This window comes from Pleurodeles waltl, chromosome 6 (assembly GCF_031143425.1).
Source record: "Pleurodeles waltl isolate 20211129_DDA chromosome 6, aPleWal1.hap1.20221129, whole genome shotgun sequence".
In the NCBI taxonomy this organism is placed as follows: Eukaryota; Metazoa; Chordata; class Amphibia; order Caudata; family Salamandridae; genus Pleurodeles; species Pleurodeles waltl.
Genome location: NC_090445.1, coordinates 1,681,706,434 through 1,682,216,798, shown reverse-complemented (window position 1 = coordinate 1,682,216,798; position 510,365 = coordinate 1,681,706,434). Strand labels below are relative to the sequence as shown.

The 510,365-nt window shown below is 43.8% G+C and overlaps 1 protein-coding gene across 2 annotated transcripts; it reads right to left on the bottom strand.

Moving 5' to 3' along the window:
- Positions 1-26,592: 26,592 nt before the first annotated feature.
- NEK6 (NIMA related kinase 6) lies at positions 26,593-500,977 on the bottom strand. Of its 2 annotated transcripts, none has more exons than XM_069241715.1 (11): positions 500,841-500,977; positions 376,898-376,950; positions 288,705-288,833; positions 206,428-206,568; positions 203,628-203,690; positions 182,708-182,818; positions 151,885-151,993; positions 127,932-128,039; positions 92,914-93,008; positions 54,513-54,626; positions 26,593-28,100 (listed from the first exon to the last, which is right to left on the bottom strand). In XM_069241715.1, the coding sequence occupies exons 3-11, from the start codon at positions 288,795-288,797 to the stop codon at positions 27,990-27,992; spliced, it is 945 nt and encodes a 314-aa protein (XP_069097816.1). In that variant the 5' UTR covers positions 288,798-288,833; positions 376,898-376,950; positions 500,841-500,977; the 3' UTR covers positions 26,593-27,989. The 2 variants fall into 2 exon arrangements, with proteins under 2 accessions (XP_069097816.1, XP_069097817.1); XM_069241716.1 differs by lacking the exon at positions 500,841-500,977 and adding an exon at positions 448,966-448,984.
- Positions 500,978-510,365: the final 9,388 nt, after the last annotated feature.

Here is a 510,365-nt window from a genome sequence, read left to right as displayed (position 1 = left end):
ATCTTCCTGGGGTCTGTACAGGCATCTGGGATCCATTTTGGCTCTCCTCTGCTGAAATGGCTGTGTTTGCGGGAAATTTTGACGCTATTGCATCAAAAAACGCCGCATATCCGGTTTGCGGTGTCGTAAATCATCTCAGTCATTTCCGCTGCGTTAACGTCGTTTTTCTTTGACGTGACGCTGCGGTGTGCGTAAAAAGAAGACTTACACTTGTGGTTTGCGCCGCCGTGCGTCAAAGTATAAATTTGACGCCCGTACGGCGCACAGTAAAGGCGTTAGTTGGCAGTAATATTTTTGACGCAAAACTGCGTCTGCGCAGTTTTGCATCAAAAAGTATAAATATGGGCCTATGTCTTTTGGCCTAGAGTGGTTGCCTCTGCCAGGGCATGCTCCAAACCCCTCCAGATATCCGAACGTTTGGGTGATCAGTTTTTGATTGACAGTTTTGAGGCAACTTAGGGTTGCATGTCTACACGTGCGGACCCCCAGATGTATGCATAGTGGGTGAAGAAGCCTGCGGCGATCCCTCAGGGTCCTGATGCATAGGCAATACGTGGGGCACAGTTTTGGGTGCTGACCCACAGCATCTTTTACAGGCCGGCGCCATGGGCTCTCATGTTTGCCTACTGGGAGGGCCCCCAGAAGGTAAAGCAAGTACTTCCTATTGATGCTGTAGGCTAAGACTTCTCCCAGGTATGGCGGGGGGGGCTAGATTCTTATAGCTGTTTAGAACTAGCCAGGCTTGGTGCCTTTTCTCCAGGGTTGTCTTTTCTTCAGGTAGTGACAGGTGTTTTGTTGCTTTTTTGGTTAAGGATTTAAATAGTTTGTGGTTGAGCTCTGATGACCATAAACTCTCGATGTCAAGCTGCTGTATTCAGGTGTCAAGATATTTTCGTGGCTACGAACAGTGCTTTATTATTGTTTCTTCCCCTATGTTGTAGTTTATAGTGTGCCTGGCTGCACTCCTTGTTTTGTGATATAAACTGTGCATCTTGCTATAGACTGTTTGGGTAAACCAAGCTCAAGCCTTATCTTTGCCGGTGATGTGTACTTGGAAGCTTGAACATTTGCCTGTATATACTTGCTTTGGTGTCATCCAGGACCTTGGAGTCTCTGCCACGAAGTGCAATGTCTCCATAAGCTAACGTAGGAACCACCTTAGCTCTGGCTCCTTCTAACAGTGGGCTGAGTGTGTACTTGTTCAATTTTATTGACAATGACCGAAGCCCCATGGAAAGAGCAGCCCCTTTCTGTCTCATTTCTTCTTTGTGTTCGAGAAAGGAGCGATGACAGTCAAACAGAAGACCCAGGTATTTATACGTTGCTGTTTCTTCAAGCTTGCTCCCACTTAATCACCAGGTTGCGACACCCTCAGGGATCCCTTGCCTACTGTCATGATTTTGATCTTTTCGTGGTTAATTTGCAGCCCATTCTTAAAGGAGTAATCTTCCCTGGCTTTCAAGAGACGTCGTATGCCGACCCTTGTTCTGCTGATTAGTACGATATCCGCATATAGGAGGTTCAACAGTTGCTTCATCCCCAGACATGGTGCGTGGGAGTTGATGGAAGAGAGTACTGTTAAAAAATTGGCCATGAAGAGATTGAATAAAGTGGGGGCCAAAACGCAGCCTTGTTTTTTCGGCCTCTGGTCGTTGGAATCCCCCTGGATAGGTTTGATCCATTGCCCAGTTTGATACTGACCCATGTGCTGGTGTACAGGTTCTCAATGGCTTTCAGGAGTTTCAGTGGAATTTGCCAGCTAAAAAGTTTCCCCCAGAGCCTGCTTCGATTGGTGCCGTCAAATGATACTTTGAAGTCAATAAAGCAGAGATAGAATGGAAGATTTGTAGCCATTGAAGAATCGAGTATGAGAGAGAGCGAGCCATGATGTTGGTATCCGTACCTGAGGAGTTGGTGAACCACATGTGGTTTGGGGGAATTATTAATTCTTGACTAGCCCAGTCGATCAGATGTTTGAGGAGAACACCAGCAAAATATTTTGCTTCATTGTCAAGCATAATTACTCAATAGTTTCTATGGTCTGATTTGTCCCCACCTTTATGTATTGGAGAGATTATGGATCCTTTCCAGGATTGGTTCGCCAGCCAGGGCGCGACGGAAGAGAGGGGCCATAACTTGGGTGGGTCTAATTTATAGATAGCCTGAGGGGCCCCATTTGGACTGGGGGCTCCCATCTTCCTCCCTCTGGCTATTAGTCATTGGATTCCTGTCTAGGTGATGTCGAGTTTGCTGCCTGCACTGTTGGCATTACGGGAATCTGGGTCCTCAGTCTGGGTGGGCCAACCTGGGCCTCTTGGGGAGGAACATGATCCTTTTCACATTTGGTTTGATAAAAGTGAGCTTCAAAGAAGGATGCCCAGTCCGCCTCCAAGATGTTAGTGTCCATTTCTGGACCTTGTGGGTGCTTTAGGGCGTTTACCGTGTTCCAGAAGTTGCTAACATTTTTGTGTGTAATGTCTCAGATACGTTTAGCACAGAATTACTCCGTATGCTGCCTCCAGATTCCCCATACAGCCTATTTCAGCTTTCCTTTCACTTGTCTCAGTTTGGTGAGATGACGTTCTTGTTCAGGAAACCAATGGACCAGCCGAAGTGCTTTATTGACTTTCCTCTTTAGCTGTTTTAGGCTATACAGCCAGAATTAATAATTAGTGGGTATAACTCCAAAGTACAAAAAGAAAAAAGAACTGCTCAAAGTAGCTAAAATGGTTCTCAAAGAAATTAAAAAAATGTTTGAGAACAAGTACATTGAAAACACCTCGCAACCAAGGGACTACAATCGGAAATGTACTTAAGCAGTCAACCACATTTTACTGAACACATTATGACCAAGTAGCGTACCGCTGGAAATAGGAGGCAGACTGTCCTGGCAAATTACCAGAACAAATAATAAAATAAAAGCTAAGTTATAATCCCAAATCATTTCAACTAAAGACCAAATGGGATTGATTAATCAATTTAAGCCTTGGATTCCTTAAATACTTACATGGGTCTCTCTACATCTGCAAAATCTCCCAGTCATTAAGGCCCATATTTATAATTTTTAGCGCCGCATTTGCGTCATTTTTTGATGGAAAAACGGCGCAAACTTGCAAAATACAATTGTATTTTGTAAATTTGCGCCGTTTTTGCGTCAAAAAGCGGCGCAAATGCGGCGCTAAAAAAGTATAAATATGGGCCTAAAAGTTCTGATTATTTAACCTATTACACTGGGTCTCCTAACACTGCAAGGAATATCAGAACTAGAAGGAGATCTCGCTAAAAAGGAGATCTAAGGAAGCATCAAAAGCCGGAAGGCGCAAGTCCCATAAGACTCCCCACCAGAATTTTACCAACCCGTTCAAGAGCTCTGAGAAAGACTTCCTACCATCTATTTCCATTTCTTCAGCACCAAAACCACAACTGAATCATTCACACAAGCTACAGTGCTATTAACACAAAATGAAGGTAATGAACCACAAAAAACTACCAACATTGTTCATTAACGCAAATTACAGAACACTGGTGGAGGTCCTGGTCTCTTGTGCATGGCTAGCATCGCCCGAGAGGCCCACAAGGCCTTAGAGGCTCTTTAAATTGATAAATCAGGGCCTACCCAAGAAATTCACCGACCTATGCCAAGGTTCAGCCTTTATAGAAGCAGACTTTAGGTTTGCCGCTTGTCCCCCTCCTCTGTATTTTCTCTACTGAACCCTTTGTAGAAAGAATAAACACTACACTAGAGGATATCGAAATTGACAACAACTAAAGCAAACTTCCTCCTGTGCAGATATTTTCATCCTCTCAAACAAGTCTTCACATCTACCCCATTACAGACAAATAACATTGTGCTACTTTAGGATACAAATTAAGACTATTGGTTGATTGCTAGCTAAATGGACTAGGCAGAAAATGGTGAGCAGGGCAATAATTGCTATTAATGATCTGGAGTGGAGAATAGAGGAGGCCCCAGGAGATGATATAAGGGTTTTTAGAGATTTTTATGAAGATCTGTATTCAGAGGATCTAGAGCCTCCAGTGGATGGATATGGTGATTTCTTTGACTGGGTCTTAATAGATGTAGGTTGAGTAAAGAAGATCAAAGTGTTCTTGACTCCCCAATCTCAATGGAGGAAATCTTAGAAGCCATAGCTTCCTTGGCTACAGGGAAGGCTGCTGGTCCCGACACTCTCCCACTGGAATTTTTGAGACATTTTTTTTCTAGAATGGCGACATGAAATGCTTGTAACATTTCAAAAGGCACAAGAAGTGGAGATTCCTCCTTCCTAGGAAACGGCGAACATAGGTTTTTTTTTAGAAGAAAGATAAGCCACCTCTTTCTCCCGGTTCTTGTAGACCAATTTCTTTACTAAATTGCGATGGAAAAAACTATGCCTAGGTTTTAGCAAATAGATTGGGCAGGGTAATTCCCATCCCCCCCTCTAGTTTCGCATAGGTAGCATGGTTTTATTCCCAGCAGAGGCACAGTAGATCACATCAAGAGAGTGATTACATTATTTGACCCAACTGAAGTACAAAAGACGCCTTTAAGATTGATTTTATTAGATGCTGAGAAGGCTTTTGACTGCGTGTCATGGGGATTTTTAGGGTCAGTTTTGGAATCGAAAGGTTTTGGGAAAGGCTTTATAGGTGCCTTTAGATCCCTATATAAGACCCCGACTGCCAGGATTCGAGCAATCTGTTTGTAATCAGATATTATACGCATTTCTAGAGGAACAAGACAGGGATGTGTCCTTGCTTGCCTTTATTATTTGCACTTTACATAGATCTGTTTTTAGCCAAACTTGAGAGAAGCACTGGTATTAAGTCTGTCATTCAAAATCAAGTGGAATATAGTCTTCACATGTGCAGATGATGTTGCAGTGGTCACTGTACCTCCTTCTCTATCTGTATTTGAAAGGCTGGCATAGCAATTTGGGGCATATTCAGGACACAAGTTAAATAAGGATAAAACCCATAGTACGCACGGAGCAAACTGAGACCAGTGATCAACTGGTAGTCTCTGATGCAGCGTACTTGGGGATTAGAGTGACCACCACCTTAGATTAACTGGTGGAGTTAAATATGGCCCCATTGCTAGTTAAGGTCAAATGTGAGCGGGACAGAATTGCTCATCTACACCTTTCGCTACTTGGCAGGTTTAACGTACTAAAAATGAATAATTTACCAAAAGCACAATATCTCTTTTGGTCTATTCCATAGGAGATTAGTAAGACTTGGTTCATAAAGCTGGAATCACTTGGTAACAGCTTTTAGTGGGGATAGGGAAGAGCACTGAAATATATGACCTTGCCAAGATCATGAGGTGGATGGTCGGTACCTAACTTTACATTACTGGTCATGTATTTTACAGCACATGGGTATTTTAATAATAGGTGAGTTAGACGAAATAGTTGCCGCAGAAGCCCAGTCAATTTATGAAATGGTGCTGGGAATTGAAGCAAAAGGTTGTTTAGTGAAGAAAATAGAACCAAGTTATTATACGAATATTATATTTAAGGTATTAAAAGCAGCATATAAAATATGGATTCAGGTCAAACGTCGCCAAGAGATTGGCAAGATTAACGTTTATACACCTACTTCTGCCTCATCACTGCTACCTTCTATTTTTCAAGGAGAAGTGTTGAAAAGTTGGAGGCAGAAAGGTATGACAACAATAGGTGACTTACATACTGAATCTCAGCTCAGCCCTTTTAAGGAACTGCAGGAATATTATGGCTTGCCCAAGTGGTCTTTTTAAAGTTTTTACAGATTCGGGATTTTCTGTCAAAAGGAAAAAGGATTTAAAACTTATGAAATAAAGATGGTTAGAAACAAATATAGAATAGACTGTACATATGACTTATGGCACACACTCAAAAAGATGATATTGAAGTCCAGCACTCTAAATAGGGTCTTAGACTTGGAAGGGAGGGACTGTCTCTCCAGGATTCACTTGAACTGCCAGTCTGAGGAACCAACACTTCGCTGCGGTTTTTAACTTATATCCCAGACAAAATTTCTAAGTGGGGAGGTGGCTCTAATGGCAAATGTAAGCGGTGTGGTGCTGAAATTATTGATATGTTTTTTGCATGTCCGAAGTTAGAGCCTCTGTTACAAAGGATTGGCGGATTTCTGAGTCTTATCACTGATGGACAGGTTTGTCTTACGCCATTAATGATTCTACTAGGGCTGGTGGATGAGACAAAAGACGATGTGATACTAAGGAAAGAGTCTCACCTGGTATCTATTGCCATGGCAGTAGCCTGGCTTTGTATAGCATCAGACTGGCTAAAACCAGACCCTCCAACATTTGAAATGCCGGAATCAACAAAAATTCACCCCCCAAATTGCAAAACATACAGAACGCCGCCGCCAGATTGATCCTCGACTTACCCAGACACTGCCACATCTCACAACACCTACGCACACTGCACTGACTCCCTATTGAAAAAAGAATCACTTTCAAAATCCTCACCTACACACACAAAGCCCTCCACAACACTGGACCTGCCTACCTTAACCAGTGACTCAACTTCCGCGTACCCCACAGGACCCTACGCTCAGCCTAGCTCTCTCCCGCAGAACTACCCCGCATCAGGAAAACCAGAACAGGAGGACGCTTCTTCTCCTACCTTGCACCCACCGCCTGGAACGTCCTACCCGTCCACATCAGAAAAACCACCTCCCTCCTCAGCTTCACGAAGGAACTCAAGACATGGCTTTTCTAATCCACCTCCGGTAGACGCTACACCCCCCTTCCGCCAGCACCTTGCGACCCTAACGGGTGTGTAGCCACGCTCTATAAACTCTGATTGATTGAAATGTGAGGAGCTAGACTTCTGGCTATGTATTATATGGAATCAAGTTTGAATAGACTCAAGGGACATAAGAGATGTGAGGGGGGGGGGGAGAGGATCTTGCCTGCAAAGGCCAAATGGAAGGAGTATTTAAGTACTCATTAGAGGGAAAGTTCAATTAGGATGCTGGGTAGCGTTCCAGTGGCTAGCTGGGGCAATGGAGCCAGCACCTTATCTCAAAATGAGTTGAAAGTATTACTATATGTATTTCTAGTTTGTTCCCATTGCACTGGCACCTTAATCTAGCACTTTATCAAATATGCTATGGTTGCTCTTAGATCTATTTATCTCGTTTTCTAAGGGTTGAGTATATTTATTGCACTATGCATTTGCACATTTTTTCAGCTTTTACTAAATCTGATGTGATTTATTTAAAGACTGTCTATAGGGTCGTATATTCCACTTTACCAATTGAGTTTTCTTTATGCTGCATTTGCACTTTAGCAAACCTAACATTTTTTTATCTGGTGAATTGGATTAGATGTGTCCTTTGTCTGAAATTAGCTTTTTTTTTTTTTTTTTTTTTAAATGTGTTGCATCAACACCTTATAAGAAAACAAATGGTATCTCATCGATGTGCATCAGATACGTTCGATAGTTATTTTTCGATTGATTTAGATACATCTTATATTTCTTGACTTTGTCTTGCTTTGGAATGTTATGTATATTGTAGATGCATGGGCATGAAAATCAATAAATAAAAAGGATACGACTTAAACAGAAACTGCAAGTCTTTGTGCTTACTTTCAACACACTGAAAATTGCAAAGTCACACGTAGCCCTTTCCATATAACCTAGTTAGGAATCCGACTTCCAGTCAAACACAAATACTTGGCACGATCAGAAAGCGATTATCAACATGGTCAGAACTGGCCTGGATGGGGCAGGTTGGACCAGCTAGATGGAAGTGAATTGCATTGAGGCGTGCTGCAATGGTGGCCTAGTCGGTTCATGATGATTGTAAGCTAGAGGTTGATGGTGGTGTAGTGGCTCTGATCCTAGCAGATAATCTGCTTTCAGCTATATTGACACCTGTACTTCAGCTCCCATCGGATGCAGTTATCTTCTAACCAATAGAAGATTATTTTCTTTCCACTCTGAGAATCTGCTCTCCAAAGGGGAAAGAGCACAAGATTTTGCAATACAACTACTTCTTAATTTGGGTGCTTCAGTTGAATGATTTGCTTGGTTCATCTTAAAAAGAAGGGTTGGAACTGGGGCGCATCCCTCCCGTCTACCATTATGGCTAACTCCAAAAGGCCTCAGGTCTGGACATAATTGTGCATGCTAAGATGATGCTGGAAAATGAGGCCAGTGCAACCTCAAACAGTGTCTATCACTTGCAGCTTTTGAAGTGTCTACTCTCGCCTACCAAGCAGCATATTTTGGCTTGGAAATCATTCATACTTTCAGTGTTAGGCTATGCTAAGAGCTGTGATCTTGGTACATCTCCTAAGTACTGCTCGCCTTCAAAGAATGTGAAAACCTGCAGCTTGCTTGATATTACAATTTGAGAAATGTGATCACGTCTAAGGCTCTAAACGCTCCGCGCCACCTTCTACTACATAAGGAGATCTTGTCCCAGTCCACAAGGCTAGTAGCGTTTTTAGTTCCACGTAAATTCCTGGCCTAAAGGTGTAGCTTTACAAATCAGAAATAATCTTGAAATTGTCCTTTTAAACTTTAGCTGTGCATTGTCAAATATTTGTTCCTTAAAACCGATAATACGTCTTTGGGAGGCAAGCTGCATAAATTGGAAGGGTCTGACAGGTCACTTGAGGCAGGAAACGGGTTATCTTAGTCATAAAAAGGGAGTAAAACAGCCCTTTTGGCTCAAATCAGTGGCAGATTTGCAACAGTTAGCTTTCCATGCTCTTTAGTGCCAACAAATTATTGTGAGTCCTTCCTGTCTAAAAAAGTACATTTGCATAGAATCTATTCTGCCGTGGAAGCCATGTGATGAAAGATGCAGGCAAAGATATTTTTGATTGACTGCAAATTATATCCGAATGAACGTGAAAAGCCCTGAATGTGTCTAGTTTTTAAATCTGTTTTAAAGACGCACATATTTATGCAGCACTCTGTGCTTCACGTTTGTAAACATATATTAATATGTAATTTATATATATATTCTTTGAGGATAGACTGTACTGAAAAATGTTATCTAGATGTTAGGGGTACTATTTCCAAATATTTCCACGTTTACCCTCCCCCCCCCCCACACACACACCTTCTTAGACACACACCTTTTTAGACTGCTTTTGCTATCTCCTGGTCTTTGTTTGAAGCACACAACATACGTTTAGATTGGACTTTGGACCAGCCCTGCTCATAATTGGAAGGTTTAATTACCTATCTCAGGTGTCTGATTCTGATTGAGTGGCTTTCCTCTTTAATCTTGTCCTTGGTGCGCCAGGAGAATTTCATATTGTACCCCGAGATGAACCTTTCACTGCCGAATTGATGGGTATATTTTATGTTTTTTGTTTTTACTTTGCATTAAGCACTCAGGCCCATATTTATACTTTTTGTTGCGCCACATTTGCGTCATTTTTTCACGCAAAAGTGGTGCAAACTTTCAAGATACAATTGGGGCATATTTATACTCTGTTTGCGCCGAATGTGGGTCAAAAATTTTGACGCACAATCGGCGCAAACCCTGCCCCATATTTATACTTTGATGTCCGACCCTGCGGGCGTCAAAATTTCACCATGTGCGTAATTTTTTTGGAAGGGGGAACCTTCCTTGTGTTAAATATATGCAAGGTAGGCGTTCCCTTCCAAAAAATGACTTTAAGGCCTGTGCCCCATATTTATACTCTGACGTCATTTTGACGCACAGGAGGGGGTGGGCCTTAAAAAACCGACGCACAGCCTGATGGGCGCTGTTTTTTAACGCCTGGGTCAGGGCAGGCGTTAAGGGACCTGTGGGCTCGGAAGAAGCCCAGAGGTGCCCTCCCCTGCCCCCAGGGACAACCCCTGCCACCCTTGCCCACCCCAGGAGGACACCCAAGGATGGAGGGACCCATCCCAGGGAAGTAAAGGTAAGTTCGGGTAAGTATTTTTTTCAGATTTTTTTTGTGGCATAGGGGGGCCTGATTTGGGCCCCCCTACATGCCACTATGCCCAATGGCCATGCCCAGGGGACATAAGTCCCCTGGGCATGGCCATTGGGCAAGGGGGCATGACTCCTGTCTTTGCTAAGACAGGAGTCATGTCAATGGAGGTTGGGCGTAAAAAAAAAATGGCGCAAATCCGGTTTGAGGCCTGAATTTTGCCTCAGACCTGACCTGCCCCATTTTTTGACGCACAACCCCCATTTTCCCATACGCCGGCGCTGCCTGGTGTGAGTCATTTTTTACGTGTACCAGTCCGCAGCGCCGGCTAACGTCATTCCATAAATAAGGTGCCCGCATGGCGCGTTGGAATGGCGTTAGCCGGTGGTAACATTTTTGACGCACAACTGCGTTGGCGCAGTTGTGCGTCAAAAAGTATAAATATGGGCCAATTGTATTTTGTACGTTTGCGCCACTTTTGCGTCAAAAAATGACCAAAATGCGGCACAAAAAAAGTATAAATATGGGCCTCAGTCTTTGCTCTGCTTTTGCTTCTTTGTCCATCACACATGGTCTGTTTTAGTCATTTCCTTCTCCACCACAATGCTTGTTCTATTCATTTTAAAAGGGCCTGATGCAGTCAAGCTAAAAACATATTTAAAAAACTGCACTTATCAACACGCTTTGGTGCTCCCTTTGGTGCTCCCTTAATCTCTACAAGTTTTTGGCCCTTCCCGGTAGCAGGTCCCTCCCACAGAAGTGAGGTATCATTTCTATTGGGGAAAATGAGAGGAACGCCGAGTGGTAGGAAATTTGTGCTGCCACACTGATCCCACACAGAAATGTAAGGACAATGTGTTTTTTTTTGTTTTTTTGTTTTTTTTTTAGCTTCCTTTGAGGTTTGCAGGGGATTCTGGGTTAGAAAACGTTTAGGCACCACACAAGCCACATCTCCCTGGTCTCCCCTGGGTGTCTAGTTTTCAGAAATATTTGGGCGTGGTAGGTTTCCCTAGATTGTTGCCGAGCCCATGACCAAAAACGCAGGTGCCCCCCTCTTGCAAAAAACAGGTAGTTTTGTGATCAATAATTTTGATGTGTCCATGTTGTGTTTTAGGCCCTTCCCTGCTGCAGACACTTGACCCACACACACAAGTGAGGTATCATTTTTATCAGGAGACCAAGGGAACGCTGGGTGGTAGAACATTTCTTGTTTATTTCTGTTTCTGGAGGAATATGGCACAGAAACACAAGGAAACTGAGTGACTTTAGTCAAATTCAGAGCTTTGCAGGACCCTGTGGGTACGAAAACGTATTGGGATCCATGACAGACACCCCACCGTGTACTCCCCAGGTGTCTAGTTTTCAACCATATCTAGAGTTGGTAGATATTCCCTAGACAAGAAGAGAGCTCTCTACCATGTCTCCTACTTCTGCGATGTCCCAAACACTCAATTTGTGATAAAAAAAAAACACAGTCTTGGGTTTTGTTAAAAAGACCCATCAACCTAGTTGGCGGCATGCTTCATCATTGGGGTCCCACCGAGACACCTAACGTGTCAGGGGTGTGCTTTGATGCCTGATTACAGCATAGCAGGTTTTTTTCTTCATGAGAACAAATATACTGGTTGGATTTGGCATAAAGGGTGAGTGATGGTTCAATAGATCAAATTTTATTAACAAGAGATTTCGCAAAAATGAAATGCACTGTTAATAATTGATAGGTCAAAAAATTAAACCAATGCTCACGGCTCATGAGCTGTAAACCTGCCACAAGGCACCAGCCGTTTTACAGTCCAGTCACACACATTTCTTATGTGACACACACAAGACCGTTCACACCGCCAGCTGCAGGCCCAGCACATTACAACAGACAGCGCTATTCAAGGACTCATCACTTTCATGTGCCCACATGCCTCACATATCAGACCATCACACCAGCTGACTGTGTGTGTGGACTGGCTTCTGGCTAGCATTGTGTTGTAGTGACCAGCAGCAAGTCACTGCCCACACATCGCCAGCAAAGCACCAGCTCAGTCACACCACCAGCCCAAGCACACTGCCAGCCACGCACCAATCCACACACACCACCAGCCAAGCGTCAGTCCATGCACACCATCATCAATTTTTTTTTTAAACAAAAAAGAAAACACAAACCAACTGTAAGTAAACACAAAACTACAAACACAACCATTCTAACTAAACAGATCACAGTAATGCCAGCCGTGAAACTGAAAAAAAAAATGTAAAACGATACAGACTAGGCAAAGCTCACAGGTGCTCCCAAAAATATTTGTGTGGTACTGTTGAAAACATGTGGGGGCACACAGCCCAGGTTAAGAAGAACAATCAGGACAGTGCATAAGGCTCTCCTTCCACATGCCTCTACGCCTTCAGACTCTACATCTCTTACAGAGATGTTATTTTTGGGGGCGTGGGAGGAATGTGATCAGGAAAGTAGCAATCTAGCCACATCCTCCACCACTCCAACTCTATAAACACTTGTCTTTTCCACTACAACATGGCTGCCTATCACAGATTCCTGAAACTGAACAAGTGTCACCTTTGGCACTGGAAAACAATCCTTGAACACAATAAAAGCTTTAACAGTGGCTAAATAGAAGATATCGATAGCCAGCTTCTTATACCGAACGTATGCTTTACGAACAGCAGTGCAAAGTTCCAACCTCTGATCTACACCACCTCTGTTCCTTTTTGTAGTCTAAAATGCACACAGTGTGCACACTTCAGCAGCCTTCCCCCAAACAGTCACAGGCAAAGTACTTTCATCATGTGGTAGTCAGCATGTAGACATCCCTCCTGTCTGCAAATGTCACAGCAAGCAGTTTATCATTACGCAAGACACTGCACTGTCCTTGCTCAAGTTTTTACACACAGGCTCCTTTGGATAACCTTTGGGTTAGCATGGACTGTGCCACAATGAACAGTGTCTACTTTGAACAATTGCACACCAGTGTAAAAGTTATTGAGGTACAAATGGTGACCTTTGTTAAACAGGCGTCTACCAATTTCCCACACGACATTTTCAATAACTCCAAAAGTGGATGGACAACCAGGGGGGTCAATAGTGAAATCCCTATCAGAGTAGACCCAATAATTATTGACATATCCTATACTACTATCATGCAGCATATACATGTTAATTCCATAACGTGTCCTCTTTCTAGGAATGTACTGCCTAAAAACCAAACAGCCATTGATCAGGACCAAAGACTCGTCCACAGCCACTTCTTTCCCTGAAACATAGGTCTCTGAAAATCGATCTACAAAGTGATCAAGGACGGGACGAATCTTAAAAACACGGTCACAATTAGGGTGATAGTGTGGCAATGCTAAAGCATTATCCACAAAATGCAGCATCCAAAGCAAATACTGATCACGCTCATGATTGCAGGAAATATGGCCGTCGTCATCAAGGGACTGGTAGACTAATATGAGAACAGCAATGGCTTCCTTATCAAGCTCATCAAAAAAGATATACCCAAGAACTTCTTCAACTTTTCCAGATTTGTAGGAATCCACCAGATAGATCTACAGTTGATCCCAATTCTGGCACTGTTGTCCCTCAAATACTGTTCAGCATACAAATTAGTCTGCTCAACAATCTCACCCAATAATACATCGTCCATAAACTACTCAAAGAAATGGATAGGCAAAAAGTTTTCAGTATTCACTCTACAACATGCAACATCAGTAAAGACAGGCAATGCCGACTGAGCCATGTTTGGGGCAACCAAGAGTTCAGATCTTCCAATGGGCAGCCTTTCTGCCTCAGAAAGCTGCACTATCGGCACATCAGTGTCCTCCTCTAAAACAGGCACTTCATCTGCACTGAGAGCAGCTTCATCATCAGATGATTCCTCTCGGACAGAAAATTTGCTGTCAGAATCTTGCACTTCCTCCTCTGCCTCAGATGCAGTGTCAGTCTCATAATCATGGTCAGAGGAAGTTTAAGTGAAAGGGTCCCCCTCCCGCCCCCAAACAAAAAACATTAAAAAAATAATTCCTGGTGCCTAGAGGTTTCTGCCCCCTCCCCTTAGGGGCAGATGGGCCTAATATAAATAGTACGATCTGCCCCCAGCCAGGGCAGAAACGGCCAAAATTGATGCCCCTCAAAGGAGAGTGACCTTTCCCCACATATAATGGAGAGAAAAAAAAATCCATGGTGTCTAGTGGACATTCCTGCTGCACGATCACAAATTGATTGTGCAGAAGGAATGCTCAAAGAGACAGAGGAAAGGGACACTTCCCCCCCCCCCCAATGCCTCTTTGTTCTGTGTAACAGCACCAACGCCCCCACCCGCAGGAGAAACTTACCTGTTTCTCCAAAGACACCGTGGATGCAAATTGCTTCCAGCCTCTAATGATGTCTGTGTACGGTGCGTGCTGACGTCATTAGATGCCGCTGGGGTAGGTCGGGTGGCAGCTTCTGCTGCTATCCCTGTGGGGGATGTAAAGGGGTGTCCCAAGGGGGAAGCACCAGTGCTTCCCCTGTGTGTGGTGCTAGGACGGCCGGGGCGGGGGCGTCCAAAGCACATGCCAACCGGAAAGACAGGAGTCATGCCCACTACCCCAGTTGCCAGCACAGGTGACGTGTCCCCTGGGCATGGCCATAGCACCTAGTGCCATGCAGGGGGCCCCTTGTTGGGCCCCCAATAGCACTTTAAAACAAATACCAATACTTACCCTCCTTACCTGGAATGGGTCCACCATCCTCTGGTGTGGGTGGAGGGTGTTCCTGGGGCTTGGTGTAGTCACCTGTGGGTCCATTCCATAATGCTTGACCATGGAAATGGGTCCACTAGTCCCCTAATGCCTGGTCTGACCCAGGCATTAAATGATGGTGCTAAGCTGGCTTAGCACCATTATTTAGGCCGCCTCCCACCCATGCACCATTTTTGCATGGGAGGATAAATATGACGCTGCGGGCTTAGTAATTTTTGGGACGGGAACGCCTACCTTGCATCTCATTGATGCAAGGTGGGTTCATGCATCCAAAAAATGACGTTGACTCCTATATTTTGACGCTAGATGGGTCTAGCGTCAAAATATAAATATGGAGTTCAGTTTGCGCCGAATTTGTGTAAAAAAAAAAAAAAAGACACAAATTCAGCAAAAACAGAGTATAAATATGCCCCAGAGTGTCATTATTCACAAGTGGGGTGGTGCTGGATTTACAAATAAGTTTGTAGTGAAACATCACGGAGTGCTATCCTTATAAAATAATTCCAGTGACCATTATTCTTTGATAAGCATAGGTTTTTTTTCTTGTCCCACTCGCCGCTTACAAGTTACTTGGGTATGGTGGATCTCTGAATATTTCTGGTTAAGTATAGTTATAACTTACTAGACCAAAATACAAGATGTAATTATAAATCATGATATATTTCTTCACAGAGCTGGCCATGGGCCTGGCGAGTCCGGTACAACCCTTTTGAGAGCAGTCTCTTTGGGCATAAACATGTCGGCCTCTTTTCAGTGTCTAAGGATGCACTTTTAATCTACACATTGCAGACATTAATAAGGTGTATATTCCACCCAGGAAGCAGTTAGCCTCCTCTGCCCCTCCATCATTATAATTAAGGAAATATTCGCTACACACCTAGACCACATACATGGACACCCCCAACAGCTACATGGTGTTCAAGATACAAATCACAGCCAACGTCTCCTTGCGCAGAACCCGTGAATACAGACCACCAGGACCCCACACTAAGGCCCATATTTATACTTTTTTAGCGCCGCGTTTGCGCTGCTTTTTGATGCAAAAAAGACGCAAACTTGCAAAATACTGTTGTATTTTGCAAGTCTGCGCCGCTTTTGCGTCAAAAATGACGCAAATGCGGCGCTAAAAAAGTATAAATATGGGCCTAAATGGGCAACATCACGGACTTTGTCGCACCCCCCTCGTCAACGCCAGCACATTCATCCTCTTATAAGACCTTAACTTTCACCTAGATGATCTCACCAACCCAAACTCAATGTCCCTTCAAGAAAACCTTTGCCTCACCCAGCGGGTTATAACACCCACCAACACAGTCTGACACCTATTGGATCTGACTGTCTCCTCAATCAGCAACACCTTAATCAAAAAGCAAGCTACTATGAACAGGGCAGACCACCCCCATGTAAGTTTCAACATACCTACCACACACCAACACAGACCTACCATGACCAAACCTGCCCACTGTGGCTGAAAATGCATCACAGAAATGGACTAGGCTTCCACCCTCTCCACACACTGGCCCAAGCACACCAGCAACTTGCAAAAAGCCATCAAGAATCCCGACTGCTAGATTACTGCATGCGCAGACAGATTGGCTTCCCTCAAGCGTAACTCAATGGCCAGAGCCTGGCCACAGGCCAGCAGGTAGAGAGGAATGGAGGCTTAGAAAACACCACTTCAAGAACTGGAGCGCAAATGGAGAACAAGTCAAGACACCATGTAACAAGACATCTTCAAATCCACCCTAAGATGCTATCACCAGCAAATATGGAACAAAGCCACCCTAAGATGCTACCACCAACAGTTATGGAACACCGAGCGCACGCAGGTCTTGCAGACTGCATCATCGCACAAACAGAAGCAAGGAAATAATCGCCATCCTCAAAAAGTTCACCACACCTCTAGCAACCTCACCAATTCACAAAACCATTGCAGCCAGCTCTCAGAATTTTTAACCTGTAACAATCACCAGCCAAACTCAGTCGCTCTTGCAACTCAGTTCCTATCGTGATCGAAGAACAAGCCCTGACCACATGGACCGCCATCTCCAATGTTGAATCCTCTGCTACCATGAAGAACAGTGGCTCATGCGCCCCCTTATGACCCTTTTCTTCACCACGTCTTCACCAAAGGACTCCTACTGATTAGTGAAGAACCAGCATCAATCCTCAGTGCTTCCATCAACTCATCTACATTGCTGGGCACCTGGAAACATGCCACCATACCCCTGATCAAGGAGCCATCTGCTAACTCAGCCTTGCCCTCCAACTACAGACCCATCTCCTTCCTGCCACACCTGGCTATGGTCTTACAGAAACTAATCAACCAATGCCCTACCAACCACTTCTGCAATTAACAGCTCTTCTACTCCACTGACAAGACATCCAGCGCCTTTCTTCCAACCTAATTTCAGTGGGTTGATGAACCCTTATAGCACAGCACCACAACCATCCTTCCTCCCACCCTTTAGGCCCAGGTTTTTAGGATGAGGCCTGAATCCACAACAAGTAAAGAAAAAATATGTGAAGTGGGGTGATTTAGATCAAGGCATGCAGACAAGTAGCATGAAAAAAGATCAAGTGCCTGGAACTGGCAAGAACAGTCATTAGTTTTCAATGTGTCCAACACCATATTTACAAAGGAACAACACCTTAATAAGGGTTGGGTTTTGTCCCCACTCCATCTCTGGATAAATTCAAACTTCATACAAAAATAGTGGAGTTCTGTTGCAAAACTTAAGGCCTTCTTTAAGGATAAACATATGACACAGTGAAGGAGACACATATCTCGCAAGGAAATTCACCTCCCCCGTCACTTCAATACCATTTAAAATTCTCACATTCAAACAAGCTGTATCCAAAGATATAGAATCCATTGAAAATACATGCTTCCAACCATTCCAAAATGACTAGAAAATAAAAACAAGCCTCAGAAAATTGAAAAGTAATCAAGAGTTGCTTATAAAACCAGCTGACAAAGGCAGTGGGATTGTCTTTTTTGAAGAAATCTGACTACTAAACTCAGTGTACAGATTTACGACCTGACATCAGATAGGGCCCACTCTAGAGCAGTTGTCTCAGTTCGCTGACTTTTTCTTACACGCTTTAGTCCAACAAACTCCTGCTTATTTGAAGAGCACAAAAGACCACCTGATTCATTTGAAGGACCAACATTATGACCCTAGTAACAACTAGACTGATTGGTCTTGATATTGAAAGTCTCTACACTAGCCTTCCAAAAGATGCTACATTACAAACCATTCTCTTGAAAGAAGACTGCCATTTCAACACACCTTGAAACTTTGGACCGAACATAAGAAAAATGGTGCTTCTCTTGTGCCCCTCTAACACCACAATGTGTTTAGCATACAGCGCATCATGGCTGTAGTTAGGGAACTACCATCAACATTTTTAACGCTAATCCTGCAAAGCATAGGGAGGCCCATTGAAAACAATGGTGTGCCTCCTTTTAATGCCTGCTATGTGCAGGCTTTAAAAATGCAGCTAAAAATGGTGAAAATAAATATTTTAGGTTTCATTGCACCATTTTTCAGCCCCCCTAAAGGGGGTCAACCCCCCCTTGCATACATTGACTGGTGCAGGCATAATGTGGCACAAAGGGTTACAAAGTGGCATAATACATGCATTGTGCCACTTTGAAATATGGTGCAGTGTTTTTGCAATAATATTGCCACGTTTGCATTACAAATGATGTTAATGTGGTGATATATGGCACTACGCCCTTCTTAAATTCAGGCCTTTGTGTTAGAATGTTGTAGAATCACACTGACTGAAAACGTTTTTGAGTTTGAAGATACACTATACCTCCAGACCATAGTCTTCAATGGGCAGTACCTTTGCTCAGAGTCTGGTAGATCCATATATCAGTGCTTTTGAAGCCACACACATCAAATCCATATAAGCAGAGGATAATGCTTTGGAAACGATCTATAGATGATATCTGGAAAGGGGCAACAGACACTGTATTAGAATTCCTAGAATGGCTCAGTACTCAGGATCAGTACCTAAAGTTCACATGCACTGTACGACTATGGATTTCTAAGATGTAACAATCTTTGTAGAATATATGACTTTAAAAACAAAAACCTTCTATAAACCTACAGCAAAGAATAGTTTATTATTATTTGATTGTTTTCATCCATGGCCATTGAGGGAGAACCCTCTTAATAGTCAATTCTTGAGTATTTGTCGCAATTGCAGCAGCACATAGGATTACAAGACCGGGCACTAGACCTGTTAGATAAGTTGAAGGTGAAGTATCTAGTGAAGATTACTAACAAATAAGGGAACAGCCTAGATATCAAAATCGTGAATGTCTTCTAGAACTATCTGAGAGAGCTGCCAATGAGAACATCCTCACGTGCGTCACCACTTATTGTGCAGCCCCAAATTATATCAAGAAAACAATAAACATTGGAGCCTTTTAACATCAGGTACCTTGAACGGACCAAAACAAAGTTTCTCCCACAAAAGAAACCAAAACATACGGGATCATAGATCACATACACGACCGTTGATAGTACCGAAGAAGACAACTACTGTACTTTCCATTTGGAGATTACAACTCATAGTAGGCCACTATCCTTGTGGGTAATGCAGTGTTCGTCATTTGACAAAAGCAACCGAAGTCTTACAACTGAGTCAATATCTGAGATGCTCCTTATGGGAGCATACAAACTGCAACTCAACACGTGATATATATGATCTCATGTTCATGCCAACTAAGGTATATACTGATGACAAGCAGGACAATAAAAGTACCCATAGGTGAAATCCGGAGCAATGTTAAGTATCAGAAGAGCACGACAAAGATGAGTAATCACTACCTGTTAGCGGATCATACAGAAAATGAACTAGAGTGGGTAGTTCTAGAAATGCTAGATGACATAAAAGAAGATGCAGACAGCACTCTCTTTCAGAAAGAACAGAGATGGGTGTACCGACTGAGAACCTTTGATAAAGGCCCCAATGACAATATTCCCTGCTTAACATTTAGCAATGATATCCCGTAGTTGTTATAACTGTTTAATCACTTGTGTTATTATGATTGTATTATACTCACTGATCACAAATGTGACTTCATTTATGAAGCCGCTCTCCATGCCATTAACGCATTCATGAGAACTAAGTCTTGCTTTTGACTTTGACAGATTTTTTGGGTTCCATTGAAAAGTTAATGAACCCATTTCTTGGACAGAATATTTGAAAATTGAGGGCTGTTGTATTTTTGATTTTCATTTGAGATATTTGACAGTTCAGTGTGCCGATACACATGGTCTGAGAACGGTCCTAGTGATTTCTGTTGTACATTTATCTTGGGGAGTCTTAGCATTTTATTACTTCCCCTCTTTTCTGTAGTGGGTTTACTTACAGCGAGACACACCCTCTTTGTCATTTTTCATAAGGCGTTTGACTATAGTGTTGACAATATTCATGAACATCTATTTGCGATGTATGTTCCTCCCAAGTAACCTTTGTTGTGGCCTTTTTAATTTTTTTTAGTCTTTTTTGTAGTCTGTCATCTGTGTCTATGTCTAAATAGCGAGATGTGGGATGCTCAACGTCCTTTTATAGACATTCAGCCTTTTTTTTTATTTCCTCATGTGGGATATACCCGATGAACCTCCATTGCAGACTAAAACACACCTGAATGCATTAGTCGACAATTAAAGTCATGGTGACCGCATAAATATCCGGGCAATCCCGTCACTTTTTCAACCAAATGGCATGGGAAAGACGCGCTGGATTGTGGTGGTCAGCTCGCCTTCAAAGGTAAGTGAAATGGTACCCAATCTAGATAATAACAGGGCTCTGAACACTTCGTTTTCTTAACCTTTATATTTTTGCATTGCTGAATAGATGGAGATGGTTAACCATGTGGGATAGCACACGTTCTCCTACTAAGGCATTTAAGCAATTCCCCCATCCCCTTCCTTTTTTTTTAATTGCATGTAAAATCAAAATAGAACTTCCGTTGTAATGATGTTGACTTATTACGCTCTTGGAAATGATAATCCGAACTGCATTTGTTTTGCTTTTTCTTGATTAATTCACTGTTAGACCTGACAGCCTTCGGGTGGTCATCACCCAACTTTTTGCCTGCCTCCCTCCACTTTTCTGACACTGTTTTTGCTGGTTTTAGGGCCCTGCGCACTTTACCACTGCTAAACAGTGCTAAATTGCATATGCTCTCTCCCTTAAACATGGTAACATTGGTTCATACCCAATTGTCATATTTGATCTACTTGTAAGTCCCTAGTAAAGTGCACTACATGTGCCCAGGGCCTTTAGATTGAATGCTACTAGTGGGGCTGCAGAACTGGTTGTGCCACCCACATAGGTAGCCCCTTAACCATGTCTCAGGCCTGCCATTGCAAGGCCTGTGGGTGCAGTTTCGCTGCCACTTTGACTTGGCATTTAAAAGTACTTACCAAGTTTTAAACTCCCATTTCTCTACATACAGGTCACCCCTAAGGCAGGCCCTAGGTAACCCATAGTGCAAGGTGCTATGTAGGTAAAAGGCAGGACATTCATGTGTGTTTTATATGTCCTGATAGTGGAAAACTCCTACATTCGTTTTCCCACTACTGTGAAGCCTACTCCTTTCATAGGATAGCATTAGGGCTACCCTCATATACTGTTTGAGTGGTAGATTCTGATCAGAAAGGGGTAACCAGGTCATATTTAGTATGACCAGAATGGTATTACAAAATCCTGCTTATTGGTGAAATTGGATTTTATATTACTATTTTAGAAATGCTACTTTTAGAAAATGAGCATTTCTCTGCACTTAAAATCCATCTGTGCCTTACAGCCTGTCTCCGATCCATGTCTGGGCTGGGCTGGTTGACAGCTCACTTGTTCATTTCACCCAGACAACCACAAACACAGGATACTCAGTCACACATGCACTCATCTGCACAATGAATGGGTCTTCCTGGGCTGGGAGGATGGAGGGCCTGACACTTACATTTCAAAGGCTAGTGCCCTGCTCTCACAGAATAGACTGCCTAACCCTCTACTGGGACTCTGGCAGACAGACCTGTACTGAGAGGGGATCTTGTGCACTTCAAAACCACTCTTTGATATCTCCCCCACTTCAAAGTCATTTTTGGGTATATAAACTGGGTCTCTGACCCCACCAAACCAGACACTTCTGTACCTGAACCTGCAACCTGTCAAGAGGTACTGCCTGGCTGCCCAAAGGAGTAATCTGGACTGCTTTGCTGTGAAGGACTGCTGCCCTGCTGTTGCCCTCTGACTTTGCTGAGAAGTGCTCTCCAAGGGCTGTTTTCTGAAGTCTCAGGACCAAAAAGACTTCATCTCTTCAAGGAACTCCTTGTGTGCCGAAAATCGATGCACATCCCTGCCGGAAACGATGCACAGCCTGACCTGCGATGAGAAAATAGCTGCACAGCCGAACCGGTACAAAGGAGTCCGACTTCCGAGTGAAGAATCGACGCAGCATCTGCCTTGTGGCCAGAACTTTGACCCAGGAAGTGCCAGGAAGTGATGGCGCTCTTGACCAGGGAGGCCATAGGAAGGGTGCCAATGCCAGCAGTAGGTTGTGGTTGCTATTCACACTATTTTCTAGTGCCCACTAAGGACAGAGGCCTTCATCCTATCCTAGACCTGTGCCCTCTCAATTTCTTCCTCCAGAAGGGGAAGTTCAAAATACTCACACTCACTCAAGTCTTGTCTGCCTTCGACCCAGAAGACTGGATAGTAGCATTGGATGCATACTTCCACATCCCAATCCTGCCTGCCCATATGTGTTACCCGTGGTTCTTTCAGTTTGCTGTGCTTCCCTTTGGCCTTACCAGAACACCTCGTCAGTCCACCAAGGTCAGGGGTGGCAGTCTTCCCTTATCTCGATGACTGGCTGTTGAAGGCGTGCTTGCCCCAGGCTGTCGTCTCCCACCTCGAGACTGCAGCAGACCTCTAACATTCGCTGGGCTTCACTATTGACGTGCCAAAGTCACACCTGAGTCCCTTTCAGATACTCCCTTCCATTGGAGCTGTTCTGGACATGGTGCAATTTCGAGCCTATCCTCACTAGTACACGATATTCAGGCTATGATACTGATGTTTCAGCCTCTAACCTGGATTTCGGTGAGACTGTGTCTGAGGCTGCTGGGCCTCATGGCCTCCTGGATACTGCTTGTGATAGATGCCCACCGGCATGTGTGGGCTCTATAGTGGGCCATGAGGTTCCAGTGGGCACAGCATCAATGGAATCTCTCTGACATGGTCCAAATCTCAGGGGGAACTGCAAAAGATCTGCAGTGATGGCTAATGAACTGCGTTTGGGTCAGCTGCAGACCCCCCTCCCTTCAAACGAGATCTGATAGTAGTGAAAGGTGGGTCACTCCTGGGATGAGCAGCCAGGGAGAGGTGGAGACCAGAGGACTCTGGGGTCTGTCGGAATCTGGACTCCACATCAACCTTCTGGTGCTCTGGGAGAACCGGCTGCCGTTAAAAGCCTTTCTACCCTCCATCAAGGGAATGCTAGTGCAGGCGTTCACAGACAACACACTGCCACGTGGTATTGCAACAGACAGGTCGAGGTGGTGTTGTTGGGAGGGCCTGCATCTCCGGACATGGTCTCAACATCGGGGCATTTCCCCGGTGGTTCAACACCTGGCAGGCTCTCTGAACGCCAGGGTGGACGGACTCAGCCAAAGGTGCCTATAGGATCCCCAAAGCATCTCCACCTGGAGGTGGTGCAAGGTCTCTTTCAACAGTGGGGAGTCTTGGTTAGTTCTGTTCTTCACCACCATGAGAAGGCAATGCAGCTGTTCTGCACCCTGATGTTTCCAAGGCTGCTCTCGCTCCGAGACACATTTCGTCTTGAGTGGAGCTCAGGCCTCCTGCATGCATTTTCACCCATACCACTCGGCAGCAGAAGTGTTCACCACCCGAACCAGTCAATGCTTCACTGTCATGCGTGAAGATTGAGTTTCAACAGTGTTCAACTTTCCTCCCGCAGTCTGAAATGTTGTTATTTTGGCAGTCAGGCGACCCTCACCAAGACTAAATGCCTGACGCATAGATCTGGCGTCCCCTACTGCAATTTTTGCGTTTGTGAATGGCACCCTATGAGATTTTCCCAATGCAGGCAGTTGCGACCGTTCGCATTGGGCAAGCTGCCACTCAAGTGGAAAATCTACTCGAGTGGCAGTCAAACCAACTCCAACAACAGCGCCCTCTGGCCATTATATTTTGTTGGGGTGAGGGGGCATGGTCATTCCCAAAATGGGCACCCCATCGCTATATTATTTTTTCTTAATTAAGCCCTGGTGTCTAGTGGGCATTCTGCTACTCCATGGATTGGGGGGGATGCAGAAGGGGTAATGACCCACATCGGGCCCCCTTCACCGGGGGACAGAACTACTGTAGTCATCAAATGTGCTGGGGAGAGCACAAGCCCTTGCCTAAAGAGCGAATCCCTCCAGCCCTGGTGTCAAATAGGTGGATCCCTGTTTGGGATCGCTCTACCATGACGATCCCCAAGCAGGGATCCACTGGGCAGAGATCATTCTCCCCTTTCCAATGATAACTCTCCCAACTCATTTACTGCTCGGGGGACTGAATTATGCCTCACCAAGCACTGATGCAGTGAAATGAAAGAAGGCCGTTGGCTCGTTTTATTTTCACTTTGGTGTAATGTCAGGATGCCCTGCGCGCAGTTAGCTGTTACACACAAAAAAAACTGGCTGCACAGAAAGTTCTTCCCAAGCAGCTCGAGTTAAAAAAATAAAGGAATTCCTCTTGTGTTCTGCACCAGGGGGACCTTTATATGCCTCCCCACTGTGGGCCAGTGGCTGACAGATGCGCTGTGGAGATAATGAGGGTGTTGGCCATTGGCCGACACCCATACTCAAGGGGGTAAAGGAAGGTTTACTATGAAACGTGCAGGTCCTGCTCTTGAAATAAACTGTGGAGCATGAGGCTTAAACATCAACATGACCATACATCCGTGAAAAGGAACCTAATTTCGAAGGATGACGGATAGTCAAACCATCCATGCTATTTAAGAATCACACCAGTGCACCGTGTCACTGCATTGCTTCATCTGTACAGAGGTAAACTGGAACATTTCAGCACACCTCCCTATTGTGTGTGCCTGCGCCAAATTTGATACTAAGTGTGCTCAGGAGTGTCTATTGTTAATTCAGTTTATAGATTATGGAGCACATCCAACAAAATCTTACAAATTAGTTTAAAGTATAAAAATATATTAAAAACACAAGACGGAATGGAGAAATGTGATTAAATTTAGAAGTTATCTTCATATGAGACTTATTAGAAAACAGTGATATACAAACCTCTTTAAAAAGTTGCAATTATTGTCAAAAGGGGAGAAATACCAGAACATTTTTCAATGTATCTAAAGTATGACAATGTTACTCAAAGTATTACCTTTAAGAAAAACTAGTGTAGAAATGCAGTTATGATATAGTGCTGTATATGTAGACGACATGAACCATGTCGTCCATAGTAATTCTGAGAGATAAAGAGGGTGTAGCAGTATACATACTGCTATTATACAATGTAAAAAGAGATCCTGATAACTAGGATATTGCAGGATTGTTTTATGGTGACTTATAGTATAGGAGTAGTCCCATAATCCTTGGCACAGGAGCTGCAACAGTAAATTCCCTTAATCTTGCATTGATGAATTTACATTTGTGAATCTGCAGGGGAACTGACTTACAACACACAAAAATAATGGAAATTTCAACTGCATAGATCAATACGCTAATCACAACACAAGTGGAAGAGGAGAACTTTATGATCGAAAAATAACTTAATTCATTCTAACACCATGATCAGAGCCCATAAGAAAATGCAACCCATTAATTTGGTCTATTCAGGCTGTACACAGTCTATTTCATAACAACCATTTCATTTTGTGAAGTCCAGAGATCGTGTAAGGTATATGAACAACAAGGAGGCAAGGACTATTTCACAATAATATAATGTTAGTACTCCTTTATTTAAAAAAATAATGTATCTAATTGTCCTGAGTATAGCCCAAACTAACCACCTTGACCTGTGTAATATATATAGTGACTCTCTACATCTTTCATTTAAACTTTGATCTAGTCCTATTATATCTGCTCTGTAACGTTTCAAATCATGAAATGTTCTCAAGCACTTTTATATTGGAATCACGTCTAACCAAATAGCATCTAATACCAAGTAAATTGATGAGAAAATGTCATGCTAAACAAATTTAGGCAATCTTCAAAAGATTGAATGAACCTGTCAGCATTGGTTCTTGGATTGTTCGCTGTAACAGTGTTAAGCTTGTATCTTAACAATTTGCATATGAGAAAGACACTAACACAAAGATGTACTCAGAAGTGACACATACTAGAAATGTGTGCTGTCTTTGAATACAAGGGTGTCTGAGTCATTCTCACCCTGCAAGAGTTTACCTATGTTCTTTCTGAATGTTTGTGATAGGTGAAAAACTAAATGTAAACATTCCTTCACATAGAAGAATTTAATTTCATTTTTATTCTATTTGCATTGTGAGCAATTCGCAATACTGCTCAGTTGTTATGACTGGGTGAAAGCGGAAAGTCTAATTAGAGACCAAGCAAGACATCTGGAACAAAAAAGCACACAAATGCATTTCATTTTTACTGTAATTATCGGTAGTACCAACGGTGTTGTTTTCCAACAATTTCAGAACACTTATACATTTAGTGAATGGTCTTTTAAAAGCTGATGCATGTTTTGAACAAAATGGGAAAATTCCCTTGTTCAATTTCCTCAATGGACAAAAAATATACTTCAGTGGGACTAACGATTGACACTGACGTTAATCTTTTAGCCTCGAAAAGCAGCTTACCACAAAGGGACTGTTCCTTGTTTAAAATTATCACATAGAAAGCATTGGAGATTTTTCAAGTACATTTATTAAAAACATCTGGTTAGCATTTTGAAAATAAACTGATTCTAATGAATGAAGTTGAACATATTCACTACAATGGATAGCATTTGAAGTTTCCTATGAAAATTTCAGGAACAAAGTAAACAAAGACTGTGCGCCATTTGACATTTCATTAACTGCAAAAAATATTTTGTACAACATTTATTTCACATATGAATATAACAGCTGTATTTTTCGATGTAACAGCAGACATAGGTATTGGCCTTCCAGGATGTGTCAATTGCATCAATAGGTAAAATGATAACACTTTAACGTGAATACACAGATTCTGTTTTAAGAAGTGAATACATTTTCAATATGTTCTGAAACAAATCATTGATTCAATGAATGACACCGGCTTATACTGTTATTCTGAAAATATAAAAAATCCTTGACTCCATTTGCTAAGGAAATGCGTTTAACTTCATATGATATGGAGTTCTCTGCAATAGTTCATATTTATAAGTTAGATTTCACAGTGATAAATATATCAAGGTTGATCCTTGTCTTGAATTAAAAAAAGTTTCAAAGGCCATTTCTAATATACGTTATAATTCATGACTAGTGTAAAGCACTGTTGCTCTTTATATTAAAAATAATATTTTACTGCGACTGACTAAAGTATTTTCTACTGAGAACTTTTTTTTAAAATTTTACTCTTGGTAATAAGATGAATTTCAATAAATTGCATCAGAAAGCAGTTTTTACATCAACAAAGCAATCCCTATTTGGCTCAGCTAACAGAATCAAACAGCACAAAAATTCCTTCTTAGGATTCCATCTACAAAAACATGTCTAATCATTGTACCCTGACTAGGGTTTTCAAATATGGGAATACAAAAAAATAGCATGAATATGCTAACATGTTTGGGAAAGTACTGAATCATATGTAGGATTTACAAAAATACTAAACCATTTGCTGAAATAAGGCTTAGTTGCGAATAAACAATTTATGCAAAATCTACTGGAAAAAAAAACTTGCATTAGTATAAACAAACAGCGATACATTTCACTGGCGGAATTATTTTAAATTTCACATTACCCATTAACATATTGAGTGTTTTCATTCAAATGCATGAGACACTCTTGCTAATATGATCTATCTTAAACTACAAACATCAGTTTTGAGAAAGGATCCTTGGAGATCTAGAACTGTAACAATGTCTTCAACTTTTGCCATTAAATGCAACATCTCACAGAACGTTCTCTCGAAGTACGGCCATCTGTCGGAGTCCTCAATTGCAAAAAATGGAGGCATCTGAAAAAAACTCCCCGGCAAATATCATGGGGCACCAGTTTCTTCCAAGATGAGCATTCAAGTAAGACTAAGCTGTGATGGCTTTTCTCTCAGCAATTGCCCAGGCTTCAGGTGCTAGGGGTACAAATCTGCATCTGTTTTGCCATTTGATGGACATAAGAAATATCTGGTCGCTGATCTGGATCAGGATATATGCACATGCTGACCAGTTCACGTAACTGAAAGAAAGAAAAAAAGTTATTCATTTCCAAGTACATTATCTTACGATCTAGTTTGTATCTACTTGTAGAGAAAAAACGTTATTAAGAAATTGAAACATTTGACCAAACCCGAGTAGACCCCCTGTTCTTTTTTTCATACCCTCCCTCACGCCAATGAAAAAAACTACAGTCAGCAGTCCCATACAGCTCTGAGTATATGTTATTACACTTTTCACAGATAAATGGCACCTTTGTTGGCCAACTAATACAGTGGATTGATACGCTCTGCTTTCCCTGAGAAACTCAGCTATGCATAAGATCCTTGATATGGCACAAAAGCCCTATTCTTTATCGCTGCAAGATAAAGTTATGACTTAACAAGTACAATATCTTACCATTGGGTTTGTAAATATCTCAGTTACCAGTAAAGTTTATTAAGACACTGAGGGGCATATTTATACTCTGCTTGCGCCGAATGTGCGTCAAAACTTTTGACGCACATTCGGCGCAAACCCTGCCCCATATTTATACATTGATGCCCGACCCCGCGGACGTCAAAATCCCACCATGTGCGTCATTTTTTTGGAAGGGGGAAACTGCCTTGCGTTAATTATATGCCCCTGACAAAAAATGACTTTAAGGCCTGTGCGCCTTATTTATACTCTGGTGTCATTTTGACGCACAGGAGAGGGCGGGCCTTAAACTTAAAAAAAGGCTGATGGGCGCCGTTTTTTAACGCCTGGGTCAGGGCAGGCGTTAAGGGACCTGTGGGCTCGGAAGGAGCCCAGTGGTGCCCTCCCATGCCCCCAGGGACACCCCCTGCCACCCTTGCCTACCCCAGGAGGACACCCAAGGATGGAGGGACCCATCCCAGGGAAGGAAAGGTAAGTTCTGGTAAGTATATATATATTTTTTTATTAAGTGGCATAGTGGGGCCTGATTTGGGCCCCCCTACATGCCACTATGCCCAATGACCATGCCCAGGGGACAGAAGTACCCTGGGCATGGCCATTGGGCAAGGGGGCATGACTCCTGTCTTTGCTATGACAGGAGTCATGTCAATGGGGGTTGGGCATCAAACAAAATGGCGCAAGTCCGGTGTGAGGCCTGATTTTTGCCTCAGACCTGACTTGCACCATTTTTTGATGCACAACCCCCATTTTCCCATACGCCGGCGCTGCCTGGTGTGAGTCATTTTTTTTTACGCGTACCAGTCCGCAGCGCCGGCTAACGTCATTCCATAAATAAGGCACCCGCATGGCGCGTTGGAATGGTGTTAGCCGGCGGTAAAATTTTTGACGCACAACTGCGTTTGCGCAGTTTTGCGTCAAAAAGTATAAATATGGGCCTGAATCACTTGACTGTTCTTGAGCAGACCTCTGTGGTCACACATAGCACCTGTTGTTCTATCCGTTCCTTCCCTAGCCCATGCCAAAGTAAAAAACCTCCAGTTATCAGCCCATGCAGCTTGGGGCACAATTGTTACTGCACTTTAACCACAGACAATGTGCACCCATGCCGGCCATCATTCACAGTGGATTGACGCACTCTGTTCTCCACAAGAAGATCAGCTATGCATAATCTTACTGATAATGAATACAAGTCCTATTCTGTAAGGCAGCAAGAGGGATAGGTGCTTAGATGGGAAAAAGATGGAAGGGAAGTCTGGGTACAAGTGATGAAGGAAAATAGAAAAATTCTGCTTTGGAACAGTTGTGCATGAGATATCTGTGGTATTGCTGTGGAACATTCCATACTATATTATGAAAATGGCATGTCCACTATTAACATTACCTACAGAAATCTTCATCACTCAGAGACTCAAGGAAATGCCTTGCAGAAGCATTGTTATCAATAGTCATTACCATGTCTACTGTGACACTGAACAGCAGTGTCAGTAACACAGCTGGAGGTGTGTAGGGTTACTGTCACAGAGAGGAAAAAAGTGCAATTAACCAGATTACTGCACATGTATACCTCGTCTTACAGTACTGAGAAGCACATACACTTTTTGACCAAATAGATTATACCTGAAGGTGATCAAGGAGAATGTCTCCATCCGAGATGTTATTTAATGAGAAAATAGGGCAACACAGAACTGACATGTATGTGGATGTGCACAAGTTAGAGGCGAATGATAGAAAAACAAAGTCCTAATGCAAAATGAAGAGGTGCGCAATGTTCCCTATAACTTTTACTGGGTAACCCAAACCAGTATACTCAGACATACTACTAACATAAATCAGGACATTCATACACATACTGGGACAACCCATGTTTAGCTATTGGTGATTACTTCTTAACAGCCACAAATCTTTCATGTACAAAGTTTTTCTAACTCAGTGAAAAAGCCTAGTAATATCACTCTAGTATTCCAGAATGCATCTGTGCTACTTAATTGGCATAGTGCCTCCTTCTGTGCCCACAATTCAGCACATGCCAATCTGTCTTAGGTCTAGGAGGAATAGCACTGTGGTGTTTCACTGACATAGAAATAGTTTGTACATAAAAGAGTTGTGGCCCTGAAGAACCCCTGTATATGGCCAGCTGCGGACACCAACCTTTTCTTACTGGTCCCCGCCACAAGCCATTGCTATTTAGGAACAGGGTTGTTCCATCCAGGAAAGAGGTTTTGGCCTCTGCGAGGGCCTGAGAAGAAAGACTGGTTCGAAACCCCTTCTGCATCAGGACACAGTACAATTTTATAAAGTTCCATTTCCACTAAACCTCTCAAACAGGTACTTTCACCACTAAATTATGTTTTTGAGACTAAGTGGAAAATAACTTTCATTTCATTTTTCTAGTGTTTGTCTTTATGGAAAATAACGATCCTAATTACACCTAGGCCTGTCCATGGAAAATATAGCTTAACCTATACAATGTAAGCAGTTTTTTTATATTTATTCATTTTGAGGGCACCCTATAACCACAGGGCTTATTCTAAGATTTATTTAGTAAGGCCAAGCCGACAGTTTAGGGATCGCTCAATATATACAAGCATTGGCAAAGCCAATAGGTCTTGCCTATAGAAGAGTTATTGGTTTTGTTTTGCCATGTTGTACACCAGTGTGGCTCCTGTTCAGCATGGCTAAAGGTTAGTGGCTTGGAGTGTCAGAGTGGAGAGGGGGAGTAGACTGACGGAGTGCATTTGTCTGAATGTTGTAGAGTGGAGTAGGAGAATTAGAGTTGAGTAGAGGGGAGTAGGATTCTGTGGCAGGGTGGAATAGGGTGGAGTGGGTTTGACTGGATTGAGGTAGTAGGGTGGATTAGATTGGAGTAGAATGGGGTGCATTGAGTGGAGTGGTGTGGATAGGTGTGGGGTGCATTGGAGTGGGGTAGATTGAAATGGGGTGAGGTGGACGGGATTGGGGTGGATTCAAGTCGGTCGATTAGATTGGATTAGGTGGGTGGTTTGGATTGGAGTGATAGGAGTGGGGTGTACTGTACTAAGGTGGGGTACATTGGATTGTATTTCGGTGGATTGGATTGGGGCGGATTGCCTGGAGGTGGGTGGACTGGTGTGCAGTGGGGTGGATGGATTGGAGAGAGGTGGATTGAACTGGGATAGGGTGGGAGAGAATTGTATTGGGTTGGGTGGATTGCAGTGGGGTGGAGTGGACTGTGTTGGAGTGGGGTGGACTGGAGTGAGGTAGTCTGGATGGATTGGACTGGAGTGCAGTGGACTGAACTGGGATGTGGTGGGCTGGATTGGGGTAGAGTGTGGTGGATTGGAGTGGAGTGAGGTGGAGTGGAATGGGGTAGATTGAATAGGGTGGACTGGAGTGGAGTGGATTGAAGTGGGGTGGATTGGGGTGTGATGGACTGGACTGGGATGGATTGGACTGGGGTGGATTGCATTGAGGTAATGTACACTGGATTAGCTTGGGGTGAGTTGTACTACAATGGGGTGGACTGCAGTGGGGTGTATTGGATTGGGGTGAAGTGGACTGAGTGGGGTGGATTGGATTGAGTGTTGTGGATTGGGTTGGATTGGTCTAGAGTGGGGTGGATTGATTGGAGAGTAGTGTACTAGATTGAAGTGGGGTAGATTAAGGCGGTTTGAAGTAGGGTGGAATAATGTGGACTGGATTGGACTGAGTGGGATGGATTAAAGTGGATTGTATTGCAATGGGATGTGTTGTTTGGAACTGAGGTGGATTGGGTAGCGGTGAACTTGATTGGAGTGCAGTGAATTGGATTGGAGTGGGGTGGGTTTGACTTGGGGAGGGTGGTTTTGATTGGGCTGGGGTGGGTTGGGATGATTGGAGTGGGTGGGATTGGAGGGGGCTGGGGCGGGTTGGTTTGGAGTAGGGAGGGTTGGATTGGATTGGAGTAGGGTGGGTTCGATTGGGGTGGGGTGTATTGGGTGGGGTGGATTGGGTGAGGTGAGGTGTATTGGATCGGAGTGGGGAAGATTGGACTGAGCTGGATTGGGGTGAAGTGGATTGGTGTGGGGTGAACTGAGTTGCAGAGTGTGGATTGTGGCGGATTGGAATGGGGTGAATTGGGATGGAGTGGGTTAGATTGGGGTGAGGTGGACTGGATTGGAGTGGGTTGTTTGGCATTGTAGTGAGGCAGGTTGGATTGGGGCAGGTTGTTTTGAATTAAAGTGGGACAGATTGGAGTGGGACAGGTTGAAATGGACGGGAGTGGGTCAGGATTTTTTGGATTGAAGTGGGGCAGATTGTTTTGGGTTGGAGTGGGGCAGATTGTTTTGGATTGGAATGGGCCAGATGTTTTGGGATTGGAGTGAACAGATTGTTTTGGACTGGAGTAGGGCAGATTTGGTTGTTGTGGGGTTCATTGAATGGAACTGGGGAGGATTGGGTGAGGTGAATTGGGATAGAGTGGGTGGACTGGATTGGGATGAGGTGGATTGGATTGGAGTGTGGCATATTGTTTTATATTGGAGTGGGGCAGATTGGAGTAGGGAGGGCTGTTTTTGATTGGAGTGGGGCAGATTCAAGTAGGACAGATTGTTTTTGAGGCAGATTCAAGTGGGACAGATTGCTTTGGATTGCAGTGGGGCAGATTGTTTTGGAATGGAGTGGGGCAGATTGTTTTGGATTGCAGTCGGGCAGATTGTTTTACAATAGAGTGGGGTGGATTGTTGTGGAATAGGGTGGGGCGGATTGTTTCGGAGTGGTGAAGATTGTTTTTGATTAGAGGGGGCGAAATGGAGTGGGGCAGATTAGATTGGGGTGAGTTGGAAGGATTGAAGTGGGGTGGGTTGGAGTGGACTGGATTGGAATGGGGTAGATTGGTGTGGGGGTAAAGTGGGTTGGATTGGGTTAGATAATACTGGGGTGGATTGGGTTTACTGCATGATTATGTGTAAAAGCATAATTTCAGAGATTACACATCATTAAAAAAACATTGTTGCTTTGCAATATTTTGAACAAATTAATTGTCATCTTTTGAGAACAGTACTCATGAGCAAAAACACAAGAAAACATGAGTGGAAAGCGAGGAAAGAGGACTTGCCAAAATAAAAGAAAGTTAGCTTTAAAAAAAAAAAAAACTTTGCAATTTAGTTTGTCCTGCTGAGCACGCTTTTGACAGTCACAAGCCTTCTGCTTTCAGGGCACTAGAAATTAAAAAACACAAAATAGTACATTGATCATGTCAAGAGCAGCGAATTGGCTATAATTAATTTGAACCAATTAGTGCTTGATCCTTGCTCCACACACAGGAATGGAAATGATGCCAGGCATAACTTGACGAATTACGAGGCTGTAAAGAAGAGTGCCACACAAACCAACAAATGGTGAGCGACAGGCGGGCTGCAAGCCCTTTGTTGAACACAACAGAGTCTCACAAGCGAGACGCATGCGCTAGCGCATGCAGTCGGAGGCTCGACCCTAAAAAAATTGCTTTCACCAATGTCCATGTCATGTGTCACTGCAGTGCTTTTAAACTGCAAACCAGCCAGACCACAGTGGCACTTCTGGTAGCCATACAATGTTGTTATAAATTTGGGTTGTTTAAATACAAACTGTAGTCAACGTATTGGATTTTACTTTCATGCCATTAAAAGTTTTGTTTTTGTTTCAAAAACTTTGTTTTGGCCACTAGGGCCACAAAAGCACATAATACAAAAAGATAAATACAGGGAGTGCAGAATTATTAGGCAAGTTGTATTTTTGAGGATTCATTTTATTATTGAACAACAACCATGTTCTCAATGAACCCAAAAAACTCATTAATATCAAAGCTGAATATTTTTGGAAGTAGTTTTTAGTTTGTTTTTAGTTTTAGCTATGTTAGGGGGATATCTGTGTGTGCAGGTGACTATTACTGTGCATAATTATTAGGCAACTTAACAAAAAACAAATATATACCCATTTCAATTATTTATTATTACCAGTGAAACCAATATAACATCTCAACATTCACAAATATACATTTCTGACATTCAAAAACAAAACAAAAACAAATCAGTGACCAATATAGCCACCTTTCTTTGCAAGGACACTCAAAAGCCTGCCATCCATGGATTCTGTCAGTGTTTTGATCTGTTCACCATCAACATTGCGTGCATCAGCAACCACAGCCTCCCAGACACTGTTCAGAGAGGTGTACTGTTTTCCCTCCTTGTAAATCTCACATTTGATGATGGACCACAGGTTCTCAATGGGGTTCAGATCAGGTGAACAAGGAGGCCATGTCATTAGATTTCCTTCTTTTATACCCTTTCTTGCCAGCCACGCTGTGGAGTACTTGGACGCGTGTGATGGAGCATTGCCCTGCATGAAAATCATGTTTTTCTTGAAGGATGCAGACTTCTTCCTGTACCACTGCTTGAAGAAGGTGTCTTCCAGGAACTGGCAGTAGGACTGGGAGTTGAGCTTGACTCCATCCTCAACCCGAAAAGGCCCCACAAGCTCATCTTTGATGATACCAGCCCAAACCAGTACTCCACCTCCACCTTGCTGGCGTCTGAGTCGGACTGGAGCTCTCTGCCCTTTACCAATCCAGCCACGGGCCCATCCATCTGGCCCATCAAGACTCACTCTCATTTCATCAGTCCATAAAACCTTTGAAAAATCAGTCTTGAGATATTTCTTGGCCCAGTCTTGACGTTTCAGCTTGTGTGTCTTGTTCAGTGGTGGTCGTCTTTCAGCCTTTCTTACCTTGGCCATGTCTCTGAGTATTGCACACCTTGTGCTTTTGGGCACTCCAGTGATGTTGCAGCTCTGAAATATGGCCAAACTGGTGGCAACTGGCATCGTGGCAGCTGCACGCTTGACTTTTCTCAGTTCATGGGCAGTTATTTTGCGCCTTGGTTTTTCCACACGCTTCTTGCGACCCTGTTGACTATTTTGAATGAAACGCTTGATTGTTCGATGATCACGCTTCAGAAGCTTTGCAATTTTAAGAGTGCTGCATCCCTCTGCAAGATATCTCACTATTTTTGACTTTTCTGAGCCTGTCAAGTCCTTCTTTTGACCCATTTTGCCAAAGGAAAGGAAGTTGCCTAATAATTATGCACACCTGATATAGGGTGTTGATGTCATTAGACCACACCCCTTCTCATTACAGAGATGCACATCACCTAATATGCTTAATTGGTAGTAGGCTTTCGAGCCTATACAGCTTGGAGTAAGACAACATGCATAAAGAGGATGATGTGGTCAAAATACTCATTTGCCTAATAATTCTGCACTCCCTGTAGATAAACATGTGTAAAAATAAAATCATTACAATAGATTTTATAAAAGCCTAAGAACCTTAATGCTCATCATAAACGTTCTTCAGTGCATATAACTATTCATACAAAGGCATCACATAAGTGGGAATAAACTTTTTGCTCAGAGAATCCACACGGCTCCAAGAAACTTGGCAACAGCAGTAACCAGTGCCAGGTGGGTATCTGGGTGTCTGATTTAAGAATCTGAAGAGCAACAATGTTCCTACGAACACCCAACAATCTACAGACAGGGGCAAGCCATTTCCTACGAGGGGTTGCAGGGCAAACAAAACATGCGGCAGGTTTTCAGTAGGAGCATTACAGGCTGGACAAGTGGTTACCCCCTCAGATGACCAATGGCTGGTAAACGATCTTAATGGTAAGGTTCGTACACAAAACTAGAAATACAAATTCCTGTCTTTAGGGACTGAAATTGCATCCCAGAATGCCTCATATCTGCACACATCTTTCAGATCAACAAAGCCACGTGACAATTTGGAATGGAGTGCTACACACAACTCCTCAGAGGCTACCACCCTCCAATACAGCTTTTTTAGATCATGTTTCAACAGTAAGGGAGCAGTGGCTGGGAAATCCCAAAGCTCGCTGAGACCAAGCATATGTAATGACTTTGATGTATCCGAGCCAAGGAATGCTAAGAGAGCGATCAGCTTCCACTATGACCTGCAGAGCTACATTGTCAGAGGCAAGCTCTGGTGTAATCCAAAGCCACCTCCAGAACAAAAGAGGGCATACGCGAGCCTTATGACCTATACGCTTAATGCCCAAGCCCTCAAAAAGAGGAGACAACAGAGTGCTCAGTGGAAGAGAGACAATCTTTCTTAGAAAGATATTCTCAACTGGTGATATTTCTTGGACTTTAACATGGCCCCACAGTTCTGCACCATAAAGAGCAGAACTCACAGCCTTGGCCTCGTAGATCTGGAGTGCTGGGCATATCGGCTTAGTTTAAGAAAGGCCAAAATCCTTGATTAGAACCCCTGTAATTTGCTTTTCCTTCAACACCAGCTTGGCAATATGTGACTTCCAGGATATATTCTCAGATAGGCCAAGGTAACTAAACGATTTCACCTTCTCAGGTGGGATACCTCCAAGTGTATTCTTCCCTTTAAAAGGTCTATGAGGATTGAATTACATCAGTTTAGTTTTAGAAGTATTGATTTCCAATCCCCGAGAGGAGCAGAACTCCTCAAAGCATGTAAGGAGTTTCCGTAAACCACTTGGGGTCTTAGATATCAAAAGGGTGCCATCTGCAAAGAGCAAGACAGGAACTTTGTGTGCGCCTATAGATGGTGCATCTGCCTCCACATTGAGTAGGAAAGGAACAATGTTATTAATATATAATGAGAACAAAGTTGGAGCAAGGGCACACCCTTGGTGTACTCCCTTTGACACTGGGATTTTGTCAGTAAGCTGCCCGAGATCACCCCACCTGATGCGTGCATAGTTGCCCTCATGAAGCCCTATTAATAGGGAAAGAATGTGGTAGTGGACTGCCATCCCAGAGAGGACTTCCCACAACTTGTTACGAGGCACTAAATCAAACGCAGGTTTCAAATCTACAAAGGCAACATACAGATTCCCCTTGCCAATAAAAAACTGTCTTCCAATATAAGAGCAGAAACCTAAAAGCTTGATCAATAGTGTACATTTTCTTACGGAAGACAGCCTGCAATGAACCAAGTATATCATGCTCAGCCATCCAATCCTGAATCTTCCCCAGGAGACAGTGGCAGAAGACTTTCTACACACAGTCTAATAGGCCTGTAATTGCAGGGTTAGGCTCTATCAGCCTTTTTTGTAGATAGGAACTACAACAGCACCCTTCCATGACTCAGGAATTGGTGCCCCGGCTGCTATTGCATTGGATATGATAGTAATGTATCTCAACCAGACTTCAACATCAGTTAAAAACAAATCAGTCGGAACACCATAGGGACCAGACGCCTTGCTGCGCTTTAAAGTGCCTAATGAGTGCACAACATCCAAGAGAGTAAACAATTGCAAAGGTGAAGGGGTAGGAGTTTGCTCAATGGTGGTAGGAGGGACCGTATCAAATTCACATACCATACTGAGATGATCAACAGAATACATTCAGCTAAAATGGTTTACCCACTCTGTTGCAGCAATGTTCGTTGTAACATTCAGTACACTATTATCAGGACAACGCACAGCCAAAGATCAGAATTTTGTACAGTTTTTCTCACGCAAAGCATTATTTAGTGCAGCCCACCACTTATCATCCTGCTCACGTTTGGCTGTACAAATTGTTGCCTTATAAGACTTCCTAGCTATACAGATAGCAAATACATCCTCGGATTTGACGGCCTTGATCAATAGTTTATTTAAAGCCCGACATTCCTTATTAAACCAGGGATGTTTCCCTTTGAGCCTTCCACCACCAGAGTCAATACCTGACATACAACGGGCCTCAATACTCTCAAAACATAAAGCATGGGATGTAACTAATTGCTCACCAGTAGTTACAAGTCCCACCTCTAAATGCAACAATAAGGTCCTGAAAACAGCGTTCGCAGAGCTTAGAATATCTGGCCGGGCTGCTACCTTGTGCCACTTTAAGTGGCGTTTATCATTGTGCATGCTAATATCCGTTAGCGGTATTGTAGGGTTATTAATCGTAGACATTTGATTACACAGGGCAAGAGCAGATTGTGATCGCTCTCTGTTCTGCCAATAACTATCATGTCAATTACTAAAAGCCACAGTCTTATATCAACTAAACAATAGTCCATTCTAGTTGTGTGATTAACCTTGTTATGAGTATGACGACCCTTTGCGTCAGATTTTGTCCTACCATTGAGTGCTCTAAGCCCAAATTCAATACTCAAGGTTTTCAGCTGTACAGCTACTTGCGACCACCTTTTGATGGGAGGAATGTCCAAAGAAGGGACTGACCATACCCTATCCTCCTCACGAGTAAGCCCAAGATCATCCCAGTCAAGAGGTTCAAACGTGAGATTGAAATCGCCTGCCACAATAATTTTGAAAAGGCCGGGGGCCATGCCTTAGGAACATCTCCAGAACAGGGAGGGTACCGGAAGCCAAACTCCCCCCAACCCATCTAACATAGATGTTAAGAATGATCACACCTACGCTTGCCCGGATGGTAACCGGATGCCTAATATGTCAGGGGAGTCAATGGATAACTGAGATATGCAGCAGTTGGATGATGTTCTAGTCCATATAGTTGAACCCCCAGATGGTCTGCCCTTATTACTAGGAAATGCTGGGATGTAAAAATGCAAGTAGCCAGACCGAAAGAGTGGATCGACTGCCCAAGTTTCCTGAAAATGACAGAAGTCATGGTCCTCAATGAATGAAATAAAAGCTGGAAGGGAAACAACAGATCTTAAACTTGCCACATTCCAGGAAGCGCAGCGCACCCCAATGTTTTGAGAGGCTAACCGGAGCATAGATGTGGTATTGGCGCAATTGGCTAGCTGGTCGTGAGTTGCCTTTTAAGATCTATCAGAAGAAGAGGAGTTAGTGGGCTCAGAAACAAGAATGTGTGAGACGCCAGGGCTAATTGCATCATATGAGGAGGAAACCAGAGGTGGTAGATCTAAAGGGGTCTCAGATAATATTCTAAGTCAGTTGTTCTCATTTAGACCAGATGAACTACACCCCAAATGGGGAGGTAGAGGGGTGGTAAGACGAGCTTTGTGATGTAATAGAAGCCTAGGGTATTTAAACTGGATGAAAGACTGCCTAGGGGCACTTGTCCTAGCATCTAGAGCCACCAAGTTGTCTACCATACTCTTGTCCCTGTTAGTTCAATCATATCATAATGTGGGACAGGATCAGGCCTTCTAACGGCCTCAATTATATCCTCATGTATCACAGAGTAACCACCTCTCACATGATGGATCCAATGAATCGCCTTAATTCTGACGGATGCACCCGCTTCCCTAGGAGCCGCTGGATGTAATTTGGGCACATTAACCATCAGATTTGGATCAATCGGCAACAGGATGTATAACATGATTGGAAACATTTTCATCCACAGATTTGGAGAACTGACAGCAGGCTATTGATTCCCTAACCGAGCCCGGACCATTGCACGTGGAAACCTGTCTAGAGTTCCCAATTCTAATGCCATCTGGGCAATGGCCAACACAAGGAACCAAGCTGGCAGCGGTAGAGCAGGTGGTGCAAGTGTGATTCTTATTACAAGTTCACAAAAGCAATCTAGACAACAGATCCAGAAGGCCTTAAGAACTATGAAATTATGGGCACGGTCAATAAGTAGTCGTCCCATCTACTGGCATTATCTGTTTAACCATAGAGATTAAGATAGTTACTGCAGATTTAAGCTCGGCCACCTCACACTTTAGATCTTGTTCGTGGGAAGTGTACTGGGCTTCAGGCACAATAGGGTTGACAATTGCATCTACTGTCACGCCTGCCATGGTACCTATATCAGGATCATCATATGGATCTGAAATGTCATTTAAAGGGCTAAAACGATTACTTCAAGGTGGGACATCACTACCATCATATGGGGACTCATTTGCCAGTACTCAGGGAATATGGGTGACAACGAGCCCCCCCCCTTCCCTAAGGATGCTAAATCCTGCATCTCAAGCTTTTTAAACATATCTGGGATTTTCCTGTGGTACATCCCCAAGTTAGCAGGGGAGCCCACGCTCTGGGTGCCTTCGGGAACATTGCATTCCTCGCATTCAACCAAGAGATTATCAATCCTTTCCATTACACAATTGTTTGTAGCATGCTTCTGCCTCTTATGTTTTTTCTTGTGCACCAGCCCAGCCCGCCCTCGGTCGCCTCCTTTTACCCATCAGTAATACTAAATTCAATAAGTGAGTAGGCCCTTGAGGATCAACTAAATCAATAATACAGCCCCCACAAAAAATGGAACAGGACAGTGGAGCCTACAAAAGGCTACTTAATAGAAGATATTAGAGTGGTGGCCCAGCCCAGCCTCCTTCAGGCTCTGATGGGCGTGGCCCGGGCAAGTCGCGTGCACCGGGAGAATAAAATCGCTTATGAGTGTGAGTCAGTGCTGGTGGGCCTGGGACTGCCTCCTGGGACCTGCGGTCTCCGCTTGAAACTGGTGCTGGTGCTGTTAGCGTCCCGCACTGCGGTAGAATGAAAACAGTTATGAGCGCGAGCCATTGCCGGTGGACCATGGGACCACCACCTGGGGCCCTGCAGCTTCCCCTTGAAACTGGTGCTGGTGCTGTTAGCATCCCCTTCTGCGGGAGAATGAAAGCGCTTATGAGCACGAGTCAGTGCCAGTGGGCATAGGACTGCCTCCTGGGGCCCTGGGTCTGCTGGAACCTGTTGTCTCCCCTTGAAACTGGTGCTGATGCTGTTAGCGTGCCACTGCAAGTAAGACTAACACGGCCTTGCAGAAAAGTTAAATAACCGCTGAGTTACATACATTTCAGGCTTCGATGTTTCGGTGCTTAGCAAGAAGAAGGCATTGCATTTGAATAAGACACTGACTAATCACCTGACAAGCTGAAGCTTAAATCTGAACTGCACATTTTCCTGACAGTGACAGTCACTGTGTGTCTTGATTGTAGGCTGGAATCTCTTGATTAGGACCCTGTTAGGACCAACTTTAGCAGAATTGTCCCCTAGTATCACCCCTTCAACAGAATTTGTCCAATGAATTTTAAGCTACGAGTGATGCTCTGGCCACAACAAAGTTGTTAACGGTGCCCTGAATTAGGCTAACTTACTAAATGAAGTGTGAATGGTAAAATGTTGCTCTTCTTTGTACCCTTGCACGTGCCGAATTATTTAACCTCAAAATTAAATTCCAGTTACCAAAAAAGTGAATTGGGCAATGGGTTGCACAGCAAGGCTACTCCTGGGTCTGGGACGTGTTCTGGAGGAAGGCAGCCTTATGCCCATATTTCTGCACTGCCTTCGGCTGCCGGATTGTGTTCAAGTGCCCAAGTAAAATATTATAAATCTCTACCTTCAGCAGAAGATTTGAGAATTGGGATTGTCTTTCCCAGCTCCCTTCGTTAGCCCTTTCGAGTGCACACTTTCATGGAAAAGAACATCTATTTAGTGAACAACAAACTGAATGCTCAGTTAGGTGAATTACTGATTTATTTCCTAACTACTTGAGACTCGTACGAAGAAAAACTATAGAGATGTGGACAGTGTAGCATTTCACAGGTATTGCCTCTGCTGCCAAAGATTAAAACTTCGCTATCACGGTCCACATAGGCAAAGTGAAATGTCTGAACACACAGAATCCAGCCACTGAATGCACTGAAATCTGGCAGCCTCAGGACTGACTAAGGCAATGGGAAAAGTAGTTGTAATTAAATCAAGCGGGGTACATCTGTGGATATGCTGGCTGGGGTTCTATATCAAGTCCTCTCATAGAAAGAAAAACTAACAGACAGACTTGGTTCAGAAAAATACTTGAACACAATGCTATGTGACTATTTCCAGCTCTGGTTTCTTTGGAGTTGCTGGAACTTGGAAACAAAACGTGTTATCCTGCCTGGAAGATCTGTGCATGGGATGGCACTTCTTCGCTACAAGCTGGCATAGTTGTGGGTAACATGGTAACAGCATGAATGATGCTTAAATCCATCACTGTGGTTTAGTCATTACTTTTCTTCAGGTTGGAAGGCAGAAAGCAGGTGACCTGAGCATGTTCTGCAAAAATTCAAGTTGAGTACCCAAATTCCATCCCAATGAAAGGGCATGCTGGAATGACGTCTCATGCACACCTGCTTAAAATGCATCACCTCAAGTGATGTGCAGTCCAAGATCTTTGCAATACAATACAGAGTCCCTACTTGCTTGTTTGTGAGCAGATCAGGCAACACTGTCTGACTCAACTTTGAAATGCACAAGCCATGCTCAATGTTGAGAGTTTTCAAAGAAATCTATTAAGGAATAAAGTTTTACAGTGCCTTCCTCCGATCACTGCAGTATTTTTGAGAGGTACTAATCCACCTGTTAGATCCAGAGCAAGAGTAAGATGCATTTATGGTCATATGACGCATGCACTCTCCCGTCAGCATCGACCGGCCCGTGAGACTAGTGAAGCAAGGATGTAAGCCCAGGATAGGCCTAGTGCAAGCTACAAGAAGGCCCCATCGACCTCTGTCGGGTAGTAAAATGCATCAATTATCTGGGTTCAATGGACCCAGGTGTCACTGCACCAATAGTAGCTACACCCCTGTGGAAGGCCCTCCTCGGTCCTGTTAGTTGCTACAGACGTTCTCACATCTTCTTAAGCGATGAGCTGGATGAAGTAAGTGTTAGTTAGTGTTTCAGACAAACCCTTGATGGAGTTAACTTGCTAAACACATCGTTACTTGCTTCTTCTAGAATTACATTTATGGAACCCATGGGTCCAGTGCTTAATTTGAGCAGGTGGGAGACTCCACTGACACATATTATTCCTCATCAAACATAAACCGTGAGTAAGAGAGGGAAATGAACACAAAGAGGGAAAGAAGAAGGGAAAGACAGAAAACGAGCACAAAGGGAGAAAGCAGGAACCTGCATGAGTTCCAGGACGGACCAGGACTGTCAGATAGTGGATGGAAGAGCCAATCAAGACTACACAGCTTTGGTATTTGGCGCAGACATTTAATAACCCCCTACTGTGGGTCTCCGAGGAGAACTTCGGACACTGGCACTGACTCTATTACAAATTGAGCACTGCATGGGTCGGTACCTCTGTAAGGATGGTGTGGGTCCACTGGTAAGCCACGATTATACACGTATAAGCAATGCACAAGTTGGCAATGTGTAAACGGAGGGAAGGAGGACATCGTCCTGTTGACCTTATGTTTCAGGAGTAAAAAACATGATCACACCAAAGCATAGTTCGACAACTCCTTCTAAAGAGGCAAATCTAGGGATTGGCCACACCAGGGCAAGCTCCTCTGCAATGGCAGAGGAGCGTCTCCCCAACCCCGCTAGCAGCAACAACCAAACCTTTACAAGAAAACGATAATAAACTTGGTTTATGAATGTTTTCAAGTAAAAGGGTGTGGGGCCACAGGCAATGACGGGAACGGAGGGGGGAGTGCAGTTAGTGCACAAGTATGTTTGGCCGGCCGTCTCGTGCCGGCCAAACACACATGCGCACTAGGCTCTCTCCAACCTGGCACTGCGTTGCCGGGTTGGAGACAGCAGGCAGAGACTCTCACTCGGAGTGCTCTGACTGGGCGCTGCGTCCAGTCCTAATGCTGCTTTCATGCTGCTGGCACCATGAAAGCAGCATTAGGACTGGACACAGGGCAGGCTGGGAGTCTGTGCCTGCAGTGGAGGACCAAGGAGCGGAGTGGTGAGAAAGGTAATTTTTTTTCACCCTCCCATTCCCGGACACCCCGTTTCCCTGCTGTGAGCCCCCACTGGGTCACACGGCCCATGTGTTCTCACAATCTCTTTAAAATGACTTACACCCAGGTCTTTTTGCATTCTCTTTCATCAGAGAAGAGGATGCCTTTTGAATGCTTTTGTTAACCCTTACTCTCTTCAACATTATACAACTACGTTATCTTTCTTTTTTGGTGAACACAATGCCCACACTTGTTGAAATTCTTAAATAAAATGAACCAAACACTGCTTGCTTTTTTATTTTATATGCGGGATGTTCATACTTTGGAACCACTTTTCACCAATAAACATGTTTCTTTTATACACAAAGCATTGCCGATTAATGATAAACAGAAACACACTCTGAGGCGACACACTTGCCAGGGGTAGTAAGCGCTATACAACTACATCTAGCAGTTCACACTAATTCCAGCTACAGAAGGCATACCTCGCACGGGAGTGTGTGTTGCAACAAATGGAGAGGGCAGGGCACTCCACACATCCCACACTTTTGTGTCAACAGCAGAGACTTTACAGCTTTAAATATACACAGGTGTGTCTGAATACAAGACATTGTTGACAAAAAAAAGAGTCTTTGTTAACTGTTTATCCGCTTACAAATAGATGATGATCCCTTTCCTATCTCGGAATATTGTTGGGGAAAGTTGGCGATGTGTTGGTGTTTTCTCTTACACAGTTGTCCCTTAAAGTTTGCCTTCTTTCTTTTAGTTTCAGCACATTCAGGGACAGACTGGGAACCCAAAGAAGCCCTGACAAATGTCAGACCAGCCCCAATAGGGTGCGGAACAAGTGAGCTTCACCTCTACAATGGGGCTTGGGGGTTCTCCCCCTCACCCGCAAGAAAATTGGGAAAATGGCAAAAACAGTGCATTCTACAACAAGGTTTACACAATATATTCAATTGTATTAGTTTTAAAGAATAATACATGATGATCCTACAGTGCACCAGTATATGGCAATCTTTATTGGGGTTCTTCAATTATTCCCTCACCATTACCCTCTAACAGTGCCTCTCCTCTCTCCATAGCCTCTCTCTCACATGTATTTCATTTGTTTTATAGCACCTCTCTTACCAGCGTAGGGTCGAGTCAGCGAAAGTATCCAGTAGTGCATGCGTCTTGCTTGCAAGACACTGTTAACAGCATGGGCTTGGCGCCCACCCATTGTTTACCTTTTGTTGGCTTGCCTGGCACTCTTCTTTGTAGCCTAGTAATTTGCCACTGCAGGCCTAGCATCATTTCTGTTCCTCTCTGTGAAGCAGGGACCAAGCACAGATTGATTCAAATTAAACAGGGCCTGTCCGCTGCTCCCTACTTTGAGGTACTATTTTGTTCTTTTTAACTTTTAGTGCCATGCAAACAGAAGGCATCTGACTGCCGAAAAAGTGCCCAGCAGAATAAATTAACTTACAAAGATTTATTTTCTATAGTTAACTTTCTTTTATTTTGCCAAGTCTTAATTTCTCACTTTGCACTCATGTTTTCTTTGGTTTTGCTCATGGGCACTGTTTTCAAAAGATGAGGATTAATTTGTTCTAAATATTGCAAAGCAACATTGTTTCTTTCTTATGTGTAATTTCTGAAACCATGCTTTAACACATAATCGCGCAGTACACCCCAATCTGCCCCACTCAATCCAATCCACCCTAGACCAGACCAACCCAGCCCACCCCAATCCACCACTCTCCAATCCTCCCATCTCACTGCAGTCTGCCCCACTCCAATGCTTCCCACTCCAGTCCAGAAAATGTGTCCCACTCCAATCTAAAACAATCTACCCACTCCAATCTGCCCGCTCCAATCAGAAACAACCTGTTCTACTCCAATTCAAAAGTATCTGCCCCACTCCAATCCAAAACAATTTACCCCACTCCAATCTGCAGAGCTCCAATCCAAATCAATCTGCCCCACTGCAGTCCAAAACAACCTGCCCTGCTCCAGCCCAAATCAATTTGCCCCGCTCCAGACCAAATCAATTTGCCCCTCCAATCTGCCCCACGCCAATCCAAAACAATCTTCCCCACTCCAATCAAAAACAACCTGCCCCACTCCAATCAAAAACAATCTGCCCCACTCCAATCAAAAACAATCTGCCCCACTCCAATCAAAAACAATCTGCCCCACTCCAATCAAAAACAATCTGCCCCACTCCAATCAAAAACAATCTGCCCCACTCTCATCCAAAACAATCTGCCCCACTCTCATCCAAAACAATCTGCCCCACTCTCATCCAAAACAATCTGCCCAACTCCACTCTGCCCCACTCCAGTCCAAAACAATTTGCCCCACTCCAGTCTGCCCTGCTCCAATCAAAAATAAATCTGCCCCGCTCCAGTCCAAAACAGTCTATCCGTCTCCAGTCCAAAACAATCTCTCTGGCCTGCTCCAATCTGCCCCACTCTCATCCAAAACAATCTGCCCCACTCCACTCTGCCCCACTCCAGTCCAAAACAATTTGCCCCACTCCAGTCTGCCCTGCTCCAATCAAAAATAAATCTGCCCGCTCCAGTCCAAAACAGTCTATCCTTCTCCAGTCAAAAACAATCTCTCTGGCCTGCTCCAATCTGCCCCACTCTAATCTGTCCCACTTCAATCTTCCCCACTGCAATCCAAAACAATCTGCTCACTCCAATCTACTCCACTCCAATCCAAAAATATCTGTCACACTCCAGTCTAATCCACCCCTCCAGTCCAGTCTAATCCACCCCACTCCCACTGAGCACACTTCAAACCACCCTACTCTTCCACTCCACTCTACCCTAGTCTTATCACTCTAATCCACCCACTCTAAACCAATCTAATCCACCCCACTCCAATACACCACACCCCAATCCACCGCTTTTCAATCCACCCCACTCTAAACTAACCCACCCATTCCACCCACTCCAATCCACCCCATCCAATCTCACCCACTTTACCCCAATCCAATCCACCCCAATATACTCCAATCAAATGAACCCCACTACCTCAATCCACTCCACCCTATTCCACCCCACTCCACTGTTCGACACTTCACTGTATGACACTCTCTGCCACACACAACTGAATTGTAATTCCCTCTACTTAACTCTACGACACTCTACTCCAGCAAATCCAGTCTACAACACCCTATTTCCCCTCCATTCCACTCTAGGACATTCCACACCACTAACCTTTAGCCAAATTGATCAGCAGCCACACTAGTGTGCCACATGGCAAAAAACACTTTGCCAAGCCAATAACTCTTCTATAGGCGAGACCTACTAGCTTTGCCTATGCTTGCTTAAGAGTGCTTCGTCTGGGGAAGGGGAAGCATAAACTAAGGATTCAGAACTTAAGACAGTGGTTAGGGTCGACTTTAACTAATAATTTATTTCTACTCAAACAAATCCTTTTTAGCAAAATTGGGATAATCAAAAACATGGGAAAAAAACATAACTTTCTAACCTGTGCCATGCAGCTCTTTGAAGGCAATTCATAGCTCACTTTGCTAGATTATGATTCTAATTTATGGACTGCACAGAGGCAAAAGGAGCCATGTGACAAAAGCAGTATCCCATTGAGCTATGCACATAAAATTCTGTTCTGTGATCTGCATAGTACAAGTTCTTTGCAGCAGGCATATTAACCCTCTGTGCTACCTTAGATGAGTCAAAGCGGCCACTAGACAAAACCCCATCTAACTCCAGCAGGTAAATTAATCACCAGAGTTGTCTTGGCACTTTTATTGTTGCCTGAAAACTGTTGGATATACAAGGACCTCTGCAGTGCTTTTTAAAAATGCTGCACTGCTACAAAACTGGTCCCCGGTAACAAAACCGCCCATCCCCAACCCTTCCGGCCTCCCGGTGAAACACCCAATGTCCGGTACGGTCAGTCTGGCCTTGGGCACAGGGAGGTTTAGTGATTTGTCCAGAATCACAGGATGTTGAGCCGATGACAAGACTAGAACCTGGTTCCCCAGTTCCAAAGGTGGCAACTCTGGTAATTACGCCTCATCCTCTACTCTTCCTTTGTATTTATCAGTTAGAAGGAATCTGGGCTCTAGTTTGTTGTCCTTTTCAGCTGTGACAGTTCCCTTGTGTCTTTTACTCACTCCCCTTGATAGGGATCCTCCGTCTCACGCTCTTGCTGCATGCACAGGCTACGTCATGAGTCAGACGGCACAGTTGTACGCAAGCACAAGATACCAACAGCAAACGTGCCTGTGCACATCATCTGCGTGGTCGTCGAGACACACTTCCCATTCCTCCCAACAGTACCTATCGAATATCCAATGCATGTCCTACACCAGAAAGCACCTCGTGGCTATTGTTGTGCTAAATTTGCATAGTTACTCAAAATTTCAGAAATATTACTCACAAATTATGCGTAATTGTGCAAATTGCTATACCAGCATTTGGTGCTATATTTTAGCATAAATGTGTCCTTCGTTTTGATATATTTCACGTTGCAAAAAAAAGCACCACACACAGCTCGCTCTGGAATTCTGGTTGTTAGTTCCCATGTGCTTGTGCTAAATGTTTGCTGCAAACAGCACATGCTAACACAATGTCGACCGTTAGTGTAATTTAACAAATCTTGTGTAACAAACGTTATGCACAACTACTGAGATTACGTCAGTTTAACTGACGTTTCTCCCGGACCTAGGGATGCCACTGCACTCTTGGGCCATGTCTTCCCAAGCAGGCTCGACCTCATTTTCAAGTGTGTGTGGAGTCACTGCTCAGATGTTATTCTAGTGCAGGTCACTTCCAAAGCACAGTTACTGATTTAACACATTAGCCAACACAAAATCCTGAGTCAAGGATTGATCTGCTCCTGGCTTTAGCTTAGACACTCTTTCTGGCTATAATTTGTGATATTAAACAAAAGGAGGGACTGGGAGGATAATGGTCCAGTGTACGTTCTCCCTAAGCATAAACCAATAAATGAAAAGAGTACACTGTTCCAAGGAGATATGTCTAAAAAGGACGACAAGTATCGGTATTGTGATAGGAGTGCCCTCACGCGTCAATGAAGACGCTAAGCATCATCATTGGGCTAACTCCTCGTCAGACCGGCACTGCAATATCTGACGGGTCACCACACATGTGGTGGTGGCACTAAACCGAAGATGATAATGCAGATCCAGTGATATCTGCAGTACGTGCTGACAGTAGAAGGAGAGGAGAGTAAGAAGTGAGTTAAAATTAGCTCTGCACACCGGTATCTAAATTTAATTACTCAGAGTAGCGGTCAGGCCAAGATTAAAATCAATAGAGGAGTACTTGGAGGAAATAATGGCCACCGATACTCCTACATAAAGGGAAGGAAGAGATATACTCTATCCTAACACTAAGGGGTCGACCTGTTTCGCGCCCATGCGGTCAGTAAATGATCCAGTGGCGCTTCATCAGGACCGTGATTCGTGACTTCTCCTATAAAAAGGTATAGTGAGTGCTGTAAAGTCACTTACTATGCGTAGACTAATCGTCAAGGTCAGTCAAACAGTAGGTCACCCATCCCATATGGAAGTCAGGCATCTTAGAGACGCGTAAACCTCAGACCAAAGGAGAATGCAATGATGTCTTCCTCAACTCCTGCCATCCAACCTACCAGGGGTCGCGTGCCTGTAAATTTGTATTCATTTATTCATAATTTGTGATATGCCAACAGGATTACTGGCATGGATTTAATGTATTTTTTAAAGATCTCTTTAATGTATCCCTAGGATGCCCAGGCACCACACACTTTGGTGAATCTCTTCTGAACTTCTTGGTACCATATGCCACTGCTGCGTCCAAGATGATACACTTGTTGGCGATTGAAGTGGATGGGTCGACCAACTGGAGAACTTTCAACTCCAGTCTTTATTAGGTATCTTGTCTGCTCTCAACCTGGGCCATCTTACTGGCCCCACACACATGGCTATCTATTCTCTTAAGCTAAGGCTCCTGGTGACCACTGCTCCCTAACGTTCACCAAACATACTGCAATATCATTCCTATTCTCACCAGCTGAACATTGCAATGGCACTTACTCCATCTTTAACACTGCTTTCAGGGCGTGGTCCTGACAGTCAGTTTCTGGTCTGTCTGCTTAGCCTGCAACAATGCTACTTCATATGACAAAGGATATTATTATAATCATATTTAAAACCAGTGATTGGCTATTAAGAGCCACTCACACCTAATATGGAGTCAGTCTCACACACTGTGCTTTTTTGGGGGCATTTGGGGCAGTTTGTGCTTAAGCCTTCATTCCTGTTTATTCAGAAGTGATATGAAAGTCACATTTATGTCCTTTCACCCAAATTTTGGGAATTGTAAGGATGCCAATAGTTTGTGTTTTACCCTTATGGGCATTTGACAATTCAGCCACAATATGCCGAAAATCTTTAAAAAATAAAAATAAAAAAAAAGGAAAACATATTGTAAAAAAACAGCATCAGCAATAGGTTTGTAGTGTTAACATGGCCATCTTCACTGCTATTCAAAACAGGAAGAGAATAAACATTTTAACTCCTCTTTACGTACTCTTTGGCAAGTAGTGGTCATCATTTCCTTTTTGTGGTTTTTACTTGCAATTAATCTGTAAAGGGGAAATAGGTTTGATGCCGAGGTCTGGATGTCCTCCCGCTCTGGAGCAAACAGAATTGAATGGTAATATCATGGGACAATCTGGAAGCAGAAGCCCCCTTATGAATTTAGGGAAGTGGGCAGACTGTCGTCACCACTGGGCGGGCCTACAGTAAGTACTTTTTCTTTTCAAAGGTCAATAATCCATTGGAAACAGTTTTTGTTCCCAGCTGTTGTTTCAGTATTTTTTATACATCCGCTGTAGGGTCATGGTCAGGTTTTCTGCCGCAGGTCTTCTCGTTGCCATTTTGCCTCCTTGGTATAATTGTTGCTGCATAGAAGAACTAGATGGACAACGTCTTCCCCCTTTTAGCCATATTGAGAATTTCTTCGGAGGCTTTGCATGCCTTCCATTCTTTGCTGGGGATGTTTCTGCAGAACTTTTCTTTGTGTTGTATTTTGTAAAAACGTTGTCCAGTCTTTATTTTTGCTGTCTGGAAGGGTATATAGAGTTCCCTGCATGCTGAACTGGGGTAAAGGTGCACTTGGGTCTGAGATATATTTTTTTTAATGGAATTTTAATCAGATGGTTGCAGATTTTCTAAATTCAACTGAAGCAACGCATCGTCCATACTATATTCTGTCTGAGGCCCCTGCACTGCTCCCATGAATCAATCTTAGGAATTTAATTTAAATTTTAACCTCCAATTTCAAATTCCTTGACGTTTACAGTATGCTTTAAATTTTCAGTTGCACATGTTGTCACATTATTTATACACGCTTTAGTAATCTGTTAATATTATTTAATTTTCTTAGCAGACGTGGATCCCCTGATGAGGCTTCGTGGACACCCAGGGGTCTCTGGACCACGGTTGAGAACCACTGCTTTAAATGAAAGTGGAGGCTGGTGGAATTGGTTCCCTGCACATGGCAGTTGGATTATAGGTTTTCGAGGAGAATTGTGCATACATTCTGTTGCAGTGGTAACAATGCAGAGTGGTGCAGTGGCTTAGACATTAGCAATGCTCAGTCCACGCAATCCTATTTGGGCAAAAACACCAAGCAAAATAGCATTTCCCAGCTGCAGAGCTCCCCAAAAAGGTTTGTTTTGTTCGAGCTGGTGTAATAAACTGGAGTGACCAAAAGGTGGAGCCGTAGGGCTGCTGCATTAACTCATCTTATGAAGTGCTGGTCCTATTGGTGGGTAGGATCAGATGGGAAGATTTCAACCCAAGGGCCTTGCATTGTAAAAAGACCGTGGAGGTGGTGTGGACGTTAGGGACAAAATAGAGCCACATCAAAGGTCACCCCCGGGTCAGGTGATTATGGTCACAAACAAAGCACTCGTGTGGAAGGAAGAGCTCTTGTGTTTGCTCTGCCCAAAATTAAAACCTCAACTTTAGAAGCATTTAGGCAGAAACGATTTACTGAGTTCAAATCCTGAAATAGTACGTGCAAGCCAACAGTTCTAGTGGGTCGTGCCATTTATTTATTTCTGAGTGTTTTTATAGCTCCTCTGCAGCCGCTTCACAGAGCAGCGAGACAGAGCACATTCTCCATTATCAGCCTGGAGTCATCTCCTCCTTAGGACAAAGAGGGTTCAGATATCAGAATGATTTATGAATGACAGAGGGTATGATTCAGAAGTAAATCAATTACAGATTTAGGGTGTGCTGGGCTTTAAAAGGCCCAAAGGCCTATTAACACACTAACTCAGGGAGTAATTAAAAAGACAGTCAGTTTAGAATGATGGGTCTGCTCTCTGTAGGAGGCCACTAGCCTCTAACCAGCTTCTTTGCTAACTTGGACGTTGACTAACAGTGTGCCAGGCAATGTGGCAGCATTCAGTCGTATGGCAAGCAGACACCTGCTGCAGAGACTGGGCTTAGCACAAGAACTCCTTGGAAGAAGCGCACCTTGTCTCCACTCACATGCTTTCATTCAGCAGACTAGTGTACTCCAGGACCTGCTGTGCTTCAGTGCAGCCCATTGGACCATCACACGTGAGCACAGCGAGGGGTAAGGGGAAAGCCTGGACTGGAGAAAGCTGCGTCCTTGCCGCATAGAACCATATAGGAAGCAGAACCCAAGGAGTTCATGAATAAAGAAAAAAAACATTATTTTGAATTAAGAGGAGCGTAGCCTGCTCAGGTATCTCCTCCGCCACTAATCCTTTTTTTGTTGTTTTTTTTCTATTTTACTATCCCCCTACCAAAGCTGCAACACACACTCCTTCACAAAGTGGACCCCTGACAGCATGGTTTCCGGCTGTAGTAGCTTGACAGGTTTTTTTGGTCATAGCTGCTGAGATACTGCCAATAGAGCCAGAAACCATGCAGTCCAAAGAGTGGCCGTAACAAAGAAAGGTGTCACGGGTACCCTCCACCACAGGGTCGGAGAGTCTCACCTGTGCAGACCACACAAGGCTCTCGTCTTCCCAATTACTACAAAAACAAACACAAAGGGCAACAACAGACCTTAGGGCCTGATTACGACCTTGGCGGTTGGGATATTCCATCACAAACATGGTAGATATACTGTCCGCCGTTTTACAAGTTCCATAGGATATAATAGAACATGTAATAGGGTGGGCAGTATATCTGTAACGTTTGACACAGATTATCCCATCCGCCAAGGTCGTAATCAGGCCTTTAGGCAGCTGGCGAGGCCCAGCCTACTGACTCAAAAAGAAGCTAGAAACTCTGCTTTTCAGCAACTAACCAGTCAGGCTAAACCTGTTTTAAACAGATGTATGTTACTACACCGACAGCCTTACATCTACAGTCACTACAACCCTAGCTTTACCATTACCTGTACACTACCTGCAACCCCTGCTACCTCAACCCTACAACTACACTGACTCTTCTAACTGAATAATCATCTTGAGGCACATCAAGCAAGGTGAGGAGCTACAGGCACACAATGCGGCAAGGAGCTGAACACAACACAACACAAAGAGTGAGCACACCTCTGACTGATATAGTATGTTCAACTCAAAGGCATGTGGACTGCAACTATTATCCTTCAGGATGGTTTGTTTAACACATACATTGAGAGGGAGGGACGGCATTCTCTAAGGTCGTATCCACCATTAGTGCTGCCAGTAAGTGGCGCTGTGACCCGGGCAATTAGGGGTTCAAACACCACACTTACAGGTGCTTTAATCATCTGGTTAGAGGTCTGTTTCTTGCTTGCATTAGGGCCCTGGCACTCTTGCAACCTCACAGAGCAGGGACAACATCACGACACAGACCAAGATAACTTAATTTTCTTGTGTAAAGTATTTGTTTAAAAATGTCATTTAACAAAATAGCATAGTGCTGGGTCAGAAAATGAAAGAAATGCGCCTGCATTACATAAAACAATTGTAAACTTTTTAGGAGTTCCACAAGACGTGTGTGTGTGTGGTGGGGTGTTTGGACTTGGTAAGAAGATATCAGGCGGTGGAATGTGCCTGCCAAACTCTGGCTGGACCGTACAGGCTCTGAGCCCCGGTGGCACTGCACCCGCTGAACCGCTGATAGTTAGGCCCATGAAAGGACACCCGGTTTTGGAGCCCTTGCCTGAGGTTTACCCCACCGCAGAAATCCATCCTGCATGGTGGCCACCAGAACCCAGGCACCCCGACCATTTCAAGTTGTTGCAGTGCAGAAAACCTTTAATGCTGATGTAGTTATGTGCAGGACATGCGAATATGTCCCTTAATTACAGACAGACACGAGCTTTGGAGGAAAAATATTCTCTGCCATAAAAGGCTGCTACTCAACCTGGCTCTGGGAACAAGCCCTTTCTTTGGCCGCCGCCCACTTACCTTTTCGGAATAGTGCTCTGTAGGGAGGGGCGGGTATTCACATTGCTCGATCTTTTGACACAGAGAAAACAGATTCATCTTGTCGCCATAGAAGGGACTTTGAAGAGCCGCCATCTGTAAGAAAGAGGAGAGTTTCATTGTGTTAGCCCGGGAGCATCAAGTCTCGTGTTTAGTGGACGCACCTCCGCTCGCGCGGGATCTGCACTTGACACGCACGCTCTTGCGTCAGCCTTTTATTGGCTGCTTGAGACGCCATTTCACACCTCACTTTTCAGTCTGCAAATTGTTGAAGACCACGTGCAGAGGCCCCCTGCTGTGCCTGCCCAAGATTCTCCCGTACACACTAAAATTAAATCAAAATAAGTACATAGCTTGCACGCTATGATTAACAATTTAATTATACAATTACAACCCAGCCTCTCTCAAGCACGTGCCTTTTAGGAACAGGCACTTCTGCCTTCTACCTACATATCTTCTTTTTTTTAAAAATCTTAGTGTGACGAGTTTTTAACAAACATTTTCAATGGAGACAAATGGCTTGTTTCTCTTTAATTGAAGGCTTAATTGAAGTGAGTTATAACACAGTTATTTCATCTTGAACAGCAATTACGATGTTCTGCGGGGTGAAAAAAGCTGCTCAAATTCTAAAGGTGTAAATTAACCTTTGCCAATGCTTGAATGATGTCTTGAAAACTATGTAATGATTAAACAAAACAATAAATATGCATGAAAGGTGAATCCTTCGCTTTTCCCTGCGCCGCATTAACCACACAATGCGTTAGCTACGTCAAGACTCAAATGGCGTGCTGTTCACCTTTAGAAAGCGTCTATAATCACCCATGCGATCTGTCATTTGCATAGGAAGAAATCTGCACCAGTAATAAGGCCGGCTTCAAAGGGGAGCTAAGAGCCGCCGCGAAGCTCAGTACGCAAGAGGCATGTAACCTCAGCAGGCATCCTTCCCGTGACCCAGCTGCTTATTAATTCATAATGCAACTGAAGTGCTGCTTGTCACTCTCGCTCACCGTCGTTTCCAGGGCCACACAACAGAGCAATACCCCACTCTAATGAATAGCAATTGGGTAAAGTGATGGTGTTATCCACTCTGCTTGGAAGAGGGCATGAGAGCACTTGGTAGTGAGCTGTGGAAGCATACTAGCTTCTTTGAGGGAATATATACATATGTGTGTGTGTGTGTGTGTGTGTGTATGTGTGTGTATATACACACACACACACAGGTTTGACAAAGTTTTATGTCTTCACCATGCACTGTCAACCTGCTCTTTACATTGTTACAGTTGCATGTTTTGTATCTATGGCAATCAATCAATATTGATTGAAACAGATAAAGTGGAAATCCTATCTATATATATATATATATAGATAGATAGATAGATAGATAGATAGATAGATAGATAGATAGATAGATCTAATCCACAAGGGGGATGTCATCACACATTTAACAACATACGAATTTAAACAAAGAACTAGTTTAGTCCAGTAGACAGCATTATTTTATTATTTTCGTTTTGAAATGGGAAAGACGGTGACATGGTGACCATAAGGTATTTTCGAAAGATATATATGGTAAATGACCCTAGTGCTGATTTACTCTGACTCAGAATTGAACGCAGCTATGGCATTTTTACGAAGGTTGGGTTTACGCTGACCATCTTCATTGCGTCCAAACACAAATGCAGCGTCCCTAACTCCAGAGGAGGTCATGTGGCTGCGAGAAGAAAGTAGATGCTGCAGAGCCAAAAGGAGCCACCACAAGGCCCAGGGGAAGTGGAAGAGCCCAGACGATTAGGCCATATCGATGATGGGAATTTACCAGGCAGCAGTCTGTATTTCCAAAGACCGGCCTGTTCCTTGAAGCCAGTGAGGTGCCTTTTTGGCTTCAACAAATCCAACATTTGGGACATACAGCTTTTTTATCACTAATCTCCCACACTTCAACTTCCTGGCTTATCCCTGTGATATTTCCTCTAAACCTCTACCAATGTTGCTAACTTTCGTCAAAATGTGTTTGTGGGTGTGGAGGGGATGCGAGCACTGTGTGGAATCGTGGACCATTGGGTGAGGTGAAACAAGGTAAAGGTTGCTTTATGTGGCATGAGCAGGGGATGGAGAAGAAGGGCAGGGGATGGAGAAGACGGGCAGAGGATGGAGAAGCCAGGCAGGGGATGGAAAAGACGGGCAGGGGATGGAGAAGCCGGGCAGGGGATGGAGAAGCCGGGCAGGGGATGGAGAAGGCGGGCAGGGGATGGAGAAGACGGGCAGGGGATGGAGAAGACGGGCAGGGGATGGAGAAGACGGGCAGGGGATGGAGAAGACGGGCAGGGGATGGAGAAGACGGGCAGGGGATGGAGAAGACGGGCAGGGGATGGAGAAGACGGGCAGGGGATGGAGAAGACGGGCAGGGGATGGAGAAGAAGGGCAGGGGATGGAGAAGACGGGCAGAGGATGGAGAAGACGGGCAGAGGATGGAGAAGACGGGCAGAGGATGGAGAAGACGGGCAGGGGATGGAGAAGGCGGGCAGGGGATGGAGAAGCCAGGCAGGGGATGGAGAAGCCGGGCAGGGGATGGAGAAGCCGGGCAGGGGATGGAGAAGGCAGGCAGGGGATGGAGAAGACGGGCAGGGGATGGAGAAGACGGGCAGAGGATGGAGAAGGCAGGCAGGGGATGGAGAAGGCAGGTAGGGTCTGCATGTCAGGGGGAAGACATTCATCTCCTTCTCCACGACTGCTCCAGCCGCTGTTAAATGTAGATCTGTCCTTTGCAGATCTACATTTAAAACAAGCGTATGTGTGTGATTTCTTGACTGCACTGGCCTCTCACCTATCCTCAGGAGGTACTGTGTTAGTAGTTGAGCAACACAGAAAGTTCACCATGGAGGGACATCATTTTATCCTGATCCTTTCAGTCAGGCTCTGTATTAGAGTGTGCAGTACCACAGGGACTCTCAACTCTAGGCCCGCAAGTGATGTTTCCTTCTGTCACCGTAACCCTGCAGCATGTGCTCTGCTGAAAAGTGGAAGCTCAAATACCAAGCAGAGGCCATGAGGTGAGTGGCTGCTCATGCCATCTCAGATCCAGCAGACACAAGAGCAGCAAGGGAGGACACTGGAGACCATGTGTCATTAGGTGGAGGAGGGGTGGTGGTTGGGCAATGATCATCTAGCACCATGGTGGTCAGGGTCAACAAGGCTCAGGTCCAATGGATGGAAAGTGGACAAAACAGGACACAGGCTCAGGGCGAGTGGGAGCGGATGAAAAGGACACAGGCAATGGAACAGGAAGGAATGGAAAAGCAAGGAAATAGGCTACATAATCCATAAACTCTACGAACATTACTTCTGGTTGCAGTCCCCTAAACAAGCGGACTGTGAAGGGAACAAATGTTGCAACAGGCAACGGAGGAGCTACCATTCAAAGATGGATAAAAGCCTTTTTTAACAGTGAACTTCAAATATACCAGCCTGGAAGCAGATGCATGCTTTCCATTCATGAAGAGCAGGCAAATCTTTTGGCAAAGCAAGGCCAAGCCAAGCATTATTTACTTACAGCTCTGTTGTCGACTTCTTGATATACCACTCTAATTGTTCCCCTAGGAGCAATCGATCTCACTACGTTTCCCTATGCGTCGTCTCCCAAACCTTCCCAATACAGTCAAATGACTTACGCCGAGCAATCTCCTGTTTCTATCGGGCTCTAACGTTCCAATTCTCTCATCATAATTGCCACATGTTCTTCTGTTCCCCTCCGTGCAGGTCTCTAATGTGTAGTACACACTTGCAAGTGCAAATTTACCCACAAATGTTGTGCTGTAACCTAGGTGTGTTTGTATACAACCCCCACCACACACATACCATATGGCAAAGTTTTTAAGATTCCAGTTGCCACCCTTTGCAGCATATGCCACATTTCCTATATTTTTTCTATAACTTCAGGTTAAATTTTCCTGAAAACAAACTAATTGAAAAGGAGGAAAAGAGTGTTTGCTGAAACAAATTCTCAGTGGGGAAGGGAAAGGTGGAGAGAGAAAGAAAATTCAGGCCGTGCCCGAGATAAGAATATTTGCCAATAAAGCATATTATTAAGAATAACTGCAGTAATAACCAAAGCTTCACACATTTATGGCGTTCCATGCTTGTTAAATACATTTACAAGCCTCTATGTGTGTACATTTGCATGGCATAAACCATACACGCAGATCTGAAATACTATTATCAAGACAAGGGGTGAGCGAAGAATTTCAGTATGCCAGCGGAGTTCGCAGAGTTTTCCCCACTCCGCGCGGAGCTCCAAAAAACTCAGCGAAGTGACGCGGAGTGGAGTTTTTCCTCTTGTATGGCTCATCAACATTAAGTTGGCGAGTGCGAGCAAGAGAAATTGCAAAGCTGGCGTCTGCAAGACAGATTTCTGAATCCGAGTGGTCGTGGGAAGTTGCTACCGCTCGAGTTCAGAAAGCTGTCGCTTGAGTAGGAAACCTACTTGAGTGGCAGAAAGAAGTTAGTGCTCTCTGGCGCTCCGCATGAGGCTGTTCGCACTGATTTTACATCGTGGAAAACCGCTTGTACTGAAAATCAGCATGAACAATCAGACTTACCCAAACTCCGCAGCTTTTGGAACCCTGCGTTGGACGGCGGAGTTTTTTCAGCACTTTGCTGAGTTCCGTGTACCAGAACTCGGCAAACGGCGCCCAGGCCTAATCAAGACGCACGTGAAGTTCTCATCTAGCATAGTCTGTTCCCTTTCTTGGTAATGATAACAAACACAACATTACACAAGGCGTGTGCATGTGTGTTTCAGTCTCTAGGCGTTTACTGCCTTTAGGCTTTATTCAAGAAGGAAATGTGTTGGAGTTAGATTGCAACAAACAGGTTTTTAGATGTTTCCTAAATCTCATCAGGTTAGGCTCTTGGTTCAGGTTTAGTGGCAATGTATTCCACAATTTTGTGCCAATGGTAAAAAAGGCGCAGCCAATCCATTTTTCAAGTCTGTCCGTTTTTCAAGTTTGAGTTTAGTGATATAAAAAGAGGCTTTCAGTGAGGATCTTAATGAACGGGTCGGTGAATAGGTAAGCATTTTTTGTGGTAAGAAAAGGCTCTTCTGCTTATAGCACAATATGTGTAGAATGCACACAGCCAAAAATTCAAAGTGTTGACAACAGGGAACCAATTAATTTGTTGTCTATATGGACCAAGGTGTTCATGTTTTTGAGGTTGAAGAGCAATCAGTCGTACAATAGTGTTTTGAATGCACTGTAATTGCCCTTTTTGTGGTTCCTATGTAAACAGCATTTCCATAATCTAATTTTGTCTGAATCTAGGAGTTTGTAACAACCATTTTTTTGTAGAAAACAAAAAAGGGAAAGTTATTTTTAATACTTTTAACAGGTACGCATACGATTGTGTAGCTGTGATCTTGGTGTCTAAGGAAAGACACAAGTTATTCCTAGATTCCTCACATAAGCAGTGTTATTAGGACACTTCCCAGGTACCGTTGACCATAGGGTCATTTCCTAGCTCGATTAAAGACAGGAAGTAGCTGTGGTTTTGCTGCAGTTAACTTGAGAAAGTTTTTAGTCATCCATTCTAAAGACGCGGATAAAGTAAATTTAAGTGTTTCACGGATCCCCATAATGCTGGAATTCAGCTTAAAAATTAACTGTTGTCACAACAGGAATGCACAAGAACCACGGCAACTGGAATTACGTGATTCTGCTGCCACAGTTTTTTTCCTGCGTGATTAAGGATTTTCCACACTTGCCTCCTAATCCATCATAATCTGCGGATTTTAACCAAAAACGGTTTCTAGTTTAAATTGATAAAAAGTTTCTAAAAGCGTGGTCATATGTGTTCCCACGCGTTGGAAGACCCTTTGCAAACGTTAACTGCTCAACTTTCAGTTTCTTAGTTAGGTATTTAGTTGTTAAACTGGTACTAATGGGGCAAAATCTTCACCCAGATGGTATTACCTGTGTAAAAAACAAAATAGGGAAGTAATGTTATAAAAAAAAATGTCCCGTATTATGCCACATAATTACTTAGATTAAGTACAAAAAGGTAGATATCCTAAAATGCCCCAGATGCACAGTGCAACTCTGATAAAGTGAGTGCAAATACTCGGTGGCGCCTCTTTGCAGTGGTTTAGTTCACGGGTTTAACATCCGAAAAGCTTTGTAAATTCGGACTTAAGCTGCCCAGGACGGCAGCCCGAGGACGCGGACCGCGGGCATTCCGAACAGCGACGTAATTGCAGTTTCTGATGCCAGGCTGGGGTCGGCTTTTTGACGTTTTGGTTAGAACAATTACAGTCAGCTGGGCAGATGCCCCCTTAAACGGACCACCATGCAGCTTGGCTTGTTTAGGAAAAATATAAATTGCTTTTGCTGTTTAAACTTGTCATGTTGTTAGTTCTGGGAAAGCCATCGCTCGTAGCACTATTCCTTGACAATAAAATGTATTTTTAACTCCTATGAATTATTCTGATGACAGATTTTGGAGAAAAGTTGCAAGCGAAAAAGGCTGTCTGCTAGCTTGGCGAGAGAGAAGGCATTAACAGTTTTAACTGTCGGAAATACAGTGTTATCTGGAGTTAAACTGAAATCTGCCAGTAATGCATCAGATAGGCGTGACCTCCATCATTCATCATATGATTTTAGGCCAGATACAGAGGAGGGCGTCTTAAAATGAAACAGAGCATACTCGCTTGTTCTGATTTGCTTAAGGACGTTTACGGTCTGCTGGAAAAAATAAGCTGGATAAGAAGCGTTCGGCTCAATCTGATAAATGTTATTTTTACTCTCCTATAGGATGTATGCATGGCTCTATAAAATATTAAGTTAGGAGTTTATGCAATAAAGTCTTAAGACAACTAAACAAACACTAGGGGCAAAGCTCAATTGGATGAATAGGTCATTGAAAAAACTCCTAGCTTTGGAAAGGTTCATTCAGGCATTCATCCATCAGAAGCATGCAGACTGAGTACTGGACAGGGACAGCTCCTCTGCTTTGGCAGAGGGGCGTCACCCCCTCCCCCCCTCTACCCCAGCCACCAGCAGTATTATTGTTTTATTTTTAAAGGGGCGGGGTCTTGGGGATGACGAGTGAGGGGAGTGCACAGAGCACTCCCCTCAGTGCACATGTATGTTTGGCCTGCCATCTCAGGTCGGCCAAACACACATGCGCACAAAGGCTCTCTCCAACCCAGCACTGTGTTTTTTTGTGTTCTCCCCACCCTCACCAATTTTCCTAGTCGCTAGCCGTGACTGGTACTGGACACAACACACATACTAATAGTCCGTGAACAATGAAAAAGTCAGGCATTGCTCAATCTGCCTTAGAACCACAGAAAAGTCCGCCACATCGTAAGGTACATCGAAATCACTGGTACTGGGAGGTGCCTCTGAGATTCTTAAAACTCAGCGGATCAGAAACACGTTCAGAGGACCCAAACCTGAGAGCAAGGTTCAACCTTAAGTTGTAGACGTGGGCTCAGGTGGGTTACTCTGCTCTCCCAGTTCATCGAAGGAGTGAACTCCACAGCCCTGGTAGGCTACAGGAAGACTTCACAGAAGGAGTGAACTCCACAGCCCTGGTAGGCTACAGGAAGACTTCACTGAAGGAGTGAACTCCACAGCCCTGGTAGGCTACAGGAAGACTTCACAGAAGGAGTGAACTCCACAGCCCTGGTAGGCTACAGGAAGACTTCACTGAAGGAGTGTACTCCACAGCCCTGGTAGGCTACAGGAAGACTTCACTGAAGGAGTGAACTCCACAGCCCTGGGAGACTACATGAAGACTTCACTGAAGGAGTGAACTCCACAGCCCTGGTAGACTACAGGAAGACTTCACAGAAGGAGTGAACTCCACAGCCCTGGGAGAATACAGGAAGACTTCACAGAAGGAGTGAACTCCACAGCCCTGGGAGAATACAGGAAGACTTCACTGAAGGACTGAACTCCACAGCCCTGGTAGACTACAGGAAGACTTCACAGAAGGAGTGAACTCCACAGCCCTGGGAGAATACAGGAAGACTTCACAGAAGGAGTGAACTCCACAGCCCTGGGAGGCTACAGGAAGACTTCACTGAAGGAGTGAACTCCACAGCCCTGGTAGGCTACAGGAAGACTTCACAGAAGGAGTGTACTCCACAGCCCTGGTAGGCTACAGGAAGACTTCACTGAAGGAGTGTACTCCACAGCCCTGGTAGGCTACAGGAAGACTTCACAGAAGGAGTGAACTCCACAGCCCTGGTAGGCTACAGGAAGACTTCACTGAAGGAGTGAACTCCACAGCCCTGGGAGAATACAGGAAGACTTCACAGAAGGAGTGAACTCCACAGCCCTGGTAGGCTACAGGAAGACTTCACAGAAGGAGTGAACTCCACAGCCCTGGGAGGCTACAGGAAGACTTCACAGAAGGAGTGAACTCCACAGCCCTGGGAGACTACAGCCAGCCATATTTAGAGATCTCTGCTAGAGAGGTGAAGACCCCTTTGCCGTCAGCAGAGCCAACCCCACAGCAGTCTGCGAACTGCATCTTTGCATTTGCTATTATAACTTTGCCACTAGATGCATAGTGTAGAATGCTACAAGGAGGACCAGGATACTATGTGCTGCATATATGGTGATCTCTACAGCTGTCGACTGGTCCAGGCTGTGATGGTAACTTACTATCAGTTCTGAGTTTCCCCGAGATGTGTAGTTATTCTGTGTTCATTATAACAATTTCCTACAATTTCCAAAATGCGTATCACCTTTGCCTGAAGAACTAGGACTCACAACCTGGAGCAAGTTGATAGTTAAGGAACCTTGATGCACCAACAATAGCTGCCCACAATACCTCTTTGTGAGCACATCAATACTGTGAAGTGATTTAAAAACACAGAAGGCTGCTCGAGCAAAACAGGACATTTCTAGTATCCACATCTGACAGTCAGTGTGCCAACACTGATGTAAAGTACCGAACAGGTCTAAGAGTATTTGCCAATATTACAATGTGCCAGACAGCATCTGGCAGCCACGACAAACTTTGTAGCGAGTGTAATCTACTTCTAAAAGCTCTTTACTGGTTTCAGTACTGTACTTTCACCCTCCCAATTTTGGAACTACATAAACTCCCACTAATTACTAATATTATAAAGTACTACTGCTTGTACTACTATTCACTACAGAGGTAAAACGTTAGTGTAATACATGGGATTCTGCAATGCCTGTATAAAACTATGTTTCTAATTTCTTTATAATCGGTGAGCTGTGACGCATTCATAACTTATTACAGCTGAGCATTCTTCTCCTCTGATTTTTCCAGCTGCACAGTGACAACCAGAAATGGGAAATTTGAGGCAACACGTTTATTTTTTGCACTCCTTAGAAAATTATAGACTAGGTAGAAACTTTCTACAAGTTTTTACCTATTTTGATCTACTGCAGCTTTTTTTTAAACGGACTTGTATTAAACTGATTCTAATATCTTTTTGCATCAAATACCTCACAGCTTTCCTGATGTGTTTATTCTCTCTTTTATATGAAAGCGCAATGTACCAAGGATTCATGTGGTTTATGGGAGAGGTGATGGTGTGACCATGTATTATTAGGGATAAAGTATCCCCTGCCATACATAAGGATATTGTATGTAACCTTAGAGTTCAATAACCGTAGAAAGGAACTCGGCCTTTGGTCTCGTTCCTCTACATGGTCATGGAACTCCCTGGTGGCTTGCAATATTATTATAATGTACAACAGTGAGTACTTTATCCAATAAATAACTCACTGCTACTGTTATAAAACACGTTATACCCATTAACAGTGCTTAATTTGTAAATAAAAATGTGCCAGTGCCCAACGCTCTCCTCTGAAACTTGCGGCTTCTGCAATTAAATGTGCGAGCACAGGATGCTGAGGCAGAGTAATCCCAAAGTCATCTCGGCCTCTTTAATCCATTTACAGCCACTCCCTGCACCTTCAGCTCACTCTTACAGCTTACTGCTTTCTCCCTTTGTGACAATTTTTCACTTTTCTCTTTCTCCGTCTTTCCCATATGTCTTTTGCTCACAGGAAATACTTGAGGCAGAAGAATAAGTTATATAATACGATACACTGTTCCAACAAAGTTTTCTTCACTTTAAGATGGCCGTTATCTGTCATAAATATGACAGAGGTGTTTGAGATCCTTCTTCCATTTTTATTTTTATACGTATTTGCATCGTTCGGCCACACGGACGGGTGGTCTCCTAGCAACGAAAACAGTAATCACTGTTTTCGCGCGCTCGATCTCTTCTATTTATGCCCCGCGGCGCACGGCTTCCTTAACATTCGGGAGCGCCGCCTGGGGTAGGGAGAACGCCCTTTTGGTTTGCACTAGAAGTAAATGTTTACTAATCCTAATCCTTCTTCGATATGCGCTGCTCGTTATACATGAGGACAGCGCTCCTGGTAGGAGTCTAAGATATGTCTCCATTATGTTAGGATCCTTTACATACATGTCCGCATACTTAGATTTTGGGAGGGATATGCTCAGGGCTTGGAGCAGTAACCAGGCTCTCTTATACTGAGTTATGAAAAGTGCTGCTCTTTACCTATTAACTGATTGCTACAGACACTATATTGATTTAACCTACATATAGAGTGTATTTTTCTAGACTATATTCTGTGGGACTTGGATGAGGACATCCCCTAAATTACCTACCAGATACAATAACTATGGTTTTACTTAGATCTTATGTGTCTGATACATTTAGTACCAATACTGATGATTGTACTACTACAAATTAGTTTTCTGTATTTACTGAACACAGTTCATACTTTGGTTGGATATTAGCTGGATGATAACAGAGGCATATGTTTTTCTTTTTGTTGATTTTATAACAAAGAGTCTCTGCAAACCTGGTGTCAGGCTTGCGTGATCCCATGATGCCCGCTCTCGACTAGGGAGGGGTGACTAATAGGAACAGCTTGTCCGGGTCTAAGTGGACTCGTGTAAGTGACTGTTGACATTCTTGACTGATAGTTTCAGATTGCAGGAGTCTAGTTTTCCCTTTTTTCTCCATCTTTGGAGAATAGTAAAAATCATATTAGGTCCTGAAGAAGCGTCAAAGGATCCCTGTGGACCATAAGAGACGCGAAACAGGTCGACCTCATTTTTGAGGAACGTCTGGTAATTTCTGGCTTCCTCCACACCTTATTGAGTTACCAGTGAGTGTCTGAGCATTATCTCTTTTACACTCCTCAGTGAATTTTTAATCTTGGCCATTACCCAACATCAACGAATAAAGGAACACTTAGTGAGGGTTCTGAGCCAATTTTATCCCTTTTTCTTCTTTCTCCCTGCGGACCCGCATATGGGCTCTGTGGCATCATCGACAAAAGATCTCCGGCAAAGAGCCCCCCCTCGGGGTGAGCCCGTTAGGCATTGCAGCGCCGGCCTGACGAGGAGCTGTCCGATGATGAAGCATGACACCCAATCGGGTGTGTGAGCACTCTTGCTCCTATTGATTAGGACTCCCTATTAGTTTCTCTTTTATATTTTATCTTTGTTGGAACAGTGTATCGTATTATATACCAGTATTCATTGGAGGGTATACACTGGACCATTAAGCCTCAGATCCCCCTATTTTTTGAAGCAGAAAAATAAGTGCCAGCCCTCAAAAATAAGTGCTGGTGCTCCGCACAAAAAAACACTGGCTCAAATTAAGCACTGCCCATTACCAGTTGCTTCCATTATAAACTAACACTAAAACTATTATATAATTACAGCAACTATTGCCAACTCCTATTCTAAGCTACTGCAACTTACTACTAATATTATAAACTATTACTTTAACAAAATCAAGTCCTTGTGTAAGAGTAGAGCCTTTGTGTAAACTTTCCTGTATTTATTTTGCTGACATAACATTTTAGTTTCTGGTATATTTTTTTTCATAAGAGTGCCTGCTGTTCAGATGCCATAGTCTATATAAAAAAGTGCCTTTCACTAATTGTCCTTGCACATTACTTAGGGCCTCATTATGACCCACGCGGTCACAAGACCGCCAGGGTCAGGTGGAACCGCCGCCAAAGTGGCGGTCTGACCATGACATTACGGCCGTGGCAAAAGCACCACAGTCGGACTGCCGGCACTGCCACATTTCTGCCGGCGGCGGTCCCAATCCGCCAGGGCAGCGCTTCAAGCAGCACTGCTCTGGGGATTACGACCCCTCTCTTCGCCGGTGTTAACATGGTAGTTTCACCACCAAGTTAAATGCTGGCGAAGACGGGGTGCCGGGGGCCCTGCACTGCCCATACACTTGGCATGGGCAGTGCAGAGGCCCCAATGGACAGCCCCATCGCACTTTTCACTGCCCAAATTACGGGCAGCAAAAAGAGCAACGGGTGCTGCTGCACCCGCCGCACTGCCACATTGCTGCCAGCTCGATTACGAGCCGGCGTCAATGTTAAGGCCTTGTTCACCGCAGGGCTGGAGGGCGGAAACGCTGTGTCTGCCCGCAGGCCCTGCGGTGAAGTCGTAATAGGGCCGGCAGTGTTCTGGCCGCACTGGTGGTCAGGTAGGCCTTAGTGTTGCTGTCATATTATGTTATTTGCACAGCGCTCTGTTACCTTGGGGCTTTTTTTCATTGTAGAAAATGTTAACACAATGAAACAAAGTCAGAAAGCAAAGAAGCCTGTGAGGAATTGATTGAAAAGGAGAAGAGGAGTAATGGACACTCTTCTGTATTGTGACGAGCACTTCGAACAGCACTTTTTTTTGTTGGGAATCAGTGCTTTAAGGCAACAAGTGATGTAGTCCCTTTGTATGGGCCCTTTCACTAAACAAACAGCAGCATTCTGTCCCATTTGTAACTCTGAGGCGCTGGTATTGTAATTTCTAGTCTAGCCTGGATCGTATTGGTGGTATCACTGTTGTTTTTTAAAAACTTTATTTGCCAAAAAGATACACTTGTTACTTTCGGAATCTGGGTTTCCAAGGAGAGGTCCGTACTGATGAATCCGCCAAGACTGCGGAGCGCTTCTACCAGAGTGGGAGGAGTACCCAACGCCTCGCGCCAGCAGGCGGATTTCCATGTGTACAGATGGTTGCTTGCAATCAGTATTTCGTCTTCCGTTCAGTTTGGAACAATTGCATGCAATCCATCCAAGTGCGCGAGCCTGGGTTTGATGATCTTATGGAGTCCTGGGGGCGAATGTTTTGAGTGTGGAACGTCAGTCTGAACATCACCTGTACATCATCCGTGTACATGTGCAGTTCTGCACTTCTTGCCTGTAGAAGGGCAGCCAGCTGGGCAGTGCAGATGTTAAAAGTAACAGTAATAGCGCAGTTCCTTGTGGCATTTGTGGCACCACCTTATGGTAACCTGCCTTAGTGCAGAACGGAAAGGTGGGAGGCGGGCAGTTGGAGTTAGTGATTTTTTGTTTACAGAGTAAAGAAGTGTGCACAAGTAGCCTTTCTTAAATATGTCATTAAAACATTTACGCATTACGCTTTTACATCTATGCAATATTTTGCTTTGTATGCTTTTTAAATTCTCCACTTATAATGAAAACCTGTACTTAATTTTGGTAATGGGGCTGCAGGAGTCCTTCTCATGGACTACAGCCAGTGTGCTCTTGTTTATTTTCCAGGCTGACAACATTTTAATTGGTATGGATCTTTTGTTTAGAAGTGCTCGGTGCTTGGATGTCTATGGCCATGATAAGAGAGAGTGCCATTTGCTAATGAATTGCCCTAGTGCATTGGTTCCCAACCTTTTGATTTCTGTGGACCCCCACTTTAACATTAATGGAGCCCAGGGACCCCCACTGAATCATCATGGGAATCCGGGGACCCCCGCCTGAGTCATTACTGGAAGCTGGGGACCTAATTTGTAAATATTTGTTAATATTTTTTAATTTTCTAGGCTCTCGCCTAGACCCCCTAGGACCTAGGACCGCCTAGGACCCCCTGAGAAGTCTTCGCGGACCCCCAGGGGTCCCCAGACCACAGGTTGGGAACCACTGCCCTAGTGCGTTCATTTATTTATTTTACTTTTCCGATATAAAAACATTTTGGAAATACAGTTTTTTTTTAATTTGTTCACAAAGTAAAAATGCGAGTGCAGACAGGCCTTTTTAAACACGTGTTTAAAACACCGGCCAATTATCAAGTATCTACTAGGAGCTATTCTGCTCTGTAGGCCTTTAAGGATCACAACTGGTAATAAAACATCATCTTCTGGGTCCCTTTGATCACACTCTCCTCTGATGCAGCTCAACTCTGCTAATTCATTTTGGTTAGGAAAGGACCTCTGCTTCCATATTGTTGGAGTCCATCTTGGTGCCCATTATAGATTTTTCTTTCGAGGGCAGCTGGCGGGCATCACACAGACTTGTCCAGCCATCATCAAATATTCAACAAAAAGCCGGACATACTGGCATTGCCAATGCTTATTTTTCTGTATTTCTTTACAGATCGCTGGCCACTTGAAAGATGGAGGTGTTTAAATGTGCTTTAAGTTTGTGTTTCCCCACCTAGCTGGGCATCATAAGGAGAGCGGTAGACAGACACTGTTTTGGCTCTATCACAGCATCCCTGTTTTTGGGCGGCCATGAGGATAGTCACATTCCTCTACATAACAGAGAGGTCGCACTATCTGCTCGTTTTATGTTTCTCTCACAGATTGTTTTGAATCATCCCGCAGGAGAATGACAGCCTTTTCTCTTGGCCTACTGATGCCTTCCAGGAAATGACTACACACTGACAACATGGCCTGTTAGGAAAGATTCAGCTGCCACCTCCTCAGATCCATCCTTCTCCCCTCCCGGTTTATCAGAGGTGACGGCGCCGAAATACCACACTCCGCTGCAGTAACAAGTCTGAGGCCTGGCTGTTACTTTTCGCACCAAAAACAGCTGCTGCGCTTTTCCTCTGAACATCTGTACGGTGATTATTGACATACTGAGCCGATTCTCACATAGTTCTGCACAATGTCTGAGGCTGCTTTCCAAAAACAAGGGTTGCTGTTGCACAGGTTGGCGTGCACAGACTGGCTTTGGGCACTTTTTGTGGGTTTCGGGCAAATATGAAAACAAGCTCGTGGTATTCTTACTCTTAAACAAGCCTTGGTCAGTGCTCCGAATAACCCTGCTTTGTTTAAGAGGTAGTTGCTTCGCGAGACAGGGCCACTGGAAAGAACTGATGGTGGATGAATGATAAGATGAGTGCAGACAAGAAAGTGATCATAAGTGTGACGTGACAACACAGCTGTCTCCAGACCGCATGCGATCAACTGAAAAAGAGCTATAAGAAGGACTCGTGAGAAAGACACTTGGGCTCATCCCAAATCTTTGCTTCTTTGAGTAAAAATTTTGATTGGACAGAGGTTGTGTGCTTCCACTGAAAAATAGTCTTTGCATTTCAGTTTTTGTCTTGTGGGAAAGCTATACTTAACATAGCAGGGGTGAGTGGGTAATGGTGACAAGGCATTTATAGAGGCTATGGGACTGATCTGCAGTGGGCTTGACATACTAACTAATTGTGGATTACCACTACACAGTGTCAACCCTTCTAGACTGATATTCTGTTACATTGAATGTAACATATACATGTAGTAGGCAAGGTTTTTGGTGTTAGTTACTCCATGTGACATACCCTATGGCTAGCAGATCTGCATTTTAAGATCCTTGTTATGCCATTTAAGCAGTCGCAGGGCATGGGTGGGGCGACGCACGGAGAGAGGGCGGCAAGGGGTTGAATTAACATTATTATTTTTTTTTTTTTAAAACCACTTACCTGCACGCCGCCGCTCCACATCTCCATCTCCTCTGCAGGCACAGGCTCCCACCATGCCCTGCGGTCAACACTAACGCTGCTCAGAGCAGCGTCGGGATTGGCTGAGAGCGCCCTGGCAGGGTGCCCCCTGGCAGACTGGGAGCCTGTGCAGGCTCTCTCCCCCGCCCAGCAACTGTATTGCAGAGCTGGAGAGAGCCTACTGCACATGTGTGCTTGGCCGGCCCAAGATGGCTGGCCAAACACACATGCACCCTGAGGGGGAGTGCTCTCTGCACTCCTCTTAAGTGCTCGTCACCCCCAATGCCCCGCCCCTTTACCAGAAAACAATAATAAACACAGTTTCTTATCGTTTTCTTGTACAGGTTTTGCAGCTGCCGCTGCTGGTGGGGGAGGGGGTGCAACGCTCCTCTGCCCCAACAGAGGGACCGTCCCTGATTTAAGTAAGGTTGCTTACAGTTGTCCTCACTGTCAGTTTGATTTTATGATTGACTTTGTGACTGTATACTGAGAGTTTCCTTGTGGGAAAGCTTGAGGGAGTAGGCATGAGTTGGTTACGGTGACAATCCAATGATAAAGGCTATAGGCCAGATCGGTTCATTGCCAAAGGTTATGTCAGAGGGCATAGGTCTAAGCTCTTTTTTAAAACAATGTATGACAAGCACTGTAGGCCTAACTTTGTTGTGAAAATAAGTTAAAGCTAATAAATCTTTAAGTGTGGATAGTTATACTGTGTTAAATCCTGTAGCAGGTATTGCAGTACTTGGGTTCTCCCGATTTCTGTAGTAGGCACAACTTTTGGTCTTAATTTCCCCTTCTAGTTTCCTCCTCCGAAGATTTTTGCATACTAATCTTTGTTACCTCTCTTAGAAGGGGTTGAGTATTGTTTTGCAGACTGTAATGCGGTGCTTATTTACAATTTGCTGACTATATGCCTGAGGATTGCCTTGTTGGTAAGCTTATGCAGAAATGAGTTAGTTATATTGACAAACGAATATTAAAAGCTCTAAACCTGACTGGTCCTTTGGAAAAAAAAGTCAGATGCCAATACCACAGGTCTGATATGTTTATAATGAAAATGTATGACAAACACAATTTGTGTGAAAGTCTTTCTCAACACCAACAGGCCTTTAAAGGTGGATCACCATTATACTGTGTTAAAGGCTGAAGACAAATATTTTGTTACACGGAATCTCACAGAGACATCGAGGACTATCTTGCCCCATCTTCTACTTAATATTTATATCACCCCATTAGCTGTGCTCCTATTTCATCATGGAGTACAGTTCAATATGTACACTGATACCAGTCTTTTATTTAAAATGTATCCGGCGAAGTCTCTAGACTTCAGACTTTGTAGTGTGTACTACATGATAGGGGACGCTCATTGCTGCTGGGGAGAGCCAGGAGTGCCGTGGAGGGACACCGCTGGTGAAACTACAATCCCCATCATCTCTTGCCATCCCTTCCTGCCTGACTGGTGTTGCCTCGTACATAAACGAGTGCCGCAGTCAGCTGGACGCTCACTGCTGCTGCTGTGGAGAGCCTTGGACGGACACCGCTGGGGGAAGTACAATCCCACTCATCCCTTGCTGCCTGATTGGTGTTGCCTTTCGCATAAAAGTGAGCCGCAGTCGCGTAGTGCGGGACGTACCTGGGCAAAGCCCGGGCCAAGGGCAGGCCCATCAGCGGCTGCAAACAGCCAGGCCCATCCTCTTGGCCAGTAAGGTAGTTGAGTTTGTCATTTTTTTGTATAACATAATTCAATGGCGAAAAGAAAGTTGGGGCTGGGCGCCCCCAGGGGACATACTATTACCACTATTGATTCCTTCCTGGTACAAACGGCGAGGGTAATTTCCAAGGAGATAGAACTGACTGAAAGGAGACCTTGAATGGAAACTGCCTGGAGTGATTATGTCTAGACCCCCCAAGGTGACATTGCAGAGGACGAAACGCAGTCACCAGGGTCAATACATTTGTCAGCCGATACACAGCCTACGGCAATTGAGGATCCTTTTGACATGAATAACTTTCCCCCTACAGAGCCCCCGGTTAAAAAACAGAGGGGTGGAGAGAAGGTGATGTCAAGTTGAAAGGGGGCGGCTGTGAAGTTGGAAATAGGTGATGTCCACAAATTTGAACTAGAGCTGGATATGCTCTTACCAAAGTTTGAGGCTTTACTTAAAGGTCTATTGGCACCATTAATATTGTGCCTCGATGGGATTGGGGCAAAGTTATCTAATCCTTTAAGTCACTGTGCTTCCAAGAGGGCTGATCTCATTGAAGTCCCTTCCACTGTGACCCAAGGGCTTGGTAGGTCTGTAAAGAGTACAAGTCATGTGTTAATGGGTGCAAGGGGGTCTCAGTCTACATGCCCTCAGGTGGCGACGGAAGGGTTTAGCCACATTTAGTAATGGTGCAGTGTGCGCCAGTATCTCTGCAGGGGAGTGGGGAAGGTAGTTTCTAAGAACAAGGGAAAACAGCAGATATAAGAGGGACCTGGGTTCACAGTATATTTCAGGGTACCCCCTCATTGCCAGTACAACTCACAGTCTTAATATAGAGATCCAATAAAATCTATGTAGTAATGTAACATTTATTAAGTACATCATTTTAAAAAGACAAGAAGAAAAGAAACATACAAGAGGTACACAGAAAAACAAAGAACTGAGTCTTTTCACCACAGTTTGTTATCCAAATATACAAATGTGATGGAAATCATGTATAAAGAAGCTTGAATGCCCAGTCACAAAACACAGGCCTATCAGGCTGACATGACCAAATGCAAAATTTCTGTGTGCCGGTACCCATACGCATACATAGAATTAAGTGTCAATTACAGCACGCGTTATGGTACCACTGTCGACGTTTCGGTCCCATAAGCATTGAACATGGGATTATCATCAGGAGTCACATATTGTGCCTGAGAAATAAGAACACATGAAATGCCAGTCACAGTACACATTGATCGAGAAATTAACAGTGCCTCCAAAACATTTTCATGGATCACCCGAAATGTTCAAGACTGCAGCTGAACTGACTAAAGTATACGTTTTGAAAATTTCGTGAAGATTCATCAAGCAGTGTCAAAGTTATTGGCAAAACAAAAAATGCTCAGTCTACGGGAAAAAACTGTCCTAACTATAACTACCTGGTGGCGACCGCCATTAGGATATATATATATATATATATATATATATATATATATATATATATATATATATATATATATATATATATATATATATATATATATATATATATATATATATAAAACGGTGAAGATTTGTATTGCTATAGGTTTATCGGGTTGGGTGTGGGAGGGTGGGCAGCGAGGATCCGTTTTGTTCCTCTGCTCTTGTTTGTGAACCACCTCTCAGAGATGTGTGTCTCATTGGTCTCATGGGATGATCCTGCCCTCATTTTGAGAGTGGTAGGCCTGAAAGGCTTGCCTCTCTGGTTAAATACCCTGAAATCCACAATTGATGTCCACAATTGGGGAAATAAGAAATGTATTATTTGATATATACGTTACAGCTTTAACTTGGACCACTAGCAATAATACATTTGATGAGACTCATGTAAATAGCTGTCTACATGTGAAAATATATCTGTGGTCCCCTCTTCAGGGTATACCTGTAAGCCAATCATGGAACACACGGTAATGATTTAAGACACTAAGCACCCCATTACGAAAGGAAGAAAATAGAAGAAAAAAAACAAAGGACAAATGAAACGAAGAAAGAGAAAGGAAGGAGAAGTAGTACAAAAAGGAGAGGGAGAAAAGAGGTAAAAAATGAAAAGAGCAGAAGAGGGAAACAGAAGCATAGAAATGAAATAATGCAAAAAGAAAAAAGTTAGGAGAGAACAAGTAGAAGTAGGAAGCAGAGAAAGAAAGACATGGGAGAAAGAAAGGACTAAAGAAAGGAGGGGTACAGAGAGACAGGATGAATGAAGTCAACATCAGAAAATGTAAGAAAGAAGAAAAAAGAAAGAAGTAATCAAAGGATAAAAGAAAAGGATCAAAAAGTGAAAAGAAATGAAAAAGAAAAGCGAGCAAAAGAGAACAGAGAAAATGAGAAAAAAGAATGGGAAAAAGAAATAAACACAAAGGACCTAATAAGTAAAGAAAGAGTACAAAGAATACAGAAAGGTATGAAAGTGTAAGAGAATTTAAGAGAAACAAAACTTAGAAGTGAGAGGAAGAATGATAGCTGAATGAAGGAAGAAAAAGAAAGGTAAAAAGAAGAAGAAAACGAAATAGAATGGATGGAAAATCAAGACTAAAGAACAAAGCAGTAGAAAGAGAAAGAAAAACCACAACATAGCATAGAGAAAGAGGAAGGAAACTAAAAGGAAAGAAATAAGGCGAGAACTAGAGAAAGAAACAGAAGATAAAGAAGATTAAGGAAATATGAAGAAAGAAACACGCAGGTAAAAAGAGAATGAAAGGAAGGAGAGGAAAAAATAAAGAACAAAAAAACGAACGAAAAACAAAAGGTGAGGAGAGAGCGCGAGAACAAGAAATGAAAATGAGGGTGTGCTGCATGGTTCCTCCACTGTCGACTTCCTGGGTCTCCCAGAACCCAGCAGTGTCGGTAAGCTCTGCGTTAGCAGGGGGACAGCTGCACATCTGCAAACCAGCTGACAGGCAATTATCATGTGAGAGCTACTCGGAGGCAGCCTGGAAGCTATTTTTCTGACCACGATCTGCCTGTTAAGGGCTCTTAATAAAAATTTAGAGTTACTTCATGAAAAACTAAAACAGTCGAAAAACGAGTCACGGTTCTGGCTCAAAAGCAGAAAACCACTAGTATTTGCAAGTTAGGGTCTTCAGTGCACACAATTCGTGTCAAAAGGGTGTCCACCATGTTCTCTTGATAGTTTGATAGTTATGACATGTGTTGTGCATGTTAAACTGGGAATGCAGCATGATTAATTAGAAGTGTGTGCTATTAATTCAAACAATACCTCATGATACGTTTTACTTTCTCTTGTTTAAGTGGATTAACAAAACTGGTGAAACTCTTTGGTTGTATACATCTGGGGTTGAATCGTGATTCGATTTTTTTACTCTTTTTAGTGGATTTATTTTATACATATACATATATATATATATATATATATATATATATATATATTTACTTGCCCCACTGCCTTTGTGCAAGAGAGCTTAGCTGCGTGCCTGGCCCGAAGCCAGCCCCGCCCAGCAACCTCATCTAAGTGGACAAACCCCATTGTGGATGACCTTCTGATGCAGGCAGCAGAGGTTGGGCGTGGCAACATGGGCTGGGATCAGGGACTTGTCTGTGGTCAGACCCTTTGCCCAACCAGCAGCGGGGTTGGGTGCAGAGTTCTGGCCTGTGCAGGGCCCTGCCACCAACACCCACAGTAGCATGGTTGGATGCAGGGCCTAGCTCCAGACCAGGCCCTCTGCTGAACACACCCCTGGTGGGCAACCCCTCTTGCAGGGTGAGCCAAAAGTCTGGGCTGTGGCTAGGCCCTCCTGCTCCACCCTTTGCCAGCAGCCTAAGCCGGAGCACACTCTATTTGGCCATGCACAGCTGGGTTGTACCCAAGGCCAGCATCCCTGCTCCTGATCTGCTTTGGGTGGCTAATCCCGCTGCTCCCATCCTTTTTTGTCTGTGATTTACGTGCAGTCTGTTATTAACCCTTTGTGAACAGGTAACTCATGATTTAGCACAAAACAATGGATGAGTCCACTACTTAAGATGGCTACTGGCGTGAACACCATCTCTTTTTGACATGTGAGTCACACACTTTCTGTATTTGCTTCCTAGTATTGTAGTCACGTTTTCCAAGTTGCTGGGGTGGGTCACCTTTGTGGTTGGCTCTTCCATGGCTGTGGAAATGTATTTTTCCACTGCGCAAAACTGGCATGGTAGTGCTCTGAGAGTTTCAAGATGGGTGAAATATTTTAAGAGCCCTTCTCCTGCAAATCACATTTTTCAAAAAGCCCAAAATGCGTTCCACATGATTCGTGATAATGTTTCGAGAGCTTAAACATCAGAGAAATACAAATAGTTTAAACCTTTAAAGCCGACTTGGTTACATTTTAAAAAGTTAATATCTCAAAAACTATGACCGCCACTGTGTAGTATAGTTTCCATATTTGGGTGCTTTAGGTGCACAAAAAGCAGTGTTATAAAATACATATTTCACATGGAACCATGTAATATGGAAAATATTTTTTTATGTTTACCTGTCAAATATGGATTTCAGCATCTTAATGACAACCCTCAGCTTTAACCATTCTCAGGGCTGGTAGGGGTATCCAGCACAGAACAAATTACATGGTAGGACAACTAAATTATGGGGTCAAATGCAAATTATTCAACATTCGCTGGAAGTGCAATTGCCATCCATTTGAACTAGAACTAGTTGTGAGAAACCTGCAAATTATGCAACAAATTTAGTAGATCCATAATTATCCAGTGAATGATGGAGCCACAGACAATGGCCCTCACCATTGTCTTGTCAAAATGTATTCCTGAAAGGTAAACAATATCTAAACATTCTATTTCCAATCCGTGCCCATTGCTACCTGCACTTTGAAGAAAAAGTACTTTCAAAGCTAACTACCTTAGAATAAACATGTAATGTAAAATACAGAAGTGGAAATGTGTAATAAACTTCTATATTGCCATTTCACGAGTTCTCTGGGTTTTTGTTTCATGTACAAACCATAAAGGCCTTTGTCACTAGGGATGTATTTTTACACTGCGCAAAACTGGCAAGGTAATGCTCTGAGATTTCAAGATGGGTGAAATATTTTTTAGAGCACTTCTCCTGCAAATCACATTTTTCAAAAAGCCCAAAATGCGTTCCACATGATTCGTGATAATGTTTTGAGAGCTTAAACATCAGAGAAATACAAATAGTTTAAACCTTTAAAGCCGACTTGGTTACTTTTTAAAAAGTTAATATCTCAAAAACTATGACCACCACTGTGTATTTGGAATCTTTTAGTGCACAAAATGCAGTATTATAAAAAACATATTTCACATGGAACCATGAAATATGGAAAATATTTTTTTTATGTTTACCTGTCAAATATGGATTTCAGCATCTTAATGACAACCCTCCGCTTTAACCATTCTCAGGGCTGGTAGGGGTATGCAGCACAGAAGAACAAAGTACATGGTAGGACAACTAAATTATGGGGTCAAATGCAAATTATTCAACATTCGCTGGAAGTGCAATTGCCATCCATTTGAACCAGAACTAGTTGTGAGAAATCTGCAAATTATGCAACGAATTTAGTACATCCATAATTATCCAGTGAATGATGGAGCCACAGACAATGGCCCTCACCATTGTCTTATCAAAATGTATTCCTGAAAGGTAAACAATATCTAAACATTCTATTTCCAATCAGTGACCATTGCTACCTGCACTTTGAAGAAAAAGTACTTTCAAAGCTAACTACCTTAGAATAAACATGTAATGTAAAATACAGAAGTGGAAATGTGTAATAAACTTCTATATTGCCATTTCACGAGTTCTCTGGGTTCTTGTTTCATATACAAACCATAAAGGCCTTTGTCACTAGGGGTGGCCAGAACTCGCGGAGTTTCACTCTTCAGAATTCGGTAGCGTTACAGATAGGGTGACCACCCGTCCGTAAATTTCACGGACTGTCCGTAATTTCGCCCTGTTGTCCGTTGTCCGTGATGAAAGCTTTAATGTATGGCATTTGTCCGTAATTTTAGCCTTTCACCTAAAGGGCAACAGAGGCAGGGCGAAATTAGGGGCAGAGGAGTTTCCCCAGCTGGGCTGGAAGGCAGGGGGTCTCCTGTGCTCTGAGGGAGGGAGGGGCAGACAGATAAGAATCAGACCTTCTTGCCAGGGGGTCTCCTTCACTAAAGACATGCAAATGTGGGCAACTGGTAAATCTGCAAATACAAAGGGGCTTGGAAACCTGCATTGACTTTACTAAAAGGAGTCACTTGAAGTTTTCTGGTGGCAAAGATATTTCTTTCAGAAAGGTATTGTAATGGTTTTCCAAGGTGAGCTGTGGAGTGTGTGGTTTTAATGGAGTTTTATAAAAAAAAATTATCACTAGGTATAAACTGTATATTATTCAAATCTGTATTTGAGAAGCACTTTTTTATTTATTTAACCGAAATGTATTTGCGCATTTTGTAGCAGCCTTTATTATGATGTAATTGTATTTTTCACAGTTCTTTCATAGTACTAACAAACATTGGCAAAGCCAATAGGTCTCATCTACAAAAGAGTTATTGGCTTTGCTAATGTGTTTTAGCCATTAGCCATGTTATACACCAGAGTAGCTGCTGTTCAGCATGGCTTGAAGCTAGTGGCATAGTGGTGTGGAGTGGAGTAGAGTAACATAGGAGCAGTGGCGTAGAGCCCAGTGGTGCAAAGTACAGTCCAGTGGGGTACAGTGCAGTTGTTTAGAGTGCGTTAGCGTAGAGTGCAGTGGTTTAGAGTGCAGTGGCATGGAGTGGCATGGGACAGAGTAGAGTGGCATAGAGTGCAGAGTAAAGGGCAGTGCAGTTGTTTAGAGTGCACTGGTGTAGAGTGCAGTTGCATAGAGTGGCATTGGGCAGAGTAGAGTGGCATAGAATGCAGTGGAATAGAGCATATTGGTGCAAAATGCAGTAGTACAGGGCAGAGTGGTGTAGAGTATAGTGGCGGCCAGAGCAGTGTTGCAGAGTGTCAGCTTGCAGTGGTGTAGAGTGCATTGAACTAGAGTGCAGTGGTCAGAGTGGTATAGAGTACAGTGGCGTAGAATAGATTGTTTCAGAGTAGAGTGCAGTTGCATAGAGTGGAGAGGTGCAGGGTAGAGTGCAGTGGCATAGAATGCAGTGGCACAGAGTGCAGTGGCATAAAGTAGATTATTTCACAGTAGAGTGAGGTGGCTTAGAGTGGAGAAGTGCAGGTTAGAGTGAAGTTGCATAAAGTGGCAGAGTGTGATGGCACAGAGTAAAGTAGTGTAGAGTGCCGTGGCATAGAGTGCAGAGGTGCAGGGTAGATTAGAATGATGTACAGTGTATTGATGTAGAGTGCAGGGGCATAGAGTTGAGTGTTACAGAGTAAAGTGCATTAGCATAGAGTGTATTAGCTTAGAGTGCAGTGGCGTACAGTGGCGTACAGTGCAGTGTTGCATAGAGTGGAGTTGTGTGGACTAGATTGGTGTTGCCTAGACTGGAGTGGTATGGCGTGCAGACGAGCAGAGCGCAGTGGTGTAGAGAGGCGCAAAGTGCAGTGGCTTAGAGTAGAGTAGTACAGAGTAGAGTAGAGAGGCACAGTGTGAAGTAGGTTAGAGAGCAGTGGCATAATGTGGAGTGGTTCCTAATGGAGAAGAGAACAGTGGCATGGAGTGGCGTAAAGTGGAGTGATACAGAGTAGGGTGCAATTCTGATATATTCTGAAGTCTATTTAAATGTTGTCATGTGATAGAAAAAACTCTTTAATAACCCCAGTATCCAGCAAGATTGTTGCATAAATCCTCTCACTTTGAAGTCAGAGAAAGGAAAGTAAACACTAAGTTCCCACCGAAGACAGAGCCTGACATTTGACTTTGTTCTTTGAATGCACAGCAAATATGATAAGATAAGAACAAGATTTACAGGCCTGTTTACAGAAAGGGAGCACTCGGCAGGATATGTATAAATAAGGTTTTGGCAAGGGAAGGGACGAATTCAAGCTGCATAGCCTAAAAAAAATAAAGCCAGCAAATTGAAAGCAACAAATTGTGAGTTACAAATCACAAGGCCAATGGCAAGCAACGGGCAGAATGCATTCACAAGGAAGCACTATGAATTTACTTAAAGTGACAGCTGTGGGATACTTTGTGGGGAAAGTCCAGTATTTTAGTCCATATCTTGCAGAGGTTTGGCTACATCAATCACCCAGGTAGTATGACAAGAAGACCTGGAGTGGTTTCCATGTTGCAGGATAGGTCTGTACACCCATTCTATCAGTTTGCCACCATTTCCTATGGTACAGAGCTTCTGGCACACCTCTTGTAGGGTTAGTGCTAGGTAGCAGACATGAAATAGGGCATTTAATGATTATTTAAGGTGGTTGTAAGTAAGGAGTTGACCGGGGTGAAGATGGTAGTCTGCCACAAGGGTTTGGAAATTTAGTAGCTCACTGTTCAGAAACAAAGTCCCCAATTTTAAGACACCTGCAACATGCCACTGATGGAGTTGCTCTGAGCACAGCCATCCTGTGCGAGTGGGAAGGCTTAGCAAAGGTAGTGCAGGAGCAGAGGGTTTCTTCGTGTTAGTGAGTTTACAGGTTCTGGCAAGGCAAGAGAAAGCCATGCATGATAACCCCGGATGGTGATCCATAGAATGGTCAGTAGGAAACGATGAGCAGTGCATTAAGCCTTCCTTAAAAGTCTTTACTGGTAAACCCCATCTCATGCAGGGAGGTGGGCAGAAAGCCAGTGAGCCACCCATTGGACATCTGCAGCTGAATAAAAGCATTCTAAGTCCAGAAGATCGAATCCACCCGCAGTCACAGTTAGCTTTAGAGTGGAAAGAGCTCCCGATGGCGCCGCAGCGACCAAATCAGATGTGTGGCCTGTCTGAAGAAGGAATGAAGGACGAGCAGGGGAAGGTTTGCAAAATAATACTATCATTGGGGTAGCACACCATCTTCGCTAGTGCCACGTGGCCTCTACAGAAAGCAGAAGAGAAGACCAAAAAGCAAACTGGGCATGGGGGGACCGTTCGCTCTGCCGAGATTTTCATCCTGGAAATCAGTGTAAGAATGGTAGATATTAATCACGATGTATCAAAAGGTAACTGGGTCCCAGTTCAATCTGAGATCTAATTGCGTATGAAGGCGAAAACAGTGCCATATGCTAAAGAAACACCAATTAAATTAAAAAAATTGTAAATTTTGTTTGTGCAATTTACATCCCAAATATTTTGAAGATTCTATGTGTACTTGACACTTAGGGATAACCCAGATCTCTAGTTTGGCTTTTGCTCAATTTCAAAACCATATAAAGACATGGACAGAGTAGGCAATTGCCTTGCACAACCTTGCAAGGGGTCTGGCCCCTGCTCACCCTTCACAAGCACTAACAGCGGACCATTGCACCAGAAGAGTTTGCCAAGGTGGATGGGTGTTGATTGTTCAACCACTTGACAGTGCCCCTTCTGTTTCGCTCCTGTGTGCAGAGACAACTCCCCAGGTACCGAATACCTTCAAATAGTCTTGGTGGACCCATCTTGTCTGATTTTAGGAATTGTCCCACCTTGTTCTTCTCTTCTTTATTTATCCAGTTGCTAGCAACAACACTTTGAATTACTTGCCGTGGATCTCCCATTTGATCTCGATTTCATCCTACTCTTTTATTATCTTTGATTGGTAGTCCGGGCTCCCATTTCTGAGATAAATGTAGAGTCCCAAACATACACTCTAGTGCAGTGAGACTACAGACAAGTTATGGGTACATCACATCCTGTCATTAGGTGTGAGACTGTCACCCACACCATCTGCCCTGCCTCTTTAAACAAATTGAACAAAAACATCTGGCTTACCCCAACCGACCATGGACTTTCAACCTGATTTTTTTTAAACTAGCATAAGGTTGATTACCTTAATGTTTCCCAAACTGTTTGCCAGGGGTTTTGAAATGTTCAGAAACATAATCAAAATGTTGCTGTTACTTTCTCTTCAGGAAAGATCGGGTAGATTTGGGTAGGGGTGATGGCCTTGCCGTGAAGGGCATTCATTTACTACTGAACAAGGACGTAATGTGACACCTGAATGTAGCACACCAGGAGGCAATCACAAAAGGTCCACAGTGAATAAATAGTGCCATGTTAAAAAAAGAGTCATAAATGCACTGACAACATAGTGAGGCGTGGCCTCTCTTGCGTGTGTCTGTAAAACTGACGTTTGTTCTTGAATTTTTGTCCTGAATTTTGACCCTTTGTTCTGAATTTTTTACAATCCTGTCCAGAATTTGCCTCAATGCCAGGTGGTCACCCTAGTTACAGAAAAACTGCAAGATTCTGTGGCGTTCCGCCACGAGGTGGAAAATTTGCACGTTGCGCTGCTCAAGCTATTTAGCGCCAGTAGCGCGCGGGCAGCGCTGAAAAAATCTATGCAAATGGCACCATGCGGTGAGCCAACCGTGTAGCCATTCAAGTTGACTTTGCTGCAGGTGGTTGCAAATCTACTCCAGAAGCAGCCTTCGGACCAATCATGACCCCCCAGGTTAGAAAATGGAGCTAGAGGATGCTGAATCTCGCTAGCATTTCTGCAGCCTCGTGGAAATAATTCTGCGATGCCGTGATTGGCAGAATTTGTTCAGAGTTACCAAAATCTGCAAATCCCGCAAGCGGAATGAAACATTCCGCCCAGCCCTATTTATCACCAGGACTGCATGACTGCAATATTAGACTTTATTACAGTTACCCATTTTGAATCCTATATTACATAACTTTCTGCCCAGGCTACTTCACTCACCGGACAATCTTCCAGCTTAGCCCTTGGATGTGCCCTGTAGCCAATGGGCGAAAACACAATTCACAAGTAACAACACTGATGAGGGAGGAAAGGCACATGGTATTTAATCTCATTAAAGCACAACAGTTCTGCAAACCGTGTGCTAAAGTCAGGCCGTCCCAGGGCAGTCCTGAAAGGCTCTGTTGTGCTTTCAGCTGGGTTCATCGATTTCCTTCACTGGCCTCCCTGAGACAAGATTTCAGTCTTTGAACACAAACCACAGCTCCTTCTTACAGTCTAACAAATAAACTAGCGCCTAGTAAACGGGGCTCCCAGCTCCTGTGATCTACCAATCTGCGTGCTGCGCACTTCGCTGACCCAGCAACGTGGAATCGAAAGGAGAGGTCCCCTTCTGAGAGGCTGCAGTGTTCGGTGCGAGCTTGGAATTTCCTGCAGAGGCGCCACGGGTCATTTATCAGATAGAAAACTGAGAGCAGCCGCCAGCTGCCCCGCGCTCCCTGTGTTGCTTTCAGGTTTTATGAACCCGACAAAAGCAACAAGCTACGGCCAGCATCATCAGACACCACGCACAAAGAGGAAAAACCCTCACACTCTGAGGTTGCAGTCCGTGCTAGCGATGAGTGAGCGTGCTAAAATTAAGTTTTTGTTTTTGTTTTTTTAAACCTTTACCTTTTGGAACTTGGACAAGTTGGCAATGAATTATTAAAGCAGGTGAATACATCCAATCAATCAGTGATGTTTAAAGAGGGGCTAATCATCTGTAGGGTCTTAAAGGGCTGTTTGGTGTGTGCTGCTTAATCGCATGGCCAAGTCTTGGGGACCTTCCTGAACTGCTTCAGTGATGCAGTCTGCCTGAGCATGAGAGGTAGCGTGTTCCAGGTCCGGGCTGCAAGGTAGAAGGATCTTGCTCCTGTCGTGCTTTTCCAGTTCTTGGGAACGGCTGCAAGGGCAAGCTGAGAAGAACGGAGATGTCTGTTGGGTACATAGAAGGCAAGGCGGTGGAGGTATGCCGGTCCTTTTTGCTGGAATTTTGCTGGAGAAAAAGCTTCAAAGATCTATTTTGTGTTAAAGTTTTCTACCCAAAACTCTTTATTTCTGGAAAATTTAAGTTGCAGGTGAATTAGCAAGAAGACGACAAGACTGTGAGCTTTGACGACCTCGCTGCGGACCTTCTCAATTTGCTCACCAGTAGGTAAAATATGGAATGTAAGAGGGGTTTACTTACAAAGCACTGATAACCTGCCATAATGTTTACACTGGTTTTATTAGCAGACTGATATGTGCTGGTACTCTGGAGAGGTCACAGTTTACTTACTCCCCTTTTGTGGTTCTGCAGTTGGGTCTACAAAAGTCCAGCTTATCGTTGTGGTCTAGTAGTGTTGGAAGAACTGGCTTGGTGCATATGACTCAAATTATAGACCTCTACATGCGACCATCTCCTAACATCACCTGGATGTGCTTCATCAACAGGTCAATCTGGGGGCCGGCAGCTCCCAGATCATCTTATGGCAGGAAGATGTAGTCCACTGGGCTGCGGCAGAACTCTCAGTAGGAGCAGCTGCCAAGGTGAGGGATGGGAGATGTAACCTCAGGACCAGTGGAAAGACTATCTGACTCGCTTGAAGGAAATGATCACCCCACCTACTCCGATTATTGATGACTAATAGAGATACTCCACACAGGCATTGCGTCTGAGCAGGAGGTCCCCTGATGGAGGATGTAATGTACACTTATATTGAGGGTGTTGGGGATGTCGGGTGGGGGGTGCAAGCTCAGCTGTTTTCTGTTGTGTTGATTAACCGCCGAACTATACATACACCCCCTTTTCTCAAGTGAGTTGGCGAGGGGACGGATGTCCCCGTGACAACACTGTCCCTTCTTTGTACAGGCACTCTTGTATTGTTAAGCTGGATAATTGGACCACTGATGTCAACACATTGTTGGTCCCGTCTCTTGTAGTTCAAGGTACCCGTTATCTGTAAAATCAATAAACATATTTAAAAAAAAAAAAGGACATAAAGGTCATCTTGCTTAGTCATACAGTGGTAAAGCCAGTGATCAATTTGTGAAAAAATAAGTGCTTGGGCCCTTGTCAGGAGGCAAGGGCCACTGCAGCGTCCACCACCTACTGCCCCTGCCGGCATCATCAATGACAGAACCAACACAACTTCTATCCCAACACCCCCTGCAAGTGTGGCAATCTAGAGTTCTGGGCCCCAAACCCATAAGAATGGCTTGAAAGGCAGGTATTAACCATTTTAAGGGTCATTGAATTAATAATGAACTGTTACTGTGCTCGTCTCTATATTAGTGAAACAGCGCCACCATGTGGCAGACTGTCATAATCGCCAGTGTTGACAATTAAGTGCCAGCGCCGAGCACCAGACCCCACCGGCTCAATTTCAGCACTGGGTCCAACCCAGGCAAAGACTGAGATCCCAGGAGTTTGAAGACAAAAGACTATAGCAAAGGGTGAAGAACGCATTTATCAATTGTAGCATTTATCTTTTACAAGACAGATCAATGTCCAGGTACTGGCTCCTCCAATCCCAAATGACAAGCACCGCAAACAAAGTACTGATCTGAACCCTGATCTAATCAATGCCAGCTCAGTTACAAAGCATTCCGGGGATGTCCCTGACCTCCTGACCAAATCTCACCATCATGAAGTGGGTCTCATTTGACTTGGCTTAGAGATCGTGCAAGTGCTACCCTCAAAAACCTATCAACGGACCAAAAAATTCTTCTGGACAATAAAGTGTGTAGGTGAGGAGAAGGGGTAGTGTAAGCCTGAACACCTGGGTTGTCTTGCACTGCAATTCCTGACACTGTCTACCCATCCTATCACTGCACAGCTAATTGCTGCATCATCAACCCAACAACACATTAATTGCAGCAGTGATACAGTGCCACCTTGGAAACACTACTGCTGGATTCAGTCAATTCAGTGAACAAGGCCAATAAAAGTGTTATCATGGGAGACGTTAACCTGGGGCTCAGCAGTGCAGACTCCAACATTTCTGTAACCCTCTGACAAAATGCAGGTTCTCAGCTTTCTATTGGTTCTGTCACCCCAACACACTCTGCAGGGCACGCAGTAGGCCTTGTAATCAGATAAAACCTCAAAACCACTTACATGGCTCTGTAATTGCCTTTAAAAATTGTAAATGATATCTCCCATTGCCATATGAAACAAATACACAAATATAGCATTATATCTTACTCTATCTATGTCTGAATCCAACATACTACTTGACAGCCTCTGTATCAACGGCTCTAGAAATTCAAGCACCTCACAAACATAGAAGTAGAGCTCAAATCCACACCAACACATGGTTCGCTGGGGAACGTGCTGAGATGCGCTGTGCCAACAATAAATTCAAATGATAAGTCCATAAATCAAAGTCTGAAGAGCACAAAACCTATTGTAAGGAAAGCAAAAAAAGGCTCCCAACATGCAACTGAGAAAGCTTAAAAGATTTATTTTATCGAAAATATTGATGAGACACAATCCATCAAATTCACGTCGGCTAGAATAAAGGTCAGGTCAACCCAACTAACATTACCTCAAGTAAATACCATGGTTAATTTTTTTAAATAAATAATAACAAAAGCAACCCTACTGAACAAGAACTAGGGTTATTAAAGTAGAGAACAACAAAACATTGGTTTCTATTAGAGTAATAAGTTTATTGGATCAAAAAAGCACTATCACACAAATAAAGTTTTAGGATGCGACACAGAAGAATCACAGACCATCATAAATATTTGGCACCAAACACAAAAAGTTAAAAAAAATAATGTCAAAATGGATTCGTGATAATACTCATAACATCCCATGAGAGCTGGAACCCACAATCACCACAAGACCAATAGTGCAGAAATTCAGTTTTTACAAAAAAGCTACCAAGAAAGAGTAGGTTTCCAGTTTTCAACAAATGACCTCAAACAATGATGTCAATATCCATTAAACCCTCTTAAGATTCAAAGGGTCTAATGTTATGGTTCATTTGCCAATTGTCGAGGACTATTGGACCCTCTATTTAACATTGAGTCTCATCAGGACCATTACACAATCAGGACACCTAGAACACAATAATGGAGAGAAACTGGACGATAAGAAAGGCTGAGGTGGTAAAGCAAGCCAAGGAGGACAGATGGAGATGGAGCAATACCTGATGGAAACCAAGGAAAAACCCATGTAGCATCTTATTTTACTAGAGGATATTCTATACCCTCACTTAGGAGGGTATTCTATACCCTCCATTAGGGATTCGGAATGATATCAGATATTTGCCAACTATCCAGAATATCATGCACGTGTCATTTAAGCATAGAGTGTATCGCGATGACATCTTGGTGCTATTTAGATAGGAAGCCGCATTATGGTAAAGGGCTTCACACGTCCCATGGTGCACACAGCATAATTAGCAATCATGCCAGAATCTGCATCACATAGGAACATACAACACTGGTACTATCCATCTATGGAAAGCCCATTTCAATGCAAGTACCACTTCCAAGATACTACTAACCCCAACTGCCCATCACCTGCCCTCTGCTCCCCTCTTCGCCCTCTGACTCGCATCTCCCTAGGCAGCAACGGGCACTGGACATCTGCGATGTGGCTGCATGCGCTTGGTGCTGCAGGGGGTGTCTAGACCCAGCAGACCCGAGTGTTCCAGTTCCACTGAATGCTCCTCCAGAGACAGATGTAGGAACATGTTCCTAGCCCCTCAGTGATACTGTGGTTATTGCTTTGGGTGGAGGTGGAGTTGCTCTTGTACTCTTGTTGCAGCTTCCCGCTCATCGCCTTGGATTAAGATTTCCAAGCACATGTCCCCACCTGTATGCACTCACTCCATCCAGCAGGTCATCTGTTCTTCTGGCTGGGAAGAGCAAGGTAAGAAAGTAGGCACTGCCCTCAGTGGGGCAAGCAGGTAATTACACTGGTATGGGGCCGTGGTCAGATAGGGTGAAATGTGCACTTTCATGGCTGGAAGATGGAAGCCTATTCAGTTCTAGAATCCGCACTCCAGCTTTTGACCTACAGAAGAAACTGTAACATGCCCATACAGCCAGTCAGGCCCGGAATGATGCCAAAGCTGGCTGAGTACATGAATCTCTGGCTCTGTTTAGAGCAAGTTCTCAAAACGTTTTAGAACTCACTCTCAACACCTTACATCAAAAAAATACATTAGACGCCGCAGCAATGAATATTTTCTTTCCAGGTGTTCCTCTGGCGAGTTTACACCATGGAGAAGTTGCCTGTTAAACAAGGCCGCAAGTGGGTCTCTGGATCACTATTAGTAGTGGTTTAATCCAAGACACAGCATTGAGTCAATTTGCTGAATGTACAGGACAAATTTGAGAAAAATCATAGCGTAGTTTGGCCACAAAGATTGAAGAGGAGTGAGCTTCAGATATTCCAACAAATAGGCTGGCATGTAATAGTAAAAATACATTATAGGACAAGCAGGGCACTTGAGAGGGGCCTAAAGTGGAGAGGGAGACGAATATGGATTGGTAAGGTTACTAGGTAAGAACACCACCATTTGTAGGATAACAAACATTTTTGAAGACGTTCAACGAGAGAGTGAATGTGTGCTTTTTTGCAGGGTGTGTGTAAATGTTCTTTGTGAAAACCGACAGGCAGCTCATCAAACCTGACTGAAAGCACCAGTCCTCCCCACTATGTTCCAGAAAATACATTTATTGTGGGGTGGGAGGGGTAACCCCCAAACACCCCACTTAAAGCTACGCTCCTGAATCTGGTGATAGATAATCAATACTTTTCAACCGTCAGCATCTGTATGTGGATTTGACATGGGCACCATGTCCTCTAGGAATCCCGACTTGAAACAGAGTCCGGGTAGTGATCTAAATGAATACCAGTTTTTAAAGGGAAGAAGACAGGGAGTGAATACAGGTCTGTCTTTGTCTCCAGTCTGTTCAAACCCGACTTTGGATAACTCAATGCTCATTTCTTTCCCCAGTATTACTTAACATCAGTGCTTAATTTGTGCTTGTTGTTTCCGGTGCGGAGCACAGGCACTTATTTTTGAGGGCCGGTGCTTATTTTTCTGCCTCGAGCATTTACTGCGAGCAAAAGACACAAATGGGAAAGACGGAGGAAGAGAAAAACGAAAAAGCGTCACAATGGGAGAAAGCCGAAAGCTGCAAGAGTGAGCTAAAGGGGCAGGGAGTGCTTTTAAATGGATTGAAGAGGCCCAAGATGCACATTTAATTGCAGGAGCTCTGTTTTTAAGAGGAGGGCTTTGAGCACCGGCACCTTTTTATTTACAAATTAAGCACTGCTTAATATAACAATATTTTATAGCTCCTATGAGCTGCTTTACAAACTGAGGATTGATGTTCCAACCCCAGCAGACAAGGGAGAGTTTATTTGCTTGTTAGAGGTGCCCCAGAGACAGAGGAGCTGGATCTGGTTGAGACTTAGGGCCTTATTTAGAGTTAAAGGATGTGTTACTCCATCAATATCGTGGCAGATATCCTATCCACTGTATTAGAAGTGCATTATATCCAGCAGCGCATGTAATAGGGCAGACAGGATATATGTCACATTTATGCGGGAGTAACCCATCCACCAAACTCTAAAGCAGGCCCGGAGTACTTTAAGACCAAGTGTAGGAAGTTGGCTCTGTATGTGCTATTTCAAAGTAAGGAATAGCATGCACAGAGTCCAAGGGTTCCCCTTAGAGGTAAAATAGTGGTAAAAAGAGATAATACTAATGCTCTATTTTGTGGTAGTGTGGTCGAGCAGTAGGCTTATCCAAGGAGTAGTGTTAAGCATTTGTTGTACATACACAGACAATAAATGAGGTACACACACTCAGAGACAAATCCAGCCAATAGGTTTTGTATAGAAAAATATCTTTTCTTAGTTTATTTTAAGAACCACAGGTTCAAATTTAACATGTAATATCTTGTTTGAAAGGTATTGCAGGTAAGTACATTAGGAACTTTGAATCATTTCAATTGCATGTATACTTTTCAAGTTATTCACAAATAGCTATTTTAAAAGTGGACACAGTGCAATTTTCACAGTTCCTGGGGGAGGTAAGTTTTTGTTAGTTTTACCAGGTAAGTAAGACACTTACAGGGTTCAGTTCTTGGTCCAAGGTAGCCCACCGTTGGGGGTTCAGAGCAACCCCAAAGTTACCACACCAGCAGCTCAGGGCCGGTCAGGTGCAGAGTTCAAAGTGGTGCCCAAAACGCATAGGCTTCAATGGAGAGAAGGGGGTGCCCCGGTTCCAGTCTGCCAGCAGGTAAGTACCCGCGTCTTCGGAGGGCAGACCAGGGGGGTTTTGTAGGGCACCGGGGGACACACAAGCCCACACAGAAATTTCACCCTCAGCGGCGCGGGGGCGGCCGGGTGCAGTGTTAGAACAAGCGTCGGGTTCGCAATGGAAGTCAATGAGAGATCAAGGGATCTCTTCAGCGCTGCAGGCAGGCAAGGGGGGGCTTCCTCGGGGAAACCTCCACTTGGGCAAGGGTGAGGGACTCCTGGGGGTCACTTCTGCAGTGAAAGTCCGGTCCTTCAGGTCCTGGGGGCTGCGGGTGCAGGGTCTTTTCCAGGCGTCGGGACTTAGGTTTCAGAGAGTTGCGGTCAGGGGAAGCCTCGGGATTCCCTCTGCAGGCGGCGCTGTGGGGGCTCAGGGGGGACAGGTTTTGGTACTCACAGTCGTAGAGTAGTCCCGGGGTCCTCCCTGAGGTGTTGGTTCTCCACCAGCCGAGTCGGGGTCGCCGGGTGCAGTGTTGCAAGTCTCACGCTTCTTGCAGGGAGTTTGCAGAGTTCTTTAAAGCTGCTCCTTTGGATAAAGTTGCAGTCTTTTTGGAGCAGGTCCGCTGTCCTCGGGAGTTTCTTGTCGTCGTCGAAGCAGGGCAGTCCTCAGAGGAGTCAGAGGTCGCTGGTCCCTTTGGAAGGCGTCGCTGGAGCAGAGTTCTTTGGAAGGCAGGAGGCAGGCCGGTGAGTTTCTGGAGCCAAGGCAGTTGTTGTCTTCTGGTCTTCCTCTGCAGGGGTTTTCAGCTAGGCAGTCCTTCTTCTTGTAGTTGCAGGAATCTAATTTCTAGGTTCAGGGAGAGCCCTTAAATACTAAATTTAAGGGCGTGTTTAGGTCTGGGGGGTTAGTAGCCAATGGCTACTAGCCCTGAGGGTGGGTACACCCTCTTTGTGCCTCCTCCCAAGGGGAGGGGGTCACATCCCTAATCCTATTGGGGGAATCCTCCATCTGCAAGATGGAGGATTTCTAAAAGTTAGAGTCACCTCAGCTCAGGACACCTTAGGGGCTGTCCTGACTGGCCAGTGACTCCTCCTTGTTATTCTCATTATTTTCTCCGGCCTTGCCGCCAAAAGTGGGGGCCGGGGCCGGAGGGGGCGGGCAACTCCACTAGCTGGAGTGTCCTGCGGTGCTGTGACAAAGGGGTGAGCCTTTGAGGCTCACCGCCAGGTGTTACAGCTCCTGCCTGGGGGAGGTGTTAGCATCTCCACCCAGTGCAGGCTTTGTTACTGGCCTCAGAGTGACAAAGGCACTCCCCCCATGGGGCCAGCAACATGTCTCTAGTGTGGCAGGCTGCTGGAACCAGTCGGCCTACACAGATAGTCGGTTAAGTTTCAGGGGGCACCTCTAAGGTGCCCTCTGTGGTGTATTTTACAATAAAATGTACACTGGCATCAGTGTGCATTTATTGTGCTGAGAAGTTTGATACCAAACTTCCCAGTTTTCAGTGTAGCCATTATGGTGCTGTGGAGTTCGTGTAAAACAGACTCCCAGACCATATACTCTTATGGCTACCCTGCACTTACAATGTCTAAGGTTTTGCTTAGACACTGTAGGGGCACAGTGCTCATGCACTGGTACCCTCACCTATGGTATAGTGCACCCTGCCTTAGGGCTGTAAGGCCTGCTAGAGGGGTGTCTTACCTATACTGCATAGGCAGTGAGAGGCTGGCATGGCACCCTGAGGGGAGTGCCATGTCGACTTACTCATTTTGTTCTCACTAGCACACACAAGCTGGTAAGCAGTGTGTCTGTGCTGGGTGAGGGGTCTCTAGGGTGGCATAATACATGCTGCAGCCCTTAGAGACCTTCCCTGGCATCAGGGCCCTTGGTACCAGAGGTACCAGTTACAAGGGACTTATCTGGGTGCCAGGGTGTACCAATTGTGGAATCAAAAGTACAGGTTAGGGAAAGAACACTGGTGCTGGGGCCTGGTTAGCAGGCCTCAGCACACTTTCAATTCAAAACATCAGCAAAGGCAAAAAGTCAGGGGGTAACCATGCCAAGGAGGCATTTCCTTACACCAAGGTTGTTGTACACTGCCACCACCTCCTCAAGCACACATTGATGTTCCCCTTCCTTTGACACGAAAGATAAAAACCTAGGCCTACTCAGTCACCCCACCAAGTGAACCACACAAACCAGCTCTCCGGCAAAAGGGGCATTCCTTAAGCCTGGAGAGCCCCAGCAAGCAATGCATTCCTAAGGGACAGTGTCACGCGTGGTGGGTCTCTGACAAGGAAGAAGCTGGACTATAGGAATGTTATTCATCACTACCATCAAAAATTCCAACACAGAGGCTGCTGTCTGAGGCTATTCCCTTAGTTTTCAGATTCTAAGAGAAACAAGTTGTCTGATTTTAGAGGATTACTACAGTCGTACTCTCATTTTATCGAAGATTGTTAACAAAATTCTAGATCTCATTGTTAAATGCATCCTTAGTCTCATCATGCTTATTTTGCATAAATCACAAATCAGAATATTAGAGCTAAATCCCCTCTGATGAAAGCTTGCAGGCTGCTAACAGAGGCAATGTCCTGAAGTGACTCCCAGGGGCACCACAGATTTGCCACCGACGGCCCCAGTTTGAGTCCGCCCTCAAGAAACCCAGGCACCGACTCACTTCAGGAAATCCATGAAGACCTGATTGCTTTGGTGAGATCTTTAACATGCTTTAATGTTGTTGTGCCTACCAATATGATAGCACCTATAGATCATACATCTCACGATCTAGGCACAGCACCAACTGCAATGACATGATAAACATGTGCCAACATAGCATATGCACACTTTTCATGATACCATCTACTTTAATCTTATTGCATCTTCATGAACTGAAAACTTCTTACCTCGTATAATAAACAGCCCAAAGACCAAATATCGGATTTAAAATTGTAGCCATTTTCGTGTATTCTTTCTGGGGACATATAGTATGGTGTTCCCACTGAAAGAAGAAAATACATCTGCGTTAATAAAGTTTATTCAATGAAAACTTCACAGATATGTTCTGCAGAATTCTAATTAGGATTTCAAAACAGCTAACAGAGATGAAGACATTTAACAATCTTAAAATTTAATAGAGGAACAATGTTAAACCTTCTCCTTTTATCGCAAGCCATGTTACTGATATCTGAGACTTTATCAAGTGCATTTCTATCACCCTTAATATCAGCCAATCATCGTAAAAGGAGAATCCATTTTCAGCTGGTGCCATTTTGCCCCTCTACACTCCACTGCCCGTGTAGAAGCTCAGATCACATCTTATGGAGAGGAAGGCTCCATTTTTATGCTGCTACTTCTGAAGACATGTAGAGCTGCCCAGGAGGACATGCCAGTTTCTGCTAAACTCGCCCGTCATTCACATTATAGTTGCTTCTCATCCCCCACCAGAATCACACATCACAAAACATAAAGAACATGTAATTTTAGACACAATAGTTCCAAAATCACCACTACAAGGCTTAAAGATGTAAAGATATATTTATAATTCATCCACATGTGCCAAACAGAATAGATCTACCAGGTGCCTTCAGGCGCACCAACACACGGCTACTAACTAATGTAGTGGATTTGTGTCGTCAACCCCACAGCAATCCCGCACCCTCTCACCCACACACATTTCAGAAGAGTTTAGCTTAAATATTCCCCACGTACGCAACCGTGAATCCAAGCTATACACCTCGCTAAAGCTAACTCTACAGAACAGCCTTCCATGGCCAAGCAATGGACCATCTCACAAAGGAGTGAAGAATATTCAATTAACATGTACTTGGACACCCACTCTAATGCATCTATTCTACAAAAGTTCTGAACAATATCGTGCACGTCCTATTCAGCCCACCATTCAATACAAGTCATCACTAAATACATACAACTGGTGGGTTCTCCCTCTTGAAACAGTGCATCAGAAAACCGTGACATGGGTCCACGTGAATCTGTAAAGGGCACCTGACTCCATAAGAGCAATAGGACCATAAACATTGTACAGCAGGTGTACACATTCAGAAAAATATTATAACTTGTATTATGCCCAGGACAAATGACAGAGTGAGTCTGTGAAACCAACAGCCTAACAATGGAGCTTCCTAAGCCAGGTGCTGCATTTACCAAAGACTGATGAAAAAAGAAAGTACTTTTGGAGGTCTATAGGAATGTGGTGTGTTCGACTCGTGCCCACAAGATCAGTTGAGTCCAACTTAGGGCCAACAGGTCTGAACCCATCCCAGATCTTCACTTCAACCAAGGACAATGAAAATGATTCCCACTGCGCGTGAGTTTATCTTTGGCAGATATCATGGAAATCTACCATGGATCCGACTCCTCCAGCCCTACGCGGGACATCGCTGCTCCGGGCAGCTAAATCAAAAGCTACGTATACTTCAGACTCAGGTGCACCTTGCACAGTTTATGTGTACAGTGGACTTGTACAGTGCAGAGGAAGAAACCCCACCTTGAAGGTTATAGGTCCATGACAACAAAAGTAGCTCTGCATGGCCAATAAATATCCATTAGAGGCTCGAAATAAAGTACAGTGACACTGAGAAACGCAATCTTAAAGTCTCTTGAGGCTTACGTGCCGTGTGATTCTTATATGTAACCAAATTAAAAAAACTAAAGAAAACAATAAAAAGCACAGAGTAGAATAAAGTACAAATCTGAAGGACGAGAGGGCCTGAGAAGTGGCAACAAATATACGTAAAAATGCAACGTACCCAACAAGAAATAGGTAAAAGACAAACTTCACTTTAAGAAATACGATGTGAAGCGTTTTGAAACTAAAAAATAGACTAGATGAGAGAATGGTGAAAATTTAACACAAACGTGAGACATGATACAGCTGTCATTTCCACTTGTACATGAACCTATCTTTTCACTAGTCAAAAAAAGGTTCCAATGATGGAACATTTTCTGATAGGTGGGGGCCTGTAAGATGCTTGCTCATCCGTATATAGGGGGGCTACAGGATCTGCACAGATAAGAAAATACAGCTGCCTCCTAAAGGACAGACATGAAGCATATTTCAAAGCTCTGGTGGAAAGTGCATTATATGTAGTAACATAGTGTGTCCCCTTACCAAACAGAGATGATTATTGGTTTCATACGCTTTTGGATGAGGAAGCCGAGGGCTATCGTCTCTCTTCCACAAAAGCGACTCACTTCAAAAATATGCAGTTTTTTTTAAGACCCCAAAGCTAAATACAGGTTAATCTTGCATGATTTGAAAGAGGGTTTATGAACTTTGGTGCAATAAATGGAAGATGGCAGAGATTGAACCGGTTAGGACAACGTTTTTTTCAAGTTAGGACATGAGTCCTAACTTGTCCTAACTTGAAAACCTATTTTTTTTCTGAAAAATATAAATATACGTAAAATGAGATGCAAACATAACATTAGATCTCTTAAATGAGGTTCCCAGATTTTAATTTCCTCCAAAGCTAACAGTGCATGACTACAAAACATTCTTTATGATGTATAAAATGTACAAATACATGGAACTAATGTCACTGATGTCAAAGGAAGCATAACACATGTTTGCAAAAGGCCGGTCAAAACAATTTGAAAGAAGCCTGCAAGAGCTGAGGGCATAAACACTGGTTGAGTAAAGTAGTCAATGAAGAGAATCAGGATGGATCCAAGTAGTGAAGTTCAGCGATTGAGACTTGTATTGGGTAAACAGCAGATGCCATATTGGTGAAAAATAACCTTGCATCTATTATTAAAGATAGAGAGCTGAAACAGAGAAAGGATTTCTTTAAAAACGGTAGAGAAAATAGTTATCCAAAACATAAGGGCAAAGAAGGTACAACTTGTAATCTTGCTTTATAAGATGCAGGGCATATATATCGCCTGAGCTGCATTTCATGAACTTTTGTGTCCTTGACAGACAGGGTCAAACATGGCCAAATAAATCAGACTCTACTCCAAAAGGAACTGTATGGTCTCTGGACCTAGACCACCTGAACTCATAACAGAACAGAAAACTACCATGAAACAGGTCTCTGGCTTTCAGATCCCCTCTAGAGGCTTAGGTTCAGACAAGTAGTGATGAGTCTACTCAACTGCCATACGTTTCACACACACAAGATCCATCAGTACATTAGAGAGAACACTGAACATATATCCAACACAGTACAGAGACGCCATACATCACACACACATTTTTTCAAGGAAGTGTGGCTTTATTCTAGTTACTGCCTTATTTCCAAATCCTCATCTTATCTGTTCCTAAAAGTTGCAATGTTGGACGTAGTTGGGATCCCTGTGGTCAGAACAGCAGGGTCCACTAAAAAACACCACCCAACAATACAAGTACATATTACAAAGAAACATGCACCCATCAAAAATTGTCCATTAACTCCCACAATAGAACTTAAGAGCACCAGATACCTAACAAATATGTACATTTGCAAGGCAATGGGTACGAGCAACAACTGAGAAAATCAGCAGCCTAGTACAGCCCTTTGGCCCCACCTGCCCAGAAGCTTACAGCTCATTATACCAGAAGAATCTGCTAACAGATGCTCCCACTCACTCCACTGACCACACATGTCTACCAAACATAATAAATCTCAGGTCTATGATGTACACTGCACACCTGTTTGATAAGTCATTCCTGGACTACTGAATGTGCTGTAATGTCACACTAAAGGCGGACCATAACACACACACATATATATATATGTATATATACACACATTTCAAATCACAGTTCATCAGTATGCTTAGCATTGGTTGTTAAATTACAATGCATGAAGATCAGGCAAGACAGACATAATAAAGAACACACCTCCTTGTGAACTACCAACCTAAAGTTTTTAGAGGAATCCACAGCATTAGAGGTGTGTGGATTTACCATTAGCCTCACAGTGGTGGAATTCTATTCCAGACACTTTGGCTTCTAACACATTTGTGTGCTAGGGAGATGATGGGGTTAGATAAGGGCACTCTTGAATTGGCTATAAGAACTAACTTACTATATTATTTTTGGGAGGAAAAGTTAAAACAAATCTTTACCGCAGCCTGCAGGCTATGGTAAGGATGCCATGTTCCCGAAAGAAAGAGTTGTCCATAGCTTCAAACCTAAATACACCCTTTTAAACAGTTTTATCACTCTATCTTTTCTTTAAACACACACACATCATGCAGGTATTATCAGTGCACAGCTCGGACCAGGCAATGCAGCGCACTGACGCCCACAGCCCATCCCTCACCAGGAGGAGTGCAACTGATAGCACCTACAAGCAGCAGCGACAGGAAAGGCCAGGTGCCAAAAGTTCATTTGTCCTTATATTAACCTCGTTTGGAAACATTATTTCAACTCTGACATATTGGGATTTCGCTAGAAATCACACTCTTTGTGGTCCTTTTCAAGCAATACAGTTAGGGTCCATGGAAATCCTTCCTTTTCAATTGAGTGGAATATGGATGGATGATGATTCCACGTCTGGAGCATCCACTCTCAGGGCGCCTGCTTTATAGGCCCAAGAAACCTCCAGACGTTGCCATCAACACAAAGGAATTTATAGTGAAACACACAGAAATGTACAAAATGCCAAGGTTAGTGTCACTTCAGGGAACAACATAAAAGTCAGAAACTCACACATAAACACTTGTGGAGAATGCATAATCCAAAGTAGATAATTCACAGAGAATGCCAGGTAATGTCTTCTAGATGGTGAAGTGAGCATTTTTTTTTATTTGCGTCAGTTTTGAAAACCTACCTTGATGCCACAATAAATTTCCAGAGGAATAGATGCTGTGCACAACTGTACACAGGTCTACAGGTAAAAGCAGAGGGCTTGAAAACAGTGACCCAACCACATTTTCTATCTGTTCTTTTTAGCGTTTATTCTGACGCATCATGTGTCTTTAGAATATCTCTGAATTTGTGCAGAGCTGCACACGGATGAACAATAGGAGATTAAAATGCTCAAGCTAAGACAAGAGCACAACAATTCATCCTGAAAAATAAGGTATTCTCTGTGGCCCAACTTCATTGCCAGTTTTTGTAAAGCTAAATTGTGATTAGCTCGAGCACGGTAACTACACCGCAGGCTTAAAACATTTAACAAAAACACAATTACCCAGATTTCCTAAATGAATCAAAGCAAACTAACCTTCAGCGTGTTGCATATTTAGCCCAATCGCCTTGCTAGGCAGAATTTTCTTTTTACTCCTACACCTGCTGCTATACATAAAACTACCCGCTGACTCTTTAAGTCTAACGATGCTTGCTCTGGCATGCATTTTGCTCCAACATGGGCGCTTAGTTATACAATCATAAAAATACACATGTGGTAGGTGGACTTCTGCAAAGCCTCACATTTACTCTAATTGGTTCCATTTACCTTCCCACCTCTCCTGCAGATAGCGTAGAGTCGGCCATCAAATTGCAATAAAAATTCCTAGCATACAAATTTTCCAATAAAGACCATGAGCTATTCTTGACTTCGCTTGAGTTGCAGTAATAGGGCTCTACATGTACGCCAGAGCTTATAATGAACTAAAAAGTCAGGTATAACTGATGTTAAAGAAGGGAACAGCGATGGCTGAGACACCGCATCCAATAGGCGCTGCTACTTCTGTAGGTGAACAGCGGACCCGATGTCGAAAGGAATAAGTGCTGATGATGGGGATATTTAATATCTTCTTTTAGCAATACTGCAGTTAACAGCTAAATATTCTTCATTTACTCAGACCAAGACTGCCCTTCTGCATCAGAAGAACCAATCTAAGCATGATCCTAAAATACATAAGCTAAATTCCCTATTTACAAGACACGTATTGCTTGGTCCTAGTGTCCTGTATGCTTTCCTGGCTTCCACTTCGTCGTATAAATCTTAACAATGAAGCTACAGCACTTGAATGGCATAGACACAAGATCAGCTCCTTCTGACCATAATTAATATAATACTGTAAGCCTTTTCAGTTTCCAGCATACTATATCAGGCAGATGAAAACAGAAATAACAACTATTTTTCTCATAAATCTTGGTGTGTCAGGATGATCTGCCGCAATGATGGTGGCCTGAAGCCGAAATTGTTCCTCAAATCAGTTCTTCTGGATCACTGCGTGACAAGCACGAAACAAAAAGCGAAGCGAGGGGTGGGACGATATGGCCTCACCACCAGCATTAGCAATGGGTCGGTTTACTAGGCTCTCTTCAATTTAAATTGTCGTTTCGAATAATGCCGCAAAATGACCATTAATCAGAGGAAGATGACAGGGATCATGCAACGGATGACTGAGCTGTACACTGTATTAGAATTTTGTGCATTAGGTTCTTCCATTCCGTTAAGTAGGTTTGTGGAGCAGCCAACGTCTGAATTCAGTCTCCGGGCTCTACGTTCCACGTTTGCCTATCATTAGTGTGCAGTTGTCAGCACATGTATGAACAAGCAGGTCTCCGTGCTCTAAAAAATTATGCATTAATTTTCACATAAGTGTCATGATAAACGACTGACAAGATTGATTTTCTTTAGGGCCTGTCCAACATCATGCGCGAATCGCTGGTAATGAGCATCTTCTAGAAGATGGCAAAGGACTTCAAATTTAATCAACCAGGGATCACCAATGCATTGCATCAGTAAATATGACAAGAGTAGCCTAGTCTTAGGCTATTAATCTGAAACTTTAGTTGGCATTTGTCCTGCTGAAAAGAGAAAATATAGTTCAGATTCAATATTAATCACCAGCGGCAACACCACTGCCGCTGAAGTTATAAAGGCCATAGACGGGTAAGAAGCATTGACGAGCAAGCCTGCATCCTCTCTCGTGAACGTCCCGATGCTCTAATCACTTAACTTGCAAATAGATGTCAAACTGCACCTTCTTCTCTTTGTCAAATGAATATTATTTGATATGACAAGTACAATTTACTCCATTACCTGCACAAGAACCACTTTGTCAATAGGTGGGCAGACAAACCTTCCACAAAGGTAGGGAGTGCAAGACAACAACCAATAAATGATTGCTTGGAAACTCTGAAAAACAAATCTCATCTAGTCAAAGGGGTCCTTATAGCTTGGCCTTTGCTTCTCGACATTCCCTTCCTAAAGTCAGGAGCCAGAATCAAATATTCAAAATGATTATACTTGGTCTCCTGCTGGTGAAATTCTTCTGTAGTTCACAAAGAGGGAGAAAATGTACTGCTGTCTGCAAATGCACCTTATACGAGTAAAAAACCTAAGAAAGAAACAGTGAAAAGTGGCTGAGAACAGGCTTAGATTGGATTCCTCCTTTTATCTCACCAGGACCTTGCGTAGGTGCCAAATTTCAAGGACATCGCTTAATTCTTGGCATTTTAATAAACGGCTCCCAACGCCAATTTAACAAAGTGTGTTCTAGCATCTGTGAAGTTTCATTGGATTTGAACGATCTTTAAACAGAAAGTGAGTATCTGGGAATATGTGGCTAGTGAATTATTAAGAGAAAGTATGTCATGCACGCTAGCAAATTTTTCTTGTTCATTAACACTGCTAATTCAGGGCAAATTAAGGCGACATTGGCGCTTAACTTTTGATGGCCCATAAATTCCAGTTTTACAATTGTGTAAGGTTTTGAATTAAATTTGGAAGCAACCTGAACTGTTTTCTTCGTATCAGGTTTGCATTTACTTTTTTTTTTTACTCTGATGGTGGTATATTTTGAGGTACTATTGAGTTTAAGAATGTTTACTAACTTAACCTGATAATTATCACGTTCCAGTACATAGACAAAGAAAGGTATTTTAGAAAATAAATGTGTTGCATCTCCGTTATTTGTTAGAATACCTCCAGTTGAAAATGTTCAATCTACTTGTAGACAAGCTTATCTAACGGGTGTTGTATGTATTTATAGGAATTAAGTGTCACGGTTTATCATTAGATGCCATTATACTAGCGCTTAACATAAACAATTGTATGTTTCACCAATAATAAAGCAAAAACCTTACAAACGTTAACAGGCTACATACCTACTACTGTCACAATGCATTATGTTTAAAAAAATGGTTTGTGGTAGAGGGTGCTGTGGAATAAAAACGTTTTCTGAGTATCATTTTATGCTCCCACTTTAAAGCCAAATTTGTAATACAATTTGGATTGACAAGCCGGAATTAAAACATGCTCTGTAGCTGTCCTTGCACTGTGACTGCTTTTGTTCTTTGAGATGTTCCCTGCGATTTAAACTCATTAGTTTCTCCTTTCGTGATTGCGGCTTATCGAGGGATGTTTAATTTGAATGGGTTTATTTGTGGGCTGGCGGACACTCTAGGGTTTGCTTTTCGGTTACACTTACTATTTATGCAGATATGTTAGTTGTAAGGGATAAGTACAGTGGAGAATTACTATGTTGGCGAGAGGTATCCTTTCGAGCTGCCAGGGTCTTCTGCTGGGGGGGGTTGTTATATCGGAGGGTGCTTTCGGTCCTTGCTGGACATGGGAGTAGTTTGTGAGGGGTGTTTTTAGCTTTGGTGGGTTGGTTTTTGAGCAGATAGCCATTTCATGGAGTAATAGTTTTGCACAGTGCTTCACGTGTTTTGATGAGTTAAAATGAGGCGGCCGTCAGAACGTTAGACCCTTGAAGGCGCGTGGCGGCAACTTTAGTTAGCGTCTATATGGAGCGTGCTTCTGGTGGTTTTTGGTTGCCTGTAATTACAAACGCCAATAGTGTTTTCGCTTTGTTTTCTGTGATGTAAAAAGAGTATATGATCCTTTTATATTCAAGCATCAGTTTAGGGCAGAGGTCTTCAAACTGGGGGGCGGGCCCCCCTAGGGGGGCCTCAAGTGATCACACGGGGGGCGCCAAACTCTGTCCAGAAGAAATATTATAAAGATAACATGCCTTTGTTTTAAGCAGAAGCATGTTATTGCAGTTTTAAAAATATAACAATACCTAACTGCAATGTTTAAATAGGTCTAGACATACTTAAACATTGCCATCTTTCTAAAAAAATTGTGAAAAATTCTGAGGGGGGGCCCAAAGATTTTTATTTTTCAACTGGGGGGGCGCGGCATTAAAAAGTTTGAAGACCACTGGTTTAGGGTGACCATTGATCTTCTCACCATAATATACAATTGCTGCATTTGCTATTCTCCAGCATCCTGTATGCCACTCAATATTACAGTCAGTGTCAATTTTATTTAAATTTGCTCTGTAAAGAAGATGATATACAGAGCTGGTTATTACTTTCTTGCACTGTAAATGTAAGCCTTTAAATGTAAGTGGTTTTGGAGTGCCTACATTGCATTTAATAAGCTTCCATTAAGTGTAGGTTATTTCCTGAATAACGCGGTGTTTCACTTTAGGTCATCATATGTATTGTCTAACAGTTTCTTTGTTAAAATGTCCTTTTACTTTGTTCTCACATTTTGACTGAAGCAAATACAAGAAGGTGCTTATGAAAGCAATAAGGTCCGTTTAGTAATAGTGCCTGTTTAGATTAATGGATGCTACAACTACATCCACGTACAAAATGGATCATATTTGTATCATGGTGTGTGAATTTATTACATATATTTGGTTATAATAAAAGGGAACCTGCAATCCCTCTATGAAACACTTTCTCTAATTTCCTTATTAGAACCAACCTGTGTTGCACTTATTCGTCTATAATAGCTGCTAAATTCTAATAAATTATCTCGGGGGAGTTCTGACATCACAATGCCTGTGGCCAGGGTGAAAGGCGGGAAACAGAGCATCATTAAAGCTGCCGTTTAAACAAAAAATGGGAACTGGATGTTCCTCCATCTGGTAGGTTTTTCTAAAATTAAAAGCATTTAGCAGCTATTTAGGACAAGTTCTTTCCCAGTTATAGATCAATACAAGAAAGATAGAAACTCTGCACCTTTCAACACAGCTTTTTTAAATCTTCCATAAATGGAACAGATCCCAAAACTGTTTGGCAAAAAATACTAACTTGTTTTTAGTGTGTTGCATTTTAAAGTACAGATGACCACGTGACAGCAAGATATTAATGATTTCAGCCGATGATGGGTAATTGGGTGACCAGGTATTACGTGGAATAGAAATACCTTCTGTTGCACATTAAAGGGATATTGCAAATCACCTTGAAGATCCATGAACTTATAAAGAAGCTCAGTCTTTGGCTTTATTCCTCCATATCGTCATGGGACTCCTCTATGACTTGCAATATCCATATAGTGCAGAAGGTTCTTTCTCCCATATATAATCTAAGAACCCGTAAGTGTATTGAAGATAATTGTGGTGTAAGAGATCGTATCGTACAAATGGGTGGCATTTTATGGGCAACACTTTTTAACCTTTACACGGTACCGAGCATGTACTTAGGTCTACATAGCGGGTGATAACTGCGCCTTTTAGTGAAGTATGCTGTTGTATGTAAAATTGTTTTAAACTTTTTATTATAATTCTATATTAAACATTTATTTTTAAGTAGTGATTAGAGCAATTTTCCTGTGTTTGTGTTTTCTAATTGTTCAATTTTCAATCTATTTTGGGTATTTGATGTGAGACAAAATTGTAGAAGAACATTTTTTAGCAGAAGCAGCTCAGCCATGACGTGCAGTGAAGAAAACATAATTGAGGTTATGAAGCTCAGTTGAAACCAGATTATATAAACAGTATTTGACAGTCTACGTGTGTAGGAGTATATAAATGTGACAGTACCTTATAGCACAATGTAAATTTGCTTTTCAAAATGCACACATTTACAATTTTCTACATTTCCAGTTAAGCATATTTATAGGACACATTCTTCTCAATTTAAATCCTGAAAAGCAGGGAGAGAAAATGATTTGCAAAGAATCACATGGTTTTTGGTTCCATGTTCGAAAGTCAGACACTTTACCACATACGTAATGCATTATGTTGGTTGTAATATTCTTGATATACAGAGTAAGAAGCACCAGACGTCCACAGGTCTTGGTTCACAAACTTCAAATATGCAGATGCATTTGTGTTACTCCATATATTTAAATTTCGAAATCAAGCTACTAAGGCCCTCATTATGATCTTAGCGGTCGAGCACCGCCATGACCGCTGACGGCATGGCAGTGCTCAACCGCCATAAGATGATGCAAGTATTGAACTGGCTGCAAAGAAGCCAGTTCACCACCACCCACCGTCAGGGCTGAGTCGACCACTGGGCCGAAGGTAGCCACAGTCGACCAGTCGACCATAGACCGCCAGTGGGATAATGATCCCATTTCCACCAGGGATTTCGTAATCCCTGGCGGAAAGCATACTGGTGACAGGAATTCTCATTCCTGTCACAAGTATGTGACACACCAGCACCCCATTGCCACAACACCCACCCACCTCCCCCCAAAGCCCCTGGACCCACCCCTACCCCCCTGAACCTTAAAATTTGAACACTCTACCCCTCCTCCCCCCGATCTCCCTGTAGGCCCTCCCTAACCCCCTCCCACCATCCCCCACAAAAAAACATGCACACATGCACACACACGCGCATCTACACCCTCAGTCACACACGTACACATTCACAGACATACACACATGCATACATACACGCAGACACACATCCCCCCTTCACACCCCCCCCCATGCACGCACTCAATCACTCCACACACACACCTCCAGCCCCCCTTACCTCTCGGGCAGCACTTACCTTTTCTGTGGCGCTGCTCTGGGAGGGAACAGGCTCCCTGTATGCTGCTCCACCGGTGGCGCTTCGTCTCCATACACCGCCATGCCTATTATTGCATCATAATAGGCGTGGCAGTGTCTGGTCGACGTGGCGGTGAGGGTGGAGCACCATCCAACTCTGCCACCGACCGTCAGTATGGTGTCTGGCGGTTCACACCGCCATCAATGGCGGTCATAGGAGGCAGTGATCTCGGCGGTCCACTGTTTGGACCACCGAGATCATAATGAGGGCCTAAGTCTTCTTGCTTACCATAAAAATAAATTTATTTTTAGATCAATAGATTTATATCTATATATCACTATAGCAATATATCTATAGCAATATATACCCTATAGCGGTCACCACTGGATAGTTCTAGTTAAGTTTGCTTTTCTACAGCATGGCAATTTTTGGTTTGCAAATAACTTTGGAACCGTTTGAGGAATCTTCGCAAAATTTTCCACAAATAAATCAAATTCACTTCAGCATCTTCCTGGAAAGTTTCTGGGTGATTTGTCAAGTGAGGGGCTGAGAAAAAAGTTGAGTGTAAAAAAAAAATCAAAATTTCCTCATGCATTTTCCATAGATATTTAGGCAGCGTTCCCACAAGAACTACTAAATAGAATGAATCTAAAGTTGTCAGGAAGCCTTATCTTGGTTCACAGATTGTACTTTTTGTGATCTGGTGTAAATATGTTCAGTAGATTTTGAGAAATTAAGGTTCACAAATTGTTGTATATCTAGACCCATAGGTTCAAGGGACTTTTGTGAGGGTCCCTCCCATCCAATTCTAAAAATAGTCCCTTCTGATTGGCCAAGGGAGCTTTTTCCCCCTTGGGTCAATTCACTCCCGCAGGAGCCAGACTTCCATCAGAGCGAGCACTCTGACTGGCTGCCAGCAACATAAAGAAGATGTTACTCGCAGTCATTACAGGACTCAGTGATTTAGGTGTGCAGTCCCCCCTCCACAAGAGTAAGGAGGCCCCAGAATCCCATCCTGGGGGCCAAAATCAGCAGCCCCCCTGCCTGACCCTAAGAAAAACCTTGGGAACTCATCCCTCATACGGAAAAAAAATTTAAGGGATGGAGGATGTGCAGCTCCCCTCCCTGAGCCTTTAATGGCCCCTGGAACCTCCTCCCCCGGAGCCGGCTAAGTGACTGTGTCCCGGGAGCACACCCACGAAACACAATGGTTTCTACCCTGCCTGCACAGGAAGGAAAATATGAGTTTGGTCCTGTCTGGCAGAAGGATTTTTAAATCTCCTGCCCAAAGGGAGCAAAAAAGTAAGTCTGCTCCTAGCCGGTGGGAGCTTCAAAAAATTACTTCGACCAATTGAGCGCAGACTTTTGTTCTGTTTCCCAACCCACACTGATGCGGGCAGGGAAGCAGAACACATATTGCTCCTCCCCGGAGGGAGCAAGCATAAGTAGCTGCTCCCTCTGTGCAGGAGCAATGATGGCTCCTGCACCGTGCAGGGGGCCAGCCCCGGCTGTCCGACCCCTAGGTGTCCCCCCGCAGCTCTCAACATACGGTATGTGGGTGCCCCAGTGGAAGAGTTAACTATAAAAGAGCTAATTATAACTTGCGCCTCTGCCATGCACTACTTATGACCTCACATATTACATCACTCATGACATGTTCTATTACATTATTTATGATATCACTGATGGCATCTCAAATTCTATTGTTTTGGCTGTAGGTGCGAGCAAAGTTTCCCATTAGAGTTAAAGTGGGAAAACACGTCTATTTTTTCCTCCATTAACTATTTTTTACCCTCCATGCAACAGCATCAAATTTAGCTTTCTGGACCTTTGCTGACTACACTAAGTGGTTATCAGCTCTGGTACAGATCTGTACATGGGGTCAAGAATTATGAGCAAATCGAAAACATGGGCAGTGTGTACACACACACTATTTAATGTGATGCCCCTTACCTCGAATCTCTGTATTTGGCTATCTACTGGCAGCCTTTAGATACAACTGGAACAGGTGTTCTATGAGAAAGTGTTCCAGTCCCTTTTAAAAGCTGATGGAGCCTTCTCCCCATCTGCAAGTCTCAGGTGAACCTCTATCTGACCAGCTGGTTGGGATCTTCAAATAGAACTCGTTGAGAGGACTGGAACAGTAGCATCTTTGTGTCAAACGTCCACCCCCAATCCGGTCAGCCAGTCCTAGTGGAGCCAGAATATCATTGAGAATCTACTACTTTTATTTTCTTTAGCATGTGAAACATTGCTGAATTTAAAGCATGATCCGAACTAATAGTTTCAGTGGTGAGGATTCCTAGACCGATGCCATAAAATATTGGGCTAAAACCAATGTCACTGGGTGGATAAAACAAACTGATGCAAGCATGCTTTTTTCTTCCTAAAATGTTTAACATCTGTCAAGACAAACTCAGGAATGTCTTGAAAAATGTGTAATTTTTAGAAACATGCTCATTGCATGCAAAAATAACCAAGCTGTAAAGATGGTTTTCAAACATATCATTTTTGCAGACCTAGGCACGTGGCCAATTGTTAGCCCGCAGAACAGAATCTTTGAAGCAAACATCTGTAATTCGAAATCTTGCTTTTTTAAGAGGTAGGCTGTCAATAAAGTATACCTCTCTAACTCCTATCAACTCTTTTCACTATTACTCGCTTATATTTTTTCAAAGTACATTTGGAGAGATGGATTCATTCCTTGACTCATAATTTGCAAACTCCACCAACAAGCGTCTTGTCTCCCCTGCCTGGTCAATGTGAAACCTGGAGTCTAATCTCTTCTCATGACAGTCACATTGGCAGCAAAGCCTTAGATGCCTGTTCAGCTGAGCATTGTCTACCTTCTTTCTGTGGTCGCACGACTACCAGACAGTTGTCACACCCTGTTAATATGACTTCAGAGCCTGTCCTTGTTAATAATACTGGCTATAGGGCACGGACATTCTAGGTACCGCATATACATCTCAAAATGGGTGCAGAATCTGCTGAACGACCTGCCCTATTAGAAAGATACAATGGCCTTTCACAGAAGTGTAGAAAACATCTGTATACATTCTTTAAGAAGATTGGCTCCGCAACTGTCCATCTACTAGGAACCAAGGGCCAGATGTAGCAAAGGTTTTTACCCATTCTGTGTCTATGGGAAAAAGTGTTCGTACATATAGCCCCAAGCACCTCTTTTTAGCACTACCCCCTCTCTGGGCAACAAGGAGCAGAAGTATGAGGTGGGGTGTGGTACTACCCCAGAATGCAGGCATGCAACAAACCACAGTCAGTATCTTTTACTTCAAATAAGGGAAAATTCTTTATTATGCAGACGCAGTTTAATACTGCACAATCATTTATGTATACGATGGCAGGTTCAAATATCCATGGCAACACCCTCACAGCCCATGTGTGAGCCCTGAACGCTAAGACCATAATATCCTTCACATAACTAGACACAATATGAAGGTCATGTTATCAAAATATAGGCCTACTGGCTTTATCAGGATGCCATTACATCAATATAAACAGAAATATGTCATAATAAACCAATACAACACCATTAAATGCACCATGGTTGTTATTCTCTTACAATGACATTCATTATTACTGATATTGATTAACTGCAGGGGGGAGGTTGCATTTTGCTCCTAATAGCACACTACAGCCACCAGCAGTATTTTCTCCTGGCCTCTACGTTTTGCTATTCTTGCGGAGTCTGATTTTTACAGCTCTCCCTCCTCACACAGGACCAGTCTCCTGTCTCGGCGCTGACACTTCTTCTGGGCCCAGGGGCTTCCTCAACAGCATCCCTAGGACCAGAAGACAGAATGATCTAGCCTGCACCCTCCAGGTCCCATGGTCTACTGTGGCCACCTGCAGAGCTTCTGGGTCAGCAGATGTCTGGTGCCCCCAACTTTCTGGAGGACACACTCCCTCAGGGCCCGTCCACAGAAGATCCTCTACTGGATCTCAGATGGGCCAGCACCACTGGCCGTGGAGAAACATGTCCTTGTCCCTGATGCCAACTGAAATCAGAAGCCCTTGAGTCCATCTTTGCATTGGGCTCAGGTGCCCTACCTCCTCCAGCCGGGCATTCCTCTGGTGTCGCTTTCCCCAGGTCCAGAGAGTGTTTTTAAGTGAGGGTAGACATTTCCAGAGAGCAGGCACCTCAGCCCAAACCTAAGGTGATATCACTCCTTCCTGTCCCAAATCTCCAGTACAGCATTTCTATGATGGTGCCGTCAAGACCTTCTTCTAACCCCTGCCTTTAACTGCCACAGCTGCCTGGTCCTTTCCTTCCAAAACATCGAATGGCAGCTCTCCCTGTCACTGGGTCCAGAGGTCTGACTGAGCTCATGTGTTTCTGTGAGGGTGAGTAGGGTGAGGAGACGCAGTGTGAAATGTAATTAGCACGTGTAGAGTCTGTCCACATGCTCTCCCTGGAGCAGGCCTAATTACTGGCTAATGGCCTTATTGTGTGGGGAGGCCTTTGATCCTCCAACTGGCCAGCAAAGTAATTAACTTGGCCCAGCAGGGTGACTCAAAGGCCTGAATCTAATTAGGAGCTGAGTCAGAGTAAAATTATAAATATTGAGGTTCCACCAGGAATGCAGATATGTAGAAATATTGTCAAAGCTACATTTGGGAATTACATTAATATTGGCGTGCCATGTTTGTTTCTAGGCCTAAGTATGTTTTAACTGCACTTGGTACAGAGTATAATGCAGTAAAGCATTCTACATACTTCAGTAAAGCCCTAAAGACGTACATACTAACACTATCAATACCCGCTCAGATTCGAAGGCCTTTCCAGGACAGGACCAATCCATTAAGTGTCTCTCTTTGACAGACTATCTGTGCACAGATACCAGGCTAAGTTAGACGTCAGTCTCACAATCCCAGCCATGGAGTGCACTCACACATGTGCACACATGTTCATGTGCAACCAGCCCAAACTCTTTCACCCTGACTGTGCAGCAGGAGACCTTATCTTAAAAGGTGGACACTGGCCATTAGCACTCTCCTCTCAATCCATTTCAAAGGACTTACAGTGAGTGAGACTCAGGCAGCCATACTCACAGCAGAAGTCCATAAATCAAGGTGATCAGAAAAAGAATCCAGGGGAACTATATGCAGTGGAACACATTCCAAAGGCTAAATGCAATTTTAACTGGCTTTACAAATATAAGGTGCCGTAAAACTGACTACAACTTGTTTCAACACTAAGTTAAAATAAGATAAAAATTCGAACAATCATCTGGAAAAGCCTCAAATTTAGTAAAGGAGGAGCTGGGGGTTTTGCATATGAATTTTTCAAGTGTTTTGAAACTTCCCCTACAGAGGACTAGTATCAAATACCAAATTCAGATGGTTACTGTTCTATTTAACATTAAAGTTTATTTGGTTTCACACTGGCATTGACAGAGCGTCCTATGAATGTGCTGGAGTTTGTGAACACTAAAACCCCACTAATATCCACACAATCACATAATAACGTGCACACACACACACACACACACACACACACAAAGGAAAACTATAGGAACCAACTTAAAACTGCAACAAAAATGTATTTTTGCGCCAATGAGAAGGTAGGGAACAGGTAACGAGTTGATGTATGCAGTTATTTACCTGTTTCTTGTAGCACAATGAATTCTTTGACAAAGTTTGAGAGAAGATATGGGTGTATTTGTATTTTCACTAAAATTGAAATATGAAAATGTGCGGGATGCCACGGTGATTGGTGCGCATACTAAGAGGGCCTTGTTATGCATTTAGGGCTGCCTCAACCCCCAATACGTTACCCCACTCCTAACTACCTGAGCAGAAACAAATACTTACAGAGAATCCCTCCAGGAAAGGACACTAGGACATGGACAGACACACATCAAATGCCACTCACCTTCACGTCTGTTAAATTAGTGCTAACTAGCAGGATTGCATACCTGGTATGCTAGTAACTTTCGAGCTAGGTGGTTTTTTTTTATTTTAGAACATTAAAAGCCTGTTTTCAGAGTTAAATCTAAAGCTTGCTTAGACATGGCTGGCCAACCTGTTTGTTTGGCAAACACTATATTTTTAAAAATTGGACCAGCATAATAAATTCCAACACACAGAACAACTCAAGAGTCTCAGAATGCCATCCAGAGCTTGCTGTGAACAGACTTCGCCCAGGCCTGTTATGTACTGGAGCAAAGCCACCAGTGCAGAAAGGATGAAACAGAGCTGCACTTGTTACTCTGAGGGATGTCCTGTGATTCTGACGTTTGTAATCTGACATGGCGCTCTGGGCTACTGAAAATAAACTTATGATCTCCTTTCAAAGAGGAGAAGCGGGATTCACGCAGCATTTCCCGCCTTTCATCACATTTTGTAGACAGGGCCGGCTCATATGAAATCTACCTCCATTCTGGCTCCTAACAGAAGTCTAAATAAGCCAACACTATACAGAAAACTTCTTCCTATGTGCAGAGGTAGCCCTGGGTGGGGTGAACACAAAGATCAACACACAACAATTATAACAAAAGTGCACCACTCTGCCAATGAAGGCTTGGGATGAGGTACCCTGTCTTTATATGAGCACTCTTGTGGCTTCTGCTAGGTATATCCTCTGTGCAGAGACATGTTTAGCAGTGTGCTGCAAATGCACGTACGTTATAATCTACCTTACTAAGATGCGAACTGTTGCAACTACTTTTCTCCCCACTGAACTCCAAGTAGCTCACAAAACTTGAATCATAGAGAACCTCCCACATCCACTTTGGTAGTAAAGTTTTATTAAGTGCAAGGAGAGAAGCTTTTAGCCGCTAGGTCTCACCTACAGACATCATGAGTTGTCTCTTCACGAAAGACCAATTATGGGCAATACCAATACTTACGAGGCACTTTGGGTCAGTCCTTGGCTTATTAATTGTTGGTTTTATTGTCAATCTAATTTGCTTCCTTCTTATTCAATAGTTTTACTACTTCTTCTATTTACCTCTCCCAGGGCAGATTTTCTTTATCAGCCTTCTGATGGGATGAATTGTGTTTTTCCACTACTTAGATTCAGGGAACCACTTTTTTATTTTTCTTCCAGCACTCCATGGGGGTGCATGTGTTTCTTGCTCTCTCCCGTTACATCTTATGCGTTGCTTTCTACTTGACAACCTTGCCTCCTGCACAGTGTGTGTTGCTCTCCCATCCATACCATTCCCTAATGCTTGTGTTCCATCCCCATCCTTCACATTTTTCTTTAATACTCGCCTCTTCACTCATCCCCGGTCATCCCTGCTCACCTTTCCGACCGCCGTCTTGGATTGGTAAATTTAAAAAATAAAATGTCAACTGCATCACAATGTATGCACGACGGTGTGGCTGGGACGATACCTATTTGTCTTTGCCAAAGCTCTTTTTTCTCTGCACTGGTCACTTTCTGCACAGGTCCATGGCCAGCTCTGCGTAAGTGGCGAACTAAAGTTACAGTGAGACCTAGTTATCAACTATGGGACATCTGAGACAGACAACAAATGACCTAGTAGGACACTTTATATATACTGCTCTCGTGAGCAGGTAACAATGAGCATACAATCTATTATTGTCTTGTGATAAACACAAGACAATAATAGACTCAAATATCATTAGAGTCTGCTGAAATGTACCACACGCTAACAGAAACCAGAAATATGATTCTGTTTGCAATAGAAAAAGCCCATCTTCTACCATAACATCAGAATCACTTAGAAGAGCTATTTGATTACACCTATGGCCGAAATGTAAAGCAATGCAGCTGCATAACATCTTCCTCCGCAAGACAGTAAGAGAAGACAGGTAAAATTAAAAGGTGATTTTAAAATACCATTCTCTTACTGAATGTTGCAGCTGTGTGCAGCATTCAGAAATACAGATATATTATTGAAGACCCAAACTCTGTATTTGGTATCAGTGTGTTCAGCTGTATAAGAGTATCCAGTGCTCACTTAGCAACACTCATTGGTGATGTATTCCTATATAAATCCATCTTCCTATCCGATAAAAGGCCTAAAACAATTTAAAATGCTGCTTGGAGCATTCCACTGGCTGCTAAAGCAGTCCAAGAAGCTGCCACACCTGGGTACCTGAAGTACTTTTTTTGCAGCTCTTTCCAAGACCTATTGCAAGGCCAAATAGAAAGAAAGGCGTATGTTGGGCCACAGGACAGGATAAGAGATGCTGAAATATTTCAAGCCACTGTGAACAACAACCTGAGTTAAATGTAATCACCTTTTTATGATTAGAAAATATAAACAAGCATATGAACTATATACAGGTGAAAATTAGGGATCTAAGGCTCTACAGAGGAAATCAGGTTATGGGAAAGGCAGGAGTTTCAATATTGAGGAAAAATCTCATCCTTTGTTAGCTTCAAGGTTTTCCACTTGGTCGGGGCTGTGACAGGGCTAGTATGGCAACACAAGGGGGACAATTCACTCTGGGACTTGGAAGAATTAGGTAACAATTAGCAATTTAGCTAGGTCACACTTGAGACAATTTTGCCATAAAACAATTCTAATGTTTATAATGTTGGATAAACAGAAGACATAGATTGACTGACATAATATACGTGTAACGTGCACTGCCTTGATAGAGCTCCTGAAGCAGAGACAGTTGTAGTGATCATGGAGAACAATCTCAAATACTTAAAACATTCACTTCAAAATATGAAGTCTGTACAAAAAAAAACAGCAGTGAAGTTGCAGAGTTCGTCTTGTGAGTGTGCAGCTCTTTCCAGCAAGAGACATCACAATCCGTAAACCAATCAAGAGTACATCCTGTCAAAATTGGTTAGAATAATTGTACGACCACTTGATGAAACAGAAACATTTCTAGCTCTTTAAATACTCATAGGGAGAGACTGGAGTGGTGTTGAATGTTGACCATTTTGCTTCAAAGCGTGTTGGTGTGCTGCAGGGGACAACATTTGTACTCTTAACAGTTTTGACAGGTAACATTGTCTTAGACTTGAGAACTTCCGGGCATCCTCTGCTTCAAGGTAACTCATTTGAAGGAAGAAAGCACTTTTATTATAAAATAGAATTGTAAGTAAATTGTTTGCATTGAAATAAAACGTTTTTTAAACAAAATAACTGCACTGGTTTTGTGTAATGAAACAACTATTTGCAGAAAAGCAGACTACGTAGTGTATTGATTATAACAACATTGTACACATCACAACAGTCCCTTTTCAAAACAGATTTGCCATCTTTACTGCAGTCTGACAAATCTTCACAAAACTTTCCAAAAAAGGTGCATCCATCTCAGCTCCTTGATGGAATGTTTAGGCAGAGCCTTCCGCACCAAGGACACAGTAGGAATGCAGGCCGGGGAAGCAAGTATGGTCCTACCCAGCGGGAGCTATGAAAACGCTCTCGCCCTGTGGGAGCAGACTTTTTCCCTGTCTACATTCTTGTGCGCAATGAAACTTAGATCGCTCCTGGCTGGCAGGAGCACGCACAAACAACTGTTGCCGCCGGGCAGGAGCAATGCCAGCTCCTACAGCACCTAGAATGGGTGGGTGCGGGAGCGGCCCAGAGTTCTAAGGCTCCCCGTGGCCTCCAAAGTACTGTTTGATGGGTGCACCAGGTCAGCACCAGGGCATCCACACAGGAGGAACTAAGGTCCTCTGGGATGGGGTCCCTGGGCCACTATTGGCTTGGGTTGGTGGCCTTTGCACCCCCCCACTCTTAATACAAAAAAGAAAGGCCCTGGGGTATGGGACCCCAGGCCCCAAGAAGTTTGAGGAGGAGGACTGCATGAGGCCCTCCCCTTAAAAAATAAATAAAGGGCCCCTGGAAATTAGGCTCCCAGGGCCATAAAGGCTTTGGGAGGGGAGCTGTGTTCCGGCCATCCCCTTAACAAAAAAAATAAAAGTAGGGACCCAGGGAGGGGGAATGTGCCACCTCCCCCTTAATTTAAAACAAAAAAAAGCCCCTTAGGATGAGGCCCCTGTGTCCTGCGAAGGCTTGAAGAGTGGGGCTGTGTGCCCCTTCCCTTAATAAAAAAAATACTATCCTGGGGGATGGGGTCCCTGGAGCCTGCAAAGGCTTGGGGAGGTCGTTGCAGGTCCCTCCCCTTTTTTTGAAAAATCATTCCTGTGAGATGGGTCTGTCCGAGTGTGGCCAACCCCATGCCACACACGATCTGAAGGTTGTTTGTGGAGGAGCTGGCTGCCCGCAGGGGGTTAGCCCCAGGGCCTGGCCAAAGTCCAGGCCCTGCAGCCAACCACACACTTTGCATGGCTGAAGGCTGTGCGCAGCGGGGTTTGTTCGTCCACGGTGGTTTGGCTTTATAGGGTAATAAAATATTAATTTACATTTTAAAAAAAGCCTAGAAATTTGCTTAAAAAAAACAAAGATTAAAGTAACATTATAGCTAGGAGAACCCGTCAGTGAAAATTTAAAGTTTTAAACTAAAAAATCACTGATATTCACCAGCTATAGTTAATTTTAATTTGTGCGCTAAGCCAACAATAACTCGCACCTTTGCCATGTTCAGCTAATTAACGGCACATATTACATCACTCATGACATGTTCTATAATATCATTGATAACATCACTGCAATATTTAAAATTATGTCATTGATGACAACACTGTGTATGGTGGTTGCGAGAGTCATAGTTACCTTAAGACAGCTGTTTTAGTGACTAGAAATAGCTGTAATAGGTGCATATCAGTATTTTAGTGTTTTTTAGTTTAAGATGTTGCACTGAAATATTCTCCTAACAACGAAGTCTTTTTAAATTTTGTTTTTTGCAGTAAAAACACACATCTCATTACTAATAAAATAGATTGGTTGGCACAGGGACTCCATCGTACAGAAAGTGGAGAGTGAGATAAAAGATCAACAAATCGATGAAGAAGGAGAGGCTTGGCACCGGTGCAATTTATAATGGGATATGGACGTGGGAAAGTTGTTTTCGCACTCTGTCAACATATTCTGTTCACCAGCAAAAAAATGTGTGAGTGGAAGCAGTTCATTGTAGCGACAAACAAGTAGTTTATGCCAGAAAAACAGCAGCGAGGACTCTGAGAGCATTTGTCGTGGAGAGGAATCTGGACCTCCTTTTCCAAATGGTTTAATGCTCTATGGTGCCCGGAATGCCGGTGACGTACCTTGTGCAGTGGGTATAAACTGTTTTCATGAGATCTTTTTAGAATGCAACCCTTTAAGTCTGGGCACCAGCTGCAACGATTCCAGACCCCTTTCCTCAAATCATAACAAGCATTTGCAATGCAATGGGTCTCCATTTCTCAGAGTCAGAGCTATTAGTAGTTGTAACCTCCCAACCGAACTTTTCTTGCCTCATCAAATGGAGAAAAAAAACTAGCGTGATCGCGCTGCTAAACAAGCGAGATCACGCTGTGAAAAAAGAGAAAAAGTGGTCCACAAACCGGATGGAAAACAGCGAGCCTTGTATGTTTTCAGTACTTGGTCTCTGAGCTCAAGGGCGGCTAACCACCGTAAAAGGCAAGACGTACGCGTGCCTTCCACTAATGAAAGCAAGAAGATTTTAAAAGGCAAGCCCGCCAACCAATGAAAGACACTGACGTGACATGGACGGGGCTCCGAGCCCTTTTCTAACTACTACAGCGTCTCGCAAGCAATATGCATGCGCAAGCGCATGCTATGCAGGCTCGACCCTAAAAAGTGCCCAGGTGAAATAAGATGCAAAGTTTGCAGAATGCTGCTCTCAAATCATAAAAAGCACACAGGTGAAACAAGACATTAGCATATAGCATACACGATCAAAGGTGACTCTGGTCATTTGTGAAGGTTTTCCACCCATCCTGCACGTTCCACTCATAATCTGGACAGTGCCAGAGAGCGGCTCCTGTCCTATCAAAGGCAGTTGCGTATCAAGGAAGCAACTCAGTGGCTTTGTGGCTGTAGGGGCCTATTTTACGCTACTGAGGCAACTAGCATGGGTGCAAGCAAAGAAAATGACCCCTATGACTGTTGCTAGAGTAGCAAAATGCAGCAATTATAGGGATTCACCGGGTCCTTAGAGTTCTGTTCCCCGCTGCCACTGCACATGCTGCACCCATGATAACTACACCCCTGATCAAAGGAGAACAGGCCCACCGCCAACGCGAGTGTGAGCGACATAGGGAGGGAGATTAAACTAAATGATTACAGGTTTGATAGCAATGCACAAAGGACTCCAAGATAGCGGAAGTAATTGGAGACGTTCATGCCCTCTCAGCTGTCAAAATACTTCGGTAAATGGCAGCTGCGAGCCTCGTCCAAATTAAGGGCAGAGGCGAGCTCGCACGTGCAGCTGCGTCTCGCGGTAAAGCGCGGCGCGCGCGCTCATTTGTGGACGGAGTAACGCGCGCGCGCGCCGGTGCCAAGCTCACCCTGCGCCGGGCGGGCTCGCGCCTGTCCGACGCACCGCGTGCAGGAGTGGGCTGAAATGTATGCAAACCAGGGCTCTGTTTCATTCACATGCATGCATCGCGCCGCTTCCGGGCGCTCAGCTTTCCATAACGTTTTATGAACAGCAGATTGTGGGGTACGTCACGCGCGCATGAGTGGAGATGGCACAGGCCCTCGTGGTAATCTGCTTTGTCCGGAAGCAGACAGTGACGTCAGCTGCAGAAGATTATAAACTATCATAAGTAAAACACTTTCTGTCTCACAGTGCTGTTCGTTTACGGAAAACGATGAGTTGCAAGTTTTCTTAATTATGGCAAAGGTAGGGTGACCAGAATTTTAAAGCCAAAAACCGGGACATTTTACAAAAATAGAAGGACAACAAGTTTTCTTCAACCGAGCGCCAAGAATGACAGCGCGCATCACTACAGAAGAGGCACTAAGAACGCAAATCAAATTCCATTTTTAAAGCCAGTGTAATGCCTATTAATTAAATAGCTTTCTAATAATACCTGCTTTGTATTACTGCTTTAGAAAACAAAAATAAAAATCACTTCTTGCAGTTTTCAGACGACTCTCTTTAAAAACCGGGACATGAGCTAAATTTCCAGAAATCTGCCAGGACAGATGGTGAAAAACCGCGACTGTCCTGGCAAATCCGGGACGTCTGGTCACCCTAGCCAAAGGACGCACGCGTTTTGGACTCACAGGGCGGCCTTTCGCTCGCAAAGTTCACTTGGAGTGTGCCAGGAGACAGAGTGAACTCAAGACTAAAGTTTTATGCCAACAAAACCGGAAGAGTGACATTTGTCACCAATGGGGAAGTTGCACATTAGATGTCCTGTTTACCCTTGGTTTCACCAGGGGATTTCTCTGGTGCCAAGGGCGTGAACTCAGCGTCCTGAATAATGACATCCTTCTCTTGCCAAGGTTCTGAGGTGTGCCCATAACCTGGGGAGCTTTCCTCTTTACAAACAGGGTGTAACAATGTGCCCATAAACAGGAGAACTCCCCTCTTAACAAACAGGGTGCGACAGGATGCCCATAACCGAGGGAACTATTCGCTTAACAAACAGGGTACAACAGTGTGTCCAAAATGGAGGGAACTCTTCCCTTAATCAGGGTTCGACAATGTGTCCATAACTCAAGGAGCTCTTCTCTTAAACAGGGTACGACAGGATGCCCATAACCGAGTCAACTCTTCTCTTAACAAACAGGGTGCGACAGGATGCCCATAACCGAGGGAATTCTTCTCTTAACAAACAGGGTGCGACAGGATGCCCATAACCAAGGGAACTCTTACAATTCAGGGTAAGACAGTACACCCAATACTGAGGGAACTTGTCGCTTAACAAACGGGGTACAACAGTGTGCCCATAACCGAGGGAACTCTTCGCTTAACAAACAGGGTACGACAGTGTGCCCATAACGGGGGAACTCTTCTCTTAAACTGGGAAAATATTTCACAACAAAAATGAGAATAGATTAAAAATAGCACCTCCTAGTTGCAAATCTTTTTTCTCCCTTGTGAAATGAAAAACACAACAAACTAACTTTGCCTCAAGTCTAGCTCCGTTTGTCATGTTTATGAAAACATCATTCCTCCACCTTATTATGTAAACTAAGCAAAGATCTTTGAGTTCACTTTGGGCGATATCCCTCCTGGTGCAGGCCCATATTCTAGCTCACAAGCAGCAACAACGGTGCAACTGTTCGTCCGTTATTGCACGGCTGCAAAGCTTCTCTAGTAAGGCCCCTGTTGCATCTTGGACGGTGCACCCCGGCTTTCCTATGGGATTAAATCAAACCTCTTCTAAAACCCCATAGGCCAGCAGGAGCTGGATCTTGCAGCAGAAATTCTAACAGTGAGGGACTCAGGGACATCTGCTGGAGGAGGCTCCTAAAGAGATCTATGAATAGCCAAGTTTTGTCCTACCCATAAGCCAGTTAGGGATTATGTGTATTTAGTGCCTGAGGGTGCAACAGACCCTCAGTTGGACACAGGCAGGGGCGTAGCTTCAGGGGAGTGTTTAGGGTGTTACACCCCCGAATAAATGTATTTTCTTATAAATAGTACAGGTGCTTTTTTTTTTTACAGACAACAAACGCAGACACACTGTGTGAAAGTCTTCAAAAATATTTATTATTTTACAGAATGTTGTGTTTTCTCTTTGTGCTCCTACCATACTGCATTACTCTTCCCTTCCACTGCCCCCTAGGCCCCACAATGCACCTCGCTTGTCCTATAATGCACCTTAACATTATATGCCAGCCTGATTGTCGGAAAATCTGAACTCCCCCTCTACCCCCCAACCTTACTGACCAAGTTATGCCCCTGGCCACAGGACCTCTCCAAGGGATCAGTCTGGTAGCATCAAGACAGGCAGATGGCCTAGTAAGACCCCGCTTCCTTTCAAGTGTACCAACACACCTCTGCATTTCTACATCACCCCCTTCCACACCAGGGCACCAACTTTATCCCTGGAACACTGTGGCACAGTTACTGAAGGATGCTATGCAGCACCTTGACCATACGCTGGCACACATTCAGATATCTAGTGATTGTTCGACTGACTGGCGGGTCAGTCTGATTGGTAATTCTCCTCACCGCCCCTGTAATATGCTGAAGTCTGTCGCTGGCCGCTCTGGCATCCATCATTACCTGCCGGTGATCCTCAAGGACAGGTAACCCTACTGGCCGCAGACGACCAACTGCGCCTATCGCCACCATGATCTCTTGACTAGCAGAGAGACAAACCAAGGGTTACATTTAATCTTTTTCTCTGGCGGAACATCAGGGTCACGTTTCCAGGTAAAGAGAGTCTTAAGTCTAAGATTATTCACTAGCTTTCACGGGTCCCTAAAAGTAGAAAATAGGATTGACGCTGTATCAATCCAAGGCAAACCTCTTCTTAGACCAGGGTCATCTCTACGGCTTAAGACTAAATTAAAGAGGGCAAACCTTTGGGCCTCCAAGTCACTTCAAAGTGGAGGCTGCACGACTGCGCTTGTGCCACGCACAAAATACGCCTTTTCACATCTATGGGCCTGATTTAGAGTTTGGCGGATGGCGTTACGCGTCACAAGCTTGACGCATAACCTGTCCACTGTATTACAATCCCATAATATCCTATGGAAATAATCATAATATGGCAAATGGGATATGTGTCACAGAGTAACCCCATCACTAAATCTGGCCCTATATTTTACCAACAATGGGAATCCCAGGTATTTTTATCACTTCACTTGTCATAAAAAACAAGGATCTAGGGCCTGATTTAGAGTTTGGCGGATGGTGTTACGCCGTCACAAACGTGACGCATTACCTGTCCACCGTATTACAATCCCATAATATCCTATGGAAATAATCATAATATGGCAAAGGGGATATGTGTCACGGAGTAACCCCATCACTAAATCTGGCCCTATATTTTACCAACAGTGGGACTAAGCTGATCCCAGGTATTTTTATCACTTCACTTGTCATAAGAAACAAGGATCTGATTTAGAAACTCATCTCTTATTGGAAATCAGTTCGATTTTTGAGGTCAGCAGTGGCGCTGGCCTCTTGCAGGGAGCCGCCCATCACTAACTCTCGTGGCTCTCACTGCGGGCTTATGTCCTCGCTACAAGCTGTGAGTACTGTGCAGGGCACGAGCACGTCTTCGTAGGCGTGTCCCGCACGCTGTGCAGTTTAGGCAGCACATAACGCACACGAACTCATCCAATGATGCAAACAGTTCATATTCCAGCGCCTTATGGTGCCATGTCCCCTGCTGACAGGTTTAAAGTACAGATGTGTGGATGGAAGAAATCCCGGCTGGCCGCGGGAGAACGCACCCCTGCAGCGGTTTTCCCACCCTGTCTGCGCTGTATTTAAGGCGGGGTCTGCTCCTTGAGATGCAGGCTGTGCCAGCGAGGCGGACCCACAAAGTCCATCCGCGTAAGACGTCCCGCGTCTCAGTATGGCTCGGAGCTAGACACTCGTCTGCGAGCTCTGCATAGGCAAATCTTTCATTTTCCTTTCATTACCCCGGCATGTACTGTCACTTAATTTTTATGTATGCAGTCCCTCCTGACAAATATGAGCCGCTGCCTGGTAATTCGTTTGATGTTCATTCTGTTCCTGGCCCTAATTACGGCTCCCTTCCCTGACATTGAGGCAGCCACGCTGCCAGAGCCCGACATTACACCTGTCAGGCTGGTTGGGCCACTGTCTCGTGCCCTTTTGTGCCAGTCAGATGGTGAAAAAAGGAAGAGACGCCGGGAAACGGGATGCATCTATTTGCATGAGTCCCTGCGCTCTATTCATAGGTCAGAGGGACCAGACATCGCAGGCCAGGGCGGTTGCTAGGGCAACCTAACCGCATCTCCTACACACATCCTCACACTAGGGCTGCATAAAACAGGAGCAAACGTAATTTCCCAGTTGCACCAAACGAGCAGCTTTGGTGCAACTGGGAAATTACGTTTCCTCCTGTTTTATGCAAGGCGAAAAGTTGCACAGCTGACGTAGTTTAATGATGTCTGAGACTTCGTGTGAGGCAGGTACACCATGTAAGGAATACTTATTTTTTTAAGGACGTTTTATAGTATTTCGTCTGTTCTTATTGTAATCAAAATTTGTGTACAGGACGTGCATGAACAAAGCGCGGTGAAACCCGTTTCTGCATCAGGGCCTCAGTACAAAGAAATGAATTTACAGCGTCGCCTTATTGCCGATTTACATGCAGAGCCGGTTTGGACCACAGTTTGCGCTCATTAATAAACGCAGCAGTCAAGTGGGATAACATCACTTACCCGACAAGCTCTGCTGAGGCCCCGCCCCTTGGTCCTCTGATCTTAACGCGGCCTGAAGTGCCGTTTGTTAGCAAGACGCAGCTTGGCGCTTGAAACAGGACACGCGTCAAATGGAAACCGGTTCACAGTTTGCTTCAGAGTGCCCTCAAGCACCCGAGGCAGAACATCTGAAATAGTCTCGGGGTTATTAGTTCCTCAGAGGCATTATCGAAAAGCAGCGCTTCGTTTGCGTAACAAAGCGCCAATACCGACCGGTCCCTGTAACTCGTGTTATAGAGGTTGCTAAATCTGGAACTAAACACGGGGCAAACGTAAATCAGCGGAGGCAACTGCATGCGTTTTAGCAGGGACAGCCATTAGCACGCGCGAGGTGGGCGTACGCCCAGGGCGCCAATCTTCTGAGGGGCCACGGAGCTGTGAGCATTATGGTTATGCCAACAGCAGCGCCCATCTCGTCTTGGACCTGCCTGTTCCTTTCTGTATAGTTTGCCAGCTTAAAGGAGCTTTCATTCTCCATCATCAAGGCGAGCCATGTTTAAACTCCTGACACACATCAACAATACCATCACGTGCGTGAGACAGCAGAGCTATCGGTGATGTAGGTGAGCCGGGGAGGGCCCGGGAAGCTTGTGTTGAGGAGCCAGTCCCTGCTCATCCAGGTACTGACCAATCAACACAAAAGGGACCCCTGCTACCTCATTTAATTCACAACCATCAGCAGGGGGCGCCAAATTTCTCTGCGCCACGCCCAGGGCGCTATCTCAGCAAAGGCCGGCTCGGCATTTTATAGATTAAAACCCCTGCATAAATCAGATAGACATCCTAGACTGCCTATTGGTGAGTGAAGAGAGCCAAATACAGCTGTACATCCTCTACCCTGGATGGCCCCTTTAAATACTACAAGTTGCGCGAATAGTGAAGTTTTTAGGAGCAGTTTTATTGAAAGATACAACTGTACTCTACACAATTTAATAATCGCCCCAGTAAAAAATGATCGAGACAATTCTCAGCTTAGCGAACCACACAGTATGGCCTCACTAATTATATATTCAGGAGTTTTGGTTCGCTCTTGCAGACTTCTACGTGAATTTTTAATTTGCTGCGACTTTTGCTGAATGCACTCCCCTATTTTACATTTATGACTTTCCAAAGAGTTTCCAAAACTTTGCAAAGATGGCGCATTTGTGCTTTCTTTATAAATCAGTCATAGTCTCTGTTGGACGTTTTAAATACACTCTATTCCCATCACAGAGAAACAGTTTGAAAGCAGCAAAATATATGTCTCATAAAAGGCCCTTTTGTCGCTCTTCTGCAGGGTGTACGGACAAAGTCTTCTTTTCCAAAAACTATTTATTGCTTTTAAACTTAACAAGTACCTGTTCTAAGTCACCGTTAGCAGTACAAAGCAGGATGTGTGCAAAAGGTGTCGTTGTACATCACAAACCACTGAGCAGTGAGTGAGAGAAGAGAATAGAAGGTGTGAGAGGCGTGCACTTCGGCAGAGTGTCAATCATGACCATGAGCTAAGGATACGGAAATCTGCATCAGACCATGAGTGCGCACATCATCTGTGAGACGAGTAAATATTACAGACAGTGTTCACTTATCGTGGACAAGAGCGATGAACCAAGAACACTGGGCGTTAGTCACGGTGGTTATATTTTGGTCCTGAACGTTTCAATGATCGGGCATGACCACACCATATGAAATAATGCTGTTCAAGGTAAGAACACCTACAACGAGCATCAGAGACAGTAGGGAATATTTTGTGACATTTAGAGGGGAGACGGTAAGCGCAGATTAGGTAACTGAATTAAAAAAAATTCATACAGGCATTTCCAAAACTTTTACCCCCATCTTTGAGAGGCTGCCAATTCAACATTTGTGAGTTCTGCTGCCAAGTCATTCTCCCAACAACCTTTTAGAGAAGTGGTTCCCAACCTTTTGACTTCAGTCGACCCCCACTTTATCATTACTGGAACCCAGGGACGCCCACCGTATCATTATTGGAATCCGGGGAACTATCACTGAGTCATTACTGGAAGCCAGGGACCCAGGCCTAAATATATTCTATAATTTGAATCACAAAGCAATACACAAAAAATACAGAAACAAGAATTCCATCAAACATACACAAATGATAACACATTTAATTTAATTTGCAAACAAACAAAATAACAAAATAAAAAATCTAAATTGTTATACGAAGGTTGAAGCTTTCCTAAATTCCACTGAAGCCACACATCATCCATACTTGACGCTCCTGTACTGCTCCCACAAATCCATCCGAGGATACCAATTACATCTTTAGGGTCTAAATTCGAATTCCTTGACGTTTTAAAACCATCAATTATACATTTAGGCACTTTATTTATATACACATTATTAATCTGTTACGGTCAGCTAATTTTCCAAGTACTCACAGACCCCCTGAGGAGGCTTTTGGACCCTATGGGTTCCAAGACCACAGGGTAGGAACCACTGTTTTAGAGTATCTGGGTCTTGTTCTGTGTGGATCTAAAAGATCTATAAATATTGGAAATGATATGGCATCCTTTCCCCTCAGGTTAAGAGTAGTTACTTGGTGCGGTCTGTTTCTGGTTCTTCATGCGTTTGGTTCCACACACTGCTCTTTTTCAGGCTGCGATAATTAACACATGGCCAGATTATATTATTGTATTCCTGCCTTAATTCCGCAAAAGATAAAACATTTCCCAGAAGTACAAAACTGCTCCACATGTATGACAGAAGTGGTGCTCCATCTGGTCAACGTAGTCATTTCTTTGATTCGGTGTAAACCTTGTGGGTCCCACAATGGTAGCTCTGTAGAGTATACAGAGCATCACTTGATTTTTTTGAAGATATCTGAGCAAGCAATATCTGGCTACTACCAACAAGTGAGGCATTTCATCAGTGAGTCACTCCCAAGAAAAAACGTTCAGCTGCCGTGTTCCCTTCAATGCAAAGCTTACCTACTTAGATTCAGGTGTTTGAGTTCATGTAAACCGCAACACAACCTATTGGAGCTGCACAGGAACATAATATGTCTCAAAATCAGGAACATTGGGGCCTCCATCTATAAGACGGAATCATTTGAGTAAGCCTACCCTATGTCTACTGTTTGCCCCAAATCAGTTCTCCCAGTGCAATGTTAAAGTCTCATAAAACATTATTCGTGGCTACAGCAGGAAAATAATTCAGCAAATAAGGTAAAAGGATCATATTAGCTATAGCAACCCTAACCAAGGGTGAAGGAGATTTTTTTTTCCCCAAGAGCTCACAGATGTTCTGGCGGTTGGCAAAGTCCTGTCTAAACTGCATCCAATTCTATCAGGTTGCTTCTCATAAAAAGTTGACCCCTAAGTGTTTGTGTGTGATGCTGGTTCGAGACCACCCAAATCTGTTCTAGCAAGCACCTGTGCCCCAAGGTCTACTAAGAGAAATCAACATGTTTTAGTCTGAAGTAACTTTGCCCCCTCAAACTCTAAGAAAATGTTTGAGTGCCTGCAAGGCTATGGGGATGCTTCTACGAACATCCTCAAGGTACAGCTGTACATCATCTGCATATAATGCAATAATGTGAGTGTTTCCTTGCAGCGCCAAGCCAATATGATCCCTCATTCATTACATGTGGTTTGTAAAGGGCTCTACGGACAAGAAAACCGCAATAGGAACAATGGCCAGCTTTGCCTGGTCTGTCATTCAATTTTAATCTGGTGTGATATAATTCTGCCAGATTTAATGATTTCTTTGGGGTAGCATTGAAGGGTTTGATCCATGAAAGGATCGTATCTCCAAATCCAGCTCACTTCAGGACCAGAAACAGGTAGTTCCAAACAAGTGCATCTAATGTCTTTTCCATATCGATGGGCAGCACAGCTGAATAATCACAGTTTTCTGGTGTCTGACCTGTAACAGGAAGAAGTCGCTGCAGATTAGCAGCAGTGCTGCGCTTAGAACAAAACCAGTTTGATCCACATGAATAAGTTGTAGGAGAATTGCCAGCAGCCTATTGGATAGGATCTTACCTGAGATTTTGGTGTCAAAACTTAAGGTGGACTAAGGCCGGTAGAGAAACAATCTTGCTGATCTCTGCCTGGCCTTAGCAACATGGTATTAACTGAGAAGTGGCAGGGAAAGTGATGCCCTTATTATGAGGAGCTGAGAACATCTCAAGCAGTTGGTGCTGTAGGACCAAGTGGTAAAATGCTAATGGTAATCTATCACTACCTGGTATTTTTCCATGGGCCTAGATGGTCTATAGGTGTATTCATTTCTAGCAGCGGAAAGGCGAGGTATCTCAATCAGTAGACTGATCTAGTGCTACGCTGGCTAGGTTAGACGGGGTAAGGTAGCAGCTTGTACGTAGCATAGGGCTGCAAGGTTGCATTATGTTATGAGTATTTGTAAAGCACACATCTTATCTGGGATGGTATCCAGGAGCTAGAGAGAAGGGGCTATTTAGGCTCTTCCAGGGGCATACTGGAATGGTGGTAAACTCCTGGTTTATGTCGCAGTGATAGTCGATTGTGGGTTAACAGGCTGAGGCAATCACACCAACTCTTTCCCGCATTTATCCCACTTAGAATGTATCTGAGCAATGTATGCTTGGTAGTCATGTGAGTTTAATTTCCTGCACACCTCTGAGTATAAAGGTAATAGTTGAAGGTCTACAGCCTTTTGTGTTGTATATGGACTCCATCTTCTTAGTAGAGTTTTTTAATCTCTAGATTGGTTTGATCCTGTCTCTTTCCTTTATGTGTAACCCAGGAATGGGCTTTTATTTAAACTTCTTACCTGCAGGCAGTGCTTTCAATGGTAATATGCACGTGCAGGTACCTATTGTTCCTGAAAACTAGTGGTAAACTCTCAAAGATTGCACTGTCCCAGGACTGAGAAGTGCGCATGCCCTGCCTTGCAAATGCAAGAAGTGCAGCTACTCAGTACCTCTCAGTTCCTGCCTACTTGAAGCACTGCAGCCAGACGAGAAAGCTCTCACGTAAAGTGCTTTGATAAATATCTGCAACTAACACTTAATCACTAAGTGTTACCTAATCCTCAATTGCAAAAAGAACAGGTGATAGACGGAATGCTGAACAAATCAAACATTCACCCCCAGTCACAGATCTGGGTGAAATCCATAATTTTTGTGTGCTCCCCATGCCATTCCAGTTTGGACCCAGCCACGTGCATCAGTTTGGACCCTGCAGTTCAGGCTGGACTGTTCCCATGGGGATCTACACCAGAGTGCACCTATTCATAATCTGAGGAATTGCAAAGTAACTTTGTTGTGGTCCATTGTTATTGTTTGGATTTTGATAACATGGGATTGCCATTCAACGGAGAGGGCGACTGATGCAGCCCCCCCCCCGACGGACTTCATATTCTAGCATCACTCTTGGAGAGATCATTTATTCTAAAAGAAAGGAAAACTGGTTCCAAAAATTGGGGTTTCAGCTTTCAATCAGTGCCTCAGTAACAATAATGCAATCAGAACCTGCTGGAAAAAGATTCAACCACCCTTCCCTCTTTCCAATACAGCGACCTCTTTGGAAACCCCAACATTCTGGTAGTGAGGTAGAGCGGACAATTTCCTACGTGGATCTAAATGATCCAATCCCAAACAGGTAGGTGAGTTTTCCACAAGTCCTTTCATTTTATGACACTTTGGGGGTTATTACAACTTTGGAGGAGGTGTTAATACGTCCCAAAAGTGACGGTAAAGTGACGGATATACCACCAGCCGTATTACGAGTTCCATAGGATATAATGGACTCGTAATACGGCTGGTGGTATATCCGTCACTTTACCGTCACTTTTGGGACGGATTAACACCTCCTCCAAAGTTGTAATAACCCCCTCTGTCTTGTAGAATTTCTGAAAAGCAAGAGGGTACACATGCAAATAAAAGTATTTTATGAAGAAAAAAAAAACAGAAACAGGTTATGTTGACCGCAAGGTGAGTTGATACTGAAATACTTTCTGAAACACACATTTCATTCCCAGCATCTGTTTCGTCACAAGGCAGGATAATTGAGCTTGGTGACTGGCACACGGAGGTGCCACTCCTTGCAAAGAGGTCGGCTCTTACCCAAGGAATGTGCGGCAGTGGTTTTCGAACTGAAAAACCGTCCCAGTCCCAGATCTCCGAGCTTCACGACTCCGGTGGCGGTGATGAACACGTTCGCTGGTTTTATGTCTGCAAAACATCAAGGCACAGGGCGTCGTTACTGGAGAGTGCGGCTACATGGCCCTTAAAGCGCTTCAGAAAATGATGTGCACGAAGGAGATATACATGTATTACAGCGAAGTTAAAGCAATGGAGACACTTTAAAATGTTAGGGTTGGGCAATGATTTAAGCCAGTTCTGGGGCTCCTAGTTTAGAGTTTGCATGAATGAAATAATGCGGAAGTGAATGACAGAAACTTTGCATCTCCTTTGATACTGGTTTTAATCTCCACTCCTTTCAGACTGCATGACCTAACCCCTCTCATCTGTTTTCTATCTTCCCTCATACCTTTCCGCACCCCCTTTTTCTCATTTATTGATCAAAGTAATCCAGAGTCGATTTTCACCACACGCTGAAGAAATGCAGCATGCGTAAGCCTGTTGCATACAGCGACTGCATATCTATGACTATATCAGAAAGGTGGTTGAAAATGAACCAAAATGTGAAGAAATGAAAACCAAATAACTACAGTTACCTTAATACAATGGGAAATAAAAATCTGAGCTAGCAAAAATCTGCAAAAGTCGTGTACTGGATAAACTGTGAAATATTCATCTACAAAGATTCACAATGAAATGGGAGGACAGAAAGAGATGAACACCTGGTAACGACGGTGTACTCACCTTGTATTCATTATGGCACCTGTGCCTGGCACGTGACACACCACACCTCACTGGATTCAGATGGGTACTTCCACAGGGCTGCTGGGGGCACACTGAGGGAGAAGTCTGCAAGGGGGGGGGGGGGCTAGGGCATCAGCTTATAGGCAACCATCTTACGCTGGGGGCGAAAGTCCACAAATTTGCCCTTTTTTGTACATGGGCAGCTCCTAAGCAGGTAAAATGCTATTTTCTGTGAGCTGGTGACAATCCTCAGCTTGTTGCTGAGTAGTATAGACTATCTTTACAACAGGTACAGTGCATTATGTTCTATGAATACTTAGGTGCTTGCAAATAGGCAGCGGTGCACTCTCGTGGTTTTGTTACTGAGCAGGAAATGTATTGGGAGTTGGCTTGAAACAAAAATTGATACACTGATCGTATGACGAAATACAATTCCTGTATGTGAGAGCCTGGCCTACTGAAACCTGAACCTGAAATGTTATACACCAACCTTGGCTTGATCTAATGCTTTATTCAATACCACACCATACTCACTTGGTCAGTGGAATTATCTTTACGACCAGTCATGAGATGTCCTCCTATGGTCCCCTCTATAGCTGCCTCTATCATTTGCATATTCCTAATGACACAGCTCCTCATGCATTACCAGATACATTTCCAAAATATGCTAAACCACTGAAATTTATTTCTGAGACAGCAGCAAAAGAGACCAGTCGAAAATCACCTGATCCCAGCACCACGATTCATTGGGGGAAGGAGCGAAACCGCACATGAATGGAGCCAAACATAGAATCTGGTGAGGAGAAGGACGGAAGCAGAGACACGGGCCCAGGAAGATCCCCATCTTCTTCACAGAAAGTAGGGAACCTGAGCACCAACCTTGATGCATAGCTCTCCCTCTCATGCACCTCTAGTCACACCATGATCCAAGGGGTCACAAGTTAGAAAAAAAAGCTCTGTTCACATTGAACACTTGGTGGAGCTCACCGCAGTGATGGACTGGGCACACCGAGACTACTACAGTGTCAATCACATAGGACCACCTACGAAACGAGGTGAGCCTTCAAAGGTTGTACGGCCAAGAAGCCCAAATGTACCTGACTTTGGAACAGGAAACAACATTAAACGTGCACCTAGAAAGCTCTATTTGTCATTTGATGAAGAATCAAGGCCCATATCTTCTGCGCAGTCCTCAAAATCTATTGGCTGAAATGCCCAGTATACTTACATCATCTAGTCCTCCCTCTTTAAGCTAATGAGAGACTGTTGCCCAGTGACTGCACACAGTGTTACTGAACAGAACTTCAAATGCAGATCCTTGGGAGACCAGGCCCAGGCACGAAGGCGTCACAATGCCCAAGCACTGAAATGGTTCTAACAAGAATTCTTCAAATGATAAAGATTGAGTCAGGGGACTAGTTCTCTGTGTCACACCTAACCAGAAGCTACGTGGTTTCCAGCCCAGCCCAATGACATTTCCGATTGGCATCTCAAAGGCTAAATGTAAACATATCCACTCATATCACTCGTTCTAAAAGAGTCTGTCAAGTCACAAGGACACACGTAGAGAGCACAGAACACCTGTTTTGTTGAAAGCCAGGAACCCAAACCTTAGTCGAGGTAAACAATGTGTGGGTGAGAAAATCACCGAAAACAAAACATTTGAATTGTGCTTCCGACTATTTTCTACAAAGGAAAGGGGTGGTTATTGAAGAAGATCAGAAAATATATCATCCCACTCATCAGTGAGCGGCCCACCTCAATGACCTGCAATAACATACTTTTTAAAACTTTGGCAAAAACACTGTTTTTTTAAGTTGAGAATACTCGAAATCAGAACCTATGCCCTGGTCTAGATGTTTTTTAACATCACCCTGGTTACGCCTTTTTTGCACAGTGCTCCGACTGTATTCACAGTTATGTTGGGGTGATAACTAGATCAGCACCATTGAAGGGGTTGCTGAGCATGCAGCGCAGAGCCATTAAAGGGGTTGCGAAGCATGTACGTGCAGTGCCATTAAAGGGGTTATTGAGCATGCACGTGCAGTGCCATTAAAGGGGTTATTGAGCATGCACGTGCAGTGCCATTAAAGGGGTTAATGAGCATGCACGTGCAGTGCCATTGAAGGGGTTGCTGAGCATGCACGTGCAGTGCCATTGAAGGGGTTGCTGAGCATGCACATGTAGAGTCATTCAAGGGGTTGCCGAGCATACGCGCACTGTTCAACTGCAGGGGTTATTGAGCCTGCACGCGCAGTGCCATTAAAGGGGTTGCTGAGCATGCACGCGCAGTGCCATTGAAGGGGTTGCTGAGCATGCACGCGCAGTGCCATTGAAGGGGTTGCTGAGCATGCACGCGCAGTGCCATTGAAGGGGTTGCTGAGCATGCACGCGCAGTGCCATTGAAGGGGTTGCTGAGCATGCACGCGCAGTGCCATTGAAGGGGTTACTGAGCATGCTCGCACAGTGCCATTGAAGGGGTTGCTGAGCATGCACACGCAGTGCCATTGAAGAGGTTGCTGAGCATGCACGTGCAGTGCCATTGAAGGGGTTGCTGAGCATGCTCGCGCAGTGCCATTGAAGGGGTTACTGAGCATGCACGCGCAGTGCCATTGAAGGGGTTGCTGAGCATGCACATGCAGAGTCATTCAAGGGGTTGCTGAGCATACACGTGAAGTGCCATCGAAGGGGTTGCTGAGCATACACGTGCAGTGCCATTGAAGGGGTTGCCGAGTATGCACGCGCAGTACCATTGAAGGGGTTGCCGAGTATGCACACGCAGTGCCATTGAAGTGGTTGCTGAGCATGCAAGCACTGTTCCACTGCAGGGGTTGCTGAGCATGCACGTGCAGTGCCATTGAAGTGGTTGCTGAGCATGCAAGCACTGTTCCACTGAAGGGGTTGCTGAGCATGCACGTGCAGTGCCACTGAAGGGGTTGCTGAGCCTGCACGCGCAGTGCCATTCAAGAGGTTGCTCAGCATGCAAGCACTGTTCCACTGCAGGGGTTGCTGAGCATGCACGTGCAGTGCCATTGAAGGGGTTGCTGAGCATGCACGCGCAGTCCCACTGAAGCGGTTACTAAGCCTGCACGTGCAGTGCCATTAAAGGGGTTGCAGAGTATGCACGCGCACTGCCATTGAAGGGGTTGCCGAGCATGCACGCACTGTTCCACTGCAGGGGTTGCTGAGCATGCATGTGCAGTGCCATTGAAGGGGTTGCCGAGCATGCACGCACTGTTCCACTGAAGGGGTTGTGGAATATGCACATGCATTTGATTTCTGCTAAAAAACTGAATATGCAGAGTATTTTTAAGTTATCTGAAGGCCTTGGGATACAGGACCAAGTCCATAGGGAGCAAGTGAAGACAATGACAACAGTGTTTTTTTCTTTTTTGGGAGTTTATTTCAGTATCATTTGGACTGAGTTACTAAATATGCAGGGATTTATGACATCGCTTTTACTCATTGCCTAGATGTGTGGTAGTGTCTCCAAAGGTGAATTTCTATACACTACACAACAATTTAAGAATAGGATCTTTACCCCAGCGGTCTCAGAAGTACTCTGAAGGTGGGCGTGATGGGTGGCAGAACATCCACGTACCTGTGACTAGACGGTATTTTGGAACGTGGCTGAAGTGACAGTCTATACAAGATATTTTAGAAAGAAAGAAATCTTAACTCCAAAAATGTGAAGAATATGTCCTCAATATCTTCACACTGGGGAGGAATTCTAGCTGGAAGCAGAAATTCTCTGCATAGACCTCAGCCTATATGTCAGGCTGTCAGGATCAGCACTCCAGTTTTGAAGAGAGAGGTCCCATGTCACTGTACCACCATTAGTTTGGTCCACCTAAAAAAGCCTCCTTTGATCAGCCATCGCGCAAGGACTTTGTTATCTCTGTTGAACAGTGATTCAGCTAAACTCATTTTGTTAACTATTACAGTTCTATTTCTGTCTCCATGTGCAGCAGAGGGTACTGCTGAACATTGTAGTGTTTGGTTCCATGCAATGTACTGCATTAGCTCTAAACATGTCACCTTCCATGAAGATGGTGATCCTGCTCAGGACTGAGCCACGACTAGTTATAAGGGTATGCCCAGATGGGGGTCCTGTGCACACTGTGTTACTGGAACAAAGCTATACCTGGTTGATGAGCCCTAACTCGGGCGAAACCGGTCCTGGGTAGTTTGTGTTCTGGTTCGGGGGGGGCGGCAGTTCGACCTGGGCTGTTCCCTTTGGATCAGATTGAAGACTGATTTGCCTATGGCTAGTCCAAACTGCAGTGGCATGGTGTGTAAAATCACGATGGACTGGGATGCACCCCGAGTAATTAGTAGTGGCTGAGATTAATTCAAGCATTCCATCCATCACTTTAATTCAAGCATCCCTTCCATCCAGTGCTTAATTTGTGCTTGTTGTTTCCGGTGCTGAGCACCGGCACTTATTTGTGAGGGCCGGGGCTTATTCTTATGCCTCAAGCATTTGCTGCGGGCAAAAGACACATGGGAAAGACGGAGGAAGAGAAAAACGAAAAAGCGTCACAAAGGGAGAAAGTAGAAAGTTGCAGGATGAGCTGAAGGGGCAGGGGTGGCCGTAAATGGATTGAAGAGGCCCGAGATGGCTTCAGGATTACGCTGCCTCAGTATTCAGTGCTGGCAGATTTAATTACAGCAGCCTCGTGTTTAAGAGAAAGGCTTTGAGCACCGGCACCTCTTAATTTACAAATTAAGCATTCCATCCATCACTTTTGTGCATACTTACGAACAGTAACAGTGCTTTTCCACCCAGTACATTGCATTTGCTGTAGGGCATCAGCCCCTCTTGCTGTGGCTATTTCCATGTGGCAATGTCTAGGAACTGAACTCTGACATCTGTAAAGGTTTGACTCCATCCACCAAAAAGCTTAACATCAAAGTCTGTGAGCAAGGACCTCACGCCTTACATCACATTATAGAACAGCTCTCAGGTTTGCAGAAATATTGACCCGAACGTGCTACTTATTGGGGAGGAGGCTTCAGTGTTTGGGTTCTGTCACTAGCAGTATTGCCAATGTAATAGGTAATCCTTATGCATGCACAAGACAGCAGGAGCTCCCCTTCAAACGAGATTCTTGCAGGCGGTTCTCCAAACCCATTTAAATCAGGTACATGTTACCATGCTTTTGCCTCTTATTATTTTGTGAATACTCTGAAGGGGATTTCAATGTACTAAAGCAGCGCATGTCCCTCTGCATGCCTGGCTGCTGCTTTTCCACATTAACAGTGACAGCTTTAATGCTCTAGCTGATTCTTTTGGAACTCTGCAATCTGTGCTCCTAAAGACAAGTTGGCTTCCTTTCCTACAGCCATGATCACTCCTCACTGGGAAAAACGACGATTAATATTCAATGTCATTTTGTAATGAAAAAGGTCAATTGATTAAACTAAAAAGAATGGGTTCAGAAATAAGACGTTTCTTTGTGAAATGTGGCGGCGGCAGCTACTTGTCAGATAACTACAAGGGAGCACGAGTGCACGCCTGTTTAGCAAGGCACCCCCTTGTGCGCAATAAGGGTACATTTAGGCACCCCCTTGTGCGTAATAAGGGTACATTTAGGCACCCCATGTGCATAATAAAGATACATTTAGGCACCCCCTGGTGCATAATAAGGGTACATTAGGGCACCCCCTTGTGCATAATAAAGATACACTTAGACAGCCCCTTGTGCATTATAAGGATACATTAAGGTACCCCCTTGTGCATAATAAAGATACTCTTAGACAGCCCCTTGTGCATTATAAGGATACATTTAGGCACCCCCTTGTGCATAATAAGGATACATTTAGGCACCCCCTTGTGCATAATAAGGGTACATTTAGGCACCCCCTTGTGCATAATAAGGGTACATTTAGGCACCCCCTGGTGCATAATAAGGTTCATTAAGGTACCCACTTATGCATAATAAGGGTACATTAAGGCACCCCCTTGTGCATAATAAGGATACATTTAGGCACCCCCTAGTGCATCATAAGGATACATTTAGGCACCCCCTAGTGCATCATAAGGATACATTTAGGCACCCCTTGTGCATCATAAGGATACATTTAGGCATCCCTGGTGCATAATAAGGTACATTAAGGCAGTGTTGTCCAACCTTTTTACCGCCGCGGACCGGTAAATGTTTGATAATTTTCCCGTGGCCCGCTTGTCCCATTGTGTGACAAGCGGGCCACGGAAAAAATGATCAAACATTTACCACCCGCCACAGTGGGGCGGCCCGGTGCCGATTGATCCACGGACCGGCACCGGTCCGCGGCCCGGGGGTTGGGGAACACTGCATTAAGGTACCCACTTATGCATAATAAGGGTACATTAAGGATCGCCCCAGTCTGCAGTTAAGTCATTAGACCAGCAGGGCTGCATGTCGGAGACATAGATTGGGGGGGTGGCGGGGGGGGGGGGGTGTCGGTAATAATTTAATGCAATTTGCAAGTTTTATTTATTTTATTTTTTAGATCGAGGGCGATTAGGTGGTTTGCCCAAATACGCAGCCCGTTAAGCCAAAGCTGGGATCTGAACCTGGTTGATCTTATTCCAAGGTCAACAGCTCTAGCCACTCGCCCACATCTCCTGCGGGCCTCATAACAGAACCCTTGGAGGTGATTCGAGTTATCCGATAGAAATTAAGCTCGGCAAAATAGCCATCCCTTGATTGACCTTACCTCAGGAGAAGACAAGAGTGGTCACGACCAACACTGGCATTAACCCAAGACTCAAGGTGTCCATTTTGATGAGCTATCTAGCTGATCTACCTATTCCAGCAACACAATCCACATAGTTTAAGGCTGAAAACAGAGCATTATTAACCTACTGTGGACCAGCCCAGATGGCATCATAAAAAGTATGAGTAAGATACACATAATTATATTGAAACTTGTAAAGAAAAAGGTTTTTGTTTTTGCTTTCAAACTTAGCATCACTCCTCTCCCAGTGCCCACCAAGCCAAGCAGTCAGAAACCCATCCTTAGCTGACCAGGACACCATTATTCCTGGTGGGATGTTCAGATAAATGCCTTCCAGGCTTTTGCAGCAGGATATTGGAGCCATGATTCCAGTCGGAGATCAAACCAATTCTCCTAGGTTTCCTAGCGGTGGCAAAGGAGTGTTTTCGCTGCTCATCGAATAAGCAAAGTTTGCTCTTCTGCTTTCCATCTTTCTTATATTGAGCACTTGACTCTGCAGGGTCTGTAAAGGATTCAGTCCACCTTGTTATATGCAGGTTTGTCTGCCCTTTATCCTTGCCTCTGAACACAGAGTCACATTTTCTACGGAGTATGATGTATTCCCAGATTTTCCACCCTATAGATGGTCTTCAGTAAGGGACGTTTCATATATCTTTGATGCATTCCAGGGAGCAATTTTCCAGGAGAATAACTGTTTTCGGATCTAGGCTTTTTGGTTTGGATTGCATACTCATCTTAAAATATGAGCTGACGTGCAACCATCAAGTCGGAGTTATTAATTAAATGCTAATATTGTTCTTTTAGAAAGCTGCATCTACAGTCTGACACGGTCACCCTTCAGTAGGGTACACATCAGGAATTTTAGACACACACACACACACACACAACCAAATACATAATGAATGGACTTGGCGGGCCCAATATTAAAAGAGTTAGTTTCTGATTAGCTGTTTATTAATATAGGATGCCGCACAGTGTCAGCCAGGGAGTGCTTAATTTGTGCTTGTTGTTCCCGGTGCCAAGCACCGGCACTTATTTTTGAGGGCCGGTGCTTATTCTTCTGCCCCAAGCATGTGCTGCGAGCAAAAGTCACATATGGGAAAGATGATGAAGAGAAAAACGAAAAAGCGTCACAAAGGGAGAAAGCAGAAAGCTGCAAGAGTGGGCTGAAGGGGCAGGGAGTGGCTGTAAACTGATTGAAGAGATCCGAGATTGCTTCAGGATTACGCCGCCTCAGTATTCCGTGTTCCCACATTTAATTGCAGCAGCTGAGTGTTTAAGAGGAGGGCTTTGAGCACCGGCATCTTTTTATTTACAAATTAAGCACTGCAGCCAGGTAATGTGGTAACACTGCCAGGCCAGTATGACTGTGACCACGAGCTACCCTGAGAGAGGACAGAAAATCGCCTTTTAAACTGAAGACAAGTGCCGCAGGTCCAGTTCCACGCTTCAGATCAAAATCTAATTAAGCTGTGTTTGTCAGAGTTATAATTGTAAACCTACTTTTATTTTATTAATTAGAGTTGAAAAAAAAAACTTACTCATTACACCTGTCAGAAAGTTCACGAACAAATCACTTCTTACAGCATCTATCAGCTTTCACATTTTAAAGTCTCCTTTAGCGCTATTTCTCACAGGGTTACCTAGTCAAAGCCCCTTCCTACCGCCGTTGACGCAGGCTCTGCATTAACAATGTCTCTATCAGTTAGAGCCATTTCATAAGCTTTGCTGCTGATGCAAACACCTGTAAAGATAATCAACAAAGCCCCACTCACAATAATTCATTTTAATAATGTTTTGTGATGACATACGCTCAGAAACAACTAAATCAGCCTCTAGCCAGACCTAAAAATAGTTAATGGGCCGTATCTGTACCATTGCTCAGTACCGCCACCAAGAGGCTGCAGTAATATCTACAAATAACTCGGCCTTCGGCCTCTTGGTTGGTCATAGTCTCGCCAGAAGCCTACAGTGTAATTATGGACCATCTTAGACAAATAGGGATTTATTATCCTACAATTCCGTAAAGGGATGCTGCAAAACGACTTTGCCCAAGAACTGATCATTACCCTACGCTTTCCTAAGGTGCAAAAGTCATTGAAATGTATTTCTATCCCATGCTAAATTATTTATTATTTCAGCAGGAAATGCATTTGAAATGCTGAATATTCACACACCATGGCTGCGGATATGTTGCCTGTACTTTCAAAGGGCTTGGTTTAAATTTGCTTAGTTTCTAGAGTGAACTGAAGTGTGAAGCTCTCTCCATCCACAAGGCTGGAATGTGCTGGCTCTGTAGTTTACAAAGTTCGTGAAATGTACTAATTTATGTTTGGGTAACTAGAGCCCAGGAGCCATTTCTTCTTCTGTGGTTTGTAAATTCATAAGTTAATGAAGACAGTTTAGCATACACAGAGGGCACTGAGGATAAAAAGATGCTCTTTGTTGCTTGCTCGACATTTTAAAGAATTACAATTATTTCCCATGTACCTCTATTTCTTTGCTCTCGGTTCCTAATTGATTCTGTGTTATACTTCACTAGAAAGATCGCCTTTGCCCACTTGAACAGAACAACAAGTCCTTTGAGCTTCGATGAAACAATAATTGAATAAATAAATTTACAAATGATCATACTGGATTAAAAATTGTCGAGTCAGAAAAATAAAGAACAATTCACTTTTTGGTGCAGATTTTGAAGACGGGTTAACATTACACTTAAAAGCGGGAACAGATGCAGCAGACGCAGAATTGGCCAGGTTGCGTGGCAGAGCTGTGTTTGCGATTCATCGTCTGGGGCAGATGGCGCAAACTGCACCGTGAAAAGAAGCTGGTTGCTGGTACTTTCCATCATTAATAGTCATTGGGCAGATTACTCCTGCAGATCCTTGTGACTGGAGGTATAAACAGAGCTGATGGCTTTCAAGAAGCAACTGACTTCCAGTTCCCCATTTGCAAAGTGATGGTATTGGAACTCAGTCCCTTAAGAGGCCTGGAGTTGCAATGGCTAAAAATGATCTTTTTGCAACAGGAAAGTCAGAAGGGGCATGGTGCAGTTTAAGGGACAGCTGTTTGCTTCCTACGATGCCTGCAGCTGTGATTCGCAAAGTCGCACTCAAAGCTTTCAACTGTGGTTGAGAAGGTTTATCGAGGAAATTTAGCTGTAGTTTAGTTGTGTTGATGAAGTTTTCGACAATGATGTGACATCTACATTTGAATGGTCACCAGCTCTTTGAAGATTTCTGATACCAAGAGGTACGGTTAGGTGTCACCCGACTGGTTGACGGACACATCTGGATGAGGTCTTCCCAGGATCCAACACAGAGACTGAAAAGAGAGGGTTGAACAGCAGAAAATTGTGATACTCAGTATGGTGCGGAACAGGAAGGGACATATACTGTTCCGTTTTCACCATCTGTATTTGCTTCTAAAGGAGAGCGGTTATCCACTTCGAATCCAATCCCTCGTCGTCCAGACTTGATATAAAGGAAATAAGAAAATAACACAATTTACTTGGTACATAAAGCACAGAGCATCATTGATGATTTGAAGTATGATTCATTTGATGATCAGCCTGGCCAGGAATGAAATTGAAATATTTCCAGTACATCTGATGTATTCAGTAGGTCGCAAAGAGACACCTTGTTAATTTTCTGTTGATAAGTAATTTAGGTTATTCACGGTGGTGGAGTGCTTCTTTTTAGGGTCGAGCACGCAAGCACTCTGGCCTGTTGTAATCTGTCTGTGGGCTTTTAACCACACCCACTCTTGCTACTCGTCGATGATTGTGCTTGTTTTAAATGCTTCATTGTTATTGATGCATTTTGTGAAATGTCCCTCCTTTGTGTGCTGAGTTCCCTCCCACAGGCGATTTCGGTAAGTGAACATTTTTGCTGGCCTCATTACAACCCTGGCGGTCAAAAACCGCCAGGGCTGTTTTGGAGGTTGTACCGCCAACAGGCTGGCGGTACAAACTCTCAGATTACGACCGCAGCGGTTTCCCGCCACAGTCGTCCCAGCGGTTTTAATCCTCCAGGGCAGCGCTGCTCAGGGGATTACGAGTCCCCTTCCCGGCAGCGTTTCCATGGCGGAAGGAACCGCCATGGAAAGGCTGGCGGGAAGGGGAGTTGTGGGGCCCTTGGGGGCCCCTGTACTTGGCATGGGCAGTGCAGGGGCCCCCAGGCACAGCCCCACACTGCTTTTCACTGTCTGCATAGCAGACAGTGAAAAGCGCGACAGGTGCAGCTGCACCCGTCGCACAGCCGCAACACCGCCGGCTCCATTTGGAGCCGGCTCCCATGTTGTGGCCCACATCCCCGCTGGGCCGGCGGGCGGAAACTCTGTTTCCGCCCGCCGGCCCAGCGGGGATGTCATAATGGGCACGGCGGTTACAACTTGGTGGGCGGCAAAGTTGTAATGAGGCCCCATGTCATGCTTCCTCCTGTTACAGTGTTTGATGGCCACTCCTCCGGTTTGCCTTTCATCCCAGCCGCAATCCTCTCTAGACATTCAAGCAGGGGGCCAATAACTCTCACGCTCATGCACATGGCGTCCGTAGCGCTTTGAAACGGATTGCTTCTGTCAACTGTTTTACTTTTCATTTTCAATACATGTGGCAAGAAAAGTCCTGTTAGGAATTCACAGCGCTAAAAGCTCTAACTCGACCCAACACGGGACCCATTGCATTGCAAATGCTTGTTATGATTGTGGTTCCTTTGCTGGGATTTTGCTTCTCAAGTGTTTTTGTTGACAGACAGTTATTTCAAGCCAAGCTGTTCTTAATAGAGATAGTGATCAGGAGTGTGGGGATGGGAACAACCATAAAGCCCCTAATCCACCCAGGCCTTTATGGCAGAGGGGACACTGGGCCAAATTTGGACTACATGTGTTGGGAAGAGGATTGGAAAGTGGTGTAATTCAGTGCATCTGTTTTCCTATACAATATTAATAACATGTTCTATTAATAAAATAGCAAAATTGTGGCAATTCTCCGAGGAGTCGGGCAAGTAAACAGCTTGGCATAATTTTAGGGTACAGTTGGATGGTACCAAAGAGATAATTGCGTCTGTGGGTTGGTTATGACATTATTGTTTTTGCTTGTCTAATAATGTTTTTCTAAGCTTTCCTCATCTGTCTGTTCCGTTTTCGAATATCTTCTAACAGCTACAGTCACCAAATTCCTTTCTGGGATCCTATGTTCCTTCCATTTCACGTAGACCATTAAAAACACAACGAGACTGATTGTTTAATTATGTTTTTCTGGCTATGATGCACAAAGTCATCAATGACACTTCACATGGTGCGATTGTATCGAGGGATGAAGTAGTTGGCGCAGGTTTATGTTGTCCAGTCCAAATAGTAATGCTTCAATATTTTTTTTTGTTGAAATCACATAACCATGTTGAATTGCCTTAGTACAGAGCGCAGGGTAAAACAAAATCAATTATTTACTGATAAAATGGAGACGCAGTTGAGGCTATTGCGTGAATCCAAGATTGGTTGAACGTTAATGTGCCTTTTGTCTGAAGGTCGTGCCAAATATTCATTTGGTGAACTGCTGCGTGACTTAGCTGGCTCAAATATATTGTTTTTACAACTTTGGCACACTTACTTTATTTCTGAAACTCTATATTGACTTCCACATTCCCATGTTGTAATCTATAGGATCTCATATACACTCTTCAAATTCACTTCTATAAAATTTGGCTGCTTGACACTTTCCTTTTCCAGTTTTTCTATGCTCATTGGCCGCCAGCATGCCGGTGGGTTGTACTTCCTGGGTTGTGCTTCCCAGTTTGCAGTTCAACCAGCAGGCGCCACCTTAGGCCCCTCTTGGATCACTAGGCTTTGGTGAACTGCGGCATAACTATGCTTTGCTTTATATTTTGTTTAAACTTTCTGCACTTTATTTCTCCAAATGTATTTTGCCCTTTCCCTTGTTTTTATCCATAAGGTTTAAGTTTGAATTTTCAGACTCACATTTATAAAATTTGGCTTGTTGGCACTTTCTTTCCCTCAGTTTCTCTGTGCTCTTTGCCTGCCAGCATGCCAGTTAGGTTTTGTTTCCCAAGCTAGCTGTTCAGCCAGTGGGCACCATCTTAGGCGCCCACTAGAAGGATTTGGCTACTAGCACTGTAGTCAAAGTACTGCCTCTTACCTAAACTGGTGTGCTGCGCGTGTGCAGGTGGCGCACTATAGGCAAGCCCGTCTGAGCACGTATGCACCGGATACTGCCAGCTACGCTGCATGTTCACAAAAAACTTGGATCTTTGACCAAGTAACTTAATCTATCCCCACCAAGTTATTTTATCTTGCTAATCATGCTGTTCCCTATCCAGTCCCTATGATGGCTATATTGAATTTCCCCATTCCTTTGAATGTGCTGGTTATACATCTATCCAATATTATAATTTCAAATCAAAACCTCCTCCTCTAGATGGGCAAGTACTTTAAAGCCCCTCCCTTGTAATGTTAGATCAGCCTGTAAATAAAACATTGAGATAGCTAACCTTGTAAATTTGTATGTGGACTTGCTGTTTTTAGTACAGAATTGGCTTTGCGAAGATGCCAACCTGATTTTCGATCAACTAGTCCCCACTAAATACGCAATAATCAGGAAGGTTTGGCTAAACTTACAAGGAGGCGGTGTAGCTAGAATTTATAAAACGTTGCTGCATCAAAACCATTTAACCGAAAACGTGCTTTCCCTGGTGAGAATGTGTGTTGCAAAATTAGGAGACGCACTTTGACCATCTTCTAACACCCTCCATAATCCACTACGGAAGTTCATCGAACAATTATTAAGTGCTATTTACCATTTTTGCCCTACCTGAAACCATACACAAGTACCAGGAGATTAACTTGTCAATTGCACGACTATATCCAAGTCCCCTGGGATCATCTAGCCTTTTCTTTCTCTCTCTCAAAAGTAAGAAAGATGGCTTTTCTAAATAACCTAAATTATGTCTTACCCCAGTAAACTGGAAAACCTCTAGTTTGAGCTCTCCCTTCTTTTTGTTTAAACAGTGTCCAAGTTACTACTTTTTCAAGATATCAACACACAACTTAACTCTTTTGAAGACACGATGACCATTTGTTTCAATACAGTCCTACTTTTACAAACTTATAGTGCGTCGCAATTTGCAAACGACCTCATTAATATTTAGGAGGTAGGCCGAATTATAGACCCGCTATCATTCATTATTTTGTGAACTGACCTATTAGTACATAGGTCGGTTACCAAAATACCACACTGGACTCAAAAATACTTCTTACTAATTTCCAACCAATACCTCCAACATCTTTTCCCAGGTCTTGTAAATCCAACCATAACCAAAGGTACAACCCTAAGTTTATTCTTGAGATATTTACTCTTAAACTTGTGTTGAGCTGAACAATGATGATGTACCAACTACTGGACAAAAAGTATTTCTCTGCATTTTTGGTTGCTGTGGCCAGATAATGGAATTCTGACAACTATTTGTAAGGATCAAAAAGATGATGGTAGTTTCAAGAAGCAACTAAAACATTATTGTTCAAAGAGGCTTTTCACACCCAGTTCTCTTTAGTCTGCAGTGTCTCTGAGAGCATTTGCACTTAGAGCCATGAAACTTGGGATACGTGAGCTGTACAAATACTACAAACATAAGAGATACAACACAGGCTTTAACTTGGCTGTCTCAACACAATGGCAATGCTGTTCCACCACTTTGAATCATAATATGCATGAATAAAGAAAGGTTAATAACCTGGTGAAATCCATAAAGGCCCTCTGATATTAAAACAACAGACTAACTAGGCTACCTTGTCCGGAACATACAAATAGAAATGTAGCAACAATATAATGTATTTGGTCAGAGGTGTGATCTTCCCATCATAGTGGTTATTAGCTACACTACTGCAATGAGTTCTGGGAAAGTATTGCAGTTACTCCAGTTTACCTAAAGCATTCATTCTCCATAATAATATGGAAGATTCTACCAGCAGCAATTGTCACTCGCGATGAAGGAGCAGCACCATCTATCCGAAAAAGAGATAGGCAAATCCAAATCAAGGGTACAGATCAAAAGTCAATGATCTCAGCATCTCACACTAAAGGCAGTGTGTCACGATTCAGTCAGTCCCTATAGCTAGTAGCACTATGCTTTAGATGTCCAACATAAACAGTCCTCCTTTGCCGTGAGACCTCCTACATTTTGCAACTGTAGGAAAGTATCATCTTGCCTGGCATGCTACCCCCATATTTCACTGTATATATGTTGTTTTAGTCTATGTGTCACTGGGACCCTTGCCAGGCAGGGCCCCAGTGCTCATAAGTATGTGCCCTGTATGTGTTCCCTGCGTGATGCCTAACTGTCTCACTGAGGCTCTGCTAACCAGAACCTCAGTGGTTATGCTCTCTCTGCTTTCCAAATTTGTCACTAACAGGCTAGTGACTATATTTACCAATTCACATTCGCATACTGGTACACCCATATAATTCCCTAGTATATGGTACTGAGGTACCCAGGGTATTGGGGTTCCAGGAGATCCCTATGGGCTGCAGAATTTCTTTTGCCACCCATAGGGAGCTCTGACAATTCTTACACAGGCCTGCCAGTGCAGCCTGAGTGAAATAACGTCCACCTTATTTCACAGCCATTTACCACTGCACATAAGTAACTTATAAGTCACATATACGTCTAGCCTTCACCTGGTGAAGGTTGGGTGCAAAGTAACTTAGTGTGTGGGCACCCTGGCACTAGCCAAGGTGCCCCCACATCGTTCAGGGCAAATTCCCCAGACTTTGTGAGTGCGGGGACACCATTACACGCGTGCACTGTACATAGGTCACTACCTATGTACAGCGTCACAATGGTAACTCCGAACATGGCCATGTAACATGTCTAAGATCATGGAATTGTCACACCAATGCCATTCTGGCATTGGGGGTGACAATTCCATGATCCCCCGGGTCTCTAGCATAGTACCCGGGTACTGCCAAACTGCCTTTCCGGGGTCTCCACTGCAGCTGCTGCTGCTGCCAACCCCTCAGCGAGGTTTCTGCCCTCCTGGGGTCCAGGCAGCCCTGGCCCAGGAAGGCAGAACAAAGGACTTCCTCTGAGAGAGGGTATAACACCCTCTCCCTTTGGAAATAGGTGTGAGGGCTGGGGAGGAGTAGCCTCCCCCAGCCTCTGGAAATGCTTTGATGGGCACAGATGGTGCCCATCTCTGCATAAGCCAGTCTACACCGGTTCAGGGATTCCCCCAGCCCTGCTCTGGTGCGAAACTGGACAAAGGAAAGGGGAGTGACCACTCCCCTGACCTGCACCTCCCAGGGGAGGTGCCCAGAGCTCCTCCAGTGTGTCCCAGACCTCTGCCATCTTGGAAACAGAGGTGTTTGTGGCACACTGGACTGCTCTGAGTGGCCTGTGCCAGCAGGTGACATCAGAGGCTCCTTCTGATAGGCGCTTACCTCCCTTGGTAGCCGATCCTCCTTCTTAGGTAGCCAAACCTCCTTTTCTGGCTATTTAGGGTCTCTGCTTTGGGGATCTCACCATATAACAAATGCAAGAGCTCATCAGGGTTCCTCTGCATCTCCCTCTTCACCTTCTGCCAAAGGATCGACCGCTGACTGCTCAGGACGCCTGCAAAACCGCAACAAAGTAGCAAGACAACTACTAGCAACCTTGTATCGCTTCATCCTGCCGGCTTTCTCGACTGTTTCCAGGTGGTGCATGCTCTGGGGGTAGCCTGCCTCCTCTCTGCACCAGGAGCTCTGAAGAAATCTCCCGTGTGTCGACGGAATCTTCCCCCTGCAACCGCAGGCACCAAAAAAGACTGCATCACTGGTCCTCTGGGTCCCCTCTCATCACGACGAGCGTGGTCCCTGGAACTCAGCAACTCTGTCCAAGTGACTCCCACAGTCCAGTGACTCTTCAGTCCAAGTTTGGTGGAGTTAAGTCCTTGCCTCCCCACGCTATACTGCATTGCTGGGTACTGCATGATTTGCAGCTGCTCCGGCTCCTGTGCACTCTTCCAGGATTTCCTTCATGCACAGCCAAGCCTGGGTCCCCGACACTCTAACCTGCAGTGCACAACCTTCTGAGTTGTCCTCCGGCATCGTGGGACTCCCTTTTGTGACTTTGCGTGGACTCTGGTTCACTCTTCTTCCAAGTGCCTGTTCAGGTACTTCTGCGGGTGCTGCCTGCTTCTGTGAGGGTTCCCTGACTTGCTGGGCGCCCCCTCTGTCTCCTCCTCCAAGTGGCGATATCCTGGTCTCTCCTGGGCCACAGCAGCACCCAAAAACCTCTACCGCGACCCTTGCAGCTAGCAAGGCTTGTTTGCAGTCTTTCTGCGTGGGAACACCTCTGCAAGCTTCATCGCGACGTGGGCCATCCATCCTCCAAAGGAGAAGTTCCTAGTCCTCTTCTTTCTAGCAGAACTCCAAGCTTCTTCCAACAGGTGGCAGCTTCCTTGCACCCACAGCTGGCATTTCCTGGGCTCCTCCCCACTCTCGACACTTTCGCGACTATTGGACTTGGTCCCCTTGTCTTACAGGTACTCAGGTCCGGAAATCCACTGTTGTTGCATTGCTGGTGTTTGTTCTTCCTGCAGAATCCCCCTATCACGACTTCTGTGCTCTCTGGGGGTAGTAGGTGCACTTTACACCTACCTTTCAGGGTCTTGGGGTGGGCTATTTTTCTAACCCTCACTGTTTTCTTACCGTCCCAGCGACCCCCTACAAGCTCACATAGGTTTGGGGTCCATTCGTGGTTCGCATTCCACTTTTGGAGTATATGGTTTGTGTTGCCCCTATACCTATGTGCTCCTATTGCAATCTACTGTAATTTTACACTGCTTGCATTACTTTTCTTGCTATTACCTGCATAATTTTGGTTTGAATACACATATATCTTGTGTATATAACTTATCCTCATACTGAGGGTACTCACTGAGATACTTTTGGCATATTGTCATAAAAATAAAGTACCTTTATTTTTAGTACTTCTATGTATTGTGTTTTCTTATGATATTGTGCATATGACACCAGTGGTACTGTAGGAGCTTTGCATGTCTCCTAGTTCAGCCTAAGCTGATTTGCCATAGCTACCTCTATCAGCCTAATCTGCCAGAAACACCTCTTCTACACTAATAAGGGATAACTGGACCTGGCACAAGGTGTAAGTACCTCTGGTACCCACTACAAGCCAGGCCAGCCTCCTACAGCAACTCACTATGCCGGCATCAAACGTTTTCAGAAGTGTTGTCCTTTTGCAAAGGATTTAGACGCGGACAAATAAGATACCCGGTGATCGGAACAGTATTAGACTAACTGCACCTATCTTCTCTCTGGTGAACATTTCTTTAACTCTACCTTATGAACCAATTTATAAAATGTACATTACTGCCACACCGTTGCCGTATTACTCCCTCAAGAAACATCACATGTGAGCAGATTAATACCCTAGGCTTTTGACTTATTTTCCAGCCATCATTGTTCATGTGGAACTTCTTTGCAGTGCAGTTCAGGTACAGTTATGACCAGGACCCAGGTTTACCTGCTTAGGACAATTTTCCACTTATTTTTCTAAGAGTTGCAGAATGTTCCTGTAGCTCTTTGTGTCAGATTCTGACTGAATACCAAATGCAGTGAGTGATGACCTTCACTACAAAGAGGCCAAAAATGTGACCATATTGAAGCGAAGTGTGGGTCAAGCACAAATGTAAATCATGGTCTTCCATGAGTGCCAATGTAAATGCCATGGATAATCTTGGTTAGTCGACAACCGTAGAAACAGGGCATTTGTCAACCAGAAAGGCCAACTGATTGACTTCCAAAAGCCACAGAAACAAATGACCAGAAATCCAATTTTTTATGCAGAATATTGGGTATGTGTGTGGGGGGGGGGGGGGGGCGGTGGCATATTCTACTAAATGCAGGGATGTGGAATTCCTATTGCCCAACTCCCAGGACATATTGTTTGGGGTCAAGGGCAACAAGTTTTCTTGTTTATTTTGTCCTTGGGACAAGTAGGCCCAACCCCCTGCAACACAAACCCTTTGGCTGCCAGTTCACAGAGAAGGGAAATGCCTGCAGTTGAGGTAATATGTGTGTACCTATGTTAATGCTGTTCAAATTTGTATTTATGGTTTATTAATTAAAAGCCTTCATTAATAGGGTGAGTGTTGTAAATAAAACTATAAAAGGTCACTCTTCACTACTGACAATGGTTCTAGTAAAAAAAAAAAAAAAGTATACATGGACGTTTGAAAAGTTTAACAGTATGAGTCTAAGTATAATGCTCCCAAAGTACTCTCTGATCAGATGCAAGTGTTTTCAGAAGCTTGTAAGCAAGAGTAATGATTCTTTGCTTTCAAAATAAAATGTTCAGAAAAAGAGTGCAAGAAGGAAAAAAAAGTTTCGCTACTATGACATTTTAGGTGTTATTTCTCTGAAGTGTTATTTAGTAAAATGTGTTGATGCATGCTAGTATTTCCAAAACATACTCCTAATGGGAAATCAGTCTACCATTTTCAACAAGATAATGGGAAGTATGAAAATAAACAAGCACTGGCAAAGCCAACCGATTTGACTTTTTTTCTATTGGTTTTGTCAATGTTTTTCTTGTTTTCACATGGCTTTTGAAACACTTTATTGTTGTGGGAGTTGCCAGGCCCTCACCATTGTAACAAACACTGTCAAAAAGAAGAAAAAAAAAGTTTTGGTCTCAAAAAGCACACGTTGCCACTAGTGGCATAACAAAAGCCCCACAGCCCCCTCCAGGAGGCTCCCGCAGCACAGCACCTGCCCTGAGTGAGTCTGGAGGGGGGGGGGCTCTCCATGTTGTTTGCAGGAGGGCCCCCTCCAGTTTTGTTATGCCACTGATTGCTGCAGTGGTTCCTGGCACTGAACAAAACTACTTTGTGTGCCAATATGCTCCGATAGATGGAGAAATAGAGGTTTAATAAAGACAAAATGTATTTGTTAACGCCAGATCTAATTAAGGACCAATTCTTAAAGAAAGTCACAAAAGTGCACCCATAGTATACGTCTTTGAAATAGTGGCTTTCATGAATTCACAAGAACTTACAGAAGTAGAACAGGAAATCATACTCCTAGAAAATATTTGTTAGCTGTATTTTAGCACGAGCAAATATTCATGCGTAGATTTTCTCATGTGAAAATCTATTGAGTGTTTACAAGTTCACTTTCCCTCCAACCACTTTTTTCCCAGCCCAGGAAGAACTTCTACTTCTGCCCTTGTCAGGAGTAAATTTCCAACCTTTCTTGTTATGGGAAGAGGTTAGAGAAGAGCTGGTGAAAATCCTTAAAACATGCAAGTTAGTACATTTACAGAGTCAAAGGCATTCCAGCCCTGGAACTATTGCTTACTGCTTCCTCCAGCCCTAGCATGTAGATCTATGGAAAGGTTGCAAAATAAGGAAATTGCTTTAGTAGAGACTGCAATTGCTAGTATTCAAGCCCTATTATAGTAGTAGCCCTGGCGTAATCAGAGAGGATATTATAAGAGCTCTTACATAATGAGATTGCTGCCAAAATTTGTCCCCACACTACATGGCACCAATGGGATGAGTAGATTTTTTTTATTTACCATATAAGTAAATTTAAGAAGCAGCCTGTCCCATGGATAAGTAGATATTTTATTATATTCCACACCCCTGTAAATGGATGGAGTAGTTGTCTTGATTATTAATTACTCTGGTTGATATTATGTAGGCAGAAATTTTGTGATTAATGGATCAATTGATAAAACACAGTAACACAGTAGGGAATTTGAATGATCACTTTATCAAGAGTTTTACCTTTTCGTCAACGTGCTTTATGAATAATTCAACTTATTATTCTGTCGGTAAGATGAAAGTTTAACGTCTGCATTTTCATTATCCTATTTTTGTACTATCTACTATTTTATGTGTAATCACCAAATTCTGTGTACACTCATACGTACAAATTGTTACTGTGTACAGCACTTCTGGTCACAAGGTTCACAAACTTCATAACTAGAAATTCAAACCAAAGAGCCTGATTCAGACGTTGACGGATGGGGTTATTCCATCACAAATGTGATGGATATCCCGTCCGCTGTAGTACGATTCCATTATATCCTATGTTAATCGTAAGACGGTGGACGGGATATCCGTCACACTTGAGATGGAGTAACCCGTCCGCAAAACTCTATGTTTGGTCCAAAGCTTTGTTTCTCTGAAAGGCAACTGTAAGATTTTCATGTTATTTATTTTAATTTAACATGATCAAATATATGCTATGTCCACCAAATCTAATGTTGGATGGCACACCAACATCCATTACTTAAAACCCAACCACTGGAAAATCCAATAGGAGTTGCCATTTGACTTTACCCATGTTTTTTTGCTGGTAATCTTCAGCATTGGCAAGAACCGAAAATGGTTATTGTTGATTTTGAAGAACATGGGCAAACAAAAGTAAAAAAAAAAAAAAAAAAAAAAGCAAAATGATGTATATGCATGCATACATCACCATGCATTGCACACACATTTAACATTTACTATGCCAGCCCCAGCGTGATGGCATATAAGCAAATGCAGCATGACACATGCATGTGCGTACGTTATGTCTAGTAGCCATATTGCCTTTTTAATTTACCATTTTAAGATATAGCGGATGCCAATCTTGGAGCATTAAGTAAAAAAAACCTACAGCGATGTCCTTGAGGGGCAGGCATTAGGGAAAAAAAATGTGGTTCATAAACTTTGAGCGGGAAAGAAGGAGCATGATAAATTGATGTTTTGTGACATCAAACACTAGCTGATGAGTGAACTAACTGATTCAGTTTTGGAGATACTTCTGAAACCAGAGTCCTTAATTTGTACAGTGTATTTCCAGATACTCTTTAGACTCAGGATGCCTATGATGGTCCAATGGTACTAATAGGTGGGATAAGCAAAACAATTATTTACATATGGGACTCTACGTTGTTGACTCTTGATGACTCAATCATTGAGTTCATTGTATGCAAAAAGGAGAGATGTCCTGTGCAATCACTCCTGTCACTATGCAGTTCTCAAGGCTCATTTGGGCCTCAACTTTTTTCATACCACAACGTATGTACTGCTTTGGACTTTACTTTGAGTTTCAGACATCCTTAATGGTTAGCAGGCATGATTTTATGCAGGCACAAGTATTTGTTTTTATAAAAAACCTTTTTAATTTTGAAGTTTATGGACACTTCACTTGGGTGAAGGTATCTTATGTATGTAATCCCAGTTTGAAGATTACTTATTTTAAATATTGAATGTATTCCCTAGCCTTGAGGAAGTCTTGGTAGTTATATCAGACGAAACACATGTTGACTATGGAGATTTAACTCTGAGAAATTGGAAACAGAGGTAAAGAAAAATACTTTGCTTTAAAGTAGTTGGATTTGAAAATGAAAGGAACATATTCCAGAAAACACAGAATGGATTCTCTTTTTTTGGTGTTCCCTGTTTGTGCTCACTGTAGATATGTTATATTATGGACAACAGGTCATCAACAACAGACAGCTGAATCTGACTCTAGGGCAGACCTAAACAGAGTATAATTTTTGTTTGTTTTAAATGAACAAAGCAGGTCCCTTATGCTTTAGAGTTAATTAGCGTGATTTGTTTCCTGTATTTTATTAGCTGTTTAATAACTTTGATATCTTGGGTTGGAGTAGTTAGTACTTACATAGGGTAATGGGAATAACTGTGACCGAAAAACAGCACAGACACCACTCACGTGCTACTGAATGGGGTTTTATAGGGTTTTGCAGATGCTCTGGAGAAACATGCACAACAAAAGAAAAAAAGAAAAAGGAACCAGGAAATGAAAAATCTACTAAGCCTGAGGAGTCCAAAAACACTGATAAGAAAATGCACCCCTCGAGTATCGTTTACAACAAAAATACTCTATTCAAGACTAAAACTGCCAATAAATGGTATATTTTGAAATACTGTAAGTGAACTCTAAGGTTCCAGGTTTCATTAGAGGATGAGGAAGGGTGCGACGGAGAAAATCGAAGTGGACAAGATAAACCTGGGGCTCATTCAGCTTTCTGGTTTCAGCTGTTCAGGTGGGACAGATACACAATCACACACCCATGCTAAAGCCCCACTAAGCCTAACAAACACACATATTCTGAGTTTGCTGTGTTTACTTCTTTCAATTTTTTGCTTCTTTCACTTGCTAATTGCAATTTGGACAGGCTTGCTGGTGTCTAGAATACAGAGTAGCCATCTTAGTAGCGCACCCCTGCCCCACCGTCCCCAACCCGGGACAAACCTCCACAGTCAACCAGTTAGCACAACCCGAAATAAGATCCATCTTCCAAATTTGTCAAGATTCAGTCACTCAAGGGTGGAACATCAACATAATTGCCAAATTGTTTTTGAGCACGGGTGCTTGCAAATTGAAACATTTGATCAATATTCAATGTATTAAAAAAAGAGCGCAAATTATTATTACCTCTGTGCATCACCCTGCGCGAGTGCATGTGTTCGACCGCGCTGCACAACTGCACAAAATATTTCCAGATTGTCCTTTCAGGTATTAACCGCTTCTGCTTCTTAAAATACTGCGGAGGGAAAGAGAGAAAAGATCAGGGAGATCACCATCCAACCATCTCACTGAGTCACTTGTGTTACTCGCATGCTGTTTGCGCTCAACTTAATGAGCGCTGACAGAACTGTTTGTTTTTTAATAGCATTTAACTCTTCCTGCGAATCCCCCTAATTAACAAACATTACAAAAATATGCCTAACTGGGTTTGACATTTTTGAATGGACACCAATTATATTTTGCATGAATTTTCCCTAATTACCTTGTGAAACATATTTAATGCCTAAAAACAACAAATGCTTGGAAGATTTTGCCTAGAGCAAGACAAGGATTGCAAACAGCACCAGCCCACAGTAACCGGCACTATTGATATCTAGGCTGCAAGTTGAATACCCTGAAGGACCACACATCACTCTCTGTTTAGAATAAATAAAAACTGTAAAGTTATGTATTTGTTTTAATACCGTTTTGAACACTTCAACTAATACACTTTTTACTGCATGGGGTTCATATATAGTAATGAACTTGTGTCTTTCCCGACCCTAATGGAATCCATTGCATATATTTGATATCAAATAGTTTGGGTATGTAAATCTTCAAGAGGTTATTTATCATAAATGATAAGCAGAGAACTCTAAGCAGTGAATGCCACATTTAGCTGTCACAAGTGGTGTTGAAAAAGGTGATCATTTGAACTGATCGCAGACATTGACTGCATTTACAGAAATGTGTGAAATGTATTTAACTTTGATCACACAAGAGGATGGCGTGAAATAATACAAGTACAAATTAAATAAAATGTATTAGTAAATGTCTCCAACTAAATTGTGCATTCTTCAGTTTTCACCTTTAGCATAAGCTTCCGTGTGTTTCCTGACAGATAATATTTTAAAATACTATTTCTCGTTCTATTAAAATCATCCATGGTGACGAGCAGACCAAAGGCAGGTGACTTCCTGCGGCTCAGCCCTGCGAAAACCGATCTTGACACTTTGCAATTTCTCTACTTTTCAACAAAACACAGAACACCGCCTATCTGCTCTCCAGATTTATACAGACAAAATGCTATTAATGTCAGAATATTAGCGCAATTCTCATTAAGGAATTTAAGAGAAGCTGCGCCAGGCCGCGCGCAGTAATCGTCTAAATGTCACGTCCGATAAGATCCAGATGACATTTAGCAGAAAGTCTAAATTCTCAGGCGAGTTCTAGCAGCAGTGTGCGGCGTCGCCTTTATCACCCCTCATAAATAATGGAGAAGCCTGACAAAGATAGTCATGTTTTTATCACGATTGCACCTTCACAGTGCTGTTACTGCACTTCCTATTGTCTCCTGGATGCAGAATTTATTCCACCCTGCACTACGTCTTAATAGACAAAGGATCCTCGTCCCTGACAATTATTCCAATCGATGTGTGTTTTTTTACACCTGCTGGATGCCAGGCGCTTAACAAGTCGGGTCTCGGAATGGCGATAACGAATCTGTAGTTTTTTGTGCACAGTCTCTGAATCAAGAAGGAGAATGCCTGCTTGTAGATAGTGACCTTGGGCTTTAGACCTTTAAGACAGGAAGTCACCATCCAAACAAGCATTTGCAATGCAACGGGTCTCGCATTACGTCGAGTTAGAGCTATTAGCGTTGTAAACTCCTAACCGGACTTTTCTTGTCACATTAAATGGGGAAAAAAAACCGAGAACGATCGCGCTGTGTAAAACACTGTGTGATTGCGCTGCGAAATAAAGAGAAAAAGTAGTCCAGAAACCATACGGAAAACATGGAGCCTCTCGTATGTTTCCAGTAGTTTACCGGTGCTCTCGAGGAGGGCTAAACACCTGAAACGGCATACCTTTCACGAATGAAAACAAGCGGATTTTAAAAGGCAAGCCCAAGAACCAATGAAAGTGACTGACGCAACATGGGCATGGTTAAAATCCCACTGAAGAGAAATTGGAAAGGGGACTGAGCGCTTTGCGCTCGCCCCTAAAAATAACCACTTGGCACACAAAAGAGCAGTTTTCCTGGTATTCTGGCCTGTTGTGTAAACAGGGGATGTTGTAGGTGCATTCTTCGGGCTATGTCCACCCCCCTCTAATCATTCCACATGACATGTGGCTTTCTAAGTAGATTATTTCTATTCACTCTAAAGTGTAAGGTCCACACATACCAAACATATCGGCCAGATTTTTAGGCTCCCCACTGATAACTAAAGGTGCTCCATTTAAATCATTTGCATTTAAAGCTACTGTATTTTAATATCCTGAAAACATTGCATGGATCTGGACCTGCCTGACTTAGGTTGACCTTCCACAACACAAAAAAACAAGATTTCCAGCACTGACAGCAGACAACACAGTTTCTTCAGCCACATGCTTCAAAATTTCCAAGCCAAAAGACATGGCGAAAAGATAGCGTTTTCCATAAAAAGTAATTATTTGCCACTGGTGTTTCCATTGCTAGGAGGACGTGTACCATTATTCTCCTGTGATCCCAAATATCTGAAAAGATCAACCTTAAATTTGAATGATGCTAAACAATGCACAGATAATAACTAGCTGGTGGTTCGGGGGGGGGGGGGGGTTTACAATTCACTCACGCTTGCAGCCTCTGACCTACCTGCAAAATTTAGGTAGGTTCCACTAATTTCAGAAGCAAGGTAAAGTGCTAATGTGCTGTGTGTTACAGTGTATTAGATACTGGTGAATAAAAAAATGCAAGTATTGTATCAATTTTCTGGGCTATTTCTAGAATAGGAGGTACAAGCAACATTCAGGCGGTCATCACATCCAGAGTGGCCTCTTCCAATATGGTCTCCCTAGGTCTGCACAAGAGACTTCTGGAATGAACTTTTATTTATATGTAATCGTTCTTCGACAACCATCACTTTGCACTTGCTGCAAGTGTGTACAGTAAGCCATATGACTGAACACACAAACCTCAGCAAACAGAGGTGCACCAATAAATACTACTGTCTGCTGTAGCAACCTACAGAGTCCATCTACTATAAGGACAACTGCAGATAACAGTCGAGGACGGGACCTGCGAAATATGAAGGATTTGATTAAACAGATACCGGTGTTCGGTTCACTATATGTGACAGGGATCCTCCTTATTTGCAGGTAGCAAACGGTGTGACGGCTTTACAAGTAGGACCCTGCTGATCTTAAGTACCCCTCATGTTTAAGATGCAGGTAAGGGACAAGAGAGAGTTAAGTCTGGGAAAATAAATGAAGAGGGATGCAGAGGATAAGGGGTATGTTCTATTGTATTTTTTATTTACCTGTTGATCTGGCCTTCTTAACTTGGCAAGCCAATTTGAATGAGGGCAGCCCTATATAATGAGTAAAGACTATTTTGCCTTAGAACAACCCATCCCTTGTACATATGGTAGGGTGTAAGAAATATCTTGCGGCTGGGATACTGATACAATGGAGGGATAAGATCAACAGATGAAGTTAAAAAAAAAAAAAGTATAAGAGATCATTGGCACTGACCTTCCATTCATAGTACCCTCCCTTTTATTTGATAGTGAGTCAGAAAGAGCCACATAATTAATGTGATTTTTTGGAGCAGGAGAAGATTCCCTCCCTTCTTCCGGTCAACTGGCATCTTGATGAAGGACATAATTAAGCCATTCGGCTCTTCTGGTGAGTTAATCATACAACTTGACCATTGGTTGTAATCTCCACATAGGGTTTTGTTGTGGACATATGTTTGAAGGAACAAAGAAGAAGGAAATAATTGTTTTATGGGCTCTGGAGTTAAATGGTTAGTAGTGATTCGGCAGTGTAAGGAATGAGTGAGGGTGAATGTTATGAGACTTTTAGAATGTTGGTATCTATTTAAATGAGAAATTGTGACCTTATGTAGAGTTATTGAACTTAGAAATTTTGAATGAATTTAGAATATCTGAGTATGAACGATTTGGGGATACATAAATGTTTGTTAGTACCACCTGACTTGGGTAATGCTTTGAGTTTTACATATTGTTATATTTTGATAATGTTTTTATTGATTTATGTCTAATATTGCTTATATGTACTTTTTCATAGATGTGTTGTGGGAAATTTTATGGAGACTGAATAAGTTGTACTGCCCTGAAGAAGGTGGTTGATATCTAACATTTCCACCAAAACGCGTCAATGCATTTAGACGCAGAATCACGGATCCCTACTGACATCTGAGTGGACCTGCAGCATTACAACAGACGAATTGTGCTGTCTGAGACATCCCTCCCTTTTTTTCTCTTTCTTTTTAGTTCTTCATTATAATATGATGAGGGTGGTTTTATTGATGATGTTGAAGTTTTTATTATATTTTCAAAATGCTTGTGCGCAGACTGAGAAAAGAAAATACGTGTATTCTTGCTGAGCGTGTATTATTATATTAAAACTTAGGCCCTGATTTACGAGTGTGGTGGTCTGTAGACTCACAGTCGGACTGCCAGGGAACCACCAGCTCTGCCAAGATCTCAGATCCCAGCAGTCTGGAGGATGGTGGCAGTCCTAATCTGCCAGGGCAGCGCTGCCCTGGGGATTACGACCTCCTTCTCTGCCAGCGATTTCATGGCAGTAGCACCACCATGAAAAGGCTGGCAGAGAAAAGGTGTAGGGGGCCTCAGGAAGGCCCTGCACTGCTCACGCACTTGGCATGGGCATTGCATGGGGCCCCCTGGCCAGCACTGTCGCAATATTCACTGTCTGCCCTGACCGTGAAGATTGCAATGGTGCTGGTGCACCCTGCAGGCTACAGCATTGCCGCTGGTTCAATTATGAGCCGGAGACAATGCTGCAGCCTGCTTCCTGCTAGGCCGGTGGAAACTCAGGTTTCCTCCTGCTGACCTAGAATGAAACTCTTAATAACTCCAGTGGGGAGGTCGCCGCGAAGGGTGGCGGCCACCCTGTCGGGGTTTGGCGAACAGGCTTTCCTGCCAAACTCAAATTAGGGCCCTAAGTGTAGTTTCTACAAATTCATGTGGTACTCACTTTGATGTGACAACAACAACTTTGATGTATAAGGTGTGGTTCATAGAATGTAGTTTCTAATCAGTTTGAATTGAAGTGGTTCAAACGGTGGTGTTTTATATATATATATATATATATATATATATATATATATAATTCACATAAAACACTCGGACTGCAGGAACACCACACAGCGGTCCCGGGTGGGCTCCGAGAGGCCCTAATAAATCCTCCAACTCTCCTCCAAATCACAGGAGACCCAGGACACCTCCAAGGTGCAAATCAATTTATTTCAGCACACAAATCCAACGCGTTTCGGCAGCAGCCTTACTCATGGATACATCATTGTTACAGTGCCCCAAGTTAAAAACCATGCAATCCTAGACATAAAAAACAGACAAAATCTCAAATCCCCACCAAAAGACACAAAATGTGGCGGCCATCTTAAAGTGCATCTATAAATAAGTTTCAAGGTAGTTTGTACCATAGTCCTATCAAAATACAACTCAAATTATTGTTCAAATTCATCAGAATCTTTAAATTAATGTGATATCATATTTCGCACAATAAATAGAGTAAAATTCAATTGCCAAAATACAAAAATTGTAAATAGAATAATTCATTGCATTATAAAAGTTTGTTAACTATGAATGTTTTCAAAATTTAAAATTCAATATATCACTTAAATCCTGAACATTACAGGGAGTGCAGAATTATTAGGCAAATGAGTATTTTGACCACATCATCCTCTTTATGCATGTTGTCTTACTCCAAGCTGTATAGGCTCGAAAGCCTACTACCAATTAAGCATATTAGGTGATGTGCATCTCTGTAATGTGAAGTGGTGTGGTCTAATGACATCCACACCCTATATCAGGTGTGCATAATTATTTGGCAACTTCCTTTCCTTTGGCAAAATGGGTCAAAAGAAGGACTTGACAGGCTCAGAAAAGTCAAAAATAGTGAGATATCTTGCAGAGGGATGCAGCACTCTTAAAATTGCAAAGCTTCTGAAGCGTGATCATCGAACAATCAAGCGTTTCATTCAAAATAGTCAACAGGGTCGCAAGAAGCGTGTGGAAAAACCAAGGCGCAAAATAACTGCCCATGAACTGAGAAAAGTCAAGCGTGCAGCTGCCACGATGCCACTTGCCACCAGTTTGGCCATATTTCAGAGCTGCAACATCACTGGAGTGCCCAAAAGCACAAGGTGTGCAATACTCAGAGACATGGCCATGGTAAGAAAGGCTGAAAGACGACCACCACTGAACAAGACACACAAGCTGAAACGTCAAGACTGGGCCAAGAAATATCTCAAGACTGATTTTTCTAAGGTTTTATGGACTGATGAAATGAGAGTGAGTCTTGATGGGCCAGATGGATGGGCCCGTGGCTGGATTGGTAAAGGGCAGAGAGCTCCAGTCTGACTCAGACGCCAGCAAGGTGGAGGTGGAGTACTGGTTTGGGCTGGTATCATCAAAGATGAGCTTGTGGGGCCTTTTCGGGTTGAGGATGGAGTCAAGCTCAACTCCCAGTCCTACTGCCAGTTCCTGGAAGACACCTTCTTCAAGCAGTGGTACAGGAAGAAGTCTGCATCCTTCAAGAAAAACATGATTTTCATGCAGGACAATGCTCCATCACACGCGTCCAAGTACTCCACAGCGTGGCTGGCAAGAAAGGGTATAAAAGAAGGAAATCTAATGACATGGCCTCCTTGTTCACCTGATCTGAACCCCATTGAGAACCTGTGGTCCATCATCAAATGTGAGATTTACAAGGAGGGAAAACAGTACACCTCTCTGAACAGTGTCTGGGAGGCTGTGGTTGCTGCTGCACGCAATGTTGATGGTGAACAGATCAAAACACTGACAGAATCCATGGATGGCAGGCTTTTGAGTGTCCTTGCAAAGAAAGGTGGCTATATTGGTCACTGATTTGTTTTTGTTTTGTTTTTGAATGTCAGAAATGTATATTTGTGAATGTTGAGATGTTATATTGGTTTCACTGGTAATAATAAATAATTGAAATGGGTATATATTTTTTTTTGTTAAGTTGCCTAATAATTATGCACAGTAATAGTCACCTGCACACACAGATATCCCCCTAACATAGGTAAAACTAAAAACAAACTAAAAACTACTTCCAAAAATATTCAGCTTTGATATTAATGAGTTTTTTGGGTTCATTGAGAACATGGTTGTTGTTCAATAATAAAATTAATCCTCAAAAATACAACTTGCCTAATAATTCTGCACTCCCTGTATTAACTACGCTTAAATTAATTACATATCATCCTATACCATCCAAATAGACCTATACACCTACACAAAACTTTTGGGGGGTCTCATATTTTTGGGGGATCTCATATTGGTATATGGAGCTTCTCTACCCAAGTGGGTAGACGAACAAATTCTTCTACTGTAGAAACCTTATAGAACCCAACACCTGTACCCTTCTACTAAGAATCAAATAGGATTCAAAAAATCACCCCTACTTCACATTCTCTATCAGATGACCACCCACCAAACAAAGTATCGATTACCCTAGATGGATGCTCAGCTCCTCACTCGAATTTAGCCATACAGGTTCCAACGTTTCGAAGTCTATTATATATTTAGACTCTAACACACGTAACAATCTCTCTCTATCGCCTCCCCTTTTACTCATCCTTACTTGGTCTATAACTACAAACTTCAGCAGATTCTCATTGCCAAAATGATGGCTGAAGAAATGCCTAGCTACTGGATAGTTTTTATCCTGATTTCTAATGGCTCGTCTGTGTTCTAAAACTCTTTTCTTTGCATTATGTATCGTACTGCCCACATACAATTTTTCACATGGGCATATCAGACAGTATACACAGTAAGATGTTTTTAAAAATCATTGAGGATATCGTATGGGAAGATGACTTCTTACTGTTAACCCTAGATGTGACTAGTCTGTATACGAGCATAGATCATGGCTTGGGGGTGAGAGCTATTAGACACTTTCTCAGAGCAAGGTCACTGTCTTTTTTCTTCCATTCGGAAATGCTATGCACTATGATCGAGTTCTGTCTTAAGAACAATGTATTCATCTTTGATGGTCATCTGTACAAACAGCTTCAAGGGACAGCTATGGGCACCTGTTTTGCCCCCAGCTATGCAAATTTGTTTATGGGCTGGTGGGAGGAACAGGTGTCAGAAGAAATTACCCAATTCGATACCAATGTGGTCCTGTGGTGTCGTTTTATTGATGACATTTTTGTAATTTGGAGGGGTAATGAAGAAGCAGCTATGCAATTTGTGCGAGATCTGAACACCAATGAGTGCAACCTAAGATTTACTGAGCATTTGGATTCAAAATGTATAGAGTTCCTCGATGTGGAAATTTCTGTGAAGGGTAGTAGATTAGTGTCCAAATTGTATAGGAAGGCAACAGCCGGTAATAGTCTACTAAGTGCTTACAGTGCACATCCGGGGACTCTAATACGGAGTATTCCGTTTGGAGAATTGTTGAGAGCCCGGAGGAACTGTAGCGAAGAAGCTGATTTTCACCAAGAGTGTAATGTGATGTGTGAAAGGTTCAGGAACAGAGGCTATGGGGCTAAAGTGATCGATCAAGCCAAACGCAAAGTGGTGACTAAGTAGAGATGATGTTTTGTATGGAACTAACAGAAGGCAAGAGAAGGAAAGTGAGTCCATTAGATTCATTACAACCTATAGTAATCAGTCGTACAAAATACGCTCACTACTTAGTAAGAGTTGGCATATTTTGCGGACGGACCCTGTTTTGGCAGACTGGATCAGTGATAATCCCCAAATAACTTTTAGGAGAAATAGATCTCTCAAGGACAACTTGTGTCGCAACGAGATAACATCAGTAGGACGGATACAGAATACGGGAATGGAAGGTTTCTTCTGTTGTATGAAGTGCAAAGCCTGCAAGACCAGTAACAGTTGCAGGACATTATATGTTCCAGGAAGGTTAGACAGCTTTGTAATTAGAGGTAATTACAATTGCAATACATCTTACTGTGTATACTGTCTGATATGCCCATGTGAAAAATTGTATGTGGGCAGTACGATACATAATGCAAAGAAAAGAGTTTTAGAACACAGACGAGCCATTAGAAATCAGGATAAAAACTATCCAGTAGCTAGGCATTTCTTCAGCCATCATTTTGGCAATGAGAATCTGCTGAAGTTTGTAGTTATAGACCAAGTAAGGATGAGTAAAAGGGGAGGCGATAGAGAGAGATTGTTACGTGTGTTAGAGTCTAAATATATAATAGACTTCGAAACGTTGGAACCTATAGGGCTAAATTCGAGTGAGGAGCTGAGCATCCATCTAGGGTAATCGATACTTTGTTTGGTGGGTGGTCATCTGATAGAGAATGTGAAGTAGGGGTGATTTTTTGAATCCTATTTGATTCTTAGTAGAAGGGTACAGGTGTTGGGTTCTATAAGGTTTCTACAGTAGAAGAATTTTTTCGTCTACCCACTTGGGTAGAGAAGCTCCATATACCAATATGAGATCCCCCAAAAATATGAGACCCCCCAAAAGTTTTGTGTAGGTGTATAGGTCTATTTGGATGGTATAGGATGATATGTAATTAATTTAAGCGTAGTTAATAATGTTCAGGATTTAAGTGATATATTGAATTTTAAATTTTGAAAACATTCATAGTTAACAAACTTTTATAATGCAATGAATTATTCTATTTACAATTTTTGTATTTTGGCAATTGAATTTTACTCTATTTATTGTGCGAAATATGATATCACATTAATTTAAAGATTCTGATGAATTTGAACAATAATTTGAGTTGTATTTTGATAGGACTATGGTACAAACTACTGTGAAACTTATTTATAGATGCACTTTAAGATGGCCGCCACATTTTGTGTCTTTTGGTGGGGATTTGAGATTTTGTCTGTTTTTTATGTCTAGGATTGCATGGTTTTTAACTTGGGGCACTGTAACAATGATGTATCCATGAGTAAGGCTGCTGCCGAAACGCGTTGGATTTGTGTGCTGAAATAAATTGATTTGCACCTTGGAGGTGTCCTGGGTCTCCTGTGATTTGGAGGAGAGTTGGAGTATATGTGTGTGTGTATATATATATATATATATATATATATATATATATATATATATATATATATATATATATATATTTTGCCAAAGGGGAACTATCTTGACTTTATTGACAACTGTGGGAGGCCATGCATTCTTTGAGCAAGACCCAAGAGTTTGCAATGTCCTGCCAGTGATCCAGAGAGTGAAACAAAATATCCCACACCCTACTGGATGATGGTCAAAGACAAAGAAACATAAGTTAATTTACAGACCATTCAGTTTGTACTTGCCACACAATGCATGTGCGTACAATAGTCATTTTCTGGTTTGTATATGGATACACATCAAATCAAATCATATTTAATTATTTCTAATGCTCTTGCACTGCAGTCCAGGCATGCAGAAACAGTCTCAGAGAACTCATGCACATTTCTGTACAAAGACCTTGAAAGGAGGGCATTGGTACAGGCATTTTAATGAATAGCCCTGGTAGAAACAGTAGCCATAAAGTACATGTCCTATTTAAAGTTCAATGATCACCATTTATAAAATGATTAATATGGTCACTGCATGACAACTTCAGAAGAGCTACCAGACAGCATAAGTAGACACTGGGGCTGGTAACAAAGATTTGAAGTACACAACAAAGTGAAGGATGGAATGCTTGAATTAACCTCTGTCACCGGTAATTACTGGGCCATCCAGTTTGGACCCAGCCATACGCAAATCTGTCTTCCCCTTGCTGCAATGGGAATAGTCCAGCCCACAACGCAGGCCAAGTCCTCCCTGAGCCTAAATACAAGCAACACAAGACTGGTTTCACCCTTATTGGGGCTCATATCCAGGTATAGCTTAGTTCCAGGGGCACAGTGTGCACAGGACCCACGGCTCGGCATGCCTGTTCCACTTAGGGTGTCACACTTAAGTATACATAGAAGCAATGGAGCGATTGCCAGCGGTTAGACTTATGGCAAGCATTTCTCCCATCATCTTTTGTGTGTTCGATGTACCACCCTAAATGGCAAGCTACCCCCGACTGACAATCCCGAGTCAGAGCAAACGCTGTCTTAGATTGCTTGTGTTCTGGTTCAGGGAGGACATGGTTGACAATAGAACTATGGGTTGGAATGCAACCCGAGCTATTGCCAATAGTTAGAATTATAGCAAGCATTCCTCCCATCACTGGTGACAAAGATCTGGCCACGAAAATGGTCTTGGACTGATGAAACCCCCAAGTTATGACCAGAGTAAAACAAGCCGCTGTTAGATTACTGGAGGGTGTTTTAGCTGAAGGTTTTATCCAAGACTGTCTTTATCTGTTGAGGTTTGCAGTTCTGGTGGTGTGTTCCTCAGCAGCGGGCTATAATGCTTAACTAAATGTCTTGTGACTTCATTTCCTTTTTTGATTTCTAATCAGTACCCATGATTTTGCATTAGATGCCTCTGTCTGCACGCTCAAACTTGAAGTCCCGCTTCCTTGTAGGTACTAAACAATTCACTCATAGCAAATAAGAAAAAGGCAGGAACTTTTGTCATAATTTTGCATAGAAATACATAAAATACTGTATATAAGAAAACTACAAAGTCCTATTGTATCGTCAAAGCGGACCATTAAAAAGGATTGAAACCTGAGAGCCATGTTATCGAAGTTAAACATCGATTACAAGATCCTCAGTTGGATCATCGCCACCAAACTTCTCCACATGCCCGGGCTCATACACTCTAAACAAGCGGGAGTCATCTCTAGCTGTAACATGGCGCTCAAGATACGCTGACTACTCACAATATTGGCGATCGACACCTATAATCGAGTGGAAGCATCGCTCTTTGCGATAGATTTAGAAAAGGCTTTTGACAGCCTGCAACGGGCCTTTCTCTATGGTGTCCTGGAACGCTAAACTGGGACTGGGGTTTGTGGCCTGGACCAGGATGCTATATGTGGACCTCACTGCCAGCGAACAAGGAAAACTATGCCTGAAAACTATTGAGTGGGAGTGAGGAGCCAGATAGGAGTGTCCTTCGTCACCCGTTATTCGACCTGGCTATGGAGCCTCCGGCCTCCTGTGCTTATCGAAGCATAGAAATAAGGGGACAAACCCATCATTTTTCGCTATGTGCCGATGATCTCCTGATCTACTGGAGCAATTCGGATGGATTTCTGGTTTTAAAGTGAATTGGCAGAAATCGTGTTTATTGCAGACATTGACAAACTGCCCCTCCGAAGGCATTAATGGTGCTGCAATGGGAGCCCAGATTTTTGCAGTATTTGGGAGGGCAAATCTTCCATGACTCGACTGACTCGCTGGTGGGGAATGTCACAAAGGCGATCCGGGCTCTCAAAATAAGCATTAACTTTTGGAAGACGCTCCCCCTCTCGGTTGTGGCCGGCGTTGCAATACTGAAAGTAACTGCACTCCCTCACCTGTAATATTCTTTCATGGTGCTGCCGGTGTGAATCCCTTTACCGCTGTTTCGTGAGAATGACTAGCTCATTGTTGCTTTTATGTGGGACTTAGGCCGCGGGCGAGTGGCCCTGACCATGCTCAAGAGACTGGTGGAGGTCAGGTTCCCGACTGACTCTTATTATCTAGCTGCACAGCTCCAGTGGCTGACACAGTGGTTGGTGAGAGATGGGTACCTCTGTCCACGACCTTTTACAGTCTGATCGGTGTACTACCAAATATCAGGTGCCCTAGAAGGTATCACAGAATTTCAGGTGCTATGACTGTTCGGCTCGCTTTCCTCAGAAAACATGCGTGAAAGCCCCATATTCTCCTGATATTCCCATGGAACTGCTAGAGATATTGCCACATGGGGGAGATTGGAGAGGAATGATGGTGTGGCTGGCTGTGGTAGCGCCCATAGTTGGATACTTGTTCGAAGACAAGATACTCCTCCCATTTGAAGAATTCCGCTCAGGCATGAACTGCCTCTGGGACACCTTCTGCTCCATGGAGCTGTGATGACTGCCATACGTAAACAATCAGGAGCGGGCATGTCAGAACCTCTGCACCATAGGAGCTGCCAATATACAGTTACGTCATCGGGAACCATTAAAGCCATCACCTGCCTATATACGACAGTTAGGGAGGACATGTTGCAACTCCTTGCCACCCTATGAGTTCGATGGGAGGAAGACCTGGGGAACCTCATACCCGAAGAACACTGGGCGTGCATATTGGAGAGAGTACCCAAAATCTTGAGAAACAGCTGTTTTAATCCTTTACATTTCTATGTTATACATAGGGCGTGCATCTCACTCCAGGGCACATAAATAGATATTTTCATACAATGAACACAAACAGCCCAAGATGCTGAGAGACAAGAGTGGAGTTTATACATGCTTGCTGCCTACTGGGAGGTGGTCCCTAGTGTGCTTGCTGAGGCCATTGAGAGAGAGGTCTCCTGCATTCCGGAACACTACGTTTTAAGGATTTTACACACTGCTAAAACCAAAGCCACAAGCAGGTCCCAGGACCTAACTTTTATTCTTGAAAAGAGGGAAATCACAAGGAATATGAAGTCTTTGGGGGAACCCCGGGGTATGGTAAGGGCGGAGGGACAAGATCGATGGGAGGGCCATGAGCGTGCAGTGCTGTTCAGAGAGGCTAGATGTGGCCAAGGTCAATAGATATGGCTAGAGCCCGGGAGGCGTTAGTGGACTGTGTAACACGCCCATAACCTCCGTCTCCGAGTGCATCATCAGGGATTCCTTAGAGATGACCTCTTAATTAGATGGTTGATCCTGTGAGCTTGGTGATCCAACAGAACACCACCGGTCCATAAGTGCGAGTTCTACGTTCTCTGGTCACACCAAGATGATTTTATTTTAACTGTACATACGACATGTATTATATATCATTAAGGGACACGATGGAGGGAGGCGGGTGGGCATTATGGGGTGAGATTTTATGGTTTTTCTAACAACTGTTATGTCTTTGATAATATTCATATAGTGAAGATCATTGCCATCAACGTAACTGACATAAACAATAACATTTGTTTACAAAAAACCCAGAACTGGACATGGTGCAAATAACAGGCGAAGAGAAACATTCAGACTTTCAGCTGCATGTGGTAAAACCCCGCTTTATACAGGGAGAAGCGATAACAGTAGCTGGTAAAAGATTAACTATCAATTTCTATGAAAAAGATATTACAGGTGTGGGCTTTTGAAACGGTCATAATACATGGTTCGGGGTTTCTCAGAAATAAATTAAAATGTACCTCTTTGTAACAATTAACATGGCTACATCTCTACTGAGGACTCTAGGTGATCAAACAAAAACTAACTGTGATTAAACCAAGTCCAGTGACTGGACATGAAAGTCTAAGCCTTTTAAGGGGAAATTGACCATTTTGGCAGGTGAGCGCTGGGACTGGAAACCAAACAGAAGCACAAAAATGTGCAATGCAAAATGCTAAACATATGAAAGAAAATAGTTTTTTCTCATTACATTAGATTCATTCCAATATGTGTAATCTAAGCTGGTCCTAGACTTCACTGTTGTTGCATGGATTTGGAAAATTACATTTTTACAAATGCAACTGCCCTAGTTTCCTTGCATTTTCTGTTTGGGCGTGCTGCCACTCTGCCCTCGACTAGCGGCTGCCCAAACTCCATGTTGTTTTCACACATTGTAAACATGATGGGCCCAATACACGAACGTAAAGCTGTACAAACGTAGTACTACTCATGCACTACAAAATGCTGTTCACTAACCTACGTATGCGACCCAGGCTACTCCTATCTTTTCTGTGTGGAGATCTCTGCATGTGTGTGGCAATCTCCACACGTATGTATGCGGTTTGAAAGCAAACCTGGGAGGGACCGCGATAATTCCTGGAGAATTGTGAATAGTTACTCCTAAATAGGAGGGATTTAAGAGGGATAGGAGAAATCATCAAGAGAGAGATGAAGGGGAAGAGGGTGTCTGATACTGGGTTAAAGTGGCATGAGGTGGATTGAAGACTACACCGCTCTGGGCTTCTGGGCAGAGCTTTGCACCAGCAGAGAGTTTGGGCACCGGCACTTATTATTTTACAAATTAAGTGCTGCTGCAGAGTAAAACTTTTATTGGGCAGCCATCGAAAAGCTTCTGCACACAACTTTAATGAATCAGTTTTAGGGTAACTAAAAAAAAACTCTGAAACTGATGTTAGTTAAAAAAAGCTACATTCAAGCTTTATACCATACTTTTGCAGAATATCCACGAAAGTGAGAAATCCTGAATAATCACTTAGCTGGTTATGTTCAGACACCCGTTTCATTCTATTCAAGAATTGACTGACCTCTCTACAGGAATGAGGTGTTTCTTCACACTTGGATCCATGCCACATCAGCATGTATCTTCAACTCTCTAACTCTATGGTTTACCCTTGGGGCCAGGGAGGACCAGGCTTGGCAGTTCGGGCTGGACTGTTCCCATGAGGAACAGGGTCAAGACTGATTTTCATACGGCTGGGTCCAATCTGGGGTGGCATGGGCAGCAAAAGAATGATGGATTAAACCCAGATCTGTGACTGGGGGGTGAGTGTTTGCATTGTTCAGCACTCCGTCCATCATCCTTTTGTGTTGCTAAAGTTGCCCTAAGTGGGAAGGGTATGCCCAGATGTGGGTCCCTTGCTCACTGTGCCACTGGATTCAAGCTAGCCTGGCTGATGAAGGGTGATACCCTGAAACTGGTCCCAGGATGCTTGTTTCCGGTCCAGGGAGGACCTAGCCTGGCAGTTCGGGCTGGACTGTTCCCATGAGGAACAGGGTCAAGACTGATTTTCATACGGCTGGGTCCAATCTGGGGTGGCATGGTGAGCAAAAGAATGATGGATTAAACCCAGATCTGTGACTGGGGGTGAGTGTTTGCATTGTTCAGCACTCCGTCCATCACCCTTTTGTGTTGCTAAAGTTACCCTTGGCATAAGCCTTGCAAAGTTCTAAACCTTATTTTTCCACTGAAGTTTGGACTATTAAATGTAGCTTCTAAACCGCTTAATCCTTCAGACTTTATATTTTATAATCAAAAATACAGCATCAACGCTCAAGTTGTCTATGATGTCCTCTGAACGCCAAGGTCAAAAGCATCTCTGTAATACACGTTTTAACCATCTATAATTTATGTGTTGGGTCACTCTCAAGATTATTTGCCCCTGCTTTCAACTTCTGTGCAGGGACAGAGCGAAAACGGCGAGCCTTATAGTACATGTCCTCTCCTCCCAGGCCCAAATGTCAAAAGTAAAATCCTTACCGGCCCCCATCACCTTCCCTGCTTTCCTTCCCTCTCTTGCAGCCGTACCCTTCGCTTACACTCAAAGCAGACAAGCAGAGCTGTGCTGACAGGTGTGTCACGCTGGTTTTGAAGCCCTTTATGATGCAGCAGCAGTGGGTACTAGTTTTGTTATCAACTGTTGCTATGTCATAGCAGTGAGTTATCAGATTCAGAAACTGATGTCAACAAGAGTCTCTCTAGGAGAGCCATACATAACATGGCTATCAGCAACCTGGATTTCTTGCTAATCAAGTTGTCTGGAGATGGGTCTCTCCCGAGTATTCTTCACCCTTTATTTCTTGAGGATGTTGTGGAGGTTGCCTGCTCCCACCCATCCTCGAGCCATTGCATGGGGACCTCTTGCTCCTGCTGGTGGAGGTGAGGGTGCGACCAGTCATTTTGTCATCTCTACCTTCTTCCTAGTGCACTGTTGGCCCTACCCATCTTCACCTCTTCTCCTGGTCCACAAAAGATTGAAGACTGAGGACCTGCCCTATCCCAGAGTGATTATCAGGCCTCCCTCTGTGCCCTTTCCAACACCAGCCACTTCCTGGCACGTTCCAGCTCCTCCCGTTTCTCTTTGGTCCCTGTCCTTGCATCATCTGACTTCTACCACCCTCCCCACCAAACAATAGTCTTCCTTTAGTCTTGGCTTTTCTAGCTCACAACTCCTTCTCTCCCCTATGTCTAGGTTCCCCATTTCCTGTCTTCTATAGTCTTTATGCTCTTTCTTTCCTGACTCCTCTCATCTTTCGTCTTTCTACTGTTTTTATTTTTGGTCCCTTCTCACTTTCTCCCTTTGGTTGTAGGTCTTCGTGAGGGCTGCAGGGTCTGCATTCCCCCTCTGTTGCCACTCCTATCCAGGTATTCTCCCACAGTATCGTGCCTCAACCCCTAACACTCAAAATTTACAAGTCAGAACAAACACGCACTATCCAGTCGCGGGAGCCGATACAGCCTTCTTCACCTGAGATGCAGGTAATGAAGCTTTTGCAAAATGAGAGGTGATAAGCGAGCATTCCGTTGTTACAAACACCCCCCACAATGAGGAGCAGCTTTTTGAGCAAAGCTACAATGAAGGAATACCTTTTCAAAGAAATTCTTTTTTTTTTTTTTTTTTGTGAAGAAGATAAACTAGACCCAGATTGGAATCCTGGATGTACAAAAACATTTTTACTATTTCTATTTGCAAAACCGCAAGAAAAAAAAAAAGTTTTTAAAAAAAGGAGAGGAGATGGGCTGTGGTGGTCTTTCCTGTATGTCTACAGTGACCCAGTAGGAAAGGAGCAGAGCTTTTTATGTAAGCACAAACAAGCATTGGCAAAGCCAATAGGTCGAGCCTATTTAAGAGCTATTGCTGCCTGCCAAGGAGTTTTAGCCATGTTGTACACCGGCGTGGCTGCTGTTCAGCATGGCTGAATGTTAGTGGCATAGAGGAGAGTGGTGTTCAGTGTTGTAGAGTGGAATGGGGGAGAGTGGAGTTAAATATTGTAGAGTGGAATGTGGTGTATCGGAGTGGCATAGAGTGGAGTTGCATAGTGTGGCGGACAGTGGAGTGGCATAGAGTGGAGTGCTGCAGAGTAGAGTGGCAGGGAGTGCAGTGGTGTAGAATTCTGTGGCATGCAATGCAGAGTTGTAGAATGCAATAGGGTAGGTTAGGTTGATGCATAGTAGTGTGCAGTGGTTCAGAATGGAGTGGTGCGGAGTAGAGTAGCGCAGAGAGTGGTGCAGAGTAGAATGGTGCTGAGTGGTGAAGAGTAGAGTATAGTGCTGTGGAGTGCAGTGGCGTAGAGTGGAGTGCTGCAGAGTAGAGTGGCAGGGAGTGCAGTGGTGTAGAATTCTGTGGCATGCAATGCAGAGTTGTAGAATGCAATAGGGTAGGTTAGGTTGATGCATAGTAGTGTGCAGTGGTTCAGAATGGAGTGGTGCGGAGTAGAGTAGCGCAGAGAGTGGTGCAGAGTAGAATGGTGCTGAGTGGTGAAGAGTAGAGTATAGTGCTGTGGAGTGCAGTGGCGTAGAGTGGAGTGCTGCAGAGTACAGTGGCATGGAATGATACAGGGTGGAGTGGCAGAGAGTGTGGTGGCAGAGTGCACTGGCACAGAACGCAGTGGAGTAGAGTGGCGCAGAGTTCAGGGCATAGAATGCAGTGTTGTAGATTAGAGTATAGTAGAGTGCAGTGGTGTAGAGTTGCATAGAGTGCAGAGGCATAGAGTAGAGTGGTGCAGAGTAGAAATCTGGGGCGTAGAGTGCAGTGGCATTGAGGGGTGGTGCAGAGTAGAATGGCGATGCAAAGTAAAGTGGTGATGCAGAGTAAAGCAGACAGCAGTGGTGTAGATTGTTGTACAGTGGAGTGGACTGGTGTAGAGTGCATTGGCTCATTGGAGCAGAATATAGTGGCATAGAATTCAGCAGCATACAATGCAGTGTTGTTGAATGCAGTGGTGTAAATCAGAGTGGTGCATAGTAGAGTGCAGTAGCCTGGAGTGGGGCAGAGAAGGGTGGCATAGAGTGCAGCGGCATAGACAGGGATGTAGACTGCAGTGGTACAGATTACAGTGGCGTAGAGTGATGGAGAGTGCAGTGGCAGAGGCTGGAGCAGAGCAGAGTACAGTGGTGTGGAGCAGCATAGAGTGCAGTGGTGTGGAGTGCAGTAGTGCAGAATAGAGTGGGGCTGAGTTCAGAGGCGGGGAGTGCAGTGTGGTAAAGTGTCAGAATGCATTGGTATAGTGTGCAGTGGCATTGAGTGTTGCAGAGAGCAGTGGTGCAGAGTGGAGTACAGTGGCATAGAGTGCAGTGGCACATAGTGAAGTAGAGTGGTGAAGAGTACAGTATAGTGTTGAAGAGTGCAGTAGCATAGAATGCAGTGGCATAGAGTGGAGTAGAGTACAGTGGCATGGAGTGATGCAGAGCGGAGTGGCAGAGAGTGATGCAGAGTAGAATGGTGCTGAGTGGTGAAGAGTAGAGTATAGTGCTGTAGAGTGCAGTAGCATAGAGTGCAGTGGCCTGGAGTGGTACATAGTGAAGTAGAGTGGTGTAGAGTCCAGTTACAGAGTAGATTGTTTCAGATCAGAGTGAACTGGCAGAGTGGAGTAGTGCAGGCTAGAGTGGAGTGGTGCAGAGTTGAGTAGAGTGGCGTAGAGTAATGGCATAACGTGATGTAGAGTGCAGTGGCATAGAGTGCACTGGTTCAGAGTATGCTAGAGTGATGTACAGTGGATTGCCATAGAGCGAAGGAGGGTAGAGTGGAGTGGGTCAGAGTAGAATACTTTGGCATAGAGTGCAGTGGCATAGAGTGCAGTGTAGCAGAGTAGTGTAGAGTAGAGTGGTATAGAGTGGAGTTGTGTAGAGTGGAGGGGCCTCGACTGGAGTGGTGTAGAGTGCACTGGTGTAAAGTACAGTGGTGTGGGGTACAGTGGCGTAGAGTGCATTGGCGTAGCGTAGAGTGTTGCAGAGTAGAAAGGCATAGAATGAAGTGGAGTAGAGTGGAGTGATGCAGAGTGGAGAAGAGTGCAGTGGCGTGGTGTAAAGTTGAGTGGTGCAGAGTAGAGAAGCATAGAGTGAAGTGGAGTCGAGTGGAGTGATGCAGAGTGGAGAAGAGTGCAGTGGCGTGGTGTAAAGTGATGTGGTGCAGAGTAAAGTGCAGTGGCCTGGACTGGTGCAGTGCAGAGTGGGGTAGAGTAGAGTATGCGTGGTGTGTTAACACACTGCTAGTACAGACAACACATTTTCAATTGAAAGGATGATTGCATTTGCATAGACATCCAATTTTACTAATAAACTATACATCACACAAACGATAATGTATGGAAATGGCATCACCTAGTGTATTGTTTTTTTATCCTATCAAAGTATGTTTCCAACACACTTTCAGAATTAACAAAATTTGTGCTTCATTTTAGCTTTGCTAATTCTGATATATTCTGAAACCTTGCACAGTTCATATAAATGGCGTGGGGTGTGCTAGAAAACAAATACCCTTTCCTACCCCCAGTATCCAGCAAGACTGTCACATAAATCCTCTCACTTTGAAATCCAAGCCAAAGCCAACGGTAAGGAAGAGGTGGAATGGATTCCGGGGAAGTTTCCAAATGTCCCCAAGATGTCTTTAGCAACCAGACAGCCGTGGTGCAACGTAGGATTCAACGACCTAAAAAAAGGGTGGTGAGTTGCCAAGGAAGAAAATAAAATAATGCAGAAAGAAGGGAGACAGCCACACTACACTCGGGGGGTTGGGGCTGGAGGGTAGGGAGTAAATACTATAGATGTGGTTTTTGTCAGCCAAATGAAGGACATTCCAGGTGAAACATTTGTCAGAAACTGTTCAACAAAAACAATTCGTGGGAACGGATCCATTCGGTTAGTTTTCCATCAAAACACATAACTGAATAAACACTTTCTACAAGAAAATTAAAAATTTTCTGAAGTTAAAGAAGAAGAACTGTGATCTTGCCAGAGTATAATGTTAACCTATATTTTTGTTTTCCAGCTTTCCAGGTAATATAGTTTAACGTTAAGACAGTCGAGGGAGGCGCTTTAAAGTAAACAAACAAACATTGGCATTGGCATGGTCCTTGCACAGACACCATTTTTATAGATTTATTTCCTAAAAGGGACTAACTTCTTTTTCTCCGTTTACTAAAATGATAAAGGTTTTAAAAGTGGTTTCTCCGTCTTACATTTAGTTTGGTTGTTATTCCCCACTGAGGCCTCTGTCGCTACGCGCCCCTCGAGACAAAAAGACAAATATACCATGCAGGGATTAGTAAATCCCTTCAACTGATGTCCCACAGCCACCATGCAGTGCTTCCTGGATTGAACAGGGGTGGGTCGTATCTCCTACGTTTGACAGCATGAGAACGTTTCCTTAATGGATACATTCAGTGTTTAATGTGTGCTTGTAGTTTCCGGTGCGGAATACCGGCACTTATTTTTGAGGGCCGACGCTTATTCTTCTGCCTCAAGCATTTTCTGCGAGCAAAAGACACTAAAGGGAAAGAGGAAGAAGACAAAAAGCGTCACAAAGGGAGAAAGCAGAAAGCTGCAAGAGCGGGCCGAAGGGGCAGGGAGTGGCTGTAAATGGATTAAAGAGGCCCGAGATGGCTTCAGGATTACGCCGCCTCAGTATTGTGTACTCGCACACTTCATTGCATCAGCCGCGTGTTTCAGATGAGGGCTATGCGCACTGACACGTTTTTATTTACAAATTCAGCACTGGGTAAATTGGAACAATTACTCCCACCTTGCAGGCGACAAATCGTGCACTCGGCGAGAGTAAAGGCTGCGCGGAGCCGGGCAGAAAGTGATATAAAGCTATGAGTTCTTTCTTATTCTGTCACCACAAAACTCTAGAGACATGCAGAAGAGGAGCCTCCAAGATGTGCCCTGCTCAGTTGCCCACTTGAGGAATATAATTCAGTCAAGCGGGTGAAAGTAATAAAATACACACAAAACATCCCTGCTCCCCTAACAGAGAAGAACTGTGTTTTATTATCTCTGATTTATCTGAGCCGCTTCATGTTTGCTTGTAGGCACACATAAAACGCAGAAATGAAATAAAATGACAATTTAACCACTTTGGTGATAGGCAAAGCTTCAGATCTGGGAGTAATGACGCGCTGGCTGTCTCCCTAAATATTGCAATTTTACTGATCTTAGCTTGAGATTTATGCCTCATGAATAATTGATGTAGTGATTTTTACAGAAACAAAGAGTACCGCAGAGCCATTTATTTTAGTTTGGGATTGCAGAATCATTTCTTTCAGTTAGTACAAGAAAGCCTGCATGCCCCTGCGGTGAAAAATGAAGGAGTATCAGCATGAGCTTCAGATCCCTCGGTGACGTCATAAACCGCGGAAGTGCCCACCAAGAGCAGGGACCCCATTGTGTACTGTGACGTACAGTGACGTCGCCGGACAGGACACAGCCCTTTGTGACACTGTTGCATTGTCCTGCTGGCCTTTGGGATGATTATGAGTTACAGTCAAAATCAATGTGCTCATTGGTTGCCATTCAACCGCGGGGGTCACAGACCCCCCCCCCCCCCCCCCCCCCCCCACCCCCCGGGGCAAGAATGACAATTCGAGAACCGAAATTTATAATGTCACTTGACAGGAAGAGGGAGGAGCTACACCCCGAGACTGAAATAAAGTGCCCCACTCATGAAGACTGGTTAGGTAATGTGCCCAGAATCACACGGTAGTGAGCCCAGGCTGGGATTCGAGGCTGCTCCCTTGTGTTTCCGGGTAAGCATCGCTAGCCTCTAGGCCTCGTCTCCTACTCATCTGGTGAATATAATAGAGACGTGAAGAACATAATGCTGATCCTATAGAGTAAATGATGTACAATGAGATGCAACGCAATAAGGGACTGGTCTATGTGATGTAATATAATGATCTGATATAGTATAGGATTCCATAGAATACAGTGCTGCACTATATGAAGCAAAGTCAAAAGACGGTACAGCGCCTTGAGACCCTATGGGTGATTAGCTGCGCTCTACAAATCTCTGATTGACTGACTGAATATCATGTGTAAGATAAAGCAAAGCACTCATGAAGGAATATCATGAGGATGCTCTGTTCGCTGCATACAGCGTAATGCAAGATATGGCTAAACATATACTAATGTGCTAAGTAACGCACTTAAATAAAATAATGACCATATGATGCACTATTGTAAAAAAAACTACTATTTGATGCAATATAACAAAAGGAAAAATATGATGCAATGTAATAGGGAATGTGATATGAGATGCAAAATAATATAAGAATGTCGTTTTTTACACAACATTAAAAGGGAATGGATAGTGCTTTCTTTAGGGCTCGTAGTACAAATCCTGCAAGAGGCGCTTTCTGTTTAAACCAGCCCTGGTTCAGTTTTAAACAGTGGCAACAGATGCAGGCAGGGCTGTATGTGGGCCGGGGCGCTCCGGGTCTCAGACCCGGTATTAATCAATAACGGACATGGAAACTGGTCCCTTTCGGGCCCTGTATTCATGTCCTTTAACTTTTCAGGTAAAAACGCTGATTGATTTCTGAAGAATGAGTGTTCAATAAGTCGTTAAGGTACCCAGTGTCGCTCTTGCTTATATTTCACATGCTTTAATCTTCCATTCCCTGTAAGTGTTTGCTTTGTCCAGGGTGTAGTTTTATGGTTTTTTTTTTCAGGGAGTATATTACTCTTGTCTAGTGTATATTTTGAACTGAGTCGCACCAAGGTGTTTAGAATGGGGCACAACTGAGTTGTGGCTGAAGGCAGTGCGAGTTTCTCTCCTTGCCCGTCAGTGGGGCGGAAGGTGTTAAGAATATGTGCCCATCCAATCCTTGGCCTCTCTGCAAAGGGCACAGAGCAATGGTCACTTATGCCAGTTAGAGTTGTGCTTCCATGCCATTGTGTGGGGGAGGGTGGCACACTATCGGACCTTTAGTTTATATGTTTAAGCCACACTCTTAATTATACTGACCCTGCCCCTTTTGGGGACCCCCACATTTTTCATCCCACCTAATGCCCAGGATGGACTGTTGAATTGAAGCCAGGCTGCTCATAACTCTGCAGGAGACAAGAAATCAACCAAATCCTCAGCCTGTGTAAAGGGAGCGAATGGACGCAAACATCATAGCGCTTGTAAGACTGGTGGACAAACGTGGACAGACATTTTGGTGTGACAGATGTCTCTTGCCATAGATGTAAAGAGGTGGGTGCCAGCTTCGTCCTCATAATCTGGGCATGTACTCACCTAACATCCTAGTCATCAGGAGTTACCCGTGAATTAGCAACACTAATAAAGAGAGGTCCCTGTAACACCAGCTCACTGCATACTTTACTGGTCCCGCCACACCTCCAAAACTACAGTGACCAGTAAATTTCAGGACTTGTGCCTCATCCTGGCTAAGTGTGAGCTTACTCAGCATTGGAAGGATCCTAAAGGCCAGAGCCTACTAGCATGGCACAGGGAATTAGAGAGGTGGGCACACTTTAAGGGTACCCTATTACCGCGGGAAGCACAGAGGGGAATATAAGAGATGGAGACGTCCCAGGCACTGGGCTAATTGTCAACTACCAGAAGACTCCTGAACCGTCTTCATAGGAGGCATCACCTACGGCCTCTCCTGGCTGAGAGGAAACTAACGCCAGTTGCGGATTCACATGTACACTTGTCACTAATTGAGGGTGAGAGATTGTCACCTAGTCACGTACTCCCGAACAACAAACTACACCACACAATAGTAATTAGGTTGTAGGAGTTATTTAACTATCAGGACCATTTGTCCAAATGAGGTTTATTACTGAGGCTAACATCTCATTCGGTTAACCAGTCGGATTCCTCAAACAATTGGAATAGACGCCTCACCCACTAAATAGTGGCATGCTTCATCATCCGCTGTCTATCCACACCCCGGTAAGATGATACTATCAGGGTGGACTCAAACAAAAACTTTTGGGAGTACTGTATACAATGTCAACTGGACAATAGCAGGGATTCATATCACACTTAAAAATACCTTTTGGTATATCCCAAGAGCTATTCTTTATTACAGGGTACCAAAGGTATAGATCAAACCAAACTATCTCCTGTTTCCTATGGGTCAACAATTTTCTCTGGAAATAATCCAAAGCCAACATGTTTCAGCCCTCTCTAAGAGCCCAATCGGGTCTAGGGGCCTTCGTCAGGACCAACAACCACTTTCCCTGCCTTTCACACCAAAATGTAATTCATACCTGTGAGGCCTATTGCTCTCACCTGATTCAAGGATGCCTTCACTTTTTGAAGTACCTGAAATTTAATCAAAAAAGAGACATTAGACCCTCCCAAAAATTTGTAGACTTATACACCCTTACCCAACCTTACCATAACTCCCTCTGAAACTCAGCAAGTCGTCTCCTACTAGTAGACAACGTGCTGCTCAGCCAAGGATAGTTTCCTACTTATAAAGGGGTCATTCTTCTATTGGGTTCCCTTGCCTTTCCTCAAATTGTACATTCATGCTACCACTCATCTTCATAAGACATTTCATGATTAATACCCTTCCTTGAAGTTACTCAATGTCACTAAGAATACCCTGTGAGTCTCAGGATGAAATCCACATATGATGCTATATATTCACCCATATGATCTATCTTTTTGCGTATATGTGAGCAAATCCTTTCTTTAAAAGCCCACTTCGCCCTAGCTTACTATTGGGTGCTGTACATCATTTTCAATATGGATAAACCACCATCATAAAAATATATGAGCCTCAAAAGTCACTGTGTCCGGCCTATCCCCTCCCCCCTATTCTGAAAATGTACCTTACAAGGAGTAGGGGTGTTCTTTTATCAGGTCATGTACATAGCAGTTTCCTAAAAATTATAGGTCTGTGGTAAAGCCATAACAAATTACAAATTATCATGCCAATTCCAACAAGGTGATTCGAGTGTTCCCCCTCCAACAAGACACACGCTGAATTGTCAGCTGTAAAACCTGTGATAAAAAGCATGCATCATTCAGTGTCCTGAATGCCAATTTTCACTACCCCTCAGGTGAGTCACATTCAACATGCCTACTCTACCCATGGGCTAATCATACATTATGTGCGTCAGACGGAGGTGCGGTCCTGTAGTTACACACTTGAGGTAAAAAAACAACAAAACAATGTGTTCATATAAATATATTTCTCTCTTTTGTGTGTGAGACTGTATGTAGATACCTTGACCATATCATCACAAAGGGAGGGATTATTACATATCCGTTAATAACATGGGCATAATGTTACATGTCATATCATCCCTAGTCAGCATTACTACATGCCCATGGTATTGTCATAAGTCAATTTTCCATGCCTATCGCTATCATCTGGTATAGAGTGAATTGCCGCTAGTTCTATACAGTCACATATAGTTCATCTTATCCAGGCACATGCATTGGCTACCTTCATGCTCTGTTAAGAAGTTCCATTTGTAGCATTATTAAAAGAAAAACTGTAAACTTTGCACTTGTATAGCGCACTACTCACCCGTTAGGGTCTCAAGGTGCTGTACACGCATAAGGCTGTGAAACCCCTCCTGGCTTTTCCCTGTGAGGCGCCCACTCTTGGGCAACCCACAGGGTGAAGCCAGGCATCCAAGCGCTGTGAGGGCCGTTGTGGAGATTAAGCAAGCTATTGCCCAGAGTTACAGAGTGGGACTCATTAATTAGATGAGGCACTGAGGCGAGAATTATCTGGTCCAAGGGAATTGAGCCCAAGACCCGCCAAGGTGGGAATTGAACCCTGGTCCTGGGCCAGATCTCTGCATCAGGGTCTGCCGCTCTAACCATTGTGCCACACTTATTCAATCAAGGCTCCCCAGGTACCAAACCAGATGATTTTATAAAAGTGTCAGCTCCCGCCAAGACAACTACTAGCACCATTAGGTGCCAGTAAACAGCTATTATAGGCCCAGGGTCCCCCGCCATAATAAATCACTCTTACTTAATCAAGGATCACGCACCGCCATCTGACCTCTAGCCGCCATCACAGACAGGTGAAGATTGCATCTGTGCGGTCACAGTGCTTCTTGGATCGTCCATGGTGTCAGCGTCTGATGTGAATAACGCATGCTTGCACCAGGTGTTTATGGGATATGTAGTCCGCCTGCTCTCATGTGTATATCTATCCATGTTCGCCCAATCGGCTAGTAATTTTAAAAACACCCCTTATAAAGCGATCCTTAACTATCAATACAACTACTAAATTAATACGCCACTTCGTGGCCCGCGCTCACTCTGAAAACAATTTCAAATGGTACATCATCGAGAAGTCACAAGGGGCATGTGTACTACAACTTTTTAGGTTAGAACAACGTTGGACCGATAGATTCTGACCCTAATCTACGCCTCCACAATACGGCATTGCACTACATCAAAATGTGAGCACAATTTTATAACAGCAAACTATTTGTTTTTACGGTGAATAGGAATATTTTAATTTTAACATTATAATGTTCTTCCCATTAAACAGTTTGTTCAAGAAGCTTTTGGGAGGCTTAGTTCATTTTTCTAAATGTCAAATCTTGAGATTATGTAAAGGTCTCAGGGAGGCAGAAGGATTCCAAAAGGTTATTGTTTGATGCTGAATTCTGTATGAAGAATTTAGCCTCATTCTTTTCAGACACTGCACAGCGAGATGCAAGCGCACACAACGGACCTTAATTAAATAGTCAAATGGTGGCACGAATCATTAATCCTGATATTTCTGTACAAAGGGGTGGGCTGGCACTATGTTTTATTTAAGGCTTTTGTGGAATTATAGTGAAATGACTGTCAGCAGGGCTGTAATTAACCGATGCTTGGCTCCACTGTTTGACACTCTAGTTTTTCACTGTTGGAAAGTATTTCTTGAGATCTGACCCCGCTACATTGGGAGCTATTGACCGAGGCTCGCCGATTAATTCATGGAGCGACCACCTAAGGCGGTGACATCTTCTGGCAGAAGACAGTATAGCATGGAGTTCTTGGCCATCTTAATGGGCTCCCTCGAGTCAGGGGACACCTACAACCTCTTCTCCATAAGGAGAGCACTTATATGTCCCCTTGTAGTGGGTGCCCCAATCACACTAGTCAACAAATGAAAGATCCCGGTCACATCCGAGATAACCGTACGGTAAGATTATAACTGGGACTAAGTGAGCATGAACAAATACCAGCATGTGTTAAGAAAATGCCTGAAAAACGACCCTTGCATCTGGACCATTGTTAGACGTTGTCTCTGAAGAACCTGATCGTGTTAGAGGGACCAGCCATCTAGGGCAATTGTCTAGGGGCTTGATTTAGTGTTTGGCATCACTCCATCACAAATGTATTAAGATCTCCATAGGCTATAATGGGACGTAATACAGTGGACGGGATATCCATCCAATGTAAAAGTTATTTCATACTTTAGGCCCAGTTCAGGCCCCAAATAGAGAAATCTTTTCCTCCTAATACGCATGTTGGACATCTTAAAAAAAATTCACAGCGCAAATCTGTCACACTATGAAACATTTATTTTTACTATGTGTATTCTGGAAATGTACTAGCCTACTCATCGCTTTTCACTCTACTGATGTACTAGTCTATACGGTAGTCACAGTGTGTACAGGTCTACTTGCCTCAAAGCGTAGAGGTCTGTTGTCATGTAGCCACTGTTGCTAGGTTAAAGCTTTGCATCACACAAGATCATTTCTAACTGACGGGCCCAGAGCATCTAATGCAAGGCTACAGAATTGATGAGTGTAATGCCTTGATAAGGGGTGCAACTGAAAACAGACCCATAAGCTGTAGGTTTCTGTATAGCACTGCAGCTAGACTGCACTTTGCTAACATTATTAAATTCCTTTACTTCTGGATATTCCAATAGCTGCAGTTTCAAAGAAGTGGCCACTTCAATACACCATCAAGCATGTGTTTGTCTTAGATAGCATTCCTAAATCTTGTCAACATTGGCTAAAACATACTCGCCTTACAGATCAGAGTTCAATTTATATATTTCTCCCAAAAATGAAGACATTATGCCAGGTGCAAGATCTTCAACTCAGCGAGATTTGCAACAGCCTCTCTAAACAGTTAGGAAAATCCCTAACCTTTGAGTTTAAGCTGCAGTACACAGCTCTTTGGAGATCATTGTCTCACACCAACTGTGTCAGTTCTTGGCTCCCAACCAGAGTTTTAAGCGCTATACCAATAATGTTGTAAAGTGCACGGGTTAACCGTTTGCAAGAATTTGCAATTTAAATGGAATTGTTAAAGGAAATTGACTTTATTCACACTTGATCGCAAAGATTTGTAAATAATCTTCAATCTCCTTCAGAAAAACATTGCATTTTCCCTTCTAAATTAGTACAAACACTGAAATCGTCTCATAGAATCAGTCTGTTGCTCATGAAGTAGTAGTTATTAGGACAGCCACAGTAATTATTACAAAAAAAAAATAGAAAGCTATGTAGCACTCCTATGTTAAACCATACTACTTTTTGGGGTGTCAGCGGTAGTTCATTACGGGAATTTTACAATTTCAAAGAAACACCATTTTACAACGGATTTAAGGTGGGTAAGGTGGGAGGTTCAGAGGTGCCTGTCTACACTCTGTCAGTAGTGGCACAGGTGAATGAGGAGCATGGGGACATCTTCATGGCATGAGTAGGCCACAGGCCTCCAAGAACAGGTGAAGTGTCAATATTCCCCCAAATCTCACATGTTTTCACCTAATCAAAGACTGAAGAGATTTCCACAGAGGGGACTTGAGCTGGAAGTAATTAGTAATATTTTGCCAACAGCATAGCAAGCAGGTTCAGTGGTCGATATCACACTTCTGGGCATCGAGACTTCTGGAAGAGATTGATTTGGAGTCCTCCCTTGCAGTACTCATGGATAATGCAGAAAAATGTATCAATGATGGATGCTATCTGAGCGGTAGCACTGGTGATGTGTTCGGTGAGATGCAACATGGTACTTGGCCCTCTGCAGATGGGTTCTTGATGTGGGTTGTATAAAGGGAAAACAATAATCCGATCTGGCGGTGGCCATCACAAGACCAGTGCTACAAGAAATGGGTCAGCATGATGTGGAGTCCATAAAATAATCCTATGTATTGGAAAACACTTGCGTTCATCTTACTGACGTACAGGATGAAAGTTAGGACACAATCAAAGGTGTCCTCCAGATTCAGAGCTTTTTGTACAGATGTTGGGGAGGCGTGAGGAGAGGGGTGCACGGATAATAGCCACCTTTAGGAGGGAACTGTAGAAATGATCAGATCCAGAAGCAGCATCTAATTCTTTTGTTTACTTTTAAATAATTTAATTAGATTTTTGAAAAAGCAATCCAAACGGGCATAAACATGTGTCCGTAATAAAAATAAAAAAACATAACAAGTAAGAACATTCCACATGACCTAATTCTTGTATAAAAAAATAAGACAAGAGTTTTTTCTACCAAAGCGATCCCTTGTTACTGCAGTCCCAACCACCACCCAGACTAGCTACCCAACAACTGTTTCAGGGTTCCAATCTAGGTTTTGAATATACTGTTAAACATCCAGGTTAGCCCTTTACAGTAGGATGCCGACCCTTGAAAACAAATTAACTGGGAGTGGGATGAGTCTGCCAAGTGATTAAAATGAAAATGAATTTACCTTTTGGGTGTGCTTTCACCCTACTAAGACAAGAGGTTAGAAGAATGTTCCTATTATGTTGTTAAAATCTTCTAACCTTTATGTGCTGCTCCTCAAAGAACCTCTTATGAGCAAACACACACAACTGTATTCAGTGAGATCTCATCAGCATCCTACTCATACATTAAAATGATTAGTAAAGTGCCCAACATGCACTTCAGTTTCAATTACTAAGCAGTATTTTTTGTGAACCCTCAGCTAGAATTCTCATGCCTCCTCCCTTGTTCTTGGGGACAATGTTGTTGCTTTTCAGCCCACAAAATGAATGTTTCTTACCTTAATCATTTGAGAGAGATCGCCCGCGTCTGCCAATTCCAGAACAATGTTCAACTCATTATTTTCAATAAAAGAATCCAAATACTTAATTATATTAGGATGATTCAATTGCTGAATAGAAAAAATAAACATACATGGGAATAAGTACATTGCAGCAGTGCTACAGTATATTAATGAACAATATTGACCTACCCAATGTATTTATTAAACAATTTGCAATAATGCCAAAAAACAGGTACCAATTGAGTGAAAAGGCGTTGTGTTTTTGTGGCTTGTGTTTTTGTGTCTGGCAAAGAGCACAGAATGAAAATACATACCCACCTTCAACTATGAACATATCAAAGGGTAAGAGATTAATCTATTGTCAAGAAAGTTCTCAATGATAGGGTTTTTACCTCCACATGTTACAAATGTTATCTTTTATTGTAGACTTTAACAATAAAATATGTTTCAAAAACTAAAAGCTACTGCCCTAAAGCTGTACTTTCCTTATGTTTTTGGGAAGTATGACCTCAGCTTTCTCAAATTCTAGATCAAGTGGAACTTGTTTTGAATCTTTCGAAAGAAAGTAAATTGTGTTTTCAACAAGAGTTAACCTGGGGCAGTTTTGTGGAAGGTGGAATGGGTGAACTTTCCCTTTAGGATTTACCCATCAGCACTACGGTGGAAACTCACAGGCAAGTAGTTGGAAGGCAGTGCTACGAAGCAGGGCAATGACTGAACAATGGCGGGTGGAAAGGAGACGCAGCGTCAGATAAAGCGAGTGATGACAGTGACAGGGTCAGGTGGTGGCCTGGGAAGTGTAAGGGGGTAGGGTATGGCAGAGGGAGGGTAGAGTAGGAGGGGAGTGTTTTAGTGCCATGCAGTGGGCCATTTTGGTGTGGTAAGAGGAGTAGTGGGGGCGAGAAGCCCACCTCTTCACTGCTCAACTGCAACCACCAGTGCTCAGTTGTAAGGCAAGGAGCATCAGGGAGTTAAATGTCACTGAAAGTACTTTGACTGCACAACTTAATTTGTGCCTGTCCAGTGTTTCACAAGAAATGCAGTGTGTTCATTGTACGGTTCTACTCTTTTTATTGAATTTTAACTTGGAACATCAATGCTCACCTACATCCTAGAGGCTGGTGAGATAAAGAAAGAGAGGTGGAGGGGGTAGGTGTGGAGGATTCGTAAAAGAGGGGAGGGTGGGGGTAAACTCAGGGCTGAGAAAAAAAGGGGGAGGGGGCATGGGTGATGTTACCAGCAGTCTAGAAGAGGAGTTAGTGTCATTGGTTGCTATCTCTATCACTTGGTGTCTCCTCAGAGCAAAGAGACGTCGCTGTTGGTCAGGGTGCTGTAAGCCGTATGACCCATAAGTAGATGGGACAGGTGAGAACTTAGAATTCGTTCACCAGATACTGTATGCATGGTGCCCAAGTTCTGGCCAACTCCAGAAGTATATTGCCTTTAGTTTTTTCCATTGCCACTAGATCCCATAGATTATGGAGCCACTCGAGGTGGGTTGTAGTGGATTTTTTGCCCCAAGTGGCCAGGGGCACCTGCCTGGTCACACAGAAGCCCAATGTAATGGCCCTTCATTTAAGGGAGCGAAAGGGGTATGTCACGACATTGGGTAGACCTAAAAGTATGTAACTAGTGAAAAACAGGGAGTTTCTCCAGGTTAGTGAGATCTTCGCCACCGACCTCCCCCAATAGCATTTTAAATTGACTCAATGTTGAAGGAGGTGTGTGAGCATTCCACATTTACGTCAGCATTCATTAGAGGTGCCTGTTCTCCACTGTGCCACCCTGGCAGGGTTACAGTACCAGCAGTAGTGGTTGATTTTTAAACTTTGGGTCTCTTTGCCAGAGGCACTTTGAGCAGAGGTACAGGCTCACTCAAGGATACCCAACCATTCCTCAGTGAAGAAGCGCTCCATCTCTAATTCGCATTGCTTTTGTGTCAGTGATTTAGACAGGATGGAAGCCATGTTGAGCAAGTCATAAATGCCAGACATGAGTCTCTTATCATCAGATCAGGTGATGATCCATTTCTCAAAGGGTGTCAACTGCCTGCTGGCATGAGGGTGTGCAACGGGGTCGGAGGCCCAGTGTACGATTGTTGAGTACATCCATTCCTCGTGGTGCAGAAGGTTATAATAAGCTTGTAGTTGGGGGAACGATTGGAGACCCATGTGGTCAAATGGGTCACCCAGTCATTTGCAGTCTGCCTCTTGCCATACCTGATTCTCCTTGTCCCTCCCTCTCTTTTTCGGCATCCGTGGCTTCTTCCTATCCCATATGTAGCTGTCAATTAGGTGCTGCAGTTTAGCCAGGACATTAGTGGGTGGCTGCATCACATACCGTATTTGTGACGGAAATGTTATTTTGATGGCGGCAATTTTCCCCAACCACAAGAGGCCACCAGACCACTATGTCTGGAGCTCAACATGAGCCATGACAAGGACATCTGAATAGTTACTCTCAGCAATCTTAACAAGTGAAGGGTAGATTTTAAGACCCATGTATGGCACCCACTGCTTGGCCCAGGAGAGGGTAGAGTTGTTCTAGGCGAGTCTCGTCTTCCAGTGTGGTGGAAAGGTTTGGGATCTACGAGTCTTGGAGATTCACCTTGATGCCTGACACTGCTCCGAACTCCTCCAACTCCTGGAGGAGGGCAGGGACTGATATTTGAGGCATTGTTACGGTCACCATAACATCATCCACATACAGTGCAAGTTTATGCTCCCATCGAGATGCCTGAGTTCTGATGCTGGGACAGGATCCATTCAGCCAGTAACTCCCCATAAAGGGCAAAAAGAAGTAGAGGCAGAGGGAAACCCTGCTACGTACATCGGTGGATAGGAAAGGCATTAGAGGTAATGCCATTCACCAAGACACAGGTGGTGGGCTTGTGTAACTGCTAGCTATCCACTTCTTGTATCGGGGACCTATGCCTACTCAGGCCAGTACTTGAAACAAGAAGGGCCAGCGGACCCGACAAATGTCTTCTCTGCGCCGATAGTCACCAGGATGTCGGGTGCATGGGTACGGGAGGCCTTACCTACTAGATGAAGAAGGCGTTTTAGTGTTATTGCTGCAAGTCCATTCCGGTATGAACCCTGTTTGGTCCTGGTTAACATGGCCTTGCCTATGTGGAGAGAGGCAGCAGACAATCTGCCAGTGAAGAGGTTGGCATCAACACTGAGGAAAAAAAATTGAGCGGTATTAGAAGCATTGTGTCCTTCCCCAAATTAGGGAGGACTGTAATGACAGCCTCCCGCATCGTAGCCGGTAGAGTTCCAAGGTTTGCTATAGAGTTGTATACCTGGGTGAGTAAAGGGACCAATTGTTCTCTGAAGACTTTGTAAAACTGGGGAGTGAACCCATCAAGCCCCGTGCAATGGCAGGCAGCACCTTGTTGGCCTTAATATCAGCCTCTAGTGCTTCAGTCACTGAACTCAGAAGGATCATCGAGCCAGTATTAGAGGGAGTTATTTGCCTGGTCCAAATTTGGCTCCTCTGCAGTGGGCAGGGTGCAGTAATATTCTTCAAGGGCTGACGATATTTCTCCATCTGTCTTCCTGCTGCGTCCATCCTCCAGATATATCTCCGCTATCTTGGCAGCTTGAGACCTGGCTCTCAGTTTGCAAGCTAATAGACATCCAGCTTTATTGCCTGCAAGGGTGGGAGTATGTTTGAAGAGGTGAAGAACATAGCACTACATTTTCTGCATTCAAAGAGACATCCTTGATCCGGACGTAGGAGCGGTGGGACGTGTTCTACAAGTCCTCCAGCTGCGTGCGGCGGTCCAGCTGTTGGTCCAGGAGAGTACTCCTAAGGGGCCCACTCTCTCTCTGGCATCGTTATTATCATCCAGTGTCACCATTCATTGGCCGATGTCCGTCACCTGGCAATTTTTGTCTTTGAATTCAGCTGACACCGCTTCCCTCAGGGTAGCAAAGTCATCTCTCAGTGTGTGGAAGGAAGTAGAGGTCGAAAGCTCAGCATCTTACCAGAGTCTGGTGAGTGGCGGTCTCACTCCCCCCCCATTCCCCAGGGTGCCCACATCAGACCGCCGTCCGTATACACCGGCGGTGTGGTGTGCTTCAAGCGGAGGACAGAAGCAGGCAAGTCTAGTCCTCTAAGCCACGCAACGGAGCTGCTACTCAACCACCATTTTAGACATGCTCCATGTGTTTATTTTAGCCAAGCAACTGCTAATTGCACAAACATCCTGTCTAAATAATAGATGTAAGCATTAGCCAACTGTGAAGCATAAATAATAACTTAGCTGCATATTAGTTCCTAAAACAGTTTTTACCATGGCCCAAATCAATCTCATTGACCTCAAAAGGATGAAAGGCTGAGACCTTCTTGTTAGAATAGAGTCAACCATTTGAACTATCTTACTGGCCTTTGGCCTCCTGATGTGATACAAGAGGTCCGGGTCCCAATAGCCCGCTGGACCAAACAGTAGAATACAAAGCTTACATCGTTAAAGAGCAACAGGCCCGTCCTTTAAGCATTTTGGACACCAAAAGGCATATTAGGTGTGCAAAACTTTGTGCATGGAAATTCAACACCCTGATTTGCAAGAATAGGACCTTTTCCATGTGGAAAATGCATTTGCAAATGTGGCAATTCGTAAAGTAAATTTTAGTGGTAGAGGACAGGTTTGATGACTTTCTGAGCTTGACCTGCCTATAAAAGTTGGTGAAAACCAAGAAGTTTTCCGATATTCGCTAACATTTTGCAGGTTGTTTCCCACCCTGAAAGACACAAATGTACCCTTCTGAAGGGCAAGATTGAGTGTGTTTTTAAATCGAGAGGAAATGCAAATGGTTAGGGTTTTATTAACAGGGAATATATTTCCACAGTGGAGAAAAATAAAAGTAAGATTTAATAACTTTTGTGTTACACTGCTAGAAGCAGAATTATACATAAGTAATATTTTGACCCAAGAGGGAGAATTATCCAAAACAAACAAATGTATGTCTTATTTATTTTTAATTCTTTGAATCTACCTCGAAGTGAATATATTAGTGAGCACAAGACAGTGGACTCAATGGCTGCAGACGAGCACCTTTAATGACAATTAAAACCATGTTGAAGCCCGGAGTTAGTGAACGAGTTTACAGTTTGGCAATAAAAACATATGTTGGGCCAGTACCTACATATGAGGAGGCAAAGTGGGTGGATTAGAAGGGCTCCAGTAAAGAAGATATATCTTCATTGGCGCACCTATCATCCTAGGACACATGCGGTCCTTGGGGCACACCAGCATGGAACAACTCTGCCTCATCAGATGTACTTTGTGAAGCTGGACGTCTCTTCTGAGCAGGACGGGTCACGCGGCAGAGGCAAAGACAGCAAATGGTATGCAGTTTATTTAAGGGGGCTGATCGACCATGCTCAAGACAACCATCTGCAGGCTCCTGGACAAGCCAGACCACCCGCATAAAAGCTCAGCTTTTGTACTAGTGTAAAGGGGTGTCCAGGGGAGGGCAAAGCAACTTCAATTACCTCTTGGCCTGTTCATAGTTGAAATGAGTGGGATCCTTCCAAAAGATGGTTGGATGCTAGCTTAGACCCACGGCAGCTGCTAAGCCTTTATCAATAGATGCTAGCTCAGACCTACAGGAGAAGCTAAGCCTTTTATAGATGGATGTTAGCTCAGACCCACATGAGCTGCTAAGCCTTTATCGATAGATGCTAGGTTATTCCAAAGGAGCTGCTATGCCTTTTTTGATAGATGCTAGCTGAGATAAACAGGAGCAGCTAAGCCTTTATTAATAGATGCTAGCTCAGACCCACATGAGTGCTAAGCCTTTATAGAAAGATGCTAGCTCAGACCGCCAGGAGAAGATAAGCCTTTATGAATAGATGCTAGCTTATTCCACATGAGCTGCTAAGCCTTTATTGATAGATGCTAGGTTAATCCACATGAGCTGCTAAGCCTTTAACAATAGATGCTAGCTCATTCCACATGAGCTGCTAAGCCTTTAACAATAGATGCTAGCTTATTCCACAGGAGCTGCTAAGCCTTTAAGGATAGATGCTAGCTTATTCCACAGGAGCTGCTAAGCCTTTATCGAAAGATGCTAGCTCAGACCCACATGAGTGCTAAGCCTTTAACAATAGATGCTAGCTTATTCCACAGGAGCTGCTAAGCCTTTAACAATAGATGCTAGCTTTTATTCCACAGGAGCTGCTAAGCCTTTAAGGATAGATGCTAGCTTATTCCACAGGAGCTGCTAAGCCTTTATCGATAGATGCTAGCTCAGACCCACAGAAGCAGCAAGCTTGTATAGAGATGTTAGCTCAAACCCACATGAGCTGCTAATCCTTTATCAATAGATGCTAAATCATACCCACATGAGCTGGTACGCCTTTATCAACAGAAGCTAGCTCAGACTCTCAGAAGGAGTTAGCTCAAACCCACATGAGCTGCTAAGCCTTTATCAATAGATGCTAGCTTGTTCCACAGGAGCTTCTAAGCCTTTATCGATAGAAGCTAGCTCAGACCCAATGAAGCAGCAAGCTTTTATAGAGATGTTAGCTCCGACCCACATGAGCTGGTAAGCCGTTATCAATAGATGCTAGCTTTTTCCAGAGGAGCTGCTAAGCCTTTATCGATAAATGCTAGTTCAGACCCAAAGAAGAGGTTACGTTTTTATTAACAGAAGCTAGCTCAGACCCACACAAGTTGCTATGCTTTTATTGGTAGATGCTATTTCAGACTCACAGGAGCTGCTAAGTATTTATTTATAGACACTAGCCCACATCCATAGGAGCTAAGCCTTTAATGGTAGCTGCTTATTACTGGCCTGTGGCAGCCAGCATGGGGTGGTCTGCTGAGCTCTAAAGGGGTACAATGACTCCATGAGGACTAAATCCATTGCCCAAACCCACCTATGCCCGGGGCTGATGAAGCTGCCAGACAAGGGTCAGCGTTTATAGCTTGTATCGCTAAGGCAAATATAGTTTAAAACACAAGCTTGATTTGAAAGTATATCAACATAAACATGGATGATGCAGAACTTGTAAAATCTCTTGACTTTTTTTTTCTCCTGGTAGTTCTTAATAGAGTCATACTACACTGGTACTCCTCTGATCAGGGGAAGAAGGAGCTGAAGAATATTTTTGACTTAAAACATGTAGCCTTTGCAATGTTCTCTCTCCAAAAATCTACAATACCTTCGATCTCCACATAATGAAACCTCAGTTTCACCCTTTCCAACACCAAGATGGAGAACTGGATGTGGGTTTTGACAACCTATTCAATGGTGAATGCTACCTGTTAGCATCTCATGGATACCAGTCCTATGAGAAGAAGTGGTGGTGGTGAAATAAAGCAAAGAAACAATTAACAAATAATTGGCAATGTAGCTGGGTCCTGGGAGCAGAACTAGACTGCTACTCTACCATGATGTAGTATTCCTTTAAGGGTGCTCCATAGGTTTGGAGCAGCCTTGGGGGGAGGTGTGGTCCTGATGGGTACAGAGATGTTGTTCTAGATCTTGGGTGCAAAGATTGAGTCTTGAAGTTAGCGCAAGCTGGCAAGTGGAGCCAGTGGAGTTCCATGGGGCTGGGGTTGATGTGATCAGGCTCCGGATGATACATGATTTGGAATGCAAGATGTAGGTGTCTGTGAGTGGAGTCTGGGACCCTATGGAGCTGGGACGTTACTACCATGCAGGTGAAAGTATGAGGGCTTGCTTCAGAAGAACTGCAATCATGTTTTCAGAGGAACAGTCTCACTTACTTTAGCAGAGAGATCTGGTCCCACCAGGCTGTATTTAGTTTCTTTGTAATGTGTTATTTAAGGGCATACCAGGGTGAATCTGGGTACTTTGCATTTGGGTAAAACATGGGGTTTGAAGTGGTTAAGGCTCATTTTATTTTAGGACTAGTTCTTAGCAAATAACAGGATTTCTGACATGGGATGAGCATCTGGTACTCCAGAATATCCAGGTACTGGATTTTCAGGTCTCGATGATGTGCAGGAAACGTGTGACGTGTTGGATGTCTGCAGCAGAGGAGACTCTCAAGAAGAGTTGTGTATCATCAGCCTCCTGGAGAATGTTGATGCTGTTATCAATGACTGCATCATCAAGGACAGAGCTTGTAAGTCTTGGGCTTTCAGAGGACAAACTATTACATGTTGTGTATTGTACTTTTAGTCAGTCAGTTTCCACTGAACTTATTACCAACTAGAAATCATTTATAGGTTAAATGGCAAGATTCAAAGTAGTGTTTTGATGACAAAATTACGCGGCCACACTGGAACATGGGTGTGCCTTCCACATGAGCAAGTCTGAGGATCTCACTTGCCAAGGTCATACCATGAAGACATGACCTGCTGCCCCCACATGCAACTGCAGATATTTCACTCACAAGACAGACTGTGGTCTATTTCCTTTTCTTCTGTCCACTGTGCGTAGGCTTGTACAAAATCCAACATGAGTCAGTCTTTATAAAAAACTGCATAGAAATTTGGAATGTAGCTAACCTCCATCTTTCAAATACAATGGAAACAGGCTCTCTATTACATGCTGCAGAGGTTCTTTGAAGGGCTTCAGGCATCCGTAAGAATTACTATTAAATCATGCAGTTTTAATGGCCTTATCTAAAGGGATGTTATGTTTAGGTTTTTTAAAGTTTTTTTCTGCTTTTTATTATATTTTATTTATCTTGAATTCTATATTTAATGCTACAGCTACCAGCAGCAAGTTCTGTTTAATGGGTTTTACTCTATGTAATGTTTAATGGCCTTCTTGACAAATTTGAGCTGGCAACATAACATATAAAAAAAATCCACCACCGCCGGTTGATTATTCATAGATGTGGCTTGGGGTGTACGCATGCTACAGGAGTCATCTGCCGCACTTTTAGTTGGACAGAAAAACAGAATTATATAATTCTAAGTTTCTTTCCCAAAAACTAGGGATGGGGTCTCGAACAGGAAAAAAAAGTAACATTTTCAGTTATGGAACTGAGATGTATAAAAGCTCCATAAAGGACTACAGCCTGGAATCGCAACAGGCCACAGAAACATTAACTAGACACTCCATCCATGCTGACTGATTACAGATAATTTACAGGTTCTTATTTGATGAACAACGCGTAGAGAAGAAATTTGTCTTGGATAATCTATGGCATGGATCAATGTTAGATAAAACGACTTGAATTACAAAGAAATTGCTTTAAAGGCACTGGTTAGATGCTGAAGAACTTTCATGAAAATTATTGAATAGTGGTTCTAACTTAAAAAACTAACTTTTAGAAATGTTATACTACCTAAGGAGCATCTAACACATATTTCTTACAAAACAGACTAACCATGGATGTCAGATTTAATGCGTGCAGGCACTGGAAACAATTTAAGGATTTTCTAGAAGTGGAATGCAAGACTTCTCTTGATACCCATTTAATTGAGGAGGCAAATACATTTTTTCATTTTTTGGTCCCATTTTAATAAGCGGCCATTTCTGCTTCTCAATCTACAGCGGTCTTCTCTGATGGTTAATTTATCAATGTGACAGGCGTTACGCAGAATGTGATGCTTTATATATGTGCAGCTTCTAACTAACCTCAAATTTGCTCTTCGGTCATTGTCAAAGGATTGGCTACTCGCCATGACCCTAAAAAAGTTTGCAACATTCGCCTGATGACAGTTTCTAAAAGTATATTTATATGATATTTTCTATTTTGGTGTGAGCACAGCAGAAAGTTTAGTTGATGCTTCGGCAACTTCCCACCAAGGGATTAAAAGATTTCCCTTAATTCTTCTGCCTGAGCTTCTTTATCGCACAACATGGATTAGTTTGATAGGATTAACGATCTTGTGGAGTGTGGATTGCAAAGAGCTTCGTATTGTGGATTAGTTACTTTGCAAATTGATATCTATAATGATAAGCTACAAAATACAACATTGCCACGGCTTGTTCATATCACCTGTGAACAAACAGGTGGAAGAAAGTGTGTGCGTAATATCCGTGTAGTTGAAGGCACACTATAGAAAACCCTAAACATTACTGCCAAACAATAATTTCACAATAGATGAGCTGTGCTATGCAAAATGGAACACCACATGAACTCTGTAACCTCCTTTCCCCACACCAACTTTTAATTTTTTATTTTATTCCTCCCAGCCACTCCCTTCCCAGCTGCTCCCCTACTCTCCTGGTTCTTTAGAAAAAATATTTTAATTTTTTAGGAAGCCCAGAAGCTGCCGTTTGCTTTTGGTCTGCTCTGTGTTCCAAAAGACACATTTGTGCAAGTCATTTATTTTATTTTTTTATTTACCAATCCAAGTCTGCCATGTTGGTTTGGTAAATATATGGAAAAAAATGGCGCTTGTGTCATTCTGTAGGAAAGTGTGTGCATAGTTCATCGCTAATGTGATTGCCACAGAAAAGCACAGCATTTTCATCACATATTTTTGTTTTTGGTTCTGCACAGCATCGGCTATAAGCATTAGTAAAGCCAAGAGGTCTAATAAAAGGCAAGTTCTGCTGGTTTTGCCAATGCCAGAAGCAGGTCACCTGTTCCAGCTTCTGCACCGCACTTATTAATAGGACAAAAATATACTTCTATGCGTCCTCATTGCAGGCAGGAAACACGCGGGGTGGATGCGGTGTACGGAGTTCCCCCTATTTTTTAGAGCAGGGACTCTGTTCCCTTACGAGCCTGATAATTGTCACCTTGTTCCCCCCCATTACAACACTGTGGGGGATATTTGCTAAATGTTCATGGAGCAGAGTGCAGCAAGCGGAGTTTGTGCGTTTCGTGGCCTGAACGGGAGAGAACTGACCAGCGCCATATCTACTAAGTTATAACACTCTTCATCTCTCTGCCTACACAGGTGCACTTGAGGCTGCCTGGTACCTACGCAGTCACCATTGTGCAAGGATGCTCCGTTATGGGCAGGATGGTTTTTGTGCAGGAAGGTGCACCTTCCTGCACAAAACCAACACTAAGAGGCAAGTTCCTATTTCTATGCATGATGCAAAATATATCACACATAGAAGGAGAAATCAACATATTCCTCCTCATTACCCCATGGTCAGGTGGCCTACTATTTTGAGACAATCCCAGGTTTAGGGTTTTCAGTAAATCTGGGGGTGCTTCAAATTCCAAGGGTGGATGTATTGACCAGCCATGCTCCACACATGGAATGTCTATCACTATGAAATATAACACAACGCAGACCAAGTCTATTCCAATTATTTGCATTGTCACGAAAAGGGGTGCTTGTGTGGCTTGGTGAACCTTACTTAAGCCTTTGCGTTTGCCTTGCATGATGGAAGGCATGCAAAGGCTTAGTAAATCTAGGCCACTGTGTGTGCAACTTGGCCTCAGAGTACTTTTAAAATCTCCCACTGGCAACTTCCTCTTTATTAGTCAAAAGGACCCTGCAAGGTGTTATCTCTGAATCTCTTATTCGGAGGTTATAGAAACCTTCACACAATTAACTCTTCTCTTGCCTAATGGAATGTGAATGTGCAGCGCTTCTGTACTTTAAAGCTGGCACAGAACACCAGTGGAACAAAAACCTATCTTAACACTAAGTGGAACTTAGGGCCTTATTAAGAGTTTGGTGGTCGGACAAGCTGGGTTGCGTTGTGGCGGTCTGACCGTGACCCCGAAGATGGCGGTCCTTGAACAGCCAGCCTCGTAATGAGGCTCCTGGTGTCGCCTTCAGTCATTCAGTAGCTCAATCACACATTGATGAGTGGAAATTCTACATGTGATTCATAAAAAGGAACACAAACCAAAACATGTTCTCATCACATTTCCAAGTTGTTACCCTGATGTTTTGTAAATTAAGCCTGTTTAATTGTAAGGGAGAAATATTATAAGGGTATGACAATACCTGTTGTTAAATCACCTGTGAAGTCATTCTAAATTAAATAAGCTAATTAGCCCCATCACACTATTTCTATTGAGACTTGTGGCTTGAGAATGTTGAAGAAGGGCACAGGCAGATATTTGGTTTCTAGACAGTTGTGCAATTTGGTTGAGTTTAAAGTCTCGGTTTTGGAAGACGGCTTCTAGTTCCCCAAGAAACAATTTGGCTACTACATCAAACCCTCATCAAGGCTCGCAGCAAGATCCGTCGGTACCAATCCCTAGCCACTCATCTTATATTCAAAGCATGTAGTCCCAGTTTTAGGGCTCAATTTAATTTCTTTCAGGCGTGTAGCCAATGTTTTGAGACGCACAATTCTTGTAATGCGCTGCAGCACTAGAATCCAACTTCCTAATATGGATGTAAGTGCTCTTGCAAGACGCCTCCTCTGAAAATCGCTTAAATGCCCTTCAGTTATTTATGGAGCCGCGAGTACAACTAGCAGGGGAGCTATCAATTAAAGAGCCATGAGCTGGAGTATTGATTTGCCAAGTTATTAGCTATGCGGCACCGACTGGAGTAAATTTCAGATGCTGACACTGACAAACTCACCGAAGTTGGCCTCTTAAACTCCTCCCTCATCTGAAAACAAGACCATGAGACTAACCGGGCTCAACCCCCCGGGAGGGAAGCGCGCACCTGCACTCGCAACAAATTATCAAATATGCTGACCCATGGAAAGAGCTTCTCAAGCTGACACTGGAAGCTGTGGTTTCAGCTAGATCTGATTTGTTCTACAAAAAGCTGACTCATGAAAATGGATGTGAGATCCGTCATATTTTGTTAAATAGTTTGCAAGAAAACCCAATCGACAGGGTTAGTGAATGCGTTGCTGGCGTTTTCAAAGGCCATTTGACTCAGCAAATTGACTTCTTCTCCTATTATAAGCTCTGGATGGGACTGCATTGTACGAGTTGAGCCAGGAATGACTATTCACAGTGCACAGAGTTTTTTTGCAGCTTAATATGGAATCTTGATGTGCGACTTCAAATTTGCTATTGCTAAAAATATGTTAATGCAATTCCAGACGGTCACATTTTCATTTAACAACCTTTTCCTTGTAGATGGACCAACTGGTATCAATGCAGAAATACCGTAAATTCACTAAATACACAGCAAGCAAAAACCTTTTGAAACCTATCAGACACCTGCTGAAGTGTTCAGTGGGAGTTTATCAGGAATACAGCTTGGAAGACCAGCCCGCAACAGCCCGTCCTCAACCTCAGCACCTGGACCTTCCGTTCCATTCTGCCCACCCACATCCCGTGTTCCTCCCCAGGTAACATAGAATATGACACATCTTATCCCTTCATATTGGAATAAACATAAGAAGGCTCCTGAACAGTGACTAAAGAAAGAATGGGAACAAAATGAAAACTATATATATATATATATATACACATATATATATATATATATATATATGTGTGTGTGTATATATATATATATAGATATATATATATGTATATATATCTATATATAAATACACACACATACATTTAACACACTTCCAAAAAAAAAAAAAAATAATAAGAAAACTATCAAAGACTGTATGGTGGCATGCCCCATTAATACGAGATCTAGAGAACACAAGTTTAGGAATTTTCATGTCTGTTCATAATCATTTATCCACCCAGGACGTCCCCTAAACCTTTTCGGCTAATTACTTTCATCACCCTTTACGTTACACTGACTTCCACCAGTTTTACTTCTCTCTCTTCCTCAACTGTGTCGCTTCCCACTAAATGAAGTCAAGAGACAATCCAGTACCTTAACCACTTTATTGATGTTTCACACACTACCATTGGACAATTCGACAACGAAGTGAGACAGACTTTTCACCTTCGATTGACAGGAAAAGCAGGACATCCCTTTCTTCACATATCATTCCACTTCCACTCGCTCTCTGTCGCCCTCATGCAGCGGATGTGCAGTTTTCTGGCCTAACTCAGACGCAGTATTCAACATTCAATCCAGACTCGACTCAGAACATAATTCTCCACCTCTCATCAATTTATATTGATTTTCTCCTGTGCAACTACTATCTAAGGTTGTTCTAAATGCCTTCACCTCTGTGTGCCTTTTGTTATCCCATAATAATGAAGACACAACAGAATTTTGGTTTGTCCACATTTGGCCTCTTTGACTGGGCTGTTCCTATAAGTCTGTCTGTCCTAAACAAGTGAGTATGCCTGCAACCACTAGTGGCGTAACGAATCTGGAGGGCGCACCCTGCAAAGTGCATGGAGAGTCTGCTCCCCAAGACTCAGTCAGGAGCTCTCAGGCTAGGGTACTCTTCGGAAGGGATCCCTGGAGCTCAACGGCCCCCCTGCATTGCGGGGACCAATGGTGCACCACTGGCCGTCACTGTCTGAGTGAAACCAAATCCCTTGCCACAGTTCACACTAACATTGGCACTAACCAAATTAGTGTCTCTTACTAACACAATATTGTCAGCACAACTCTCACCACTGCCTGAAGTACCCTTATAATCAGTTTACTAATACCTCTGCTGAGATGCACTGTTTACTATCACTCACATTGATTGGCCCTACTTGCTCCGGATGTATAAACTTTGGGTAACACAGTACTACTCATGACTATGCAAGCATGCTTGAAGCTAATCAGTTTAAATCCGGTGCTTCTAAAGAGGCTTAGATGCAGCCATCCAACTAGTGTTTGGGATTCTTTAAAAAATGAGGTTGTCTCTTCTCAGCTCAGACCAAAGTAGTGGCTTCCCGCCAGGACAGCAGTAGATCTTGTGACTGGATGTTTCACCTTGCAGATCGTGACTATTACTCCTTCCCTTATGTGTAGGGAAATGCTCTGCCTCTGCGTCCTCAAGTGACCTTTCCTCCACAAGTTGTTGCCAGCTACACATGCTGCCTTCAGGGAATGTGGGTAGAGGAAACTTGGATTTTCCATCCAAGTATTTGGTCCCCAGATGACTTTTCCTATTCACACTTGTTTCCTCCAGTCTTAGATGCCCATTAAAAAGATCACATAAAACAGTACCGTTGGCCAAGGTCTGGTCTATCTTCAGCGTGGTGGCGTCCGCAAACTTCTTCTTTGCACCTACTCCGAACAGAGTTGGCAGAATGGAAGTTAAGTAAAAAGGAGCTCTCTAAATATTAACTCACTTTGATGTCCTTCTAGCAATCACTTGTTCAAATTATGTAATAGTATTTATTGACCGATCATGCCTCTTTGTGGCCACCTTAGAGCAAATACCAGCGAAGCAAGACTGATGCACAGCAGCAGTGCACAATGCAGCTGCAGGTTTAGGTATCAACCAGGCTCTGATCTTTCTGTCTGTGCATCGTGGGGAGCAGATGGACCTTCAGCTCTTTATATAATTTCCAAAAGCAGATTTTGACATATGGGTTCTGAGCCACAAATCCTTGAAGGATCCACTCCCACAAATTGATAATCTGCTGAGCGTGTAGGCAGTTTGTTTGGGGTGGATCATCAAAGGTTATGGAGGAGGCTGGAAAGGAAATCTTCCTTTAATGTGTTCAGTGATGTATGTGTTAGACGGCTGATATATATATATATATAATTGCTCAATATAATGAACACATTCCTCACACAAGACATCATCAGAGTCACCCCTCCAAGCATTACCAATCCCCCGTCTTAAAAGTAAGACAGTCTCAAAAGTTGACTAAACTACTGACCAATATTCCAGTTACAAGACAAAGAGCAGAGGCAGTTCAGGTTATTTATTGCAGTGCACTGTGCCCTCTACTTTGAGAGTTGCCTCCCCATCACCAAAAAATGTATAAAGTATTAATTGAAGCTATAAAATGTCAAAGTAATTTTATTTTTCTGCACACTACCTTCTACAGTTGTAGGTTGGGAAAGACTTGTAAAATAGTACTGAAAATAAATATGAATCTCATTTGTGGTTAGGGTATATCCCTAATTTTTTTTTAAATAATGATCCTGGATCATTTACCTTTTTTTTCAAATTCTTTATCTCAGAAGTCAATTGGTAATAGCCGTTCTCGTTTGGACAGAATACTCCACCTTTCAAGATGCAGTAACCTTAATCTCAGTTTTCAAATTCCTTTCTAGCTATCAGTTTGGAAATTAGTATGGCAAAATGCCTTTTGAAATGTATTATAATTGATTTTGAACATGTATATTATAATATTAGCTCCTACGCATGACGACTATATGTTTGTAAAAATTGTGAGAAACAAAAGGAATTGCATTTTGGATATATTTTATGATGCCTCTTATACCTTCAATCAAAACTGACCACTCACCTCTTGGAAATTTCGTGTGAAAACTAAATTAAATATTTTAAAAGACTGTTACCATATGACTCAAATAGCAGATCAAGACCAATCTGATTACATGAGCATAAAAGACTGTAGTCCCCGGTCAAGTACCGCGACCACCAGTTTCATGTTGTAGAAGATAAACTAACTGAAGACTAGGTTGACCATGTCCTCCAATTCAATCATCAGCTATTGGCAGCTTTTAACACTGCTGAACCCCAAACCCTCATTCCCCTGGGATTGTTATATAACGCAACACTGCCTCACGACCTGCTTCTCTGTTCATTTCCAACTCATCCAGATGAGCTGTCCAAAAAACACATTTTTAAAGGTGACTTGCAATGACCCTCAAGGATGTGCGTTGTCAACAATCTTTAAATTATTCAATGAACAATCCTACAACACTACAATTCAGGAAGGAGCTAAATTTGCTTTTAGTTAACCAACATGTCCCTCATCACCTCTTCTCTCCCCACCCTTCTATCTTGGTCCACTCAGAAGAGATCCACCTTACTCTTTTTACCAGATTTTTGTACATAATCTCACATTGTCTTTATTCCTTTGACTACACATTACGCTGTTGACCTCCACCTAAGTTCACGCTATATAAATGGCTTCACGTATATGGATTAAAAGCCATAGAGTTGGATGATGATGTAGAGCTGGGATTTTGTGATTAGAGTGAATAAATCCCCAGATGAGGTGAGTTGCACAGCACCATGATCTCACTACTGTCACATGTACATGTGATAAATGGGCAGGGCACTAGGTGGAATGGGGATTACACCAGGATGATGATAGTGTAAAGGAATGCTAGCAGCTTAGGGAATTTCCACCTGATCAGATACAGGTAGGAGCAAGGTCACCCTAACAATGTAATTCCTTAGTGGTACATGACACATCAGAATTAGTAGGACTACCTGGCTCCAAACCTTCTGTGTAAGAGGAGGAGCAGGGTATGTTTGAAATGAAGCTTTGGTGGTAACAATAGTCACTGACAGTCTCTCATTCAAGTGCATACAAGGAGATTCAATGGGGATGTGTCATTTGCAGGCCAAAGTGAAGGGCAGACGGACACGTATAGAAGATAAGAAGGTTTCACATCAGCATGACAGTATGGGAAATGTGTTTCAATTGAAGAGTGTGAAATTAAAGTCCATGTTTACCAAAATCAATGTGATCAATGCTCAAAACAACTCTATAACCGTAAAAAGTTGTTTCAACCAACTTTCATGTCCATTTGAAATTGCAGACTAGGATGTTGATTGGGTCAAACACAAAATATGTATAGTTATGATCTTAAATGTGTTTATCTTCTTGGTGCCCACCTCCACTGAAAAAACTCAAAGTCAATGGCCGTGTTAAGAGATCAAGAACGTGTTGAGAGTGCCTGCTAAAGTAACCCATACTCTAGTGCAGGGAGTGCATGAAAGAAGGTGTGTACCCTTCATTGCCCCCGTGACAGAAGTTTCTCTCCCCCCATAACAGAGTGGCTCTGCGTTTGGCTCCTGTAAAGATAATAGACATGCACAGCAAAACACTGAACACCAAGTCAACAAAGCATACAACAGTATATTTGTTCTGCAAACTGTGGCACATTTGGGAGGGTAGAAAAATAGATATGCTCACAGTTCCTCTCGCTAGCCGAGATGCTGCTGAGAAATTGGGAAATGTAGTTTATGGAAAATACTACATTCCTGATCTACTGAACCTTTTGACCTACAGAATGCACACTTTAACATGTGAACAAAAATGGCAGTACTGGTGGATATGAATGTCACACTTAAATAAGTGAACAGTGTAGTGCTTGTGTTTTAATATGGTGGAAAAGGTGTGTTACTGTAACAAGCTCAACCAAATTTAATATAATCAGAAAGCAGTAAGAAATAATGAATTCAAGGAACACAGCAGTTGATATCCACCTGCTGGTCCCAAATTCTGAGCACTAATGCTTCAAAGCAGCTGCCACACATGTACAAAAATGGTGTGGTAACAACTGCAGAGAGATGCGGAACACACAATATAATAGGGAGGAATAAAAAATGTAAACAATATTGTTGACGTGTGAGGAGAATGGGACAGAAGCTTTTCAGTGGCACTCGACGGCTATCCTTTTCACAGCTCAGATAATACCGCCTGCTCTGCCTAACATCAGGGTCCTCGGTGGCTTTCACAAAGACAGCTTTAAAAGGCCTCAGGCTGGCTCATGCACTTAGACTACTAATGGATCATTTAGGCAGCATTCACTTCTCTGGTGCACTTAATTTCGTCTCAATTTAATTTTGTCAAGATTACACATTCTGTTTCTTGCTATAAAAATTCCTCGCATGTTCATGCAGGTCTTTGTGCTCTCATATCAACCTGAATGCTCTGGTTTACTTGCGATATGCATACTTCCTTGCTGGCACGTAAAGGATGGCACCAGTACCTTTGCGGACCAGATACAAAGATTGATTCAGTGATTCCATGGGTGACTGCCCCTTAGGTTTATCACATGACCATATGCTGTCGATGCTTAGATGTCAATCTTCTGGTTCTCTCCTCCTGGAGCTCATTTAGTAGGTGCCTGGTGGGTGGAGAGATTTGATTTCACCCCTGTTATATTGCAGAGCCAGTAGCTGTGATGACACACTGGGAGCAGGGTTTAATGACCACATTCCCATCAGAAGGGCACTAGAAGGCCTGGGGCAGGAGAAGATGGTGCATCACTATCAGGAAGGGAGAGTCGTTGAGTTAGTCCTATGTCGAGAGAGTCGATAAGACTGCGGGATGTGGCGCAGCAGAAGTCCTGCTTGGGGTTTGTGGTGGTGGCATGAACAGTCCAGGTGAGAGATGTTTCATCCCAAAGATTATGAAGGACCACTAAGACCATAAAATCATGATTTTAATTTAACAGTCTTGCATTCCGATGGACTCTAATGTATTAAGGAGCTTTCCATTTAACCAACCTGCATTTTATATTAAACTGCAACAAAAGCAAGTACATTTGCAAATATGAGTAAGAATACAATAATAGAGAATACAGTAGGCAATTTCGGAACTACTATAGAAGAACTATTTTTGTACATCAATGATGGTTTATATTCATTAGTTGAGACACTGGCAGGAAAAATAAGTTTTTTTTAAATTCATCCACGCTGTTTTCAGCATTTATATACAAATAGCCAAGTGACAATATAGTCACTAAGCAGAGTGGACGTTTTTGCACCAACATGGGCCTGGTTCTGGGATGGCTTAGAATTCATGATACCAGAGCCACTCTGAAAGAAGACCCCTGAGAAGGCTTACAGTAAAATATAAAAGGAAGTCCTGAAAAGGGTGTTGTGCTTTGTAGGTATTTTTCCCTTGACTGGGTCTAAATAATTCTCAGTTCATTGGCTAGTGCACAGAATAGGAATGCAACCTCACCACCATCTCCTCAGAGCACACCTGGACCTGGAAGACCATCTAAAGAAAGGAAAGCCTTGGCTCATTGGAGAAAGAAGCCTGTAGGTCCACTTGGACCAACAGACTGGAACAACTCCAAGGGAGACTATAAAATAAATAAGCAACACGGTGTAGCAATAGCAATAGTAGCAACACTGTGGTCTCTGGAGGCTACCACTAGTGGTCACCCACTGCCTTCCTCCACAGACCCAAACTGACCACTTACAAGGATCTTCAGTGGATGTGAAAGAGGATTACAGGCAATGGGCTGTTTTAATACAATTCAAAACAAGCATCTGCAATGCAATGCATCTCGCGTCTGCTCGAGTAAGATCTATTTGCATTGTAAATTCCGAACTGGACATTTCTTGCCACATAAATTGAAAATAGAAAGTAAAACAGAAGTTTGCTCGCAGTCAAATGTATTACTGACAAAAATGCAATTATCTATGTAACAGAGTCGATGTGATGCAGAGCGCTCGACTACTACCCAGCGAGATCACGCTGCGTAGGAAATAAATAGAAAAAATGTGTCCAGAAACCATACAGAAAACACAGAGCCTCGTATGTTTTCAGTAGTTGGCCCGTGCGCTCAAGGAGGGCTAAACACCAGAAAAGGCATGACGTGTGCATGCCTTCCACTAATGAAAGCGAGCGAAGTTTATATGGCAAGCCCACAAACCAACCAAACTCATGGCCGTGCAGTGGGCGTGGTTACAAGCTCTTAGAGAGATTACAGCAGGGACAGAGCGCTTTGCTCTCAACCCAAACAAATGATGTAGATGGGTGTGTTTATATCACTCATAAAAGCAATCTGATGTAGACATGTTGAAGGCATCAACAACGAACTTGATTGGTTCAACTTTAAGCAAACTGTAAATGTATGCCACTGAGAATGGTGGTAGTTGTTAATGAAGTGACCTTTGGTCAAGCAGCAAAAGAGACAGAATGTGTCCCCCATCTTTGCATCCCTAGAAGCACAGCAAAGGGGTCCACCCAGTCATTTCCATTCTATTGTGCAGGCCTGATTTGGGGATATGAGCAAGTCTCCTCAGGACCTTGCCCACCATTTTTTCCCATCTGTTCCTATCAGGAGACAAGATGGCTCCTTCTGTGCGGCCTCCAACATCCCACAATCTGTTACTTGTCAGAATGAGCAGAGTGTAAGAGAAATAAAGGATGGCTCAAACCACATATATTTGGTTCTATTATTTTTTCAGGATATTAGACAAATGATTGCAGTCACATTCTCCAGAGCTCACTGACAACATAACCTGTAAACAGTCACCAAGGCTAAGAAATAAAGCCTTACCTTTAAAAGATCAATTTCTTTAATGCAATCCTGCCTGGCCTTCGCATCCATCATTTCAAATATCTGAGAAGTTAAATAAAATGCAAAAATTAAGTGCATGATTAGAAAATCTTTCTTCTTTAAATATATAATACTTCTCAATTGCATTTATGTTGTTAACTGTGGTGACTAATTGAAATATGTATATCCTTCTAATTTCTGACCCTATCTGAAAAAGCTATAATTAAGACTTCTGAAGGAGCTTATTGGGTGAAGTGTCTGCTGGAAGAGCCCGGCGGTGGAACAGCCTGGTAGTAGAAGAACCTAGGTGTGCAAAAACCTGGCGGTGGAAGGGTCTGGAGTTGGAAGAGTCTGGTGGTGGAAGAGTCTGAAGGTGGAAGGGTCTGGAATTGGAAGAGCCTGGCAGTGGAGGAGTCCGAAGGTGGAAGGGTCTGGAGTTGGAAGAATCTGGCGGTGGAAAAACCTGGCGGTGAAGGAGTCTGGAGTTGGAAGAGCCTGGCGGTGGAAGAGTCAGAAGGTGGAAGGATCTGGAATTGGAAGAGCCTGGCAGTGGAGGAGTCCAAAGGTGAAAGGGTCTGGAGTTGGAAGAATCTGGCGGTGGAAGAATCTGGCGGTGGAAGAATCTGGCGGTGAAGGAGTCTGGAGTTGGAAGAGCCTGGCGGTGGAAGAGTCCGAAGGTGGAAGGGTCTGGAGTTGGAAGAGCCTGGCAGTGGAGGAGTCCGAAGGTGGAAGGGTCTGGAGTTGGAAGAATCTGGCTGTGGAAAAACCTGCCGGTGGAAGAGTCTGGAGTTGGAAGAGCCTGGCGGTGGAAGAGTCCGAAGGTGGAAGGGTCTGGAGTTGGAAGAGCCTGGCAGTGGAAGAGTCCGAAGGTGGAAGAGCCTGGCGGTAATTACACATTAATATTAAAGATAGTGGATACCCAAATATTCGGCAGCTCCCACGCTACATGCTGACACGTCACAGCAAGTAATGGCGAATACCAAACCAGATGTGAGAGCTAGTGACAATATGACATTACGGGTTCACTACAATGTACTTAGATGCTCAGAAAAGTAGCATCAGAGTGATAGACATTTTCCTGGTAGGAAGAATTAGGAGGATCACACAAGGAGTATCTATCTAATGCTAAGCAAAGACACAGCAAACTCACTCCTGGGTTGCTAGTGCTCTGGTTCGGAGAGGACCTGGCAGTTTAAGCTGGACTGTTCCTATTAGATCAGGGTCAAAATATAGCTGGGTCTTAACTGAGGTGGCACGGTGGGCAAACACACCTGCAGTTGAAATGCTTCCCGAAGCAATTGCCAGTGGTTAGACTTACCATCCTCCCTTCACCTTTAGTGTTTGTTTAAACAATGACATGTCACCATGAAACGTTACATTTTAAGGGAAGTAACCCTCCAAGGGTAGTCTATAAGTCCTTCAGAAGGGGAATGTCCTACGTTGGTACCACAACTAATGTTTACTCAAGTAGGATTTTCTATAAAACTACAACTTAAGGAAACATGTGGCCAGTGGGTAAGGCTTGTGATTAATGGGAAATTAGCACAAAAACGTATTTAAAAAATAGGTTTCCCCCAAAATATAAACCAGAACAATAAACAATATAATAATGATTAGCATATGTCATTTTTTTTTTTTTTAAACAAAACAAAGATGGATGGCTCATGATTCAGCAATTTTTATTACAACCGAACCATTACCATATACATCCACAAATTATACAACTTCATGTTATTAGAACATTTAAACATTTTATAGGAAAGGCTCTTTATACATTCCAGTCTGAGAAAAGCCAGCAGCAGTCAAATTAATAATGCTAATTATTAAATCAATACAATATTAGCCAGAAGGACAGCACAGTGAGAGTCAGCACTCACTGCTGATATCTGGTGTAAGTTGGAGGTCCTAGGTCGAATCCAGGCAAAGCTGAATCTGTCTCTCATCCTTCCAAAGTCAATACTGACCCAGATTTATGCTTATAAACACCATATAAAATATATTATAATTAATATTATGATCTGTATTATTTTAAAAGCTTCATAACATTTCATTCTGCAACCATTCAACAAATTCAACAACCCCTAGTCAAATGAAATCACTAGCACCCGAAATTAGAAAGACTAGTCTTTTAATCTCATAAAAATCATGTCATTGATTTAAATCATTAACTTTTATGTTAATAATTGGGTGCAAGAGCATGACAATAAGTATGAACAGTGGTACCCTGAAGCTTTTAGATCCATTTTTTTATCCTGAGATAATATCCAGTTTTGTATCTCAGACACTTGCATGGATTTGTATCAGTTACAACTCTCAAGCCTGGCATCTTACAGTTTGTTATGAAGGCATGCAGGTTCCCCTGTAATTAATTTTAAGGGCAGAGAAGGAGGTATGTTTCAGTGGTATGGATGAGCAAGAGAAATATTATTTATATCAGGGTATTTGAGAGCAAAAAAAAAATGAGACTGAACGGTCTGGACTTCACTAGCGGGATTACCTGGGTACACCATCTGAGGTGTTTGGACTGAGGCCTTGGCTAAAATATTTGGAGCTAATAATCACTAATTATACTTTAAATACATTAACCAACAAGCATACCCCCCTCACTAGGAGTGAGGACTGTATTGTAGGAAAATTGACGATTGCTGATGTAGGTGTTAAATATGCCGTGGGTGGTCAAGAAAGGTTTCAGCTGATGCTCTGTAAGCTGCTATGCATTTTCGACATGGCTTCCAAACTAAAATAAATAAATAAAAAATGTATACCTGTAATAATTTACCAGCAGAACCTAAAACCTCACCTGAACTTTTTTTAATGCAACCGGTTTTCTGTCCAGGTGGCAGTTTGCTCTGTAAACTTCGCTGAACTGCCCCCGTCCGATCTTCTTCTCGATCTGAAAATCAGCCAGAGTACATCGATAGGGATATGTCGTCAAGTGTCTCTGAAGATATGAAAGAAAAGAGAAGAAAGCATCATCAATAAAACTCTGCAATGAGTACTAGTTTTCATACAGAGCACGGAGGTGATTGATTGTCTTCCACGCTTCTCGATAGGAATTATTCTGCTCATTCAATCAATTTTTCCTCTAGAAATTGAAAATTCACCAAAAGCAGATATTGTTCCAATTATGGACTATCTTAAATCAGATCTTATTCTGTAGCGTTAAAAAATAATTGAGTAAGTAATTGTGGGTAACGTACATCAACCACAGCAGATCCAGAAAATTACTGAGCACTATGTTTGCTGAATGATCCTTCCTGTAAGTAATTTTCTCTGTTTGCTTTGCCATTGATCATGCAAATCAAATGCTTCCCTGATAAAAGAGCATTCACCTAGATACATCCCCAGTTCCATCAAACTGCCATTGTCACCATGTTGCCAATCCTGTCAGAATTAGCATGCTACAACTGTTGAAAAAGCAGCCCACACAGATCGGATGAAGAAATGTCTAGGATTTCACAAATCATTTCTTCAGCATGTGCATCACTGCAAGGACTTTGCGATAGATATGTATTGTTTTCTTTGCATTTATATTCATTCTTCACAACATTCAGAATTAAAGGCCACCTGGTACTTCTTGGCCAGTCTGGATGAACACAGTCGCCATTCCAGGCCCCCTCTCCTCTGGACGCACCTTCTCCACTTTTGATATTCATTGCTGTTTCTCTGGTTGTAACCTTGGGGTAATCTTTGATAGTGACCTTCAACACCTGAATCATTGAGTGTGGGACCATAGGCTCCACAATGTCTAGAGCTTATTGAGTTAAAGGTAACTGTTTTCATCTCCGTCTCTATAAAAGGATGTCCCCCTTTGGACCACCAGTGTCTTCATTGTTTTTTTATGCATGCACACCAGCTTTCCGGATGACACTCAATATATGCAGAGGTTTTGGAGTCTATGGGGGTAATTAAAAGTTTGGTGGAGGGAAACATTTGTCTGCCAAACTCCTGATGAGAAGACCACCACGGTACTGGTGGTCTCCCCACCGGTCCCATTACAACGTTTGCCACTGGGCTGACTGGCGGAAACCGTCAGCCCAGTGGCAATGGTGCAGCAGCACCCTAGAGCTGGCAACAATGCTGCCGCACGCAACGTGCACCAGCACCCTTGAAACGCACACTGTCTGCACAACAGATAGTGAGCGTTTCAAGGGTACTGGGCAGGGGTACCCCTGCACTTGTTCTCTGCCAGCCTTTTCATGGCGGTGAGCTGCCATGAAAAGGCTGGCAGAGAACAAGGTTGAAGTCAACACCGAAATGGCTGTTTACAAGCATGACCGCCATCATCCCATCGGGATCACTGATCCTGGCAGAAACGGCGGTCTTTTGGTGGTCGGAACGCCAAACTCTTAATTTGACAGTCAGACTGTCAAAAACGTGGTGGTCTGGACCGCAACCACGAGCCTGGCGGTCTAGTGCCCGCCAGACTTGTAAGAAGGCCGTTAGTACTCAAACCATTTTGAACTAAACCAGATAAGACAAAATACATTGTTTTGGTAATGACTCTCATATCTTGTCCAACAAATATTGTCCACAAACTGTGTAATTGGCAATGAGCACAAGGGCAGGATAGATAGGGCAACTAAGACAACACATTTGTGATATTGAAGATGTGATGAGAAGGCAGAAGTGGATCTGATACACATATTGCAGAATTTCAAGAATCTTAATGAGTTGAGAGAGGAAATCAGATTGAAGCGGACAATAGAATGAAAAAAGGCTCTTTCCAAAAGATTACAACGTTTTCATGACACACCTTTCAGGGTATAACTAAATTGAGTTACATCATCACTGAGACGGATTTCATAGCAGTCAAAATCAGTATGCTAAGGTATGTGGAAGACAATACAAGCTGAGGCGACTAAATGCCTGACAGGGCCAATGCAGGGTAAGTCTCTTATGAAAAATTGGTAAGTCTCTTGAAAGATCGTATAATCATATTTCTAACCAATGGCCTGCAGGCCATTGTTGACTACCAAAAAATAAGATATAAGGTTAAGTGCCTTTCCATTCTTTGAAGTTCATATGGTGTGACATTCCAACAGCCCAAGTTTCCATCCCCTCCTGTTCCTACTGCCCCTTGAGTGATGGAGTCTGGCTCAGAGTCAGGCGCCCACTGGGTAGGTACATAACTTGTCACTTCTCTTTGTTAATCGGTAGGGATCATTCTCGGTGGCCTTTCCATGTCCAAAGAGGAGTGTGGAGGCCAGATACCTACCAGTTCTCAGATTGGTGGCATGAGATGCTCTTAGGTAAACGCTTTTCAAATCAAATCATTAACATTTATAAAGCGCGCTACTCACCCGTGCGGGTCTCAAGGCGCTAGGGGGGAAAGGGGGGGTTATCGCTGCTCGAACAGCCAAGTCTTTAGGAGTCTCCGGAAAGCGGAGTGGTCCTGGGTGGTCCTGAGGCTGGTGGGGAGGGAGTTCCAGGTCTTGGCCGCCAGGAAGGAGAAAGATCTCCCACCCGCCGTGGAGCGGCGGGTGCGAGGGACGGCAGCAAGTGCGAGGCCAGCGGAGCGGAGGGGGCGGGTGGGGACGTAGAAGCTGAGGCGTCTGTTGAGGTATTCCGGTCCCTTGTTGTGGAGGGCTTTGTGTGCGTGGGTGAGAAGACGGAAGGTGATCCTTTTGCTGACTGGGAGCCAATGCAGGTGTCTCAGGTGTGCGGAGATGTGGCTGTTGCGGGGTACGTCGAGGATGAGGCGGGCCGAGGCGTTTTGGATGCGTTGCAGGCGGTTTTGGAGTTTGGCGGTGGTCCCGGCGTAGAGGGTGTTGCCGTAGTCCAGGCGACTCGTGACAAGGGCGTGGGTCACGGTTTTTCTGGTGTCGGCGGGGATCCAGCGGAAGATCTTGCGGAGCATGCGGAGAGTGAGGAAGCAGGCGGAGGACACGGCGTTGACTTGCTTGGTCATGGTGAGAAGAGGGTCCAAGATGAAGCTGAGGTTGCGGGCGTGGTCTGCGGGGGTCGGTGCGGTGCCGAGGGCCGTGGGCCACCAGGAGTCGTCCCAGGCGGACGGGGTGTTGCCGAGGATGAGGACTTCCGTTTTTTCAGAGTTCAGCTTTAGGCGGCTGAGCCTCATCCAATCTGCGACGTCCTTCATACCCTCTTGTAGGTTGGTCTTGGCGCTGGCGGGGTCCTTGGTGAGGGAGAGTACAAGTTGGGTGTCGTCGGCGTAGGAGGTGATGATGATGTCGTGCTTGCGTACGATGTCGGCGAGGGGGCTCATGTAGACATTGAAGAGTGTCGGGATGAGCCTTGAGGTACGCCGCAGATGATCTTGGTGGGTTCTGAGCGAAACGGAGGGAGGTAAACTCTTTGGGAGCGGTTAGCGAGGAAGGAGGCGATCCAGTCCAGGGCCTGGCCTTGGATCCCGGTGGAGCGTAGGCGGGTGATTAGGGTGCGGTGACAGACGGTGTCAAAGGCAGCCGAGAGGTCGAGGAGAATGAGGGCGACTGTTTCACCGTTGTCCATCAGGGTTCTGATGTCGTCTGTGACTGAGATGAGGGCGGTTTCCGTGCTGTGGTTGGTTCGGAATCCGGTTTGTGAAGGGTCGAGCAGGTTGTTGTCTTCCAGGAAGGTGGTCAGCTGTTTGTTGACGGTCTTTTCTATTACCTTGGCTGGGAAAGGTAGAAGAGAGATGGGGCGGAAGTTTTTCAGGTCGCTTGGGTCAGCCGTAGGTTTCTTTAGTAGGGCGTTGACTTCAGCGTGCTTCCAGCATTCGGGGAAGGTAGCAGAAGAAAAAGAAGAGTTGATGACGGTCTGGAGGTGCGGGGCGATGATGTCGTCGGCTTTGTTAAAGATGAAGTGCGGGCAGGGGTCCGAAGGGGCGCCGGAGTGGATAGAGTTCATGATGGATTTGGTTTCTTCCGTGTTGATGTGGGTCCAGTTGTTGAGGGTGATGTCCGGGGAGGCGGGTTCAGTGGTGTATGGTTGGGTCTGGTGTCCGAAGCTGTCGTGGAGGTCGCTGATCTTGCGATGGAAGAAAGTGGCGAGGGATTCGCACAAATCCTGTGAGGGCGTGACGGCGTTGGCGCTGGCGCTGGGGTTGGAGAACTCTTTGACGATGCTGAAGAGTTCTCTGCTGTTGTGGCTGTTTTTGTCTAGTCTGTCGGTGAAAAAGTTCCTTTTGGCAGTGCGGATCAGGTGGTGGTGTTCGCGTGTAGCGTTCTTGAGGGCGGTCATGTTGTCCGCGGTGTGGTCCTTGCGCCAGGCCTTCTCAAGGGCACGACAAGTTTTCTTTGATTCTTTGAGGGTGTTAGAGAACCAGAGAGGTTTTTTGGTGTTGGTCTGTCGATGCGTGCGTTTGAGGGGAGCAAGGTTGTCAGCGCAGTTGGAGATCCAGTTTGTGAGGTTGAGAGCTGCGTCGTTGGGGTCGGTGGTGAGGGTGGGTTGGTTGGCGGCGAGAGCGGAGAAGAGTTGCTCTTCAGGGATCTTGTTCCACTGTCGACGAGGGGTGGGTTGAGTGCGGAGGTGGGAGGTCTCGCGTCGGAATGTGAAGTGGACGCAGCTGTGGTCGGTCCAGTGTAGGGCAGAGGTGTGGCTGAAGAAGATGTGTTTGCTGGCGGAGAAGATAGGGTCGAGCGTGTGTCCGGCGATGTGGGTGGCGGTGTTCACCAGTTGTTTGAGGCCGAGGTTGGCGAGGTTGTCGAGCAGGGTGGTGGTGTTGGGGTCGTTGTTTTGTTCCAGATGGAAGTTGAGGTCGCCTAGGAGGATGTAGTCCGGTGAGGCGAGGGCGTGCGGGGAAATGAAGTCGGCGATGGCGTCGCTGAAAGAGGCGCGAGGTCCGGGAGGACGGTAGACGAGGGATCCTCTGAGGGTGGTCCTTGGGTCGGTGCGAATCTGAAAATGCAGGTGTTCATCGGCGAGGGGGGGGGTCTTCGGTGGAGGTGGTGACGCTGATGGAGTCTTTGAAGATGATGGCAACACCTCCTCCTACTTGGTTGGTGCGGTCTTTTCTGGAGATCTTGTAGCCTTCGGGGATGGCGGGTAGCGATGTCTGGAGCAGAGGAGGCGTTCATCCATGTCTCCGTGATGAAGGCGACGTCCGGGGCTGTGGAGTCCAGGAGGTCCCAAAGTTCAACGGCGTGCTTGTGGACGGAACGAGCGTTGATCAGGATGCACTTGAGGTGGTTGATGGCGCGTGGGCTTGTGGTCGTGGTAGTTGCGTGGTGGAAGATGCGTTTGCAGGAGTTGCAGGCGAAGGGTCCATGGGTGCGTTTGGGGTGAGCTAGGAAGCAGGTTTTGGAGCGCCCTGGGTTGAGGGCGTGGAGGGTGGTGGGGTCGTAGCGGATCAGCGGGGCTTGGGGGAGCTGGGGACCAGGGGTCGTGGCGCTGGGCGCGGGCCAGGCGCGGACGGGCGCAGACGGGCTTGCCTCCGGCGCGCCAGCGGCGTGCCCGCTGCGCGCGCCCGCTGCACGGTCGCGCAGCGGCCGCCATAAGAGGTAGGAGGGGGGGGAGGGGTCAGCTGGGGGCGAATGGGAGCTGGGGGGCGGGGGCGTGCAGGAGGTCGCGGCGGGAAAGCGCGAGGGAGGGGGGGGGACAGGTAGAGTGAGAGGAGCTGGGGGAGGGGGTTTAGGGTGGAGGAGGGTGAGTGTTAGGAGGTTTGGAGATTAGGGAGAGAGATAGGAGTAGGGTTGTGAAGATAGGGGAGGGGGGGTTGTAGAGGTGGGTGAGGGAGAGAGGTAGAGTGAGAGGATAGGGAGATAGGTAGTAGAGGGGGTGGCGGGAGGGGGGGAGAGATAGAGAAATAGATAGAGAAAATAGATAGAGAAGTCGATAGATAGGGAAATAGATAGATAGACAGATAGGTAGGTAGGAGGAGGTGGAGAGTGGGGGAGTTAGATAGTGAGATAGGGAGCTAGAGAGATAGGAAGATAGGAGGAGTGAGGGAGGTAGATAGCGAACGGGTTAGCTAGGGGTGAGAGAGGGGGAGGCGAGTGAGGGAGGGGGATGAGGAAGGAGCAGGAGGGCAGGCTCGGGGGAAGAAGACGGAGGAGGTAGAAGAGCCGAAGACAGGAGAACAGAAGACAGAAGAACAGAAGACCGGAAGAGCAGAAGACAGAAGACCAGAAGACCAGAAGACCAGAAGATCGGAAGATCGGAAGAGCAGAAGAACAGAGAAGAACAGAGAAGAACAGAGAAGAACAACACAGAAGCACCGAGAAGAACAGAGAAGAAGAACACAGAAGACCGGAAGAACACAGAAGAACAGAAGGGAAGAACAGAAGAACAGAAGAGAAGAACAGAAGAACACAGAAGAAGATTGCAGAGGGGGAGCGAGGAGGAAGAGACAGAGAGGAGGAAAAGAAGCAGGAGAGAAGGTGAGTGGCGCGGGGCAGGGCGAGGGGCTGGGAGGAGGGGGGTACTTACAGTTAGGTGGGTCTCAGGAACACAGGAACTCGGGAACTTGGAGGAGCTGCAGCGGCAGGGGGAGCGACCTACCCTTGGGTCAAGGGTCGCTACCACTGTCGCGCAGCGGCCGCCATAAGAGGTGGGGGAGGGGTCAGCTGGGGGCGAATGGGAGCTGGGGGGCGGGGGCGTGCAGGAGGTCGCGGCAGGAAAGCGCGAGGGAGGGGGGGGGGACAGGTAGAGTGAGAGGAGCTGGGGGAGGGGGTTTAGGGTGGAGGAGGGTGAGTGTTAGGAGGTTTGGAGATTAGGGAGAGAGATAGGAGTAGGGTTGTGAAGATAGGGGAGGGGGGGTTGTAGAGGTGGGTGAGGGAGAGAGGTAGAGTGAGAGGATAGGGAGATAGGTAGTAGAGGGGGTGGCGGGAGGGGGGGAGAGATAGAGAAATAGATAGAGAAAATAGATAGAGAAGTCGATAGAGAGGGAAATAGATAGATAGACAGATAGGTTGGAGTAGGTGGAGAGTGTCGGGGAGTTAGATAGTGAGATAGGGAGCTAGAGAGATAGGAAGATAGGAGGAGTGAGGGAGGTAGATAGCGAACGGGTTAGCTTTTCAGGACTTCTACACTATAAGCATGATTATTTTGTAGTAAATACAGCAGTTACTAAGTAACAAAGTAGTAGTACTTAATACCAAATCCAATACACAAATCTACAATCGTAAATATCCACATTCACCACTTCTGTCTTTTCATTTGGGAGATCCTCACACATATAAATTTACTCCTTAGAAGTAAATGTGGTAGGGACTGACTGTAAAATAAGAAATACTTACAACTAAGTGGGAGGGCTTTAGAGCGGGCTTAGGAGGAGTTTAGAGATGGACAGACACACACCCAAAAAAGAGCAAGCACATTGCTACTGACAAACCTCGCTTCCAGCGCTACTTATGCCAAAAATTACCCAAAACAGTAGTAAATGTTCTACAGCTATGAGTAAGTCTAGTGCTTCACACAGCCGAACACTGGTACATCAGGGCCCTCACATTATAAATAATGGAGTCAGGAACTTAAAATAGAATCCCTTATGAAATAATTTGAAAAATAATGTATTTAGGCTTCTAACAATTATATAATTTTTATTACTAAGAATTATATGGAAATAAAATGAATTTCATGATAAAATAGTATCATAACAATGTAAATTTAAATGCAACTTTATGTTTTTCTAAATAACTACATTATTTGAAATCAATTCCATAGATAGCTTGTCATTTTAATACATAACTACTAATACAAATATTTGTATTTAGAGCTTTTTGTTAAACAAATCTTTTAAAAAGAATCCTACTTGAATTACATAGCTAATTAAAAATAATTAAATAGTGATGTTACTTTTTTGGGCAACATTTAAAATATATAAAACTAATTTACCTTAATATTTAACATAAACATTTTTACTATTTTTTGTTTTTGCAGTTTTATAAACGTTTTAAATTTGCCCCCTCTTCACCACTGGAACATCTCCGCCTAGTGGCAGTGAGCTCTACCTGCAAGCGAAACACTATTAACTTAATTTTGAATTAAAAATGCAATTTATATAAATATATTAAATTTAAATTATTTATTAAAACGTAATAGAAAAAACTCACTTACTAAAATGTTTACATTTAGTAGCACATAAAAAATTTCAAAAAGTTAAATACAGAATTGATAGAAATTGATTTAATTATTTTTTTGTTACATTCATCGTTAAATTAAAAACACATTTAAAAATGTTTTATCAAGAAATGTATTTTATATTTACATATTTAGTTAACATTAAATTACACTTACATACATTTCTAAAATGTTTAAATAAATTCATTTATTTTAACATTACTTCCTATAGGGTTCTAATGTAAGTAGTAAATCCCTGCCTCATTTATTTTGTATGTTAGGGTGTTGCATTCCCAGTGTTTAGCAATGTGTGGCGCTGATCTTACTCCATTTCCATTTACTACTGTTTTGGGTACTCTTTGGCTTTAATAGCCTCATGCTTGTAAAGCTGGCTCTAAATCTTATTTCAGGGGGTAGAGACATACATGTTTACACCATATAATGATGAATAACCAAAAGCATCAAATTTACAACAAAAATGTGGATTTACTTAATAGTAAATTTCCCTTTGTGAATAGGCCCCAATGACTTGATGTTACAATTATATTATTCTTTATATATATTCTGTTTTTCTCTGATACATTGTTATGTACAAGTGCACACCAGTAAAAACCGAAGATTGGCATTTGGGAAACTGACATCTAAAGGGGAAATTATACAAGAATGAATATAAGGTACAGAACCTCTTGTGCACATGCATATATACATTATGTGCAGGTTCGACTCTCAGTTGATTTGAGTGCTGTATCAAAACATACATAATTTCATTTCTTTGAATATTCACAAGAAGGGTAAAGGGAGATTGAAACTACACCTTAGCCAGCATGATTAGGGATAGCTGCAGTGCACTTTTATTTTGTATTATTCAGTACCAAGAGGCGTCTGTTCAGATGCCCCAAGTGGGTGTGTTAACTTCACAACTGCATTCTAATCAGTATTACTTGAGGCTTCATCTCTTGCGCTCTCTGGTTCTCTCTCAAGCTCTGTTATTGTCATTCTTCCAAGAAGTGCCCGTGGCATCTCTCCATCCCTGGCCTCGCAGGGGTTGCTAAGTGGGTGTTAAAATCTGGAAGGATTCTGAATACAGCACACACTGAAAAACATGCATATGGGTAATTATCAATTCCAGCCAAGAATCAAATGTCACAATGTCATAAAGTTCTGTCAAATTCTCCAAATGAAAGGCGGCATTTGGTGGAGAATTTGACTCCAGGCTATTTTATTCTTAGGGACCTTCCCTGGCATTAGTGCCTTAAGAGGGCAGGCAGGCTCTTTTCCAATGGTGGTGACACTTCAAGTAATTGTTTCTGAATCGTAAACAAAAAAAAAAAACAAAAAAAATCCTGCACTTGGAGCAGCAGAAAAAAGTTAAATAGAAATATCATTCTGTTTTGGCTTGTAGTAATTACAGAAAATGTTAATTATGTCCTTAAATATGTGTCAGAAACATTGCAACCCATAATAGATATTCATCTTATTGATAGCCAGAATATTGGCTTGCTTAGATGAAAATGATTTTTTTAAAAAAACATTTAGCAGCTGTATTTATCAATGTTGTTGCGGTCTGAAAAACGTGATCGACCCAGAGTCTTATTTCTTCATTTATGTTCTTGCATCGAACTTTGTCTTTTATAGATTTACAGAAAAATGTTTCAGCTGCAGTGTTTTAAATTGCAGAATGATCAGTGTGAACATTGTATCCAAAAAACTGATTACTACATAAGTGTAATTGAGGAAACAATGCACACTTTGCCGTCACCAAATAATTCCCCAAGAAAACACAATGTACGTGTTCACATATGCGGATTAAGACAACTGACTACATGATGTACAGCACATTTTACCAGTAAGCGAATACTGATATGGAGTTTGAGCCAGGAATAAAGCAAATGTCATGCAAAGCAGCATAAGGCAAAGTAAGTTTACATAGATTGCCATGGATGCCTGCACCGCCTGTATGAAAAGGTACCTGTAATCTTCTAATCTCTCTAGCTGTACATCACTACTCGCCTGTAATATGAATATGGAACTCCCTTTTTTACCATATAAACAGGAGACAATAAGAACAGTTATCAATGAGGTCTTAACATGTCATAAATGATGTAATATGTGAACCCAGTAACAATGCATGGCAGAGACACAAGTCATAATTAGTTCACTAAATTATAACTGTCTATTTCAGCGGTTTTCAAGTTTTTGAATGTTAGTTCTTATCTCATTTCAACACCTAACTACAACATTACTTTAAAATGTGCTTTTTCAATGAATTTCTGTTTTTGGTTTTTAATCATTCGCCTTACTTGCTCTGACAACCTACGGCCAATGCCCTATGGGCCCAGCCTTTGGCCATACGCAGTAGCATCTTGGCTACATCAGGTGGCTTCTTGCCCGGCCCTGCCCAACACTTCCTAGCCCAAACCCCCAATGCACACAGCCTTCAGCAATGTGCAGTCGTGGGCGGCCAACCACCACTGCTCACAACCTACACACTTGAGATCCTTGTAATTTAAAAATATATATTTTTGGTGCCACAGTTCCACAGGGTAGCCTCGCTGGTACGACAGTACCAGGTGTAGGTACAGAGCTGTACAGCCAAAATGAATTAATTTTTTTATAATTTATCTTACTGGTCCCTTTGGGGCACCCCCACATGGCATTGGGTGTCAGGGTGTGCAGCCCCTGACCACTTTTGTGGCCTTACAAACGTTTTCCAGGATCCTCACAGACAGAGTTCCCAAAACCTGTAATAGCAACTGCAACATCATCTTCAGTGTTAGTCAGTCAATCATATCATTCAATTTTCTGGTATCGGCACTGATACCGGGGTACTGAAATGACTGGTGGGAGAAAAAAGCTCCTTGCCCAATCAGAACAGCCTATTATTTTTAATGTTTTGGTACCGCAGGACTCGTGTGGGATCAACCTCCAGATGTACCTAACTTTTTCTGAGGAATAAGCAACCAGAGCCTTTTTAAACACTGTTTAAACATTTTTGCCAAATTCTGTTAATCGTTTTTTTTTTCTATATCGGGGAGCAAAGTTTCCAATGCAAATTAACAATGCACATTGCACTTTTGGGACCACCCCATTTTAAGGGTCCTGATTTACAGAACAGCACAAACTATCCATGAAGAAGCCAAAATAGATAAACCTTTTTTGGAACGTTTTGTGAAGATTTGTCAGATTTCACCAATTTATTTAGCCAAACGCAAAAAAGCCTTTCCGAGGGTACTCCAAAGTATCTATAACTACACAGTGGCAACTGTATACACACACACACACACACACATATATATATATAAACTTTTTGGTGCTTTAATTGCATGAAACACATTCGTAGGAAAACTCATATTTTACAGTATCCTGTTAAATAGGAAAAGTATTTCATGGGTCCCTGTAAATTATGGGCTTCATCATTATAATGACAACCTAAATAAATGTCTCTACAGAGTATTACCACTGTCAACGGTTTAATCAACATTTTATTCATGAAAACCTGAAAATTCCAATTTCAGCATAATCTTAGGTGCACATTGCAGTGAACAGCTTCAACAATCGCTCTCTTCTACAGAAATAACTTTTTTTTAACACAGCCCAAGGAATTTTGTCTAAACTTTTACAGACTTAACTATATAAACTATTTTTTCATCATTTTTAGGTCGAGAGCCTAAGCGCTCTGACTTGTTGTAATCTATATGTGGGCTTTTAACCACGCCCACCGCACACACATCACTATCACTCTCGTTTGTGGCCTTGCCTTTCAAAAATCCTTTATCATTGGTAAATGCTTTACGTATGTCCTTCCTTGGGGCAGTTTTGTTACCGCCTTGGTAATCTACCCTGTTACATGGATAATTGCATCTTTGCCAATATGTTTGACTGCAAGCAAACTTCTTTTTCCTTTTGTGTCTCTCCTTTGCATTCATGGTGGCAGTGTCGCTTTGAATTGACTTGCTTATGTAAACCGTTTTACTTTTCATTTTCAATTTATGTGGCAAGAAAAGTCCAGTTACAATGCTAACAGCTCTAACTCGAGCAAACGCGGGACCCACTGCATTGCAAATGCTTATTTTACATTGCACTTGCAATAAACATTTCACAGCTTGAAAACAAACACCCTAAACAAGCTAAGAGCCACTAAATAAATACTGAATGTAAAATAAAAGTATATATAACACTTAACGTGCAATGTGATCACATACTGCCATTTTAGGGCTCTGGTGCCATTTATAAAACACTTGGCCTTCGACCCTATAGCTTATGATAATATCAGAAACTCATGATTGGGGACATAGGCCCGTATTACACTATTACCACTGAGTAGATGGTGTTTTTTCTGCATGTGCACAAAATGGTAGAAGCCCAAGCATATACAGCAATAAACCCAATTCAGGCAGGAGAGTCCCAATTTATTAAGCCAAAAATGGCTTTGTTTTGGCTGTCTACCGCCTGAAATTGTCTCTGCTTCAATAGAAGTCAATGGGGGAAATACATTCTCTCGATTATTTTTATTTAAATCTCTCACTTTTCTGTTCTAAAATGTTGCCATTTATGTCTACACAAATTGCATATGTTGATGTGAACGTCCTCTAAAATCCAAAGGCCAGCCTCGGTTAGTATTGTTTCATGAGCGTCCTTGCAGGACTGCATGTAAAATGTGGCATTTTACAGGATATATTTGAACACTGCACAATTTGGCCTCATTGTTTGTAAAATTGGCTGGAAGGGAGACCCTACACCCTCTTCACCCCCCACACCAATCCTTCTGGAACTTGACCTCACCTGTTTCATGTACTTGCTCGTTCCAAGTTGAGACTGCTGTTCTCTCTCCACCAAGTTCACTTGGTGTGCTATGGAGTTCATCCTTGCTAAGCTGGGTTGTGCTGTATTTTCTTAACAGTTCAGAGTGTGACAAGATGGTGGATTTCCTGATACTCTTAACACACAAAATTCACTACCCTTTCTGCATACTGACCAGACACCTCAACACAGCTAGCAACAAACACACTACTGTGGCATCTGAGGCGTTACTCTTTTGAGAAACACCAAGTCACCCTTAAGACTCCTTTTTTATTTCTATATCACTCCCTCCTTTCCTCTCTCTTGGTCGTGGCATTTCAGTTTCTCCTCTCTCACTGCCCAGTGTCACCTGGAGCCCTTAAATGGTATATACAAATAATCAACATAACAATATTTAGGGCCTTATTATGAGGCTGGTGGTCACAAGTTACGAGTTTAGCGGGCGGACCCATCAACAAACTGCCGTCTCCGCCAGGATTCATGATCCCGATGGGGGTGATGGCGGTCCTGGTTCAATCAGCCAGGGCGGCGCAGCGCCCCCCTGTTGATTAAAACCTTGTTCTCCACCAGCCTTTTCATGGCAGTTTCCCTACCACGAAAAGGCTGGCAGAGTTTAAGTGCAGGGGGCCAGAGGTGGGCCCCTGTACTTCCCATGCCAAGCACTGTCAGAATGCTCACTGTCTGCTTAGCAGACCGTGCGTGTTCCAAGGGTGCTACTCGGCCACCTCTGTGCTATGGGATAGCACTCGGCTCCTTTAAGGGAGCCGAGTGCTATCCCGTAGCACTGTTCCCGCCGGTCAGACTGTCGGAAACGCTCTAGTTCAAGGTTTCCGTAGGTCAGCCAGGTCAGGCCGACAGAAACCTTGTAATAGGGCGGGGGACACCACTGCCATGGCGGTGACGTTCTCCCTGCGAGTTTGGCGGCCCGGCATTGGGACTGCCAAACTTGTAATGAGCCTCTTAGTCTGAAATTTAGATTTCCCTTTGCTATTGGTCTGTGATGGGTGCAGGCAGGCCACTCGGCAGGTTAAAGCACTTCTAATTTCTCTTCCCCAGATTATTTTTTTTCTATTCGCCCTTCTTTGCTGAAGTCCCAGTCAGGTATTCCTGTATTCGTTTTCTCTCGTTTGGCAACGCTACCAAGCCTAAGGTGCCCTTTTAGTTAGGCTGACTTTTTCCTTGTATGGCTGCTGGGATTTTCCTTGGTTCTGTGAAAATACCAATTGTAATAAATGGTGAAAATCTCCGTATACAAATGTATTTCACTCTTGTTCTCGTTTCAAAACAATAATTAATGTTTCATGTGCCAGGCCTTTGCGCCCCCGGGTTGAGTGCCACACTATGCTTGGCACTCCTTAAAGAAAAACATTAATGAAAATGGATGATCTGCAAGGTGAGCTCTTTCAGCCCACCCTGCTAGACGTACATAGGATTTCTAAGACCCTACAGGGCTGCTTATTAAGTTGCATTTGGAGTTACAATAAAATAATAGGGACCTTGGTCACCATACAAGGATTATATTTTATTAGCTGAAACAAAGCCCAAGTTCTTGGCCAAAGTTATTTTTCATGAAACAAAAGTGTAATTATGACCTTTATCAGTCATAGTCCTGGCATGGCCAAGAGAAAGATCTGGTTAGGTGAGAATCCTTGTGTTTAAAATCCTGGAAGTCAATGAAGGAAAACCCTAAAACAAACATTTCAGGTGCAGCACCTAAAACTGGACACTTGCACACTAATGGCCTCATGAAAAACCCACTAAGTGTCCACCAGAAGGACACAATTAAAAAAACGCCCCCTCACTTAGGGTCATGCTGCCCCCTTTGTGTTGAGCTCCACAACATTGTCTCTTGTACAGAACTATATCACCTAACAGCTAGGTGCCACACAAACAGTCACACACAGATGACAAAGTTGCCACAACAAAATATGTAATTTATTATAAAGAGGAGAGTATTAGCACGTTATTGGTTTAACTTGAATGAGGAATTTGTTAATTAAAAATGGTAATACTGGCTCCAAACAAGCCAGAAAAGTCTTGGCATCAAGAGTACTTTCCCTATGAGCTGTTCAAGTGAAGTCAAGTGTGGCCAAGTAATATCTGGAGACGTAAGATGTCAGTGTTTTACTGATTCAACGGGGTTCGCGTGTGTCAAAGACTGTGGCATCACCTCGAGTAACAGCAGCAGTGTACCTTTAAATAAGAGAATTAAGACCCAAAATGTCATCAACGCAGTGCAATTTAATTTTGGAAATTTTGCATATTTTTGCAATCACTGCAAACGTTGCGGCTGAAGAACACGTTACAGTATTGCGCCATCGACATCAGTATGGACTCCTCGGAGGGAGCAATACTGGCTCTGAATCTTCAACATCAGAAACAAGGAAGCACAAAGACAAACAGAAAATACACAACACCCAAGTGACTACTCATCCTGGTGTCAGAGAAGATTCTAGCTTGCTGGGAAGCATAACCGCAACAGTAACTCAAGAACTTGATTGGACGCTAACGACTGTATTGATACAGCGGAACCATAATCTGTAATGGGACAAAAAGAAGTAGTGAGAAATTAAAGACCCTTTAGAACATTTATCCAGGACCCCATGTGTGTGTCATTCCTAGTTACTTTTTATTTTGATTATTTTTAGAGTGTGGCATAACATTTCCACCTTTGCCACCAAAGCACGTTATGTCTTTATGACATGCTTGGGGTTTTCTTTTCACTAAGGCCATCATGTTGTGTAGCTGTGACACTAATACATGCAAAAAATTGCACCTACAAAATGCACCCACTTTCTCATTAACACTGACTCACAACCACAGTGCTTTCCTTTTTTGGCTGCATTTGTCTTATCCCTCATTTCTGTATCCCTCCACCCGTCTTAAACTGCTCCGGTCTCTTATGACCCACCTTTTTGGTCATGTGACCTCTTTGCTAGGTGTTGTGTGTTCATTTGTTGTATCACACTTTTGAGTGTCTAATCAGAAACTAGATTCTTGTGTTGATGAAGCCACATGAATCCCATTTTTTTTAAATAAAAGTTTTCCAGTGTGCCATCAAAGAAAAACTTTATGGCACGAGTAAATCATCCCATTTAAAGGGCTAAGAAATAAAGGATTAGTACGCTCGGTCCAATAAAATAGATCACTAACGATAATTTAGGAAAAAGCTAGTACTAGACAGGATGAGTTCAAGACAGTGAATTGGAAGCAGTATTCGGGTCAGACAATGATGGAGAAGGCGAGGGTTAGAGAGAAGGTACAAGATACAATAGCTCAGAAAACTATTGCAAGGAAGGAGGGAGTTGAAAACAGATTCCAAAGACAGATTCTGCAGAAACGGGATACAAAATATGCAACCTTATATGGAACCTCACTAGAAAAATATCAACGGGGTTTAATTCCAAAATACGGCTAAACTCGCCTTCTATATATTAGGGCATTACTTACTATTGTACCTGCTGTCCTAAAAGATCCGGGGGCGAGGAGCAGGCTGAATTTAATTGTTGGTAGAAATTTAAGTTTGGTAGAAATTTTGGTTGTTTGTGCTATGGGGGATTCATTTTTGCAGGCTATATTTTCACATCCCATGGTTGGAAGAGCATTGTGCAGCAAGGAGTCCTGCAAATAATGAAATGAACATGACAAGGTTCACTCATTAGCAATAGGTGCCCATTCACTGTCAGACGGGGACACGAGTGGGCAGTTCTAGGACATCATCCCGGGGACAGTAGCTCATTGGCACTTCATTCAAAGGGGTTGGTTAGAGAGAGAGCCTGAAACAACATCCCTAGAATTTAGGAGGGTTAAATAGAATTTAAGAGCATTACATTTATAAATTTAAGAGAATTAAATATAATATAAACAGCTTCAGGTCTAACGTCTCTGAAAAGGCCCATTCGGAATAACCAGAGATGAATATCCTGCCTTTCTGCCAAGGAGTCAGACGCCAAGATTCTCACCGATGTTCAGTGGTATGGTGCTCGCTCTCGGTGTGTGCTCTCGAAACAATCCATATATAGATACCTACATTGAGGAAAGGTGGTATGGGAGCCTCAGATCAAAGTGAGTATGGAGATAACGCCAATATGGAACACCGTACCATATAAGGGGGCCAAGCACACCCCAGGGGACAAATAGAAACCTGGCTTTTCAAGATGATCACTGAGGGCAGAGGAGTGGACAGGGGCATAGCTCCGGGGGAGGGGGGCTTCGTTTGTTACACCCCCCTAATAAATGTATTTTGTGATAAATAGCTGGGTACAAGTGCTTTCTGTCAGGTATGGTGAGGTGTCTCTCGGATTTCTCCAGGAATGTTTTACATACACGGACAAAAACGCACACACTCTCCCCCTCTCTCTCTGTTTGCATAGACTTAAAAAATGTTGGTTATTTCACAGAATAATGTGCTTTCTCTCACCTAGTACCCGTATCGATCCGCATTCCTCTCCCTTTACTGCCCTTTACACCCATGGGATGGTGGAAAGGGTTAAAATTTAGACAAATTGGCAGAGGTAAGCAGGACTCATTTTAAAGCACAAAGGAGAGTCTCCCAGGAAGAGATGGGATGTCCTCTCCCTGCATCCAGGTTGTGAGAATGTGAACCATGGAAACAGAAAATGAAATATTGGTTTCCTTGCATTTTCTAAGTGTATGGAATCGGTTTCCTAATCTTTCTCCCTGCCTAACATTTGACCCAAAAATGCGCGCGTTTGCGCCATGTTATCAATGCACTGCGATTTCCATAGAAATACTTTTCGCTTAGGAGTAAATCTCTTTACGCTCAAACAAGCCTCAGCACTTGTAACGCTTGTCTCACAAATCAGCAGTCCCCCGCGTTAAGAGCAGGCCTTGCGTTCGCGCGTTGAAGGCCTGTTCGTCAGCCTTGAGTTGATTCCCGCCGATAGCCGGGCACCCCCAGCTGATACCTCTTGGCATCTCCCAAGACTGCAGCTGCACATTTACATATGCAATGACCCAGATTTGCATTGGAAATCTCAACCCTTCAAATCTAATTAAAGTAATGGAGCTTTCATACGGGGAGCGCGAGGACGGGGTTCTCGCCTCACGAAGAACTAACTGTAGGGCATTCTGGGGCCGAACCCTGCGGAGAACAGTAGGCGCTATGACGCTATACTGAGAGGTTCAGGCCATGGGGTTACAAACCTCTCCGAACAGTGACCCGAATTTCACTTTCCAGAATTCACTGTAAGAATAGATTGACTTTTCGGCTCTTCGGGGAATAAAGGCAATAATCTTTGAAAATATACATTGGTTTTACAAAGGCTTGCAAAGAGAGTGAGGTTCCATGGATCTGCCTAGTGTTTCAATATAATGGTTATACCATAAAGGTATCACCACAACCCGATCCCTGAACAGTTTGCGTCAGAGCCTTTCAGGGGACCCCCTGATACAGCCGGCGCTGTTCTGCAGACTCTTGCCATGAGGACCTTGAATAATTCATAAACAGATTGTTTTAAATACCGTTTTAATAATTTAATTTTAATGTAGGTGATGTGGGAGAGTCTATTACAGATATTTTGCAGAGAAATATTATGTTTATGTTTCATTCAACAGCCATAAAAAAGTTTTTTAGAAAAACAGGACCTCACATATGAGAAATGGGAGGGAGTTACATAGATTATTTGCAGTAATGTTAGTGAGCAGCTGCTGTGTTACAGTATTGAAAACACACGTAACTATCCCTGAATCTGAGATTTAAGAACATTTAGAGTTTAGATGAGGATGCTGTGCAGTCAGTGACCTGACAAAAAAAGAAATGAAAGAGTTGAAACTGGTTTATGAATTGAAAGCTGTTCTGAACAAGGCCTCAGAACTACATTTGACCCAGGGACCCCAAATTCATTAAGATCTCCCTGGTTTGCAACAGTGTATGAACTGTAACATTCATTATATACTCTCACCAGACATATTTCAAATAATCACATAATCTACCAAATAGGTCTAGCATTTGCTTGAGTTAGGGCTATTGGCGTTGTAAATGCATAACTGGACTTTTCTTGCCACATAAATTGGTCAACTCTGCTGCATAATTTGGTCCTCTCTGCCACATAATTCCAATGGCCCTGCGTATAACTAAAGCACTACCATTTTCCCTCTTCCTCTATCTGCAGCACAAAATGAAAATATTGCCATTGTTTATATTTATATTATTATTTTTGGGGTCCCCCTAACCTAGTGTGGGGACCCAGAGATGACAGACAGAAAGAGCACGTCTTGCTGACTGTTTTGATAGTGGTAACATTGATCTAGGACCACCACATTGGTGAGTTATGGGAAAAAAAATTGTAAAAGGAATGCACCGCAAAGCATTATGGGGCGAGCTTCCGAGTGCTGCGAATATTGTAGTATTTTGACTGTAATGCTTAGAACAACCCCTAAAGGACACAACAATAAAAAAAGCATTTGTAAGAAACATGGTCATGTAACCATATAGCCAGCCCCTAGAGAGCATGACCTCATGAAAACAGAATGGCAGAATGTAATGCAATGTAACCATATATATCAGTGGTTCCCAACCTGAAGTCCGGGTAGCCCAGGGAGTCCACGAAGCCTCCTCAGGGGGTCCGCAACTGCTTAGAAAATTAAATAATATTACCAGGTTAGGTCCCCACCTTTTAGTAATGATTCAATAGGGGGTCTCCGGATTCCAATAGTGCTTCAGTGGGGGTCCCCAGGTTCCAGTATTGATAAAGTAAGGGTCCACAGATGCCAAAAGGTTGGAAACCACTGATATATATAGCCTCTAGAAGGCATAGGGCATTACACATTTTCAGGCCTAGCAGGCCTACTAGAATAATTTTACAAACAAGGCCCTTAGAACACAAACTACTCCCAGCTATAAAACAAAAGTTCCAACAGTGAAAGAACATAAAAAGACACAGAATAATCGGAGGGGTTATTATTTTGGAGTCCCCCACCCTAGTGTTGGGACCCCGAGATAACCTAGACATAAAGAGTGCATCATGATCAACATTTTGATGGTGGTTCCATTGTCCTAAGACCACCACAAGGTGAGCTATGGGCAAACATGTTTTATAAAAGGAATGACCCGCAAAGCGTTATGGGGCAAGTTTCCGAGTGCAGCAAATATTGTAGTATCTTGACTGTAATACTCAAAATAGCCCCTAGAGGTCATCACAATAAAAATAGCTTTTGTAAGAAACATGCTCATGTAACAATATAGTCAGCCCTTACACAGCATACCCACCTGAAAAGAGAATGGCAGAATGTAATGCAATGCAACCAAATATTTAGCCCCTACAGGGCGTAGTGCATTACACATTTTCAGGCCCATTAGAATAATATTACAAACAATGCCCTTAAAATGCAAACTACCCCCAGCTATAAAACAAAAGTTCCAGCCATGATAGCTTAAAAAGACACTGAATGGTGGGAGAGGTTACTATTTTGAGCCCCCACTCAATCTAGTGTGGGGGCCCGGAGATGACCTAGACAGAAAGAGCACGTCTTGCTGACTGTTTTGATAGTGGTAACATTGCTATAGGACCACCACATGGTGAGTTACGGCCAAAAATGTTTTGTAAAAGAAATGGCCCGCAAAGCATTATGGGGCAAGTTTCCGAGTGCAGCAAATATTGTAGTATTTGGACTGTAATACTTAGACCAACCCCTAGAGGACACAACAATAAAAATAGCATTTGTAAGAAACATGGTCATGTAACCAAATAGCCAGGCCCTAGAGAGCATAACCACATGAAAACAGAATGGCAGAACGTAATGCAATGTAACCATATATAATATATCAGTGGTTCCCAACCTGTGGTCCACGGACCCGTGGGGGTCCATGAAGCCTCCTTAGGGGGTCTGCGACTGCTTAGAAAATTAAATAATATTAACTGATTAGGTCCCCAGCTTTCAGTAATGATTCAGTAGGGAGTACCCGGATTCCGATAATGCTTCAGTGGGGGTCCCCGGGTTCCAGTAGTGATACAGTACAGGTCCATAGATGCCAAAAGATTGGGAACCACTGATATGCATAGCCCCTAGAAGGCGTAGTGCATTACACATTTTCAGGCCTAGCAGGCCTACTAGAGTAATATTGCAAACAATGCCCTTAAAACACAAACTACTCCCAGCTATAAAACAAAAGTTCCAGCCGTGAAAGAACAAGAAAGACACTGAATGATGGAAGGGGTTATTATTTCGGGGTCCCCAACCTAGTGTGGTGACCCAGAGATAACCTAGACAGAAAGAGTGCATCATGCGCAACATTTTGTTGGTGGTTCCATTGTCCTAAGACCACCACAGGTTGAGTTATGGGCACAAATGTTTTGTACAAGGAATGCCCTGCAAAGCATTATAGGGTGAGTTTCTGAGTGCAGCAAATATTATAGTATCTTGACTGTAATGCTCAAAATAGCCCCTAGAGGGCACTAAAATAAAAATAGCATTTGTAAGAAACATGATCATGTAACAATATAGTCATCTCCTACGCAGCATACCCACCTGAAAAGAGAATGGCAGAATGTAATGCAATGCAATTATATATTTCACCCCTAGAGGGCGTAGTGCACTACACATTTTCAGGCCTATTAGAATAATATTACAAACAATGCCCTTAAAACACAAACTATTCCCAGCTAGAAAACAAAAGTTCCAGCCATGATAGCTTAAAAAGACACTGAATGATGGGAGACGTTACTGTTTTGGGTCTCCACTCAATCTAGTGTGGGGACCCATAGATGACCTAGACAGAAAGTGTGTCGTGCTGAACAGTTTGGTGGTGCCCCCATTGTCGTAGGACCACCACAGGCTAAGTTATGGGCCAAAATGTGTCAAAGAAAATGCCCCGCAAAGCATTATGGGGCGAGAGTCCCGAGTGCAGCGAATATTGAAGTATCAGCTGTCCCGCTGTGTTGGTAGAGCCGGGATGAGGATTTCTGTGTTTTTTTTCTGTTTCAAATGCACTAGTTTGTATATTTTTCAACTGCTCCAGCTTGCAGCCTTTGGGCGCAGACACCGCAAAGAAACAACGGCATGCCCAAAAACAAGGAAGAGGAAGAAACAACATAGGGTATGGCGCATGAAGCGGAAAGGCAAAAGACAAAAGTAGTGCGTCACACTAAGGTATAAGGCAGATGGCGCAATAATCCATGTAACAGAGTCAGTCTCCAAGGCGATAAACAAAGCAGCCTCAAGGCGGGACAAACTTAAAGCTTTTACCTACAAAATCAAGGGAATTTTGAGAGGCAGGCCAAGAAATGAATTGAAGTGATGGGCGTGAGATGGGCTTGGTGAAAGTCCACAGAAGTAGATTACAACATGTCGAGGGACAGCGCATGCGTGCTGCCTAGGCTCGACCCAAAAAATGAGGCACCAGGCCTTTTCCATCTATGTATCACAGATTTGGAACACAATGTCCATATCAACAGGACCACCCCAATGCTGCTCCATTTTAAGAAAGAGTTAAAGACTCACCTCTTTAAAGGAAACTACATCACAATGCATTAACCGTCCACAACCCAGATTTCTCTCCTAATATTCGCTGACTTTATCCTTCTTTTGGTCCATGTACAGTGGTACCCTGCCTTTTGGCTAGATTGCGCTATAGAAGTGCCATGTACATATGCTCAAACCACTGTTCGATAGCATAATCGATAGCAGCTCAAACTTATATTCAAAATAAGACGTACAAGTATTTATGCACAGCTACCCTAGTTTAAGAGCAATTTCCCTCCTTGTTAAAAGTCTCTGCTAGAAAACAGATATACAATGGTGTACACAGCTCTCATCATCACACACAGATGACTTCAGAATTTCATAACACTGTTAACGCGACTTAATTGGAGATGAATATTAAACAGCGAATGTGGAATGTTATTGTTAAACTTTTCAGATTTTTACTGTATAATTATTATACAGTTCACAACAGTGCCTATGTCAATCCCTTATTCCCCATACCAGTGGTCACCAGGAGTGATCCTGTAACTAGTTCATTTCATTGCTGCCTAAACCATCCTGTGAAGCCCTGAGCACCGCTGCCTTTGGTCTCTATGACTAGCCCTTTTATCCTGATACATCTCAACACAGCCTCAATTACCATGTGAAACCCCAAGGCCCAGGGGGCTACAAGAGTGATTCTGTGCCCCAGTACACTTTAACACTGTCCCTTTCATCCCAGCACTACAGTAGTCTCCAAGAGTGAGCCTGTGCCCCATTATGTTTTAACACTGCCCCGTTCTTCCTGTGAGGCCCAGTGCTCCAGTGATCTGGTGAATCATTACATCTAAACACTGCCCCATGCATTCTGCTAGGCCCGGTGCTCCAATGGTCTCCAAGACTGATCCTGTGCCCAGTACATCTCAACAGAGCCCAATTCATCCTCTGAGGACCAGTGCTTCAGTGACCTTCAAGAGTGATCCTCTGCCTAGTACATCTCAACACTACTCCAATCATCCTGTGAGGTCCTGAGCTCCAATGTTCCCTCTGGAGTGATCCTGCACCCCAATACATCTCAACACAGCCCTATGCATTGTGTGAGGCTTGGTGCTCCAGTGGTCTCCATGAGTGATCCTGTGCATCAGTAAATCTCAGCACTGCCCCAATCATCCTCTGAGGCCCAGTGCGTCAGTGGTCTCCAAGAGTGACCCTGTGCCCATACATATCAACAGAGCCAAATTCATCCTGTGAGGCACAGTGCTCCAGTGGTGTCCCAAAGTGATCCTGTGCCCAGTAAATCTCAATACTGCCCCATTCATCCTGTGAGGTCCTGAGCTCCAGTGGTCTCTCTTCAGTGATCTTCTGCCCAGACCATCTTAACACTACCCCATTCATCTTGTGAGGCCCAGTGCTCCAGTGGTCTCCAAGAGTGATCCTGTGCCCAGTACATCTCAAAGAGCCCAATTCATTCTGTGAGGCCCAGTGCTTCAGTGGTACCTAAGAGTAATCCTGTGCCCAATACATCTCCGCGCTGCCCCATGCATCCTGTGAGGTCTGGAGCTCCAGTGGTCCCTCTTCAGTGATCCTCTGCCCAGTTCATCTTAACACTACCCCATTCATCCTGTGAGGCACTGAGCTCCAGTGGTTCCTCTTGAGTGATCCTGTACCCCAGAACATTTCAACACTGCCCCAATCACCCTGTGCTCCAGTGGTCTCTAAAAGTGATCCTGAGAATCAGTACATCTAAACACTGCCTAATTTGTCTTGTGACGGCCAGTGCTCCGGTTGTCTCAAAGAGTGATTTTGTGCATCAGTACATCTCAGCACAGCCCCATCCATCCTGTGAGGCCCAGTGGTCTCCCAAGAGCGATCTTGTGCACCAGCACATGTCAACACTGTCCCATTTAACCTGTGAGGCCCTTAGCTCCATGGGTCCCCCTGGAGTGATCTTGTGTCCAGTACATTTTAACACTGCCCCATTCATCCCGTGATGCCCTGAGCCTCACTGGTCCCTCTGTAGTGCTCCAGTAGTCTCTCGGGAGCAATCCTGTGCCACAATACATCTTAACACTGTCCCATTTATCCTGTGAGGCCTTTAGCTCCATGAGTCCCCCTTGAGTGATCTTGAGCCCAGTACATTTTAACACTGCCCCATTCATCCCGAGACACTGAGCTCCACTGGTCCCTCTGGAGCGATCCTGTGCCACAATACATCTTAACACTGTCCCATTCATTCTCTGAGGCCCTGAGCTCCAGTGGTCACCCTTGAGTGATCTTGAGCCCAGTACATTTTAACACTGCCCCATTCATCCTGAGACACTGAGCTCCACTGGTCCCTTTGGAGCGATCCTGTGCCACAATACATCTTAACACTAACCCATTCATCCTGTGATGTCCCGAGCTCCAGTGGTGTCTCAGGAGCGATCCTGTGCCCCAGTGCATTTGAACACCCCCCAGTTCCCCTGGGAACCCCTAGGCCTCAGCAGGATCCAGATATAAATCTATGCCCCAGTGCATTTCAACATCATGTGAAGCTCGGAGGTTAGGTTGATTCAGATCAGGGGTTCTCAATGAACAGATTGATGACAGCGTTTCCAGACTATCCCCAGGACATGAATTTACATGTGGTGAGTTGAAATAGAACTCAGTCAAACAGTCAGTGGTTAGCTTTGAAGACAGCTATGGATCCAGCTCTTGTGGATTTACTTTAGGATACCCAGTTTCTAGATTTTGGGTGCAATACTGGCATCTTCCACGGCTGCTGCTGACATCTACCATGAGGTGTTATTTCTATATACAGTTGCAAATCTCAACCCAATGAAGTATGCAAATGCAAATGGGGATCAGAAAACAGAGAAAGCCAGTGATACAATACGTCCTCCAACCCAACTCCTTCTCCTCGTTTCTTCTGCCCGCTTCGCTTGACACCCAAAACACTAGCTTTTGGTCAAATGGTAGGTCCACTCTATGTTGTGACGAGTGATGTAAACAGGTGGGTACGGCTTTTGATTGACTGATGCAGGGAGGATCAAGGGACAATCATATTGTACAACGAGCTATGTTGGTTTCTCCCAGACACAGAGAAGGGGAGACGGACCTACCACCCGCGAGAAGTGTAGCACATAGGGGTGTGCTGACCAAGGCTGGTGTGTGATGATATGCATGGCTGGACCAAAGCGGTTTTATTTTCTGCTCCTCTCTGCCCATCCACTGTGCTCCGCCCCTTCAGTCCAACAGGAACTCATTATTAATAAAAGAAAGGCAAATTCCTAAATAAATAATACTGCTGAACTACACAGTAAGGAGGGTAGCGGTTGTGTGTGGCTGCTCAATGACCATGTACAGTGTTCCACTGTCTTCAGGCTAAGTTCAAGCTATAGAAATAACATATACGCATAGATTGACAGTAATTGGAGCTCCAAAGGTAGGCATTCGTGTGTGAAGTGTGCAGGTGTTCTGGGTGCTTTAGTGATGGTGCATGGTTTCCAAACATATATCTGGCTGATTATCACAAACCTCTGCATGAAAGTCAACAAAGAAGATAAGTGGTCATACCGCTACACCCTACTAAAGACTAGAGCTACCATCCAAAACTACACAACTGTTCAGAAGGAAGTAAAATTACCTGGAGTCCACCAAGGCACATGGTAGACACACAGCACATGATACAGACGCGCTATATCTGCATGCTCTACTCCTTTCACATACACACACTCACAGAGGTTTTGCCAGTAGGATCTTGATGGCGTGAGGAATTCTTCAGGAATACTAGGATGGACTGGTTCAGCTTCTATTACTTCTTCTTCGGAAAGCAATTTTCTAAAGTTTGACAGGAGGGCTCCACAATTGTTCCCTTTACTTGAGGAGGGACCTACACATAGTTAATGAAGAGCCTGGACAACAAGTGTTCAAATCTCGCCTTTTTCAATTAACCCAAAAGATGAACTCAAACTACTTTATTCCTGTGAGCTTCGATATTCTTGTTAGCCCAAACTGGGAGTGCTGAGAAACACACTGCGCGATCATACAGCACTACATAACTAAACACAAGACTTGAGCTTTCTCTGGCTGGATAGATGAGACCAAAATGTTGAACTTATCAGATGTTGGGACGTCCTACAATAAGGAAAGTGTGGTGACTGTGAGATACAGCCTTGAACGTTCAGAAGCAAATCATATTGTTTCTAAAAATATACCCTTAACTCTGCATATACTTCCATTAAGAAAGTGGCTCCAACTCTGAAATCCTCACTTTTGAACACAGAGAGTCACGTGTTTGCCTCTATGTTGTGAAACTGACAACACCAGGCCCTTGCAGTCATGCACAAGGTATGACTTAGCATTGGATAACAAGGCCTCTACTCATTCTTGAGCTCTGTATGCCGGTTTCTAAATGTACAGTATTGTAATATTTATATAGCGCATGCTAACCCCTATGTGATGTGCTGAAGCACTTGCCGACAAGAGCAGCATGGTCTGCTATGTAGGGTGTGTGGTTGGAAGGGAGTTGTCATTGATTTCATCCTATGTGGAAAGTGTTTCCATGTCATGTGTGATGATTACCCACAAGCAGTTATGTTATGGGATGTAACGCTTAGCAGTGTGATGAACGAGGTGTGAGATACAGGCATTAAGTTTAGGGTTAATAGTATTTCAGAAGCTTTGATTGGCTCTACGGGTTCCTCGATGGGTTTCTTCCATCTTACAGTTCACCTTGATGGTTACTGCTTAGGGTTGAGCATTATAAGGTCTTGTGGACCTTGGGTAGGAAGGGTCAGAGACCAGCCAGGACAGACTGAATTACAGATACCCTTTCTGTGAATGTCTTGGTCCATGCTAAAGGGCAGCCATTGTATGTGGCTAAGTTGTACTACTAGGGGTGTACTATGTTAGATTCCTTCGACAGCCAGCAGTGATCAGCAGATCTCTTCAGAAAGCCTCTCCAGATTGTAGTGGTTAGATGACAGGTTGTTTACTCTAATATGTCCTAATGTACCATAGGAACAGGTCAATGACTTTGGATCCCACAGGAACAGGTATTTTCATTATCCGCATAGTGCAATCCTTGGTTACAATGGCCTTGGTAATAATCCGGTGCAGTGCATTTAGCAATGCTGCTTAGTCTAAACCTGAAATGACGCGCATCACTGCCAGGACATGTTTCACAACTAACAGCAGCCTTCTGCTACAGTTCAAGCTGTATTGCAGTTTCCACATATTGCTTGTTTATACAGCTTGAGCAATGATGTGGAAACAGGGCACAAACAACAAGCATCATAGGTGCTCATGGACGCCAGCTCAGCGAAATGCCAGAGGTAGCGGAAATGACATCACACGCCCTTTGACCTCCACTTTCACTCACACACACTTGCTTACATGCAAATTCACACTTACATACAGTCTCTCTCATATAAACACAATCTCACTAGTAAGCGCGTACAGAACATACATTTCAAAGCATTTGTTTTGCATATCTAAGCTGCCCTGGAAGTGCATATTCCAACTAAATATACCCTGTTGTTATTAGACTAATAGTGAATAATATATTATTATGAAATTATTAGTGTAGTAACACAATTGAAAGAAAACTAAGAGTGAAGCCCCAACTGATGTTTACAAGGACCAGATGCCACTGTGTTCCTGGTACTGAATTTGCCACATCGGAGGCCAGGGGTCGCAAAGTTAGTACCAGGGGTCGCAGCTACACCCCCTGGGGACCGCTAAATGGCAGCAGAAAATGGCCGAAACATGTTGACTGGTGAACAGGTACTGGGGTGAACAGGTAATGGTATCCTGTAAGTCACACCAGGGGTGCATTTTTAATCCTGTCCAGGTGGGTCCTTTAATAAAATTGAGGAAGGGGACACCCTTGAGACAGTTTTATGTTCTGTTGTTTGTTCAGATCCCTGTTTTTGTTTGTGTTGTTGCGTAGTGTTCTTTTTGTTCCCCACCATTACTGCTCCACTCCAAAGTGGGTTACGTGGGAGTGTGTTAGCAGAACCCCAATGATGATGCATGCCACAATGAGTGGGTGAGGGCAGTTTTTCTCACTGGTAGTCGTCCGTCCACGGGGCGGGAGACGTACTGGTTCTTCTTGTCCCCAAAATGGCCGATACACAGGAAAATGGTGCACGTCTCCAGCAGATCTTTCAATCTGCACTGATGGTCCTGAAACCATCGGTCCTTGGTGAACTTATCATCTACACGTAAACAGTGGTCTTCAGATGTGGCCCTATACAGCTGAGTGACAATCTGAGATGGTACAGTGCACAAGGGAGCGCCCTGACAGCCCATTCCCTTTTTTCAGTTGACATCTCCTTAGTTTTTGAGCTAGTTCTAGCTTTAACTAAACTGAAGCTCATCTTCTTCTGACTGTTGCAGTATTATCCCCAACTGCGCCCTGCAGGGGCAGCTTCTATACAGCCGGTCATGGACGTCTGCTGTTTCCATTTTAGCACACTGCATTTTTGCCAAGCTACAAAGATAGACCCCCAAATGTGGCTTTCCAAGGGAATACTTATTTCCTACAAATAACTGCAAACCCCTTTCAGTGGACCTATCTAAAAACATACCAATGTTGACAACTTTTAAACTTACATTCAGAAAATAGATTGCTCCAGTGTCCCCATTAGATGACTGACATGACGGAACCCATGTCTCGATCATGTATAGACACATTATTAGGTTTCCACCTACAGTCCCAACTTTTATTTGCTCTTCCGCACGAAATTCTTTTTTCGCCCTTATAGAATGTTCTATGCATCAATATATTTGCACCTCTCTTCCTCCAACACGCCTACACACTCGCTTTGTTGTATCTCATTGAAACTAGATCTGAGCCCATCTTCCACTTCCAGCTACAAGGAAAGGCCACATCAGCGCTCTCTGGCCAGGAGCATTACAGAGAGTTGGCGGAGGCAGGGGTCAGGGATACACAACAGTTCATTCCAGGACAGGTTCACTCCATCTCTGACCCTGCTGCCTTGATCTCGTGCCAAGCTGTGAAACGTTGCCTATCCAAAAGTGAAAATGCATAGGCGTTCTTTTTGTAAAGATGAGAGGCAAAGCTTTTACAGTAGAAATTCCATGCTTTGCCATAAGTTTCAGAAAGATGGGACCTGGATCTTTTAACATTGTGTTGCAATAGATTTTCTGCCAACTGCATGATTAAAAAGCTTCAGTTTGCAGAGCGGTTGTGAAGAAAAAAGTTAAGTTTCAGAGAGACGGCTAATTGCGCCTTCTCTGCCCCAGCCTGGAGTAAATGCCAACACAGATCCCTTCCACATGCAGAGAGAGGCAGGCAAGGGCTCAAGCAGCAGAGATGAGAGACACGTGGCATTTCAGGCATATTAAAAACCAAGAAAATCCAACTACACCAGCTCTTTAATATCCACACAAGCCTGGATACTCATTTATTCGTGTTATTTACTTTCTATTTCTTGACACCGAAAACAAGGGCTAAATGGTCTTCTTTTCTCACACTATTAAAAGCCGGATTAAGGTGAAATAAGGATTTTTTTTTAGAACAGTGACAATTTAAAGCTTTACGAAATAAATGCACGTTTGATATTTCTCAGAGACCTTTACCTTCAGTTGATAATTTCAATAAAGGTCAAAACTTTGAGACATAAGTTTAAGTAACTTGAATAACAAGCAAGCCATACTTTCGGATAGGCCAATGGTCGCTCCCAAATTAATGTTATTGGACCAATAGTTGGAGATCAACAAAATCCTTCAGTCAGTAAATCCTGGGATTGGTGCCCGTCCTTCGAGGGTCACTCTTATTTTAAGAGGGAGTAAGTGATTAAAGTGCAGCACGTAAGTGGCATCCTGGCAAACACCGTTTTTTTCAGTTGAGTCTCTCATTCACAAACCATCCAAACACCATGCCTGCAAAAAGCTTTTATAGGACCCAGGTCACAAATGGCATGCGGGGCCCCTCTCTGGTTATGGTAGCACAAGCACCACAAATAGAAAATAAAAATAATATCCTTGACACGTTCGTGGGTAGTTCCAGCGTATGGCGACACCTAGTGGAACGTGAGGTTACTTGTTTCATCATGAATGTATTGTATTGTAATCGTATTTATATAGCGCTTACTACCCCTGACGAGGCGTCGAATCGCTTTTCGGTGAGTAGCACGCAACTCTGGAACCCAACAAGAATTAGTGATGGATTAGTATCAGGAAATAATGAGTAGAGTTTTAGTATTATTATGAGTTAATTTGAGCCGCGGATATGGGAGTTTGTTAGTTAGATTGACTGGAGTAATAGAGGGGTGGAGGAGGAAAGAAATCCAGAAGTGTTAATTGGGAGTACATCCTTCATTTACTCAACCCAAAGGCTTGGGATGAGTAAAGGGGGATGGAGGAGGGAAGAGTATGTGGAAGGGATAGAAAGAGCATAGTAGCAGGGTGAGATAAATGCAGGAGAATTTAGTAGGGTTGTGTGGGAGGTCACGGTACTAGAGTGAGGTTTGGTGAGTTAGATGTGGAAGCGGAGGGAAGAGCTTAGGCAGAGTTATTTAGGAGATGAAAGTAGTAGAAAGGATTTGGGATGAGTCAGAGTGGAGGATAGTTTGATAGAGACATGACATATGATGATGGGTAGATAAGTGTGATAAGATGAGAGCAGGAATTCATAGATATCTAGTATAATAACTCACCCAGGAGTCGTGCAATGACCCACGAACATGCCAAGCACAGAAACAACATATACACATATATATATATATATATATATATACACATATACACACATACATACACACACATAAAAACACACATGAATACACACACATATGCACATACAATACATAATTGGAACCATGGGTACAATATACTTAGTCAAACAGGTTTAAAGAGTGTGTGTGTATTTTATTGTTATGACATAGTAGCGATAAATATTTTCTAAAGAACTATTCTTAACTAGAAATACACACATAATCTGAAAAAAATATTTATCAACATGGGCATATGCAGTCCATAGTTGTTTGAATATTGTGGTTATGAAGGAAAGAGCCAACTCTTGAGTAGTTTTCTGAAGACAAGAAAGTTATCTGTGGCTCTTATAGTTGGGGGTAATGAATTCCATAGTTTGGCTGCTTGAACGGAGAAGGATGTACCACCTATAGTCTTTTTCTTGTATGGTGGTATTCTAAGGCGGGGTGCCAATCTTGAGCGGATGTTTCTTTGTTGGATGTATTTGGTTATTTTGTTTCTGATAAAAAGCGGTCCTGTTCCATGTATAGCTTTGTGGGTGATACAAAGCAGCTTGAAGGTGGATCTTCTGGCAACGGGTAACCAGTGTAGTGCTCTCAAGGCAGGGGAGATGTGGGCTTGCGGCTTTACATGTATATGTATCCCAAAACAGTGGCAGGGTGGGCCCCTGATAAGAGTGCCCACTGGGAGTGTACCCCTCCAACCCCCTTGTGGTGGTAGTGTCCAACACCCCCTCCCAAACCCCCTCTACAGAAAGCAAGCATTACGCTTCAGGGCTGGATCTTCTCCCTGGGAGCGGTCATGGTTCTAACATTGCCTTCCAGTCTGATGTTATAAATATTTGTTGCAGACATCTCCACTGCAATTGCATTTTTCTTCTTACGTGGAGTGCAAGATTTTTTTCAAAAGTGAGCCTAGAAACTAGTTACCTGTGGTCCAACTGATTCCAAACAGATAATTTAACTTCTGAAATTAGGGTCCCTTCTGAGGCTTTAAACCTTACTGCATGCTTACATGAACAGTGAGGACAATAGAAATATCTGGGACAGGAGTTCCCATCTCGGCCTTTCCAGGTACGCATGTGTCACCATCATAAAGCACTGGCAGAGAATTCTGAAAATGTACCTTGCAAACAGTCCAGAGACATGTTCGATGCTTAAATCATAAAAAACTGTAATCCCAATCCATTGAACGTGGGATGGGAGGGATACACTGTATCTTCTCAGGTCTACATTCGGAGGCCAGGTGGCGATTCTACAGGGTACCTATGTCCACCTGGCGTCATAGTATAGTGTCCTACTGCTGAAACTCCAGAACTGTAGAAAGTTCTTTGGCTCACTGACTAAAATCTGGGTACACAAGCTTTTCATGTGATGTCTCTGTAAATACTTTGCTTTTAGCATTTTACTCTGCATTCTTTCCCCGTCGAGTTGTTTGCTTTCTGCCCTAACTTGTTCAGACAAGGTTCACAAGTGTTACTTTGTAAAGTGCTCTGACCGGTCACGATCCAGGATCAGGCAACATAAAACCTGAAATAAATGAGTAATAAAAAGGGATACACATTTAAATGAAAGATACATAATATACAGATGGCCTTCCCAGCTACAGTACTGGGCCAAAATGATGTCTTATATATATATATATATATATATATATCTTTTTTTTTTAAAGGATGCCTCAGGACTCCACAGAGAATAAATATAAGGCGCTTGCTTGTTTATCTATGTTAAAGTATTTTATTGAGTTGGTCACAGCCTTGAGGGCAAACGAGTACGTGAACTGAATATTTTGTATCGGTAAATAGCACTTATTGGGTTACAGTTCGTGCATTTGCTTTGGAAATTTAAAACCAGTAGGTTAGAGCTCACGTTACAAAGTTGTCGAATCTCGAGGCGTGTTCGCTCTCTTCCTAAAGAGAAGGAGAAGGTGTTTTGTATCCATCCGCAGAAAAGTGCAGTCAATCCAGTACAAGGCACCCCGGGTGACGCCAACACCACAATGTATTCCTGTCACTTCGGGTGGGGGTCACCGGGTTTTCTTATGTCATGTATTAACTCTCACAAAACATTTCACTGCCATTTTAGACCAGAAACTCTTGATGCCTAGTGTCGTTGAACTTGTCCAGTTGGTTTGCATTACTCAAGTTTGTTTCAATTATTTTTAGGACCTGGGGTAAAAGTGTGTGGGAGGTTTGTGATCCATCTGGAACAGCGAACAAGAAACTTTAAATTTATGTGCGAGTAAAAACCATTCATGCTAAATTCATAATGTATGAAACAGAAAAATGCTGCTATTTGTGAGGATGGAAACCTAGCTGAAACTATGACAGCAAGTACAGCAACAGGTACCTAGACTACACACTATGGGCCTGATCTAGAGTGTGGTGGTTGGGGGGACCAATGGCGTAATACAAACATATAGGGCTCCCCCCCTGCAAAATTTGAATTAGGGCCTTCAAGTCTCCCATATCTCACAGGTATTCATTTGCCTTGAGCTGAATGGGGTCTCTCTGAAGGATTGGTGCCCCCTGGTGGGTTGGTTCCTCCCGCACTGTAGTGGTTGGAGGGGCGGGCCTTACGCCCCTGTGCGGGACATGTGCTAAAAGGTAGAGAAATTCTGTTATCCCTAGAGCGCAACGTATCTTACACTCTAAAAAGAAAAGATTGGACATCCACCACCTTTGCACATGTTCCTCATCCACCAAACAACAAGTTCACATCCACCGCCTTTGCATCATTTACTGCCATGTATTTGTGAGATCGGATAGTTCCTTTAGAAGCAACATTGGTCTATTATTTACTTAGTGTGAACGGGGCCCAAAGGCATTAGAGTGCTTTACATGAGCACCAAATTGCAGTACGCAAGCTTTTTTAAAGTACCTTTTTGGCATTTGAAAACATATACAAATTCTTCATCAAAATAGAGGCAGTAATTATTCATACTAAGCTGTGCTATCCAACACCAGCATTCCCATTGACACAATTGCCAAAGGAAATAACACAGCTTAGGAAAAATAAGCAGAAATGAACGAATTATTGAAGAAACAGAAGCCAACATTCCCAATTTGGCCATCACTTGAGAAGACCTCTTACTCTCAATTTTGGGGCCTCCGTGCTATACATATCACACAGTACCCATGATTTAGTATCGAAGACATATAGTTAGTGTCAGTCATTAGAATCCCAGGAGAGATGAGTGGTACAACTAGGGGGGAGGAATCACATATACCAGACTATCTCAGAAGTTCCCACAATTGATCCGGGACACAAGGGTTTCTACCCCATTGTTCTATATGAGTGCGGAAGGGTAGCCAGATTTTTTCAAATTTCTATGCTCTAACTTGCAGAAGAGACATTATTTTTTTCCATCACATATCGACCAAACTTTTGTCATCTAACCTATCATTGGGGAAGAAAAAGGGGATTTCCGAAACGGAGATATCCGTCGCACTGCAAGGAGTAAGTGGGTGATACATTTCCCTGCTAGAGATGTAAGGGGTAGTCAGAATTGTCTACTGTGTCTCACAACAGAAGCATCAAGTCATTCTTGCATCGCAACGATTTCTGGAATTTTTTAAACTATAACTGCCCAGTAAGACTGGAGGATCTCACACCCCGCCACGGGTGGTACATAATTGTACCATTCTCTGTTTTACATCACCAGCATTGTGGAAGAAAACTAAATTTGGCACCAATGCAGGCAGGTGTCAAATACCAAAACAGGATAATCTTGTTAGATTTTTCTTTATACTGAGTGCAAATGGAAGGAGGCAGTTCATCCCCAAATCTGACTCCATGAAATTTTGTCTATTTCTTGTCCCATCACCTCCTCCCATTTGATGGCAAATGTTGGTTTGGCTGTTGTCACATTTTTCTTTCTTTTTTTGGGGGGGTAGGTGAGGGGGGAATTAAGAGCCCTATTATGAGTATGGTGGACGGAAAAGCCCGTGCGCCAAACTCCTGACAGGGTGGCCACCGCCTACGCGGCAAACTCCCCGTCGGTATTATTAAGAGCTTCCTGCTAGGTCGGCGGGTGGAAACCTGAGTTTCCGCCTGCTGGCCTAGCAGAAAACAGGCTACAGCATTCTCTTCAGCTTGTAATCGATCCGGCGGCAATGCTGTAGCGTGCACCCTCCCAATGTTCATTGTCTGCAAAGCAGAGAGTGAACACTGCAATGGTGCTGGCCAGGGGGCCCCTACACTGCCGATGCCAAGAGCATGGGCAGTTCGGGGCCAGCACCCGTTCACCATCCATTTCATGGCAGTGCTACCGTCATGAAACCGCTAGCGAAGAAGGGTCCGTAATCTCCAGGGTAGGGCTGCTTGCAGCACTGCCCTGGTGGATTAGGACCGCCACCAACCTCCAGACTGATGGGATCTGAGATCGTGGCGAAGCTGCCGGTTCCCTGGGGGCCCGACCACCAGGGTTGTAATGCGGCTGTCGGATCGCCGCATTGGCGGTGGTCCAGCCCCCCACCGCGAGTGTGGCGCTCTAGAGACTGCCACACTCGTAATAGGGCCCTAAGTGATTTGCCCAGAATCACAAAATGTTAAGCCAATGCCGGGACTCCAACCTGATTCCAAATTTCCAAAGTCTGCAGCTCTGGAAGTTAGTCCACATCTGCTCTCCAGCAATCGTTACACCGATTCTTTGCACATTTAACAAAGTTAGGGCTTACAAGATACTCTTTATTTCACGTGACGTGATTTACAATGTATTATTTCAATTCCACCGTTGTCTCTGAAGTGTGACTTTCCTACACCTACAAAAAGCTCAGTGTTGATCTAGACCATAAGCAACGTGTGGATAATATAATATCTTCATGATCCCTGTCTTTTAAGCCCATCGCAGGCGCTCACACGCTTTGCACTCACCTCCCAGTCCAGTAACCCGCTCTGTTTAATAAAACACTGCTGACTATTTTACAATAAATCCTGGTAATCCTTCTAACACACCGCTTAGGCTGGGACTTCCACTGGCGCACTTGGTGCCAACAGGGCAGTCTCCAGCGTTTATGTACTTTCCACTTCACTAAGTCTGCAATAGATCCTCCTTTCTGCCACAATTAATATTTCATAAGTGCTAAATGCATCATCTATATTTGACAAGCCTCTTTCATCCCTAATGGCAAACCTCCCGGTGGTGTTTCCTTTTCATTAACTTGATTTCATAAACATCCCATACTTGGGAGATTCACTTAAATTGAGAATGTTCAGAGTCTGTTCCAATTGTTTACTCTGCTCACAGGCATGGTGCCAGGAACCTGCAAGATTTAAACTCTTTCCTAGTGCTATTTAATTGAATGAATTATGAGCAACATGGTGGTGGAAAGCAGACCACGGGGCAGAAATAGAAGTGGGAATTGAAATGAAAGTGTCAAGACCCCCAATACTCCCGTTTTATTACCCGAGTGAGAGATGACCACCCCAACCTGTTCTTCAGCTGCTTCACCATGGTTTGACACTTCATGTTTAGCTCAGAGTCTACCATATTTACAGCAGTAAATATGAGGACTTCTGGATTATATGTTTTCCTCTAATAAAAAATCAAGAGGTAATGATTTGATCACCGGTGGTAATCCAGCCGTGGGCACTATTTTTCCCAGTTTTCCCTTCGGCGAGCGGTATTTCCCCCCTTGAAACAGATAGCAAAATGAATACCCTTTCCAGAATGAAGTCCAAGAAGGGTGTCCTAAGCAAGCCATTTGCAACACTTTTCATAAAATGTGAGATCGTATGCCACAGGGCCCAAATCATGAAAGCGCGAGGCACACTGTGTTACCACATTATATCCCAATCAGCCACATACTATACAGTGGTAATACATGTTTCATTTGCTAGGTAAGTGGTGTCCAGCACATGTCCAGGAGCTAGATCTATGCCTGAGTTTCAGGACATTCGTCCAGGATAAACCCACATGTGTCTACTCCAATTATAAAGCATTTGCCAATAGTTAGTCTTAAAGTGACACACAAATCCAGGCCTTCTGGCCCTGGTCCTATGTTGCACATCCCTGCATTCACATGGAAAGTATCTGTATAGCCTGATAGATAAACCTGTAAAATGTGTCAGTACCATCCCTGCAGCAGTGGGAATCTGACCAGGGAGAAGGAGAGCGAAGGCAGCAATGAGCCAAGGTGGGAGGAAAGAAAACAGTTAAGTGGAAGGGAAGAGGTTACCTCTTGAGTTGTTAAAGGCCTCCTACACCTAATGCAAAATAACGAGGAGGCTGAGGTCCTTTCCTTTACTGGCATAGACTGAAGCAGGAGGGCTAGAATGCTGTTAGAGCACTACCAACACAGGGTGGAATGTGGTCCATTAAATACAGAGGAACACAAAGAGATCACTGGAATGTTGATGCAGAGGGCCTATAACAGCTGTTATTGCCCGCCTGCCTTATTGTGTGCAATGGCGTGCTCCACAATATAATATTCTAATAATGCTAAAGTCAACAGGGGAAAAGGTAAGGCAAGTCAATGGAATGTGGTCAATCTAGAGCTGTGGTGTGCATCAACAACCGGTAAGCGTATTCTCTAGTAAACTTTAAGCTCCAGGTGTACTGGACAAGAATAGCCCAGGAGCCCTTTCTACCACATTGCTTTATGTGATGCATCAAACCACATTCCATATGTTAGGGTTAGAATGTTATTCATCGAAATCACATACACTGAGTCACAAACAAAATGGCACATAAGAAGTGCTAACCACTCAAGAAGAAACAAAGAAACTATTAATAAATAACACTAAAAACACATAAAATCGGTCGAAGACTATATTTTCTTAATAGTTCCCTGCCCTCTGCCAATGGACAAAACTGTAGGCACCAAAGTTCACAACTGTATCTCACTGATGAAGAGACTGAGGACAGAGGAAAAGGGTCAGCTGACCCCCAGCCTGGTGCAGAATGCTACAGCAAATGTGTCAAGTGGGGCAGACGTCCCGCAGCGCAGTACAGACTCATCAGACCCAAGTAGTAGATCCCAGGGGACAATATCCTCGTGCTGTGGCCGGAGAATGTAGATGGTGGAATTTGTGGCAAGATCTGGGGCAGCAGGAAGCTAGGAGAAGTGGGCATGGAGCTGCAATGCTTGCAGAGGTGGAACCCTTGAGGGTAATGCTTTTAGTACTCTTAGAAGAGTGACAAGCGCAGGAGAGGGTACAGCTGCTTCAATGATGGTCCGGTGTGGACCAATGCTGGGGTCCACAGAGAAACTGCCTCCTCCAGGGTTTTCACTCTCACTTGCATTCTCTGTTTGTGTGGCAGTTGTGTGTGAGTGCTGCTGTGCACACCCACCCATCTGTCAGTGCTGAGCTCCTGTGACGTCACCAGTGGAAGGCTGAATTAGGAGGTTAGGTCCAGGACAGGGAGTGCAGAGATGAGCATCTGAAGACACACCAGGTCTGATGAAGACCAGAAGGCCTGCATGCCACAGGGAACTCGATAAGCGATACAAATTACCCAGAGCATCTCGTGGACTAGGTCGGAAAGGCCCCAGGTTTTCTGGACCTTCTCGATATTTTCAGGAAACCCACACTTACTTTCAGACCATCTGGACGTGCCACTGAGAGAACTCAATCAAAATAGAGTTTTTTTTTTTTTAAGTGCACTGAGGAATATAATGCACACTATGAGAGCCTGCCACGATACAGTGAAAAGACCAACTACGAAATGTGGATGGTGTGAGGGGTGGGAGAGTAAAAGAGATTCAGGAAAAAGTAGCAATCTGAACCATGCACTCGAAAAACAAAGATGTCCCGGTCATGAAAGGAACATAAACAAAAGGGATTCTGTTTATTCTATGTATTCACCTTTGTAAGTTAAAGGGAGATATTCTATATTTTATGTCTCAATTCAAGAGTTGGTAAGGTTGAAAGATATGGCGGTTCTGTACAGGATACCTTACCAAGGACACAAGAGGGGAGAAAACATGTATGTGAGAATTTAGCTCTGATCAGGAGTCTGCAAGAGTGTAATTACTGTATAGCTTGCCGGTGGTCCCGCATCAGGTTTTTCAGGGTGTTGCAACACTCCACCCAAATTTACTAGGTAGTAATTCTGTCACAAAAAAAATCTCTTGAGTTTCTTTCTCTATATTTTTTCCTGGGAAAGGGGGGCGTGGATTCCTTTTTCCTTCATCCCACCCCTCCACCCCCATCCCTCAAAGAGTCAGAAGAATACAATTATCACCTTGTCACAGCAAGTATGTTTCAAATCCCACAGAACTGGGAATCTTATGTCGTTTTAGAAATAGTCAATAAGGTACCACATGGTTATTCCTGATTCCATGGGATTTAACCCTTAATCGTATGGCACTGGCGCAGTGATACGGCATGGTGATATAAATTCTTCTTGCTTACTTTGAACCCCCAGGACCTTGCAACTCGTAATCATGGGAATAGAGTTCAACATAAAAATGCACAGTATTCTGCTTAAAATGAAAAAACACAGACCAATTTTATACCAACATATAACAGTGTGGACATAACTCTTTGTATCAGTGGTGCATGCAAAAGATTTAGGGCCTCATTTTGAGTTTGGCGGTCCCACCATGGGAGTGGCAAACACATGGGCACGACGCCACTGCCATGATGGTGACGACCCCCCCCTCCCACCACAAGGAGTATTACTATGTTCCCGCCGGGCTGACAGTTGGGAACAGTGTTAGGTTATTGGTCTCAGCTCCTTTAACAGAGCTGAGGGCAATACCCTAACACTCCAGTGCTCTCAGAATGTGCTTTGCAGACAGTGCACATTCCGAGGGTGCTGGGCAGGGGGGCCCCCGGCAATGGCTTTCCACCAGCCTTTTCATGGCAGGGTCACAGCCAAGCAAACGCTGGCAAAAAGAGGGATCGTAATCAACCGGGTGGCTCTGAGTTCAGCGCCGCCGTGGCTGGTTACAAGCCCGACTGCCGTCATGCCGTTGGGAACCATGTTCCCGGCAGGGACGGTGGTTCCCTGGTGGGTCCGCCCACCAGTGTTGTAACTGGGCCGTCGGGCCACCAAAGTTGCGGCGATCCAACCGGCAATGCAAATGTGGCAGTCCTCGGACCACCACACTTGTAATGAGGCCCTTAGTGTCTTTACCCATCAGCCTTCACAAACACAAAAACATGGTTGTAGTAGAATTTCCCAGTTTGGCAAACTAGAGCCACTATATATGTAAGTGGACAAAGCAACTTCATTGCTACTGGAAATGTATAGTAAAACACAATGAATTTCGCACTATTTCAGAGTTTCCAAAGGATTCTGCTCAACTGAGCCTCAGACCACTTACTAGATGCCTGGCGACAACCAGTAATATGTATAATTCAATGTTTCGCTCACATGGCACATCAATACTGAATTTGTATTTTCCCATGCATCACATGATTGGGTAATGCAGCAAACAAGATGGGGAGGCCACTTCATTAAGAAAATAGAAATTGAAGGCCTGTATCACGATGCCCAGAACACACTGTGGGCCGCTGTCTGGACCAAATGTTCACACAGAGTACCACAGGCCAGACAGAAGCAGTTTACGCATCCTGTGGTCAGATGATTCGCTGATCATTATTAAAGAAATTGTGTGCTAAATTACCAGAGGCTCTGAAAATCCTTGACATGACACAGGAAAAAATGCTACTTTTTTTCTGGAGGAACTGAATTTATGCAAAGTTGCTGCTGCATTATTCATCTGGGTAGTGGAAAATGGTTCAGTTTATAGTCAAAGCAGTAACTAGAAAAAGGACATTATGATAAAATAGATGCAATGAACGTTATCAACAAAAACTATTCCATAGCAAAGGCCTTCACCATTTTGAACAAATAGGATATGAAAATGTTAAACATTACATAAATTTAAAGCTCAGAGCAAAAACTGTTAAAATGGCAACACTAGGTTTGGAAAAATTCATACTATAATTCAAATAATTATTAGAAAATGTACAAAGTAATGATAGTGTCTAAGTATACGGAGACCAATGTTATATTTATCAATGATAGGCTGAGATCTTAACTGAACCTTATCTTAGTGTTCAGTGCCTCAGAAAAGATCTGTAACCACTCAATGGACACAGGAGATGTTGGTTTCCAGAGAGAGGATCATGACATTGATCAAAGATCTCCCCCCCCATCACATTTAACATTGGCTTCAGCCATTGACACGTTAGGCAAAGACAAAGATTACGTGGACTTGCTTGCAATGAAGCACATCGTAGATCCTGGGCGCGGCTTGAAGCATCAGACATCTCTGTTACTGACTAGTAGTGTGCCCGCTCTCATCCTCAGGTATACTTTTTCTCCAGTAACACTTCAGCTATGAACATGCTCAAGACCCCTGTTTCACGTTTCAAATTCCAGTCCGTCATTGACACACACTGTTTTATTGATGGGGGATCAGGTGACTGCACTTCCACTATGTGTTCTTGACACTAGTAACCAACATCCTTAATGGTGTCAGATACTCCAGACAAGTGAGTGTCCCTGATGCTATTGGGGTTCAAAGTTCTAGAATAACAAATGCATTCTGGAATATGGATGCCTCAATACCATCAACAACTCAGGTGTGGGTGGCGTATCCATCAGAGGTTAGGAATTGAAGCACCAACACCATCAACAACTCAGGGGTGAGTGAAGCATCAACACCATCAACAACTCAGGGGTGAGTGGTGTATCCATCAGAGACTAGGAATTGTAGCACCAACACCATCAACAACTCGGGGGTGAGTGGTGTATCCATCAGAAACTAGGAATTGAAGCACCAACACCATCAACAACTCAGGGGTGTGTGGTGTATCCATCAGAGATTAGGAATTGAAGCACCAACACCATCAACAACTCAGGGGTGAGTGAAGCATCAACACCATCAACAACTCAGGTGTGGGTGGAGTATCCATCAGAGATTAGGAATTGAAGCATCAACACCATCAACAACTCAGGTGGGGGTGGTGTATCCATCAGAGATTAGGAATTGAAGCACCAACACCATCAACAACTCAGGTGTGGGTGGTGTATCCACCAGAGATTAGGAATTGAAGCACCGACACCATCAACAACTCAGGTGTGGGTGGTGTATCCATCAGAGGTTAGGAATTGAAGCACTGACAACATCAACAACTCAGGTGTGGGTGGTGTATCCATCAGAGACTAGGAATTGTAGCACCAACACCATAAACAACTCAGGGGTGAGTGGTGTATCCATCAGAGATTAGGAATTGAAGCACCGACACCATAAACAACTCAGGGGTGAGTGGTGTATCCATCAGAGATTAGGAATTGAAGCATCAACTCAAAATCTGGAGCTGGGAATGGTGTGTGCTGTCCCAGGAGTACACTGGAAGATCATTAATCTTCAATCCCAGTATTTGCGCCTCCTATGGGGACTATAACTTGATTCATATACAGAGTGAGGCCAAGAGAAGACGCTCTTCGATAAAAATGACTCCTAATTCCATTTAGAGCTGGGTTAATGAGGTACCGGCACCTACATTAGTGAGACAAATGAGCAAAGTGCATCAGACCTGTTTTCAGGGTACCACCCCTGCCTTGGCTCCTCCTGTTGTCAAAGGTGGGATTTCTGCTTGTAGGCCTTAAGTGCAATCTTGACTTTGAGTACTCCAAATTTCAGAAGATGCTTTAAGACAGCTGGGCCTCTGATCCAGTGGCAAACAGCTTAGTAAACTGTGGCGCCCTGTTCTGTTTCTTGGAGTACCACAAACAATTATTCACTTCTTGTGCACTCTCTCAATATTTTATTGGCACTAATTGTTTATTTCTTAGCTTACAAACAAAAAAACAGTTCAAAAACGTTGTAGAGTGTTTTACACATGCTATGATAACTGCAGGTTCAGTGAATGCACCTAGAACCCATATTCGAAGCTTCACCGCCCACCTATCTCAGTAGGCGCTAGATAGAAATACAGCGCTCTTTTGAGCAGTTACATAACAGAGGGTCTCTGGGGCTAACATTTCAGTGCGGTCTGCATAGGATGGCCCAATTGGGTGTTTGGACGCCTTGAAGGGTGGATTTTCCCCATACTTGAAAAACTGCATACCACAAGAATTTAATAAAAGCCTACATTATCCGACTTCAAAAAACCTCTGGGTTCTGATGTTATCCCAACTGGCTTGCTTAAAGCCGACGGAGAAAGGCTGGCAACCCCACCTTCTGAACTTTATGAATTGTAGGCTTGGCACATCCTTGGAAAATGGTGCATTATTCCGGATATTTAAAATGAGCTGTAAATCAGTGCCATGTAACTGACGACCCATTTCATGGTAAGATTCATTAGCTAAGTTATTCGGTAAGAGTTGGCCTCACTTTAGTTAGGAAGCTTTCATGCTTCATCCAACGTTGAAGAGCAGAGCAATTTTGCAAGAATTCCCAGTGACTACAACTTGGCTGCTTTGCTGACAAAGATGAGGAAACCTGTCCCTTGAGGGGGGATTTCTTCTCTTTGTCGAGTCGCAGAGTACTTACAACAATTACTGATTAAGCTCCGAGTTAAATCATGAGCAAACATGAATGTAATTTGCAAGAAAAACATTTTAAATATTTTACACCTATTAAAGGGAACAAGGCAACTTTATTTTATCTCAGATAGTTTTTTTGTGTATGAACTCCAGGTTTAGACAAAGTGGCTGATAAAAAAAAGCTGGTTGAATATTGTGAGCAGCAGAGCGTTGGGTGACCGCTAAAATATATGTTTCACAGAGAGGTGAAATCAAGTTGTTTTGCTCAGCAAAATTGCATTTGCCCAATTAATTTCCTGAAATCTCATTAGAAAATGTATCTTGACTATGGTACAGACTGGTGACCTGAATTTTAATTATCCCTGGATAGGCTTTTGCTGATATTCATAATGCATCAATAATTTTAAATTGTATTTGAAGTGAAAAAGGCATGCGATGCACAGCAGTTCTGCCTTTAAAACATTTGCCTTCTTCTTAGTGGGATCTGAAGTGGCGACCAACAAGGCCACTGAAGATGGCAGGACAGCTCAGGAGAGTGGGGTGCTCGCCTCCCAGCTCTTCCTACCTGCCCTCGGATCCGGTCAGTGCCTCATCATTTATCCCATTTAACTTAACACTTTCCAATCTTTTTATAACAGTGCAATTCATGTAAGCAATGTCATCAGAGAATGCGGGTTCTAATTCCAAAGAATGATTTATTACAACATATATCAAAAATTTCGGGGAATGTGCTTGCTCGGGTAAGTGCAGAGCGACCTCAAGTCCGTGAGCGGAGGGGGGTGTGCAGTGCTTTATTTGTAAATAAAAACGTGCCGGTGCCCAAAGCTCTCCTCTGAAACACGAGACCGCTGCATTTAAATGTGTGAACATGGAATCCTGAGGCAGCTTAATCCTGAAAACACCTCGGGCCTCTTTAATCCATTCACAGCCACTCCCTGCCCCTTCAGCTCACTCTTGCAGCTTTCTGTGTTCTCCCTTTGTGACACTTTTTCGCTTTTCTCTTCTCCATCTTTCCCAAATGTGTCTTTTGCTCGCAGTATATGCTTGAGGCAGACAAATAAGTGCCGTCGCCCCGCACCGCAAAGCACCAACACAAATTAAGCACTGCTCTTGGTGCCCCTTCCTTGCTCTACAATGAAGACCAGCTGCTCCAAGCCAGCCTGCCTAACCAAAAACACCTCCTAACAAGCTCGCCTCAATACCCAACAAAAATTAACTCCCAAAACACCAAGCGACACCTGCTGGTGTGTAACAAGTATAACTTCTAAATAACATTTTAAAAAAATAGCTGCAACATTGCATCCTCAGAAATGACTCACAGTTTCTGACGTCATAACTTTCATGATAGGTAGAGCCCCATGACATATGCGCACCAGTCACCAAGAACATAAATCATAAATAGGACTGTTTATAAAAACTGAGAACGCTGTCAAATTCACCAGTACTGATAGGAATGAAAATATGTTCAATTATGGAAGGACCAATACCCAAGTGATGTTCAGACAAGTAAGTCAGGGGTTTCCAACCTCTTCTGCAAAAGAGCTACTTAAGTTGAATGAAAATCCTCCTGATGTTATTAGTGTTGTAATACTGACCACACCAGACACAATTATACTGGTAGGCACTACGTGCACCATTACCAGCAGTGATCACCGCAGTGCATCGGGGGAGGTTGCAAGAGGTAATGTAAAAGTGATCTGTCAGTTTTGAATGCCTCTACACGGGTGATACATCAAAGACATAGTTACAATGCCCGTGGCACCAACATAATATTAGTAATCTTCTCACCTACATCACATGATTTATCAATCAAATATCAGCTTTAAATATTTTGGAAATTCAACCATTTTTCATCAAACAATAGATTATAAGTTCTAGTTCTTACACACACTTGTCGTATCAAATACACTATAAACATAAATATATATATATAAATATATATATATATATATATATATATATATATATATATAAAAAAAATTCATTTTGGTACACAAAAATTCATAAAACCCAGCAAATGCTTCTAGTTTAGGTGCTGGTCTGAACTCGGGAGAGCTACTTACAGGTAGCTGGAGAGCGAGGTGAGGTAGGTGACACACACTACGCATTCTGATAACCTTCTATGAAAGGTTCTCTTTCTGTATTCATTTAAATGTGAAACTTTGTAAGGTATATTGTAAATGCTTAGGAATTGATCAGGTGTACGCTTTGAGACAAGTCAGTTCCTCAGTATATCTATTTATTTCTGAAATTCAGTGAGGGGCAACATGTCCTAAAGCGTCCCTCCATCACGCAAGGCAAGTCCTGGATTACATGACAGCGTTACTTTCAAACAGAGCTGCCTTTTACAGGACAGTCCACAAATATGTCTTCAGAACTATGTGGTTCGTCGTCTGGATAAGAGAAAGTTGAATCGTCACTCTCAGAGGAGCGTAGCTTGGACAATAAGATTTGGGGGGGGGGGGGGATTTTCCAACAATCAGACTGACACATAGTGTTAAAACACATTATAGGACAAGTGGGGTGCATGACAGGTGCTTAAGGGGTAGTGGGAAGGGGTGCGGTTTGGTGGGGTACTAAGTGAGGGAAGCACAACATTTTGTAAAATAACCAACATTTTGTGGACTTTCAATGCAGAGAGAGTGTGTGCTTTTTGTGCATATGTACAAATGCTTGCTGAAAGGCGACAGACACATCACCGTCACTAATGAACGTACCCATATCCAACTATTTATCAGAAAATGCAAGCCTTAGGGGGGTGTAACGCCCCAAACCCCCAGATTATACGGCCCCGAATCCACAAACAGTAGGTTAGTTAAATCAATGAGACTAGGAGGCTAATCTATCAAAATGTAGAGAGCCCCGGCTTGCTTTGCGGCACCCCCATGATGGAGGGAGGGATGAGAGATATTATGTTCGCTGTCAAACTCCATCAATCCCCAGGAAACGCAACGCGCTCAGGCGCCGCTATTAATACCCCACAGATGCTGAAATGATTGGTGGTATTTTTACTAAATGATGGCCACGCTGCAAAATGAGGTTAACCAACGTGGTAGCAGCAGATGTTCGGTATTAGGTACTAATTACACTTAACTATGCAATTACACATTCTAACATGTGCTAGGAGATCGCACCAAAATATCTATTACACCAAGACCCTGCCCAATCCTGCTTGCATCATAATTACGGGGGCAGAGACGGTTTGGCAAATGAGGCAGTAATTAACCTTAATTACTCGAAGCGACCGGCTAATTCAAAGAGATTAATCAAGGGCATTAAAATATTGCTAAATTACTCAAATTGACAAAATGATGCATTTTCAGGTCTGGCTTGTGTGTATTTCAGGGAAGTAGCATGAAAAGGCAGAGTCTGTTAATCAGCGAGTGAGAAATATTTTAAGGTATGGGAGAGTGATACTGTCTGGGGTAATAGTAGATTGTGCTAACAGGCCATCAAAGTGCTCAAACTGATGAACTGCAGAGAATCAGTGGCTACCCGCACAGCAGGATATCATGTGTTCATGTTTACACATATGACCCGTACACATGTACTCCAGACTCACGAAGAAAGTTTGAGAAAGTTGGTTCCCTTTTCCAAGAATGCAAAAGTACGGCAAACACATTTCCATGCAGGTTCCTCATCCTCCATTAGAACTCGTGAGCACTGACAATGGAAAGGAGTGAGCGTGATAGAAATGGGCATCTGCACTTTCGCAGCCCATCCTGAAGGGCGGAGTGCCCCTACCATTTTTTTAAATATGGAAAACTTTTGTCAGGCTGAGCAACGGTCTGCCTGACAGACAGTCTACATGTTCAGGTCAGGCAGTCCTGCGCAGATGTCTCGCTGTCATACCCAAAATTTGCCAGGTACTTTGGTGTGATCTTGTCAGCAGTGCTTAATTTGGGCTTACTGTTTCCGGTGCAGAGTACCGGCACTTATTTTTGAGGGCCGGCGCTTAATTTATTGCCTTAAGCATTTATTGCGAGCAAAAGACACATATGGGAAAGACGAGGAAGAGAAAAACGAAAAAGTGGCACAATGGGAGAAAGCAGAAAGCTACAAGAGTGAGCTGAAGGGGCAGGGAGGGGCTGTAAATGGATTAAAGAGGCCCGAGATGGCGTCAGTATTAAGCTGCCTCAGTATTCTGTGCTCACACATTTAATTGCAGCAGCCTTGTATTTAAGAGGGGGGCTTTGGGCACCGGCATGTTTTTACTTACAAATTAAGCACTGCTTCTCAGCCCATCAAAGTGTCTGGAGGTCCTCCCCCTCATGACGAGGGAGCGCATCACAGAAAGTCTCGAACCTGGCCAGCTCCGTTTTAAGCCCTTAAGAGCCGAGGGCCGACCTTCCATCACGGATGCCTCATCGCAGAGAGCGGTGGCGTCAGCAGTCTCACTGGTCCCACCCCACTCTGTAACGAGTAAGGGACTGCTGCTGCCTCTCATTGGTTGACCCCAAGGTCAGCTAATGAGTGGAGGCAGCGGCACTAATCATCCAGGAACCACCGAGGCGCCCCTCCCGCAACCTGATGTGTTGTTTCTTTAATGTTGGGTGCATGTGTGTGTATGTAAGAATGTATGTGAATTTATGCATGCGTGCTGTCAATGGGTGCCTGTGCTTGTAAGTGTATGGTTGTGAGTCAGCGTTGATGTATGTGGGTGAGTGTGCGTAGGTGTGCGCATGTGTGTATTTATGGACAGAGTAGTGCAAGTACAGACTGCATCAAATAAGAGAACCTTATGAGGACAATGCCAGAGAGAACTGCAAAAACTTGCTTACAAAATTAAAGTTATTTGTCCTAATCGTAATGTGGTATCGCTGATGAAAAATAAGCAATGTAGTAAAAAGAACAGTGTCCAAAAACGTGTCATTGGCAAAGACATAGATGTACTAGGTAATAGAGGAGATGTATCTAATCATGTGCATGGTTCATATGTCCACATGCCCTGGTCCCTTTCCTCTGTGAGCCTGTTTTAACTTTATTGTACTCAAAATTATTTACATTTGTGCCTTGGCACTCCAATATTACGACTGCCCACAGTATGCCAGGAATTGCTACCATTAGGTCTGGATCAGCATCATGCCAGGGAAACAAGCACTCAGGCATTCACGCAAGCGTACATACTCACAGTCACAGGTCTGCACCCAAAGACAGTCACAAAGACATACACATGCACTAACCAGCACACAGACAGACACACTCAGGCTACTAAACTCAAGGGCTTACCTGGGGCACTCTTTAACAGGAGCGTACATGCTCTTTGTCTACAGAGCAAGTCCCCGATTACCTACTCCACTGTCTGTAGCACACCTAGAAGCCCAATCAGAAGCTGGAATAGGGGTGAAGGTTCAGAGGTAGGACTTTTTTCTTTATCCCAGCTTCGGATGAAGCAAGAGGGTGTGTGATTGACAAGTCCTGAAGCTAACACTAGTGCAGCATGTGAGACGTGCAATATGTCTATGTGAAGCCAGACAGCCACAGCTCCCGATTGACACGTGCAATACAGCTAGTGGAGCCCTTTACTGCTGGAAGGGTAAAATTACAGCTTCACTTCGCCTAAATGCACTGATGTGCAGAGCAAGTGAAGCAAAACCTACACGCGTGAGTTGATGGAAGCAGCATTTCTGCACAACACTCCTGCTTCGCAACATCACGGAACACATGGACATAAATGACTAATCCTTTGACTGCCCTCATAACATTATATATATACATACACACACCACACAAAATGTGTTTTCAGGACACTATTATGATATGTCTGTAAGTAATTCATTTTTGTTCTTCCCAATCTAGGGCTCACATCAGGACCACCTCATTAATATGGGAGTGACATCATGAATGTTATCACCTACATTTCAGATGGACCTCGTGGGGGGGGGGGTATTATTGCCCCATGGTCCCCCTTAGCCATGTCCACCAGTTCACTCCTCTTTTTTGGAAGCTGGGAAGGAAGGATTAGAGAGGGCAGTAAGACTAGCCCAGCTCCAAACACCACCCCACCAGCAAAAGAAATGCTCCAGGAGGAGAGGATTGGAAATAGACTAGGACTGTTCCAAGTTTCTGCCCTTGCAATCTCTACGTCCTGATTCAGTTTCAAAAACCTCCTTTAATATGCAATAGTTCTTTGTCCACGAGAAGCTTTGAGAAATGAAGGGCATGAGTGTCTGGGCTTCAGCAAAGAGCCAAACGTTATGTGGATTTTTAATTAGCCTGAAAAAACCAATAAGCATCTGTCTTCTTGCACAGACAGAGACTTGTGCATCACAGACATGTATAGTCTTTGGATTTTTTTGTAAAGTTCACGATAATCAGAGCCAACAATCGAGCTGTGGTTTGGAATGTATTTTCACTGAGGACCATGCATCACTTGAAAACGCAAACTCTAATGAAAAGAAATTTGGGGTGAATAACAACTATGTATTTTTAAATTGTCCGACGAATCTCATTTTAGGGTTACAGCATCGTCTGGACAATTCAAAATTCTGGATTATCCACAATGCCAGGATAGTCTGAGGCTGTGTTTTGAAAAAAAATGTTTTTTTTGTGTGCAAATTCTGGCTCATAATGCGGAGCCAAAATACATGAAACTTTATTAGATAATAGCAGATCTCATGCCCTCCTGCATGTCCACCCTTTAATTACATAGGTAACCCACAAGAGTGGAAGCACCTATAGTCCATGACAAGAAAGGCCTAATATCGTTACCAATGAAAGCACAAGAAAGAGTAATGAATTAGGCTGGTTGTTAGAATGTGGATAACTGCAGTAAGTTTGCCAAGGGTCAGAGGGCACCTAGGGAAGTTTCAGAAAACTACACACCTGGGGGAGTCCAGAGTTGTGTCTGGTGCCAGGCCTTATTCCTTTGTTAAACTCTGGCCCAAGAACTACAACTCCCTCCACTTTCTGTGATAAGAAGTTCAGGAATTTGTGGGAAACAACATACGTCTCACCAAACAATGTTTCCACTCCTCTGGCAATGAAAACAGCACCTTACATGACAGACAGGAACAGGCCAAAACAGACACTATGTGAAGTCATTCTACTGTCAATGTAATCTTTACACACGTGGGGTACAATTCTTTTAAAAGTTTTTGAGAGAAGTGTGGGGACATTGGTTGGTTTGACATTTGCTGTTTGCCAAAAGTTCAGGAGCTTTCTTCACAAAATGTAAGACATTTTTAGTTTTTTTGTACCTTACTGTGGATAATCAGAGTTGAGATTTACACAGGTCACATCACCCAGGTTTTCCCTGGTTCTTTTTTTTTTTTTTAAATCTTGGGTTGGTAGGTGTCCCTGGGTGCTAGCCAACCTCGGATCCAAATACTGAAGACTTCCGGAACTCCCCATCAAAAAAGTGTTCTAACTTCTAGTGTAGGGATTGTAGCTCAAACTCATGAAGAGTAGCACATCTGTTGGCCCTCGTCTCAGGAAGTCAGGAGAATACAGATGTGCGTCAAGCCTTCATGTGGAAGACTGAAGAGAATTACCACATTTTAGGAAAACAATACTACAAACCTGGCACATGTCATGTTTTACTCCCAATCAGGGTGAAAAATTACAAAACTATGGAAACTTTAGGATATGTAGTTGTCAACAGTATACAATGGTTCTACGCTTCCACACATCCTAAGGGTGATATCTGTTAGCAAAAGACAGGTACCCTAAACTACCTAAACCATCAGTTCACTTTTAACTGCTTTCCAAATTTCCGAAACGCACTGGACCCAGTTCATCACTTGTTGGCCCCAACCCCAAACAAAACCCATAAAATGCTGGTACCCTATAGGCACCCTGAACTCATTCAAAACCCATGCATCTGGTATGTCCATGTTCAGGAAATCAATCAAAATAATACTCTCTTGACTGGACAGAAGGGAGTGAATGGATTGTTACTAATAAAAGACATTGACCACTCTCTCAAGTATTGTGAAGGTCAGTTCACCATTAAAGAAGCACAAATATCCACTACCTGAAGAACTGATTGGGACCACCAGGGGAGACTTATGCGGCTTACCTACAATCCATGTGAGATCAACCATAACGCTATTCTTGACATTCAAACCATCTTAACCTTGAAAAGGCCCAGGCCTGTGGGCCACTGAGGGTCGAAACGTGTTGGCAGGTTTAAATTCTCTGCTGCCTCGCAATTAAAAAGAGGCTTCAATTGTTTGCAACTGCATTAAAATGAACCTATGTGATGATTAGTAGGTAATCTCTTACCACTGTTTTACTCAAAGAATATCAAAGCATATTTGTATTATTGAGAACTGCTCACTCTACCTTACTTAAATAATGCCAGTGGCTGCTGGCACAATTGTGACCCTTATGGGCATCCTTGAAAGACTGCAGGCAGCCATGGCACATTGGTGATCCTCTTAGGCAGAGTAGAAATTATCCCTGGCTTAATTGTGGCTCTGGTGTATTGAGACCATTTTAGTGATCACACTTGGGATGTGGTGGTCGTTTTAGTCATCTGAAGGGCAGATCTGCCATAAGGTGGGCATTCCTGTCATGTGACACACCAACAAGTGAGGCAGACTGTGCTAATGTAGAGCATTAGGTTAGTACCAGTGTTTAATTTGAGCCGGTGGATTCCAGTGGGTGCACCAGCTGTTTTTTTTTTTTTTTTTTAGGGCTGGCACTTATATTTCTGCCTCAAGCATTTACTGCAAGCAAAAGACACATATGGGAACGACGGAAGAGCAGAAAAACGAAAATGTGTCACAAGGGGAGGAAGCTGAAAGAGTGAGATGAAGGGACAGGGATTGGCTGTAAATGGATTAACGAGGCCTGAGATGGCTTCAGAATTATGCTACCTCAGTATTCCATGTGCGCACATTTAATTTCAGCAGCTGTGTGCTTCAGAGGAGAGCTTCTGGCACCAACACGTTTTTATTTACAAATTAATCATTGATTAATACACGCAAGAATCTGAACTGATAGTTGAAAATTAAACCTAAAAGTTAACAAAAAAGAAAGATGGTATTTGAGGATAAAAACCTACAGGCTTACAGAGCATAGCATTCTTTTGTTTCTGGCAATGCTACCCAAAAATGGAGGCCAGTGTTTGGGGAGTAGTTTGGTTACATAGCAAAAACAACTGGGCAACTGGATGATAGCCCCAGCCTATAAGCCGATGAGATCTAACTCAGTGGTTCCCATCCTTTTAACTTCTGTGGACCCCCATTTTATCATTATTGGAACACAGGGACTCCTACTGAATCATTATTGGAATGCGGAGGACCCCCCAATAAGTCATTACTGAAATTTGGGGGCATAAACTGTTAATACTATTTAATTTTCTAAGCAGTCGCGGACCACTTGAGGAGGCTTTGTCCACCAGGGGTCCCTGGACCACAGTTTAGGAAACACTTATCTAACAGACATCGCTGTTGATTACCACCTGAGATTTTGAGATCTTCGCAACTCATTTTTCCACCACGTCGCTTCCTAATAAATTGTCAGTCAAAAGATACAATGATAAATTTACTTGGAAGTACCTATATTTCCTGTTCAGTCAATTACTAGGAGATGTTAATCAACCGACCGTCATGATGTAAAAGAGATACATTTACCCAGGAGCAAAAAAAGACGTATGCATCTAAAACGTAACACTGACATCTGCAAGCATGTGGTGATTTATAGATTCCGAAAACTTAAGTTACAATTGCAGAGGTGTTCTCTGCATGGACGTGTGTTAAGTACTATATAGTTACCCTTGGATTTGTTTACGTTGGAGCTAGTAAGGTAGTGCAAGAGGAATCGTCAGGTACAAGACAGTTACAACTTTGTGAGTATTGACAAATCATAATCCACACATTTTCCTGCACATGCCACAATGCTTTATGGCTTATAATATGAAAATATTCAGCACACAGTAGCATGTGGCAGTTAAGCAAACTCATTGCTTCTATATCTTTTTTTAGCCAAAGCGTACATACTTTTTTCACAAAAGACAAAAACAGCATGTTTATGCTCCTCTTCAAGAAAGGAATATGTGGTAAAATGCTCATGTTTACTGTAATCTCAAGAACCATGTGATTCAATGTGGCAGTCTTGTTCAAAATTCTCAGATAAAGCCGAAGTTAGTCCAACTTCCTGTTGTCGATACCAGCGTGCACTTCTTACCAGAGAGCAATTCTGGTGTATTCACAAGCCGACTGAATAATTTAGATACTAAGGGGCTTGTTTTGACTTTGGCGGCCCCACCACGGGACCGCCAGAGCCATGTGGAGTACACTATTACAATGTTCCCACCGGTATGACTGGTGGGAACACTGCAATAGAGTGTTCCCACCAGTCAGACCGGCAGGAGCAGTGCTACGAGATAGCACAAAGGGGGCTGACCAGCTCCCTCGGAATGCACACTGTCAGCAAATGGTGCTGGGCATGGGCCTCCCTGTGGCCCCCACCACACCCTCACCGCCAGCCTTTCCATGTTGGTGGAACCGCCATGGAAATGCTGGTGGACACGGGAGTTGTAATAAGCCAGGCAGAGCTGAGTTCAGTGCTGCTATGGCTGAGTACAACTCTGACCGCTGTCACGCCATCGGGAACAATGCTCCTGGCAGGGACGGCGGTCCCCTAGCGGGTTCGCCCACCAGGGTTGTAGTAGGGTGGTCGGACTGCCCGGAGTGCGCCGGTCTGACTGTCAACGTGAGTCTGGTGGTCCTCGGACCACCACACTCTTAATGAGGCGCTTAGTCTGCCTTAATCCTTTAATAAATTTGTCACTGGCAACGGGGGTGCTAGGAGAATAACAATCTCATGTCAAAAGAGGACGGTTGCAGACTGAGGCCCAATCTACCTCCAGACATGCAACCTAACAAAAGTTGTGAAGCACCTCACCGACACCTCCTTGCTCTTGAAATTGCAGAATAGGTGCACTTGTCCCGTCTTATGAAGAGCAGCCCTGATGGGTTGAGTATGAGGACTTGAATAGCCATTTTTATTCCTGGCTGGAGCATCACCTTCTTGTCGACGACATTGTCTAAAGCATCACTAAGGTCTTTGCAATCTGACCTTCTGATAAGGAGTCAATTTAGCTTCTCCATCTGTGTACATAAATAGTTCCAGTTATTCCTGAGCGAGAATAAACCACACATCCAGCACACATGTGCTGGCAATTTAAGAGGACTGATGCAAACAAAAAAATCCAACTGAATACAGCAAGAGCCAAGCGCTATCAATGGTTTTGTTCTGTGGGTCGAGGGAAGTGTTGCTGAATCCTATTTCTATTACAAGCATTTCAGACATTCCTGGAGAGGAACAGGAGAGAGACATTCAGCCCCACTAAATGTTTCTGGAAACAAAGACTTCCCAACTAGGTCGAGTATATGTATAGGGCAAGTGATGTATATTGAGCTTAGATGTTTTAGGACTGTGTTGGAGGCATTAAGGAAATTGTCTGCATTGTGTTGTATCATGGGATACTTTAAAGGGAATGCTGAAATCCAATAGGACACTCATCACTGTGGCACTGCTCCACCACTGTCTGCATCCAGCTTCCGTATCTCGATGCAATGGCTACCAGTATCTCACGGAGACCACAGCCACTTCTCAGCTTCAGGAATCTCTGGGTTATTACACACCTTGCTTTTTCCAGGAACTGCTTGAGGTTATCTTTAGATGAGGAGGGCAGCTTTACAGAAGCTAAAGCATTCGCAGGATGCTTCTACACTGCAAACTTTATCATGGGGACTCCTACCCATAACAGATCAGTTCCTTCTGCTCAGCGGAATTTTAATGCTGATGATTGATTAAAATGCTCACTGGTTACCTCAAGATCGGATGCACTGGTGGATGTATTTTTGGTCAAATTGAGGCGCCGAGTACTGAATCCAGGTTGAGTAATAGGAGGCACAGCATCCTTTGTGTATCACATGAGGTGCTTTTGAGCTACAATAGGCAAACTGCAGCCCCCTGCCATGTCGTATGCAGGTTAAAACCTGGCAGCGGAGAGTTCAGCAGCATTATGCTGCTCTATGATCATAAATGACAAAACAGAAATATTCAGACCCTTCATGTACTTCATAGGTTTCTTGATGGACAAGTTTTCTTCTGTAGATTATGCACTCCTTTTCTCTGAATATGTGCTAACCTTTAGGCTTTGCTGAGGAGCACTGCTGTCCTGCTGGCAACGGTGAAAGCCTGGCATTATGGTGAACTGGATCCCTCTGGACAAGGCCTATAGCCAACCTACATAGGAGAGGTCCATCTATATGCCCACCTAGACAATGTACTTGTATTTCCAACCAACAGGACTTCAGAGAAAACTCTTCTTTTAACATTTTTAGAGCCCTCGCCCACACCCTACTTGTGTGGCTTGCTCCATCATAGGGCTCACACCCCATGTGGTTGTTGGCACGGGTGGGCTCAACCCCACTCTTGGAGGGAGCACTTGGTTATTTAAAAGTTATTGTTGATGATACACTAGTTAGTGAGGGGATCTCAGGACAAGGTTAAAATTCCATTTAGAGAATACCCCACTGTTAAGTGTGCACCAATCGGGATACACCCATGGCAGAGAGATCATCACTGAGTCCACTTAAATGTGTGGACAATCTACAGACCCACCTCTGATCCCACCCCTTTGGTGGGAGATGCTCTACACACTTGCTCCAATACTGTCCCTTTAAGCCATTCTCAGTACGGCCCATATTAATGTAAGGGCTCGTCGTCTTTGTAGTGGCCGCCCCACACCTGAGGTTAATTTAATGTTCCCCTACCCTCAGTTTTACTCTCCTGCTCATCATTCCCACACAGGGTACCTGCAGGGACGCGTAATAAGGTATGTGTGCACAGCAATGGGAGCACTGTTTCTCCCATACACCTCCTAATTGCGGTGCCAGCAAGACTTCTTAAAATCTCCCCCACACAAGCATGATTTGGGACTTCTGCACTTTCCATACAGCTACAGCAAGTTTTGTGAATAAAGCATTCGTACAATTTCAAGCATCAGCACTCTTGAACATATCAGAATTGACAACTGTTTCTGAGGAAAGAGGGAATGTGCAGCTAGAGGAGTAAAACTGGATGATGTGAGGAGACTGTGCTTTTAATCTCCAACAAACCCACGGGCAGAGGTAACACCCGGGCTATATTGGCATTATGCTAGCGTAATTAGCGTAATTTTGGTAATTTCATGTTACTCGTGTCATGTGAAATTCCTGAAATAATTGCTATCATACCACATCACATAATAACGCACCATTTTTTGTAAAAATGTAAACCAAATGCACCATGTGGGGTGTGTTCAGCATGAAGGCATAGGAACAACGCAAACAACAGTGCGTGAGCGCTTGTTGTTAGCAGTGCTTTTGGTTTCTGCAGTTAATTTTAGAGCAAAGCCTACCCTCGTGTACAAAGTGAACGCGAGGATGCATTTTCTGCTAAAGTACAGTACAAAATGCCGATTGTAATGTTGTGTAATATTGCAGAAATTTTGCATAATTATGCAATAGTAAAATAGGTGAATTCCACCAAGTCCTGGTAGAGATTAATGCATAGTTGGTGTCCCATCTTGTCAAAGTCTTACATTAGTCTTCAAAATGTACAATGTAAGAAAATAATGGAAAGCAAGTGTATACTGTATAAGTTCGATTGATGAATCAGCAGAAAAAAATAAAACATGTGGGCAGAGCCTTGAAAGAAACAAAAAGTCTTCGTAACTGTAAATCTGGACTCCTACGTTGGCTCCCTCGTTTAGCAGATGCAGAATTATCAGTGTGTAGAATTCACGAAGGTTTTCACCAGGAGTTTTGGGAGCAGCCTTGGAAACGTTCAGCAAATTCAAAATTATGTCCATGCAAAGCCAGTTCTATATGCATAATTCTATACAGTGCACAACTCCACATTCAAAAAAGTCTTTCAATTAGAGCAATAACAGTATTTTTCGTTAGCCACCACCTAACCCTAGAGAGGGAACATATTCAGCCCTATGGAAAAACCCATTCTTCCAAACCTCTACCAAATTTGGGGGTGGCCATTCTTATGCCTAACCTGTAAACGGACTTACTCCTCTTGACAAGAGTAATTTTCTGTTTATTCACAGGCTGCAAATAAGTCCTGGAGAAGTTTCTGAACAATCTCAAACTTGTGAGTTTGAAAGGGAGCAGAAACCTTCCTCAGTCCATAAAAAGCCCACTTTCTGCCCCTGGCCTAAGATTTAATCATGAGGTCTATTACATCACACTGGGGTAGTAGGACGTAGAGTTACCCTCTTGATGAGGGCAAATTCAGGCGTATGAATGTCACAATTGAACTTGAACTGGTAAATCAAGCTTCTTCTGTGTGTAAATTCAAGCTGCAGGCGCTAATGGGGAGCGGCATTGCCTCATAACCGAAACTGCCCTAGTGAGAATGAAAACACCGTGGGGGCCATGGGTGTCTGCAGTGGGGGGCAACAGAGGGTGCTTGCCTCCCTCACCCACACCCGGTACAGCCTGGAGTGCAGGCTCACAGTGCAGCGTAACACTATGGCCGCCGTAGTGTTACTCTGCCTGCACTGGTACGCTGCAGCCCCCGCCAAAACACAGTCTGGGACACCGCCCCCTAGCCCAGAAAAAATGTCAGCGGACGCCCACGGCAGGGGTTTCTAGGAACTTGGTCTATGACCACTCATTAGGCAATAGAAAAGGCTTGTCTTGGCACAAGCGTGTGACACGTAAGCTGCAAGGCCTCGAGAAGGCTGATCCATGGTTAAGCTTTGACAAATCGTTGCATCTTACATGTCTCACCGACTTATCCCAGTATAACCCTTTCCATTTTTTTAAATGCTTGGTCCACATGCTTGTCAGGTAACTCTTCTCTTTCCTTCTGAGTTTTTTCTGGGTGTGTCAAATCATAATTGAACTGATGGTGACAAAATTCACAATGTCACTGAGTTGGAAAATGTGTTACCCTCACAAAACTATGTCTGCAGGCTAAATTGGGGCAACACTGGAGCACAACCCTAGAATCCAATCCCTCCCCTAGCCCGGAAAACTCTTTAATAAATAGAAGGTGAAAAATTGCTTTGCAAAACCTATTTATACAGGATAATTCTATTGCAAAAATAGGTTGCAGGGATTTTTTTTTCCCAACATTTGTTTTGTTGGAGTTTTCTCACACTTTAATTTCACTTCCAAAAACATCGCAAAGTTGACTATTCTAAGTAAACAAAATACATAGCTAAGTTGGCAAAAGTCGTTTTACTGAGTATAATGTATGTTTACCCTCACTATTAATGTAAAGTGCACTGGGACAAAGTTCAAGACTACAGTAAAGTGTTTGCCGATACATTACTGTGCAAGCCACACAATAGCACACGCACCCTTTCAAACAATGATAGCTAGCAGTGCATTAGGCCCACAGAGTGCCTGGCACACAAATGATACGGTTCTCGAACTTTTGGAACTAGGATTCCTTTAAAATATTGTCCATGTGGCTGTGCTGGAACAGGAGACCAAGTGAAGTGTGGACGAGACAACGGGAGCAGGAAATAGACTGAAGAGGTGCCCCGGTGGTCACTGCAGCAGTCCAGGGGTGGACAGGGATATTCACCCCTCCAGGCAAATCAGAAATGTGCCACGTGGAAGCTGTCCAAGTACTTCACACAAAAGGCAAAATGTGGTGCCTTCTTTTGTAGTACTTTTGCCTCGCCACTAGATGGACCTCTAAGGCTGCTGCCTTACCTTACATTATGAAAGCACTAGCCTGGCAATAGTGGAATGGGAATTCCTTGATTCAGCATTACTTTTAAATGTATATTTCCCAGAGCTAACAAAACAGGGTGAGAGCACCAGTATCTACCAACCTAAAGGTTCAACAGTTGTAATGTCAAGTATGAACTATACATCCAACCTTTACCGCGAAAGACATTTCCATCATCATAATAATTTAAAGGGATTTTCTCACCTGTCTTTCTAAATTCGAATTTATTTGAAATAAATTAACTCCATACTTGGCTTCCATTATCATGATTCTATAAAAGAAAGGGCACCATAAAGATTGTTTTTTTGCACCTGGGCACAATATCAATTGTTTTTTGATAACCTCACCTTGGTTTGGCCGGCTTACAATGAACTCTGAATCTCACATTCCACCAACACTAAGAGGGGTGATACTGGCACACTGGTGGGGGTAAAGGGGACATCCAGTGATGAGTAAATAACCATTCTCTCTTCCCAGTCCTGAAATCACTCCAATCACCAACAATGACCGTTCCAGAAATGTTGCCTTCTTTGATGACATCAGCTGGAGTTTTGAGATGTCTCTGACATCAATCGCAGGATAACTCCTCAAAATTAACACCTTGTCCCTCCACTTGGTGACAGTCATTGCACCCTTTCCATGATTCCCAAGAGGGTACCCATGTGCAAACCTAATCCATCAGGAGGCAAAGTCTCCTCTAAGACTGAAAGAGAAAATCAACCTTCTCTTGGCAACAGAGCCTGTTACTGTCCACCTTTCCTTAAATAGATCAGCTTAATCCGTTGGTACGGAAGAAACTAAACTACGGTTATTAAGTCTTTCTGATCACAAAGTACTTGGAATCTCTTGATAAAAGACCTGGCAAAGGTATAGTTTTGCCTATGTCAATTCAATGAGGCACTATATACGGAGAATCTAACACCTACATAGTCTTCAACACTCTCCTGACCTCAGGGCACCAGTTAGCAAGGGGGAGCTAAGATCCCTTTAGGGTTAGATATGATAAGCGAGGGCTTTCTGTTGCATCATGCACTATACAGGTTTGGCCACAAGCATAAACAGCCGGGACAAGGTACGACTACCATTTTCATTTCTTTACAGACTACGAATTGGCAGGGATTGTGTCTGAATTCTAAGAGGGAATAGGTTCTGCAGAAGAACATTCCAAGGATCCATAATAAATGCACAGGGTAGGCCACTCAGGAATTACTCAACTTGTGCTCATGCCAATGATGACGTTCATCTAACTGTGGACAAGGATTAAGTCAGCCGAAGCCCGCAGGAGCAGCAGAGGTCCTACCAACTCTCAGCACTGGATTGGCCTAAATGTTTCACATATTTTGGGTGGCTAGCCAGAGGAATATCATGCGTTGCCTCAATGTTTATGCAGGTGCCTCATTTGTATTGACTTCTTCCAGCAGCATCAACATGAATACAGCACAGGGCTCCTTAGTATATGGTGCTGCCATGGTTCAGCCCATGACGGGACCTCACAGCAACCCAATGCAGGAATGGTTAGCCATAAGGTAACAGTTGTTATGGCCAGGAGACTTGGGATGTGACGGAATCTCTCGATAGCATCTGGTCACACTGCTTAGTGCCAGGCGAGGGATGTACCTTCGAGGAGCTCTCAGCATTGCTAGTACAAACTGGCTAGTGGCCAGGGAACCTTAACCTAATAGATCAGGTGACAAAGCCCATTAAGAACATATCTACTCCACGAGACAGGAGGTGATACATGTATAAAAAAAATAGAGGGAAGCTAGACACCCAAATCCCATGTGCTTCTTTCAGCATCGATGCCCAAATACTGACTGTGCCACCAAGCACTGATTGAAAAAGTGGACTTCCAACACCAAAGCCAATTTAAGGATGCTGTGCAGAAAAGACAAAGTCAAAGAGCACAGTTAGGCCCGAGATGCTGGTCACTGAGGTACTGCAAGAAAAGAACATGCAGATTAGCGTCAGCAAAGGAGCCATGGCATAAAGGCATTTTTGGGACTACGGTTGTCATTGACACAGCTGGTGGAAGAAGAGAGAAGCTGAGAAGGTGCCATACAATGGAGGACACACAATGTAAAGCAGTGCATTGTGGGAGTCGGCTTTCAGCAACAAATGTGGACGCAGGAGAAGGAAGGAGCTGAAAGGGTCCCATATAATGAAGGACACACAAAGAAGAGCAATGCATTGTGGGCATCTGGCGGTCAGCAACATCGGTGGAGGCAGAAGGAAGCTGAAACGCTCCCATCCAATGAAGTAGGCAGAACAATGAGAAGTGCATTGTGGGAGTCGGCTGTCAGCGACAAATGTGGACGCAGGAGAAGGAAGAAGCTGAAAGGGTCCCACATAATGAAGGGCACACAAAGAAGAGAAATGCATTGTGGGCGTCTGGGGGTCAGCACCATCGGTGGATGCAGAAGGAAGCTGAAACACTCCCATCCAATGAAGTAGACTGAACAGTGAGAAGTGCATTGTGGGAGTCGGCTGTCAGCGACATAGGTTGAGCCGGGAGAAGCTGGAAGGCTCCCATCTAAAGAAGGACACGCAATGAAGAGTAGAAGATTGTGGCAAAGCCACGCCTGTTGGCCAAAGTGCAAGAAAAGGATTGAGCTATATGATCAAAACATGTAAAGGCAGCCGATCCCCTGGTGCACTTCGTCCTCCAGAACTTTACCATTTGTTTTACAAGCTATATGTTCCAGCACATAACCTGTGGCCCCAGACAACCCATGAGGCTGAAGGGGTCCAAGGAGAAAATACACAAAAGACCATTTAAAAAAAAAAAAACAAAGTTCCATTTTATTTTTGGGAGGGGCCACGGCCGAGCATTCTGGGAAAGCGAACTGGACCCTGTTCCTTGAAATTAAAATAACAGTTTTCTGTGTTCTATTCGTTCGGCTTCTTGCCTTTCTTTTTTATGTTCAACAAAGTTCTTGCGCAGGAAATACCAAAAATAAACATGAATGACATATGCATTTTTTCTGATGGAACACTGAATCTTCGAGGCCGGCATTATAAACAAAAAGATGCCAATTGAAATGTCAAAAAGAAGTTAACGAAGGAGAGCAGCCACGCACAAAGAATTTTTTTTTCAAATGTGCTGCACCTCGAGATATATTCTCCTTGGCTTCTGAAGTGACCTTTTTGTGTGTGCAACAGATTAGATTTCAGACTTTGGATAAAGTTACCAGTTTCATTAAGAGCTTTGTTTTTATTGGCAGCCCATTTAAGACATTCCACTGAGCTCAAATGTTTCAGCTGAATATGAAAGCGTGATACTGAATAGTTTTACAACGTGCCTGGCTACGATTAAAAGCCAGAATAATAGATGTTTTACAAATGCCCAAGTTACTGGAGGATGTATTCCACCAGAACCCACAAAGGGATTTTATCTTCAAGGGAACGCAGTGCCACGTGGTGAACAACGAACTGATCAATTATCACCCATCAAGGGAGCCGCCGGGTTTTAAAAAGCATGGCACCTTGGCACACCTTTCCTGCGGCTGTGCCCGCGAACTTGGAGCCACCCCGCCCCTGTGCCATCTACTTGGCAAGAAGAGCTCCAGAGAAATCCAAAAAGCCTCTCGTTCTGGGGGTTTTCCCAGCAGCCTCTGCCTAAAAGCTAGCTTTGTGACCAAGGGGTTTTGCTCTTAACCCTTCGGGGCACTCACAGCCTGTCTCAGTTTCTGCCTTATAATGTTCTACGTATATACGATTTATGCCAGCTCTACCCTTTCAACACGCTTTCAAATGCGAGCATCTCTTTTTCCTTGTGCTTTTTGAGCATTATATCCAAAATAAATAAATAAAATAAAAGATTATCCCTCGTGTTTTATATATCACTCTGACGTCTCCAGTGCCCGGGTCGCGCTAAATAAACTGCAAACAAAACTTAATGGGAGTTGGGATTCGTTTTCTCTGCATAATTGTGGACTTAAATAGCGTCTTCATGAGACGAGCGTGAGCGCCAGTGGTGGATGTCCGAACTTTAATGTTCATGAATATGTGAGGTACACATGAAAGCAAAACCCGCTTTATACGTTTAAATGTCTCTTTTCTTAACTAAGATGGAAATACAACAGAAGTCGTGCTGACTCCACACCGTCGGAGTTTGGCTTAAGAATTGCTTCTGTATTTGTGAACCGCTTTGACCGATTTTTCAAGGACAACTCATTTTGAGGTCTGGTTTCCACAGTGCAGCTGTCAAGCAGACTTGTTTAATATACCTGAAACTGCCTTTGGATTGGTCTATTTCATTCATTGTTTTTTTTTCTGACTAGCCTCTTTCAGCCATTGGCTTGAAACTTTGTCAATCACATCTTGGCTCAGCCCAGTAGTGTACCATCACCCTATTGCTATTGGTGGTTTGGATGTGCCCTTCCGCATTTACTCGAGTGCTCCGTGCAAAGCATGATGAGCTGCACTACATTTCAAAAGGGCACTCAGTTTGTCATATGAATTCTTTGTCACTTTACACCCCATACACAAATCAAACCATTTTTAATGGTATTTTTTTGGTACCGCTGCCTTATTTATTTTCTTTGGTAATTGGTTAAGTCTGAGTCGGACCTCACCATGGCTGGTCTATTGGCTTTTCTTTCTGACATAATGGGAGCCCCTGAGTACGAAGCCGGCCACCCTGATCTCACAAGACTTTGGTCCTGTATAAGGGGCAGCCATCCCGGTACGTTGAAGAGAAAAGCCAACTTCACTCTTCTCTGTTCTCCAATACGTCACTCTTCCTGCCCACACATACCACTTGTTGCTTCTTACAGCTTCTCATGCCCCTCTGCCCCCAGCAGCTTGACATCAGTGCCGCGGAAACAAAAGCCAGGCTCTAGGGCAAGTTCCTTTAACTACAAGTAATTCGTTTTTGTAAAGAAGTAGTTTATTTACTATAAATACAAGATTTTGTTATGTCATTTCTAAGACAAAATGTTTGAGATTTTGGAGAAATTAGGTCAACTTGAGGTTTAAGGTTTGAGCCAAAATCAAGTAGAGAGGCCCCAGGACCATCCAGGTTCATTTTATTGCAATAGGAAAAAACATTAGTTCAATCTTATTCCATAAAAGCATGACCCACCGATGAGGGTATCAATTTAGAGGACTTGCATTAAATAATGAATAAAAAATATGTAAAAATGTGGCTTAGAAATGCGCTACTGTACAGAATGTAAAGAATACATAATGAGCCGGTGTAATTAAATGCAACAATGATGTTCTATGTTAATAATGATAAAATCCTTTAGTAAAAATGACAAAATATAGCTTCCATGTATTCTATTACTAGCCCACCACAAGTGGGTTTATTCCAGTCATTACCCGAAACTCATTAGTTGTAAATAATCCACTCTTAAAAGAACTATTTAATAATGCATATTTGTCTCCATTGAACATTAATCAATAAAGAAAAGAGTCTAATATGAGTGCAATAACCAGTGAGATAATTTTATGTTTTTGCTCACTTCCACATTTTAAGGCAAAGGTTTCACAGTGGACACTGCAGAATTGCCTTGTACACTTTGCTCGTATTTAATCACTCATTTCTTAAAGCTGAAAAGCCTTAGGAGGGGTCTGTAACCTTGGAAGGAAAACAAGCATGGAAAGTCAAAGATTAACTAGAATATGTAAGACCGTCTAAGGGTAACAAATCTACCTTCGGTCAATGCACGATATCTGACAGGATGAACCTTTAATCTTAGGGCCTATCTTTTAAATAATACACCTATTTCATTTGTATTACCATTATTCATAAGGGTGAAGGGCGGGATTTAAACGTCCTGGTCTACCTTTAAATGAAATAATCAATGGCAAATCTAATAGGTCTGACATGCAACTTTGGTCCTTTTTAAAGCATTTTTAAAAAGCCTGCGGCAGTGTAAAATCAAAAATGATATTTTGCGTCTGTAAGAAAGAGTTTACAGATTGACTGATGATTCAGAGTTCTTTTGTGATGTAAAGAAGTCCTTTGTGTATGGCAATGCAAGGACTCCATTTAAGGCAAAATGATACACTTGCTTTGAGAGATTAATAATCTTCCATGGAGCTAGTTCCCACTCTAGTCATATCTTAAAGAATTGATAACACTAGGTTTTACAGCCTGATGTGGCCTACAAGGTCCTATGGCAAAGAAGATGCCTGTGGGGTGCTTTGGGTTTTTATGCGGTCTAGTGTCTTATTCTAAAATGAACAGACGGCAGAGGATGTCTTCGCCAGTCAAAATAATGTTGGACTTATGTCTGCTATGGATGTCATGTCTTCCCCCGAGTATGCCCTTTGCCCCTCATGTGTATTACAGATGTTATAAATTTTATTGATGAGCTACATTGTTGCACTGCAGGAAAAACAGCAATTACGTAATGTAAAACGTGGTACATCCATTGTGTGTTGGGAGGAAGACCCAGTCCATCTTGAAGACACCGCGGTCCCAGTGAATCCAGAATACACAGATTACTATGTACCTAAGCGGTGGATTAGAATATGCGTTCTTGTGGGTGGCGCTCCTGGATCGCTTCCTCGTATCTGGTTTCCGGGGAAACCTTCAACCCGTAGAAGCCCAGACCATTCGGCACCGCTGGTCCCGCACGTGGAACTAGCCTCCGCTTCCTTCTCCCAACAACATGCTGTCTAGGTTTGATACGCGGTTAAAAACATGTGTGTATATGTTAGCACACCCGTCATCCTAAATGCTCACAGTGTTCCATTTCAGCACTACGGTACATGAAAGCCAGGACTCTAGTCTCTCGGCGCTATATAAAATGGAACACTAGCAGAATTCTTAGCATATCAGGGATCTTTGGGCGTTACATGAATGACACTTGAAGCCCAAGTTATCCATATTTGGTGTTGCTTCCAGATGGTTCTGTACACCGTCTGGAAGGACAAATGTCCTAAAAAAAATAAACAGAAGTGCAGGTCCAAGTGTGTAGAAGTGTGCATCTGTGGTGGTGAACTTAGGGTAAGGGATGTGAAGAAGAAAGTAAGTGGATAGGACAAGAAAACAGAAAAGAATTGAGGGGGCACAGACAACAAGCGGCAGATAGATGCACAATGTCATAGTGTGCCTTAATAAGGGAGAATTTATTATCCAGTAGTAGAAAGCAACCATATGGAAGTCATTTTTTCCACCTGCAAAGCACCAAGTAGAAGTATATATTCACAAATGTGTGTTAAAATGTGGGGTCCACATACTAAAGACGTTAAGTAATTGGAACAGTAAAAAGTCAGGCGGCAGAGATAAAAGGAAAGATTTCAGCTACGAAAGAAGACGAGCTTTGGTCACTCCAGGGGTGTCCAATGTGGGTCCAGGAAGGCCAGATGTGTGCAGGTTTTCAGGTTAACGAGAGGCTACGTAAATTAGTTGCATTAAGATTTGTGGTACGTAAACGTATGAATGGAAATCCAGAAAGTCTGGTATGGACTCTGCTGCGATACCAGCATTTGATTGCCAATGCACCCATTCCCTCCCCCACCGAGTTCCACCCATTTACTGAAATCATATACAGTCTTAATTTCCAATAAGAGAAGAGACCCCTGTCTCATGTACAGCATCTCATCATTAAAATGATTCTGCTTCAATTAAGAAGCTCTCTTTTAAAACAATATGCTCTTCTGTGGAACTAGGCGCTATGTCAAACATGAACAATGACCATGGATGAAAACTGCAGATGCCATTGAGGCAGCAATGAGAACGGTTGAATTACTCTCCCTGTTTACCATCATGACCAATGATGCTGTGGATCAGCCTCCCTGCAGACGAGGTACTTCAAGCCTCACTCAACCCGCACAGGTCGATAATCGTTTGCAGGCTTAGACCTGAAGAGCTATTGTGGGCCCTACTCATAGGAACAAAGGTTTGATTCCTTCGAGCAACTGGGGTAAAGGGCCTGATGACACCGGTGTCTTCTCACTGGGATGCAGCTCAGATTCTGGTACAAAATGGAGCACCGGGGACCAAGAAAGCCTATTCTGGTACACGCTACAAAGTGCTTTGTAAGAGCAGGAACACTCCAGGGCGCACTTCTTTTAAATAAGGGAGATTAGGATATATTTATTAACTGCGTACAGACACAGGCCTTACATTTTAAAAAATGCATTAACATTAGGGGTCTCTTCATTTTGTGCGCAGAAAGGTACGATCCTCAAAATACTTGGAAAACCCAGTAGACGTAGGTGCACGCCTACTGCTCTTGACAATTCCAGAGCCAAGCTGTACGTTTTGGAAAGGTATACGCCTTCTACATGTACAGGAATCAATCAATCAAACAAACTCTTGTAAAGTGCGACTTATCACCAGTGCGGGGGTCAAGGCGCTGTTGCGGGCGTGCTGCTCACTCGAAAAGCCAGGTATTGAGATCCTTCCTGAACCGTTTCAGTGAGATGGCCTGTCTGAGGTTGAGTGGGAGCGTATTCCATGTCCGAGCTGCAAGATAAGAGAAGGATATTCCTCCAGCTATGCTCTTCCCGATTCTGGGGCGAGTTGGGAGGTTTGGAGCGGTCTGGTGGGGGTATAGAAGGTCAGGTGGTGGTTGAGGTAGGCCGTCCTATGCTGTGCAGTGCCTAATAGGTGTGCGTTAGTAGCTTGTAGGGGATACGTTTGTTGACCGGGAGCCAGTGCAGGTCTCTGAGGTGGGCAGAGATGTGGCTGTGAATGTCCAGGATGAGTCTGGCTGTTGCATTCTGGAGTCTCTGTAGTCTTGCTTGGAGCTTCTCTGTGATGCCAGCATAGAGTGCATTGCCGTAGTCTACTTTGCTGTTGGCAAGCACGTGGGCGACCATTCTTCTTGTCTTGGTGGGGATCCACTTGAAAATCTTCCAAAGTAGGCAGCGTTGAATCGCAGGTCATGGAGAGTGTGCAGTCCAGGATGATGCCCAGGTTGTGTGTGTGGTTGGTCGGGGCGTTTCCAATGGCGGTTGGCCACCAGGAGTCGTCCCAGGCAGAGGGGGTGGAGCCGATTACGAGGATCTCTGTCTTGTCCAAGTTGAGTTTGAGGCAGCTGGTTTCAGTTGTGGAAATTTCTGGCTGTTGATGGGTCGTTGGTCACGGAGAGGGTCAGTTGGGTATCATCGGCGTTGGATACGATGTTTAGGCTGTGCTGTCCAACGATTTTAGCGAGCGGGCCATGTAGATGTTGAAGAGGGTAGGGCTTAGTGAGGATTCCCTGGGGTACTCCGCAGCATGTTTCTTTGGGTGCAGCGGTGAACAGCAGGAGTCTGATACTCTGGGTTCTTCCGGTGAGGAAGGATCAAATCAATTATAGTGTTTTACCACAGATTCCGGAGTCGTGGAGTCTGGTGCAGAGGGTGGAGTGGGAGACTGTGTCAAACGCGGCAGTGAGGTCGAGGAGGATAAGGGCGGCTGTGTCTCCGTGGTCCAGTATGGGGCGGATGTCATCAGTGGCTGCGAGGAGGGCTGCTTCGGAGCTGTGGATGATCCTGAATCCAGATTGGTAGGGATCTAGGACCTGGCTTGCTTTGAGGAACTCCATGAGTTGCAGGTTGATGGCCTTTTCAGTTACCTTAGCTGGGAAGGGAAGAAGAGAAATGGGTCTTTAATTCTTCAAATCCCTTGGCGGGTTGGCGGAGGATTTCTTTAGGAGTTGGTTGACCGCTGCATGCTTTCAGTTGGATGCGATGGTGGCTGTTTCAAAGGAACTGTTGATTGTCTGGCAGAGCTCTGGTGCGATGGTGGTGCTAGCCAGGTTGAAAATATGATGTGGGCACAGGTCTGAGTGGATGGACTCCATGAGTTTCCGGGTGTCTTTTGTGGAGGTAGGGGCCCAGTGGTGCAGTGTGGGGTCGTGGTGGTGCTGGTGGGGCCAGGCTTTGGTTCATGAATCCTTCGTATATGTTCTGTATTTTCCGGTGAAAAAAAGGTGGTAAGGTTGTCGCAGATGTCTTGAGAGGAGGGGATGTCGGAGGAGTCAATTTCGGGGTTTGTGATTCTTTGACTATGATGAAGAGCTCTTTGCTGTTGTGTGTGTTGGTACTCATGCATTCTACAATGGCAGCTTTCTTGGAGACTCTGATGAGCTGGTGGTGTGTGGTGACTGAGATTTTGTAGGCTGTGTGGTCTTTAATTGTTTTGCTGTTTCACCACTTTTGTTCCAGTCTTCTGCAGGTGCGTTTAGACTCTTGGAGTTCTGTTGTGAACCAGCTTGATTTCTTGCGGTGCTGGTTTCTGGTGACTTTTCTGATGGGCGCTATGCTGTTAACGCATTCTGTGATCCAGCGGTGCAGGAATAGGTCGTCAAACCCAAGCCCTAGGCCCAAGAGTTTCTCTGCCCAAGGGCCAGCCTGACAGCCTATGGTTCAAGGTTTCCATTATGTGTAAATCAGATTTGTTGTCGAACTGGAAATGTATTTCCCTCTTGTGTAACCAATCTCCTTTTAAATAAGAAAAAATGTTCTTTGCTATCTTCTCACCCAAAAACAAAAAGCAATTATTCAAAAGGTACTTGTAATGCATGAGTATGTTAGCAGAGAGAAAAAATGCATAGAAATGTACTAAAACAGACAAACTAGCATTTTTTGGATGTCCAGACACTTTCCATCCCCCTTTGTCCAATACCTTATAATTAACCCCACTGCCCTTGAACTCCTAGACCCATCTGAAAAACAGACCACACAAAACCGTGCCCAAACAAGCTCCCAAAACCAGAGCCCACGTTAGTATCCACATTCCCTGTTAAAAGCCCCCTCTGGCCCCTACAAGACCAGAAGGTCAGCTTTTCTGCCCTGTTAGACATCCCCACCCACCACGGAGGCCAGTCCTAGCAGCAAACAGGGACACTCCTCACTAAATGTAGTTGGCTTCCTACTGGGAAACAAACCGCACCTCGAAACACATCAAGAACATGGTCAAAGGAGTAAGAGGCATACAACACAAGAAGCGTAAACCACAGCGCACAGTAGTCGATCCTAAAGAGAGTGGTTCGCCCGTGTTATACCTACTTTAGACTATGGAGATGCTTTTGACACGGAGCATCTCAAACGCTGACATGGTCCAATCAGACCATCCGATCTGCTACAGCAACCAATATGGTCACATCACCCCGCACTGCTCTAGCTCCCTGGCTTTGCGCATCATCTTCAAGCACGCTTAAGACTAATTGTGTAAGATGAATGCAAACACATCTCAAGTGACTGAAGAAGTAAACATTTGACAAATTTGAACGAAAAAGACCTCTACCCAGAAACAAAGCATGTCAGGGAATGTACTTTGCACCCATCTTATTTTTTGGATGAAAATCAAAAACTGGACTCTATGTTACACTTTTAACCAAAGGACTCAGAAGAGGTCTGGCCGGTGAGGATTGACCTTAATATAGAACCGGTCAGCAGGTCAATATCACTCTATAGGCCATCAGTTGTGCCCACACTCTTTGATCCACAAGGCGCTCATCCATGCTTGGTTTGGCAATCTTCCTTGTGAACTGGATCATGGCCTGTTGTATTCCACTGCACCTGACAACACACTGCCTGCCATTGCTCACCATGCAAAAACCCTACCTCCCCATCTGCGTATATAACCTAAAGCAGACAGTTCTTGTCTTCATCTCACCTTAACTGGAAGGCATGCCAGAGTTGGACTCAAACATGCATCCATCTTGCATGATCACTCTGACACTGCCTGTACGGCACTCTTTCCGGATAAAGAGCACGCTGGCTGCTGACAGTAACAGTTCGGTAATCCTGTGTCTGCCTGTGATGTTACCGCACCTCCTGGCACCACTGTTGCCCTCTGTCTGTAAGCTCCCTACTTGTTCCTCTGGCAACGTTTACCCTCTTCCTCTCAGCTCTGCATCCTTTCCTCTCTTCTGTATTCTTCACTGTCTCCTTAACTGAAAGATGCCTGTAGCCCTGAGTTTAAAGCTTTGCTAACAAGCAAATTTCCTTTTTGCTTGCTGTAGAGTTCCTTGTAACTTGGGATCTCAACCTTTGGTCACCGGGCGTGTGACACCTCCTGGGTAGAACAGTGTTTCATTAAATCATAAAAATAAATCGCCAACATGTACTGTGTGATGAAGTCTGCGTCACATTATTAAACTCTACATAAACAAATCATATTCCATGAATAAACTATACTCCTTCCTCTTCACTACACCTGACCCAGTTCATTTTATGAAGGTTTAAAAGTGAGTTTTTAATATCATGACCAATCAACATTATTCCTGGAAATCAGCGCTTGCGTTGTGCTGGACAAATACACCCACCTGTGAAGTAGCATAAGCAAACAATTCGTACACAATCCAAGTCAAACACTGACTCTACAAACATGCGAAATTAGTTTCTTTTCACTGATGTGTCAACGGCTCCCTCTAAAATATACAACAGACAGCTGTACAGATGTTCAGGGCACCTGAGAGAGGAAGGCCAGAGTATTTTTCTAAAGGGTTTTTAAATGATGAGACATGGAAGAAAGCAATATTGTCAGTGACTTATTGACTGAGAACAAAAATGTGTGGCAAGCGTGCAAATCCAAATGTATAACAGAAGAATCAGCAAAATGGGAGATCTCCAAAGCACAACTTTGAGTCTCTTCTCCATAACAACCCCTGGTATGTGCTCTTTGCGTGAATGAGAGGAGACGTGGGATCAATTTTAAAATTCAATGAGCTGCGAGCCCCCTGGCATCCGTCAGAGCACTAAATGCCAAGGATGGTATCGGCCAATCAAGATTGTACCATGACCCAGTACTTCCTCGCTCAGGACCAAAGTTTGCCACTCTGTGCAGCTGCATTCAAATTTGCATTTGGGGCATTTCAAAGCTTCGTCCCTCGCACTTCTATGGATCTACCTCTATTAGACTTGTAAAGCTTTGTTGATTAACAGTGTGATGTTGCAAACTGAACATCCCTGGTTGCACCTCAACAACTAGAAACAGATGATTAGCTATGGCTAAGACGAGTAGCAAGATCCAGAATCAAGATTCAGAATCAAGTCCCAACTGTACCTGGACTTTAAAAGGATCAATACACTACCGCCTGTGTGTTTTTTGAACAAAAGTTGTACCTCGGCTTACTTACTAACATCAAAAAGTGCACCTTGAATTAGGGAGCAATTGACAGGTTGGAAGAAAGGGGTTTTACAGCAGGGAACAACCAACCTGAATCTGGCTGGGCAAAGTTCCCATGGGGAACCAGAAGAACAGCAGTTTATGAAGGCTCCTGTGAGCCGGATCTGAACGAGAGGATTAAAGATGCTGAAACAGGAGCAAGCACTGGCTTTGACTTTAGGAAGAGGAAGACAGGCAGGGATGGGATTCTTACCTACCCGAACATTTTACATTGTGTGGCACTGATGTTGGGACCCTGATACTCTTAGATCTAGTCTTGCCTTCAACACTATAACTAAAATATTCTACCCACAACTATACATGAACTGTGATTTGGTGTCAAGCTCCTAAAGTGGATTGCATTTTTTTCTGACTAGGTGAGACCAAGATGCACGGTTACCTCTTATTTAACTGACCGCCAAGCCACTAAAATGTTGTGTCCCCTATTTGGTTTAATGAGTGCATGTGGCCCCCAAGCCTCTCTACTCCACGTGCATGGGGTCCAATTCTACCTACATTCAGATGATGTCCGGTCACATCTAGTCATTCTAACATGACAAGAAATAGACTTTATACTCCCAATCCAAGCAGATTAACAAAATGCTTCGCAATCAACCAATGGTGGAAGTCTATGAAGATCCGTAAATTAAATCCCAACAAGACCAAGATCCCGACCACAGCACATGCCACCATTCCCTGGCTAAACATCTGTTGACCAGCATCCATCTCAATTGCTTGTTGACCAGCATCCATGTGAACTGGTCCACCCTCTCGGAAAGTTGCTTGTAATTCATATATCCTTTTAGATTGCAAACTTTCACTTGGCTTACGGGCAGGGGAGTGTATCACAAACTTGTTCTGATCAACTCATGGCCCCTAAAGGGGCCCTTCCTTTTACTGACAGCAATTTGCATATGCAAGTTGCCAACACCCTAATTCAATCTAAGATCGACTATGAGTATTCCATTTATCCAGTCCCAGAGAAGCTACGCTAGTGTCTCCACATGGTGCAAAATATGGCTGCTGTCCTTGAGTAACGTGCTTCAATAGGGACAAAGCCTTGCCAGAGCTAAGGTCCCTGCACAGGCTTTCAATACAAAGTCTCAGTTTCAAAGCGCTCCCCGACATCAGCAAAGTCATGCTCCAGCACTTTCCCAATATCTTAGCACCCAAGCTTGTTTTGTAAAAAGTCTAAGAGAGGCCAATGGGTTCTTCCTAGATGTTCCCAGGACTGTCACACTTATAGACTGCGCTTTCTCCATCGCTGCTAAGAGCCTTCGAAATTCCCTTACTGAAGATTTTCATGTGGAAGGTGACTTTGCCACTTTCAGGAAATGCTTTCCTTTGTTATGTTTCCACTCACTGCATTTGTTAGCTTTACAACTAAAATAACAGGTCACATTTCAAGTCATCTTTGGTCACTTCCATAGCTTCCTGTGGAGAAAATCATACTTTCAAAAAGTCTATGAAGGGGCACAACTTAGTCATTGTGGTTCAGAGAGTGTGAATCTCAGATTTCCCTATTGCAAAAGCAGTAGTCTGCCGGGTGGAGAGGCGGGATGGCCCATGCTTTCGGGCGGACTGTTTTCAAGAGGAGCAGGGTCATTACTAATTTGAATTAGGTTAGCCTCTGCCCACAGTGGCACAGTGAATGAAAACCCATGGGTTGGAATGCGACTGCAGGTGATTGCCACTGATTATACTACTTACAAGTATTCATCCCATCACCTTTTTGGCATTTGACTACAAGAGTATGCCTGAAAGTTAGTTTTCCAAGCTTACAACTGCCAATGATTGTGAATCCTAAACAGTAGTACATTTGCCCCATTCCAGGAGTAGTTCTATGGGTGCATTTTAAAAATGTACTCTTTTTTTGATAAGCCAGCCACAATTCACATTTAACAAAATGGACAAGTTAAAAGCCCTTAGCGAGCCATTAGAAAAACAGACAGAGCAAACATGACTCAGGGCCCCCAGACCTAACCAAGCATGCATCTGGAGGATGTCACATGCCAAATGCCACGCCTGAGGCTACACCCCTGTCTGTTACACCTGGACATGGTAGCTCACCCTGGGAACTCAAGACGTTGGTCATGTACAGCACAAAGGCCCCGAGGTCTCGTCCTGGGTTCACTTATTTTAAATGTGTTCTCACTGTACGCACTCTTCTTCATCTCTGCTACAAGAAGCCTTGACTCTGGTAGAGTTGTCAAATTGGGGCATGTGGGCAGGGCTCCCTGTTTCCAATCCTAGCCTATCATAAATAATCTCATCAAGTGACCAATGGCCCGATGTTCTAAGCACAAGTTGCAAACAGAGTTGGGTGTGCCCGCAAATTAATAGGATGAACTGAGCTAGAGCAATGCAAAGGGTCCGGCTTGGCTCTAAGTGTCCGAGAATTAGACAAGGCATGAACATGTTTGGCATGTGTATTGTGCAACACCGTATAACTAAGATACCGTTTCTTCAATATTTAAAAAAGTGCATTTCTTTAACATGCAGAAGCGTTTCATCCTAGTACTTCGGGTTATATCACTGCATAGACAATTTTTTAAAGTGGTCGTTTTTAAACATGAACTTAGAAACATTAATGGCTCGCCCTCAATTACAAAGATATTAGTGAAGTTAGAAACAAGTCAGTAGTCATGTAAAGCCTAAACAAGGCCTAGATTATTTTTATAACTGGAGCAACATTATAGTCTATCAAATCAAAGATGATATGTGCTTGTACAGCAGAACTCGAGTATTTAAAGATGCTCTCATATGCTATAAGGAGGTAAAGGATGCTCTAAAAAATAAAATGTTTGCCTAGGATTACACAGTTCTGACCAGTAGAGAAGCAGATATTGATTCCCTCTCTCTCAGCCTCTCCCTCTGTCTCTCCTGTTTTATGTCAGAAGTCAATGTTTTATCTTTTATTCTTGGTGCACGACAAGAAAATCCAAGTCAGGCGTGGCAGACCTGAGTCATGGCCCTCAGACCCAACTACCATGCCAAGAATGCATGTATTTGGGGATAGTTATAAACTAAACACCCCCCCCCCCCCCCCTTAAGATACTCCCCAATATTATGGATTTGTTTCAAAGCCCGACATGATCTTGCCAAAGCTTTCTTTTACCATCTATTTACCTGACAGATCCTTCCCCATTGAACTGTGCCTTCATCTTTTGCTTGTCTCCTTGAAGTTCCCAAGTGTAAGAAAGTATGTCAAGAGGGCAGGTCGTTTGCCTATCATGTTTCAATCAAGTGTAACTCTATCTACTACCATTTGAGACATCAAACTCGTTTGATTGAATTTAGGAAACAGCTAAAAGCCTGGATGCTTTCTCAGCTGCATCTCAATGCTTAGTTTGTGAGTTCTTCGACAGGCACCAGTAACATAGCAAGGATGCCCTTGGCCATGGGCCAAGCAATGCAAATGACCCCTTTGCCTGCTTTTGGGGTAGTAAAATACAGCAATGATCAGGGTTCAATGGGCCACTCTGAGCTCTGTCCCCAGTGCCACTCCACCTGCTGCACCAATGGTAGCTACACCCCTAACTGGCGCGAGCACATCCTTCGGGCAATCGCGTGCAGAAAGAGGAGAAATAAATAACAGAGGGACACGGATAAATAGTCCTGCGAAGACACAAGTGTGTAGTGCATGTTGAGTGGGACGCAGCAAAAGGAAACGCTGTACATCTCCCATGGATAATCATGTTAAAGGGCCGATGCCTAATTCAAGGGTGGTGGGAGGACTCTCGAAATATGCAACTTTTTGAGAGTCCCTTGAGGACTTAATGGAAATGTAATGAAACTCAAAATGTTGGAAATCTGATCTCCAAAGGAGGAGCCTGCCCCAGATATTTCAAACTATTCGTGTGAACAGACCCTCTGCTACCCAAGGATAACATAGTCACAGTGACAAAATGCAATATTATGGGGCCTCCCTGCAGAATGCAAGGGAGGGTCCCCGAGACTCCCATATCTCAAGGATATTCACTGACCTTGGCCTGAAAGATCCCTCCCCCCCTCCCCACCCCCCCCCCCCCGAGGTTTGAGGGGGGCTGTGACGGAATTGGGGCCCCTCCTGTGCCCAGGGTTCTTTTTTATAGAAATACACATTTTGATCAAATGTACCAAGACTTGGGGTGTCTGTATGTCATTCACGTCACTTACAAAACTAGAACAATGAAAAGTACATTTGGTGGAGAGTTGAAAAGCTCTTTATGAGAAATTGCTCGTCATTTGCTAAAAACGCAGTTTGTGTGTCTAGTTGGGTGGCAGCTTTTGAAGCACAGAGCGCTCTGCGGGCGCCGGGATGGTCCGAAAGGAACAGATCACAATGGGCTTTGCCCTTCTGCAACAGAAGGCCCGTTCAGGAAGTTACAGAAAGCTGCCATTGTCAGAGCCACCCTGCCTGGCATGTGCCCTCTCGGGGAGGTCGGCTGTCTCTCAAAACAATGTCAGCCCATTTCATAAAGTAACAAAGCTTCCCCTCTGCAGTCATGGCTGGGAGACCAGAGGACTGAGCACTGTGGCTCCGGGTGCAAAAGTCTTTCCGTAGTGGGTCACCGGTTTGAACTAGACCATGGTCTGCATGATCAAAGGCAAACTGGGGATTAGTCAGATCGCCCAGCTCACTCGCCCAGTTGGTTTAAATTCCGTACAATTATGTACAACACCCTAATTGGCCACGCTCAGCAGAGAGTCCTACGAGTGGATGAGCACAGAATCTGAACGATTCAAGGGAGCACAATGGTGGTCAGCGTGGAACAGATTGCCCAGGCACAGCTGACTACTGTCCAGGCCCCTCTGCACAAACTGAGTGATGGTGCACACCACCGACCCAGGATGCACCCACCACATATAGAGGGTGGATATCTCCAAGGAGACACCTGCACTCTGCGGTCGCGACAGAGTCATCCCACTTCTGACCCATATGGGGAGGGAGGTAAAGAATGATAATATTGTACACATAGCAGTACTTGAAAATTGTGACTATATTTAATAAGCCAAACTTGTCACACTTATAGGACTGAGTTCCCATGGTTGTATTTTCTTGTTTTCCTTGTTTGCTGCCCACATATACATTTTTGGATATTGATGTAAATAAATAATTCGCTAATTGCCTATTGGACCTACTTAAGAATCATTGTGTTCTTTATGTAATGAGTTGCTTATATGTTCTGTTTGAGGGACTTTTGTTACTACAATAAGATATGAAGCCTGGGTTGAGCACCTTCAAGGAGGGAGACTTGTTCACATCCTACTGAGTGCTTTCACACAAAATTGTTGGTGGGCCCATGAGAACAGCCAGATTAAAAAAAATGCCATTCAAGCCTGGACCACTGACAGCAGAGAGTCAAAAAGACTGAGGTATCTCCTACTCCCGTGGCAGAAACATCCCTCTTACACCCGGCTCAAGAAGGAGGTCCATTTCCATCAGCCATCCCAAGATCACAGAAATATACCAACCTTGGTGACAACCAAGGTCAAGAAAACTGCTGCACCCTGATGTGAGCCAAGGAGTGCATGAATGTGGAACATAGCAAAACAAGTGACAGCGAACAACACACAACAGGCATTCACCAGTTTTACATTAGGAGTTGTTCCATGATAAGTCCATAAATCCAAGAGTTTATTAAGTGAGTTCCAAGAAATGGTGCACTTATTGTGACTGTTCTTTCCTAGACGTTTGCCAAGAAATATATTTACTTGTCTCAAGACAAGTTTCTATCTTATTTTAAAATTTGCAGCCTTGATAAAGTCACGCTTTGATGAAACACGTGTCGGCTGCCAGTTCTACATGAATTCACAATCAAGATTTATATCATTTCGTGGAACACCTCACTTAATAAACTCTTGGATTTATGGATTTATCTTGGACCGCCTCCCAAAGTCAAACTGTTGAACACGTGTTATGTGTGCTTTGGTCTCACTTGTTTTACTTTGATTGGGAACCCTTCATCTATAATCATTTACATCCTAACAGTAGCAGGGTGCATCTTCTCTGTTTTGTTAGCAGTCATTGTTAGTAGCTTGATACTTGGCCCAAAAACTTTTGGTTTTGGATGTGCGATCATTAAACCACAGCTACCAAAATGTGTTATTGAGTGTGGAAGATGTATGTGGTGGACGCCACAAGCCCACCCGATGGCCGGTTCCACAGCACCTGTATCTTTACATCAACACGGAGTCTGGCGGAGACACCAAACTACAGACTGTCTGAACAGCTCAGAACCAGCATCTTTTTTTTGGGGTGCTATGACACAACCTAGCGTTAGGTACTAGGTGATTGTGCCAAGTACAAAGCAGAGGAGTTGTGCTGCCTGCACAATGCAAGCCTGAGACCCACCACCAAGAGGCCACTGTGTGCCACGTCCACAATGGGGCTAAAAAATGCCCAAGCAAGAAAGGCACAATGTGCATAACTTTTGGACATCTGGTGAACCATTTGGGCGTGATACACAAAACATGAGTAATTAAGTCTTACACTAGTCAGGAGTAAAACACACCTGGAACATAAAAAGCTTTGAGAACAGAGTCTATGATAAAATAACCAGTGCCTGGTCCACAGGGCACCAGATTGTAGGGTTCTGGAAGACAGAACAGATCTAAGAGATGTGTGCCAGACGCCTGGAGGTCCAGGGGACCCTTCCCCCTTGAGACTGGCAATTTGGAGACGAAAGAAGTGGAAAGAGTAATTGTTAGAGAGAAGGGACCTGTACACCAGACCTCTCAGGTCCTCCCCATGTACATGCAGTGAGATGTTATTTATTAATTCAATATCCACCGCTCCAATTGTAGCTCTCAGATGCAGCATGCTTAGGTCAAACAATACCATCGATATGGCTATTAAAGGGTACATAAATGTTAGTCAAAAAGACTATTTCTCTTTAAAAAGAAGTATTCACACAGCTCTACTAACTCCCAGATTCAACGGGGGTGCCGAAGAGCCGGGGGCTGTTTATAGAGCCAGACTGCACCCTGAACCCTCAGTGTCCAGGGTATGGGCCACTAGGGTACAGCGGCCACAGGGGGACAGTGGATTTACTCTTTGGGGGTCTGCAGCTAGAGAAGACCTCCTGAGATTACTAAAATTATTGAATAAGCATAGGCGCTGGAAGCAGGGGTGCTGAAGGTGTTGCAACACCCCTAAAAATAATCATGCTGGAATTCAGAAGATGGACCAGCAATTGGCATGCCTTTAAAGTTTATCTTGAACATTTGGTGCAAATTCAAAGATGCAGGTCAAATGTCAGGCTTTGTCTTCTGACAAACTGCTTCTTAGTCGGAAACTGGTGTTTCCTTTTATTTCTCTGACCGCAAAGTGAGAAGGTTTCGTAAAAGTGACCTGGGTGACAATTTTGTTTGGGTACAGGAAGTGAAGGGAAAGGCTGTAGGCTGTCAGCTTTTTTTTTTTAACACACAACAAACTTTAAATACCTGTAAATAGCCATATTCCAAAATACATCACCAATCAGGAAGGAACAAATGAAGCACATTCTTTTGTGATTCTGAAGTGTGATGGAAACAAAGATTTTAATAGAATGGAAACAAATCAAGACACTTGACTTGGTGATATGCAAATGATAATATTGTAAAACTGAATTTCTACACATTATCGTTTGCGTGCTATGTAGCTTTATCAGTAAAATTGCATGTCTATACATCCCAGCGCAAAGCATGCTGTGTGAAAATGGCAGTGTGATACCACACAAGCGCTCCAAAATGTACCACTAGTTACATACTGCAACCTTACTACATGGATGTCATTTAGGAGGGTCGCCAAGGGTCACAGCTGCGACTCCTGGCTTGCCCCCCGGCACCCCTGGCACTGCATTTGCAGCCCCCTGGGGTCAAAGGTTGGAAAATCTGTGCCAGGAACACAAAGCAGCTCGTCCTTATGGAGGCCGGTTGGGGAACCACTCTCTTTGTCTTCTGTCACTTTTTATTACACTAATAGTGAATAATATTACATTATCAGCGCCTTGAGACCCCCCACGGGTGAGTAGTGCGCTTTACAAATACTCTGATTGATTGATTATTCAATATTAAAACATGGAGCACAGTTACCTGGGATATGACGTTCCCTAGCAGCCGAGGCAAGTGAACTATGCTTTTTACTGTATATCGTATGCGTGCTTCTGAGTGAGTGTGTGTCTATGTGGGAGAGAGTGTATGTAAGTGAGAATGGGTGTGCATGTGTATGTATGTCAGTGAAAGTCGAAGGGTACGTGATGTCACCTCTGCTACCTCTGGCATTTTGGTGAATTGACGTCCATGCCTTCCCACTCTCCACCTGAACAGGAGTAAACCATTTGCTACCATTTTGTTTAGGCGACACCTAGATATGTCAGAATTCCTTTGCCTTCAGAACTTTGATGGCAACACCACCACTTGGAAAATTGTCCCAGCACCACCGTATGTAATTTACATACCCAAGGGACTTTTAGTCACCCCTCTCCAACCATTGGTCTGTTATCCTGTCATTCACATTTTTCTTCCACACAAGAGCATCAGCACGAGGCAACAGGTCAGCCCAGCCGTGGGTTAACTTCACAGCGAGTAATGGCATTCTGCACGTTCACAATCAGCACAACCACACAAGAAGTAGCTCCCTTCAGTGTCAGTGACTGGTACGTCGATATGTGCTTTTACATAACTAAAACATTTGAGCTTTTAGCCATTTTTAAATTAGATTACTGAGGGTCTGCTAGTTTCCCCAGCAATAAAGTTTTAAATCACACCTGACAAAACAAAACCGTTGTTGACAAATCCAAAAGACCGCCAGACAATGCACACCTAAAGCCTTTGCAATGCTTGTGCAGAGGTTTGCTTCCCCCACATACACAATCTTGGCTGCGCTCAAGGCGGGGCCTAGCTGTCTGACCATAGAGTGGCAGGAGGAATGGATAGACAGGCTCCATGGCACAGTCCTCATTTCCCTGCTCCCCACACTGGTTTCCCTAACCATCTAATTTCTTCATGTACATGGAAAGACAACTGCATGCCACAGAGGAGACCATGACCTGCCTCTGTTGCTAACACAGTTGCATATTTAGCACCTAAATTCTGAGCTCCTGGGTGAAGTCATCGAGGTACAAAGTGACTTTCTATTGAGAACCTTTTGCTACAGGAGACTTCTGTTTTTGTATTCTGCCCTGAAATCCTCCTTAAAGTGTGTGTAGGTCTTTGTGGGGTGTGGGTGTCACAGGGACACTATATTTCACTGCACGCTAAAGTGGGTGCATGTACTCCGACGCTCACGTCTCCATTCCACCCTGTTTGGGCCTTGCCACATCACTGAGAAGAGGTTCTCAAAGCAAACTAGCCACACCACACAAAGGCCCCTGAGAAAGGCAGAACGTGTCTGTGTTTGTTGAACATCTTTGAATTCTAGATGTAATGACCAACATCGTTGCACCCCCTTGATCTTTTACCGAACAACAACAACAGACTAACAAATGAAAGGTGGACCCCAACACTGAGATCTATGGTCCTAAAAACCACCACAGCGTGATGATATCTGTATCTGTGAAAATTAATTTAATTAAAAAAACCGTTGCTTTAAAAAAACAACTATTTGAGTGGCACAGATTGGCTTCCATCTCCTGCCTCTCAGAAAAGATGCCAAGATCCGGGGGGTTTGGGGGTCCTGGAGGTGTAACATCCCCCCCTTCAGTTTCCTTCCCTCCCACCCACACACACACTCCACACACACACACTTTCCATTCCCCCAAAATCAAAAGCCAACAATCCAATCTGGGCTGAGTCTGGTTAAACTGAAAATAGCTCTAGTGCAAGCCTTGTGCTCCTGGGCAAATGCTTTATACTCCATCGCTTGCAAAGTGCTACGAGGCGGCAGCAGCGCTGCATTGGTGAAAAACATACATTAAATACTAACTCTGCCAAAGGACATTCAGCCATAACCAGGAGCTCACCTGCGTGTCCTGCTGGTACTCTTGGCCTTGCTGCTTGCACCGCGGCTTGTTCTGGTCTTCTAGGCGAAGGTGGTGGGCATGCTGTCCTTCCATGGTAACATGCCAATCAATGGATGCCCTGGGAAAATCCTGAAATCAGAGGAAGGCGAGCAATCAATGGAACGTCGCGTGGATCAAGCGCGAGCTGCGTGCGTCACGTGCCATTACTACTGATCAACGCGGAAGCCAGACAGAATCGTAATTACACGTAAACACTTCTCCCGTCAACATTTTAATAGGTCGCAGCAGCCCGTAACTGTAAATATTTACTAGCAGTCAATTAGAACATTGATTTCTTAGAAATTCAAAGCTAATTACGTTTATGATTTGCTGATTAGGAAGCAGGGGATAAAAAAAAAATGTTAACTGCTCTGGTCAAAGCGCCAAGTTTAATAGGAAACGAAGCTAAACTTAATTATCTCCAATTCAAAACAAGCATTAAAAAATAGTCATGCAAAAATTACAGAATGTACGACCAATATACCGTTCGCATGCAAGTCTCCATTTCACATTTAGTAAATAACCAAGATACACAAATTGAGGCAATAAAAAAATATCAAAATAATGTTTCAACAGTTAGATGAAAACGCCTCAAATTCAGTCGAATAATTGCTTCTCACACTATTAATTTTACATAACAATATATATTAGGTTACACGAAATAGACAAAAATACTATGTCTCTCGGCAATTGTGGAATATGAATGTATATCCTACATTGCTCAGTTAACCCCGTGATTGACAAGGCACATGCGTCTATATATATATTCATCTGTGACCCACCTCCCCTTATGACGAACCCTCATGTGTAGCCATTGTCCAAGCTGTTGACTTGGAGAGGGTGTGGCGTCTGACTTCAGAGCTGGGAACCAGGTTGGAGTCTCATCAGCTCAACATCCAGTGATTCTGGGCAAATCCCTTAATCTCCCCGTGCCTACAATTCAGCGCCTTGAGACCCTTACGGGTGATTTGCTGCGCTTTACAAATCCTGGATCTATTTATTTAGTGTGCTAAATTTGTTTTATATTACTTTTTTACAGGAAGGTGATACATCAAATGGGTCTGAGCGGCCTAGGAGGGGTGCAGGTGTCACACATTCATCAAAGGAGTCACAAACTCGGCAATAAAAATAATTTGTAACATTTGATTCAATTTCAGTGGGTGGTCCTTTTGAGGCTCCCCACATTGGCCTGGTTGCTCGCTGCACAACGCTGGGCAATGACAGCCACAAGAGAATGTTTCTGTGACAACCAGCCAATCAGAGCACAGCAGATTTGTGAATCTGCAGCCAGATTCCTACATCCAGAATGGAAACAAGAGAAAGCTCAGTTGTCAAATTGCCTAGCTTTTTATTGTTTATTTGACCAGCAAATCTTCCATGAATTAGTTAATGCAGGAAGTATATGTAAATCCTTGGTCCAGAAAAATCCAGCTTTTAACCCTTTCAAGCCCACCCAAAAACACATTCATACAATATACTTGAAAACTACTAAACAGATTTACACCAAACCAAGCAAAGACACGTCATTGACTAAAGTTCTACCTTTTTATGATGTTTGGTGTAATTTTTTTCAGCCATTTTTTCTGAATCATTGAGCAAAGAATCCCATGGGAGTTAAATTGGGAAATGCCACCTTTTTGACTCCCAACTCTCATTTTTTTGCCCCCCGCTTGACAAATCTGCACAGAATTTCCCATGCCAAACCCAAATATGATTAACTTTTTTATTATAAAGATTTGTCCTGGTGATTATTAGGAGACCCGTTTCCATGTGTTAAGCCCCGTTAACATGCAATCTGTGAGGAAGTAAACAGTATTTTTCTCAATTGCGCTATAGCGTGGTAATATGCAATTTGACCCTTGTACTATGGTAGTAAATGTATTTTCATAAGTATAGTTGATCGAAATACCATGTGCTATTGGCCCACATTTAAGATTTACTACAGTGTCATAAATACATAACAGTGAAAAAACGTTAATAAAAACTTATGGCTTCATAAAACATTAACATGTGTTTATAAAACAGGAAATAAAACAGGAATTGCCTTAAAACAGAGTTAAAGTGAAGTTATGGTTACTAAGTAAAGGAAACAAGTCCTGAAAATGGCAAGTTATTGTTAGGCAGCACACAATAACTTCACCCATGCCAGGCAAACCATAACTCATACCCTAAACGCAATACTCATGACCTCACCAATAGTGTGACAGAAAACATCACAGTTGTTATTACATATGTTTAAAAAATTGTTTTTCCCCGTAAGAGTATATGTTGCCATTCCTGAAGATGTGTTGTTAAATCTTTGTATTTAGTTATGTAAATATTTTGAGGTTAAGCACTTTATATTTGGTCTTATGCACAACCTTCCAGGCACTCAACTCTGGCTGCACTTTCCCTTTGCCCATCACCACTATTGGACTCACTTTAAAGTACGCCCCACTGGCCCAACCCTTCGACGCTCAACAGCTTCTGATTTGCTGCAGAGAGGTTTAGGGAAGGGCACAGAGTGAACTAGAGAAGGAAAATAGGGCTCCTCGAGGGTCTTCTCTTCCAGCTGCTGGAATTAACAAAAAAAGAATAAACACTTACCTGCATCGTCACCGCTGCTGCCACCACCGCGACGCTCCTCTGCTGCAGGCACAGGCTCCCAGCCTGCCCTGCGGCCAATCCTGACGCTGCTCAGAGCAGCGTTAGGATTGTCTGGGAGCGCCAAACCAGGGCGCTCCCAGGCAGACTGGAGCCTGTGCATGCTCTCTCCAGCCCGGCAACCCAGTGCCGGGCTGGGGAGAGCACAGTGCGCATGTGTGCTTGGCCAGCCCGAGACGGCCCCCTCAGTGCTCGTCACAGTCCGTGGCCCCACCCCTTTTACTACAAAACGATAATAAACATAGTTTATTATCGTTTTGTAGTAAAAGATTTGCAGCTACTGCTGCTAGCTGGGGGGCGATGCACCTCCGCCCTAGCGGAGGAGCCGCGTCTGTCCTCCTCAAAGAGGAGCTTAAAGCAGTGGTTCTTAACCTTTTCACTTCTGTGGACCTCAGTGAATCATTACTGAAATCTAGGGACCCCCCACTGAGTCATTATTGGAAACCGGGGGCTCCCAGTCTATGCACCTTCTATGATTTGAAACCCTAAACAATACATAAAAAAATACAAAGACAAGTAAACACCAAACAAATCTCCAAATACTAAGATATACTGTTTAATTCACAATCAAATATAGAAAATGTTTTTTTTTTTTTTTTTTTTTCAATTTAGTTTTTTATTTGAATATACTTAATTAATTTTATTTTATTGATTTTAGTATTTAATTTTGTAAAGCGGTCGTGTAAAGCAGCCATGGACCCCCTGAGAAGGCCTTGTGGACACCAGTGGCCCCTCGGACCATAGGTTAAGGACCACCGTCCAATAGTAAGGTTTTCATTCAGCAAAAGTCGGACAAACCAAATGCAAATATGCTAACACACTTCTTAATACAACTTGATTAATCCAAAACCACGTTCACTAGAAATCAACAGCAACTACACATTTGTAGAAAATATCAACTATCCATTTCTAGGAAAATATGAACATGTTTCATGTGTCTAATTACAGGCAGGCACCTGAATTAATACAACAGAGAGCACAGGTATACATGTTAAAAAAAACTACTACTGACAAGGTTATTAACTGTCATAAGTGCTGATTCAATCAAACAATCCTTGTACCCTCCTGGGAACTGCTACCATCATGTCTCACAATTCTACTACACAATGCAGCTGACCCCTAAACCTCAAATTCCAATGGCAGTGGTGTAACAAAGGACCCAGCAGCCCTTGCGGTGTGGGTGGGGTGGGGGGTGAGGTCCAGGAGGCCCCCTAGCACAGTACACTGTGCACGGGTGGCAAGACCCACACTGGGTCCAGGTTTGAGCTGGACCCCCCCGACAGGTACTTTGTAGTGGGGCCCCCTTAAGTTTTGTTAAGCCACCGTACAATGTGTTTAGTCGTAGGCGTGAATGGTGTGAGATTATGATTTATTTAACATCTGTTGCACAGCCTATGGGTAATTTTCTCCCCTGATTCAATCACCCGTTTGTCTAGCTCTATTTTTAAGAGAAGCTGCAGCCTGGAATTAGCCTGTGAAAAGAAATGTCTGCTTTGAGGTAACATCACAGATGACACACCATTGGGGCCCAATGCACAAAGCTAAAAAGACTGTATTTGATAGTAAAAGATGTTTTAAGACTAAATACAGGCTTTTCAGATTTGTACAGACATATAAGATTTGAGAAACAAGTCATAATAGATTTGGTACAGTTTGACCCCTGTACGATAGTAGTAAATGTATATTCATAAGTATAGTTGATCGAAATACCATGTGCTATTGGCCCACATTTAAGATTTACTACAGTGTCATAAATACATATCGGTGATAAAACATTAATAAGAATATATTTGGTACACTCACTGCTGAACTTTTTCAGTGGTATCAGAGGCTACCTTCTGAGAAGGATTTTTTTTTTACTTGTTCATAGTCATTTCCTGTATTTTTAGGTCGAGTGTGCAAGCGCCCTGGCCTGTTGTAATCTATCTGTGGGCTTTTTACCACGCCCATCACTATCACTCATTCAAGGGGTTGCCTTTCAAAAATCCTTTGTTATCATTGGTAATAGCTTTACGTTTGTCCCTCCTTGGGGTGGTTTTGTTGAGGTGTTGGACATCAACCCTGTTACATGGATTATTGCACATTTGCTGATTTGTTTGACTGCAAGCAAACTTCTTTTTCCTTTTGGGTCTCTCCTTCAACCTCACGCTCATGGCGGCCATGGCGCTTTGAATTGGCTCGCTTATGTCAACTGTTTTACTTTTCACTTTCAATTTATATGGCAAGAAAAGTCCAGTTAGGAATTTACAACGCTAATAGCTCCAACTCGAGCAAATGCGTGACCCATTGCATTGCAAATGCTTGTTTTGTTACGGTACCACTCCTACTGAATACGTCCGAATGATGTACCATCTCTGCTTATTGAGTCTATAAGGTCTCTCAGTACTGAGCAGATAGCACAGGTATACACGCCTAAAAGATTTGTCTAACTCTGCTAAATATGAACTTTGTTTAGGAGCTTTACGTCACTTCTGATTCTTCCACCCTTTCCATTTCATGTACACTCTCAATCATAAATGTATGACCGAGAATCTGCTTGGAAATGAAAATGTAAAGAAGTGAAAGGGGCAGAAGTGAAGAAAGATGGTATATACATTTGGAACGAGCACTGGCATAGCCAGTAGGTCTCTCCTTTCGGACGGCTTTACCAGTGCTTGTTTTGCTAATGCTATGCAACATCAGCTATAACAGCATATTTATTTTGAAAAATGTGTTTTAATAATACAGTAAAAGTAATGTTTTATATATATATATATATATATATATATATATATATATATATATATATATATATGGTTTATAAAAATTGAAGGTAGGAAAAATTGTAACTGTAAGTATAAGTAAAGATTTTGAAAGGTTAGTTAGTGGTGCAAAATTGTACTTGCACAGGTACAGCATTTTTTGTGTTGCATCCTTATTTTTGACACTGGTTAGAAAATGTGTCTACACTGCTGTCAGTTTCTTTTTATATTTTAAAGGGAGCACCAGCAGTATACATATGGAGCAGCTAAATATTTTCAAAGACTTTCATGAGCAGGCTCAGCTTTTGACTAACGCTGTTGGCGTCCCTAAAGACTTGCATTGGTTTTAGGTCATCCTTACGCTGTTTGCGTCATCGTGTAGGGCTCTGGGATAATAATTTGACCAGGTATTGAAATATGTGGAAGGTTTACAGGTGATGTTTACCTGGTGCCGCTGATGATCCTCTGTGGATACACAAAACCTGTTCTAGGCTTTTTAACACTGAATTACAGTCACCAATGGATTAGAGTTGGACCACAAATGAGTTGTGGTACACTCGCACAATGTTTACATCGGGCTCAGAATGATGTACTCATTATGTTGCTACTACTGAGGGCAAGGGTTCTTTGCGCAGTGTCTGTGCACCGCATTGTTTTTACACATATGAGGACATGCTTAGGCGCTTGATGTGAACATTGTGTCAAAATGTAACACTTTTTTTTATTTGTGTAGTAATTAACTTTAGACATCAATAGTCCGCAACATCGTACCACAGTTTGCAAACAGAAGACTTCTAGTCGTCCAACATTATATGTATGAATGAATGAAAAAAAATTAAAAAGCGTGCAACTACCCGTAGGCGTCTTGGCGCTGGAGAGACAAATAGTACAACAGACTTCACACTGAGGTCTAGACAGTAGTGCTCTATAGTAAAAAGCCTCAGTTTCTTTAGATTACCAGCGCCCTCCGCAGAGCTTTAAGGGAAGTCTGTGCTCAGCCATCAGTGCCTATCGTTTTGTCACATGTCCTTGGTCCATGCGCGGTTGTGACAAAGAGGTCTTGTCCAAGTGCCATCAGAGCCGGCTGTATGGGTTTGGGTCAGGTAAGAAGGTGATGGTGCCCATATGTGTGCCCATAGGTGGGACTTAACAGGATTATAACTGCACACATATGAATGTACCAAAAAAGCATTTCCTGATGTTTAGTCTAATGATAGTCAAATGTCCACACAGGTTCTTGATAGGCTTTTACTGCCTAGTCCCAGGTTATTTTCATAGTGGGCAATGATCACGTGCACAAAGTAAATAGTGCGTGATAACCTTCTAAAAACCAGATGTGCTTGATGGAAATATCACCCCAAAGCCATCCATGGTCTCGGTGATGGTGTAAAGATTACCTAAAACCTCGGCAAGTACTTTGGACATGGTAACAGCATTGTGTAAGAGCCGTACTCCTTGTATTACCAAACAAACATGCTCATGGAAGCCTATGGGACTATTTAAAGGCAGATGTAAACATTACTTACGCACTTTGTTAAAAAGAGGTGGATCAGTTCCCAAACGTCCTGAACATCAAAGCACATATGTAAATGTAGCACTAACAGCTCTGCAAGTATATGCTTTGGGTGAAAAGTTGTCCACATTAACACACGCACTGGAAACAATACATGCACTTAGGAACAGTCAAAAGCTAAAATACATATGTCACAAAAAAAAAAAAAAAAAAAAAAAAAAAAAGAGTAGAGGTGGGCCAGCCAACAAATTACCAGGAACAGCCAAGCCAGATACATACAGAGGTGACAGGAATACTATGTCTCGCAGGGCTGGGAACCACAGATGGGCTATACCATGGGCATCATTTAGGGTGTCTACGTAGAAGCAGCTGCTACCCCTGGCCCACCCTTGTGGATCCTGGCCTCAGACGTCACAAAGCCAGTGATAAAAAAAAAAAACACACAGAAAGTAAACAGGGAACTGATAAACAATATACCTTCTGGAGCCTTCAGTAGGAAATGATATCTTAGGAGTAAAAAAAAAAATTACACCGCTCAGCAGTAAACAACACAACTACAGACCAATGTATGAATAGAGCTGGCCAAAAGTCCCTATAAGTAAGTAAGTGTGTGTGTGTGTGTGTGTGTGTATCATACTTGATACCATGTTCTATAATTGTGATTCCATGAAAAATAACATTTTAAGCAAAGCCTCCTTTGAGCTTCACACCAGTGACAGTGACCTATGAGTGATCATAGATCAAACCTTAATGAAAATTAAAAGGAGCAAATGAATCCTATTTACCAAAATCCTCAAGCACGGCATTTAGGTTAGTAAAGCCTTTGTGAAAGCATTTAGTTACATAAAACCTATTATGGCTAATGTATACAGTAAAAGCAAAGGATTTAACACAAAAAGCTCTATTTAAACATAGATTTTGCAGAAGGCTTCCAAAGTCACATGTATTTAGCTCGCTTCACTGACAAATCTTTGTTTGTTCTGCCCTGAGTCATGGTCATCAGTGTGTAAGTCTTTATAACGAAAATGCATTTTTGAGACAACAGAATGAATCGTGGATGTGCTGTGCTTTATTCTTACACATTTGACCTGCATAAAATATAATTATGTATTTAAACGTTAATTTAATCTTTTTGAAATGTTTCTTTGTAAATAGAAGTATATGAGAAAGGGAGTGATCTCACAGAGTAATGTACTGCACTTGCCCTGAGCTGTTTTGTCTCACAGAAAGAAGCAATGGGAAAGTTATCTGAACTGATGGCCAATTTGTGAATTGTACAATATTTGTATCTTATGTTTAGGATGCTCTTTGTTTAGTTTGTTTAGTTGACGAAAGGTGTCATGTTCCCACAATGACATCATTTCCTGAGTGGACCGGATGCCGGGCTATTGCCACAAATCGTTGCAACTGCTGATATAGAGTAGAGAGAATCTCAGCTCCCGCACATTCAGACCCAGACTCTATGCAGATGCAACTCAAATTCATTCTGAGAGACTCACTACTGCATCTGCTTCAATCTAAGCTACTCTGAATCCATGATTTTGTTTAACCTCTCTTTAAAGTAAGTTCTTCTTATGATTTATAAAATACGGAATGCCTTCACATCTGAATTAAGGACTCTTTATGGGTTTTATTAGATTTATTTACTTACATTCTCCTTAGCAAGAACAGGGACTTATATGGAACACACTTCATGCTTTGTTCTGTATTGTACTGACATTTTCATTGACTAATTGATGAATTTCAAGAAAGAAAGCAATACCAAAAGATTTAAATAAAGCTTTTGAACTAATATCAGAAATCTCAGTGTTGATTCTCATAAAGTGCAAATGTCAATTTAAATGAAAGACTGTTGATAGGCGGCTCCTGATTAATTTGTATTCGCCCCCAAGTTCTATGCCTCTTGCGGACACTTTAGGTTTCCAACTGGGGTTCCCAATAGTCCCAAGAACTCAAACACATTAATTTATAATTTGTAAACAGACACACTTCATTTCAGTCTCAGATACCTTGAATGAGAAATATCAGCAAAACTGAATTAAGAATCAAGAAAATGCTTTACAGTTGCAGACCTACCTTAACTCGAGCAACAGCCAATTTAGCTCATCAAGTTAAACACTTCCTGCTGACATCTGCTGTTATGTGCAGGTCCTAGTTATTTCGAGGTCAGTAAATTGTGCACAGGTAGCCTGTTCAGTAGTAACAATTATTCCCTTGAAGACAGTCAAACTAGAGTATGATGCGCTACATAGAAACCTACTTATCTTCTTCAACAAACTCGCAGATATTACATTTTCCTGAAATCCAAGATTTATTTTAAGAACTCCTCTACACCTACCTATTTTGATAATATTTGAATAGGAATAAAAAAAAAAATAGGGTACAATATAAAATCTTTTTTTAGTGTGATACTGGTGGCTTCCCATTAAACAAGGACAATGTGAAGAGCGTGAGATTAGCTTGTTTTAGTTGAGAAAGTCTTTGCTTTGTAAGGAGCACACTGTTCTCTTTGCACCTATCCTCCCTGGAGCTCTGTTTGGGTCTGGCTTCGAAGTCCGATACGAGTTTGACTCGCCCGGAAGTAGGACTTCTTGTTTGGTTTAGGGCCATCAAAGCTTGAGATGTCAACATATCATGAGTCAGACACATCTCCTACTTTAAAAGGTTTCCCTCCTTGGATCAAGAAGAAAGAGAAAAGAAAGACTAAATAAGTGCTAAGAGACACCTAAACAGCCAGGTTCCCGCAAGCTTCGCGTCGCTGCCCCTATCTACCTGTCAGGGATCCCAGAACATGCACCGGCGGCTCACAGGAAGATCCCACCAGATACACTATCAGTCTAAACATCAAACCCCCAGGTGAAGGCCCTGGAAGTGCAAACTCAATTAGGTGGCCTTTCAGAGGAGGCAGGAAGAAGAGGGGAAATGGAGTAAAAACACAACCACTGGGAGCCAAAGCAATCTCTCAGGTCACACACAGTCTTGTCCAGACAGAAATCTTAAATATTGCCACTTCCTTACAGTATCGGGCCAAGCTCTGGAGTGTAACTTGACATAGCACAGAGTCTGGAATGCTGAGAGGAGCTGAGCCACTTAGCACAATGGCACACTGCAGAAGTCAGTTCTAATTTCCAAATTCAATGATAATATGAAGCCGGACAGACACTGTCCTGTTTCACTACCTGTGACTGGGTAGCAAAAGGGGACGGATGCCAAATGCATGAAAAACACATGCGCGGGGCATTAAAGGATGTCATTTGCCTTTCCCCTCTGCATGTGCTCCTGCATTACGAGTAAGCCCATAATCGCTTGCTGGGCATTTAACTGTAGTTAGTGCCCTCTGCCAGCTGGCGCATGTTCTGCCCACTGGACAGAGGGGAATGACGCTTAATACCAGAGTTAGTAAACAATGAAACCCCACCCGGTGCAGTTTTAATTAAGCTGTATATTAAAAAAAACACATTTTCAGACCAGCGACGTTCAAGAGGTAAATCATTCAATTTTTAATAGAGATGTTAAAACTTATGTGACGTTCATGTACTTCCTGTCGACCACGTAATATTGTCTTTTTATACCACATGTTGGCATATTAGGTGCAGTGCTCACTGAGTTTAAAAACCATGGTTTTACAATAAAAAGGGTCATTTTCCTTTAAAGCTACATAAAGAACAAGCAATATCTTACCTTGGAACTCTGGCAGCATTTTAGAGAACCCAAAACAAGACTGACAAACACGAAAACCTTTAACACTGCCTGCAGCCAAGCAGCGTCTCTAGAATTTTTATACCTGTCAAGCTTCCCTCTATTTCTTGTGAATAAAGTTAGCCTCAGTTCAAGTGAAAATGCTCACTAGTGTAATCCCTCTAGCTCTTGGTCCCCAATCCTGCCAGTGGGGGGCTTCCACGGCCACCACTCCCAATGACCCGCCAGACACCAGAGCTGAGAGTCAATGAACTTGCATCGATGGATGACTGGACTTGTATCAAAGGATCGGGTAACAGGAAGGGGAGGGGGGGCAGTTAACGAGGAGGCGGCTAGCGAGGAACAAGGGTGGGTTAGGGAGAATCACAGCACACTAGTCACAGGGTTGAAACAGAAGCCAGACGCTTCATGGGGGTGGCTTGTTTGTGATCAGTCAGTCAGTAAGTCGGAGCTGTGTCTTCCTATCAGTTTACCCTGGACCTGGCTTACCTAAGTTTGGTTCTATCTTAGAGTCAGTGTTCATCAAGACCCTCTCCGAGGCATTCCTATGTGACGGCAGGTGAAGTTTCCGCAGCCTCGGGCAACTTTCATGAATGATGGTGGGTAAAAGCAATGACCAGCCCCATGGACTCTAGAGCAGTGGTTCCCAACCTGTGGTCCGGGGACCTCTGGGGGTCCGCAAAGCCTCCTCAGGGCAGTGTTTAATTTGTAAATAACAAGGTGCCAGTGCTCAAAGCTCTCCTTTTAAACACGCGGCTGCTGCAATCAAATGTGGGAAACCGTAATACTGAGGCAGCGTAATCCTGAAGCCATCTCGGGCCACTTCATTCCATTTACAGCCACTCCCTGCCCCTTCAGCCCACTCTTGCAGCTTTCTGCTTTCTCCCGTTGTGCCACTTTTTCGTTTTTTCTCTTCCTCCTCCTTTCCCATATGTGTCTTTTGCTCGCAGCAAATGTTTGGGGGCGAAGAATAAGCCCCGGCCCTCAATAATTAGTGCCGGTGTTCAGCACCGGAAGCAAGAAGCACAAACTAAGCACTGCCTCAGGTGTCCGTGACTGCTTGGAAAATTAAATAATAGGACAGATTAGGGCCCAGCAGTCAGTGAAGGGGGGTCCCCAGATTCTAATAATGATTCAATGGGAACCCCTGGTTCCAGTAATGATAAAGTGGGGGTCCACAGAAGTCAAAAGGTTGGGAGCCACTGCTCTAGAGACATATGCCCCTCCTCTTCAGCCAAAAGATAGATCTTTTGTGTGGGAATTGGTTCTGTCTCATTCGTAACTGAATTATAAAGCAGTTTAAGAAATATATTTTATCCCAAAACATAATCTGTTGCAATTGTGTGTTCGAAAACATAGCATTATTTAACAATTGTGAATTTGTTTATTGGAACATGAAAAAAAATAGTCTTTGAACGGCATGACTTAAAATGCAAATTTTAAACCCGTATTCATTTACGAACAAAAAATATAGGATTCCTGCTACAAAAACAGGGACAATGATAGAGTCATTCAACAATTACAATAAAAGAAACGACACAATGTCTCCTTCTCAGCCTTACATGAGAGCAGTTGCGCAGTGTATGCCACTGGCGTGAATAGCAATGCCCCACTGGGGCTGGGATGTTGTATGAACACACAATGCCCTACAAGTTTTAAATGTATAGCGACAGGAGCTGACCCTGTTCTGTGTCCAGATCCCACTGCGCACGGCTATTACGTGTGCACAGTAGGTATTTTACCAGGGTCAAGGGCCAAAATGGATAGTAAAGAAAAACAAAGTGAAAGAAAATATGTTGAAAGGAAGCAACTGTTCTTTGCCCAGTTGAAAACTCCCCCACAGAATTTACCTAAAAAAAATAAAAAAAACACTGTTACGATCCAAAGTCAGACCCTGTAAAGTCCTTAATTTGTTCGTGTCAGAACTGAGGTTATTATTTGGAAGGAGGAAACCACTACCAACTCAATAAACCTACTCTGGTAAGGTGAAAAAAACTGTTCTGAGAGAGAATCTCTACCCAGCCTCTGGTAGTTATGGCACAATCAGCAAGCAATACCCGCCCCTCCGCACCCCATGTGAGCTACGTTCAAGCAGAACTAACAATTTCAGAGTAAAAAAATCACAAAACAAAAGCCTATAAAACAGAGACACATTTAACCAACAAAAATACACCAATTTCATCAAAATAATGTAAGGGGATCCAGAGATGTGATTTTTAAAAAGATTTAAGTAAAAAATGCTAAGAAAAAGTCAAGCACTATGGAAGAAACAGTTTGTGGTGCACTTGGGTCTAGGTGCATTTTCAGGTCTACCTCAATAGAGGGGAGGTTGCGTACTCAAAGCAGGTTGTCCCGGTCAAAGGTTTACCTTCAGACATAGGGCCTGATTATGACCTTGGTGGATGTTATACTCCATCACAAACGTGACAGATATCCCGCCCGCCATATTTCAAGTTCCATTATATCCTATGGAACTTGTAAAACGGCGGGCGAGATATCCGTCACATTTGTGACGGAGTATCCCATCCACCAAGGTCGTAATCAAGCCCTATGTCTCCAACTGCTGGTAATGCTTCTTCTGGTCAGTCCTGCATCCCCTCACTCCTGGGGACAGGCCTTTGGGCACCAGCTCTCTCTCCAGCCTGGTCTCCTTCATGGTCTAGTCCTCTTTAGTCAGCTGAGCCGTATTTTGCTTCACTAATGACCGAGCTGAAACACTCAGGCACTGACAAAAATCTCTGGAATGGACTTCTTACACCAAAGAAGACATTTATTATTTCACTACCCAAGGTTCTTAAAAGGAGATTAGCATGCTGAAAGCACACGTTTAAAAATGATCACAGCAATGAATTGAAAACATGTACAAATGATTCTACATCCAATATACACAGCAAATATATGTATCGATATTATAAAGCAAAGCAAATAATGAATTAAAAAATAAGCATCAAAATGGAGCAAGGGCAAAACTGCTTCATCTCCTGCCTATTGAGCATCAGATCACCAGAATCAATTATCCTCACAGGAAGGATGACACACTCCAGCGTCCTGGATATGCCTAAGATCTGCAAACACTCTCTGTCCCCGGTCCATCTGGTCTCGGCCTCTTATACTTTGAACAAACAAGAGAGGAACATTTTAGAACCTCCCTCTCACTGCAGAAGTTGCTTTATCCAAAAAATGCTGATTGCTTTAGGCCAGCTTTGAAAATAACGCGTCAGGACTTGGCCACAATCCAAAGGTGCCAATTCAAAACAAGACGGTTCCCTGCTGTCTGAGTACATTCTTGTCAGCCTAAGCCCTTGGTGGGAAAAAACGCAAAAAATAAAAACATGTGCACATTGTACAATGTGAAAAACTACTTGCAGCTTTTAACGTGGCAGTGGCTAATGCTAAAATAAAGTCAATAGGCAAAATGGAGTTGGTGGTCACTAATCTGACGGTGTGCTGCCAGGCTAAGGGCAACATGGAGTCAGTGGTCAAAACTCAGAGGCCCTCTTGGAGTCAAGAGTCCTTTTGGTTTTTGTGACCCCGAAGCAGATGAACAGGAGGGGAACCATTTGACCATTGGTGGGCATTTCAAACTCCTGGGTGCTAGCCAGATTCAAGAGTGCTTGCATGCTCTTCCTCTAGCAGGAATCAGAAGTCACACTTCATCTTCCAGCACGGTCTACATACTCAGAGTCTTTCCAGATCAAGGAATATTCTGGGGAGATGGTGGACATTGAGGTGTCAGATTTATCTGTTGGACTAGGCACTGACTGGAGAAAATCTACCACCCAGTCCCAACTATTTTCTTGCATTCTCCCATCTCCTTCTGCAGCACATCCTTTTTGCTGTATTCTAAAGTTACCCAGGACCCTCTCTTTTTTCATGGCAGGATCTAGCTGCCACCATGCCACTGCCATACCTGGACTTAAAGGGTCACTACTGATTTTTTTTCTGCTTTGGCCAGATCCTGACTGTCTAGGAGAGTCCTGAGGGTGAATATGATAATCCATCTCTGGCATCTCCGGTTAACAGGTACAGCTAAAGAAGACCTTTTGTTTTGCCAACTTTTCCTTTCCAATCTCAGATAGCCAATCAATACTAAGTGGCCAGCAGTTAACACCCACTGGCTTTTTTGGGCCCATAGGCAAACAGTTGTCGTTTGAGCCAGTTGTTAACTCTCCCAGCCAAGGATGTGTATTCCAGCTGTGGCGGTGTGATAGGAAGCAGAACTGCCCCCTCCCCACTGTAACTGGAGAGTGGCTAACTGGGAGGGTCTTGGGAATGAATATAATAAGCTCTCCCAAGCATATCCAAGTTAAAAGAGGTAGTTGTAACGCCCCCCTTTGTTCTGTCAACTGCCCTTGTCCACTCACAGATAGCCAATTCTTGCTAAGGTACCATCCAAGCCATAGCTGATCATTCCAAGTCATTCTCATCTGAGTCATGAACTCTCCCAGCTAAGCATGTATCATCAATATCTGGGAGTGAAGTGAGTGGCACAACTGGTTTTAAGCCAGTTTTGGACCATTCAGCTTAAACTGCATTTTTACAAAGATTTTTTGTGCTTAAACTATCAAAAATCTGACTTCACAATAAAGTCCAATTTTAAAAACCTAGCAGGAAATAACAATGAAGAAGCGTTAGCCCTTTCTTAAACAGAGGTGAAAAATTAAAATGATAATCCCACCTAAGCCTGTTAGGGAAATCTTTAGCCAGGTCTAAGCAGTGAAATAGCTTTTGGGTTTTATTCACCGTGAGGTCATGATGACAACAATATGTACTGTGTCCTATTTTTATATCTTAGTACCCCGCCATATGAACTTATAAGGCACACTCTAAGGTGACTTATGAATATATATATAAATAGGCTTATCCTACATGACAAAGGCATTTTCTTGCCGTGTGTCCCCGTACTGCATTTAAATTACAGGCTAGCCACAGCACAGCGGTGTCCGGTAAAAATACATTTTGTCATTGTCACATATATGGGTGGTGTAAATATACAAACATATACATACACTGCATCCCACTTAAGATGGGATGTTAAATACCCCAAATAGGGAGTTTTAGTGTGTAGCACATATTTTAGAAGAGGAACACATCTGCTAAATGACTGTTTAGCTGGAGTAAAGTGTACAGAATCCAAAAACTAGCAAAAACAGGGTTCACAAATCGTTGGAAAATCTGGGGTGCGAATACAGAAAATGTGGATTTGCTACAATCACATCACATTTTGCTGTTTTCCATACAGCTTCTGGTTGGCTCACATTGCAAATGTTGTGATGCTGCAATTAGCAGATTGCATCGTATTTCCTCACCTGATAGACAGCTTACCAGATACTTTACTGAACAACCACATTATGTTAAAACCATGGGTGATTATAAAGAGAAATTGGGCAACTGAGTAACAACATGCCTTGAAGATTACATAAAATCAGTTTGTCAATGGTAGCCTCTTGGCTTTATCATTGCACATTCTCGTTCTTTACACAGACATGAAAGGAAACTGCAAAGTGCGGTTGTCTCCCACATCAGAGCTCCTGCTGCATCCATTGGGGACTTCAGCAGAAAGTCTGTGGTTCCCTCTGATCACAATGAACCATTAGAGAGGTTGCTGCCACATTCTTTAGAGCCCCAGGATCCTCTTAAAACTATGGTTCTTCCTTGACAGACCCTCTGGAACATTTATTAGGAAAGCCACTGGAAAGCCAGAATCTGAAAGGCTCTATGCGCTACCTTTCACAGAAATACTGTTTGTGCTGTCTGGTACTTGCATAATAAAACTGAGGAACCACTGGTGAACAACATTGTAGGGCACAGAGAGCAACATGTTGCCCAAGATCCTCCTCCTAGCAGCAATAATATTTCACCACAATTTCTTGCGGTAATACTTTGACGCTCACGACAATGATTTCCTTGAGAACATTAGACCTCAAAGGCCATGGTTCCTATCGCAATCCCCGGGTTGCACAGATATTCAATGATATCGACCCTGACATAAAATTTGCATTAAAAAAAAAGTGCCATCATAACTAATTAAGTGATGCAAGCTGAATGAAAAAAACAGTTTCCAGAGATGGTCAGAGAACTGAGAGGCGAGCGAATATCGTGACGCAACAGGAACTACCAATGATAAATCCAAGATTGAAAGAAGGAGAAGAGTGGCCAGGCCCAGAGGATTTCTGCACCTACTATACATGATTCTAACTATCCAGTGGCCATTTCATCACACCTTCAAAGCTCAAATGTTTGTAATGTAAATTCCTCGCCATCAGTGATTGCATCCTCTACAATGCAGGGCTAGAGTCTACGCAGGAGGATCATGACCTACTGGAGGGCTCAGAACAACCACAATACCTTCACCATTATACTGAAGAGATATAGCTTAAAGAACATATGGAGAGGAGAGAAATATAATGGATGCATGGAACTAGTCTTGCTAAACAAATAGCACAGATTGCTGGAGAAAATGCAGGAATTCATTTATAGACATCGCACCACAATAAAAAGAAGAAGGTGACTTTGTGCAAATAGATCATTGCAATGAGGTATAGGGTAATATCCCCAGAGGTCAGGGTACATCACCTGAAGTCTACTCAACTTGTGGATAAGCTGTAGGTTTGCTTACAGCTTAGAAGGTGGCCTACTTGTCCAGAGAGGTAAGTAGCATGCCTGGCCCTGCAAGAAGGGAGGCCATTTTCAGTATGTGAAGTACTCGGGAGATCTCAGTAACTTCTAAAGCACAACTGACTCATGTGAGTTTGTTAGTAGAGACAACTTCAAGCCAGAATTCAGATTGCCATCAGACACCCTTGATCACAACCAGACAGTTGTGTACTGACACGGCTACGATGTGGGGTGCACTGCTATCAGAATCAACAACACTGCCACAGCAGAGGACCTGTTCAACAGTCATGAGGTGGCAATTGTCAGAGACAAAAACCTCCCAGCCAGGCCTGCCATGTTGTTTATTTCTAGTGGCCTAAGTGAGCAGTGAGGCTGCAATCTGCAGCCTTAGGTCATAGACAGAACACCTACCAGTGCAACCTTGAAGAACGAACTATCCAGCACAACACCAACCTGCAACTCCTTTCAACAGGTAACACCAGACCTGAGACTGAAAGGCTTAGACACAGAAAAGGTGATGGGAGGATGCTTGCAAAAAGCCTAGCCACTGGCAACGACTGGGGATAGCATTCCAGCCCATCATTCTTTTGTCCAACACTCCACCTCAGTTTTAATCCAGCCATATGCAAGTCAGCCTTGTCCCTGCTCCAATTAGAAAGTCCAGCCCGAAATGCCAGGGCAGGATCTCCGTGAAACAGAACAGAAGCAGCCCAAGACCTGTATCATCCCGAATGGGGCTCATCAGTCCAGTGTAGCTTGGCACCTCCCTAACAGTATTTGTCTTGCCACCAAAAGGTGGCCCCTTCTCAGGAGCAAAATGAAGACTATTTGCTGTAATATGGGTTGCCACAGCTTTGGCCTTCCCCATTTTAAAGAGGGTCCCAGCACTCCACAGCTTCTCAGTTGGTAGTGAGGAAGGAAATGTGATGGCAAATCATGGGGGGCCAACCATCTGGTTTGTGGGACCCCGATATTATGGGTTTGAGTGAGTGTATAATGCATATTCAATGGGAAACTGAACACTTAGGAACACACAGGCCCACTGCCCCCCGCCAGGGAGGAGGTCTCCATCAGAGGAATCGCTTCCCCTCTTGTAATGGTTTTAACCCAGGGGACTCCAACTTTTTCTGTAAAAAGCTACTTATGTCAATGAAAAGTATCCCGAGCTACTGTAAGTGGTGCAATAGTCTATCCAAGTCTGCCAGTAATGATCACATCATTGCATTCGGCAGGGTTGCTAACAGTAAAGTAACAAAATACACTATCAATTTGGAATTCATCCACATGGGTAATACACAATAGCCATAGCTGCAATCCACCAGCACCAAGGTAATAATGTGAGTAATAAAGCTCTCCAACTCAAACAATAGCTTTACATTTATTTTGAAAATTGAACCATTTTTCTCCAAACATCAGCGGATGAGTTGTGAAAATACACACATTTTCACCTAGAATACATGCATTTTAATGTTGTCAAACAAATAATATTCCAACTAAGCAAAGGCTTTCATATTAAGTAGGCTGAGCTGCGTACAGGAGAGCTACTCACAGGTGGGTAGAGAGATACCGGTAGCTCATGAGCTACTCATTGTAGGCGCCTGTTGGTGCCTACAAGTATGGTTAACGCAGTAACCATGTGTGCTTCTGGCTGACTCTCTAACCAAGAAAGCCACATCACCATGGAATCACATACAGGTGCAAAATCACAAAGACTGTGGAAACACCTTTTGGGGACACAAATCACAATCGGGTAAAAAATACATTTATAGGGGTGCAATGTCACCCTCGGTGCAAGGTAAGCAGACCTGCGGTATCACATGCTGGAGCAACATGATATTTAGGTGTTCTTTAATATAAGGGTGCAAAAGAGCCCTCTGTAGGACAACAAAAGAAGGCCGTGGACACATAGTTGCAAAATCATTCCATAAAGATGGCACCAAGGTAACAAGACATTGCATTACACGTAAAAGCTGTGCATCAGTACGACATCACATTGAGGTGTAAAATCACACTTGATGCAACATCAGCATGCGTATGGAGCATTTTAGGAGCACAACAGTTAGGTGAAAAATCTTCTTTGGTGCAAAGTAACAGCTTTGTCATATATTTAGTACAAAATCACTGGAGCATGCAAAAAATGTTAGGAGTACAAATACACCCCATTGTAGCGCATGGATGCTCTGCTTAACCATTCCACACAAAAGCAAAAGGTGAAACACACTACGCAAAATGTGAGACTACTTTGAGAAGACCTTAACAAACCAATGTCTCAAGGGTGCTGTCCTAAACCCTTTGTCAGTTTACGCTTTTAGTGTTGAGGAAATAATCTCTTGCAGACAGTTAACCTGAATGTGACCAGTCCTAACAAGCAATGGGTGTTGTGTTTGCTCGAGTTAGAGCTGTTAGCGCTGTAAATTCCTAACTGGACTTTTCTTGCCACTTATATTGAAAATGAAAAGTAAAACAGTTGACATTAGCGAGTCGATTCAAAGCGCCACGTCCGCCATGAGCGCGAAGGACAGACACAAAAGGAAAAAGAAATTTGCTCACTGTAAAACGTATCGGCAAACGCGCAATTATCCTTGTAACAGGGTCCATGTCCAAGGCGGTAACAAAACTGCCCCAAGGAGGGACAAACCTAAAGCGTTTACTAATGATATCAAAGGATTTTCGAAAGGCAAGCTCACGAATGAGTGAAAGTGATGGGCGTGGTTAAAAACTCACAATAATTACAACAGGTAACAAGCGCTTGCACGCTCGACCTAAAAAGGACCACCACATACGCTGGCATAGCAAGGTGGCAATAATGCAACTAATGCAAATGCCCCCTACCCCGCTGAAAGACTCTCAGCTGTAAGAAGTGCAATGGGCACTCACACCACTTGGCTCAGGTGCCACTGCACTCAAGATGGCGCGCGCCACATTCCTGAATGTGGTCATATGATGCTACTTCAGCAGACCGGAACAGAATGGGAGCTCTTCAAGCAAGGGGAGGGCCAGGGCCATCTCTCCTGGCACAAAGCTACTCATTTTTGCAAGGACAAGTCGACCTTTGTCTTATACGAGTGAAACAAGTGACAAGACATCGGTTGGCAGTATGCTTAATGACTTATCTAAAATTGCACTTAATTGCGGACTGTGTATAATTTTGGGAAACAAAGCCGTAACTTATCCTCAAATGTGTGAAAGCACGTTTTCCATTTTTCGCGTGTTAAAACGGCCAGGCATGGATACAACACTTTAACTGAGCAGTTTAAACAAAATCTCATGCTGAGCCTTAACCAAACAAACGATAAAACAACCGGAAAGGCACGCGTGACGCTTGCTGAACAAACACCACTAACATTACCTTTTGTTAACCAGGTTACCAAATTATATTTCTGTAGCGCGTTATATGACGGCATGATTTTACCATCCATCCATAAAATGAAGATGAAATATTTAATCAGACGTTGGAAGAAATTGGAGGCTCAAATCGTGTCATCTAAAGGGAGCCTGGATAATTACCACTGGCTAGCTCCTCGCATAGGGCTTGCTGCCGAGCAATATTTAGTCGTGATGCGCCTAAAGGCACTCAATTTATTGACTTCAGAATGATGAAAACATAAAACAGTCCTGCTAGGTATTTAACCACAGACTGCAGGGAGCCTTTATGGCATTAAATGTATTATTGACTCTTTAAGAACAAAACAACTTTTTGGGTCCAAAAACATTTAATAGGTGGGAAAAGAATGTACCAATATTCATTTCATTTATCAAAGGGTTCTTGGGGCTGGAATCCAGAAAAAAAGAAGAAGAAGATGATGGTGGTGATATATATATATATATACATACACACACACACACACACACACACACACACACACACCTTTCCTGTGCAACTAACTGTATGTTAATCTGTATGCTAATTTTTTTTTGCCCCCACCATCCGCTAAAATACTTTGTACGTAAAGGCCAAGGACTGCTCCTGGTAATGTGAGATCCAGAACTTGTTCGGTGACATGAAGAGCACACAACACGTGACCTCACAGGGTGCATAGGAATTAGACACACAAAACCGTGGTGGCAGCGCACAGAGTATTAGTGAATCTTTACCATCACCTGACCTTATGCGATGTCTCATAAAGAGTGTGGTCCAGTGACCCCTCTCGTTTAAAGTTCTGCATTAATGTGAAACCTAGCCTTTGCCTTGGGGTTATGAGTGGTGCTGAGATTTGTGCAAGTGAAGTGAGTGCATGGCCATGTACAGTAGTAGGACGTTGAATATGGTGAGAGTCTGAATACTGGGATCAAAGGGATCCATTTTGAACAGCCCCTTGGTTAGCTTGGATCAAGATGAATGGTGGGAACAACTTCCCCGGCCAGTGCAAGTGCATTACATGCATCCTATGACTGGTGGTGGAGAAACACACACACTAAAGTGAGAGCAGATGGAGACAGGGATACCTTTAGAAATTCAACATGGACTTTGTTAGCAAAAGGGTCGTGAGCAGTTTTCAGAGCACTGTCACTTGGTAGAAGGTAGGTGTGTAGGAACTATAGAGCAGTTTCTATTATTTAGGATGAGAAGGTTCCCAGGCATGGTCAGCCCTTTTGTTTGTGGACAGCCAAGTGCAGAGATCTCTCAGTCCATTGTGCTCTTGTTTTGGATACTATTACTTGGAGCCAGCACCAAGGTTAACTGCTGTCAGGGACATCACTGTGCAAAAAGGCTGTGTCTGAGGAGCAGCCAGAAAGGGACATTTGGAAGAAAACCACGCCAACTGCTTTGGAGATCTTTAACAGTGGATCCACATTCCATGTCTGGAAAAAGAGTTTAAAAGGACGACCCAAACAATCCCACTTTGTTCCAAGTCCAAGCTGTTCTTGATCAACGAAGTGAGTGCTCTCCAGTGCACTGGAAGGACAGCTCTGTGACCAGGGTTTGTGACTGCAGGACAGCCAGTCTCTCAGTGGTGAAGGGACTTACTATGATGTATGCAGCTTGCTGAAGAAGCTGGGGGTCTGCGGAGAACCAAAATGGATCTTTTCCTGCTCTGAGAGAGGAGGGCATAAAACCCTTCTGGAATAGAGATTGTCTGGGAGGAGAAGCTCGGCATATTCCTGGCATCCCGAGCACTCCCAAGCAGCCAGTCGCCTTTGTGTAGTAAAGCCATTGAAGAGCCAAATCTTGAGGGGTCCCCTGATCTCCTGGTGCATTCCTGCCTTGAGCAGCATATTCTCCTATGCATTCCTGCCACAGGTACTCTGATGGTCTGAAGGCCCCCGAGGTGTTCACCTGTAGGGACCTGTGGCATGAGCCGAGAGGCTACAACTGCTGAAGACAAGTGCCCATCTTCCCCAGCCTAGAGGCCACAACTGCAGAAGATGAGTCCCTGCCTACATCGGTGACCAGCCTCTTGCCCCTTTGTGAATCCACTCTGGCACAGAGACAAGAGATGCTACCACTCTGGTCTTTCTTCACTTTGCTGAAGCCCAAGAGTGCAACCCACTGACTACACTAGCCAGACCCACTGATCAACTAGATAGCTAAGCAGGTAACCTGGGGCAGAGAGTATCACACAAACTAAGAGACTGCGCCGGATTCACAAAAAAGGTGAATGCTGCTGCTAGAACACTAGTCTTCACTAAAGACAATTCACAATCTAGAGCATTTTATCATCTACCAGGGCATTCCCCCTGCACATTATATTGTCACCACGCCGACGGGCTTCCTCCCAACAAAAGGGCCATAGACAGGGCACGGACAGATGTTCCAAAGCAGTAAACAGAACATGGAATAGCCCAAACTAGCCAATGACATTCCATCTCACTCTACATCTTCTTGCAATTTACAGTTTTCAGATGAAATCTTCCTAGTCACAAGCAAGTCACCTTCTGCCCCCTCAGAGTTTTGGTGGTTGTATCTTGTACAACCTTGTTGGACCTCCCTGAAACCAGAAACTCAGGCAACCCATCACATAAGGAGTTTAAAACATAACTTAAAGGTCCCATACAGGATCTTGAAGGATGCCAGTGATCACTTCCACTTCTCAATCATATAAAGAGACTTAATTGTCTTAAATGTATGATTTATGTATTGTCTTCAATTATATCCTAACATCTGGTGTGATTAATTAATACATCAACTATTGCTTCCCACATTTTATGTTGACCCCTCATCTGCCCACCCTCTGTTCTATGTGCTATTATAACTAGTTTCATAAAACCCGATGATCAACATGTTACTGCTTCTAAATAAATGAACAAATACATTTGTATTCAAAACATTTGTTGAGCATTAAATATTAATGTAGAAGTGCACTGGAAGAGCTCTATATTGTTTTCTTTAAACATTTAAATACAAAATTCTTCTTGAGCGTGTAAGAACAGTGTGCAACCAGTCCATCCATAGGCAGAGACTCATTAATTAAATGGACTCTATAATTCCACGTGTATTCACCTAAGAAGAAAAAAATAAAAAAGCAAACAACATTAGCTAGTACTCACCAGAGCAGCAGGTCCAAATATTGGTTTGGACGACTAGGATAGGGCAAAACCTGCTCTACAGTCTAGCAATGGATAACCCTAGAGCAGTAGACCTCCTGAGGACAATTAAGGAATTGTGGTCCCTGGGGATCTCTAGAACTGCACACAAAATAACCCTCTACTAGACCATAAAGGCAGTGCCTAGGTTGACCAGGTGGTTTCTGGTGATTGGTACCAGCAATGAATTGCCAGCACCGGCACTTATGACAGCTGCCACATGGTGGCACTTTCTGTGTAATTTAAAGATGAGAAGAACAACAGTTGTTTGTTAATTAAATATAGATCAAAAACAACAAACACCTGCCACCCAAGCCATTCTTTTAGCTTTGGGGGCCCCGAACAGTCTAAATTGTCACTCCCGTAGCAGTATGATGGTTAGTAGCTGTGTAAGTGCTGTCAATGGACGTGCTGGAAGCGGCAGTGTGTGGTGGAATATGCAGTGGCCTCCTGGCTTTTATTTATTTACAAATAAAGTACTGCACCAAGGAGCAACGAACATAAGAGTCACCTCAACCCAATATAAGCAAAAACGTGCTACAGACCACTAACTCTACTGCAGACCACTAACCACTGCTGTCATTTCTTTACATGACAGCGGTGGTTGCCACCATGTGCGCTTTCCGTCTTGACACTTTTCATCAATACTGCATCCCTGCTCTTGCTCCTGTTTACTCAAGCATCATTTTCACTTTTGTTGTCCCCACATTTCACTGCAAAAACTGCATTTGTGAGCTCATGATTATTTATTTATCTATGTTCTAAGATTTATGTTTTAGTTCTTTGGAGTTTTGATACCTTTGTAGCACGATATGACCAGGTACGTAACACCATCCAAAGAAAACATTTTTGCAAATCTATTTGCAAAACGCAATACGGATTCCCTTTTCACCATTGGAAATATGGGTCTAGGCGTCCAGCATGCAGGATGTGGTAGATTTTATGTTAAGGTTACCATTAGGACATAGGTCCAAATGGCAGAGCTATATGCCTCTAATCAGTTAAACTTTGGAGAAAAAAAAAGTTAGATTTTATTGGTGTGATGCAGACAAGCCACGGCCAAATACAGTAGGTGACATAAGAATTTGTATAGGCACGGTTGTTTCTACAAGGATCACACACAGACCAGGTGAATGGTCGAAGAACTCAACACTCCAGTCAGCTCATCTCTTACGCGATACATATAGCCCTTGAAACAAACTAACCATGATGGAATAGTCCTACAGCAAAGCAGGGCCAAGATATCCATGGTACGGCCAGGAAGGTGTGTTTGTATAGTACATGATTATAATGACTTTCTTGTGTCATCCACTGTCAAAGAGAACAAACAATTTTCCAAGAATCATTGCTTTGTATTGATGTTTTAACTTTTGACAGATTTACCAACTTAATCATTTACCAGCTATCACTGGTTTTCGTAAACTGGTTCTTACTGGTACTACCCTCACAGGTGTGCGCTTGTTAACCTTTGAAACAGGAAATGACGTCAGAGGAGCAGACTGCGGAGACCTACTACGACAATATAGGTGAAAATGATTGCTGACTTTTCAACTATCACACAAACAGAAAGCCCACCACTTCTACAGCGTCTATGGTCTCAAGGAGGCTCTATAGACAGCCATCCCTGCTCTCCATGACAACACTCGGGCTGTTCCTTCTCACCTTCCATGATGTCACTTCCTGTTTCCAGGTTGAACGCAGTTTCAAAATGGAAGACACCCTTATTAAGGAAAACGCTTACTAGCAAGCTATGTCAAGGATGGATGGAGCCGCTTTGGACTGAAAGGCCTGGCAGGCGTTACCACATTAAATGAGGGAGAGGGTGTTTTTATTCTTTTCTTTAAAATGTATTCTTGCTGCAAGACATTCTGACTGAATAGGAAGAAAAAACAGAAACGTGAAGTAAAGCAGCAAAGCTTGTGCCAAGGGGTGGTGCCCTGATGGGGCGGCTGCTTTGAGAAGTTCCCGTGGTGCCACCTTTACCAAGGGGCACGAAGGGAGTCATTAACACTGCCCAGGCCGGCAGCGCGGACGAGTTTATAGGTGGGATCTCGGACTAGTGCTTGCTTCGGGGAAGCTGCAAGTGAATCAGTGAGCGCTGAACAACAGCTGTGGACTTTAGGAAAATGACCCTGAACACCGGACACACCCACTTCCGGACAAAGCAGACACCCGAGGGACTGACTGCCTGTCCCGCTCACCCTTGCACTCAGTGCTGTGAGCCCTCAACAGCATGGCAACAGGACACGTCGGCGCTGTCTGCAGTAGGGCCAGCGCTCACCATTCACCGTGGCGTCCAAGCGCTATGAATCCCACTAAGCGCTTTCAAAATCTGTCCTTAAATCTTGCATCTTTAGCGAATGATTCTAATGCACATCGCATGGCAAGGATGCGGCCTGCAGGGCCCACGTCAGCAGACACTCCCTGCTTAGAGATCATGGACGGCATTTAGGGGTCGCAGCTGCGACCGCTGTATTTGCGCCCGCTGTATTTGCGCCCCCTGGCCTCGTAGGTGGCAAAAGCAGTCAATTTTTTTGTCCGTTATTTATTACATTAATATCGAATTATATGTTATTATTCATTATTAGTGTAACAACGAATGCATTTCAATTTACTGGAATATGACCCTTGCTGATAGCTAAGGTGAGTTAAAATGATTTTAAAAGTATGTTGTGTGCCTGCTTGTGGGTGAGTGTGTGTATGCGTAAGCATGCGCGTGTAAATGAAAGTAAAGGTTAAATAAAGGGCGTGTGATGTCGCTTCGATACTCCAGGCAGTTTGGTGAATTGACGCTCATAACAGAGATTGTATTATCGTGGAACTGTTTTTGAAATTGTGTACATGTATAAATAAAATACAATACAATATAACACAATATATTACCCAATCAGACTACTCCCAGACACACAGATATTCCTGACCAGTCAGTCAGATGACTATTCAAACTACAACAATCTTTACAATCAGGTTTATTCGCTGATTCACCACAGAGGACAAATGATGTACAATGCAGAAGGAATTAAAATTGCATCTTAATGATGTGGCATATTCAGCTCAGTGTAAACACGAATGAGGTGTAACCACTTCGAGCAAAATTATAGTCTTTAATATCCACTGTTCAGCCAAATAATGTGCTGAAATATGGCTGCTTGCCACACCTGAAACCTTTGGCAAGCTTGGCATCACATTGTGGAAAGTGAGGTCTGCAATGATTAATTACATCTAATTAATCTTGTTTTCCTTAAGGATTTCCCTGTGAATCCAGCTAGAAAAACAGCTCACACTTCCTGCTTTATCTTCTCACCCATGCCGTCCTTGCACTGAATTGAATACTCAGGAGGAGGGCAGAGCCTGTCCATGAGGTGAATGTCTCTGATGGAACAACCGTGGGTAGGGTGTGGATACGTACCATAACGTGTATTTGGAAACCACACAACCTTACAGCATCTTGGGTCATATGTATGAACATATTTTCCCATAGACACAGAATGGGTTAAACCCTTTGATACATCTGGCCCTTGTTACTAAATGACAGATGCTGCTTGTGACGCAAACCAATGGCACTCATTCTATCTACCTTGAAAGATAGAAATGTTGGAATGGATCTGCACCAGAATCTGCAAACATGTCACTGTCCGCCGAGAAGCTGCACAGTACAACTCGAAGACACGTCAAGCCTTCAGCTGAAGAATATGAATGAATACCATATCTGGTACTTGTCTCCCGCCATCAAGAAAACCCACTTGCTCATTTGGCTCCGTCACCACTCAGTCACACAGACCAGAAATCTGTTGACCAATGGTAGCAGGGGTTCGGGAGGGGGAGGTTCTTGGGTGAGCGATGGCATCTCAACCTGGGGTGAATGGTGGTGAACAAGATCAAGGCTGGTGCAGCATTGCACAAGAATGGGCATGAATTGCCAAAAGTAGATCACTGGTGCTTTAAGACAATGAACTGCGGATGATTTGAAGAAAACTTGCTAATAACTGGATTATCTATGCATCAAAGATCAACACAATATTTTATAACTTCTGAGCGTTCATGGTGCTGAGCAGAAGATGCACAGGGTTCACGGTCTAACAGTCTGGGTGCATGTGCAATTAGGTATCATTAACATGAAGGCACGCTCCAGTCTGGCCAAGGTGCAATGATAACCGCGTCACACAAGACACTATATTGCAGCACTTGCAAGTATTCTTACAAATGAACGCTGAACCCTTCATTTACTATTCATATGTTTAAACCACCAGTTGTACAAATAAAAAAAAATAGCTTTATATTTAGTCGTCTTAATTAGATGCTTACAACAAGAGAACAGACTTTAGATTGGTTTCTTAAAATGTAGATGGCATTGTAGCTGGGCAAGTAAATACAACAGCCCTCCATAAACCACAGCAGGTATGTTAGGTCCATTCTGTACCTAAAAAGCTCATCGACTTAGATTCCGCTTAGCAGAAGGATCTTTACCAGCATTAAGTAAAAGAGACCAGGTACTCAAATGCACTACATCTACCAACTAGAGTAATGGTCGACTTAAACACAGTGACTCACCTGGAAAATACCTGTTGAAACCACAAACCTAACTTTTTCAAGGAAGACCTCATTCATACATGAGGCCTCATTCATTGTGACCTTCGGACGAGGCTTTGTAAGAGAATGTTTAATGATAGATGCGCCCAGACTTGTACGGCAGCCATGGTAGCTTGCTTCAATCCACACGATCTGCAGTTAGATAGCAAGTTTGTTAGGTTCATGGCTGTCGCGCTGCGATACAAATGATGCACAAGTTCTTAGCACAGCAGAGTGTTTTCTAAAATAGTTCAAGACTTAATCCCTTTTAACTAATCTAATAGCTGCTATCTTTGTTAGAATTTGCTAATGATACAGCACTTGCACTTTGGGCACCTGTACAAGGGGACTATTATGGTTATTGGGTGAATAGAGCACCATAAGCACTTCAGCCTAATTCAATGTTTAATTGTCTAAAAACTTGATGTGTTGTATTACAGACGTCGGGGTGATAAGTACATTAAGCATTTCAGCCTGGTTCAAACTTTTAGAAGTTTTAAGAGCAATTTTTGAACAGTTTTAATTTTTAGGGAATTAATGAATGGGTCATTATAGCCAAGCACCAGCACTTCTGGGGCGTAGGAGGACCGTGGATAGATATTAGGTAAATTTGCTGTGCACAACCCGCTCTAAAAGCTTTGGAGAGACGTTAACGTCTAGAAAATGTTTTAATCTCAAGATTTTTATTTTGTAAAATAATTTTAATTGTAGTATGATGTATTTAACTAATATGTAAGATGCACAATTGTCATGGTTTAAATTAACTGAAACAACAAAATTAAATCAATCAATCGAAAACTTCTTCAAAGAAAGAGACATCATGTTCCCATGACGCCACTATAAATAGCCATCTTTTAGGATTATCAAATCTTGAGATCCGTCGATGAGGGGAAACTGAAATATCTCTAGTTAAGCTACAAAAATCTGTAAGAGGGTTGTCAAATGTAGTTCAATGAGTGCAATATTTATGCCAGATTTTCAGGACATGTTTTGGCCTGGCTTAACTGGCACTTTGAACTCTAGGCACAGAGAAACTTCTAAACACCACAGTTCAAGTTGTCGGGCACCATAAACATCTTAATAATGGTCTACTCTGACTGGCATTATTGACACTTTGATAGCTCACGGTGCTATATCACCAGAAATGTTCCCTTTGCATAAAGGGGCGACGTCACGCGTGGACTTGCCTGTAGATCTGTACCACCCACCCGAGTGTCTTTGAAATCATGACTTCAGATCTGCCCCTGGGGTTCCGATTGCTCGAGACTGAAACTGCAGCCAGCACAAGCCAAAAGTTAAATGACTTTGACATGTGAAAAACCCTATTTCAATGTTGGCTAAGACAACACCAAGTAGTGCCTTGAAACATACGTGGCTAGGGGTACCGAATTGGTGAAAGCGGGATATGCCAAATAACAAGATTGGCCAGTCACCAGAATAGAAATGATATTTCACGGAAGAGGCAATGCATCACTTTTCCACTGTAAAAGCCTACTCGTGAATAAAAGTCACAACTGTTTCTAGGTTAGCTCTGAAAGCGTCCACAGAGACCATCTGCACACTGTTGGAATATGTATCAACAATCTAATTCAGTGGTGAATACAGGCCTGTGTTAGGTCAACTTCAAGGGTGAATTTATCGTTTTGTCATTGCAAACTGAAGCCTGAACATTGACTAAACTAGTTGTGCAAGACACTCACTCTTCCACAGACAGTACAGAACAGCCAGATCTTCTGCCTCGGTGTGAAATGGCTCTTCACAAGGAACTGAGGGCCAGATGTATCATCACGGCCCTTTGCAAGTCGGAAATAGCGTTTTTTAAGAAATCGCTATTTCCGACTCGCAAAGTGCCATGTATCACATTTGCGATTCGGTAATAGCGATTTCTTAAAAATCACAAATGCTATTACCGAATCGCAAATTGCGATACCGGCCCCATTCGCAGCTATGGGCCTGTTGGCCCATATCTGCAAATTTTTTGCATTTCCAAAATTGCTATTTCTGATTCAGAAATCGCAATTTTGGAAATGCAATAGCCCAGGGTGCTGGGGGCCTAAGGCCCCCTCTGCTGCACCCCAAAACTGTTTTGGGGGACATGTAAGGTGCACACATGCCAAAAGGGCATGTGTGCTTTACATGTTCAATTTAAAAATGCATTTTAAATGCATTTTTCAATTTTGCACCAGGTTACCACCTGGTTTCATTTCATGGTATTTTGCATGTGCAAAATGCCATTCTGCGAAAAATCGCAATTTGCGATTTTTTGCAGCATCGCCTTGCGATGTGGATTTTGCAAATCGCAAATTGCGACTCGCAAAACCAGGTCGCAACTCAAGAAATCGCAATTTTAGCGATTTCTTATTTGTGGTCTGCGAATGCCTTTCATGCACTCGCAAACGGCCGAATTTTGCGATTCACACCGGTTGCGAGTGCAAAAAAATTTCATACATCTGGCCCAAAGAGCCTTAGCCAGCCAACAGATCTCTGGCGGGAATACATGGGAAGGATCATTTCCGGAGAGCTCTCTTAGAATGTCAGAGGAGAGCTGAAACCTGGGACATAAGATGGTCGCTTTGAAGAACTGGCAAGAACCTCACAGAGTAGCCTCTTCAAGCTAAACATTACCCCCCTCTCAGGTTTGTCATGAAACTGCTCTGTTGGCTACAATGTCTTGACTTACTCCAGTCAGATTTGGTTTAGCATTGGAGAGGGTGTGAGGTTTACCATTTTGAGAGGCTCACACGTCGCAGGGCAGAGTTAGCTCTAAACAGAGGAAAACAGAAATTAGTAATTTTCATGAAGATATCCCACCATCAGCCTCAAAGAGCGCACTTGGGCTTGGAGAAGATAAGAGACATATCAACCCGCTGTCTCCTCCTGTGTCAGGGGATTGGTCCTTTGCCCTTGCACCTAACCAGAGGAACTGCTTCTTAAAGGTCCTATCAGTGTGCCTCCTCTTGTCCCAGGGACAAAAGATGAGAAGGACATCTATACCGACAAACCAGATGAGTGGCAACTGGGCTGGAGCTTCAGCTGAATAAAGAGGTTAAGCCCATCTCCCATTGCTGCCTATTCCCTGGTACAAAAAAAGCTGTCTTTTTCAGCTTGGGCACTTCAGAAACTGCCAGGAGGAAGATATTAGGCTGCCCAAAGTTTGAGAGCAACTTAGTATACCAGCCTGGACACTAAGTGAACTTCCCATTGGTGTACTAGCCTCTTCCAGGAAGGCCAGTTTGCTGGCAGCTGGTTTTAGCTGCAAGAGAGTCTCGGGTGGCTGCTTTTTGTAATGCAAGCACACAAGCACTGATTTTGCTTCTTCATTTGGTGTTTGCCGTTTTCTACCAAAAGTCATATCTCTCCGATTCCACTATTCAATTTTTGTAATTTTCTGCTTTGGTTCAATCAATAAATTGTTTTATTAGATTAGTTTACCAATTGGTTGCTCCACTTTTGTGTTTGGTGATGCTTAATTACTTACGTATGTCTCTCTGGCACAAAATCGTGGTATATTATACAATTATTATCAGGATTAAGTCCAGATCTTCTCATTGCAACTGTATTTTAACCTAATCAGGCACTAGATTAATACTTTGGTGGAAGCCCGCCACAAAATATGAATCAAGAGTTAATTTGGGTGCAGAACTCCGCGTAAAAGATAAACACTATTGAAGAGCAATAGAGTTATCAGAAACTTGGGACTCAACAAAGTACAAATGCCAGTTTGTAACTGCCCGCCGTCCCAACTGGCACAAAGCACCTTTGCAAATCATTGTGTTTGTGGTCGGAAGTACTACACAAAGTGGACTTCAAGGAGGAAATGAAGACTAATATCCATTTCATACCCATCTCAGTGGTTAAGCACTGTTTGGATAAAGCCACATAAACACAGTGATTTTTCAGAACAGTCGCTGATGTTGATCGTGTAAAAAACAAGGTTTGTTAATTCAATTCCGAAGTAGCGCCTTAAGATGCCCTTTTTCTTCTCAGATGAGAAAATTGTGGTTACGGACAGTAGATCTGTGCCTTTTTCTGAAGAAACTACAATTTCAACCAATGACCCAAGGATTCTGCTTGACCCATGCAAATAGTTAAATGCTTTTGAAAGATCTTGGCCCCTCAACCAAAGCAGCGCTGCAATCCCTTGCCAGCTGAGGACATTGTCAGTCCCACAATGAAGTGTGCGATGGTAATGCACTTGCTTAAAAAACTTAAAGTCGATCTTTCTACCTTGGCTAACTTAACACAGCTGTCCCACCTTGAGTTTTCATCTAAACTGACAAACAGCACTGAAGATTTGCAGCTCTAAAGTTTATTGAGCTTCTTGATCTGACCCAGGCAGCCCTTCTACAGGCACCAAGAACAGAGGCGGTGTTGGTATGAGTCCTCAACATTATCAGCTTCATTTTGGGCGAGGACGGCTCTGAAGCGTTGGGACTTTAAGGTGTGCCAGCCGAGACAGGCAATCTCCTATGCCACTTTCTCAAGGTGTCTTTGGAAGGGAACGTGTGAGATTGTATCTCAACTTTATTGGTTCTTTTCTTTCTGGACACTCCAAGTAACTTCTTATTCACCGAAAATATCAACTAGTAAAACTATAAGCAAAGAGGTTCCTCAAGCATTGGCACGGTTTGGCCCTTTTCAATACGTCTGTGATGGCATGACTCTCTCCTTTGGACTAACAATTAACTGATACCCAGTTACCTTTGTCCAATAAACTGGGTGTGTGCTTTAAAGACCGCCTCACATCCATTGCAGCCTGGATGGACTCAAAGTCACTTCAACTTAACTCCAACAAGCCTGAGGTTTTAGTTTTTGGTAAGAGAGCGACAACCTTGTCAGGTGCCTGGTGTATTTCAGATCTTAGCCACCTGCCTGCGTCATCAACAGTGCTTGTCATCTTCAGTCAGTCTCACTAACGAACAGTTCAATAATCACATCTCCTCCTGCTTCCTTGTTTATTCAAAGTGATAAAGTTCCATTCCCCTTTCAAGAAAACCTTACTTCAGCCTAGCACTATCTTGAAACTGGTCTATTGTGCACCTTACCTGGCCTGAAGACCTGAGCTCACACAAAACTATTGTGGCTATAGTCATTCTAGACCTGAGCTGGAGGTCTTTCCTCTTTTTTCATCTCTCAGCTCTACATTGGCTGCCGAACAAGAACCATGTTTATAAGGTGCAGGTTGGCACACCACGCTTATCACAAGAAAAGCTCTGCAGTCACTCATGAGCAAATCAGCATCACTGCCCAGCTAAAAACCTCAGGTCCCCAGTTGATTACTTTTCACAAAACTCTTGTCTCCACAAGACCTGAATGGCTTAGTTCATTTTTCTCACAGCCAATAACTCCAGAAGGTTACCGTCAGAACACCTTGTACAAGGGCCGTAGCATGCTTAGTAAATAAATAGTAAGTAGACCTTTCACAGAGGTGGACACACATGGGAATATCCTACACTTAGCCTTGTTCAGGACATACTCATGGGTAAGGCAGAAGTTTTTTTCAGCTGAGAGTCTCATTGGACAATGTCAAAGTTTGATCTTGTTCGATCTTTCAGGGGCCTTTTTTAGAGTCTGTCACTATGCCGTCCTACGTCGACTGGAATCCAAGATGGATAGAATGATTTTTGTCAAATCAAATACAAATCATAGCTATGTTAACCTTTCAGCTCAAAGTGTAAGGGAATAAGAGCACAGCCCTAGTGAGACCACCCCAACATCGCTTATGTTGAAAGGTTATCCGATCTGCTTGATTAAACAGATTGCCTTGTTAGGTCGAGCATGCAAGCTCCGGCCTGTTGTAATCTCTCTGTGGGCTTTTAACCACGCCCAGCACATGCCCATCATTAACACTCGTTCATGGGCTTGCCTTTCAAAAATCCTTTGATATCATTGGTAACTGCTTTATGTTTTCCTTCCTTGGGGCAGTTATGTTACTACCTTGGCCATCGACCCTGTTATATGGATAATTGCACTTTTGCCGATACATTTGGCAGAGAGCTAACTTCTTTTTCCTTTTGTCTCTCTCCTTCATGCTCATGGCAGCCATGGTGCTTTGAATCGACTCACTTTTGTCAACTGTTTTACTTTTCATTTTCAATTTAAGTAGCAAGAAAAGTCCAGTTAGGAATTTACAACACCAATAGCTCTAACTCGAGCAAACATGAGCCCGACTGCATTGCAAATGCCTTTTTTTCCGCTTTATAACTATGTAGAGGATCCACACATCATCCTACAGATACAATCTCTGGCAAAGGCCACTTGAAAATGCACTGCATACTTTTGATTAACTGCACTGAAGTGGATGAACTCGGACTTGTTAAAATTGAACCCTTAAAAAAATATAAGTTGAATGTTTAGGATGATGCAGCCAAAATATTCCAGCATCCAATGGCAGATAATTAGGGGTTGGCTATTAAAAAGCACAGGAGGGTTTTAAAGAATCTGCCTAGTTCCTAGCCTATAGATCACCCTTCGCCCATGCCAGGTTTCTACCAGCATATGGTCATCAAATTAATTTTTTTAATATCTATCCTTTCATTGTACGGCAAAGTCTATTCCAGCTTTTGTGATATCAAAGATGCAATTGGTATACGCATGATCCTACCAATGCACATACAGCAAGATGACAGACTACAAACCACACAGACAACAATCCTGAGAAACACCACCAAGTATGGTCACAACTTTCTATCCGATGCAATATTTATTTTCGTTCACATACAAAATGGACGAAGTTCAACACGCTTAGCATAGCCCATCTTGGGCCATTTCTTGCAAATAAACACAATTATGATCCTAGGCAGGACTGTGCCCTCCGCAGAGGCCCTCCAAGAACTGCACCGAAACACCTGGTTACAAATGGGTGGCTGGGCTATCTCAGCCAATGACCAACCCTCTGGAACAATCTTTTAGTGGTCCTGTATAGCATACAGGGCAGCTGCATGTCCCAGATCGTGACTACTCACATACTAAGAGCTCCACTACCTCTTTGAGTACATTCTTGACGAGGGCCAAAAATGTACAGCACACAAAACATACCACAGGGCTGTGCACCAAGAAATAATAAAGGCGACCACAATATTTTTTACAAATGTTTAGTAAAATAATAAATACCAGGCTAGCAACTGGCAAACAAGGAAATGTAACCCCTTGGAAGTAGTCTGTAGGCAAAGTGTGATTTCTGCATTATGGGAGGATTGATGTAGGTAAAGAATGGAAGGACTGACATGTAAATAACTAATATTAGAGATTCGCTCCCATCTAGGACAAGCCAACCCCCCCACCCCCCAAAGGATGCGTGAAGCACGTGCGCACGCGGCCTTGAGCGGGTAACTCTTGAATCTCACAGTGACTATCTAGAAACCACTTTCCCAAGGCACTGCTGCCACCTTTGTTTCTAGGAGCACTAAGAATCTATTGTCAGTCAGGCTATGTTAACGCTAGGTAAAGCACTAAACCTCTAGTTTTTGCAGCTGAAATTAATTCAATTTACTCCTTAAGACTTTGTACAACTGAAAACGATAGGTACCCTGTGATGCCGCAGGAAAACTGGTGAAATATTTTTTCTGTTAAATTGGAGATCTCTTCTACATGTTGTGTTTCCTTGGGGATTGCTCAGGCAGCCTATCTGGGATGCACAGTTACACTAGAATTGAGAGTGATGGAAACTCCATCCTTTAGTTCCCTGCAATCACCAAGTGGCCTTTTTGGACAAGGCCAAGATTAGAGAGAACAAAAGGACACCTGGAAAGTTTTGCTGGCAACCTATATTGGAGATTGCAGGGGATTACGTTGGACATATTGGGTTGAAATATATGAGAAACACAGGCATAAACGACACTACAGTCAAACTGGCCTGACAGGCTTAAGAATCCGGTTAACTGTAACGATTCCAGAAGGGCCATATCATCTGAGCATCACTGAGGTGAGAGCAGGTGAACGGGATAACTGCTCCGGCAAAAAATACAAGGAAAGGATTTGTCAGGAATGCGAGCTGTCGATCAGTGTCTCCAAACGCCGGTAACTCTCCAATAAATAGAGATTTCGTACCAGCTGGCAAACAGGTTTATAGCAGTGACTCAAAGAAACCAGTCAAACGATATCCATACGAAGAGAAGAACTAAAGGGTAGCAATAAAATTCGCTACAAAATGTCCAAGCTTAAAGATATTGAGCTTAAAAAAAATCTGTCCCTATCAAAGCTCAAAAAATAATCTGGACTAGAGCCTGGCATGTTTCTGCAATTTTCCTCTTCAATCCGAGCGAACAATTTTATGTGCGACTGATGGCGCCTGTAACTAAATTTGTAAATCACTCGCTTCGTCTTGCTATTCACTAGCAGGAAGGTAGGTGGAGGAGGCCTGCTTTCAATTTACCCGTACGTACGTACGTAGCATTGCCTCCAATTTAATGTCGGCACTTCTAATGCAGTTTTTCCTCCAGAGATGCTTAGAAGGCTTTCTTGTAGATTACCTCTGGGGCCTGAGCATTTTTGTAACTTTTAAATAAAACTAGAAAAGACTTGAGGTGAGTGGTAAAAGACTCACAAGTCAATTTTAGACTTTGTTTGGGTGAGAAAATTATACTTGTGCTGTAAGAAGAAAATAGTAATTTCTCATTAATACTAGACACCCTCAGGCTACAAGATGCATTAGAAAGAAACCTACCATATTAATGTGTAGGAAGAGGAGCGGGGATGATCGATGAATCCTAACTATAATGTTCTGCAGAGCTAGACAGCTAGAAATCAAACATAGAACATGAACCGGGAATAAATGTTGCATATGCTCATAGGTCATCCCTTTATTATCTTATGCAACAGACTATGCAATATAGCCCCGTTGTGTGAAATGGATAATGCACCATTACAAAGCTCTTCGCTTACGCGATCCAGAGTGGTCTCTGTGGTATATTGGGATCATTTTGTGATCAGTGTCGCACACTACAGTCCCAATAAGAATCTCCTAAGTAGTTGCTGAAAGTTGTTCCTTCTTTGCCAGCCGTAAAATGCATATTGTAAAGTCAGACAACATGAAGGTGAAAGATCTCCCTGGGATTCACAGTGGTGCAATCGACAAAACCCGATGAAAGCACCACAGGTCCGGCCCTGTATTTTCCAAAGGAAACTGTCAAACTATGGACATCCTTGCAGGTCTGCTTCGGGCCCACCAGAATGCCAACCAATAGACTCAACAACTGAATATGAGAGGACTGGAAGATTGCCGTGTTTGGCCTACTACGGTCAGGTTTCCAGATCAGCTATGTATTGATGAATAGAGTCAACTAATGTTAGACCTTTAAAAATCACAATAAAACAATTTATTTAAAGCACCCAACAGTATAAAACACGCATTAGTAGAATCAGGTTTGTAAAATGAATGAATAGCATCTATGATAATGGCGAGGTGGCCTGCCACAAACATTGGTTTGTTGGATTAAAGCTGAGCCTAAAAATAAACCATGGGTAGATCTTGAATATGGCAAGACAGGAGCCCGCAACCATTATGAAAGGATCCTGAGCTGGCCTACTCCCAGACACTTCCCGCTATCAGGATCCCGTCATACTTCAGGATCCAGTTTTGCTTAATGTTAGGCTGCGGAAAACAACAGTCAAACGAAAACAGAGGTTTTTATGCAGCGGTCAAACATGTTCAAATCTCTGTAGCCTGATAATGCTATCAAGCCATTATTTTAAAAGTTTTGGAGTATATTTTGAGAATACTTCTGCCTTAGTAATATCCATCTACTCAGAAGCTGATCTATCAGTGATTAAGTATAAATAGTCTTAGGGCCTGATTATGACCTTGGCGGATGGGATACTCTGTGATGTGACGGAGATCCCGTCCACCATATTACAAGTTCTATTATATCCTATGGAACCTGTTAATCGGCAGGTGGGATATCCGTCACATAAGTGACAGAGTATCCCATCAGCCAAGGTCCTAATCTGGCCCTTAATGTCATTAATAACAGAAGAGTTTTTATTCGTAGAAAGGAAGCTGCCTACAAACTTTACAAATGGCTCACTTGCTGGGAGTATCCTGTGTAACAGATACACGCCAACACTACGCAATGTGTTCTACATTACACCTTATACATTGTCTGACACATACAATAGAAATGCTTTGCTACTCTTGACCCTTCCTATTATCTCCCCTGCATGCAAATTCAAAGATGCGCATCAACGAAGTGTAGGCGCTGGCGTTTTTAAACATATACCTTTAATTGAGCTACAGAAGTTTAGCTTCCAAAACCCCTGAGAAACTGTAGAAGAACCCTACTAATAGAGTGCACTGGAGAAGACACATTATTTTAACCTGCAATTTACATCACAGATTATTCGTGAAAATTAATACCAAATATGGGTATTCCTTAACCGCGTCCATTTCATTATTATAAAGAATCAAGTGATGTGGAGACCGAGTCTTGTGTGTACCAAATTAATCGCATAGTTTTAGTCATAAGCACATTTATCACTAGCTTGGGATCCTCTGTTTACAGTGCTAAAGCTGTTAATTGCATTTGGAATCCAAAAGGAGAGATAGTTTGAAACAAACATTGCCAAAGCAATAGGTCTTGCGTATTCCAGATATATTGTTTTTGGCGATTTTTTTGCCATGTTGTACAGAATGGCTAAAAAAACGCTATGACGTGGCCAACCCTGGCCCCATCATAGCATTTGTTTTTACTTTCAATTATGCTGCACATCATATACTGCTGTATAACAAAGCTAAAAAACACAGTGATAAAGCCAAGTAGCTCTTGTGTTTTTTATGTGGTGTTAGCGGTGCGGGTGGGACAGGGCAAGCAACAACACGCGGGAAGGGGGTCATAGTGAGTATCATGGAGAAAGCAACAATGGGAGGAGGGTGCATGGGGGAAGCAACAAGAAGATCGGTGCTGGTAAGAACAGGCAAGCAACACCGCAGGGGGGGGCATGGGGCAAGCTAAACCAAAGGGCAAACAACAACGCAGGAGGAAGGATGGGGAAGCAACAATAATAGAGAAAGCAACAGCGTCGGATGAGGTATGGGAGAACCAGCAACAACAATTGCAAAGATAGGGGAAAAAAAAAAAAGTACCTCAATCCCAGCATGCACAACAGAAGGACAATAAAAACAATAAAAAAAAAATATATTTTGTCCAAACTCCAAGGAAGGGAGAAACAAACAAATAGAAAGTGAAACCAGCACATGCTGACAAATCAGACATGAGCAAATAAAAATGACAGTGAAGCCAACAAATGATAAGCAATGGGTGGGCTCCAACCCATCTTAAAGTTAACAAAATGTCTAACATGTGCTGCTTCAGGGAAAACCTAAAAAAGAACAATATCAGCATACACTTGATTTCATTTAGAGGCCAGCATCAATACTGATGGCCGGGTTTTACATTGGTGGTCACATATCTCAGTGGAATACGCGGAATGACACAGCGGTGCTGTTTAAGACTGTTTCAACAAATTATTCTCTCGTAATTCTCCTTTTCCTACTGCACGCATTCTAAGCAATTTTTAGCATGTGGGGCAACGAAAATATTTATTAACCCGTTTGGAATTCCACAATTTCTCAACTCGGGCAACCTTGTCAAAAGCACACACAAAAATCAATATATGGTTTGCATACTATTTGCTTCCTCCTGATGACGTACTGCTCCAATATGGAGCCTAATAATAAATGTGGCTACTCTGCAACAGCCCCAGACTCTCACTGACCACAGTGGCCATTAGTCTTTCGTTGTCAAAACTCTGTTATGTTCCACTCGTAGAACTAAAATGATGCAGCCTCCTGGGCATTACATCTGTCGCAAAGCATTATTGAAGGGAGCCGCATAGTTCAGGATGACCACCGCATGTCTAGTTAGTTAGTAAAGGGAAAAAGTAGCCACAGCAAGGAGATCTTGGTTGGTTTGGAGAGTGCGGGTAGTAGGTCCTTCAAACTGAAGATGGTCGATATTTAGAATGCAAAGATGGTTACAATCAATTGTAAAGCTCTCTAACACTCAATCTAGATTCCAAGAGACAAATCTAGAAGAGATCATTTGAGTACGAGTAATCAGAGAGAACTTAACCAACTGTAGTACAAATTATGTGGAAAATTTGTGGGAAAAAAAAATCAATCGCCTAGGACAGTGGTTTCCAACCTGTGGTCTGGGACCCCTAGGGGTCCCTGAAGCCTCCTCAGGTGGTCCGTGACTGGTTAAAAAATTAAATAATATTAACATATTAGGTCCCCAGCTTTCAGTAGTGACTAAGTGCGGGGGGGTCCCCGGATTCCAATAATGATTCACTGTGGGTCCCCGGGTTCCAGTAATGATAAAGTGGGGGGTCCACAGAAGTCAAAAGGTTGGGAACCACTTGTCTATGAGACAAATCCTGGAGCTCATACTTCAGAGAACTTTATAAGGCATATTATCCTCTGATGTCTCCAGACCCACAATTAGAAGCTGTAAACCCATATCTGACAATCATCTGAGTTTAACTCTTAAGGAGGTTCAACAATCCAAAGGTGCCCAAGACCCGGAAAGTGTCCTGACTGCTATCGGGGTATATGCATCCAGAATCTGGATACAGACTTTTAATGTTTTGCTTAATAACTGTTCAAAGAGTCTCAAAGCAAAGAAGTCTCAATAAATAAATAACTGCACAGCAGTGTGGCTAATCATCACCCAATGCACTCCTAGACTAAGTTGGCAGTTCCCAAAAGTGGTTTTAAAGCCTGGAAACGAGGGACTGGGGCCAACAACAAGATTCTTTCCATCGGAATTAGATTGTTGCCCACGTCTACAATGCAACCAGGAGCAGCCAGGACAGGCGCGCTTTCTCAGCTACATGGTTCCAATTAATAAAGCTTTGGTATTTGTTTTCGGTACTACGAGGGATACGATTTTGATAGTGAAACGCCACTGATCCGCCCGTATCTCCTTAGGTACCTGGATACACTCATCCCACACATATGGCAAGAACGAATAATTTATGACAGGAGTAGGTCATCTCTTAGCACAAACTTGGCTTTCTTGAGAGGTCGCCATCAAGTCTTCAACTGAAAAAAGCCAAATTTACCGTAAGCCCCCAGGTAAGCATCACCCATTATTACAAAGCTGTGGACTATCCATTCCCCATACCTACCCCAATCAGCAAACTAATAGGTAAATAATGCTTGGTAGCAATTTAGGTGTTAAAATTCAAAGGCAATACAAGAGATTGGATTGGGTGCTGACTATCTCGAATAGCTTTGGTCATTTCCTCAAAACTTTCAGTCCTTACTGCGAAATAAATATGGCTTAGCACAATGTTCAATAACATCTTATAAACTTCCACCGTGGTTGTCAGATTACCAGCCACTCCCAGTGAGCCCCATGCTATGAGTGACCCTCACACTGCAGGATTGCTTCCCTATGAAAGCCCGCTTCTGCAGTTTCAAGCACCCTTAGTGCTGTGCACAGGGACTGGCCATCGCAACACCTATATTTTAATTTAAAGGAACTGCAAAGAAGACATCGTTATGCCTTTTTTAACCCACTAACGTATCTATGAGATGTGTTTGCAAATGATTCGAAGGCGAATAAAAGCCTGTGGTCCCAGGAGGGGTGATGATGCAATCCTATTCGATGCTACCTACCTGCATGAGGTGATCAGCATCTCTGATGAAGAGGCGGACTTCTTTGAAGTTGTCTCCTGCTTATTCAAAGCATCTGGCGTTAAGGGAGTAACAGGAACATCACGTCGTTTTATGAGGCTGCCTTTGTGCTTTAGTGCTAAAATGCAATAGCCCTCTCTCATTGTGGTTTTTCACATCCTAAAAAAACGTTACAGCTGATCTGCTTTAGGATCCGAACATATCCAAGAACGGATGGTAACATCCTGGCATTGTGTAGCAAGTTGTAATGAGCACAGAGGATCCTTGAGATAATGTTTTTGCTTGAGTTTCTGATTTTAGCCTTTTGAAAACACCGCAAAGCTACCTGTTCATCTTTCACTGAGTGAAGTCCCCCCCCCCCGACACACACAGCAGCATCATTGCATACTTACAAACTTCTGTAATGCAACTCAGTCAAACAAATCTTCCAAGCACAGTGGCTTCGTGCGTGAGATGAAAAAAAGGTTTTCTGTGACCTACTGTAGATGAGAGATGCATTTTTTGTAGTAAATATTTCTAAGTGTAACAAGTTGGAGCAAGTCATGACCTTTACAGGGGTGAGGCAACTGGAAACCCTTGTAAACCTTTGCTGAGTTACAAAACTTGCCGTAGGGCTTTGTATCTAAGCACAACACGAGTTAGAAGTTTAGCATGGACATGACTTTTCTGACCTGTCCACTCCAGGTCCCTGACCCCACATTCCAAAGTGACTGTCCAGAGATTAACCTCCTCGTTCAGGCACTGCTCAGGTTTCAGACTGAAATGAACAATGCTTTATAGAGTCATCATTGAAACAAACAGAAGCAGGGCCACTGGGATTATTTGATTTGAGGCTGCAGCATTTTCCGTATAAATTATGGATTTGCCACATAATGCACCATCTTCTGTAGAAAAGTTTTCACAAAAAAGTTGATTCAAGCTCAAAGGGACCAAAAGTTACGAATAACTCAACAAGTGTTGCCACGTAGTGGAAGGACCTTTACTTAGATTGACTGGTCCCCTTTCTGTTGTCTATTTTTGTAATTGGTGTTAAACTGGTACTAATTAGGTGAAAAATGTACCCAGAAAGTGTTAACCTGGGAAAAAATGACAAAATAATGAATTGATACTAATCTCAAAATGTTATACATTACACCACATAATTTGCCTTTCCTTGCTGCATAATTTAGTCAATCCTGCCACATAATTTGGTCCTCCCCACCACATAATTCCAGTGGCCCTGATCTCACCTTACAATAGTCTACTGGGGGTTTAGCGCTGGTGTCGCTCGGTGAGACAATCATTTTTGGTGCCTCCAGCCCCATGAACTCCTCGGATTCCCTCACTACCACCGGGCAAAGGTGCCTCTTGCCTCCCCACAGACCCTCTCTCACATACATTTCATTTGTTTTATTGCACTGGTAAAGACTGGCTTTACTAATAGTAATGGATATTTACCCAAACGACCCCGTTTTAGCCACATTAGGAATAGATAATGCAAGACTGGGGGAAAAAACATAAGGTCCTAACCCAGAGGTCTTCAAACTGAGGGGCGGGCCCCCCTTGGGGGGCCTCAAGTGATCCCAGGGGGGCGCCAAACTCTGGCCAAAAGAAATATTAAACAGATAACATGCCTTTGTTTTAAGCAGAAGCATGTTATTGCAGTGTTTAAAAGGTAACAGTACTTAACTGCAATGTTTAAATAGGTATAGACCTATTTAAACATTGCCATCTTTCTAAAATAATTGTGAAAAATTCTGAGGGGGCCCCAATGCTTTTTTTTTTTCAACTGGGGGGGGCGCGGCATCAAAAAGTTTGAAGACCACTGTCCTAACCTATTTCAACCAGTTTTCATGCAGCTCTTAGATGAAAGTTCGAAACAGTCCCTGTTCTATATTGGGGTTGTATTTTATGAACTGGGGTAACAAAAGAATCTTTGACAAAAGCGGTAATCCACTCAGCTAACCACATAAAATACTGATCTGTGATCTGCCCGTACACATTCTTTGCAGCGGGTACATTAACCCTCTGCGCCACTTTATGTCTAAACTGGCACTAGACAAATAATTCTCTCTTGTAGTAACATTAATCACAAGCGTTATTTTGACATTTTTATTGCTGCCTGAAAGCTGGGCACCGGGGACTCATTAGCAGGTGTTTTTTAAAATGTAAGTTATTGCCAACACATCACCTCCCTCCCCAGGTCAGCGCCCAGTGCGGCCGCACCAGTCGCACTGCCCCGCACCCGGCCCCGAGTCTACAACTGCTTGTCACTAAAGACAGGGTGCGTCTTCACAGACCACTCGCGTCACATCCGGTGGAAAGCTCACTGGTGTAAATGAGGCTGAAAACTACTTCTGCCTAGCATGAGTGTGCGTAAATCGTCTACGCTGCTGCAAGCAGCATGTAATTACATCCATTTCATGCTTTGCGAAAAACAATAAACTACACATGCACGTTACAACATTTCCAGGTACACATTGAACATTGTGGCCTTGTCCAGAAAGCTTTAATGAGAAAACTTCTTCCTTGAGATTCATGTGTTTTGTTTGCCAACATATTTCTCTCTAATCAAACCCAAACAATGCACCGTGCAGTACAAGAAGAAAGTGATTTCTGAGAAGGTCTGAATATCTCAGTAATAATTATTCTGTTAGTGAATGTAAATACACATGCAACAAACTGAAGCAGGTCCTGGCGAGCACAAGAGTGAGGCTAAGGGAAAACTCAAAAGCTGCACAGCTTTCTACAGACCTTTGCATAGGCTGAAACTTTGCATCTTAGCACATCACAAGCTATCCCAATATATGCCCGAGATACCTAAGAGGTGTCATGGAATGGACCGGTGAAAGGAACGAAATCCGTGAGAGTCAGAGAGTGATGCTGCACGCGGCAGCCACATGGCACTAGGAACCAGTGATGGTTCGGCCCAGTAAACCCCCAACACAGAGAAACAGGAGCAGACAGTCAACTCTTGCATCAGGACCACAACTGGCAAGCGTACAGTAAATAGGTTCACGCAATCTAAGCACATTGCCTGCTTTATAGTCCAATTCAATTCATCAGCACAATCGTCACTATAAACAGAGGGTAGCCCCTGTGACCTGCTCAAATCCTTCCTAAGTTCTAGCCTCATCAACTCAACTTTCACCGTATGCGTCTAGTTGCCGCTCCGGCTACCAAGTTATTGTTTGTACAGGCTTACTCAGACCCTCTTGCAGCCGTATAGAAAAGTATGTAAAACCTTGGTATCCAAGTTTCCCAGATCATCAGTCTTTCTAGATACCTCTCCTGTATGTTTTAGGTATTTTGGTAGCCTTGAGTGAACAAAATGTCAACAATGGCTCTTGTCAAGTACCACCGAGAAGGGGAACCACTGCAAACTGAGAAAGGACTGAGGATATTGGTTTGCTGTACATCAAAGAGCATCATGAAGGGAAGAGGGAGTGCTAGAGGCCACTGCTATCGGCCCAAATATCTGCTCTGCACAACACCTTGGGCTTTCATCTGACTGGCAGTGCCATCGTGTATGGCAAGAATGGATGGCAGGGTTAGGATGGATAGACAGGGTTTGGAAGACTAGTGCGGCTAGGAAGGATGGATTGAAGAGACACCTTCACTAAAACATCTCTTATTGACCAAGATCATTGGTATTGGCAAAGTTGGCAGTACCAGCATTTGTGGGACAGATGGACACCAGGGCAAGAAAGGATGGGTAATATGGACAGGGAGGATAAGAATGATGCGTGACATGCTTGGAGCAATGGAATGGATGGAGAGTCTGGATAATAGTGTGTCTAGAAAAGATGGACAGGAAGAGCGGAAAGCATAGACAGACTGCACGGTTAGAAAGATTGGACAAGTTGCACGAGAAAGGCGGCTTTGAAGAATGGACACAATAGGAGCATAGAACAGGCATGACATAGGAAAGAATGCACGCCTAGGCAAGATGGATGGATAGCATGGCAAGGCAATAGGTAAAGAGTGTAAATCGGAAGGGCGGACAGCATGGTCTGATAGGATGTATGGCTATGGTGGGAACAATTCAAAGAAAGGAGCAATGCATGAACGTAAAGAGAAGACAGACCGCATGGCTAGAAAGGACAGAGGGATGGAGGGCACGGATGGGTACATAGGATAACAAGGATTAGTTGGCTGGAGATAGAAGGACAGATAGGGAAGGACACACTAAAACCTTAACCTAAGTAGAGTGTGTCCCTCACAAAACCATTTACCAAGCCCCAGTCCCAACTAGTCTGATGGGAGGAAATGCAAAGATAATTATGCGGAAACGCAACCCAAATTATAATAAGCATGTACCACAACCCCATGAGGTTTCAAGCAAATGGCTTTTATTTTCTATACTACAAATCTAGACTCATGGAATAGTGCCCCATGCAAGACTTTCTCAATCTGCAGGGAATCAAGGACGATATTGTCTCTCAATCGCAGCCCGACCTGGCGCTCATCGTTTCCTTACCTTCAACCTTATTAATAACTGCTAGGTGATGGTCTATCCTAACAAATCCTAACACCAGCTCTGAAGGCTACATGCGACTCTCAGGCACTCCACTCTTACCCTCTTCTACCTTGTCGCTGACACTAAGGTGTTACCCAAAAATAATGTGAACCAGTCACCTCAAGCCACACCCCATCACAAGATACTAAAGCCCTTAACTTCTTGAGCTCCAGACATCTCTCTGCAGCCCGTCTCATTCCTCAGTCACTGTGTCCACAGACCACTTCCTGCTCACCTTACCCCTAACATCAACCTCTACTGAGAGCAAAACAATAGCATTCTTGGTGCTGGGTTGGGCACTTGAGGGATGCTCCATTGCCACCTATGACCCACTAGTGACCAGGGTGAGCCAGAACTTGCTTTACAACATTCAAGGTTCTTTGTGTTTAAAACAGACGGTTCAGGAGGATATCCGAGTGGGGTGGGGGGAGAGTTCCGACACCCACACTCCTTGATTAGGCTTCAGGTCACCAATCATGCCACTGCGGAACTCATACATGAAGTCGCCAGTGATGTCATCTGTATAGTACTGGAAGTGAACTGCGGGTTATACTTGCATTGTTAACTGTAACTGGGGAATCTCAGTGCTTTTAGGTTGTAACAATAACTTCCTTTCTACAGAACGTAGTTCAGGTAATTTATAGTTATGCACATGTTGCTGCCCTTAGTAGACAACTCTAAGATTGTAACTAAAGCATTTTAATGATCTTTTTAGTTTTTGTAATGATACACATTAACAACTTCCTGGGACTTGCAACCTATCAGTACCAGCTAGGGACAACCAGAAGCAATCCCTGGAACCGATGACCCAGGACCCATTGGGCATGGCCAGTGCTTTCTCCAGCAGGCGTTAGATTTCAGGGTGAGGACTATGGGTCCTTTATATCCTCTCTCTATGCCCAGATCCCCTTCACACATCACATACTTGCTGGGCACATCCTGAGCTCATGCCCCTCCCATCTGGTCAGACTAGGCAGAGACAAGCGCGCCCTTCAGGCTCTGATCAGAGGATGTGGCCCTTGGCAGAGGCAAACGAGCCACCATCCAGGAAGAAGGTCTTCATTCTTGTCTACTGAGAAGGGGCATTCGATGACCTGCACGCGACACTGTCAGATTTCAGACAATGAGCACTTCACACTGAAACACGGGCTTTAGAAAGGACTTGCAAACATCTTACATGAAGAGGTAAACTGTTAAAGAGTGATTGTAAGTGCTTTAATGCACTTACCTACGGTATCTGTTTCACTGATCACAACACCAGTTTGAGTTATATCACTTTGTTTTTCCTTCAACATTCACTACCGTTTAAACCTTTTAATGCTAGTTCTGAATCTGTGCCAAATGTTGTCCTTTTTCCTTTGATCCTTCATATAAAGTGAACCCCGAAGCATGTTAGTTCATTTTGCGCATTTAAAATTGTACCACTAAAAATCGCATGCTCCAGATCTGGAATTGTGAGTAAATTAGAGGTGGGAATGTGGGGTTTAATCTACTAAACTCATGGCTTTCCACATCAGACCCTAAAAGAACAAACCGAGGTGCTCCATTTCTTAACAAAAAATGCGTTTTCTAACTCCCATATAACTTAATTGCCTTAAGGTAGCTTTTCACTTCCGTCCGTGCACTAACCTCGGATGTTCTTCGATTTGCTGGGCTACTTCACGGGCACCAGCGCCTCACCGGGAACCCTGCTCCCATCTCATGCCTCTGCCTTGAGAAGGAACTGATTCACCAACCAGCAGAGGGTGTTGGTTAGAAAGTGACCGGGCAGTGGCTGGACAGTGACCGGGCTGTGACCAGGCAGCAGTTAGATAGTGACCGGGCACTGGTTGGCAAGTGACCGGGCAATGGTCGGACAGTGACCGGGCAATGGTCGGACAGTGACCGGGCAGTGGTCGGACAGTGACCGGGCAGTGGTCGGACAGTGACCGGGCAGTGTCTGGACAGTGGCCAGGAAGTGGCCGGGCAGTGGCCGGAAAGTGGTTGGCCAGTGACCGGGCAGTGGTCGGGCGGTGGTTGAACAGTGGTCGGGCGGTGGTCGGGCGGTGGTCGGACAGTGACCGGGCGGTGGTCGGACAGTGACCGGGCGGTGGTCGGACAGTGACCGGGCGGTGGTCGGACAGTGAACGGGCGGTGGTCGGACAGTGAACGGGCGGTGGTCGGACAGTGAACGGGCGGTGGTCGGACAGTGAACGGGCGGTGGTCGGACAGTGGTCGGGCGGTGGTCGGACAGTGGTCGGGCGGTGGCTGAACAGTGGTCGGGCGGTGGTCGGACAGTGACCGGGCGGTGGTCGGACAGTGGGTCGGACAGTGACCGGGCAGTGGTTGGAGTCACGAGTTTGAAGGTTAGGATATTGTTCAATAACCTGTGCATAGTACACGGGTCATCATCAGAAAATGCCGGTATCTTCTGGATTCAGCAAATGCACCTTGACAGGTCCCTCTCGGGCCGCCGCCATCTTTACTAGCAGTCCCAGGCTATACAACTGATTGGATCCTCCGGCCGAAGTGTACTATGCCCCCCCCCCCCCCCCCCTAAGGAATTCTCTGCCCTCTCCCATATAAGATCAGTTCCAGAACTTTTGTGAATAAATCAAACTGTCTGTTTGTTCTTCAATGAGCATTTAGTGTCCTCTAGCTCCTCGGCACTATGTAACCCCTGCAGGTGTACAGACACTTCACAGGGGCTTTATAACACAACCTTTATTCGACTGACTCACTGTGTGCTCTTTCGCTCCTTGCAGACGCATCACCGTGCACTCTATGAGCAAGAGTATTCCCTGCACTGATGGGTGATCGATGAGTCAGTCTGGCGCGGTTTGCCCAGAAGTAGAAGTGATAGTTGACATTCCATTTATATAGCGCTTAGTACCCTGGCGAGGTGGTAGTGCATTGCAACATGTATATAGCACCTACTACCCCCTTATGTGACACTGAAGCGCTATTTCCTCGAGTAGGGTTCTGTCCATTTCATATGTGGATCAGAGGAGTTGATTCACAGGTTGGTGCCCCTGGAGGGGGCAGTGAGTGGTCACTCGGGTACTCCAGGGTGCACAGACTCTGGACTCCCTGAGAGAAGGGGAGCAGCAGTGTTTAGGGGCAGTATGCTTGGGATGGGGCAGATGGCCTCTCAGCTTCACTGTGAGATTCTACAGTAGTGGACTTCAAAGGCTGGACGGTGAAAGGTGGACTAAACCTTCTTCTGTCATCTCACGTCCTTTTCCAAAAACAATAGTTTATTTCCAATGTACCCGGCAGAAATGTGTGTACAAAAGGGAAACATCTTGGCAAAGCCTGACATCTTAGAGGTTATTGTGAGAAAAACAAAAATAACCACAGCCACCAAGTTGTCGCGTGCTTTGAGGCTCTTCTCCATTAAGCTCTACTCCACTCTATGCCACTCACTGTACACCAATCTACTCCACTTTATACCACTCTACGACACTACTCCACTCTACAACGCTCTACGCAACTCCATCTATGCCACTCCATGCACACTATTCCACTCCACTACTCCAGTCTACTCCACTTCAGTAGTCCACTCTACGCCACTTCACAACTCTTTACCCACTCTATGCCACTTTAGGCCATTCTACTCCACTACATTACTCCACACTCTATGCCACTCCACTCTATGACAATATACTCCACACTACGCAACACCCTCAACACCACTCCACTCTTCTCTACACCACAACACTCCATGTTACTCAACGAAACTCTACTCCACTCTGACACTTTTCTCAACTCTACGACACTCTTATGGCCTTCCACTCTATGACACTCTACTCCCTCCATGACACTCCACAAGACTATGCCACTCCACTCTACGCCATTCCATGACGCTCCACTTCACTTCATTCTACCTTAATCAACTCTACACCACTCCACAACTCTCTATACCAAATCAGTATACTCCACAACATTCAAATTTACGACACTCCACTCCAAGCTACTTTCCTTTATGCCACTAACTTTTAGCCATGCTCAACATCTGCCAAGTTGGTGCGCAAAATGGCTATAACATATTGGCAAAACCAATAGCTCTTGTACAGACGAGACCTATTGGCTTTGCCAATGCTCGTTTAAGAAAGAGCATCACACCAGATTTGAGTCAGTCCGCCTATTTAATTTGGTTAAGTTTTGTTCAGGAAACTGTACCAACTGAATAAACCCAGCTGAGCGATGAACGGAAGACACATCAGGAAATTCCCCTAAAATCTGGTTTTATCATTGCAAAATCTTGCAAAGACTTGTCAAAGATCAGCAAAGAGGTCAAAGACGAAATAGTGACTTTTGCCTTTCACTAAACACACATACAGCTATCAATTTGGAATTATAGACATAAATCTGATTCAAACTAAGGTAAAGCTGAATACAGGTTTGTGAAATAAACAATACACATCTATCTTCACCCAGGAGTTTTCTAACTTCCTTAGTGGTGTTATTGACAGCAGGTAGTCAGATGATAGAAATTATAATTGCTCTGACAACAGCTCAGTGTGCAGGCATCTCTGGCTTCATGCTTCCAAGGATGATGAAGCAAGTACGACAGAGTTTTGTGACAACCTCACCTATGATTCAAACCCCACTGTTGTATGCGTCATCATTCATACTTTCAACACTGCTTCTACTACCAGGGTTATTCTGGCTGCGGTGATCAGATCACAAGGAAACAGGACAAAGGGCCTGAGAGATTGAAACTCCAGCAAGCTCACTTGCCATCAGTTTTAATTGGTGACATTGATACATTTGAAACTTCTTACAAGGTGGTCAAGGATTGCCTCTTTTGCACCTAAGCTGATCCCCGCAGCATTGCATGTACTCTGAGGCGAAGAGTTCAGAGTACTGCCCTCTGGCTTCTGCGAGGACTGCTGAAGTGAACGTCAAAGCTGGACCAGTACCAACAAGAAAAAAAAACCCACAGAAGCCCGGAAGCGATGGAATGGAATGAATCAGCAGGGCAGAAATTGAGTTACAGAGAAAAGTGTTGGATAATCTTGCACAGAGTGAGGCGAGTGGAGTGAAATGGGGGGGACAGGCAAATATTTCAGGGTGAACTGCAGTATAACACAAAAGCTTAGAAGACCAATAGAGGCAGCAACTAGACTGAGAAATTAATATCTGTTATCTGGGCGGCTGGAGGGAGACGTGGGAATGGTGATCCATCTAAGAAGAGAATCGCTGAAGGATTCTGGGCCCAATCACATTCTCACGGGTGCATTCACTTGAAACTCAGGCGCACAGCTGGATTTATGAGGGCAAATCCACTTTTGCAATTCATACAGCACGTATTTGCACTCATGCATGTATTTACTCACGTCACATTACCGCCAGAAGGGTAGAATATTTTGTAGTAAATCTGTTCCCAGCATTGGTGAGTGGGAGTTAGGGGGCAGAGATACCCTGATAAGTTGTGCACACCTACCTACTCGCTTTGTCATGGCCTATTCCTACTATGTACGTCGTCAAAGAATTACTCCTGCCAAAGCCTGATATGATCAGTTTCCAGGGTGAGAATGGGGAGACAATATGGTCGACATCGACGGCGTGGGGGCCGGGTGGGGAGTAAAGCACGGAGTTTCTTCCACGAGGATAAATACGTCCCCCTTAAAGAAAAAACGTTTTGAAGTGCAAATGCACTCAAGCAAGACATTTTCTTACGCATATTTGCGCACTGCGTAAAATTACGCATGCTTAAATGCTTTTGCATTAAACTGAAATTCTCAAATGTTTTCTAGAGATACTCTAGGAAAGCTCTGCGACTTCGTAAAACGTGTAAATCTACATCTAAACGTGGGTGTTAAGCTTCGGTTGCGATAGCATTTGGGTTTAGAAAAGGTTCGGCGAAGGCAAGGCTGGGTGGAAAGGTGGAAAGCGCGGACACTATCAATATGTTTGTCTCATTCCTGAAGGTCCTCTTTCAGTCACTAAAGAGCTTAGGCACACAACAGCTCATCATAAATTCAGTCTGCCACTCATCCTTGTGCTCGTGCGTGCATTCACACAATGATTCATTTTCAACTTCACTCATTCACCCATCCAGATTAAAACACAGACCGAACACCAGGCATATGCAAGAAACACTAAAGTAGAAAAAAAGAAAAGATGCGGGGGTATGCATGGCTGCAGTAAGAAAAAAAAATAGAAGTGGAGGGACATCTTGAAATGGCATTCTGCACTGCTTTAATGTTCCAACATGAGTGCCAGCTTTAGCGAAACAGTAAAACAATGACGCAGTATGCACGAAACCATCCAATATATCTGCTCAGTAAGCATTACAATGAACAACCATCTTTTGAAGGTATTGTGTTTATTTAGTGCATCACTGTTGTAACGATCGAGGATGGCCAACACGTTGCTTCCAAGTGTGATGGCCATCTTGAAACAGTAAACCAGTGACACATTATGGAGAATACCACTCCAAGATGGCTACTCTAGTTTAGAAGCAGTGGCTGCATGGGATGTGGTACACTTCAAATGAAGTGAGTGGTAAAGTCAAGGGAATTGCCTGACTCTCTGAAAACACGCAAAAACAAGCATTTGCAATGCAATGGGTCTCCCGTTTGCTCGAGTTAGAGCTATTAGCGTTGTAAATTCCTAGCTGGACTTTTCTTGCCAAATAAATTAAAAGTAAAATAGTTGACATAAGCAAGCCAATTCAAAGCGCTACAGGTGCGATTGAGCATGAGCGCATAGGAGACACACAAAAGGAACAAGAAGTTCACTCGCAGCCAAACGTCTCAGCAAAGGTCAAATAATCCATGTAATAGGGTTGATGGCCAAGGCGATAACAAAACTGCCCCAAGGAGGGGCAAACGTAAAGCATTTACCAATGATAACAAAGGATTTTTGGAAGACAAGCCCATGAACGAGTGGTAGTGATGGGCGTGCAGTGGGCGTAGTAAAAAGCCCACAGATTGATTACAACACGTCAGAGCGCTTGCACGCTCGACCTAAAAATAGAAGTCAAGAAATGAAAGGATACTTACAAAAACTATAAAACCCAAAACAGGAGGGCTGGCCCACCAGCTCTGGCATGGAAATCATGTCATTTAGCGGCAGGCTCACACCAGTGATCAGGTGACATGCTTCCGCTAGCAGGGCAATTTTCCCCGTGCTGTACTGTATCAAGGGCGGAAACAAAACGGGAACGATTCTCTAACTGACCAGTGGCTAAAAAGGGCTGACCTAAAGCTATTCTATATGCATATGACGGATGCATATTTTTTATGAATTATTTTGCTTAGAAGAGCCTATTAAATGGCGTTAACTTTAATACACACATAGCTGAATACTACATATAAATTCACAAATATGTATACAATTACAGTTGGCAAAACAATAAACAACTCTTCCTTTGTTTTGACATTTCATAATTAACAGAGCAGGCCTTTGGTATCTCAATGAACCAGTTAGACCCACAGACTATATTGTTGTATTGTCACCATAAGCAAGTGAGGCCAACTGTATAGAGTATGGATTTTCACGCAAATAAACCATCATGCATGCAGTCGCAAAGTTAAAAATATGCACAAAATAACAGTATGCAAAACACTAGTGATCCCCCTCCTAAAAGGCCCTATCAAGGATTATCGAAGGGATTTACCCTGAGTGTTTGTCAGAGGGGGAAAGACAAACACCAAAAAGGTCCCTACTTTGCCTACGACGGTGAACTGCTATATTCCAAGAAACAAAATACTTTTTCCCAACGAACCAGTCAAGCCTATAGCCTTGATCACTGGCTTATCACCATAGCCAAATTATGCCTGTTGTATTGAGCATTAGCTTTTGCACAAGGCAAAAAACAGCCCACAATTCTTCTGTGGCATCATACACCTTCTACCTAATCAAAGTCTTACAGAGAAGAACATCAACATGTATGTGGTGTCAAAGCCCTCCTGTTGTACGTTTTCTCAAAACTCTTTTTCTGGTTATCACATGAGGTCAGGCGTTCGCTGCACTGTCAAGCCAGACGTAAAAATAAAAAGGCATGTAAATGGTGGGTGGGGAGGGGAATGGACACAACTTTCTCTACATTCTTGTGTTTATAGCTACCAGCAGGAGAAACTGAGGAGAACGAACATGATTTTTCCAAAGCAGTCAAGCTTCACTAGATTCAGACTCGGACCATGTGGGGAGCACATGTGCTACACAAGGAACAGTCCTAGAGAGGGGAAAGACAGGAGGTTTTGGCAGAGCAACAAAACAAGCTGTTTTCCAAGAAGTACAAGGCTGCACACAAAGCATTAGCAGGCCTACCCGGGGAAAACTCAAAGTCCATTGATGGAAAGTGCAACAAGAGTTGATGGGTGAGGAAATGCTGAATAGGTTTACTTCCACATTCTCAGTTACGGCGAATGGAAGTGGACAGAAGCTTGTCACCTGAAACACGTGCAAGCAACGACTGCGGACAACTTGGCCAGCTGATCTGGAGGCCATCGGAGAAAGTCTCCAACCGGAGCGAGCTTTTGGAATATCTAAGCATCCCTTTGGCAAGGATATATCCTACTAGCAGTACTAAAATTTTCAGGGTAAGGCATCTGTACATTCGGTCAGCGCCTGGCTGTAGTTAACAGGCGATGAACTATATATAAAAAGCACTGATCTGCCCCAACCTCGACTTCTCACATAATACTAATAGGGGCTTCGGTGATTTGCACAAGGTGTCTTACGTCGCTGTGTTCCTTACTATGGCGTAAGTTGGCTCGTGAGCGTGGATTGATCAGAAAAAGACATGGTCTGTAGAAGCGCATGGTTTTACCTGTCCACCTTTGTGAAGATTTTATTTTCTTACAACCACAAAGCCTGTGGACATTTGTCATGTTCTCCTGTGGGTCTCACCTGCCCTCTGAGTTTGCACCTTCACTCCTCGCAAATCTGCGCGCTTCTCACCGCTCCTCCTGTACTCATTATGAGGCTTCAAGGTCCTCTCCTGTCGCTGTCAAGCCTGGGGACTTTCTGGCACCTCAGTCGCTCTGGGATTCGAAGATGAGGACTACCTCCATGGAAGACGTGGATACTGACTTCGAGAGGCCAAGCCACACAGCAAGATATACAGTATACTGGAAGGGGTCACGTGATCATTAAAGACAGACATCCAATGAGAGTTATTACAGAAGACTGTTTTCATCACGTCACTTCCTTGCACCACACCTGTGCCTCCTCCTTGCATCCCCTCCACAGTTTACCCCTTATGTTCATCCACACCCCCTTTGGCTTCCAAGTCCACTTATTGCAGGAGTCATGTGGGTTACCCTTCAGGCTGAGGCAGTGCGTAATTTACGTCTTTCGCCACTCCACACTTCCTCTCTTTGTCAATCTTGGACCTTTTTTTCCTTTGCCACTTGTACCTTTCCTTTTTTTCACTATTTTTCCCTTCCTCCTCCTCCTCCTCTTTTTCCTGCCTTTTTCTCTTGATTGATCTGGGTCAAAGTCCAACAAAGAAAAGTAAGGCCCGGTCTCCATAAATGAGCGCTTGTGCTCACCCAAGGGGACGAGGGGCACAAGGCAAACCCTGTTGTGGTCCACTTGCTGAGTGTGTGAGCGGGAGCTTGTAGTACACGGTGTCAAGCAGGTGCAAAGGCACTACTTGTGTGTTCCATACTTGTCCGCTGTCGCAGGCAATGTGAACCTTGGGGGGCTGAGCACACTGCATCTTAGCCCCTGGCAGGCCGTCTGCCCAAGAAGCTAATTCTGTAAGATGTTCCAGCCCACATGCCAAGTAAAGCATCCTGAAGAAGACACGGTTGTTCCTTCCATGAGTATAAAGTTGGGGCATCCACTGGCAGCATCTGCTACTCCTGGCTTGTACCATGTCACTCCTAGTAGGCTACCGTCGTCAGACTAGCAGTTTAAGGTGGTGCCAACAATGTGATGTCACTGGGGTGAAAGGTATGTGATGTTACTTTTGGTATCCTTAGCATTTTGGTCAATCAACAGTCCTGGTGTCCATCTTATCTTTTGCATGCCTTGCATTTAGTCATTAGGAGAGTGAGTGATTTCAGTTGTTATGTGACCTCACTGACCTTGAGTAATGATTGGCATGGCCTTCCATCCTCCACTGAATCTGTAAATCCACCACCTAATGCCACCTGCCCAGTAAGTCCCTACTAGACTTACTATAGGCACTTGCAACACAGCTGAAGGAGCAATTAATGTTGCACAGTATAGCAAAAGTACAAACAGGCCTGTAACTGCACCATGTTGTAAGCCTAAATGTATTTTTTATTTCGGTGTTTCCGTGGCTAGTTATCCCAAAGTGCCATTTTTGTTCAGTGCCTCAATCACCTCAATTATCCATTCTATCTTTAAATCATGCTATGTGGCGCTGTCATCCCCTTTGCAATACATTTCAACAAATGTATATAAATGTATATAAAGTCTCCTAGGTCCTGCAGCTGCAGAGGAAGGACAGTAGCACATGAGCAGGTGGATAGTTTAAGGGGTGGGCATTGGCGCATAATCCCTAGGAGGTCTACATCAGATCTCAAGGTTCTCCCTTCTCTCTTTAAATCATCAGGGCAGCAAATGAAACATCTCTTGATTTATTGGGAAACATGAATAAGTATCTGCAAAAGGCATCAACCCAACTGTAGTTCCGCTTCTGGCAGTGGCTGCAGCCGCCCAACCACACGGTGTCTGACCTTGGCGGGGACAGGAGGCCGGCGCTCAGCGGTGACTCATGCCCTTGTGAGCAGGCAGCGCTTCTCATACAAGTCAGCCTCCAGACCACGCGGGGTGGGATTTACGCCTGCCCTCATTTGTACGTCCACCGTGAAGCTGTTGGAGATGCTTACCCCACCACAAGGAGATGATGTGGTCTAGTGGCTACAACTGCTGGCCTTGGGGGGGGGGGGGGCTAGCCCTGAAGCCTGGCCCCAGATCACCATTCTGGGATTCATTTAATCATCCTGTGCCTGAAGAAAATGTATAAGAATCTGCTTCTGTTATATAAAACTGTAAAAAAAAAAAAACGGTATTTATTTATATAGCGTTGGGCTACGTGACAGGTAACTGATCCACTTTAACTTCTTTCTAGACTCTGAGTTTTCCCTGTTTTGGGTTCAGGCCAAGAGACTGTTTTAGTGGTCTCGACATCCTCATGTTTTAAAAAAAAAATACATACATTCACATATGGTAGCCTTTCAGTGAGCCTGCTTTACCTACTGGTTTATTCAAGTGTCATTCACATTTTATTTCCACCCATCACAGCCTACAGAAGGGGGCAATTGGTCAGCCCACTTCAAACATTGGTTTTTTTCAGCATTTTGCTCTTGCACACGTGCACCTAAGATTAAAATTAGTCCACTTTCAGTACCAGGGAAGGAAGACCGTTCTCTGCATCCAATGTTTGCCATAAATTCGTTTTATCTATTTTTGAGATGTGAATTTCTTTACTTATTTCTTGTAAAAAGTATATGTACACACAACATATGGATGGCATTAGTTTTACTGTCTATTTTATATTGCATATATTTGGGGAACAAAAATTAATAAAAAGACAAATCACATGCTTGACAAGGTCAGACCTATTGGCTTTGTCAATGGTTGTTTTTATTAACTGCATCTCACATCATTTTAGTAATTCCCTTTTTCTTTGTCAAACACCCCAATTTTTTTAATTTTTTTCTGGTTTGTTATACCAAATCAATCAAGAAGACTTTCTTGTGAATTTTCCATAAACATTTGCAAACTGTAGCTAACTTGCTGTAGGCCAGGTTGGAGTTGTGTAGATTTTTTTTGTTCTGTAGTGCGTTTTTTTCATTTTAAGACCTCTCAGAAACTTGTTCGTAACCCACCTATGAGTTGGACTGGATGAGTAACTAGATAATTGAGTCAGGATTCAGAGAGATCGTACACCAACCCTGGGTATGACCTGAATAAAGGGTAACAACCCTACCCCAATGTCTACACTCGGTTATGACGCTTTCAGTGATGTTATATGGCTGATGACCTCCTGTACCAACCAACTACCTCCCTTGGGTGATGCCCAAGATTGGAGACCATGCAGCATCACACAAAGTGAGACAGCTGGGTGCCTGACACAGACTGAAAACTTCCACAGTACTCGTTAGACCTCACAAGAGCCATGGACAAGCGCTGAGTGATCCACTGAGGCGGGGAGGGAGGGGAGGGTGGAATCAGTCTTCCCTCACCTCTCCTTGAAGAGGACCATTTGAGTGCTGACATGATGCACAGCTATTTGTCACCTGCTTAATGTTTACTCTTCCCGACAACCTAGTTCCCTACCCTGCTAATCAGTCACTCGTGCCCCCTACTCAGGCCCAAGGTTTGTGGTCCACACGTTCCACCTTCCTGACTCGCCTGGGATCTGTGCGCTCATTCCCCGACCCAGAGCAGGTAGGTGCTGGTTGGTCGTCCTCCTCGCTGACCTTCCCTTGCTTTCTGTTGACACCACAAACAGCCGGTGTTATGCGCACTGATGTCAATGTCAGGCAATCAGGCCTCCCTGCAACAGATCTCAGGCATCCCTTGTGCATGCAGCTGGATGGATGGGTAGAGGAAGCATTTGATCCCATCCACTGCATACAAAACACAATCTCTTTACGGACATCCCTCCAAAACCTTTATTTTCAAATAGAACTTTTTTCAAATGTTCTTACGAGCTTGCCAGATGATTGGGTTTTATATTGCAAAACAGAAACACCATTATTAATAAATGGGTAAATGCTAGATTCAGTAACTGTTCCCGTAGGATAGCTCAAAGGCGTAGAAAGGAACTTTCCTGCGATTTGTTTGTGAAAAGTGTAAGTCCTGCTGGGCTCTCCAATGTTAAATAAAAAATAAAAAAATAGAAATAAAAAAAAACAACTAAACTAAGACGTTTGGTAGCAAAGCCTATTACTCAAATACTTGGGGCCGATTGCATTTGGAAATGGCAATAATTTTTGTGTGTTCGGGCAGTAAACATGCCAGGTGTTGGTGTTATTTGAAGGTAAACATTCTTTAAGAATATCCAGTTGAAAGGCATGGCTATGTTCACTCTGGTCAATGGGGCCACAGCTGTATTTGCATGGTAGAATGCTACTGTCCGAGGAAAGTCCTTGCCACTAGCCTTTGGGGTCTTACTGTTGAGTTTCTGAAGACCACCCTTCGAGTTTTGTGATCATAACTCTAGGTCCGAAAGTTTTCCATTTTTTGTATTGACTCCCGCAGTTCCCTACCTGATGGTAACACCATCTGTCTTTTCTGTTTGTGGAAAATGCTCAAGGATATTGTCAGTCTGTGCTTCACCGGATGGAGAACAGCAATACCTTACCCTTGCTTTTCATTTTCAAAACTTGTTTTTTTTCTTTCTTTTGTCCCGCCAACTCGGCCAAGGAAAAGGGTCTATTTTTTCACTCTAGAGAACCCGGTGCGCTCTTAAACTGAGTGTCTTTGCTTTAGAAAATCTAGCACTTGTTCCAGTACCGTTTTAGTTATCACCTTATGCGGGTAACTACCCAGCAAACTGCACAGCAACCATCAAATCACCTCCCGCCATTTACCTATTGTGGGTCCGACAGGCAAAGGTACATAGAGCTTACTACCCCTATTAGGGATAGTAAGTGCTGAAGCACTTGCCTGCATGGGTAGCACGCTACACCGTGTAGGGTTAGGGTGTGTAGTAGGAAGTCTGTTGTCTGTTTTTATGATCCTATCTAGGAAGTGTTTCTGTGTCGCGCACAAATGACCCCGAGGCGCAGTTATCTTATGGAGCCCAGTGATTAGCAATGTGATGGATGAAGGCGCGTGAGAGGCGCACCGTTTTTGTTTTTAGTAAGTCAACAGCTTTGAGCAGCTCTGCAGGTGCCTTTATGGCATTTGATACGACCATAGTCCACTTAGCTGGTTACTTTACTGGGTTGTCCATTCTGAGGTATTGTGTTTAACGTTTGCGGACCACAGCAGCCATAGCTTTGCGGGAGAAATCGAGGAGGAATGAGGGAGAGATCTGCTGGGATGGAGTTTTAATATCACCCTATTTCTGCTAGTCATTGTGCACTGTCAAGGATCTATTTCAGTTTGTTTCTTTTCAGGTCCTGCAGTGGTGGACTAGAACCCTCCACTGGCCAGCAGTTTGTGGCAGATCTCTTCACCTATTCCATGCCTGTTTACTTGGTTATAGGTGGTTTATTGCTGTGGACTTATACACTATTGGGTGATGAACAAATCCATAGACGTTTTGTGCGTGTCAAACATTACACATCACATTTGTATAGATAATCGACTGCTCAACTGCTGACTGGTATGGTATTATTGTAGGCCAGGAGGAGCATGTATTGTGGTCTATTGTAATTTGCTTATATATAGCACTGACTACCTCTGACCAGGCATTGAAGCGCTATATGGTGCCCAGCATGCTACTCCGGAACCACTGTAGGAGAGACTGTTTGCTGTTGTATGAGGGCCAATACTGTCAGGGAAGGGTAGAACCCTAGGGACTAGAAACCCGCTAATAGACTACCGCTAATTTCAGATCTCTAAGAAGCCAAAATGAAGTCGCCAGAGAGAATGACAGACTTGCACACGTGTTCACACACAAGTAAAAATATCCTGAGGCAAACAGATTCCTCTTTCTTTTTCACTTTTTCACTGGTATACCAACTGTACAACAAGCATTTGTAATGCAATAGGTGTCGCATTTGTGAGAGTTAGAGCTACTGATGTTGTAAATGACAATGACTTTTACCTATGTGTTTTGGTTTGGAGTGTAGTGTCTGTATGCCAGGTGCCACAGAAGCCCTCCCAGGCTTGCCTCATTCCTATAGACTGGCTGTGATATTATACACAGGAGTCCAGAGGGTGATGGGGAAGTGCTCTGTGCCCGTGACAGCGACTGCTGGGGGTACTCGAGGTTAGGCCTCTTCAAACAGGAAGCAGTGGTATTCAAGCGCTGTTTTAGACAGTGCTTCCGGAAGTGGCATCTGCAAGATCACAGTACCTGTGAGGGGACTGTCAAAGCCACAACGCAGTGAATTCTGTGAGGAGGAAGTGAGGAAGTGATGAAGTTTGCTCAACTTTTGTGCCCTTTCATAAGCTGCTCCTCTTAGTGTGACAACCTTGTGTTAGCTTTTTTCCGCGACAGTGTTAGGAAAATAGCTGCCTCAACTAACTTGATTTGAAGAGGCCCAATTTACATCCAAAGTCTAGATGTTTTCTGCTATAAAGCTTGAGGCCGTGAAGTGCTTGGGTCTGGCGTCACGACCACCATTTTAGAGACAACACCTTTCGCCATCTTCTTGCCTACAACTAACCTATGTGCTCAGCTGGTGACCCTACGGAGGTTATCAATAGCACGTACCATTTCCTAGTGTTAAGCTCTGGTCAAGTCAGTTGGTTAATGCACCCACTGCAGAGGTCTTGACAGAACAAGAATGTCATAGATTACAATCCTGACATAGATTTTTCACCTCTTCATCTCTTTAAGGTCGATGCAAATGCATGATAGCAATTTTGTTAAAAATGGCACCTGCTTTGCAGCACTATGAAATGGTAGAACCTGTATTACCAAGCGCTATATAAAAATAACAAGTTATTTCCACACTGCCCCAACACATCAGACAAAGAACCCTAGAGGATAGGATGTGGCCTAAGGGCCAGAGATGCTGACCTTGTAGCTGGGGAACACAGTTCGAGTATCGGCGCCGGCTCAACATCCTGTGATCCTGGGCAAAACACTTAGTCTCCCCTTGCTACCAAAAATGAATGTGTTCTTGTGTAATGTAACTGGTGCTCATGTAAAGCGCTGTAATACCTTTGTATTGAGTTCACGGTAACTGAAGTCTATTTGAAGAGGCAAAATTTACATCCAAAGGCTAGATGTTTTTTTATATCAAGCTTGAGGCCGTGAATTGCTTGGGTCTGGAGTTACGAATCCCTTTCCACCATTTAGGAGACAACACCTTTCACCATCTTCTTGCCTACAACTAACCTATGTGATCTGTTGGAGATCCTCCGGAGGTTATCAAGATCATGTACTATCACCTAGCATTAAGCTCTACTCAACTCATTTGGTTAATGTACCCAAGGCAGAGGTCTTGACAGAACGAGAATCAGAGTACAATCCTGACATAGCTTTTTCACCTCTTTATCTCTGCAAGGTCGATGCAAATGAATTATAGTGATTTTGTTAAGAATGGCACCTGCTTTGCAGCACTAAGAAATGGCAGAACCTGTATTACCAAGTGCTATGTAAGAAAGAAAAAAAGTTATTCCCAGCCCCTCCCCCCCCCACAACACTCACCAGAGAAAGGACTCTAGGGGAGAGGATGTGGCAAAAGGACCAGAACTGTCGACTCTGGACCTTGGGAACACAGTCCGAGTATCGGCGCTGCTCAACATCCTGTGATTCTGGACAAATCACTTAATCTCCCCTTGCTTCCAAAAAAGAATGTGTACTTGTGTAATGTAACTGGTGCTCATGTAAAGCCCTGTAATACCTTTGTATCGACTTTGCGCAATAAAAAACTGAAAATAAATAAAGCGCACCAATACCTTTGTGTCAAGTTCACGCCATATAAAACTGCCCCAAAAAAAAAAAAATACCCTGCAGACATCACACAGAAACAGCAAGATGCCCGAAAACAAGTAAGAGAAAGAAACAGCATACAGGCACGGCGCGCAAAGCGGTGAGGGAAAAGAGAAAAACAGTGCGCCACACTAAGATAAATGGCTGATCGTGCAATAAGCCATGGAACACGGTCAGTCTCCCAGGCGGTAACAGACCAGCCTCAAGGCAAGATAAATGTAAAGCATTTACCAATGACATCAAGGGATTTTTGAAAGGCATGCCCAGGAACCAGTGAAAGTGATGGGTGTGAGATGGGCGTGGTTAAAGCCCACAGAATAGATTACAACATGTCGAGAAGAGCAGCACATGCAGCAAGGCTCGTGTATTATGCATGGAGAGCAGGTTGTAATTTGATTTTGAATGGTGAGAGTGCCCGACTATTCACTTTTATACGTCTGTATGTTTGGTGGTGCTTTCAGGTGAGGGGGAGGGTGTTGTCATCATGGCTGTTGTGTGGGAGAAAAGCTGAAGGACAAAAGCACGAGAAGAAGTAGTACACTGTTCAAAGACACACCTGCTAATCTTACAGCAGTCACACATGGCATTAGCAAATAAATACTGAATAAGTTAATATTACTGAATAGGTTAACGTCAAGCTATTGATTGAGCTACATTTAACGTTGACTTATTCATGGTAAGAAAACTTGGCATGTGCGACCAACCTATTGATAAATGTCAAAATAGCCACATTTGTAGAGACGCTGCAAGGGTTTAGCATGGCACTGAAGTGATTTCCTAATCTTGCTGTCCTTTTTAGGTCGAGCATAGCTCGACATTAACTTATTCAGTAATATTAACTTACTCAGTATTCGTTTACTAATGCCATGTGTGACTGCTGTAAGATTAGCAGGTGTGTCTTTGAACAGTGCACTACTTTTGCCCTTCAGCTTTTCTCCCACAGGACAGCCATGACGACAAACCTCCACCAACCCCCGCCAGAAAGCACCACCAAACATGCAGATGTATAAAAGTGAATAACTAGTCGGACCATCCAAAATCAAATTACAACCTGCTCTCTGTGCATAATACGCATGCCCTGCTACATGCACCAACGCATATTCAATAACAGATTGTTGGATGGTAAGAGTGAAAAACAAAGGGGTAGAAAGCTAACCAGAGTGACTGCCAGTGGTTAGACTATTTGCAAGCATTTGTCCCATCACTTTTTGTGATCCTAAATGTAAATGTCCTCCGCATGGCTCTGGGAAGCGTGGGCCCCTGCCTTGAGTTGCCCACAGCAACTTGAATGTTTTGACCCTATTCTCTGCATTCAAAACAATTGCAAGTATGGAGGTACTGCTTGTAACGTGAATTTAGGGCCAGAGCAGAGTTATGTAGTCCCGAGCGGCTCACCAGTTGCACCCCCTTCTAGTTGAGTGTCACTACTGCCAGTTTACCAGTCTGTGGCAGGTTACAGTGGTGGCAGCAATGCATTGCAAGTACCAAAGCAGGCCTTTTTATTACTTTACCTCACCAGGAAAAGTTGTCTAGTGACCTCGCAACAACTGAGTCCTTCAGTCATACCTGCGAGTCGTGGATGTCCCATAGGTGTGCCACATAGAGTGTGTGGAAGATGCTTGTATGGCAAACGTATGAAGTTTGGCTGTAGACTCTATGGGTTCCCTTTTTTGATTGCTGCATTTGAGTGGTACCCTTGATGATGTTTTGGAGGGGAACCCAGAGAGTGAGGTGGATTACCGGGCACCCGCAGAACATTCCAGGGACCCTTTGTATGGATTAGGCTGAAGAGTGTTTGGGGAAGGAGGCAATGGGCCCTTCGAAGATACCGAGTTGACCCCTGCCCATACCTGACCCATTGTTCTCGGGAGAGGCTTCCTTCCGCACCTGATGGGTAGTTGAGTGCAAAAGTCTACCCTCATGTCCTTGTTGTGGGGTTCTCCTGAGATGAAACTTCCAGCTCCACCCCACCATCTTGCTTGCAAATGGTGACAAAACGTTGTCTGGACCAACATGAGCTTGTGCTACTCTGCAATATTTTTTAAATATATATATATATATATATATATTATTACATTCAGGGCCACTGGAATTATGCAAAAGGGGAAACTAAATTCTGCAGCAGGTGGACTAGATTATGTGGTAAGAAAAGGCACATTGTGCAGCATGAACCAGCACATTTTGTGATGTTACTTCCTTATTTTGTCCTTTTTTACACAGGTTAACACTACCTGGGAAAAGGTTTCAACACATTAGTACCAATTTATCACACAAATACACAATAAGCAACAGAAAGGAGACCAGTCAAGTTTTGCAAAAGGCCTTCCATTGCATCGTAAGACATGTTGCTGTGGTTTTAGTCACTTTTGATCCATCAGGGCTAGAAACAATTGTTGGCTAAAAACTGCAGATTATGAAGCAGATGATGGCTTATGCGGCAAAAGAGGCAAATCCACAATTATGCGGGAAATGCCACAGCCACAAAATCACATAATTCCAGAGGCCCTGATTATGTTGTCTGTGAATAAAGTAAAAATAATTATTTCTAAAGAGTTAGCATTGGCAGGGCATCGGTTTATTGACGTACTGATTGTCTTCTTGAAATCAGAGTCCTTAACCTCACAGCACCTCCAAGAGTAAGCCTTATACTGCCCAACTGAGGGTCAATTGATAAAGGAGTCCGCATGGTGCTGTATGTTTGGACCAATGTTAAAGTTAAGCTGCAGTACAGCAGTGGTAAATGACTGATTGACACAATCCGAGCGCAGTAACCCCTGACTGCGCAAGCGCCCCTGAAAACCCTACCACATGGACATTTTTTTTTTTTTTTTTTTTTTTTTTTTTAGACACCACACACCATCATTCCAATCTCACCTACATATGGCCATACTTACATAGCACACAGTAGACAGAAACACCTCCCCATCAAAGCACAAGATGGCTCCAAAGTCATATAGTTGTCATTGGCTTGACCATGTCAACAACACTGTCACTCGCCACACCAACATACACCCTACAAACATGCTGATAGCATGTATATAAACATTGCAGAACCTCAAAGGGAGAATACTATATCTCAACACAATGACTTGATTTGCTATCCTTGCGCAAAGAGCAATAAAAAAATACAAACCCATTCCATACCACAAACAACAGAAAGGAAAAAAAATCCAACTCCTTGGAACCCCCACCACCTGCCCATAAAACACCACAAAGATCTTCATTGATCAAAATCACTTTCATATTAACTCACAGAAACCATTTTGATTCCAAACATGTGCAACTTCTCTACAAATCACACCCAAGCAAACCCCAACAAAAACGAACCCTGACAATGGTTCTACTAGTTCAATGTATGACCTTTCCAGACCCGCATGAAAGGGGGCCCACTTCATGCTGTGCAGCTAGGCTGGCCTTTAAATGGGATACAATAAAGGTGAGCACAGTGGGGGGTCTTTAAAAGGGGTGTGTCCCCTTATAAGCTTAACTGGGAATTCTTTCCCAGAACAGTAGTTTTGTAAATAAGGGTGTAACAAACATATAAACTGAAACCCTGTGCTCCCTGTAATGTGCCACTCGACCAATATTTTGTTGCCTCTCTGTGAGCCTCCTGGTATGTCTTCCAGACATTACAAGATTACCGACATGCACCTAAAACAAGCCACCCTATTGGCATTGCTAACGATTATTCAACAATGGTTTTTTGTGAATAACCACAATTGGAAATGGTTCAATTCCTGAAATAAGAGTCAGGGAATTAAACATTACTAAGGTCTGTGGAAGGGGGGACAGGTCTTGTGAATGTCTCTATGACTCCCGTTCTTCTATTCACACATTTTTCTGCATTCTCACACTCTGTGAAACAAGCACTCTCCAAACCTTTCTGAAATTCTCTATAAGCATTTCTCACACCTCACCCCCTTTCTCTTTAGCACACACTCTTTTTTCCTCTCTCCTGAACATACAGTTTCGCATCTCCTTCATTTCGCCATCCGCACACAAACAAACCCTCTCACCTGCAAGCACTGCAGTTCCTATACTTTCACCCTGTCAGTATTTTGACAGCTGTGCACCTCCCTTTGCATACTTTCGCATACCATCACGGTTACAATTGGCACCCGTGACTATTATTCTGTGTGCTCTGCAGAGAGGTCAAGGATTGGATGAGCAGGCCTTGTTAGCACCTCAATGACCCACTGGCAGGTAGAGTCAGCAACTTGGGCTGCCTTCAGCACCAACTCCAGAGCTCTCAATCGTGGCCTGTTATAAACACGCAACCTAAACTCTGATTGACACCTCGAGGCGCCTCTGTTCACTGTAGGCACTAAAGAGTTAATGTGCTGCACATAAAAATAACTACAGAAACACAACAGTGTGCAAAACCAAACACTCTTCCCAACGCAGGATTAAGTAAAATCTGAAATAACACACAGGAACTACAAGGCTGACACTAATTACTTAACGTAACGGCATGGGCGCCCGCAGACATTTTTCTGCGGGGGGGGAGAGGGGGGGGGAGGCATGATTTTAAAGTCATACATCCTGAGGCCGAGAAACTATGGCGGCCGTAGTGTTACGCTGCACTGTGAGCCTGCACACCAGGCTGTGCCTACATCCGTGGAGGGGGAGGGGTACAAGCATCCCCCCTGACGCCCATGCTTAACGGTGTTTGAGTCATTGTTCGGAACTCGATCTTCCTGTGAAGCTGGAGACATGAAATTAGGGAGCAATGGGGACCCGCTTCAAGGTCAGGTTTTAATTACCACCAGGCCACAGACTCAGAGGGGCCTGCCCACTTAAAGCCATACCAGAAGGCCATAACAATACTTGGACGTGGGCTTGGAGGTGTACAAACGTGACTGATATAACTTTGGTGAAGGCTTTCAAAAAAAGAGAAGTTACTAAATATTGTCAAAATGGTGCAGCAGCTCTGGTGGCCGCATCTCACTAACTCCGAACCTGCCAATTTCACCAGAGGGGGAAATGACTAGTCTGCTGCAAAAAAGTTTTTTATGGTGGTCAGCACTTAGGAAGACAAGCTGCTGGATGAAAAGAAGCAATATAGTCCTCTGTCACTCCAGCAGGTGACCGACAGCTGATAAGGCAACAGAAGTGCGGCCAGGCTCTCTAGCAAATGATGTGCCATCCAGAAAGGCCATAAAAGGACATAATCAGTAACCACATCTGCGCATGTCTGGAGGTTTTAAGTGATAACTAAAGCATCACTTCTACGTAAGAGGTCTCCTGCAGCATATGGCTACCAAAGGCTCCTCCAACAATTGCCAGCTGTGTGTCATGACCAGAACATCTCCTGGTTTTATGAATGCAGCTCCCTGTATTCACTGGAAAGGAATATGGGTTTCGGGGCCCAAGAAGTGAGTGCCCAGTCCTTTACCGACTTTCCTCTCTTTATGGACTACTGGGAGGTCCAAATTGGGGTCTGGAAGTGCAGCATGTGGGTGTCCAGCTGTGAAAGCGATATGGTAGCCTGATCCTTCTGGGCATGAACTGAAGCTAAAAAGGTGACAATATGGCAGCCTGGCACTGCACCAGGTGGGGACGCAGATGAGACTGTTATTGTGGTCTGATATCCCAGCAGGTGAGCTGAAAGCTGTGAATGTCATCCAGAGCAGAGCAGTCCAAAAAGTGACCAATCAACTCTTCAGGTGACAATATTGCACCCTGGATCTTCAACGGGTGAGCTGACAGGCAAAAACACATTATATTACTCTGGTATTTCTGGAAGTGAAGCCACCAGCTGAAAAAACTAGCACAGAAGCCTGGCCTTAAGCTGATACGGCACAAGCTGTGAAGACAACATACATTACAACAGCCTCCCTCTTAGGCTTCTTATAAACTACAGCACATAGAGCACAGAACTAAGAGAACTGGATTCCAGGATGGAGATCTTGTCTCAGACACAAACAACCATGCCAGGGTGGGTTTCCGGCATGCAATATTGACATTCTTAGCAGCTGCCCGTGACAGAAAAACATTTAAAATTCGAGCTTAAAACTCCAAAAGGCATTCGACAGGTTGGAATATGGGGTTGTTCCTAGAAGCAAACTGCCTAGGCCCAGTCTTTAGAGCTTCTCCCGAGCATCCTGTCTGCATGTCAAGTGAAGGAAGCTTTTGCAGGCCTCGTCGAAGCTTTAAGACTCTGCAAGTGTCAATGGGAGAGAGTGAGAGACTGTGCAACACTGTACGCGGCATGTCACCAAATCTTTTGATGAACATGTGAGAAGATGGCCAGCAGTTTCAGAAACACTAATTTCTTATTGTCTGTTAAGGCTGAGAAGGCATGGTTCTGTAGCCTGGACATGGGCACAGGAAGCCTTGTGGACTACATAAAGTCTAGAAAGTGGTCCCTTTGATCAACAGCAATGGAGTGATCAGTGTGGCTTGGTCCTTGATCTAAAATCCTATGGGATCTGAAAAGTGTCACTTTTCCAAGCATTTTCTTGGCCAGCCCACGCAGATGGTGTTGTAGCAGTACAGAAACTAAAACACTGCAGCAAGTAGCAAGGCAATTTTGGGTGAGAAGGAAGGGAGAACTCCTTGGAGACAGATGTGAACGATTATGCTCTTGGTAAGTGCGTTCACACGAATGGTGGAGGACATATTGTGAAACAAACCCCACTTGTGACGCAACACCGGAGGTGAGCCCATAGACTCCATTAAAGGTAAAATACATAAAAAGGCGGTCCCCAAGACCACCACTTGGCAAGATTCTGGATTGTTGGCTGTTCAAGCACAGGCACATTTTTTGCATCCACTATTGGGCCAGAAATCATTTAGGGAGAAAGATATTACTTGCCTATAACTGCATCGTAGATGTGCTCTGTGTACTCTTTCCTAGAAAGCAGACCGCTCTCTACAAACTCAACCTTTTTAAGTAACAGGTAAACACACACCTGGAACAATCGGGCCTTGTGACGCCCCTACTGTAGCTAGACCTTGAGAGAAGCTGTCAATGATTTACCTACTGCAAAGTCCAAGGCCTGAGCATCTCTGAAGCATTTATATCATTAGATAAGGGCCCAGGATACTTCCTCTCTGTCCTGACACCTGGCGAGGCAGTCCCGCTCTTTGTTTACATCGGTGCATTATCTAGATTCAGGCAGCTTACATATAGCTCTTTTGAAACCCCCTCTCAAACAAAGCAATCCATTAATGCAGATTGTAAGAAGCACAATTTCACAAATAAAATAAATTGCTAATTCTTGCACTTAATTCAACTCATTTTAGGTAAAAGTGATCTGCCAGAACCTACTCAATCGTGAAAACACGTTGATTTTGCTCATACAGTTAAAGTACAAACATAGTTTGAAATTATGCAACACTTAAGTTCTTTTTGTGTCCGAACGGTTGAATAGAAAATATAAAAATACAATGTAACAAAAAGTAGACGTTTGTTGGTTTTGAATTGTTTCATTCAATAGGCCAGCGGCTTCAAAGCAGCTGCTTCCAAGCTTTTCTTTTTGCACAAGTTAGAGTTTGTGTCGCTTTGTTGTCATTTGCTTCTATACTTTGACATCTAATACTCAACATAACCCCCATTTCAGTAAAAAAAAAAAATAATAATAAATATATATATATATATATATATATATATATATATATACATACATAGTTTGGCCTGGCACCTTCCCCAAAAATAAAGTTTTGCAAATAAAAGAAATCATGACAACTACCTATCATTTACAGGATAAGGAAATATACACAACAGCGGGCTGTACTGATTGGTCCGTTGAAGTAGTTCTATTGCGCATGCGCAGTGGAAAGAGCACTATAGTTGTACACACTACCACAACAAGAAGGCAATGGACAGATGGCCCGGTGGGTTTTACTGTGCATTCCATCATTTTTTAGCTCAAATATACCTTTGCTGTAAGGATTCAACTCCATCTTGCTGATGAGGAACAAGACCGACAATTCTACTGTGATGTATTATATTGTATTGTAGCATTTATGTAGTGCTTTATAGCACTATAAGGAGAGCTGAAGCACGTTATCGGATGGGCAGCACGCTACACTATGGGGGAGGGCTTGGTTAGCAGAGTGTTATTCATGGTGTGATCCTCTGCAGAAAACATTCTGGTCTTCAGCATGGATGACTAAAGAGGTGCTCTTGTCTTGGAGGAGGAGCGAGAAAAGGGTGTGTAAAGGAGGAGGGAAGAGGTGAAACAGGCAGGGATCTACCTGAATGGCCTACAATACAGTTAAGTCCTTTGGGCACAGGAGCTATAAACCATACAGGCAGCTACACAACACCCAACTAGCCAGAGGGACCGCATGGTGATGTGTGCGAGGTGGCCGGTGGTTCACATGGCAACATGTGCAAGGGTACAGATGCTGCCAAAAGAGGCCACTGATGCGGATACTGAAAGTCGGTGATTCTAGCAGAAACATGGAACCTTATTAAAGGTCACTTGTGTTCCTGGGCCTAGAAGGATGGGCTGGGGAATGCAGTTCTAACTGATCAGCATATTGCAGGCCCTGACTGTAATGTGCAGGTGAGATGTATAAAGATGTAGCTGGGCTCTTATAATTAAAGCATTTCTATTTGATACTTTTCCGTTTTCCAGACTGTGCCAACTATGCAGAAAGCGAGGAACTGTGTGTTCGAATGCACGAATTTTCCTTTCGCAGCACACCTGAGAACAAACTGTGACTGACACTAAGGGCCAGATGTAGTAAAGGATTTGCGCGTCGCAAACGGCGAAAATCGCCGTTTGCGAGGCGCAAATGCCTCTTTGCTATGCAGAAATGCATATTGCAAGTCGGGACCGACTCGCAATATGCATTTCCGAATCGCCAATAAGAAGGGGTGTTCCCTTCCTATTTGCGACTCGCAGTGGGATGCAATACCATTTGCGACCGCATATGCGGTTGCAAAGGGTGTCGCAGTTACCATCCACTTGAAGTGGATGGTAACCCACTCGCAAATTGGAAGGGGTCCCCATGGGACCCCTTCCCCTTTGCGAATGGACCCAATACTATTTTTTCAGGGCAGGTAGTGGTCCAAGGGACCACTACCTGCCCTGAAAAAATACCGAAACTAAAGGTTTCGGTTTTTTTTTAAGTGCAGCTCGTTTTCCTTTAAGGAAAACGGGCTACACTTAAAAAAAAAAAAACTGCTTTATTTAAAGCAGTCACGAACACGGAGGTCTGCTGACTACAGCAGGCCTCCATGTTTGCGAGTGCCTAGACTCGCTATGGGGCCGCAATTTGCGACCCACCTCATTAATATTAATGAGGTGGGTCATTGCGACCCCATAGCGACTCGCAGAAGGTGTCTGAGACACCGTACTGCATACCAATTTGCGAGGTGCAAATTGCGAGTCGCATGGACTCGCAATTTCCAACTCGCAAATTTTCTTTTTGCTACATCTGGCCCTAAGTTAACTAAGGTGAAAGGGACCAGAATATGATTTAATAAATGAGTATTAAGAAATGTAATTGATATTAGTTCTTTTTGAGGTTTAGAGTGCATGGTGAAAAAATATATGTTTGTAATCTAGAAGTTATGCTCAAAATACATTAGTAAATAAGGGTTTAGTTCATACTGTGCAGTCTACAGAGTTTCTTAAGATTTGGCATCATTTACTATTCTTTGTACGGTGCAGGAAGGTTCGATGTAGGACAGGTTTTTCTTCCAGCCAACAAGTGTTTCACCGTATATTCCAGGAAAACACTTTGTCCAGTTAATGTGTCCAGATGGGATCATGGAAGGTCTTCTAGGAAAGAGCATCTATATGCACTCTGGGCCATAGTATATTTAATGCACTTATCATGACAAGTTTGTTGCATTAAATGTCTTCACCAGGCTTCATTCTGTGCTATTTGGCTCAAGGTATACACCTCGGAGGTCTAAGTAGGCCAAAACCAGTCTAGGGTTGCTTGTGGCGCGGTGACCTGGACTAGCAGTCCGAGATGCATGGTTCCTGCTGGAGCAGGACCAAAACTGATTCATATACAGCTGTTCTCTGTCTGGCGTGGCACAGTGTGCAAAGTACGAGAAGCTGGGATGCAGCCGAGAACCTTCAGGTGTTGAGGTTAATTCAAGCATTTATTCCATCACTTTCTCGTATGTAGCAGTTTACTGCCTTCCTTCAGTGGCAGGAGCAATCAATCTTAACATTGGCGATAATGGCAGAAAAAAGGATTTTCACATTTTCCATCTGAATTTCAGATGCGGCCAAGGGGGGGGCAGGGTTTGATCTGGGTAGAAAGGTAGAACCTGAAGCATAAGTGGAGGATGCTGCTCCTCTCACGTTGCAGCAAAAACCTGGAACAGCCTCCCCACGCACCTCCAGACTATCACCTCACTTCCGGAATTCAGAATGGCCCTCAAGACCTGGCTGCTCGAATAAGACTCTGGGACCTGCAAGTGCCTGGATACCCTATCAGGTGATTAGTCGTGGTTTATAAAACCCGACGACTGATTGGATGACTGCCCACCTCGCCGTTTCTGCATATTCCCAAATGTGGATTTAAATTACTTTTTCATTGAGAACTAAAGCAGCTTAAACTCCACTTACTAAGCAAGAGGTAGAATTACTAAATGACAGAAATAACCAATTGGTTGAAAAATATCATTTTGAAATCTATAGATTCATTGGAAATATCTGGAATCTGCAATCATTCATGTTCTTATTACAGTCATATTTTGACACCAGTAGGCATCTTTACTGACAACTTCACCACTACTTGAGGAATAATTTGTTACAAAGTAAGCAGTGACATCAAACCTCTGTAAAGTTTAAACATGACACTTCCAGATTTGAGGGCCCCCTCTTACATGACCCTACCCATGAGGAAGGGAGCCTTGTCACAGACATTGGGTGCAGCATCACCGCTGCCATTGTGCCTGCAGTGTGCACCTGCACCCAGAGGACCATCCCGCCTACAGACATCTTGTTAGCGGAAGGATCTACCCAGGTCGGCGGAGGTGGTGCGGACTCTGGACAGGGTGGGTCCCTTTCGTCTTGTGCTTGGCTATGCAGCGGCGTGACCTATAGACATTTCTGCACCACCTAAGTGACATCTCCCAGCTAACCGGCAAGGCTTTAAGGACACCTATTGCCCGAAGGAGAGGGTGAACTTTCCTATTCACGTCTCTCCTGCTCCCAACCCCCCTGCGAAAAGAGCCTCCATTTAAAAAGCAGATCTTTCCACCCATTCCAGTGCTTTGAAATGAACACAGGTCAGGCATCATTTGCAGGTCCAGCAGCTTTGACCTTTTATTCTGGGACAATCATCGCCAGGTAAAGAAAACTACCGGCCCGAGAATCTAAGGAAAAACCCATGACTAAACGAGCTCCTCGCGTCTGGCCTGGAACAAAGCGCTCTGTGTGGTACGGACATACCCATCCAATGTATATGGAATAAAATGCCCTCTAAAATACACAAGGATATTGCAGTTCTGCAACCACATAAAGATGCTCCATAACTTGCCTCCATACTACTACCGCAAAAGTCTTTAGTGACTTCCAATGGGGGTACCATATACTGTATCTAAGAAAGTACACAATATTTAGGATTCATTTCAAGACAGTCGCTGAATCTGCATCACGTTAGCCAAGAGGCAGGAAGACCATGCTGCTGTGTGCAATTAAAGGACCTAGGTTCTAATCCGCTCTTCCACTAGACCAAATTGTGTGATCTTGAGCAAAATCTGGTAGATGTGATCTAGTGGTCAAGTCTTGACCTTGGAATATGGAGAGCTGGGCTTCAACCAATGTAAAAGCAAAGCTATTGACCTTGATGCGCACCCGTTCCTTCATCTACCATCACTGGAAGCCCTACATATGGACCTAAAGGCTGCTCTTGAGTAGACTCTATAAAATAAATGGGATTTCACAAACCTGGACGTGTCCTATGTATTAGCTTTGATCAGTAAGAAAAAAACTGTGGCAACAAGAGTCAAATGGAACAAAAAGAGGATTTCATGTCCATTATTTGCCTCTACATCCCACCATAAAGTCATATTGTCCTAAATGGAAAAATGAACATTTACTGTTTTACAAGATTTCGGTTTCTATCAGGAGGATAGGCCATTTCATAAAATGCTGACATTTAGAGCAAAACCTAAGGATGAGACAACTACGCTTTCATCACAAGGCATCATCCTGTTGACATACACTCGAGGATAGAGATTGTGGCGCGCATGTAGCCATAATGGAAACTCTATGTCCATCTCAGTCAGAACGTCACCTTTGCATTCTAGAAAGCACCTTATGCAGTCTAAATATTTAGATTCATCCGTTTATTCTCTGTCTAAATATAAAACTATTGACTAAGGTGCTGAGAGCCCCATTTCTAACAGACTGATCAGCCCACAGCCATGAGGAGGTCGTCAGCGTCAATGCGAAAATGCAACCGAGCTGATTACTTTCATATTTCGACACTCAAATGCTTCCAGGCAGCCGGCCTTACAGTTTTTGGCAAAAGAGTCCGTAAAACGCGGATGTTGAAAGGCTGGTATTAATTTGAGACCTGTACGCACATCAGCTCCTGCATTGTTGAGCGCCGTCCAAACCAGCTCGCCCCTCTGTCGTGGACACTGGTCTACTGTAGAGACAAAATGCTAAAAATGTTTGGAATTGGGGACCCGGTATTCTGGACCTGTGCAATGCAGACGATTCATTCTGAATGACCAGATAGAATTACAAGTAGTCCTTGTGGCCTGGAATCCCATTGAATAACCCAGCATAGGGTGACCATATTTTGAGGATCAAAAACTGGGACAAGGTCAGACATAAAAGAAGGACTAAAGACTTTACTCTCACTTTTATATCTGGCCTTTCCCGTTTGTGTAGCTTTGTCCATGTTTGCCTATACATGTGTGTTTATTTATATATATATATATGGAAAATGTCACTTACCCAGTGTACATCTGTTCGTGGGATTAGTCGCTGCAGATTCACATGCTGTGCACATCCCGCCATCTAGTGTTGGGCTCGGAGTGTTACAAGTTGTTTTTCTTCGAAGAAGTCTTTCGAGTCACGAGATCGAGGGACTCCTCCCATTTTGGCTCCATTGCGCATGGGCGTCGACTCCATCTTAGATTGTTTTCCCCGCAGAGGGTGAGGTAGGAGTCGTGTATTATAGTAATAGTGCCCATGCAATGGAGTGAATATGTATGTACATAATGTAGTTTAAAGTCCTATATTTACAAATTTACAAATGTTCAAGATCAACTTTGAAACGGCTACAGGCTCCGGGGGAGGCGGGTGGGCGCATGTGAATCTGCAGCGACTAATGCCACGAACAGATGTACACTGGGTAAGTGACATTTTCCGTTCAATGGCATGTGTAGCTGCAGATACACATGCTGTGCATAGACTAATAAGAAGTTATCTCCCCAGAAGCGGTGGTTCAGCCTGTAGGAGTTGAAGTTGTTTGAAACAATTTTCTTAGTACTGCTTGGCCTACTGTGGCTTGTTGTGCCGTTAACACATCCACGCAGTAGTGTTTGATAAACGTATGAGGCGTAGACCATGTGGCTGCCTTACATATTTCAGTCATTGGAATATTTCCTAAAAAGGCCATGGTAGCACCTTTCTTTCTAGTTGAGTGTGCCTTTGGTGTAAAAGGCAGTTCTCTTTTTGCTTTGAGATAACAAGTTTGAATGCACTTAACTATCCATCTATCAATACCTTGTTTTGAAATTGGATTTCCCGTATGAGGTTTTTGGAAAGCAATAAATAATTGTTTTGTTTTCCGAATTTGTTTTGTTCTGTCAATGTAGTACATTAACGCTCTTTTGATGTCTAATGTATGTAGTGCTCGTTCAGCTACTGAATCTGGTTGTGGAAAGAACACTGGTAGTTCTACTGTTTGATTCAAGTGGAACGGTGATATGACTTTTGGTAAGAATTTAGGATTTGTTCGTAAGACTACTTTATGCTTGTGTATCTGAATAAATGGTTCTTGTATGGTAAATGCTTGTATCTCACTTACTCTTCTTAGAGATGCGATAGCAATTAGAAATGCAACTTTCCATGTTAAGTATTGCATTTCACATGAGTGCATAGGTTCAAAAGGTGGACCCATGAGTCAAGTTAAGACAATGTTGAGGTTCCACAAAGGAACTGGTGGTGTTCTTGGTGGTATAATTCTCTTTAGGCCTTCCATAAACGCTTTTATGACTTGTATCCTAAATAGTGAAGTTGAGTGCGTAAATTGCCGATAAGCTGAGATTGCGGTAAGATGTATCTTAATGGATGAAAAAGCTAGCTTTGACTTTTGCAAATGTAGTAAGTAGCTTACAATGTCTTTAGCAGATGCGTGTAATGGCTGGATTTGATGATTTTGGCAATAATAAATCTTTTCCACTTATTTGCATAGCAATGTCTAGTGGTTGGTTTCCTAGCTTGTTTTATGACCTCCATACATTCTTGTGTAAGATTTAAGTGTCCGAATTCTAAGATTTCAGGAGCCAAATTGCTAGATTCAGCGATGCTGGATTTGGGTGTCTGATCTGTTGTTTGTGTTGAGTTAACAGATCTGGTTTGTTTGGTAGTTTGACATGAGGTACTACAGAGAGGTCTAGTAGTGTTGTGTACCAAGGTTGTCTTGCCCAAGTTGGTGCTATTAGTATGAGTTTGAGTTTGCTTTGACTCAATTTGCTTACCAGATATGGAAGGAGTGGGAGAGGGGGAAAAGCGTATGCAAATATCCCTGACCAACTCATCCATAACGCATTGCCTTGAGACTGATCCTGTGGGTATCTGGATGCAAAGTTTTGGCATTTTGCGTTTTCTTTTGTTGCAAATAGATCTATTTGTGGTGTTCCCCATCTTTGGAAGTAAGTGTTTAGTATTTGGGGGTGAATTTCCCATTCGTGGATCTGTTGATGATCCCGAGAAAGATTGTCTGCTAACTGATTCTGAATCCCTGTAATAAACTGTGCTATTAGGCGAATGTGGTTGTGAATCGCCCAATGCCATATTTTCTGTGCTAGGAGACTCAACTGTGTTGAGTGTGTTCCTCCTTGTTTGTTCAGATAATACATCGTTGACATGTTGTCTGTTTTCACAAGGATGTGCTTGTGTGTTATTATGGGTTAAAATGCTTTCAACGCTAGAAATACTGCCAGTAGTTCTAAGTGATTTATGTGAAACTGTTTTTGCTGAGTGTCCCATTGTCCCTGGATGCTGTGTTGATTGAGGTGTGCTCCCCACCCTATCATGGAGGCATCTGTAGTTATTACGTATTAAGGCACTGGGTCTTGAAAAGGCTGCCCTTAATTTATATTGTTCCACCATAGAAGCGAGGTGTATGTTTGGCGGTCTATCAACACTAGATCTAGAATATGACCTTGTGCCTGTGACCATTGTGATGCTAGGCACCTTTGTAAGGGCCGCATGTACAATCTGGAGTTTGGGACAATGGCTATGCATGAGGACATCATGCCTAGTAGTTTCATTACCATCTTGACCTGTATTTTTTGTTTTGGATACATGGCCTGTATGACATTGTGAAATGCTTGTACCCTTTGTGGACTTGGAGTGGCAACCCGTTTTGTTGAGTTTATTGTTGCCCCTAAGTATTGCTGTGTTTGACACGGCTGAGGGTGTGACTTTGTGTAGTTGAGTGAGAAACCTAGTTTGTGGAGGGTCTCGATGACATACTTTGTGTGTTGTGAACACCGTTCCTGCGTGTTGGTTTTTATCAACCAGTCGTCTAGGTACGGGAACACATGTATTTGCTGTCTTCTGATATGCGCAGCTACTACTGCCAGGCATTTAGTAAAAACTCTTGGCGCAGTTGTTATCCCAAATGGCAACACTTTGAATTGGTAGTGTACCCCTTGGAATACAAACCTGAGGTACTTTCTGTGGGAAGGATGTATCGGTATATGGAAGTATGCGTCCTTTAGGTCTATAGTTGTCATGTAGACTTGTTGTTTGAGCAATGGGATTACATCCTGTAATGTCACCATGTGAAAGTGATCTGATTTGATATAGGTATTTAACGTTCTGAGATCTAATATAGGTCTTAGGGTTTTGTCCTTTTTGGGTATGAGAAAGTACAGAGAGTAAACTCCTGTTCCTTTCTGATGAATTGGTACTAATTATATTGCTTCTTTTTGTAACAACGCTTGGACTTCCAGTTGTAGAAGATCCATGTGTTGTTTTGACATATTGTGTGTTTTCGGTGGGACATTTGGAGGGAAATTGAGAAATTCTATGCAATAACCATGCTGGATAATTGCTAGGACCCAAGTGTCTGTAGTTATTTCCTCCCATTGTTTGTAGAACTTGGTTAGCCTCCCCCTACAGGTGTTATGTGTTGGGGATTTGTGACATGTAAGTCACTGCTTGTTTTGTGGAGTTTTGGGACTTTGGAACTTTCCTCTACTTTTTTGGAACTGTCCCCCTCTATATTGTCCCCGAAAACTTCCCCGCTTATATTGGCTCTGATAAGTGGGCCTTGTTTGTGAGGTTGTGGGTTCCGTGCTTTGTCCTCGAAACCCTCCTCGAAACTGTGTTTTACGAAAAATGCCTCTGCTCTGTGGGGAGTAGAGTGCGCCCATGGCTTTGGCCGTATCAGTGTCCTTTTTAAGCTTTTCGATGGCAGTGTCCACCTCCGGCCCAAACAACTGCTGTCCGTTAAATGGCATATTCAGCACAGCTTGTTGTATTTCCGGCTTGAATCCTGATGTACGCAGCCATGCATGTCTCCTTATTGTCACTGCTGTGTTTACAGTTCTAGCAGCTGTGTCTGCTGCATCAATTGCTGACCGTATCTGATTGTTTGAGATACCCTGTCCTTCTTCCACCACTTGCTGTGCTCTCTTTTGGAACTCCTTGGGAAAATGTTCTATAAAGGGTTGCATTTTGTCCCAGTGAGCCCTATCGTATCTGGCCAACAAAGCCTGTGAGTTTGTAATATGCCACTGGTTTGCTGCCTGTGCCGCCACCCTTTTCCCTGCCACGTCAAATTTACGACTCTCTTTATCTGGAGGTGGTGCATCTCCTGAAGTGTGTGAGTTCGCCCTCTTGCGAGCTGCCCCTACTACCACTGAGTTCGGTGTTAACTGTTGTGTGATGTATACGGGGTCTGTTGGTGGCGGTTTATATTTCTTCTCTACTCTTGGAGTAATGGCCCTTCCTTTTACAGGCTCCTCAAACACTTGTTTGGAGTGTTTTAGCATTCCAGGTAGCATGGGGAGGCTCTGATACTGGCTGTATGTGGACGACAGTGTATTAAATAGAAAGTCGTCTTCAATTGGCTCAGAATGCATGCTGACATTATGAAATGCCGCTGCCCTTGTCACCACCTGTGCGTAGGCTGTACTATCCTCTGGTGGTGACGGTCTCGCTGGATAACAGTCGGGACTGTTATCAGACACTGGCGCATCATAAAGGTCCTAAGCGTCTGGATCATCCTGACTCATCCCTGTATGAGTTGGGGATTGCATCATTGGTGGAGTGGCAACCGGTGACAGTTGCGGAGCGTTGTGGAGACGGTGGTGGGGTTACTTGTTTAGCCACCTTTACCTGTGGCTGCTTGTCTTTCTCCTGGAAGGCAAGTTTTCGTTTCATTCGAATCGGAGGGAGAGTGGTGATCTTCCCTGTTTCCTTTTGTATGTGGAGTATTTTTTGTGTGTAGTCTGGCTCCATTGTCTCCAGTTCCTGTCCAAATCTGTGTGTTATCATTTGTGAGGACAGGCCTTGTTCCTCTGTGTAGGAACTTGATTTCGGTTCTGAGGCCGGATGTTTCGGTATCGAAACCTTTTCGGCTGCTTTTTTCGGTTCCGACGACACCTTTTTGCTCTTCGGCGTACAGATTTCTCGGTGCCGACTCGGTGCCGCTCTCTCAGTGCCGAGATTGCTCTGACCCGGCGTCTCTGGGTCGAGTCTGCTCTGACCCGGTGTCTCGGGGTCGAGTCTGCTCTGTGCCGGTATCTCGACCGGAGTCGGATGACTTCGACACATGCATGCCCTTTTTCGGTGCCGATGACCGGTCACCAATTTTTCGGGTTAAGCCATGGCCTGTTGGCGGTGGCGTCCCCTGGGCTTTACTGGTTGTTACGTGAGTCTTGTGTTTCGACGTCTTACTCACGGTTTTCGGTGTTTGTTCAGGATCGACCTCTTCCGAGTCCGAATCCTCGATGGAGAAGCTTCCTCTTCTTCCTCCATGTGTTTTAGTCCTGTCGGCACCGACGCCATCTGTAATCTTCTTGCTCTTCGATCCCTTAAAGTTTTTCTGGACTGAAATGCTTGGCAGGCCTCACAGGTATCCTCTTTGTGTTCTGGCGATAAACACAAATTACAGACCAGATGCTGATCTGTGTAAGGATACTTGTTGTGGCATTTGGGGCAGAAGCGGAATGGGGTCCGTTCCATTAGCCTTGAAGACGCACGCGGTCGGGCCGACCAGGCCCCGGCGGGGAATCGGAAACCCCGAAGGGTCGCCGAAGCTCTTCTGAATTCGGTGTCGATCTGTTGTAGCTAACCCGATACCGAAAGCAAACAATACCGTCAAATTTTCAGATTTTTTCACTGACTTTCCGAACCGAAACGCGAAGCGAAAAGGAACACGTTCGAACCCGATGGCGGAAAGAAAACAATCTAAGATGGAGTCGACGCCCATGTGCAATGGAGCCGAAATGGGAGGAGTCCCTCGATCTCGTGACTCGAAAGACTTCTTCGAAGAAAAACAACTTGTAACACTCCGAGCCCAACACTAGATGGCGGGATGTGCACAGCATGTGTATCTGCAGCTACACATGCCATCGAACATACATATATATACATATATATATACAGGGAGTGCAGAATTATTAGGCAAATGAGTATTTTGACCACATCATCCTCTTTATGCATGTTGTCTTACTCCAAGCTGTATAGGCTCGAAAGCCTACTACCAATTAAGCATATTAGGTGATGTGCATCTCTGTAATGAGAAGGGGTGTGGTCTAATGACATCAACACCCTATATCAGGTGTGCATAATTATTAGGCAACTTCCTTTCCTTTGGCAAAATGGGTCAAAAGAAGGACTTGACAGGCTCAGAAAAGTCAAAAATAGTGAGATATCTTGCAGAGGGATGCAGCACTCTTAAAATTGCAAAGCTTCTGAAGCGTGATCATCGAACAATCAAGCGTTTCATTCAAAATAGTCAACAGGGTCGCAAGAAGCGTGTGGAAAAACCAAGGCGCAAAATAACTGCCCATGAACTGAGAAAAGTCAAGCGTGCAGCTGCCACGATGCCACTTGCCACCAGTTTGGCCATATTTCAGAGCTGCAACATCACTGGAGTGCCCAAAAGCACAAGGTGTGCAATACTCAGAGACATGGCCAAGGTAAGAAAGGCTGAAAGACGACCACCACTGAACAAGACACACAAGCTGAAACGTCAAGACTGGGCCAAGAAATATCTCAAGACTGATTTTTCTAAGGTTTTATGGACTGATGAAATGAGAGTGAGTCTTGATGGGCCAGATGGATGGGCCCGTGGCTGGATTGGTAAAGGGCAGAGAGCTCCAGTCCGACTCAGACGCCAGCAAGGTGGAGGTGGAGTACTGGTTTGGGCTGGTATCATCAAAGATGAGCTTGTGGGGCCTTTTCGGGTTGAGGATGGAGTCAAGCTCAACTCCCAGTCCTACTGCCAGTTCCTGGAAGACACCTTCTTCAAGCAGTGGTACAGGAAGAAGTCTGCATCCTTCAAGAAAAACATGATTTTCATGCAGGACAATGCTCCATCACACGCGTCCAAGTACTCCACAGCGTGGCTGGCAAGAAAGGGTATAAAAGAAGGAAATCTAATGACATGGCCTCCTTGTTCACCTGATCTGAACCCCATTGAGAACCTGTGGTCCATCATCAAATGTGAGATTTACAAGGAGGGAAAACAGTACACCTCTCTGAACAGTGTCTGGGAGGCTGTGGTTGCTGCTGCACGCAATGTTGATGGTGAACAGATCAAAACACTGACAGAATCCATGGATGGCAGGCTTTTGAGTGTCCTTGCAAAGAAAGGTGGCTATATTGGTCACTGATTTGTTTTTGTTTTGTTTTTGAATGTCAGAAATGTATATTTGTGAATGTTGAGATGTTATATTGGTTTCACTGGTAATGATAAATAATTGAAATGGGTATATATATTTTTTTGTTAAGTTGCCTAATAATTATGCACAGTGATAGTCACCTGCACACACAGATATCCCCCTAACATAGCTAAAACTAAAAACAAACTAAAAACTACTTCCAAAAATATTCAGTTTTGATATTAATGAATTTTTTGGGTTCATTGAGAACATGGTTGTTGTTCAATAATAAAATTAATCCTCAAAAATACAACTTGCCTAATAATTCTGCACTCCCTGTATATATATACATATATATATATATATATATACACACACACACACACCCACAAGACAACATATATAAAATTATCTATAGCTTGACCTCCCACCCTGCACCCCTAAACCACCCCATTCACCTCTCTCTGCTCCCCACTCCTCTCTCTGCTGGGAGCAGACTCTGTTGCCTTACAGTAACAGATACATTACTTTTGTAGGCGTCTGTTTAAGGAGAGCATACCTTTAACTTATGCTTCCCTACATGATCTGACCTTTGGCCCAAAAACCGGGACATTTATTTAATGATCTGGCCTTTGTCCCACAACCAAGATATGTATTTAAAATTAAGAGAAGCTTCGGGACACCGGCACAGTCCTATAAAAAATGGGACTGTCCAGGGAAATACGGGACGTCTGGTCATCCTAATGCAAAAATAATCAGTGTTACGTGTCACTTTTTAAGACTCAGATCCCTCTAGAGGCGTAGGTGGTTGAAGGTGGCACCTACTTCTGAAGTTGCTAGGTCACCAATTACAGAACCTGTCAAGTTCAATTGAAGCCAAGGTCGAGCCGTTCCCATAAGCTTGCGTTCTGAGGAGCTACACTTCACACAAGTACATTGCCGGATAATAGAGCTGAGATGTTCAGGAATGTGGGATCTCGAAATATGCGGAAATTCACTGCAGGTCATCTATCAATCTGGAAATGTAACAAATCCCTGACAGTAAACAGCAGGAATGGTTGGGGGGTGAGGAGGTCTTACAACATCTGCAGGAGGTGATGAATGAGGCTGGGCAGATCCACTCCTCATTCCCAGACTAAATTTGCTTCGTCTGATGTACCCGTCAGTGGATCCATCACAGGACAATTTCATACGCTTGGACACATCAGTAGTATCTTTGCACACAGTGCCTGAGATGGAAATATACACATGCAGATGCTCACTGTCCCAGAGCACCGGTTTGCTACTGAGAAGTACTAATACTCTCCCATGGGCAGGGACTGTGACTGAATGACTGACATTTTATCAATGTGGTCTCAAAGCTTCAGACAATTTTACTAAAAATGCAAAACACTCAGAAGGATCTGATCAAGAAGTGAGCTGCAATATTTTGACTTCAATCCAATATTTCAGAAGATATCAGTCATAAACAAATACTCAGGGATGATAATACATAGGGTGGAGGCCAAAATATCTGCTAAAAGAGGACTATTGTCAAAGTAGCATGTATTGCTTTCAAGGTCACATTTAATGGCAAGCAATATTTGCTAATGAAAAACGTAACCCCAGGCATCTACTAACTGGCAGAAGAGAAGAAAGCATGGAGTTGTTTAGGCCTGGTCACTCCCTAGACCACTCAGGTCACAACTAACTTCATGTTTCCTTCTTCTGCAGACCAATATTACGTGTCATGCGGAATCAACGACTAGAGACAGATCAGCTTACACCGGAAGTGGAAGGGAGCAGAGTCACTCACCTTGCTCTGACTGGTATCTGGAACCCCCTCACTCCAAGCACACCTTGGTCAGAGGTCAACAGTAAACAATAATGCTACAGAAGGGGCGTCCCATATCATGGAGAAAGAGGGGGGACAGAAAAAGGAGGGAGCAATAGTGCAAGAGACAGAAAGAACGTGGTTGAAAACCATATGCCATTCCTCGCTATCCCCTAATTATTTTTGATTTGTCAAAAAAATGTAATTACATTTTTGAAAAGGACCTACTTTTGAATATACATATATATGTGTGTGTATGTATGTATATATATATATATTTTTGCTGCTACAAATTTAACTTCATGGCAAATGTAAAAATTATTGGCCTTGGCTCCAGGGTCTGAAAAACAGATGGAGGCTTGGGCGTGCTAAGATTTTTTTGGGAAGCCTCTGCCATCTGTTAGTGCCAAATAAACATCAGGGCCGGTCTAAACATAGTCCTGGCGAGTGAGAATTCACTGAGCGAGGAATGCGGAGACTTTGACATTGTTTGGTCTTCAGCCTGCTGCGTATAAGCACCAGCATGCCGAACACTGCTTATTTTACCCAATTTTTAAATATCTTCTAAGAGCAGAATGAAGCCTAGGGCTGCCAGGCGAATGGTGCAAGAAAGGTCAGAAGGAATGTTAGAAAATAGGGTTTAAAGGAAATTTCAGGAATGAATGGGATGGATGGAACAATCTCCCAGTAGGGAGTGATGGATGCAAAACAATGTAAAAAGGATGTTTTTGGAATTATCCTATTTAAAACATGGATATTGTATTGACCCGCAATGTTCATATGGAAAATGAAAAGCATTGACAAAGTAGCAGGGTTAGGCCTACGTCTTAGGCAGCAGGTTCTATTTGGGTTACATCTAGGGTTAGGGTGTATGTATAACCATTAGGGGTAGGGTTAGTGATCTAGCTCAGTGGTTCCCAACATTTTGACTTCTGTGGACCCCCAATTTGTCCCTACTGGATCCCGGGGACCCCCAGTGAATCATTGGACTTTGGCGACACCCCCTGGGCACCCCCCCCCCCCCGAGTCATTACTTAAAACTGAGGACCTAAGCTGTTATTATTATTTAATTTTCTAAGCAGTCACGGGCCCCCAGGGGTCCATGGACCACAGGTTTGGAACCACTGATCTAGCTGGAATAAATTTCAGAGCTTCACAATTACTTTTTTGTATCCTTTAGATCAGGCTGAATGTTAAAAGGGGTCAGACTGAATGCTAAATGGCCATCAGAAGTGGGGCCTGGAGGATTTCTGTCAAACGACGCAGAGAACCACACATACAATTATGGAAAACCTTATTTTTTGGGAGTTGTGGAAATCCTATAGGAAGGCTTATTTCCCTTATACACTGGCGGGAAGGATGATGAGGGATGAGAATGCCCACCGGCTGCTTAGCTGACTGCAGTGACAATCGTGCAATTCTGTGACACGCAGGAGGCAGCCAAACAAAAAGGAATGTATATCTTCTACAAAACCTAAAATGCTTTTAAAAAGGGAGGTCAGGGAGGATTCTTGCTTTGTGGGACGCCCACTTTCATTAACATAAAAACAGATGTGTGGCAGATGTGTGTGCAAAGACTTGCAAGGCTAAGTTAAGACATTGGGGGCCTTGTAGCTCACATGGTATTAGGGTGACCACCACACTCCAGGTCATTACGGACACTGGTTCCAGTTCGGGACTTAGTGTGACAGCCTAATGCATTCTGGGTGTTGTAGTCTTCATTTGCATCCACTGAGCTCGTTAGCTCACACATCTGAAATCCATGCTTTGTAGCCTTAAAGTTCAGGACTACGGAGGGTGTCTGTAATGACATGGAGTGAGGTGGTTACACTACATGGCATCCGAATAGACTGGGAAATCATTGGGCCACATTAGGTAGGTATTAACTTATATTCCTACAAACTATTATATTTTAAAATAAATATTTCTCAGCATAGATGTGAATGCTTTCCATATGCAGACAGCTTGATCACCAACTGAATGTAATGAGGAAATAGGTCTTCTACCAACTAAGCAGGGGCACGAAGACTTAAAAAGCTCCATAGCGCAGAATTGGCAGAAAAGGACAAGTACTGATAAATAAAAAGACATTCATCAAAAGTAAGTAAATAATGCACTTCTTTGATGAGTCCTTATAATCCCATACAGGTGTAGCGCTAGCGTGGAGGCTGGATGGTTATGGCTTAGCCTCTCTTTGGTCACATTTAACATTATTCCTAGAGTGTGCTGTGGCAGTAAATCCAGCAGGTAGGTGGATACTGAACACAATCAAAGCTCTAACAACACCTGCAACGAAAGGGTCACCTGCTGCAGCGTTGTGGGGTTTACCGACGGACTGAAATATCAACAGCGGATAGCAGGAGAAGTTTATTCCCACCCCAAAATGCTCTCACATACCCCAGAGCACCAATGTTATCAGCCCAGGATGGACTTAAGTCAACTACCTCTTCAAGATGAGTAAGTCAGATGAGGAGGTGGAGGTGGGCGTGGATCACAGTACATTTCCAAGTAGGTCCACTTTGCCTGGCTTCAAGGTCAGGCGTACTGGTCCTGATGAAGGGCACATGGACGAACAGTCAGGACCGTATCTACAGGCGGCGGGAGGTCTATGGCTCGGCCATTCTGAAATGAGGGCGTCAGAGCGGCTTCCGAATAGGGATAAAGTAGCTCTCCCATCAGATTTGTCCTAAAGGCCTCTTGAAAATAAATTATTTTCTAATTTAAACCTCTCATCTACTAAATGGTACAAGGTTAATGTTTCAGGGTTTAAAATTAATGAAAAGTGAGGGTTCAACCCTCAAATGAGGATCCACTGGGAGACGAGGAAAAACTCCTCATTCGCGGGTTTCGGCTTTGTACAAAATATGATTGAGCCCTTTAGAAAGATTGGGAAAGAGAGGCTACTGTCTGCCAGAACTGAAGCATCGCCTGAGTTAATTTCCATTCAAATAAAATGGTTATTCCTATGAAGGAGGATGTTCCTAAATGATGCTCCATTCCCCAGTCTTTAATGCCTAGTTCATGTGGTGTCTGCTAAAAATTCTGTGGCTGGGCTTCAATACCCATAGTGGTCTAATTCTCATGGCCATACAAATATTGTGGCACTGGGACAAATGTGCCTTTTCCGAACAGTTAACTATTCTTTGTGTATGGTTACTTCCACATCCAACAGTAGTGCCTCTGGGTGGAGTGTGGCATAGCACACTTGGTTAAGACAATATTTGTAGCACTTCCACAAAGATGTAAACACCTGGGATGTGCAGGGTTGAAGCATGGGCTACCGAAAGACCCTTAAAAAGCATTTAATGGGTGGGCGCACGGCATTGAAAAAATGAATATGTGGGGGCCAGCCCATCTTACCTTCTACTGCTTTCACTGCAGGCCTTTCACTTTATCCAAAAATGCAGCGTTTCCTGTAGAAAGAAAAAATAATAGAATGTTTTATCTATCTCATGATACAAGATGGCGTAGTCTCCCAAAATAGGATGACAAAATATGAATCAAGATTATATTATGGCAACCACAGGTGCACAGAATTTTAAAGAGTTAAAAATGGCCCAGTGATTTGCTGAAATACTTAAACCAAAGTGAGGTGGACAGGTCCAAGGAAATTTTGTCGACGTTTTGATATTTCGAATTAGATGGAGACACTCCCAATTCTTATTTTTTTATTGTGTAAATAGAATTATAAAACGCCTGACGATATAGAGCATTGTTACACTCAAATTCAGTCATTTTCTCCAACTTAGAAGATGGGCTGAGCAGGGACTGAGCTTCAGGAACGCCAGATTCGAGAGTAAATGTACAGCTTACTATGTCTTGGTTTCACTGACTCAACCATACATTTAATGAACCATTGCCCTTTTAAAAACAGAAGTATATTTCTATGGACGCCGAAGCCTCTCACGTTACAGGTGAATGATAGAAAACGAGAGGCATTCAAAGTCCAGTTCAAGCACCTAAAAACACTCAATGAGCGAAAAACAGCAAGCTGCTAACTCGAGCTCATGTACAAGACCTAAGTAGTGTGAGAAGAAACTGAAGTGTAACCAGAGTACCGCAGCAAACCCGTCTTTCACCACAAACCCAAAAGTTGCCACAATGATACTGGCCCGAGGACTCGCGTCCCAACCTGGTCCATCACCTGCTTGGTGCGTTTTGGCCTTCCACCCACTTTCCAAGATCCAGATTAGTTGCGGCTACAAAGGACTTTTCACTACCTTTAAATGCCACACTTAGTGCAGGCAGTGCCCCTAAGTCTTGCAAAGCCCCAACTAACAAAATGTGTTTATGGCAACCCCCAAACCTACTCTGAAGGTGGTCGCTGCAGAAGAAGGCGACAGAGCCACCTTCAGCAGGACATCACCAGAATGTGAGCTTCCCCACCCAACCAAGTCAAAGATTATCCACTAAAGATGGGTTTGATCAGGCACCGTATGGCTGAAAATGTACAACCTTTTTGCTGCTGAGATTCAGTCATAGGGACAGAAGAGTAGGTGACTGATTGATTCAGCACCATGTTCCACTTGGAGTGAGTTGTGCGCTATGCAAATATCCATAACGAAACATAACATTGGAGCAAGGGTGGTTGGAGAGATGACAAGGACACAGATTAAAGCCTTAATCTGCTCCTCTTTTACGCAGTCAATAAGTAACCCTGATGTCATTCAAGAGTGAGGTTCTGTGCCACATTAAGGCAATCCTGTCATGTGGAGCCTTGAAACCATTGGTGCATATCTCCGAGAAAAAATGACCGGCAGCGCTAAAACAGAACATGAACGCGCTGGTGCTAAGCAAGTGGTGAAACATCTAGCGCCAACAGACACCACATACTGGACCTTGCACACACACTTTACATAAGGGAGCTGATGCTGCAGGATAATCCAAAATTTAGACAGATGAGACATTCATCGCTCAGCATCTCCAACCTGCAACGTTGTGCACGTTCCAATATGACCCCATTCTGTTCAGAAGGCTCAACAAAGTGACCATGCCTGATGTTCTTTACCACAACACAAGAGTCCCAGTAAGATAACTAAACACACAGAAGACCTGCTAGAATCCTTCACACCAACATAAGTAGTATAATGAACATTCTCAGTGCAGGTTTCTCCTTACCAAGAAAAAACCTACAAACCTGAAAGGGAAGCCATCAGCCAGAGGTACATGGTACTGGAAATCTAGGAGGGCCTAAGACAAGCAGCTATACTTTTCGAGTCTTCACCGTGTGTGGCTGCCACATTACTAGACTAACAAGCATTTGCAATGCAACGGACCTCGCGTTTGCTCGAGTTAGAGCTATTAGCTTTGTAAATTCCTAACTGGACTTCTCTTGCCACATAAATTGAAAATGAAAAGTAAAACAGTTGACATAAGCAATGCAATTCAAAGCGCGACAGCCTCCATGAGAGTGAGTGCAAGAGTTTTCAGCTCCCTGCGTGAATGTCTAGAAAAGATCGCGGCTGGGATGAAAGGAAAACCGGAGGAGGGGCCATTGCATGCTGTAACAGGAAGTAGCGTGACAGTGTGATGGCCAACAAAAATGTTCACTTAGTGAAATCGCCTGGGAGGAAAATCAGCACACAAAGGAGGGAGATTTTACAAAATGAACCAATAAAAATGAACCATATAAGACAAGCACAACAAAGAATGTGTAGCAGCAGTGGGCAGGGTTAAAATCCCACAAAGAGATTACAACAGGCCAGAGCGCTTGCGTGCTCGAACCTAAAAGCTACTAACAGTCCACGTTAGCTGCTTCCATCAACAAATCATTTACTTTCTCCACACCACGTGATCCTGGCCTGGCCTCTTTATGAACTGGAAACGGTTTTGCCTTTAATTTCAGGTCAAAACAACAATATTGTTTTTTCCTTAGCTTCTTTGCTTTAACGTTGCCATCTGCTTAGGGTGACCAGAACTTTAAAGCTAAAAACTGGTACATTTCACAAACATAGTAGAAGGACTGCAATTTTACTTCAACTGAGAGCACAGAATGGCAGCGCTGGTCAGCATAGAATTCCAGAAGAGGCACTAAAAGAACATAAATAAAATGCATTTATTTATAGCCAGTATCATGCCTATTAATTAATTTGCTTTCTTATAACAGCTGCTACTGTTCCTGCTTTTGAAAACACAAAAAAGGCACATCTCACGGGACAGCTGATGAAAAACCAGGACTGTCCCAGCAAATCCAGGACCTCTGGTCACCCTACGATCTCCTTCTTTATCTTCCCACCCCCATTTGTCCTCCTTGCTCTTCTCACTTGTCTTCCACCGAGTCCCCTTCTTTACCACTTTTTGGTTTTCTTTCTCCTTCTTCTCGGTTCCTTGGTTCTCTTTGCTCATTGTCATCTCTCACGGTGTCCCTAAGCCTCATCTCCTCTTTTTAACTCTCGCTTTTAAAGAATGAGCCTCCTCGTCATATAGGCCACCTTTGGGCTCATTCTAATCCCGTCGAGAAGATGCCAGGTAACTAAAGAACTGTAGCAATACGTGGACTATCACTTTCTAGCCCATGAAGTCAGACATCCAACCCTTAACCAGGGCAAAACATCTAGGGTGCTCATCTCTGTAGATCAAGGATAGCGTAGTGCATTTGACCACTGGAGCTCTCCGCAGCCTTACACTTAACCAGGACTTTTTGTGTGAGTGGATGGCACGCACAGGGATTGCCACTGAATTGGATAAATTTAAACCCTACAGGTTGAGGATTCTTTCAGGCTTGAGGCCACAAGATCAAGTTAGAAAACACAATTTCTGAAAATCGTGGGATGGGGCGAAGTAGGCACATGCTTAGAGCGAGCTACAGTCACAGAGATGGTTCCTCCTGCCTGTGTAAGCCACATTGTTGGTGCAGCACAACCTTTGTAAACAAAGTGGCTTTTCAGGTTTCTGAAGGTGGAGATGGGTAGATCAACTGTACAAGGCCCAGGATATTTAAAGACCCAGAGAGCAAGGCCCACACCTTGAGGCACGTGCATGTGTGAGGTCAGGAGGCATTCATGAAGAATGAATGGTTAGTGGCCTCAAACCACATACATCTCCTAGGGGTCTGAGTGGGCGCTCAGATAGTGGTAAATAAAAACTAACCGCAAAACAACTAAGGAAGGAGATGTTACGGTTTACTCAAAGGCAGTGCTTTTTTGGGTCAGGCAGTGTGTAAGAGCCTCCCAAGTTCTAGAGGTAAGGATCTGTTTTTCACAACAGACACCTCCTACTCCTCCCACACAAAGAATGACAAGTCTCATCTTAAAAAGCAATGCACAGAAGCTGACATCAGGACGAGAATCCCAGGCGAGGGGTAGTTTTCCGCTAATGTGAGCTCCATAACCTCAACCCTAGTAGGTTCACCATTGATTCAGCAGGTGCAGTGGCACTGGGGTGCACTGAGCCCTGATTAGTGCTGCACTTTTTTTAGTTATTAAAACGGCAACTGGGGATGGGGGGTTGGGTTAGGCCTCCTCACACTAGTGCCCATGACACATTGGCGATGCTACCGGACCTGCCCAAGTCTTGTGCCTCTAACACTGCTGAGAGCAGTGTCCATCTACAGAAAATTATTCATGGAGAGAGAATAATTAAAACATATATATATATATGTATCAGACTGAATAATAACCCCAAAGCGTTTCGGTCTTCATTTTATATATCGTTACAAGTTGCCCTTTTTTCATTTTGCTAAAAAACAACAATTTCTATCTCTGTGCTCCCCATCAATGATTATTAAATTGTTTCCCCAATGTAATTTTCTATGTGTGACAAAAAAGAAAATTGATTGACATATCACGTTTTCTAAGCATGAACATTAATGTTCATGCAGAGCCAAATTCTAAGCACTAAATGTGTTTTACAAATGCACAGGGGCCACACCAATCAGGGGGGCCCTGCTAATGGCAGTGGGCCGAGGGACGTGGGGGTGGAGGTTGGGGAGCAGCAGGCTCTTCAGCCCTCGCTCCACAACAAAAATACAGCCAATAGGCTGAAAAGGGGTCTACGGCCCCGGAAGCACTGTTTGTGCTTCCAGGGTCGCGCACAGCTATGCGCCTTAAATGGTAGCTGCAGTCGGCGAGCGCATCTTTTGCATGCTCGCCGACCCGACCAGGAGGCCCCAGTGACCACAAAAAGAATTGCGAGCATTCGCTGGCATCTGCCCCCTAGGGCCAACCTCCCGCGCATACGCAGAAGGTCTGAAGCGAGCACTGGCCCTTGGGGGGGGGGGTAAGGGGGGGAAGGGGTGGAGTCTTAGGGTTGTGGGTGTGCCCGAGGTTGGTATCCTAGCGGGCAGCTCGGCCCCCTCCACAGCAAACCAGTTTGGAAGGTATGAGAACACCCTGATGGAGATCCTACCCCTGGGATTCGCTTAAGGAGGGGCAGGGTTTAGGGTAATAGGAAAACAGTCATGATCTCATTCACAGCCACCAACATTGGGTACGCAGGAAGGAACCGTTTTAGTCAGTGACAGGAATGTGGGTGTATTAGCGTACTCTGTTGAGCCCAGGGATCCTCTGAACTCTGTAAATACTTTGTGAATATGATTGTGGTTACTGCGTAGAATTTTGATTATGATTAACAATATTTTGTCAATAAAAAATAAGGCCAGGGGTTTACGACCCCTAATCCCAAAGCGAAGTGCATCTAAGGTTTTAATTTAAGCTTGCGCGGGGAGGGAGTGAGTGGTGTTTGGTGGTAGTAGGCCTCAGCAATACCCGGCCATATGGGAGTTCACTTCATCACCCATGGAGGTTCCTTAATGTGCATTCTGGGTATCGTAGTTTACATGTAGGGTGACCCTTTCCCCCAGTTTGTTTGGGATTTCAATTTCTGTTTAGTTACGTGCCCAATTCTTCTCATCAAATATGGTGACTCAATACCTTATACTGCTTAAGCAGTTGACATTCCTATAGTTTGGTTATATTTGATATCTAGGATTGTCAATGTGCACCAGAATTGATTATTTAAATTAGCATTTCAGTCAACCACTATATCATTCCAAATTCACGCGCTGAATATTTATAGCTTGTAACCTGTGAAATTGACTGTTTTGGTCCAGCCGAAGGAACGGGCGTCACAGCTACCAGAGAGGAAAGCGCCTGGATGCTGTGTGGGCTACATAGCTGTATGAGTGTTTTTCCCACATAAATGAACCCAGAAATATGTACTAATGGAAATGCCTGCACTCTCGTCTGATCTTAGACATTGTGGGAAAGGAAAAGGGCCACTCCATCCTTGGACATGCACAACGGGTAGCGGAGGTCCCGGGCAAAGCTCCTTGAAACCGGTGTGATTTCAGCAGTAAATGCGCTCCTTTGGACGCCTCGACAGGCTGCCACGCTAACAGGCACATAAAAAACAACTTTTCCCTGCTGCTGCTTTAGACATGAGGCTCAGTTAACATAAACAAAGGATATTATCGCCCTTGAAGTTCTGCGCTTAAACACATTTGTTTTTCTCGCAGGAGGAGGGGATTGGGAAACGCAGCCAGGAAACGCTCCCCTCTCCGGGCTGGATGCCTGAATTCCTCAGGAATTCACAAGCCAGGCTTTTTGATCCGCTCATTTTTCTCTTGCAGAAGTGCCAAGTGCTTGACGAGGCCGTTTAACGCCAGCGCTGTATAATGTTGCACAAACGTGCCATGTGGTGGGTAGGACTCAGTGTACATCCAATGGCTGCCGCAGGGAGATGGTGCAGGGTCAGTGTGAGAGGAAACAACTCCCTAAGAAAGTCCCTAACCTGGGGTGGACAGGCCTTCTTCACCCCGTAAACCAACCCGGGAGGCCTTGGATCGCATTTCCGCATATTCCAAAAATACTTTAGTGGTTTTCAAAATGAACAAAGAAACCTCTTTTTGAACTGGTTTCCCTGCACCGAAACCCACACAGGCTTTTCTGTGATGAAAAGGCTTATGGGGCGCCATGCTGTTCAGTCAGTTTGGGGTTCACAAAGAAATTCGATTTGAAATCTGTACAAAAGTGAAAAATAACTTCAAATCTCCTTGTCAAAGGATGAGGTATATGCTGATGCATAAAATGTGTCTTATGGCCGTAAAGGGATGAGGTATATGCTGATGCATAAAATGTGTCTTATAGCCGTAAAGAGATTAGGTATATGCAAATCCGTAAAATGTGTATTATGGCCTTAAAGGGATGAGGTATATGCAAATGCATAAAATGTGTCTTATGGCCGTAAAGGAATGAGGTATAGGCTGATGCATAAAATGTGTCTTATGGCCGTAAAGGGATGAGGTATATGCAAATGCATAAAATGTGTCTTGTGGCCGTAAAGAGATGAGGTATATCCAAATCCGTAAAATGTGTCTTATGGCCGTAAAGGGAGGAGGTATATGGTGATGCATAAAATGTGTCATATGACCCTCAAGGGATGAGATATATGCGAATGCATAAACATGTGTCATGTGGTTGTAAATGTATGAGGTATATACTGATGCATAAAATGTGTCTTATGGCCGTAAAGGGATGAGGGATATGCTGATGCATAAAAATGTGTCTTATGGCCCTAAAGTGATGAGGTATATGCAAATCCGTAAAATGTGTTGTATGCCGTAAAGGGATGAGGTATATGCCGACGCATAAAATGTGTTTTATGGCCGTAAAGAGATAAGATATATGCAAATCTGTAAAATGTGTCTTATGGCCATAAAGGGAGGAGGTATATGTTGATGCATAAGATGTGTCATATGACCCTAAAGGGATGAGATATATGCGAATGCATAAACATGTGCCTTGTGATTGTAAATGGATGAGGTATATGCTGATGCATAAAATGTGTCTTATGGCCGTAAAGGGATGAGGTATATGCAAATGCATAAAATGTGTCTTATGGCCGAAAAGGGATGAGGTATATGCAAATGCATAAAATGTGTCTTATGGCCGTAAAGGGATGAGGTACTGGCTGATGCATAAAATGTGTCTTATGGCCGTAAAGGGAAGAGGTATATGCAAATGCATAAAATGTGTCTTATGGCGTAAAGGGATGAGGAATATGCTGGTGAGTAAAATGTGTTTTATGGCCGTAAAGGGATGAGGTATATGCTGGTGCGTAAAATGTGTCTTATGGCCGTAAAGGGATGAGGTATATGCTGGTGCGTAAAATGTGTCTTAGGGCCCTAAAGGGATGAGGGATATGCCGATGCATAAAAATGCGCTTATGGCCCTAAAGGCATAAAAATGTGTCCTACGACCCTATACCAGGCCTCAAATAACAGTAAAGTGCCATTTTACACCACATAATGCGCATGTTACTCGAGTGCAAATATCTTGGAAGCCTTTGCAAAGAGTGGTGTTCACTTCGGATACATGTTACATCCGCATGTGCTGATGGAGTTACCTGAAGAGTGGGCCATCGAGGTCCTGCTCATACATCAGGGAACTCAAGCCCGGACCACAGGTGGGGTCGAGAGCGGTGCACACCTGCACACCGCCACTGGTTAGTATGTACAACAGGCCTCCCACTGCATGAAGGACTGCATCAAGGCAGGACACAGCAGAACCCCGAGGTATCACAGGCCTGGGTTCCATCCATTCTGACGTCAGTCAGGAGAATGGGGCTGATCATCTGAGGAGGGAAGGGTCTAGTGTTATTTTCTGAAAGTCAGGAGTGAAGGTACTTGGGTTAGCTAGGGCAGTCATTCAATAGAGAGGAAGCAAAGGAGAACTGGTGTTTTCTTGTTTTTATTCCCTTGGGTTTGGGATTTCTAGTTTAACTGGATCTGTTGACGGGATCAGCTAGGAAGAGTTTTTTGCAAGGTATGAGCCTGGTATGAGGGCCAAGTTTGGATGTTTAAGAGACGCTGCATTGCCTTTCCACTTGATAGATGAGTAAAAGGGTGACTTTGAGTGGGGCAGGTTCAGTGTTCAGGAGGTCTGCCTCGTCAACTTACGCGAAGGTTGAGAGAGCCTGCATGGTTATGCGGAAGTTACGGTTGGGAGGAAAAAGAAACCTTGAATTTTGTGCATTTGGTACCATGCATTATTGGCTTCTTTGCTGACTGGCTCATGGGAGGCAAGGTTAGGGTCAAGGTAGGAACAGTGACGTGGATCAGGATAAAGCTACCCCATCAAGCTCCACGCAGCCCACCATCAGTCCAAGGTGTCGCCTGCCACTGTCGACTGCAGGACATTGTGTTCTAAAGTGCTTTAGTTTCACGCAGATGTAGGAGATACATTTTTGGAAGTGCGAGATGAGTTCCAGTCCAGCAACCTTGAGATATACTCAATGTTCTCTGCATATTGGGTTAGGGCTTTGCCCTTCACACTTTTCCTCAGAGTAGACATTACGTATCACCAGAGCAAGGATGCAACCTCAATGCAGCATGGACTTCTACAGTTCAAACATTCATCGGTGGAGTGGGCACAGAGGCGAGTGACTGTAGAGCTGTCCTTGTAAAAGTCCAATTTTTTAAAGCCGGAGGAATCCTTTGAAAGAATCATATGAGGGTCTGTGAAATCACGTCCTTTAGCCATAAGCAACTTGGTGGGGGACATTATGAGGGAGGGTTGTCCCCTGCGTACTGTATCCGATTGCACCTGCACGTGCTCAGAGGATGCTCAAGTCTGAGGACTTGATCTTGTCACCACACTACATCCCACCCCATTGTGCAGATAGGCTGGGAATAGACATGCGCATCTTTGGGCGCGCAATGCGAAAGTGTCTGCATCTGCAGAGAGCACATCTGCAGGCGATCAAGCCACGAACACGTATCTGCAATGTTGTGCAAATCGGTACAATCCCTCTCATCCTTCCAATGGCCCCAGAGACCATGCTAGGCCTACCTTACCCTAGGCGTGACATTATAATAGCACTTAAGTGCTTACAAATGGCCAATAAAGTAAGTAGTGGCAGATGCACAGGGTTGTGGCTCCTGTGGCACTTTTCATCCCACAGCAGAACTACTGTCTCACTGACAAGTGGATGAAAAATGGATTTTAAGCAGATACTGGTAGGAGCAACCAGGCACGCAGGCCGTGCATCCAGGAGGCAATAAATGGAAAAGCAAGAGGTAACAAAACACTGCAGTTGATCTTGGCACTGGCGAAGGAAGCTCGGGTTTGCTTGTGTCTGAAAAGAGCCTCACGCTGGGAAGTGTTGTGCTGCTGCCCCGGACTTTCAGAACTTTCTCCAAGTCCCATCCAGTGTCCCCAGATGCACTATCCACTGAGGTAGCGAGCTCTGCCCTCAGCCTCAGATTCCCCGCTTCTAGGCGCCCAAAAGCAGCTTGTAAACATAGCATGCATTTCAACATTGCTTCGTTCAAGGAAAAAATAAGCCTGAGATTTGCATCATCGGCAACCTAGGTCACCTGGCAACCTAGGTCACCTGGCAACCTAGGTCACCTGGCAACCTGGAACGTCGCTTCTAAAATAGAGAAAACCGCGAGCTGCTGTGTTCAATGGAATACACAGCTAATGTGATGTCCAAAGACATGGGGCAACTTAAGTGGGTTGCACAGGCGGTTTCTTCTCGCCTCACTTTCACAAGCTTGCGAGCAGTTGTTACCCTCCAGAGTGAAGTGACTCATGGCACAATCATGAAAGGTGGCCAGTCTGAGGCTGATCGCTGCACCAAATGTGCAATGGGAAATACTTCACCAGTGCGGAGGGCTCTCAGCAACCCATGTCTCTGCTGTGGGCCTGCTCCACAATCCTTCATCCCATCCTGCGGCCCAGCTCCAGCCTCCCCTGTCCTGCTGCAGCGCTCCATGCGCCTCTGTCCTGCTGTCCCGCTCCTCTGTCCTGCTGACCCGCTCCACGCTCCTCTGTCCTGCTGTCCTGCTGCTTTGTCCTGCTGCCGCGCTCCATGCTCCCCTGTCCTGCTGCAGCGCTCCATGCTCCTCTGTCCTGCTGCCGTGCTCCACGCTCCTCTGTCCTGCTGCCGCGCTCCACGCTCCTCTGTCCTGCTGCCGTGCTCCACGCTCCTCTGTCCTGCTGATGCGCTCCACGCTCCTCTGTCCTGCTGCAGCGCTCCATGCTCCTCTGTCCTGCTGTCCCGCTCCTCTGTCCTGCTGACCCGCTCCACGCTCCTCTGTCCTGCTGCTTTGTCCTGCTGCCGCGCTCCATGCTCCTCTGTCCTGCTGCCGTGCTCCATGCGCCTCTGTCCTGCTGCCGTGCTCCTCTGTCCTGCTGACCCGCTCCACGCTCCTCTGTCCTGCTGTCCTGCTGCTCTGTCCTGCTGCCGCGCTCCATGCTCCTCTGTCCTGCTGCCGTGCTCCACGCTCCTCTGTCCTGCTGCCGCGCTCCATGCGCCTCTGTCCTGCTGCCGTGCTCCACGCTCCTCTGTCCTGCTGATGCGCTCCATGCTCCTCTGTCCTGCTGCCGCGCTCCTCTGTCCTGCTGCTTTGTCCTGCTGCCGCGCTCCATGCTCCCCTGTCCTGCTGCAGCGCTCCATGCTCCTCTGGCCTGCTGACGCGCTCCACGCTCCTCTGTCCTGCTGCCGCGCTCCACGCTCCTCTGGCCTGCTGACGCGCTCCACGCTCCTCTGTCCTGCTGACGCGCTCCACGCTCCTCTGTCCTGCTGACGCGCTCCACGCTCCTCTGTCCTGCTGCCGTGCTCCACGCTCCTCTGTCCTGCTGCCGTGCTCCACGCTCCTCTGTCCTGCTGCCGTGCTCCATGCGCCTCTGTCCTGCTGTCCCGCTCCTCTGTCCTGCTGACCCGCTCCACGCTCCTCTGTCCTGCTGTCCTGCTGCTTTGTCCTGCTGCCGCGCTCCATGCTCCCCTGTCCTGCTGCAGCGCTCCATGCGCCTCTGTCCTGCTGATGCGCTCCATGCTCCTCTGTCCTGCTGTCCCGCTCCTCTGTCCTGCTGACCCGCTCCACGCTCCTCTGTCCTGCTGTCCCGCTGCTTTGTCCTGCTGACCCGCTCCATGCTCCTCTGTCCTGCTGCCGTGCTCCATGCTCCTCTGTCCTGCTGTCCTGCTGCTTTGTCCTGCTGCCGCGCTCCATGCTCCTCTGTCCTGCTGCCGTGCTCCATGCTCCTCTGTCCTGCTGCCGTGCTCCATGCTCCTCTGTCCTGCTGCCGTGCTCCTCTGTCCTGCTGACCCGCTCCACGCTCCTCTGTCCTGCTGTCCCGCTGCTCTGTCCTGCTGCCGTGCTCCATGCTCCTCTGGCCTGCTGACGCGCTCCACGCTCCTCTGTCCTGCTGTCCCGCTGCCCTGTCCTGCTGCAGCGCTCCATGCGCCTCTGTCCTGCTGTCCCGCTCCTCTGTCCTGCTGCCGTGCTCCACGCTCCTCTGTCCTGCTGTCCCGCTGCCCTGTCCTGCTGCCGCGCTCCATGCTCCTCTGTCCTGCTGACGCGCTCCACGCTCCTCTGTCCTGCTGTCCCGCTCCTCTGTCCTGCGGCCCAGCTCCAGCCTCCCCTGTCCTGCTGCAGCGCTCCACGCTCCTCTGTCCTGCTGTCCCGCTCCTCTGTCCTGCTGACGCGCTCCACGCTCCTCTGTCCTGCTGTCCCGCTGCCCTGTCCTGCTGCCGCGCTCCATGCTCCTCTGTCCTGCTGCCGTGCTCCATGCTCCTCTGTCCTGCTGACCCGCTCCACGCTCCTCTGTCCTGCTGTCCTGCTGCTTTGTCCTGCTGCCGCGCTCCATGCTCCTCTGTCCTGCTGCCGTGCTCCATGCTCCTCTGTCCTGCTGTCCCGCTGCTTTGTCCTGCTGACCCGCTCCACGCTCCTCTGTCCTGCTGTCCCGCTCCTCTGTCCTGCTGACGCGCTCCACGCTCCTCTGTCCTGCTGTCCCGCTCCTCTGTCCTGCTGACCCGCTCCACGCTCCTCTGTCCTGCTGTCCCGCTCCTCTGTCCTGCTGACGCGCTCCACGCTCCTCTGTCCTGCTGCCGCGCTCCACGCTCCTCTGTCCTGCTGCCGCGCTCCACGCTCCTCTGTCCTGCTGCCGTGCTCCACGCTCCTCTGTCCTGCTGCCGCGCTCCACGCTCCTCTGTCCTGCTGCCGCGCTCCACGCTCCTCTGTCCTGCTGACGCGCTCCACGCTCCTCTGTCCTGCTGACGCGCTCCATCCTTCTGTCCTCCTGCCACGTTCCATGCTTCTGTCCTGCTGCCGTGCTCCATGCTTCTGTCCTGCTGCCATGCTCCATGCTCCTCTGACCTGCTGCCGTGCTCCATGCTCCTCTGTCCTGCTGCCGTGCTCCATGCTCCTCTGACCTGCTGCCGCGCTCCATGCTTCTGTCCTCCTGCCGCGCTCCATGCTCCTCTGTCCTGCTGCCGGGCTCCATGCTTCTGTCCTCCTGCCGCGCTCCATGCTTCTGTCCTCCTGCCGCGCTCCATGCTCCTCTGACCTGCTGCCGTGCTCCATGCTTCTGTCCTGCTGCCGCGCTCCATGCTTCTGTCCTCCTGCCGCGCTCCACGCTCCTCTGTCCTGCTGACGTGCTCCATGCTCCTCTGTCCTGCTGACGCGCTCCATGCTTCTGTCCTCCTGCCGCGCTCCATGCTCCTCTGTCCTGCTGCCGCGCTCCACGCTCCTCTGTCCTGCTGATGCGCTCCACGCTCCTCTGTCCTGCTGCCGTGCTCCACGCTCCTCTGTCCTGCTTCCGCGCTCCACGCTCCTCTGTCCTGCTTCCGCGCTCCACGCTCCTCTGTCCTGCTGACGCGCTCCATCCTTCTGTCCTCCTGCCACGCTCCATGCTTCTGTCCTCCTGCCACGCTCCATGCTTCTGTCCTCCTGCCACGCTCCATGCTTCTGCCCTCCTGCCACGCTCCATGCTTCTGTCCTCCTGCCACGCTCCATGCTTCTGTCCTTCTGCCGTGCTCCATGCTTCTGTCCTGCTGCCGTGCTCCATGCTTCTGTCCTGCTGCCGTGCTCCATGCTCCTCTGTCCTGCTGCCGCGCTCCATGCTTCTGTCCTGCTGCCGCGCTCCATGCTTCTGTCCTGCTGCCGCGCTCCATGCTTCTGTCCTGCTGCTGTGCTCCATGCTCCTCTGACCTGCTGCAGTGCTCCATGCTTCTGTCCTGCTGCCGCGCTCCATGCTTCTCTCCTGCTGCCGCGCTCCATGCTTCTGTCCTGCTGCCGCGCTCCATGCTTCTGTCCTGCTGCCGCGCTCCATGCTTCTGTCCTGCTGCCGCGCTCCATGCTTCTGTCCTGCTGCCGCGCTCCATGCTTCTGTCCTGCTGCCGCGCTCCATGCTTCTGTCCTGCTGCCGCGCTCCATGCTTCTGTCCTGCTGCCGTGCTCCATGCTTCTGCCCTGCTGCAGTGCTGCATGCTCCTCTGACCTGCTGCAGTGCTGCATGCTCCTCTGACCTGCTGCCGTGCTCCATGCTTCTGTCCTGCTGCCGCGCTCCATGCTTCTGTCCTGCTGCCGCGCTCCATGCTTCTGTCCTGCTGCCGCGCTCCATGCTTCTGTCCTGCTGCCGCGCTCCATGCTTCTGTCCTGCTGCAACGCTCCAGGCTCTGTCCTGCTGCAACGCTCCAGGCTCTGTCCTGCTGTCACCCAGGTCCATACTGCTCTTTTCCATGGTCCAGCTCCAGGCTATGTTCCATGGCCCTGCTCAACGCTCATCTGTTCCATGGTCCTGTGGTCCAGCTCCATACTCCTCTGGCCCAAGGGCCTGGTGCATGCCAGCCTCATGGCCTTCCACAGGGGACCAGTCTCTCCTCCGTACAATGGCCAGACTCCATGCTCTTCCACCCTATGTCACTCAGCTCCAGTCTCCTCTTTGCCATCTTCTGGCAAACACCAGTCTCCTCAGTCCCACCCTGTGCTTGAACTGCATAGGAGTCCATTCTATGACCCCACTGCTTTATACTATCCTGGAGCGAAGAGTCAGGCTCCACCATTAAAGGTCTAGCTTCTCCATCCCATCCTCTGGACCGATACATGGTTCTTTTTCCTGCGAACCAGCTGTATGGAAATAGGATGTTAACAAGTCAGAATGAAATCAAACGAAATACTTTCTCCAAAGCTTCCACAAATGAAGATTACTAGTTTGACCTTATTCAGCCCTTAACCAGAGCAATTTCAATTCTTCCGAAACCTTTATTGAGCCTTGTGTTCTAACACAGCTTCATAGGACTGTACTCCTGTTGAGGTCCTGTTTAAAGATGGCCGCCTCTGGTTACAGGGTTTGTTGTGTTCACTGCCCATGCCGGAAGCTGGCAAGAGGAAGGCAGTGAGGAATAAAGACCTGCCCTTCCATTGCTTAACTCACATACCTGTCTTTATATTCTCTTTTTCAAGCCTCCTCCCTGTTTTATCGCAAATTAAAGTGGTGTAAAGTAGCCCAAGGGAAGGATTAAGCGCCGTGCATGCAACTTGCTTACAAAATGCAAAGCAGAGGGTTACACATATAATCCTGCCACCTGAGGAGTTAGCTATATTGAAATGAAGCGGTCCAACAGTTGGGTGTTTTATTGACTTCCATTGTTGATTTAGGGGTGGCTCTGTGTATGTATGTGCAGAATTATGTATGTAAATTATATTTCTACAGCACGAGCTTAGCCAAAAGGTACAAAGCTTTATACAAAGGCAAAGACAAGCATAGAGTCAATGAGTGAATGAGAGGTAGCGGGTTGTGGTTGGTTAATGCATCATGATGGAGTGTTCTTTAAAGAGGTGCGCCTTGAAGGCTTTTGCTAAATAGGAGCAGCATTGAGGCGGTCCTGATGCATATGGACATGTTGTTCCAGATCCTGGATGCATAGATGGAGAAGGCCTGCTGTTTACGTTCCTTAGTCCGCAGTCTGATGGTGTCCCGGCTGCAGGTGCATGGAAAGCCATCAGAAACAGTGGTTGTGAAATGTCTTCTTCACTACAGTAAATCAGGCAAAACTTTACACTCAAATACTTTTGTTCAACCAACAAAACGCTTGCAGAGCTGTGAGAACGGCCTGAAGGGTCTCGAATCCTGCATAGGTCTGGTGCCCTCTGTTCTCACTGCTGGGATATTCTGGTAGCCATTTATTATTTTAATGTTGGTGATTCCTGGTGCACCAACTCGTTGCCTCCGGAGTGCTTATACTTAAGATGGTGCACAATTTATAAATACATGTAGGAGCGGGGAACAGGGGCTTTAGAGATAATAGTACACGCTCAATGGAATATGATTTTCAGTTTTTTGGCCTTTAAGCTTAAAGGCAAAATCGATTACCACGGCACATGCGTGGTGTTCCAGTTCAGAAGCAAGGTTATTTGAAGGGTCTGGAGTTCAGCTGCTTCAAGAAGAGGAATTGTATTGGCTGTGCTGGAAGTTATTCCTGTATCCCAGAGCCTGTACTCCCAGGGAACGGTCTGATGGCTATTTCAATTGCACTTCTGTTGCCAGATGAACTGATCTGCTGGACAAGGCAGCCTTACAGGGGTGCACTGAGAAGCAATCTTACCCAAGTATCTCAGTCCATGCTCCAGAACCACATTTGTGCAACGCTGGTGGAGGCTGATGGTTGGTATAAAGTGAGACGTCACCGCACATCAGTATCCTGGTCCCATGCTCTAGGACTCCTTGTGCATGGTGTGAGTGGAGGGCCCTGTTTAGTGGGTAGCGAAAGGCCATCTTCTATAATTATTCCGGTCCCACAGTATAGACCCATTCTGCAGTGAGCAAGCAGCCATGGACTTGATGCCGGTACCACCTGTAGTCATTGCGCGTTCTAAGTGCATGCGTGATGTTGATTTTTTTCAAGGTTACAGACCAGTCTGGTTTGGTGTCTGTTGTCAATTAGTATTTTTCTAGAAGGCTAGTACAGAAAAAGTCCCATAACACTAAAGATACTATATTAATGGACTATATCACTATGAATACTGCGGTTTGCTTCCAGGATGAGAATTCTGCATGAAATAAAACACCCACATTCATACTTTGTCGGTTGGAGGAAGGTCCATCGCTGGCCCCGGGATTGAGCCAAACTATTGGTGATGAGTTGTCTTCTGAGGCACACTGTTTTAGCATCTCCATTCGAGTTAATGAAGCAAAATACATGTGATCTTAGCATTGTGGCATGTTGCCTTGCTACCACTTCATTGCCCCATCAGACGCGAATTTACTTGAAGTGTTTCACATGGTTATGCATATTGTGAAGGGATAAGCACATTTCAACAGTGCACACTAAAACAAGCAAGACCAGAATGAAAATGCAATAATGCGGCTCCAGAGAAATCAGTCACTAACACCCAATTTGGTAAAAGGGTGACAGCACCCAGGGCTGTCTGACGTCACTGATGAACACAGCTGGACATCATATTCTACTTTTATGAAGGCTTCTCCGTGGGAATCAATCTCACCGTATAACTATGGACAACCTTACCGATGTGACGTGACCAAATAAATACGCAGGGGTTTTCCTAAATAAGGCCGGAGGTTATATTAGAACTATACCCCACCCAGCATCAAGGGAGATAGGGAAGAAGGGACAGCCGGTTCAGATACACCCATAAATGCTCGCTTCTCCACTCTGTAAGGATCTTTACATCCTAAAGGAAGAGCGAGCCTTGGTGTCCACCTGATGCACACAGGAGCTAACACATTGATCACCCAACCTTGAGAGCAAGAAGGTATCGGGAAGAGACACTCTGGTAGTGATCCAGCCACCAAATATCTTCAGCGCATTAATGAATACGTGTTTTGAAGACACTATGGGGGTGATTCTAATTCTGGCGGGCGGCGGAGGCCGCCCGCCAGAATTCCGCCCCCATAATACCGCTCCGCGGTCAGAAGACCGCGGAGGGTATTATGAGTTTTTCCCTGGGCTGGCGGGCGGTCTCCAAAAGACCGCCCGCCAGCCCAGGGAAAAACTCCCTTCCCACGAGGATGCCGGCTCGTAATCGAGCCGGCGGAGTGGGAAGGTGCGACGGGTGCAGTAGCACCCGTCGCGTATTTCAGTGTCTGCAAGGCAGACACTGAAATACCTTGCGGGGCCCTCTTACGGGGGCCCCTGCCGTGCCCATGCCATTGGCATGGGCACGGCAGGGGCCCCCAGGGGCCCCGCGACCCCCCCCTACCGCCATCCTGTTCATGGCGGCTTTCCCGCCATGAACAGGATGGCGGTAGGGGGGGTCAGAATCCCCCATGGCGGCGCAGCAAGCTGCGCCGCCATGGGGGATTCTGAGGGCAGCGGTAAACCGGCGGGAGACCGCCGGTTTACCCTTTCTGACATCGGCCAAAGCGCCGCGGTCAGAATGCCCTGCGGGGCACCGCCGGCCTGTCGGCGGTGCTCCCGCCGACCCTCGCCCCGGCGGTCGAAGACCGCCGGGGTTAGAATCAGCCCCTATGTATGACCCCCTTCCTTGAACCATCTCACAAGCAGACATCAAACAAAGCATAAAATTCCGAAAATGGATGCTTGCGATGTCCTCTGTTTGCTCCAAACCCTCTTGCAATACGGTTGCCGGAAAAATACCATTTACTTTTTTATATAGTCCTATTCCACTGCTTCTAACGAGTTCTACTTTAAGAACAATGAAAATCACCATGCAAACCGCTTCCAGAACAAGGTGCATGAGAGAAGTCACATGGGTAGAAGATCTAAAATACACCAACGACTGTTGGAGCCAAATCCGAAACGCTGCCATGTTCAGGATCCCAACAAGATGTAGCCGAGTCTTAAAATCCAACATCTGCCAGACGGAAAGCTGCCATCTTGAGAAACAAGACCAAGATTTATTTATATATATATTTCCCACTCCCTTTTCAAAGCGCACTCTGTGAAACTGTAATTAACTAATGAGAGGTCTGGAGAAGCATGCTGACAAAACAGAAGAGTCAAGGATAGCCCATTAACCTCAAAAACCTCACTAATTACACATTTCAATCCCTGGAAACTGGGAGGCAAGACTCCAAGAGAACGTCCATGTTCCTGGCTGTGGGCAAGATGTCAACATCTGCACTGGCATCGCTGCTGAATCCCTCCGCACCCCCCACTCCATCCCTCCAGATATCAGGCAGGCCCATGGTCCATCACCTGCATTGTACTGCATGCTACACAAACAGAGATATGCAACACAGGTGGCGGCAAACGGGTACTTGCTCAAGGATATCAATATTGGCAATACACAAGATAAAATCCGGGGGGGGGGGGGGGGGGGGGAGACACAACCTTGTATTGTGCTTGACAAGTAGTTGCAATTAAAAGGCCGGGGAGGGTAAAAGATGGAAGACAAATACCAAAATTTAAATAATCAATACATAATCAAGAGAGGAAGTGAACTTAAAAAAAGAAAGGAACGTCGTTATCTTTCCGTGATCAAGCTGCTGAAGGTTTCTAATTTGCATGAAGTCCATGTTAAGTTTTGTTCAAACACAGAGAAGAGAGGCCATTTCATGCTCCACTGCCCAAGTGAAAATGTGACTTCCTGAAAGTACTAACATTGGAGGGGGGGGGGGGTTAAGTTTGAAAAAGCGATGAAGTCACTCAGTGCATCCACTGACGCACTTGACACCATGTCCAACTTCCCTGGGCCGCATGCTTTCCTCAACCAGAGAAATGGCCTTCACCCTGAGAAACTCCCTTTCCCACGAGAAACTGCCCTCCCTAAGTTGATGCTTGCAGTGGTCTTATGAGTGACTCTCTGGGGTAGAGGAGCGGGTTGGTTTCAACAAGTCTGCTTTATCAATTACTCTACGTAGGTTTTAAGAGAGCACATGTCCTACCTTCGTTTTGCTGTAGCGAGCTGCTGCCATAATGTGGATTTAGATAGATGGCAGAAACATTTCTGTATTTAACCCTTTTAGTGCAGTGGATGACCCGTGGGCATCCTAAGCGCTTCCTCCACTTTGTGAAAGAAGTCAATGGGTTGCCCACCAGGGAGTCCGCAGTAGAAGCTCCAGAGCTCCCACTGGCGGCTTCCCCTCTTTTTGGCTTTTGTGGGGCTAACGTGGAATTGCTTCTGCATCAGTAACCACGCCTCCATCACACTGACATCACTGATCCCACTGGAAGGTTTTTTTAAGTGAAGGGGGGAATTGACCCTGGTAGGCGAATTGCCCTCCTTGGCACCGTTGACCCCCTAGGGGAAATCATATATATGTATATATTTATGTTTTCCCTTCCCCAGGAGGTGGTGGGGAGTTATCAGCCCCTCCAGTGAAGGGATAATTTGGCAGCCATTTTTGTTATTTGTTACTTTGTGCTGCCTGAGGCTTTTCATGAATCCCCGAGCAGCACAAAATTTGGAAGTGGGTGAGACTCCCCTTTCTGATGATGCTTTGTTGAAATAGATCCCTGCCCATGGATCATGGCTGGATCATGACCCATGAGCAGGAATTCATTAAACACAAGGAATTACCTACATTGGAGTTGGGAGGTTGGCACCCCGGGCATGGGCAACACCCCCAACCCAGCGATCAATATATTTGATCATTTCCCCTTCCATTGGAGGTGGAGGAGTGATGAGCCCCTATCACGGGGCAATCAGCCCCCTAGGAAAGAGAAAATGAGAGCACAATGTTTTCCCTTTTAAATGTACCTGGCCTTTTCTGTTGCTCCTAGGATACCAAAAATTGGGGGTTGTCACCCCCACGCATGGGTTGACCCAAAGGGAAATTATATTATATTTCAATGTTTTCCCTTCCTTGGAAGGTCCATCAGGCTCCTGAAGGGGGGTGTAATAGCCATCCAGGAAAGGAAAATGTGACAGTCATTTTTATTTTTTAGCTGAAATATGCCTGAGGCTGTTCTGGTGCTCTTAGGGCACCACAAATTGAGCGTGGTGGTAACTACCTCCCCCCCCCCACACCCCTGGGTCATTGTAATACATTTGGTTATTTTTCCAGAAGGATGAAAAAAATATGTAAAACCTTTGTATTTGTATGTATGTGTGCCTGAGGTTTTTGGCGCTTCTCAGGCATGTCATTGTGAGGCAAGGGCAGCCTCTAGTTGCTTGGGTTCAGCCCCCTCCATGGGGGCCCACTGAAATTTGCAGTATTTACTTTTTCTGGGGGGAGGTCTGCAATCACCGATCTCAAGGAAGGGAAAATGTGACAACCATTTCTTTTGTACCGGCTGCTGCCCTGGGGCTTTTCGGTGCCCCCTCCCCAGGCAGCAGTGTAGGACCACTTCAGCCCCTGGGTACATTATTTTGCCATTCAAATTTTACTAGCAAAATTCCTCGGGGTCAATAGGTGAGTCCACTTCATCTACTGATCAGTTATTCAGTCATTCACATCTTGCTGTGGCCACAGTATTTGTACAGCCGTGGTGTTGGCCACATTACTTTATGTTGTGGTGAGTAGAAGCAAAATGCGTAAGGCTGAATAACTGATCAGTAGCTGAAGTGGGCTCACCCTTTGACCCGTGAGGTAGCGGTGCTGGGCGGAACTAAAATGTGAATGAAAAACAAATGATCTGACGTGGGCGGACACATTGCTCACTACTGTGGTGGGTGGAAGCAGAGAGGCACATGGTGCAAATGGCTAACTTCATTATGAGTCACTCACATTCTGCTCTTTCACAAGGAGCACATCTCACAAAGAAGTTTCTTCTGGCATCAGGGAAAATCTGTAGGATAAAATGCTTTAGCCTTATTGGGTACGTTGCAACAAACTATTTTTTTCTTATTTCTTTTATCTTTTTCAGGAGTTTTAGGCAGCGCTGTATTTTTGGAGACATTCTTCGAGTCGGATAAGTGATCTGATTTTGGGACAGCATCAGAGAGAGGGGGTCCTGGAACAGAACCTGTGAGTGATATTTCAGTTGGAGTTCCTTATGATGACAATCCATCTTCCAGTGATTCAAAAGAACGTGACCATAGCAGATGTAGTGTTACTTCGCAAGCACAAACTGTGCATAGAAGAGCTAGTGACAGGGTCGACCAATGCAGAGGGAGGCAGACAGAATGCCGAGCACCGGAAGAGTGCTCACTTGGCAGACTCCTAATTTAGTTCAGCCAGTAATTCCTGCCATTCACTGGAAATGCTGGATGTAAAATCAATACAACAATTTCTTGCCTATTGACTACTACCTTTTTCTGTATGAAGACTGGATTACGTTTGAGGAAATTGTGCAGCAAACATGTATATGACAAGCAGTTTTTGAGGCAGCATGGAGGTAATCTGGTGCCTCACTCTAAGGCACTCTTGTGGACTCCCACCTCACTTTGGGAGGTAATAAAATATTTGGGCTTAACATTAAACACCGGAAAAGAGCACAAACCAACTGTACCGTCCTCCTGGTTCACATGTACGGTTTCGGCAACATCTAGTTTCACACCAGTCTTGAGCAGAGGTAGGCTTTTGATTCTGCAGTGTATGCTGCATTTCAATGACAATTCTGCTACATTGCCCCAGGACCTTCATGAGAGGTAGTTCAAAATTTGGCCTGTTGTGAAACATTTGTTTTCCAAGTTCCAGGGATTTATATTCCTGGAAAGAATATAGGCTGTTGGCCAGTCCTCGATTTCATGTAAAGGTTGGCTGCTGTTCAGGCAGTATAGCTGCACTAAAAGAGCTTGTTACAGCATCAAGACGTGCAGGTTGTTTGAGAGATCTACTGGTTATGTGTACAGCCTGAGATTATACACTAGGAAGGACCCTGCAATAAATCCTGCACTTTGTCCATCAACATTAGGAGTTTGTGAGAAGATCATATGGGAGCTTGCTCAATCTCTTCTTCATAAAGGACAAAACCTTTAAGCAGATAAAAAGGATTCCCTCAACAGCTTGTTTGGAAGAAGCTCTGTCAAGACCGAAGTAGTGTGTTGCAACAAAATGCTTGCTGTCAAATTTTCGGAAAGGCCGGAAGTATATGTGCTCCCTACACTTCATGATGAGAGCACGTCTCCCGTCACTGTTGGGGCCAGTTGGCAGAAGCCCACAAGCCCACCTACATACTTTATGACACCAAGTATATGGGTGGAGTGGATACAAATGATCAGGTTCTGCAACCATACAATGTGAATTGTAAAACTCACACATGGTACAAGAAGTTGGCTATTTTCCTGATTCAGTTAGCTACATACAATGCATATGTTGTCTATTGGTGACCACCACAGGGAGACCGATGTCCTTCTCAGACTTTCAGTTGGCTGTTGTAAAAATTCTTACTGTTGTAGAAGCAGTAGATTTTACTTTGTCTTTTGTGGAGGATGTCGCAAGGCTGCAGGATCGGCACTTTGCCAACGCATTACTGCAACAGAATCGAAGATATCGCCAATGCAATGTTTGTGCAAGAACGCAGGAGGGCGGATGTTACTGAACACACTGCCCACCTAAGCCTGGCCTGCTTTCTCCAACTTGCTTCACCTTGTAGAACACAAAAGTGAAGCTCTGGGAAGCTGACTAAAGTGGAATACATAACTTAGGAGGTACCATCAGCTCCAAACGACTGTTCATGGATTTTTATATTTGTCCGTGGGCCATTACCCAAGTAGCTGTTTACATTTTTAAATGTGTCCATTTAATTTTGAAAGAAGGAGTCTAATCCAAGTTTAATCTTGCTAAATTAGATTTGAGCCACCGTGTCTTTGCTGACTACAGTAAAGATGCACACAAAGGTTTTGGTTTTGGCTGCTTGTCACTGCCATCCCCTAAAATGTGGCGAAGGTTCTGTCCACCATATTACGAGTGCATTTCCAGTGGACATGTTCTGATTGAGTAGGCTGTCCCCCGAACCCTGAAGGCCTTAGTCTTTCAGAAGAGCTCTTTAAGTAGAGTCTGATGAAGAATGCTTAGGCCCATCGGCAATAGTAGATTTACAGGCACTCACAAAGAAATGGGCCACACGTGCATCATCAGACAATCCCAACTTACTTCCACACACCGCAAGGAGTGAGATTTAGTGCAGCGAGTACCCTGAAAGTGCATGAAGGACAAATCTCTTTCAGTCCAAGCAGGCTGCCATGGGGAGTTCTTAGTAAAGATGCACATGGCATCCTGATGCTATTAGGACTCCGAGATGAGCAGGTAGTCAAAGTTTAACCTAGATTTGTTTCCATAGGGATCTTATGTAAGTAGAAAACAGATGAACAAGATAGTAGTAACATGTAAATCACTGTAAACACCACTAGTCACACATATCATACTTGTTGCCTATTTGCCACCATCATCCTCGGTCACAATATGGGAGATATTCCAAATCCGTATTACTAGTGCATTTATGTCAATGCACTGTATGTCTCTGTGGACAGGACATGCACCATGTTTTGACTGAGTATGCTGTCCACCAAACCCTAAGGCCCTTAGTTTTTGCCAAAGTGCTGTTTATGGAATTTAGTACTGCCCCTGAATGTTTAGCCCCATTTTCAAAAGTAGATTTGCTGACACTGCCAGAAATAAGCCACAAATGCATCCTCAGATACTCCACACACTGGAAGGATAAGGGTGCAGTGCACTGAGTGTACCTAAGGAGCATGATAAAAAAATATTTGTTCTGAGTGTAATAAGGCTTGAACAGTGAGGCTTTGACAAAGGTGTGCTTGGTAATCTTGCAGTATTAGGAGTATGGGTGAAACAGACATGAACAGGTTGTCAAAACTTGGTCTAGGTTTGTTCTCTAAGATCTCATGTTGGTTGAAAGCAGATGTTCATGGTTGCAGTGAAACTGTGGTTAAGGCACTAACCCAACAGTGGCTGGCCGAACGCACGGCTGGCCGAACGCGTGTATTGGTTTTCTAGATGAGTTTCAATGATAAAGTTGGCTGACGAGTGATTGGGTGGCAGTGTGGTTGCTGTTCGCATATGAATTCAAAGGGCCCTAGGATGATGGCAGATAGTTGCTTTATTGTGTGTGTTGGGGTCATGGCTAGAGGTGTGAATGGCTTTGTTTGGCATGCGTGAAAGGCGTGTGAATGGACTGTAAAGTGGTTGGTGCCTTGATGTCACCCACACAAGAGGAAATCACCCTCTATGTAATGTGAGGATCATATATTTTTAGTCTACGTTTGAGGTTTGCATAGGCTTCTGGGTCAGACAACCTAACGAGATCCACACAAGTGATTCCACCCCAAGTGTTTACTTTTCTGAAATGTCTGGGATTGGTAGGTTTCCCTGGCTGGGAGGCGTGGAGCCCAGACCCAAAATCCACAGCTACCCACATTGTGAAAAACATGGATTTAGCTGGATGAAATATGTCGCCTCAGGTCGTTTCAGGGGCATTTAATGTCACAAGCTCTACACTCAGCCACAGAACGGGTGCGGCGGGGGTACTGTTTTTATTTGGAGATAAATAGGAACACGGAATAGTAGAGCATCTGTTATTATCAATTGGATTCTCTGCCCTTCAAATGCAAGCCAGGCTTCCTTCATATCTATTTTAATTCTTCATATTTTACAATACAAATTTCTGCATGGTGGGTATACAATGAAAAATCACTAAGGTGGAGCTCAGGTGTTGGGTCTGGGTGTCATGTGTTTGCTTTAGAGAACCTACAAACCATATAAATTGCTGTGACCAGAACGGTCTGTAGGATGAAATGATATATTTCTTTTATAAACTGGTCATCATGACAAGATATTACACATGAAAACGCTGCCACAAATGACTGTTTTTTTCTTCTCATTTTCATTATCTATTTTAACAGTTAGTTTCTTTGGGGAAACTGTGAGGGGTCTACACAAATCGCCCCTTGCTAGATTTGTAATTTTGTCTCCTGTTCAGAAATGTGTAGCTTTCTGGAATCAATCAAGAGTTTCTACCAAAAACTGCAAGTAGCTTGAAAGCATCAAAAATTAGGAAAATGGACTACCTCTTAGAAACTGCAAAAACTATGCAACATTGTTTATACAACCGTGCTTGTTCCTGAAAGCCTGGAAGAAAGTGAGCATAGTATAGACAACTTTTCGATGATGCCATTTTTTGTAAAAAAAAAAAAAAAAAAACATTTGCTTTCTTGCACTGCAGTTTTTCCCATTTTCCCAAAGAAGTCCAAATTGTTGCTACATTTGGTAATTTTCCTGTTTCCCGTCAGAGGGATCCATGAATTTTCTGTACTTTTAGAAACTCTAGCATGTTGGGAAAAAAGTACACTAAACTGGTGTGGATAACTTATGTGGAAAAAAGTTATTAAGGTGTAAGAGCTTAGCCAGAAAAGGGCTCAGAACTGGGGGTGGAAATGCCTCAGCAGCTAAGGGGTAGGAGTTTTTTCACTTCAAATAATTAAGATAACATTGAATGGAACTTTATCTTTGCATAAAAGAAAAAAAAAAACTAGACACCAGCGTGCCCACTCAATGAATGACAAATTCGGTTAAAGTGTGTTAACTTTATTTTTTTTAAGTTGTATAACTTAAGACAATCTTCCTAATGTTCCATGTCCTGTGTCCCATGTCCCACCCCCACCGAATGTTCTCCAAACAAATGCAGGCCAGGCAAAACTATTACAGAAATACGTATGCAGGAGCGTAGCTTAAGGGGTGTTGTTTGTGGCGTTACACCCCCCCTAATAAATATATTTTCTGATAAAGTGTTGGGTACAGGTGCTTTCAGTCGAGTATTATGAGGTGCCTTACAGATTTCATCAGGAATTTTTACATACACAGTGAAAAAGACATGCACACCTATCCCTCCCTCTGTTTTTTAAGCCCTCAAAAATGTTGGTTATTTTATAAAGTATATGTCTTACATAGTACCAGTGGCAGCTGCCACCAATCAAAAGCGTGGAGCAGGAGGGGTGTTTGGTGGGGTTTAAAAAACAAAACAAAAACAAAATAAAAATAAAACTGTACCTGCCGCTCCCGCTGCTGGCAGACTCGGTGCTCCTCTGCTCCCAGAAGTCACTGGGGCACAAAATCAGAAACTCCCAATCCAGATGCTACTCTCATGCTATAGCAAGCACGAGAGCAGCTCTGGGATTGGCCTGAGCGGACTGACGCTCGCTCAGGCACAGGGAGCCTGTGCCTTTTCTCCACGCACAGCTGGGTTGGGGAAATGTAAGTGCGCATGTCATAAGACGGCGGGCCAAACCGACATTTGCACTTTACAGTGGCAACCACACCTCCCCCTGCCATGTCTGCCCCTGCCATACCCTATTTTCCATGGCTGTCAGAGCGACAGTGATAAATAAAATGATAACAAAACTGTTTTACTATTATTTTATTTTTCACTGCCTGACTGAGCAGGGGGGCGACGCTCCTCCGCGATTACAGAGGGCGTCCACCAATATGCGTCCGTGCCCCTCTCCACTGCCTCTTAAAGTCTTCTCATGTGCCCTGCTTGTAGTAAAACGCATTTTAACATAATATGCCAGCCTGATTTTCAGAAAAAATGAAGCTCCTCCCCAGCTCTGCCTCCCCCCACCCGCCCCAATCTTACCGAGCAAGCCCCGCTCATGTCTATGTGTATATCTGACAGGAGGAGGGAAAGTTAAAGACCACCAAAAGGCATTGTGAAGAACACAAACTGTGGTGAAAATAACCACTGGCCACTGCTGCGCTCTAGAATCAAGATGTAATCCGGAATGCAGTACTGCTGAGAACAAGGTTAGAACATCAAAGGGGGTACATGTCTATTTACATTCTTGCTATCCACATCATTTTAAATAAGGGATGAAAACAGTCGGGGCGGGGCTTCATTGCAGATGGGAAGGGAGGAGCCATCTAGAGTTCAGACCCAGAGAAAGAAGTTTTCACAACTGAGGGAAGTGACAGTGTCATGTACCGCAGGAAATGTGATATATGAATGACTACGAAGTGCCACTACATGCAGATCAGAATATATATATATATATATGTATATCTATACACACACACTGATACATAATGGGGTACCGAGCACGAGAATCCACATATGCCATTGACATGTTCTCTTTTGATGCTTGGTGTGATTTACAGACGCCAAAACAAGTGAAAGGCGCCGTTTACTGATAGGAAAAGCATATTACGTGTTACATACTTTTCATATTACAAGTACATAAACATGCAGTGGCTTCTCGCTTCACCCTTACACGCGGGAAATATGCATTTTGTGTGAATTACATGAAACCCAAATGCATGACATCACTCCCACGAGTAACAGGGTTTGACACCATCGATGTTTGTACAAGAACAAAAGCCACACTTGAATTGTGCCAGGCAGACACTGAAGGAACCAAACCTCGATATGTTTCCCGGAAAACTGTGCCCAAAATGTGGAATTTCCAAGGGCAAACTTTGTAAAAAATAATAATAAAAAAAAAAATATCGTGAAGACTAGGAGAAGCTCCGTTTTGGCCAGACAGTAACATTTACAAATATTTCTCTAATTTGCTGCTGCAGACTCCCAGGTCAACTGGTGCTTTACAGGGGTGAAATACAGCAGCGTATTTAAATACATCCTACTCAACAGTATGCTACAGGCGAGGTGTATATCAGTTTTGTCCCTGGCACGATTATTAAAATATGCAAAGTCTTGGGGTGACATTCATATATTTAGTTTGTGAAGGTTTTACTCATGTGGTTTGTACGTGAACAGCATCAGGTTTTTCCCTTCCAACATTTGCAGGATTTGATATGAATCTTAATTCCAACTTCAATTAATTTCATTAGCTTGTAAAAGACACGAACCAACATGCAGGAGATGATAGGCTTACATCCCAAGGGACAACGTACAGGCAGCCACACTCTGATGACACTTGTGACTTGCATACAAAATATCAGGAGAACACATGTACAGCCACACACAGCTGCTTAGGGAGAGATGCAGAGAGGCATCGATTAAATGCTCAATGACAACCTGATGGCGTGACGTAGGATGGGGAGACTGTCTCAGAATCTTCTGTGGATAAAGACACAGGAGCCAGGTCAAAAAGGGACAGTTTCACAAATAAATGTACTCTTACACCTAGGAGTAAATTTACTACTCACCATTTCCAAGCATAAAAGATAAATTTATATAGGAAAGGTACTACTTGTAACATTTCACACGTAGGAGGAGACACCCACCTTATAAAGTATAAGCAACAATAATAAAGTTTATTGAACTTAAAAATATTTAAAATAGTTTAGTATAAAATATTCATGTAAAATAAATTTAAATATTTACTTTAAACGTAGAACACAGAGAGACTGCTATTGCATATTAACTGAAATGTATATTAATAATGTATAATTCATTCATATATATTTTCTAAAAATAATTTTAATATTGCTCACATCTACAGCATTCTCAATTAATATGCAGTGTACTTCGCTAGAAGTTATGCATACATTTAAATTATTTTTATACATATAGAAATAATGTTATTTAATTGGCATTTCCGATGGGGTTTCATTTAAAGACCCTTCCGCCATTATTTTCTATAAGAATGTGTTGCAGCATCTTTGAATGGCCATGTCTGGTGCTGTACTTACCCCAAGGCTGGCATGGAGTACAATTACTACTGTTTTGTATCTTTTGGCTGTAGTAAACTTATTGGTGCAGTTTGTGAATAGCAAAGGCCTTACTCTTTTGTGAGCAGTGGTTGTACTTGCATGTCCCCCCAGTCTGTCCTTACCCCTCCACACCCTTCATATTTAGTAATAAGCATCAGCCATTTTCCAGCCACTCGTCCAGGTTCGCCCCACATTTACTTATAAAGCATATACCTAACCTTGTGGAGCTCTCCACACAGAGTGGAGACCTTCGCATAGAAAAGACTAGATATGCGGAGATCTCTGGGTAGATGTGTGAATAACATTTCCTAGAATGTGAGAACTATTAAAGTGCTACTGAATGTACTACAAAGTGCAGTTCGTGAATAGGCCCCTCAGATTTCTATTCTGATTGGGCAGAGCTGCTATTGCCACAGTGGTGTGGTAATATCGTGAGGGCTGTAGATACACTCTCTCTCCTACTGGGTACAGATTGCAGTCACTGAGTACGGATATCCTGCTGTATGATCACAGACTATACTGACATATCTCCGAACCTGATGTGCTTTGAAGCGTCACCATTGGTCTACTCAAGCTCGTTGCCACCACCGGGACTGGAACGCAGGGGGAGGCACTGGAGTCTACACACAGCTTATTATATGTCTAATGTTCACAAAGTACAGTTTACGTGCTCTGCCTCCCCCTGGAATAACAAACAAGCAAGGAGGCTGCTTTTGAAGACAGCTCCATAAACACATATTTTAAGAAACCAACTACTAAACTTCTGGCTAAAGCCAACTAACTCACTTCTCTTCCATGGGCACTACTTTAAAGGGGCATTCTGGTGAATTATGTCGCAACAGATTGCAAAACCCCAGCTGACAGCAACAAATAATCATTCTAGAACGCCTATTGTTGGTGACTGTTAGAGATGCAGGACTTGGCAAAGTCTTCAACGGGTGTCCACTTCAAAGTTCACATGTCTTCCACTACACTCCTGTCATATCCATTGTGGCTAATATAACATCTGGGTACAGATGCTGGCAAGAATAACTCCTGCTGCACCAGGGGAATCTTCAGGCCACCCCAGCATCTGCAGAAATCCCCAGTAACCTTCTCTCCCTTGTGGCAGAAATCACCTTCCAGTCACACTCACAAACTGTGCGTCGCAAGGAACTTTGAGTAAACTAAAAAATTACTTTCTACTTTCATAAATTACATGTCTATGTAAAAACATAAACTGTGATCTATGAGAAGAGACTTACAAAAATCCCAAATAGCAAGAGCATCCTATTCTGAAAACAGGAATATTTTGCAATACATCTTGTTAAGGCTTGAGGAGTGGGCTGAATAACTCAAGCTGTAAGAATTAACAAACGCTGCCAAAGCCAACACAACTGGCATTGGGAATCTGCAGTCATGATGAGATTTCCCCCTTTTTTTATTGCAAGCATATGCCACAAAAAAAGAAAAGAAAGCATGCCATATGCGGCCATATATTTGCAATAAAATGTTTGAATTAAAGAATAATTGTCATATACTATTAATAGAACAGGGTGGCTGCGTCCCAGTGTGGCAGGGGTACTAAGAAAAGGTACACAAACCCTTTCTAGCTTTAATGCACACCCCAGGAAAATCCCACTCTTACTGGTGAAAAGAAAACATACTATTGGCGTTGTATTTTTGTAAGCTGAATACATAGTTTAAACACACAATAACAATTATAAAAACTAAAGAATGGATCTAAAAAGGACAGGGGAAATTAAGTGGGCTCCTGCTGCCCCATTCTGTGTGCTGTGGCAGGTGGCAGCTGGATAGAGAGATGGATAAAGTGAGATGCCCAAAACCTATAGATATATATATTTATTATTAAATGAGGATGTTTCTAGCTTAGAGAGACCAAAGCTGTCTCTGGTCTGGAGTCAAAGGAGGCAGAATCTGATCCCTTCCTGAAAAAAGGCTTCCTGGAGAAGAGGAACTTGAACACTTAGTCAGTCTGGGGAATTTCAAATCCCCACATCACACAATGATCACAGCAGTGAATAATTCAGTGGGACATACTTCCAGCAGAGCTTAATAGTAAGTAGTATAACTCTGCTGGAAACTATGCTTACGTCATACCCGCATGCTTAGGGGCGTCGTGGACCCCCGCTTTAGCAGCTACAGTGGGCCTAGGGCTCTTTATGGGCCTCTTATGTGCGCCATTTGGCAGATAAAAGCTCAGCATGAACACTTTAAAGAATCAAAAAGATGGATTGAAAGGAAGAGGATGAGAGGGTTAGTGGGTGAAAGGGTGAGTGGGTGCAAGGACATTTGGATGAGTGGCTGAAAGAACGGTGGAGGAAAGGATGAATGGGTGGGTGTGTGAAAGGATGAGTGGGTGACTTGATGGGGTAAATGGTTGCATGGATAGGTGGGTGAAAGGATGAATGAGTGGGTGAAAGGAAAGACTGACAAGTAAGCAAAGGGGTGGGTGTATGAAAGGATGGATTGGTGAAAGGATAGATGGGTGGGTAAAAGGACCAGTGGATGAGTGGGTGAGAGGATGGGTGGGTAAAAGGAAGGGTGGAAGAGTGGGTGAGACGATGAGTGGGTAAAAGGATGGGTGGATGAGTGGGTGAGAGGATGGGTGGGTAAAAGGACGGGTGGATGAGTGGGTGAGAGGATAAGTGAGTGAAACAGATGATGGGTGGATGAAAGAATGGGTGGGTAAAATGATGGATGAGTGAGTGAGTGAATGGATGGATGAGTGGGTGAAAGGATGGATGGACGAGCAGGTGAAAGGGTCGATGGGTGAGTGGGTGAAAGGATGGATGGATGGATGGGTGGGTGTAAGGATGGGTGGGTAAAGATATGGGTGACTGCGTGAAAGAATGCGTGAGTGAAAAGAAAAGGTGGATTAATGGGTAAGAGAATAGGTGGACGGGTGGGTAAGAGCACGGTAGAGTAAATAGAAATCTGAGAATGGATGGGTTGACAGGAGAGTAAAAGCACAGCGGAGTGGATGGAAATCCGGGAGGGTGGATGGATGGGAGTGCAAGTGAAAAGATTGAAGCATAAATAAAAATCTGAGAAGATGGATGGGTAACTGGGTCGGTGAAGAGATGGCAGAGTAAATAAAAATCTGAGTTGGATGGATGGATGAAAAGATAGAGTAACTAGAAATCTGAAATGGGTGGATGTGTGAAAGGAGAGCAGAGTAAATGAAAATCTGAGAGGCCGGATGGATTAATAGATGGAGAAAAGGATCAATCGAGAGATGGAAACCTTTATTTATGGATGGGTAAGTCAAATGATGGGTTCACTGATGTACAGATGGATGTATGCATAGATGATGGATATGTGAATGGATGGATGGAAGGATAGACAGACTGTCCAGTGAGTGGATGGAGTAGTGAAAGAGTCAATGACCAATCAAAGAATTAATGGATGGTAGATTACAAAATGTAAATTGTGGAAATCAGTGGGTGGATGGAAGATTGAAAGAATGAATGGATTGATGATTGGATGGAAGGGAGAAGGAAGCTCTTTTTTGGGGGTTGGGGGGATGGCTGCCCACGTGCTTCACCTACTTGATACACTCAAAGCCTTACTTCAAAGTGGTGGTATTTTAATTTTCAGGCTCCTCCTTTGCACATATTATGCCTGCAGCTGGTGAACTCAATGAACTATCTCACTGCCAAGGAAGGTTTGGCAGATAGAGAAGGAGGCAGGTGAAAGGTCATGGGAAAGCTGGATTGATGCAAAAAGCACAGCTCTGATGAACGAGCCGGAGACTCTATGGGGTGCAAGGGATATCAGAGAAGGGGTGTGGCGTGGGTGGATGGATTGGAATGGTGACACACTGAAGAGAGGTGGGTGTAATGGAGGGTTGGAAGTGGTGGCTTTTCTGAGATGAACTGAAGCACTGTTAGGAAAGAACTAAGACCAGAAATAACAAAAGAACACCAAGAACTGACTCTTCGCTCCCATGCACAATCCTAAAGGAGAGACCAGGAGAGAAGAGATGGAGTTTGGGGCGTAGGGGGTGAGCTGTAGGATTGGAAACTAGAGCAAACACCAAGAAGCTACTACTTCTATGGGTCCCACCTTCCACTGTAACGTGGGGGCTCAGACGCGGCCCTCATCTCCGATGACCACACCAGTGGAGTCACTTATTTATGTTTTACACCACAAAGACTTAGCAAAGCCTAAACCCATCACAACCTACACGTTCCCATGACAGACTACAAACGTCTCTTCCAGGTAGCTTGACCCATGCTACAGAGAGACAAAATGGCGAGCACTGGTATTGTTGCAATGTAAAGCAGAGTGGTAATGAATTAAATGGACCCTAAAGCGGGCCAGTGAGTGGGTGAAAGGATGCGGGAGTGTAAGGCCTTTGGGATGAGTGGGTGAAAGCACAGTGGGTGAAACGATGCACGGGATGGTGTGCGTCAGGACGGGAGGGTGGAGCAATGGTGGGGTAAGTAGATGTATGATTAGGTGGCTGAAAGAATGGATTGAGAAGGGGTGAAGGGATAGGCGGATGGAGGGATTGCTCTAGGGAGTGGCCTGGGATGATTTCTGCGGCGGTTGTAGAGGACAGCCAACAAAGTATGAAGAACAGCCATAAAAAGAGATAAAAAAGAAACTTTCAACCACCTGCTCCCACCTGAAGACCAGGCCGGCGTGACATCTGAAAGCAAACAACTGCATAAGCCACAAGGCAGAGCTTGTGTTTGAAAATCGGGCCCTTAGTTAAAAAATAATAATAAAAAAAAATAATAATAATAATAATAATATTCTCTCTGCTCATACACTAACCAACATTGCCAATAAAGCAATCGTTCAGAAAGTTATTGGAATCTGGTCACAGGTTCCCAAGCCTGGGGTCAAAGGTGACGTTGGTTACAGAAGCAGAGACTTCCAAAGTAGATTCCATTAGCAACAGATTGTCCTGGGACTCCTGAGTGGCAGGGAACATTAATCACCAGTAAAAGATAAATAACAATTGTGGCAATATCTACATACATATTGGTGATGAATGAAGCGTTAGAGTAGAAGTTTAGTGCAGTTTGTTTTTGCATTAACAACAACATGCAGAACGTGGATTTACTTTCGCATTTACATGTACACGTTGAAAGGGTGCTACTGCATTTGAAACTAATTTGCTATGACTTATAGAAGTGAGTTTCACTGGCTTACGTAACGAGGTCTCCGTTTAGACCTCCATGTCATCTTGTCCAAAATGGAGGTCTCCTCTTGCATGCTCACTGTTCATTATTTCTGCAGCATGCAGTTAAAGGAGAGTCATGTTGGTTTATTTCCATTGATTATAATTCTTACTGTTCACAAAGTAAACTTTCCAATGCTGACACAATAACATTGCACTTCCCAAGGCGGTTCGGCTAGCTCACTAAAAGTTCATTAATTCAGAGTAGGGGTGAGCGAAGAATTACACTCTGCTGACGAAGTTCACAGAGTTTTCCCCACTCCGCACAGAGTTCCGAAAAACTCTGCAAAGTGACGCGCTGCAGAGTTTTTTTTCTTGCTTGCCAACATTAAGTTGGTGAGCGCGAGCGAGAGAAATCGCTAAATTGGCAAGCGAGATTTCTGAAACTGAGCAATCACGGAGGGACGCACCTGTTCGCATCGAGAAAGCTGTCACTCACATTCAGGAAGCTGCTGCTCGAGTAGAAAATCTACTCAAGTGGCAAAAAGAAGTTAACGCTCTCTGGCGCTCCATGTGATATCGTTCACACTGATTTTACAGCGCAGGAGAAACTCCTGCACTGAAAATCAGTACGAACAGCATGCCTTACCCAAACTCCGCCGCTCGCGGAACTCTGTATAGCGCAGCGGAGTTTTTTTCGGCACTTTGCGGAGTTTCGCGTAGCAGAACTCTGTGATCTCTGCCCAGGCCTAATTCTTAGCAGCAAGCTGTTGTTCATGTAGCTAGTTTGTTCTGCCATCTCTGGATGACATTTGCATAGAGTAGCCATGATCAGTATTCATGTAGTGGGACAGTGCTTAGATGCTAAGACAATATAACATTTCATAAAACTGTGCTATGGTTTATTGAGAATGTAATTCTTTTGCTCACCACATGACAATTTTGTAGAACTAATGATTTCCTATGCAAGAAACCTTTGTATAAGTCCTCGATTTTAGGGGTTGGCCGGAAGACTTACAGATGCTTCCAAGCAGGTGTAGGCATGTGGTCCATTTTCTTATTGATTTTGCTGCTCACTTGGGACTTAGAATTTTTCAAATTTCCACATTATTCTATATTGCCCTACTTACTGACAGCCTTCATGCAAATGAACATGCATTTTCATTTATGATTTTTTTTACCACATATTTTGAATTTTTGTAACTTTTTTAAATTTCTATTCCTGATCTAGAATTCAGTCTTTGAGTCTGTTCTTACTTCACTGCACTTTGACGTACTGTGGAGTGCCTTATCTCAGGGCATATTCCCTCATGTAACTGGGGGTTAACACTGCCTCCAATTCCTCAACCATGGGTGAGCTGTTGAGATAAAGTTTTAGGGTGTACAAATGTAGGAGTTCCCCCACATCAAAGAAATGTGTCCCTGGCAAGCTGGTGAGATAGTTAGCTTTTTATTCTTTGCAAGCGTATGCCACAGAAATAAAAATAAGAAAAAAAGAAATAATAGTAAATAATGGGATATCATTTTAATAGAACAGTATGTGTACAGCCTAGTAGACAGAAATACTCTGAACGTGTCAAACTCATTTTACCTTAAATCAGAGGTCTTCAAACTGGGAGGCGGGCCCCCCTAGGGGGGCCTCAAGTGATCACAGGGGGGGCCCCAGACTCTGTCCAAAATAAACATTATACAGATAACAGGCCTTTGTTTTAAGCAGAAGCATGTTACTGCAGTTTTAAAAAGGTAACAGTACTTAACTGCAATGTTTAAATAGGTTTAGACATATTCAAACATTGCCATGTTTATAAAATAATTGTGAAAAATTCTGAAGGGGGGCCCAATGATTTTTATTTTTCAACTGGGGGGGGGCGCGGCATTAAAAAGTTTGGAGACCTCTGCCTTAAATGCACAACACAGGGAAATGTCAATTATTGGTGCAGAGAAAAAGCGGTATTGCTTTACTTTAACGTGAAAATATAGTTTATACAAACAAGGATGACTAAAAAAACTAAAGTGAAACAAAAAAAGCAGCAACATTGGAGTTAATTTCCTTTAAGGTAGATGCCCACACGTGATCAGTGGTAAATGAGTCACTCACAGTGCAAGGAAAAGAGTGGCGGAAGCATGCTCGCCCACGACCCTCATGACGTATGCTGTGGCGCACATGACCAAATGTGAATGGCAGCTCAACACACCAACGGGTGAAGAGGGCTGGCTATTGTATGCATATTCATATATTTTATTTTTGCTATTTTGTTTATTAAATGATGGTGATGGCACAGTGAAGCCTGCCTCTAAAGTAGAATTAACAACAGACTTAACTTTGTGATGGTTAAGTTCAGCAAAGTGAAAGAATGATGGAGAAAAAGTAATTAAGGTGGGGAGTGGTCTGAACTTTGCACTAGGTCTAAAGGTCATTCCAGGCAATATTTCCAGTGGAAATCCCTGAAAAGACTACACATGGAAGCCTAGTTAACAGAGAATGCGCCCTAGGGGCAGAGGAGGGCTTCAAAGAACGATGGAAAAGCTTCAGGATATATACATGGAGAATGCTGTGCATTGTTACTCCCTTGCTGTTGTTGGGAGAGTAACTTACAATGGAAGCCCAATGTTCCCAGCGTGCATGTGTCCATCAGTCGCCCTGCTCCAGTGGTCAAAGTGTTCTTTAGCCGCCTGTCCCTGTGTGCATCTGTCAATCTTTCAGCCCCAGTGGTCATGATCCTCCGTGTTCCATGTTCATGTGTTTCTCAGTCTCCATGTCCCTGTGTCCTTCCAGCCTCTGCTCATTGGTCCAGGTGCCTTTCCCTCTTCTTTCCCTGTGGCCATGTGTCCTTCAATCTTTCTGCTCCAATGTTCATGTGCGTCCGTTCCCCACATCCATGTGTCCATCACTGGCACTGCTGCACTGTTCATGTGACCTTTGGTCACACTGCTCAGTGGGCCAAGTGTCCTTTAGTCTTCTTTCCCCATGTCCAAGTGTCCTTCAATCTTTCTGCTCCAATGTTCATGCGTCTCCGTTCCCTGTGTTCTTCAGACTCCTTGCCACGCTGTCCAGGTTTCTTCTGGCCCCCTTGCTCCAGAGGTCCAAGTGTCCTTTTGTCTCCTTTCTCTGTGCCCAGGGGGCCTTCAATCTTTCTGCTCCAATATTCATGTGTCTCTGTTCCCTGTGTTCTTCAGAGGCCTTGCCACACTGTCCAGGTTTCTTCTGGCCCCCTTGCTCCAGAGGTCCAAGTGTCCTTTAGTTTCCTTTCTCTGTGCCCAGGTGCCCTTCAATCTTTCTGCTCCAATGTTAATGTGTTTCCGTTTCCTGTGTTCTTCAGATGCCTTGCCACACTGTCCTGGTTTCTTCTGGCCCCTTGCAACAGAGGTCCAAGTGTCCATTAGTCTTCTTTCCCCGTGTCCATGTGTCCTTCAATCTTTCTGCTCCAATGTTCATGCGTCTCCATTCCCTGTGTTCTTCAGACTCCCCACCACACTGTCCTTGTTTCTTCTGCCCCCCTGCTCCAGTGGTCAAAGTGTTCTTTAGCTGCCTGTCCCTCTGTGCATGTGTCCGTCAATCTTTCAGCCCCAGTGGTCATGCTTCTCCGTGCTCCATGTTCATGTGTCTTTCAGTCTCCGTGTCCCTGTGTTGTTCCAGCCTCTGCTCAGTGGTCCTGGTGCCTGCCCGTCTTCTTTCCCTGTGCCCACGTGTCCGTCAATCTTTCTGTGCCCCTTGTCCCTCAGCCTCCATGTCCCTGTGTCCTTCGGACCCCTGTCCAGTACCTGAGTGCCCTCTAGTCTCCTTTCCCTGTGCCCATGTGTCCTTCAGTCTTCCTGTGCCCCTTGTCCCTCAGCTTCCATGTCCCTGTGTCCTTCGGGCCCTGTCCAGTGCCCGAGTGCCCTCTAGTCTCCTTTCCCTGTGCCCATGTGTCCTTCAGTCTTCCTGCGCCCCTTGTCCCTCAGCTTCCATGTCCCTGTGTCCTTCAGGCCCCTGTCCAGTGCCCGAGTGCCCTCTAGTTTCCTTTCCCTGTGCCCACGTGTCCATCAATCTTTCTGTGCCCCTTGTCCCTCAGCCTCCATGTCCCTGTGTCCTTCGGGCCCGTGTCCAGTGCCCGAGTGCCCTCTAGCCTCCTTTCCCTGTGCCCACGTGTCCTTCAGTCTTCCTGTGCCCCTTGTCCCTCAGCTTCCATGTCCCTGTGTCCTTCGGGCCCTGTCCAGTGCCCGAGTGCCCTCTAGCCTCCTTTCCCTGTGCCCACGTGTCCTTCAGTCTTCCTGTGCCCCTTGTCCCTCAGCTTCCATGTCCCTGTGTCCTTCGGGCCCTGTCCAGTGCCCGAGTGCCCTCTAGCCTCCTTTCCCTGTGCCCATGTGTCCTTCAGTCTTCCTGTGCCCCTTGTCCCTCAGCTTCCATGTCCCTGTGTCTTTCGGGCCCTGTCCAGTGCCCGAGTGCCCTCTAGCCTCCTTTCCCTGTGCCCACGTGTCCTTCAGTCTTCCTGTGCCCCTTGTCCCTCAGCTTCCATGTCCCTGTGTCCTTCGGGCCCTGTCCAGTGCCCGAGTGCCCTCTAGCCTCCTTTCCCTGTGCCCATGTGTCCTTCAGTCTTCCTGTGCCCCTTGTCCCTCAGCTTCCATGTCCCTGTGTCCTTCGGGCCCTGTCCAGTGCCCGAGTGCCCTCTAGCCTCCTTTCCCTGTGCCCATGTGCCCTTCAGTTTTCCTGTGCCCCTTGTCCCTCAGCTTCCATGTCCCTGTGTCCTTCGGGCCCTGTCCAGTGCCCGAGTGCCCTCTAGCCTCCTTTCCCTGTGCCCATGTGCCCTTCAGTTTTCCTGTGCCCCTTGTCCCTCAGCCTCCATGTCCCTGTGTCCTTCGGGCCCGTGTCCAGTGCCCGAGTGCCCTCTAGCCTCCTTTCCCTGTGCCCACGTGTCCTTCAGTCTTCCTGTGCCCCTTGTCCCTCAGCTTCCATGTCCCTGTGTCCTTCGGGCCCTGTCCAGTGCCCGAGTGCCCTCTAGCCTCCTTTCCCTGTGCCCACGTGTCCTTCAGTCTTCCTGTGCCCCTGGTCCCTCAGCTTCCATGTCCCTGTGTCCTTCGGGCCCTGTCCAGTGCCCGAGTGCCCTCTAGCCTCCTTTCCCTGTGCCCATGTGCCCTTCAGTTTTCCTGTGCCCCTTGTCCCTCAGCTTCCATGTCCCTGTGTCCTTCGGGCCCTGTCCAGTGCCCGAGTGCCCTCTAGCCTCCTTTCCCTGTGCCCATGTGTCCTTCAGTCTTCCTGTGCCCCTTGTCCCTCAGCTTCCATGTCCCTGTGTCCTTCGGGCCCTGTCCAGTGCCCGAGTGCCCTCTAGCCTCCTTTCCCTGTGCCCATGTGCCCTTCAGTTTTCCTGTGCCCCTTGTCCCTCAGCCTCCATGTCCCTGTGTCCTTCGGGCCCGTGTCCAGTGCCCGAGTGCCCTCTAGCCTCCTTTCCCTGTGCCCACGTGTCCTTCAGTCTTCCTGTGCCCCTTGTCCCTCAGCTTCCATGTCCCTGTGTCCTTCGGGCCCTGTCCAGTGCCCGAGTGCCCTCTAGTCTCCTTTCCCTGTGCCCACGTGTCCTTCAGTCTTCCTGTGCCCCTGGTCCCTCAGCTTCCATGTCCCTGTGTCCTTCGGGCCCTGTCCAGTGCCCGAGTGCCCTCTAGCCTCCTTTCCCTGTGCCCATGTGCCCTTCAGTTTTCCTGTGCCCCTTGTCCCTCAGCTTCCATGTCCCTGTGTCCTTCGGGCCCTGTCCAGTGCCCGAGTGCCCTCTAGCCTCCTTTCCCTGTGCCCATGTGTCCTTCAGTCTTCCTGTGCCCCTTGTCCCTCAGCTTCCATGTCCCTGTGTCCTTCGGGCCCTGTCCAGTGCCCGAGTGCCCTCTAGCCTCCTTTCCCTGTGCCCATGTGTCCTTCAGTCTTCCTGTGCCCCTTGTCCCTCAGCTTCCATGTCCCTGTGTCCTTCGGGCCCTGTCCAGAGCCCGAGTGCCCTCTAGCCTCCTTTCCCTGTGCCCATGTGTCCTTCAGTTTTCCTGTGCCCCTTGTCCCTCAGGCTCCATGTCCCTGTGTCCTTCAGGCCCCTGTCCAGTGCCCCATAACCTCCTCTCCCCGTGTCCAAGTGCCCTTTACTCTCTGCCTCCGAGTCCACGTGCCTCCTGCCCCAGTGCTCACGTGTCCTCCAGTCCTGCGCTGTGTCGTCATCCTCGGAGGACGCACAGCTCCGCATCACGTACCAGTCTGCACAGCTCCGAGGGAGAGCAGAGCAGGAACCTCACGTGCACGGGACGCTCTAGCGTCAGGCTGGCTACAATTTGGCAACCGAGGATGGGATGAATCGTCTGGTACTTCCACAAAAATGGATTGGGATGAATAATCGTTTAATTAATTACACATTTTATTTGTATTCTGCAGTGCCAGCGCTCCGCATCCACTTCAGAGGCTAGCGCTTGGAGGAGAAGCGCTTAAGACGCACAGAGCTATAAACAACGGAGGCGACGTGATCAGCAATGCACGTTTGCCCGAATGACTCTGGAAAGCGCGCGCTAGGCTAGTTCATCACTGGCGACCATTACATAGTGAGAGGGGCTTTATGGCGGGCCAGTAGAGGCTAGGGCGACCTGGGCAACAAATACCTCCTTTTGTAACATACGGGTATCTAATGGGGCTAATGTAATCCACTGCAGCCTAGGAATCTGTGGTCGATCACAGGTGCAATCCTGGTGGTTTCATCCTTACAAGGTCGTTCAAATGAAAATCCCTGAGCCAAAAGAGACACCCGGGTATCAGGTGATTTACACATCCACGCGTTCCGTGATATCGGGCTGCATCACACCAGGGAGCCACTGAACTCTAATATGTTTTTGGAGGGAACACATTTGATAATAGACCCAACCCCCAAGTGTTCAAGCACTGGAAATCTTTGTGCAAATCACAAACAGCTGTCGAATTGGGCACGAGGACGCGGAAACGTGGTAAATTGCCAGTAAAAAGAAGTCTGCCGGAGACCCCATCTATAATAGCGTGAGACACGTCACACCTGTGCAGTGAAGCGAGCATTCATTTCAGTTTCTCAGCGGGACTGACAGTCTCTCATGCTTGAAACCGCAAAAAAACAAGAAAAAATTACACAGCCGGTGCGTCTCGCCTTTTCTACCTACTGGCTTTGGCAATGCTTTTTGCTGATGCTGCCCAGCACTGGCATAAAGAAGAAAACATTATTTTTCTGATGCTGTGCAGCATGGACAAAAAAGAAAAAAGCAGCAAGATTCCCATGTACATGTGTCATCATTGATGCGTCACAGTGCTATGTTGGTTCAGCGTCATGAACTATATGTGTGCATGCATCACCACATGCGCATAGACCGGGCTACTTGAATTATGCCATTCTATAGCTATAGCATTTTCAGCACCATTATGGATGTGCCGCACATGCCACATAATCCACCATCTGCTGCATAATCTTCATACTTTAACAAAAATGTAGTTTCTAACTCAAACATATCAAAAGTTAAAAAAATCCCAGCAATACTTGTGCCGCAAAGTGGAAAGCTCTATGCAAAGGTTGACTGGGTCATCTTTCAATTGCTTTTTACTGTATTTGGGTGTTAAACCAGTACTATTGGGCGAAACCTTTGCCCATACAGTCTTAATGGGGAAAAAAAACAGCAAAATTCTGAGTAATATTATCACAAAATATGCCACATTTGGTTGCATAAATTGCATTTTCTTTCCACCTAATTTAGTCAACACTGCGACATAATTTGTTCTTCTGCTACCGCATAATTTCAGAGGCTCTACACATAGGACATGATACCACCGCCGTTTATTTTATTTTTTTACAGGTATGATTACAAGATGGCAGATGCCACTTTCTTGGAGCAGTAGCAAATTGCAGAAGTCTTGATAAGAAAGCTTTCAATTTTTATAAATGAGACTGGAGGAGAAGGATTGGGGAGAAAATAATGGGGGGGAAAGGGCAGCAACAGGGAGCAGAAGAGTGGGAAACAATGGAGCACCTTGAGGAGTAGGCAGGGAAAATAAAAACGTAAAAAGAAGAAAAATAAAACAGCTGACAAAAGTAATGGATGCAATGGAGAGGTGAAAGCAGCGCATTGTGCGGGGGATGGGGGTGGGAACTGGGTGCTTGTGGGACAAAGCAGAACATGATGGTGAGATCAAGTGCTGAAAGATGAAGAAAAAAGTAGCTCCCTGAATGCGCGTAGCAGAAGGATACGAGTCACTCCAGCAAAAGCATGGTAAAGAAGCTATGCTCCAGGTGTGGGACAAACACAAGAGGAAGGGAAGCCAGCCAATATGAAGCCTGTAAATGCAAGTGTCAAGAAAGTCAACAAATGGTAAGCGATTGGCTGGACCAAAGCTCACTGACAATATAGGTACTGTCCACAACAGGGCTTCGACAGCAGACCGCGAGAGGAGACACCCAAAAATGAATAAAAAAAACTCTGCAATTATGTGTATGCGTGCGTGAGCCACCCATGCATGTGCCTGTAGATGGCATGATTCAGCTGCCTATTTATTTGTTATTTACCTTTCCAAAATCTCGGTCAGGACTTGAAGTAAATAAAAAAAAAAAAATTAAACATGCTAAAGTGCTTTTAAAAAAAAAAAAAAATTAAGCAAATAGAGCAGCCTGGCAGCAGCTGGGCCTTTTTTTCCTTTTTTTTTTTTTTTTTTTAAAAGGACATCGATGGGATGAGTAGGGGAGCAATGAAAGTAGGAGAGGGTGGGACAGAATTCAAAACAGTGGGTGGGGAGCAACGGAAAGTGGAGGTGCAATGGAAGAGCTTGAGGTGGGGGAAGGAGGACAATTTAAAACACTAAAATGCAAAAAAGCTAGGATTGGGGATGATAGGGAAGCGGTGGATAAGCCTGGGACAGGAGGGATCCACAAGCAGGGCCGGCTTTAGGGGGGGTACGGCTGTACTGGGCGCTGACCTTGAGGGGGGCACTGACTTCGGAGGAAGGGGGGTGCTGTGTTTAGCAATAACTTACAATTTAAAAGCGCCTGAAGCAGAGTTCCATGTGCGTTCAGCTGTCAGGCAGCAGTAAAAATGTCAAGATAACTCTTGTGATTAATGTTCCTGACAGAGAGAGGTCAGAGTTTTGTCTAGCTGCAGTTCGGACTCGCCATAAAGTAGCACAGAGGATTAATGTGGCTGCTGCAAAGAACAGATCTGTACTTTATGTGGATAGATGAGTAAAGCTAGCCTTTACCAGAGCTTTAAAACAAAAGAAATATATATGAGAGAGGGGTTATGGAGAGATGGGGGGCACTTTTGGAGGGTGGTGGTGCTGGAATCCGAGGAGGAGGTCATGAGGAGGGGTGCCAAAACAGATTGTCACCAGTGCTAAAGCCGGCCCTGTCCACAAGAGCACACACAGGTGAAAGTTATTTGAGAGGAAGAACCACACACAAGAAAGAAAACAAAAACACTTGCGCTCTCATAAGTGCTGAAAGAAAAAAAATACTAGTTTCCTAAATGTGAGCAGTGGAACTATAAAAATCATCTAGTCAAAGGGGAGGGACAAACACAAGAAGAGGAATGGAAGTCATTGGCTAACAAGCAAACAAATGAGACTGACAAGTAAGCCAACCACTGGTCAGCAACGGGCTGGGCCAATGGCCACTGTAGGTTTTAGCACTGTCTGCAAATTCAAATACATTAATACAAGTTGTGTAATAGTGACACACGTTATAGACAGCTCAAAAAGTACAAATTCTAATAGCAAACATTATATAAAACAAGTACAAGCCACAAAGCTCTGGAACACGTTACTGGCCAAGAATTGAAGCATCAGACGCATTGAAAATTCAGAATAGAGGTGAGAACATGGCTGTTCCTTAGAGAATTACGTCAACTTCTAATCCTGGGACAGAACCAGGAACAATAAAACCCTCTTAATGGTATAATTACACTCCAGAGAGCTGTGCAACAATCCAGGCAGCACACCAAGCTAAGACAGAGAAATGCCATATCCAAACTAGGGCATTCACCAAACCTAGACCTTGACATACAAATGGGCTATGGTAACTATGCCATCACAACCTACAGATATGCCACACAACTCAATATTACAACTACACGTCGGCACTCAAGACCTGAAGACCTATATCATGACTGAGATGGAGGACTCCAGACATATTACACAAGCCCGTCTTGCTTTATCTCCGGCCTCTAACCATACGATGGAGATCAGAAGCTCTACTCTTTCTGATAGTTCTCCCAGTCTCAATCTGATTTAACGTGTTACCTTATAATACGTATACCAACCCACTACCTCATTCATCATTCATCAACAGGAAAGGCATATAATGAATGACAGGACCTGTGAAACTTGCTGCCAATTGCAGGGCCCAGACACAAGCTCAGCAAGCATATTTGCCCACCCACTGAATACTATCCAGGCAGACCGGCAAATGCCGGAGAGAGTTGCCTTGCAGAACTGGCCACTGGAAGACCACCACAGTCCACCCTGCAGGTCCCAAATAGTCACATATCCTGAGCACCAAGATTCTATAATGGCAAAAAGGATGATTGTAACTGAGTGCATCTTGTCAAATGTCCATACCCGTCTCATGAAGGCAACCATATAAATGAGAACTCTGACACCTGAGATCCCAAAAGATCTCAGGTTCCCCCCTACTCTTTCTCTATACCCAAGACTTCCCCTGGATCAATACAATCTCAGAACGGACGGCCGCATGCCCAAGTCAGCACAGAAAATCAGACAGTGTACATCACAGGAAACCAACAAAACCATTAAGGGACTTGGAGAGAAAACCAGAGCTGTCAACAGATCACAAATTATAAAAATACAAGTCTGTCCATCATAATGCCCAGTGCTGCATCCCATAACACGATAAGTGCCCACTAAACACGTTATGGCCCGCTGCCTTTTACACGTGTTTCCATTCCCCACATAGGGGTATAAAGTGATGTACAAATACTACAATATGATACAAGTGTGTGAATGACTCCAGAGTGCTGCAGTGGTTGATTAGTGGTAAATGGCTGTGTGAGTGGTAGTACGGCTTGCTCTACGGGTGGAGGTGTGAATGCTTTTGAGCATCTCCGACTGGTGACTGCGGACAGGCATGTTAGGTCCCTTGTGCGACAGCTTAAGGTTCAGGAAGAGTTGCACTGGAAGGTACATTGGCATGGTATACTTTATTTTGTGAAGTTACAATTGCGCCTTAAAAAATTCAATCCAAGATTACATGCAATAATAAAAATAACAAAAATACATAAATCACAGCACAGCCTATTGGCACAGCACATCTGTATCTTGAGAGGCTAAAAGATGTGTGCCCCACTGTCATGTCCTGCAGCTGTAACTCCAGGTTTTTGACCCTCACAAAAAAAAATAAAAAAATAGAAATAGAAATCGAAATTGTGCACCACAAGGAGGAAAAGCAACATGCTTCAAATCTGCAGCAGCCGGTTCTGGTGAGCTTTTTTTACTTCAGTGTAACCTAATTCTTATGATTTTTAGAGCCAAGCCTGCGTTGCATGCGTTCGCGCATGCGTATCGCAGCGAGACGCTTTAGTATTTAGAAAAGGGCTCGGAGCCCTGTCCACTTCACGTCAGTGTTGTTTAATTGGTTCGTGGGCTTACCTAATAAAATCTGCTTGCTTTCATTAGTCGAAGGCACGCATACGTCATGCCTTTTCCGGTAGCTAGCCCTCCTCGAGCGCAGAGACCAAGTACAGAAAACATGCGAGGCTCGCTGTTTTCCATCGGGCTCGTGGACTTCTTTTTCTCTAATTTACGAACACAATCTCGCTTGGCAGAAGTCGAGCGCTTTACATAGTTAATTTCACTTTTTCGGGTTATGTACATAAATGCACTTTTGCCCGATAGGTGAAAAGTCGGGTTAGGACTATACAACGCGATCAGCTCTAACATGAGCAAACGCGAGACCCGTTGCTTTGTAAATGCTTGTTTATTTTATTGTGCTTAAAGCAAAGATACAAATACACAAGAAGTATGAGGTATCTTATAGGTGCAAAGTAGATTGAATTTGCCCTATGCTATTTAAATCACCTGAACTACGGAACCTTTTCGTGTGACAGGGATGGTGAGGGAAATTATTCTTCAACAATAGGTCAAATTCAATCTACTTTGCACCTATAAGATACCCCATACTGCTTGTGTATTTGTGTCTGCTATCAGGGGAGACAGTATGGGGTTCCTTTTTTCCTTTGCATTTCCCCTCCTCTCTCTTTGTGATTAACATAAAGCAAAGAGAGACATTCCAAGCAATGATAAACTTGAATCCGCCCCACCTCCAGCCTAACATGGCACCATGGAGCCAAGCCACCACCCCACCATCCAAACAATAAGAGCAATCCATTGGTCAGTCAAAATGGTGGAGCTGTAGCAGACTGCGTCGGCTCACACCTGCATCAAGGCGATTTATTCCGGACAAACAAGCAGTGGGCTAGTTGAGGTGGGGGAGCGGGTCCGGTGGGTGAGTGCAGCTAGAAGGAGAGAAGAGAAATCTCCCTCCAGCACATCCCTCCCTGGCATTTCTTGCTAGTCCCATTCTCTCACCACACATTATCAACATCTTTATTTTGGTGACTGAGGGAGAGGCACTTTCATCCACCCACCAACAGGTGTGATCCAGGCACTTGGATAAGTTCTCCTGGTTTCTTTTCCAACTGGAGTGTGATCTGGGTGTCATCTGTGCACATTTGAAACTGTTTTTTTTAATGCTGTTTAACTACACACCTATACAGATGTTGAGATGAAGGAAGTGGAGCTATCCCACTAAGAAGCTCATGCCAAATGAGATGAAACAAGAAAAGCTTAAAAAAAAAGTACCAGTAAACAATGGGAAATATACTCACTCAATACAAATTTTGCCAAGTCTGGCAATTTGAAGCAAAGCACTATACCTACTGTAGCGTTGTAGGTGTGTTTTCTGCCCCTGTTTTGAGCCAGTGCCATCACAAATCTTACTTCAGACACATTCATGAAAAATGGTTATGATACATTTCCGTGGAGGCTGGAAATTCATAATGGCAAATGGCTTCAATATTTGTGGGTATACAGCATTACAGCAGTATGCAGTGCTTAATTTGAGCCGGTGGTTTCTGGTGCTCAACACCGGGATTTAATAGTCGACTCCGGCACTTATGACAGTCTGCCACATGGAGGCACTGTTTGTCTAATTTAGAGATAAGCATAACAGTTGTTTATTAATTCAGTAAACATTAAAAATAATGAAAAACTGCTGCCAAGCCATTCTCATAGCTTTGGGTGCCAGGAATAGTTTAAATTGTGACACTTGCAAGAGCAGAATTAGTAGTTGTCCTGTCACTGGCAGCACCGACAAGGGCAATGGGTTGTGCAATCTGGAGTGGCCTCCTGACGAGGGCCTTGGCACTTATTTTACAAATCAAGCACTGTTTGTACGCCATTTTACTGCAACATACATTTAGGTTTTGTTCACATAAGCGTATCCCATGTAGGTATAAAAATACATCTGATTACCATTGGCACAGACAACCACGCTAAAAATTGTCAGGGTCATAGCTTCGGGAGTGTGTTTGTGGTGTCACACAACTAAAATAAATCTATTATCTGCTAAATAGTTGGGTATTGGTGTTTTCAGTTGGGTGTGGTAAGGAGTCTGTCGGATTTCACCTGGGATTTGTACATACATACACAGACAAAACCAAAGGCACACATACATGCTTTACATTTGTAATTCCTGTTATATGAAGGTCTTAAAAATGTTGGTTGTTTTACAAAATATTGTGTTCTACGTACTCCTTACAATCTGCACTCCACTCCCTTTCCATTGTCCCTTCAACTCTACTTCTATTATAAAGTGTTTTAAAATAATATGGCAGTATAGTTGTTGAAAAACCTGACGATCACTCCGCCTCCTAATCTTAACAACCACGCTCTGCCTCTGAAGATAACGCAGTGCTAGCCAGATGCAGTAAAAGTAATCTCTCTTGTAGTTATGTAGTATTGGCTGGTTCCCTTACATTTTTTTTTTTTTGTCTTTCTAAATTGTTCTACTATGCTCAGATGAAGTCCAAATAATGCCGAAACATGTACGTAGCTGTCCACTTTCTCATGTGGATGAACGGTGCAGTAGTTTCACCTAGACTACTCTTTTCATACTGGTATTTGACTGACTTGCCTATAGACTGTCCCCCCCTGAAAAGTAGTTACAAGCTAAGAAGAAACTTGACATGATGCCCAAAGACTTAAAAGCAAAGGTACTGTGGCAACAACTGTGTGGTGTCAAGCACCTCCTTCTGATTTTTGTGTTCCTCTATCAGTAAAAAGTTCTAACCTAAGCGAATGTCTCCCCAGTGCCTGGAAGTCAGCTGGTATTCTAAGTAAGGGGTGTGTGTGTGGTGTAGGGAACCTAGAAACCCGTGCTAAGCGTTCTGTGCAACTACTACAAAAAAATAAAAAAACATTAAATTAGTACAACCACCTGACTCAATTATTATTCCCACTCGCATGTGGTGCCTTTGGCTCAGTGCTACAGGGGCACCGTGCCCAGTCCAGGCTTTTCACAAGTAATTATGATTTTGCACAAACCTACAAATGAAGTATCCCAATTCTAGAAACCACACAATGCCTCCATTACAACAAAGATGTCTCTCCACAGAGTATTCCAGTGAGTTTATTTACTTCTTTATTTATTTTGTGGTGTTATATGGTTCATAAAAGGTCTAGCTGAAGTCGACGTGCTATATATAGCAAGCGAGAACAAGTTACTGCATACAAAAAATGATTCATCTTGTGAGAAGTAAAAACGGAACTTGAACAAGTTGTAACAAAATCTTCCTCTGCTTAAAATAAACTACAGGAAGATATACCAGGCTGACTATGACAATTCAGTAAAAGGAAGATCTATAGACTACCAAGTATCTTCTAACATTTAAACCAATGTCCACAGTTTTACAAGCAGTTAACTTTCCGAAAAAAAAAAAAAAAAAAATGTGAAATTTCCTGCTTGAACAACTGAAGAATTTACAGGGCTATGGTTTCCGATATGAGATATTTCATCAATTAAGCAAAAGATGATTCAACTGCCCATTCAAAGGCGCCATCCAGTGTAGAGAAAAAAAAAATCACAGTTCTCTTTACCCAGTCCTGCATCTCTAACAATTACCAAGCACAAGCACTCCAGAACACTACTTTCTTTGATGATATCTGCTTTGGGTTTGTGATGCTTTGTGACATCTGTTATTGACATCATTAGGTGGATCGTGCAAGTATTCTGACGTGTTGTAATCTCTCTGTGGGCTTTTAACCACACCCACCGCACGCCCATCACTATCACTCATTCATGGGCTTGACTTTAAAAAATCCTTTGTTATCATTGGTAAATGCTTTACGTTTGTCCATCCTCGGGCAGTTTTGTTACCGCCTTGGCCATCGACTCTGTTACATGGATAATTGCATTTTTCTGATTTGTTTGATTGCGAGCGAACTTCTTTTTCCTTTTGGGTCTCTCCTTTGTGCTCACGCTCATGGCGGCCGTGGCGCTTTGAATTGCTTGTTAATGTCAACTGTTTTACTTTTCATTTTCAATTTCTGTGACAAGAAAAGTCCAGTTAGGAGCTTACAACGCTAATAGCTGTAACTCAAGGAAATGCAAGACCGATTGCATTGCAAATGCAGGTTTTTAAATTGGATTTTCCATTTATGTTTATTTACTGGGCCTTCCGTCTAGTGCTACCACTTTCCACTGACATTGATTCACTAAAATGTGAGGAGTAACTGACACATACCATTTGACCTTAATAACACCACAGGAACTGACATCATATGACCTATCTTCCTGAATCTCTCCTGGAAGTTATGTCATATGACCTAACCCCAGTGACATCACAGTAAATAACAACCCTGAAGTTCCATAATAACCGCATGATTAAAATAACAACACAACATCTACAAAGACCTATATGAGATACCACCTACATTACGGTACAAAAAATATTTTTGAAAGTAGTGGGATGTAAAACCAGCCCTGAGTTGTAGCAAGCGAGTGAACTGAGTGACCCAAACCGAATGGGAGTTTTTTTTTTGGGTGGGGGGAAGAGGGAGGTAGGTTTCTCCCAGTGAAACATTGAAAAAAATTAGCCTAAACAGTGCATTGTAAAAGAAAATTTTCATATAAATTTGTTAACAAGCCATGAGCTCTAAAAGGGCACTCATTATATGTTCAAATCCTCTATGGTGTGCCAGGCCAGGAGACCCCTTTATTTTCAAATCGTGCTCTGAGTGCCCATATAACTCTAAGTCAAACAAGCATTGGCAAAGGCACCAAGTCTCGCCTATACAAGAGCTATAGACTTTGCCACTTTGTTTTAATCATGTTTTTCTATAACATGGCTGGTGTTCAGCATGGCTGAATGTTAGTGGGCATATAGGGGAGTAGTGTGGAGTGTTGTAGAGTAGAATGGCGAAGAGTGGAGTAGAGTGTTATAGAGTGGTGTGGCAGAGAGTTTTGTATTGGAGTGACAGTGTGGAGTCTCGTAGAGTGGCATACACTGGATGATGCAGTGTGGACTTGTGTAGAGTGCATTGGCATAGAGTGTTGCAAAGTGCAGTGACAATGAGTGTAGTGGCATTGAATTCAGTGTACAATGAAGCATCGTAGAATGCAGTGTAGACTCGTGCAGAGTTGCGCAGTGCGGCACATAGTAAAGAGGCACAGAAAAGAGTAAAGAGGAGCAGGGTGGCAAAGAGTGGTGCAAAGTGGAGTGGCATAGAGTTGAGTGATGCAGAGGTGTAGAATGGCATAGAGAGCACTGGTGTAGAGTACAGTGTTGCAGAGTAGTGGCATAGAGTGCAGTTACAGAGTGCAGCTGCATAGTATGCAATAGTGTACAGTGCAGCGGCACTGAGTGGAATGGCGCAGAGTGGAGTAGATTGGCATAGAGTGCAGTGGCATGGAGTAGATTGTTTCAGAGTAGAGTGAAATGGCGTAGAGGAGAGTGGTGCAGGGTAGAGACCTGTTGCGTAGAGTGGCAAAGAGTGTAATGGCATACAGTAAAGAGGTGTATAGTGCAGTGGCATAGAATGCATCAGTGCAGAGTAGATTAGAGTGGCGTACAATTGATTTTCATAAAGTGCAGGGGCAGGGAGTTGAGTTTTAGAGTAAACTGTATTGGCATACAGTGCAGTGGCAGAGTGCAGTTCTGCAGATTACAGTGGAGTTGTGCAGAGTAGATTGGTGTGGCCTGAGCTGGAGGGGTGCAAAGGGCAGTGGTGAAGAGAGCGGTGGCACAGAGTGCAGTAGTGTGGAGTAGAGTGGCAAAGAGTGCATTGACAGAGTAGAGTGATACAGGGTAGAGTTGAAAGGCATAGTGTGAAATGGTGTAGAGTGGAGTAGTGAAGAGTGCAGTGGAGTGGTATAAAGTTGAGTGGTGCAGAGTAGAGTGCAATGGAGTGGAGTATTTATGGTATGGTAGCACACTGTCATTACAGACAACACATTTTCAATTGAAGTGACTCTTATATTTGCACAGACATACAGTTCTACTAATAAAACTATACAGTGCACAGATAAAAAAGTATGGAAATTGCATCAACTAGTTTAAAGATTCGTTTTGATCATAATAAAGAATTTGTTTCCAACACACTTACAAAATAAAAAATATGCTTCATTTGTGCATTCATAATTCAGATACATTCTGAAATACTTACACAGTTCATTTAAATGTTGCCATGTGCTACAAAAAACCCTCTTTCCTACCCTCAGTATCCAACAAGGTTGTCCATAAATCCTCTCACTTTGAAGTCAGAGAAAGAGAAGTAAACAAGCACTAACAGCGCCTGACATTTGACCTTCATATTTATATACACAGCAAATGTGACCAGATAAGAACAAGATCTAAAGGCCTGTTAACAGAAAGGGAGTTTGTGGAAGGATAAAGAAAACATAGTTTAGGCAGCAGGGGGGAAGAACAGAACTTGGAAAGCCTAAAGCAAGTAAAGCCAGCAAATGGAAAGCCAGAAAGTATGAGTTACAACCCACAAAGCCAAAGGCAATCAATGAGCGGAATGCATTCCTTGGTCAACTTTCTGAATATCCCCGAGATGTCTTTAGCAAACCAGACAGCTGTGCTGTCTGGTAGGCCGCAACCTAAAACATCCCTCCATTAAGCCAGGGCCAGCATTTTATTATGGTTAACCATAGATTCCATTGGTGCCCTCCAGAGGCCAAAAGTGGCATACACTATACTAGTGCCTGAATTTGCAATTAATGCTATTTATTTTCCACTGATGATCTTTATGTCACAAACTACCTCAGTATGTCAAGGTCTTCATTTTTTCATTGTTCTCCTCCTACCACAAGCCATGGTTGCCCTCATTCATGCCAAAAATTGCAGGCAATGTGCTGCACCATCATTTTGCCACGGTTTCCCTATGCCAAGAATTTCTTCAAATATGTCATCATATTTCCTCAGGTACCTCTTGTGTGCTAGTACCATTGGTTTACCATGGGTAACAATTATACAAATAATTATCCCTAACATGCCAGTTCCAGTATTTTGTCATGGGTGCATCTCTAGTACAAAAATTACCCGCAAAATGCCAGGGCAGGCTTCCAAGCGTAATACCACATTCTCACTTGCGCTCACTTACATGCACTCACTCATTCCCACTCACTAGGTCACTCTCACTCATTTTCAATCACATCCACCCATTCATTGTCCCTGATTATCCTGAACTCAGTTTTACTCTGACTCATTCATTCTCACTTATTCACGTTCACTCATCAACTCATTTTTACCGACTCATCCATTCTTTCTCGCTTCACTCGCACTAAATCTTACTCAACTTCTTCATTCTCACCCATCTCACCTATCACTCACGGTGACCCATTCAAGCATACTCACATTCACTCTTACTCTCACACTTGTACTCACTATCTGGCTTTTTTCTCACTCAGACTCACTAGTTCTCACACACATTGATTCTCACTCACACTCCCTCAAGCTCATTCATTCTTACGTGTTTGCATACTCTTAGTCTTACTCACTGACACACTTTCACTCACAACTTGTCACTGACACACATACTTACAGAATTATACAAAAAGCAGACATGCATACACATACAGCATAATACACAAGACAAACACACACACCAGGAATCATGCACACAATATACATTTAGAAGCCTTTTTTATTACTTAACTCAACTTTCCATTATAGCTAATTGCCCTCCATTTTTATTATACTAATGAGTAATAGAGTATCAATCACTATCAGTGTAATAAAAAAATTAGCAGCAAATAGGAGGGTGGACCCCAACTGACACCCATAAGAGCATGCTACCCCAGGGTTGTTTGCACTGATTTTGGTACTGATTTTGGTGCGTGGAGAAGTGTGGCTCAATGGTTAGAGCGGCAGACCCTGATGCAGAGGCCTGGCCCGGGACCCAGGTTCAATTCCCTCCTCGGCGGTTCTTGGGCTCAATTTCCTCAGACCTGATAATTCTCGCCTCAGTGCCAATCTAATCATGAGTCCCACTCTGTAACTCTGGGCAATAGCTTGCTTAATCTCCACAATGGCCCCAACGGCGCTGGGATGCCTGGCTTCACCTTGGGGGTGCCCAGGAGTGGGCACTTCACAGGGAAAGCCGGGAAGGGTTCCACAGCGGTATGCGTACAGCGCCAGGAAGCCCGACTTACAGGGTAAAAGTGCGCTATACAAGTATGAAGTTTACAGTTTTACTTTGCAGGGACCACAAAGAAAGTGCCAGGAGTCGCAAGGGGCAAGTCAAAGGTTGCAGCTATGACCCGCGATGCCCCCTAAATTACGTCGATGACACCTCCACAGCTCCCTCAATAAACATTTGTCCGTGTTCTGTAGACTCCTATTATGGTGAGTGATTGTTATTCTTGCCTCCATGCGACACATTCTTCCATGAGCCATGAACTTAAAGTCCTTGTCTTGGCCAGAGCACACTACAACTCAAACTAACAGCTTCCTTCTTGGCTCCTGTTCAGACTTGGTACAGCCAGGGCTCATGTGGGTCATGTTTCTACCGTGCACTTGCACTCACTGGCTCCACCTGAATTAGGCCCTGGTTTTGCTGGGCTCTGCTACTGAGCTATCTGTGTTGCATCCATAGAGATGTGACCTGGTTCTTACAGACCAGACACTGATTTACAACAAGTAAACACATGCAAAAATCCGACTCCATTTAGGTCTCACATTGTTCGGTCAGCTACAGACCTCCATCAGGTTTTAAGCAGTTTGTGAAATGAGCACTTTACGAGCTACACTGAGGAAAAGGTGGTAGCAGCGCTTGAGGAGAAATGCATCTAAATCAAACAAATTGATTTGAGTAAAAGAGTCGCACAGTGCCTGTTTACCATCAGCTACAAGGTGACACCATGCCTCTATAAACACAAAGCGTATGGGGTTCACTTATATTGTGGGGCCGCTGGCGAAGGATTTCGCCTAGGGCTCCTCAAACTCACACTATGAGTTGCCGTGTCAGGTGCTGTGGGGGGGTTGTATGGTGCGGGGAGTTTCCTTTACGGACTAGGTGGTCTCACACACTATATAGTGTCATGCTTCATCATATGACCCATAGTGAGACCCCATACTCCTTGTGTTTATGGTTCTAGTTATAGGGAGATAGTATGGGTTGGTTCTTCTTGTTTTTCTCTCCCTGACTCTCTTTGTGCGTTTTGACACCATGCCTCTACCCTTCCTGCAATTGGCATTCAATCATCCATACAGTCCGCTGGAGAGCAAGATGGGATTCTATCTTTGGGGCAGTAACACACTATGGAATGTCATGTCATACGGGATACGCATGTCAATATGATCACTATGGCTAGCTTCTTGTAGTACATCAAGCTCTGCGTAGTTCAGCAATGAGGAACCTTTAAAATGCCAAGATTTGTATGGATCATTTTGAGTAGTGGTATGGAGTAGAGGCAGAAAAGGGTGTAAAGGGAGCGAACTAATTTAATTCTAAATTCAATGTCCACCGAGTGAGAGGGAAGGCATGCATGTTGAATCAGATGCAATGAGACAGCAGACGCTGGCATGAATGAATGGAGCGATTTGGCACGAGCAAAACAGAGTATTTTGGGGGGCTGTGTTTTTAGACAGGACTGGTGGGAGGCATTACCAGGATAGCTGTGCATACTTCTGAAACAGGTGGCGCAGTGGGGGGGGTGTATCTGGGAAAGATTCATCCTAAATGTTGGTGTACACTATGAGATGGTGTTAAGTACCTGATGAAAGGAAGGCCACAATTCAGATATGTATTTTATGTTCTTTGACCAATATAAGGAGAAGTAGAAACCCCAGCCAGCTGCAGACATTTTCAATAGTCAACTGAGCTAGAGTTCTGATCCACAATTCCATCCTAGCAACACTCAGAACATTCTACGCTTCAAATGTAATCATTGCTTGATGTGCACAGAACACCACATCACCTAATTTCCCGTAATGTGCAGGCAATAAAGTAAAAATCTCTACATTATCTAATACAGTGAAACTAGAAACTGAGTATACATATACAGATAAAAACATACTATAGCAATCCATAAACTTAAAGCACATGTTTTTAGACTATAAACATAGTCTTACATTAAATAAAGTTTCCAACTTCAAAATTAGGGCTCTATTATGAGTTTGGCAGATGTGAACACCCGTCTGCCAAACCCCCGACGGGGCATTGTTGCCAGATCATAATTGAGCCGGCGGCAATGCTGCCGAACGCAGGGGGCACTAGCACCCTTTGAAATGTGCACCGTCTGCACAGCAGACAGTGTGCATTTCTAGGATGCTGGCAAGGGGACCCTGGAACTGCTCATGCCGCGGGCCTGGGCAGTGCAGGGGTCCCCCTGTGGTCGCCTGCACCTTTTCTCTGCCAGCCTTTTCATGGCGGTAGTACCACCATGAAAAGGCTGGCAGAGAACAAGGTTGTAATCAGCAGGGCAGCGCTGAAGTCAGCAACAGCAGCCTGGTTGATTGCAACCTGCACGTCAGGGTCGAAGGTCCTGCCTGCCAACCTTGTAATGTGGCGGTCAGACCGCAGCAAACATGACTGTCTAACTGCCACTGCAGCATTGGCAGTCCTCATACCACCAATGCCATAATCAGGCCCAGTTTTTCAGTCGTAATGCTGCATTTCTTATACGTCACGGTCTCAGTCCAGAACCTTCACTAACTTGAGTGTTACCTAAAGTAACATCATTTGAACATGAATCAGTAGCCAGTGGATAGTATTTGGCCACTCTGTTCAAATTCCATATTTTGAGATCACTTGTTCTCAATGCATTTTTAAACAGTATAATAATCTTCAATGGTTGACTAAACTTGGACAGATTACAACCCTTCCTTTGTGATTTTACTTTGATCGAGTCGCCGCCTTACACAGTAGTTTCCTTTGCAGCCTTTCTTGCTTCACACACATTTTTCCTTCTTATCATTTTCTGTCTGTCTCTCTTTTTCACCCTTCTACTTTGCCTATTTGATCATCCTCTATAACTCTTTTCTCATTCACCCATTGTGGTATCACGTAATTATTAGGGAGTCTGCTTCGGAAAAGTTAAAAGGGCGTGACACCAGTAGATAAGTGTGGGGTCAGAGGATATTCACACCTTCTGTGTGAGTTCACGCTCCCAAGCCACACCACTTACTACAGCTTGCTGCAATCACTCCTTTAATACTTTTATAAACCGGTCCACCCCACCATTATTCTCAGGATGATAGAGTGCTGCTTTCTTGTGCTTTATGCCTCTAGCTTTCAAAAACTCTTACACCACACAAGATGTGAACTGCATCCCACTGTCTGAAAGAAGTGATGAAGGGAAAGATTCCCTTTTAAACCAATCTTCTAAAGAATTTATCATCACTCCAGACTCAGAGTTCACAGTTTTAATCTCTGGCCAACGAGAAAACAGGTCTATGTAAACAATAACATATTTATCAGTTATTTTAATCTTCACAGGACCTAAAATGTCTAATGCAATATCCACCCATGGACCAATTGATTGTGTTCTCTCAACACCATGGGAAGTGTCCTTCACTTTACCACAATATCACTACGCACACATTCTATACAGCTTCTTACGTCTCTTTCCATCATCGCGTCTATTCCCCGCCACCAATATCCTGCTCAGAGTCTTTCCTAAGAATTAGCTATGGCCATATGACTGGCATGTGAATTCAATTCTTTCCTCTTTCGCACATTATAAAAGAGGTATAAGTTTCCTTCCTCTCATCATTAAACCATCCACAACATTCAAATCATCTTTGACTTGCCAATATCCTCTTTTTTTTCTTCACACTCACTCGTCACGCCAATCCTCTGTACTAATCTTCATCATTTTCTATAGTATGGTATCGTCCAACAAGTCTCTTCTCTACTCTATCTCCTGTATGATTACCTCAGTAATTAGACTAACATTCCCTTCTTCCTCACATTCCTCACCACCAAAAGATCATTCTGGTTCTGTTCTAACATCTCTTCTGTGTCACCCAACCTTGAAAAGCGATTTGCAAGTAAATTATTGGTGCCAGGTGCATATGACATGCCAAATTCAACCTCTTGAAAGGCAAACCTCCTCTTGTGAATCCTATGAGACACAAAACCCACACCTTTCATTTAAAAGTCCTCCCTGAGTGGTTTGTGATGCGTCTTGATCACAAAAGTGTGCCCCCAAACAAACTTTTTTTTTAGTTTTCTCACAGCCCAATAGACTCCGAATGCCTCCTTCTCGAGTACCAAATAATTCAGTTTGGCTCCTCTCAATCCTCAGGATATAAATAAGATAGTTATGTTCTGCCCTCTAGATGTTTGCGTAAGGACAGATCCCAGATCTTTAGAGCGTGCATTTGGTGCCATATCAAGATGTTGTTTAACATTTTTTAACTCTTTATCACACCTTTTGCACCAAAGGAATTCCTTCCGTTTTTTAAGTAGATTTCTCATACATGATATCTTTCCGTGAATTGTAAAACAAACTGGTTGTCGAATTCCGCCATTCCTAGAAATTTCACTAACTCTTCTTTGTTTTGAGGGGAGCGTAAGCTTTTGATTGTCTCTACCAACCCAGTTTTTGGCCTAATACCATCAGCTGAAACTATGGGGGTGATTCGCCGGGGCCAGGATCGGCGGGAGCACCGCCGACAGGCCGGCGGTGCCCCGCAGGGCATTCTGACCGCGGCGGTTCGGCCGCGGTCAGATGCGGAAAACCGGCGGTCTCCCGCCGGTTTTCCGCTGCCCATGTGAATCCTCCATGGCGGCGGAGCGCGCTCCGCCGCCATGTGGATTCTGACACCCCCTACCGCCATCCTGTTGGAACAGGATGGCGGTAGGGGGTGCCGCGGGGCCCCTGCAGTGCCCATGCCAATGGCATGGGCACTGCAGGGGCCCCCGTAAGAGGGCCCCACTTAGTATTTCAGTGTCTGCTATGCAGACACTGAAATACGCGACGGGTGCCACTGCACCCGTCGCACCTTCCCACTCCGCCGGCTCAATTCTGAGCCGGCGTCCTCGTGGGAAAGATGATTTGCCCTGGGCTGGCGGGCGGCCTTTTGGCGGTCGCCCGCCAGCCCAGGGCAAATCCCAAAATACCCTCAGCGGTCTTTCGACCGCGGAGCGGTATTTTGGTGGGGGAACTCTGGCGGGCGGCCTCCGCCACCCGTCAGGGTCAGAATGACCCCCTATATGTTCTGGATATTCAATCTCAGTGATATTGAACTTACATGTTTCTGCCTTTAAAATTAGACCATTATTTTTCATCCTTTCCAACACTCGACGCCCTGTTATGTTCCTCCAGATTATACTTATACACCAACACATCAGCCTGATAGATGTTAACACCTTCAACACCTTGCAGTATCTTCTTCATTGCCCTTTGGAAAACAGAGGCTGTTGGAATTAATCCAAAAGGCATTGTCAAAAACCTGAAGGTACCAAAGGGTGTGATAAAAGCCTTCACCTCTTGAGATGAGGAATGTAATTTTATCTGATGGTATGCCGAAGTTAAATCAAGTGAAGAAACATGTAACTTCACCTTTCTCTTAGGTTTTTGTTCATAGAACACCTTTGGTATAGGAGTTATATTGTCACCAGAGTCAAACAGATTTTTGACAGGCTCATCAACATAAACAATTTCAATTGGGCCATCTGAGGAATGTCCTTTTACTTATAGAATGTCAACCTCTTCAATGACTTCATCATCGTCACAATCAATTTCTCTTATTTTCTTCAAGCAGTTAGTTATTTTGCAACATTTCGCAAAATGTTTCTTGCAACCACATTTCTTGCTAACTATTTTCCATCCTGGACAACCTTTGTTATTGGCCATATGCCCGGAGTTACCTCAGTGAAAACATCTACCTTTAAAGGTTTTGCAATTATTTGTGTTTTTTGCACTTGCAGACGATTTTTCAGATATTGATTTTCTTGCACCAGTTTGACCATATTACACTCACCATTGTCAGTCAGGGTTGTTTATTTACAAATAATATCTACACAAGCCTTACTCTGCTCATATGTCTTAGCCATAGTGAGTACCTTCTGAATTAATAAGGACATTTCCCCTCTGCAATAAGCGAGGTACCACATACTCTAGAATATTGACTAAATACCTTCCTCCATTTGTACAACTGTATTGGAGGATCTCCAGGAGAATTTGGAGAAAACAGAGGTACAGTATCATTTTGCATTATTAAACTATTAGTTATAAAACAATATATTTAACATCAAATTCTACTCAATTCGCAAAAATATGTTTGTATACTGTAAGACCTATTACTCCAATATCCAACTTAACCCACTGCTTCCTGTAGATTGTGGGATAAAGTCTTATAAAGTCAAGGTGGGTCTATCACCGTAGTAAAGTATGTGATGACGGACACTCAACAGCACTTGAGGTGTATGGTGACAGACTCACAATAATAAGGTGTGGCAATCACAGTGTATTTTGTATTCCTCATTATTCCAGAATTTGCCAGATGACGGACACTTTTGAGGTGTGATTGTCACCTTGTCTACTGTAGTGCTTACAGGTAAACGGAGTGCTGTTACTGCTTCAAAGAAGTGCTCGCCACCAATGCTGTTGTTGACAATGTGTTGTGGCTTAGCGTCAGTTCCATTTCACATCATCAGGAGTATGTTGCACCCTATGTTGTTGTTAAAGGATATCAGCCCAAAGATTAAAGATGGCCCCTGCTAAACCAGCCAGCATTGATATCTTAAGGAAATAGGTCTTGTTTTCTCACACCCAGTGTCAATGTCTTGCAGAAATAAGCCTTGTTGCTTCACTTTGTTTCTGAGAGCGATAGGTGCTAAACTGTACGCGTGCTGAGGAACATCCGGCTCGAGGAAAGTCTGGCTCGAGACACCGCACAGCTTTCTCACACCTTGAAAACTGACAGCGTAAGTCACTTCAACCGCCAGGCAAGTATAATGCTAGATTACACCTTAAACATCAATTTCTCACTATGTACACTGTTGTCTTGTCTCATGCTCCACATAAAACAGTTTTACCTGACCAGCACTATCATTAATGAACTTTGTTCACAATTGCTTCCAGCGTGATATTATCGTAGCGTTGAGGTTTCCCAATGAAGATTAGATGTACTCGGTCACAGCAGGAAACGTCAGCAGCACGTCACTTGTCCCCAATGTTAAGTTCCTGGTGAAAGGCCGGCCACGCTTGAGATATGTATATTATGTTCTTTAATAAGGATCTCAAGGAGAAGTAGAAACCCGAGGCAGCTACGGCAATCCTCGAGAGTCAACTGAGCTAGAGTTCTCATCCACGAATCCTTCCACACCCTGAACATTCTGTGCATTGAATGTAATCATTGCTTGATGTATACAGAACACCACAGATGGCTTACCGCCTAGCTTTCTCGTTTGCTTTCTGTTTCACCAGTTTGTGGGGAGTGTTGATATTAAGTCATTTGTGAGCTCTTGTTCTACTTATCTCTGAGGGTGATCAGTTTACCCCAGGTCTTTTTTTACAATCTTTAAGCTTCATCCTTATTTGGTGCTAACTAGGGGTCTGAGCCTGTTTCTAAGTTCTCACAATTTTAAGGTGTAGTGGTCGAGCCAGATAGAGGAAAAGCAACCTACTTCCTGATCCTTCACAATGCTTGGGGAATTAGGGAAGTTGTGCTTAGAACTCTATTGTATGGATGGATGGATGGATGGATGGATAGATGGATAGATGGATAGATGGATAGATGGATAGATGGATAGATGGATAGATGGATAGATGGATAGATGGATAGATGGATAGATGGATAGATGGATAGATGGATGGATAGATGGATAGATGGATAGATGGATAGATGGATAGATAGATAGATAGATAGATAGATAGAGCAAACCTATCCAAAAGGCAGCTGAGCACTGTACAAGTTCAAAGGCAAGCAGACAATGAATGCAAGAGCGGGAGCTGGCTATTGGACTATTACTGCATTGTGATGTACTGTACTTTAAAGTGGTGCATATTTCCTAAATTAGGGCAGTGTTTGGTTGGACCTGGTAGCTATTGGGATCTTGTTCCAGATTCTGTCTACCTTTTTTTACCCATGCACCCAGCTCTGAGTTTGTGCCCACCCACAATACCGGTCTGGGAAGCCTGGGACCCTGCGCTACCCCGAGAGTCAAGTGTGAAAAGGGTTGCATTTCACCCAATTCACAGAGTCATACATAGTAAGACCGGCCCGAGACACCAGTGGTAAACCACCTAAACCACCAGTGACGAGGCCGGTAGTCCGAGGCTGCTCTGTGCACCCCACAACCCAACCGAGTCTGGCAGCCTCACAATTATTCGACTCGACATAATCATGAAGCCTGCATGAGCTAGGACCTGTGCACCTAAACTTTGAGCTCTCATAAGGTATGAAGCAGGCACCTCAGCTGTGAGGTTTCACACACCAGAAGTGTGTCCCAAAACTTGAGGGAACCATTGCAAGATGCATCACATGACCCCACAAAAGGGAGGTGTTCACAGTTGCCTGTATGCGATACGTTGGTAAACCTGCAAGCTTTGATCTCGCATTTCTAGCACCACTGAGGGCCATCCCTGAAGAACCTGCTTTGTTTATCACTTGCAAAATGTATCCAATTGTGTAACTGCAGAGTGGCCACCTGTTTGGTGATAATACCAGAGTCAATTTCTTGGGTAGTTGCAATTCCAAAGTTGCCAGAGCCTTGCTCTCTAGGTGCTTCCAAAGCAACAAGAAGAGGCCCATATTAAGATGGTCCTTCATTGCCCATTTGGCCTGCCTGGGGTTTGACAACTACACGGAGGTTGGGTAACAATTTTTGCTTTAGAGCTCACAAATTAGCATGGGGACTTTGCATACACAGCCCTCCAAAACAGATTTTACTTCAAAACCTTGCAGTTCCTTGACTAACAGTGCACCGAATTTGGAACAAACAATTCCAGGTAAATTGTACCAAATCTATGCTAAAGTCGGTACAGATTCATTAAAGGAGTTAAATGTTATTCGCAAAGCAAGAAAAGGCATTTCTTACTGAAACATTCTCAGTCTACAGGCTTAAATTGTTCTTTAAGAGTCAGCGACTATGTGTTTCTCATCAGATAATACTTTCCATAGGAAGTGGCGTTTTAGATCTGCTAGTAAGTGTGACAAGGGAGTTTTGATTGTGTTACTCACCAGAGGAGGTGGATTTCTGTAGTTTTTAGGCTTTGCATCGTAATCATAAAGTCCCTTTAACACGAGGTTGTTGGAAATTATATTTGTAATATTAAACTGCTTAAGGAAAAAAAAAAAACGATCTTTCCTTAAATACGTTTTTTAGTGAACATACAAACACCTAATACATACCCACACAAAAATACGCCGATTATGACTGAAACTCAAAGTTTATGAAGTGTACATCACAAATGATATGTCTCTATTTAATCACAAAAATACCAGTTACTTTTCATATAAGGAGTCCTTTTTCTTTTTATAGCATCGACAGGGGAAGAAAGTGGAGACTTCTCACTGTGTTTTTGGGCCAGTGCTAAATCCACACGGTTGCTATCTGCATCAGTTTACCGTAAGAAAAATCAATGACTGTTACAATCCTAAATAAATAGTTATTTCTCTTCAAATTTGTTGAAATTATATTAGTAAACCCAAGGGCGTAGCTTCAGGGGACCTGTTTGGGGTATTACACCACTAATAAGTGTGTTTTATGGTAAATATTTGGGTACAGGTACTTTCAGTGTGGTATGTTCAAGTGTCTGCCCGATTTCAAGAGACATTTTTCCATACACACAGACAAAAGCTTACACACACTCTAACCATCTCCTGTTATGAAAGTCTTCAAAAATGTTGGTTATTTTAACAAATATTGCATTTTCTCTCACTTAGCACCCCTATGGATCCGCATTCTTCTCCCTTTCAACTGCCCCTGGAGTCCCTCTTGGTGCCCTGCTTGTCTGTAAGGTATTTTGACATTCTATGCCAGAGCGATGGTTGGGGAATGTGAAGCTCGTCCCCAGCCCCCACCCAATCTTGTGGACCAAGCTATGCCTTTCAGTACATCTGAGGGCTGTACACGGCCTTTTAAACCCCTACAATGTGCTTTAGAAAACAGCAAGAACGTCAGCTGTTGTCCAACTTGGGGTCCTTGTGGATTCAGAAACTGACAACATTTTTGCTCTTTTCTTAAAACACTTTTATTGTATATCATCAACATAAAAATATATGTAATGTGACTTTCAGTCACGAAACTCACCCTGCACCAGAGAGATCTCGACTTGCACTTGATGGTTTTATTACAAAGTCACCACTTATTTTGAAATCAAAATACCTGGACTCGAACTACAATTATAAACAAGTATTTAAAAAAAAAATCCTTCACATTTTGAACAGGTTATATAAAACATGCCCGCTATGGGTAATATTTTAGGCCTTTCCTTACTGAGGAACCATTCTTTCAGATACGTTTGTCGGAGTCCCATTCAGTGCCGATGGATCTATTAAGGAAAAACACACCAAAGGGGATTTAAACACATTTTGGAAGCGGAAAGGAGCAGGCTATTACTGGAGGAAGCTGAGAACCAGAGTTGCTCTGCTAAACTCAGTTAATGTCGGTAATTCAGAGGAGATTTCTTCCAGGCCAAACAACATGGTTGCCAGAAGCAATCACAGTTGTTCAAGCTCACAAGCTCTGCTCAGAAGCACATAACCTTCTCTCTTTTAATGTGCAGGCTATTTTGAATCTCTCATGCTCGAAATGCTAAGGTGTGGAAAACCCGACATTTAGCAGCCCTTGGACACAGACAAATTCACCACGGTTTGCCAGAAAAAAAGTAATAATCATTAATTCCCGATTTCTTTTTTTCTCTATCCAGCTGGATGTTTGTAACTGTAAGAACTACATTTCCGAAAAATAATTCGATAGAACTCCGGACTGCTCATGAAAGCGCTGGGTAAATATAATGACATACTCAGGGTCTGCCCCTGGGTGGGACTAGGCCCCGCTGAACATGGATAGCTTGCATTAACCCACAGTGCATTCTGGAGTATGACTGGGTACTATGAAAGAAACGCAGAGACACAGATGGGGACTGCTTGGACTTTATGTAAGGTACTTCAACAGGCAAAGAAAGAGATTACCTGGGCTTGCTGTTGGATACATCTTTCATTGTTAATGCAAATAAGTACATTTCACTGCATGGTGTCAAGCCTACAGCACATTATTAAAAGAAAAACAAATCACTTAAATGGTGACATAGTGTACAAAACTGCAAAATGTCTTGCTGTGATATAAGGATTTCATTACAAGACCAGAGGCTAACATTATGAATTAAATCTTTTAATAGCCACTCCTGCAGTACCTTCAAAGAATCTTCATCAAACAATTCCAAACTAGAATTAGAACACACTGGTCCATAAATACTCTTTTCACAGAACCCTCCTCTTTCAAATGCTGCTCCTGGCGAGATAAGTATTGTTTAGTTTACTATTTATTTGATTTATATCTGTTTACTGACTCTGATTTGGTTTGGAGCTTCTAATTTAGAGAAGCTGAGACTGTAGGTAATGATTTTAAGAATTAAAATTTCTTAGAGATTATATTTTGGATTAAGATAATTTTTTGAATTCATTTTTTACCTTTTGAGAAAGGCAGCGGTCCAGGTGAAAGTGTTTTAACAATAGAATAGAAGCGTGTAATCTCTCGTAGTGGTAGCCGAGAGGCTTTCATCGCGGTGAGAGGCTTTCATCATGCACCGGGAGCTCCAACGCTTGTTGTTGCCCATGCAGATTGCAGTCATGCGCGGATGTTAACACACTGCACGACACCTGTATATCGTGGCACGAGCTTGGTGTGCCACATTTGATATTCCTTGAACCTGTACTGTCAACAGCTCCGCAGTGCATCAGTTGGTGCTCGAGGCCATGATGGGATTGAAAATGAACAGGGCTGGCTTGCCGTGATCACGCGAGATTACAGCGGCCACCTTGAATTGGGCAACAGCACAGTTAAATCAATGGGAAACGATGTATATAGAACAAATGTTACTGTTTTTCAAGTAATGAGGGATATTGATCATGATTCAGAGGCAAGGAAAGAATTTTGAGGCAGCGGTATTGTGTTACCACTGGTTTTGGAAGATGCAGACTAATTTATTAGATTATTATAGTTACTATTTAGGTGTTTTATAAATAAAGAATATATTTTAGGATTCTAGTTAGAATTTAAATTTGGATGTTGATGAAGGTTCTAGTGCTGAGATCACAGGTGCACAAATGCATCAGGAAATTATAAAAACGTACATTCAACATGGAAATGAGAGCTCAGGTAAAAACATTAGATGGAATTCTAAAAGGAACAAGCATTTAGGTGAACATGTCTTTGACATTTCGCAAGATGATGATTTTGATATGGAATTTGAGTAGAATGAGAATTTCACTTCAAAAGAAGTTGTAAGGAATCCTTAGGGGAAGAGATGTTTTCTCCTTTAAATATTAGACCTCCACATAGTGGTGAATGGTGGCTAATGGAACATGTTGGCAAGTTCATTCAGAAATGGTTAAGGAAACCATTAGAATAGGAAGAGAGAAGAGTTTAAAAAGCAGGCTGTTCAAGGCCTGTGATAGATGATAATATGTGTGTAACACCTAACCCTGATCCAGAGATAATCAGTTTTTTTATTCAGACTGGGCAGAGACCAACGAAAAGGACTTGAGTGCTCTCTCCAGCAATGCCAAGATAAAGTTTTGGACAATCTAAGTCCTTTAACTAGAATTTTTGACATGGCAGAAGAGACGCATATTAACTAAACGGAGGTGGGTTTGGGATTATTACAAGGATGGTGCCAGAGGGCAGTTATCCTACTATGCAATATAAATGTGGGATTAATGTCTGAAAGAAGAAAGTCTATTTTAATGAAAGTAAGCCCAAAGTTGGGTGACATGGCAGATGGGGAACCTAGCGAGGGTGCAAAAGGTTTATTATTTGTGCAAGGATTAGTAGAAAGCCTAGGAAAATATGTATCCACCTTCACAGCATTAGAAAAGGCTCCGTAAATATGAGAAAGGTATTCAGAAGAGGTGTTTTTGGAAGAGCCAATAGAGGGAGGCTGTCGACTGGCTGAGGTATGCAAAGGTTCCACTGCAACTGTCAGTTTAAAGGACATGGAAGAGTTTATCAGACCTCAACAGGATTGTTCTCAAATAGAGGTCAAAATGGTCACACAGGACCAAGAAGAGGTTGCAGACGACTCCAAAATATCAAGGATCCCAAGGTGAGTATGAAGATTATCACTGTTTTTTCCAAATAAAGGTTGGAGGACAACTGAAGTTTTTGTGAAACAATGGCTAAAGTAACAAAGGACCCTGGGATCTTAAACACAGTACAAGGTTACGAAACAGAATTTGTAGAACAATTATGACAGGTGACAGAACAAAGAGAGATATGTATAACAGAGAAACAAATGTTAGTGGTCAATTCAGAAATAGAGACAATGTTGCAAAAAGGTGCAATAGAGCAGGTAGAGGTTTGCATGAAAGGGTTCGTAAGCTCTCGATTTTTGGTACAAAAGAAGGACAAAGGATGGAGACCGATTATAAATCTAATATAGTTTGACAAGTATTTGAGGTGCAGACATTTAAAAAAGGCGGGAATACACTGTTTGAGAGATTTTATATTAATGGATGATTGGCTAGTGAATTTGGATTTGAAGGACACTTATTTCACTATTCCGATGGGGATGAACAGTCAGTTATTTACAATTCTGTCAGAGGAGAAAGTTGTATCAGTTTCTGTGCCCTCCATCTGGTTTGTTTTCTACCCCATGGTGATTCACAAAGGTGATGAGAGTAATAATGGCATATTTGAGGGAAATATGAGTTAGGTTAACAGTATATCTAGATTACTTTTTGATCATGTCTCAACACAAAGAACAGCTGAAAAAAAATTGAACTTAGTAATGGGTTAATTGGAATATCTGGGTTTCATAGTAAACTTGGAGCAGTCTATTTCAGTTCCAGCAGGAGATAAAATATTATGTGTTTTCTTTGAGAGACTTAGCTCGGACGATAGGTTTGTTGTCTTTGTCCATTCAAGCAATTTTTCCAGGGCCATTGCCTTACTGTGCATTGCAGAAGATAAAGAGAGAGGCATTGAGGAAAGATTTATGGTATGGGGAAAGAGCGTCTCTCAATAAGAAGGCTCGAGAGAAAGTGAATTGGTGGTTGCGGAACTTGGATGCGTGGAATGGACGGGCCATTTTTCATTGTGCACCAGATTTTGTGTTGGAAACGGATGCCAGGATGAAAGACTGGGGAGCACGTCTGGGAGAGATACAGGCAGGAGATCTTTAGTCAGGAGAAGAGAAGGAAAGACATTAAAACAGTTTAGAACTGACAGCAGCATTTTAAGTTTTAAAGAGTTTCAATTTTTTTTTGATAGGGCAGATAGTGTTGATGAGAATGGACAACATCTCAGCTGTAGCGTACATCATTCATTTAGGAGGGAGCAGATCCCGAGGCCTGTCGGATTTAGCAAAGAAATTGTGTTATTTCTGCATGTAACCTGAGATTGTGTTAAAGGCAGAACATTTACCAGGAGAGCTGAATATGATAGCAGACTGGAATTTGAGGAATTTAAGGGATTTAATTAACTGGGAGCTGAATCTGTGTTTTCTTTTTTTTTTTTACAAGGATAAACAACATTTGTAGTCCATTGGAAATGGATCTTTTTGCAAGCAGATTGATAAACCAATTAGAGAATTATTTCAGTTGTTTTCCGGATCCAAGAGCATATGCAGTGGATGCATTTCAACAGGAATGGAAGGGAATGAGAGAGTAAGCATTCCCTCCATTTGCAATGATACCGAGAGTTCTTCTGAAGGTGAGGTCAGCAAAGTGTCAAATTGTGTTAGTGATGCAGTTTTGGGTGTCCCAAGTATGGTTTTCACCAGTAATGGAATTGGCATTCAAGATTCCATTTCCTATTCCAGCATAGGAAGGTATCCTAGAGAATGGGGTAGGAGAAGAACATCCATTAGTATTAGACAGGGTATTGAACCTTTGGAAGAAATCAGGAGATCTGAGTGTTTCTAGGGACTTTCGAACTGGCCCGCTGACCTTCTTGGAGAGTCTTGGGCTCCTGGACCAAGGAAAAGGTCTAAGGGAGTTTGGATAAAATGGTCTTGTTGGAGCATGGAAAGGCACCTGGATTCCATGGAGACTCGAATAGCTGAAGTGGTTAATTTCTTGTTTCTGCAAGGTCTATGCTACAAAAATGTTAATTGTTCTAGATCTGCTATTACAGCAGGACATGTTCACGTGAATGGAAGAGCAGTGGGAAGGAATATTATGGTGTGTAGCGTTTGAAAGGCATCAGCTTAAAGAGACCTCCTAGATCAAGGAGTGAAGTTTTGTAGGATGTGAACTTGCTCTTAGCGATGTTTCAGTCATGGCCAGAAAATACATTTTTGGATTTGAAACAACTTTCAGTTAAGATGGCCACTTTACTTACTCAGTTTAATACCCTGTAGAAGCATATCAGATGAGAAAGGTCTAGAAAAAGTAATACAATTAATGGATCAGATGGCGTGTATTTTGAAATATGGAAAAGAACGAAGACAATGTCTGATTCTATATTTTATCCAAAGTTCATAGGATGTAAAAAAAAACTGTGTGTTATTGATCATTTGAATGAATACGAAAACAGAATGATGGAATACAGGAGAGATGGAGAGAATCAATTGTTGATCTCATATTTAAAACCGTGTGGAGCTACGAGTAATGCATGTGTAGCAAGATGGAATTGGCTATGGAGCAATCAAGTACTGATATACAACAATTTAAGGCTCATTCTGTAAGAGGGTCGATGGCAAATAAAGCCTATTCTTCTGGAGGAAGATGGGAGATTTTGAAAGTAGCTGACGTGTGAAATGCAGGAACTTTTGCAAAAAATTACTTTAGACCAGTAAGGCAAACAGCAAATACAGTATTGCAGGGCTTTCAAGATGCGTAATGGTAGCCTCTGGTCTTGTAAAGAAATGGAGATTCTCCAAGTGTAATGAACAGAGAATTAAGATTTCATTAAAGACAAGGAGGCTAACATTATCCTTCACATTGCAATTCCCAAAGAGAAAAATAAATTACAGTATATAAATTTAAGGAACATGTTTTGGATCTCTGCCAAAGTATTTACTTGTTTAAAGATTTAAAAATACGAGTAGTTGTGAAAGGAATTTGTTTATAATGTTATTTGTTATTTCAGAGGCGTAATGAAAAAGGATGAAGGGCATTTTGGAGAAGGATAAACACAAAGAAAAACAGAAGATGCAAGATTTAGGAAGCTCGCTGCATTAAAGAGAAGGATAGTTCTGTGAAACGAGTATTCATGGACCAGTGTATTCTAATTCTAATTTGGAATTGTTTGCTGAAGATGCTTTAAAGATGCTGCAGGAGTGGCTATTAAAAGATTTAATGCATAATGTTAGCCTCTGTGCCTTTAATGAAATCATGATTTTCTGTTCATGATTCTGTTCTGTACTGAATACTGTACAGAAATATATTGCATTCACAAAGCACAGCTGTTCTGTCCAGAACCATGCACTGTAAATATTAGAGAAATGAGACATTCACAATGCGCCTCAGTTTTGATCTGCACCATGCATTGAAAATATAACACAAATATGAGACATTCACAATGCACCTCCATTCCAACCTGCACCACGCACTGGAAACAGTACAAAATATCAGACATTCACAAGTACCTCTACTGTGCCCCGCACAACACATTGAATCCACAGCACTGAGGCATTCACAATGCACTTCCAGTCTGACCTGCACCACACACTGAAAACATCACCTAGATATGAGACACTCCCAACGCACCCCTGTTCTGACCTGCACCGTGCACTAACAGCACAGAAAGAGCAGACATTCACAACACACATCTATTTTGACTAGAACTACACTTTGAAACCACTGTACTGAGACATTCACAATGCACCTCTAACAGTGGCGGCCTATCCTTTAGGGCGGAGGGGCCACGCCCCCCCCCCACCTTTTGCCCGTCTTGAAGAGTGGCTGTCAGGCTGAGCACAGGTCAGCCTGACAGACACTCTTCATGGTCAGCTCAGGCAGCCAGGAGCAGACATGTGCGATTTGTGCAGACTCCTGGCTGCCTGGGCTGAAGTTTGCTGGGCTGAGGAGGTCACAGCTCCTATGGGCATGACCTCCTCAACTCAGCAAAGGTGCCTAAAGGCCCTCCCCTGGGTTACGAGGAAAGCGTCACCCATTGACTTCGACCTGGGCGCTTCAGGTTTAAGCCCTGAGGCGCCCAGGGCGAGTGTCAATCAGTGACACTTCGTCACAGAGTGGGGTGGGTCAGAAGTCTCACTGACCCCATCCCACTCTGTGACGAGGCTGGGACTGCTGCCTTCCCTCATGCAGCAGCCCCAACCCTCCTGAGACCTGGAGGCTGAAGGTAAGTGTGTGTGTGTGTATGTGTGTGATGTTTTAAATTGAATGTTTGGTGCTCGCATGCATGACTGAGTGTTATGAGTGTTGTTAATGGATGTGCGTGCGTGTGTGTGTGAAAGAATGAGTGTGTGATCTTTTAAAATGAATGTTTGGTGCATGCATGCATGTTTGAATGTTATGAGTGTTAATGGATGTGCGTGCGTGTGTGAAAGAATGAGTGTGTGTGATATTTTAAAATGAATGTTTGGTGCGTGCATGTTTGAATTGTATGAGTGTTGTTAATGGATGTGCGTGAGTGCGTGTCTGTGGGTGAAAGAATGAGTGTGTGTGTGTGTGTGTGTGCGCGCGTGTGTGCTTCCCACCCGCCCCCCTCCCTCCTAAAGCTGCCGGCCACCACTGACCTCTAATCAGACCTTCAGTGTTCACTGAAAACAGTACATAAATATGAGGAATGCATTTTGAGAGGCACCACACACTGAAATCACAGTACCAACACACCCACAATGCAACTGTAATAGGTTATTACGTGATGAAAAAACTGTAAGGAGACACCTTTATTCAGACCTGGACCATATGTTGAAATTAGAATACAGAGACATTACCAATGTGCCCCTATTCCAACCAGAACTAGAGGTTTAACTCTCAGAACAGAGACCGTCACCTCTGCACTGACCAGCATCACACACTGAGACCACCGGACGGAGACATCCACAATGCACCTGTGTACACAAACGCACCACAGCCTACAATGACACTAGCTCCGAAAGCGTTTTGGTCTGTGCACTACAATGCTGGTGCCGAGCTTTCCTCAACATATACCACTGGTCAGCTTTGCACCACTCATTGGCTCAGTTACATACGAACGGCCAGACACACGCCATATAAAGCCAAATAAAAACAACACATTCCACTGGGATGTTGAAAAAGTAGCGCTCAGGTGTTTGCAAGTCAGCTGTGGCAATAGGCTTAATTTGCAGATTTTAAAACGTTTTGAATCATAGAGGGGCTGACTTAGTTTTTCATCCTTCAGTGGATGATAAAAAGGCATCAATTAGTATTTAAACATCTGCTGTTAAATGCTTCATTAACTACTTCGTTTAAGTGAGATTTACAAGTTCACCGTTTTACCCTTACAGCCAAGAACGGAGTGGGGCGTTGGTATGCAACTGAAAAACTTGCACACTTGCCATGAACTGCTTATGCATCACTCAAGATGTGTTCTGTGACCACAGTGATGGACATCTGAAATGACATAATTAATGACATCACTGTTCATTGCAAGTGTGAAAGCTAAAGTTATAGTTAATTCAGTTAACCCTAGCTGGTGAATTTCCATAGTTTTAGAGTTTAAAATGATACGTTTCTCCTAACTTCATATACCTATAATGTCAATTTAACCTTGTTTTTTCCAGTGAATTTGTAAAGTTTTTTTTTTTTACCATGCCCAACTATAGCAGTCACTTTAACCTTTTTCTTGGTGACTTTCTAGTTTGTTTTTTTTTTCGTTTTTTTTAAACGAAAAGTCAATATATAATAGGCAAGCATATGGGCTTTGGCATGCGGGTACTACCTGAAAAAACAAAACAAGACTATTGTCTTTAGCAAGGGGTCACCATATCAATTTGTAAATGCTAGGCTATTGGCTTTGTCAAGGAGTCAGGCCATCAATATATAACGACAAACCTTTTATCAAATAAGAACTACCTTAATCAACCAATATTGACCTGCTAGGATTCATTTCTACAACCAATACATTTCATAACCATATTCAAAGATGTTCATCATTAACAAGAGGCATTGCAATATTTTTCAACAAACCTTTAAATAAAACATTTGTATTCAGAACAACATTAAACATTGGTCTGTGTCTTTCTATTAATCCCTCAGACCATATAATACTGCCACTAGACTAACCACAGGGGGGTCCCTGTAGTACCAATGTGAAGAGCAAAATCTTAATACTGCCACTAGACTAACCACAGGGGGGGGCCCTGTAGTACCAATGCGAAGAGCAAAATCTTAATACTGCCACTAGACTAACCACAGGGGGGTCCCTGTAGTACCAATGTGAAGAGCAAAATCTTAATACTGCCACTAGACTAACCACAGAGGGGGGTCCCTGTAGTACCAATGCGAAGAGCAAAATCTCCAGCTCTGTTCATGCTCAAGAAAAAAAACAACTTTTCCCAGGGTCATATTTTATGCACCCCAGGAAACAGTTTCATTTTTTAAATTCTTTTCTGTGGGACTGTTCTGTGCTCGGTTCTGTGGTGCATAACATCTAAAAACATGATGGGGGTGCCCCTGCCCAGATTAGGGCACCAGAGAATTTAAAAGATTTTCAAATTAGCCAACGAAGGGTATAATTGGGCGCTTCTTCCCATGAAAAGTGACTGATATCTGAACAGCATTGGCCACTCATTTAGTTTTCTTTTTTTGGCCTTTATAATTGTGGGTGTCCCGGTGCCACCCAGGTCATCCCAGTTTTCATTTTTGTTGCCCTGCGGCTTCCCATCTTCCCTGCCAGCACCCATTTCAGGTGCAAGAAACGTCAGATAATGTTTTATTTGACTGGGGGCTACCAGCTGCAGTGGAAATTGGCTTGACTGGTCCTGTGTTCCCTAACTATTAGCGAATGGGCAGGGAGAAACATGTCTGCTCCCACCGGGTGGGAGCAATATAGTACCCTGGCCGGGAATAACCGTGTCCCGGGGAATGGTGACCCTGAGACACTGTTATGCTTTGGCCTGGGGGGGGCTGGGAGGTGGGTCCCAGGGCCATCAGATGACTTGGGGAGGGAAGCACCATATTCCCCTCATCAAATATATTAAAAATGCAGTGAACTCAAGTGAAGGGGTCATAGGGGTCATTTGATGGTTTGGCTAACGTATGACGGTCCATGAACTGGGACTTGTGGACTTTCCATAGACTCAAAATAAAAAAAGTATTCAAATATGATCAGACAAAGGAGCTTTTTGTCCTGTTGTCCATTTCAGAGATGTAATCCGAAACTCAGGTCTGCGGACCCAGTGATCTTGAATTACTTGCGGAAAATGCTGTGACTTACATTATAGGATTAAGGGACTATTTCCACGAGTCCTGAAAAAACAATTGGGACGAGTGTACCATGCCCTGACCCAGGTCTGGGTGTGATCCTAAAGGGACTGACCCACAAGGGTCCTAGCGCAGCCCTCAAGGTCTGCACATGGTACCACAAATGCATAGCAGGAGCCTTGGACCCATGCTACCCCTTGTGAGGGATACACAACTCCAAAACCAAGTCCACTGACGATTTAAGGGCTAAAATGGGTCCAGAGGTCTGTGTGTCTTCGTGATCACTATGGCGTGGTCTGTGAACCCTTTAAAAAAATGAAGCAGGGTCCGGCCAAAGGTCTGATGTTGCAGCCAACTCTGGCAGAGCACAACAGAAGCCATGCGTGGTGGGGTTGGGCTGAGGATTGTGTGCCCATAGTGGGTTTGGAACTGGTCCTGTGGACAAACTCCAATGGCCACTGGTAAAAGGAAATGCCCTGTCAGGTTGGCTGCCCACAGCAGGTTAGCTGCCTGGGTAGCCTAAGTTCAAATCTCCGCAGTAGGTCAGGCCTGGTGGCCAACCCCCTAGTATACAGCCATTGTCGTCAATGATGTCAGTAACGATGTTAGTTGACATGTTGTGAATGATATCATACATGAGGTCATAAGCACTGCATGCTAGTTATGTTTACTTTACCTAAACATGACTGGCATATTTCAGTGGATTTTAGGTTTTGTTCAACAACCGTAACTTCACTTTAGCTGTCTGGCCCGGCCCACTTTAGGAAGTACCTGTACTTGGCCTCGGGTAACCCATTAAATAAGTGTGCAAATGGCCACACTGCAACAGCCCACATGTACTATTATTATGGTGCTGCTTCAAGGTGAGCATCATTCTGGGATTACTTGCATATAAGCAAACTGTTCACTCCGCAAATCAGAAACACGTCTTTTGTTTTGCTTGAGAGCATCTATGAATTAAATAAGGTTGTCAGAAAATAATTATCATGTACTTAAATATGTAATGTAATACAAACAGGGATGCTGTTTATTAGATTTAAGATGTAGTTCTAAGACTGTAACAAGCACTGGCAACAACAGGACCTACTGTCGTTCTCGATGGTTTTAGCCATTTTGCTCAGCATCTGTGGTGCTCTATGGTATAGCTAAAAATAAAGACAAAAAAACCTTTGTGGCCAGCTGCGTTACTTTGTAGGCATGCGCGGCAAGCACACACATGCCTACAAAACAATGCAAGCGTTTTTTTTTTTTACTAATTTGAGTGGGATCAGTTGACAAAAAATGGAAAACGAGTGGGTGGGGGAAGAACATGTGTCGTGCGAGGAGAATGCATGTGGGGGAAAAAAATACGGAGGGAGGGCGGAAGCAACACAGAGGGAGGGCGGAAGCAACACAGAGGGAGGGCGGAAGCAACACAGAGGGCGGGCGGAAGCAACACAGAGGGCGGGCGGAAGCAACACAGAGGGCGGGCGGAAGCAACACAGAGGGCGGGCGGAAGCAACACAGAGGGCGGGCGGAAGCAACACAGAGGGAGGGCGGAAGCAACACAGAGGGAGGGCGGAAGCAACACAGAGGGCGGGCGGAAGCAACACAGAGGGCGGGCGGAAGCAACACAGAGGGCGGGCGGAAGCAACACAGAGGGCGGGCACATGGGGGAAGCAACATGAAGGGCGCAGTTCGGGTGAAGCAACACGGAGGGCACAGGTGTGGGGAGCAATGTTCATGGGGGGGTTGGAAGTGAACAAACAAGAGAGGGCACAAAGTGGCATTAAAGCACCTAGAGGAGTGGCCCAAAGGCTGAAGTTATATAAAAGTGAAAGCATACATGAGAGTGGCTCACAGGATAAAGTTGTACAAAATTACATTTTTATAATGATACAAAACGAAATGAGCTGAGAGAGGCGGGCTAAAACACTGAATGGCAAAGAACCATTCACTCTTGTGGAATACTTAAGAAAAGTATGCTTTAACTCTTTTTAAACTAGGATAACATTAATGGTGCACTGGAGAGCAAGTTAAAGAGCAAATCTATACAATAAAATAATTTCACTGAGAGAGGCTCAGATGAACAAGGTGTTGGAAGTAGAACTTTTACTATGCTGTGTAAAGAATGTGCTCCAAGGTAACTGTAACTCATGCCACCATCATGTGTACCATCCTGGGGGATGGATGATGTCATCAGTGATGTCACTTGAGAGGTCATAAATGATGTCATAGAACCTGGCATGAGTAATGTAGTATGTGAGGTCATAAGCAGTGCATGGCGTGGATGGGGACGCAAGCTCTAGTTAGCTCTGCTATGTACTACTGGTGAATTTCTGTGTTTTTTTTTTTATTGAAAACGTTAATGTTGTCACTGACAAATTCACCTAACTATAACCTTACTTTAACCTTTGCTTTTTTCAGTGGAAAAAAATAAAGATAGATAGATAGATAGATAGATAGATAGATAGATAGATAGATAGATAGATAGATAGATAGATAGATAGATAGATAGATAGATAGATAGATAGATAGATAGATAGATAGATAGATAGATAGATTGTGGAGAAGTGTGGCTCAATGGTTAGAGCGCAGACCCTGAAGCAGAGATCTGGCTCAAGACCAGGGTTCAAGTCCCGCTTCGGCAGGTCTTGGGCTCAATTCCCCTTGACCAGATAATTCTCGCCTCGGTGCCTAATCTAATTCATGGGTCCCACTCTGCAACTCTGGGCAATAGCTTGCTTAATCTCCACAACGGCCCCAACAGCGCTTGGATGCCTGGCTTCACCCTCAGGAGTTGGCACCTCATAGGGAAAAAGCCAGGAGGGGTTCCAAAGCGGTATGAGTACAGCGCCTTGAGACCCTAACGGGTGAGTAGTGCGCTATACAAGTGCTAATTTACATTTACATTTACATAGATAGATAGATTTGTTTTTTAAAGTAAGGTGCTGTGGCGAATTTCCTCCTGAAAGATGTTTTTCTTTGAAGCTTGTTGACCTAAGGTGAAGTAAAAAGCAGGCTCTGTGAGTTCAATATCATTTTCCAGGGACGAGGCACATGGCACGGTTTCAGGGTTTCCACCACTGATGCAGAGCTACGGAGGCACCCTGGAAGTGTTACTCCTGCCTTTGGAGTAAGACTCCTGGGTGTCTGTCTGGTTGAGGACAGTGTCTAGCGCTCTACCCGTAGCAGGTGTGCGGTCTGCTATGAAGCCGCTTGGTGCCAGGTGGGACGTCCCTCTAACGGCGCCCCTCACACCAGGCCTCAGCTGCCAGGTAAGGTCTTCTGGGGTGACACTGACCACACAGCGCCGGAAGCCACCACATCCTTACACGTCTGAGGTGGCAAAGAGAGGGCTGGCTACTTAAACTCATTTCTACCGCTGCGGTAGGCGTCCTTCAGCTAGGGATCCCGGCTGCCCAGTCACACAAATGGTTATATGGTTTTATATACTTAGTGCTGCATGCCACACCTGAGCCATGTCTCTATACTGTAAAGAACACGCATTACAGGTACTGACTTTCATGGTAATCAACTTCCCTACATCAGAAGGATGAAAGGCTGATCTGGGATGCGAACTCCGGATCTTCAGATCAGAGCAGATGTCAGTAGCGAGCTTTTAATTCACAGAACCAGATTGGTCAGAAAAGGTGTACTTTTGAGTGATACTGCACGGACGGAGCAGGCCGGGTAATCTGCAGTGATTGGATGGCACGAGGTAACATTTTGCATCGGGCAAACTTTAAATAGACATGGCTCCTTCTATTAAAGACGCCAAGATATGCAAAGGGTGTGGGGGGGATCGTCTGGGAGCAAAAAAAGTCAGGGCCGAGATAACAATATCGGAAAATGATGATCGTTTTGGCTTCTGGTACTTGAAAAGATGGTAGCCACGTGCCAGATGAGCTCAGTTCCAGAGGCCGCGTAATCAGAAAAAGGTCAGTTACATACTTAGTTCACTTACATTGTTACATCATGAGAATGTTACACACTTACAGACTAAGAATAGTGTTACATGAATATAGCTACACTGTTACATAACAAATGCAGTTAGGTGGTTACATTATTACATATTTAAACACCGGGTTGCAGTTAGTACAGTAACATAGTTGCTGAGGGCCACAGTTTCAAACCCATCAGTCTCATGCAGAGGCTTAAACAAGCATTGACAACGGCAATAGGACCTATTAGCTACACCAGTGGTTCCCAACCTTTTGACTTCTGTGGACCCCCACTTTATGATTACTGGAGCCCGGGGACCCCCACTTACTCATTATTGGAGTTCGGGGACACCCCACTAAGTCATTACTAAAAGCTGAGGACCTAAGCTGTTAATATTGTATTATTTTCTAAGCAGCTGCGGACCCCCCTGAGGAGGCTTCCCAGACCCCCAGGGGTCTTGGACCACAGTTTGGGAGCCACTGAGCTACACCAATGCTTTTTGCCAAAGCAGAGCAGTATTAGCAAGCACCAAGACGACCTGTAATATCCAAACTACTGGAGTTAAAATGTTGGTTCGACAGGTCCACCCCAACCACCACCATTTGGGATAATGTCAGTTTTCTCAGAGATGAATTTGAACCAGCGACTGTCCACCAAAGCAGCAGTCATCTACTCAGACTGGTATCTGCCCATCATCAGCCATGGGACTGGCAGTAGCCATGCCACTGTAAGGCAGAGAAGCTTTTCCACAACAGACCCACGGAGGTTGTTCGAGCAAGATAGCATAGTTGATGCGAATGGTAACGCAAGACCTTCCTGCAGCATTTTGGCCACTGTGGAATTGCCAAGGTCCAAATTGGTCCAGCACAGAAAATAAGAGGTACTATGTATCCTTATTGGGGCGGAAACTGAATTAAACATCATCAAGGATACGTCAAAGTCATCACTCAATTGGGATGATGGTGTTACCTGAAGGCTGCTCATCTGTACAGGAAGCTGCAAAGTAAGCAGAATGGTGGACATATTTCCTGTGCCGAAAGGTGGCTACTTCAACAAAAGGTGATACTGAAACAGTTTAGGTTTCTGAAAAACGAACACTGGGGCTAAATATCCATCCGTTCAAGATGAAGAATAAAATGCCAAAAACGGATGAAATCTGTTGAAGTAAATAAACCAGACAGGAGTCAAGAGGAGACCCTCACTGCGGAGCAACAATTGGGATTAAACAGAATTCCATAAGGAGAGGAGGATGATCACATGTGGAAAAGTTTAAAACATATGACAACATTTTAGGGAGAAGATGGAACAATAAGGACTTAAATTACGCAAAAAAAAAGAATCCTTGGGAAGGTCTAGTGCAGTAGTAATTTTATTTAACTGGTGCAAGCTTTGGACAGCATTTAGTTCAGATTTGCTCATGATCAGTACGTCTCTGTAACGGGCTGGGAGTTAGGACCCTTTGGGGCGTACCTCTGCCCACAGCCTGTGTGCTTCTCACCTCAACTGCACTGCGACTATGGGATTGGTCGGACTTCAGGTGAGGACATCAGAGAGAGAGGGAGGGACTAGTGGCCAACGTCTGGAAAATTGTCCTACGGATCCAAAGTTGCTCCTCATGGAATAACATGCCATGTCAAACAGAACAGGAAATCCTTGAGGCAATCTCCCAATGACAAAAACATATTTTTTTCCTAAATTTCCGTTGGAGTTGATGTTACGTGGTGTGTATTATCTCATCTCCGCCTTTCTCACCCAGGTCCAGTCAGCAGTCTTTGCCAGCCTGCCTCCCCCGCCCTAACACCCACCTCTCCCCCCAGCTATAGAACAGCAGAAGCAGTCATGGGACTAAAGAAAAAGAAAAAGAAAAACATATATGAAATATACATTTTATTATTTTTAATGTTATTATTTTTTGCTGAATTCTTGATTTTTGAGTTATATTGTTTGCATAATTTTATTCTTGGGGTAGCTCTGCTTTTTTGTGAATTCTTAATGTTTGAAACAGGTTTGAACAGATAATGTCAAGCGAGAAGTCTAAAACCGATGTATACCAAAGCAGAGAGATTTTCTACTCCAGTATGTCTCCCACCAGTAGCTGGTGTGACTTTTATGCGCAAGATATTACCTCGCAGATATTTTTTCCCATACAGAAAATTGTGTCTAATAAATGCAATTTCCATGAAAGTTATACATAATTATAGATGAAAAATGAGATTTGACCCCCCTTCTTGAGATCATTCAAATGTCCACTTCTACAAACTGAGAAGAACACTTACAAAAATGTGAATATAACCACGCCAGCAGCCAAGTTGGGCAATCCATTATTCCGGGAACGCCACGTATTCAGGATAAATCCAAAGGACATTTGTTCCATTTTGATTAAAGTAGAAGAAAGTTATATAGGGGGATAGCTAACAATCCTGGCAAGGATTCCGCCTTATCCAGATCATCATCAAAAATCAATACCGTCAAACCTAGCCTGTACTCAAAAAGTCCTTACTTTTATGCATGTAAACAAAAAAAAAATATTAGTTTGTGCCAAAGTACAAAAACACAATTCAAACTAGATCATGGGTCTCTAGGACGACTCGACACACAGAGGATGATTGGTCCCTCTAAAACTTTATATTTCCGAACTTGCTGTAACTTTATGATAAAGCAGAAAACAAAGAGTCCAGCAGAGGATGGAGAGGCAGCTGTAGTCCCATCCCACCCACAGAGGACACACTACATTCTGGCGCGCAGACCTCCAGGGACAAGACTCAAACTCAAATTAGGCACAGTACGCAATGTTAGAGAGAGATCTTGGGGCTCTTGAAAGAGAAGTATTGAAACTATGCACGGCGTTTGGATAGGTTCTAGCTCTGCTATCTTGGGCACTACGTTATGGGCGGAAGGACACGACAGCACCCTTCGAATGGCCTTCACATACCTCACATTCTTCCACCATTGCCAAAGAAAGCTAAATTAGAAGTCTAGAGGTGCAAAGCTGGGAATCTGGGCCGGAGAAAGAAGACAGAAAAGTCTACTTATGAGAAAACACAGAAGAAGCAACCCTGAATTGGATGCCCTACTGCTAATAATCACCGACACTAAGAATGGGTGATTTACAGGAGAACATTCCAAGCATGATAAAGCAGAACAAGGTGGTTCACCTTGGTAGGAGGAGTTGTTGCCGTCACCCTACCGTTAACCTGGTGGCCATGGAATCCTTCTCTGTTGAAGTTACTCTTAGCCTAAATGTCAACAAATGCACCCCCGCCCCGTTTAAAGTCCGTGTTTGGTTTATCCACTTGTATATATATATATTTTTTTTTTTGAGTACACAGTCCTAATGTGCAGTGTGAGATGGGATTATGGGACACCAAAGTACATTTTCACCTGCAGGGTTTTGTGTTTGTGTACGTAAAATTAATATAACTTATGGAATGCTCTTTGGTGAAAAATACTAAAAAAAGGGCAATATGTATACCTTATAAGATTCTATAGTTATTTACTCTGTTAACCTGTTCGATGATCACTATGCACAAGAAAGGAAAAAAACAAATTCAAGGGTAGATCAAAACTTATTACGAAAACCACAAGGAAGGACAAAGTTACAATCCCCGGAAGCACATTCTTACGACATATTGATTGATATGACATCCAACAACCGCTTGTCAATAATCTGGGGCTAGGACGAACATTGTCTGATAAAGGCTCTTTGGTTAGTCCAATATTAATAGCTAACTCATTCTCTCTGGAGCACCAGGCACAGGGGCCATCTGAGCCCTCCGATGTGCAACCAGGTCTAAATTTCTCCGTCTATAACAAGACGGCCAGCTGGCTTCGAGGGATGTCAAAAAAAAAAAAATGGATCTTGGGTCACCCAATACCACTCCTGCTGTGAACGGCTGCTGACTCAGAGGCCGAGGCTCTGACAAGTGACAACCAGGCGTGTGGTCCTGTCCCCAGCATGCCAGTTTACACACACAACCGGCGGAGAATACTCTTGTGAGAAAAAAAATCCTAAATATCCGACACCCATTTTTCCTGTCAACATGGGTTAAATATCTGTTTCAACAACACAGGCACCTTTTCAATACCCGAGGCATCCCCACTGCCTTACTACATAGGAGGGACGAAGAGGTGCTGTGCCCTGGAGGTATGGACACAAATATTTAGAGGCGGTCGGCTCCTGGAAAGCCAACTGTGATTTGCTAAATTGAATCTTCCTGAGCTCTTGCACAGGGTACGGGACACCTTCTCTGCAGGGGCCCCACTGTGGGGGGCAGACAGTTCAGCCAGACCAATCTGTTAAGACAAATAGAACGTTGGCACCAGGGAGGGTGAAAATGTCTTACAGTTGTTTTTGCATTCGACAAATTCCAATTGCTGTTGCTGCATCCTTAGTAGCAATTTCGGATTTTGGTGGAAGGCAGTTGTGTAGCCAATGCACCCGGAGCTCCAATGCAAAGAAGCAAAAAGGGGTGTCCTTCCTCAAGGATGGGTTATAAGCAACATCCGAAACAGAGGTACTCCGAAGCGTCCCATCGCGAGGCCATGGGGACGCTGCACATGATAACCACGCCCTGGTGGTAGGGTCTGCTACATCAGACCTTGAGAGTAAGGTGGCGGGCGGGTGGGAGGACCGCGTATCTGGATATTTCTTCTCAGGAACTGTAAACAAGGATTACACCAAGCACTGCACTAATCACATAGCGCAGCAAAATGAGCCGGCCCACTGGTCCTGATAAATGTTTTAAACTCTCGAATGAATAAATTATAATGTGGAACCACAACAGACAGCAGTGTACTCGAGGGGAGAATTAAAAACTAGAGTTAATTTAGAGGCAGGGCGGAGACAGGCTCACATCCAAACACCATTAAGTTAGAAAGTATTCAGCAATAATTAAGCACAAACATTTATTCTGAGTTTGCCACTGCTACTCAATTTTTTATATAAGCCATTCTTAGTTATTACAGGAGACTCAGTAGTACACTGTAGGACAACAAGCAAAGCCTCTATAACCACACGTGCAGCCCTGAACCTTCAATTGGTGTATATGAAGCTATAACATAGGCAACTGAGACAATGCGCCGACAATAGCCTGGCATCTGTATAGACACAGACAGATCTCAATATGAATATAAACAAGTTAAGACATCCCTGTGCTTATAGAGAAGAAATGCATGCATATAGTTAGAAAATGACTGGTGAGAAGAAGGGTAACAACCATCAGTAAGAGAGCATGGGGTGAGTATGTTATCAGTCCTAAATGAACATAAGAATAAAAAAGAGGGGAGGTGTATATCAGACAATGCAGTGGAGAGGTGGAGATCTGAGGTGCCAATCAAAATCATATCCCAGGAGGTCTGGGTAGGGACTCCTAGACGTGGGAAGAAGTGATAAATGAATTTGAACATTCATGGGCTGAAGGCTTCAAATTACTAAGGAATTGAGACTTTGCAGGATTGGACACATAAACCATCCCTGAAGAGGCTCTGGAACAAGGCAGAGTAAGTGCATAGAAGTTATGGTTAATAACATGGGGAAACGTTTTATAAAGCGGGTGTTAAATGAGAGAATAGTAATAAATCACAGACAAAAAGAAAGTTTGGTGCGGAAACAGAACTTCAGAGAAAAGTTAGTGAATCAGGGACAGGGTAAGCGATCCATTGATTCAACAGGATCAGAGCAAGTCGTTTAAGAGAAGTGACCCAAATTTACTAAAAAAAAAAAGAAGCTGATCATTCAGTTGTTTATGTTAGTTTCTCAGTGCGTACCTTTACTATTAGTTCCATCAGTCATTCATTGAAGGCTGCTGTATAGTGTTCATCATTTTAAGAGGAGCATTACATATCTGCCATTTAGGCTGTGGGATACCATCACCCCCAATTTGGAGCCCTGCCAGATATGCCTGAGAAGACATTGATTAAGGCCATTTTCACAGATGAACCAAGGGCGAAGTCATAGGACTTCTTTATGAATGACCAGTCATGTTCCCAGTACCGGTCCACATATGGGCAAGACGAAAGGATATGTCCAAGGTCATGGACCGGCTGGGTAGATCTGCAACATGACGAACTGGGACTAAGACTATTTAGGCACAGGTGTGGCGGAGGCCAGTAGCAGCTTTGAAGGATTTCAAAAGATTAAACTTCATGTAGGCTTCCTACTCGCTTTGGTCATGAAACAGCATTAGAGCAGATCATTCCTCCACGGAGCGCACAATTGAAAGGTGTTCCTGCCAGCAGTGATCAGTTTGCAGGTTCATCAAATGCACCTTCCAGCCAGCAGTCACACACTCAAGGGACTACTCTTCTCAATCATCCTAAAGATTGGAGTTAGCCGAAGTTATTGAGGCTGAATGGGTCCAGAGGTCTTGGAGCCAGAACTAAATACAACGTTACAAATACTGCACACAATCGGGTGGAGCAGGAGACTCATCTTCTGGTCGTATAAAGCGATCCGGCAATATAAAGGAACTAGTTTAAGTCCACGGAGGGACAAATGGGAGGAGGCCATCGAACAATCATGTAATGACAAAGGCTGGCTAAAGAGCCTAGAGTACCCTCAGAATGCCTCATGCACTAGCTGCTTTAGGTGTATTTAATTTCACCTTCTACCTAGAGCACATCTCATCTCACAAAGACTCCACAAAAAATAGTCCACAATACCCATTATCCAAAAAAGCTCAGCGGACCGCACTTCATATCCTCTTGTGGTGGGAACCAACAGAGCAGGGTGGGTAGGACGTTTCAATTTACTTACTATTCTCTTTTTATGGGCGAGCATAGAGCGCTCCGTCCCATTCTGTAATCTCTCTTTGGGCTTCAAACCACACCCATGTCACGTCAGTCACTTACATTGGTTTGTGGGCTGGCCTTTTAAAATCTGCTTGCTTTCACTTGTGAAAGGCATGCATACATCATGCATTTTCCGGTGTTTAGCCCACCTACACAGCACCTGCAAAGTACCAAAAACATATGAGGCTCGATGTTTTCAGACTGGGGTCCGGACTACTTTATCTGTTTATTTTCCACGCAGCGCGATCGCGCTGCGTTTTGGTTTTCTTTATAAAGCTAATACCTCTAACTCGAGCAAATGCGAGACCCGTTGCATTGAAAATGCTTGTTTCATATTGTCCTCTATGCGGACTGTAACAAACATTACTCATTTGGCTAAATAGGAAAAATTACATAATATCAAAGCTGAGAATATATCCTTCCATTATCACTTACCCAACACAAAAAAAGAGAATACAGAACCCTTATCTGGCCTTGAACGTATAATTACTGTAAATTAACTTGACTATTGTTTAATTTATCCTACAGCCACTTCTGCACCTTACTGAATATGTGTGTGACTGGAGGCATATACAAAAATCAAATAAAAACATTTTTAAAAAAAATCAAGTGTTACCCACGGCTGACTATGCAGTTCGAACAACTGGGCTATCTTGGATGACATTGTTAAACTCAAGTTGGTATTTCTGAGGGTCGTTGTGTCATTCCTCATCATACTTGCACTGAAACCTTTACGTCACTGGATCGACGTCATTTTACCAAAATACCCCAGTGCAGTGAGACGACATCATACATCCTCTGACTGCCTGGGATAGCACGGAGTTCCTATCGTAGGCCACCTTTCGCCTCTCAGCGGCATTCCATTTGCTGCTCAGGGGCAAGGAGCAGAAACTGAAGAAAGAACACTGAACTTTTAGAGTCAGTTTCGTCCGCTACCAGAGGCAGCATAGGGAGGCCAGATATCACAGGATGATTTAGTAAAGAACATCTTCAAGCATGTGGTAAGCAGCGCATCACGGGCAGTGAACAAATTAGCCCAATCTTCTAGAGCGCCCTGACCTGTGGCGGCTTCAGAAATGAAAAATATGAGTTTCCAAGCTGCGATATTCCAGAACTAACTTCAAATAAACTTATTGCCAACTATAATGCTTGGTAATCCCCAAATTGCATTTCATGAATTTGTAGTTCATGAGACATTGGGCCCAGCTGAGTGGGAAACATGGCATTATAAGAATGCTAGAAACTTTCCAGCGGTCTCCTCCTGTCCACCAATGCTGCAGACACACTGCCAGAAATCATAGGTCTGTTGGGTGTTATACAAATACTCTGAAAACAAATACGTTGTAGAGCAGTCAGCTACTCAAGCTTATTAGAATTCCAAAACTGTTAATGAATGAATGAATGAAAAGCACTTCTAAAGTGCTCAACTACTACGAGAGTGTTCCGGCGCCTGGCAAAAAGGAAAGGAGACACCTACCACCTTACAAGTTGAGCAGGTAAGTTTTTAGTTGCTTCTGGAAGATGGTTTCATCAGTGATACATCTGAGTTGGAGAAGAAGCTCATTTCAGTGCTTGGGCACCAAAACGTAACAGGCAGAACCACCAAGCTTCGTCCGCTTAGTATGTGGAATACCGAACAACCTGCCAAATTGTGAACATAAAGCCCTTAGTGGATGATACTCTTGTAGCCTGTTGGACAGGTAGTTAGGTCAGGCCTTGTGAAAAGCTCAATGCGCAATGGACAAGGCTTAAAGGTAATTATTATCCTCAGCGGAAGCTAATGCGGTTGGTTATGGGAGTATGACACCAATGCACGTTTGGGATAATTGAACAAAGGGTGATTGCTGTATTCTGCACAATTTGCAGCCGATGCATTGGGTAATCCGGGATCCCCACATAGAGAACACTGGCATAGTCTAGTCTGGAAAGAATCACGGCCCGGACTACAGATTTCCGAGCTTCCCAGGGCAGGAAATCGAGAAATTTCCTCAGCTTTATGAGTATCAAACAAGAAGCTTTTACCACTTGAGAGAAATGTGGTTTAAAAGAAAGGTGTTAAGAAATGTAGCTAAAGATTTTGTGTGTGTGTGTGTGTGTGTGTATATATATATATATATATATATATATATATATATATATATATATATATACACATACACATATATATATATATGTCACAAAAGAGTCAATAGGGAGGAACCTTGAGGTGTCCTCACAGGAAGGGTGGAGTTGGAGATGCAAGGAAGTCTAGGTGGAGGTGTTTGGTTATATTGAAATCAAAGGATTTAAGCTAAGAGAGAGGCTGATTTTTTGCATGGCAAGTGGCAGAGTTATAGTCAAATTTGACTGTTCTCATTCTTTCTTCCATCAAGTTTTACGTGTATTTTAGGACTTGTTTTTCTTTAATCAAGTCATTGAAAATGTTTTTGAACCGCTTCCTCTGGCAGCAAAGAAAACAGTGGTCCTTGCAATTATCACTTCAAGGCTGGATTACTGCAATAGCCTTTACCTGGGGATTACCAAACAACTTCTGCTAAGCTTCAAGTGGTCCAAGATGCTCCAGTTAGACTAGTCCTCAAGCTCCCATGCAAAAGTTCTGTTTCTTACAGATTTAGGAAATTGAACTGGCTTCCAGTTCACAAGCAGATTCTTTTCAAATCCCTGTCCTTGGTTTTCAGGGCTTTCTACCTCACAGGCCCCGAGTACTTTCCGATCACTTTATGCACCATAGGACTTAAAGGGCTTCGCGATCTTCCATTCGAATTTAGTAGCCAACCCCTTTTCAAGCTTAAAACAAGAAGGGGGGAAATCTTTAACCCCACTGTGCTTCAAAGCAAGGAACCAGCTTCCCAGATCCTAGCGATTCATGGAGAATGGATCGGTCTATAAGAAATGCCTTAAAACTTACTCTTTCTCCATATCTGATGATTGACAGATTGACTCTCAGCTTTGGGCCTGGCATGTTCGTACGTTTTGAGGAAGACGTTTTATGTCTTTGCAGTTGTTTTCTATTAGTTTTGTATCTTAAATATAGCTAAGATGCTCTCTTTTGAGTGACAGTATGCTCTACATGTAAGCAATCATTCATTCATACCTCTTGATCCATGGAATCAAAGGTAGTGAAGAGATCTAGGAGAATAATTACCCCTCATCATTTGCTGTCCTTGATTGGTGTGAGATCATTGGTTTCTGAAGTGATAACTAGCTCTGTTTCGCATCCAGGGTGGAAGCCAACCTGGGTGAATTCTAACCGGCTATGCTCTCCAATGTAGGTTTGAGATTGCAGAGTAATTCCTTTCTCCAGAAGCCTGGAGAGTTAAGGCAGAAGTGAAAATGGCCAAAACCAAAGCAATCATTGGGTTTCAAGATGGCTTTCTTCACAATTGGACAATTGCCTTTCTGAGGACTTCTGGGAATTTGCCTTAAAGAAACAAAGTATTAACTATGTGACTAATGTCACCTGCAACGCAAGGCTAAACGATTTGAGATGGCGAACTGGAAAAATGTCTAAGGGAGATTTAATGAGTTCAGTGAACAAGATGTGCTTTAGACAGCCTTCCTCCGAGATGGAAGCGAAGGTGGACCGACCTTGGTGATCTACGACATATACCACAGGTTGTTTTGTGACATGCATACTGATGAGCTACTGTGACCATGGTGAGTAATTATGATTGTTATCAAAAATAGTCAGTTGTGGTTCTTGAGCTCCTCATTACCAATCACTAATCTAGGATTAATCTCCCAAACCATGAAAGCCCACACTTAAAGCAGGAAGGGGCACGGTTCATCAATGATAAGGAAAGCAGTGTCACAGACATCTCAAACATTTGAAAAGTTTAACAGAGAACTCTCAAAGAAACTCGTGTCCTTGAGCCGACAGGTTCACCATCGTTGTGCCAGTTGTGTAGTTGGCGGGGCATAGGCAGAAACAACCTAGTCATCCTTCACAGGGAACAATTTTCAAATTGGCCACTTTGACCCTTTGCACAAAGATCTGCACCAAAGATTACAATTCTGAAAAAATACATTGTTTTATCGCGGTTTCCACCTAAGCACATGCGTAGTAGGTGCTAATAATGAAAAAACAATAAAAACACCGAAAGTTATTTACAATGACCTTGAGAGGGTGGATGGTCATGAACTTATTATTCGTCATATTATATGCACTGGACCCAAATTAAAGGATAAGGTGCTATATAGCAATTCCTCAAGTAATGTTTAATGTATCCATTTCAAGCGAGAGTTTTCTAAAAATGTTGGCACATGGGAAATACAAATAAAAATCCAAGAATTGTCAGCTCAAATGAAAACAGAAACAACCGAAGCTGCTTAGGCAGTAGTTTTCATACGAGAAGAATGCAATAGGTAATTAACATTAATCACCCCTTCGGTTTGTGAAAACTCTATTTTAAGCAGAAGCTGAATTTCCAAACTATATTTCTGCCAGTTACGCATTTAAATATTAGCCTAACCTACTGATGCAGTGCACACAGAGTTCCATTAATAATGCAATAGCTATAAAGCATGCTCTCTACTGCCTATGATCTGGGCTGTAAACTAACACAGCACAACATGGGTGTCCATTGAAGGGATGGCCAAGTTATGCCAGATGTTCAGAACAATAATCAATACACAGATGCTCCCAAAGGAATCATTTAAGATTAATAATCGGGTGAATTAAATAAGGTTGCTAAGAGAATCAAACCCACTAAATGACAACATCTCAGCAACCCCATAAGCCAAGGTGCACTCTTGCTCAAGTGTAATTAGTACTAGGGCATTTATTTCGTATTTTTAGTGCCGAAACATTTTTTTCAATACTACAAAAGTTAAAAAAAAACAAAAATAGGGGGAAAATAAACAGCCCACACAGACACATGTCAAGAAATACACAAATACAGAATTGACCAAATCTAAGAGCTTTCTATGTGAGCTTCATTTCAGTTTGTTTAGTCTCTATAAAGTCTCTTTTCTTATCTAAAAATAACATTCAAATTTGATCCCACAATAATGCGAAACAGAAGCCCACATAGGAGTCTTAAGTCATGTGTACGTGAGACCATCTGCACAACAATGTGTCAAGGTGCACAACGGTAGATACTGTAGGCCACAATAGGAGATAGATTCAGGAATTACAAGCAGTGCCACGTGAGTCATATATCATCACTGCCAAGAGGCACTATTTCCAAATGAAATAGTTGAAACAATTAAAGGATAAAACTTGAAGTCTAGGCCGAAAGTTGCAGGCAAATCCCCATGTGAACTAATCTCCAAGCAAACCAATGAGAGAAGTCAGGAACACTGAACATAGTCGAAGAAAGTGGTGTACGTAAACAGATATCGCCATGGAGGCATCATAATTTCAAAACAGCCACTTTGTATTTTGGTTCCACTTAAATTCAGTGGAAGCAAATTAATTTCAAGCAAAAAATCCTGAAAATATGCTCTTCACCAGGTCCTATTTTGGATACGTCTGGCTAAAGTTATCAGGGATGTAACTACATGCTGATTATACCAAAAACATTCATTAAAACCTGTGCTCTAACATTGTTCAATATCCACGGGCTGAAAGCGCTGTAGTAACAGTGGTGGCCAATCCTGCGTGAGCTAAACAGAAAGCCTTGCAGCTGTTATCATGGCCCGCTCAGCTATCTTAACTGTTGTTTCAATTACATTCTACAAAACATCAGTCAGAAAAGCAAGAGCAATAACGAAGGTCAAAATTAAGGGCCCAATTACGACTTTGGCGGTCTGACCGTTGGGCTGCCAAAGCCAACGGCCTCACCCCCGGCACACCACGATGTTTCCACCGGGCTGACAGGCGGAAACGTTACAATTACAATGTTACTGCCGGTCAGAACGGTGGGAACAGTGCGGGGCAACTGGCCTCGGCACCCTTAGGAACCCGAGGATAATGTTGTCGCACACAGCACCTTCAAAATACACTGTGTGTGCTGCAGCAAGGGTGGTCCCTTCACTGCCCACAACATGCTGGGGGCCACCGTCGTGGGGGCCATCATTGCCTTTAAAACACTGACGGAAAGGGAATTTGTGATCCTGGTGGTGACAGCGATCTCCCGGAGGTCCAACCGCCAGGATCGTAATCGAGTTTGGGGGTCCGAGGATTGCCAAACTCGTAATTAGGCCAGAAGTTCCTTTTACTATTCAACATATTACAAGGGCCAGCGCTGCCCACCAAATTAGTTACCTTTGTTATGAAATTGAATACGTCCTATTAAGAAAACATTATTTAAATGCCCAGAGACACTTCAGTTTGTGGTACGCACTATATAAATAACCTTGACTTAAGTAAATTTGATTTAAAACATTCTTAAGAGGAAGTGAAAAATTAAAAATTCTAACTTAATGGTTTTATGAAGGCAGGATCTATCTTCTGCACTATCTGTTCTACAAGGAGGAACAACAATATTTTAGAAAAACTGAGGGAAGGTGCTATGTATATAATTAATATTTTTAATAGATGGGACAGGAATAAATCTTTCTCAGGTATGATTCACAATGTTCAAACCAGAGGACAAATCTCTAAGGGAAACCAAACCAGGGGGTCACGTTTCGCTCGCTTCTCCCCATCAACGCAGAAAAGGCTCAACATGGGCAGTGTCACATTCATTCATCACTCCAATGTCTAGCCTCGGGCACCACACCAAACTTCTAGAAGTGAGACGGAATACATTTGCAAAGAGTATGCCCAGCACAATTTTTTTTTTTTTTTTTAACTCTGATGACAAATTCAAGGCTATCTCAAGAAGCTAGATATGACCACCAGGAATCAAATACAAATGCCTATGGGGGAGGCCGGCATCAGACAGCTTGTGGTCTGTGGTGTTGAAAGAAGGAGTCGCTAGCGCCCAGTATGGCATCCATACGACTTGGTCTCTGGCTCCTTGGGGAGCTGGGAGTGAAACGGTGACCCCAAACAGAATACATGCAAAGCTGGGTTGAAAAAAAGGGGGGTAGGCTAAGTTAAATTTGATGCACAAGACGATGTGCCACGCTATAAGGTACACCAGAGTATTGCACCAAAGCACCCTGTGTGCGACAGTATTACTTCTTTTTTTTTTACTACAAAAGGGACACCGTGAAACTCGAAGCCAATGAGCAGAACTGAGTAGCACAAATTTAACTACAGCACTAGGATGAAGAGTGAATGTACGGGGACTGATGTACACCAAAGGTCTTAAGAAAAAGTTGAACCGGTCCTACAGTGCAGGTTTCCTCCTACACTGGGATTAGATTTCCAATTTTTTGGAGAGTCACAAATAATTCCAGGAGTGATAGTGCAGTCTAATTTCAAGAACTCTTATTGAGCAATTTTCAGTCGTGAACATTTGTTACTTGGTGGGAAACCCGCTCTTACATTTTGTAGACGTGCATTTACTCATCTAACTTATTGTACTACAGAGTGAAAACATATTTACCCTGTAGGGAAATCCCTGGCACTGTACCCCTTGAAATATAGGGAGGGTTCCCTCCACCGGCACGTGCTGCTTCCATTAACGGATGAACATTCGCAGACGTTTCACGCTCCCAAAGGTACCCATGACATATTTGTGAGGGTGATGACCGCACATTGCAGGGCACCTACTTCCGGAGTACTCCCGTTCCTATCCCACATGATGATCCCAAAATAGTGGCAAACCTACAACATAATTCAATAGTGAAAATTCCACAAATTCAGATTTTATCAAGAAGAACGTGTCATTTACTCTTTTTTGCCTGCAAGAGTTCCAATAAGGCTTGCAAAAAGGTTTGTGAATTGAGACACTACTTAAGGAATTTGTGAGAACTTTCTCAAAGTTCCGCTTTCTCAAACTATTATCAGTGAATTGTGCAAACATTTATCAGAAATAACAATTTTCAACATATTTTGATGCCTGTGCTGTCCTAAATCAACACAAGATTCGCACAATATGAAAATGATGGAAAGCAATTTTAAGATACACAGGACTTCCCATCGGTTCAGAATTCGCAGCCAGCTTTGAAATCTCAGCGATCCAAGCCTGGAATGCAGGGCTCATTCCCATCTGCAAGAAACAGCTGCTGAGTGACACCAGACACCAGAGAGTGGCTGCACTCGAGCTGCGCCTTGTAAATAATTAAGAAACATCTGTCCATCTTAATGAAACAGTGAAGCCACCACAGGAACAGAGGCAACGTGATCCTGTGCCCGCCTGGGAGGGGGAGGGGGATCAGGGTCCGATGGAAAAGGGGGACACTGGTTGTACTGGGCTTTAGTCCAACACTATAGCGCTCAAGTGGTAGCGCCTTGGAAGGCCATCATGCGAAAGCAATTGTAAGGTAACAATTATGGACCATGCAGAGCGATAGCAGTTATTTATTTGTTATAAATAGCGCCGACTTCACCCAGCGGGGTTTCAGACAGCTGTATGTGGACTTGTGTGAATAAGTACCGACCAGAGGCAGATCAAAGCGAATATTACTTAAAATACAGTGAGTGTTTGTACAGTGGAGGTAATGTGGCACATGGATAACAATGGCCTACTTGTGCCTTCACTAGTACGTGACAAGCAGATAACATTTAGCAGTTCGAGGAATATTATAAAAATGGCTGAGAGCCTAGCCCATAGCATGGACTGCCAAGTACCGATGGCGAGAAATCAACACTGAAACTAATAGCACAGTGATGGTGTGAAGTGTAGTCACCCGTTCAAGTTCTTTAATAAAGAGTGGTGGGGGATCAGTTCTCTCATGGCGGGCAAGACAGCAGAGGGAGGACAATAGACTGTAATAAAATAGATCATGCGTTGCAATGAAGCCACAAGGGACGACCTATGTTAACATGTCTAACTACAAGGACCACAATGCACTGGGACGCAGTCACGGCTCGCGATACCGAGAAGGGTTGGGGTGGCCTGCGCGTGGGGGCTGTAAATAAAAATGTAATTTTAAAAAATAAAAAGCAAAAACACTTACCTCCTCTGCCGCGCACGCGCCTCTCCTCTGTCCCTTGTCGCTCCAGGCTGCAGGAACAGGCTCCCAGCCTGCCCTGCGGCCAATCCGGACGCCGCTCAAAGCAGCATCAGTATTGTCTGGGAGCGCCAACCACGGCGCTCCCAGGCAGACTGGAAGCCTGTGCAGGCTCTCTCCAGCCCGCCAACTGTGTTGCTGAGCTGGGGAGAGCCTACTGCGCATGTGTGTTTGGCCGGCACGAGACGGCCGGCCAAACATACATGCGCAGTGAGGGGGAGTGCTGAGCACTCCCCCTTGCTGCTCATCACCCCTGTGGCCCCGCCCCATTAAAAGAAAGGGATAATGAACAAAGTTTAATTATCCTTTTATTTTAAAGGTTTTGCAGCTGCCGCTACTGGCGGAATGTGACATTCCTCCACCCTAATGGAGGAGCCACCCCTGCTGGGACGTGCGATAGTGCAATCAAGCCAAGAACTGGATGCAATTGTGTAGTTTCTGTTGAATTGCAAAACCTACGTCTACCAAATAATTGAAGACCAGAGAGAGACTAGGGGCTATGAAAGATAAGAAACAGAAGGGGAAGCAATTAATTGTGGCTACATTTTTTGCTGCTAACTTTGCAATGTAGGTTTGTCAGAAGGCTTAAAGGCAGTCAGTGATGTATTTGGAGAGGTCATCTGCAAAGTCATAATTAGGTACAACTCATTATGGTTGTGGAATTCACAGAATCATTATACCATCAAAAACCCACATATTTATAAATAAGGCTCCCAGTTTTCCGTTTTCACTGATTTTTACAGATAAATACAGACAGAAAACAATATGCTTCCTGTCTGCATTTATTGTTAAAAGCAAGAAAATACTGACAATTGTGCTTCTTGTGAATGACTCTTCATGCAGTCTTTCATGAAACCAGGCCAACAGCTGAGCAGATAGAGAGTATGGGGAGTTAAAACCAGGTTGAGAGTTCCCTAAATACAGGCATATGTTAACATATATTTGTAGTATCGTGCTCATATTTACCCTTGGGTGTAGCATTTTGCTATATTTGGCTGCTTAATTAGGTAAAATTAGACAAAAGCATCAGACTTTCAGCGCATGTTTATATGTTAAATAAATCTGGAAATATACCAATTTACGACTCCATTTATTCTTAGAACACAAAATAAATATGATAAATAACAATTAAATGGTCAAAACAAATTATGGATAAATTCAGACAGAAATGTTAAAAAAATAATTACCATAAAACTTTAAGCCCTTTATATAAAGTATACCATGCTGCACACTATAAGGACACTGCAAGTCACAGAGGAGTTCTGTAACCATATAGAGGAATAAGTCCAAAGGGCGAGTTTATTGATAAAGTAACGGAACTCCAGTGTCACTCGCGATATCCTTATAATGTACGGCAGAGGGTAATTTATTTCTTATAATACATGGTTACACCCTCGCTTTTCCTATAAACCATTTAAATCTAAGGCATGGCACTCTTGCATTGAAAAGAGGTAACATGTTTAGTGGCATAAAGGATAAAAAGTAGAATCTCTAGTTCAAATTTCACCACACCAAAAAGAGGTTGTTGGAAAAAGTTACTAGAAGAATCAGCTTAATGTAGCCCAGACTTTTATTTTTAAAAAAGACCTGTAGCTCATAATGTGCAGAAACATGCAGAGTTTCCCTTTTCTGTAATTACCATAGGCGTGAACAATTTAACGAAGTGCCATAAATATCGCCTTTCTTCTCATCTCTGTTCATCTAGAGAAAATAGGAGCAGAAGAACCAAAAGCCACTTTTTTTCACATTCTTAAAGTGCAGCTTCAATTATGCTCCATGTTTGCATATCACCATGGCTGCTGGCAGGAGCCATTGTGATGCCAGAATGTACAAGTAATAACTTATTACAGTGGAGCAGCTACATCATTTCTTTATCACAGGTGACAGGGTGTGTCACAAGTAATAAGGTAATCGGAGACATGTTAAGATGGATAGGACAACCGATGAAGGTAATGGAGTAAGGGAGTGGCTGGAGCCATAAGCTATAGAAAAGCACACAGGATGAAACACTACCAAAATATTATTCAGCTGGATCTAATTAATTTTTACTTACATGTTAATAAGTACAAATCATTACTAAATTAGATGTTTAGCAAATCTCTACTAGCCGTAATCAACCAATCTATGGACATCCCACAGCCTACGAAAAAGCACTTACATTGAGATAAAGTGCTTTAATTATAGGAGGTGCTATAGAATTGCTGAAAACTGAACTATTTAGACAGAGCACCAAGAGTGTGTATGCATATACCACTCCTACCCAATGGATATGTTCAACAACGACTTCACTTTTATCTATAGATGTGGAGTGTATTCTGGAGGAGATACAGGTTTACGAGCAGTGCATTGTGGGACTCTCAAATAAACAAAATTACCTTTACGCGTTTGGGGACAGTAAGTTAGACCCAGAGTTGGTCACTAACTGAGAAAGAGGTCATGAGGAGTTAGAGGTGCATCTGTCACAACACAGCAATCCAGGTGAGTAGTGACCACTCCATCCAAAGTAAACATGAAAATAATCCAGACAAGATGTGAAGCTTAGAAAAAACAAAACTGCTAGGACCACCGGCTGATCTGCTTTCCTTCATTTAGTTCCCTTGCTTTGGAACCTCTATCAAGAGTAAAAATAGAGCAAATATTGTACATAGCTAAAACATTAGAGGGTTCACGCTATGAATATTTGTAAATATGATTATAACAATTGTATCCGTGAATGCTTTGATACTGAAATATTGGTGGACAAATATACATTTTTTTTTAAACCATAATAATTAAATTTAAGAAAACTTGATTTACAGCAAATATCGAAAAGCCTGAGTTTGCCCATATTTATCCATACTTGTAAATATGGGACTTTATCTAATACAGTTTTATATCTCCTGATTATTTTCCTCATGCGAATCGTGTTAAAATCTCTACGTAAGTATACCTACCATGTGGGGTCATGTATCTATATAGTTATATATTTTCCCTACAATGCAGGGAAGAAAAGAAAATTAGCTAATCTCCCCAAACTTCATCAAACCACCATGCTATGACTCATCCTCTTCCAAAATGTTCCCTACCTCTACTCTCTGACTTACCCCAACCCTCTGACTACAGTGCGCTCCCAAATAACTCTTTTCAAACTCCTCCCTCCTCTATCCATCCTTTACCCTATTAACCCAACTAACAGGCTTTCTGACTCATCCTAAACCTCTTTTACTACCATGGACTCCCAAATAATCCTTTCTAAGCTCTTCCCTCCTCCAGCCATCCTTTATCCTATTCACCGAACTAACAGATGCACATGTCTACCACGACACCACTAAAATAAAAAATAAAAATTCCCTCTACTAATCCACCACTAATCCATCTTTGGGTTCCAGAGTAGTGTGAGGGTGCTACTCACTGAAAAGCACTTCAGGCCCTCTTCCGGGGTAGTAAGCGCTATATAAATACAATCTGTGCATAAGGGCGGTGGAGACAGCTCTCCATCTGAGACAGCATAGGAAGTGAGACACAGTCCAGCTTCTGGATGTCACTGGAGAAGGGGGAGATCAGAAAGTGAGGGGCGATGGACAGATGAGAGAATAGAAGTCTAGACCATCAGATTCTGCCAGATAGATGCTTGATTGGGTGGCAGTGAAATAACTTAAGCTCAAAGCTGGATCCATTTCTGAACCACCCTTTGAAAGGTTGGCAAGGAATGCAGAACAAGGTTCTAAGGAACCTGCAATCCATCAGATGAAGCTTGATAAAACTGAACCAGAACAGTGGGGGATTTGAATTTGATGCCCAGGGGGTTCAGACCCTGGTCATACTGATGATGCTTTGGAAGACATCTAAGGAAGTTTCTCACCAGGTCCATTTCCTGGCACATAATTGTAAACTGCAGTAAAGAGGATTTTTGATATCCTTCGAAGAGAACTACACATTGCCCTCACGGTGAAAAGAGGGTGGACATGGGGTTGCACAGCCGCACAAGCAAGTCAGTAAAGGAAACAGGAGACAAGCTTGAGGTCTTTCAGGAAGGAAGTGGACATTAGGGTTCATCAAAGCATGGTGTACTGAGGCCCAATGCCTCTGATCCCCAACAGCCAAGTTACCAGGCCTGCCACATCACTCCACCTGCAGACAGTGTATAGGCTTCCAGTGCACAGCGTGGCTCCACCCAACATCTTGAACTTAACGCATGCTAACAACACTTTATGTTGGTCTATCAGTCCCTTGTATTCTGTAAGCTGCGTAGCCTGAAGCACTCCATTGTGGCTTCTATTGCACAACAGCGGTGCAGAGGAGTCCGAAACGCCAAGGTACAGGTTTGCCGCAGGATTTGTTAGTTTGCATGTAAACAGAAGCAAGGAAAATCAATAAATAAACACAAAGATCCAGACCAAACAAACAATAACCAACAGATGCCAAACATATCACACTGTTGGCGCCACACACAGGTATGCCCAGAGATGTGCCCCCAGCTTACTGTGCCGTAGGATTTAAGTTACACCCTACTGACGAGGCCCAAGAAAGCTAAAACCGGTGTATGGTTGCTCGTGATCCTGCTCAGAGTGGAACAGGCAAGGCACTTTGGGACAAACAGTTTCTACTGGAGAAGGTTGGTCCCCCTCCGCGGTGGCCTAGTGGGCAAAAATAGGAGGGACTGGATTGCGGCCCAGAGTTTGCAGGGTTGCAGCCACTCGTGGCTGAGATCAATTCAAGCAATCTACCCATCACTTTTTTGTTTTCTTCAAACATAACACGCAACCTATCATTATGTTGTCACTTATTTGATTCCCAAACATTTATGCAACCACCACATTTGAAATGGACACAGAGTGGATTCAGCAACAGTGCAATTCCAAGTTAGTGCTGCAAGAGAAGAAGCCAACTAGTGATGCCACCAAATCTGAATTATTGTCTCTTTAATCTCATGCATGCAGTTATGACACAAATGCACTGTTCTACTATTGCAATTCTGCTGGCAGTGAGTAGCCGCCTACTTTCAACAAAATAGGTGGTTCTAATAGGGTTGTCTTTGGGGCAACTTTTTCTGAATGTTTGAACTGCTGGAGTGAGAGCGTGGATGCCAAAAGCCATTTTGCACTTTGAGGAGGTTTTCCATTCCTCGAAACTGTCACTTACTGTTCCCAATCTAGTCAACTGGTTTCAAAACATTAGAACCATCGAAGAATGTGATTGTATAAAGCAGACAAAAACTGACTCTAAGCGGCACGAGTCATCCATGCGGGTGCCACTCAAAAACAAGCATTTGCAATGTACTAGGGTCTTGCTTTTGTCGGAGTTACAGCTGTTCACAGTTGAAAACTCCCAACCGGATTTTTCTTGCATAAAAAAAAAAAAAAAAAAAAAACAGAGCGATCGGGCTGCTACAGTTCACTCTAATAATACCTATTGGCAAAAGTGCAATTAACTGAGTAACAAGGTGGACTTCTGCCCAGAGAGATCGCGCTGCGAAAACAGAGAAAAAGTAGTCCACAAACCCAGCGAGCCTCGCATGTTTTCTGTACTTGGTCGCTGCGCTCGAGGAGGGCTCACCACTGGAAAAGGCATGACGTATGCATGCCTTCCACTAATCAAAAGAAGCAGATTCTAACAGGCAAGCCAACTTGCCAATGAAACACACTGATGTGACGTCGACAGGGCTCGGAGCCCTTTTCTAATACCTAAAGCGTCTCGCTAGCGATACGCAAGCGCGAGCACATGTGACACAGACTCGACCCTAAAAACTTTACATAAATGGAGGGGATGTATATTCAAGTCAACATAACTATTGATTATGGGCTGAGAGCCCCTCCTGCAGGCCAACTGAAGCTGGTAGTCTCATGTGAGGGGTGCAGAGCTGTGGGAGGGAGAGACTCAGTCTGCTACATTTCCAGACACGGAACAGGCGGGGGCAGTCGCGCCCTCCAACGTAATCTGCTGGGTCCAAAAAGTGACTGATGGAATCAAAAGGCAAGTGGAAGGGTTAACAGGAGCTGCAGCAGAATGCACAGTCTCATCACCTGTTGTTCGCGTGCCACCTTCCCGTTAGCTGAGCCCTTACAACCACTTGTCCATGCTGAAGGACGCTCTCTCCATAGTGCACCCCTCACTGGGGAAGCAAGATCCGGCAGGCCTACCAAGAGGCACCTCACCAGGACTCACAACTTCTCACGCGTCCCTCTCAACCTGTTCGCCCTGAAAGGAGGTAAAGTCAGATGTGTGACCAGGTGACCTCATTGGAGTCAGTGTAGGGACATCATTCTGGGACTGCACCCTGAAGAAGCCTACAAGGCGCTAGGGATGTTGGGTGGGCCAGAAGGTTCCAAGGAGAGGGGCTCCTTGAAAATGAAGGTTAGCTGAACAGTACGGTGCGGTAATATGTGACCATATTGTGAGGCGCTTTTTAAGCACAAAACGCATTTTAAACGCTTACTAAAGTAGACAATTGTAGGGTAAGAGTTGGGTTGGAGATCTGAAAAAAAAATGAATGATCCAGATTGCACAGCCAGAAGACGTTGTGTTGCACTGACAGGGAAGAAGTGGGGGACCCGCCATGAGCATGCAGAAGTGCGTGGTGAGGGCGATGTATAGCGGCAGACGATTCCACAAACAACGCAAATCTTCACTGCCTTTTCAGGCTCACACTGGGAACAGTGTTTTTACACTGTGGGTAGACACGGGCACACAATGCCCTGTCACCTACTTACATGTGGCTACCAGTAGTATTTCGCATTAGGGCTTTAACCACTTCTGCTAAAGTGAAACTATTAAAAAAACATCCAATTACATTTTGTGCAGATACATTTTCACCTTAGAGTGTGGCCTCTGTGGCACCCTGCCACCAGAAGAAGATACAGATGCTCTGTTATCACCATCTAGGTAGTCAGCTTCTTTCGAGTGCCTGGCACCACACAGCTTGCAGAAAGTGGGTGCCATTTGCTTTTGGTCAGATTTAGTTTGGGATTCTTTTTGGTCAGATTTAGTGTGATCTTGTGTTACGGTGATTGTTAGTGAATGTTTGTTTCCTATGTGCTGTTGTCGGTGGCGCGTTCTTAAATTGTAGTGTGGATGTGTGTTAAAGTGCTTTGCTGTGTGATTTGGTTGTACATGGGTACACTGTTGTCTGCGGCCAACCTACTGTCTGTTTTGGTATGTTGAAACTGATTTTGGGAGACCTTCATCCTTTCCTGAGTAATTTCCTACAGACGGTGGTTGTAGGCGGTGGTATTTTTTAATACATTAACTCAATAAAACGATGTGATCCACAAAGGCGTGGAAAACTTTTTAAAAAAACTTTTAAAATACGAATAAATGGGTTTAGGAGAAAAGGCTCAAGGTAAAAATTCTAAATACATGGCTTTAATAAAAGAAGTCAAATTGTGATGTCCAGGATTAAACCCGGAATTCTGAAAGAGTTGCCAGAAAGTTAATGAAAACCCGAAACAAAAAAAATACTTCGACATTAATCATCCACAAATCAGCCACCTAAAATTAATCTTGAAGTTAGTAACCAATACGTAAAAACAGGGGGCCCCGAGTAAGGGGTTTCGTTTGAAGGAGAGTGGTGCTGGTGCCTCAGTGATTGGTTTTTGGTATACCTGAACTATGTTGATTGCATGTGAGAAGGTGGCTCTGTGGTGTTCTGTTCTTAGATTCTGAGGATATTACTTTTGATGTTCAGTAATTTTGTGGCATTATAATTTCTAAATTAAGGAGAGCAGAAGCACAGTTGGTATACTTGGGAGACAATAAGCCCACTCAACTCTTCTCACAGGCTTGAGACAGATTATTTTAACTGCGGGCCCTTTTGCTTATATACTGCATAGAGTTTTGACCAAACATAAAAGTCCATATTAGAGGTACTCTGTGCACCAGAGAGCCAGACAGCATTGAGGATTTCTGCAATATTTTAATCCGTTGAGCAATTAAAGTTGACCACAATTTCCTTCAAAGTTTAGAAAAATCCTCAATTCAGCGATATTTATAATCTCTTCAAACTCTTGAGATTTTTGGGGGGACTTCTCACCATCACAATGAACATTTTTTGGAAAACTTTCAAAATCATAGATTTGCAGGTGTTCTCCCACTGTCTCAGGATTGTGGATTTCTTGCACTCCAGAAAATACTTAAGATTAGACTATGGTACTGTATTGAATTGTAGTTATATCAAGCTTCATTTCCCCAATTAAGCGCTAAAGCCCATTTGACAGCTGTGTTCCTCAAATCCTCTAATAACTGTGCACTGTACTGTGTGGTCATTGTACAAATATGTTGGGAAAAGCCAAACCTATATAAAAGATAGTACAACATTTGTTATTATAAACTGAATTTCTATCCATTATTAGCTTCCAAATGTGAGCCACTATGCAAGATCACATTGTGCAAATTGTCCTCTGAATCACGTGATAATGTGGGCAAGAACAAAATTCAGGGGTGTACCCACTATTGCTAAACTCAGTATCTTGTGCACATTTACATAGTTTTCATTCATACCCATTTTTCATTCACTAGATTTTACCATATGAATTACTTCCAGTTCGGCACACAATGAAAAATCATTACAAGCTGCAGCTTAGTTGTGGGCTCTGGTCATCACATGTTTTTGGACAACAAACAAACAAAACATATCCATGTGACCAGAAGGATCTGATGGACGCACCAGCATGTTACTTTTATAAGGGACAAGAACTGGGAGGAGGCGGCTGATCGCTGTCACAATTGCATGCTAGCCATTAACAATTGGCTGAAATTGAATGGGGCAAAAACCGAAATTATATGTTTCGGATCTGGGATAGAGCGATGGAATTCCCGCTGGTGGCCTGCTGAGTGTGGATCTCTCCCTGTTCCCACTACCTCCAGCAGAAATTTAGGGATCATCTTGGATGACCATCTATCCTTCAAAGCCCAGGTCACTCAGACTGTTTCGACCTGTCTATGGATATTGAAAATGTTAAGGAAAATTTTCCCCTACTTACAACAGGTGTGGAAAGTTACTGTTACATTAGCTCTAGTTATGTCTAGGCTCGATTACTGTAATTCCCTCCTATGTAATCTGGACAGTGTTTCTATGAAAAAACTCCAACTGATCCAGAATATGGCGGCAAAATGTATTCTAAATCTCCCATGCTCTGCCTCAGCTACAGGCCGTCTCAAACTGTTGCATTGGCTCCCAGTTGCCCAACGGGTGACCTTTAAAATCTTGTGCTTGACCCACAAAGCAGTGTATGGTATTGGCCCTCGTTATTTGGTCACTCACCTCTGTTGCTATAGGAACAGGCGGAATCTAAGGTCCCGTGAAGCCTATAGGATTCAGGCTCCAAGAACTCAGAAAGTCAGATGGGGAGATAAATCCTTCACTGTGGCCGCTGCTAGACATTGGAATGCTCTTCCAATCCATATTAGGAAGGAATCTAACTACTTGAACTTCCGAAAACTTATCAAAACTTTTCTCTTTCCCCGCTAATTGAGGTCTGATTTAGCTGGCCTTCGATTTTATCTTTGTACCTCCTGCATCGCGCCTTTGTTTCTTTTTTCTCACCTATTGTCTAGCGCTTTGATGCTCTTTTGAGCCGGAATGCGCTCTAAAAATCCTACCTACATACATACATACATACATACATAAATACATAAATTGGGGCAAAAAAATTAGAGTTGAAAACTTTGTCACCAATTGCTATTTTTCCTCCTAATGGTCATCATTTTTTATTTTAGTGACTCACTTATTTGAGAAAACCGTGATCAATTTACATAAATGATGGCTTACTGAATTCAAAATGTTGCTGAGTTTCAGAAGTATGCCACTTTTTGGGTTCACCCGTGCATTTAGACTGAAACCACACAAAAAAGAGAAAATAGACTTCTAGTAAGAAAGAATGTGGTATTTTTTTTTTTTAAACCATACTCCTGAAAGCTGGGAAGATAGTCATCTTAGGAGAGCAAAACTTTTGTTGATTCATTTTCAGAACAAAAACTATACACTTTGCCGCACTGCGATCTTTTGGGTAATTTCTTTGCTCTCATCCGAGAAATCCACAACCCATGTCACGTTGAGAATCCTAATGCTTTTGGATGAAAGGATGCAGATTTGGCCTGCATGACCTTGATAGGCTGCATACATCCAAGAATTATCCCAGCCCAGGAGGCAGCCTCCCTCCTGAGTACCAAACTACTCTAATACTCACAAAATACACTCAAGGGATCCAGGAGGGTCAGTCATGATATGCCACATGGATTTACCCTTGCACTCCAACATGAAGACTGCCCAATGAGGTTCAGGTAAAATATCCTGTACGGCACCATCCGTTGATTTTATCATGGCCTGGTCATTTGAATGGAAACCATATGTTAAAGAAGTACCACTTTTGGGGCCCCCCCATCACTCATCACAGTCTAGTATGCTGTTGGTGAGCAACAAACAAAATACGTAGAACATTTCTATGGATACTAGGACCATAGGTCTCTGCACAAGAGAACTTACTGGCCATCCAGAATGTATGTATGTATGTAGATATATTTATAAAGCGCATTCCGGCTCACAAAGAGCATTGAAGCGCTAACATAGGTAAAAGGCATCACTAACACTCATAGAGAAAAACCCAACCCATAGAGAAACAAAAGAGGAATTAGTAAAACGAGCATCAGGGACCTTTGCCCTACACCGTGCCAACGCGAAGAGAGCTGCTCCAGTCGAAGGGGACGGCAGATGAGAACTTAGATGGTGGACTGAACGTTGGGTGTAGGGATCTGGGGTTTGATTTTGAGGTGCATTAACAAGTGTAACAATGCGATGTTTTCTTGGCAAGATGTGCTCTGAAAGCTAAGTTCTGTCATTCTATTCCTTGCAGTAGAAGCTGCAGGGTGGCATGGGTTTCTGTAAACACCGCTCTGTTGAGCCAGTAGGAGGGGGTCTAATCTTATTGCCAACCAGGGGATGTCAAGACACCGCCAAGGAACTGGAATTATTAGGATCTAAATTCAATCCTCGAAATTAAAATAACAATAATTTACAGAGGGTAGGTCTGCACAGTGACAGGGGCCTGGATTGGTGCCATTAATGCAATATGCATGCACACTGCAAGAGGGCTTGCCTTGTGAAACCTGTAAGGAAAATTAAAAGAGGCACTGGTTTTATAGACAGAGATCAATGAGGCACTGCCCACGTGGGTTCTGTTTGTCACTCTCTCACTAGATCAACACAAAAAGCCTAGTTGGTGAGTCAGCTTCCTGTGCCCAAAACGTGTGCAAGCTTCAGGTGATGTGGGCGTCTGACATCACGAGGCACAGACCCCAGTGGAAACAACAATATTGGTAAAGCACACATGGCGGCCAGATGACTTGGGGAGCACTGTTTTCACAAAAGCCTCACAGTTCTGCACAGATTCCTCTTACCACGAATATTAGGAGTTCTGAAAACTCTGGTTGCTGCCCCCACGCGTGCCCAAGATCTCAAACAAGTAACCTACAGGCTCACTGACACGTATGAAGGGCTTTAAAAGAGAATCTCATGCACACACACATATATACACACAACCAAAAAAACATGGCCCTTGACCACAACCCGTCTTCTAGGTGTGGTTACAGCAAAACAAGTTCGATAGCAACTCCGCAATACTTCCAATATATCAGCAGGGGAACTGGAGTTACATAGGAAAGCTAGACGTCCCTGTGTGTGCTTACTTCGACAATATCGGGGTTCATCTGGCCACAGCAGTCCATATTTTGGAACGTAACCCCCCGAAACCCACTAAGATGTGTGCTAGAAAAGCCTGTTTCATCTACAGTTACACGAGGCACCTGCCTTGTCAAAAAACATACAGAGGCACAAACTCCACCTCAGAAAAAGAAGTTCCATACCCTTGTCCTGTGTAAGTAATTAAAGCATTTACTTCACGCTCTCGGGGGGCTGTGCTTACCCCATTCCCAGACAGATTTAAAATCAAATTCTATCAAATCTTCGACGGTGGCTTTGTTAAAGTTTTACTGTCTTTTTGCTAGGTCGTGGGTGTTTCATTAGCACTTCGAAGCAACTCGTGTGGCATATGGGAGCTAACCCCCATTTTGAATTAAACTAAAGAAAAATTCGTTCTTATCTGGGCCCGATCTGTACCCGGTTGGCCTACAAAGCCTTCAGGTTTCTAGGCCGAAAGCAGGGTGGACCACATCTTGTACATGTGAAACGTGTCGCCATGAGTGGGGGGACCCAGACATTAACAACTCGAGTCCCACGTGGACATAGGGTAGAATAATCTTCCGAAGAAAGCCTAGAAAGGGATTTTACCATCCGTGGAAATTTGCAAGAGTAATCCTCGACTTTTTTCATGATGTAAAAATATCAGAAAGGAGTTTGTGAATACCAATAAGTGTGTACGTTTGTAGGTGCGCCCAAACTCGCATGCCTTTTAAGCCCTCATAACGCTCACTTCCCACCTCTGCAGAAGATTTACTCACATGAACAAACAAGCATTTGCAATGCAATGGTTGTTGCATTTGCTCGAGTTAGAGAGAGCTATTAGCGTTGTAAACTCCAGACAGGACTTTTCTTGCCACATAAACTGAACATGAAAAGTAAAACAGTTTCACATAAGCGAGCTGACAGTTGCCATGAGCGTAAAGGAGACACACAAAAGGAGACAGAAGCTCGCTCGCAGTCAAACACATTGGCAAAGGTGCAGTTATCGATGTAACCGTCAAAAGTTGAATTATCCATGTAAAAGGGTCGATGTCAAGCAAAGCGCTTGACTGCTGCCCGGCGAGCTAGTGCTGCGTAGGAAAGAAAAAGTAGTCCAGAAGCCATGCGGAAAACATGGTGCCTCGTATTGTAGTGAATCCTAGTTTGTTTTAACGGGATAACAGGAGTTAGCTTAGCCGTAGGCTTGTAAACTCGTGCCCCCATCACCCAGTGACTTTTAACCTACTTAGCTTGCTCTGTCTTAGTCCATTTAATTATTTATTTCCTTTAAAATGGCGGCCTTGTTTATAGTTAGGCCACTTGTTATGGGTTCTATTATCGGTGTCACTGCGCCAAGGCGTCAAGATCAAGCACGAAAGACAAACATACAGTAGGCATTCACACTTAGGGATTTTCCCTCTCTATACTTTCGAGGGATTGTTGATATTAATTGCCGTCCCAAGCATGCCTGTTATCTATTGTTATGAATAACACTTATGTCAGGGGTCCTTGTAGATCTGCATAAATACATCACACTTTTAGACAGATAATCAGAGGGATTCCGACCAGAGGGCATCGCCACCATCGATGATACCGATGCTGCAGTCATCTTGACGCTGACCCAGTCTTCGTGTCCCTGCGGAGTCTGAGATAGAGACCTCATTCCAAGGTAACGAGGGTTGGGGGCTCCTCTCATGGACACGGCTTTGGCAGATTAGGTTTAACAAACCCAGCTCTCCTTTTTTTAGGTAGGAGGTTAGACCTACTCTACTTAGGGTATTAGGGCTTATTCCATTTTTTACATATACATATATTTCTTTCATATATTGCATAATGGTGGGGGTCTTTATAACAATGACTCTCCTCTTCACAATACTGTTGCTTGGTATATTCATTATCCTAATCATTGCAGTTCATGCAACTTATCACAAATTGCAGTTATGTTGAATAAAAACTATTATAACTTCACTGCATCTGTGTTATTGCCTTTGTTTGTATGAGACATAATAAATCTGTGAGAAAAGGGTAATTTCCGTTTAACCACGACAACCCTGAGATATCTTATTTTGAGTCCATGCGTAAGCGACTGCTACATATCACCTTTTACTATTTTGTTTCTGGTGAGGTACTGCTAGTAAGCCGGTAAGGTTTGGACAACAGTTACAACTAGTTGTAGGAAGAAACGTAGTCACCTACAAACGAAAGTACTGTCATCCTGAGACCCGCAGTCTTGCTCAGAGCAAGAGTCCAAACTACGACAGTATGTTTTCAGTAGTTGGCCGGTGCGCTAGAGGAGGGCTGAACACCAGTAAAGGCACGACATATGCATGCCTTTCACTGATGAAATCAAGCAAATTTTAAAACGCACGCTCACGAACCAAGGTGGTTAAAAGCTCACAGAGCGATTACAACAGGAGCCAGAGCGCTTGCAGGCTCGGCCCTAAAAATGACTCACAGGAAATCCTTTTATAATCATAAAACAAACTTTTATGAATTCCAAAAAAAATTCAAAATTAGAACTACGTTTATTACTGCATGTTCACCAAATCTACATGTGCATCTGGGCTCACCATCTAAAGCAGTATGTTTTGTTATAAGTCTCAGTGTAACCACATATTGCAACCAAAAACAGACTTGAGCAGTGAGACAAAAAAAATACACACATTATCCAGGAAGAGTCTTGTATCCTAAGGGTTTAAAGCCCCGCAGATTCCTCAAAACAGCACATTGCAATTACCTTGTCACATTTATGCTCTGCGACTCTTGGTCACCAGGATCCAACGGGTGGGACCACAAAAACAATCAAAAAAGGCATTTGCGGTCTGAAGGCATCAATTTGCTATTTTTACCAGGCTTCTCGGTGACCCAAGATGCATTTCCGTTTTCCATTTTGCGTAAAGGTGTCGTGTGGGGTCAGGCTATGTTATTAGTCTGTGGGCATCATATCTTGCAGGCTTCTTCAAAAATGTGTGCACAACAGGCAGCCTGGTACGGTGTCCATGTTGCATGAGACCTTGGGCCCACTCTGCGTAGAAACCCTCACTGAGAGAGAGAGCTCACATCTTGGCCGAGCATAAGCCAAGCTAAGGAGACTGGGAATTAATTTTCAACAAAGTGAGAGTGAAACAGCAGAATATATGTCTGACCCTATATATGGCGGGTTTTTCTTTTAATCAAGTGTAGAAGTGCTGGTACCCACTATACGGAGTACCTTTTTGCTTCCGAGATGTGCCAGTAATCTCCCATTAAATGTATCGAAGCGTTGAGAAGTGCAGGTAGGCTCCATTTCAAATTAAATAAGTGCAGGTACTCAGTACCGGACAGCACCTGCCCATTTAAAGAACTGCTTTTAATGTACAATCTTCCTTGTTGCTAGATTACTGGTGGACTGTGGAAAACAGAGAAACCAAAATGCAAGACGTGTGAAATAAGGTATTATTTAAACGTACAGGAAACTTGGCTAACAAAGCACACACTGAGTAGGCCCGGCACCCTCATTTGTGGGCCTATGTATGCCTGAAAGTTGCCAGAAGTATGGGCTGGAAAGTTGTGGCAGGCACACTTCTAGGAATCTCCCTCACAGACTACTATTCCACCCTGTGCAAAGTTCTCCATAGTGTAGAACTCCACACAGGTGAATGGAGCCTCATCTGAAAATGCACATATTCCCCACATAGAAAACACTGTACCATGTTCAGAGAGCCTCTCTGCTACACACCCATTAAATCTGGGGGTGATCTGTTCACCTTTCAGTTTTGGAAGGAGAGTTCCTCCATCCCTTGGAGTAACTTGGGCTGGAGTCTAGGGAAAAGGGGCCAGGGAGGCGTTTGAAAATGTCCACAAATGTGAGTTCGCCCATCCCTTGGAGTAACTTGGTTGGAGTCCAGCGTGAAAGGGGCGAGGGAGAAGTTTGAAATGCTCACTGCCCTAAAATAAGTGGGATTTACTACTGTGGATGTCTCTGGACTTGTGGCAGAGAAACCACCTAGGTGTCTGCCTCAGCTCGGAATCCCACTGTGAATTCCTAGCAGGCAAAAAAAATTAGACTTGGTTGTAAACTTAGATGTATGATTCACTTTACTTAAATTTACGACCAAATTTGCCTTTGTGACTAGGACCCATAGTATATAGGTCACTTTCCAATAGTGGCAACCTCCCATTGGACTATACTTACTCTCGATCTGCACTTTTTCACCCCAACAAGAAATGACTTTGGATACATCTCAAACTTTCTTTCTTTATTTGACTCTTTTGTAGGGTACCTGACTGTCAGGTCCCTGGCCCTTATGTCTGGCCCTTATGTCAGGCCTAGTCATAATGCCTTCAGGCAAACGTGCACTTTAGAGGAGTCCTGTTTATCCATTCACCCTAGTATCAGGGTCGCCATACTGTAGGTTTTGGCCTCCACGTTGTAATCTTACTTTAAGGGCAATCATTTGACTCTTTTTGAGGCAACGTGCCAATTACAACTTTGAAGTAACAATTAAAGCCCACGCAGTGATAGCACATAACAGCTTCCCAGAAGCAGGCAGTTGGGAGCCTGGAAAACAATGACACTTTATGTTTTTTTGTTGCACAATGTTTAAAAGTAAATACAGCCGAGCACCAGCAGAGCCTCTGAGCCCACAGATCTCTACCTAAGAAGAGGTGGTCAGATTTTGGGAGCATGCCTGTAATTACGCAAGGAGCAGCCTGCTCTTGCATCAGATCCGCGCAGGCAATCTGCACCCTGTGCAATTGGTTTCATTAGGGCTATTCTTATAGTTTGTATCAACAATCCAATCCAGCCAACTGAACTGTTGGTATGCTGCAGGCAGTATTTGCAAGCCACGCAGGCCCAGTTATGGATCCTGCTATGCTACGTCAGAAGGATATTACATAGCGCTACGTCCACCATGTTTAATGCCACCCTGGTGCTGTTTGGTGTTAGGTGACTTCTGGTGGGTGAACCCAACAGGAGAATGCCCCAAGGAAGACGAGGCAGGGTTGACCTTATCCATCATCCCAGTAGAGTGCTGCGCCCACAACCCGGTTGCAAGAGTGTAGGTCTTCATAGGTTTCATGAGTGTTTCTCCCTCTTCTTACTGAGGTTTTAGAAATGGTCCTCTGTCCCTGCAGTTATTGGTCAGGCTCTCTCTATTATCCACCAAGTCACCCAATCGGTAGCATCAACCGGAGCAGGACTTTTGATGGTGCAAGATCCCCCTGTAAAGTACAGTGTGCAGCCGGAGATAATGAAAAAGCTATGGGCAACACATAATGGGGAAAATATTTATAAAAAATACCAAAGTTAATTCAAACAAATTTACTCCTGAAAAAACTCCATCTCTCTTGCTGGACATAGACAGATGTACCAGCCTGCTCTTGTAGAGGCGGGACTTCCTGCAAGGAAGCACATGATTTTCTGCTGCAGGCCTTAACCCAACGTCACACAGTCATGTTTTGCTTTTCTGTGGGGACTTGTTTCTTACGGCTAACTTGCTGCTGAATTTCCAGGAGTAAAATATTTCGATGTATATAAAATGCTTATGAAGTTAAGACCGATGCAAGAAGACTTGCTCTCTAAAAATGAATAACATCCACTTAATAGGTCATAACAGGAATGCTTCCTCTGTCAAAGATGCCCTGCCAGTAAAGATGGTTTCCCTAGCAGTGATGTCCTTTCTTTTTTAGGGATGAAAGAAATTGTGACACCTTGGGGCACCAACTTTGCCTAATTGGTTTTCCAACTGAAGGTACCAGTGCGAGATGCATTAATATTTATAGTCTGAAAAAATGAGGGGCCAGCTCAGGGCAATGGGAGAGAGGGGGTGGGGACTGATGCTGCTTGGAAGTTGTTCACCCAACATTCCAGTCTCCCGTAGAACTAGTCCAAGCTGTATAAAAGGTTTTCCTACTTTCGAGAATATTTCCCACCAGCGTGCAAGGCCGCCTGATTGGCTGAACCATGGCCACCCAGCCAACCCCCAGACACTGTTCCAGACACCGCCTCCTCGTCCAGCGCTGTCCCAGAGGCCCTAGCAAGAAAGTTCTGGAGTTCTGTTGGAGGATGCAACCTTTTTCTAACCATTTCTTGCTCTATGATGTCCCGCAAGCAGAAAACGGTCATTGGCATAGTCTGAGGGAATCGGAAACCTACAACCTGAGGGCCAGAGAGTTCAGATTTTTAACAACTGTACATGCTCAGTTTTATGTTTTTATTTTTTTGCACACTGCTTACCTTTTTCCAACTCAAGCTTTGAAACCATCAACAAAAATATCCATTAAGTAAACACGTTTTAGGGCAAGAACATTCTGTTGCTCCTTTAATGCAGAAAGGTGCGTGTTTCAATAACATGCCTTATCTTTACTGAAACATATTTAAAATTTAAAGATATGCCCAAGGGGAAAAACCTGACAACATAAGATTAAACTGTGCTCACGTTAGGGCCTGCTGGGGATGACACCGTTTTATAAAGCAAACACAGAATGGGAAAAACCATTAAATGAAACCATCAAACTGGAATTTCTAGTCTAACCAGAAAACTAGAGCAAGAAAAATAGGAAGGCAAAGTGTTCGCAAACATGCAGGAAGGCATCTCCGATTCACATGCCCGCCGCCGGCTACTACAGAATAACTCATTTGTTAATGCTTCTGAACACTATCTGAACTGGATGGGGGTATAGTAATCCAAACTGTGTAGAACTGTGCCTGGCTCGACAGAATCTGGCACAATACAGTGATCGATGGGCACTTACGACTGAAATATATGGAATAAACTGTAATGTAGAACTGGATACAGGACATATAGACCACCACAGCTGTCAACGATGCTGCAGTATTTTAACTCTTACTCTGTATGTAAACTACGTTGTTTTACTGCCTCTTTTATAATATCTCACCTCCATGAGTAGACACCCAAACAACTTTTGCATTTTAATAAACCATTTACACCAAAAGGCCTCTGGCTCGATTGGAGTCCCTTTTGGCCATGGTGTCAGTGCTTAATTTGTGCTTGTTGCTTCCGGTGCTGAGCACCGGCACTTATTTTTGTGGGCCGGCACTTATTCTTCTGCCCCAAGCATGTGCTGTGAGCAAAAGTCACATGTGGCAAAGACGAGGAAGAGAAAAACGAAAAAGCGTCAGAATGAAAGAAAGCAGAAAGCTGCAAGAGTAAGCTGAAGGGGCAGGGAGTGGCTGTGAATTGATTGAAGAGGCCTTCAGGATTACTGCCTCAGTATTCTGTGCTCGCACATTTAATTGCAGCAGCCGCGTGTTTAAGAGGAGGGCTTTGGGCACCGGCACCTTTTTATTTACAAATTAAGCACTACATGTTGTGATATATTATATAAGGATTAAAGTATCCCCTGTTGTACATTATAAGGATATTGCAAAACACCAAAGAGTTGATTGTAAAGAAATTAGAAAGGTGCATTTGCAGCATGCATACAGGGAGTGAAGAATCTGATACATATATGTGTAAACCCACAAACACGAACATAAAAGGTAAACGATCATGCACAAACCCTATTCCAATCCCCCCACCCACACACTTTTAGAGTGCATACAAGCTGACAACGCGTCTCTTTCCCACCCCACAGCCTAAATTTGCAGTGGTTCTAAATTTGTTGACATCCGGACTCTGCACTTCAGCAAAAAGATGCAAGTTGTGAACCAGGATGTGGAATTTCAAACTGCAAATGTGTTTTTAGGGACCCAAGATGTCTATTATTGCACAGGCTGTGCAATTTTTGTCATAGCACAGCGCTCCTGCTGAAATATTTTAGAACTGTTCTGCGTTTACAAACAAAACGTTAAAGGCATTTTACGATTTCCAAAGCTGGCAATCCTATTGAAAATAAGCAAATTAGCACAAAACAATTCTCCTTTTCAACATTGGAGTAAAAGAATACAATTCAATATATTTTATATTCAACATATAACAATAGTAAGATGTAGACAATCGTTTTAGATTCATGTTCCACGGTGGAAAATGCAACATATTATGAAACAGTGCCTCTGTTTTCCTTTAAGCAACTTTGCCCTAGTAAGGAAGCCCTGGATTGCTGGGGTCACTTTCGCCTCGATTTCGCAGCCCTCCGAATCAGCTGCGCGTTCTCTTTTTCAGAAGCAATTAATTCAATTCTGGACCAAGGATAAACTCGTTTTGCCACCACGTGGCTGTTCTACTGTGGAAGCTGGGACATAACGCGAGCAGGAAGAATAGAACAGAGCCGAACCAGAACAAGAAAACCAGAACCTGGAAACTCAAAGGATTCATCCATGGACACTCACTTAACTTACTCAGTACCTCACCGATTCTAAAGGATCCATCCCTGGATACTCACTTAACTTACTCAGTACCTCACCGATTCTAAAGGATCCATCCATGGACACTCACTTAACTTACTCAGTACCTCACCGATTCTAAAGGATCCATCCCTGGACACTCACTTAATTTACTCAGTACCTCACCGATTCTAAAGGATCCATCCATGGACACTCAGTTAACTTACTCAGTACCTCACCGATTCTAAAGGATCCATCCCTGGACACTCACTTAACTTACTCAGTACCTCACCGATTCTAAAGGATCCATCCCTGGACACTCACTTAACTTACTCAGTACCTCACCGATTCTAAAGGATCCATCCCTGGACACTCACTTAACTTACTCAGTACCTCACCGATTCTAAAGGATCCATCCCTGGACACTCACTTAATTTACTCAGTACCTCACCGATTCTAAAGGATTCATCCATAGACACTCACTTAACTTACTCAGTACCTCACCGATTCTAAAGGATCCATCCATGGACACTCACTTAACTTACTCAGTACCTCACCGATTCTAAAGGATCCATCCCTGGACACTCACTTAACTTACTCAGTACCTCACCGATTCTAAAGGATCCATCCCTGGACACTCACTTAATTTACTCAGTACCTCACCGATTCTAAAGGATCCATCCATGGACACTCACTTAACTTACTCAGTACCTCACCGATTCTAAAGGATCCATCCATGGACACTCACTTAATTTACTCAGTACCTCACCGATTCTAAAGGATCCATCCATGGACACTCACTTAACTTACTCAGTACCTCACCGATTCTAAAGGGTCCACGGCGAATTCTTCTAGCACATAGAATTCTTTGCAAATGCTTTAAAAATCTACCAAAAAAAAAAGTTCTATGCATAAGATATAAATTAACTCTCTTCCACAATCAGCCTCCTGCCACGAAAATATAATTCCGAAGGGAGATACATGAACTAACAGAACTAAATCACACCTGCTGCTAAAAAAAAAAAATCAATCTAGTGTTTCCAGCCACTCAATACAACTTTGAAACTCTTTGTCTAAAACCTCGGACTATCACCACCACTCATCATCTTCAGGAATCCATATGCATCAAATTCTCGAAAGACTAGCTGTCAAAACATGCATCCCCTCTTTTCACCCACTTATGTTGCGATTGAAACTACTTTTTCTGGGAAGCGATCCATTGCCTTCAGGTTAGGCTTCTGCTCGATAAACACATTTTAAAAAGATGATCATCTCTGGCACTTGGGACCCGAATCATTAAGTTTTTTTTCGATGAGTAGTTGTGGCTCACTCTCAATTAAATGGGAAGTAATACTGAATTTCCAGGAGAAAGACCCCTCATGGAGTAATAATTTGTGAACCAAATCTGCACTGAACTCAAGATACACCCGGCAGGGACATCCGGCACAGGTAAGATATTTACACAATCCTTGCCTCATCTTAAGGTTTGCAATTCAGACACTTGGGCAAATAAGACACTCATTTTAACCCTAATCAAGGAATTTTACTCTGGGATTTTCACTGGAAAAACCACAGCGTGTCTGTTGAGGGTGAGGTCCCTCCAGCAAGGTTGGCACAGACTGGCAAGAGGAATCGCCTGTTCGTCTGTACAGTGGAAGGTCGGTTCCTGGTCATTTTTACCATATCAGTGGGGCGGTTTGCCCGGGCTATCACCAGCCACTCTCTCAACACAGAATCATCAGAGCCAATATAGTCGCCTTGAGTGCCCAACCCCACCTACACTTCTCCCATAACCTGTGTCACACCAGACACACAAGGGCAAGGCACCATTCACTTTTACATCCACCAGCAGGTGCCTGCAATCTCATGCCACACACACTGAGGACTTATTTCACTTCAGCAGCCTGATGTGTCTCAGGCTCACCAAGTCCCAGGAACCACCTACGCAGGCACCACAAGCCAAAGTCCACACTGAATGACAAACCTGATTTTTGATAAGTAGACGGGGAAGAAAGTTCCAGATTAGGCATGTGTCGCGGAAAATGTGTTACTGAGACCTAGTCATCAAATAGACAGGGGAATTTCATGAAAAAGGGGCTCTGCTACACATACCAGGTTTGGAAAGGGAAAGTAAAGTGTTTCAATTGCAAATCTGTACCGAGGGAACCACAAAAACACATCATAATGGAGTTTTAAACATGAAAGATCTTCATAATCTACTTTAATTTTTATCCTCAGCTGAATTTACATTTTTCTGAAACATAAATTATGCTAAAGTCAGAAGGTCCATGTCCAATACCTTTTTGCTAGTCATTTGTGAGCTTAAAGTGTAGATTCTTTCTTTATTTTGAATTTTATTTCTGAATTTCCAGAATGATGACTAGAACACATTCTTATGTTTTCTGTAGTATTTTTTGTTGTTGTCCAGTGTAATCTTTAAAATTATATTTTGCTCCCATTGCCAACACACCTTTTACTCATGCCCGAAGTTTTGTCAAGCCAGTTTAAACTACATTACGTCTCAACAAGGTCCAGAGAAGCTTTGTGTGCCACAGACGTCCACAATAGCACCAAGAGCAGGACGTCACTTCCTGAAACAGATTTATGTAAATGTGAGAATTCTATCCTATATGAATGACAAACAGCCCATAGGACTTTCCAACAATGAGATTATCACTGACCAGAGTGGCAAGACCACCTCACACAAATAGCAATATTAATTGGGGAAAAAAATGGGGAAAGCCAAATGTAGGGTTTATTCAAGCAAAACGAGATACTCAAGCAAAAGGAGCCTCTAGGAGAGTCTGCTCTGTAAACTCAATAAGAGCTTGGCTTTCAAATTCTAAGCATGAGTCAAACACCTATGTGGTTGCTTGACAAACGTAAAGAAATGACTACCCATTGAAATCTGACAGTGCTGGGGAAGCAATACAAATCCATCCTTTGTTTTAATACATGAGTTAATCTTCTTTAATAGGAGTTAGTCATCAGAAGTGTTGAAAAGGTGAAATACTGTACCTACTCTATTGAAAGGTCTCTCCGGCAAAGTTTATTACTTTGAATGAACAGAGCTATCATCCCTCTGCCGCACTTTCACCTTGATCTATGGCGGAGCACGGCTGATTTGTTCACTGCTCGTGAATCCAATTTCATAGCCGTTCTTGATCTACATATGGGTGCCAATTAACAGTCTTAGATATTGGTTGATGTAATCAGGAGAAGCCTCTTCAACCGCGATTATCAATGGAAAGGAGAGAATTATGTTATACCCTCTGGTGTCTCCACAATATTTGCTGTCCTGAAGATGACCCAGAACTGATTAATCTGTTATTGGGGTCGAAACGTCGACAGAACTCAAAAATGTAGACTGGTTTTTAATAAGGATAGGAATATCTGATGTACAGATATACTATACAATACCACATCCTCAGTTCCAGTCACATGTATATGCTTTGTATTTATAGAACCAGTGCACTTATTTCACCTTGTCACTTTGCACTGCGCCATCACTGTATAGTAGCGCCTTTGTTATTATGATATTCTTGCTTTGAAATGTTCTTTGGGAATACAAAAATAAAATTATATTTAATTTTTAAAGAATTTCCTTTTGAAAGGGGTTCTAAAACAAAAAGAAGCGTGGCTGTGAAAGCCGAGGGGGACACATCCCCATTGGGGGCCATTTGTGTTTAATACTGTTTATACCCAGGCCCTGATTTATTACCCCATATCACAGAATATATTGCACTGAAAGAATGCCATATGTATCTCCTGTGCGAGTAATCACACAAATATCGTTTTAAATGGTATTTACCAATTATATTATTTTTATTTCTTTTATAGTTCTACTCATCCCAAATTATACAGAGACAAATTACATGCACACATCATACAGAGTCAAAACACATGCACACATTACACAGAGTCAATAAATCATACAAGTGTGTTGATCAGCTACAGTAAATGTTCCACAATATAAAGACAGTTACAAGGTATAGGAGTCATTTATCACCCTTGCTAGCAGGCATTATATGTTAAGTGTGCAATTAAATATTAGACAGTAGATTAGTTGGAGTAAAAAATAAGGTTCTAAACCCATGTCTTGCAGTTTCCAAACAACCCTTTGGGGCTGTTTCATAGCTAACCGTGCTATATTTGAAGTACTGCAACTTATGAACTGCAAGTAACATAAGAATCACTGTGTCCAAAGCAGTAACCCGCTTACCTAGCCTTAAAATGGAAATATGAGATCTGCACGCTACACCATTTGCTTTGTGGCAGGTACATTAACCCTCTGTTCTACTTTATACGTCAAGACAGGGGCTAGACAAAAGACAGATCTAGCCAGTAAGTGCATTAACCACCAGAGTTATCTTCCCATTGTTATTACCTCTTGAAAATTGCTATGCACACAAAGATCTCAGCAAACGGTCCTTTAATCCCAGTTTAAGGTATTTTAAAATTGAGTTTATTTGTGATCAATTAAGTAAACCAGAGCAGATTTATTGTCAGGATTATCCTTGTAGCCAATTGTTTTGCCACAGAGTTTATGAAAAAATAAATCAATAAATTGACTGTCAAACTCATTCCCTTGCCATTCCACCCCCTTTTTCACTAAGGCACTTTGGTCCCCAATTTATCCAGAAGTCTTTTTTTCCAGTCCCAGCACTGACTATGCTGCTGCACCTTAGTGCCATAAATAAAGCGATGGTTCGAATGCTTGGATTATTCTCAGCCACTGGCGATCAGTCAGGGCAGAATTGCAATCTGTCTTTCACCCACCATCCCGCCTCAGTCTGGACCCAGCCATCAGCAAATCAGTTTAGCACAAGCAACCGTAGTCCCTTTTATTCCCGGTTGGGCTCCCAGTGAGCACAGCGCCCACATCAGTCACAGCTGGGGCATCAAAAACAAAGTGATGGATGAATTGCCTGGCTGAGATTTATGCAAGCATTCCATCCATGCAGTTATGTAGCCTTAGGTAGGTCACCCTCAGTGAGACAGTAAGCCTAGACAAGGGTCCCGTAGACACTGACACTGGAATCAATCTTTACCTGGCCGATGAGCCCTAATTAGGGTGAAACTGGTCCTGTGTTGCTTGTGTTCTGGTTCACGAAGACCCGGCAGTTCGGGCTGGAGTGTTCCCACTGGACTTAGCCAAGACTGATTTGCATATGGCTGGGCCCAAACTGAGGTTGCACAGTATGCAAAATAACCATGGGTGGGGTGTAGCTCTGAGTAATTACCAGGGGCTGAAATTGACTGAAGCATTCTATCCATCACTTTTTATATACTTTACTGCTACACTGAAGTGTGTCGGTTACTTTGAGACCACTGCATAGTGCCCACTGCAGACCACGTGCGCAGCACCACCACCATGCCCTGCACAATGCGACATCCGTGCGCAGCACTTTATTTCACAAGAACTTTTAAGCTAGACCTGTCCAGGCTGGCCAAGCCTACTTTGAACTGCACCAAGGCACGGAAGGATTATTACTCCGGTATGCATCGAGTGACTGCAGGAAAGGGCCTCAGGGCGCTTCTAGCCGACCCACACTACTCGACGTCTCGCAGCGCTAGCAGGTGTGACTGTTTCTTTGGTTAGGGCAGGGGCAGTAGCAGAGAACCTGTGATTTGTGATGGAAGTGATAAATGAGCCAGTGCAACGGAGTATTCGTTTCCAATGGGAAATAGCACTATTTGCTAGCGCCGAGAGTCCTGTGGTGATCCTGCGCTCTGTAAGTATCTCTAAAACAACAGAACAATCCTCCCCTGGCTTCTTGCTGCTGGAGGGCGGTGACATGACTGCTTGGGAGACCAAGGCGATGTTTTAAGTGCTTAGAATGTGCAAAACTGCAGTAGGTGGCGCTATCTAAAATACAAGCAACTGTCTCACTTTAATATGGGGTATTTTGCATAACATATAGACAGTGCTTAAAATGGAAAAACAGAAGTGCAGGTACGCTGTATCAGAGTACATGCTTGTTTCTGAGAAGCGCTGGTACTCTCCAATTAAAGGTATTACGTTTTTCTTGAGAAGTGCACGTACGTTCCCTCTGAAAAAAAAAAAATACCGGACAGTACCGGCCCATTTAAAGCACCGCATATAGGAATACGTGTGCCCGTGTTTTGTGCTATAGGAACTATTAGTCAGAGAGGCTGCGATCCCCGTTTTTTCCCCCTCATTCCTGACACAGGTGTGGCGAACACGTCTCCCCAACAAATTCCAACCTATGTCAACACTACTGGCGAAGTGCTGGTTGTGTGTGTGGGGGGGGTGCACACGTTTTAGAAGGCGTCGTTCAAGCAGACCTACAAAGAGTAGCTGGTGGGAAACAACCCAGGCGAGCTTTAGAAAACCCCACGGCCTGTGAGCAAAATGCAGCCCCTCCCTGCCCCTAAAATCTAGTGAGCGGCCAACAAAAAATGTAATTATCATTTAAAACTCAGCTGAGATAGTGAAGTTGTCAAACATGGCAAGACTTGGAGATAAGAAGGAATCTCTTCCAGTAATGCCTCCTCCAGGGCTTTAAGTGGAATGAAAACCACTAGAGGATCTCTCAAAGGGGCGTGGCCGATGTTATTAAGGGGGTGGCTTAAAACACATAATAGTATTTATACACACAAGCTAAAAATCTGTGCTTAGCACAGTGTGCCAGGTGCAAAAAACAGATGATGGATGGAATGTGGAACAAATCAAACATTCAGCCCCAGTCACATATCCGTGTTTAATCCATCAGTTTTTTTTGCACAACACACCATTCCAGTTGGGACCCAGCCATATGCAAATAAGTCCTGACCCATGTGCCGCCGGACTAGTATTTTATTGCTTCTTTCTGTCATTTCATCCAGTTATATAATACCAGTAACATTACAGCTACAACAAGCCAGGACTATTGGCTTTGTCAATGGTTGTTAGATGCATGAGAGAACTTTGTACGAAATGTTGAAAATGCTTCAGTTCTGAAATGATGAGGCTGAAAAGAATTGCAACGAGTCTCTTTGCAGTTACATAAAAGGCAGTGAAGGGTGGTACTGATGCCCAGTTTAGATTTTTTTTTCTCCCGGAGGGAGAGGACACTAGACAGACACATAGGGACCTGTCTCAGCACCTGCTTTTTAGAACTGCTGCTGCTGAGTACCGGCAGGACCCGGCCCAATTAAAGCTCTGGGCTTGCCCCTGCACCGACGCCTCACCTTTTCGCACAGAGAGGCTCGCGTCGGTAGAGGGAACCTCGCACCAGGTTCCCTGCTTGCGGCTGCACTAGCGTTCAGTCCTGGTTTCCAACAGACTGGATGTTCATTTCTTCACCGGTGAACACACCGAGGTGGTTCTTTTTCTGAGGTCGCAGACTGAGCCAACATTCCCTATGACCTAAGCATTGTGTGATCTTGGGTAAATCACTCTGTATTTCGGTCACGGTTGCATTAACAAGGCACCCGTCATTATTTATATACTGCATATAAAAAAAAAAACGAAGTTGCACATAGTATACATTAAACAACAACTATATTTATGATTTTGCTGCGGTAATCCAGAAAACACAAATTGTGCTACAAATACATTCCGACCATCTTGTATTTTGTTTATTGTCAAAGAGTGTGAATTCAGTTTTACGGCTGCTAAAGATGTTTAACAAAATGCGGGTCAGTGACTTTGTTGCTTAACTTCTGAAGAAAAGGATTGGAATTCTAATTCCACCTTCGTTGGTCAATCACCAAATCTGTGTGATCCTGGTCAATTTACTCTATTTGGTCGCACATGACTAGCATTTTGAAACGGGGTGACAACCCGAGAATTAAGCTGCGTGTGCACACAAGCGGGTGGTTACGTTCGCATGAGCTGTTGTGCTCGGTGTACAAGTCTGCTCTCACTCACAAGCTGTCACTCTGAAGGCACATCTCAGACAATATTATTAATTTTGCCCGTCTTTCGGGCCTACCCAAAACATTAGCCAGAGGACATTTACAGAAGTGGTGATAGGACGTAAAACTGACAGATTCGATGTTTTGGGCGCTATAAGCCCAGAAAGGCTCTATCCAGCTCCGTTTCATTCAACACAGGGTTCTGTAAAAACAATCCTGTAAGGGGGGAGGGGTTCGTATGGAACAAAAACCTCTCATTTCAACCTTGAATATATTTTTCATTTGAAAATAAAGGAAAAGCAACTTCAAACTTAAATATTTATACATTCGGGAACTGGGGTCTCCACTGTTCGACAAAACCATTTCAAAACGACCCCAAAACACACCCCGGTTGGTCCCAAACCGGTGCACTTGGAACCCCAACATTCTTCTATAACTGACGCCCTCTTTACTGAGCACCCAGAATTAGACCAACATGGCTCAAAAAATACTGTTCCCAAATCGTTTAACTTCAGGAAAGTGCCATTACAGAAGCCAAACTGCCCACTCTCAGGTATACCCAGAACTGCCCCTCGTTCAGAAAGTGTGGATGCCCCCGTGGGAACCGGGCAAGTCCCTTCCTCCAGAATGTGACAGCTGTTCGTTTGGGCACCCGGATATCTGTGCCTGATGGAAAATATTGGCTCGCTTGTTCCCCCAAAGTGCCTTTCCTCTGACCCTCATTAATATTTCCGGACTGGGGTGCCGTGGGGTCCCCGGACGGTACAATACTAGAGTCAGGAAGGGGGGCTATTGTAAGCCCGGGACACCAGAGACGCGCACACCCCCTGCAAAGCTTCGACTTCACAAGGACCAGTCGTGACGCCGAGGCACAACACTGCTTTGTTTTTATGCAATTTTTACTGGTTTCTTTTCATCACATTACTCAGCTCAATTTCCCTTTCTTAAGGAAGCTCAATTCGATTCCCAATCACGACGTCAGGTAACAAAACAATCATATCCATTAGCATAGCACAAACGCAAGCTGAAAGGTTTTTTACACGCACATCTCTGCCATTCTCAGGTACATTCATCTACTGAGCTATCGGGCCCGCATCGCAAAGGCCCTTTATCTGTCAAAACACTGGAGGTGTGATATTGAAAGGGTTCAGACACTGGGCCAAGCATTGCATCAGTATCGCACCCGGAAGCAGCCCTGTCCTGAACGCAGCGCTACACAAAACTCACAATAACATCAACAATTTTAGAGTAGGGCTTACAACTCTGCGCTTCATATGGTTTTCTTGCAATACTTTTGTGAAAATGTGTTCGGCTCAAACCCACTCCCCTCAAGGAGCTTTTTCTCGCCGAAAAATCTTGTCAGTTCAGTGCCATGCGAAGGCGGCCGATGCCAAATGGTGCAGTTTTGTACTTTGCAGTGTGGGAAACTATTTCCGAGTTTTGCGAGGTATTTGCCAAGTCGGCATAGCTGGGATATGGGGGAGGGGTGGCGAGGGCATGTCGAACTCAGCATGACACATGTAAACAAGAGACACTGAGTGCCACGGCTGCCCTCGAAAGTTTGTCACTGTACTCAAACCTGTACCCTAATCTCTCCCTCCCTCCCACATAGTCCCCTAATCCAGCAGAACACTTGCACATTGCTTCAGTCACACACAGCACCCCAAGTCCCCTAGACGACCCCCACCTTGCGTTATAAACTCAAACTTCAGTTTTTCACTCCTAACATCTCCCTTAGCGCCTTGCTGTTCACCTCCGTTCTAGGCTCTCTAAGCGTCCACAGCTAACCTCCTAGACCCCCCAATGCACCCCACTTCCTTGCCTCACTGCACCTCCTCCACATCCTGTCAGCACCCATCACCTGACCACACTCACTCTCCTACACCCCCTCACATGCCCTCCTCCACTACACTTCTGGCATCGCTCCTGGACATTCTCCCTGCACCCCACATCTATCTGCACCCCACCCACCCCCCAGGCAGGCTGCAACCAGAAACTGACAGGGAAATGACTTCCTACCATGCCTTCCTCCACTACACACTGACACCACTCCTGGACATTCTCCCTGCACCCCAAATCTCTGTGGCCCCCACACCTCTCTGCACCCCCTCCAGGCAGGCTGCAGCCCTCCTGCAACCAGAAACTGACAGGGAAATGACTTCTTACCATGCCCTCCTCCACTACACACTGACATCCCTCCTGGACATTCTCCCTGCACCCCTCACCTCTCTGCACCCCACACCTCTCTGCACCCCTTCCCCTCCCCCTCCAGGCAGGCTGCAGCCCTCCTGCCAACCTGAAACTGACAGGGAAATGACTTGTTACCATGAAGCTGAAAAGTGAGCAGTGGCGGATCCTGTATCAGCCCCTGAGTGGCAGAGCAGACTCGGGGGAAGTTAGGGGGCAGTCTGGGGCGGGGGGTACCCCAAAGGGAACAGAGAGGCTTCTTACCGGAGCGAGGAGTCCTCGGGCAGGCCTGGGGAGTCTCCAGAAAGTGCCGAATAAGCCAGAAAGGGGGAAAAAAGCAGCGTGTCAGGGAGGGTATGTCACAAGCTTTTGAGGAGGAAAGAGCCGCCCCTCCGCCTCCCTCCCCTTCACTATCCGAGACCTGCCAAGTCCGGCTGCTACAGCAGGCGCCACCACCTGTGAAAACACACCCCAAACACCAAGGCTCTGGCAATGATGCGAGCGGGCTACACAATGTAAGGCAAAAGTTTATTGAGAGCATGCACTTCACCCCAACACGTGCGCGTGACGGGCATAGCTCATTGATCCAGGTCGGGTGTGAGATTCCAATGTGTACAGTTCGATGCATCTCGATTTTTTCCCCACAGGAATCGGCGCATGTACACAATGCAAATACAAAAATCGAAAGTGGATGATGAACTACTTCCCTGTTACAAGACAATTTCAGATGCCCGGTTTAATCATAATTACATACTAATAAACGCCGATCTCAAATTCAAACGACAAAATGCTTGAATTTTCGCTCGAATTGTTTAAAAAAATGCTCGCCAGATGTGTGTGATATAGTACTGTCCAGTGTCTCCCTATAATAACGCTTACCAACATTTATAAATAAGAAAAAAGGGAGACTTTAAAACTGAAACATGGAGAATTGCGTTTGTCCATTGACTTGAATCGGAGCGAGTGGCGTATTACGATGAAGACACTATTTTTTTAAAGAAACATTAATGTTTGTTATTACACACTTAATGAAAGCCCTTCCTACAGAGAATCAGACAGTACGTGTGAGTGACCTGTACCATTTAACCCTGTTACTTTCACCATTTTGCACGATACTTTTCGTGGAGCACGGCAACCACCTACACCATCGCACCCAAGACAACACATAAAAACACAACCAAACAACAAGACACAGACAGCGTAAAGATGTGTTTTTCTTTAGTTTTGTTTTCTGGAGTTTGTGTCCCAATAAATGTAACAGAGATACCCACAGATTAAGTCATATTTATACCATGGTTACATTTTTCACCTCATACCAAACAAAAGCTGCAGAGTAGCGCCTACAAGTTCAGATGACCTGATCAGGGCGCTAAGATTGTGCCAGTGCTTTCAGGTGCTGGGCTTTGGCATCCATTCTCGGGGACCGGGGCATACTTACTGGCATCAGACATAGCAAGAGAGGAGACGGCAGAAAAGGCAGACAGGAGGAGGAAGAGACAGCTGTGAGAACAGTGACAAAGGGGGCAAGAGGGGTTACAACAGCAATAGCGAGGGTGACACGCAGAGCAGGGCCTGGAAGAGACCAGGGGTGGAGTCAGGACTGGGCAGCCCTGGCATTTAGCGCCCCTGGCACTCAGCAGCATATGTGGCAGCCTCTAAGCTCACAGTGTGGGCGCCCGCACTTGTTTTTGTTTACAAACAATGACAAGCCTGAGAATCCACGGTGGAATAAACAAGGCAATAAGGCACCAGCTGCCCTTGCAGTCACTTTACAACACAGTGACCGGCCCCAGATCTGAACAATGCCTTGTAACATTGATAATACGAATAGGAATGATATTAACAATAATGTAGTTATAATAACAATATCAAAGCAATAATTATACTTATGATGGAATAATAACACAACAACACCAACAAAACATTATTATTACTACTACTACTATTATTATTACTATTGTTATTATTATTACTAGTAATGATAATAACAGTAATACTAATACCAAAGATGACAATAACAAAACTAAATAATAATAATAACAATAACAACACCAACAAAACATTATTATTATTACTACTACTACTATTGTTATTATTCATATTACTACTAGTAATAACAGACATACTGATAGCAAAGATAATAACAAAACAACTAAATAATAATAATAACAATAACAACACAAACAAAACAATATTATTATTACTACTACTACTACTACTACTACTACTATTATTACTACTACTAATAATAACACAAATACTAATGGCAAATATAACAATAACAAAGCAACTACATAATAATAATAACAATAACAACACAAACAAAACATTATTATTATTACTACTACTACTATTGTTATTATTAATATTAATACTAGTAATAACAGAAATACTGATAGCAAAGATAATAACAAAACAACTAAATAATAATAATAACAATAACAACACACACAAAACAATATTATTATTATTACTACTACTACTATTATTATTATTACTACTAGTAATAACAGAAATACTAATAGCAAAGATAACAATAACAAAACAAACTACATAATAATAACAACAATAACAACACAAACAAAATATTATTATTATTACTACTACGGCTATTATTATTGCTATTACTACTATTATTATTATATTATTACTACTACTACAGCTATTATTATTGCTATTATTGCTATTTTATTGCTACTAATAATAATTATAACAATAATATTAATTGCAAAGATAACAATAACAAAACAACTAAATAATAATAACAATAATAATAATACTAATAATGCTGCTACTAATAATTGTACTTGTAATACTTGAAAGTGTGCAAGCTCTCTTGAATGAAGTATCCGGCTCACCCCGTTCACAGCTGCGACCTGACACCCCCACCCACAGCATCTTACCAATTAGGTTTAGTGTTTTGCACACAATACCCTTCAAAAGGCACCGGCCTGATTCAGAGTTTGGCGGACAGCTCACTCTATCACAAACGTGACAGATATCCCGTCCGCCGTATTACGATGTCCATAGCATATTATAAAAACATAATATGGCGGACAGGATAGCCGCCACATTTGTGACCGAGTAACCCCATCTGTCAAACTCTAAATCAGGCCCTTATATTGACAGACGGGTTACTCCATTACACAGTGACAAAAGTCCAGTCTGCTAACATCTAAATCCTATAGGATATAATGGGAATTGAAATTCGGCAGATGGGATATCCGTCACCATTGTGACAGAGTAACTCGTCCGCCAATGTCTAAATCAGACCCATAGTTAATACATCTACTAGAAACATGTTGTGTATGCCCAGATCCTCATACCCGAACTAATCATCTAACAGATGAGAAGAAAATGTTTTGTATTGAAGCATTTTAAAGGACCTTGAAGGTGACACTCTATAAATTAAGAAAAATGTGAATATTTACTAATAGAAAGAAGAAAATAGTATATTAATATAAGGCCGAAACAGCTTGTTTCAAGGCTAGAGTCTTGGTAAATAAAACCATTTCTCCCATCATCCACCTTAAACACTAAACCATAAACCCTTGTCCTCTTCCACAATGATAGATTCGAATGGACTTCTCCGCTGGTCACATTAGCAACACGCTTAGTTCATTCAATCGAACAACCATCTAAGCCTGAAAGCACCAAAAACAAAAAACTGAGAAAAGAAGCACCAATGCATTCTAATTTGCCCACCTCTCTGGGATCACCTCTGTACCCCACCAGAGAAGAGGACCTCAACTTATAACTACCAGGAAAGCACCTTGAAACTCCTACTTGCTATCCACAGCACATTGACTGAATACTTTTCTAGCAAAGCATGTTGGAATAAATATATTGGGTTTTTCACTTTTTGTTCTAATCCAGCCATTGCAATGTCTCAATTCACATACACAAATTACAGGCCCACATTGTTCATCCATTCTAGTATGTTTACTCTCTCACTTGTGCTCAGGTGATCATTATACCACCCATCTCCTAAACCATGCAGTCCATTATTGATGTCAAAGCTGCTCATACTGGCCATTCTGATGCTTGTTTCCAATTGCTGTGAAATGTGGCACCTAGGGAAGAGGTGCACTGCACTAGTGAGTCTTGATTTGCAGCCCAATTAGTCTGTTGGATCCAGTATGACCTGGGCGAGGCAGCCCTACAACAAAATAAATCATGTTTCTTATTGTCAATTTAGTTCTACCTTTTAAAGTATCATACTTTAGATGTTAATGTCATTGGGCCTTCCCCCATAGGGAACTTTCTAAACCACTAGCTAATGCACATACTATCATGGTTCGGTAGGTAAGATTGTTTGAAACCCTATAGAAAATGTATGCGTTACCTACAAGTTCTCCGTCTACAGGGCATCTAACTGTTTAAGCAATTGTCATCACTGAGGACTTTTATTCGGCTAATCGTTCAGCTAGGGATTACTTACTGGCTGCTAGGGCTCACATGCTTACTGCTAGGGCTTTCCTGCCTATGACCAAACTAAAGTTCTGCATCCAGCTTTCCACAAGTGTAAAATGGAGTAAGGCCCATGGACTCTGACACTTTTCCACGAGACACTCATGAATAGTCATTGTTCTTTTGATATTTGCAAAAAGCTGTGTGCCAGGTGGACAGTACCACTGATGGATGAAGTAGTGCATCATGTTGAATTTCAAGAAGTAGGGGCACTTACTATTGTTAAAATGTACTAATGTCATGGTGGGCCTTTCCAAACGTACTTAAGCGAATACACATAGGATAAGAGCAAGGGTTCTGCACTTTTTGACCCAATTAAGCGAATGGCACACGGAAATGGTGTCTACATTACCAAGTTCTATTTTCATTGATGAAATGTATGCCATATGGCGAGGCATGATATATGACTTAACCTTTGCCCTCATTACAATTGACCAAAGCTACATTTGTGGCTCAATACTGACTACAGTAGGGTCTAAAAATCTTGCTAGAATTCTATGATGAATTTTTACTGAGACATAGACATTGCATTTATTTATAATTTTTCTACTACATTTATTTGAGAATATGAGCGTGACAAAGAATATTTTATCTAACACATATTAGACAGATAATGAAAAAGCAGCTAATGCACAACCTAGCAAAATAATCACAAAAATCTTCTGGTCACGAGTAGCAATCCTGAGTCCTAGTGCACCATTCATGCTGTGTCTGAAAATTTGAGATCCACTCCCTTCTAAAATTTCAGGGGATTGCACCTCACAATCGTGTAGTAAGCTCAGAGTAATCATTGAATATCTACCGACTGACCTACTTAGAGCTACGTATTCTCCAAGCTAGACCTAAATACTACATTTTACCATTTATTACTGAATGAAAGAATCTTATACAACACTACCTTTTCCACCCATGTCATGTTTATGAGGTGCATCCAGCTTATCTATCTCATCCGCTGCCAAAGTCTTACAAAACACCTTTAGGAATGTCTTGGCTGCAGCTGTAGGACTCATCAATGTGGTGTTGACATTCTGATAAAAGCCACAATTGCCACAGAACGCAATAAGAGGCTGACAGCAGCGCTGCAGGGACTACCAGGACGTGGGCTTACACTTCATCAGAAAAAAAGAGTGCTGTCTGCAAAGCAAGTTGTAATTCTTTGGCTGTGTCTTTCACAGTGAAGCTTCTTGCTTGACTCTGCATCTCCAGAGGTCCATGGCAAGTCTAAAGCAGTAGTTTGTTGCACTGTTGCTAGCCCTGCAAATCAACATGCATCACACTTGGTGACATCTTCCGTGCACCTCCCGCATGGTAGCCTAGCCTAGTTACAACCTAACAATAGAAAGAAGGCAGCTGAGCCACAGCGTGTGGCTGCACCACACCCCGGCTTGGCTGTGAGAGCCAAGCGCAGTTCACCATAGTTTGTTACACTGTGTCTAGCTCTGAAACTCAACATGCATCAGATTTAGTGACACCTTCCACGCATCTCCTGTGTGGCAGCCTAGCCTAGTTACAAGCTAATGACAGAAAGAAGGCAGCTGAGCCACAGCGTGTGGCTGCACCACACCCCGGCTTGGCTGTGAGAGCCAAGCGTGGTTCACCATAGTTTGTTACTCTGTTAATAGCAGCGGAACTCTACGTGCATCACACTTAGTGACTGACACCTTCATGCACACCCTGCATGGCAACCTAGCCAGACGTGATTACCACGTAGGACAGTGGTGCAGAGGTAGACAAATGCACTGCGGCACCACTGAACAGGGCCACTAGCACAGACAGCCGGTGCGTGGAAAAGAAACCACAAGAAGAAGGAGAGTGTCTTAAATGGAAAATATGAGAGGCGGGGGTACTAAATACTGATGGTAAGTATTGTGCATTTGATTAAAGGAGCATTTTTTAAGAGCATTCACAACTTAAAATCCAAGGACGTAGAGCACTGGCCAATCTTTTATGCTTTCAGATAGATTCTACACCTTTGTCATAGCTGGCTCTACGTATGACAATGGCCTGATTACGAGTCTGGTGGTCCAACCGTCACATTAGGTCCCTGGCAGTCCGACTGCCTGGGGACTGCCGTCTTTGCCAGGATCTCTGATCCCGACAGGATGGCGGTGGTCTTGGTTGTGATGAGCCAGGGTGGCGCTGAAGTCATTGCTGGCCTGCTAATTACAACCTTGTTCTCCGCCAGCCTTTTCATGAACGTCTAACTGCCATGTAAATGCTGGCAGAGAACAAGTGAAGGGGTCCCCCTGCCCAGCACCCTTGAAATGCGCACTGTCTGCTGAGCAGACAGTGCACATTGTTCTGGCAGAGAACAAGTGAAGGGGTCCCCCTGCCCAGCACCCTTGAAATGATGCACTGTCTGCTCGGGAGACAGTGCGTCTTGTTCTTGCAGAGAACAAGAGAAGGGGTCCCCCTGCCCAGCACCCTTGAAATGATGCACTGTCTGCTCGGGAGACAGTGCGTCTTGTTCTTGCAGAGAACAAGTGAAGGGGTCCCCCGTGCTCAATTTTGAGCCAGGAACAATGCTTCTGCACTTTACCCACTGGACTGACAAGACTCCCGACTGTCAGCCCAGTGGGAAAATGGGAACGGGCCGGTGGGGAGACCGCCAGCACCGTGGCGATCTCCTAATCAGGAGTTTGGCGGTCGGTTGTTTCTGACCGCCAAACTCGTAATGACCCCCAATGTTTTTTTGTTGCAAAATAGTAGTGCAAGTGCATAGTGTATAGTGTATTGCAAAAGCCAGTCTGCTGCCAAGTCAAGTAAGGAATAGCAAATTATGTTGGGCTACAGTCCCATATGGGCAATAATAAATATCCCCAATCAAATTTCAAAAGTGCTAATTAATAGACTCTCACTGTAGTCTACATTTAGAAGCAAGATCGTTAGTATAAAAGTGAAGGGTGTTGTTCAGACAGTTACATTTTCCATCCTTAGTTTTCTTAATTTCCTTTCTTGTCTCATTCTCCTTTTTTCAGGGTCTACTGCTGATGCAGATTCACGTTCACAAATTAACCTAGGGCTGGGATGTCCAGCACAGGTCCAGGAGGGCTGGATCCATGCCACATTTTCAGGATATTCATAAAATAAATTTGAACACAATCAGACTAAGGTAAACTTCTTTACAAATCCTGTAGTAATGCTAAAAACCAGGCATGGACCTAACATTCCTGCGCCAAAAGTCCAAACGCCTGCGACCCTGGTTTCTTATCTAGCCCAAAAGTGCCACCTGTGAGTAAACCATGTTAGAGATGGAAGCAGCTAATGTGTATATACTCAAAATGTATTTGCAAATGGGAATTTTCTGCCACAGCTCATAATTATGCCTATATATTAGTTTGCGGCACCATGCCAAATAATATCTCAAAACATCGCAAACCTTAGACAACACATCCAAATATAGGTCTTATATTCAACCAGCACCTTATCACCCATGCACTCTGGAAAGCACTCTAAGGAACCCAAGGGGAAGCAGAGTGCTTTACGGGCTCATTTGGGGTATAAGGTGCTATATAAATTGTCCTGTACAGTACAAATGCGCCTGGCCACGGCACCTTCTGTGTCCCGGCATCCTCCCCCCTTCGTCGACATCCACCCGCTCCGCAGGCTGTCGGTGTTGTGCACCGGTGCTGTACCAAACTTCCCTTTGATCTAGAAGAGTAGAGGGAAGGCCACCAGGCTCCACACGCAACCCAAACGGGCAGTTCTACTATTTCTAGGCGCTTCCATACTAATGTGACTGCTGTCCCCCCTGGCTTGGCTCAGCGGCTCAAAGTATGATGACTGAACCTGCCCCCAGGTAGCCTGCCCAGCCCTGCAACCAGTGTCATCATCGAATGACCCAGGGCCTGTCTTATGTATGACTAGCTGTGGCTGCCACCAGGCGGGACCCTAGTTGAAACAAGAAAGACCTTCTCCCAGTCCACCTGGACCTACTGCAACATCTTTAATTTTACCCTTATTAACACCTAATTGGCGCAGTGTTGCTGTTCTCACCCCTTGTCCTGCAAATACCCTCATCAAGCCTGGAGACTGGTGTGTAACTTTATAAGATTTTCTTTCAATTATCAGTCCAATGGGTTGAATGACTTTTGTATTTTTGGGATTGACGATGCGTATCTGGTCTCCGAAAGACAGACCTTTCTTATGGTTCCTTCTGTCCTCTAGGCCTGCCACAGATCCTGCATACAAGATGGCAATATACAACTCTTTCGTTGGCATGACAGATTGCAGCTATGCCACAGCTCACGCCCCCACAAGTCTTTGAATTTGAGCATCATGTGGATGTTAGGAAGAGCGAAGAGAGGGTATTGGTCCTTTGCTGTGTAGTCTGCACTGCAGATGGTTTGTGGTCTGGCAGTGCCAAGCCTACGTACACTTCCTTGGACCCTTCGGTACCCTACGTGGTTCCAGACTGCTAGATGTTCCTCAGCTTCTTCTGCCATCGCAACATTTTCCCTACCACGATTCATGACTTTTTCAGCTTTTAAGTGTCTTTGTGTATCTCTTCAAACTATTTAAAGTATTACTTGATTGCTAGCTTATCTCAGGTGTGCAAAATAAGAATTTTGTATGAGATCCGTGTTTCAATACTTGCAGATCCCATCCTCCTTGTCAGTCTGAATCTGCTTTTCCCTGTGACAATTTGTGGTCCTACTATGGTCATTGTCTGCGCTGGGGTTTCGATTTGATATGAAATTACATGGGACTTCTTAGAGGTTTTGGGCTATGGTTGTAGGAAAGGCTCAACTACTTGAGAGGTGAGGGCGTGGTGTGAGAGTTGGATTGAGTGTGAATGCACACCATCTACTTTTCGCAGCTGGGAAGCAAGCGTACAGGTTTAGAGTGATCAGTAAGAACATATTTAAAGAAAGAAAGTGTGTGCCAAGCATCTTTACTCATTCAAACTGTATATCATCAAGCCATTTCAATTGATGCATTCAGCTGTAATACTTCATTAGCATTTCTGAAAAGATGTATTTCATGCACCTAATCAAAACTGATGTGACCTGCAGGTCATTTTTTTGAACCCGTGACAGGACCAACTCAGCCTTTTATCATTCCGAGGTTTATAATTTGAGTATCAATATGTTGGATAATATTAAGAACATATTTACTCAACAGTTAGTAAAGCCAATAGATTTGACTAGTGCATTGTGCATGCACACGTGCCCTAACAATGACACACAAACGATATCCTTTACACAATGGAAAACAATGACACATGCATGCAAATATGAAGATAGCACGCAACCACACATTAACACATCTACCACCACCTGCAGATCGACAGATAAGCATGTTCTTATTTACACAAAC

Excerpts from the sequence above, each read along its gene's own strand:
- NEK6 (XM_069241715.1), bottom strand. The coding sequence starts at position 288,797 with ATGGAAGGACAGCATGCCCACCACCTTCGCCTAGAAGACCAGAACAAG. Across the intron at positions 93,009-127,931 it reads CACTGCCGCACATTCCTTGG|TGGGAACACCATACTATATG; the intron begins GTAAGAGCCGAC and ends TTCTTCTTTCAG. Across the intron at positions 54,627-92,913 it reads TGGGCTGTTTATTATACGAG|ATGGCGGCTCTTCAAAGTCC; the intron begins GTAAGAAGTTTT and ends TCTTTCTTACAG.